The sequence below is a fragment of the Rissa tridactyla genome, chromosome 2 (genome assembly GCF_028500815.1).
Source record: "Rissa tridactyla isolate bRisTri1 chromosome 2, bRisTri1.patW.cur.20221130, whole genome shotgun sequence".
Lineage (NCBI taxonomy): Eukaryota > Metazoa > Chordata > Aves > Charadriiformes > Laridae > Rissa > Rissa tridactyla.
Genome location: NC_071467.1, coordinates 30,099,209 through 30,675,924, shown reverse-complemented (window position 1 = coordinate 30,675,924; position 576,716 = coordinate 30,099,209). Strand labels below are relative to the sequence as shown.

The following is a 576,716-nucleotide window of genomic DNA, read 5'->3' as shown; positions in this document are numbered from 1 at the left end:
GACTTATTTTTTTAGATCCTTCTTGTTTTCATTTGCTTTACTTACAAAGTCAAATCAAGTGTGTCTTCATCATCATGGTAGACTTATATAAATATTGTTAAAAACATGAAGTGAAAGTGAACCAACAACTCTCTAATTATTTTGGTACAACATTTCATTATTTTTACAGGCAGAAAGCCTCTCCTAATATCTTATACCTTTGCAAAGTAGAAGTCTTTTTGTGCTATTCCTAGTGAGTATAGAGGAGAACTGATCAGTATTTTGATATAATAATAAAATTTGACATGCTGGAAGACTGCTTTCATGTCATGACTTCATCTCCTTCACAGCGGATATTTACAGTTTCTTCAGTTTTTGTTCACAGGTCATGTTTTATCAACTTCCGATAATTTCATAGAATCATAGAACCATAGAATAGTTCGATTTGGAAGGGACCTTTAAAGGTCATCTAGTCCAACCTCCCCTGAAATGAGCAGGGACATCTTCAACCAGATCACGTTGCTCAGAGCCCCGTCCAACCTGACCTTGAATGTTTCCAGGTATGGGGCATCTACCACCTCTCTGGGCAACCTGTGCCAGTGTACACATTGTAAAAAATGTCTTCCTTGTATCTAGTCTGAATCTCCCCTCTTTTAGTTTAAAGACATTACCCCTTGTCCTGTCATAACAGACCCTGCTACAAAGTTTGTCCCCATATTTCCTGTAGTCCCCCTTTAAGTACTGAAAGGCCACAATTTGGTCTCCCTGGAGCGTCTCTTCTCCAGGTTGAACAACCCCAACTCTCTCAAGCCTGTCTTCATCAGAGAGGTGCTCCAGCCCTCTGATCATCTTCATGGCCCTGCTCTAGATTTGGTCCAATAGGTCCATGCCCTTCTTATGTTGGGAGCCCCAGAGCTGGATGCAATACTCCAGGTGGGGTCCAACAAGAGCAGAGTAGTAGGGCAGAATGGCCTCCCTCGACCCGCTGACGATGTTTCTTTTGATGCAGCCCAGGGTACAGTCGACTTTCTGGGCTGTGAGCGCACATTGCTGGGTCATGTTGAGCTTCTCATTAACAAACACCCCAAAGTCCTTCTCCTCAGGGCTGCTCTCAATCCCTTCATCCCCCAGCCTGTATTTATACCAGGGTTGCCCTGACCTGGGTGCAGGACCCTGAACTTAGCCTGGTTGAACCTCATGAGCTGGAAGCTTGCTGTCCTAAAATTCAGTCCTGAGTTTGCTCTTCACCTGACCCATGTCCCTCAGGACTTCAAACTCCACCAGAGCATGATGACAGCAGCCCAGGCTACCTCTAATCTTGACATCACCAATTAGCTCACTTGCATTGGTGACCATCAGGTCCAGTATTGTCTCTCCTCTCCTGCGGCTGCCTATTACCTGGCTTAAGAAGTTATTCTCAATGTATTCCAGGAGTCTCCTGGATTGCCTACAGCTCGTCATGCTACTTTTCCAGCATATGTCAGGGTGGTTGAAGTCCACCAGCAGGACAAGAGCCTGCAAGCACGATGCCAGGAGTTGGAGTAAGAAGGCTTCGTCAGTAGGCTCCCCTTGATCGGGCTGCCTGTATATAGTACATACCAACCACAAGGTTTCCTTTATTGCCTTGGTCTCTTGTTACCCATGGGCTTTCAACCTGCTCATGGCTATTCTTCAGAGACAGCTTTTCACACTCTGTTTTTCACATACCTGTGGTTAGTATTAACCTCCCGAATCCCTCCAATATGTCTTTGGGCATACTGGGACTCATCTCCTGGCTGAAGTTTCACCAACTGAAGCAGAATGACATAGCGCCTCTCTGTTCCTCATAAAATATTTCTCTTCAAACCTGTCAGAATGATGTTGATTTCTCTTGAAACAATAGCACGTTGCCATTGTTTGTCCAATATGCAGTTTGTGGACCAGTATAACTTCTAGGTCATTTTAATCTGCACTGCTGCATACCTACTTTTACCCAAATATTTCATCATCTGGTCCAGCTCCCTAGAGATGATGTTTTGCTCTTGTTCAGCTCAGCCACTTGCATCACATAGTAGGTCTCTGGAAGACTGAACATCAATAGTTATAGACCTAACATGCTGTCCCTGAAATGGGGCAAAACAGGTAGCTGTTACCTGTCACTTTAAAAAAACAGATCTGCAAGAGAATCTTTGTTTCAAACTACCAGAAACTTCTTGAACCATAGTTATAATCTTCTAACAAAGTAAGCAATGACTTTTTAAACCATATTTGATTATACTTATGAGAATGCATAAAATATATTTTTTTTGCATACACTGAATTCAGGCTAAAAGTCCAGGAACGACCATAGGGAAAATTTACTTTTCAACCATTGCATATTCAAAGTCACAAAGAGTGAGATTATGAGATACCTCTTTCAGTAGCTGGATGAATACAGTATACAGCACCGGTACAGGCTTTATATTTTATTATCTAGAGTTTCCAGATATTTTTATTTTCCTAAATTCTTTTATTCAAATATTAACTACACAGAGAGGAACATAAATTTCTTGTTTGTCTGTGTCTGTCCCCACCCTATCAGTGGTGTATTTGGGGCAGCTGAAAAAATGCTGTTCGAACAGTTTCTTATATGATAACTTATATTGAAATGTTTCAAGCTGACAATGAACTGAAGAGAAGAATATTGGTTAAGCTAAAATGGATAGCAACCTTCTCATATAAGTAAAGAATTCCTGTTTAAAGCATATAAAGAATAGAAACAATAAAAGCGTATAAAGTATAGAAGCTCATTATTAAGATCTTATCAGATTTAAAGTTATGAAGGGATTCTTTAAAAAGAAAATTACTTTTCATCTACTCATATAATCTACCAATGCAGTGCATTAATAAAACATCTAGCACTTTCAGAAAAGGTTGATAATTAGTTGTTGGCACTTAACTACTAATGACAGCTGTAGAGGATATATTCTTAACTTATATTTTATTCAGGTACTAATGGTTAAAGTTAGAAGTGTAATTAGCATATCAGAACATGATGATTCATGCTGTTATTGATTGTGTTGCAGCCAACTTTATGCTTCCACCTAAAATTTTAATATTGATTATTTGTGGCTACTGGTATGCAACCCTTACATCAGATTTCTGTCTAGACAGTAACAACTTTTATAAAATATTGAGTAAAAGTCTCCATGACCCAGGAATTTTCTTGAAGCCTGGTTTTACTTGCTTATTTTCATTTTAAAGATTGTCAGCGACTGAAAATGCAGTGTGACTTTCTGATTTGGAGACCCTGGATAATCTCTGTCTGGAGGCTATATTTTTCTGAATGTTATTTTAAATATGCAGAGTGTATTATGAAACTGAAGAATTTTAGTATATTGTGTTTATTAATCATAAAGAGGGTGCAGGCTGCTGGGAGCTGTTAAGTACATTCCACATCAGCAGAAATTTACCTGGAAGAAAAACACTTAAGCTAGACATCCTGAATATAAAGAATACATTTTTTTTTGTAGTAGAATATTTTTATCCATCAGTTAGCTCTGAGGAATTAAGAGCTAGACGGTCTTTTGTGTGAGAAATACCCTTGCAGAGGACACAAAAATCTGCCAAATTCTAAACAGGTTTTACTTACAGAAAAAAATATATAGTTGAGACCCATCACAGTCATCTTTCTGGAAATGGGGGCTCAGGACAGTAATCACACACTCCCCTCCAGACTTCTGGGACCACCTAATTGAAGTGTGGTGCAGAGGGGCTCAAGCTAGAAGCATACAGAGAAAAGGAGAAAGAGAGAAAGTTGCATCTTGAGATCTCAGGCAGATGACTTGGCATCTAAAACAGGGGAATGTCAAGACTGTGGACATTTTTTCCACAAATCTTCATTCTTTGATTTCATAGCTACAACTATCTATGTACTGATATTTGGAATAATTGCAACACAAAAGGGTTATTATGTGGGGGTCTAATTTGGATAGGCTGTTGGACCCATATTTGTACTGAGCTCATATCCTTGAATTTCAGAGGAAGAGAACCCAGACACAATTCAGGGAAGGAAACCCAAGGTGCTAACATCCCACACAGAAAAGACAAGCAATCAGGACTTAATGTGGATTATGAACCACATAGATGTTAGTCGAGGAACTGGTAAATGGTAATGGCAAGGTTTCATCATGGTTAGGAAATAAATTATGGTATGTCTGGAATACGGGAGATTTTCTTCAATTACTTTAGGAAAAAAGAAGACAAGAAGGGCCATTATCAGGAACACAGAAAGGAGTGTTTAAGAATTCCTTTATTCATTCAAGGTAAACTGTCCAGGTAAGGCTTGTTACAAGAATGAAAGTAGGAACAAGGTAATGCTACATTTAAAGTAAAGGAAAAACGACTTCCAATCTCATGTCATCTAGGTATACATGAGATATTGCTAACACAATGTTTGTAAGTGTTTGTTACAAAATACCAACTGAATCAATACCCACCAGTGTGCTGGGTATTTATGAGCATCCATGTGAATGTGACTTGCCTTGCATATGCTTTTTGGGAAGGTCTATTAGAATTAGTAACCTTATGTGCATGCAAACACATGTATTAGGTGTAACAAGTATATTTGCAATCCATTGTTCATCATCTGTCATCCTCCTTTTTAAAAAGTTTTAATCATCCACTGAAGGCACAAACAGTGCTATGTGCCTAAGGAGACCAATCACACAAGTTAATGGCTACCAAAAAGCTAAATTGAACAACATTTGAAGACCTTACAGATTGAAATATTTTCTGTTATTTACTGAATACCTTCTAAGACCACAAAACATGTACAGTAACTGGGCTGTGTTTTTTAATGCTTTATTGACAGAAAGAAAGGGTATCATCAATTTAGACTGCAATCTTTCTAGGTCAAAAAGTTTTCCTCATGTTGCAAACATATAGCCACTGTTAATACTAAATAAATAATAATGGTAACTGGAGTTCAAAGAGGGATAAAGTCAATTTCAAAGACGTAGAGAAATACATTTCTACAACATTGTCTCTAGCTATAGAAAGAAAAGCCCTTATGGTGAAACTTGAATGCTGAACCACAGGAGAGAGTCTGAAGTCACAGGTCATATCACTGGGGCATTTGTAGATATGCTACCAGCTTTACACTGCAATCAGACCTAAAATAAAGAGAAAATACTAAACATTTGAATTCTAGTTTATAGCTAGAAGTGGAGACTTTTTAAAAAGAAACAATTTCATTATTATTTATTTAAAGCAGAACTCTACCGAATTAGCTTGCAACAAACTGGAGACTTACTGGTATTTGGTTTAGTTGCTACAGCCTTTATTCTATTATTTAAAAAATAGTCTGAGTAAAGGACTGAGCTTCCCAATCACACCAGAACTGGTTTAAAATAACACGATGATGGGGAGTTCCCATTTATGTGTGCTTTCTTTTATGAAGTCAAAATAAACTATAACCTTTCTGCTAGGAGTCAGCAACAAAAAAGACTATGCTGAGAATAGCCAGAGGATCCCCTCTAAATTTAATCAATAAATGTGCTTCAAACTTCATTTGGAAACCTGGAAAAACTAAATATCTCTACTGGGCACTCATGAAAGCTAATGGTTTCTCCTCTTGTGAGCTGTCACTCTGGAACAAAAACCTTATTGATGTAAAAGGAAAAGAAAATGGATTTGGGAAATAATAGCTAAGGATACCTACAAATAAAGGAGATCTATTAACAGCCTTGTAGTTTCTTGGGCAGCAGGTTTTTCCTCAGTATTCCCATCTGTCAGATAGGGCAAAATATTAAGAGACCTTTCATGTGAACTGGCTGAAAAAAACTGTGGTTTTGATTTAGAGATCTTTTTAATCCAGTTTCAGTTCAAACCAAACTGACACCCCACCCCCCCACCCACCACCCTTTTCTTTTTTCTTTAATTTCCCATACATTTGGATACCTAAAACTGTTACTTCATGCTTTAGGGCCACAGTGACAGTGACGCCTCATCTATACCACTGTGGTATAGCTGAGTTCAGGTGCACAGCTGAAGTGAGTACAAAGACCTTCAGCAGATGGGTCAGATGGGCTATTGCAGAGCCACAGGACTACAGACATCTCTTCAGGCTGAAAAAATACAGGTCCCTCAGCCTCCTATATGGCCCCAAACCATCCTTGCGGCTCTCCATTGGGCTCATTCCAGTTTGATTGCTCCAGTTTGTACTGGGGATCATAGAATCACAGAATGGTAGGGTTGAAAGGGACCTCTGGAGATCATCTAGTCCAACTCCTCTGCCAGAGCAGGGTCACCTAGAGCAGGTTGCACAGGAATGATAATCCCAAACTGGGATCACAAGCTGTGATCCCAGTTTGGGATTCCCAGGTTGGACACGGTACTCCACACGCAGCTCCACAAGCACAAAATAAAGGGGAAGAATGATCACCTCCATTTCGCTACCCCAAAACATCAGTGTAAAACAGGACCTTATCTGAGCTGGTATAACTCTGTTGCTCATTTCTGCAACTTCGCCTCTGGTGTGCAATTAGAGTCATTCCCAGACACCTAGAGGTCTTCAAAATGCAAAAAAAAGCACTCCTCATCCACATATTGAATGATTTTTATTTTTTTAACTACTAGTTTTTCCTTAGTGCTTCAGGCTCTCTCTTCCTCTGTGATCTATTCAAGACTAAGAAGTCAACTTCTCTCCACAACAACACCAAAGTTCTAAATAAGCACTCCCTAAATATGCTGCCCCACATACTTAAATGAGAGTGTGTTTTATGCCTTCTGTTAAAAAGAAATCTGTCTTTTTTATTGTTCTTTTTCCAGGAAAGCTAGCAAATAATGTATACTGAGACACCATTAATTCTTTATTTTACCTGTGCTAGCAGTATCCAAAATGAACAAAACAAAACTAACAAAGTTTTGACCCTCCTTCCAGAAAAGACAAACACTTTTAAAGATAAAATAATTCATAGAGCTTTTAAAGTGAAGAAGCTTTCTGAAGATTATCTATCTACGTTGCCATTATACCTGGATACATAACATTTATGTCATTCTTTTTGCCTATACAATACCTGTCTAGAATAAAAGTGAGGGAGTCTTGATAACTTTTCAGTACATTGGGTGAAAAAGAAGTATGACAGCAGAAAACAACCGATAAATTAAATTTGACATGTTTTTTATCTATATAAAATGGATGGTGAACAGCTGGTAATTGCGAATATTTTAGCAGTCATTTTTGATGTGGAATATTGCTTCTGTGCTCAACATTAATGGGATGTGAGTTGTACTTCATCAAATTGACAGTTCTTAGGTTTTTTTGATGAGCACGTGATACCTTTCTCTGAACAGTGGATAATGGATACATTTACCTGTGAAAAGAAGGAAAAATTCTTAGTTTTATTACTTGCTAGGGACCTACTTTGCCCATGCATTATGAAGCTGTGAAACATATATATGGGATCCATAGAAATTGAATAGGTAGAAAAAGTATGGGTAAAAATAAATGGAAAAATCTATTCAAAATAAGACAAAACATTTTCAGTTCTCTAAAGGAGCAGGAAATAAAATACACATCTTAAAAAGAATGAGTAGCCCTAGAATCTATTCAAGAATTTTGTAACATTTACCTTTACTAAATGACTAGGATTTCCTCTTCTGTAAAACCTTTTGCTGCTGTGTCTATTTTATCAAGTCTGTATTGTTATTGAAAAAACAATCCAGGATGATACATGAAAGTAGCTGTTGGCTCATTAGAAGTTACAGAGAGAAGTCAGAAGGATTATTCAAATATTTAATGTTATTCACCCACACAAGCAGGATTAGTGCCTTTGATTGCACTGTGAAAGGAATATAAAGAACCTACGACTGTTCATACTCATGTCTAGGGAGATGATTAAAAAGCCATCCACGGTTGCCGCAGTCAGACACATGTGTGATTTTGACTAGATCTGCATAAGGCCAGTGGGTAAGCTGTCATGTCTCAGCATTACAGTTCTTGGGGTTTTAATTTTTTTTTTTAAATTATGAGTCATGGTTTCATGCACAAACACTAGCATGTAAAATTAATCTTGCCCTCCTTACCTGTACCAGGGGCCTAAGACTTTTAATTTCTTTTTCTGACAACAAGCCTGCAAAACAGTCTAGAAAATCCCAACAGAAGCAATGGGAGAAAAGAGAAGGTGTCTATAAATTGATTTATCAACACTGCTGATAGAAACTGAAAAGGTAAAAATTTGATGATAATGTCATGCTTCCAAATATAAAGATATAATAATATGTAGGTATTCACATTCTGCCAAAGGAATTCATGAGCATTGTGTGGTGGGTGATGGTCACAGCAGGAAACTGGTAAATAGCCAGCTGCTAGGTTTGAGGTTCTGTGGTGCCAAAGGCCAATGTAAAGAACTGAAGGTATTTTGAAGAATTTAGTTTGGTTTTCTAGACAAAGGAATTGTACTTCTCATTTCTCTGAATTTCATAAAATGTTACATAGAAAAGTATTTGTTACAATGTAATTATTAGGAGAACTGTAAATGAGAAAAAAAAAGATTGTGTTGAAGGGATTCATCTGCTGAAAACAAAAATTAGGAGGTACTATAAAAATGCAGGGGACACAGATATACAGGAAAATAGGGATGTCCTTGAACACTGGAGTAAAAGAATTTGGATAAAATTCAGTAGTAGAAAACCCAAATATTCTTTTCTATTTTCGTTATTTTCTTTTTTCCCTTTTTTTTAAATTCTTTTTTTTCCTGTGTCGTTGGTGGCACATCTGTTTTAAAAGATCTGTGTACATAACTTGATCACAGATCATAAGCTGAAACCAAATATTTTCTACCTCCTCCTCTGTTCAAGATGCAGCTGTACCTGAGGGTAGCCTGTCCCCAAGGCATGCCACAGCGCAGTCCAGAAGTTAACTTTAGAAGCATCCAATTTTACTACAAGTATCCAAATACTGAAAAAAAGAAAACACGGAGTTAACATTTATCAGGAAAATATTTCTGATGTAGATAAGGGATTGATAGTGTTGTAGTTCATGATTCCCAAGTTTAAAGTGTAGGTATTCAAAACAGCACAAGTATGCAGAAAAACTCTCTCAGGGATTTTAGCCTAAGTAAAATCTGATCCTATTGTCTGTATATGCATCAAGGAATTAAAAAGATCATAACAGTGGTGCTAGTACATATAAATATAAATTGAGATATAAAAATAAAGAGAGATATTGGGAGAAGTTTCCTAAAAGCTATTACAGTCAGGTTTTGGATCAGCTTCCCCAGAGGAGTTAAGAGGAGTCTGAACATGTTATGAAAGAGGCCGCTGGCTGCTGGTGACAACAGAGCATACTGCATCCTATCATCCAAAAAATCCCTTCGTTTTTTAGTGTTCCTCATTACAAGGATGTTTGCACAGAAAAAAAGGAAACTGTGTGTTACAGAATATGGAAAAAGAAAATATATTTGGTATTGATGGACTTGTACTATTGGCTAATATGAGTTCTTGGTATAGTCATTCCAACTGTGGCTTCTAAAATTTGTGTATTCAGTACTACAGGTCAGCAAGTACTATCTATACAGGGCTGTACCATATGCAATACCTATTCTTTTTAATCAATAATATTTGAAAAAGAAAAGAAAAAAGATCCTGGAACAACAAAAAAAATCTCTGTACGAAAAATAACAATAAAATTCTTTCGCACTTGTATAGCTTTTTAAATATTTTTTTTCTGGAAAAATCCATAAATCCTACATAGTAAAATAGGGCTAGGAGGCCTTCCTTGTTATTTCAGGCAATGACCTGATTTACAGTAACACCATCATAAGAATCTCCAAGATAATAGACAGAAAAGAATCCTGGAGACTGAAAGAGTCATGGGAAAGAACTGAAAAGTGCTGAAAGCAGAGTAGTACCTTAGTAGCCGTCATGTCTGTGAATAAAACCACAACAATATGAAAATATGGTAGCTAGGTGAATGTGAGCTCTCAGAATCTCATTTCTGATTTAGGACCTAATGGCAATAAAGGGAAAGCATATGTGCTTTAAACGTGCTAATTCATACCTTACAAGAAATTCTCCCTCATTTGAGATTTAAAAAAAAAACAACCAAAAACAACAGATTGTCTTGGTTTCAGTTTACTTTAGGTGAAATTTCTGTCCACCTTCCACATCTTCACAAAGATGTTAAGGACAAGAAAAGGCACTGGACATCTTTCCTCATTTTTGATGAGGATAATGGTCAAATTGTTTTCTTAATATCACAACACTGAATTTAATTCCTAAGACTGCAAGGAACAGAGATATCATCTAAAACTTTTCTGCATTTTTAAATATGTTCTGATTAATGAGCACAGTTCTACCCTGTGAAGACCTGACTTTAATCTACCTGTGGAGACAGGTTTTAGTAAACCTCTACAGGAGTTGACGAGTGCAGGTAATTATTTTCCAAGTCTAAAATCTCTTCAAGCATTATGCTTGAAGGTTCATTTTTTAAACAAATGGTAGAGCTATGAAGATTTAAAGGTTTCTGCTATAAATATAGAAGACAGTAAAAATTACAAATGCCATTTTAATTACTGTATCAATAGCTCTATTTTAACAAGGTTTAAGGAGCATAAATATTTGATTCTGCTCCTCAAATGAATGCAACTAAATAAGTAGAAGTAATAATTATTCTATTTATGAACACTGATTTGAAGGACCTTAGCAGGTTACAGAACACTGAAAGGTGAAATATATGAGTTTTAATGAATCCCAAAAATCTGCTGCAGCATTGCCTTGATTATAATAAAATTTCTAAACCTGTATTTTTTAAAACAAAATCACAAATCAAGCTTCCAAAGTAATGAGGGATTTTTTTGAAATGGATAAATATTGAATGTTATGATTGGTCTTTTGATGTGAGTTTGTTGTATATATTTTACTTACAGCTCAGCCACAAACTGTAATCATAGACTTCAGAGATAAAATTTATTCAAACTGAAAAAAAAAAAATTCCAGTAATTTGCAGATCTTTGTGGTGCAGGTTTTAAGAAAAATGCCATATATTGTGAGACACATCATAAAATTAAGTCATATGGCAGTGCTGCACTGTTTGGGAACATTTGCACTTTAGGAGGCTGGCAGGCTCCAGATGAGGCACAGTTTGTGGTATCCTTTTGGCTTCATCACATTAATTTTGGAACTGTGCTGCAGGAAAACACTTTGTTGTTGTACAACAAAATAAATAACTAATGATTTTAGTACTACTTGCATTTAGTGTTTTATGAAGCAAAGATTAGAACTAAGAAAGTGAAGCATGTTGTGAATTATAATGATGAGAACAACACGTAGACTATTGATTAAAAGTGACCAAATGGTCTCTTTTAAGAATTCTAACATCCTTATGAGATCAAAGAAATGTTACGTATGTAGAAAATATTTATTTTTGTTACTTAAACTCAAAAGCTTACATATTTAGTTAATTTATTTATCAGTACATGTGTTTCTCTTTCAGGATTTTTCTCTTTTTAAAGACAATTTCATTAGGAAAATAGAAAAGTCTCAATTTCAAAGAATGCGGTTTGCAATTGCATTTAGTACAAATTTCTTTGTCCAGTCACAAAGTCCATGCTATTTAAAATCCATTATGTGAATTTTGAAATTTCATCTCTGAAAATTTCAAACTTTCTGCTGTTATGCTGGATGAATCTTAGAAATTTGAAACCTTTAGCTGAAAATGTTACACTGTGTTCAGAATGACTGTATGATCCCAACCCTACATAGTGCTGTGCTCCTCATATTTTGGCTGAATTTAATAATACTCAAAGTTTTGCCCTACAGGAAAATTATATACTTAACATATATATTACAAAATGTTCCTCTGAAAAATGTTAAACAATCACTATATCCTCTCTCTTGCTATATTTCTTATGGTTTTTAACAGAAGTGTCTCAAGAGTTACAGTAATACACATAGAGAAAGACTGTCTCAGTCCCATAACGTACAATTTTGTGAATCCTGTTAGGAAGGCACATATACGGTATCAAATTTTATAAGGGTAGAAATCAAAGACGATTTCCAGAATTTTTAAAAGTAATTTGATATACTTACATTGTACACCCAACAACTTTTTCTTCTGGATACATTAGTCAGTGAAACTGATGACGACATTCTACATAACACCAAAACCTAGTAAGTCAGCCCCTCGCAAGTCAGTAATTATGTATGACTAAACAGAAGAAAAAAAAAACATACATACACGATTCTGAATACATTAACATTCACCTTCCAAAAGGGTCATAGTTAGAACCAGCCAGGTACTGGTGTTTGGGTTACTTCTTCGCGTCCAATTGCCATTTCACAGATATACCCTCTTAAAATATTATGGCGATCGTTTTCTTTGTATTATGATTTATTTGTAGGTTGAAATATACATCCTCACATAGAATTTAATCCAGTCCTTTATTTTTTTCCTCTGTGTGTTCTCTCTTTCATGTCTTTATGTCATAGCCAATTACTTAAAAATGAAGGTTCACTATGTCATTTTGCCTGAGTCTATTAACTTGACTGCTATCCTGCCTGTTTTATCTGCAAAAAACGTAGATCCTCCTCAAGATTTCCAGCCAGATGGACTACTGCAAGTACATCGAACTGCCAGCCAAGAGAGCTGATTTCTGACAGGCATAAGTAGGGGTTAGAAAAGGAATTTTCAGATACAGAAACTAAACAAAGTCTTTTTAATAGTGCTGCTTTTCCCACTTGTTGAGTTAAAAAGTAGGAGTCCATTCTTCTTTATTTTGTTTGGTAGATTCATAAATAGAACACTATAAGAATGAACTTTATATTTTAAGTAGTCTGTTTAAAATGCAGATATTTTTCTGACTGCCTCTAAACTCTTTTTTCTCTAATAAAATCTGAAAAATATGAAATGCTATTTTCTTTGCTGTTAAAGTCTTACCATGCTAACTGCATCTGCATCCTATTCTGCTCATCACCATGTTTTATGCCTCACAGTTACTCATTTGTGAGGCTAGCTGGCCTCAATTTCAACATGAGATAACAATTATTGTTCTAGAATGATCAGTTGATGTTTAAATTTCCTCCAGAAGTAAATATTATTAACTGTTTCAGACAAAATTTTCTTTTATGACGAATAAGCCTTTACTTTGACTTTCAGAGGGTGTAAATTACATCCTTATAGCTTCTAGAATTTTGCCTTTTAGCTGAAAAAGTAATGCTGATGTAGTGCAGTGCTAATATTTTTTCTCTTTCCTATAGTAGAAGTTTAGGAAGGCATTGCCCTATTCTTAAGTAGCTTAAATGATGGAAGTCAAATTATAGAGGAGGTATGGAGAACAGTAAGCTTTTTTCTTAGCACATAACAACATCTTTCCTCTTTTGAATGCAATCACAGCAAAATATACATATTTCAAAGCTTAGTAGTTTGACACTCAAATCAACCGTATTGCTGTTTCTCTAAGAAGCACCTCATTCTTTTTGTGGCTAGACAGCTGAACAGGGACAAGAATCAATATCTAGAAGAGGCATATGATAGTACATTCTCTTCAAGGCACAGTCTCAGGAGTAAAATGTGCTTGCTGATATACTGTTATTGGTTGGCCATATGTTCTGATTCTGTTTGTGTAGAAATAAACATCCTGGATGTGCATTGACATTTGAAAGTTGCATTTCCACTTACATGTAGCATATGCATTTCAGTCAAGGTATATATTCAAAGCATTTAGAATATTCTCATTCTGAAGCTGTAAAAAGAAGATTCAGACTCTAATTTGATTCCCAATATTGTTTTTGCCTACTTCTCTATGCATAATTATTTTATACTGATGAGAAGGACTGATGCTGAATCCAAAAATAACGACAGTGTAAAATTACTATCAGATTTGATATGCTTTGCATTAAGTTGCAGAAGGCCAACTGTAGCAGATTATGTGGAAACAGGCTAAATTTTACTGAGAATTAGGTGAATTACAAGATCGCTTGCCAAGAACCTCTATCATCATGAGTCATAACAGATTCATAGAGGGGGCCAGAACAATACTAACCTAACTTAATAGGTAGGCAGGACCAATGGCACAGAATGCCAAAAAATGACAATATACCAGCAATAGACATGAAATCACTGTTTTGTAGAACGGAGACAAATCCCTGTAGTAGGAGAGGCTGTCACGAAGATTGTGAGTAGTATACTAAACATTTGAGAGGGAAGTTTATGGTCAAAATAATGCCAGAGGTCTGTACAACAAATATAAATAAGGAGCCTGAGTAAAGAGAGCAAATAAAAACTATTACAGATTTAACTGTCTTTAAAAAACCAAACAGTTCTTGGACTGAAGAGGTAAAATAAAGCCTTTACTCTACTTAATCAGATCAACCACACTCAAGAATTGATGTAAGGGGTTCACTATATTTTTAAATGGATTTATCTATGTATTTTACTTTTCTGAAAATGATCACAAGTAGCTAATGTTAAAATTAGAGCTAAAAGACCAAAAAAAATCTTTAAGTCGAGTCTTGGCTCAAGGGGTCAATTTCTGATACAGGTGAAGTTGGAATTTTTTACTGATTTCCAGAGCAACCTAAAAAGATGATTGATAGGCAAATAATTTACTTACTCTTCTATAGGACACTTTCATGCAAGTTTATGGTTTGCCACAGGTTAAAATAACAAAACCAAAATAAAAACGAAGAGACTGAGAGAAAGAGCCTCAAAAAAGTGCATAGAGTCATTGTTATTGGCAAACTTTTCTAAGACAACAGTAGATGGTGCCTATAAATACTTTGTGTCTAGTGTTCCACTCATAGAGTTTGTAAAAGTCTAGGAAAACAAGTAGAGAACATAAGCCAACAAGGAATGGTGGATACTTTGGAAGAACCTATACTTCTCTTTTCTGGCTAAGAAGAAAAGGGAAGTGTTATGACTGAGCTGAAGCAGGAATTTATGTAAAAAAGGTAGGACCTGAGGAGATGAGTGGAGAGGCAAGCTAGGATATAAAAACAAATGAGCTGAAGAAGATGCTGACCATAGGAAGAGACTAAGCACATAGAAAGTGAATAGAAGAAAACTGAACAAGTCAATATATAAATTACCATTGACAAGAACAGAGTACTTTGGGATATTTACATTAAGGCCGTCAGATAGCTAGTTGCTTTATGTCACTGTTTTTAATTTTTATATATGTGCTTTTACATATTAAATAGTAAATATTTATGTAATGGAATGATTGCAGCTCATGCAGATCCAAAATGTAAAAATAACATGACTGACAGTGGCAGATGGAGTCAAAATTAACAAACGTGAAACTTTATCACTGCAAATAGGAAGAAACTCCAAACATAAAAAGGTAAAAAACCATAGAATCACAAAGACTATAGAACTTACCTACAATAGTTTAGAAAGCAGAGAAAAAATTACTGCAGAGTACTCCTAAACTGTTCTGGATGTTTCATTTCCAGGTGTCCAAGTGGATGCACATTAACAACCTCTTAATAACAGTAAGCACTATACATATCTCAGGTCCCTTTAACACCTCTCCAGATAGTTATTTGAAATTGGAGTCACTGTACTTTTTAAATACACTCTGACAGTCTTAGCTTGTATGTCTCGGCAAGCAAATTACCACTGGAATTCAATGAAATGAGATAGCTGAAATAAATATTGCAACCTGAACATTTATTCAGACAGTTTAAGACAAGAGGAAAATTTCCAACCTAAAAGTTTAAAAGACTGATATATATCTACTGGGAGCACATCTTAATCCTACATTGCTTTGCCTGGCAATGCATATTTCAGATCATACATTTTAGCTATTGAACTAGTGCAGTCATTTCAGAATGCAACTTTGGTTACAGATCAATCAAGAGATCCGTACTTCACAAAGTTCCTGAAGTGAGCTTCAGTTATATTGTCTCTTGAAGCAATGTGCTTCTTCCACTCTCTTATTATTAGCAATAGTGGAAGCAAAATAAGAACAGAAGAACGACCAAAAAAAAATCTCTGCCATGTCTGACTTAGAGTGCCAGTCCTGCAGAGGTTGAAATCTGAGCCTGGCTAAAACTACCCATTTGTGCAAAGTCTGTCTCGTGGGATGCTAAATGACTTTTATTTTGTCTCCAAAGCAGAGATTCGTTCCAAATTAATCAGATAAATGTAGTACACTCTGAATTTTCTCGGTATGCCACCAAACCAATTCCACAACCAACATTTTCTGAGTGAGAAAGCTCCCAGTGACGCCCCAAGGAACAGTAATGTGCTCAGAGCGCAGCTGAGGCACACAGGTTGTATACAACAGATGGTAACAAGCATGTGTTTTAGGCAGAGCTGCCTGACATTTACTCTAAATGTGTTACTTTTTCTTAATATCTTTTCTTGATGTTTTCACTACGCTGCCAATCCTCGTTCAAAAGCTGAGGAGTGTTTGCTTCAGACAGGTAGCCTGGCAAGGAGCCTTCTTTGGCAGTAGCCACTTGTTCCTCTCCCTGTTCGACATTGACACACTGCAGAGGCCTTTCCCTGAATTGTCAGTTGGAAGTTATCACTTTTTGTTTCTACTAATGGGACATTAGTTGTCAATAAGAAAGCTGTATAAAAGGTTACAGGAAAAATAGTCTACCAAATTCAGTGCGTGGAATTGCTTTGTTACTTGTGCATTAGAAACACTTCTAAGTGAGCTGTCTTAGCTCAGGCCCCTGTGTAAGACTTCCCACTGCAAAGAATAAGAAAACTATTACTTTCTGAAATATTCACTGCCTTTATGAGACTTTTCAGGCGATGAGGGTGAAAGACATTAAACATCCCAGCTAGCTCTTTGCTGCTTGTGAGCATCAGGTAGCTCTGCAGTGTCAGGTACAAATGAGCTATTTAGCAATCTTGTCATACCTGCACTTAGAGCACTCTGAGTTTACAGCAGATATGCTAATGTGAACATAGCCGCTCCTGCTTTATGTTGATGCACAGTCTGCTTTCTACACATATTCAGGGGATATGAGATTTGCTTTTTGGGGAAGATTTCCTTTTAAAGATGGAAATTGTGAATGTCAGGAAAACTTGAGAACGACTGTAGTGAGCAGAGCATGGTCACATCAATGCTTGACCTTCCAAGAAGTCATCTTGGAGCACATTTTCATTGTCGCATGCGTCTTTCTTGCCAACATTTCACAAAAACATTTCTGTCTGAAATAGCTCCCTAGTGTGGAGATATATCAAGCTCCATTAAAAAGGAAGCCAGCTGTACTGTTTATAGGTGTATTAGATTTTTTTTTTATTATGAATAAATTTTTATGCAGTAGATGGGAGAACTTGGTCTTTGATAACATTCCTGAGAGTTGTCATTGTCAGGGACTTTAAAGCAAGGGTTTTGCAATTCGTAGAACTTTTTTCTTCAAGCTTCAGATCTTTCATTCATGTTATTTTATACTCCTTAGGTTTCACTACTAAAAAATAAAACCTTCCTCCTCTGGAGAACTGGAAACAGCAGAGAAAAAACTTAAAATACAGTGGCGAAACAAACCAAAAACAGCAAAAAAAAGAAAACCCTTTCTGAAATTTAAACACCTTGCAAGCAAGGGCATGGTCACTGAACACTGATCAACATGCTGTCAGCACAGATATAAGCTTATTCCTCTAACTTTGTGCCATTCAAGAATTCAGAGAACAATCCAGCCTCTTCTCTCCCATGCTCTCCCCAACCTTTGATCTGTGCCACAGCCAGGAGTGGCCTGAGTGGGACAGAGATGCCTGGGGCGCAGGAGCAAACACTCATCAAACCCCACCTCTGCAGGCTTCTCAGGCTACCGTTGTCTTGCTTTGCCAAGCAAGGAAGAAAAGGCACCTCACTAAGGTCTTTTTTTCCTCAGAAGAAAGTTGCAGTTTTCAGACAAAACCTTCAATCAAAACAGTCTGTAGGAACCCAGGAGTTTTATATATCTTCAAGGACTAACTTCTTTCTCCAGTGAAAACTTTCTTTCCTTACTAAACTCATTCAGGATTAAACAAAGCACTGTCCCAGATGAATCTGATAAGCAATGAGAACTGGCTAAGTCCACAAATGCCTTATTACAGTCTGGTACTGCCTTATTTTTTTTCTTTTTCTTCCTTTGAGAAGTAGGTAATTGTCACCGGGGCTTGAGCTGAAAAAAGGTTTCTTTTATCCTTCCTGTGAGCATGGAAAGATGCTAGAAAAATTAGATTTTCAGTATTAAAAAGCTGATATTGTGGATTAACTTTTTGCAGAACTAAGGTGGGAGGAATTGGTGCTACAGTTTAAGTGCTGAGGACTGTGTCTGTTGGAGAATTTTTTCTGCACAGGCCCTCTAAGCTGAGGTCAGCCACTTATTCCTGTTAGTTGGCTTATTTGTTTTCCTGTCTCACCCAGTCATTTGTGTTTTGTTTTTTTTAAATGATTAATGGAATTGTAGCAAGAATGGTCTGTGCTTAGACAGTTCTTACGCTAACTTAATTTAGTCAGTATTTCTTATTTCTCCTTGTTTTAAACAAAAATGAGAGCCTCTGGAGTCCTGACAACTATATTAGTATGTCAGATAGGAAAATATCCTCTTTGTCATTTCCCACACACAGTTGCTTTTTTTTTTTTTTATCTCAGGTTGTTTAACCTTGCTTAAATCATGACAGCAATTGAGGTTAATTTAAATGAACTGCATACTCCTATAAATTAGTAAATAAGACAGTCAATTAACCAAATTAAATCTTATTGGAAATTGGCTGCTGCCATCTGGAAATTTTTTATTAGACTTTATAGTTGGCATGACCTTTAGAGTGGAGCTAGTGGGATTTTTTATTTCTCTAAGAAATGCTTGACTAAGAAGAATGAAGTATTTGTAAAGCATTTTTAATATTCCTGCACTTGCTGGGTAACTATAGTGGGATATAATATATTCCTGTCAGTGAAAAAGCAGTTGAATAGGTAAGGAGTTTCTTACTGCAAAATCTGAATTACATGTCTATGTGCTGGAATCTGTTACTCTGTGGCTGTTTTTTTTTCTCTACTATATTATACAGTCTTCTAATATACTGTGGAATCTATCATAGTAAGATTGGCCTTTATCTGTCAACATCTAAGCTGCTTAAATTCTTTTTAAATTGCCAGGTTTGTTTTACCTTCAAAATTTCCAGGGAAATAAGAGGCACCCTTATATTGAATCGTTATGTTTTAAGGTATTATTTCGGTGGTACCCAAGCCATCGTCTCTATGGACAGATTGGAAGTGTGCTGTCAGGACACAGTGTTGGATATATCTGCATGCTTTCCCTTGCCCTGGGAAAACAGGAGGGTGATGTAGTTCTGGGGAGCAGCTTCTTCAGTGCTAGCTTGGAGGTCACCACACCAAGCTTTATTGCATGGTATAATTTCAGGAAAGTTTAAGTGTCCATGTTACTGCATGAAGTTGCCCTTACCTTTAGTTGGTGGAGCTTTTGTAACTTGCTGACCTCATTCAGGATGCTTAACCTGCAGCCTGTACAGATTTGTAGACACCAATTTATACTGAGGTTAAGTTTCCTCCTTCTGGTATCCTTCTTTCCTTGGGGGCTTTATCAGCAAATGACAGACTGCCCAGGTAGGTTGCCCAGAAAGGTTGTGGAGTCTCCATCCTTGGAGACAGTCAAAAGCCGTCTGGACATGGTCCTGGGCAACTGACTCTAGTTGGCCTTGAGTGAGCAGAGGGGAGCATGGACAAGATGATCTTAAGAGGTCTTCCAACCTCAGACGTTTTGTGATTCTGTGATTTAATAACCCACGCTTATGGCCACTGCAGGTCCTTGTTAGTTGCCTCGAAGTGCCTTCTCTGTCATAACATAGGGTCACGTTCTTCAACATGATCACATAACAGAACCTTGCAAAGGAAGCAATGGTAGAACATAGTTGCCAAACTCCTGAGGTGTTGACCTAAGCCCTGGCCTTTTACTTGGCTCTGGGAAGTCCCTGGGATAAAATGATTTGCTTCAAGTCATAAACTGCTTCTGCCTCTGTCAAGAAATGTGCTACATGATGCATGAATAATAGGTGGTAAAGCTGTCACTGTACTACACCCATATGCATGAACAGATGGGCTGTGGTGCTCAGATGCCACAGAACTGGTCGTATGGGTGGGAAGTTCCCTTAACTAGGGGAAGAGTTCTGTTTTTGCAAGCTGAAGAGAGTACCAGAGCTACACAAACACAAGTAGGATTTTTTTTTTTTTTTTTTTTTGGCCCCAGAGACCAACTGGAACCAGTTTGGGAAGAGAAGGGTTTTGGAGAAAAGGGCAGTATTGTGACACGGGTAGCAAAAGCTTCATATGCATACATATGTTTCATATAGAGGTGCTACCAAAGCACAGAATGGTTTCACTATTGGTGAAATGGTCATTGAATGTGCTTTCTTTTTACTGTATTTCCAGTGATGTCCGATCTGTGGGTATGGCTCTCAAATGGATTTTAGACTTTGTGTTGTGCTCACTTCCCTAAGATAATTACCAGAGATAAGCATTGTTTAGTGTAAGGTCTCCAGCTTTTCTTATTTACAGAACTTGCTTGAGCAAATCATGGACAATAATGGACAATAATTATTTTGAATGCATCAAATTACTGGGGAACTGAAAGACTGGATTGAGCAAAATCTTGATAGTGACTGAGGTCCAGAGTGTAAGAGCCTCTAAGCTGTCTTCCCTAACTGGGTCTTGACAATTTGGCAGCTGCTGACAACAGCTAGAATTCATGCCACTGTTCCTGGAAATGTATCTGCTACCAGAGTTATGTCCTGTGGGATTTTTATGTGATGCTGACAGAAGTGAAGAGCTCCACTGTAGAAAAATTTTATGCGCTCCTGAGGGGCAGCAAGTGGCAGAATGAGCAGGTAGAGAATATCTGCTGCAAGGCTTTCATGTGATCTCTTCTACAAGGAAACAAGGGGATGCTAGAACAGCTCTGATCCTTAGCTGTATCTATTTTTCCTCAGTTCCACAGGGTTGTCAGTATATTGCAAGAGAAACTGGGGTCTGGAGGCACTTACAGCGCTGAGGTGTCCTAACTGTATTCCTTCTTAGAGAGGAAAGACTCAGGTTTCTGCAAAGACTTCAGAGGTCAGATTTGTCTTAGTCCTTTCTAATGGAGACAATGAGTACCCAGGGAGCCCTGAAGAATGAAATAATGTGGAAACAAAGCTGCATATGGCAGTGGAAAGGTTTGTTTGCAGTGAGGTAGGGATCCACTTCATTGCACGCATCAGGTAATAAGAAAGCATAAATATTAAGTGCCTGCCACATTCATTCAGGTAGACCCTTGGGACTCCTGTTTTGGTGGGATGACTATAAGGTAGCTTGCCTTGCCGCAACCAGAAGGTAGAGTGAGGTGCTGAGATGCTACGGTTAATATGTACCGTGCTGTTTCCACACTTGTGATATTACTTTGTAAAACAGTTTTCCAATGCACTGTTCCACAGCATAATTTTGTGGTTATTTTAAAAGGTAGGGTAGTGTTTGATTTCTAGCTGTTTTCACAACAAAACATTTATTTCATTAACTTTCTTCAGAGTGCCTTCTAGGTAATAATTTTTATCTGTGATAAGTAGCACAGACAAGGTTTTTCAATTCTGCTAAACCATTGACTATAATGACTGGAAATTTCAATAATTTCTACCACTTTCTTGCAAGTGTCTCCTGTATAAACACGAAAACTAGGCTTAATCTTATGCTCTTGCGCACTCTATACTGGACAAAAATGCTAGCTGATCTCTCTAGCAAATGCATGCTTAAATACATAAATCACACTATACTAAGGGTAGTGTGAAAGTACATGTACTGTGACTATAATAAAATACAATGTATATCTGAAATGTGCATCAAAAGCTCATAAATTCTTAATGTCATTACCTCAGTCCAGAGATTCTAATTTCTCTTGGTCTCAAACTGTAGAATTTTTTGCTTCTAATTGTAACAGTATTTCTCCTTGCTTCAGAATTTTGCCTAATTATCTGATTTGATAGATCTGTGGAAATGAATATATTTATACATCTACCTCCATGCCTGCGAGCATGAGAAAGAAGTAAGGAGATAAGCTGTCTCTTCAGCTCCACTGGTGCTTTGCAGTCCTTATGATGCTGTATCAAAGCTCCAGAATATTAAATTACCTGACACTCATTAAGTCCTAAAAACTGGATATAGGGTGTATTAAATGTTTGACTTATATTGAAGCTATATGAGCCGTCTTTGTCTTTTGCCTTTATTACTAAATTTAACTAATATTAAATTTTAGTGTGTTTCTCTAAAAATATATGCATGATAGAAGATTTCATAGCAAAGGCTGAGTTTTGGGGATGAATGAAACCTTACTGTGTACTGAACATAAGTAGATTGTTCACTCCTAAATTAACTTTCCCTTGCAATTGGAATTGGGCTTCTCAGGTATCTTTCTGTTGTTCAGCAACCTTAAAGTAACACCAGGCTATTCTTCACAGAAGAATTGTATGAAGTCACTCAGATTTTCAACCTCTTATACTATAAAATGACAAGCTTATGAATATTTCTTTGTCTGATAGCATTCAGTGGTACTTTACTGTAACAGACAAGGTTTTGTTGGCTTCTTCTGTTCTATGTATCCAACATAATGTTGCAGTTCCTCTGTTGGAAATAGTTCAATGTGAAAAAAAAAAAAAATAAAGCAATTGACTAGTGGTTGTGGTTTTTTTCTTGTCAGCACTGCAAAAACCAAAGTCAATATATTGGAATAGGGATAGGAGGAGTTTTAACGTGAGATGTGGGCTCTTTAGCTTTTCAAAAGAAACCGTGCTACTGCTTTCTATAGTAGGCAGTTCTTGACCCTTCTTTTTCCATAGAGCTGTGACTCCCTCCCTTTGACAGAGGAAGAGATTATAAACCATTTTGCATCCTAATTTAGTTATCACCAAAAGATGATACTATGTAGCTCATGAGGGTTTTGTATGTTTTTTTTGTTTTTAGTATTATGCCATGCAAAGAGGGAGAAAGCCTTCCAAAGAGGGACAGAAATTGTCATCTTCTGTGGTGTGATGGGAAAAATTCATAGGAGGCTCAAATTCTCTTCCCATTAGGCAGTTAAGTAATTACTCAATGGCTCTTTTTACTCCCTAAAATTAAACTTTGCTTTGACTTCTGAAAAATCGGGGGAGGAGAAAAACAACCTGTCAGTGTTGAATGTATCTTTCTGGGAAAAGATCTGAAAATAAGAAGTTGATATCTTCAATGAAAGTGATTGGGAAGCCAAGGTAAATTCACTTGTAATTATGCTCACAGATCTATAGAAGACCGAGTGATACTGGGAAAAAATATGGCAATTATTAGTTAATTTTCTCCTGTGTTCATGTGGACCTTTATTCTAGCAAAGGTGGTTAAATTATTTTGCTTCTCTGCATTTCATGGTGTTTCAGAACAGTTCACTCACTATACAGAATTCTGTTTTATTAAGAAATAATTATTTATTTCTTATTTAGCTATTAGCTAAATTAAATAGAAGGCAAGTTATCAAAGGTAGATAGAAAAAATCTTAAAACCATTTTAGATGCTAAAGAGGACAGATATTTTTTTTAAAGCTACATAATTATCAGTTAATAGTCTTCGAGAGACTATTCTAACCTTTCTTGCAGAAATATGAATTGCAAATGTCTAGTTTGAAATAATTGAGGGTTAAAATGCTATGAGTTGCACTTTAAATGTAGGGTGTAATAATCAGTTATTTAGAGTGTTCCTTATCTTTTAACTTTCTCAAAAACTTTGTACTTTATGTTGCATTATCTCACTATAGCTTTTTCTGTGAGGTCTTATCTGACTGAAGTTGTATGGAGTGGAACATGCATGTTTCAATAAGTAACCCTTGTGCCATATTTATATCTCAGTGTGCTACATAGCAAATGTTGCTTTCTCCACGTATTGTAATTTGTTTGTCATAAACTTCATGAAACATCAAGGGAGACTATTGCAGCTGACAGATTCGGGTGCTGCACCACTGATTTAAATGGATTTGAGCCTGCCTACATCCATCATAGATTTGGTTGTCTTCCAAAACATTTTTTCTGTTGGAAATGACTATTTCATCCTGTTCCACTGGTAATATTGCTAGAATTAATAGTGGTATTATGCAGTGAAATGTAACCGGCTGGATTCCGCCAATTGGTTTTCTTATTAGGCAACCTTATTTTTGCTTATATTGCAATGCTTCTATTTTATGATAAATGCAGGTTTTTTTTTTAAATTAATTCCAGCACAGAAAAAAACCTAAAACCTTTCTGTTTTGATGGTCTTACCCTACTGTGTTGATATGCATAGAGACTGCTGCTGCAAACAACGCTTTTCTAGCCAGTCATCCTGACAATATTGCTTTCCCTTTGCCGCATCAGATGTTAAATTGTCTCTGCTCTCAAGGCCCTTCACAATCTCATTCCTCTCTGTTTGTTTCCTACTCGGTGTCAAATGCCTCACTCCTGCTCCCAGGCGGCTCCTGATGTCAGCATCTTCCCCACTTCCCGCTATGTGTTTCAGCAAACTCTCCCTTCTCTTGCACCGTCCCTCATGCTTGAGAAGAGATTTTTGCAAATGCCTGTTGGGCTACTTCGTTATCCCCTTCAAATCCCTCCTTGACTCCCCTTTGCCTGCAGGGATGGCGCCGACAGTTAGCCTGCTGATGTGTTATGACTACTGCCAATATGGTCCCACAGTTTCCGTGCGCTCCCCTGTCTGCATCCATCTGTTCTCTCTCCTCTTGCACTCAGGATATGCTTATGCACCTGTCACTGTTGCTGGGGAATGACAGGAGAACTGAAGTAACTTCACATTAGCTACCGAGGACAGAAGTAGCTGGGTGCTCAGCGTGGGTGGACCTTGCCTGGTCCTGGGGTACAGCACGGCTCTAGCCCTGGCCCGAGGGAGCAGGCATCCTCATCAGCTCATCACTTCCTAAGTGTGTACGCAGGGATCCTGCCCTATGGTGAGGGTTCCGAACTGAACTTTGTCCCTCTCCAGGTAACTCTCATCAAGCTTTACAAATCTAACTTCTATGAGACAACCATCTGAAATTTAGTAGGTGGTAGAGAAAACAGAAGAGATTATGTATATTATTTTATCACTAAATTGCTACTGAATTTCTGATAACTGAGTTAGAGGCACACAAAGTGAAAAAGATGTGCGACTCCAACACATATCAAATAGAAATCAGAAGTTTTCAAGTCCAAGCTAACCATATTGACTAAAGACTGGAAAGAAAAAAATTCCATGTGCTGGTGCTGACAACTTCTACCTCAGTAAATAAGAAAAGATAGTTTCACAAAATCAGCAACTATTTGAAATAACCAAATGGTTGATGTTTTAAAACGTTGTGCACAAATACAAATAGAACAAGTAATAAATATATGGTACAAAGACCAAGTTCTACCCCACTGAAGATATTTTAATACCTTCTGTACTGAGTAACATGTCTTGGCTGTGATCTGGGCATGATCGAGCCTGCTTTGGGAGCCTCTACTACAATAGTGGGTATTGCCTAGTACTTTCAGACTATAAAGTGATTCTGTGCATTCTTGGAAGACAGGTGTTCAGGTGTCTTTACCCGTACTTAGGAGCCCTAAGCAGCTATTTAATGTCAGTATAATTTGCATTTTTTTTGAAGATTTGAGAAACAGATATCCTAAAGCCACTGAGCTTATGACTCTCCCTAATCGCATAAACAGTCAACTTTGGGGTTTAGAGAATTTTAGAACTGTTTAGAGAATTTCAGTTTAGGAGGGCTGGGTTCAAGATTTCCATGGATTTAGCTGGATTATATTTCATTCAAAAGATTTAGGACGTATTGTGAAACATTTATTTTACTGATTTTCTAGAAAATAAATATTCTTATTTGAAAAATATGTTTGACCTTCAGAGTCCCTTTATCTAATATCGTCCAATTTGTTTTTATAGAATCTTTTGGTATATAAGGGACCAAAATAATTTCTAGTTTTGTAGACAGATAGCTTTGGAGTTTTCAGGAGAAAGTAAATAACCATCCATGCCTAGCTTTAGCAAAACTAACAAATAAAATCAATGAACCAACCAAAACTCCCAAAACACACCCCTCCCCAACTTTAATACTTGAGTATAGCTGAATATCCTTGGCCTTCTCTGGGGAGGATAAGAATATTTTTTTACTCTTGAGGAATTCTGAAGTTCTGTCATGCTTGTATGACTATGTCATTTAGGAATGGAAAGAAATTGCAATCAAGTACTGCTTCAAACAAGACCTAGGCAAGACAATAGAGAAATTATTCTCTAGAAAGATTATGAAATATCCAGACAACCGCAGTGTTACATAAATTCAATAGGCAACTCTTATTCTTAGCAAGAATTCTAAGAGGAATCTATTTTAAGGTCATTAGTCCGAAAACTGGATGTAACTGATACTGGTGTTATTACCAATTAGTAACATGTGACACATGGTGGTAGCATCATTAGAGATAATAATAGGTAAGGCTCTAAAATGATTCTTGCAGTTCTGCAGTGCTAACTTCGGACTCAAGCGGACCAAGAAATTGCATCTAACAGAGTCGAGCATTCTGCCTACGAGAGTGAAAAACAGCGAAGTGTAGGGTATGGGCCTTTGTCTTAATCTGACAACAATATTGTCATTATTGATGTATTGGCGTACACACTGACTTGTTTAAATAAAGTTTTAGAAAAGTGACTATAGTTGGTACTGCAAAACATCAAGCTGTTCAAAGAAAAGCAAGTCTTGAATGCCTTCTGTATTTTTCAGTGCGATGTGGATGTTTGTCTTATCAGTTGCAGGACTTCTGAGGAAAAGTGATGCATTAGGCGGAAGATTAGGACACTAAGTAACAAGAGGGAGAGCTGAATATGTCTGACTACAGACATAAGTAATTTCCAGGAATGCTTATTAAAGATGAACTGTTGCTGGAGTTAAATTAAACACATAACTCACTGAAGTTGGAAGTCTAAAATGGGAAAGTCTTTCTAAACTTGAGGTGGTGAAAGGGGCAGAATCAGTATGGCAGGTGTAGTGACTCGTTGTAAAAAGGCGTTTTTCTCAGATGGTCCCTGCCCGCCCATCCCTCAGTCCTTGTCTCAGAACAAGTATAACCAAGAAGTTATTTTTCAAGGGTTAACACAACTCGGTGCTTAGCCAGCTTCACTGTCACATTGGGAATACTTACTTACATGTCAACTTATCTCCTCTGCAGTTTAATTAGTATACATAGACTTACACAGTTCATGATAGTACCCTTTACCATCTATTCTACTACTTAGTCTCCCTCTTTATTTAATTAAGTGTTTTCCCTCAGCAAGTACATAAATAACCTGAATATAATATTCCACCTAGACTTTGTTTCTGGGTAGTATCTAGAAACACTAACATCTCCAGCTATTATGTCTTATTACCTGATGATTTCAAAATGAATTTTTGGGATATTGGACACATGTAAATGTGGAAACAGAAAACTACGAGCAAGGTTTTTAAAATTCATTATTGCTTTTGGTTTGCTTTTAAATAAAAAGTTTTTTCTGAGAAAAGCAGCAATAGATAATCTTCAGAAGAAGGACCAATTCTTACGTGAAGTCAAGTAGTCCTATAAATTTTTCTACTTTTTCCTGTTACTTACGAATAATCTCCAGAAGTGGTTCATAACTAGTCATCACAAAATCCAAACATTAAATACACTTAAATTCCCATTGAGATTTTTCTTTTTTCCTTACAAGCAAATGGTATAATTACCTTTTATAAGAAGCACTTGATTTTAAGGGCCTGATCCAAGACCCATTAATGCTAATGTGAGTCTTTCCATTGACTTCTGTCAAATTTCAGATGGTCTTTCACATTCAATTAATAGGAGACGTTACTTACATTTTTTGGTAGCTTAGTCACACTGAGGACCTAAATATATGCTGCTGATACGCTTTTCGGTACAATATTTATTGGCATAATATAGGCTGTATTACTCTAATACCGAAAAATATCGTGTACACTGAATGGAAAAGCAGGCTGCACAACACATCTGAATCGCTAGATTCAGTTATGCTGTTATAATGCTGTTACGTGCCTAAAAAAAACATGATTTGAAGGGAACTTAAGAAACTTTTCAAGATGATCATGGGGGAAAGAATACGTACTTTCTCCATTAATTGTTTTGAATGGCCATTATGGTTTCCTGAAAAGCATTCTTGTGAGCAGAGCAGTTTCAGTCACTTGAAACAAGGGAAAACAGTCAGTTTTTGGAAGAGGCACATCTCAAAATCTAGGAGAAATGGCCTGCTGCTGTTGTCAGAGGTGGCTCTGGCCACCTGTAGCCAGAAAACACTATGGGCTCTTAGGATTGACAGCTATCCACTCAAGCTCCATATCTTTGAACAGGTCTTCAGCTGACAAAGGATTTGCCATAGTGACATTTGCTATCCATTTGGCCCTGGCATTGCTGACCTGCCAAAACCCCACATAACTAATGTTTGTTCTCTGTTGACACTTGTGATTCTCATGAGTATTTTTGTTAACTCCTTTTGCTTTTGTGAGACCGATGATAGTACCTTAAATGCTGCATTACTGCTATAAATAGCTTAAACTTTTTGCTTTACTGCATAAAGAACTTTTTAGAGATAACAGTAATTTAATCAAGTAACCTTACCAAAATTGGTATAATTTTTACTGTATACTTTGGACTTCATACCTAGGAACCTTTTCACACTGGGGTTCCTGACAGAATAACTTCTGTTGCTTTCGGCCCGTGTTGATGATTCCCACCGGGTAACCTTTTGCTATACTGTGGTAGCTTGAAAAAAGAACCTGTGCCTTGGGGCACCATACACATCCTTGAATTATCATCTTTGTATACCCTAAATACACAGTAAAATTTACATGTATAGAGAATGTCTCTAAAATATGGGGGAAATATATTTTGAAATTGTTCATAAAAAAAAAGAAGTTTATTTTTAAGGATTTATTTTTCCCAGAAAAAAATGAATATTTTAGGGTTTTGTGCCTAACTAGACAAAGCACCAAAACTGTTCATGTGATGTCAGTGGAAAAAACTAGTTCCTACAGCTTGTCTTGATGGACTGTTACTGCAGCAGTTTTTTGCAAAGATCTGATCATTGCCGATCAAAAATCTTAATCTACAAAGTCTTAATCTTTTTATTGCAATTTTTAAAAGACTTGATGTAGACTGACAGTTTACAAACTTGAACTGACAGTTTCTGTATCACTTTCAGCACCATCGTGAATAAGATGCAGGTTGTTCCCATTATTTATTTCCACAGAAGTGCCTATGTCATTCATTAGGGAGGAATTCAGTTCTGCACAATGTCATTGATGAAAATGAAATTTGTTTTAATGAAGCTCTGTCTTAAATATTAACAGGTAAGGCCTCTTATGTTTCTGTCATGTCAGATCGTTCAACCTCCAGTTCTTATGAATTCTTTTTTCCTTCCTAAATGATACATTATTCAATAAACTACAATAAAATTCTAATAGCAGAACTTCAAACAAAAGGATAGAGATTCACTTCTGTCCTAACAATTTATCCATAATTTACTGACAGTTTTGTACCTAGCCTCTCCTCACTGTGATTCATAGATTGTTTAAAACCACAAAATCTAGCATCAACACAGTAAGCTAAAGCTTGTGATAAATTGAGAGGTATGATAACTTGAGTGATATGTCATGTCTTATTTTATCTTAAGATAATTTTATTTCTCCAAATTCAAGGAAATGTAGATACCCCAATTTTCAGTGCCGCAGTCATTTGTCTTATCGTAATTTTAGATCTCTTCACATAGCTTTTATGTGATTACATCAGAACTTAGAAGATTTTCACATTAAGCTTTGAGACGAACATGTAAGAGTTGCACTGCTCAGTTACAAAGTGGTGTGACCTCACTGCAATGTGCGTGAAACAGGCTTTTCTGATGGGTCCCTTCCCTTGTTGCTTCTGCTTCAGGTATGACATGGTAGTGCCGAGTTTCTCTGATTTCCTGCTGTGTTTCTGGTAGCTCTGCGCGAATGGTGCTGGATGAGCAAGTGTTGTTCTGCTTTCTGAATTGGCTAAAAAGAAGGCAATGCCAAACCTGAAGCGTCTGTAAGCTCAGGCAGAGAGTTGTACCCTCCCGCCTCTGTAGGGCGTCGAGAGCGGAGCTGCCTTTGGAAGCTGTTTTGCTTCGGGCCAGCGCCAAAAGTGGGACACAGGACCTCTATGTGTCCAAGGATTAACTTTTTATGTGCCTTCATCATCCTTAGGATGAACTTAAATTCCCAATGTTAAGCACTAATTTAAACCAGAATGTAATAAATCTTACCTTAAATAACTGATTTTCAAGTTTTTATAGTCTTGGTTATTTTTCTTAAGCAGCTATAAAAAAATCTCCTATTTTAAAACAGCGGATTGTAGCATAATACAGCACTGGAACCAAGTACACTACTGCTTTCAAATGACCGGGAAAAGATAATATTTTTTAGTTGGAATAAACACTTTCACCTGAAGAAGCTATCTTTTCATCACATGCCAGATAAACTGAAACTAAAAGTACATAAACTGAAGCTTTCATGTACCACCACATGCAAACACATGTGTGCACAGACATGCATATACATACACTATATACACACACGTTTTTCAGATGTAAAATATCAGCACTCACTCCATTGGAAATGCAAAGTTATAAGTAAGTTTACAGGTCGAGATCAGGGCCAGGACTTAAATCCTTTTGGAGAACACTGGTATTTTCCCAAAACATTATCCTTACTTCTGTATCACTGGTATAGATGCATATAAAATATATTATGTTGGCATTTCCAGCGTTTCAGTTGGTTAAAAAAAATAATATTTTTGTCTGTGTAACCAAGGCAGAAGCACTTGACCTGCACTATTTTAGGTGGAATTTCTGAAGACCTTTTTAATATTATGTAGTTACTTCAACAACGTAAAACCTACTTTCAAAAGATTTATTTAAAGCAAAGTTGGATGTTAATATACGTTTTAATTAATTCCACCTAGCCATGTTCTTGCAGACTATTAACATGTATCATTGCTGAATCAAAGTCAATATTAGAGAAAACTGCCTCTTCTTTTTGGAACACTTGAATAACACAAACCATTATGCAAAGTACACACAGATTCAGCCTATTGCTGAATATACTACTATGGACAGGACCAACACTTTACCTGTCTCAAAAATGGGCCAGGTATCTCACTTTTTGGTAACGATAGGTTACCAGATTTCCCTTTCGTTTGTTGATGTGTTTTGCTGTGGTGTGCATTCCAGAGAGAAAACTGAGATTAATGAAAATAGGTCAGATATTCAGAAAATGTGAAATAGTAAGGAAAAAGGTGCCGGGATTCACTTTGGGGAATAGCGATGTGTATGATGCACTTAAAGCAAATTATTTAGCTCAGAATTAATTTGAATCAAGAATATGTTGAATAAATGCACTGGAATTATAATGTTTACTAAAGAACTTCACATGTACAGATATTTTTAAAAAGCTTACATAGAATAAATATCAGTCCATTCAGCGTGTATTTTCCTTTCTGCAGAAAAAAACAATAGAACAAAAATAACACAAACAACATTTTGAAGGCCCTTGAGACACTTGAAATAAAGTATTAGTTTCTAAATTTCCCTTGTATATGTATATGTGTGTGAAAGGACAAAATATTGTGCATCCCTTTCTCAAAACTTAAACAGCAGTAATTCCGGACAATTAAATGGATAGAAATTATAAGATTTTTTATTTTACTGTGTCTTTCAGTCTTGTCCGACCATAAAGATTTTAAAAGAAAAGTTCCTAAACTTGATTCATCCAAATGGCTTTCTGTTCTTTAACAATTCACAGAATTGTTTTTAAAAAAAAACTGGAGGGGATGCAATTTTCATTAGGTGGACTGCTTTTTTTTAAATTACTTTTATTTTTTTCCTAATCTTAACAAAATTAGGCTCAGGATTTTTGATTAATGTTTAATTTATATAATAAAACTGCATTGATCTTTCTTAAACTCAAGGGTACTAGGTTATGATTTCTTAATATTTTTCCCACTTCTAGTTATTAGTTAGATTTGATCTTGGGTATATGTCAATCCCCAAAAAGGGCATAAAACCAAGCCTATTAGTAATGAGGGTAGGGATATAGGGCCAAGGATGGGGGTGAAATTGGTAGCCCAGCTCAAGTGCATCTACACGAATGCACGTAGCATGGGCAACAAACGGGATGAGCTGGAAGCCGTTGTGCAGCAGGAGAGCTATGATGTAGTTGCCATCACGGAAACATGGTGGGATGACTGTCATGACTGGAATGCTGCGATGAATGGCTATAAGCCCTTCAGAAGGGATAGGAAAGGAAGGAGAGGCAGGGGTGTGGCTCTGTACATTAGGGAATGTTTTGACTGTATAGAGCTAGATTCCAGTGATGATAAAGTCAAGTGTTTATGGGTAAGGATGAAGGGGAAGGGAAATAAGGGAGATGATGTGCTGGGAGTATGCTATAGACCACCCAACCAGGATGAGGAGACAGATGAAGAATTCTATAAGTGGCTGGCTGAAGTCTCGCAATCGCCAGACCTTGTTCTGGTTGGGGACTTCAACCTGCCGGGTATCTGCTGGAAATATAACACATCAGAGAGCAGGCAGGCTAGGAGGTTCCTCGAGTGCATGTAAGATAACTTCCTGACACAACTGGTAGGTGAGCCTACCAGGGGAGGTGCCTCGCTAGACCTACTGTTCACAAACAGAGAAGGACTAGTGGGAGATGTGGTGGTCGGAGGTTGTCTTGGGTTTAGTGATCGTGAAATGGTCAAGTTTTCAATTCGTAGTGATGTAAGGAGGGGGACTAGAAAGACCTCCACCTTGGACTTCTGGAGGGCGGACTTTGGCTTGTTCAGGACACTGGTTGAGAGAGTCCCTTGGGAGATAGTCCTGAAGGGCAAAGGGGTCCAGGAAGGCTGGATGCTCTTCAAGAAGGAAATCTTAAAGGCCCAGGAGCAGGCTGTCCCTAAGTGTCACAAGTCTAAAGGATGGGGAAAATGGCCTGTCTGGATGAATAAGGAACTTCGCATGGGACTTAGGAATAAAAGGAGGGTTTACCACCTTTGGAAGAAGGGACAGGCAACTCAGGAGCAGTACAGAGATCTCATTAGGTTATACAGAGAGAAAATTAGGAAGGCAAAAGCCCAGCTGGAGCTCAACTTGGCCACTAACATAAAGGACAATACAAAAAAAGTTTTTATAAATACAACAAATACAACAAAAAGAGAGCCAGGGAGAATCTCCATCCCTTACTGGATGCAGGAGGGAAAGTTGCAACCAAGGACGAGGAGAAGGCTGAGATACTTAATGCCTTCTTTGCCTCCGTCTTCAATAGTCAGACCAGCTATCCCTAGGGTGTTCAGCCTCCTGAGCTGGAAGATAAGGATGGAGAGCAGAACAACCCACCCATAATCCAGGAGGAAGTAGTCAATGATCTGCTTCTGCACCTAGACGCACATAAGTCTATGGGACCGGATGGGATTCACCCAAGAGTACTCAGGCAGCTGGCGGGAGAGCTCACCAAGCCTCTCTTCATCATTTATCAACAATCCTGGTCAACGGGGCAGGTGCCAGATGACTGGAGGGTAGCTAATGTGATGCCCATCTACAAGAAGGGTCAGAAGGAGGATCTGGGGAAGTACAAGCCTGTCAGCCTGACCTCGGTACCAGGAAAGATCATGGAGAGGATCATCTTGAGCGAGCTCTCACGGCAAGTGCAGGGCAGCCAAGGGATCAGGGACAGCCAGCATGGGTTTAGGAAAGGAAGGTCCTGCTTAACCAACCTGATCTCTTTCTATGACCATGTGACCCGCCTTCTGGATGTGGAGAAGGCTGTGGACGTTGTCTATCTGGACTTTGGTAAGGTCTTTGACACCGTCCCCCACAGCATTCTCCTGGAGAAGCTGGCGAATCATGGCATAGGCAACTGTACTCTTTGCTGGGTTAAAAACTGGCTGGATGGCTGTGCCCAGAGAGTTGTGATTAATGGGGTGAAATCCTCTTGGCGGCCGGTCACCAGTGGTGTCCTTCAGGGCTCAGTTTTGGGGCCAGTTTTGTTTAATATCTTTATCAATGATCTGGATGAGGGGATTGAGTGCACCCTCAGAAAGTTTGCAGATGACACCAAACTAGGTGGGAGTGTTGATCTGCTTGAGGGTAGGAAGGCTCTACAGAGGGACCCGGACAGGCTGGATCGATGGGCCAAGGCCAGTTGTATGAGGTTTAATAAAGCCAAGTGCCAGGTCCTGCATTTTGGTCACACCAACCCCAAGCAACACTACAGGCTTGGGGAAGAGAGGCTGGAAAGCTGCCCGGCAGAAAAGGACCTGGGGGTGCTGGTGGACGGCCAGCTTCACATAAGCCAGCAGTGTTTTCCCAGGTGGCCAAGAAGGCCAACAGCATTCTGGCTTGTATTCAGGAATAGCGTGGCCAGCAGGAGTAAGGAAGTGATCGTGCCTCTGTACTCGGCACTGGTGAGGCCTCACCTCGAGTACCGTGTTCAGGTCTGGGCCCCTCTGTACAAGAGGGACACTGAAGTGCTGGAGCGTGTCCAGAGGAGAGCTACCAGGCTAGTGAGGGGTCTGGAGACCAGGTCATATGAGGAGAGGCTGAGGGAGCTGGGCATGTTTAGCGTGGAGAAGAGGAGGCTGAGGGGAGACCTCCTTGCCTTCTACAACTACCTGAAAGGAGGTTGGAGAGAGGTGGGTGTTGGCCTCTTCTCCCAGGTGAATAATGACAGGACCAGAGGAAATGGTCTGAAGTTGTGGCAGGGGAGGTTTTGATTAGATATTAGGAAGAATTACTTTACTGAAAGAGTGGTCAGGCCCTGGAACAGCCTGCCCAGGGAGGTGGTTGAGTCACCATCCCTGGAGGTATTTAAGAAATGTCTAGATTTGGCACTTCAGGGCATGCTCTAGTGGCAGAGATTGTAGGGGTTTTTTTGGTGTGTGTATGGTTGGACTCTATGATCTCAAAGGTCCTTTCCAACCATGAAGATTCTATGATTTAACTAATATGAAATATAGCAAAAGCTAAGTATCAATGTCATTGGCAGCCTGTTCCAATTCCATTCATATTTGGTGACTGCATTCCAGTACCCTGTTTATGCATAAAAATCCTTGTTGATTGCCACTTAGACATCATATTATTCAGATCTATTTTGGTGGGTCATGTCAGAAATGATGCCAGTACTGCGCAAACAGCATAAATTATCTTCACCTACTTGTAAATAGCCATCTTTGTTTATCAGCTGGTATATATTTTCTTGTATTTAAATCTATTTTATATTATCCAGCACGCAATGTTGATCTACTCTGGTAAGAATAATGACTTTAATGGCAGAAAATAAAAAAAATCCACATAAATGTATGATATTATAGTTATCACCACTTACTGAAGTCTATCTCTTTAAAGAATGAGAAGGTTTTGGTAGAATATAATTGTTAAAGTAACTCCAGGAAGACACCAGCAGTCTGAAGAATTCATGCCAAGAGAATAGTTTTTTGGGGTTTTGCTCAAAAATGATACATAGCAAAGTGAACAATTTTCTTTTATTTTACTTTTTTTTATGTTCAACCTGAATAAGATGGCTGAGAAGCAACTGGGAGCTATATGACCAGAAAGGAGTGAGGTCAGCATCCTGTGGCTTGGATACCAATATATCCTATGGTTCGTACAATAAGGAATTGTGAGAAAAAAATGTGTAGCTTATCACTTTGTGCTTTGGGTTGCAACCCACAAATGCTGGAGAGGATTTTATTCTGATGCTTTTAGCCTTTCTTGCTGTGATATCTCTCACTACATTGCAGAATTCTCCATGGTAGTCTGTCTCCCTTGCACTTTATCCTATCACTCCCTTCATTCTCATATTCCCGGCCAGAAGGTGGAAAGCTTTGTTTGGGCAAATCTGCATTAGGAAAAAAAGTGTTCTGGCAGCAGCCTGGAATTGAAAGACACACGTACATGTGTATGTGTATGTAAATATATATGCATGTATGCACATATATGTGTATATATTCTAATACTTGTCATTCCTGCAGTAGTTGACTCGTAGATAGACAGAAGGTAGAAGGATAGGTGTGGAAGGCAGAAGGCAGAACTTAGAATAGCTGTGAATTACTGGCATAAGGAATTGCCCAGGAACTAGAGTAACTGAGGATCCAACTGAGCAATAACCTCTTTAATTTTTTGGGGTTTAGGGATAAACTGACTAATTGCTGTCTGGAACTAAACCCTTTCTTGGAAGCTGCCATTAAGATCCATTTAAGAACATGATTGCAAAGCTTTCCATATTATCTGTAAACGGATAGCTTTTAAAAAATACAAGAGCACTTTCAGTGAATAGTGTCATGACTTTGTGAAATCTGTTCCAACTGAAGTTCAGAGGACTTGGAAGTTATATACACCTTCTGCTTAACTCCGGATGCAAAAAACAGTGTAAGCACATAGAATGGGCAACGTAGAGCACTTTGTAATCAAGAGACTTTGTTTCTGCATCTCAGTTTGTAAGACTTGGCAGGCACAAAGGGGTACAGAGGGCTTTTAAGTTGTGTAAGAGAGAAATTCACATAGATCCATACTTTGTACTTTAAATCAAGGATCTTCTACAGCTACTGAGTTTTCCGGTTGAAGGAATAGCTTCTTACCAATCTCCTAAGTCTTCTAAAAGGATTTTTGTATGCAATTTTTCCTGCTACACCAGATGTGCCTCACGTTTCAGTGCTGTGCATCTCTCCTTATATGAAGAAATATTCGATAAAATTTTGATACTGTTGAAGTTGATGGGAAGTATCCCACTAGTTTCAGAAGGTAAAGGTTTTCATTTCTTTAGTTTGTACTGAAGAAAAAGAAGCCAGTGAACCAAACTGTTTGACATTTTCATCTTTGGAACTCCAAGCAGTACATTAACATGCCTTGTTTGACAGGTTTCTTACTCTCTTTTAAAATAAGTCTCCAGAGCTCGAGCTGTGCCCTTTTAGGGATACAGAATCGGTCTTAAAGAACACAAACTTCACAGCTGCAGCACTGGTAAAACACAAAGTAGCTGAGATTTTGGTCCTTAGAAGAACACCTTTTAACTGCAGTGTCCACATCAGGTGAACAAGTGTTTGGTTGTTTCCCATGCTACACTGCAAATAGCCCAAATCCCAACTTTAATCAATAGGCGTTGGCTGACTTATCTTCCATTCCGTTTCCATTGGTTTTACATCTTTCAACAACTGTTCTCTCATGATCCTTGTCCTGAAAGCGATATCTTACACTGCAAATGTTATTTGCATCCCCAGCTTTCCTCTATAGAAAAGCAGATAGGATCTGACTGCAAACAATGGCTTGTCACTTACTGTCTCTCAGCTTCCTTATAAATATACTGAAGGGCACTGCAGAAAGTGGGGAGTGTGCTGTGCTCATAACCTGCCAGTGTTCTTGCTGGAGGCATAGTAAGGTCTGCAATATATTTAGGCCACCAGTCTGAGGACAGCTACTTTCAAAAAAAAAAAAAGCAATCAAAGATAAAACCTATGTAAGGAGGAATGGGCAGTAAAAATAAAAATGCACTTAAAAGCACTCTTCAAATCCTTCTGAAGCTAGGAAAACTGGTGGCATATAATAGCCATGAAAACATTCCTTCTTCCCTATAAAATGCCACGGTTTAGGTTTTAATAAATGTTGATATTTACTAGGCAAAAAATTCTGGCTAACATTATAAAATTCTTACTACGTGGATGGCCTTATTTGATAAGGTGAGGTAGCAAATTTACTGTGTTTGAAAACAGAAAGCCTGCTCTGAAGCTGTTTGGTGTGCATAGACAGCCTCACAAAATATGTACATTTTTTGTGGATAAGCAGGCTACAAAAATAGACACTGTCTATTTCAGCTGCCAGTTTTTTTATTTAAACTATTAAACATAAGGTTTTATTTAAGATGTATTAGAATAATAATTGTTATTTAATTTTTAAACTATTTAAACTTTGGGATGAAGAGAGAGGTCCCTGTTACCAACTTAAAGCCTAGGTTACTGAATTGACTGTATTGGCAGTTCTATATGAAATCTGTTTTAACCTGTAATTTGAAATACGCTCTAAAAGCCTGGAAAGAGCAAGAAGTGATCAGAGACAAGATGGTAAAAATAAAAATAGATGTATGAATCTTCTTCACACAATGATAACACTATAATCACGATTGTAATCTTTATTTTTTGGTAGGGAAACATAATGTATTCTGCAGCAAAGTGAGTGGGAAGCTTTGTATGTCTGGCCTGTCCAGCATTTCATCCTGGCTCCTCCCCTCCCACTAGACACTATTTTCTCTAAAACTGACAGGTACTGATCACCATGTAAAAAACTTCTTAATTTCCATGTCACTAAGGTTGATTGAACAGATGACCAAAGACCAAGGAGCATCCCTTAAAAAATTGGGGTATACTTGAAACTTAAAAGGGAAAAAATCATTATAAGGGATGAAAAAAATCTTTACAGGTTTTATAGTCATTGGACTGACAAACAGATGGGCTTTTTGCTGTTCTGGTCCGAAACATAACTAAGCATCAAGATCAATGAAATCAAAGACTTTACAAATACTTGGTCTCTTCATTCTTTTAGTGCTTGAGAGTTTAGATTCCAGTTTTTAATAAAGTCAAGTAATGCGTAAAATAGCAATGACATAATTTTTCCTTACCCAAATTAGCTATAAAGTTGTTATAGAAAATGTGTATTAGGTAAACATAATAACATTAGCAATGTTCACAGCATCTACAGAAAGCACTATTTCCATCATTATAAAGGTTTTCTATTTCACAATTTATCATATCAAAAGTTTTCAATTTGCCAAACCCCATATATCATGCATACAGATGAACAGAGAGAATGCATTAATGAGGCAGATCACCCTGAAAAAGATGGAATTGACAACATTTGTAGGCTCAAATTTTCAATGATACTGAATTTAAGAGTTATCATATGAATCACACAATTTATTTGGGTCCTTGGTGAATAATATAATCTAAGAAGGTAAAATATACATACAGCTTTACATTAGAAGAATTACCAGCTCACTTTAACACATCTCAAAATCACGGGTCTCTCAGTAAATTGTAGATTTCCCAATACACACAACTGGAAAAACTGTTGTTATGGACCATCTGAAACTACAGTTGATGAGAAAAAGCTTTTTTTCTTTAATGTATGGGTTTAAATCTTCTGAACCATGAACTATGCAGGGACTGTAATATTTTTAGAAAGCCTACAAATAAAGTTTAGTAAAATCATAGAATCATAGAATTGTTAGGGTTGGAAGGGACCTTCAAGATCACCTAGTTCCAACCCCCCTGCCACAGGCAGGGACACCTCCCACTAGATCAGGTTGCTCAGAGACCCATCCAGCCTGGCCTTAAAAACTTCCAGGGATGCAGCTTCCACCACCTCTCTGGGCAACCTGTTCCAGTGTCTCACCGCCCTCATGGTGAAGAACTTCTTCCTAACATCCAGTCTGAATCGACCCATCTCTAGTTTTAATCCATTCCCTCTAGTCCTACCATTACCCGATATCCTAAAAAGTCCCTCACCAGCTTGCTTGTAGGCCCCCTTAAGATACTGGTAGGCCACTATAAGGTCTCCTCGGAGCCTTCTTTTCTACAGACTGAACAACCCCAACTCTCTCAGTCTGTCCTCATAGGAGAGGTGCTCCAGCCCTCTGATCATCCTCGTGGCCCTTCTCTGGACATGTTCCAGCACGTCCATATCTCTCTTGTAGTAGGGGCTCCAGAATTGGACACAGTACTCCAGGGGGGGGTCTCTCGAGAGTGGAGTAGAAGGGGAGAATCACTTCCTTCGACCTGCTGGCCACGCTTCTCCTGATGCAGCCCAGGATACGGTTGGCTTTCTGGGCTGCTAGTGCACGCTGACGGCTCATGTTGAGCCTCTTGTCCACCAGCACCCCCAAGTCCTTTTCTTCAGGGCTGCTCTCACGCCAGTCACTGCCCAGCCTATATTGGTGCTTGGGATTGCCCCAACCCAGATGGAGGACCTTGCACTTGGTCTTGTTGAACTTCATGAGGTTGGCATGGGCCCACCTCTCCAGCCTGTCAAGGTCCCTCTGGATGGCATCCATTCCCTCCAGCCTGTCAGCCACCCCACACAGCTTGGTGTCATCAGCAAACTTGCTGAGGGTGCACTCTGTGCCACTGTCCATGTCACTGACAAAGATGTTAAAAAAGACCGGTCCCAGTACTGATCCTTGAGGGACTCCACTTCTCACTGGCCTCCACTTGGACATGGACCCATTGACAGCCACTCTTTGGGTGCGGACGTCAAGCCAGTTCTTTATCCACTGAATTGTCAGTCCATCAAACCCATATCTTATTAGCTTGGAGACCAGGATGTCATGCCGGACAGTGTCAAAGGCTTTGCTCAGGCCCAGGTAAATGACGTCAGTTGCTCTCCCCTTGTCTATTGATGTTGTGACCTTCTCGTAGAAGGCCACCAGGTTTGTCAGGCACGATTTGCCCTTGGTGAAGCTGTGTTGATTGTACCCAATCACCTCTTCATTATTCTTCTGCCTCAGCAGTGCCTCCAGGAGTATCTGATCCATAACCTCACCAGGCATGGAGGTGAGACTGACTGGCCTATAGTTCCCTGGTTCCTCCTTCTTTCCCTTTTTGAAAATGGGGATTACGTTTCCCCTTTTCCAGTCAGTGGGGACTTCACCAGACTGCCATGACTTTATTAATCATTATTAAAAAATCATTATTAAACTTGAATGCAGAGGTAGAATATCACTGTCATTACTGGAATTTGTTTCACGATGGCAGCCTGGAGATCAAGAGAGTTTCAGATCAGACCTTGCTCTTTTTTTAAGTCTGCACAGATATGCAGGAAATAAATTAACATCTCTTGCTTTGAATTACCTATACGTATGGATAGAAAATTTCTGCCCTGAAGGGTTTTACAGCGTCAGTCATTCATGTGAAGTGTTGGGGGCAGAAGGAGGAATGTTTCAGAAGGGGAAAGTGCTTTGTGTTGAAGCACTTGCATAAATGGATTATACTGTTATCCGCTTGAAAGTGCTCTTTGTTTCTAAGGTAATTTCATTTGGTATTCAATTCCTTTCAGGTGTTGATGTTTGCTTTCCCTTATTGAATCTGGAATAGCATTCTTGCATGCTTTCTTGATTTTTCTAGCCATTAAAACAGTCTGTGCTAGTGAACTGGCATAAACTACTGTTATCCTGCCATGCCGTTCCTGGCGTATTCCTGTGAAGTTCAGCTGATGCCTTCTGTAGTTTGCTCAAAGTGTGTCTACAGTTGCAATAGTGTCTCCATGTGGAAGAGCCATTTGGGAACCAGTTTCCATAAACAAGGGGTGTAAACGTGATAAAACTGGCTTCTTGGCTTATTCACACTGATTCAGGCAAAACAGGCTGGTAAACCGATTGTCCGTAAAAGGGTAATTGCTATTTATGTTGCTGATGTGAAATGTATGCAGTAACTGGGGGGGAGCATGGATTTTTTACATATTGCATAGACATATTAGAGAAGTTTGTTCTTTCATGCTGGAAACTTAATTGAAACTTTCTGAAGTTATTTCTAACCCATTTTTTTCATTTGTTTAATAACACAGACTGAAGATGCAGAAATCTTGAAATACATTTCAATGATCACTTACAGAAATTTTTAATGCTATATCTACAGCAATAGCAATATGAACAGTAAAAAAAACAGTAAACATTGAAAGCTAACAATCAGTAAAATTATTCATCTTTCATGGGGAAGGCTCCTACTTTGCTAATAGGTGGCTAAGGAAACTTTTGAAACTTTCGAAACTTTCTTTAGCATGACTTACTTCAAAAGCAAAAGTGCAAGATAAACATGAGTGGTGGTATGAAAGCCTTTTTTTTTTCTGCAGTTGTGTTGTAGTTTTCCAGAAGAAAAAGAGCTATGAATGAAGGGTGGATGTCACTGGTTTTCTGCTTTTTTTTTTACCAAGGCTTTTTCTTCTTGTTCTCTAAAGACATTTTACATTTTTTAGCAGAGTGTTGAGCACAGAGGTCTTTTTAGGTAGCTTTCTGCCCTTGACCTTTAAAGCACAGCTACTTGGTGAGTTATGCTTGCCTCTCTGCCCAGAGCGAGATGTGGCAGGAGTCTCCCTTTGCAAGAGTTCAGTCCAGCATGTGAGAGGCTTCCCATATCACAAACTGGACAGGAAGGGGTGAAAATTAGCGGTAAGCAGAGCATTTCCTGAATTGGCTTATAGAGGATGTATTAGTGAGCATGCCCTACCAGAATGCAGGAAAGATTCACAAATGCACCCCCTTTGTCACTCTCCCATAGGAGACAGAAATTGCTAGCACAGGCTGGATAATTTGAGGGTCTGCATTTTTATTTTAAAGGAGAAGAGTGGTTGTTGGGGTGTTGGGGTAGCAGAGTTGAGGGTGTCAAATTAGAAGTCATAATTACCAGAAGTTAGGCAGAATTTCTTCTGCCTCCCCTTTCTCCCAAGCAAAGTCCAAGGATGACATCGTTCATCCCCTGCCCTCTTCGTGGTGTTCTGACCATCTTCTGCATAGGGTTTGGTCGCTGCTAGGAATCCCTTTATCTCAGGAGTTAACCATAGAGGGTAGGAAAGGAAATGGTGATAATATGACTCCTTCAGGATAATAGAGTAAGCAAAACAGAAATGCAGTCGTTCCTTGCCTGTCTGACATTATTTCCACCCCATAGATTTACATTTAGTTCTCCATTTGATAGACCTCAAGGCATAGGCCAGATTCTTAATGTGAAACTTTTTGGTGTCAGCACCATGTCAGTTCATTTTTCTTGGCCTGCACCAACATGAATGAAACCTTTGCTGTAATAAACGAGGGGGTATTTGGGCCTTACTCTTTGAACACATGGTTAGTCTACATTGACATATACGGTATGGGACTTGCCGATTTTGACAGGCATGGGGACAGACGCATTTTCGGTGCATCCCTATCTTGTAGTTATTCCTCAGTCAAGATGAATTCAACTACCTGCCCTACATTGGAGTCCTGCCTTTGGCCCTAGCACTGCCAGCTAACTTCTACCATCTCGGCAGAGGGAGCAGACACATGTTTCAATTTTGTGTATGTAATGTTGATTCTACCTAAATGTCTCAAACAAGGTGTAAAAGTTCCTAAAATTCACTTAAAATAAATATTTTAATCCATAGATAGCTCCAATTAGATGCATTACAAAATGTCACCTTGATGCTGGAAAGGAGTATTTTGACAAATGATTGTTATTTGCACTTGGTATTGAACGATTCCATAAGTCTTTCTGTGTTTAAAATGCTTGTCTCTGAACAGCATTTTTTACTATGGAAGCTATGTGAATTTTTCTCAAATGTATCTGTAGCCCCTGTTAACATATGTATAGGAAGACTCCTTATCCTTCAGAATTCTGAGAAATACATGTAAAAGTGGAGAAATAAGACCTGAAAAAATTAAGTGACTCGCCTTACAAAAATCTTTGATCTGAAAGCTTAATTTAGATGTTCCAAGCCTGAAATGTCTTATGCAGAAACCTGTCCTCGTTCTTCAGAATAAAGCAGACTTCTGCATGTACTTCAGCTTCAAATTGCAACACTAATCAGTGAACAGCTTTCACACATTAACATTCTAAATGTATACCCAAGTCTTAACTACTTTGTTTTACTACAGTTGAGTCAGATTCAGACAATATGTACTTCAAAACTGAAAAAGTCTCCTCCAGTATGCCTTTGTAGTAAGTCAGGTTATATATCTACACCTTCATTAGTGTCGTCTAGGAGAATATCTGTTTCTAAGAGACTTTTATCACAGGTATACTACTCTGCAAAAGTAAAATTTATGCTCTTGTTATTCAGATAGAAACAGTTCTACTCAGCAGTCCAATTTATGAAGGAATGTTATTTTTTCAAGAATAAAAAAATAAAAATTGCTGCATATACCATCTTAAGTATGTGGTCACACACAACAAAACTAGAATTACTTATTCCCATTAGTTTAAAGTAATCAGATTGTACCTGCACTGATGTTGTTAATCAGTAATACAGAAGAATGAACTCATTGTTTACCAGCAACACAGAAGAACTTCGATTGAAGACACCAATTTCCCTAAATTTCTGAAAGTTGGTGCTATTGCTGAGTTTTTAATTCACAACCTCTTTCTTTCCTCTTCACATTTTTGTGAATAAGTGGTTAAAATTAACTAAATTCACAACAAGGCAGTGGCTGTCTTAGAAGGCAGATGCTATTTAAATGACACTGTTGTCTTGTCTCCGACATCCCAGACAAGTCAACCATGTATTTTAGTAGTACCTATTTTATAAAGAGGATTTGCTGAAACAGGAAAATACGAAACCCTGATTCCCACAGTGAAATGACCTGCTATGATTCATGATAAGTGATTTTTGCCTGGTCTTTAAGAGCTGAAAAATTCTTGTTAGGTAAGTGCCATCATAACACTAGCCCTGCATTCTGTGCGTTTTCTTGACTTTCCTACTTAATTCTAATTGAATTGCTGCTTATTATAGCTATTTTAAGGATCAATACTCCTTCATGGGGCCGGGATGAATAAGAATCAATCTGAACACTTCAGATCCTTCGCCAGGAATTGCTTCAAATAGCAGCCCTTTCTCTGCAGTAATCTGTGCGGTTCTGTTAGCAGCATCAGTCACTGACAACGAGACACCTGAACTGTGTTTCTTTTCCTGTTCATTGGGATCTTTCATTGTTACAGAGACTGATATTCTTTCTTATAAGGTTAGAAAAGATCCATAATAGCTTTTATACCATTATATTTGAAACTCTAGACTTCATTAAAACACTCTTCGGCTCCTTCACTTCCAGCCTCCTCGCTGCTTATGAATTATTCAGGGTAGATTTCACTTGAGGTAAATAGTTTGATTTGAAGGTTTTTGTATCTGGATTTAGATGCAACGAGAAGTGCTAAACGCTCAGAATTTTAAGTGAGGAGAATTGCAGAGGCTCAGCTATTAAGATGGAAGACATTTGCCGTTAGTGCTCTGGGGCTGCCATTGAGATCTCAGCGCGGTGCTATTTGTCATTCTGAAGTAGGTAGGCATTATGATGCCTGGAGTATAAATCAGCCTTTACATGGTGTCGAGTCCTGAAGCACTTTGAACACTCTAATCCACTTCTGAGTTAACAGAACATTTTTGATTTTACAAGCTTTAAAGTTTCCCTTCTTATTTAACCCTGCCATCGTGTTATTAATCATCATTATTTTCTAGAATTTTACATACCTCCCTGAATACAGTTCTTAATGTTTTGCTTCAAAGTTGTGGCGATGTCACTGAGATGAGCTTTAGCTTCAATCACCTAGAAGAAATGCAGTTTCAGCAAAATTAATTTTATTAATTCTCCTCACGTAAAGAGGAATACTGGCTTTTCCTACTAGCAGGCTGGGCAGACCAGCATTATTTGGCTGCTGTACCAGAGGGTTCTGTCTGTGCTCTGTCTCCTTCGCCCAGTTCTGAGTAGTATCATGTTAGTGTTGCCTCTTGGACAGAGTTGAAATGGAAGAGGAGCAGTTTCCACATGGCTGTTTTTACCATATGTCTGCAGCCCAGTAGTCAATATTAGCTCAGCACAGCAAACTCTTTTAAATGCTGATTACCTTCTCTCATCTGGGCAGCTAGCCCGCATACAAAGGCTCAGTTCAGAAACTATACCTACTGTAGGATGTTAGTTCATTGAATCTCAGTTTCTGTTCTTGCACGGGCTGACTAAATGCTTTAACCATCAGAGAGCATTTTGTTTATTGCATATTGATACATACAGTATTATGTAGATTTTAGTCAGACAGTACAATTGCGCAGTCAGTTGAACTTATAGTGTGTTTACAGGTGGAGTTGTTAGCATTAATGAAGTCCATTAAAATCACTTTGTTTTTCCTGCCGGGCAGCACAGTCTGCAGGCGCTGGCTGCACGCCCTCAATTGCGAACGTGCAGCGATGGAGTCAGTGTTACGAAACAGCCAGTAACTCCCCGTGAAGTGACAGCAAAGCCAGTTCAGCTGGATACGTCAGTGACAATCTACTTCTGTGCTCTGCACTAAGCCCCCACTCTGGTGCAGCAGCGTTAGGAACTCTCTGCCACGCCAGTTGGCGTGGGTGGAGGGAGAAGAGCTGGCAGTGGTATCATCCCCATGGCCATGTCTAGACTCACTCCACTCAAGGTATTGCCACTCGCTGTGGAGCAATGCAGGTTACACTTTCAGTTCTTTAGTCTGTGGAACGGAGACTCCTGAAAAGGCAGGAGATCACTGAGGATGGTGTTGTCAGATTTATTTATTTGTGTATGTATTTAATGCTGCTTCTTAACTTTCATACAGTGGAATATAAATGTTCCACATCTAACTAATATAAATGATCGTAGCCCAAAGTTAAGTCACTGCTACCACTGCTAAAAAGCTTCTTTTCGTATAGAACCACTTAAAGTTGTTGTTTTCATTAAAGTGCTCATGCTCAGTGAGGAAGTATAATAGTTCAGTAGCTGAGTGACTGCTTGTGTTAGCAGCAGCACATTGAAGTTATATGACCTCTCATTAATCTGTACTTTGATAAGGTCCTGGAGTGGTAGGATTAATGACATTCCACTGTAAATTATTCAAATCCCTGCCTGTGCACTGACTAGCTCTTTGGAGAAACATGCAAGTGATACTGAATCTTTTACTCCCTCAGAGAATAACTACAGTGGTCCAGGAATTTGCTCATCGGTATTGTGGGTCATGTGTTTCTGCCTAACAGTAGGCAGACTTTCTTTTTTCTTTTTTTTTATTTTTCTGCTCATTATTTTACTTCTAAAACTATTCTGCTCATACAAAGGCTGCCTTTCCTGATCCCCCATTCTTTTCATTTCAGCTTATGGACCCCATACAGCATGCCGAGAGCTAAATACCTAGACTAGCTTGGTGACATTAACGTCATTTGGTCCACAAGGCTTTCCTACCTGCTTGTGTTTCCCTTGTGCCACGTCAGCCTCATCAAATCCTATTTCTCCTCTTGGCTCCTTTCCGTCAGCCTGCATTCTTCTGAGTATTGTCTCTTCAGCCATATCTCATCCCATGCAGTGCTTTCCGTTCTTGTTACCAGCATTACCTGCCCTGTGAGGATTATTATAAACCCTGCTCCTGGTGCAGCAAAACTATGTGGATTTCATGGCCAGGACAACGTTTCGCTGGGGAAAAGAAAAATGAGCATATCCCTCTCACATTTTAAGATCTCTTCTAGACATTCATGGACCTGAATGTCAGAGGGACTGTCAGTATTTCTGGTACAGTCCTGTGTTAACAGCTCCCAGAATTACTTCCTCAGTCATCCCTCTATCCAGCTGAGTAAGCTGTGATTAAAAGGTATCCTAGATCAATTTACAGGAAACAATGCATCTAGCAATGGAGAGTTTTCCACATCCTTTAACCTTCATTGATTAAATGTTTATCAAGTGTTCAGCTGGGAGTCTAACTTCTATTCATGACTTTCATAGCCATTTCTTAGACATAAGAAAAATAATCTAGCCTAGTTTCAAGCAGCACTCTTCTGCGTACTGCTGTGTACCATATTCATGTCACTTGGAAATTTTTGTCAGGTCAAAAGCAAATCCTTATGCATGACAAGTTAATCTCTTTCAAATTTTCCATCTTTTAAGTAAGTTTAGAAACCAAGTACAGTACAGACTGTTGTCTCAGTGTTGCACACTGAGTCATCCTGACGGAAAATTTCTGTCCTGTATATTAAGGAATTGTGTTAGCCATTGTTGCAGTAGCTTACCTTCAAGACTTAATGTTCAGTAGAGGAAAACTCAAGTAAAGCCAATCGGAAATATTGTCGGAAGGTGAACTTCCTGCGGTGGAGTGCAGGGTTGAGCAATGTCATCTGATAGACCTTCGTGATAAAAGAGTGTTTTCTCCTCAGCACAGTAACATGCTCAAGTTCCTCTGACAATTTCTACTTATAGGAGTCGTCCTTTAATTTGGTTGTGTATGGCCCTAAGGCTGCTGTGCTGCTCTGGATGTGAACATGTCTTGCTGCACCAGAAGGGATGCAGGGACTCTACCCAGGGACTCTACCTCACCTGTAATCACTAACTACCTGGGCATCTCTGCACCATATTTTAGTAAAGAGTAATCCTGTGCTGAGTTGCACTGTGGTATACAGCATGTGTGCTGCCTAGGCTGCTTCTCAGCTTCCAGTCCATAGTAGAGTGACACTAATGAAGAGGTTCACAAACCTTACCCCTACTCCTCTCCTTCTCACAACTTTTAGACTGTTACCAACGAAAAGAGAAGCTCACTTTTGATCCTTGATGGTCCGTTGTTGCTGGAAAAAGTGATGGAAAATTTTCATTTTGCTGTCACAAAACAATCTTTAAAATTAACCATTTACATATCTATAAGTTGCTGGCAGACTTGCAACACCAGTGTCTTTGGAGTGCTCAGTGTTCTGCAGCCCACGAGAACACTATTGTTTGCTGAGCTCATACTTCTCAAATTACATTAGCCTGTTTTAACAACAGAAAAACAGATTTCAGGGACTTTGCTTAAAATCTTTTACGGCAGTTTGCCTTTGAAACTGCTACAAAATTGTAATGGCTTTTCATTTTGATTTGCTGGCAAGAATCAAGTTGACTGCCCTTTCTTTGGAGAACTTAAAGGCTGAACAGAAAATTATTTTGCTGACACACCAAATGCTTTTTGCAACTGAACTGATTTTGTTCAGTAATAAAAGTTGATTGGTATAATGAAAGAATGTTTTATGTAAGCATCACACCACTGCAAGGCCCCCAGCCTTCACTGAGACACTCAGGCCACGCTCTGAACCCATTTGAATCAACAGGCTTATCTACACGTACATATTGCAAAATAGAAAGCTCAGAGCATAAAACATCAGCCTCCAATTATTTCTCTTTTATTTTTTTTTATAAGTCCAAATTTGCTAACATGTTGTTCCCTTCCATCCTCTCTGAAATCTATGCATGTGTATATATTTATGTAAAGAGACACATACATATTCACATATAAACACAAATATATGCATGTATATATGTATTTTTTGTATGCTTTCAATTCATTTTCAGTAGTCTAGTTTCTGTTTGGATGGAGACATGTGGCTGCTATCTCACTGCTAATTTAGAATTATCCAGAATACATCGTTTCCCAAACTGAAATCTCCTTTCTGCTTTCTATTCCCCAAATGGATAATGGAGTACTCTAGGAAAGAAGGCCTGAAAACTGCTAGCATGGTAGTGGCTGGTTTTCTGAGAAGCAAAACCAAAAGGACTGTTATACTTCCCAGAGCAGGGCAGGAAAGTAGGGACCCATTACACAAACTATTGCTGTTTTCTTACTGAAACTCAGGAAATCACAGTTGTTTTATATTGCCAGCTCTGTACCATCTAATATAAGCTTAAGTTAAAAACGATAACTGCCTGTTCACTAGCGGTTCCTACTCTTGCAGTTTAAGATTGCTATTCATTCGTTCATTTAGACACTCCTCTTTTTCTACAGCCGCCTTCGTCTTCTGTGACTGAAGCATTTAAATCTAAGAATTTGTACTCCCATATGCCATAATTGAGTTTAAATGTTAATTTTCCCAATTTCCTGAAATGTAGGGTTAACAGGAGTTTCATATCTGAAGAGGTAATGATATTTTTTTGCACTGGAACAATAGAAAATGCTCATCTGGTTTCTGTTTCAAGTAATGGAAGCTTAACTACTTTGCTTAACTACTAACACACCACTCATTTTCTCCATCAACCTGATGAAATTCCTCTGAAATCCCCGCATAGCTTTATAGAAGGTTCTCATTGCCTGATGCTTTTGACTACAGAGGAACCTGACACTTGTTATTTTCTCAGTTCCGTTTTTGCTTAAAACTTATCCCAGATTATTAGACCCTTCTTTTTTCCTTTTTTTCTTAGATTATTATTGAAAGTAATTTCTACTAAGTTTGTCATCTTAGAAACACAGAAATGGAAGTATCTCTGGGCCAACCAAGTCTAGAACCTGTTGTAAGAACTGGCTCATATAACACTCTTAGCTAGCCAATGAAGCTGCTAAAATCTTTTTGCTCAAGGAGCTTTGATTTATTCAAGATTTCATTCATGCAAATGACTTCACTTCCCTTGTCTGTGTATATTCTCTTGGAGTCATTCCTGATTGTGGCTTCACAGAAGAAAGGAAAAACAACTGCTTGAGCTTAAGAAGGCTTCTTGATGCAAGACCCTAAGTCCTATGAATTTATTACAAAAACCAGAGTTTTACTCGCAGGACCCTGACTTTCATAAACTTATTTACTCCCTCCTCCTGTTGTGACGGGCCAGATGTGCCACTGTTGCTATTTCACCCTTTCTAGGGGACAGAGGAGTTCCGACAGTGTCTGTAAGTGCACGGTGGATTTGTTTGGTTTTCATGCTGGTCACACACAGTAGAAGGCTCCTTTAAACAGGGCTGGCAGAAGTCCATGCTGTCCCTCACTGTGGGAGCAATTAACTCTATTATATAGATAACCAAGCTCATAGAAATGAGGTATGGGTACCATTACATGCCCCTGCAACATTTGTTTAATTGCTAAAGCGCTTGTTTATGCACTGCTTTGCTGGAAGAAAATGTATTAAACTATAAAACAATGATCTGTCAAGTATAAAGCCTGCAACCTTGGGGGGATCATTACAGAGCTCAGATCAGAAGAATTTAAGAAACTTTGTCATACATCAAATGTCTGAGACCTAAGCTTCATCTTGCAGTTTGCTATAAGGCAGTTTTATGGACTGTCAGTATGAAGAGAGTATTTACATATTTTTATCAACCAGTAATTGGGTTTTTTATCATTTGTGTTTTCTGTCTTCTTGAATTACACTATATCATGTTGTTCATAAGAAACTGCAGCGTTGTCATGTTAACAGGCATTGCTATGTTACCTCAGAGCATCTCATTTACTTCCTTGTAGTTGTTTGGTAGAACAACAAAATTAATGAATTGTATTCAAGCCAGTGGCAGCTTTGATGCTTTTCAGCTGGCAGAGATATAAACAGAAAATTTTATGGTAGATGTGAATATGCAAATATGTTTAATGCAATGGAGGTTTAACAGATCGATATCATAGAAAAAAGGAATAGCATATGTTATTCATTATCAAGGTAAAACTATAGAAGAATAAGTGCTATACATAGGTAAAGATGAAAAAATGATCAATATCTTGTAGCTTTCTTCTATATGTTTCCTTCCAAGCTAGCCTCATTTGCCACGTGCTTGTTTCTGTACACTTGGATATAGCCAGTGAAATCACCACTGAAGGCTACTACTTGGGTTTATATGGAAATTCAAGTATGAAACTTGTTGCATGTTGTGACACTTGCATTTCAAAATTATTTCTGGAGACAAGTAGGAGAAAGTTGCAAAGTCCTTCCAAGGTAATGGCCATTCTGCGCCATTCCACAGAACAAATTTTAGCAGGTTTTATGAAGTTTTAGGGGGGATTGAAACCACTGTACCCTAGATAGGAGCCATTTCTGGTTGAAGCCTTATTAAATAAAAGATATTCATTCTTGTAAATGTGTGCCAAACTTGCATCTTAAATTTTGTGTGTGCAAAATGTAGTAGTCTATGTGTGTATTCACAGTGAGATACACTGGTCTGCCCTACATTTATTGCATTAGTCACATAATTTTAACTGGTGCAAGGCAAACTGTATAAATTTACTGCTTTATGATTTCTGATAAACCTTTGTGGAGCATAAGCTGCTGTACTCAAGAGATCTGGCCCCCATTATGTGGCAGTTGCATCTGCTTTAACATAAGCTGTTGCTTAAGGCTGAAAGTTCTTTATTAGCAGTCTGTTATGTTTACCACATGTTACCTTTGTTATTGTATATTTCGATGTCAAAATTAAAAAAAAGTGGAAAAAGTAGCATACTTTCTGTCCCTGTGGGCTTGTTAGAGTAATTATGACTCTGTAAGTTCAAGCTTCTTGAAAACAAAACATGATCTTAAGTCTAAACAAATTTTCTAAGTTATGATTTTTTTATTTCAGACTAATTTATTATGTGATTTTTTTTAATACTGATTGCTCTTGGGAAAGTCAGTGCAGTAGTTACTTCTGGGAATCTACGCCTTCCCTTATCAATGGTATTTACTTCTTCCAGTTCTCATAAGGTATTAGACCTGAAATCTGTCAGTTCTTGAGAGTAAAGTATAAAATACCATTTTCAAGCTATCTAAAGACAGCTGTTGATGCTAACGATCTTTGGAATAGCAGAAGGTGGTATGATCACTTATAGAGAAGGGCAAAAGATGAGAATATCTGTTTTAAATTATGGTATGTAATGTTTTAGAATCTGTTGTTTTAAACTTCATATGAAGACTCTAAGCTTGTTGTTAAAACTCCAGCATGCTTCTGAAACATCTAAATCATTTTCTATGTTGATCTGTCACTCAAGTATTGATCCTGGCTGCCTCTGACACTTTGAAATCTAATGAGCTCACAGCCCAAGGTCTTGTAGCTGCAGGCTATTTCTTCCAATATCTCATAATTTTTCCTGCTTGTTTTTAAAACGACCTATATCTATTTCTCATTTTATGTCAGATGACCTTGGATCATCAAACTGTAAGGTGGTGTTAGAATAAATAGTTCATTGGCTTGCACAGTGAATTTCTCAGAACTTTCAGCATTGATGATATGCCATTTTGCTCAGTGTGACTGACTTTCATTGACTGTATGTTTCAGTTGTGCAGATATGAGCTTTAAAAATTCATTACAGACTTTATTCAATCAAAAAAAAAAATCTACATACATAACCCTGGTTCTGAATTTTTTTACCATCATTTTCCTCCTCTACTCACAGTACTTTTTTTAAAGAAGGTAAAACTCTGCAGAAATAGCAATAGTCAGTATTGGTATAAACTGTTGATTTTGGGCTGATTAATGATCCCAGATATTCCTTACAGTTAGGTATCTCAGAACAACGCATTCAAACACCTTTGGGAGGTAAAATGATAACTGGGGAACATTATCACATGTACCTGATGCTTCACGGGTTCTATAAGCTTCTTGCTATACTTTTATAACAACTGCAGACGTTCTGTTAGCAGAAACCTACCTCTGCTACCTGAGAACCACTTGGACATCATGGCTTATAAGAGCTCCCTGACACAGAAATTGGAGATGCTCCATCTGCTATAAAACCATCTGACTGAAGTGCTGCAGCTACAGGGCAGTCCTGTAGACTTGCAGGCATTGTTTTGGAGCGGGAGACCAAATGCTGCTCAGTGAGGTCATACCTGAGCTGTAAAACAGGGACTTCCTTATACAGAAACAGACCTTTTTGGATTTGCATGAACAAACTCTTCCTGTGTCACAACAGGAGCTTCCAGAAACCAGCTGCCCTGTACGCAGAACTATTTCGCCTAGACTGCTCATCATTGCAGTGGAGAAAGTAAATTTTTAGGCTGACCTAGAGAGGTTGGGATGTTGTCTTTAAGTGGCATAGGCTGAGACGATGGGCAAATACACCTGAAAAATAGATTATTTTTTTTTATAATAGTGGATTTTTGAGTTATTCTAGGAAAACTCGTGCACTCGATAGCTTGTTCTGATGTAGTTGATCAAGTATGACATGAGTGCTGCTCCCTAAATTCTGCATGCTTTGGTGGCTACAAAGGATAGATGAAATTAGGTATCGTATTTAGACATTTGTACAAGACATTGCTGGTTAATGAGATTTTAACCAATGAGATATTAATAGGCATTATTTTGGATGCCCCCTCCCAGGCCGTCCTATCATGGCCAATCAAGCCATAACCTGAACACATAACCATTAGGAAAACAGAACTTAATTACTCACCTATTAGTCACAGATTTTTAGGTGGAGTGAGATGTTAGGAGGCCAAAGGCAGTAAAGAATTGTTCATATTGTTGTTTGGATGTCAATAGCACAAATGTCATAGTGTAAGTGTGTGCAAGACTGTGAAGGCCAGCGTGTGACCAGAGTATTTTTCTCAGGGAGGGGATTCTCAGCATCGCTGCCTTCCAGAAACAGTTTCCACAGTGACAAAGCAGTCCTTCAGAACAGGTGTAGGGAAAATAGCTCAGGGCACGGCCCTTCTTCTATCCTGCCGAAAATGCCATACTTGCTTAAATATCCTTGTGAAGGTCATCATCTATGCATTGACACGTTTACCTTTCAAACTGAGACAGGAAGTAAATCATGATTGCTATTTTGTTATGTATTGATTGGTAGCCTTTATCGATTTCTATATCTGTCCTTGTGGCAATTCATGTTTACACGTTTTTAGATCATGGGATTCTGTTCAACTAGACATGATTGTTTTTTCTGATGTTCGGGTGTTTTCCTCTAGATTTTAGTACTTCAACAACTACATTATCTTCTATCATGTGAATGGTTAATTCAAACACAACAGACATTTTAGGAAGCTTGTTTCTCTGTAATCAGTTTTTAAAGTATTTGCTTAGAAGTATAATGCAGTACAAAACCAATAAACTTCATTATCTTCATTATAAAACACAATATATCGAGGAAGAAAGACCATCCATAAAGGCTGATGAACTAGCAGCTACAGCTGCTGTTCTGCTTGTTATCTTGATAGTCTTGCACATGTGGTATAGTGTACAAAGAAGTTAATGCAATCATTTCTTACTCCAAATAAATAGAAACTGGTGGACATTTGACTCAGGGATTTACTTTCCTAGCGTACTAAGAAAGCAATTCTAAATACCTGTGGCCACTGCTGCATTTTTACCGCTTTACACTAATTTGGTCTTTGACCCAACCTTGCTGAATTCACCTTCATTAATGAGAGAAAATAAAAAACTTGAAAAAGTTAAGGTCTATTAAACTAGACCAGCCTAATAATGTTGTGTGTAGATTACATAAACCTGAAACCCACAACTAGTGAAAAGTTAAAATCACTGGCAGAGCAACATTTGCCTGTGGCAAATTTTCAAATACAAACACTATTCTTTTTTGTTGTTATAACCTGTACTAACACAAGGTGGAAAGATATAGATTCTCATAGCTTGAAGGAAAGCTTGTGTATTGTCATAGACCCTTCATGGAAAAGAAAATCACCAGACTATTCATATAGCATAAGAAAAACCAATTATCCCATACCAAGTAAATGATTCATTTCCTCATAATTTACTGGTTTTTATTTAAAAACAAACATCTTCCTTTTTATCAAACATAATTGAGAATACCTATAACTGCAAAACGGTTCTAGGCAATTGTTTGCTTCTTCAGGGGTCCAAGGTCTCTTGCACAAAGAAAAAGAAAAAGAAAAAGACCCCAACAGTCAAATGTCTGACTGCGCTGAGAGAGAAGGAGAGGATAAATTTCAGCACAAATCTTTCCTGCATGTCTTCTGTGTAACGTCTGGACCACAGATGTAAGGAACAATTTATTTTACCTAAAAACTTTGCACTTCTATTTACTGCTCTCAAACCAAACAAAAAAGTATGATCCTAAAATGCTTTCATAAAGTTGTGTAGTCTTATCCATGCTACAAGAGTAATTGCATAAATATATATGTTGTATATTTATTCAGACCCTAGGATTACAAAAAGCATGACTGCTCTCAGCCTTCATATGCAGTACAAAGAAACCAATGTAATAAAATAATATTAACAAATGACGTAATTTCCACAGAGTAACTAAGACCTTAGGCATTTTTTTTTTATTTCCCGTTTCTAGGATTAGCCAGTTCTAGAGCAGGAGAAGAGATATTAATATCAAAACCAGCTCTTATGGTTTTATCTTCATTTTATTGATCCTAAATAAGCTCAGCGTATTTGGAGGATGAATTCTATTAAGCAGAAAAAGTCAAGGGATTTAGAAAGGCACTCTTGGAAAAATCTCACCTTTGACTAATAATTCATATTCAGCATGGAGGTTACTGAAACAATCCTAAGAGATATGAATATTCCTTGCACAGGAGGAGGAACAAGAGAGAACCTTGAGCTTAAATTGTCATGAAGTCATGGTATTTATCAGAGGAAGTATTTCACTCTGTCTAAGACAGAGGAAGAAAAGATGTTACTATGTTTTGACAGTTTTCTTACTTCACAGGAGAGAAGGGAGATGAGGAAGAAAAGAGTTATGAAAAAAGAGATAAAGGAGAAAGCAAGCTCATATAGGGAAGAAACAAATCCTTCTTTTTCAGTGGTTATTAATCTGACACTGGGGACTTGGACAAAATGACCTCGAGGTCCCTTCCACCCCCCAACCATTCTGTGACTTTCTGTTTAAAAGTGAGGGAGATTAATAATTTTCATTTTATACAAGAATTTATTTTAAACTGAATTTTTCCTTTACAATATATTGGTCTGATCAATTCCAGGTTAAAGACATGGCACACATTTGGGGATACTGAAAATATTTCCAACTAGAGTATTTTCTGGAATGACTCAATTCAATGGAAATATGAGTAGCCTACTATAATGATGTATTTTAATCTGTTTCAGAAACATCTGCTATTAGCTAGTCTTGACTACTGGAATAGGCAAGCCAGTCATCTAAATCAATACAGCAATTTTATTAGGACCCTGCAATAGAGAAGCAAGGTGAGAGCTGATGTCCTACAGATGAGGTTACTTTTTGCATGTATTTAACTTCTTCTCTATCTCCTGACTATGATAAATTATAGCACAGTGATGCTTATTTAAAGGTTTTAAAGATGACAATGAAATAAGCCAGGTATATTTTAGTGCAACATGATGGGGTTAGAGCTCATAAAAGTATATTCTGCCTAAAATCCCACCTTGTGTCATGTATAAAAAAGTAGCAAGAAGATATGGGATGAAGAGTTGTTCTTGTGGGGATGAGAAAAGTCAGTTCTAAGTCCATATACATAGACTTTATTTTTCCTCTGAGTCAGAGAACAATGCAGGCTGGCTATTGAGGAGATTTTATGCATGTGTTTATATTGTTTAATAAACAATAAATGGAGAGGAAGCTAGCAGCTGTCCTTTTTTCCCTTCTATCCATAAATCTGCCACATCACTGAATCTGACAAAGTGAAACTCTCTAGCTTTCAGTTTGTGCATAACACTGTTGCCAAACTTCATAAAGATATTTTATGGCCTGCTGAAGTGCTAAGATGCTAGACTTCATGAAAAATGAAGTCTCTAAATGGATTGGAGCTATATCACTTGAGGAGTCTAAAAAATATCACTGAGAGTCACAGCTATTAGTGACAGCACCGTGGAGAAATCTCACCCTGCTTATGACATAGCTCTGTTATAAAATATCCAAGCACATAGTGCCACTAATGATGAACAATTTTCACCCAGGCACCAAATTATGGCATCTAGGTCCAGGCTCCTTGGGTCATTTAAATTTCCTTTTTATGGCAAAAAGACTAGTGGCAGGGGCTTTCTCACTGCCTTGGTCAGTATGAAAGGTAAGGTATGAGGTATGGCTATTCATATGCACAAATTCACCAAAGCAGGACCTGGTGTTGTCCCATGTTTTCTACTGCTCTTCCTCAGGCATATCTGTTTTTCGCTTGTGCAGATACTGGTTCTGCACCACCAAGCAATGAGCTGCTTCAGAAAGATATAATCAAAAGGTAAAATTGCCTTTTTCTTGAATTAGCTTCTGAAATTTCCTTGTATGCAATCACATGAGTATCAGGGCTTTCACAAAGGACGGGTCGAGAATGTACGTTTGGGGAGGCAGTACTGTGACAGTCCCAGCATATTGTACCTTAAGCACTGTAAAACCTCACTAGTAGTATCTCTGTTGCTATTTCACAGTCTCTTTGTTTAAGTGGTTGGTTGTGGTGGGTTGACCTTGGCTGGTGGTATGGTGCCCCGCAATGGGCTCTATCACTCTCCCTCCATCAAGTGGACTGAGAAAATATAGGAGAAAACACGATGAAAACCTCTTGGGTCAAGATAAAGACAAGTATATCACTCAGTAATCACCATCACGGGCGAAACAGACTTGACTTGGGGAGTTGAACTCCCTTCTTCTCATCCACCTTGGAGCCAGCTGGAACTGGGTTTGTCCAATACGGGAGCAGCTTCTGGTGCCTTCTCCCAGAAGCAACCTCTGCAGCCCCCTCCTGCTACCAAAACCTTGCCACTTAAACTCCATACACTGATATAAGTAATTATAACAAGAATAATAGAAAATAAATTTTGGTAAAATCAAAATGAAAAAAAAAAACGAAAATGGTATCCCAGAAGTCCTCTGATTTGGTTTAGGATCAATACGTCACTTAAATTTAACATTAACTGAAGCCATCATTCTGTTTATTTTTGCCAAGGTACTAGAGCTACGTTTAGTCTTTGGAATACAGTTCTGTTCCCTTCCCAATTAGATAAGTAGCCCAGTCCAACCTAAATAGTTACCCACTCCCCCAGCATCCTTCATCTTAGGTCTGCGCAGCAACCTAAGAAATAATAAGCAGTATGTGGATATGTTCTGGAGAGCCAAGGGGAAACTGTTTGCATTACTCCTAAAAAACAAATCTAAAGTTTCCTGTTCCTATCCTACTGTCTCAAAACATGTTGCTGATAGGTTCAGCTGAGAAAGTGTGGAAATTGTGCATAAGTCATTGGCTCTGGTAGAGGGTTACAGAAGTTCATCTAAACCTGTGAGCTGTTCATACTCTCTCTGCTAGAAGCTGCTCTCCTAATAGCCGTGACAGCCTAAATGGACGTTGTCAGGGTACGTTAGTCCTTGAAAACATCAGCTGACAGAGTGGTAAAGCTGTCAGGAGGGGCAGATGTGAGCAGCAATAGAGTTCAAAAAAAACTTAAATTTGAAGGTCTATCAGAGTTGCTACTGGCAGCTTCCACAGTGCAGTGATGCCTGATGCAATGTATTCTCTGTGTGGTTTAATGTTTCAGCAAGAAAAATCCTCACATAAATGATGAGGTTTCAGGTGTCCAAGTCTCTAAGCATAAACCTGTGTAAAGAATTCTGCAGTACTCTGAGCTCAAGGCAGTAGTTGCTACAACCATATGCCCATGCAACTGGGAGTCCTTCACAATAATGTTGCAGCTTTCGCTCAAGTGTGGTGGTGAAAATGTTTCTCCATCACTGCTACCAGTCAGAGGACCGAAATAAATAGACACATTGTGGATTTGGCTTCTCAGAGGTTTTTGTTTACCTTCTGGGGGTGTGGATTCCTTTATTTTCTCTCTTCTGTCATTACCCCGTTTTTATTTTCACCAAACTAGTTGTCACATCAACGTTTGAAAATGTAGTTTCTTTGGAGCAGCTTGTATTACCTTGGTTCATCACCAATGGCTGAGTTATGAGGGAGACTTTGTAGATGATAGGTCAAAGAGGAGCAAACAGTGAGGATATTTTGTTCATATTTGTTTTTTCTGTCTGACTTAACTTCCAAAGTCCTCTTATTTTCTTTTTTGTTTCCTGCTGCCTAGATTTTGCTCTGCAAATATCAGTGTATCATAGAATCATCAAACCTGCCCACGTTTTTTCCCATACCTAAAGAGACATAAAATTGCTCTTCAAACTTTTGAACAGGCTTGTATGAAGCTACATGCAGTGCTTTTGACTTGTATTTTTCTTCAGTGGGGCAGAAGTTCCTCGGGTTGCTTCTACTTGCACTCCTCCTGGGGTTTAAAGCCTAGTTCCTTCCTAGGCATTAGACTTCCCTTCTCATCATGCTTGATTTTTGTGTGAAGGTATTTTCCCCATTTTTTTTTTCCTTTTAATTACTATTTTAACAGGATGTTTATACTGAAATTGAAGGTAATTATTCTGCTGTTTTCTATTAACTCATTCCCTAAGCTGATTTCAGCTGTTCCAAATTGGATTAAAGAAAAATGAAAGAAATATCAGCCGTCATGCTTCCAGGCATTTGGTGACTTTGCAGGATTAGGAATACACTTATCTAATAAGTGGGTTTTTGCCATAAAACTGTCTGATACAGCAGTTCAACACTTGCCTGGAAGCAGCTAATATTAGCCAATGTTGAAAAGAGGATAACCACACTTCATATACCATTGATACAATCAACATCGCAAATCCCCTCTTCTATGACTCTGTTTCTTGTGCCTGTGCCATTGCACATCACAGCTGCACAGGTCTTCATTTATACTTATGCTGTAAGAATATTTGAGAAAACCACCTGCAGTAAACTTGTTTTTTGGTTTCTTAAATTTGCAAACAGGTAGTAAGCAGAAACCAGGCTTTTCTTAACACAGCTCTGAAATAGAGAAGAAAATCAAGAAACATTACCATTGACAGTAAATGAGAATCTAATAATTTGTTATAATGATGAGGCATACTATAGTAGTCAGTATAATGCTCGTTATCCAGTGTAGAGAGTGATTTGTATTCATTAATATATTCACAGGTTCATATTCCAACATCTCCATGAGCTGGGAAAGTTAATGTACAAATGAAGCAATAAAAAATAAATTTAGAAGAAATCCTGTTAGGGGTTATGTGAAAAAAAAAAAAATACATGAGGCAAGGTACCGTGATTTTTTAAATTAGTTTTAACTGTTTGAGTCTAAACTGCTGCGTTACACGTGCTAAACCAAAGGGACTTTTTATTGAGTAGAAATGGAGACAGTTATTGATGATGATTATCTGCAGCAATAGTAATCACTATCAATTATTAAATTCTTATGATGAAATTAAGAAATAAGTTATCATAGAGGGAGAGACAGAGTAGCCTTTAAAATAAATAAATAAAAGAGAAATTACTGGAGCCAGCAGAGTGTCTCAGTTTGCATTAGCTACCAACACAGACTCAGCACTACAGAAAGTCTGGGCCACCATGGCAAGGAGGTTTTTTCTTTCTCTACCTCACCTCCAGCCTTTCTCTTCTACTCCCCTTCCTCCCCTCCTTAAGTTGGAGAGCAAAGGAAAGGCTTCAGTGACCTTGATGCATTTCCCTGTCTCTTCTTTGAAGATGAGAACAGACCTTATAAAGTTCACATGTGCATATTAAGCCTATAACCATCTGCTGCAATTATGAACAGTGTGGTGGTTAAGTTTAGCATTTGGAGAGGAGGTCTGAAGGTCAGCTGTTCATCAGCTGTAGTGAAGTATCTTAGGTCGACTTGAATAAGTGAAAAATAACAGCAATAAATGAGCATCTAATTTTTTTAGCGGGTTAGCTTGTGGGGTATTTAAAACCAGGAACAGCACCGAAGGATGGTATACTCATATCTCAGGTATCACGGGAATTAGAATGTTCTGAATGTCCTTAGGATGCTGAAATATCTTCTTGACAGTATTTTTTTTCTTTTTAAATTGTTATACTGTAAAAAGAGTAGGCTTATACCCTAGCATGCATTTGCTCTGTTTTGAGCTGAACTCTGTTATTTAGTTGTTTTTTGGAACCCATTGTTTCCTTTCCTGCATGAGGAGAGCGAATACATTAGGCAGCAAGCACTCCTGGTGGGCTGTGGGAACAACCAACTCTCCAGAATACAAGTGCCTGTTGTGTAAACTCCGGGTGTTTATGACTCATATTTTAGCATTCTGTAAAAGCATGCTCCTAGGTACCTCTGTGGCTTCAGATGTTTGTTTTCTTTATTTAGTTGCTCATTGCCTAGATGCTAAAAAGTTTTTGTGAAGTTTCAACCGTGAGAGGTGCCACCACATGTTTTTTCTAGAAGTCATAATTATGATAATGAAATACTTTCTTTCTGAGAATGTTTCAGTTACTCACATTAAAAGGATATAGAGAATCAGAAAGTCATTTCCTTATGGAAATTCCCTGTTTGGCGCGGGTTTGCTGTGTTCAGTGTGAATGTTTAGTGTATTCACTCAGTTTTGGCAAATTAAAGTAAGTTTAGCTCCATCACGACTCGATAAACGCTTCTTTTAAAGCGTTTTGTGCCCTTGTGAACAGGTGATCAAAGTTTGGGCATGAAGCCCAGGGACTCTGAGGGATGGCGAAAAGTATTGTTAAGTCCAAACAAGTGAAAGAATGATTCAGTACAGTGTTTAGACTCATTCTGTTGCATGCCCAGTACAAGAAAGAAACAGGTATGCATGAGCAAAGGGCAGTACAGCAGGTCATTATCCTGAACAGTTTTGGGGTGTTTAAAGTACAATAGGGAAACCAATACTGCTGCAATAGCTTCTCAGACTTGCCAATAGTGTTCACTGGCATGGTGTGGAGTACAGAAAGGTGGAGGACTTGAAGGAACAGCCTCACCTATAATTTGTAGGCAACGTTTCTTTTATGAAATGGAATATTTAGAAATTAGCAATAACTTTGCTGAAGTGTTATTGAAACCTCCTAAAGTTCACTGGAAGATATTTTGACTGCAAATGCCCCTGTTTTTTACCGGGAGGTGGGGGAAGGTGTGTGGAAGAGAGGGTTGTTTGATTAGTTACCCCAGCCCTCCTGATGCCCATTGAACTTGGAAGTGGGTCCTGATCTCTTCATAAGTGAGGACAATCACAGACTGTTAATAACTTCAAGGTATTGTTTTTACATGATGTTGCCACTTGGTTGTTCAACAAGGGTGATCCTGCAGATGTTGTTTCTTGCTTTGCTTTTATTTACTTACATATGGGAACTTTGTAAATATGACTCAGTGTGTACTGTTTTGTCTGGGATTTAGAGAACTTTGGGTAAATTGAAATTAATGGGTTTCCAAGACTGCCTTTTTAGAAACTTGGTTCAATGCAACTTAACCAATTGAGTCACTAAATTGTTCCATATGTCTTCAAATCCAAAAATATAAAAATACCTTAAATTACTGATTATGCAAAAAATGCACTTGAAATAAAATTTTTATATAAAATAAGAAAATGCATCCAGAAATCCTATTCTATGCTGTTTGTTCAGTACAGAAGAATACTTGCCGTCTTGTTTTGTATCTTCATGAACGATTCTGTATGTTTTTAAGAAGATTCCTTCTAAAAAAAACCACAACAAAACCCAAACCAAACACAACCCTCCCCAAAACTCTCAAGTACTTGACACTTCTGCACATTTTCAGAAGTCCTTTTCAAATGATGACTTAAAAAGAGCACATACATTCATTTGGGTTATTTTTTGTTTACAAAATTATTTAATTCTCTGGTCTTTTATAGATTTTAGATGGTATTAGGCCAATGTGAAGAGTAAATGAGATAATCAGACTTTAAGTTCTAATGATATAACTTGGAAAAGATTGCTTAGTCTATTAATATTGGGGGTTTTAGTGATTCTATAATGGGTTCCAGTCCTATCATAATCCATAGCAAAAACTTCTTAATGATTAGTTTCAGCTGTTATGATTTCAGTGCTTGCTTTCTTTATTGAATATTCATCTCCGTCTCAGCTGAGGTCTTTGTGTTCATCCCAAGGGAGCAAAGCTTTCAGACCATTGCTTCATAGTTTTTGTTTCTTTCAGTATAAAGATTTAGGGCCTAATGCCAAAATAATGCTCCATGAATTCTCATTAGAATGCTTTACTCAGCTGGTCCCTCCCACAGTCATGCTACTTTTGTGCATTAATCTGCGGTGTACATTTAAACTGATCAAATACTGTATTAGCTCTGTAGGAATTGGGGACTGCTCCAGTCCTGGAACTGAATCGGAGCTGTGTCATCATTTTCAATGAACCTTGTATATCTAATATTCTACAATTCAGGGATTTTGGAGTAACAAACATGAGAATTTTTATAAATTATTTATAAAATATATATGCATATAAATATATTTTTATTTATAATTTTATAAATAATCCTTTTTCTTTTTTTCCATCTGTTTCAATCAAACTATAGTGATTTGGTCAGAGATGGAAAATGAAAGTAACCCCTTTTGTTTTGGAGGAGAATTATTCAGTTGATTTTCAGCCTTAGTAATATTATTTATTCCTTTGAAACTTCCCTTACATATTATCACAGAGGTAGTTATTAAAAAAAACTAAAATAATTAATTGAAACTCCAGTCTAGTTCTGTAGAATGCTGCAGTATTAAGTTTGTACACATACATATGTATATTTGTTTGTATATGTGGGCATGGAATGGGGAGGAATTTTCTTCAGGAAGAAGTCCTGCCAGTGTGCCTGTCTTTCATGTATATCAATTCCCAGTTCTGTAACTAGAGTTCATAGGTATATGAAGTTTTCAGTAATACCTCTGTTCTTATAAACCAAAATCACACTGATATAATCAGGTGTTTTTCACACATATGTTTTTTTCCCAGAACTACCAGATGCAATGATCTGAGCCTTGTAAATCCAGCATCTTTTTCAGCTTGTTGAATCTGATACTTGAACTTTCTGCAAAATTAAACTCAAGTTCTAATAATAGCTACTCACTAGTTATTCTTTTTGAAATCTACTGTAAAAGCTATTGTCATGAGTGTTGAAGTGCCCACTGGAGACAGGATTCTGAGGTTATGGTCAAGGACAAGCAGACAACGCATAATTTTTAGAACTTCTGATAGGTCAAGTTGTATACAAATGCTTTTTTCATTTGGGGAAGACATCTGAACATTTTTCCCCTTACCAGGGAAGTTGTCTGGTGCTTTCAGGATAATCTAACTCCATTAATAAAAACATAATTACCCCCTGTTCATCTTTGACTTTGATTACTTAGTTAGGAAAACATTTGGATTTTTCTTCCTTTAGGTTTTTTTGGGGGTTTTTTTTGTCAGCAGTCAGTGCTGCAGATAGCCATTGCAACACTTGTCTCCAGAAGCTTTAACACCATGATGTTTGTCCATGCTAGACATGTTATCCTAGATATGAGACTGCTATCTCTGTCAGCAAGCCTTACTGTCTTGGAGACTGATTCCTTGATTTATGCCGAACTGGCTTCTCTGAAAAGAGCTTGCTTGTGGAAACTTTGATCCTCTCTGGAATGCTCTTGACACAAAAAGCAGGCAGAGATATGGGAAGAAACTGTATAGTGGTAATGTTAATGTTGCAAATTTCAGCTAAGTATATGCTAAAAATAAACAGGGAAGACATAGATCCCATAGAGCTAAGTGGCCACTGAAACACATAGGTACAGCAGTATGCTGAACTGCTAAAGTCACGTGCATGTCAGTAGCTCAAAACTATTCAATGTTCCTTCTATGAATATTGTGCTGGTTTTGTCCTTTGAAATAAGATTTTAACAAAACTCCCTATCACAGGGAATTTGATAGTTCTGGTCTAGTAATAAGTGAAAACTTCGTAAACTAGTAAAGTTAACTGAGAACAGTTCTCCCGTTAGGGGTATGTGCTCTTTTACCTGCTTTACCTGCAGACTTTAACTGCAATTCAGTCTTCTCTTTTACAGAATATACTCAAAAAAACCCGAAAAACAACAAACAAATGAACCCACAACCCCAAACACATAATAAAACGAATGTTATTTCTATCTAGATTTCACCATATTATTTTGCTTACAATGTTTTTACTAGCACAATAGGAATCTGAGGTTGTAATGAATAAATATAGAATAATTATTTGTATTTAGAAACCTCACTAACTTTGTTTCTGTGTTGTTGCTCTGTATTGACTACAAATATATATGAAGTGAGTATTTACCTTCTAAAACCTGAAAAAAGAATGCTGTGAAATCAGACTCTAATCAGACTTCAATCTAAGAGTTTAAAGTACTTGTGTCCATATTTTTATTGTGATTGTCCATTTTGAAATGCAGCAGGTACACAAAGACATTTTCTTTGAAGTATTTTGAAGTTGGAAATGGCACCGAAAGAAAACATTTCAAAGTGTACTGAGCTTTCCTGCAGAGCCTGATGCTTCTGCATGTTATCATTAGAAAATGGATATGTTACAACTTTTGAAGGATAGTTGTTCAACCAAATGAATGTGCAGTCAAATGTTGAACTTGAAAAAGTAGATGTCAATCTTTGAAGCAATGCTGCCATCGTGATGTTTGGAATAATAACAGTAATTGAGTTCAGAGTTGGATTGTGGTGTGTTCTAACGCAAATGTAGTGTCCATCATAAAATATCTTTTGCATGAAATCTTCATGCAAGCTTTTCTGTTTCTTTCTGATAATTAAAATATGAATAGCAGATGAATAGGTGTATTTTGTTTAAGCAGTGCTTGAAATCAGATGAAATGAGGTTTTATATGGAATATGTGTTAATCTTCATTTCTAAATACAATATATTTTAATCTATTAACATTTTAAAGCCAGATGAGAAAAAGGCACAGTGACAGTGCTGGAAGGAACCCAAAGTTAGAGACTTCAGAGTTTTTGCATAACGAATATTGTGTTGTGATGCTGAGAACATGAAAGCTTTGTGGCATCGTGGTAATTTCTAGACCTTTTAGTGAGAATACTCTCCTTAAATTATTTCAAAACAAATCATTGTGGAAAAAAGAAAGATATTTTAATATGTTTATACTTTTACAAAGCAAAGATAGCATGAAGAGCAATCTAACTATAGATTCAAAAGCTAGTACGCTTCATAGCTGAAAATTTTCTGTCCTTACTAACTTAAAAAGTATAAGCAGTGCAGAATGGCAAAAAAAGTGCTATTTACCTCCAATATAGGAAAGGAAAGTTATCAGCTTTATCTAGAGAACTGGAGAAAAGCTTTTGTTGAATTTTAGGTTATATGCAATATACATTTATATTAAAAATATTTTACTTTAACAAGGTGAATTCTAATCTAGTAGGTGCAGCTGCTGCTTTGATAGCTTTGGTACTGTGCCCCCTTGGCATCACAGTTGAGTGTGACCCCTTTGAAGGTTATGAGACTGTCTTTTATTTTACTTCTTAAGGGCAAATTCTGTCTTAAAAATATGTATCAAACTCCAGCTGCTGAAGACTATCTGAGGACATAATTTCTGCCTTAAGTGTTTGCCATTGGAACTACATATTGAAAACCTGGGAGGAATTCTACTTTCAGTTGCAATCATGTAGCTAAGTTTAGTCCAGGAGGAGACTTTAGGAATACAGATGCTTTTTAAAAGTGTTCTTCTAAAAGTGCCTTTTGTTGTTCTTTTCATTATTTTGCTGTGCTGGGAGGTAAACTAGATGTGACATGTACCAGTTTTAGACAAAAACTAAAACTCGATGACATTTAGGAAAGATTTCTACAGAAACTTTGGGCCTCTGAAAATATGTCTTAAAATCTGCCATCAAAGTAGTCATGTTAAATTTTCTAAGCTAACATTTTTCTCTGACAGTTATTTTAATCTCAAAAAGTTAAATTTTTGGTCCTTTTATCTGACTTCAGTTGTATAAGAACTTTTTCTTTGTAACCACGTATGATGTATTATTTCAAGACTCAGTACAGGATAAGTCAAGGTCTATACCTCCAAAACATGTCCATCCCCTTCAGAGGGGGAAAAAGATTTTCTTCCTTTCCACTTCTTTCTCCCAGAAAGCAACGGGACAGAACAAGCTGCATCCAAAAAGACATCTATTCTGCTTTTTCTTTTTCTTTTTTTTCCACCCAAAGAATTAAAACCCAGTGCAAACTTCACATAGTAGGAATTACACTTCCAAGACTGCTCCAATAAGTTATTGTATGTTGCTCTTTGAGCAAAGTAATCACCGGTTTCCTGTACCCAAAGCTCTTGGGTGTCAAAACAACTGAAAAGATCAGATTTGTTCTCAATGAAAGGCTGAGTACCTTATTACCTGAGGTTTAAATATTTATGTAAAAAGTGGTTAAATGCACGGAAAGAGATAAGAAAATGGTTACGAACAGACCTGTGTGGTCAGTGATTGGAATAACATTTAAAGACTGATAGATAATAATCTTGGGAATCGAGACAGCTGATTTTCTCACAGCGATATTTTGCTATAATTGCGCTGGCATAAAGATGTGGGTAAGAGACCCTCTGGGTTCAACATGAAATTTAGCCCAATTCTCTGTCAGGTTAGAACCAACAACTGCTAGCAGTGTGCGGAAATGGAAAGCAAGAAACATTTATCTTGCTCAGCCTTAGTGAATCTCAAAGTTCAATTTGATATTTGAATAAAGGTTACGGCTGTGCTTTAAATGATAGTGTATAAAATGAAGTTCACACTTAGGAACAATATTTAAGAAGAAACATTTACTTCCTTTTATGCCCTCTCTGTCTGCTTTATACAAAGACGCATCTAGAGTGCAATAAACCATAGTAATTTGATGCTTTCCAAGATTAAGAGAGGCCACAGGCAACAGAACAATTAAGGAAGACAGTATCTTGCTGGCAAGACCAGACGTGATGCAGAAGCGTCGGTCAAGCCTCACGCAGTTCTATTGAAGTCACAGGAGTAGAACCAGAACTACATTTTCATACTCCAGAGTATTTCTATATTCACTTAGTTCTGCTAAAATGGTGAAAATATAAAAACTTCCTTAAGTTCTGTGTATTTTTGTTTGTGTGTACACATTTTGTAAATAAGTGTGCATATAATGCCTTTTTAAACTTTTTTCAGGATACTATTTGTCTAAATTTAAGTTGCAAGTCAGTGTTTCTTCTTAATGAGACCAAGACTGACCTTTTAAAAAAATAAAATTCAAGTGGGGAAAAATAGCTATTGATTAGAAATATGTTGTGAGATAGCTGTCAGGTATGAAATCTACTATCACTTGATTGGAATGAAAAGAATTTTAATAGAAAATGTGCAGAATAAATGAAGATACAGACTGATTAGAGGTTCATACTTGCAGAATGTGAGAACTTTTACATTTTACATAGTAGAAATAGATCAGTTGCCAGAGATATGAAAGAGCTGGCAATAAGGAAGCATCAGCAGCCAAGAAAGAGGTAATCTGAATGCAGCTAGTGAATGTCAGCATTCTACCTCCATTTGTTCAAGACCAGCCTTGAAGAATGTGCTCCTGGGAATGGTCCTATTCTCACTAATTTCAGTGAAACAGCCAATGGCTGCATGACTCAGATCTTAGGAAGGAGTTCTTTGATCAAGAGGTTTGAGAGGTTTTTAGGAGATCAAAGTGGAAAAGCTTTAACCCATCTGTGTGATGTGCATTTTGAATCAAAATGCCCTAATTCTCCTTTTGATAACAAAAAGAAAAGGCAGGATGAAGTGAGGATGTGAAGCAAAAAGAAAACACGGAGCTTCATATTTATTGAAAGAATATTAGCTTTCATAGTGACCACTTGTCATCAAAGAAGAATGCTATAAATCGTTCCATTGAAGGAATACATAAAGATGAAATTGCAGTGAGAATAAAGGCTTGACTTTCATGGCTGCACAAATTCAAAAAAATTGCCCAGCGAGGAGAACTGGTACAAGTGTAGTCACAAATATAATCTGTGATCTATTTGAAACTTGTTTCTGGACACCTGCTTTAATTTAATCACTTACTAATTACACCTTTTTAATGTGTTTTTTAAATAGAGAGCAAAATTTGAATGCTTGGAAAATGCAATAAGCAAAATTATACAAATGAGATTGAATCTGTAATATTCCCTGAAGATGTGCATGGCAATATGGAGGTCATAATTATCCCACATAAAAATGATATAGTAGTCAGGCAATCCTAAATTTGGTTTATTATTTGCAGCATCTCACTAAAAAGAAATTTCAGTAACCTGATAAAAGTCACATTATTTTTTTTTAATGAGGTGGAAGAAAAAATATATGAATTCTAAGTTCCTTCTTTCTATGACTAATAACAACCCAGTTAAATCTATGTGCTTTCTGATATGTAATGTATTTGTTTCATAAAGACAGATGATAATACAGTTTATTTTGAACTCTGTGTATGCATCTGCTTAGCTTCAATTAATGTATTCATGACTCGGGCACTAGCATCTTAGATACTATCTAGATGTAAAGACCAACGTAAATCTGCAGTCGAAAGCCATGAAACTGGTAATAACAATGCAAGGAAGTCACTGTCTTAACTCCTGAAGACTTTTATTTGAACGTGGTGCATCTGCAAGAGTACTTGACAAAAAAAGAAAACGCAATAAAATCTTTTCAGCCTACCATATAAATATGCACATTTAAATGTTTGAGGGTGTGATTTTTTTCGAGTAAAAGTAACAGCTTCTTCAAACTAATGGAACAGACTGGTCTTTGGCTTAAGTAGACGCTTTGCCAGTCAGGGAGGGACTACCACTGGCACATGAATGCTGACTGAAAAATAGATGCAACTCAAAATCTCTGTTCTGCTTTTTAAATGGAGCAGCCCTGGTATTGCAGTCAGTGTTTGCTCAGCCACGAATGCTAATTTGGCACTAAATTATATTAATTTGGTTTTGGGGCTGTGGGCCAAACTATTATGTGCCAAATCCTGGCCTTCTTAGAAGTACAAAAGTAAGCAAGCAAATGGTGCGATGAAGAGCCCATCCACGGGCAGGCTGGTTGATTACCCTGCACTGCAATTCCTCCTTTCCTTCCAATACAACAGCAAACATTAGGGTCACTGCAAATTTCAAAAGCAAAAATTTGGTGTGGGGGTAAGAGGGCTCTACTCATGCTGACATGAATATTATACTCTATTTAGTGAGAGATATTTTCTTGAAAATAGTTCCAACAATTTCTGCATTGTTGCCATATTTTGTCAACACAATGCAAGGAGTTCAGCTTTGGTAGCTTGGTATTAGCCCAGATCCCCACATGTAAAGACTTGGTCACTCCATAAAAACTTGATACACAGCCAGCGCCTTTGAGAGTTAGTAGAGAGCAGAGGAAAACTTTGCCTGAAGATTGAAATGATGAAAGAAAATTTGAACATTGATACCTAATCACTTAATATTGCATATAATGATAAATAATATTCACTAATAACATAATATAATAAATGGATACTATTTAAAACTCTACCGTTTTCATACCACAGTAGTATTTCCTTCACTACAGCATTCTGCTTCCACCAGTTTTCATAGGTGATCTGCTTCTCTACTGATATATAATACTGGACGGTCCTTGAACTGTGCTGTAAAAATGCAAGGATATTGGTGAAATCTAGCTTTCATAAAGAGATGTCCTACTGAACTCTGTGATAGGTATGTTTTTGAGTATGTGCATCTACAAAAACATTGAGCAAAATGAGAGACCATCAGTAATGCAAAGCTTAGGACAATAAGATACTGTCAAGCTGAAAATAAAATTTTGTATTCAAAGACAAAGTTAAAATGGACCCCAAACAGAATGTATTAACCAAGGAATCTGGATTCTATGTGCTTTTTCCCAAATAAAAACAACACCTGCTTGTTTTTTGTAGTTTTTGTTCCACGTTGTGAACTATGGGCGTTCAACTGATGGGGAAAAATGGGTTTTCTCCAAACATTTGATCAACAACATATGTGGGTTTGCACTTTCTTATCTGGAAAGTCAACAGTCTAACTCCCCTCTATGGTTTCTGGGTATACAGCTTTATGCAAGTTCTCCACTTTACATTGTGTATAATGTCCACCTACTATAGAAAACATGAAAAATCTATAAAATGCAGTGTACGTTCATGGACAGGAATACAATAAAAATAATAAAAGAGCCATGTAATTTGATTACGTTGCAGTTTACATTTATGCTAAGGCCAAGGAGGAAACTGTGAAGATGATACCTGCTAAAAAGGACCCAGGAGACCAGGCAAAACTTTGACAGGAGAAATCAGAATTGTGCAGTCCAGTGAAGAATTAAACTACTGGGAGTAATAATATGGGCTGATGCACTCAATATAGCAGTAATGCCCTCCGAGAAGGGTAGGAAATAATTCAGTTCCTCTAGACTGCACAGAAGCTAAATACAGTATGACAAGAAATAGTAGCAGTACTCATTATGTCTGATTGCTAATTACCCCTTTGAATGATTCAGTTATGCCTGCTACTAGATAATTAGTTTAGTAATTTATGGCTGCAGCACAAACTAGTATTTTAATTTTCACTGCACAGTTTTCACAACACCTACAGTTCAGATAATATCTCCCTTTTTATTCAATTTCAAATTGCTTTTTTGATAGCCGATGGAGGGGAAAAAACAACCAATCCTTTCCATTTCCTAGCATAGCTTTAATGTTAAATTATGTATTTTTATGTAATTTTATTCAAAGGTAAACTATATAAATGTAGAAAACAACTTTACCTGAGCTCTTAACGTGGTTTACTTTACAGATTTGGGAAATGATCCTGGAAACACTTGCACAGGAAAATTTGCTGTCGTAAAGTTATTGTCTCTGCTCAGACTAGAATAAAGCTACCCCTGTGTACGACTGTTTCCAAGATTAGCCCCTTGGGATAAGTAAGTTTATTTTTTGCATTGTTTTTGAAATTGCACAGATATTTCTGCACTCCCCTATTATTTTGCTTACAGGGATTGATTCTTCTACATAAGGAAGGTACAGACTGCAGTCAGTGACATTTAGAGTGCTCCTTCTTGCTACTGCTTGGTGGGATTTAAAAGGTTCAGCAGTTTTCAGGAATAGCTTTATATTTCTTATAAAATCAACTACTTCTTAGCTTACTCAAGCATGAAAGCTAATTCTAAAAGGTATTCAGAGATACATGCTTGGTAATTTCTGAGCTGTGTTGTTTTTCTAATGAAGCTATCACATGGCAATTTGGACTGGCAATGGAAGATGCTTATCTAGTTACCACTGAGGATCAAGGTCATATTTTAATTATTTGCAAAATGTTTTAAACCTCAGTCTCACTTTGCTGGTTTAACCAAAATACTTCCATTTTGTCTGTATGTGACTTTGTAATTCATGGGACTATTTCCTCCCTTCTTAAGAACAGACTTACCTGTGTTTGATTCACGCCATCACTTATTATCCATAGCTTTATTTTGTTCAGATTTCAAAAAGTACAATAAAATCTTTCATATAGACAATAAAATCATTCATATAGACAGGACACTGTCTGATCCTTTATTTTTTTCCCCCTCTTTTTTTTTTTTCCAAAAAAAAAAAAGCTTTCTAGACTCTTTTTCCTTGTGTCTTTGGAAAGACATCCTCTAGTAGTGCCTAGGGACTAGTTAAAATGAGTCTATCCTGTGTAGAGCAGTTCATAAAGTAACAGGTAGTTTACCCAAGACACCTTCAATCTAAATAGAGTAGGTAAGTACAAGATCAGTTTTCAGGTGTGGAAGGGGCAGTAACTGAGTAATGGGGAAGCTGCATGACTTGTCCAACTGGGTGTATGTAACGCAGCAGCAGCAAAGGTTGTGTGGGTAACACGTGGAGTAAATGGAGGAAGGGAGCAAACAGCCAACAAAAACGGCCAAGAAAATCTACTCAAAACCACATAAGGCTTTGCGTGGCTAAAATCTCAGCTTTTTCTGAGATCTCAGCAATCTTTTGTTGCTGTTGTTCCCTCTGTTATTGCGGTCACCTTAGTTGTAAGTAAACTGCTGCTGCTTCCCTTCAGCAGACACAGTATTTCCTGCTTTTCCTCCTGTATATCTCTCTTTTTTCCAGTGACCATTTTTCTTTCTCTACCAAGAGAACCGGATGGAACCAAGCAAGTTTGCTCTTAAATTTCCTATTAATCTCTGTGTTAGCTATGGAATGGGTGTACACAGAAAGGAAAGATGGCTCTGTAGGATGCACCTCTTCTCTTTTCAAAGGGTGCAACAATTTGTATGCTTCTCCCAGCCTCAGAGGAAATCAGCAAAGCTTTTCTTGTCCCCACTGATGTTATAGTTAAATGGCATTTTGTCGTCCTTCAGAGGGAGATTCGGGGCCAGCTCTCGCCTTTTGAAGAACAGCTTTCTGCACAGAGCAATTTTGGTTAACCTTCAGAGGCCATTTGGGAAAGATATCCTTGAACTTGACCTGTAAGCTCCTACTTCTCAAAGACAGCACTGCTTTTTGAGTTTTCTTCCCACGATGCCCAAGGAGCCAAACACAGGGACATGTCAAAGTCTCAAGCACAGCCACAAAACAGTCAACAGCATGTGCCTTCCTGTGCTGTGTCCTGCTGTGTCCCAGGGAAGGGAAGGGAAGGGAAGGGAAGGGAAGGGAAGGGAAGGGAAGGGAAGGGAAGGGAAGGGCTGGGTTTAGCTACATGAATGAGAGCTGTGCAGTGCCTCTCACCCCCCAGGTGAGAAGGCAGGCCTTGACAACCTGTAATTTTAATATGGGTCTTACCAGCAATTCTTCAAGTGTCAGGCAAATCTGGCAAAAACATGGGCCCTCACAGGATTTGTCAGTGAATTTTTTATAATTTTTTTTTTTGTGCACAGAGTATATTCTTTCTTATCTTGGGATATTTGCTCCTTTTAAGTCTTTGCTTCTCACTCCTGCTTTGCCATGGCTGGTGCATCCCATGAAGCTATACTATTCTGTGTCTTGGTTTTTCTTATTATGAAAAAAAAAAGTGGTTATAAACAAATTAATTTTATCTCATCTCAAGCTCTTTTTTCTTGTTTGGCCTTTTATCTGTCATGTGAATCCCTTTCTTAACCTTTATTATGTAATGGGAAAGTTCCCTTGCTGCATCACATTTTTGTTTCTCGAGGTTCAGTGCTATGCAGGAGATGAACAGCTTGGAAGGAGAAAGTAGTGAAACAAGGGGAAATTGGTGCTGAGATATGGAGTGGTTCATGTTTGTTGATTTCGTATAAGAGACCAAACAATTTGAAAGGAGACCTTGAGGTAACCTATGCAAATGAAAAACTTGACATGAAACTCGCATTGTTCAGCATTCACATTCACATTTATCAGTCTAAGAGGTGCATTGGCAGGTTATGATTTTTTCAGCACAAGACCATTTTTATTGAAAAATATGTACGTTTGTTGGTTGTTTCCTATTGAGTTTAGCATTTGAGAGTTCCCATTCTAGAGAAAGAAGAGGTCCGTACTAAACGTTGGATTATGACAAGCCTTTTTGCAGAAGTAATTATGTGATTTTCTTGTTCAGGGACAGCAACTGAGATACTTGGAATATCAAAGGAAGCATAAAAGTGTGTTCAAAGTCATTGCATTACCATTCCTAGCACATTAACACTGTTACTGACAAATCAGTTGGGACTAGCAGGCAAATATTTAGATTATCAAAATGAGTTTTTCCTTATGGGCAGCAGTGCAGATTGTTTGCAGGTACTGTATTACTGAGAAAACTATTTGGCATTATGAGTTTATCAAGCTTGCTTTATTCATATTATTTTGTTTCCACTGCAATTCGATAACATAATGTCTGTGGCTTGTACTTGCAGTAAGCTTTCTGTCCTCTTCCTGATGTTTACCAGCACTGGATCAATGTTCTAAAGGGCAACTCTGACAGCGTTATTTCTGTGAACATCGAGCTCGTGTTTATTATAGAATGAAACTACACCCTTTATAGCCAGCAGTCTAACTTTTGAAATATGTATTCTCTGACCCATTTAATAAGTGGTTCCCTACAGACGGAATGTAGTGACTCTTCTCCATTACCAGTTGCACAAAGAAGGGGCTGTTCCCTGTAAGGCAAGCTGTCTCAGCATCAGCTTGACCTTTCCAACTTTGTTTGGAGCGACAGTTTAAATTCTTTCTACCTGGCAGAGATTTCCACTTCCAGGATCGTAAGAGCCTATCTGTCTGCTCTTTCTGTTAGCTGTCTGCTGCTAGCAATGAATATTGCATGAGAAGACATGTATACACAAGTAGTCCAATTGGAATTTTCCTTGTGTTGGTGCCACATTGCCAGATGACAGCACCCAAATAGCTTGTTGCAAAACTACATCCGCTGCATATTTTCTGCAACAGGGAGGGAGAAGTTAAAACAACTAGACCAGTTCTGCATTCTGAGGATGCTGTGGGCAAAAGAAGCTTGGGAAACATGATATGGGTAGATTTTGGTTGGACATTGTGGGAAAATAATGGAAGACTGGCAAGGAGGATTGTAAACACAGTCAAGTGACTTGCAGCCAGGGTGTCAAAAAAACACATATATCATACTTAATTTTGTTTAGTCTTGTATACCTTACAAGTAGAACATCTGTGTTTAGATAACATAGGCTTGTGATAGATTCAGAGGCACCCTATTGAACATGCTTGAGATTCCTGCCCTGCTGTTGGAAAGATCAAAGCACGGTCGTAAATGATGCCTGCTTGAATCCCTGATATACAGGTGCAAGCAGCAGGTTCAATAACACATGAACCATACCAACACAGAGGAATTCAGAATAAAACACCAGAGAAATGGATAACTTTGTGCATACCAGTTTCAATTCTGTCATTATAAGGAATAAACCGTAATAATTAGATTAGAAGTCCCTCTAACTGGACTAATAACAAGTCTTTGATTTGTCTGTATTTGTATGAATGCAAGAATTAATTATTAGTCTGTGAGATATTTCTGTAGCCTACAACTTACATGATTGTAGGGTTTAGTGTACTGCCCTTGAGGCTCGATTATAATTTCGATGCATGATTGACTATGTCTGTACTGTTATACTTGCCTTGCGTACACTTCTGAGCGTGGGCTTGCTTCATGGTGCCAGTTTTGTGTGAACTCTGGATCATAGCTAGGTTGGTATAGAAATAAGCACCACCTACCCCTTCATTTAAGCTAAGCACTCTCTTTACTGTGTGCTCTCAGTGCCTTCTGACAGGGTTCTATAGGAGTCCTGCAGCACAAAGGAATTGGTTGTTTTGTAATTTGTCTGCTTATGTTATTCTAGAGTAGACACAAGTAAGAAAGCTTTCTCAAGACTGTGTTGCTGAGCTAATATAGGCATAGCCTTTCAAGCCAAAGAGAGAACCTTTTTAGAATGTGGGATGGGATTTCTCTGCTGCAGTTTTTTGCTGAAACTCATATATCATTTGTAAATCCTGTTTCCAGTGTCACGTGTCTCTGGGCCAGATCCAAAGGGTGGCCCTAAATTGCTGACTGCTTTTAAAAAAAGAAGCAAATTAAAGGCGGGGCGGGGGCAGGGTGGGGGGGGAAGTAGTGTGATACAGACAGGCTCCAAAATTCTGTTCTTTTTTTCTTTTGTCATGATTATAGTAGGAGGTTGCATACTGATATATGCCAAAGTGGGTGGTTCTGAGTAACCTATGCTGAATTCCAAATTGTTTTATTTTTTGGCAGTGGCCCAATCAGATAAACATTGCCAAGGATTGTGTAAAGTACCATAATAAATCTGCCACCACACAGAATACCTAGGTTGAAAATGTTTTCAGTTATTGCCTTGGGAGAAACCTTTGTATAGATACTCTGTTGTCTTTTAGCTATGGCAACAAAAGCCCTAATTTTATGGCCATTAAAATGTTTCCCATGAACTTTTAGTGCTGAGAAATTCCTTTCTCAATCAGAAATTTCACTGAATTTCAATTTCCTTCTGTTGAGTTCAGATGCAAACATTGCAGTCAAAGGTAAACACAGCCAGTAAGGTGTTAAAGTGATCCTGGCTGGTCATATGGCTGCAGGAGCAGGAGGGAAAAACAAGCCTGGGATCAGAGGGGGGAGTGTGACTCTGTCCTGGCTGACTGGAGCTCAGCAAGCCTCTGGGGACCATTGCCATGTGTTTTACGGTTGACTTGCTGTTGTTTTGTGGATAATAAACAAGCCCCAAGGAGAGGGCTCTAAAAGGATTACAGCTGGGAGCCTTGCGTTGCTTCCCTTGCTGTTGTGAGTGCCCACTGTCATGCCGCAGCGGCACCAGAACTGCTTTTGTGGCCCTACTCAGCACACGGAGAGCTTCTCACCCCAGTGGCTCGTCAGGGAGTAGGGAAGACCAATTAAGCTGAAGGATCAGGGCCTGAGGAGGAATCAGGTCAGGAATAAGGGTAAGAGAGAGGTGTAAGAAAAAATGACTGTTCTGTGTAAACCTACAGAACAGGGATGCTTCAACCTCAGAGACCTAAGATGCCCACTTACATCTCTTCGAAACGGAATTAATGTATGCAGCCCTCTTTGCTCAGCTAAATTGTTCTCTTCATGATCTCAAAAGACTGCATTTGCAGGACTTTGTTCCTTAATGTGCTGAAAATAGTTGGAAAGAGCTGATGACAGGGAAGGCTTCTGAGATCCAGGCTATCAGTGCATTTTTGGTTTCACCAGTGGATAATGGAGTCATCCAGCCTTTCGTGCTGTCTCAGCTCTTCTTGGGAATCAGACAGGTCTGGTTTAGTGAGTGTTTCAGGATTGTGTAAAAGGCAATGAAAAGAAACATGTGGAATTAATTGATGCTGCTGTTACATCCATAACAGAATACACTTTCTGCATATCATGTAATCACTGAGTGGTTTTAACATTGATTCGAAGATTTTATTTTCTAAGCACAGCTCTTAAGGGCATTTGTTTTTCAATGTCAATTACTCTAAGAATGTAAAATGGAATGATAATTCCTTTATATGATGAATATTTCAAACTTGCTTTTGTTCAACCTGCATTATTCTTCACTAGATTTTTACTTGTAGCACTATCTCTACAATATTCATTTAATTTAGACCACTGGATAGAAATTATTTATGATTTCAAATAAAATCTCTTAGTAAGTCAGTCTGTCAGCAGACCAGTCTTTTGGAAAAATGAAAGGTGCAGTGGAAAGAGAATCTACATTTATCTTTATTAGATCTTTATTGCACACAGTTTATAGCCAGTGATATTCATGTGTGTGTGTGTGTGAGAGAGAGAGAGAGAGAAACTACTGTGCAGTGACATTTTGTTAAAAGCATTTTAAAAATACAAAAAGGGAGAAATGGTTTGGAATTTAACTAAACTGGAATTATTTTAAATTACTAGCAATTAGAGTGAATTCAGCTGGGAGCATATTTTGTTCTGACATTTGATTTTGGGAATTAGAACTGTTTGTTCTCTCGTCGTCCACATTGTGGAAGGGAGCAAAAGGAGAGACCTGGCAAAAAATTAAAGTAATGTAATAAATAAAGAAAGAAAAATGTCAGTAAAGTCACTATTTATTATATTTCATGGTAGAGGTAAAGCAAGCGGTAGTACAAAGGAACTTCAATCAGAAGCTGATGATCGCCTAGTCTGTAGAAAGGGTGCCAGTCACATGGAGAGAACCTGGACAAAAGTTAGGGAGTTTACGCTAAATTTAAAATACTTTTCCTCTGAAGCCCAAGTGAAGGATGTGTTCCCAGCTGCAGTCCTTCTGCATAGTTCTTCTGTCAAGTGACTGAGAGCATTCATGATACAGGTTTTATATCACGTGCTGTGGATATATCTGTACTTGATGTGAACCTATGCCCTTGATGCTCACCTTAAATACAGTGATTCCAGAAAGCCAAATTCTGTACCACCCCACTTTTAAGTTTCTCTTTATGCAATAATTGTAATGCCCATTCTTTCATTTGGAGGGGGTTTAATGACCCAGAGTGGGAACACTTAAACTGTATTTTATGCAGTAAATGGTTCAGAAGAGACCATCCTGCTGAACTATGGATACCGGTGATGCCCTTCACCTGAGCTCATTGTACTAAGACAAGCAGGGCAAAGCTGGGCCTTCTCTGTTGCCAGCTTCAAGTCTAGTGGATTTCTATTCTGAAACATGTTAGAAGATGGTTGTTATGTACTTTCCATTTAATCATCAGCAAATTTAATTTAATGTCTGAAGACTCCTGTGAATGGACATTTTTTTCATCTGATCTGATTGATGGTCAATATCTCTGCCCTCCAGTTTCCATTGGCATAAGGTTCTGATACAGGACTGAGGATTGCTCTGAGACCGTGATTGGATTTTAAACGGTAATATCTCTCGACAATCTTCAGGCGAGGAGTTTGAGTGGCTCTACTTCTTTCCACAAGTTTCCAATTAGCAATGAAGAATAAGATGGTGGAATCTGATCCTGGGAAAGTTTTTACATGCTTTGTTCCTTAATTCACACGTTAAAAGACAATGCTATCCCCTTCAAAGGTGGCATACAAAAAAAAATGCATTCGCTTATCAAAAGTCTCTCCACAAGAAAGCAGAATTTTGCCTGTGTAGGTGCATTTAATCTTATGCATCTTTTATTTCTGAAGCTCCCAAAAGAGCACAGTTTAATTTCTGCAAATATATTCCCAAAGCAAAGACATGAAGACAGGTTTCTTATTAGAAAAATCCACACACTTGTATTCATCTCAAAATATTGATATAAAGGGCTCTGAAAAATGTAGGCATAACATTATTTGTAGCAAGGCTCTACTTTGGACATTGATTACTGCACATTAACTGCCAGTTTCTAAGCTAATAACGATGGGACATTTTCAATGTAAACTTAAACAAGCCAGTCTGGAATTTAACTGATGGCTTTAAGATGAACACTGTATAAAAATAGATACATGGAATGCAATGTTAATTGATTAATTCGAGTAGAGTTATAGATGGTATTTAAGAGGGGTTCACCTACATCACCTCTCCCCATAAGTTATAGATCTTCTAACTCTGTGGTTTTGTCTTAATTTAATGCAGAATTTCAGGCAGAATTTGTACTGCTTATTGCTTTTGGATATAATCCTTTGGACACTAAATCAAAAGTATTTCAGACTTTGTGAGAGTCAAAGACATTTTCAGTTAATACTTCTGACATTACAAGCGTTTCTAATTTTCTGATATACCTTCTGATTTATTGTTGTATGCATCTATCTATATCTATATATATAAAAAAATAAAAATGCATGTGCACACATGCACACATGGCTTACTGCACTAGAAATTAACCGTCAATTTCAAACAAGCCAACAGGAAAATAAAAGCCCAACCACTTTCATTCTATGTGCAGAAAAAACAAACTTGAACATGTGACCTTGTGACCCAATACAGAAAGTATATAAAATAAATATCTTCTAAAATACTCCTGGAGCTTTTAAGATGATTTATCATTTCTGTGGTTTGACTTCTGATATTTTGACTATTTTGTGTTGGCTTTGCTATTTTATCTGTATCATACCGAGACAAAATTCTGGAGAAAATGGTTAAAAGTCTGGATTAGTCTCTCTGAAAATTACGGTTACTTCCAGCTTAAAACAAAGTTTTCTTTTAAGTTAATTTTACAATATACAATGAATTAGTAGCAAATGCATGTATTCATGTTAGTAGTCAAATAGAATATTTTCCTCCACCTTCGTATTTAAGTAAACTTGTTCTGGAGAGTTTAAAGGTTGCCTCCTCGTTAGTACTACATACCAGTTGCAGCAATAGCCCTGCTACTCTCGTACTTTGTCCATCATTTTAGTTGTACAACATGTCATTCTCCTGCTCGTACAGGTCCATTGCACAAAATGTCACCCTGGGGCTTGGGTTGCATCTTCTTCCATTAAAGTTTATAAACAACTGAGTCTTCCTGTGTGGAGTAATTTTCTTTATATCCCAATTCTTCTGGTTAGGGGTATCATCTTTACCAAAATTGAAAGTAAAATATGTCAAATACTAAATGAAACTCACAGTGGCCATTTTCTCACTGTTTTCCTTTCCCTAGAGACTCAGATGTGACGGTAATGAGTAATCTTAAAAATAAAATGTGTCTTTTTTACTCTTTTTTACAGCACTTTCTTTCTTTTGTTCTAATTAACCCTTCTCTAAGGCATCTAACTTGTCAAAAGGTATCGACATAGAGAATCAATAACAGTCTTTCAAATAGCTCCTACCATTAGTTATGGGAACTCCAGAGATACAGATATATAACCATTGTTCTCCCTTTCCTACACTGTAAAAAGAATTTATTCTGCTGACTGTATGTGTAGACATTGTTCGGAATGAATTAAAGAAAAATTATGTCCGGTGCACTCAACTCTGTACCCTTAATTGGAAAACGAACATGGATTATCTTTGCTCTAAATAGGTTATGAAAAACTCTGTTTGAAAGTAAAGCTTTTAATACAAATTGCTATAATTTTTTTATTTTCAAATTAATTTCACAGTTTATTTATACAGATCATACATTTCTACTTTGAACTTACAAATATCTCTCTCTTTTCTGCTGCTGGGCCAAACCAACCCGAATATCTTAAAAACACAAGTCCAAATAGTCCACATGTATGAATTACATGTATCAAAGACATAGATCCATCCTACAATTCAGACTTCGTAGGCTTAAGAACAATTGTGTTCTTATCTGCTGGGTGGTCTTTTATTATCAAATTTGACAATAATGAAATCAGTTGAAGCCTGTAGACCTTATAGCTATACCTGAAAAGGTGATACCATTCTTTATAAAAATAGAATTTGAAGCTTGGGACAGACCAGTTTTTATATAAAAGAGAAACTAACCGTCAAATTATCTAGCAAACATAGATTGCAAAAACTTTGTTGGTTATAGTATTTTAGTATATGCATATATGTAAATTTAGCTAAATGTATATATTTAACGTATCTATTTATTGTGTATATATATATATATATAACCAAACTTTGTTGGTTATAATATTTTAGTTGTGGTAATTTAGGAAACCCTCTTTACTTTGGAGAACACCTTTGGAAAAGACTAATATTTTAGCATGGCGGCTCTAAAGACTTCATAATACCAGAACTCTCGCTTTTTTATGGAAATACGACTGCATGCTTGCATCTACCCACTTGGTCTGGTGACCCAGGTGAAGCTCCCCTATGCAGCTGCACTTGAGGGAGAGCAAGGTGTTAAAAAGGCAAAATGCTTTTCCTTCTCTGCTACATGTTCATGGTTCACTCTTCTTGGCGTTTTTTCTCTGATTTGTCTAAGCAATTTGAGTAAATAAACTGGCGGTTTTCTGGTTCACCCCATGGGACCACTGTTATGCTCAAAGAAAGGCATTTTCCTTCTGAGTTTGCCTGTCCTCTGGGACAATCTGAGTTATCTATCTCATATTGGTTTTGATCCTTATATGGGCATTTTTTGAGTGTGTGTGTCAACACGTGGACACTTTGGAAGGCATCTCTATATCCAATCTAGCGACAAGGGTAATACTGCTCTGGCAGAAGGTAGCTGACAGGGCTGTCTACAGCACTGAGCAGTGTCTCATGGCTCACTGGGGCTCCCTAGCTCTCTTGCCAAGCGTGCAGAGCTTGATGGGAGCCTGGTCCCTGGTTCAGAATCAGAACTGCTGTGGCCATGCTACTAAATATGAGCATGACTAGAGAAAACATTCATCAAAACATGAGCTTTCATCCCTCTTTTTGAAATAGTAGTTAAACTCCCTGTTTCCTCAACGTGTTTGTACTGTTACATTTCAAAGTGTGATCCTGATCCTGGAGTAGTCCATATGATTCTTGCAGAGAATAATCGTAAATAGAAAGAATAATGTACAGTAAAGTGTGCTGAAGATGAACAATGTATCTCATAAACCTCAGGACCAGTACAGGGATCAGAGCTGCTGAGATACCACCATGCCAGCTACCAGAGAGATTGTGAAAAAGGCAGTGAAAAAGCAATGATTTTTCATATAGTAAGAAAAATATCTTAGTCATAACAATAGATGAAAACAGATAAAGATAACCTTCTAGTTCCAACATATTCATTTTATAAAGGAATGAGACTTATCAATTAGACAAAGCTTTGGATTTTAAAAATGAGGTAGTTGACAGATATGTAAAGTTAGTTGATTTTTTTTTGCTTTGCCTTTCAAAGTCGACTTTGGTAATGGTTGCCACATGTAAATTCAAGTTAATGCTACGTGCCTCTAAGACAACAGTACTGCAAAATCTCTGTCTTTTCACTGGAGTTATGTATCAGCAGAATTAAACAGGTAGTTATTCCAAGATAAGGGAAATAGGTGGTGATCTGATATGCTTATTTCAGATGGCTCTGGAAAGCTTTTCCTTTTGATATGTGTGTGTATATGGTGGTGCTGGGAAACGTTACTGTTTTAGGGTCAGTATTTTTGCAACTTAAAAAAAAAAAAAAAAAAGAAAGAAAAAACTCTTCAGAGATTTAACTCACTTTCCTGAAGTTAATAGATATTCTAAATAAGAATGTGTATTTTGGGGTAAGAAGTAATGAGTTAGCAAGAAAGATTAAAGGGGAAAAAAAATAGAAATGAAAAAAATGGAAAAGTATTTCTTTTGCCACAGGCTGTTAGAGAAGCAGGGAGTGATGGAGTGGGTGTTCAAGAAAAGCATCAAACTGGCAGAATAGAAGCTAGACAGCCAGGAAGGAGAAGATTATGGATGATTAGGGACCTAGGCAAAAGCTGCTTATGTTGCTGAAGAAGAGGGCTAGAGAGCAGATGTGGCCTATAAGTGGCCACTTCTTTAGCCCTCCTATATGACACAAAGCAGCGAGGCTGCAGGGGCACTGGATAGCAGAGCAAGTCACGATGGTGCGAGCGTAAAATGGCTGCGGGAGAGAAGGGAGCCGGGTGCTGCTGGAGGGATTGAAGGTGGGGGATGCCTCAGGCCTGTGTGGAGCGGGGAGCTGCTTTGAGTAACATTCTGCAAAAAGCAGCAGCTTTGGCCGAGCTGTCTGTCTTTCCTGCGTCAGAGCCATGCCAAGGCAGCCTGGTGACAATTTCTCTCTCAGAGGCAGGAAACGCAGAGGAGGTTGCAAATCTGGGAGGGAGATTCCTCCCTGTCCCACCTACTCTGCTAGCAGTGGGTGTAGCAAACCAGACTCCATGTCTTGCACCATACTCTTCTGCCTTGCTGAATCTTCATCTGCTTTTCTTTCTCAAGGACAGCGGCACTGAGGCAGAAAAATTCAACGTTGCCTTGATCGGGGTCTTGCAGAATGAAAGAGTTGGAGGGAAAAACATATTTGCTGCAAGATATAGAATGGGAAAGGGTTGAAAAGAGAGCTGTAAGACTGAAGACTGGAGATAGAATCACGGACAAATCTACTTTGGGACCCAGAAGAAAAGTACACTTCAGGAGGAACAATTTCACTTTCCTAGGCTAAATATTCCACTCTTTTCCTTAAATCCTTCAAATGCAAGTTTGACTGCAGTGTTTGCTTTGAAAGCTCAGAAGGAAATTGATAAACATATTTTACTAGTCCTTTAATGATTCCATATCACCTCCAGGAGTAACATGTATGGTTTCTAGTTTGTGCGTGGTGTGACCCCAGTTACAGACTGCTTGTCACAATGGAATAGGAATTATTAACAATTATGAGATACTGATGTCCGTTTCTTAAACAGTCTTTAAACAGATTAATAAAGTGTTTTAATGTGATAATTAATGTAATAACAGGCCGGTCAGCCTTACCTCCATCCCTGGAAAGATGATGGAACAGCTCATTCTGGGCGTCATCTCAAGGCATGTGGAGGAAAAGAAAGCTATCAGAAGTACTCAACATGGATTCACCAAGGGGAAATCACGTCTGACTAATCTGATAGCCTTCTATGATGGCATGACTGGACGGATAGAAGAGGGGTGGGCGGTAGATGTGGTCTACCTTGACTTAAGCAAGGTGTTCGACACGGTCTCCCACAGCATCCTCATAGGGAAGCTTAGGAAGAGTGGGTTAGATGAATGGACAGTAAGGTGGATAGATAACTGGTTGAAAGACAGAGCTCAGAGGGTCATGATTAGGGGGACAGAGTCTAGTTGGAGGCCAGTGGTGAGTGGTGCTCCTCAGGGGTCAGTACTGGGTCCAGTGCTCTTCAATATATTCATCAATGACCTGGACGAGGGGATAGAGTGCACCCTCAGCAAGTTTGCTGATGACACAAAGCTGGGAGGGGGTGGCTGACACACCGGAAGGCTGTGCCACCATACAGAGAGACCTGGACAGGCTGGAGAGTTGGGCAAAGAGGAACCTTATGAAATTCAACAAGGGCAAGTGTAGGGTGCTGCACCTGGGGAGGAATAACCCCATGCACCAGTACAGGTTGGGGGCTGACCTGCTGGAGAGCAGCTTGGCTGAAAGGGACCTGGGAGTCCTGGTGGACAACGGGATGACCATGAGCCAGCAATGTGCCCTTGTGGCCAAGGTGGCCACAGGCATCCTGGGGTGCATCAAGAAGAGTGTGGCCAGCAGGTCGAGGGAGGTCATCCTCCCCCTCTACTCTGCCTTGGTGAGGCCGCATCTGGAGTACTGTGTCCAGTTCTGGGCTCCCCGGTTCAAGAGGGACAGGGAACTGCTGGAGAGGGTGCAGCAAAGGGCTACCAAGATGATTAGGGGACTGGAACACCTCTCTTATGAAGAAAGGCTGAGGGATTTGGGTCTCTTCAGTCTGGAAAAAAGACGACTGAGGAGGGGATCTTATCAACGCTTATAAATACTCAAAGGGTGGGTGTCAGGAGGATGGGGCCAGGCTCTTTTCAGTGGTGCCCAGTGACAGGACAAGAGGTAACGGGCACAAACTTGAGCATAGGAAGTTCCACCTAAACATGAGGAGGAACTTCTTTACTTCAAGGATGGCAGAGCACTGGAACAGGCTGCCCAGAGAGGTGGTGGAGTCTCCATCTCTGGAGACATTCAAAACCCGCCTGGACGCGTTCTTGTGCAACCTGCTCTAGGTGACTCTGCTCTGGCAGGGGGGTTGGACTAGATGATCTCCAGAGGTCCCTTTCAACCCCTACCATTCTGTGATTCTATGGTTAATTTTTTTGCTGATTCACACCTTTTAAAAAACATCCCCTTATGTCTTCATTGTAAGCAAGGCTAATTTTCTGCTGAGAAACCTGCTTTTTGGCCATTAGTATTCTTCTTCCTCCTTTCTCAACAAAATTGACCTGTGCTTAAAGTTGTCAGTGGAATTGTATATACTTTTTAAGCCTTGCTTATTACAGCTTTAAATCAAGTTGAAAGTGAAGGCAACAGCACATCTGTTGTGAGTGGGCACAAGTGAAACTAGTCATTCAACAGTTAGCTATCAGCAAAAGAAAGAAGGAATGAGGTAAAGTCAAAATTTTTTTCTATATGCACAATTCTGTTGTAAAATCAAATGTTTATGTTTGGTTTGTTTTTTTCTTTTCTGAAATGATAAGCTGCTTGTATGCCTATTTAATGTAAGTTATGTTCCTGGCATGTTCCTAATTTTTTCGCAGTAACTCTTCAAATTGTCACTTCCTTTTTATGGTATATCAGCAATATTACAACAAATCGCAGTTCTCACCAATCATCTCACCTTTGGCTTGTGTTCAATAGCCTGCTTTTCCAAGTTTGAAAGTTATTTCATGTTTTTTTTTCTTTGCTTCTAATTCAACACACATTGTGTATAATTGCAGGGTAGAGGGATGATTACTCTCCAAAGAATTACAATCAAACTTGGCTTGTTAGTGTATAAAGCTCTGGCTGTTAATCACAATCATTTAAGCAGTAGCTAACCCTCACTAAAACACAGATGGCATGTTGTTAGCATTTCAAGCTACCCAACTCAGACATTGTTGATGTATCCCAGAGAGGACTTTGTTATGCTTTTCAATACTGCTTCTCTTCTGTAACGCTGAGCAGTATCTGCTGAGTTTGATACCCTCTCAGACACTTGGGATGAACACATGAATACTGTACAGCTGTAGCAGCTCATGCAAATAAAAATGCATAATTTTTTTCCCACTGAAAATGAAGAATTTAACTGTACAACCCCAAATGAATACAAAAAGGAAGCCTGTCAAAGAAAAAAACCAAACAATATGATCAGGAAGTTTGATTAAAACTAGTAAGTAAGTTAAAATATGTACATAGTTGACTTCCGAAAACCTTGACAAGCTTGCTCCGTAATGGTACTTTGAAAGGTCCCATGTTTATTGAGTCTGGCGATATTCAGCATGCCATAAAATAAACAGGTAACTATTTTTTCAAGTGCTACTGACCGAAATAAAACTCAAATACTGTATATCAAAGAGTAGAACAAATCATACCATCAGTGCCGAGCCCCTAAGCAAGGATTTTTAATAAGAATGATGAAATGCTTGATACAATATGACAATCCACTTTATGAAATCCTGTATTTCTTCAAAAACATGTGTTTTGCAAAGGCTTAAAATGGTTACGTGAAGAGAAGTTGAATTCTTACACTGTAGCAAAGGATACTCTAAAAGGCCAGGATGCAGTGATGTGAGCAAAAGACAGAAGACAAAGATTCTTGCTGCTTCATAGACTCAGTATATCCTTGTCTGTCACTCTGTCTCCTTTCAAAAGCTTCCCGATCAGTAAAAGAAAGTTTAAAAATGCCTCATTCAGAAGATATCTTTGGGTATTGAGTTGCAGCTTTGAAAAAAATCAAATATTTTAGATAAACTCTGGGTGATACAAAAAAAAAAACCAACAAACAAAAAAACCCCAAACAGTTATTGAATGAAGAATTTATTATTTAACTGGAGCTAACTGTGCTTGACTTTTCATGAGTATGCATGAGTTAAGAGCTCAGAGATCAGGGTACATGTATTCCAGCGCTTCCAGAGTGTGTGATCATCTGCACCCTATACCTCCCAGGGTGCTGTGAATGGGGGATGCTTCACTGAGGAGTACAGTCATGGAGACATCTCTACTTGAAGACTCAACCATGTATTAGGCGGTGGCAGGAGAAGTTCTGTTTGTGAAAGGAATAAGGCTTTGCTCCTTACCTTGTAGCAAGGTTGTTATTGTTTTGTCTACATAGATGCCCTTTCATGGAGAAATATGGGTTTATCAAATCAGAATTTCAGAAAAAAAGTCGGAGTCCTATATTCTTTTTGACACATATTTTGCTAAGAGGCAACTAGTCTCTGCCCATGCTCAGTTTCCTTCTACCACCTGAATATATTCATCAATGACCTGGACGAGGGGATAGAGTGCACCCTCAGCAACTTTGCTGATTGATACAAAACTGAGGGAGGTGGCTGACGCACCAGAAGGCTGTACCACAATACAGCAGGACCTGGACAGGCTGGAGATTTGGGCAAAGAGGAACCTTATGAAATTCAACAAGGGCAAGTGTAGGGTGCTGCACCTGGGGAGGAATAACCCCATGCACCAGTACAGGTTGGGGGCTGACCTGCTGGAGAGCAGCTTGGCTGAAAGGGACCTGGGAGTCCTGGTGGACAACAGGATGACCATGAGCCAGCAATGTGCCCTTGTGGCCAAAGCGGCCAATGGCATCCTGGAGTGCATCAAGAAGAGTGTGGCAAACAGGTCGAGGGAGGTCATCCTCCCCCTCTACTCTGCCCTGGTGAGGCCGCATCTGGAGTACTGTGTCCAGTTCTGGGCTCCCCGGTTCAAGAGGGACAGGGAACTGCTGGAGAGGGTGCAGCAAAGGGCTACCAAGATGATTAGGGGATTGGAACACCTCTCTTATGAAGAAAGGCTGAGGGATTTGGGTCTCTTCAGTCTGGAAAAAAGACGACTGAGGGGGGATCTTATCAATGCTTATAAATACTTAAAGGGTGGGTGTCAGGAGGATGGAGCCAGGCTCTTTTCAGTGGTGCCCAGTGACAGGACAAGAGGTAACGGGCACAAACTTGAGCATAGGAAGTTCCACCTAAACATGAGGAGGAACTTCTTTACTTTGAGGGTGGCAGAGCACTGGAAGAGGCTGCCCAGAGAGGTGGTGGAGTCTCCATCTCTGGAGACATTCAAAGCCCTCCTGGATGCGTTCCTGTGCAACCTGCTGTAGGTGACCCTGCTCTGGCAGGGGGGTTGGACTAGATGATCTGCAGAGGTCCCTTCCAACCCCTATCATTCTGTGATTCTGTGATTCTGTGATTCTGCGAATCTTTTGTGTATCATTCCCTAGAGACTACTGCTTAGTTTGAGTGGGCAAAGAGATTTGAACTGACATCTAGACTTAGATGTATCTTTTCGTTATCGTCTAGACACATTTTCTAGCAGGTGGCATCTCTGCTAGAAGAATGGGAAAAATTTAAATTCTCATGATTATCTCCTTTGGCACTTAGAATTTCAGAGACATCATTCACTTAGCACAAAACGTAGTGAAGCCTAAGGTAAATTGGATTTCCAGAGCAGTCATTCTGTGTTCTTACTGGCCATTCTCCAAAATATTGTTCAAATCAATGTAATTCTTTAGGAAGTTTTAATTAATCACAGTTGTCAGTCACAGAGGCCTTACTGATGAAATCCACATTCCGGCCATATTACATACATGGTTCGGGGACTTTTGTCTCAATACAGTGGCACAGTACAATGCACATAAACATCTTTCTGTTGATTCACAGAGCTGATATGCTTTCAGATTAGTCTTTACAGTATTGAGCATCAGAAGTACACCTTCCTTTCATTTCAGATATGGTGTAATACTCACATAGGTGTCTATAAAAAAGTCCTCCATGACACAAATAGCTGCTTTTCCACTTGCAATAAGCATGTCATTTCTCTATCCATCTTGTTTTATTTGATCTGAAATGAGGGGTGATTTGAATATAATGTAATTTCAATCCAGCATCCTCATACCAATCAGGACAAAGGTATACCTTGTCTTACCTCAGCAATCAGGGAACTGAAATTTTGAGACGAATTCTGACCTTCTTGCAACATGGGTTTCTGCATCAAACACCTTGAAATCGAGTTTATTTGTACAGCAGCAAGTTTAATGTCAAGTACTAAAATGAAAATTGAATTAATTTGTTGCTTTCATTAATTGACCTCCTTTAATTTTCAAACTTTACATGTTTGTTTAATCCCTTTCATTTATTCATGAAACGTTGCTCTTCTGTGCTTTGTAATAATCTCTGTCTATTCAAGCATTTTCCATGTGATATTCTCCAACCCAAGTTTTTAATGAGGTTTCTTATATATGTATTTTTTAAATAAAAATCATGGAGGGTTTTTTTTATATGTTCATTAACTGAATATTAGAAACCATGCCTGGTTAGGAAAATCTCATCAATTTAAGGTTCCAGAATAGGTCACCAAGTATCATTCCAATAAAAATGAAATTTGCATGCAATGCTTCATTTGCAATGAGTGCTTGTTTATCTTTTCTGGGATTTATTACACTGATCAAGCAACTGAAATAATCTGCATATTATGCAAAACAGTCCTTTTCCCAGGAAAGTTTTCAGGCTTTTATATTAAGAAAAAAATAAAAGCAAAGGCTTGTTGTAAAATAGGATGTGAAAAGAATTGGATCTTGTCACAAGAAATTCTTGTTACTGTCATTGCAGGTGACTAACCTATTTTGGGAAATTAAAGGTTCTGATATTATGGGTTATATCATAGAAAAGTTTTATTGTAAGTTGTAGCAGCGTGAAGGATTGCTCTATTGGCTTCCTGGCTAATTGGATTATTACCCATTCTACCAGTGTAACCACAAAGATGACTAAAAGAATTGGAGCTTTAAAAAATGGAGATTTGACAATGAAATGAGTTCTTAGCCAAAGAGAATTTCAGTGGGAAAGGTTAGATCAGCTGGGAAAAGAAAGCTAACAGTACCTGTATCTTTACAGTCAGAGCATGAAGATATTCAAGGAGGAAAAGGTTGTTTGTAGCAAATTGTTGAAAATCACTGCCTATAAACATACAAAAGGCTCTTTCTAGTCTTGATTTGGGGACATTTTTTGAAAAAGTTTTTCCTACCAGGTAAAATTATTAGCTTTAGCTTTATAAAAACAAAACCCACAAGCCTATCAGAAGCAAGCAAGCTGTTCCCAAATTACACGTTTTGTTGTGGATGTTTAGGTGGTGGAATGTGTTTTGGGCAAGATTTCTGGAATCAGGCTTCTTTTTGTACAGTGCATGCTGCAGAATCCTTTCTACATGAGAATTGTGAGTCATGGTGGCAAGTCTTATGTAACAGAAGGAAATTTTGCAAAGGAACAAACCTTTACTTAGCAAAAAATGCACTTTTTAACAAAATACACAGTTCACAGCTTTAATTGCAACCTGGGAAAGAACAACCTTCTTGAGGTGGAACTTTAACAAACACTGAAAATTTCATTGTCGTTCTCTTAGTTTATCCCATTAGTCTCCCTGGCTTCTCTATGGAGTGGGACGGTCCCCTCCAGAGAGCAATTTGGAGCATTTAGAACAGAGCTTTTGACCCGAGCTTCCCCCAGAACTGGGTAAGGATGTCAGCAAAACCAGCTAGGTATGTAAGGTGCCAGATGATTGGGATGGAAGAGCAGCCATATTTCTGCCTATTGTGATACTACAACAGAGACTGGGTGGAAATTATTCCCTCCTGGTGCTCCACACTCCTCAAGCTAACGGGTCTATTTGTCAGAATAGGTGCTACTTGCACGGATTTTGCCAGAGTAACTCATCGCTCAGAAGTACATGGTTGGCAGATCAATGGCTGTCTATTTCATGAAACCATCTTTTTTTAAGAGCTTTTACATGATTGAAAGCACAAATTGCACTTTGAAAATAACAAACTGTAAAGTTATTGTCTGTCACTGTTGTGCCATCCGCCATTGCTTCAACTGCGATAACCTATCCTTGTGTCTTACCTGAAATGAGATCATAAATTCTTCAATTTGTCTCTTAAAATAGCACTTCTATGGCGATTAGCACTTTGGGGTGCTGAACTTTAATGGAGTTTTCTGATCATGCCATAACATAGCAAATAATCACTGAAGTATGGAAAATAGATCCAGAAGGGATTTTGAGACCATATAATCTGTTCCCTGCTCTGAAACAAGGTTAAAATATATTTGTCAGGAATAATATTGATATATATCCAACCTTGAAAACCTCCAGTGACAGACAGACAACCTCACAAGACAGGTATATTCAGGGGCTTTACTGTACATTTACATTGTCTTTACTATACACATTTTGCTACTGTTTTTACCTGCACTCATTGTTTAACTAAGCATCTTTTGTCCTTTCCATCAAGGATAAGGAAAGTACATTATTTCCTTTTATAGCAGAAACCTTTTATGTATTTGAAGTCCGACCATCTTCCCACTTGGTGGTCTTCATTTGGCTGTGAATTAAGTGCAAATAGCAAATAATAAAAACTCAATGGTTAAAAAAAAAGGGGGGGGGGCAAAAAAGCCTGTTAGGAGAGGTAAAGAAGTTCAGGCTAGGAAGTATAAAGATAGTAGAGACACAGAAATTTTCCTTCTGACCCAGCAAGCTCCAGAGCCACAAACTGTGTGGGTAATTGTTTCACTCGCACAGCTACAATAGAAGGTGCCTGACGGTGCTGTGTGGTCCACAGAGGATATCACGGGCATGGTCTCAAGGGCTTTAGAACTAATGTAGATGTTTCCACTTCATTACTTTCAAGGGACCACAGTCTTATCTGTCTGCATTAATGAATGGTTACCCCTCTGGAAGACATGCTACTGGTTATATTCTAATGATGACATAATTAGAAAGCAGAAATAGATCTCAGAGAGAGGACTGCCTGTAGCCATGACCCACGGGTTCCTTGGTTTGATTGTGCACAAATCTAGGATTACTGAAGCATGTAAAAATAAACTGTACGGTGTTAGAGAAAGTGTCAGAGCGATAAAAATGATTATCTGTATTTTTTTTGAAATACACTCTTGTGTTGCAGTTTTGGAAGGAATATAAATTTTTGGATACTGATTTTTCAACAGCATTTTCATTTTAAGATGATGCCTGTAATGTAGGTTGAGGATCAGCGCAGCAAGCTACATCAGTAGCTCTAGCATTAGAAATATTTCCTTGGGTTATTCCAGATTATATTTAAAAGAGAAAGTTTATTAAAATATTTTAAAAATAAAAATAATTAATTCCAGTATAGTATAAAGATGAGTGGGTGGAGTTTTTCGGGAATGAAGTTATGAATAGAAAGCCAGCATCTCTGGATAGTGAAAATGGAGCTGAAAGCAAAGTCTTGGTTTAAGTAGCGTTTACCAATAAGCACTAGAATAATGCTGTCATTGATAGAACAAATCAGATAACAGGAGTAATACATGAAATATCTTCCACACTGTCTGTTAAGAATTTTGCCAGTGAGAAAGCAAACGTAAGGTAATTGCACAGACTATGCCATATCTCCTGTCTTTTTGTTTGCATGGCTGTGCCAACCTGCTCACAGTCTTTACTGTTTACAAAAAATAAACCCCAAAACCAGGATATGTACCCAGTGCAATGCTAAACCTTGAAATTCAAATGCCCTGCCGTGTGGTATCATCTTACTTTCATATGTAGCAGATCATAATTCATAAATTGCCTTAGATTATATGTATCCATATAGTCTAGTTTTCTTCAATGCAGTAATCCAACAGCAATTTAACTGACACTATGGGGGGTTGAAAATATGCTAATTCATTAAATTAGCCAGGTTGAGCCAGGACTCTGAGATTATTTTTTATTATTATTTCTATTATGGTAACAGTTTTCATATATTTGCACCTAGACATGTCTGAAACAAGTTAGTCTTTCTTCTGCTCAGACACTTTGACTTTTCTGCTCTGTATGGGAGTAGGTGGGCTGTATTTCTCCAGTCTTTGTGGGTGCCAAGAACCAAGGAATTGAGCTGCTTATGCGATAAGATGTGTTAAAATGCGTTATCCAGAATAATTAGCACTGCTAGTTGTATAATTATGATTAAATGTGATTTAAATGGCTGCTTAAAAGTAAGCAACAGAAGGTTCCTACCACAAGTAGCCTCCTAATAAAAGCAGTGCAGAACAGAATGTTATACTGGATTGCAGTTCTTTTCAGATCCATGTGTAAACTAGATGTCCCATTTGCTACAAATAACATATTTGCTTTGGATTTGAAGTTTTTATTTTTCATATTTATAGATCCAATACCATTAATTGAATAGTGTCAGTAGAATAAATGTAATGATTTAATCTCTGCCTTTGTCTTTGGAAGTTATCAACATCAAAAGTACCAGTTTGCCTTTTGCTCTGATCTCGATGTTCACGTATGATACAGAACTGTCCAAATTATTTATTGCGGTTTGTGAATGACTGTGGAAACCCTCCCTCTGCAACTTGAAGTTTGCTGTTTGTAACTGACTGTTTGCTTTTTGAAAGGGTTACTGTAGTCACATCATGTTGTGTTTGCTGCTGACTATCCCCCAGATCCCTGAGCAATTTCTGAGCAGGGTGCTGTACACTGCCAGCACAGATCCTCAGACCAGCGCACATTCGTACATATATTCATGAAGTTTTTTTGGTGGACAGTGATCCCCATAGGAAAATTGTTTTTCATCCAGTTTTGAAAAATCAAAATAATATTAATACATCTTTATGAAAGAACAACTTGATTTTTGCAAATTTCGTGAAATTCTAGGCGGTTATGTTGTGGTTGTTCTCTATTTTCGGTTATCATACCTCTGAATAGTGCCTTAGGGTCTTGTATGTTTTAACCAAAAGAAATATTCTTTCACCTTCCTTTTATCCTCCACTACCCAGCCCCAATTCTTAGACTTAAGTAGTTTAGCTAGATCCTGCAGCTTGTACCCAGTTTAAGTACCATCATACTCTGTGGTCCCATTGAAATAACAGGGATTACTTGTGCAGTAAGCTCTGATTCAGCTTCACTGAAAGTAGCAGAACTGATCCCCTAGTTTTTGTGGGAAAGGCAAATTTAGTGATAGCCTATAGAAGTTATTATTATCCCTTGCTGCTTGCAGGTAGAATTTGGTACTTGCAATATCTGTTTGGGACGCTTAACCTGAAACTGAGACAGTGTTTAAGGTAGGGGAGGGTGGTATTGCCATCACCCAGGTAAGGATTAGGGCACTGGGCAACTATTCTGGCATTGTCACCCCCAGGCTGAAGAGAGACTAGAAACTGGATGTCTGGAGGAGAGCTTTAATCCACACCCTGTTGCTCAAAGGACTGGTGGCACCAGCAGTATCCTGTCAGGTGGTTTCAGTTCTTGTCCCGTTGTAGCTGCCCTGTGGTCACAGCATGAGATGGGCACCCGTCTCTCCAGAGCGGGCACTGCTGGCAGGTCTAGGACATTACTTGTTTGTGACTGCAGAGCTGTGTTTTTGTAACTTGTCTCCATTCTGTTTTTATAAAAGCATTGTAATAGCTCTTCTACAGCTACCATTCTGTTCACTACATAGATATGTGTGTGTCCCCATTACTTCACTTTCTTAACACTCTAAAAAACAAATTATTCCTTTTCCCCTTATTTTTCTGATGTAAACAGTGAAGCTGGGAGAAGGGTATTTCATTCTTTTCTTTTTGGAGTATAAAATTAGCACAGAAGAACAGCAAAGAGAGTACTTTCTGTGATGACTTCTATGATTTTGGCGAATACCTAAGCAGTCTTATTTTTATCATAAAGGTATGCATATGTAAATTTGACATAACTTCAGATACAGAGGCAAAAGCACATTAAGAGTAAATGGTCTTTCTTCCAATTATGGATGTGTAGCTTTATCTAGTTCCTACAAATGCCTTAAGGAGGGTATGCACTTTATGCTTTACCAATTCCCACTTTCCTGTATGTGAAGGGTAAGTTTCCCAATAATAGGGATTATTCTGAAATATGGAGAAATTCATTAATACTCATGCCTGAAATCTAAACTGTGTATTAATTTTTGAACCCAATTCTGTTATCGCTAAAATTGTAGTGAACACCAAAGTTACAAAATCAGTAAGAATAATTGTGCAAGTGATTTTGTGCGACTGAGAGTATGAGTATGACTGACTGGGGCCTGAAGTCAAATTGTGGACTGTTTTCAACTTCCCAGAAGGTGCCATTTGAAAGTTCAACCTAAAATAGAACTTAAGCTACCTATGTAATCATTCTAATCCGTGGTACGAAAATGCAGTTTGCGAAGAAGCAATTGCCTGTCCTGAACTGTGTGATCTAGCCTAGGAGGCCAAGCTGCCTGCCCTGCTAGCTGACCTTGGTTACTCTGACATCCTTGGACTGGCAGGGCATGCTCTGCCCAGGTCCAAGTAGCTAGGCTGGGACTCATTTTAAAGAGGTGCAGATCAACAAGGGGTATTTCATTCTGTCGTATACATTTCAATGTAATCACCCATTTTGGTCTTGATTTTCCTCCTCAGAATACGACTTTTTTCAGTATTGCGAATTTGTACACATAATAAGCTGTCTGATGCCTTATGAAGTCAACAGATGTAAAAGCCACACTGCAGATTATTTTCCGATTGTGCTTTACTTCTACTGACCATTCTCAGAAGAATAAACTCTGGAACTATATATGCTTTTTGTACAGTTTTAAACAGTTTTTTCTGTAGTTTGCTGCTCTTTCAGTGATGCAACTGATAGAAGCTGGAGTCTAGAGCACAAATCAAGGATGCTTTTTTCCGGAGAAAGGAATTTTGAATATTATCAAGATTTGAGGGACCTATAGTCAAAAATCACACACAGGTACTTGTAAAACATCTACCTCTATGGTGAAAATTTTTCCGATGTTTTCATGAACACATCCTTCTTCTCAATGCACTCATATACAATATCCTAAGAATATCTTTCCAGCTCAGTCTCATTTTCCAGTGATATGAACTAAAAATTAAAATATAATGTGGTGGGTTAACCCTGGCTGGACCTGAGCAAAGCTACTCTGTCACTCCGCTCCTCAGCTGGCCTTGGGGAGAAAATACAGTTAAAGGCTCATGGACCAAAATAAGGACAGTGTGATCACTCAACAATGACTGTTCCAGGCAAAACAGAATCAACTTGGGGAAATTAATTTAATTTATTACCAATCAAAATCAGAGTAGGTAAATAGGAAATAAAATCAGATCTTAAAACATCTTTCCCCCACCCCTCACTTCTTTCCAGAATCAACTTCACTCCTGATTTTCTCTACCTCCTCCCTCCAAGCGGCGCAGGAGGATGTGGAATAAGGGTTGCGGTCAGTTCATCACACGTTGTCTCTGCTTCTTCCTCCTCACACTCTTCCCCTGCTCCAGCATGGGATCCTTCCCATGGGACACAGTACTCCACAAATTTCTCCAACATTAATCCTTCCCACGGGCTACAGTTCTTCATTAACTACTCCAGCATGGGTCCTTTCCATGGGGTGCAGTCCTTCAGGAACGTACTGTTCCAGCCTGGGTCCCCCATGGGGTCACAAGTCCTACCAGCAAACCTTCTCCTGCGTGGGCTTCTCTCATGGGCTCCACTCTCCGTGGATTCAGAGGTCCTGCCAGGGGAATCTCTGCTCCGGTCCCTGGAACACCTCCTCCTGTTCCCAATATATATGTAAACTAAAAGTATTTCAGGGACACTGCTTTGTTAGTGCTGGCCAGATTTCTTGTACATCTTTTGTTTTATTTCTCTGTGGAAAAAGAGGTAGGAGAGGTAGGAACACGGAAGGAGTTATAGGCTGAGCTTCTGAAAGGAACGTCAGGGAGGTTTAGGTAGATAAGTGAAGATTAAAAACAATTCCTTTACTATGTAACTTAATTCCTCAAATGTCCAACTTGCAGCAGTGCAGCTCTTCTGTCCTCTGTGAAACTATTATAAATTTTGAAGATTTTCTTTTTGACATCTATCATTAATGCTAAATTTACTTAGCTTTTATTAATTACCAGAGAAAGGTCAAAGTCCACTACATAGCTTTTTCAAACTAAAAAGGTTTATTTTGATGCTCGATAACATACATAAGCCAAGACCTGGAACATTTAGTTACTGTATTTCTTTCTATGTTTGCCTTTTATTGCTGATAAATACAAACTTTGTCAAAAGATTAATTATATGTTCTTAAAGACTTCTTTTTTTTCTTTGTATAATATGACTATGTGAAAATACTGTTATTTTCTTTTCTTTTGACTGTTTTTTCCCTTAATCTAGGTTTCCAGCCCTACATATTATGCCGAACAAAAAAACAATCCCAAAACCAACCCAACCAAAAAAAACAAAAACAAAAACCAACAAACCAACCAACAAAAAAACCCCAAAACATCAAAACCAGCCAAAATTTAAATTGCAAATTGTAAAGTTTCAAACTCTGAGAGACACATGCAAGGGATTCTGAAATGTTTAAAGAACTTTCCTATTTAAATAATTTCCTTTTAGCAAACAGGTCAGAAAACTTGGATTCTTGCAGTTTTCATAACTATTAAACCCTGTTGGAATAAGCAGTTTCATTCAAAACCATTACTATAGACCCCCCAAAAATAAATTTACTTCAGAAATACAGAATGTTTCTTGTAGAGATGTTGTACTGTAAATATTGGTCAGGATCTGTATATGCAAAACGTGTTTATATTACTCATCTTTGGGTACCAGAGCTGGTGGTATCTAGAAAAAGGTTTAAACAGGGTCACTTTTAAGCAATCCTGCCCAACTTCAGTCTTAAGAAAAAATCAAAACATGTTTGTTTATGTTTACAAATCATATATGAAAATATCTAGAATAAATTGTTAAGTACAGCTGCCAGTGAGAAGCTGAGAGAACATCAATATTTTGTAGAGAATTGGTATCAGTGCTTCAGTGCTATTGCTTGAAGTAATTGTGTCTTCAGAGACCTATCAGAGAAGAGGACCATGCCACAAAATGTTCCTGGCATGTGTGACAGTTTTATACTTGTTGAGTACACATACAGGTGGCCGTGTGATTAATAGATTTTTTTTTTGGAGGGGTGCAGGGGCATGAATTGCTTTTTTTCATTAATGTTCCTTTTGCTTTGTCAAACAAAAGTTTGGGTGGGTGGGGTTTGTTGGTTTGGGTTTTTTTTGCTTAGTATGCAAAGTCACCCTCAGAAATTGGGAAATGACAGCTTTTTCACTGTACTCTTTTAATTCTGATTTGCCCTGCTTTGGGCTGTGTGTCGTCAAGCAGACTTTGGATCAAATTATTACATACAGTCTTTTTTCCACAGGATCACTGTTTCATTCAGTTCCCAGGATAGATTGCAACGTTCACCTAATAATCAGTAGTCAATAGCTTTTTCTAATTTGTTCACAAAGTGTCTCTTTTGCATTCAAAACGTGTTTTGCATACAGAATTTTTAATTTCTTCATGAGCTTTCCTATGGCACTGGCCACTATATTAGCTGAGTTCTCATGCTATATTTCTGGGGGAAGACATTATTCTATTTTCCTAAGGAAACAGAGTTGCAGAAGTATTACAGATCAGAACCATCTGCTGATTTTGAGTCAAAATTTGAGGCACTTAGGACTAGATTCTTCAAGGTATGTAATATTATCCAGTTTTGTATGTTCTAAGAGATGTTGGTTTTGTCAATGTGTTTGACCCAAACAAGGAGGAAAAACTCTTCAACACAAAACCTCATCAGCTCACCAGCAAATTAGGACAAGCCTAAACTTTACTGTATTTGAAATGAGAAGCAGAGAAATGGAGATTATGTTCCAAGAGAAATTTGGCTTAATTACCACATTTTGCATCACAAAGAAACAGGAAGCGGGGGAAGATACAGATTTTCTGGAGTGACATTACTTTTATTTTGAGTGTCCACACTCATGCTGCAGCCTCTTATTTACTTTTCTGGCTGTAGCAGAGGAGAAAAGAATCATAAAAGCAATGATTTTTATTGTAAAACCTGATTCACTCAACCACAGACGAATACAATGCACTCCATGCAAATGAAGCAGTGGTTTTAGTATCTTTACTGATTTTCTAACTTAGGATTTTGTGTGCACATAATGAATGTTTACAAATGGGTAATATTTCTCACCATAGATGTAAAGTGAAGCTTTTGAATCTATTAAAATAACTTTTTCTTGGGAAGGGAGAGAACGCCTAAGAATCTTGTGAGAGGCATATCTTGTTTTCACACTCCTGAGAGAAAAATTACTCCATCTATAAATGCTTTTTCCTGAATTCAACTTGTTTTTCCACTGTACTTTTTAACTATTTTGATACTCCCTGTATTGAGCATTCTGTTTCCTTTCAAAGTTAGACCCCTAGTGTTTCAAAGCTTGAATTCAGTATATCATGTTTTTGCAGTTACTTGCTGGAGGTCCAGAGCTTTTGCTGGTGACATTACACAATAGAAACTAGAGAAGTTTCTGGTGGGGTCTGCTGAGTCTCAGGCTGCTTTCATAGTCTTGTGGACAACACAGTGACATCTTTCTATTATTTAGTAAGAACAGTTGCTGGGCTGCAGAAAATTCCCTTGCTAGTTAACTACTTTGTTTCCTCGAGTCTCAGGGTGGCAGTCAACAGAGGGCAAAACCAGCTTTAGATAAAGAGGTTCTGCCTGCTTTCAATGGAAGAACAGAGATCCTAAAGGAAAATTAGAGAAATAAGCTATTACATCTGTTAAAAACTTGAGGAGGGAAGGTAGGAGGTGACACTGAGAGATCAAAAAGTTTAATCTTATTTCACTTCCAGAAATATTGTTAAACAAAATGATTTTTTTCAAATATATTGATGGTTCTTTGTGTTTATTTTAATTCTTTAACACTTACCAGGCAGCATCCTAAACTTTCACAGAAATCATAGGAGCTTTGGGTATAAGGAGACTGCCTCACCATGACTTTAAAGAACAACCTTTTTCCTCTGGGTGCCCAGGACTGACACCGTGCTCTTACAAAGAGCTCCTGCTCCGCTCTTCACTGTCAGGACAGGCAAGGGGAATGAAAAGAGGGATTGAGAGCCCAAAATATCAGTGGTGAGAGCCTGTAGAGCAATTATGCTAGAGCTTCCTTCTGCACTGTACCTACATGCTCCAGTGGACTCATTTTCAGTGTTTTCTGTATCTTATATCCCCTAAATGACATATTTGGCAATATCGGCCTCATGCAATCACAAAGATTTTCTGAAAACATTACTGGAAACATCGTTGGGAAAATAATGCACTTGGAACTTGGGAACGGCTGGACATTGAGGAAACTCTTGTAGATATGATTTCTACATTTTAGGTTTTCCCCACTGGTCTGTCATGAAAGGTTGTGATGGGCAACGGGAAGGCTGTTTGCTGTACCGAGTGCTGTTAGAAGGAAAAAAAAATCCAAAATGAAATAAGCAGTGGCTACAATTCATTACACTATTTCAGTCAGAAATTGCTGCCACATGGACCTAGACTTTCTAATGGCTTTTCACAATCAGCCATCTGTAAGCTTCCAATTGGTATGGTGCCTGCAGTATTTATTTTGAAATGCTATATAACCTCACAGCACCTGGAAATACCCACAGTACATACTGTGCAACCATAAACTATATAAATCTTGAGGAGGATTCAACAGACTCATCTGAAAAAAAAATAATTTGTTGAAACACGTAGAAGAAGCAAGGTCAGAACAGAATAAGGTTCATCCAAGTGCAGGTGACATTGTGTGCATCCTTTTAAAATTGCCCTATCATTGTGGACATTCTTGTTCTTGGAAAAATAATAATATAAAAAATCTTGGTGACAACTTTAGCTAACAGGTATTAAAATGGAGTAAAACAAAATATTCATAAGAGCGGGTTTGTGAGAAGATGTAATGGAATAATGTCATTCTTGCGCTCCCTATTCCCGTCTAAGTCTTTCTGTTAATGACTTTGTCTATGTATCAAATGGAATTACCTTTGTGTATAAGTACTCGATCAGGACTTAAGGCTGAGCCCATGTGTCTGTAAAGATATTTTGAGAAAATTATTTAAATTTTAGAACTTGGCTGGTTTGTTGTTATGCTGGGATAGAGAAATTCCTTCCCAGCAGGAGACATTGTGAAAGCAAATTTGTTAATGTTTGTGGGGTGATGCCACTTGGCAAATGTGGAGCTACTGAAAAACTGCAAGATTTTCAAGCAGTTCCACTTAACATTATGTCAAATTTATCATATTATTTCAGCATGAAAAATGGAGAGAGAGTAAAAATCAAAGCATTTTAGATGGACACTTCTTAAAATAGCTTTGAAATTTGCAATATACTTATATTTTAAAATGTCTCTCTGCCTGTTTTGTTTTGTTTTCCAGCTTTTACCCAAAACAAGATATTTCCCCCAGTTTTTCACTTTGCTTTAAGGCAGAAAATATTGTTGTTTTAAGTTGAGCTTAAACTTTTATTTTTTTCACTTCAATCAAGAGCAAATTGAAAACTCTACTCTCCACAGCTTTTTTCTGGAGCAGATTCTGTTAAGAACAGGTGGAACAGGTATCCTCTGGCACCTTTTATATCATTTAGTTGATTCTATAATTACAGACTAATTAAAGATGTATCTCAATTCATAAATTGTTAGTTTCTAAATATTCTTTAGGTCTTACTAGCTGGAAAAAGGTTTGTTATATATCTCTTCAACATTTGTATAGTAAACTCTCTGAAGTGTATATATTTGACTTCATAAACTATATATTGAGAGAGAGAAGTAGAATGTATATTTGAATTTAGAGGATCATTAACCAAGCTCATAGCAGTTGATTTATAATCCTTACAGTTGAGTTATCTGAGAGAGTGCTAATATTTTCAGACTCTGAGCAGAATTTTTCTGCTATTTACCCTAAAGTTTTAGTGCATTTGTAGCACAGAGGAGGAAAAAAAAAAGTCTTGAGATCTTTCTGAATAGGTAGATAGCTGTTCAGATAGGTGGCATGGAAATATGTTTTTCTTTTCTATTTTTGTACAGAGTTTGGATTACAGAAAATTATGACTGCATGTGGATCTATTTCTTCGTTCTTTACTTACTGAAGTGTAGGATGAAGCCAAAAGCCGTGAAAGTATTTATGGTAGCAAGACCAACACCAAGGCTAACACCAAGAATCAGGAGATGATTCTTATACATATATGGCATGCTTTTGTCAATCATACTTTGTGAAAAAGTTCGTTTTATAATTCATAACAAATTCCTTAATCAAAACTTAACTTATGATAACTTTTATAAAGTAGAACTTTTCTTACAAGCAGGTATACAGAGGTAAATGGTTTTTTCTGGCATCTATGATATTTCAGGCAGAGAAGTTAGTAGAAATACCCTGATTCCTGAGAAATCAAATACAATATAGACCTAGGTAAATCTATAAAAGTATGTAAATGGCCATTTGATAAGTTACCTTAACTGTAGGCCAAATGTTGCATTCTTAGCAGTAGAAGATATACAGTATTGTTTCAAAAAATCGGAGTAAATTATTAAACACGTTTGAAATTAGTGCAAAATCTATCTGAATAAAACCTACGTTCTTTTTACTAATGTTAAAATCCAAGGCTAAAGGTAAAAATAGAGTATAATATAATAGCTTAGTGACTGCAATGAAAATACACTTTAGAAAGAATCGTTTTGAATTCTATAAAATGTTTCATAAACTTTGGTTAAATGGAGCCTGAATTCCTCATAATAACTTCAGGCTTGCATTGCATATGCTGCTAGATGCATCAGCCTGGCTTACCGAGAGCTGAGGGAAGTCCTTTGTCTGAGACCGACACCTATACAAACAGACGATGCCTACAGCTTTCTTCTCAGCAGCATTAGGAATCCTGCGAGTTATAAAATCTTGTCAGATTCATTCAGCACTCTCAAACACAAATGTAATAAGGGCATCTCATTTGTTTTAATCCTATTCTTTATTTTTTGAATCTGTATAAACTACTTTAACAACCACAGAGTTGTGCTTTGCTCATGGTGGGTGGTATGCTTCTATTTCCAGGATTTATTTCAGGTTCTGTTTCAAATTTGGAATGTACCAACAACTAGGATGCAAACATCTGCTTGACTTTGTGCTACAACACATTTTTCTATATAAAATGTGCAGTTAGAAACTGCTACTACCCCAGAATTAAAGACCTGCTTTCCCTTTCAGTTAGAGTTCCTTTACCTGAAAAAGCAGTATGGCTTTCACTTGCAGAGGTGAATTGTACCACCCTGGATGAAAAAAATGTGTAAATGTCTATTTATGTGTATTAGACATAGATCATGACAGGATATTTTAGGATGCCAACATCACTTCATTAAATATTGACGGAAACTTATTTAGAAATATGTTTTAAAATAAGAAGTCTAATAATCCCATCATATTTATCCTAAACTTTACAGAATAAAAATATCTTAAAAAAAAAACGAACCCTGCAAGTTAAATAGAAAGAATTACTGCTGCATATTTTTAAAGGATAGAGCAGTACATATTGAGATAAGAAAGATGATTACACCTTACACTCCCACGCTGTGTTGTAGTTATCACCCTTTAAATTGTTAGGGGTTATTTCTCTGTTATTTATTATTATTTTCAATTTCTTTTTCCTACCATATTTCCCCAAAATAAAATCTTATTGGGAATAGGTATGTAGAAATGAGGTGTCCTTTAAGTCTTCAGTATGTGAGGAAAAAGCTTCGTTTTCCAAAATGCCACTGTTGTCAGTAACAGTACTTTCTACTTAATCCCACTATATTTTGCTCTTCCAAATCCTTCAATATTTCAGGATTTCGTATCAAGGAGATTAGAATATGAATTGTTTCTACGTACTTAAAACTGCCCTTCTTCCTAAACCAAGGACACAACTAAAGACATAGCATCTACTGTTTTGAAGCTATTTATTGTCAGTTCTCAGTCCTGTTAAGTTTAGGTGGGGAACAAAGATACAGAGACATTAAAAAAAAAAAAAAAAAGTGTGATACACTTGCACAGAGTGCTGGTGGTCAGGGAATAAATTTCATTATAGGAGGTTCAGGGCATTATATTTTTAAAGCTATAATTTAGCAGGGTAGTTTTAGAGCGAGAAGATAGTATTTTCTTCTTTTGGGGAGATCTGCCAAGTTCTGCCTCCTGTAAAGAATAGGACTTGTCTCAAGATTTTATGCTGTGGTTCTCTTTCCAAGACGAGATCTGAGGGAGGGAGATAATTTTATACATCCAACACATGAACAGATTGACAATGTTACATTAGATATTTTCCCATTTTTCTATGGAACTTCTTGGAGGGATTGTCTTGAGGGACTGAACCGTGCAGAAACACTTCTAAATGTTTATGCTTTGCAAAGCAATTGTTCTTCTGGACAAGGTTATTTCAAATCTCTGCTTTAGCTATTGTAACTAGGCTGCCTGTATTATTCATGCTTTCATGTAGATTAATGTATCCCTTCATACTCATGTCAAGCCGTCCAAACGTGTAAGTTACACACCTGAGGATTTATAGGTCAGACAGCAACAAACAAAATAAGAATAAGGTTATTGACTCTGTCAGACATTTTAGTGTCCTTAGATCTGCACTTTACCTTTGGTATTAGTCACAGCATTTCATGGGTCTCTGGTATACTGCTGCAGCACGGAAAGCAAGAATTAGCGCAGATCTACATAAATTTCTGCTGTTCTGAAGATGTGTGCACACACATCTAATACATCTTGTACTGGTAGTAAAGACCTCAATTTCCAAAAGAACTTCATCATTTCAGAATGAGTGGCTTGTTCAGAGCGTTTTCCAAATATTCAGAAGACAGGAAAAAGCATCAAATAGTCAGTTGTTATTTTTAGATTACCAACATATAAAAACCAGAGGTGGCTGCAATTTTCCACTCTTTCTTAAATGCATTTCTTTACAGTCTTTTTTATTATACCCTTTAGAGGAGTTGACAGACAAGGAAAAAAAAAAACTCAATAAAAGCTACTGGAAACATCTAAGGAGATCACTTTTGAGAAATACTTATGTGGTGAAATTTCATCCAGATCCTTCCTGTAACCATGACAAATATTTTTGTGGTGAAGGTACTTTGCTTTTATAGAAGCTGATAGCACCTAACTTTCCTTTATGTAAATATTAAAGATAGAGATTAAAGTCTGTGCTGGGGTAGACCTACCTTTTGGCTGGGATAGAGTTAATATTCTTCACAGTAGCTAATATGGAGCTAAGGATGTTTTCCTGATTGCTGAGCAATGCTTACACAGAGTCAAGACCTTTTCCGTTCCTCACACCGCCCCACCAACGAGTAGGCTCGGCGTGCAGAAGAAGTTGGGAAGGGGTACAGCTGGGACAGCTGACCCTAACTGACCAAGGGATAATTCCATACCATATGACATCAGGCTCAGTATAAAAAATGGGGGCAGTTGGCCAGGGTGGGTGATCACTGCTCAGGGACAGGCTGGACATCGGTCAGAGGGTGCTGAGCAATTGCTTTGTACATCACTTGTTTTGTATATTCTATTATTATCATCATCATTATCATCATCATCATCATCATCTTTTCCTTTGCTGTCCTATTAAACTGTCTTTACCTCAACCCATGAGTTTTGCTTTTTTTCCCATTCTCCTCCCCATCCCACTGTGGGAGTGGGGTGGGGGAAGGGGTGCATGAGTGCCTGTGTGGTGTTTAGTTGCCATCTGCTGTTAAACTACCACAATCCTTTTTGACACTCAACATGGGGCTCAAAGGGTTTGAGATAACAATAGATTTGATTGGAATGTGCTAGACTGAATTCGTAGCTGTTATTGCTGTTTAGCTATTAATTCACAGGCTCCTGTGCCTACCATAGGGCTTTCTTGCCTTCCTGCATATTAGAGTCTTATGCTCGCTAGTGGCTGCTTTTTGCTTTCACTACTTGCTGTACTGCTGTACTGCTTATCATTTTACTCTACTGTGCCTGGGAATATTTTGATAACAGCGGTGGTGATGCACCTGGCCCAGCCCAAACCAGCACAAAGTCACATACTCGTTAAAGTGAAAGAAATAAGGGACTAGTAACCATTTCCTCAAACAGCTTTTCTTCTTAGGGATCCCAGCTCTTTCTACAACAACAAAAACAGAAAAAGCAAAATAGCACAGTAAAAAGCATTAAATCAATACCCTTTTGCTTTAAAGATGCAGATAATTTTATAAGCAAATTCTTACATAAACTGAAGGTGGGCTACCTTAAAATATTTAATTTACAGAAGTAGTTGCATCACAATTCCTCTTCAAAATGACTGCATGATTGTGGTGGAAAAATAAGACCCAAATACAAGACTGACTTTAAGACTCTTAACAACATCATCATTAGATCCACATTCAAATTTTCTTTACGTTTTTCTTCATCAGATGCCTGCATATCATATATGTAGATGATGGCAACTTTCATAATCCCACGTGGAAAATTCCACTATCGCATTGTGAACACAATGAACTGTAAGGTTTATCAAAGAAAGGATTTTCAGATGTCTTGTTGCATATCCTCAGTGGTGAGAGTATCTCTTGTTTCTTGACTACCTTTGTAATCTTAAACTTTGATATATATGTGCGTGATATTCAGCATGTGAAAAGATAGACTAGACTTTCTAGATAGACTACAAAGGCATTCAGGTGTTTTGTGATGAATGTTACCTGTACCTATTGATCTGCCATTCTGGTTTCTTTTCTGTTAAATTTTCCCAATAATCAGGAGTTGAATAACTTGTCAGAACATCTGTAATCAACGTGTAATCAGTTTTAGAGAAAACATGTCAAGGCCGGATAAAAATTATAAAAGTGGCACAATTTAATGATGACGACAATGATGTTACTCAGCAACAGCTTACTCTTAGAATTCAAAATAATTCCAGTGATGTTTTTTTTCAAAGGGATTGATGTAACACGTGCAAGAATTGACAGGCATTTTTTCCCTTACATGACAGTTCTCATCACTTACATAAACGAGATATGTAGGAATTGGTGTTGTACTGTTAACAAAGCAGCTATATACTTTTGAAAAGGTGTAAGATGCTCTTTAGTAGGATGTTGTTTTTTTTTTCTAAAAGGATTTATAAGAACACATAATCACATTAGGAGAATAACTAATAACACTAATGGAAATCAAAGACTGTATGTTGCATGCAGCGTGGTTGGGGAACTGAGACTTGCATGTTAAAAGACCAGTGTGGTCCCTGCTGAGTATGTTTTAGTTTCAAAATAATTAGCTCTGTCACATAATTAATATTTGTTGACAAGACCAAGTTAAGCGCATGCAGCATCACATGTGTTGTAATTAGTTGGGATGATAAGATAATATAGACTGAAAATAATCAATTTGAGCTGCCAGAGCTGTTCACTTAAGCCAAGTAAAAAAACACAAGCAACTTACTTTCATAGATTTCATACACACTTATAATAGCTTTGCCTGCTTCTGCGTTTTTTTTTATATTTCAGCTCTAAGTAGCCAAATTTCATTGGTGTGAATGTTTTTGAACTTTTATTTGAGAGCTTCCTGAACAAATTTTGTGGAAGAAACACACTAAAAGTAATTTGGAAACAAACGATAATGTTGGACATACTAGATCAAGTTAAATCTAGGTAAACTAGATAAAACTAAAGAATATTTAGAACACTTAATATTGACATTCAAGTATTATCAAAGAGCTGTTTGTAACTGATCTATATTTACAAGAAAAAAATCCTTACTCATTGCAAGCTGTAGAATAACAAAACTTAAAGTGCATCTGTTCAGATTTACTTGGGGGGATAACATAAAAACAATAGCAAAACCCTTCTCCTTCCAATTTATACCCTTTCCTGTCCCAGTTAAGTCAATGAAAGCTGCGCTGTGGTTTAAAGCAGGGTTACTTTAATAATGAATCCTTCTAATAATATCATCCATTAGACCAGAGGTTAGATATTATGACAGCAAGAGCTATAGAAAAATCTTTACAGGGTAGAAAATTTGAGGGATAAATTATTCATTGTAAATTATTTGCTCTAACCAGTTTTTACTGCTCTCCTATCAAATGCTTTACAGCTCTACAGCATGATGTCGGAGATTGAGTATAATCAATGGAATAAATTATTTACATGTAAGATTCATAGGGAGGTTTCTTTACACTCAAAATTGTCCAATCTCCTGTGATACAGGAGAGAAAATATGAAGTATATTTATGTTAAACATTCTGGATTTTAATGATTTCTACTGAGGTTTCTAAAAATTTTCTTTGCAAGCTTGTATTTTTTGGCTTAAAAATAAATCATAATCCACTTTGCATTTTGAAAATTTAGGGGAAATGTTTTCTTTTTTTTTTTTTTTTTGTCCTGTTCCATATGTATCTAGAGTGTGGAAAGAAAGAGAAGCAATGTACTGCATTCTCAGTATTACTAGAATCTTTATTTTATAGTCTTTTAAAATGATGTGCAGCTTAAAGATCTAGTGCTTTTCCTTCTGAAGCACATTAAGAGGCAAAAATTCAGTTTAATTGCAGTTAAATTCCTACTTTTTTGCCAGTGCCTTTGGCAGGGCCGCAGTTTCACACAGAGTGATAATACAGTTGGCTCCTGATAGAGAATGACAGATTACATTCACTTTAGGAGCTGCTAGTCCCAGTGCTTACAAGACCACACTGTCTTAGGTACAATATAAAGTAACAACAAGCAAAAAAAAAAAATCTTCTGATAAAAATAAATTAGCCAGTCACTGGATAGGCCCATAGGAAAAGAAAACAAAAGCAGTGTGACAACCTTCATACCAGTGTCACTCTTCTAAGGTTGAGGAGGAGAAAAATCTGTAGGAAGGACTCAGGAGAATGGAAGAAAGAAAGTGGTCTTGGGGGAGAAATAATGTCAATGGACTTGAGCAGAGTAAGGTAGAAATGAGAAGTAGCAAAGAATATATGAGACAGAATATATAGGAGCAATGTGATGAAAATATGACATTTATGATACAAGAAGTCAGTACCAGAAAAAAGAATGAATGACACTTTAAACTTATACCTGAATAGAAACTGATTTTTTCCCCAGCTGTCTCTTTGCAAAGGATTAACCAAAACCAGAAATATGCAGCCAACAGCAATTTTTAGACTATTCAAATATACACAGATTTGGATCCCAGGGCCTGAGTTACCTGCTGGCATTAAATTATTAGGTGCTGTCCTGGAAAATCACCTGGAAGGTCCTGGAAAATCACCATTTGCTCAAATAACATACTGCTAGGAAAGATATGTTGACAACAGGTTTTGCATGGTTTGCATCAAAAAGTTTGTGTTAATGTGGTTGATTAATATTCAGATAATGTTTTTAGGAAAAAATCATTGGCATATTATTATTTTGTGTTTGCTTAAATGAGTCTCTAAAAGAGCATTAAATAAATAAAACAACTGTCTGAGTAGGGACTATTATCATTATGCTTGGTCATCAGATGTCTGCAAGAGTAAAATCACAGCTTCACTAAGACTTACTAGTATCGCAGACTAAATTAAAATCCCACTTGTATCTACTTGCAGCAGCAAAAAGTTGCTGCTGAGACTACAAAAATTGAGAAATATTGGAAAAAAGTCTTTGGCTTTTCACAAAACAGTAAAAAAGGAGCAGATAAGACTTTTTCTGTGCATATACAATGCATTTTAATGAGAAAAATTAAAGTAGAGTATCATCTCAGGGGTTCTCAGTGATACAGTATTTGAACACCTTGCTTTTCACACATTTCTGAAATCTAACAGATTTGTTATATGGTATGGGGCATAGTGTAGGAACTGCAGGTTTTGTGATCTCTCAGTGAGTATGAAAATGTTACTATGCTGTTTCATTAATTCCCATGGCTCAGCACAGAACTGAAAAACAAACTGCATGATATTAAAATTATTTTTGCATTAAAAGGTAAGTGCCTACTAAGGCTTGGGCGTGAAAATTCCCATAGTTTTAACTATGAAGTAAATGTCAAATGCTTTTGAAGATAGTCTAGGAAGGGAGATGTAGGGGTAAGACCCTGAAGCATCCACACTACAGTGATTGCTAAGAGAGCACATGCTCAGAGGCCAAGAACACACATCCTGCATTTCAACAGTAGAGAATTGAATGAAGCTTTCCGTTGTCCCAGAGAATGTCCTAAATGTTGTACTATCTATTAAAACACTGGGAAAGGCACCACAACTGAGTTTTGTGTCCTTAATAGTCACGATAGAGGAAAATTACTGAAATAGTATCTGCAGGCAAGACAGGTCAATGTATGTGAATTTGGGCAGTGTTAAACATGGTAATATATCGAGCCACTCAGTGTTGAAAAATTTTAGAGATTTCTGCAGAACTTTAGGCTACTTGTAAGCTTTTATGTCAGAAACTGAAGTGCAATTAAACTTCAGATGCCTTCAGGATGAGATGACAGAGGAAGAAGAGTTCCACAGATAGCTTTGGATTTGTGTTTATGAACTGGTAGAAGCCCAGGAGAATCTAGGGATCTAATTTATAAGGGCCTTCCTCATGGTTGCGTGATTGTGGTAGAAAAATAAGACCGAAATACAAGACTGATTTTAAGACTCTTAACAACATCATCATTAGATCCACATTCAAATTTTCTTTATGTTTTTCTTCATCAGATGCCTGTATATATATATATGTAGATGATGGCAACTTTCATAATCCCATGTGGAAAATTCCACTACCACATTGTGAACACAACGAACTGTAAGATTTATCAAAGAAAGGATTTTCAGATGTCTTGTTGCATACCCTCAGTGGTGAGAGTATCTCTTGTTTCTTGACTACTGTTTCTTGACTAGCGTAGGAAAAGATAGACTAGACTTTTTAGATAGACTAGAAAGGCATTCAGGTGTTCTGTGATGAATGATAGCCCATTACCTTGGGTTCCTTACTCGGGATGTACTGTATAGGCTAAGGAATAAACCCAAGGCTTTGCAGCGTTGTAGCAGCATGTAGTCTATCACATGTTGCCTGCAGTTGAGCTTGGGTTTTAAAGATGCTGTTCATGCATGATTGATACAGAAATCTATCCAGGCTGAATAAATGGGGTGAAAGAATGGGATGGATAAACCAAAAGCACAATATGCCAGTGATTTACTGCATCATTTTGCGAAAGTTACTGGCAGAGCTAGAGTCAGATATCAGGATTACTTGTTTGTCGGTACAAGCTTCTCTTCCTGTAAGTCAAATGCACAATATGGTCATCTGGCATAAATCCGCAAGACAGACATCTGACAGTGACATTATGGAGAGAATGTGATTCTAATTTCCTTGTGATTATGGAAGTCAAGTACTCTTAAATATGTCTCTCTATTATGAAAGATCAAATAATGATTTTGATCAACTAATATGTGAGATAAATTGTAAAAAATATTAATGAACAGCAAATATAGAAAAATACTTAGAAATACACAGGTATAAGTGGTATGGACAGGAGAAACAAAAATATCACTAATCCTCAAAGCAAAGTCCTATGTTTTCTATTAAACTGCATATTTTCTATTAAACTTCCTAGTGCTACAGCATTTTTGTAGTGTTCTGCATTCTTTCATTTCATTCATGCAACAACCCACTGCGCGGGAATATCATCAGTATTATTGCCAGTTTCTGAAGAAAGAGGACAAGGTGAAGATATTAAGTGACTTCCATAAGGCCTCTTATCAAGTCTGTACCAGAGCTAGGATTACAATTTGGAAGCTTTTGACTTCTTGTTTGGTATTCAGCAGCCTAGATCATGACATACCTCAAATCCAATTTCAAACTTATAAAATAATAGAGGAAACATAAGGGAGCAAAATTCTAACTGAAATAATGTTATTGAAGGTTTTCTCAGAGGCTTTGGTAGAAAGAAATTGGATGAAATATTCCACCCATGAGTCGCTTGTAGTGATTCCACAAGCAATAAAAATCAGATGCTGCTTTAAAAAAAGCATGACAAATTTGCCAAAGAATCTTCTTCCTCTAAGAATCATTTGAACGATTAATTTATGTCAGCCTAGCTATGTTTAATGTCATGTGTTGAAAAAAACAGCTTAGTACATAACAGGGAAGGTTTAGAATGAGAATTGTGTTGTAGGGGAAACGTCTAATTGTGCCACATATACCTTTATTAGACCTGGTTTAAAATAACGGCTTTAAATTCTAAAGCATTAAAACAATTCACTGATTAAACTTTCAGAAAACTTCGTACTTTGAGACTGTAAACTCCCTTGAGAGTAGAGGAAACTGGGGAAGTCTATTAGGAAGGTTAGAAATATAAAAATGATAGTAGGAGACTGTCTTACTTGCCAAGGTTCATTTAATCCTCGCAGTGATATGAAGCTGAAGAGAAAGCAAAAACACTGAGGAAGCAACACTGCCAAATGAGACCAAGCAATCCAAGTGAACATGAGATTAGCTTCAAATGTCATATGACAGCAAATATAGCCAAGATTGTTTTTAGGCAATCCATAGTATCACTAAGTCACCAAGTGAAGAGAAAGACAGCAGTCCTTCATCTTTTACTGTCACTATACCTAAAACTGAAGATTGAAAGCAGATTTAGGCCACAGAAACTGTAGAAAGTCAGAAACACATTAGAAATTATTAAGAAGCCAGCAAGAATGACTGATGAGAGAAGATTAAAATAGCTTGCTGTATAAATGATAAATGATGACTCGGAGGAGATGAGATGGCTGGCTACAAATAGTCAAATGGTCAAAATATTGGAAGTGAAGGGTAAAGTCACCAACTTTTGTTTGCCTTTTTCTTGAAACAAACAAACAAACAACCTCCCCCCCCAATCTTGTGCAGTTCTATCTCCAAGAGCCTGACTGATAGCACATAAAAGCAGCACACCCCAAAAAAGTTTCCATTATTAGTTTCCTGGATAGACATATCCAATGCATAGATTGCAAGATGAAAAGTTTGAAAGTTAACCCTTTATTTGCTTGTCTTGCATTAGTGTCAAAATATCCCAATTGTACACTCTCTCCTGGAGGAATTTTAATAAGCGAGGCATTACCTGAGGGATAATACCGAAGGTCCCATTCTGGAATTTAAGTGACCTCAGTTTCCAGGTCTCTTGGGTATTCCCTGGAAGGGCTTATCTCTTTATGGGATTAGACAGTCAGGTAATATAAATCTTCACCCTATTTCACACTCCACTTACTTAGAATCCAAAAAATGTCTAATTTTATTTTTTTAGATTCGGTTTTAAAATTTTTCTACTGAACTCACTGTATTAATTAAACAGCTATTATAGTATGTATTATCATAATTATTTTCTTATCCTAACCAATAGGATTATGTTTTGATTTTACAATTGATAAATAGAGAAAGCCTTGTATTTAACAGGGACTAAGCATAAAGGGAGAAAGGGATCCGTATTTGAGTGCTCATCAAAAAATCATATTAGGGATCTGTATTTCTTTACCTGATGATATAGGGTTATCTTCTATATCCTGAGAACACAAAGCATATGAATGGGAGGGAAAACCCCTGTAACTCTCTGCTGACAGATTTCTTTTTCTTCTGCCCATTTGGGTGGGTGAAGGTCCCAGCACCGTGAGCTAGTGCAGGGCAATAAGAGGCTGTAGCTTCTGTCCACCTGTCAGACCTCAGAGCTCCTCCTTTTTCCTCTCCCTCAGGAGGTGCTGCTCCTGACGCCGGGTGCGCATCTACCCCTTACTCTTTCAAATGTTTAAACAACTAACTCAAAATAATGTATTCCTAAAAGTGTTTTATGGTATTTGTCTGTATGGTATTATTAATATCTATGTTGGTTTTTCGTGGTGTTTGTTGTTTTTTTTTTTTTAAAGTAGACACATTTTCTTCACCTTCCACAAAGAGAGAGTATTTGTCTCTTTGAGAAGAGTGGCAACAGGAGATGAAGTGCGATCTGATACATCATTTTATTTTTTAGTCCTCATTTTCTACAAGATATGGCATAGCAAGTATTGATGCATTTTGTCATTTATATGGTTCCAGAAATGCCAACTTGAAAGGGGCATTGTCTGTGTTATAGACATGATGTGTCAACCCCTTCTTAAAAATAATTGAAAGGAAAACTTAAAGCTAAACCATAAAAAATAAAATAAAAATGAACGTAAAAGGCAGGATATCTTGGGGGGAGAGAGGAGAAGCAGATTCTTTGACTTTAATGAGGTCTGGAAAAGCCCAGAATGTATTGATGTGGATTTAACCAACCATCTTATGAATAACTTTTTTCTTTATTTGTGTGACCTAGATATAGTAATTCATTAAAAATAAATTTAAAATATAAAGAAGAAAGGATTTTCCAAGACAAAATATATTTTACCTGATAGCTTTCTGTTCTCTCTCTTGCCCCCTGCCCTCCCTCCCACCATGTTATATCCAACATTCTTACTTCCAATGGGTATGTAAAATTTTATAGGGGTTTGTCAACGACCGCTGTAATAAAATAGTTTTTAATGACTGCTGATTAAAGGAATTAACATGAATATTGAATTTCCTCCATAAAATATTAGTACCAATGCAAGATAAATCTATGCTGTAGGACATTTCACCCACAGAAGGACACTTCAAATGTTTAAACGTCTTAAATTTGTACAGAACACTACAAAGATATTAAAGTCACCATTGCTAAAAATTAATTCATGAGAAAAGAAAATATATTATGGCCTTAACTTTTTTTTCTTGATAAACATTTTCATATTTATCAATTCTTGAACCTTAAAGACACTAAGTTTCAGAAGAGCTCAACTATTAAAGCAAGGATTGAATCTTGATATTTACAAAAGTTCAGCTGTTAACTGGGGCTGGATAACAGAAGGGCAGAGATAAATTACTTGGAAATGTCAAAGAGAGCACCATGTGTCTTATGTCAGAGACTGACCACATGTTACAGTGCTGCGTTTTGTCCGTCTAAGGACCAATACCATGATGTTTGATATTTGCCAGAATGATCATGTTCAGCTCAACACCCAAACATCCTAGCAAATAATTTTTTACAGGCTGTATTTTTTACTGTGGTTTTCATTGTGGAGACAGACTTCACTGTCCAACCACGTGTCTGTTTAGGTCTTTCTCTATCTTTCTTGGAAGAATTTGTAATTATCAGATGTGCGCTATGCATTTTACTGTGCAAACTGTATTATTGTAAATATTAAAAATAAAGATTAAAATAAATAATAAAAATAAAAATTAGACGGTGCTTAGAATGGAGCTTAAAATGGTGCTTAGAATAACCTGCCAATGATGTGAATTTTCATATTTAAAAATCTCTCTCCACAGAATTAATCTTTTGTTATCACATAGTTCTAATACAGAGTGTTGATTATTTCCTGGCTCAGCTCTAGACATGATCTCAAACCGATTTTTGTTTTTGGAGGGAAATGAAAGCATGTTTCATTTTTCCTAAGATTTTCTTTGTAAAATTAATAAGTAAATAAAAGTGTAATATTAAATCTCTCTATATATAACCTAATACAGTCCTAATCTATTTTCAGAATGCCGTTCACTTTTCTTTAAATATTTTCGGTTTTCCACAGTAGACTTTAATTCTTTCTGAAGTCACTGCAAGTAATATTTAGTTCATTCAAATAATACAGACTTTTTCTATTTGCTTAAAAGAACTAAATGTTTTATTTACAAAATGAAAACAAATAGTTCCCAGAAAAAAGCACATAAATATGTAGGAGCTCCTGAAACTCTAAAAGGGATTGTTGTCTTCACTATTCTGGTGTAAACCAGAGAGCCCTAGGAGGAAATGGGAGATGTGGGCTCAAACGTTCATCTTATGGATTGAAGATGAGCTTCAGAGTCACAAAGTAATGCTTTTTCGTGATGGTGCTTAACTTAACTTTGTCAGAAAATGCTGGAAATGTGAAGGAATCCAGGGCTTAAAATCTGCCCCCCTCCTCAGCATTTCAAATTGACTGGTTTAGACTTATCCACTGGACAATAGGAATATCATTTTAGTCATTTACATTTTTACTCCTGTTTAACGTGTTGTAAGTTTTAATGTTAAAAACAGAGTTGCAAACTGTACTATTTGAACCAGAGATCTATACTGTAATGGAAATGGTCCAATTTATAAATGTTATGTTCAAGTATTCCAAGACTTATACTAGTTAGTTCTAGGTAGAATAATTAAATCAACTACAACATGAAACAATTCTATATATAATGAAGTGTATTGAATAAATAAATGTAATGAAGTGTATTGACAGATAAATGCTATTCAAAAGCATTTCTTAAAAGATATGTTTGGCATATAGAGGATGTTTATTACCGGAAAGCGTCACTGCATTAATAGGAAATTAGCAAGATACCTTATTAAAGGCTGCAAGGAAATGAGATGATTTCAGATATGTTTCACTGTTTCATTTATTTCTGTGATTGTATGAGTTACAATGATTGTGATCTTACTGATAGCTCAGAGAAGATAGCTATAATTCAGTATTCACAGATGCATATTGTAAGCGAGGTGTAAAACTTACCATAAGTTCTTTCCCATTGTAATGAAGATCCCATGTATCTTTGATTTTTATGAAATATTCACAATAGTATTGTACTTCAACCAGCAAGGCAATCAAATCTCAATTATTCACATGTTAATATTATTCTCACCCTTTGAATTTCTGCAGCACGTTTTCTTGACTGCTCATTTGCATATGAGAACCCAGCAGACAACTACTTTTCTTTGTGTTATAAAAATACTGGAAATCTGCATTGCAAAGAACAACTACAAGAGAGAAACATTCAATGTCCTATTCAAAGTCTATTTGAATTACTGCATCGCAAAACTGGGCAAAAGTAAAATGAGGATTTTTACAAAATAGAAAAGGAATAGTTCACTAAATCCCGTGTTAAATGGCCAAACAATAGAGGAAATACAGAGTGTAGTACTCTGGTGTTTTGAAAACAGTTGTTATGATAATAATTAAAGAGGTTTGTTGTATATAATTTTCATGCAGGTCTTGTCTGGCAGAAGATTTTATGTAGATTTTGTCCTGTTGTCATTTTTATTATTAGTGTGTCTGTTGTGCCCCAAAGTCCTAGCTGAGATCACATTATTTTGTTGGAAGCTATATAAAAATGCATTGAGAGACGGCTCTAAGTCAAAAAAAAGCAAGTCTGAAGCCTAAAAAGTGGAAACAGAGGCACAAAAAAGTGTCCTACTGAGAGTCAAACAGCGACTAATGGAAGACACAGGTCTTCCTGCCAAGTCTACTGCTTTCTAGAGCAGTGGTCTTACTTGTGAGATGCCACCTCTATGAGTTTAGTAAAATCAGCTCAGCTACACAGCTGATAGATGTACACAGACAACATTAACAAGATGCTAAGAATTATGTAAGGACGGATACAGCTCTTTTGCTGGATCTCCACAGAGATGAACACAATACTAACCAGGTTTATTTTTCCCAACAGAAGTGGTATTTGCACACTGAAGCGGTGTGCGTTTTGGGGAGCAGCAGGAGATACCAGTGGGTCCCTGTTCACCAGCTACTTGCCTGCATTAACTTTTATCTTTATGCCTAGACACTCTGCCATGTTACCTCTTCATCTTGGGTCATTAGGGCTCTTTAAGCTAACATGGCTGTGTGATTGTCACTGACTCCTGTGTAAATGCAGGTATATCTAAGATGGGTTTAAACTTGCTAGTTCTCAGATAATATAAGCAGTCTACTTTATGCCAACATGGAGCTCAATGTGCATTCTATTTATGCTTTGTAGGTGGTTTGTCTTCAAACTATTATGGCACAGAGTGTACTATTATGACTGCTCATAATATTCAGGTTAACTATATATAGAGATGACTTCAACATGCACAGCAATCTAGAAATATACAGTACTGAGTTCATCATATGATAAAGCTAAGAGGGTTTTGGTCAAGGCAGTTTTCCTGTTTTTCCATGATGAAATTTGTGCATATATATATAGCATCTTATGTTTCCAGAATGTATTGAAAAGCGATGAACTTAGAAGAAAGCATTTATTTCCTATTTTCTGCAGTGTTTTCTCTAAATGTTGTAATACAAAGGAAACTACCATATTAAGTTGTTAAGCAAGTGAAAGCTATTTGACTGCTCCACTGCATGCCTTCTTTTAATAAAGCAGACCATTTATTAGGACTTGGGGGGACTGCCCAAACTTCTCCATTGTGCATTCTTACCTGAAGGGTGGGGTTTGGATCCTGTGTGAAGGAGGCACTCAAAGTGCTGATGACTGTGGCCATGGACGTTTTGTTCACCAGGAACTGTGAGGAGTTCAATAGCAATGGTTTCTTTTTTCGTCAGTCTAGCTTAATATATGGTAGCTATTGATTTAAAATATGAAGCTTCTGCTAGTTACTGTCAAGCTTTGGGGGTCCAGAATAGAGGTTATTACTCCTTTTCATCTTGAGAAATGAACTGACCTTAACTGTGAGAAGTATTTAACTGGATTCTCTTCTTGCCTGAGCTGTTATTCTGATATGATCAAAAGTATGAACAGGTTAAAAAATAGTAACATAATTCTTAGCTGTAAGAGATGGCCTGAATTTGAATGCTGTGTAAATGACCTCATTCTTACAAAAAAAGTTTTCACAATTTTCAAGTATACATATTTCTGACATTTCTGTCTATAGCTGAAGAAAACCCAGCAGCCACATGGGCAAATTCTTTCATTTTACCTCCATCTAAGCAAATTGATGTAAATGGAGGGACCTGCTGGCAGGTGGAATTTGCATACATATTAACAAAATCAGGTGCACTTCAGAAGTGAGAGGCTAGATGAACACAAAAAGTGGTTTTCTTCTTTTGCCAAATCTTTCCCAGTTGTAATGTGGATATTTCTGTTCGAGATACACCAGGATACATTTAGACTTGTGACCTCGGAGGAAAAAGTAAAGCAGCAAGAAGATCTCTGTTCCTATAATTAAGGAAGTTTGTTTTCATACTTTTTAATTCGAGGAACATAAGCCACTTGTGCTTCCCGTCTATTCTCTTTTCTTTTTTGTACTGTATTAATAGGGAAAATTGTTCTGATAGAAACATATTGATTGCAGTAAAGAACTGTATGCTACCTGCCCTGCACTACTCACAATGGTCAATGATATTTAACTGGTGAGAAATGTGCTCTGGCTGCCACTTACTAAACAAAAGCAGAGTTGTCTTTCATTGTTACAGTTTGTTCTCTACATGGCCTTGAATGTTCATTTCTTTGACACAAGATAATGATTCATTCTCTTGCTTTGCAGTTTCTAGACAGCTAGGTTCTTAAAAAGTCAATAGTGAATTTCTAAGCAGAAATCCACATATAGTTACAGTAAAGCTCCACTATCACAACATTGTATTAAGAGATGTATTGGTATATTTTATATCTACAAAAATAGGAATTTTTAATTTGACTTATCAACACTATTTTAAAATGTGCTACTTTGGTTTTATTGATAATCATTTTTAGAAAGTATAACTCTTCTGAGTCTAGATTAACCCCAAGTGAAAAATGAAAAGTGCTGGAAAAATCATCCAAAGTCAGGGATAACTGTGTGCTTTGAAACATAATTCCCTTTGTTCTTTATTTAAGGCTTAAAGCCAAGTGATCCAACCATGACTGGCAAAACACAGACCAGCAACGTCACCAATAAGAACGACCCAAAGTCCATCAACTCCAGAGTCTTCATCGGCAATCTGAACACAGCTATTGTCAAAAAAGGCGACATCGAAGCAATCTTTGCAAAGTATGGGAAAATAGTTGGCTGCTCAGTGCACAAAGGTTATGCGTTTGTACAGTACATGAGCGAGAGGCACGCGAGGGCTGCAGTGGCAGGAGAGAATGCCAGGATCATCGCAGGGCAGCCACTAGGTAAGGGCTTGTTCATATTATTGAAATATTTTTCTCTCTTTCCTTTCTATTTGTAGTATCATCTGCTGGTGGTGCCTTGGGGACTAGTAAGTTTGTTTTGCCATTGTTCCATCTAATCATCTTTCCAGGATGTTGCATCTGGCAGAATTTTCAAAATATTATGTGTTACCTAGATGTTAGGAAATATTTAGTGCTATAAATTGATGGTTTCTTAAATACATCGCTTCTGACTGCTTTATACTTCTTTGTGTGTAACCCCATTGCAGTGAACATGGTTACTCATGTGGGGAAAACACTAGTACTTTCTCTTAGACTCTAGTTAGTAAACTTAATGTCATATAACAAGGCTCGTCTTGTTATATATATAGATGCTGTTGCATTTAATGAATCTAAAATAATATCCAGCCCAGGCGTGTGTCAGATTTTATACAGAAGCAAAAGAATGAGTTTTATTAGTCCTTGAAATTGTACCAAATGTAACTGTAAAGCTGTTATTCATTTAGAGAAGTTTATTACTAAAAAACTTAGAGGGAAGTTATTCCCACATAGTGTTGTAGACAATGTTCATCTGAACTCCAAATTAAAAAAAAAGTAAATATCTTGTTTTCTAGTGCTATGTCATGAACACTTATGTAAGATCTGGTTATTTCTTATTGCGAGTGTTACCTCTGAAAGCTATTTGCAATTTGATATGGAGGCTGTTAATGATGAAATCATCTGGAATACAGTACTAACCCCACTTGTCATATATATATGGTAATGATGGGCATTACACCAAGATGTTTGGTAGGAGCCAGAGATCTTTCACTACACCTCTGAACTATACAGCTCAAATCCAAACCCATGTCTGTGATGGCTATGTCAGGAAAGGGTGAAGCATAGCTAGTGCTTTGACTGTAACAAATCATAAAGAATGGATATAGCTTATTCATTTTCAGTTTCTCAGGCTCTGGAAATCTGTTTTTCTGATTATTTGTAGAAATTGAGGTATTTGTGTTAGATGGGTTGTTGTTTTGTCACAGTTGCTCAACAGTAATTTTAAGTTTTATAACCCCTGTATTTTAGGTTCAAAAGAAAAACAGATTAAAGAAATCCAATTACATTTTAGGGGAGATTACAACTTTTTTAGGAAAAGTTATATGTATGAGTGAAATAAAAGAACTCAAGTGATAAAGCAAGGCAGCGAAGTCAGTCTGTGGGATGGCATTATTAGAAGGTATTTCCTGGAGCGGTGGTGTCCGAGCAATAGGCCATGTAATGCCATCAGTGCATTATTTACAGCTCCTTGCACACTGGTCTGACCAGATTTTTTAAACTGTGTTTTCCTAAGGCAATAGATCTGTTATTACTATGACTACTGTTGCTAGTCTCTTTTAGTATTTCTTATAGTATCTATAATATGCCAAGTGCTTTGTACAAGGAGATGCCCTTGCTCTACTCGGAGTACTTTCATGCTTTATACAGAAAATAATTAAAGTTGTTATAAAAGAAATAAAAGGACCAATAATTACTTGAATTGTTCAAATCTTTTAATAATAACAAAAAGTTTATTCAATATTCTGTTTATTCAGTACTAAGTTCCAACTTAAAATACTTTGATCATCCTGCAAATTCTTGTGATGTTATAACTCATGCCTCAGTTCCTAATGTATCAAGAAATATAAAGAATAAGCAAGGTGAAATTTTCTTTTAGGTGTTCCAAACCTTATTTATTCTTTCTGTATATGAAATACAGTTGTCATCAGTATTGTTTGACAAAGAAAACGACTTTGTAAAAGTGGTACTTCTTGTTAGACAAATCGTTTCTATGAATTCTTTTCATTAGCACTCGACGTTAACAGTCGCCTCAAAATAGTGAGGAGCTGATAGATAAAATTTGCTTGGCATTATGACCCAGAAGAATAACTTATGTGAAAATTCTGCATTCAAATGGAAGGAAGTAACAGGTATACTCATTACTGTGAAACTACTTGATGAAAAAAGACTTTGTTCTCTGTCCTGAGAGCCTTGCATTCTGAAATAAACAAAACACATGATTTTATATCAACAGTCAAGGTATGGAAAAGGGACAAGAAAAGCCTTTTACAGTTGTACAAATAAATTTCCTTAGCATAGCGGAATTTTATTTTAAATGGAAATAGAATATATTAGTAATATAATGAGGGCTGGATGGTAATCAGTTTTGGAAAGCTGTTTGAACAAAGGAATATTTGAAAAACTTTAACCCATAATATATGCCTGATACTACTATACACTCTACAGTACTCAGTACCTACCCCTCTACTCTGCTCTGGTGAGACCCCACCTGGAGTACTGTGTCCAGCTTTGGAGTCCTCAGCACAGGAAGGACTGTTGGAGCAGGTCCAGAGGAGGGCCATGAAGATGATCAGAGGGCTGGAGCACCTTTCCTATGAAGACAGGCTGAGAGAGTTGGGGTTGTTCAGCCTGGAGAAGAGGAGGCTCCAGGGAGACCTTATAGCAGCCTTCCAGTACCTAAAGGGGGCCTGCATGAAAGATAGGGAGGGACTCTTTATCAGGGAGTGTAGTGACAGGACAAGGGATAACAGTTTTAAACTGAAAGAGGGTATTGGTAGATTCAGTTTACATAGTGGGAAGAAATTCTTTACTGTGAGGGTGGTGAGACACTGGAACCGGTTACCCAGAAAATTGTGGATGCCTCACCCCTGGAAATGTTCAAGACCAGGCTGGATGGGGCTTTGAGCAACCTGGTCCAGTGGGAGGTGTCCCTGCCCATGGCAGGGAGGTTGGAACTAGATGATCTTTAAGGTTCCTTACAACCCAAACCGTTCTATGATTCTATGAAAAGAAGAAATAATTTAATTCAGACTGCAGAGTTAATCTTCTATGGAGTCCTGCCATTCAAAATTATTATATCCTTTACAGCAGCTTTACCTGTGAGTCAGAAACTGTTTGCAGGTAGGTAACTGAAATTAAAAACCGAACATGCAAATTCCTATAGCTGTATACAGTGCTGCACAATTCACTGAAGATACTGCCACAATTCCCATCCAGTTGTAGCCAATGGAATTGCATTAATGGTGTGCATTAGAGTCCTGTCTAAATGTTGCTTCTGAGGTAGAGTCCCAAAGTGTTAGGCTCCACAGGTGCATAATAAGACATTTTGTTTAACAGATTCCTCAGAAGTACAAATCTAAGGCATTGGTAGTGCCCTCAGTCTTGCCAGCTTCCTGTGGGTCATTACAATTGGCCTGCTGGTCTCCTCAGACAACCCTCAAGCTCCTACCAATATGTTTAGTGGCCAGCGACGTGTAATGGCTACGCCATGGGTATTGTAACTTCAGGGAAGTGGATTTCATGATCTGTGTGGTTATTTCCCAGTTTTCTGTTCCATGGAGTGCAACATTCTCTGAAAAGCTGAGTGGAAGAGATCGTAAAGAACACAGAAAAACATACTTCAGAAATTTATTGGTGTTATTGTAAAGTTCAATGTAGCTTCTCAAAGTGATACTATATATAGTACGTTTTCCTGACCCACAGCAGCGCAGGGGCTGGTCAGTATTGAGCACAGGAGTCTGCTTCACAATGATTATTTTGTGAATTTCTTCAGGCTGGCGTCAAGAAAATCAAGTTGGTCTATGACAAAACTGCAAGTTATGTTCCCAGTTGTGGCAACACGCACATCATCCCCTCTGCTGTATCACCTCAAAAGTTTTTCATCCATTTAAACACATCTACAAGTTAGAGAACATTTGCCCATATTTGGCTCCTTGCCACATATGGCAAAGAGTTGGAGCTCATAGGAATTATTCTGAGGAAATACCAAGGGTGATTTCCCCGCTCTGTGGTGAGAGGAGGACTAGGGACCTGCTTGTTCCAAACAAAATTGTGCAACTCCCTCATTGCAGTTGTGGACTGAGGAGTCAGCTGCAACAAGAATGAAAATTTTGGGTACATGATGGAGAATACAGTTCTTCACCTGATGTTTTCTTCTGCCTTTTTAGTTCTTCACAAGGGTCACAGCAACACTATTTAACTTTTTATCTCTTCCAACACACATGAATTCTGTATAACCAAATACCACGTAAAAGGCATTTAACATTCTGTAACTTTATTTTATATATGCCTGTTTACCTTACACATTTGGCAAATATATGTTACAACTTACATCTAAAATTCTGGTATAACTACCATAGCAACATCTGCATCATAATGTCCCTTTGATTTGCTTGTTTAATAGTTCATAGCCTTATATTTTATAATTATGTGACCTTTTTTTTTTCCCTCTTTCATGCACATTTTCAAACCAGCATAATTCCTTTAACCACAGAATACATTTTAATTTGTACCAGAATAAGAGTAGAGCTACCTCACAGGCACCTTGAGAAAGCAAGTTAAATGCTGCAAGGCTAGTACTTTTGGTCTCTTCTGTTGCTTTCTTTAAGACACCATGGACTTTCTCTCTTGGATGCTGAGAAAAAGTAAAAAGATTACAGTACCAAGAGTATAAAAGACACTGTAGTTCTTCAGTTGCTGCCCTTTTTAACTAATACATTAGTTCCACTGTAGCTTCAATCCTGTTTTGTTGCTGTAAGTATTATTCACGTTTGTCTGCCTTCAGGTCTAAATTAGATGCAGTCTCTGAGTACCAAGTCAGTGCATATTGACATGTAGCCTAAGGTAAGATGGCAGCTGCAGATAATTATTTTGGGTGACATATTCTATTGCACATCCTTTTGAGAAGCACAGAAGCCCTGCAGGGGCTTTCTAAATGATGACTACCCTGTAGAAAACATCCAAGGAGAAGAGCAGGTAATAAAGAGAGCCTTTAGAGAGACTCAACATATACCTTTGTTGTAAATTGAATTGATGTGACAATAGGGCTGGTTTTCCTTTTGTTTCCCTTGCCTCTACTCAAAACAGATCTCCTCTATTTTATATCTGTAATCTCTAACAACACTGAGAGACTTAACTATTTGTACTAACGTATTTGTAGAACTAGGACTTTTCAAAGTGAGTCAATTCTTCACCTCAATCTGAAAACCAGACAACATTAATTATGTCAGGAATGTTTGTATTTAAAAAGAATAAATATTTATGCTGCTTTAGCGAACTCATTTGTGAAAAATGCACTTTGGCTTGAAAAATGACACCTATACAAATTTTGTTGATGACTTTAAATCAGTGGTACACTAAGAAAGGAAATTCAAAACTGAATTAGTGATTGTTCAGTTTTAACTTTGCTATCAGCCTTCGATGCAAGTACAATAATCCTAGAAGACATTCATTTGAAGGAGCGTAACTCATGACTTATTGAAGCAACCCTGTTACTCTTACCCACCTACCTCAGCTACCATAATAGCAAGATAGACCTGTGCAGGATAACAGGATAGCAATGTTGTCTTGTGTTTAAGTGTATAGTGGATAAGCAACTGGAAAGGTTTCTTATTTTGCTTCTTGCAAATCCGTAAAGACTGGAGTTTTAATGTGGGGCAAAACATTCCAGACAAGGACAATGCCTTAGAGAAACCCCAGAGATTATATTGATACAATGAAAAAGTGGGAATGTTTTGATATTTTAACATGTATTTTAATAAGATATGAAAAATATTGTATATTACATACGTATAATAATTAATTATATATTCAAGCTATATTTCAAGTCTCATACTTTTTCATGTTACTGGGCCAGAAAGGGCAATACACTTCATAGAAAATTCTGTGGCCCGTTGTAACTTTTGCAGATGTACATTCTAACGCATTGTACTTGTCAGCATTGCACCGTGAGAGCTGTAAGTCAGTAGTATGTATTTCATTATCAATCCAAGTGAGCCTTAGACAGCAAGGTATTTAAGTCTTGATGAGTTGTAATAACTATATATTGTATGGTTTTCAACACTTAAATGTTGTACCTCAAAGAATATTGTATTCTTCTGATGTAATAATCCATTTTTTTCTGAACAGTGTTTAAGCAAAAGCGAAATGGGAAATGCTGTATAAGGAATTATCTTTATCATGTAAGTTTGAACAAAAATCTTGTTTAAATAAGCAAATACTTGAATCAGCAGAAATTATTTATCCATAAACCTATCCACAAACCTATAAAACCAATGAGATGCCATAAATGTTGGATTATTGTGGGGATGACTTTTAAATTTGCTGAACTCATATAACTATTTGCTGAATACCTCCCCAATTGAGATCAATTACAATTGTAAAATAGCTGCCAACATCAGGGCCAGGTTTCGAGAAAGTTTATTTGATCCAGTATCTTTTATGTTGAACAAAACATAAAGTGATGATAAAGAATAAAATTAAATACTAAACGGTCTTCTTACAAAAGCAAGCAAGCAAGCAAACAAACAAACCAACCTACAAGAAGTGTGTATGTGTAGTCATGATGAAAGTAATGCCTTTGATGTGTCAGGACCCTAGAGTGAAAGTAAGGATATCAACTTGTGCTGTTTTTATTAAAGTCTTTCCCACTAAATCACATCTTGGTCAATGTCCTCATCATCCAGCCCTTAGGCATGAATAGAATATTACAGAACTTCTGAAAAATTATTAATTAACCTTCCACAGCTCAGTTCAGAGGTTATTAAATTTTACCCACTAGAACCGACTCTTTAATCCTATTTCAATCTATTGCTATATTTGGGAACCAATGTAATCCTGTCTCAGCCTACTCCTACATGCAGGAACAGAGACCCTACCTAAATCTATCACGTAGGTCTCTGCTGTGATGCCTAACCATGCCCTTGTGGTCTCGGTGCAGCCTGTGTAGCAGCAGACAGCAGTGTCAAGTCTCACTGTAGGGAACCTTGGACACAACCGCTGATCATTGCTCATGGGAATCTTTTTCCATATGTCCATTCCCATTGCACACTTTAGTGTCTCCCAATACTTTTATAGCTTCTGTTGTTTCATCAGTAAGGTTCATTGTGGCTATAGTCTACAGCCATAGCAGCAGACTATGCTACAGCAGTATAACCCAGTTGTCTTTCCTTACGCTCTTGAACTCGAAAACATGATTAACTCTGGTTGTCACTCCATAGTCCTGGTCGTTGCGGGTTTTTTTTAATCAGTGTTTTCTCATGCTATAGTCACATTGACATGAATCATTTCAAGTGCTATCCATACATATAAAGCAACTCTCATAAAGGAAGGAAGGGTTATTTTTAACAATCACCCCTCTGCCCACAGTTCAGGGCAGGACACCATTGCACAATTGGTGCATGCCTGTTCCAGAAGAGCAAGCTGAATGTTTCATTGTGTAACAGACACACGTATTTTTATGGAATCAGCCATTTCATTAGATTGAAAATACCTAGAAGAAGAATGAGTGAGTTTTACTCCTTATATCTTACAAAATGTTCTATTTCCTTCTTAGTGGGACTTGGTCATACTAACTCATCATGAAATCTGAAACTACAATTTAGATCCGACTTTCTGGCAGAACTAAAATTTTTTCATGTTCAGAAAAGTACAAAGTGTATATTTAGGAAATAGTTTGTCTATGAGGTGAACTCATGAGAGTAAAGCTTTAGTTTTTGATGGCTTGGGGTCTCCTCCTATGAAATTATTCTTATATTCCTAAATAATGGTAAACTAAAATTTGCAAGTTGTGCCTGGCACAAGTTTTTGTACTCAGAACAGCCTTATGTCAGCTCATGAGAATGTTAAGTATTTTCTCCATCGTAATGCCAAGAAAAATTATCTGACTGCTTGCCATCAGCAAGTGTTATTTTAAGAAAAACTTTCCTTCAAGGCTGTATACAGATGCATATTAAGATTCACGTAGTCTTCTGCATGGCCAGCTCATCTTTAAAAAAATGGACGAGGTGTTATTATGTGATCTTTCTGTGTCCTTCTCTGCCGCTTGACATGTCTGTATATAGCATAGGTTCTCATCTGCATTAAATTCTACTTCACTCACCTTTTCATCTTTCAGTTTCATAAAGTGCTACACTTAAAGTCACTCAGATCTGCTTGCAACAAATATTTACGTTCATGGGTCTGATATAGACATTGTAATTTTGTAAGTGCTTTTCAAAACCTTCAGAAAATGTTACTTCAAAGTTCTCAGTACTTCAGCTTTTATTCCATGCCTATCTTGATGAGATTATTTTTTTAGCAAACAATATCCAGTACTTCCTTCTCGATTTGAACGTAACTATGCTTTATTTCTGTTGCAGCTCTCTAACAAGTTACAAAAATTGTTTTCGTTTGTGGCAGACAAAATCCTGTACCTTTTTTTAAGTATACTTGCTTTGATTGGTGACTACTCGGATCATTAATTTTTTTTTTTATAGGTTCTCTCATAAAATTTGTCTCAGTGTCTTATGTGGGATGTACTGTATAAAAAGAAGAATTATCTCTAGGATGTTGTGCAGCTTTTTGTTTTGTTGTTCCAGGAGGTCTCATGTTGTCTACGGCTTCAATTTGCTTGATCTAAGTGGCCTTAATTTGATAGACTGTCTTCCATGCATTTGGCTTCTTTCACTTCAGTCTTATCTGGACTGAGTTTGATATTTTGTTTTTGACCATTTGACAACAATTTCTTCACTATCTCATCATGTACTGCTGGCATTGTGCTGCTAATATCATGTCATTTGGTTTTGTATGTGTGCCTGCCATATCTCCGTGTTTTCTCATTCTTTTGTTAGAACATTTTGCTTGCTGATCTTGTTCCAAAAGGCATATGGAGAAATTTGTATCTGCTCCAGGGTGTATGGAAAGTGCACAGGTCATATGATTCCTTGTCTAAATCTGACTTGTCAATATTTATTTTTCTAATCTGTAATTATAAGTATAAGGGGTTTTTTTTGCCAGGTATTCAGCACTGAATGGGTGACAGGACAGACTAATATTTTAGTGTATTGCAGAATCCAGGCAAACCCTAGCCCTGCTATTTGTCTTTTGGACTATGACTGTTAAATCCATGAAATAACTTTCCCTTCTAAGACATCACTCAGCTGTTTGGAGGAGGAGGAGAAAGTGTAGCAAATATTCCTCCTACCAGAATACTGATGTAGCAGACAAAAATCTTTCACCCCATCATAGTCTCAGTTCACGAAGGCAGCTCTTTAAAGTGATGAACATTTAGGATCACTCCTCCTCTCTTTCCCTTCTTAACAGCAAGGTCAACTAAAATGCAAATGTTCTTTTTTTGTTCTTTAACTTAACTGAGACAAGAAATGCTTGTGAAGGCAAATTTGCTATCTCAGATTTGACTTCATGTCTTAAGCCTACCTTCATTTCACACCTAAGGAAAATACAGCAGAGGAAATCTGTTTCCTTCTCATCAAGGGTCTACCTCAGGTTTCACACTTAATTCTACAGTTCCTTCAAGGATAGACAACCTCATCAGCAAAACTGTGTAAATCATGTATATGGGGAAAAAAATAATACTGACACCTTATTAATAACTCAATTATTTTTCAACACTTCATACAGACAAAGTGAAATTCACTGGTAAAAAAAGGAAGATTTGACAAATGTGTTACTCAAATTCTATACTACTACTCTTCCTTCCCCCAAAAGAAAATTTATTATACTGAGCTCCACGATGCTAATGAAGGTTTGAGTAAAAGTCATTCTCTAGGTATTTTAGTGACTCAGAACTGAGCACAGTTCATGTTCTTGATCTTTACAACTGTTTAAGTGACTGACTTTAGTCTCATCTAGAAAATTCATGGCAGCTGAATCAGACCATTTTTTTCATGTCAAGACTTATCATTTTCAAAAGGCATACTGCAAAAAGATTAGTCTGGTTTTAAGTATAAAGCTGGATATTTCCACATCTATTTTAAGTTGTGTAAAGTCCCTCTATGCCTTGCAGAATACCTCATAATACTTAAAAAATGATAATGTATTTATAAGAAGACACTGATCATGTTCAACCCAGCCTGGAATTTCTTATGTGACATATATGCAAGCTTAAATACATGAGTCCTGAGCTTTAGCCCACCAGATGGTAACAGCCAGACAGCAGAAAGCTGAGAACATACACTAACTTGTTCCAGAAAGAAGTACAATCATTTCCACAACTAATCCACACTGGAACTTGCTCAGACTTGTCTCCCAGCTACCAATGAAGCTGTCCCGCTTCATGTTTCTTAACCAGCCTGATGACAGTTAGCTTCCTTTATGCCTCCTTTGTTGCACAGCACAGACACCTTTTATTACACTTTAAAAAAAAAAAAATTAAAAAGGACACATTTTACTGTATGTATCTATGAAAGCTGGACAGAACTTGCTTGAATGTCTCTGCTACCATGAGTAAGATCTCAGTTCTTGTTATTTCTTTTTTTTGAGGTTTAAGATGGTGTGCTTAAACATTTAAACTACTTCATTTCTGTTTGTATCAATCTCAGTATTTTAATACTTTTTCTTTTTTCAGTCTACTCCTGTTGCTTGTTTATCTAGTCTTCTCTCTGACAGAAGTGTTCACTGGTTTGATGCTATCCAAACACTTTTCTTACGATCACAGTCATTCCTAAGTGTTGTTAAAATCTCATTGAAAAGAGAGCATTTCCAATTGACTGCTGTGGTAATTTGTTGTAGACATCTGTGCCACCTCTCCTACTGTTTGCAGTTAAATGGCAAATTTTAAGTCTCTTGTGCTCTCTTTCAGTGTGCTCCTGATGCTTCATACAAATATGAAAGAGAGAGGAACAGAACGTAATGAGTTTGAAGTGTGGTGGTAACTTTCAAGTCTTGAAATTAATTTGGGAAGTGTATAATATTTTCTAGTTCTACTACCTTAAGTTTTCTGTACTCAAGGTCACTGCTCACTTTGTGAAATCTGTCTGTTTAATTAGTCTTTCAGATGAGGAACACAAAATTTGACTGAGAACAACATTTGAAACAAACAGTAGATAACAAAAAAATAGATACTGAATGACAGGAAAACCAGTGCTTAGCAAAATCTGAAGCCATTTCAGGATAAGATTCACTTGTCAGCTGTACACTATGTGATAATTCAACATCTTTAATTTTAAAGAGACATATAAAAATATTTCTTCAGCTAAACTTTATCCCTTGGTTTGATACTGTCATACAATTGTTGAATTTTAGAATAATTTAGGTTGTAAGGGACCTCTAAAGTTCATCTAGTCCAACTTCCTGCTCAAGACAGGGTGGACTCGAAGCAATGACAGTCCAGATTGGTTTTCAGCCACTTTGTAATCCACCCATGCAGTCCATACCTCCCAATCTTTGGCTGCAATGATGCTATGGGAGATTGTGTCAAAAACCTTGCTAAAGTCAAGGTGAAGAACACTTACACCACCTCTTCCCCCATCCAGTAAGCCATTCATTTCATTTTAGAAAATTCATTGGTTTTGTCAGGCATAATTTGCTTCAGTAAATCTGCTGGCTGCTCCTAGTCATTTTGTCTTTCATGAGGCTGGACATGACTCCCAGGATGATTTGCTTGTGGTTACTCAGTCTGTCTTGGCTGGTTGGTGTCCCTTCAATACTAAAGTACATCCTCACCACAGAAGTAAGTTAGATGATACATATGTGTTGGAGCAGCAACACAGTTATTGTCCTGCATCAAGCTGCATAGATCAGGCACAAGGCTCCTGAATATGGATCTCCAAAAAAAGCTCAAGGACATGATTTTCTTCTCCTTATATTCCCTTTTTATCCTTCAACCTTTCCGAAGTTCTACCCCTTTACCACCTTATTTCTTCCTAAAAAAGACTGTCCTTGTCTACCCCTAACCCATATTTCCTGGCTTTGTTAATTTTCCAAATTTATTTGGTATTTATAAGAGATTTGGTATTTTATAAGAGATTATCCTGTTAAATTCATACCACCCCACCCTTGTTTTTCGAATCTGTAATGTTTTGTCACCTTCATGTTACTACCTTTCTGTGACACCAGAGCCTGGGATAAGCCGCCTACACAAAAACCTTAATGTTTAGCCATCCCGACCTCAATAAAAATGAAATTCTAATGTTGTTTTCAAAAGACCATGAAAACTGAGGTTTTGGCAACACTTACATGCCAACACTTTCGTGGAAGACAGGCTAGCTAGCTGTGTGGATAAGAGGATGATTGCTGTTCTAGTTTTTTACTTTTTGATAATTCATTTTGTTTCTTGGCCAGGTTTCATTCAAAATTATTGGAGGAAAGTTAATGCAAACAATCAAATTACAGCAAGATAAAATCAACACTCATACTAGCATTGCAGCAGCTGGAAAAGCAGTCGTGAATTTTTACAGCCTGACTTTAAAGGTCTTTATTTTCTGTTAATTGGCACTTACTGCTGCTTTATTTGTTTCCTAGTCTTAAGTTTTGGGTTTAGTGTATTTAAATCCACAGTCAGACAAGGAAGAAAAGGCAGAAAAAAATTGGGATTTTTTAGATGTAACTAATCAAAGTGGTTATGACTTTTTTGGTTTTGGTCTTGCATTGAACAAAATGAAGTAGCAGTTTCAGTCTAATTTGCTGGAATTTTAAAACTAGTTTGATTCTAGATGAAGTCCGTAAGTCCTTGTGCATAAGAATGTCTTCAAAAACACTCAAAAAGACAGAAAGAAAGGAAGATAGAATGAAAGGAGGGAAGGAAGATAGAATGAAAGGAAGGAAGGAAGGAAGGAAGGAAGGAAGGAAGGAAGGAAGGAAGGAAGGAAGGAAGGAAGGAAGGAAGGAAGGAAGGAAGGAAGAAAAAGAAAGAAAGAAAGAAAGAAAGAAAGAAAGAAAGAAAGAAAGAAAGAAAGAAAGAAAGAAAGAAAGAAAGAAAGAAAGAAAGAAAGAAAGAAAGGAAGAAAGAAAGAAAGAAAGGAAGGAAGAAAGAAAGGAAGGAAGGAAGGAAGAAAGAAAGGAAGGAAGAAAGGAAGAAAGAAAGGAAGGAAGAAAGGAAGAAAGGAAGAAAGGAAGAAAGGAAGAAAGAAAGAAAGAAAGAAAGAAAGAAAGAAAGAAAGAAAGAAAGAGAAAGAAAGTATTTCCATAAAGAACATATTGACCATAACATAGTGGACAATAACAACAACAACTTCACCACAAAATCTTGCTCTTTTTTTTCTGCTAACAGTAGAACAGAAATGCATTAATAACCACAAAGCTAATTTATCAACAGAATGTTTCCATTATCCATTATATCACTTTTTCTCCTTTTTCTTCCCTTTTCATCCTGACATCCTTGATTTTTATTAACACTTGCCATACTTATGCAGAATAACTTTATTCCTTACACTGCTATCATCACTTTTCTCATCATCATACATTCACTCAGTACAAAAACATATTTAGACCTTTTCAATAAATTTCTCCATTTTCAGTTTTTCATTTATCTTTCCCAGAAAAATCTACTTTATTACACTGTTAAGTGTCTATTTAATCAACAGTTCTTGCCCCCTTGCTAATTGCCTTGATCCTCAGAGCTATACCCTTCAGCTTCTAGTGGGCAGCTTTGGCAATTCTGTGCATTTTCAGTTCCCACAGAGGGATCAACATCCCAGTAAGGGTGGAGGTGCAGGATGCATGGTCATACCTGGTATGGCAAAAGATCTGATGCAGGATCCCATGGCACACTTTGCTGAGAAAAAGGTTGGCAGTTTCTCATTGAGTTACTTACCCAAAGCATGACAAAAGACACATTAAATCCAATTTTCTTATAGTGTCATAAGTGCTATCATTTCACAAAAGCAAAAATGCAATTCATTTGGTTGTGTTCAGACAATCTGACTAAAGCACATAAGCTACTGGACAGGAATGTTTTGTGAAAACCTGAACTACAGGAGTTTGTCTCCCCATGATTCACATTCAGTTAACCGGAATAGTGCACAGAGCAGAAAGGTGAAGCATCATAATCTGTTGTAACTTCACGTGTTTTCTCTCTGCAATTGTACACTGCCTTGGAAGCAACGCCTGAAGGCAGATAGGTTCAAGGTCTGGCCTGGTGTCGCAGGTACTAATGGATTTAACCACAGTCTCGGGAGCAAGACAGCAGCTTCAGCTCCTGCAAGGGTTAAGTATGCCCCTGGTCCTGGTCCATGTGCTCCATGAATTCTGTGAAAGGGCAGGCCAGGGATAGCAATTCACCAGGAATGTAATCTATCTTTTTTTTTTTTTTCGTGACTATGTAAAATTACCAGTTGAACTCCAAGCCATCTGCTTTAAATTTTGATGGTATGCAATATATCTGTAGTGAGATACTTTGACAGTGAACTGCATCACCACTGTACAAAATATATTTATTCTGGTAAAAGTTCATTAGTATTCACAGAAATCCTCTGGCTTGGTGATACTAGCAGAAAATGTCAAATTGTTCTTAGAATTTATAAGAAGGTATAAAATTCATGAGCTGAGACAATGAAAATCCCGAAGAAATGATGGCTACCATATATTGTACTCATTTTGGTGTATGATTTCTTTATGTCTACAGAAATGAAGGCTAGTCACCTAACCTTTCACGGAGTCAGCGTTTTCTAAAATACAAAGACATGGGAAATGCTTACTAATGATTGCTTGGCATCCATCCTAATATATCTAGAATGAGACCAGCAAGGAAAAAAATACAGCAAGTTCCATTGTATGGCATTCAGCTCCCAGTTTATTTATTCACTTCAATAAAGCTTCCTTCAGACTGTGTACCATTATGCTCTTGGCATCTTGGTAAGAAAAGAATGTCTCAGTGACTTTCAAGAATCTGGGAAAGTAACTTGGATTTTTATTTTTTTAATAAAGTAGATAAAGTAATGGGAAAAAGAGAAGGGTATCAAATCCATGTAAAAGGACAGAAAATAGATTCTTCACTGAGTCCTCTTGTGCTTAATTTGAAATCAAGCCAAATGTCTATCTATAACAAAATGCTAATTCCCGTTTCCAGAACCTGTTGCAGAAGAAATCAGTATTGATAGATAGAGAAGAACCAATTATGGAACAAAAATACAGTGGTTGCTTAGGTACAAATGGTCACAAGTTGCGCTTATGTAGTATACTTGCTGCTCATAAAGGCCAATTTTATAAATCTTGAAAGCAGACATAAGCAAACTCAATTTGGAGAAAGAGCTGAAATGGGCAAATATTAATCTGATCGGGAATGATTAAACTATTTTAATTGTTGCCAAAACACAAATAATCATGAAAAGAAGCTATTCTGCTTAAAATCACACCATAAAAACCTCACAATCTGAGAAAGCTGTAGGTAACTCAAACAACAGAATAAGTAGAAAGATTAAATTAGATTAGATTTATGAGTAGATTTTAAGTATAAAGAACAAAGAGAATCTGAAGGAAGGGTATCAATACATTGCTGGGAAGAAATGTGGGAAGGGTTGTTGTTATGGTTTCAAAATAGTTCTCTAAGACTTATTTTCTCCTGTATTTGGAAATTGATAGATACATTCCAATCACAGAATGATGATGATGATATGGTTTCCATTCCAGAATTTATTTCAGAGCTATAAAATAAGTTATTTTTAAATCCTGAAAATTAGTTTTCATCCCGGAGTTTCTAAAGAACTAGCAGGGATGTTCTCCAGGGAGGCTTTCAGTTGCTAATGTTTGGGGGGGTTAACTTCACTAAGTCTTGAACTGGAGTGAGAATTTCAGATGAGTAGAACTTTCACAGGGAGAAATTGCTCAGTTCACACAGTTTAAACCAAATCAGGATTGAAGCCGTTTATTGATTTATTAATGACACAGAATTTATTGGAAGTCGTGACCCGTAACGATAACAGAAGATCAATGCTAAGCACTTGCAAAATTTTAATGAAATGCTTCCAAAATTTTTAAATCCTGTTCTAGAATTAATCCCAACAAATCACACCCCTGCTGTGGGAGATGTGTGCCCTGTCTGACCCCCACATCCCTCAGGGATGGGTGGCAGCCCTTAGGAGGTGATCCAGCACCCCCAGGGTGCAGGTCCCTGGGTGCCCCTGTGCTGGTTGTGTGAGAGCTGGAGGCAGCAGCTGGGGGTGCCCATGGTGAGGCCATGCTGCCAGAATCAGGCAGAGCCCCTGGGCATGGGACTACGCCTAGAAGAGTCACCCCATTCCCCCTCTGCCTTGCTCCCCTCTTCCCCCACCTGCTACAAATCTTTGTGTTTCACTTGCATTTCTGTTTAGCTGTCTTTTTTTTTTTTTTTTGCAGAAGTGTCCTGGGTTTTCCCCAGTTACTGTTTAATCTGGACAGTAGTTTTCTTCCTCTTTACCTAGATCAATTTTGGGCAAACACCATCTTAGGCAGTTTGGACATCCCACTCGACTACATCCTTACGCTCACTCCTGTCTTGTCGGTCACTGTTATGGTGGCCTATTTGCCGAGGGTGGTCCTTATGAGCACACCACTAGAAAAAAAAAAAAAAACATTATGTAAATAATTTAAAATGGTAAAAGATCCAGGCTGCGTAATAGTAGTCCTGTCATAATGGTTTCAAATTGCAGGAAAAAATAGTGAAATCGCTGGCACAGGGCTTGACTGATCAAGAGTGAATATGGGGATAATGTTACTAATGTCAGCATGACTTTACTGAAAATAGGGCTTGAGAAATTATATATGTATTCTTTTTTACTTTTTAACACCATATAGTAAGATTGAACTTATGTAACATACTTCTGCAAGGCACTTGATTCATTCCAAGTGGAAATTTAATTTGTATGGCGCACGCCAAATAGATTGAAAACTAGTCTCAAAAGACTGGTAAATGGGAAGTTATTGTAGGGCAGGTGTACGTCTTTTGTGTTTTTTTAATCCTTCTTTTACCCAATCTGAAAGTCAACAAAAATCACTGATAAATTTTTTAGATAGCACAAAGATGCTTGGACTCATGAATGGTGAAGAAAACAGGACGTTAATATCAAAATAGAAAGTAAATACCAAAATAGGGAGTCAGAGTAAAAGTGTGACTGCGCTAAGTATAAAATCTAACATGTTGATGATCAACTCTTTAGCATAGGAGAGAAAGGTGTAACAAAATCTGAAGGCTGGAAGCTGAAGTGAGAAAAAGCAAAACTCAAAATAGAGCACATTTTTAACAGTGAGGCCATTAGAAACAGTTAACCAAAAGTTTCAGTCAAAATTTTTGAAGTAAGTATTGGATGTTATTATAAAGGATATGCCCTAGTTCAGCCCAGAATTAATTCAAGGAAGTTCTGTGGTCTGTCATACCAAACCAGACTGGAATATTTTTCTCTGGACCAGACGTGGAAACCTCCAAAGACAAACATTCTACTGTCTCTTTGGTTAAGTACAATAAATCAAGAAAAAAATAAAGGCTTTTGATTTTATTAAGGTCTCTAGTGATTTATGCCTGATATTAATAACAAATCCATAGAAATTACACAAATGGTCTTGTTGTATCAGCACCTTTGGAAATTAGATTAGCAATATCCACCTAACGACAAGCTTGTCTTAATTTAGCTTTTTCCTAGCGACATTTGCAATTAAATAAATGAGGAGGTGAATGGGATTTAGAGAACTGAGTTTTCGACACCAGAAAAGGTCTTTTTTTTATATATTGGTTACGAGGTCTTTTTTTATATTTAGGTAGCTATTAACAAGACTGGTAATAATCTGTAAGAAAATTAAAAAATTGTGAAAAAGATCAATCTTGTTTTAGCTTTCTGCACCACAGAACCAAAAGATTTTACCACCAGGCCCATAACTTCTATTTTATTGCAACCTACTTTTTCATTCCAGACAAGCAGAGATGTATTTGGACCCGATTTTCTGACCATTGTAGCCATAAAGTTATTTGTCCTTAGGAAAAAAAAGGACAGACAACATAATAATGCCATTAGCTTAATACCATCTTAATGTCTTAAGTGTTTTTTTCTTAGGATGAAATTAACCCCGGTGCTACAATCAAACTCATTTGGAGAAAGTGCACTGTTCTTGCTAGAATCACTGCTTCTTGAAACTTCCATTAGTGATCTCATTCTTCTTCTGTAGCTATGTTCTACTTTAAATTACCGCAGTACGTCAAATGATGACCACGCATCCACCACATTCCCGAATGTTTTCTCTTCAGAGAAGTCTTGCAAAATTTAGCAGAGAATACAATAACTCTTCTCGAATTCCTTCCTCAAATGATTAATCCCTGATGGTTCTTTATTGTGTGTCTGGACCGACACCAGGTCAGAAAAGATTAGAGTTTTACTGCCCTCATATTTCAGGTCCTTATTTTAGTAGCTGCAGCCAGGATTCTTTCTCTTTCTCTTATATCAGAGTGTAGCAATTACAGTCCTCTCACATTACCCTGAAATGCTGTTCCCCTCATGGGCATCCTGTAATTTCTCTTCCCAAGCAGCACATCTTGCTGGATGAGAGCTCAGCCACACAGAGGTCTTCGAATAATTTGAAAAGTTTCGTTACTGTATTTTTTTCAGTTAGTTATTCAGCCCAATACATGTTTATAAAAGCATATGTGGAAAATGAGATGCTTTTGTACGCATCTGAGTAAAAAATATTTTTAATATGGAATTTTACAAACAGTATAATATTTGAAAATATATAATTTTTACCTTCCTCACCCAATTCCAGTCAAGCGGTAGCTGCAGAGGGAATTTGTTTTACAATGCAGGCACATCTCTGCCAATATCTTATGGCACAAAAACCCCAGTAGGTTTGTAATTTGCATAACATTACACATATTTGCATAAAATATTGCCCAGTTGTACTAAGAGCACCAGTTTCTCCCTAAGCCCCAATTAATTAATCTGTGTCCCTCCAGACCTACAGCAATTTATTATGCATTCTTAGTATAGCAACATAAATTAATTATATGCTTCCCAGCCCCACATCAATCATTTTGTGCCCTCCAGACAGCTTTGCACCTCTCCCAGCCCCACATCTGGTTGAAAACACACCCTCTTCTTTACCCGTAGCTTAAGAGGCCTCTGAGCAATTTTGCCAGTCAGCAGAGAGCTGTAGGAGCTCCCAGCTGCACCCCATCAAGGTCTGAAGTTTTGGGGATGGCAGGGTAAAACCTCAGCAGCCATACTGCTGTCTGTCCGAGAGCTGGGAGGGGAGGGTAGCGCAATTCATTTTTTGTCCCTTTTCCTTTTCTCCCATCCCTTTTTGTGAACTGAATAGAAATGCTCCCACATTGCTGGTATTGACATGTATTCATTTGGTTTTGGTGTTATTTTGCTCCTGATCCCAGCACATTTGGTCCAAAAGTTTGGGCTCTGACAGTGCTGCATACTGAAGGTGTTGTGAGAGCAGCCCATTGACTTCATGCTCAGAAAAGGTGGGAGAATCTTAACTTTTCAGCTTGATCCACTTCCCCACATCCCACAGGCCCAGCTACAGTCACACTTGAGAGCAAGAACTCCAGTCGGTCTCAAGTGATCCACACATTCAGACCAAAATTCAGACATTGGTTTGGGTTGGATGGCACTTGCTTAAGTGTAGGGAATCAAAATGTGAGGAGAGGGTGAAAGGATATACACAAAATGCAGAACATAAGTGACTGCTGGACAAAAATAGTGCATAAGGAATTCCTGGCTGTTTTGCACCAACCTCTTAGAGAATTGTCTTGTTTATTTATTTCTTTCTTTATTATTTATAGTCTATGTGAAACTACACCCTTTGCACTTGGGGAAAAGCAGATGTTCATGTCACATGTTTATCAGAATACTCTTGGACTAGATTACAAATTTGAGCTGGCAATCTTATTCAATGAGGTTTGCAGGAAAGGGGAGGCTTTCCAAAGATTTTCCTTTTTCCTTTACTATCAGTACAAAGGTCAAGCTCATGGTTGCAGGAAAGGTGTAGCGGGGAACTGAAACTATGGCTTCTTTCCCAGGGCACCTCTTGGCTGAGTAAGGTCAATACACCAAGGAGCAGCACGCTATCCTAACTGAAATATTTAACATTTTTCTTCTGTCCTTCCTCTTTACTTAGCTTCTAGAACAAGTTTAAATCCTTCTGTATGGCATCCATTACTTGTATGGCATTTCTAGACCCCTTTAAGTGCACAGTACATCATCCTTCAGTTCTGTTCATTAAATTTAAAATGTGCTTGCCATAAAGTAGTTACGGATTTTAAGTTTGCAGGGGGAATATACCTACATTTTCCCTGAAACACTCTTTATATGTTGAATATTTATATCCATTTGTGTTTGTTCTGACATAAGAAGGGTAGGCCTGCCAAGTGTCCCCTTGTGACTATAAACTCAAGCTTTAAAAAAGGTAGCTTAGCTAAGTTTTTTATTAGCTGCGACCTATCACTGTTGCATTGTCCTTATGCCCCCAGGGCTGAATCAGCACCTTCAAAGCCTTCCTCTGTCCCTCACTGAGAGATGCATATTTCTTCCATGGATCCTCATGCAGCACAACAGGAAGAGGGCGATGTTTGGCCGTGACTTGCACAGCCAGGGCAGACCATGGAGTTATTTTTAAAGAGCAGTGAAAGTATATACTAAAAACTATAGGCAACACAGTCTGATGGGGATGGGTGAGAACAAATATTTTTCTGCCTTAGCTTGGTACTCTGCCTCTTCTTTATCTCTCTTTACTCCTTACACACTGTCATAAAAACAGACACCTGAAACGTATATATGAAAATCCAGGTGTTCAGCTCCATTAATATTGTGCAGCTCAGTTACTGATTTTGCTAAATCTGCACCTTTCACAGAAAATTGATTGCTTATTTTCATTTTCAGAAAAAATAATACTTTTTTTTTCTGATTCATCAAGTACTGTTTCATTGTTTTGCTACTAGACAGCATTCAGAGCTGTATTAAGAGCTGTATTAAGAATCTGTTTCCCCTTTTCTTCTCTGTGTGGTCCACTCCAGCATCAGTGATGGTCCTTCTTATTTTAAGAAGGAAAAACAACTTAAGTCATATCTACCCTTGAATCACAACAATATAAACTGATCTTTTATTTCCCCTAGATTCCCCTCCAGGAAACTTATTTCACTTAATTGTAGGAGATTTCTGTAGAGTACATCTTTGCCTATAAACAATATTTAAAATCTGGCTTGTTCAGTATGTGGCTTGTGGATCACATCCAGTTGATGATGCTGAAATAGATGATCTACACACTGAGACACAGTAGGACAAAAAAAAAAAAAAAATAAAAAGTGTTTCTAGCTGAAGAGGCCTGTCTATTGTTTCTCTGTTTCTCTTGTAAGGCAGAAGCAGAGGAAGCCTTGCTGGCCGCTGGAGGCTTCCCTGAGATTCTTGCTTTGTGTGGAAACCAGACATGGCTTCCAAGAAAAGCAGTAAGAGACCAAACACAATATGGGGAGCTGCTGGCAGATCATATCTGAAAATTGATCCTTTCCCTCCTGTGGCCGTGTCTTGGAGAAGCTGGAGGAAAGCTAGGAGGGAAGCAGAGTTTCAGGCAGCCTGGGAGGCAAGGAAGAGACAGGAGGTATGTGGATTGCAGGGGAGTGAGGTGTGTGGGCTGGGGAAGATGGGCAGCCGTGCTTGGAGAAGAGTGGAGCAAAGAGAAACTGAAGAAACTGGGAGCCTGGGGCACTGAGAGAGAGATGTGAATGCAGCTGGGAGACTGGTGGCAAAAGTACAGGGATCTCAAATCTTGGTTTCTTTCCAGAATGGGAAATGGAGAAAAGCAAGACTGTCCTCAAGGAAGTGGTGGATTGCATTGATCACTGGGAGGTAGCCGCAAAAGGAACTAGAGGATATTGCTGAAAACAGGCATGAAGTAGCAAATATTAGACCTATGATGAAAATGAGGGGGAAATAATTTGGATATGGTATGCTTTAGGAAAGGTAATTGAACATCTGGCAGGCTCTAACTACATCTCAATAGTGTTGTTATCTGCCCTTCTTTGTTGAGTTTCAGGCAATTGTTGGGATCCAGGACAACAGACATAAAGCTGAATAATGATAGGAAACACTTAAACCCTTTCAATCTAGGGATACTTCACTCTCAGAGAGATGTTAAGGATTCACAAGGTTGCTAAGATCCGTTTGAACACTCCTTGTCTTATTAAAACATGATAACTTCTTCCAAAAAACTCTCTGCTTTCACAGAGAGTGGACCTGACCTCCTTCTCTATTCTATATGAAGTCCGGTGATATTGCTGAAGGAGAGTACCACCAAAAAGTATATGGCCAATGTCTGGTGTTACTGTGCTCAATATTGCTCACAAATTGCACTAAATAATCTTGCTTCTCAGTTCAAGGTCTTATGAAATATCAGCAAGTGAGTGAAGATAAACTTTTTAACAGTGAAGAGAAGGTTGATGTGAGCAAAAAGGAAAGACTTTAAAAATTCATAACCTTGAGATTTCATTCTCCACTGAACACATCTGCCTTTAAATGATAGAGACACTCAACAGCCTTGCTATTTTGCTGAACTTCTGCTGCTTTGAGAGTTACTGTTGCTTTCGGACACTGAAATAGGCAGGGATTCAAAAAGCACTTATTCCCCACTACGCTTGGAAGGGTGCTCTACCTTGTCACATTAGATTTAAGCTTGTCCACGGTGATGCACACCTCTATGACCTGCAGGCATGATTACATGCTGCACCTATGAATGAAATCACCATGTAAAAATAAGTGCTCTAGCTCGTTCAGAGTTCATGAAGAGCCCATCACAGTGTGGGTCTGCTCTCTCTGCATGTTCCTCACAGAGAGGAGGCTTTGTCCTCATCAGGGCCTTCTTTATCACCATTTTCTTTTTTTAAGTAATTGGATCCTCCTGCAAATGTTAGAACTTGCTGAAACAACAGGATGATTGGTTCAAGTGATGTGCATGTGTTTAGGAGGTGGGTGTTTCAAAGATTAGCTTAGGAACCTAGTTGGAGGGGAGATCTGCATGGCAGTGATTCTCCGACAGAGCAGAATGCAAATATCGCATCTTGGTCAGAGTATCCCATGGAATAACAGGATCACAAAATTGTTCTGACATCACATAGTCCAACCCCTGTGCTCAAGCATGCCTTCCAAATAATTGCTTTTTAGGGAGGAGGAGACAGGAACTTGGAGTTACTTGGAAAAAGGAAGATTGGTTCTATCAGTTATGTCTTTACTCCATAATACAGGTAAGGTAATTCCATTGGCTATTCTTTTAATGGTGGCAAATAATATAGAAAATGAAGTATATTTTCTGGGTATTTTGAAAATCTCAGCCACTGACTCTGAGTAAAGAATAGGTCAAAGTTTCTGTCAAAATTAATCAACTCCAGGTCTTATTTGAAATACCTGCTACAGGAATCAAAGCAAAGAGGTTTGTAGCATTGCTTGACTGGTGAATCATTTCAACTGGGAAAAAAACACAAAATCTGCTACTTGTTCTAGATAATTAATGTTCTTTTTTAAAGTACAGCTAGAGCTGGTGATGAATTATGTTTATTTTCTGCATTTTAGTACGTGGGCTTTCTTAAAAAAAAATTTGTAATAGAAGGCATCTCTAGATCCCAAAACTCATTCACAAGAAGATCAAGCTTCCTTTCACGTCCACAGAATCTGTGAATGTGTTTTAGCGTTATGAAGTCAATCCCCTTAGCAAACCACATTTGATTTCAGGAAGTTCAATAATAAACCTGATTACGCCAAGCGCTCCCAAGTATTGCGTCATTTTACCCCACAAATGAAAAAATAAGTGTTTGAAATCACACAGGAACTGTAATCCCTTTTGCACACCTTTGTGGCTTTTCAGCCTTGGAATAGTTACACAATGTACTTCTTTAAGGCAGCAGTAAGGAAAGCACACACAAAAAAACCCCAAATGTACTCCTTGAAGCTTCCCTGAAAAATGTCTGAAGCCAGGAGCCCAGCTGCTGTGCACAGCCTCATCGCTCCTCATACGTGAAAGGATGCCACTGTCGGGTAGAGGCAATCTTGAAGGATGCAGTTGCAGTTAAATAGGGCAATGTAACTTTCAAAAGGTTTTCTGATGTGATTAGGCCAAAATAAGTGTAATTAGGCCATCCATAAGAGTTAAAATGAATATTTGCCAAAGTAATTCCTGGTGAAATATCTTAATGCACCTCTACTGCCAACTGTGTCATTTGACTGTACTCGATTCAGATCTTTATTTAGATAAAAGCAGTTTCAGATTTTTTCATTCTTCGTGACCTTTATATCTCATTTGGTCTGAAAATTGACTACTGCTCAGCATATTTCTTCTATACTAAAAGCTATGACTCTGCAGGGCTTGTATTTAAAGGGTGCTAAAGAGCTGTTTCCTGGGAAGCAGGAAAAGGAGTTGCCAACCAAGCTTCTTACAGGCTGTTTTTACTGTAGCAGTTGATTTGGAATTTGTCCAATATTTTAGTAGGTAACTCGTTTGCACGTTTGTGGGGTAGAAGGAGGAGAACTTTACAGGTAAAGTTGTATTTGTCTGGGGTACTATTTTTTCATCTAAATGTTTAAACGTGGATTTACAGAATACGGAGCAAGAGACCTACTTTATGTATTTTTGCATTGCTAAATGTTTACACAGAAGTGATTTTACCTGTGCAGGAACCACACTTGAACAAAAAAGTAGTATGCGTGGACTCAGTGTGCTTTATACCAAAATCTGTAGTTCTAATATCACACCATTTTTTTAGGTTATACCTCCACACAAACATTAACCCAGAAGACACTGCAGAAAGCTTCCTCTGAGAAGAGAAGCTACGATAAGAAATGGTTTTTGTGGTTTTTTAAATTGTAAAACACTGTCATTAAAGCTGAGGTTTTTCTGCAAAATTGAAACAGCTGCAATGAAACCTTCCCTTTAAAGGTCTTCTTGGATCTAGACACATTCTCTGCCATCACCCCCATTCCCCCTGAAACAGGAGATGCACCCATTTTGGGGAAGAAAAAGAGACTTATGCTGCAAAGCAAAAAAGTCTGCTATTTAGGGCACTGACCTGGATTGAAGTCCCCAATCTGGCTGATACAAGAGAGACCTGCATCTGGCTTTCTCAATTTTCAAGTGAATGCCCTAATTACAAGGCTGTTAGCTTCTCTGCAGTCAGAATCACTCTGTTTTGTTAAAGAAAGTGTCAGATTCCCATTATAAATTTTGAAATGCAAACATTTTTTGCAATATTGAAATGGAATGACATGTTGATTTTCAGTCAATAGGAAAGAAAAAAAAAAAAAGAAAAAAAACCAACAAAACCCCACAACATCAAATATGACAGAAAGGTAGCGAAAAAATTACTTGGTTACCTTTTCTACCATGACATTTCAATATAATTAATTAGAAGGTTTTAAGGGTACTTTTTGTTTTGTTTTGCTTTTGCGTGTGTGTGTGTTTGTTTTGTATTCCAGTTCAGCATTTAAATCAAGGACCATTAAAATACTATCCTGTTTTGAACTTCCATTTCTTGCAATAGATCAGTCAGGATCTTGAAGATGTAGGGTATCAGAAACAGATAGAAATCGTCAGGTGTTAAACTGGAAAGGAGGAAAAGAATGTAAAAAGGAATTATCTTTTACTGCAGTTAAAACGTGTTTCTCAAGCCTGAGTTTTGTGCAGTGTCAACTTCAACTTCAGCTGCTGGATCTTATTGTGTGTTTGGTTGCAATGCCTTCTTGTTATATATTATTATATCCATATATAAATATAGAAAGACTCCATTTAGAAATGTTAAGGGGAAGAAACCAACTGCTCTGCTATAGAAACGTTCTCTGGTCCAAGTGCATCTACTGACTCCTCTTTGGGTACTTCCAGTGCTATATTCTACACCTTATAAATGAAATAAATTAGTTTAAGTGAGGGATGCATTGAAACAAATAGCATGAGATTCAAGTCATTAGTTTTTCTGTTGAGTTCAGTAGCACCTGGTGAATAATTATTACATCAAGATGGTGTCTGTGTGTTTGAGGATTTCATGTCTCCAGGTTGATTTGCAAACAGACACTGACACCCATGAGACCTTGTTTTTGCACCAAGAGATGGTCCTGAAAAAAAGCATCTTTTACTGGTTTATAATAACAAACTGCAGTAGTGGGACAGAAGAGAATCTTGTACATTTTGCCATAGTCAGAGAATGAATCTGTATAGACAATTATAGTACACCTGAAGACCACCGGAATTCCCGCTCACACTGCTCCTGGAAAGGATAGAAAAGTCACCTGAGCCCAGACAGATTTTTAAATACTCGTGCCTTGCATTTGGAAGACATTGTGTTCTTTTAGTTCCCTAAAAATGACATTATAAAGGCTTGGGGGAGGAATATTTTGTTACTTAATCATGCATTTGACTTTGGTGTGTCCATCTTCTTACCTGCTTTTCTAGTCAGGGATTATATTTACCTATTCCCATGAGGGAAAGTCTTTATCCCTGTTTCATCTCTTCTGAATCTTGGTTTTTCCTGATTTCTACCTTGAGGGACTCTAAAGCTTCCTTTTTTTTCCTTTTTTTTTTTTTTTTAGTGAACAGAAGGAAGCAAAATTGAGGTACATATTTAGGGCTTGGGAGGGGGATTGTTATGTCTTCTTTTCTGTACCCCAGTTTTGACTCCAGTATATAGTCTTTCATATTAACGGTCTAAACATTAATAAACAGTTGAAGCCAGTAGTATTAGTAGTATTAGTATAGAAATATAAACAATCACAGTTCAAAGTGAATTACTAATTTTAAGTAGAACTTACAAACCAGATGTTCAAGTGTCTTTTGTACAAGGAGGAATTTAATTATTGTTTTGGGTGAGGATCTGAACTAAGTTCTCTACTCAGGGTAAGTGTAAGCTGAAGACTTGTTAGTGTTCCTTGTCTCTCTGAAGCAACAGGTTTGATGGGCAGGTGAGGAGGGACAGTGCTTCTTTCCATCATTTATGTATAGGCATGTATAAGTCCATCATTTTTAACTTTATAAAAAGTAACTGCAGCTCTGAGAGAAAAAAAAGTAAGTTCTTTTGGAGGACTAATAACAGCTGTCACCAGGAAATTAAGCAATACAGGTCTTATTGGCTCTCTTATGCTGGTGTCTTACTCATTTTATCAGTGAATAAGTTACTTTCCATGTTTTCTTGGTTGCTAAATACAGAGGGAGTGTAATATCACTTACAAAAAAAAACCAAACATACTTTTTCCTTCTTATGAAATTGACTTTGCTAAAATACCTTCTTGTCATGTTACTGTTCTTTGTTGCTTAAGATTTCTTATATCTAGATATGAAGATAACCAAATTACACAGATATACAATTAGTATGTACGTTGTCTGTATTACTTTGTATGTATGTCTGTACATACATTGTATGCATGTACATGTCTATACAATACATTGTATGTATTACTTACATAATTCTATTACTTCTAATTCCATTACTTCAATTGCAAACCTAGGTGGCTAGAGGAAAGACTCATGAAACATGAAACACGAATGTATGAGAGGAAATAAGAAAAATGTCCCAGCCATACCCTGGTAGTATAAAGGATATTAATTCAGATCATGTTTTAAGTGGTGTTAATTTATTTTTACTAAGATGAAATGTTAAGTTGTTAAAAATGACTACAGACAGGACTTTGGCAGCTATGGAGGTTAATCAAAAGCTTCATATTTAACTTCACCTTAACTGAAATATTTGCAATAAATGTTTTGCTACATCTTCAGTTGTATGTTGTTCTCAGCTTCCTCCTGCACCCCAGAATAGCAGAACTGTATGGTGGAAACATATGCTAATGGTGCATTGGATGAGCATTATCGGTGGAATAGTTTCTTTAAATGCTTCTATACTTGCTTGACTATTGAGTTGCCTTTGCAAAAGTGTTGCCCTGGCTACTGCCCTTAGAACTTGATTAGCATTCCCTAGCACAACTGCTTCTGCTTACGTGGCATTTTTAACTAAGAATTTTGCTGGTCTCTTTATATTTACGCAAAAAATATTCTAATAAAGTTTTAAAAAAATAGAGATTAGATAATAGGTAACATTTTAAGATAATGACATTTTAATTGCAGAATTACTAACTCTTGTAAATTAAGTTACATATCATACATAATTGTAATGTGAATTAATTTATCATGATTAATGTTACAGTGAAAACCACATGAATTCATGATGACCAGCCACCTATTTTAGAATGTTTCCAAACTAAGGTAATATCACTGTGCCTATTAACTAATTCTGAATTACACTGTAACATCTAAAGAAGAGTAGGCTCATTAACAAGTGACTGAAAGCCAAATGAATTAGATACTAAATGTCTGGCCAAATGAGCAGCAAACCAATTTATTGAGAAAGGTCACTTTAAAAACTCAGTTACCTCTTTCAGGCCTCATCAACAGCATATGTATCATAGGTGTCCTGCTAAGCTATTGCATTAAATATTTCACACGCAGGATATTCTTACATTAGAGCTGGATGAGTGCTTTCCTTTCCTGACAGGGGGAGGGTCTGCTGCTCAGGTCACTGATCCTGCTGTGTCCAGGGAACTTCTTGACTCAAATATCACCAAGTCTTCTCCTGAAGATCTTGTAACAGTGCTCTGCTGTCTGCATGATACCACAGATGTACAGCATGTGGTACAAAACATATTGTGTCTAGCACTGAAAAGTAACAGGGAAAGTATGTCCAACAGAGCAGAAGACATTTTCTGGCTCAAAGTTTTAATACCTGATAGCATGGGCTTCTACTCAAGTTGATATGTCCTATATTTTGGGCCAAGGGTGTAACAGTTAGCAAGCAAGGCTGTCTTTGCCTCATCCAGCTCCTCTGGTTAACTGAAACTCCTCCGTAAATGCATTAGAACACAGACAAGGATAAAATAGTCTTCTGCATTTCCTGATTTGGAAAAAGCAAATAAGCAAATCCTTTTAACTTTTAGAAGGATTCGTACACTTAGAAGTAAGTTTTCTGTAACACAAAAAATTCACCTGGTCAGAATTGAGAAATTATTTAATTAGTGAACTTTTAGGTGTTTTTCCAAATGACAGACTGTTTCTTCTTAAGTCACGTAGCAGGCCACGTCTCCACCATTGGATTATGCCAATAGTTATTAGCTAATAGTTATTAGCTAGTAGTTATTTGCTAATAGTTATTAGAAAAACAGAGAATCTGAAGATACAGTGTTATCTAGCCTAAGGATATTGTAAGGTGGGAAAGCATCACAAGAGCTTGTCTAGCTACCCTTTCAGTCCTAAGGCAAGATTTGTAATACTGGATTATTCATGAGAGTTACTTTTAGGTCATTCTAACATAGTCTTAAATATCTTTAACGATTTGACAGAGTTAAGGGTGGGCAGCAGACGACTCTGAATCTTCTTGTCTGTGATTTGAACTCATGACTTCTTTTCCTGTCTACCATGGACAAAGAAAACAAAAACCACTTTTCTCTGCAACAGCCCTCTGCTGTTTGATGCCTGTTATTATCCTTTTCTTAATTTTCTCTTTAGAGGGGACAGGGTTTTTTTCCTGATATAGTCATGTTTTCTCAGCAGGAGTTGATTTGAATATGAACTACTTTCCCTTCCCTATGCATGATAACTCTCCCAAAGCACCAATTCCATTCTCCACCTGTAAAGTGTCTAGAACACAAAGAAAAGCCAGTTATTGATTAAAAATCAGGCTCTGTTCACCAGATTCTCAAAAAAACTACCATATCTTAAGTCAATATCCTATGAGCTTATGGTTGGATGAGGTGTGACGCAATAGAGTTCTGCTTCCCTTGGTCAGCCAACAGCTTTGGAAGGCTTTGTCCTTTGAAAACAGGACATCAGTTTATTTTTCATGTATGAAACTGTTTTCTTCTAGCCTATCAATCAACCAATATTCTCCCTAGTAGGAAAGCAGAGATATTCTGTTAATGATGCTCCCTACAATCTCAAACTTCACTTCCTTGGGGGCTAGGTCTGTCCTTGCCCTTTAGAAGAAGAAGGTATGTACTCAACCTGTTCATTTTCACACATAGACCCTGTAAGAAAGGCAAGTATTGTTTTTGCAATGGATAAAAGCCGTTTCCATCAGAGGTGACATGATAAGGGAATGACTAAGACAAAGAGGCTCCAGCAAAGGCTTGTAGAACGTCTCTTATCGCACAGACAAAAGGACAAACTGATTCATACTGGATTAGTGACTAGAAGGGTAGTCAAACATTTAACCAGGGCTAATGACATTGAGCAATTTTACCAAAAAGGAAAGAAATAAACTAGTCAGATAATCCCTTTAGGTGTAGCATAAGGAGAAGTAAACAGAGGCAGGACATCTGGGAAGGATTTTAGGCATTCCGGACAGACTGTGAACCCCGGAGTACCTAACCAATGGGAAACAGGGGAGGGAAAATTCAGCCGGGGATTAGGAAATAAAAAGGTGTGTTTCAAGAACCGAAAGTGTGCCTACTTGCTAGGTCACCCGTTCTTGCAAGAATGTTCAAATAAAATGTGCTTCTCTTCGTATCGTTCACTGCTTGAGCTGTTGTTATTACATAAGGAGCGTTTCTCACAACCCTAACTGCAAAACGTTCAGAAATTACCACTTTGCTACTGTAGCCAGAAGACTATTACGGTAGCAACTTGTTGATGATTTCAACCAGTCACCTCCAGTCTGAGCCCAAGAATAAGTATCTTATGTCCTTCATGAAGGTTTATCAGTTCGGTGCACATAACTAAGGAGGTTGCTCAAATGTCTTAAATCTTTTCAAAAACAGATTGGAAAAATAGATTGAACTAGTGTTCACTTATCAAAGTAAATACATATTTGAAAGCCTAGAAGTAAACATTGCTTACAACAGCCTTAAAACAAGCCTCAGACCAGAATTCACCAGAAAACAATTGCAAATGTGATGCCAGGTTTTAAAATTTTACTTTTGTTCAGTACAAAAAGTTTAGAACTTTCAGTACAAAAGATACTGGCAGATCCTAGTTCAAATTTCTGCTTCTTTTGGGTGAAAGACAAGGCTCTTAAGTGCTCTGAGCAACCTGGTCTGGTTAAAGATGTCCCTGCTCATTGCAGTGAGGTTGACTAGATGACCTTTAAAGTCCCTTCCAACCCAAACTACTCTATGATTCTGTGATTCTAAGATTTGGTCTTTAATCAGTCTAAACAAGGCTCAGAGAAAAAGGTAGACCAGTCCTTGAACCTTTCAGATCTGCAGATGCGCTTTCTCTGAGACCGTGTAACTAAAAACTCCCTTCAAATAAATCACGAAAAATATTCTCAATCAAAAATGTATTTGGATTAAATAACACTTTCTACAGCAGTGTTTATCTTATTTGACTGCAGCAGTTTCTTGGGTCACTTGCACTTGTTTTTATACTAGCGGGAGTTGTTCTAACATGTATAAATACAAAATCTTGAAAACAAGCTCTTGAGATATTTTTGTTGTTAAGTAAAATATTTTCCAGACATTGCTGAACAAGAGGATTTAAGCCAATTAGAACTAGAAGAATACCTCTTCTTCAACATCTCCTGAGCTCTGTTGACCCTGAGTAGCCAGAAAAGGAAAGGGCAAAACCTGATTTCTGCCAACAGTTATTGCAAGCTAATCATTAGAGCTTCTGGAAGAATAATCCAACATATTTTTTTCCACCATATAATTTTCTTCTTTTTGCTTTCCTCTCCTTAAGCTGTAAATGGTTGGTACTGCCTCTTTTTCTCCATATCTACCATCACCAATTTACAGTAAATTTTCAGTTTCTGAATGTTTAAAGGTCTGTGGAAACTATGTACAAGTGACTTCCTGCTCAATGTAGATTGAAACACATGTAAATATCTATACAAGATATGTAGTATTTCTGAAAAGAAAGGGAAACTTGAATTTCTTTCCACAAGAACCCATCATCCTTTATCAGAGTGGCAGTTTTTCTGTGCTGTTCCTGGCGCTAGTGCCAGTCTATAATTAGTTACTTCCTTGCAGCTGCAGCAATGGATGTGCACTTTCAGTACGCAGATGTAGACGGACAGCTCGGTCAATACCAGGCTCTCCCTTTGAGTGCTGGGCTCTCCAGCGCGAGGAAGGGCCGCGCTTGTCACGCAGGTAAATAACAGAGCGAGCTGTCTGCCATGATAGATACAGACTTGGACATCTGCTCCTTCCCATTAATCAGTCAGGGGGACTGATAGGGAAATTTGTGACAGGCCAGTTGATGGTTGAGGGAAGGTGAAAGCGAGTTCTGCAGCCTGAAATATGCTGACTCTGTTTCAGACAGAGAGAGAGAGAGAGAAATACACCAAATTCTTTGATTGATGCAGGGAAAGAAAATACGGGGATATCTTCAAATGTTTCCAGTTTCAAGGTTTTCAGCAACTTCTAATAGTTCTGTTTGGAGGTGAGGCTGTTCCCCAAGGCAAATACCAGCACTGTCTAGGAAACAGAGGTTTGAAACTCTGCCCACCAGTTTATAATGTGAATTTCCTCAGTCACTTCCAGTTGACTTTCGTTGCTTGCCAAAGTTTCTCAGAGCTATTTTCTTAGAGTGCATTGTATAAGGCACATACATTGTGCATTTGGTGTACTTTAAAGGGAAGTATGGTGCAGTATAAAGTCCTAGGAGTCCTCAGATAGCAAAGCTATGACTGCTACAGGTTTCTCTGCTTTGTGTGATTGTCCATAAGTATATTTGGACATGCAGGGGGTTATACAGATTTACAGCGTGTTCAGGTGGAATCAGTTCACCTGAAGTGGTTTCCAGAGAAAGGATACTCACGTTTGTTTTTTTTCCCAGGGCTATAGAAGGTATAAAAACCGAGGAGACATGTAATTTGCTGCTTTTTATTCACTGTTAGACGTGGGGGTGGTGGTATTTGATTTGAAGTTTTCTGGTTTGTCTTCATCATAGTATTTAATGTTTATGGGGATAGCCAAAAACCAGTGGGTTTCCACTGAAACCTACTAAATTTAAAGTCCAGAGAAGCCTGTGAGGATTCTCCCATTTATGGCCACATTCCCACTGGGGTGGGAGGAATGTTGTTTTTTAACTTGGCTGATGACAGTGCACAGTCTGAAGTGCTACTTCTCTAGCACTGATGCTGATACTTCTGAGGAAGTATACAGAGGGAAATGGTCTTTGACTAAAAACTCCATGTTAGATCCAGATGTACTGCATATAATGCCTTTCAAATACAATAGACACTAATTTGTTGTTCTCTTTGGCACTCCTAAAGGCAGATTTGTCCAGCTCTAGATCTGCATCTATTTCCCTGACCAATGGTGAGCCTGCACCCTATCTCTTACCATCCCATGCCTATATTCTGCATGGCTTCCTATGCCTTCACTTCTCAAAGCCTCTGTTATCATATCAGGCCTAAATTTACTGATGCTGCATCATTACATTTGAGTCCTAGATATCTCATTCTACACAGAGTAACTACTTCTTACCCACAACTGTATAAAACTGTAGTCCTACAATATAAAAATAAACAAAAGTAAAAAAAACTCAGTACCTTCAAATTAAAATTTTTATTACAAATCATGTGGAATTTGGGAATATACAGAAATACTACCTTTTCTTCTCTTTTGCTGTCAAGGAGGTTATAATTTACAGTCCACTCTCCTGTGTTACTGTCTAGAGTTGAGTCCTACTAAAGACACACTGGAACTGAAGGCTTAAAGGAAAGGATTTCATTTGTTCTCTTATAAAATATGCATTTGGAACGGAGGGAGGGACATGTCCATGCCCAAACCAAAACTCTTTCAGGGCATGACTGTGCGCAAACCAGAACATAAATATATGCATGGACAACAAATCTCAAAGAAGTGTTATTTAAGGTAAGCAACCTTTCTGTATGCTGATGCTCTAAAGGAGTCTACTAAGAATTTAATCACGTACTCACTTTTCATCATAATAAGCTCCCTCTTGGCAGAGCGACTGCCCACAACAGCCTTAGGCATGGAAGCTGCATTCTTTTTGCCTGGTGGAGCAAGCCGGATTTTGTATGTTGCTACTGGGGAAGTGTTAAAATGAATCTAAGCCATGCACAGAAAGCTTCTTACAGGCACAAGTAACTGCATGGCCTATTAATGCATGTAAAGTTCCAATCATAAAACCTATGTATTTTTGAATCTTAAAAGTAATATTTAAGGAAGTGCCAACTGATATCATTTTGCTAATGGCATTATAAGGAAGTCTTATTTTGGTAGGCAGGAGGAAAAACATTTCCCAAATTTCAGAAGGCTTTTCCACATCATGCTGTACCCCACTGTCTCTTACCCCTGTCTCCAAATTTAGGAGACTTTAGAAAAGGGATCTTTTTTGGGATATTGAAATTTTGTCTATATCAGGATGCAGTTTGGCAAAACAGAAATTGACCAGTAATCAAAGCAGTTGGCACTGTAATTCCTATATTTTCCCTGTATGTGATTTGGGGACGTATTCCAGCCAAGATTTAGTTTGGCATTGGCAATGCATGATTGAAGACGTCTGAAGTACCTCTCTGGTTCAGGTTCTGTCCTCATTAGGTATGGGAGAACATTTGGTGCATGCTTGGAGCAGAGTTCCTATTTTAGCTTAGTCCAAAAGAGACCTGGTTATCATGAACAAAAAAACAGTCTGTGAACTGAGCCAGCACATGGTAAGTGGGGACACTCAGGGGTTTCACGCTGAAACCATATCACTCTACCAAATGTAGCTGTGGCCAGAAATGCTCTGCACTGTAGACGATAACAAGGCCTAAATTTTAAAGCAGAACCAAAAGTGTATTTTCACCATCCTAATGTTCGGTCACTTGATTTGTATTTATTTATTTTTTTTTTAATAGGGTATAGGGAAGTTGGGGTGATGTTTTCTGAGGCTCCCCAAGCAGCATCCTGTGCTGGTGCAGAGGACTTAGGCTACCTAAACATTCAGTTCAAGAAAGCTTCACCTGCTGCAAGCTTACTGCTTCCTAACAGCTCATTTGTCAGAAAAGCTCATGCTCAGCTTATTAGCAGCCCATTTTTACGGTCATTATCCATGCTTCCACAACATCTGGCTAAGTATTGTACTCCAGATTGCGGCTGTTCTGGGAAGTAGTTTCAGCGACTTGAAAAGGGTGTTTAAGTCATGCTTATAATCCTCCCTCTGCGTCTTTTCAGTGGGGTGATTCTGGGGAAGAGGACTGTCTCTCTTCTACCTTTTGTACGCCCTTAATAGACTCTGAACTACTCTGAGTAAGAACCATCATTTTATTTATTCCTGTAGTCTAGCTGAGTGGGTAGTCAACCTCAGATGAATATTAATTGTTGTAAGAACTACTCAGCCATATAGTTGTCCCTTTCTGAACTATTGTCTCTGCGTAAGTGGTTTTGTAGTGCCTTAGATGATCTTGTAATGAACTGGAAAGGTTTTATTCATCAGTGTGTGTTCTTCATGCATGCCGTGGTTGGCAAATAACTTTCTCTTGTAGAAAATCTGCAGAATTAGGACCATGCCCAAAGTTTAATTCCAGAAAAAAAGTTTCCCAGGACTTCTGGATATCAATTCCATATCATTGATTTAGATTTATCTTTTAAATGCAAATTAGATAAAAGCATTGTGTAAATTTTGAACATTTTTTTTCATTCCAGTAAAACATTATCCTAATTTTCTGGATTCTGTGAATACATATCCTTTCCTACATCTATTTACTATAATTTAACCTATCTTTTGTTCTCATTTAAAGCCTTTTCTCCTTTTTTTTTTAATAAAGTAGATAGAATGTTCAGTTATACAGGTAGTAAAATACCCATCTGCTTGTTAGGATTTCCAAACTGACCGATAATGTTTTGTCATTTCTCACCCTTCCATTCTTGGAAACGGTCTTCCTACAAATGACAGTACAGCAGCAAAAATGTGATTGAAGTCACTTGACTCACAGAACATACCCCGGTCTACCAGCGAGATGCATCTGAACCGTCCAAACACTAAACAACTGCCAATTGAGGCACTGATTGGCACAGCGAGCAACGATTTCTGCCCAACCTGCTTTCTGACAACCACAAACTAGTTTTCTTCTCTTGATTCTGTAGCCTTCCTTGTCGTCTTGCTTACTGAACTTTGGGCTGTACATAACAGCTGACAGGTGTTTTCCCAGGGGTAATAAAAATGCCCTGGCTCAGGCATTATCTGACAGTTTTCAGGTCTTCCTGTACCAAGCGACTGATAGATAGGCTATAAGACAAGTAGGCAAACAGTTACACTTGGCACAATTGCAGGCTTTCTGGAGGGAAAGAAACAGTCAATCTCACAATTGTAGTCTGCCTGACACTACCCAACTATTTGCAAAGTGCATTCGGGGAGTTCAGACAAGGAATGGGGTTGACTGACAAAAGCTAAACATAAAAGGCTAAATGTCAGCCTCTTTGCGGTGGCTCTGGAAGAGCCTGGCAGACAAGTGAAGTCTGGAATGCAGAATAACAGCGGAATGATGAGCGGCAGAAAGCAGGATGGCGATAGTGCTGCAAAGGGTTATTTTTAAAAAAAAAATGATACTAGCTTTAATCAGTACTGCTTTTAAAATCAGCCATTAAATTAACTGCTATTATTAACAGTGTTGAATTTTATTAAAAGCATTAAGAACTTTTTGAATTGTTACAGAATAGGACCTATAAAATTGGTTCTCCCCTACTGAAGTTTTTTCAGCCTTTTTTAAACTAAGGAAAGGTGATTTCAATGGCAGTTCAGTGTTAGAAGAAAACTAACTGCATGAGTGGGCCACATTTTATAGCAGTATGCAGGAAAATGCGTAAGGGATGTGATATATTCACGAATCTTACTGCTCAATCTCCCACAGTACACTTACATACCCAAATTGGCGACATCTGCATAGAAATATAAAGTGGGTGGAAAATTGCCTAAACTGCCAGGTTCAAAGTGGTACAAAGTCGTCCAGCTAGGGCTTGGTGGTGTATCTCAGGAATCAATAGTGTTCATGCTTTTATTTTTGACCCAGATGATGGAGTGGAGTGCTCTCTCAGCAAGCTTGTAGATGGCACCAAACTGGTGATCTGGGGTGGTTGATATACTGGTGGCCGGGGCTGCTATTCTGATGGACCTTGACATCATAGAGACATGACCTGGCAGGAACCTCATGACATTCAACAAAAGGGACAATGAAATCCCGTATCCTGTACCTGTATATATCTACACAATAGCACAGGCCAACTGGATAGAGAACAGCTTCCAGAGAAATGATTTAGAGGTCCTCATGACTAAATTGTGCCTCTGTGGCAAAGGCGGCTGGTGGCGTACTGGGCTGTACTACGGAAAGTGTAGGCAGCAGGCAGAAGGAAGGTCTTTTTCCTTTCTATCTGGCATTTATGAGATGGCATCTGGAGTACTGTTTGGGTCCAGTTTGGTGCTTTCTGGTACAAGAAAGATATTGACGTACTGAAGAGTGCCTAGTGAAAGGCCACCAGGAAAGTCACGGGCACATAGCATACATGACAGCACAAAGCGTACAAAAACAGATGGAGAAAGCTGTATTTGTTCAGCCTGAAAAGAAAGTTCAGGGAGATCTTATTCAGCTACCTAATGGGAGGGCAGACAGAGAAGACAAAGCCATTCTCTTCCCAGAGACTCACACAGAGGAGAGGCAATGGACACAAGTTCCCACATCAGAAATCGTGACCAGATATCAGGGAAAAACACCATGAAAGGGAAAAACACCATGAAAGTAAAAAACAACCATGGAATAGGTTGTCCAGAGAGATGTGAGTTCTCCTTCTTTGGAGATATTCAAAACTTGACTGAACAAGGCCGCAAGCAACCTAAACTAGTTTTCCTTTCTTTAACTAGAGTAAAGGACTAGATAACCTCAAGAGGTTCCTTTTAGCCTTAATTATTCCAAGAGTTTATATAACCATCAAAAGTGGTGACAAAAAATAAGGAAGAATTCATTAGGAGAATAGGAAAAATTCTTTAAAATATTAAAGACATTTCCTTTGTTTCACTAATCTCTAAAGAAAAAAAAAAAACAAAAACAAACAACAAAAAAAAACCACCACAAAACTTCCATCTTTCGGAACTTTGAGTTATTTCCAGTGCAGCAAAGGACAGCTTCAAGGACAGCTTCAATTTCCATGAGAATGTCTACAGTTAAAATATACACATATAAAAGCAGAAGATCAATGCTATAGTAGCACAAAACATCCTCAGTCTAAGGTGCAAGTACAGTTAGATGAAATCTAAAAAAGTTTAGAGTTCCAGTAATTCTTTTCCTTTGTACAGGATAATTTTAGGGAAAATGAGGGAAGATTTGCCCAGCAGATTGCTTTTCAGTGAAGAGCACATGCTTTACAAAAGCTCATCACTGAACTGTAGGTACCTAGGAATTTGCGTTGGGACAAGCCGTCTGCTTTCCTACTGCTTGTGTTTGCTGTGTCTGTGGGTTGGAGAAAGGAGTGAGGTAAATCTCTGGGTACTTTCTCCATACTACTGGGAGGAGGATAACAGCATCACAGATATTTTTAATTGACGTGATCAAAGCTGAAACAGCAATCTGATTTTCTCTTAATTTCAATAGAAAGACAAACACATCAGGGAAATGGCTTCCCTCAGGCTCGGTATGCCCATAGGCATATGCATCTTGGCATTAAAAGTGTACCTAGACACTTTAAGAGATTTCAATGCTTAACAGAGGTGTTTTATGATTGTAATGTAAGTTGTTGGGCTGGTTCTCAGAAGCTTTAAGCAGAAGCGTTGGTGCCAATATCAACAGCTCTAGTAATTGGAACACAAATACCCTTTCTTTCTTATTTCATTTTCAGGTTTTAATTTTTATCCACACTCCTGTAACAGTTGCTTTAGTATTATTTTCAAATATTTTCATATAATTTATTGAGCTGTTCTTTAGGTTGAAAAAGTGTTTATATTAAACGTAACAACAAGAAAAGGGTAAAAATTAAAATAAGAAATTAACACCTGTACGATTAATAATTTAGAGATTTGGTCCTTAAAAGAATAAACCCTACTCATTATAATAATCCCATGAATTTCAGTGATTTTAACTAGGAGCAGGAGATGGTAGTATCAAACCTTGAAAGTATGGTATAATCCTACAATTTGAGATAAGACACAATTTGAAGTGTTTTAAATTGGTAGTGTGGTTTCTGGGATGGAGAACAGCAGCACTTCACTTAATCATAGAATCATAGAATCATTTATGTTGGAAAAGACCCTTGGGATCATCGAGTCCAACCATCAACCCCACTCTACAGAGTTCTCCCGTACACCATATCCCCCAACACCACATCTAAATGACTCCTAAAACACATTCAGGGATGGTGACTCCACCACCTCCCTGGGCAGCCTATTCCAGTGTCTGACCACTCTTTCTGTGAAGAATTTTTTCCTAATGTCCAGCCTAAACCTACCCTGTTGCAGCTTGAACCCATTCCCTCTTGTCCTATCACTAATTACCTGTGAGAAGAGACCAGCACCAACCTCTCTACGATGTCCTTTCAAGTAGTTGTAGAGAGTGATGAGGTCTCCCCTCAGCCTCCTCTTCCTCAAACTAAACAGTCCCAGCTCCTTCAGTTGCTCCTCATAAGATTTATTCTCCAGGCCCTTCACCAGCTTCGTGACAGTGTGAATATCTAATACTTGGCTCACTATTGAACTTTAAGACAAGAGTGAGGAATTCCGCTGGTTATCATTCCCCAAAGAAGTTCCATTTGCAGTTGGAATTTAAAATCAATTTTCTGAGAAGTCACAGCTTTACCTGTTAATTAGATTTCATAAGATGTACTTTTAAAAAAAATTACCTTTGTTTTTATCTCTTTCATTGTTTTATTATGGATTAACTAAAGCTTGTTAAATGCCCATGGAATTTAAATTCTATAGAGAAAAAGTGAAGGTTTATTATTATGCTAAATACAAATCATGGCTGCATCTAGCTAAAGGTAGAAATGGTCTGAATTACTGGCTTGTCCTTAAATTGTATATTTTAGGTAGCCTAATCCGATCTGAACAAGTTCCCTTGCAGGCCAGTTTTTGTATTGTTATGCTGGTTTCTCATCATTAATGAGAGTGACGTACTAATACAAGTATATACAGAGTCAGACCTAATAGAATAATATATATTTAAAAGTAAAGGTAAGAATTTTAAATGAATATTCGATGAGCTCCAAACACAACCATGCTGAACGTGTTTCCTGAAGGTCTCTCCCTATTCTACGTGCAGATATTTTGACCACTAATACTTCATCAGGACTCTTGGCGCTGAAAGTGAATTTATGCACTTTGGGAAGCAGGGAAAGAGTGGGAGCTGCTTAAAAAGTAAGCATTGCATATGTTAAGTTCAGGTTTCTAGTTTAACCAAAAATTAAATATGTTCTTTTTAACATCTAGTATTTTACACTGTAAGCTGATAGGAAAAGGAAAGAAGTCCCAGCAGTCTATGCTACCCATAAGAAAAGATATACAGAAGATAGTGGGAGAATTTAAGAAAGCCCATCAGTTATTAACTTAATAGCTACAATTAGAAATAATACTGAATTATGAAGCTGAGTAGTCTGAGGCTCAAGTGGGAGATAAAAACTTGTGTTAGTAGCTATTAAATAACAGAATTCTGAAGGAAATGTAAATGTTATATATATTGAAACAATAATTGAATTTAAAATCTAATCTCAGCTGAGAGTGGCCAGTGTGTATAGATTAATGAATGATTTCAAACCATGGACAAAGGTGAAATGCACTTATTGTAATTGTCACTTACCTCAGGTCAAGTAGGAAAAACCCTTTTATCACATTAATATTAGTAAAGAAAATGTTTGTTTGAGCCATAATATTTAAATATTTTTCATTTTCATGACTTAAAGTTCACAGAATAAAATGATGTCTATAAAAATCTCAGTTTACACATATTTCTGCATATTTTACCTTTTTATTTTAGTTTGGTCAGAGTAGTAGTTACTTTTAGCTTGTGTTGAAAATCAAGAAGATGGAGTATGTGGGGAAGATATGGGAGGAGGGTGACAGGGTTCTGTAATGTTAATGACTTGTAAGGGCGAACTCATCCTTCTCTGAGATTCAGATCTTTGGCAAGCTTTGAATGATTATGGTATTACAGATATGCTGTTACTATATCATTAATTAATCATATATTTAATTTGGGCTAGAAGGAAGAAAAATTGTGCATTTACCTCTGTCATTTAATAATACTTTAAGTCATTATATGGTTTGAGTTTGATTTTTTTTTTTTTTAATCAATGTTTTTAACAAAAATTTTTATATCTCTTCCATATGAGAGTTTTTCATCTTGGTAAGACTTCCAGGTAGGTTGTGGCACTTGCAGAACATGAGCTAATGCTGTCCTCTGCCCAGCCTTGCTTGCCTTAAAATTGTTTTCCTCTTCCAACTTCTGATCTTATTTTAAGTACCTTGGTGCTGCTGCTATCTTCCCTCTCCTGCGCACAGGGACCAAAAAAACCCGTCTGTTTCCCAGCTGCAGGGCTATGAGTTTGGAGTCCAGCCTTTCCTCACTGTCTTCAGGACTCTGCTCTCTTGACGGAAGATTCTGTAGTTTTGTCTCATCTTGATAATTTATACCTCGCATTGTGCTGTCACCCTCACTATAACTTTTCTATAAGTTTAGAGCTGGCAGCTAAAAAAAAGTATGCCAATTAATGTTCAGTATTCTAAAAATTTTATTCTGGGAAAACACCATCGTAGATATAAGCATATTTCTTGGAGAAGGGATGTAATTGTGCTCTTCCAGTGAGCAGAAAACTGTTGCAATTCAAGTAAATGCTGTTTGTGATTTTGTATCATAAACTAGCGAAAAGACTTTACTGTGAAAACAACGTATCATATCAATCATACCATATCATATCATAGAATGGTTTGGCTTGGAAAGGACTTTAAAGATCATCGTGTTCCAACCCCCCTGCCATGGGCAGGGACACCTCCCACTTGATCAGGTTGCTCAAAGCCCCATCCAACCTGACCTTGAACAATTCCAGGAATGGGGCACCCACAAGCCCTCTGGGCAACCTGGTCCTGTGTTTCACCACCCCCACAGTAAAGAATTTCTTCCTAATCAAAATCTTCCCTCTTTCAGTTTAAAACCATTACCCCTCATCCTATCACTACACTCCCTGATAAAGAGTCCCTTCCCATCTTCCCTGTAGGTCCCCTTTGGGTACTGGAAGGCTGCTATAAGGTCTCCCCAGAGCCTTCTCTTCTTCAGGCTGAACAACCCCAATTCTCTCAGCCTGTCTTCATAGGAGAGGTGCTCCAGCCCCCTGGTCATCTTCATGGTCCTCCTCTGGACCTGCTCCAACAGGTCCATATCCTTCTAATGTTGGGAGCCCCAGAGCTGGATGGAGTACTCCAGGTACTCTAGGCTCTAATGAGGGCACAATAGAGGGGCAGAATCCCCTCCCTTGTCCTGCTGGCCACACTTCTTTTGATGTAGCCCAGGATGCAGTTGGGTTTGTGGGCTGCAAGTGCACATTGCTGGGTCACGTTGAGCTTCTCAACAACCAACACACCCAAGTCTTTTTCCTCAGGGCTGCTCTCAATCCATTGTCCACCCAGCCTGTATTTGCTGAGGGTGCACTCAATCCCCCAGTCCATGTCACTGACAAAGGTGTTAAACAGCACCAATCCCAGTACTGACTGCTGAGGAACACCACTTGTCATTGGCCTCCACTTGGACAACGAGCCGTTGACTGTAACCCTTTGAGTGCAACCATCCAGCCAATTCCTTATCCACCATTTGACGGTCCATCCATCAAATACATGTCTTTCCAATTTAGAGACAAAGATGTCGTGTGGGATAGCGTCAAATGCTTTGCTTCAAGTCCAGGTAGATGATGTCAGTTGCTCTTCCCTTATCCACCAACACTGTAAGGCCATCGTAGAAGGCCACCAAATTTGTCAGACACAATTTGCCCTTAGTGAAGCCATGTTAGCTGTCACCAATCACCTCCTTATTTTCCATGTGCCTTAGGATGGTTTCCAGGAGGATCTGCTCCATGATCTTGCCGGGCACAAAGGTGAGACTGATTGGCCTGTAGTTCCCCAGGTCTTCCTTTTTTCCCTTTTTAAAGATGGGAGTTATGTTTCCCCTTTTCCAGTCAGCAAGAACTTTACCAGACTGCCACAACTTCTCAAATATGATGGATAGTGGCTTAGCAACTTCATCCACCAGTTCCCTCAGGACCCACAGATGCATCTCATCAGGTCTCTGATCCTGAAATCAGATTAATTAGTAGTGATACCTCTATAAGAAAATAGTGTTTATACAATGCTTTGCCTCAGTGTATTTTACAACTAAAGCTACATCTCTGTTTTATAGTAAAAAAGAGAGAAAACACATGGCCATTTTTCTGTTACTTTCCAGTAAATCTATCTGCTTGATAGGGACGATCTCATCAGTATTATTTCAGTGTACAATCCTTTAGGCAGTGCTTGGTGAATTGTTGTGCAGGTGTTTCACCTCATAAGCCTTGATTCAAAGGATGAAGGCCTCTAAAATATAAGGGTACAGTAGCATGCTACTGTATTCAGTATTACTGCATTCATAAATGTTCCAGTTAAAAAAACCTGAGAGGGTTGGTGTTTTGTTGTTTGGGTTTTTTTCCCCATTTATCATTTAATTGTTTGGTTGATAGATTGGGTTTTTTTAAGTAAGCATATATACAGTCATTAGTTCTTATGAAGAAAAAGGAGAGTAAAAGAATGACATTCTGATGACCTGCAAGACTATAGGTGGTAGTGCTAAGTAAAATATCAATATTTCAAAATTATACAAATTGACCACCACTATCACAAGGTCAATGAGAAGAACAAGAAATGTATAAAGATGTCACATTGCTGTTCTTGTTTTCAGAATGACACGATCTAGTACAAAATCAGCATAGAAGAAGGAGCTTTTGGATGATATAATTCCCAGACTGTAAGTGTAGTACACAGAATAGATGTTATTTTTGAAAGGGATGTGTAGAGCAGCCTTTCCTTGCAACATAGACAAATCAGAATTGCTGAATATCTTCCAGAAGAAGAAGAAACGATCAGTTAAAATGTTCAATCCTAAGTTATTTTGCCTGTGCATGAGTCTTTTTTTGTTCTTCTTTCCTTTTTTTCTTTTTTTTCCCTCTTCAAGAAGACCACGTTAGACTTCTAAGAAAAAGACATGGTATTAAATATTAGGTCTGGAGAGCAAACCAAACATAAGCCTGCAGCACGTGACCCTGCAAACCATCGTAGGAAAGCTAAAGCATAAACACACTTATTGCAGAAATTGATAGGGAAAGATGGACAGTCCTGCAATGTCACTGTCCTGATAGTGATAAATTGGCATTTCATTTGGAAAAATAGTAGATCCTCTCGTTCCTCCTTTCTTTCCTATTCACTATTTTCATCTTCTCCAGAAAGTAGCAGATCAAGACATTGTTGGTGAGAAATAAGAACGGATCTGGACAATGGGGTAAGTGACCAGAGTCACAGGCCCAGGTACGCAGACCCTCATCTGAACTGCAAGACGCAGAACTGGCTGATCATTTTACAGACATGCTAACTGTCCAGCACAATCTTCACAAAGTATGCAGTGCCAATGAGTAGTCCTTTGATATCAAATCTAGCTATTCATCACGCGCATGCAGGGACTAAGAATTTCTCAGTGCCTGGAGGTGGTAAGACCCCTCTCAACCCAACCTCTGGTGACAGGCAGCTCTTTACCTAGTCTTCTTTTAAGAGAAGGCTCTAGCCAGACCTTATCTGGAGCACTCTGGACAATAACTTTTCAAATGTTTGGTTGAGTGTAGCTGTATTGCCACTGGACAGAAAAACAGGGTGGTTGAGCCACCACTGTGAGGGATAAAATGATCTTGAGTATACTGTCTTCCTGTCTCCCCAGTGTGTTCTCTGACAGGAGCAACAGGGGATGTGAGGCAGATATTTTTTTGATGGCATAACTGACAGTTTTGAAAGTCATATTCATACCAAGCCGAAAGAATTTGAAGGTGTTCTTGTACAACATATACATTTGGGGATATATTTGTGTGAAAATATCACTTCAAGCAAATCTTGCTGCAGCAAGGGTACAGGCCATTGAGACTGCTCAATCACATGGGACCCCCACCAATCCCTGCTCCCTTGTAACTCCAAGTCCATATCCATTGCAAGAAATAGTAGAAAATGTCACAGTGAAGTTTATGGTGTCAGTCAATGGCAAAATGTCCAACTGTTTAAAAAGCTGTGTTCACCATCTTGTAAGAGAGACTAATCTTTCCCTCTTAGACAGAAAGCTAGAAGTCATAAAGAAGTCCTTGGAGAAAAGGCAAGTCTAAAAACCTTAAAAATACATAGAGAATCTTGAAGCCTCAGAGGGAGGTCTGCAGTAAACCTCAATAAAATCAATCTATACAACTCCTGTTATTTCCACGAAACAAAATCACTCTGACTGTGCAGGTCAGGTGCTGCTGAGTTTGAATCAAAAAAATAGAAGGAGGGAAAAGAGGGGAAGGGAGTAATTCATCAGCAGCCATGTTTACATCTAGGGTACAGTGCTAATTTTTTCTTCTTAATTTTGCTCTTGGAAAGTCTTGAAAGTGCCACGCTGGGTAAAATGGGACGAAACCAGGACGAATATCCTGACTTCTTTCCCCAAAGCTGAACATCTGCTAGGCTATGGCACATGTTTTTGGCTGTCATAAGAGACACTTCCTTGTGACTAGACCATTTATCTGTGGGACTCCTCTATTGGACCTCAAAGATATGACAAATGTGAAAGAGAGCTTTCCAACTTTTTTCTCACCGGTGCCTGATCCAAACAAAAATCTCCAAGTTCCTTAAGTGCTGGGCTCTATAAAATCATCATCCTCATCTTACCCTTCTTCAGAGTGAAGCAAGCATTATCTATAACGCCCCCCCTCCTTGGCTACGGGCAGTGGGTGGGTACCACGAGCTGTAGACTTCACTTCACTGTCTCCATACAGCCCTTGCATCTGTTCATCACATTGCTATAGGTGATAAAAACCAGCAGCACAAGTAAGGTGAGGAGGAAATATATCCCCTAGCTGGTGGCAGGATTCTTCTAGTCTTCAGTAAATGTAAATATGTACGTTCTCAATAACATGGAACATTTTAATGAACATACTCATAGTAAAGACGATGTTTTGCATCTGTGCTTGAGACAAAATAATTACATTTATAGAACTGCTACCCAAATGTGCTATAAAAATGCCAACAGAAAAAAAAAAAACAAACCTTTATGCTGGATTGTTATTGAAACCACGTCTGTTTTGATAAGAGAGGGTCCAGTGGCCCTACTGTGATAATGTTACACGGCACGCTTATAATGCGAGTGTTAAAGGGATTAAAACAACCAAGCATGCATGCCGTGTTTCATAAAATATTAAAAAGTCAGATATTTGCATATTATACAGCTGGTTGCAAAGCCATCAATCATCGTATTATCTGTACATTGAGACTGATAAATGGTTTTCGTTCTAATGAGAGAATCTAATCACATGGAGAAATGAAGAGGGCATGCAGCATAAAAGCTTTGGCTCCAAAAGCTATAGATTATTATTAATATTATACATTTCTCTGGTTTGGAAACTTCTTCTCTTCATTTGTACACATGCCTTTCTACATTCGTGACTTTGAGAAAAGGTCAGGTCATTAATTTTTTTATTCTTAATAAAACGGCACTGGAAAAGCAGGAAAAGGTTAAAAATATTAAGCAACTTGGAATCAGCTTATGTGAATTTCTCTGAATTATCCAGGACAGATAATTTATTTTTCATCCCTAATAACGTGGCAGCAGAAAAGCAGACAAAGGTTAAAAATAGGAAGGTAAATGCCTCTTACCTAGGTATTTTTGTAAACTATCTAACACAGCTCTATAGCAAATGACTATGCACTATATTGCTTGCCCGCTACATGAGAAAGTGAGCTACTTCTAAAAATGTTGCAAAATATAAACTCTTTCGTATGTCAGTAGTTATAACAAGATAACTACTGTTGTTAAAAGTAATGCCAATTATTATGTTTAGGATTCTGACTTTTTCAGTCTGCTTGGGTGGTAAGATAACACAGTACCATGCGAAAGAATAAAGGACTTGTTTTCTAATGGGGTGCAATGGGCAGAGACACTTGAGTGAAAATAGAGGGGAAGAAAGCAGAGTAACAGAGATACAACTGTTAGCACGCTGTCCAGCTGCGTGAGTAAGCAACCAAGAAAAAAACCCAAAAGAGCGCTTTACAAAATACTTGTATTTCTATATGTATTTTTCAGAATTAATTTGTGACTTTACATCGTTCCTCAATGTATTTAATGCTGTGCTGAATTCAGAAATTTAGAAAAAAAGCAAGTAAACAACCTTAATAATAAGGTCATACTAAATTACATACTATAAAAGTTTTCTGCAAGATGTGAAAAGCTGAAAGACTACAGACCAGACTGGAGTGTGTGTTTCAACTGCAGATTAATGACGCTTTGTAGGTTTAACTATGTAACAGAAATAAACATCTACATTCCAGGATGTTGTTTGAAAAAAAATTTCTGAAACTCTTGCTTGTTGTCATTCGACAGTGATTCTGTGGTAATGATCTTTATTGATTGCTGCTCGTCAGTTTTGTGCCGAATAGTATCTCTTCATGGAATGTTTTAAATGTAAACGATTTGGAACGGTCAGCTACAAATAGGAGAATTCACATCCGGGAACTGAGTCTAATGTTGAACCAGTGATGGTCTGGTATTTGGTAACTTATGAGTTTTTGAGGGAACATTCTCCATGGGATTTGGAGAATATTTCTTTCCTAGGAACAGAGGTGAGTGTGGGAGAACAGGTGGGAAAAAATGAAAAAGCCTCGGGAAAGACTGTTCATAATGAGCAAAGGTTTTGATCAGCCCGTAGCACTTAGATGTGGCCTGTCATGAAAACTCATATGGTACCTTTCCTGAGGGACCGCCAGATGCCTTGTGTCAGGTGCGGGATGTACCTGTGCATGATGGGCTGGAGGATGGGGCCCTGTGTGTCTGAAGTGGACAAGCCAGTTTTGGAGCACGAATCTATCTGCGCCGCTTCAGCTGGAGCAAAGGATAGCACTTGAGAAGGATGCCTCTAGGACACTACTTCCAGTTATAGATGGCAGACCGGACATGTTATTATCATGCTCACTGCAGTTCTCAGGTTACCTGCAATTTTCACTCCATCACAATATCCTTGGAACGCACCAGCAGGATTCTCTTTAGGATGGATTCCAGTGATATTTCCTCTCCAAACTCATCACTTTTTCCAGAGAAGGAGGACTACAGAAATGCTTTAAAGTAAGTGCCTTGGTCTCACTTTAATCTGGAGTAAGAATGCAGCTAAGCAAGAACCTGAGCCTAAGCACCTGGGCCAGACATAATCTAGGTCTTGGAAAACCTGGTAAGGCTCATATATCTTCAGCTGTGAACTTGTTGGTTGGTCCATAGCCTGTCAGAACTGCTATAGCATTTATTATGTTACATTGTAGTGTGGTGAGTAGGACTAGGGAAAGGATCATCCCCCTGTACTCGGCACTGGTGAGGCCCCACCTCGAGTACAGTGTTCAGTTTTTGGCCCCTCACTGCAAGAAAGACATTGAGGTGCTGGAGCATGTCCAGAGAAGGCCAACGAAACTGGTGAAGGGTCTGGAGAACAAGTGTTAGGAGGAGTGGCTGAGGGAGCTGGTGTTGTTCAGCCTGGAGAAGAGGAGGCTGAGGGGAGACCTTATCGCTCCCTACAACTACCTGGAAGGAGATTGGAGAGAGGTGGGGGTCGGTCTCTTCTCCGAAGTAACAGGCGATAGGACAAGAGGAAACGGCCTCAAGTTGCACCAGGGGAGGTTTAGATTGGATATTAGGAAAAATTTTTACACTGAAAGGGTTATTAAGCATTGGAGCAGGCTGCCCAGGGAAGTGGTTGAGTTGCCATCCCTGGAGGTATTTAAAAGACTGGTAGACACAGTGCTTAGAGATACGGTTTAGTGATGTTTTTTGTCAGAGTTAGGTTGATGGTTGGACTCAATGATCTGAAAGGTCCGTTCCAACCTAGGCAATTCTATGATTCTATGATTCTACAACAGTGCCATCCCTATCTTTTTTCGTCTTTCTCCTCCCATCCCCACCTCCTCACTGCCATTCAATATGGTTTCAAGTCTTCTGACGCTTTAGACCCTGCCCTGCAAAAAGAAATAACTTTCAGAAGAGAGGAAATTAAAAGATACTCACATCAAATACGCAGCTGTTGTCATCTGACTGCTATTACAGATTTGCCTTTAAATTTCAGGGAATTTTTCTTTTTAGACATTTGTCCATGTATGCATGTTTCAAAAGACATTTAGACTATAAGTAATAAATAGAATTTTAATATCCCCTAATTTCTCTTCCTCAACTTTTTCAAAACCTGTATATATTAGGTATAGGGGAACTGGACCTTCATATAACTGAATGTCTCCTTACAGAGACATCCTTATTCAGCCATGTGTCTTTCTAATGTATTTCTTGCCTCTTCAGTTATAATACCGCAGCTGTGTAATGCTCATTAGTATACTGCTGCTTTGCTGATGTGTTACTTTCAAAATATAAGATGTTGCAATGTGTCTACATTAATTCTTTTTAAACTGCAAAGCTCAGCAATATTCAGTTCAGAGTACATGAAGAAACACTCACTTCTGGTTTTTGTAGTTTCACCTGATATATCTTAGAGGTTTTTGTGCTTCAGAGTCTTCATTAAAGAGTGTGGTTATTTTTTAAGTGTCACATCAGAGAATAGACATATAAAAGACTATAGGCAGTGAATAACTTATCTATAGAGCTTATTTTAAAATAGCATGTGTTTTCTGATACTGAAATCTGTGCAAGGACGGACTAAAGAAGAGCTGCTATCCCATGAGATAAAAAAAACCCTTGCACTCATTTGCTGTTTTATTACAGAAACAAAATTGATGTCTGTGGTGAATCCTCCTGACTAAACAAAAGACCACAAAAAGGCGGCGTAGCTCCCTGGTGCTAATAAGTGGATTTGCACTATAACTCTTCAGGTTTAAAAGCAGAACTGTTTTTTGGTTGACGTGAACCTAGTCAGGAGACCAAGTATGCAATAATGCATCCTATCTGAAAACAAAAAAACAAACAAACAAACAAACAAAGAAAATTACCCTGACCTTAAAGTATTTTTTTGGTTGCAGAGGATACGCATAGGATTTGCTATGTGGATTGTCCTGGGAAAAGTAGAGTATGAATCTTAAACTGAAATTTTAAACAAAGCAACCTCAAAAAACATAAATCACCAAAGGGTGTCATTTTGCAAATCCATTACCCTCGGTTCAAACAGAAGCTTCAGTATTGAGGTTTCTTTATCCAGGACTCATACCATGTTTTTATGATCAGTCATCAGTTACATTGACCTTCAGTTCTTAATCTTTGTATTTCCAAAGTTACCCAGTAAGTTTCTGAACAGCGGTTTCATTAGTTTACAAAAGAGATTAAATGATGCCACCACTCAGTGCAGCAAGGGACCCTTTCATGGGACAGTTTTCTCCAAGCAGATACTGAAGTGCTTCTAGGCATGAAACATGAATCTGTCAATGCCAAAAAATCTGGAGAGTTGGAAGAGTTTCAATTTAATAAGATCTGAAGCCTTTTCACTTAAGAATGACTGTGACTTTTTAAAACTGCTTACACAAAATGTGCGTGTTATTTAGGCCTGTAATGCTCTCTGCTGAATTTGTCAGTACATTGCAAAAGCAGTTTTGTTTAGGAAAAAAAGAAAGAAAAAAATAAAATAAAAAACAAACACGAAACCATTTAATTTCAGTGGCTTGACCATGGCTGGTTAACAACTGTTGGTTATGAAATAGGAAACTCTTTTTCCTATAGCAGCTCAGCTATAGCAATGTAATATTGCAATGTAATGAATATTTAAACCTGTTTGCATCATCATTAAGAAAAAATGTATAACCTTAACTAACCTTTTTCTGATGCAGTCTTTAAATCTGTAATTATATCACCTTCAGTATACATCTATCTAAGGTTATCCAAAACAGGTGCATCATGTAATACCGTATTATATACTTCATAAATATGGTCCTTGCCTAATGTGCATATGTATTTGTATGTAGTCAACCGATTGATAGACATTTTAGCCATAGCATAGCCAAATTGCTGAAGCTTTCCATTAAACTTAACGGGTATATGAAAACTAGGCTTTCCAGAGCAGTAATTTTTATTTAATATTGAATTACTTAGTGCCTCCAAGGTGTCTTTTTTTATGCCTGTTTATCGCATGGCAATGCACATTAGCAGCAGAAATCAATTGGCAAAATTGTATAGAGTTTGAAAGTGAAGACAATAAAAACACTGTGACCAAAACCACACATCTCCAGGCCTGTCACAGACACCAATTTAATCAAGTAAATGTGGCACTGATAAGGATTCCAGGTCACACTGAAGAATTAGCCTTCTGGCTAATTATGCAAGTTTCTAGTTTCTAGTCTGACTCCAGATCCAAATCTACAGACTGTAAATGATGTAGTTCATTCAAGTAAAAGTAAATAATTAAAACTAAATTTCCAAATAGGATGAAATGGTATTGTTTGGAATGTGATCTTACAGGAACAATTTTTTATTAACCTGGGTGTTTAAAGGACACTTTGAGCTAGAAGACTGAGCAATAATTGTTATGATATCTGTTTCCTGCATGTTAACATACATAGCAGTGGGAGAAAGAGAGAGAAAATTTTATCAGTCTCCCTGTGTCTGAAAAAAGTCTAAATTATTTCAGAGGGAAAAAAAAGGTGTTTGTGAAGAACAAAATAATTGAAATAATGTTCACTTACAACTCCACAATGAGTTGAAGGATACGGTAATAACAAGACCATTACATCTACTTTCAGGGTCAAAACCAGGCAAATTCAGTTCTTGTGTGTTCAAGGCAATAACATCCTGATGATGAGGCCGTGTTAACGAGCATGTGAAAGAGACCTCACAACCTTTCATTATATTTTTCCCTAAATTCTTGTACATTTGAGTGCACAGTGTACCAGGGATGTCATTATTTCCTCATTGATTTCGCTATGAGGTTGTAGTCCTCAACAGAAACGGTAATTTCTTTCAAAATGAGGATCTTATTTTAATCTATGCTTTCCTGCTTCAAAGTCAACCTTTTCTAGTAGGTGGTTAGTCCAATAATTCCAGCTGAAATCAATAACAATTAAACCATCAGTACCTGTCACTTCGAAGTTTGGGCTCACTGTGAATAATTCGATTTTAGTGCCTACATTTCACAGCACATCGCTGTACTGTTAAAGCACCTTCCAGGACAGCAGTAAGTACTGTGGCTAATTTCTGTTCCATGTGGTCCCCTCTTTCTAATCTCACCTTCTTAAAGGAAAACTGAATGTGCAAGCAGCGTACCATGTTTTGAGAGCTGGTAGTTTCTTTATAAACATACTGCCATAGTTTGCTATTACTGAAAACAGTAACTTTTTGTACTTGGAAGGGAAATCTATGAAATTTTTGTTTATCCTGAGTCGTTATGGAAGTTTTCCATGGAGAAAGAGTGATCTTTGAGAAATCTGCCTTTTACAGAAACAAATCTTACATTTATAAGGAAGAGTTTCATTGTCCAAAACCGAAAATTAGTCTAAAACTCCAAGCCCCCATGCTGGCGTTATAGATAATCATTCAGCTGCTCCAGTTCTAAAGCCATTCAATACCTTGAACATGAGAATGACCCTTCCTGTGTCCAAAAGGAAGAGTCTATCCCAATTAATTGTTGGGTAATTAGCCTATCCCTATTTGATCTTCAGTGCTTCTACGTAACGTTTATCACATCATTTTAAATTCAAAGGTTATCAGATTAGGCCTGGTATATTCATTCAATGGGAAACAGGATTCAAAGACAGGCAGGATGAAATGCCACATGAATAATTTGGTTGAGAAGTGATACACTGCCCAATTACAGAAATATCACATATTCTTATATGGTGTCTTTTTTTTTCAAAGTATACAATGCAGTTTGATTCCACCATCTTTATCACCAGCTTCTCTAGCAGGTGGGAGACTGATGGGATGGAGACAAGCTGTGCACCCTTCTTTTCTTTATTAATGCCTGAAGAAGATAGCCCCTTTCTCAAGAAAAAGGCTGAAGCAGACCAGAGCTCTAATGTGTTACAGATGCGTAGGTCCCAGAGGGAATCCAAGACCATAGGAAAAGAAGGAGGAGAAGTGTCCCAGTTTAAATGGATTCTCCTAACTGCTGTGATCACAAATCTGGTCCTGGAAAGATTTTCAGGAGGTCCATTTTCCTGCTCTGAGTCTGGGTCAGTAATTTTAGTTCATCCTTGGCAGCTGTCCAGTTCATGTCTCAAATTTCCAATAAGAGGAATTCCATAATCTCTCTAGGAAATGCATTTAACAATAAACAGACCTAAATATGTAATTAAAACAAATTTTTTTGTATGCATTAAAATGATGAATTCTTTTTATATTCTATGAAGACTTAAATTACAATCAATCATTTACATTTTTAATATTTAGAGTTTTTAATATCCCCTTCTTTCTTTTTCTAAACTAAAGACACTGGATCTTTCAGTATTTCTCAGTACATCATGTTTTATGAACTTGGGATCATCTTCATGTTCTTCCCTGTTTGGTTTTCTTATAGTACCCCAAAAGTGGATGCTATCCTAGTGGATGCCAGACTGCTGGCTACTACAAAGGAATAATATGTACAAACTTCCTCAAAAATTTTGTCTTCACATGTGAAATTTAAAGAAACAATATTCAATGTAGTTGGGACATCTTTTAAATGTGTTTCTCAACTTCTCAAACTTATTATTGCCTAGAATTTACCTTTTCAAGTGCAAATCCCACATGATCAGTGCTATCAGTGCAAGATGAGTCATTTACAATAGAAAACATTAGTTCCTTATGACAGCTAGTCTTTTGCAATGCTATCTTTCAGGAGTAATGGTCAAAAAGCTTCATTTATACTACAGGTTGCAACTCAACCAGCTGCATGGAATGGCGTATTAGAAACGAGTTCAACTCTGACAAGTGCCACAGTAGCACGGGAAAATCAGTTCTCAATGGTCTAAAATGGTTTCCAGCAAGATACCTATGGATTAGTAGTCAGAAATGTTTGGTAGGCCCAAATACCAAGATTCACCAGAAGTGTTATGGTGATACTTTAGACTTAGCAAGCCCAGATGCACTCTCACAGCTTGTACTTTTTCCTCAAGGATGATAACTCCAAGATGACCTTTTACTGACTTTACTTATAGGAGCGTTTACACTTAACCTAAACCAGAAGGGCAGAAATAAAACACAGCCTATTAAAAGTGCAATAATGTATTTCAGCTACGTCTGATGAAACCTTTTGCCAGGTTGTCTCAGTCTGACCTCCTTTCTTATGAAGGTGTTTTTTGTGACTCATAAAGAGCTTTTACATTTAGGGCATTTCAAAGCCGCAACTCAGCAGGAATCCGGTTAAGTGCTTCTGAAGCAGCTCGGTGAGGCACACTGGAGAAATTGTAGAATTTCTGTAGAAACCGGAGAATTGGAGAATTTTCCTTCAGAAAAGCCAACAAACTAGGCTACCATTTAATGAGCTTACCTTTCCCTGGAAAACCCAAAACAACTTTTCCCGGTTGTTCATATCCTTAGTATCAGATAATCTGTATTGCTCAGCATTGTGTGCATATACTCGTTTTTCCAAGGAGATTATTTTTCTTCACATTACGATTCTGAGAGCCCCCATATAACAGCTATACGCAAAGCCTCCCATCCAGTGGAAAGGTCACTCCATGACCTACAAGCTCAGATGTTTTTAATGGATGTGTAATAATTCCAGATGGAATTTGTGTTATTGTGAAAATATTGCAGTGTTACCACTACAATATATTCAGGGAGGAAAAATGAAGTGCAAGGTGGAAAAGCTCACAGGTAGCTAATGTGTAGTTCTATCATATCATATAATACATGGCCTCCAAATATATGGTTTCATAATTTTCTATCGATGTAAATTATTACACAATTTTTACAGGAAAAAAAAGTGACATTTTTCATAGTCATGGATCATAGCCATACCGTTGTCCTTCCAAACTTGGAGGAGATGTGAGAGCTTCCTGGGAATGTTTACGTTCTGGAAGGAAACAAATTTGCAAGCCTGGGACCTACATACACACTGATATGATTAGAAATCTGCAGAATAATTGGCTGAGACTTACTAATAATATGATTTCAGTGTGTTTTTGTGTGATCCCACTTGCTACTGTTGTCTTGCTAGTAAACTCCTGTGTTTCCAAACTTATTTTGTCCAGAGAGGCCCAACATATTTATGTATATATACCAGGTACCAGGTATATTTGCCATCCAGCTGTGAATAGTCATCCTTCCCCACAGTCTCTACTTCTTCCTGAAAGAACAGGCAGGCAGAGCAGCACTGATTCCTACCACTGCTGCTGGCTATTCTTTCTCCCTCTCAATGAAGAAACCTTTCCAAGCTGCTCTCTTCCCATTAAAACAGAAGTTTTTGGCTCAAGGGATGGCCCCCTTCATGATGCAAGGCAGACGTCAGGTGTGCGGAGACCTTACTTCAGAACTGCCTATTGAGTACTGACCAGTAGCTGTGATGGCTTCAGACTGGAGGAAGTTTCTGAGCTGCCTAGGTATGGATTTAATACCAGGAAAGCAGGAAAGTAATTAAGCATTTGAGCACCAAGGTGGATACCCACCTATTGCAATTATGAGAGTCTATTATTTCCTATTTTTCTAAAAGTCCTGCTGAGACAAGTACATTGTTCTCAGTGGGAGCGGACTACACTCTGAATTAATTACTCACTAATTAGGAGACTATCCCCATGGTTTCTTGCCCCACACTTTCTCCTGCTGAATTGTTTAGCATAAAGCACTACGTATCTTATAACACATTTGATGGGCACTGTTTGCGTCAGGAACTAGTTGCTTTTCCCTGCCTTTTCTTTCTTTCTAGCCAAAGCACTTATAGGACCCTGCATTACTCTGGCATTCAAATATTCTGCAATCTTTAGTGTGTTTAGTTTCTTATTTGGGGAAACAGGAATGCAGCTGCCTTCAAAAATGGATTAATTGGACATAGATGGCATAGGAGCCAGATTCACCGGGAGAGTCGGGGCAACAAGGAAAGTTTTAATACCTGCACTTCAGCTGACTCCCATGGGGACTCTATAGTGCTGACCTGGGCACCTAGCGTTCCTCTACAACTTAGAGATAAAGTTAAGTGCATTGCAAAGGGATTTATAGCAGCTGGCATCCTGTGCTGGGGAATGTCTAAGTAACCCACTGTTAATATTAAGGAGAGGCACAGATATTAAATCTGCCCTTCCCGGTAGATCTGGTACTTCATTCAGAGGCATTTCCTCCAGCAAGAACTCTGTCCTTCTGCACCCCGCTTTTTTCTGTTTGAACTGGATAAACGTCAGTGTCTGTCTCAGAGCATTGTTGGAGGAAGCAATGTCCTTTTATCTACAAGATCAAGGTTGCAGTATCCATGCTATATAGGGGAGACTCATTTTCAGTGCCACTCTGGGCTCTTTGCTATTCTGATGAGGACAGAGAGGGCTCATTATTTCCCAGAGCAGAACGGAATCAAGTTTAAAATCATGAACACCTCTACAGAAACCTTTCTGAATTTATAAAGGTATAATAGACTTAACTGTGTATCATGTAGATGACAGAAAATGACTTTCTGTAAAGCTTAGAAGGCTGCTATTAGATGCGGTGTTATTTACACTCGTTGAAAATAATGCCTCATGTATGTCCCACTCATGACCGACAAGTGAGTCCTTGGCACTCTCTTCGGGAATAAGCAGAGAAGTAAAAAGCCCTCCAGTCTCAGAGGAATAAATATCATTAATACAGCTCTGTGAATCATAAGTTGCCACTTTGGTTTGAAAATAGCAGACAGATGTGTGTTCTGTTTCTTCACAACACAGGTTTTAGGGTCTTTAGGATTTACACTGCCAAACCTTCTGTAATATCTTTTTTAAGCTTACCTTGCTGATAGCCTGTAGCCGATAACTCCTGAAGTTTTGGTTTAAAAAATAGATAATTAAATAGATAAATAATCTTCCCATTCAAACTTCAAGTTACCCGTGTTAAGATTTTGTTAATAAAATAAGGAGGACTTATTTTTGGTAAGATCTAATTGCAAAGGCTGAAAGAAGTAGTGGTCATTTCAACGTCTTGGCAGAAAGCACCATGCTCTAACAATTTTAATAATCCCTCTTTTAACAGTTTTAAAGTTTATTGATCAAAAATGTTTCATATAAATTTGCCACTGTGGTAATGCAGCTTAAAATTCTCTTACTTTGTACATATACATATACATATACATATACATATACATACACATACATGTTGTATCAAAGACAAAAGAAAAGTTTCAGTTAGAACTGAGAACTCAGTCAGAATATGACCTTGAAATTGTGCACAAGATTTGGTCTGTAATACTTCAGAGCTATGCATATTTTTCTCGTTGCAGCTGTGGGAAATTTGTCACAGTCCTATTGCAGACTCTGCTCCTTAAATATGAAAAATCTGAAATTTCCTTCAGATCTTCAAAAACAGAATGCTCATAATTATGCCCCACCACTGAGTTGTCTGCCTTTGCCCACAGAAAACTAATCTTGACTTTCTTCTGTAGGAAACGCTAATTGCAACTGCAATTGACAATTCTTGCATTGTCTCTGCAATGATGCTAAGTTTAAGAAAGATGGAACATGCAGCAGCAAGGAAAAAAAAAAAGCCCCTGTTTTCTGAGACCACAGCATCTTTCACAAAGAAAAAAGGATACTGTTCTCTTCCTCCCTGACGTTCTTTCCCATTGAGGGCAGCTTGAAATCATCCTAGGTTCTTGCAAAGATTTTTTACCCCTATTAGTCACTATCTGCCAAGGCTCTCAGTAGCGGCTATTGCTGCAGAGAGTTTAATGACTCTTAGGTCATTCTCAGGTTGGAATATAATTATTGCCTTGCAAATCTTTGCCAATTTCTGTTGATAATTCTTGGTGACATGCAGAATTGTATGTTTTGCATGGTGTTTTATGACACTATTTAACCTAATTATTTCTAGAGCCATATGGCCTAATTTAGAGACTCTAGTTTAGTTCTATTTTTAGGTATCTGTCAGACTTTAAGTGTTCTCTTCCCCCCACGCCTGGTACATAAACCAGCCAATACAGTAATGGGTTACACTGCATCTTCCAGCTGCAAGACTTCAGAGATCCCCAAAAGTGACATTTTTTTGAACCATGTAAAATTGCATCATTGGGCTCCGTTAGTTGTGGCTGTGCTCCGCGATTTCTCCAGGGTATCTGAAGTGGTTTAACTGTAGCTATCTGAAACACTTTGGTGCTTTTCTTTCTGAGTTGTTCCAGGTATTGACTGAGTGTGCTACAAACTTCCATTTCTGGTTTCTGTTTACTATACTTTAGTATTATTTTCTGTCCATGATATTTAAAAATACATGCATATCTTATTTTTAGTGCCGTTATCATTTCCTCATAGCTCCTTTACAATATTTTTTAATCTTTTTTTTTTTTTCATGGCATGAACTACATATGCGTAGCCTACTTTTAGAATTTAAGAAAATGTATGATTGCTTGCACAGAGCAATCTAGTAGCATATGCAAAATAAAAAGGAAATAAGCTGGTGAAATAAGAAACATAAAGGTGTATTGTCTGTAGCATTTATAGATTTTCATCAAGTCTGGATATAATATAATGCTAGATAACACTGTTCATCTATATTTTCTTAATAAAATCACATGAAATGTCCTGTGCCACTGTTATTTGGGAAGATTTCTTTAGGTTTGCTGAGGTCTTTGGTAAATCAGTAGGGTAGATGAGAATGTTTTTTGCTTGATTTTCAAATGTTAGTTTGGCAGTTAGGCGTGCTGATAACAAAAGAAAGATTGGCACATTTCCTTTCTGTGGTTTTAAGCTTGCCATTTGTGTTCAGAGCAGCTTTTTTTCTCACTAGTTTGTTGCCTTATACTAAGTTTAGGTGGAAGCTACCCCAGATGTCCTAGCATATCAAAGGTGGCGGTGCAGGGAGCACGGCTGCTCTCTGTGCAGATGGAGAAGCAGTGGGGAAGTGGGGGTGGGGAAATGGGGAGATGGCGGATGGGGATATTTCCTCTCAACATATTGGCTATTTGAAGTCACGGTGTAGACGTTATTAAAGCTGCACCAGCTTAAAGGGAATAACAAAAAGGTTTGAATAGACTGCTTAGAGCTCAAAGAAAACAGTGTCTGAGTCAGAACTCAAGGTAGCACTTTTCATGGAGGGGACTGCATGGTGGCAGTTTAAAGTTTCCCACCTATAAGCTACAGAGAGATAATACTTGGTTCTATTTAATTGAATGGATCTATGTAAACACCTCTAGCAGACTTTCAGACTTTGGACAGTTGCATCACTAGACAACCAAAGTCAGTTTTTGACAATTTGAATGCATGTCCCTGTTTGGGTGCCATTTATGAATATTTGCATGCCTCACAACTCCAACGTGTATGGGAGTGACCTGAGCTACAATTGGAAGGACCCTGATGATCTGGAAAAAAATCTGAAATACAGAAGAGAGGACCAGAAGGAAAAATTTTTGTTTTGAGACCCAGCAACTACTGTAATTAACTGTTTTGGTGTCATTGCCCATAGACCAAGAAATGAACTAATGGCAGTTGTGCAAGTCCAACATAAGGATAATAAGCTTTTTCCATCATCTCACTGCTCTCAGAACTGCTGTTTGTACTGATACCTTATAAGACATTTTCCACTGGAAAAAACCAAACCAAACCAAACCAAACCAAACCAAACCAAACAAACACAAAACACTAGGAATTGCAAATACCCCCTAAAATCCTGGAGGAGATAGGGACATTATTATGGCAGGAACGGACCGGCAGAAATATGCATGAGGTAGAGAAAGGAAAGTGAGGCAAATCGTGGTCCTAGAAATGGGTACTGGTAGTATTAGAGTAGCAGAGGCCTTGGGAATGAGACAGCACAGAGCCTTCATCAAGAGAGTGTGGAGACTATCAGTGCATCCTTAAAATGCAGAGGATGAGAGGCACGTAGGAGGTACCGTGTGTGTTTGGGATGAAAAATTAGCAGTCAGAGGGATGCAGGCAACCCCTGATGGATCCAGTGAGTTCAGCCTATGGAGCTGACAATATCTTTTTGACCCTTTATTGATAACTGAGTGGAATTTACTGAATGCAGGTAAAGAGATGGTGTAATTAGGAAAGGATATACACAATTTCTTCATTGACTAGGATGTACCGACTCAGTCATCCAGCTTCTTCTGCATGACTGGTGGGGATCTCACATGCTCCCCTTGAAGTCCCTAAAGCTCTGTGCCAGCACGTATGTCCAGCCACAGGAAAGCTGTTTGCAGAATCAGGGCTTTTTTCTGAAGTATAAATCCCCAATAGGCATTCAACTAAACTCGGCTAATGGTAAGCCAGTGATCTGGATAGTAACTGAAAAGGAACACTCAAAACTAGTTTGGTGCAAGTGAGTGCAGTTTGATATGAACTCTATTCAGTTTTCAGGGTAGCTAGCAGCTTTCAGTGCTATTTTCCTTCTCTTTTTTTTTCTATTAATTTTTCAACTCTAATTTAATACTATTTTTCTTTTGCTTTTCTCTTCTCCTGCATCCATTTTCAAGCCTCTTCTAGGCAATATCTGACCTTGCTGTTAATTATTTGCCCACAATTGTGCTAATGGAGCTGTAACATAATGCAGAGCAATAGTACCGAACAGGGCCATCCATCTTCAGCCTCTTAAATTATGAAATCTCATCTACAAATAATGAAATTCTTCTATGCCCTACAGGTTCTAGATTCAGATTTGATTCTTTACTTGCAGCTGAGACCTAGCAAGTGCACAAAAAGAGATCTGCCTGCTTTGTCAGTGTAATCTTTTTTATGTCAATGATACTGAGAACAAGGTTAGTTATGAAAAAAAGGCTTATTATGTCAGTCTACGTTAGAATTTCTTATAACACCTAGACAAAAATATCCAAGGAATTTCTCACTGTCTGGGGATTATGGAGTTATTTCATCATTCCTTTATTTACTTGTGTGCTTTGTCTGCTTTTATTTACCGATTTATTTTTTTTTCTTCTATTTTATTTGACTGTGCTATAAGAGTTACATCCAATTTCAACAAGTTGTGGTTTTTTGTTGTTTTTTTTTTTCTGAGAAACAAGTAGTAAACCATGTCCTTGTTGTTTTCCTCTTGCTGAAGCAAATGCGGTGTTATGTTTACTCCTAATCATAGGTGGTACTTGAAAACAAAATACAGGATGAGCAGTAAGTATGCCGGATACACACGGCTGAAGTCCAAACATTGGAAGGTCCTTTGCTGCCACCATCTGGTACAATTTTCAATTACATTTGCTCATATATTAACCTAGTCCTGAGAATTTACATGGGTTAAGAAAGCCCTGATCTATGAGGGTAATCTGCGGATGATTTCTTATTACAAATGTATCTGGAAGAAATACTTAAAGATTAAATTCGTGATAACATAATTCCCAAGTTAGATCCCTTTACAATGAATAGCCCGGTTTGTCAGAAAGGGAGGCACACACCCCCAGTACCCTAATGGAGGGTAACCAAGAAAAGACACTGGAGGAAGGATCCCAATTTCCATCTTAGATGCCGCTCAGACCTTGTGCTTCGGATCCTGAAACAGCTTCTGCATTGAGACGTGTCTTTGTGCACAAGCAATTGCCTCAGTTTCCGCTGAAATAAATCATAGAATCATAGAATTGTTAGGGTTGGAAGGGATCTTCGAGATCATCTCGTTCTGACCTCCATGCCATGGGCAGGGACACCTCCCACTAGATCAGGTTGCTCAGAGACCCATCCAGCCTGGCCTTAAAAACTTCCAGGGATGGGGCTTCCACCACCTCTCTGGGCAACCTGTTCCAGTGTCTCACCACCCTCATGGTGAAGAACTTCTTCTTAACATCCAGTCTGAATCGACCCACCTCTAGTTTTAATCCATTCCCTCTAGTCCTACCATTACCTGACATCCTAAGAAGTCCCTCACCAGCTGTCTTGTAGGCCCCCTTAAGATACTGGTAGGCCACTGTAAGATCTCCTCGGAGCCTTCTTTTCTCCAGACTGAACAACCCCAACTCTCTCAGTCTGTCCTCATAGGAGAGGTGCTCCACCTCTCTGAAATGACTGGAAGAAGTTAGACATTTTCCAGAAGGTGGGGCATGTCAGGAAAGAATGAGGTCCCATGGGCCAAATTGCACCAGGGCATTATGGCATTTGTTGAGACTATTTATGTAATCTGTGTTCAAGCTTCAAGGACAAACTCCAGCTGCTCCGTCACCTCTTCAAGTCACATCTTTTAATATAGTCTGTGATCTTTAAAAGTCAGAGTTAAAAGTAAGCGCTTGAATTATTGTCTAGGGTTTTCAGGTATATTGGACACCTAAGATGTCCCATGGTAGGAAACAGTTATCCTCTGAGTTTACTCTGCAGCACTCAAGTATAACACCTGAGGAAAGGTCATACATTCCACAACAGAGTTTGCTTTTTTAATTTCCAAGTGCGAATAATTTTCTTTCTTTGTAACTTTAAAACATCAACTCAGTCTTACTATTATGGGATAGACTGCTTTCCCCCTAAATGATGTGTCCTTCCTTACATGACACGTATGTGACATGGAAGCAGAAAGTTTATATTGACCTTCATTGGTTCAGCATCGCAGCCAGCTCCATTCTGGCAGCTCCTCTATCCCCTGAGCCATGCAGAGGCCAAATCTGAACTTCTGGTTCTATTTACACCCTGATTTCAAAATGGATATTTGTCCCGGCTCTTTTTTGAACCCTTCTTTTTGTTCATAATTGTGAAAAGCAAAAGAGGAAACAAAATTCAAGCAATACTTCTTGTGAAGGAAAGAAAAAGGAACTGAGAAAATGAGAGGATGAAGCAGAGCAATGAAACAGATGCTTGGCATCTGGCCACAGTGGAATGAACTCTCTCCACACTGAATTCTGTATTTTTCTTAAGCTGAAAAATAATTAACTTCTAGAGCAGCAGGTTCAGAGAGCCCTGAATGTGGTGATTGAGGCAATTAGCCCCTATCAGAGCCATTGTTTCAAGCTCTCTGAAAAGTCAGCTGAGTATTATTAGTTAGCCCTTTGCAGTTAGATGAGCCAGACAACTTCTTTTCAAAAACAGAGTTGACATTCTGGAGCACTTTTCTGTGACAGGGTGAATTCAGTAGCAAACTCCAGTCACGGCATATGTGAGGTCTTAATTATGATATTTATAAAGCCGGGAGAAGAGAAGAAGTACTTCTTTTTCAGACACTGCTGACAACCCTCTCCAGTCATTGGTTATTTGGGATCCTCTTTTCTTATCATCTTTTCCCCCAGTGCTCCGGGTGTGACAGGTTTGCTGAAGCACAGTGACACACAGTAGCTTCACTAAGGCTCCTTTGCATTCTTTTCTCAGGTTCTTTAAGAATGATGTGTAAAATATACGTAGGATATCTCCTACAAGGAAGAACAGATGACTTAATTTCCATCAGCTCAGCAGAATTTATAACTTTGACAATTTCTGCCCGCATGTAATCCACTGTCTCCATCCTTCAAAACATGATAAAACAAGCGAGCCTTTTGCTTTGTTCTGGAGTTTTACCTCTTTCAGAGGAGTGGAGGCTTCACAGCAAAGGACATTTCATTGGGAAGCACCTCAGCGTCATAGTCCAAATGCCGTAAACCCCGAAAGGGAAGTACTTCACTCATGATGCCTTAGAAATTAAATCCTTCAGGTAGCTTTGTTGGTTATGTGGTTACTCTTCCTGAGGCAGAGCTGTTGGTTCACAGAGAATGGCATGGATAGAAACATGAACATCCGAAAAACGTTTCAACAGTCCTGCTTCCTGACTGCCCTACGGCTGAATCTCTTTCAGTCATGTAATTTTTTCTCTCCAGCCAGCCACAAACATAGTTATTTTGTACAGAAGCTTGCAGTTCTGTGTGCTTGGTCTGGCTTTGTGCATGAACATACAAAATGTTAATTACTGTGGGAGACATTCACCCTGCAGCATTGCAGCAAGGGACTTGGAGAGCATTTTTGAGATCTAGGTACAGAAGAACTCTGAAGTGTACATAGATATGTGCAACAGCAAAATATTTAAGAGTGCTATGAGGAAACAGGCGAAGAAGGAACAAACTATGTTACTGGTTGTTCAGGCTGGCGATTGTATTTTAGATTGCTTCACTGTTCGTTACCCAATTGACTTCTTCTCAGTGATCAGGTGTTTTAACTACATTATATGTTTACTTTATAGCAGGAGAAGATATACAGGCTAAATCAAAACAAGTTTGTATTAGTCATGTTTTGCTCAAATTTCATGTACTACTCCAAGACAGTGTGCTGCAAAGACTTTAATATTCTGCTAGCATTCTGCAGTATATACTATATAAAAAGTGGTAAGGAATTTTGCTGGATATTTGAATAGTAAGCAACATGTATGGTACTTCCTAGTCAACCTGAAATCAGCTTTTACTTTCCCTGTGCTCAAGCAACTGTGTCCTGTGTAATAGTCAGGAAAACTTTCTGAGCTTTCATAAAACGCATTTATTTTAGGAGACTTTTTCTCTTAGCAGCGAAGGAAACTCGTACTAACCTAAAAGACAGATACGATTCTGGTTAAAGAACTGTTAAATTACTCATGTGGTAGCATAGTTTTTTTACTTACTGAAACTGGTCTTTGAACAAAAGTTTCTTAAAACTTTGAGACTGGTGAAAATAGAGAGTTCACTTAACTCCTTGACCAGAGTAATTGTGTACAGGTATGTAATCAAAAGGCACCCTCAAGCTAAGCTGTTGGAACACTTTACTGGCAATGTGTCTTTTCTTTTGTTAACAATGTAGAAGTTCTCTGTCCTTAACAAATATGCAGTTTTAATTTTTTTCTAATTCACCTGAGAAGAAGTCAAATACAGAGTAGCATCTGTAGGCTTTCATGTCCTAATTTTAGCTGTAGTGCTATGATAGACATTAAAACAATAACGGAAAAAGAAAAAAACTTTCCAGTACTGTTTGAGCCATACTCCATATACGTTTCTTTTCCTCATTCAACAGAATTCCCCTCAGCCTTTCTCTCTTCTTCAAGTAGAAAACCAAGAGTAAGGTGAAAAATGATTTTTTTTTTTTTTTTTTTCAGACCGGAGCATAATGCCCTTTTTATGAATAACAGAATAACTCATTGTTTACCTTCAGAATTCAGAGCTAAAAATTTTCTAAAACAGTTTTCCACTGCCATTGCCATAAAGCTGGGGGCAAAACTGTTTGCTACACCTAATAGTCATTAAACTGGACCAGGGAATGTTCTCGGGCTCAGGACCTCAACCATCTCTACGGCATAAATTGTTAGAACGGTCCCTGGGATGATTTTGTCTTGAGCCAAACTTACCTGGCAACACCAAGGCATGGTTTTGGATGTAGCTTGAGCCAAGGACCATTTTAACAGGTACTCTGGATGCAGCCACCTTGTCTTGGAATAAAAGTGTTTAATTATATACACATGGGCTATTCCATGGTAGTTAGCCTTTGGTACAAGAGAAAAGTCCTAGGTGGGTTTCGTTTTCAAGTACCCTCTAAGGGTTCTTAAGGGGTTTTCAACACCTAGAAATTCTTAAAGACATATCTGTGTTAGTAAGCATCGCTGCTCTGGGGGCTTAGATGAAAGCTTGTCATTTGAAGCGCACAAAAATAATGGCATAAATTTTTTTGAGAATTGTTCTTCCTTAACAGAACAGTGACGCTAACTGCATGGAATGGTATGCAAAAAGGCCCAGTGAATTCGTTGCAAGACTTATGGAAAAAATTCCAAGATCATAGCAGTGGAGACAAACTAAACTTCTTCAAGGGAAAGAAGAATTAGCTGTTCCTTCAAATTGCATCAGTCGGTCAAGTCTTTGTATAAGCCAAATCCATCTGAATCTATGTCTGTCATATTGTGGGAGGTCTGGTCAGGTGGCCAGGGAAGGATAGGGCTGGCTGCCTGCATAAATTAGGAATATTATTTTGACTGTGGACTGGTTTAGCAGCCACAAATCACCAGAACATAGATATGACCTTTTTGCCTATCCACGATGACAAGTGAAAAGGCTGACAGAGGGGCTGCTTTGCCACGTGTATACCACCTGGAGATTTCCTCTCCTTGGGGACCTCCCTTCAGGCAGGGAGGTGGACACAACAGTTTGTCCACATCCTTGTGAGAAGCACCTTGCAGCAAAATCTGCTGCCTTTTTCTTCTGTGTTCATTGTGAGAGTTGTAATCCTTCAATATTTCACATGTTTGGGGTCTCAGGCAATAAGAAAACCAGCTACTTTGCCGATCCATAACAGCCTTAAGAGGTTTTCCCCACACACCTAAGTCTAAATGTTTTATAGACAGCTTGCCAATTTGACCACAGAATTCCTTGGCAAATGTCAGCTATTTGCCAAAGGATAATATTTCCTGCAGCAGTTAACAGAGTTTGTTCAGCTGAATAAAAAAAAAATTTACAGCCCACCCTATTTCATTCTTTCTTGCTCTGAGCCATTTCTATCCTTGTTATTTCTGGTAAAAGTGTATAACACTTTCTTTAATACTTAAAAACTTTGTTCTGTCTGTTTGTTAATTTCATTGAAGTTGCAGTTTACAACACCGTGACCACCACAGCATTTGCCGCCTGGTTTTGCTGTGGTTTTGTTTGATAGCATTATAACAACCGTTGACCACAAGATGGCAAGGTTTCTTCACTTTTCTGTGATGAGAAACCTGTTCTAGGAAAACGGGAAGGAATGCAACAAACTGAAAACGGATGAAAGGAGGAAATACACATAACTCCAATTCCTCTTGCTACACCCGGATTTCCAGTCTCGTGAGTGAGCAGAGAAATATAATGGCTTTATTAATGATGAAATTACATGATGACATTTATTTTACTGACAAGAATTTGTGAACATCACAAAAAAAATAGTACACACATTGCTCTTAACAGATGCTAAGTTTTTATTCAAATTTAATCAGTTCTTAGAATAGAAGTGCTAAGACAATAATAACAGACTCTTTGGAGCTACACATATGTAAGATTCATATAATGTATACATTGCATTTCAGCAACAAGAGTTCCTTTGGTTTGCACAGAAACAAGTGATCAATTGATTGCAAAATCAATGAGAGAAGGAGGGAGGCTTTGCAGCTCTGGGATTCTACAAAAATATTATTTTTTTTTTATTTTTACCTTAAAATGTAGGGAGGGGATGATAACTCCTTGATCCTTCTTTTTTTTCCTATTACGTATCTATTTTTTATTAATATTTAAGAGTATAACAGTTGAATCTAGCATGTTCTTGGCTGGAAAGAAAATGGTGAAGAATGTCATTATTAATTTAAACAACTTTTTCATTGATTTTGAGATCCTTTCGTGATGGGATCATTTAGAAACAGTTGAATCGTTTCCAAAATATATTTTTCTACCCTAAGATTTGTGATTTGACTAGTAACTGACACAAACTGCGTAGGTAGCAGTCATCAAGGAGTTTATCTTAAATTCTCTCTTGCTATGTCACAGTTACAGGGACTTTTCCTTTGCACTTCACTCAGATTTAATTCTTCATTTTTAAAATTCATTCTCTCGTATGTTGTCTATACTACCCATTGATTAGCTATTTTTCTTTGCAAAAATCCATAACCATGGGAAGGTATACTGATATTTTTCCTCTGAAAGACAGATTATAGTTTTGTGTGGTTTCCTTTGGGAACAGAAATATGATATGCCATTAAGGCTCCACTGACGCAGCTCATGCAGTGAAATGTGTCCCTGTTTCCCACCACCACTGCTTTTCAGAACATTTGCTAAAGAAACACTTAAACTTTTATATATTTTATTGATTCTCATTTATGAAATAGCAATTAATAGCTCCAGCCTGTTCACCAATCAAGCCTAGGAGCAGACAGTTCTGCTGCCACTAGAGGCCAGCCAGTTTTGTTCACCGCCTCCCTCTTCACAAGATCCACGCTCACTACTGCACGCTCTGAACTCTGCATTAATAGAGGTGGTCACTGATCTCAGTAATGCACTCGGAGAGATGGAGAAGGTTCCCCTCCAGTGCACAGTGCTATCATGTAGGGTGAACATTAATCTAAAAATCTGTGTCATTGCAATCAAAAGTCTGAGAAGCAATGGAAGCACAGTGGAAAAACTAGAAAAGATAAAAAAGATAAAAATACTGTGGAGAGGGAAATTAACTTTCCCCCTTTTTTTTTCTGCACATCTCTTGAAGTATGTTACAGGTATCTGTTGTGTGTCAGTTTTGTTAACTTGTGGTTACTGTAAATTAAAAAGTGTTAAGTTATAAACTGGCTTTTAGAACTGATGCTATCAAAAAAAAAGGCCAAAGGTTCAGATAGAGTCCCTGTAAAAGTAATAAAGAATATTTATTACAGAATATTTAAGAATATTTATTAAAGAATATTTATTTAAAGCATATTAAACTTTCCAGGCAGATTAAGATAAGTGTGCTTGGTTTCTTCAGCATTTTAAAGAAAACTTAGTTTTCACATCAAGCTCTCACCAAGGAGATATTTACCTTGAACTCCCTGATAAACAGCTTGATGCAAAGCTAAGTGAAGCTCATTCAAAAACTCACGCTTGTATCAATGGGATATGCACCTGGAGCTTAGTACATAAGGCTGTGCTATTCTTGCAGGCTTTTAATTTAATAATACATTTGCCTATTGCTGGTAACCCTGTATCCTCGAGAAAGAAGTCTTGCCTCAAATGAGGCAATTTTTTCTGGTCTACTGTAATTATTCTACAAATCACCTGCTGTAAGTAAGATTGGTTGAATGGGCTCTGATTTCAAGAATTCATGTACAGTTTCTGTGGAAATCAACATGTGATGTGGGGGGATACAGGAAGATAAATATGTTTTAAAGATGGAGTCTAAAATCTGGTCTTCAGCCCTGACTGATCTGTTTTTCAGACCCCTTAGGAGGTAACTTCTGTACTGGTCTCTCTCTTTCCCACTATTTCACCTTGTAAGCATTTTTGAACTTTCCCCACATCTGCCATAGTACCTCTCATGAAAATGCCGACAATGCCCCACTGAAAAGACATCCCAGCGGTGTTTCTTGCTCATAACTAGGTAACAGCAGATCAAGAACATATCTTACTGTCTTGAGATGCAGAACTGCTTTTTAAAGGCAGCAAGGATTTCACTTTGTAGTGAAAACATGCTTTGAAAGACCTGCATTTGTCACCAACTGTCTTTGCCTTTTCCATTTTTTTCCTGAGAGACATTATCTTCCATTTCACGAAAGTGTACCCGTCAGTGCAGTTGCTGTGATATTTCAGTCTTGTTCAAGTCTCTCTGTGCAAATGTTTATGTTTTCAGTTCAAAATACAACCAAGTTGCCTATTCCTCTTATCTTCAACAGAATATTGAACTTGCTTTTTGTCCCCCGAATCAGGGAGTGTTCTGGGATACCAGTGTAGTTGTTCTTCCCAAGATTAGCAGGGGAACTTGCTGTTATCATCAGAACCAATATATTTCCTACACATCATGCTAAGTCTCTCGGACAAGCTGTAAATCTGAGCAAATTTAAGCATCTCCCAGGGCTATTACCAGGCTCACAGTTGTCTGAAATTCTCCACTCCAATAATCAATTAATTTTTCTTTACGTTTAACTGTTTCTATCACAAGTTTTTATTTCTCTGCTTCTAACACTTTTTTCAACTATGACTTCTAAAGAAAAAGAAAAAGTACTAGTAATGGGAATTTTACCTCTACTCTGTATGAGATGGGAAGAAGAGAAGGAGTTCTCTGTTTCTTGGGGTTCCTCTGAAATGATTGCATAGAAATCTGACCGTGCCAGATCTGCTCAAAAATTCTGGTGAGCTGCCTCAGAGTTTGAACAACAATAAAAAATATATCTTTGCTGGTTTTGTCCTAATGCTTGACAGGCAACTGCTCTGTACATCTCTTTTTTTTCCAGTATGTGTTGTCCAATTTTTTGATACTGGAAAATGCAATGTTTGCATTTTACACCTTCCCACATTGAGGTGCCACCTTAAGATGATAGACCTTTTCAACTGTAGTGTGATTAAAAGCCAAGATCTTCCTTAGGTGTAAAGGGTTTTCAACTCAAAACCATCAGGTCAGAGTAAACAACTGTAATGTCAAATTACAACCCCAGGGCATAATTTGAGCATATTCATTTGACCTTAAGCAACCTTGTCATACTGAATCCCCAGCTGGCTACTATAGAGAATTACTTTTTCCCTACTATATATTAAATGCCTACTTTAGTTTATAATATAACTCAAAGATTTTCATATAGCAGCTTTTTTTCTCATTTGAATGCACTAAGAAGAACCACCGTTCTCTAAGCATCTTCATTTGTAATGTATGACAGCAATACAAACAAGTAGCTCTACTGAAAAACCCTCCATGCCCACAAAGAACAACACAAAGTTTTAAAAAGCAAGTGGAATTAATCACAGTTATAATTCCAACAAGCAATTTCTGATTACATCGAGAACCACAGGCACAAAGCTCAGAAGAACTTGCTTCTGGAGGAACTTATTACTTTGGGAGTTGCGATGGAAGCCTGTGTCAGCATATGGCACAGGAGACGTGGCTGTGAGACTGAAGTGGTCCTCAGAGCAAGAGTCTGGAGATTTAAATTTAAATATTTTATTCTTTTTAAGTTTTTCCTTAAAGTGCCATAGCTAAAAGTCACTCCCTCTGTCTTGTATTAAAAACCCTTGTGATACGGGGTCTGTCCCATCACTTGTGTGTTACTGATGTAGTTTCATGCTCTCTTTTCCAAAGGTGAAATTCAAGCAGATTACAAAAGCAAACTTTGTTTTGTCACATTTTGATTTGTTGAAGTGTGCTATTTGTGAAATAAAGACATTTCCTTCAAAAACAAATAAAAAAAAAAAAAGGTGTCTCATGAGGGGGAAGGAAGGGAAATCAGGAAGAAATATTGCTGGGGAGACTGACTGTTACTTAACAAAGCCACAGAAGTGTCAGCAGGAGAAATTTAGAAAGTCTGACTGAGGAACCTGCATAACAAGCTGAAAGCTGGGTTGATTTTCCTGGAGATACTTGGCTGAGACACTGAGCGTTTGTTGTTTTTTTGAGCACCCTCAAGCTCAGGTCTTAGCCTGGAGTTCATGTAATGTCCAGGTCCTCTGGACCATTTGAGTCTACACAGAATCTGGGAGTCCCTGCACCTTCAGGGCCTCAGAGACAATAAGCAAAAGAAAGTAAACTGTAGGAATACACCCCAAGGAAGGTACCACCTGCATTTGAGGAGTTGTACAGGCAGCAGTGAATTATGATTAACTGAAATAGACTTTCTCAAAGCAGTACTCCCTGTTGATCTGAACTGCTGAAGGCAAAATGCCTTGGGCATTTGCCTTTCGGCAAAATTTAACTAAACTTTGATAACCAAAACAGATGTTCTGCCTCATGCCATCTTCTCCAGAATGTTATCAGTGCTCCTCCCTTTCTCTCTGGATCATCACTTTCAACAGTTTCCCCTTGCATTCACATAGTTTCTCTGATTCTCCATAGGATCTCATGCTTATATTTTAACATTTGGTACTTGAGACTACTGTTATGTAGAGTTTTCTCGAGCATGCTGGTTTATTTGATTCTTTATGGATATTAAATCTGCACGTGGAAATCCCATTCCATGCATATTTCCCAGCTTGGAGCAAACTTATGATTTTTTTTTTTTTTTTCATTTTTATAATGGACCATAGAAAATTGAGGAAAAATATTACAGAAGATTCAAGTTTTACATGTTTGGCTATAAAAAATATTTCCCAGTCAAAGTTGTTAGACAAGAAAGGAGCAACAGTAACAGAACTAATGAAAGACAGAGACTAGGAATTTCTTATTGCAACTGTAATGATCGAAACATGGTATGTATAAGAAAAGCAATAGATTTGCAAAATATTAGTGAGAGGGAAAAAAAAGCCAAGTTTGCTGGTGGCTGCGCAGCTGCCAGACAAATACTGAAAGCTACATAAGAAGAATTTTCTGTGAGAAACAAACTGACAAAATAGTATTTTGTATCAATTTTGATAATAGAAATAAGTATCTAATCACTGAAAGAATATGCATGAATATGAATGACATTTCACAGTCAAAACCGGGAAAAAAATGAACTCACTTCGTGACCACAAGTGGTCCTATCTTTCTTGGCCATTCTGGCACATCTGTGTAACAGATAGAAATGACAGCTTAAGGTAAAGAAGGAAGAAATTTTTTGGTGCTCGGGTTGAAGAGCAGCCTCAACTGGCAGAAGAATGAACACAACATACCATCTCTAGGAAGAGAAGGCCAAATGTGCAAAATAATCTGCTGTAGAGCACTGAGCATTGAAAATGCCTGGGTGATTTTGTGCAACAGGCCACGAGCCACAGCTTAAAAAAGACATCACACAAGTACAAACAAAATAGCCAATGGTCAATTGCATGTAGTTTAGAGGGAAATCACCTTCCACCTTACTTTCTTTTTGGTTGATTTGCCTTAGGTTCTTATTATCATGTTCAGAGTACAAATGCCTCATATTCCAGACTTTGAAGCTTACTGAAGTGCAATGCATTGCTAATCTGGGTAGGACATTATGAATACCTTGGTAATAAGTCTCTATAATGATCTGCAATCTGTCAATGTAAAGAACTTGAAATTTAAGTAAGAACGTTACCTTCTTGGTCACGACTGGGTTTTGATTTAGAATATCTTAAATTTGCAATTCATGTCTCCATTTCAAATACATTTCCATTTTTCAGATAAATATTAAATCGTCTTTTGACTTTTACATCCATTTGAACAAAGGAGTTTGTTCGCTCATCCACATTGATCACTTTAAAATAATGGTTAGGTGGGCCTATTCCACCTATGTTCTATCAGTTTCTTTGTGTAAGTTATCATACAGATATCTTACACAAAAGATAGGATGGTCCAAATTTAGCATGGGCTAACTGTCTGTGCCTTCCAGTTTTTTACAGATTAGGTACAAGTAACATATAGAATCAAGGTGCTGCTTGGAGCTTGGAAGAAGTATACTTTTTTATATAGCATCTGGTTCTGACATTGGTCTGATACAAGTAATATTGCATACAAAAAAGAAGATAATTAGTAAAGTATCCATTTATTTAAATTACTTAACATGTATTGGGAGAGACTGAGCACTTTTCTTGTTCAGGTGGTTGGGACGTTTTTCGATGTTAATGGTGCCTTTGAAGACAAATTCATATATTTGTTTTAAATTGCTATATTTTTAAGTTGGATTATTATGAAATGCTGCCAAGACTTCTAGTGAGGTGAGACATTAAAATGCAATGACATTTTTGTTGAGGTGGAATGGATGGACCTCAATGTATAATAAGCTCTGATTAAAATGTTTCAATAGGTGTCATTTCCTTTAAAATGCTAAAAACCTTTTTTTTAATGATCTATAACTTTGCAAAACAAGAAAATATGCTTGCATTATGAAAGGAGCTTTTAAAGCTGTATTTGTCATTATGTCAATTTAATTCTACTTTCCCTTGCAATATTTTATTTTGCTTAACATGTGATGCTCAACATTTGCCAGTGTCTCAAGACAGATCCTAGATCCTGTTTTAAGGGTATGTCCCTTTATAGGTACAATTACTGAGGGGACTCCTAAATGCTTCTTCATTTAAATTTAGACATCTATTTTTCAGCAGTTTTCTAAAGGGCTGCACACTATTCTATTCTAGTGCAGTCATCCTTGGAAATACTGACCCCATTGAAAATTCAAGACTGCTTCCAATAAGATGCTTCTACCAAAAGATAAAATATTGGACAGTGAAATGGCATCATTAGACATATGTTTAGCCAGAGATACCATTTACAGATCAAATTTATCCCTTGATTTATAGGATTAGGGTATTAAGTTCACTGAATTGGAAAATTAAGAATTGTGAGCCAAATGTTCAGTTAATTTAAATTAAAATAATTTTGATGACTTTCTTGGATTTATGCTGCATAGTGTAGAACCCACCATCCATGGATGCAGGTGACTAAGTTATATAATAACATCAAATTTACAACAACTGAAATTTTGACGATTTTCTTCATCTTGAACCCATTTATAAAAAATGCTGCTTTCTTGAACCTCACTGTATGTTTTCTGTATATATACAAGAAACATAATCCTATTTCCCCTTCCACAAGTTAGGTGTTCTAAAGGTTATTAATTTGTTGTTATTCAGAAGTGACTCCTCTATTAACATTTGAAAAATAATTTCACTAACATTTATTAGTCTGAATGAGGACTGCTCAATAGACCTTTGTCTTCCTAGACTCTTTAAAAATGTTAATCTCTCAAAATAATTGTCACATGTTCTGCTGCTGTCAGAACAGTGTGGAGTTTGTGGCACTGTTCTGCAGGGAGGGATTTAACTGTGGGAAAAATTTTCAAAAATCCACTTGCTAGGATTGTATTTCTACACTGGACCCTTCCATCCAGTGTATTGATTTCCAACACCTCCCCTTCTCATTTGGTCACATCCACTAGATTTTGACTGCTGTTCAAAGTATTCAGCTATAGAGCGTTGTCAAAAGCCATATGAAACTCTGAAGAGAAATATTTCACTGTATTTTGGTTTTCTGGTCCACAGCATAGCTTGGATAAAGTGTAATGTTTTCTGCAATTATTTTTATATCAGCTAACCTTACCTCAGTTTTTCACATCAATTTATTTTTGCATTTACTAAAAGTCACTGAAAATGTCAGTCATCGTTTTCATTGTATGTGTTTAAAGTTGCACCAAATTGATTTCATCGTATATTTGACATGATCTTGCATTTCTTCTGCTTTGCCTTTTCCAAGCACCCAGGAATGTTTGCCAGATAAAATCAGTCTGCTTGCTCCATGGGAAAATCTGACAGCGTAATTGCTTTTTCATTTAGTCTTTTGCAAATCTCAGACGAAGCCCTTAAATCACAGCGAAAGTGTCAAACCACCAGGAAAGGTGACTGAGGCTAAGCTCAATGCCAATCAGAAAAACAAACCAAAATCTTCTTGTGTTCGTTTCTTCTAGCATTTGATTCCAAGTTCAGCAGGACCTTTCTTCTCCAAATCCCATTTTCTTAAATATTTGGGTCATCAGTACTGTATTCCTACAAAACAAATAATTTTCAGGGCTCAAGTCTTTGTTTTGTGAGGGGAATAGTCAGTTTGGAATTTTTAAGATAGTAAAATTGCAATGTACAGGTTTTCATTTGTCAAAACATAAACTGAATCCAGACTGGCTTGAGTCTGCATTCCAAACAATAATGTGGAGGTGGCCTTACATGAAAGATTTTGACTTACTGTAAAATGTGGACCATACAGAGCATTTTCTTATTGTGTGTAAAAAAACCCTGAGGATTAAGGTTTTGTCTGATTTTAATTAGCCTCCCACAAAGTTTAATGTTCTTGTCATACTTCAGAGCAAATGTTCTCATTTTAGTGTAGTCTAATTGTAATTCTCCTTTCTGTAAATCGTTGTTCTGAGGGAGGAAAGAAACCCTTTTTGAGAGGAATTGTTCTTATCTTTCTCTTTTAGAAGTCAATGTAGTCAACACTTATGACGAATCTCGTGCAAGCTTCTGAAGCTACCTTACTGTTTCAGTAAAGACATGGGGGAGCTATGTGTCCAGTGAAACATTATTTAATCTGGATCCTATGAATATTTATTTTAAAATAACTTTTTTTATATTTTATATTCTTTTTATATTCTAAGACATGAGCAGGGATTTCAGTCTAAAGATAAATGGTGAGTAATAACGCTGCCTTTCTTGAATCCTTCTCCTATTTTGCTGCAGCATCACAGAGGATTTTTCTTATCTGTAAAGCCAAGATTCATTTAAAAATATAAGCATCTTTTGTCTGGTCTAGCTGAACCAAGAAACGAAATTTTCAAGAATGGAAGTGATCTGGGGACAGATTTTTCAAAAATTACTTTGGATGTCCCTATGGTTTTGGTATCTTCTCTGAACAGACAATCTCCAGAAGCTGCTATTCTCATCCTATCTGAAATTGGTTTACCCTTTCAAGGTGCCGTAGAACAAAGAATAGAAAACTTTGCATGTAAATTCTTCAACCGCTATGATTTTAGGCTATCTCCTCTACTGTACTGACATTTCAGTTTGTCTTCAGGTCATTGAGAACACACTTCTGTTGTCTGGCTTTCAGTGTCTCATTAAAAGAGTTGCTACTTGCTTTTTCAATAATTAAGTTAATTCACAGTATGATCTGATATTTAGTAGTAAAACATAAAGGTAAGAAGTGCTAGCCTTCCCAAGCTCCTCTCAATTCTTGTGGTTTTGAAACATCCCTGAATAGAGAAATTTGATTTGGAAGTACTTTATCATGCAAAACTGTATTCTGATGCCCTTTATTACTAACAATGATTCTTGCATTTCTATAAATTGTTAGGTTTCTAGCTATTAGCAATAATTTTTTAAATGCAAAATGTGTTTCAAAGGTTTGATATCCTTTTCTAAAATGGGTAAACAACATATTCAAAGCTTTTCAATGGAAAAACAGAGATTCTGATATAGCTATTTTGCTATAATACCAGTCTTGATTAAAAACTAATTTTAACTTAAAACAAAACCACAGAATTTGTCTTCCTGCAATCATAGTGAAAATATACCGTTTCTATACAGGATACCATTGACTCAGAAATTGGCTTTTATGCAGTTGTAATGTTTAGAGAAGTTGCCATATAGCTGATATACTCTAAAAACTGGATCTATGAATTCAGTTGGCTCAAAACATCTGTAATCCTACCATAGGCATGCAGCCTTGTTTAGACTAGGGAAAAGGTGCTTCCTCCCCATCCATCCACCAGTCTAATTAAGACACTACATCAGATGCATTAATAATCTTAATTTAGTAACTTCTTGTTAGCACTTTCCCCACCTTGCCACCCCACATAGGCACATGGACAGGAGCCCCCCCAAAAAAACCCAACAAACCCCAAAGTAGGAGCAATAGTGAAGTTGGAGTCACACTAGTATTTTGCACAGAGTTAACAGAGTTAGTTCAAAGGATGTTTTTGTATGTGTGCTGATAGCATTACACCCTTCAGCATGGTCTGGTGGTGAATTGATATAATACAGCTTTTTCCATCACTCTAAAAATCAATCTTCTGCTTCTACTTCTCATCTCTGTTATAGGCCTTATTCTCCCTCTCAAGCCAGCCATTACGCTGATTGATTATGAGTAAAATTGTCTTGAGTCCTACACACTGAGAAAGAAAGACCCCATGTAATGAGAAAAGAAAGTAGAACATTTTCAGCTTTCTCTTGATTGTTGTTATAAAAGCATTAGTCTGAAGTGAAAGGTTGAAGCAGCAGCTGTTCATTGGCTGTACCATAAAACATCATCAGTTTGCATTGCTGTGAGCCCTAAATTGACATTTTAAGTGCCTCATTTGTTCACAAGAGATTCTTTCTCAAGCTCTCCCTGTTCTGCTTTGTAGACAAAGTGAGGCAACGTTCACTAGACTGAAGAACTGAAAATGCATTTTGAGTGTGTATTAATGCTGTTTCAATAAAAACACAAAAAACTTTAAAATAGCGTCTCAGTGCAATGGTGATGATAGCAAATGGTTCCTTCAAACGGCTATCTCTGAAAAACCTGTTTGAGATGTTTGAGTACTTCTGAGCCCTTAAGTGGAATCAAGATACATGATTTTGAGGTGTATTTTTGCAATGTTCTTGGGTTATGCAAGAATGGATTCTGTTCTGAAGGTTTGTCCCATTAAATTTAGCATGCTGAAGTGTCTCATCAGTGTGATAATTAAAAGGAATGTGAAAAGGAAAACAGGGCAGCATTGAATTGCACGTCACTAATCAAATTGAAACGGATATCATCTGTTTGCAGAATATGACACAGTGAGTGTAATTTCCATTAAAAACAACTCTCTATATTGAAATGGACTGATTTTGTTACTTAAGCAGAATCAAGATAGAGTGATAGAAAAAGCTGTCTTAAATCTCTCATGAAAGCTGACCAACATTCAGAACTTTGTTTCTCTAGAAATGGTATGTATGAACATTTTTTATTAAATCCACAATTGAGCACTTGCTAGTTTATTAAAAGCTTAAATATTTTTTTTTTAATTCAATAGAGCTGCTTTTGCTTCACATCTGGTATTTGTCCACCCTTTTATATTTGCAGTATCATATAAGATCTACCAACTCTGAGATGATAGAAACGGGTGCCTGCTACAGGGATCACAAATTATTTCAGAGTTAGTATCAACAAGGAAGAAAAAATTTCTGTTTCTTCATGACTTTCTGGCAGTTTTCCACTAGGATTAAAAATTTACCGACTGGGTAAAAACTATCACATTTCGAAATGCTAAATCTAGACTCATGACCTAGGCTAATGAAATTCTTAATGTGCTACTAACCAATGCAGATAAAAATTGTTACCCTAAACGTGATAGTCATTTTTCTAGAGGTTTATATTAAAAGAATATGTTTCCAAGTACATGATTGTGTTTGTGCTGTATTTAGGAAAATCTGTGAACTGTAACTTTAGTATGCTGTGCAAAATATTAAAGATCATGATCATTGAAAGGATTACTGTAAGCTGATATATAGGGAAGCTTTTCTAGTAATATGGCTGATAAATTGAATTACTAAGAAATAGTTTAATTATTAGAAAAATGCAGACCACCTCTTTATAAATCATTTTCATTTTGAGTTATATTAATGCAAATCCTGAAGAAAACATGTTTCTGAGTGGAATTTTGCTTTATATTTGGAAAATAATTTGGGACACAAACCTTTCAATGCCTTTTAATGGAAGGGAAGTGTGTTTTAGTCTCATAATCAGAGAAGTCTGAAGAACATCTTTTAAGACACTCTCAGTTGTTAAACAAGTGTTGAGAAATAGCATGAAAGTAACTAAGAAGTACTGTTGTTGGATAGTGACAACATCATCAAGATGAAATAAAAGATGATGCAAACTCCTAGCCAAACTAGCAACCAAGCACGTAGCAGAACAAATGAAAACTTGTCAGGGCTAGATAAAACCTGGCTGAAATCAAATTAAAGATGAGATTAAAAGAAGCCAGGATTTAGTGAGAAGAAGCCAGGCGGGAAACAAACCAAACCAAACCAAAATGAAAACCCCACAACGTTAAAATTTCTCAAAACAGAGAGGAAACTAGTCAAGAACAAACTTGTGAAGAACTGAGATGGGTTAAGAAAGAAACTGATCTAAGATAGGAGGAACAAACTTGGACCTTACGGAGTGTGTAAAGCAAGTTAAAGGAGTCAGAATGGCATTCATCTGAGATTGATTCACCATTTTTCCACTTGCCAAAGCAGAAGGGAAGATCTGTTTTTCCACTGTAGAATCTATCACATAGAATATCTAACTCTGAGCCTGAAGTTAAACTGTTTTTTCAGACATTTCAGAGAGGAATATCTTATTATACCTGGTTTAAAATAATAGCTAAATATGCCTCAGATAGAGGAACAGAAAGCCTGATGTTATTGCTACCAGTCTAAAGGGACCTGTACTTACTGTGCACAGTACTTTTTAAAAAAAGGAAGAGCTATCAGGCATTCATAACTTCATTATTCATTTTGAAACTGGGAACAGAATAGAATTGTCCAAGATTCACTCAAGGGCTATATCAGACAGTGTGAATAGTTAGGAGAGAGGTAGAGCTGGGAAAGTATCAAACCTCTCTAGAGACCCTGTCAGTCTTTGGGACTGGGGAGAAAGTTGTGGAGAGTTTATTTGTGTAAAAACATCATTCTGAATTGCAAAGTGGAAGGTTCAGGCTTCCAGCATATCCACGTATTATAGCTCCTCTGAATCATATGTCACTTACCCAAATGTAATTGAGGACACAGTGCAATTCTGAAGGGTATCCATAATGTGTATTCAGAGGTCCCTGAGTTAGCAGACCAATGTCTGCTGCTTGAATGAATTAGAGCAGGGTTCCACCATAGGTGACCTCATTCATTTCCAGTTGAAGAAGCCACTCCAGTGTCAAGAGCAAAAGTTGGTCTGACAGGATTCCCTAAAAGTAGCTATTGGACATTAGGTGCTTCACAGTGGTTGGTGTAAATTCTCGCCGTGTCATGCTAGTGTTCCTCTAGCATCCTCCACCAATATCAGGTAGGCTGAAGGAAAAATATAGACTGAATCTTGGATAGTATTGGACCTTAAGATGATTTCTATTTTATCTGAACGTATGGGATCATAAGTAAGGCTTGGAAGAAACTAGAAGTTTTCATCTTATCCATCTCCTAGGCAGGATCCTCTGAGATATCTAACCTATTCTAAAATCCTCCAGTGATACAGTTTTTAACACTTCTTAGGCAATGTAGAGCTACCCCTACAATAACAAAGTTATTTTCCACACAATTAATTTAAATCTCTGTTGCTACTGTCTATGTCCATGACTGTTCTGACCTCCAGACAGAGAAAATGGCTTATTCACAAATTCTTCCCTTTTCTTTCTCTCTTTTTTTTCATTTATTTGTTTGATTGTTTGTTTGCTTGCTTGTTTTATTTGGTTGGTTTTGTGTGTGTGTTTGTGTCAGCCTTTCATGTATTTAAGAACTGTCATGAAATACCTCTACTTAGTTGTGGTTCTTGCCCTCATAATCTTTTGTGATTCTTTGCAATTCCTATCTTTACAAATAGTTAAAGATTTTACTTTCAGACAAGTGGATGTTGATTCTAACCTTACATTTGTAGGAAATAGCACTGTAAACTTTGGAAATTGTTAGTCACAGAAAAATACCCAAATGTTTTTTTAATGCTCATGTTGGACAAATGTGAATGTGCTGTGAACAGGACAAGGGATGCAACAAAGAACCGGTATGGACGCCCACCTGAGAAAGAAGGTGGCAGGCTTTGTTTCATCCCTCTGCGGTCATACCGCTAAATGATAATACAGACATCTGATAAAAAGATCTTAGTCTAATGAGGGAGGCTTGACAGTGAAATCCTTAAAGATTAAAGATAAATGCTGGTATAACAATGAGACAAATGATGTTCTAGTGAGGAAGCTTCACTGAAAAAGAGAAAATTGCCTATGGTGAAAGTAGGACCAGTACCTTGTGGGCTTTCTCGTACTATCTAAAAAAGAATCTTTGTGGCGAAGTGTCATTACTGTCTGAGAAAGCTAAAGAAAAGTAAAACAGTTCAGCAGAAATATAGGAGATAATAGGGACAAGAAAAGCCAAATAGTTTTCTAAAAGTCAAACTTCTCCAGAAAAAAATAGCTTATTCTGATGTTTTTTCTAAGTTAGTAGATGATGGGAATGTTGTGAACGTAACAAATTTCAGTCTAATTGAACATTTGATGAATACTTGACGTTTTCATGAAATCTTGCAAATTGTATATCCTTCTGGATAGGAATACTTAGGCAGAGTAAAAACTGGCTGAAGGAAAGGAAGACTTCTAAAACATTTTGACAGTCATTTTGGCTTGAGTAAAAGGATGTACTACTGATTTGAAAGTATCATGCTACATTATTTCTCTTTATACACATAATTTTTTATTACACACAATCAGCTGTGGATTGTGTACTAACAAATAGTCGCCTCTTTGAGGATATTTAAAAATTCTCAGTCATACATCTTATAATTATCTCTTTCCATATAATTTCTATTGCAATCAATCACAGGCCTGTGACAGACAGGATTTTCTCCTCTTCCCCACCTGGATTTTGGAGAATCTGTAGGGGTTCTCCTCCACATGTATCCACTGACTTGTGCAGGGTCAAGGCCTGAGAGTTCAGGTTAGGACCACTTTGAAACCATGACCCAAAGTATAAAAACATCAGACAATAATGCAAGTTATCAGAGAGGTCAAAATATAAACTCTTTGGGCTTGATTCCATTGCCTAAATATTTGCCTAAAGCCATTTAAGCTGGTTATGGCTTCAGTAGAGTACTCCAGAAGGTTGCAGATTTCATACAGATCCTGTGCCATATTTTCTGTCATTGTGTGGATGTCTCAAATCCCATGAATCATCAATAGATTACTAGACATAAAATTTTACACAGGTGAATCGAGCCCTTCAGTGTACGGGTAACATTTTAATAAAATTTTCCTTCTTTGGCACTCTCATCAGTCTTTATTTCTGGTCTACTTCAGGACGGCCAGCCAGCTTTCATGCCTTTTGAAAAGCACTTATGAAACTCTAACTTATACTTGTAAGCATGAGAAGTACAAATTTTACTCTTTCTTATTCTGCTTGCCACAGCATGTTGTAGTATCGTAGCGGTGTAGGGGTATGATTTGGCCAATATTTTAAGCTCTGTCCTCATGATATCATAAAGGGAATATGTTATCATAAACCTGCCTTAATAGCTAAATGGCATTGCTTGGTAAAGTGATATTTATCTAATATAACACCATGTTAAAAAGCATTATTGTCAGATGATTGCCCAAATTTTTACCAGTAAAATGTGCACACGTGTCAAGTGTATAATTTTAATGCATCAATAATTGTATTACGGAATGCTTGTTACTTGGAAGAGGTTAAATGTTAATCCCTACACATATCATGTATTTCAAGAAGAAAAACAATTCATATTCATAGATGTAATATTTTCTTAGTTGACATCATAAATAACCATAGTGGAAGCCTTAGAAGGATATTATCTAAGACTCTTTGGGTGTATTGAATTAAACACTGAGAGACAGAACATGCTTTAAGCCTCCCCCACCTTCCTTTTTTTTTTCTAAGATCTGCACATTAAAAATAAAATCAAGGATACAGCCCAGACTAAGTGTTTATTGATGAGTAATATGTGACATTCAAGTCAGCAGTTATATTTGTAAAATATCTCTATTTTTTATTTCCCTCTGCTTAGGAAACAGTTTGAGAAATTTATTGCAGTATTCAAAGAAAAACTCTTTATTGGGACCTGTAGGGTGGGAAGGAGAGAAAGGCTAGAGGTGATATGGGATGTGCAGACGTGGACATTATTAATTCTTTTACCACCAGCAATAATGAACTGATAAAATTAATTCCAACAGACTGTTTTAAGAATATTTTAAACTTTTATAATAATTTAAAAAGATAAATCTTTGTAGAAAAGTCATAAGCTTAATGTGACTAGGGGATTTTTGTTGCAGAGACGTTCCATTCATTTCTTCCCACCTGACTAAGCTGAAAAGAAGCTGCATTTAAGCAGCCATATGCAAGATTCTGACTTTTCAAAAGTGGTAATAGTGTGAAAGTGAATTTTAAACTCTCCTAACAGCAAACAGTAACACAGAGAAACAGGAGGCTGTGGTGCCCACTCAAAGCTAGCCAGCACATTCAAGTACTTTTTTTGCAATTTTTTTTTTTATGAACGGACATAGAATGATTCACCAAACACAGTGTATTTACATTATTTTTAGCAAATGCCTTTCACTGTACTGAAGAAGTAATCAGAGTTACAATTAACACAGAGTAAAACCAATAAAGACTGTTTTCAGGGATCACTGATTTAAAATAAATTAATTCCTGTCCCATGAAATTTCCATTTCGTTTATATTTTTATGTTATACCATTACCAAGATATTTGCATACAAATACATTGTAGTAAGAGAATAATGTGCAACAGAACAATGGAAAAATATACATGTCATTGCATGTGTTATGTGTAATATAATATGGAGAGTTAGTAATATATGTCTTGGTTAAACACATGAGAAAAAACTACGAAAAATTAGCCATTAATGATAGGGAAAGGGAATGAGTTCTATAGTTAAGACCTAATGTGGGCTGAGGAAAAAGATTGAGGACATTTTATCAAATCAATTACAGAAGTAAAATTTGAACTGAACAATACAGATGAGAGCCTTCAGGTAGAGGTAGGAAAAGAGCAAGAAAAAGGAACGAAGATTACTAGGTGAAGCAGCAAATCTAAAGGGAGACCACAGATCTCTGTAGTCTGAGTCAGATCCCAGACCTGATTCTGCTGAAGATTAATTTACAGAAAAAAATAAAGCAGGAAAACTGGGGAATTATCCTCTGTGCACGTAAATTACTGCAAAAATACTGACTTCAATGGATATAAACTGCACAATGCTGTTTGAGTACATGGCATGCAGGGTCTTTCTATACGGTACAGACATTTTGTCTGCCACTATGCTTAGCAATGACTTAGCCAAATTTTTTCCTTCCTGTCACTATTGATGTGCTTTGCAATTTCCCACCTTTCTGCTGACCTCCACAAGAGAGATGGTGTTATTTCAACTGTGGCATTTTGAGACGACTGTAGTTGAAATACTAAATAAATCTAAAAAATGTACCCATTCCTTTCACTTTCTTCAGGCTACACTTTATCCTCAGCTATGCTGATAGAAATCCAAAGCAAATGAAAAGATATGTGGTCAGGTTTTGACAGAGGGAGGAAAAGTAGACGAATAGAGCCAATATAAAGAAAAGATTTCACTCCAGTAACTAGTGGTGTGCCAATGTGAGGCTGTGTGAATACTGAACAACTCAAAGGAAAATTAAATGATGCACAGAGCTAAAAATGGTTATATTGGAGATATAAACAAATATCTGAGTGGGAAAAAGGAGGGAAAAAGTATAATTTAAGGGTAGGCACTTTGAGAGACATTCCTTTTAATTTTTTTTAGTGAAGAAAATAAATGCAGGTCAATGTTCTTAGATAATGGATGCTGCAAACTGTCCCTGTCTTTGAAAAGGATTGTTTTTTTGCTTTCTGAAACATGATTGGTCAATAAGCACCACATGTTAATTTTTTTTATGTCAGCTAAAGATATTCACTTTAGATTTCTTTGAGTAGTTTAGAGAGCTGTTGTCAATCTATGTGTTTTAAACGATAAGACTATTATTAGTTTTCAAGACATTTCAGTCACTATACTTATTATTTTTTGATTACTGCACCCTCTATCTCTAATCTGTTGACACTTCTGTATTTGGGGTATGTGGGATCAAGATCTCAAAACACGAGGAGCACCTCAAAACATGAATTCCTTAAAACATTTAGAAATACTTTCATACAATTTCATTGAAGGCAGATTTATTGCTGAATGAACTGGAATTTCCACCTCTTTCTGTCTCCATAGCCGCCATGGGCATCTTCTTTCTTGAATGTCGTCATGCCCTCATCTCCCCAACAAGGCAAAAATTTCTTCCCCTTTCCCCTGCTCCCTTTAGGAAGATGTCTGTATTCTTTGAAATGGTAACACGCACATGTATGTGGCAGATCATACCATGCTGCCACTTTTGGTCCGGTGACCTCGTGATTCAACAGACTGGTGGGCAATGAAGTAGCTACAAAAACGAGAAATCAGCAGAATGTTGCTTAAATAGCTTTCCACAAATTAAATCATTATAAGGTAATGCAGAAGTAAATGTAGGCATGAAAAAAACCAATTGCATTTTATATGTTATTTCCTGAAAAACCTATTCATGAGCTCAGACCTGCAGTGAGGATTTCATTGATCAACATATGTTGATTCTTTTTAACAGCAATTTTGCTTGAAAATCAAGCCCAAAATACTTTAATGTCCTCATACGCCTAATTCTAAGACCTCTCAATGAAAAGTTCTTTTTTATTAGTTTATGAGGTCATTTATGCAATTTTGGTTATACCAGGGCTTTTTCGAGGAATCTTGATGTCAGACTATCGAATAACACATTGCCCTGCTCTGCCTCATTACATGACTCTATATGCTTTCTGGATTTTATTAGCTTGTATCAAGCACATTTGAAAAAATATGAAAATGAATATATTTTTTCTCTGAGCTTTGTAACAGAGAAAATAGTTAGAGCCGGTAGCATCTCCCCTGGATTTTAGGAGAATGGTATTACCCTGCCTTTCTCTGAGAGATTGCTGGTTACCTTCTGTCAGTGAGCAACTGTCTCACTGCAAAGCAGAAGCACGATCTCATCTCTTTTGTCTGTGTTCAAGGCAATTACTTCTTAGAAAGTGGAATTTCTTCAGAATGACTATGTACAAGAGCAAACGCAGAAACCAAAGATGTAAGTAAATTGTAAAGTTTTTTTAATGTTCTTACAGAGGAGGGAAAATAAATCTCCAGTTTCATTGAAAACCATGCTTTACTTTAACCTGCTCTAGTTAAATACCAGGAAAGCAGGAACAGTATTCCCTGCCAATTATCCCCCTGTATCTGTATGTTAAGTGCATGAAAGAGCTTTAAAATAAAAAATTATCATCTCACTTGTTACTATGGAAACCATCCATAAGTGATTGCTTTATAATATCGACAAAGAAATAGAGATCTAATATAAGTTTAGTTCAGAACAGCATCCTTTATTCAGGGCTTAATGACTGGCTAGCTGTAGCCTTTGATTTGACAGGGCTGACATGTTTTCACTTGGTGGACTTTTTAATGTGGTTCACTTCAGGGAGCCAGCGATGCCAGAACTTTAAGGGCAGTTATTTTATTTTCCTTCTCTACAAGTTTTAGAAGAATTGACTAGTTTGCCTAAGCCACAGAAACAGAAACTGGGAAGGAGGGAAGCATACCTGTGTCTGTTGTGTATTTAAGACACTTCAGCCCTGAAAACTTACTGGCTTCTAAATGCATGAGGTTCCAGTCAAGCACCTCTTTGACTTTTTAAATTGCTATGGCATCAGCTGGGGGGATTTCAGTACCAATATTGTGTCCTCCAGAACATTACAGAAAGGTGACTGAGGTAAGTGAAAACGAAGTGTTGCGGGTCAGGTCATGAAGTATGTGTTACTGTAAGGAAATCTAGCAAGAGGCCAAGTTATAAATGGAGAGCACGTCTGAGGATGAGGAAAAAGGCATTCCTCTAAGAAAAATGCCATGTAGGGACTGTGTGCTTTCAGGAGAGCAGGAGGGGAGGAATATCAATTCAAAAGAAGATAAGTTTGGACTTTATTTGGACAGGAGCATTGTTACCGTTCAGAGTTGAAGGGATATATACAGCTATATCACTGACCTCAGTTTCTGGTCCTTACAGCTTAATCTGTACAGGTGTCCTTCAGCTTTTCTTGCCCAAAACAAATGGATGTGCTGCACGTTGAAAGTTTGCAGGACAGATCTCTGCTAAAATCTCTGCAACAGAAATCAATCATCTGCTTCACATTCAATAAAACAAATTATCATAGATTTTGTTCCCGTAGCAGCAGTGAAGGAAAATTATTTACACACAGGCAGATTATAATTAATCTAGTTCATTTTAACATCCTAATTACTCTCACTTTTATTATGTAAACCGGGAGCTCTTTCTATAGCCAGCTGCATTCTTGCATTCTCTCCTGTTCAAGCCTGGTTATGGTGTAGAACAAGAAAATTTGTGACTGGTTAGCTGAGTTGTTAGGTTTTTTTGTTGTAGGGACATAGTCATTCCTGAAAACTGCATGAGATGCTTTTAAGAATGCTTTTATGAAGAGAACCTGCCTTCCCCTCCACCCCTGTTGACCTTAAGGAAAATCTGTGATTTGCCAAGCAAAAAAAAAAAAAGAATGAAACATAATTAGAATCAAATTTGTAATTATGAGGGTGGCTGTTGAAATGCTTTTTGATTTTAAAACTATCTCTAATTGTAAGATCCCAATCAATAAAAATCTCAATAAAACTATCCCTTCTATATTAGATACCAATACTGTATACATGGATGCTTCATTAATACCTGGTAACTAATTAGCAACTGCAGAAGTCTTAACAAACAAAAAAATATGAGTAATTATGATATTGCTCCTATTGATATCACTCAAAGGCTTTTTGCAGGATAGATTTAATCTAAGCAATTGTTATTCTGAAATACAAGGGATAATGGTAGCAGCTGAGTTAAACAGTAGACAAGTAGTGCATTTTCTGTCCATTACATTTGACACATGTTCTATTTCCAACTTGAAGGCATTTTTGGTGGCCCTTAATAAACAACGATAAAAGATATTTAGCATATAATTTCCAATATATGTAGGGTAAACCCTGGCATTTATATCTCCTCACTACCTCTCAATAAAATTCTTGAACATGTGGCATAAAAGAAAAGTGAGCTTTGTGGCTTTTTCTTATTCATTGAAGTTCTGCTTCTGAATTTGGTATACTCTGAACAGTATTTTAAGCATTACTTTTCTAACCCATATTTTTCTTTGATCTTTGAAGAAGGGTGTAAAGGTGTTTTGTACTTAGTTTAAAAGCACACCAAATTAGAGAGAAGGATGGTAAAATTAGAGACATGATGACGTTTTTCTAACATAAAATATAAGGAATCCCCATCTCCAGTCTCTGTCCCAGGTACAAAACTGTTGCTAGCAGAGTAGATGTAAAAAAAATGGGTCTGCTTACCTGTCTGTATGAATGGGATAAAGGTTCCCTACGTATTTTTTCAGCTGCAGCATCATACATAAGTCTGCTCAGTTCAAAACTAGTCTTAATGTTTCCATTTCATTGTACCTTAGGTTTTGATTCTAGTCAAAGTGGCATTCATAGTAAGTAGTTAGCATATTTTATTTATTCCATACATGGTTGTAACTAATGAGAATTAAAAATAAATATTACAGTAAATCATGAAATTTGCATCACAAAATAAACAAAATTCACATTAAGGCTATTTCTGTATGAGTGCTTGCGTGTGCCTACCTACACATACACACATAGTCTCCATGCATATATTTGTCTGCACACCCGGATTTATAGCATGCTTTATCCTTAATTCAGGATGTTATCTAGCTGATAGGCTGGATTCTCATTTTATTGGACAAACCTAATGACTGAGTGAGGGGAAAATATTGTAACAAATGCAATCTTATAAGCATTTGTGGTAAAGCTTTTCTGAAATAAAAGACTTAAATCTTAGACTGACCTGTTTTGGGGCTGCAGCTGCTGAGGAGGATGCACTACCCTGGCTGTAGTGCACATATGGGTCTTCTCCACTGTGAGGCAACCATTCACATCTTCTGGAAATGCCATGCCTCCAAGCCTCCTCTCATGAAGCAAGTAGCAAGCATCCATTTTTCACTGGGGTCTTTCTTGTATAGACTTCTCTGTAGAGTAATCAAGGCAGGCTACTGCCCTTGAAGACAATAACATTGGAAAAAAATGACTTACCTATAAACCAACTTTAAGAAATTCACATTATTATTATTGTTGTTGTTGTTGTTGTTGTTGTTTCACGGTTAGTGTAGCTTCACAACTTAAATCAGGACTACCTTGTGGAGGGCCGCGTATGAAAAGAAGAAAAGATGATCCCTAATGATGCTTCAGTTTAACACTGTAAATTTGACTCATAAGAAATGCGAGAGGAGAAAGAGACAGTAATGGCCAGTGTGGCAGGCAGGTGTGTTTTGAGGAGGGTGTGCAGCAGCACCCAGGAGGAGATGGCAGAGAGATGCCTGGAGTGCAGAGGCTGGTGTGGGACTTCCCTGATACATACCTGAACTGGTGGTCAGAAAGTTAAGGCAAAGATGGATAAATTAAGGGGAAAAATAGGATTTATCAGAGAATCGCAGAATGATAGGGGCTGGAAGGGACGTCTGGAGATCATCTAGTCCAAGTCCCTTGCCAGAGCATGTTCACCTAGAGCAGGTTGCACAGGAACGTGTCCAGGCGGGTTCATGTTTTGTTGCTTCATGGGATATTTTATGTATGTCGGCAATGACAATCAGAACACAATGGCAGTTGAGGCAACGAGCAGTTACTTTTGAATATTAGGAACCATTGACAAAGGCAATTGTTATCATAAGTACAGCTACAGATTCTGTCATTTTCAAGGGGTTAATTCCAAGGCATTGATCCCAAACTTGTTCATGACAATATGAAGGATCCTGTCAACAAAAAATGGCCTTGAAATTGTGCTCCAAATGCATTAATGACTTATGCCATGGCTTGGCTACGAGCTTTATGGAAAATATCTGTTTCCATTGCATATTACGGTTTGCTTAGCTGAAATAGTCATTGCTATTTTTTATGCTGACATGCTGTGAACAGTATTTTTTTTTTAAGTATGATCCAGATCTTGTGAAGATTCTGCTTCTTTTAAAACCAACAGCTGATTAGTTATATTTCAGGGCTTTTTTTTAAAGAGTAAGGACAGAGGAGACATCATACTTCCTTTTATTCTGGCGATTTTCTCTCCTCATAGGAGATATGTCATAACTTTAGCTGTAATTGTCATACGGATTATGATTCTTTGCCTTCAGTCCCCGATTTTCCTTGTCCAATCCTAGGTTTCCCTGCATGCAGAATGCTGTAGAAAGTAACATGTGCATTTATTAAAGGATTAAATAAGTACTACTAAAATTAAAGTAAAATAAATGATTTACAAAAGTTATGCAGGTAGCCGCTGAAATGTAGAATGCATGTGGCTGTCACAGGAGGTCCTAATACTTTTGGCTAAAACCAGTGCAGTATTTAGAGATGTGCTGCCCACAGGTGTCACCGGATGTGTGTTTTTCAAGTGTCCTTGTCTCGTTGGAGAAATAATTTTGTTTGTACTGATAACATCTGATGAGAAATTCTGTGAAATTCCAGTTTGAAGGAGCATTTTGTCCTATCAGCATTCTTTGATCTATTGCATTGCCTGCTACATTTTCTTTTATTGATAAAGACCCACTTGCCATCTTTTCATCATGGGTTTGCTGTTCTCGTCATCTTTGTCCACCTTTACAGATAGCATAATCACTTTCAGCTTTCAAAAATAGAGTTGGCATCTGTTGAGTCTTGTTATATTACAGTTTGATCGGCCCATGATTACTTCCGTCTTCTTTTTGCCTCTTAGGGCAATAAAGAGCCCCCAGTACTGAGGTTGTTGCAGCTCAAAGAAAATAGCAGCCTTTCATACAGTGTATGCTAGGAGTTAAAGTGACTGGAAAACGAAATCTCACTGGGAAAAACAAGTGTAGTCACTGACCCAGATACATGTAAGAAAACTCTGCCTCTTTCCTTAAAACATCAGAGACCCAGACAACAAGGGAATATCTTTTCAGCATGATATAGAGACAGCTTTCCTCGTGTAAAGCTATCCTAGAACAGCCCCAGGATATTCCTATTGCTGCATAACTTTTGAGGGAGTCGAGTTCAGCGCAATTAAGTGTATCAGTAATAAGGCTGAGCAAGAAGACACTCATGACCTGCAGGAATACAAATGCCATTGAATATTCACATCACATGGGTAACATCTTTATACAAAAAAAAATCTAATTGCTACTCAACAAGTCAGAGGCTTCAGGGATAGAAGCGCTCTTCTCACAGCTTTGAAGGGAATTCACTGTGACCTCAGAAGGTTGGCTTCTTTGAAAGTATTCATTTCCCAATGTTACCAAACCATAAAACTTAAGACGTATGTCCCTCAGTGAAGCATGCAGGGTAAATAAGCTAGAATTTTTTCTTTGACATTTTTTCAAAAGTCTGCATAGACTTCTAAAGCAGACATGGTTTTTTTGCTTCTAGACTGTAAAGTGAATCAAAAGTATTGAAAGATAACTGTTTCTAATAGCATCTTTTGCAACATCAATAGTCTGACCAAACCCTGCATGAACAACTCATGTGATGCTCCCCACTGCTTGGTGGGGGTCGGCTTTGGGAAGAAAAATAGAATTTTTGTCCTTGTAGAGTAAAGGGAAGAAATACTAAAAGTGAGGAGGAAAGCTTGGGGAATCAAGAATTTACAATCTATTCTGAAAAGGGGAGAGAAAGGAATACACAGTGAACCTGTACTAGCTTCAGAAGTGAGTTCTAAAAAAATCGTCTGCAAGCAGAAGTCAGAACACCTGAAATGCAAGGGAGAACATCACAAAAAAATGCAGCCAGTCATTTCAGTTTTATAGAGGAAAAATTTAGGGCAGCAAAAAACCTTAATAATAGCTTTGGCTTCATTAAAAAGGTTATGGTTTTAATGTTGGGAAGGGTTTCTTTATTTTGCAAAAGTAAGTTAGTAGAATAGTGGACATTATACAATGTTTCAACAAAAAGAATAATTGGAAAGCTGGGGAGATGTCATAAAAGTAAATCAGCTATTGTTAAGGATAATAAAAAGGGAATTATTAAAAAATATGGACATATGCAAATCATGTAATTTGGATTATGTGATTTGAAGTGCGTTAGGGGAATTAGCAAATGAATGTACCACAGCATTAAAAGTTTGTATTTGAAAGGTCACTGAAAATTAAGAAGGTGTCAGAAATATAAATGTAATACTGGCTTTCATGCACACATAGAACTTCAGTCCTCAGACCTCCTCTGGCTGGCAGCAAATTTGCTATGTTCATCAATAACACAATTTATCCTTAGTGAAACAGCACTTGCTCTGTGTTGCTTAGTCACAGAAACTTCAGAGTTGGAAGGGACCTCTAGACATCATCTAGTCAACATCTAGTCTTCTACATGGAATCAAAACTTACAAGTTTTGGGACTGCACTCCAGTAATGACCTGAGATCTGGGAAAACCAATAACAGTTTGAAAAAAAAAAAAGTGTATTAAAATAACAATCAACAGGTTGAAGATAATCATAGTCTAAAAGAATCTACATAGAAAGACAATTCTGGCTTTTAAATTGAGCAAATGGAAGTTCAGTGGTTAGAACCTAAAGTTAGATGACTGCAGCCTAAGTTAAGATATACATTTTCTGAGTGTAATCAGTCATAGAGATAATTTACTAAAAGTACTAAAAGAAAAAAATTTCTCCTCTTTGTCACTTAGATTTGAATCCAGATTGCCATCTATTTTAGAAGTGTCTTTTAAACACGTACTATGGATCTGATTACAAAGTGTCTATTCAAACCTTACAGTATATGTGCAAGTTGAAAAGAGTATTATCATCATAAAACCCCTAAAACCTATATAGTTCTGGAAGTCTTGAAGGGACACCAGCCTTCCTATGTCAAAATCCCTGCACGCTGCTGTAGCAGTGCCATCTACCTGCCCACTCAGAAAAAGGAGAAAAATCCTTGAGGGTGTCAGAACATAGAGGATCTATTCTCCTAAGGGAAATATGCTTTTGCTTATTTTCATATAAAAAACTTTTAAAAAAACCAAACAAACTGCATGACTGCATATGAAAGAAGTACGAGCCCTGATTTTAAGCACACTCTTTTTTGTTTCCATAGCCGACCTGATTTTTTTCTGTTCCCTTTCATGTACTTTCTCTGTAGGAACAGAGCAAGAAAGACCTCCATCCTGCCTCCAGTACAGGTCTTAACTTCAGCCAAAGCTTGTATCTCTGCCACTTTCCATAATCAAAACTATTGACAGGCTGAAATCCCAGTCTTTCTGATATGTACAATCTTTTCTCAAGAAATCCCATTAAACATATGAAATTAAAAAAAAACAGAGGACTTCTAAGAAATGTTTCAAAGACCAGTGATAAGATCAAGCACAAGATGTGCATATTGACATCTTTGCAAGGAAAAAAATAATAAAGTTTTGAAAAATATTTTTCAAGTCTCTCAAATTATTATCCAAACTATGATAAACCATTAAAGGGTATTTACTGGTTGTGAAGCATCAGCCAAGACCTAAATGCTACATAAAATCTAGCATTTTTTCAGCAGTTTTATCTTTGAGATTCTTTGAAAGTAAAATCCAGAAAGATTTCTGCATGGTACTTTGGAAACATTCTCCCTCCTTCTCTGTACACAGCCCAGAAGGGACAGAGATCTCAGGTACATTAGAGTGACGTTACAATGAAGACTGAGAGCACATTTGACCAATATTTAGACTCCAGCTCCTGTCTATGGAGGTTCAGCATCACCTTTGTAGTTTTGAAGAGCTCATATTTTTTGATTTAAATTTCTGTTTGCTTTTGTTCCACCTCATTTCTTCTGGGGTTTTTTTCAGTTATCAGTGTGTTAAACATTCTGAAAAATAGGGTGCTTTGTAAATTTATGCTGTGGATTATGGCTAAAGATTTTTCTGACCCCACTTAAATCTAAGGCGGCATCTCTTCCTCACTGTCTTTTGCAGAAGCCTGCAGTGATCTCTACAAACTACTGTTTGTTTTTTCTTGAACTTCCCACAAGATAAAGTCTGCCTAGGGCTGCTTTTCAACAAAAATATATAAACATATAAATAAATAAATAAATAATGAACACATGTTGTATTATAAGTTTTCTTTTGACCCTTGTGAGTTAGAAATTGCCTTAGAAAATCATCCAACTGTAATTCTTTACAACACCCATTGTTCTCCAAATTGCTGGTATCTGTCTTATTAATAGCTTCCAAAGGCAATTCTATTGCCGATTTTGGTTCACCTCCAGGTCTGTCATAAAGCTGGGTCTAGGTATGACCTTCTAGCCTGGTTTTACTGCTTGCATTCTGATATTATTTCCTTAGGACTCACTGAAGGTTTTGCACAGCTATTTGCAACATTATTTTTTTTTTTGCTATATTTTTATTGTGTTAGTGTAACGGCAACGTGTGCAATCAGCACAGAACTGAAACCTAATGCTAGAGAGTCTCAACACTCAGCAGTCTTCTTATTATTCTGAAAATGATCTTTCCATTTTATGAGCTATCTTTACTGAAGGGAAGACATTTTATTTTTTTAAATTTATCATTTAAAAAAAAAATAATCAGGGAGACAATGGTAGGGTTAGGGAGGTACTTTCCTGTTTGCCCTCAGGGCTGAACTAAAGCCAAAGAAAATCTCAGTGATTTAGTGCTGTTTGCTTGCAAAATGGGATACCTGTCCTGAGAAAAAGCAACATATATTATGATTGCATTTCTGATGCACTAAGTACTGATTTGATTAGCCTTCCCACTAGGTATAATTTTATATCTTCCATTTAACATATTTGATGAGGATTAAGTCTTATAAAGATGGAGTCACACCAGTATGGATTTGGCCCCAGCACTTTTTTCCTTACTCTGATATTCCCTAGAATTAAAATATTATTCAAGCATTAACATATTTTGTCTACAAATCCCCTTCACGAGAGCAGAAAATCTGTCAAGCTTTTTACCATTGTCCTTACATCCTTGGTACTCGCTGATCAGCTTTCTAGGAAGAACTTTCTACAGTGTCACAGTCCCCCCCTAATGTATATTTTGATATGTAAGTAACTTGTGATGTACCACACATACTGCGTTGCACTTGACATGGATCAGCCGATGTAGATGCCATAAGTAGGGAAGAAAAGTTTTCTTTAGAGTAGGTTCATTAATGAGTAGCTAGAGGCATACAATGAGTAGGTAACATGCAACCACCAGTGCCTTCTGTAACACTTTGAGAGCAATCATGAACCTGCGATGATTTGTAATTTTTTATAAAATCTGGGATAAAAAGCTTTCTGAGCATGTTTGCAGAAATTATTGTGTATGTTACAGATCTTTTGAGGAAATTTTTAGTAAATCTTGATTGCCACAACCTGTTGTAAACACTCATGTTCAAAATGAACCCATTCGTATTCTTTTTGATCTCTGTCAAAAAGAAAATATTTTCCTGCTATTCACACATATTTTTCTTATACTTGAACAAAAAATGCCCAGAAAATAAATTATTTCTAGTCTACAGAGGCATGAATATTAATTCATGTGCTTTTATGAAGTATCTCCTGTATGTGAGAATAATCCCTTCAGTGATTAATTGAAAAATCTTTTTTCCAAATTAACATTGTGATAGCAATGCTAGGAAGATTTTGAAAAGTAAACACAAAATCTTTTATATTCCCTTCTTATAAAAAGATGGATTTATGTTTTGACCAGGGTCTTTTTAAAAAATGAGGAAGGAGAATATCTCATGAAATGCAGGTTCTGTTGGATGGGCCTGTCCATGAACACTACATTCCACACTGCAAATGTTTCTGCAGTTACCATGAAGTCTGATTTCTTTTCTCTGTTTCATAAAAATATATTAGCATGCATATTTACATCTTTTTTTACCTTTGCCTGAATATATATGCACATTTTTACATTGGCTCAGAATGCTTAGTAGAATTCAGTTTTCAAAATCCTTTATTAGCCAAAAATGATATTAATAATGTTGGAAAACACGTTAACATTTTAATTTAAAACCTACTTCCACAGAATGTACTGCACATATTCAAATAAAAGAGATCTGCTATAGAATTACCTATATTTTACTATATGGCCAGCTACTGTCCACAGATCGTGCTAACTCCACTAGGCAACTTGAAGCACATAAACTGTCTACAGAAAATTTTACTTAAGTTGTAGGTATATAAACAGAAATGCAGATAAATGGGGGGAAAAAAGAGAAATCATGCATATAACTGGATTACAATTTTTGCAGAGGTTTACATTTCCCTTATGTAACATTCTTCCTGCCAGGAATTTATAACCCAGGAACATGATGAACAAGTGCTGTATGTTGAGAATTTAAAATTAAAGGGAAGTGGCTGATATATATCATTCCCCATTCTAACTTATTTCTGACTCATTTAATGTGGTTCAAAAACAAAGGTATTCTGTGCATAGTCAGGTTACGTGTAAGTGATATACACTATCCATGTCTGTCTGCAGAATTTAGGACGTGCATCAGAGAGTAGAAGGGAAAAATGTCCAGTGACAATTTGCCAAGTAGTCTCCGACAAAAGTCAGTTCCAGCAAGCAGGATTTTAACAGCACTTTGTGCCTTTGAACATCTCCTCCCAGTGTTCTTTTTGTTTTATTGATTACTTTTATATGAATCTAAAGTTTTGATCATGCAATACCGAAATCAATGGCAAAATTCACATTGACTGAAACAGTGTTGAATCAAGGCTTTATTGCTCAGAAAAGAGTGATTGTCGTTATGTTGTCCTACACATTGCGTTCACAGAAAACAGCCGTGTAGCATGCCCCAGGAGCCCTTCCTTTGGGATTTAAGTCCGATTTGAAGGGAATGTCTTATAAGTAAAAGCCCTTTTATTCTGTTTCTTCAACTGCTCGGTTGGAGCATCTGCTGAAACTGCCATAAAAGTGTCCAATTTACCACCATTTGCTGTAGTGGTTTTCTAAGAAAAATTAATACAAGCAGCTGCTATTGTTACACACAAGCTACCATTCAGCCATTAAGCATTAATGTTTTGGTGTTATTAGAGACTTAGGTGTTGCACCATCAAAACAGTATTCCATGTAATCTGATTTTCCTACCTGTGACTTTTTAAAAAGTCCAAGATCTACTTTGTATGCAAATAATCTTCCAGGTTATTATTGTTAATATATGTAGATATAAATACACATTAAGCTAACATTTAAACTGACTTCTGAAGTCATTTCCCCCCAGGATTTAAGTTAGGTAAGTACATGATGGTCCCATCCAACTTCATATTCATGTTTTCCTCTCTGGAGAGCAGAGTCTAGGAATGGGCAAAAGTGAGTACATCTCTGGAGCTCTCCCCAGCAGAGAGTTGGGATGTTGGCAGGAGAACTGCATCTTATACTCAAAAGCACATGTGGATCCCTTAATTTAGGCCATGTAAGTATCTTGACATGGACAGCCGCAGAAGCCAAGTGGCATTTACTTAGTTGGCAGACAACTTGTTTCATTGCAAAAAAGAATTACTGAAATAGTATATTATGAGACACAATATTTTAGACAATCCTTTCTGGGAAATTATGCCATCAAGTCTTAAGAAAGTACTGTACGTAAGTTTGATGCTTTTTAAGAGGCATGGGTTACTGCTGGGAATTCACTGACTCTTCAAATATCTGTTCCCCAGTTTGGTCTCTCTTCACTTAACAGGTAAAAGAAACTTGGCACATCAGTTTTGTATGTCTTTTGTCAGAAGGGCATTGAAAAACAGTAGAAAAGCATGTGTATGTATTTTCATTCTCTCAGTTCTGAAAATCCATTAGCCAAATCAGTTTAAAATGCATTTAGTAAAAGAAAAAGAAATGTGGGGGTTTTTTTAATAACCAAGTATTTGACTGTGCTTCAAGCAAATGCAAATTAAACAGACAATTTATAAGCCCTGCCATAAGCGGTTTTTTAAAGGAAGCTGTAAGCCATTCAGAATACACTCATACTGCTCACTGTTTTATTATAAATTTTCTAAACACAAATTATTCAGAAACATTAGGACATTAATGTCATTTAACACTTCATGCGACAGTGCATGAACACGGTGCTCTGGGCTCTTGAAAATATGAGGTGAGAACAAAATGGTTTATGACAGAGTTCATGTCTGTATTGAAGTTCAAAGGATTTAATACCATCCTATCAAGGTGAAGATTTTAAAAAAGAATATTTAGTGGTCTTTTGATGGAGATGCTCAAGTCAGTTGGTACTAGTGATATTTCTTTCCATTTAACGCTGTCACGGCAAAGTCAGTGTGATATATTAAAGGATTTGTCCAATGATGAATGAAAGTTTTAGAAATTAGAGAAATTCTTCTGTCGTCCTTATTAACTTGTATAACACCAGTAATAATAATAAAGCTTATTGAAATGTTCCACAGAGAGGCTCACAGTTGTAGGCTATATAAATAGAACACTGTCCGAGGCTGTGATGTCTGGGCTTGAACCTAAACTCTTAATGATCAAAGGTAATGGTAGAGCAAGCTGATTAAAGATCAACCTCAGAACCAGAGGAAGCTTCGTCCCAGATCACTCCCAATGAATCGCGTCATTCACAACTTTTCTCTAACTCCAGCAAGATATAGGGCACATACCTCAGACGTGCTTTTATTTCACTCTCTTAGTAACAATCTGTTTCTATTTATACTACTTTAACAAAGCAACTATTTGTCACTTATTTCTTCAAAACTGTTCTGTATAATTAAATGCTGTTTGATCTTTTATGCATTAATTTGCATTTCTTGTTATGTGTCTCACAATAAGTCAGTCAAGCGGAGGGAAAAAGAGAGAATGGTGAAGAGAGGAAATGGAGCTCAGTTCTATTCTGTACTGAAAGCATAATGCTATTGCAGCCAGAAACTAGCATTTTGGAGAAGTAACAGTTCCCCTCTTGACTCTGTGAAAACAAAGCTGAATCCAGTCTTGGAAAAGGAAAGAGCATCCGTGTTTTTTCCTTGGAAGGAGTTCACATCCTTGCAGCTATGTCAATGTCCTCACTGAGAGGATTTGGGGGTAATCTGCACAGTGTCCTCTTTTTTTAATCTTTACATAGCAAAAAAAGTTCACAAAATTGCAACCGCGCAAGTTTACTTAATGAAAGATTATAAATCTACATTACTTCTACTATGTTCCTCTTCAGCTTGCAGCTCTACCTACAAGGACCAGGGATTCTCCGTCTGAAATATAGCTCAAACAGCTGGAAACTAGGCAAAGAGCCTAGAAATACTGAAGATAGCTATATCTGCTATATGTCTTTCATCAATTTTAATTAATTTCCCCAGTGAAACGATTTCAAAGCTACCTCAGTAATTCAGGTGATATTTATAAGGCCTACGAAAGTTGTACTCTGAAGGGATTTATTAATTATGGAGCATAACTTCAGCAGTTTTTTCCTGATGTGCAATCAACCTGCTATTTATCATGCCCTTAATTTTATGGCATGTTAGGCTGCTACATAGTCTTAAATAGTGTGTGTCTAATTAATGCCTCCTGATTTCGTCAACACACATGAGTTAGTCCTTCTGGCACCTTTCTTTCATTATCAGTGCAACGATATTGTTCGGGTGTGGTACATAAAAAGCATTATTTTTTCTCCTTGACACACAAATCATAGCCTTATCTTGTGATGTATAACTACTGGCAAGGTTCTTAAATAAGAAATGAGACTGCAGTCCCATGACAAAAGACAAACCAAGAATACATTCAGGTCACACCTGTTTCATTTCCACAGATGTATAAATTTGATATGCCTCAAAGCTGGCTAATTATTTTGATCGTTGAATCTGTCTAGTCAGGAAAGTAGAGAGTATTAAACAAGAACATTGATAAGCTTGGGATGTGCCTATGTGAAAGAGTAATTAGCTTGATGCATGTTTTAATCAAAACTGAATGCATGTGGCCTTTGACAGATATTGCTTCTGCTCATGCACAGAAGAAATATGTTTCTTCAAAAATTTTAATTTTCGGCTCCTTTAAGAAATGGAATTTTGGTGTTTACCATGATCCTCATAAGTGTTGCTATTATGTTTCTCGCTGAAATATAACTGTGAGTCCCCTGGGTTTAGGAATGCAAGTCTCTGTGACAGATCATAAAGCTGTCAGGGCCTTGTTATGTATGGTGAAGTAAGTCCATGAGTGTCACCAGAGCTTGCACGCTAAACTTGTCAGCATTAGCTGAAAAAGCAAATGGCTAATCCAGATGATAAACAACGCACATAAACACATCTTAATCCTTCTCTGCTTGTAAAAATGGTCATAAGTAATATTCTTAATCTTTTAAAATTAAGTATGAAATCGCTGCATCTTATTGGGGGCGTACCCTGAAATCTGTGTACAGGGTTTAGTGCTAAACTGGTTAGCACCAAACTAGGCAGTTCAACAAACTGGCACCTCATAGGTTAATGTAAAATAAGTTTAAGAATAATCACCGTGGATTACTAAAATATTTGATTCCAGACTTCCAAAAACTTGTATGAAAATGTAGATTATTTTTTTTAAGCAAAACACATGTTAATAGAAACAGGAAGAGGAAAGACCAGTCACATCAGGATAGGTGCTGGAGCCGAGTAAGGGAGCCCGATCTGCTCCCCATATAACCATCAGCACAACTAAGAAAAAGCGACAGGTGATAATAGTGAGCAACTCTCTTCTGAAAGGTGCAAAGGCACCCATTGCCCACCTGACGCACGCTCTAGAGACGTGTGCTGCTTACTGGGGGCTCATATCAGGGGTGCCGCCAAGAGACTACCAAGCCTCTTACAATCCACTGACACTATCATCCACTGCTGTTGTTTAACGTGGGCACCAGTGATACCTCCAGGAGCAGCCTGAGGACTATCAAGGATTGTAGAGCCCTGGGAGCAGCAGTCAGGGACTCTGGAGCCAGGTAATTTTTTCACCAATCCTCCTGGTCAAAGGGAAGGGGTTTGAAAGGGCCAGCTGAATCTGGTGAGTCAACAAACGGTTATAAGACTGGCGCCACAGCCAGGGGTTTGGCTACTTAGACAATGGGACTTGCTTTGAGAAACCAGGTCTCTATCAGAGAAGGGGAAGAGCATCTTCAGTCATAGGCTTGCCAAGCTTGTGAAGAGGGCTTTAAAATAAAGTTTGCAGCTCAGTCCATCCCACTCTACCAATCTGATGCCAGCGCCCGGAGCCTGGAGAAGGATCACAGGTCAGCAGCAGAGCACCTGGAGTGCAGCACAAAGGCATTCCAGCCACTCCAGCCAGTAAGTCAGCTTCATCAGGGGCCCAACTTAAATGCCTCTATACAACTGGAGGTAGCATTAGGAATAAACATGAGGAGTTAGAGATGCGTGCACGTGGGCTATGATCTTTCTGGCATCATGGAGACATGGAGGGATGGCTCCTATGACTAGAGTGTTGGAATGGAAGGATACAGGTTCTTTAGGAAGGACAGTCAGGGGAGATAAGGAGAGGGTGCTGCCCTTTATGTCAGTGATCAGCTGGAATGCATGGAGCTGTACCTGGGGATGGATGAAGAGCTGACCAAGAGCTTATGGGTCAGTATTAAAGGGAGGGAAGGGACAGGTGATGTTACAGTGGGGGTCTGCCACAGGAGCACTGACTGGATGAGACCCTCTATAGACAGACAGGAGCAGCCTTTCCTTCACAAGCTTTGGTCCTCATGGGGGACTTCAAGCACTCTGATATCATAGAATCATAGAATCATAGGGTTGGAAGGGACCCCTGGAGATCATCTAGTCCAACCCCACTGCCAGAGCAGGGTCACCTACAGCAGGTTGCACAGGAAGATGTCCAGGCGGGTTTTGAATGTCTCCAGAGAAGGAGACTCCACCATCTCTCTGGGAAGCCTGTTCCAGTGCTCTGCCACCCTCAAAGTAAAGAAGTTCCTCCTCATGTTTAGGTGAAACTTCCTACACTCAAGTTTGTGCCCATTACCTCTTGTCCTGTTGCCGGGCACCACTGAAAAGAGCCTGGCTCCATCCTCCTGACACCCACCCTTTAAGTATTTATAAGTGTTGGTAAGATCCCCCCTCAGTCGTCTTTTTTCCAGACTGAAAAGACCCAAATCCCTCAGCCTTTCTTCACAAGAGAGGTGTTCCAGTCCCCTAATCATTGTGGTAGCCCTTTGCTGTACCCTCTCCAGCAGTTCCCTGGCCTTCTTGAACCTGGGAGCCCAGACCTGGACACACTACTCCAGGTGGGGCCTCACCAAGGCAGAGTAGAGGAGGAGGATGACCTCCCTCGACCTGCTTGCCACACTCTTCTTGATGCACTCCAGGATGCCATTGGCCTTCTTGGCCACAAGGGCACATTGTTGGCTCATGGTCATCCTGTTGTCCACCAGGACTCCCAGGTCTCTTTCCAATGAGCTGCTCTCCAGCAGGTCCCCCAACCTGTACTGGTGCATGGGGTTATTCCTCCCCAGGTGCAGCACCCTACACTTGCCCTTGTTGAATTTCATAAGGTTCCTCTTTGCCCAACTCTCTAGTCTGTCCAGGTCTCTCTGTATGTCGGCACAGCCTTCCAGTGTGTCAGCCACCCCCCCCCAGCTTTGTGTCATCAGCAAAGTTGCTGAGGGTGCACTCTATGCCCTCATGCAGGTCATTGATGAATATATTGAAGAGGACTGGACCCAGTACTGACCCCTGGGGAAGACCACTCGTCACTGACCTCCAACTAGACTCTGTGCCCCTAATCACGACCCGCTGAGCTCTGTCTTTCAACCAATTATCTATCCCCCTTACTGTCCATTCATCTAACCCATTCTTCCTAAGCTTCCCCATGAGGATGCTGTGGGAGACCGTGTCGTACGCCTTGCTTAAGTCAACGTAGACCACATCTACCGCCCTCCCCTCATCTATCCATCCAGTCATGCCATCATAGAAGGCTATCAGATTAGTCAGACATGATTCCCCCTTGGTGAGTCCATGTTGAGTACTTCTGATAGCTTTCTTTTCCTCCACATGCCTTGAGATGACGCCCAGAATAAGCTGTTCCATTATCTTTCCAGGGATGGAGGTGAGGCTGACCAGCCTGTAGTTCCCTGGCTCCTCCTTCTTGCCCTTTTTGAAGACTGGAGTGACATTGTCTTTCCTTCAGTCCTCAGGCACCTCGCCTGTTCTCCAGGACCTTTCAAAGATGATGGAGAGCGGCTCAGCAATGACTTCCACCAGCTCCCTCAGCACTCTTGGGTGCATCCCATCGGGGCCCATGGACTTGTGAATATCTAATTGATCTAACTGATCCCTCACTTGATCCTCCTCAACGCAAGGGAAGTCATCTTCTTTCCCCGTTACTTCCCCCAATGCCTGGGACTCCTGAGGGCTGGGCCGAGCGGTAAAGACCAAAGCAAAGAAGGCATTCAGTAACTCCGCCGTCTCCTCATCCTCTGTCACCATGGCTCCTGTCTCATTCAACAGTGGGCCCACAACTTCTCTGGTCTTTCTTTTGCTTCCAATATGCTTGTAGAAGCCCTTCCTGTTGAGCTTGACATCCCTGGCCAGGTTTAATTCCAATACGGCCTTGGCTTTCCTTGTTTCATTCCTGCACGCTCTGGCAGCATTCTCGTAATCCTCCCAAGGAGTCAGTCCCTTCTTCCACTTACTGTAGACTTCCTTCTTCCACTTGAGCTTTTTCAGAAGCTCCCTGCTCAACCACGCAGGTCTCCTGCGTCCCTTGGCCGATTTCTTTCTCTTAGGGATGCACCGATCCTGAGCTTGGAGGAAGTGGTCTTTGAATATCAACCAGCTTTCTTGAGACCCTTTGCCTTCCAGGGCCCTAGCCCACGGGATCTCTCCAAGCAGTTTCTTGAAGAGGTCAAAGTTAGCCCTCCTGAAATCCAAGGTTATAATTTTACTTCTTGATGTTTTGTGCATGGTACCCATGATCCTGAACTCTATAATTTCATGATCACTACAACCTAGGGTGTCCCCAACCTTAATGTCCTCTGTTCTTGACACCTGTTGGAGGAACAACACAGCAGGACATAAGCAATCCAGGAGGTTCCTGGAATGTGTTGATGATAACTTCCTCCTTCAAGTAATAGAGGAGACAGTGAGCAGAGATACTATGCCTGAGCTCGTTCTCACCAATAAGGAGAGGCTAGTGGGGAATGTGAAGCTCAAGGGCAGCCTTGGCTGCAGTGACCATTAAATGGTGGAGTCCAAGATCCTTAGGGCAGCAAGGAGGGAGCACAGCAAGCTCACTACCCTGGACTTCAGGAGAGCAGACTTTGGCTTCGTCAAGGATTTAGTCAGCAGAGAACCATGGGATAACGCCCGGATAGAGTAACATGTAGCCAGGGACATCAAAGGCAACAAGAAAAGCTTCTAAAGCTATGTCAGGAAGAAATTCTTGATTCTGAGGGTGGTGAGACACTGGAACAGGTTGTTGAGGCCCCATCCCTGGAAGTGTTCAAGGCCAGGCTGGATGGGGCTTTGAGCAACGTTGTCTAGCGGGTGGGGTCCCTGCCCATGGCAGGGAGGTTGGATCAAGATGATCTTTAAGGTCCCTTCCAACTCTAACCATTTTATGATTCTGTGACAAAAATTATCCTATAAACTCTACTCAAAAGTCCACACTTACCTGATCTTATATGATCTAAAGTATCATCCTTCATGAACATAAAAAATAGCCTTTCTTTGCTTTCCGTTTCTGTGGTCTTATCAAACACTTTAATAAACCAATTTGTGAGTACTATGTGAAATCACAAATTAATTATACCTATACACTACAATGATTACTTCTTCCTACTGTCTCAGCAGTGGAGGAAAGTGGTGTATCAGTAAGAAAGGAAAATACAGTGAGTTATCATACATGCACTTGAAACTCCACAATAGCAAACTGGGAGGAGCAGCAAACAATGACAGAAGATGAGAAATACTGCAACAACAAAAAAAGGAATAAATTATAAATATTTTTATTATACATCTATATCCAAGTGCTTAAGTATAGGAGCTATGAATAGCCAACACAACCTCATGGTGTGATAAAGTGCCATCTCCTTCCAACCCCCTACAAAAAAATCCTCAGCAACATCAATACAAAAACCTGTATTAAGTTGTCAACAAGTTTTAAAGACTGGATTTTGCAGCTCTGAGCTTAGTGATCAATAATACAATGTGCTTGACCAGTGTCACTTTTTTCTAAATCTTGCCTTTTCACACTTTGACACTGCACCCAGTCCTGTCAGTCCCACTTACATCACATTCAGGCTGAGCTCTGGGCATGTTCCTCTTGACTGCATGGATGCCCCTTGTGCTATGACTTAGCACATTTACTAGCTGATCTCTTTTTGTATCCTGCAAGATAAAGCCACTGACACGCAAAAACCAAACATGACTTATGTTCTCATAAGAGAAAAGTCACAGATTATATATTGCCTTGTCATTTTCTGGCAGTAAATGAATAATTACTTACTGCAATTTAGAACATGTTACTACTGATGATAGTAAGATTTCAAAATAGTTGCATAAATATTTCCAATAATTGCATATTTTACTTTGTATATAACAATTATAACATTTAAATTGTTATCTGGACCTGGTTTATATTATTTTTTTTTCAATTTTGCTTGAAAAGTCTTTATATGTTAATGAATTTTCTCATGTTTAGTACCTGCCTTTGTGTTTATTTCCCTAGCTGTGAATAGAGCAGGTTTATATCCATCTCTGATCCTATTCAATAAAAGAAAAATAAAGTTAAGAAGATGTAGGAAAACCATGTCTCTTGTCTCTCTAAAAACAGGTTAATCAGAGTGAACACTTACCTTCATCTATAACCAATCAGACTGCCAACGAAGTATGAAAATTTGGAATAAATAAGTGTTCTGACTGTTTTTGCAGGGAATGATTATTTCTAAAAGATTTAAGATACAAGATCACAGAACCTAAAATAGGAGGTTTTGAGTGGAAAAGAAGGGAAGGCCTGAGCTAATCAGTTTTCACGTAATATTTAATGAAAGAGAGGACAAGTGATCTTCTATAGAGGACAGAGAATACTCAGATACACTTCAGGTACCTTAGATCAGCTGCAACATGGTGGTAATGTGACTGAGAGGATGTTAAGTGTTTCGTGTCTTTACCATACAAAGTGACGCTGTGTGAAAAGGGAATTGGAAGAAGAAAAATTAAACACGAAAGAGGGCATAGCATACACAAACCCATAGATTGTGGCCTTGACAAACCACCTGTAAAAAAGGGAAAGAGGATGTGATCCTGCTTGATAAAGAGGTTAGTTACTTTGGATTAGTTATGGGATCTACTGACTTTAGCAGTACCAATTTAAAACAGATGTTCTATTAATAGTACTCATTTTATCTTGTTTTTTGATCTCTTCATCCCCGAATTCCTGCCCATAGCTATGGAATTAGGCAGTTGTGTGCATATTGCCTGAAATCGTACCTCTCAGGAAAGAAGGACTTGGACTGTCATATTGTCCTTATAAAAGGCTTTGACTAAAAAGTTCTATTCTGTAATATTTATTGCTTGCATAATAAACAATGCTCCACATTAACAGGAGCAATTAATGGCAGAGTAAAAATATCAAGTTTAAAGGATCTGAACTGTCATTTATTGCTATAGCTTTAAAGCACAAAATGGCTAGATACTCACGTTAACCCAAAACTAGCTGTAGCGATTGCAGAAATTGTAATGTGGGCAGAACTCAGTCGTTTTACTATTTTAATACACAAAGCTCTTGCTGTTGCTACTACTAATCGCGTTGCTTTAGTTTACAAAAGGCAAACGTTGAAAGAAATTTGTTATGAATAATTTAGGCTTGTTATGTTTACATATTAAAAATATACCATGTTTTCAAAACCCTTAAGAGTCACTTAGAGTATTAGCAACCCTGTACCTTTCTTCAGTACTGCCATTTGCAAAAAATATCATAAAAGCAAATATTTGCAATTTTTTTCTTGAGCTTGTTCTAATGCATTTTTAAAACAAGAAAAAATATTAAAGAAGTAGTAAGAATTCATCATAGCTGCAAAATCATGATCATAAGGAAAAGCCAGAACCAACAAAATGTACGAAGTGCTGGCTGGAAGAAATTTGAAACCGGATGAAAATATTCCATTGATAGATTCTGCCCTCAGGAAAACTTGGTTTTGTAATTTCACTGTAACTGAAAAGGATGGCAAACAATTTGCAATATACCAGCAGTCTACCCTTAATGTTAATAACGCGAAGAAAGCCACATCACAGTTAATTTCTTAGTCAAAACCAGTTATATCTAATTTCAAATTTCTAGCATGGTAATTAATTAAAAATATTGCACTTTTATCTCTCAACACAAGTTGCTATGCTAAATGAGATATCTGCCTTCTGATCACAGAAATAACAATTGTATGGTACAGACAGGCAAAAGCTTTTGCATAGTTTGACTCCCATGCTGTTGTCAAATTGTATGACTAATGTAATGACTGTTTTATTTCTAAGCGATTTAGTAGGATTAAACAAGCCAGAAGGAGCTTCTGAGACCATCAACGCAACACTGACTAAAAGCAGAGCTCAGAGAGAAAGGAGAGCTGTGATCTATGGGACACAGGGTAGCCGCTCTCATCTCCCACCCGTGAACTGAGAACAGCACTTCCCCTTCTCCCACTTGAGTTATGAAGTGATGCATAGGTCTTAATTTCCCATCCTTCTCCTTCCTCTTCCACATCTCTAATACTTCCCAATAGTGCAATGCAGTTTTCAAAGGATGAATCAAATGATCTTCCAAACCCAAAGACAGATGTATAGCAAATTCTTTGCTTCTACACTATCTCTAATTAAATTCATATCTGACCCAGAGCACAAAATCACAGAATCACAGAATGATAGGGGTTGGAAGGGACCTCTGGAGATCATCTAGTCCAACCCCCCTGCCAGAGCAGGGTCACCTAGAACAGGTTGCAGAGGAACTCATCCAGGCGGGTCCTGAATGTCGCCAGAGATGGAGACCCCACCACCTCTCTGAGCAGCCTGTTCCAGTGCTCTGCCACCTTCAAAGTAAAGAAGTTCCTCCTTATGTTTAGATGGAACTTCCTGTGTTCAAGTTTGTGCCCCAAAGCAGCCATCTGTAAACACTGGTGAAGTGGTAGACACTTTACTCACAAAATGGAGACTTTACCTGAAATGGACTTCCCATGGAAACTGTCAGCACACCCCAGAAAAACTTCTGTCCTCAGAACTTCAGTGTAACTCCAGAGAGGGAGAATATTTCTTCAGAAAGAGCATCTGAGCATATCCTTTTGGAGATCTGATAGACGATTTTGTCTCCTGCACAGGGTGTGTTTATCATACGTGGCTATGTTCAAACAGGAAAAAATGCATTACCCTCGAAGCACATGGCCCATGATAAACACCTTGTATGGGGATTCTGATGATAAATACTGGCAGCACATATCTGTTACAAAGGGGATATCTTCCTGAGCCCCAGCTAGCAATCAGCTTAGTTCTGATACAGAGGGATTAATATATTCACAGGATTTTCTACCAGCCAGTGTAACTAGAAATGACATAAACTGGATAATAAATCAGCCCCAAAACATGGAGAGATACATATATATATAAATCTCTCTCTATATATATATATATCTTCATTCATTTAAAGGTGTATAGAAGAAAAAGAACATTTCTCATCTTATTTTATCATAGAATCATAGAATGGTTTGGGTTGGAAGGGACCTTAAAGATCATCTTGTTCCACCCTCCCTGCCATGGGCAGGGACACCTCCCACTAGATAAGGCTGCTCAAAGCCTCATCCAACCTGGCCTTGAACACTTCCAGTGATGGGGCATCTACAATTTTTTGTGGGCAACCTGTTCCTGTGTCTCACCACCCTCAGAGTCAAGAATTTCTTCCAAATATCTAATCTAAATCTCCCCTCTTTCAGTTTGAAACCATTACCCCCCGTCCTATTGCTACACTCCCTGATAAAGAGTCTCTCCCCATCTTCCCTGTAGGCCCACTTTGAATACCGGAAGGCTGCTAAAGGTCTCCCTGGAGCCTTTTCTTCTCCAGGCTGAACAACCCCAGCTCTCTTAGCCTGTCTTCATAGGAGAGATGCTCCAGCACTCTTATCATCTTTGTGTCCTTCCTCTGGGCGCACTCCAACAGATCCATATCCTTCTTATGATGGAGTGTCCAGAGCTGGATGTAGCACTCCGTGTCAGGTCTCATGAGAGCAGAGCAGAAGGGGAGAATCACCTCCCTCGACCTGCTGGCCACACTACTTTTGATCCACCCCAGGATGCAGTTGGCTTTGTGGGCTACAGGCACACATTGCTGGCTCATGTTGAGGTTCTCATCCACCAACACCCCCAAGACCTTCTCCTCAGGGCTGCTCTCTGCTCAGCCTGTATCTGTGCTTGGGATTGCCCCGACCCACATGCAGGACCTTGCATTTGACCTTATTGAACTTCATAAGGTTTGCATGGGCCCACCTCTCAAGCCTGTCAAGGTTCCTCTGGACAGCATCCCTTCCCTCCAGCATGTGGACTGCTCCACACACCTTGGTGTTGTTGGAAAGCTTGCTGAGAGCACACACAATCCTACCATCCATGTCAACAACAAAGATATTAAACAGCACCTGTCCCAGTACTGACCCCTGAGGAATGCCACTTGTCAATGATCTCCACTTGGACATCGAACTGTGGACCGCAGCTCTTTGAGTGAGACCATCCAGCCAATTCCTTATCCACTGAGTAATCCATCCATCAAATCCATGTCTCTCCAATTTAGAGACAAGGATGTCTGTCAACTGCCTTTCAGAAGTCCATGCAGATGATGTCATTTGCTCTTAACTTATCCACGAACGCTGTAAGGCCATCGTAGAAGGCCACCAAATCTGTCAGGCATGATTTGCCTTTAACGAATCCATGTTGGCTGCCACCAATCACATCCTTATTTTCCATGTGCCTCAGCGTAGCCATATTTATTATCTTGTGCATACAGTAGGGTGGATGAGTTTGCACTGAAATTGTCTCTGTTTCTTCCCACCACCATCACAGCTTATAGATCTTTTCACCAGTATGGTGTGTATTTTTCCTCTTTCTTGGTAGTTAAAATAATAATATTCTTGATTCAGTCAGCTTTACAACCCTACACACAGCCATCCTTTAGTTGATAACTCTTTCTTTAACCAGAAGTGTTAACACAAGAACAAATGCCGAAACTTGAATAAACCAAGCAACAGCAAAACTCTCTTAGCTAAAATTCAATTTCATAGGTATAAGCATTTTAGATATTAGGAATAAATGAAGAACAAGTTCTCTCCTTTTGAACTAATTCTGTTTCTAGTATAACTAAATGACTTGCTCCAGTGCCCATGCTTCCTATGCCAAATAGGTTTTCCCTTCATCTTTTACAGTTTAATATCTGTGATTTCTCAAATGCCCACCTAAAATTTGGGATTTCTGTTACTTTCAGTGTGCCATTTGGTGTCCTTTCCTTTGATCACCATGCTAACAATTATTATCTAAGGTTACAGGCAAAGTAAAGGTATGTTCGGGACAGATTTTAGAGACCAGTGGTGTTAAGATGAGGAAAATTACTGCCAATAACAGACTGCTCATTATTAGAAGGGAAAGAGTAAGCCAGTATTCCCTACTTTGCCTTTTTAATCTGCTGTTCACAAAGGCCTTCTGTTTATTATGTTGTTTCTAATTTCTTTCAAAATGTTAGGAAGACTTGTATATATGTCACAGGTTAAGAGTCTCGATATCCAAATAAAGACCAGCATTCACCTGCAGTGAGCTTTTCTTCAGTACCTTCTCAGAAGAAATATAACAAACTCTTACTTAGGGTCCTAGTTAAAATGGCAGTGTGCACAAAGTGTTGTTTCAAGAAATTATATCTACATGAGAAATTTAAAGAAACTGTGTAAAAAGATAGAGTCCTCATGGTTATTTATTGAACTGCTAATCCCAATAGCCATTTTCTTTCCAATGTGTTTACAGATTTGACTTTTTTTCTGAAATTTTTTCTCACTTACAGTTGGACTCGATCTTACAGGTCTTTTCCAACCGAAATGATTCTATGATTCTATAATGCAAAAAGAATTCAAGTAGAAGCAAAAGAATTCAAAAGCAGCCCTCTGTCTCCCTTACTGTGGGAGAATCTAAATCCCAAAGCACAAAATAAGTTAATACAGTTGAATGCTTGGATATGGTTGTAGGAATAAAGCCTTATGACACCTTTCATGCACAGAGAACTGAAGGGAAGAGCCATGAGGTTTAGAAATAGACAGTAGGAACAGCTCCACCAATGTCCTTCTCACTCCCAGTGTGGACTGGAAGTTGAGCTAAGACAGCACCTTGAATTATTAACAAACCTATGTTGACCGTTTCTGTGCTATCACATAGTGATGGGCACGGTAATCAATTTTATTTGTAATATTTAAATTTTTGCCAATTATTTTTCCAATTTCATAAAGACCCACAAAGGAGACAGTGAAGGAAAAGACAGAATGGTGGCTTGGTTTTGGGGGATTTTTTGGTTGTTTTTTTAATGGCTCAGCAATTTGTCTTTTGGAGTAATTAGTTTAAAGATGTGCATACTTAGCAAATTAAAGTATAGATCTTAGGTTTTGATTGCTCAGTAGGTGAAACCATTGGGGCAAATAGAAACCGTGTCACTGCCAGAAGTATTTTTAATTTTGACAAAGTTACAGCGTAGTTGTGGAGTGATAACTCTGATGCTATAGTTTAAAACAGCTTACCTTTTCATATGTTGGTTTTGGATTGTAACACAGGTATGGCCATTTCAGTAAAAGGAAGCTGTGGCTGTTACTGATCTGTGAGAAAAATGCTGGCTTTACTACTGAACCATGTCATGCAGTGGCAACGTCAGTAAGTCAATATTTCAGTTAGCATTGGAGAAACGTGTACGAAACGTTCCTAGCTTTATGGACACACCAACACTTCCCCAGTGTATTATCCCCTGCTGTGACGTGGCGTGATACTGCTGGATGCAGCAGTCGCCACGGTGGCGTGTGTCAGCCGGGGGGGACGGGTGGATGCTCCTGGATGGAGCTGCCGGAGATCCATGTGGCTCAAGTGCTTGCATGCCAACATGGATGTGCGATATGAAAGGTGGAGTCCAGTGCACACCAAGAAGACACCATTTATTTCAAGGTGGCACAATAAACATGAAAGCTCAGCTCATGTCGCAATACAACCTTGCTTATTATGACTGCCTCAGATACAGCTATTTCCAGGGCAGCCTGTCAAACGTGTTCAGTCTTCACAGTATGGATTGCCTGTAAAAAAGTTCAGCTTTTATGTAGCTCCCTAAGAGAAAAGACCAATTTTTCAGAAATGATTGGCATACAATGAGTCCTGTTCCTTGGAATAAAAAAGGAAATGAAGGGTGCTGACTTTTGCAGGTATGTGTTGCAGAAAGAAGGGGAGAAACAGCTGATTTTTGAAAGTAAATAAAAGATGAACTCTCTTCAAAATACAGCTGGTTCTATGGTTCTGATTTGTTTTGTTGTTTGGTTTCTATTGTTTTTTTTTTAATACCGGCACATAAATTGATACATAGATTAATGACTGAAAGAATTATTTCCAAAATTCAGTCTTTTGGCTATGCTACCCACTGGTTGGCAGTGCTATGTCTTCCCCATTGTGTGTTTGACAGAAGTGTGGATCTTTAGCTTCCTACCTCTGTGCACAGTACAGGGATTTAACACTGCAAGTTTCTTGTACAATTTTCATTGCTGGATAAAATAGTAGCCACTGAAAAAATTTATCGAGTAAGTAAACATAAATATACTGAGTAAACAGTAGTATAAAAGATTTTATTTTTCTAAAAAAACCCACTGAATATTTAACTTAGATTAAAATTTTAAAATTGGTGCCAAGGTGTATTTTCTGGAACACATGAACGTAATTTGGATTTGACTTTTGGGTATATTCCTTCCATTGCTGGGATGCCAGTGACTGAACTATAGAAGCAACTATATGAGCAAAAGAACTGTGATTCACTCTCTCCCAACATCATTCTATATCAGAATAGATGTTCATACTTAACTTTTAGTAGAACCAGGGAAAGTTCCCATGCTATTCTGCAGATATCGCACTCTGTAAAACTACAAAATTTTGCTAAATACACATTTAAAATTTAAAATATTAATATTTAAGATATATTGGCACATGAAGTGTATTTACATCTCTAACATGGTAGCTTTTTCAGTGCTTTATGGTTCTTGTACAGTGATTATTTTTTTTACTTTTTCTCTCAGTTTAAAAAGGGTTAAGTAAAATTGAATTCGGCTAAAGATGTGATAGCTAGAACTTTTCCTAGATTAAAAAAACTTGGAACCTCACAATCTGTGTATGGGGGAGGCTTTTCTTATGCAAGTGTTTCAACAGTTAGTTCTCTTGATAATACATGAAAAATACATCCGGGTATTTGGATTACAGATTACATGCATGCACCATAAAACTTCATCATACTCCTCTGTGAAAATCAAGTCCTCATTTTTGTTCTTAGAGTCCTAGGCCATGTCCATGCCATGCTAGATGATTTCTGCATCCCCACTGCTGTAATACGCTGTCACTTATGCTGGAAATTTTTTCACAGGCAACCCACAGGCTCGTATGTGAGCTGCCTGTGAAGCAATCAGAGGTACGGAGAAAGGCAGAACTAAAGCAGGACGTACCCGGTTTATGAGCATTGTGAATCCTGAGTGGAATATTTCTATTCTTAATGGGCTGGTCTTAATTCACTTGCACTCCTGTTCCCCGTCTACTACGCAACATGTTGTATTCCTCTCTGACAGCTGAAGTCTATGTCAATGACAGTACTAATCCCCCCTGTGCCTGCCCTCGCTCGCTGTTCTGCCACAGCAGCAATACCATTTCAGTTTTGGCTGGCATCCTAGCAGAAAAGAAGTGTGCTGTGCACCATCCATCACAACTGTCCTTGTCAGCACATGTCGCCGAGGGTAGCGTAACCTGAAGAACTTGTTGAACCCAAAACTGAGCCACTCTTATCTGCAAGTGGATTTTGTTTTCCTTTGGGGATGGTCCTGTGTACTCAACTGTATTACCCACCTTCCCAAAACTGTAAGATGTATCAGAGAAACAAAACACACAATTTTTAATCTAGAGAGTAGAACCAGACATTAATTATCCTATGTAATAACTTGTGGCCATACTTATTTTGCACATTTTAGATATAGGGATTTATAGACTTTCAACAGCTGAGCAGGATTTAGGGAGCTGTGATCTCATAAGTGCAATAGGTTTGAGCACTATTTTCTTTTAGGAGAGGTGTCAAATATTAAAATAATTATTTGAATGTAAGTAAAACAAAGGTTGACCATTCTGTGTTACTTGCTGCAAACAGAACAGTTAGAACAGCCTCTATTTCCAGACAAACCTAAATGAATAACTGTGCAGAAAGAAAACATAAATCCACTCCAAATAGTGATGCATTCCTCCCACATCAGAACTTGGGAATATCTTGAAGTGAGCACTGAATTTCTGGTGGGTAGCTGATGTTTGATCTTGGCTGGCATCCACTTATATGAGCTGAAGCTGAGAAACATTTCTGTGTTCTGGTTCATGATTTTTCCTATTAATCTCATCCTTTAGAACTCTTTAAAGTGGGGAAGAAAAAAAAAAAAGACTTCTGGAGGATAACACCGAAATAAAGAACACAATGTGCACACAAAACCTCGTAATTGTCATTATGGTGGTGACTCAGTATCCTAGTGAATGGCATAAAATGAAGTATTTGCTTCATTTACTACAATTTATTACAATTATTGCTTCCCAATATTATTTTCGTTTCTTTGTGGATCACTGTATAAAAGGAAAATGAGCTGGGAATGGGGGTAGCTGCTTCCAGTCACAGAATCACAGAATGGCAGGGTTGGAAGGGACCTCTGGAGATCATCTAGTCCAACCCCCCAACAGCGCAGTCCTACGTGCAGGATATTGACTGGACAGTACAGGCAACGCAATACCATGTGCTCAAGGACACAGCCCATTCTCTGTATAACACTTTTTCCATAAATACAGCTGCAAATTTCACACAATCAGCTGGAATTCCCCATTGTCATTTTTGGAACACCTCCATTACATGCTGAGGCATCCTGAACCCCTGGGAGGCTTTGTTGCTGGATGTACTTTTTCCTTTTCCCTAAAATAAGGCAGGTCATGTTGACAGTGACCATGTGAATGAGTAAGCGGCAAGTGTAAAAGGCCACAATATTCTTCCTTCTTATTGGAGTTTACTAGATTCCGCTTCAGTAAGTTAAAATAAAAAAGACAAGTCTTCTGATTATTATACAATGTATGATTGAAGAGTGAAAAGTAACATCACTGACCTAAATCTGATTTTATCACAGACTTAAAATGAAGGTTATACTAACACTGAGCACTTTTGAAACTCTCATCCAAAGCTGTCTCCTTTCTTACAGGAGCATTGCTTTTCCATTCTGGCCTAATTGCTTGGAACATAGGTACAAATACTTTTAAGTACGAAATGATAAATGCTTATAAGATTGCTAAGTATCAGGCATTATGGGAAATAATTGTAAGGTTGAGGTTACAGCAGAGGGAAGGTATGCACAGCTCACTGTAGAGTATTGCACCAAGGTATATCAAGCCAGCATAAATATTTTTAGGATTTAGTTTCAAACTGTCTTTGCTTTCAAGCAAAAACTATGTTATGATGTTAACAGTGGTGTCTGATAAGGAGCTGAACATTAGGAAACGAAAGATTAGGAGACAATGTGCTGAAGCAATATAGTGTTGAATCACATCCATTTTTTATTCAGCGGGATCATTCAGCCCAATGTTTTTCTCTGGCCATTTTTGTTTGTTACAATGCAAGATTTAGGGATCTTTTACACTTAAAACTAATTAAAATAACAATGTCTTTAATATATGTCTTAATAACATGTCTTAATAACAAAGTCTTTAAAAAGTCTGCCTGCATCTTTCCTTGTACTCCCTTCCTCATTTTAAATGACGGGCATGAGATTAGTGGTTTATGCAGTATGTCCAGGAGATTAATGTTTCCAGGTGAGCTTAGAGATCTGTTTCATTTGATCAGACACTGGAATTCCTCATTGCACTAGCGGGAAAAAAAATAAAGAATGTAACAGTTCTAAAAGCTGCAAGTACTGAGGTTTAAGATAGGTCTACAGCACCAGTCTTCCTTGAGCAATAATGATAGATAACAATTTCAGATATGACATTTCTGAGACTAAGGAATGTTCTGTTTGCTATATTAAAGCAATTGACTCCAGCGTCCACTTCAACAGCAATAATTTAACTCCAGATTCAGGAATTCAATATCCTTCAGTGTTCCTCTGCAACCTTCTATTTTCAGAAACTGTGTGATAAAAATGAATTGCATAACTTAAGAAAAATTGTTCCAGTTGAAAATACATGCTTCTCATGTGAATATTTTCACACACAAGAATACACGCACAAATATATGAGGGAAAAGGAAAGTGCAGGATCTTTGCGTAGGGGTTAGCAACCTGGGTGAATATTTTAATCTTGGGGGGGTGGGGGTGGCAGTTCTGTCTGTTTTAACTTCATGACCAAGTAGCAGAAGAAACACTACTGCTTCCAATGATACTTGACACAAAAATAAGGATTGTGGACTGCTTACAGGAAGCTGATATAAGCCCAAAAAGCCTTCAAGGAAGAGAATGTCCAATGGGCATTTATTGTCTTGTCTAGCTCTATATATTTCTTATGCCAACTGCAGTAGAGATTAGTTTCCGAAGCCTTTTTACAAATATTTGTGCTGTATGTTTATGTGTGGTTTCTCCAAAGTAATCACATTCTGAAGAAATAAATTGGAAATCTCATAGTCTCAGATTTCTGGGAAGAAGAATTAACTCAGAGTGGACGAGTTCTTGGTTCCTATGGTGTCTGAGCCAAAATGACGTATTTTCTTTGTGGGTAATAGAGATCTATTGTTTGTATGGCAAAGATTATGTAAAAAGAAAATGTTACTGGGAAGCATAGAAGAATGTGGATCGAGTTAACGTAAGAGGGTGGTGAATGACCAATTTTGGGAGCTTCATTAGCACTGTTTATTAATATGCATGGTAATGTATACTTCTACTTTTTAAAAATTAAACTGGAATATGTCATCTGGTCTTCTTGGTAGTACCTTTGATATTTAGTAACCTTTTACAATGTTTCCTGTTATCGATTCAAGATATATGCAAATTAATGCCATTAATAATATGTAGTACACCTTAAAACACTTGCAAGAGAACCTCTGAAGCAGCATATAAAGTATATCTGCATGCAAGACCAAATGTAAATCTACAGAAGTAAACAGCAAAAGTCCAATATACTGCAGAGAAAAGGATGATGTTTTTTGCTTAGAGAAAGGGTTTCAGACATGCCTTCTATGATTTTGGTTATTACTGATGGGTAAAATGAATAGTGGTTGAAAAAGGGTTTGAGGGGATGAAGGGTCAGGGGATTACAAGGCCAAAACAGAACTCACTTCTTGTTGAGAAACCCAGTCTACTGTTAAAAAAGTACACCAATGTGATATATTAGTAAGAATACCAGAGTGATTGGACATTTATGTAGCTAGCAAAACTATTTGAAGTTGTAGTGATGTCCAGTTCCAGTTAGTAGCAGTTAGGTACTAAAAAAATCAGTATTGGAGGAAAGATAAAACATCATGCTTTAGGACTTAAAGTAATCCTAAACTACTTAGTATTTTAGGAGGAGAATCATTCTGAGATGGTAAGAGAATGAAGGGAAAATAATCTTGTTTCTAACTAGTTTGAGGTTCTTGCATTTTCTTCCAAAGCATCCGGGGCAGCTGGAGGCAGAAAAGTACACTATAAGAACTATTAGTCTGACAAGATATTGCATTTTCTCTATTCCTATCAATTATTTTTATATTTTCCTTGCAGAAATGCCAAAGTGACCTGAATAAAATAACACTGCATATCATTCATTTTGAAGCTTGTCAGTATTTCCAATTATTGGATGCCCTGCTTTTGCAATAGGCTTCTACGCCGTTGTAGTTTGGTTGTCAAACTGAATCCACTGTGGAACTTCATACACTGGCAATGAAAGACAGTTAGTACATGGCTAGAACCTAAGCCTTGCTAATACAAAAATACAGGATTTGGCATGTCATTTGTTTGTAAATCACCTCCACAATAACGTTTCCCCGTGTGCCAAATTTCAGTGGAATTATCTCCACTTCTACTGTCGTTTTATTCAACCCAACCCTGATCTGTTAATAAAAATGGTAAATTTTAGGTTAGAGGGTGTCACAGGGCATTTTCCTTTATTTTACTGCTGTATTGCTCACTTTACAATACTAAACCTGTGACAGCGTTAGTGGGGATATATTTAAAGTTTTCACATGAAAACATATGAGCTAGTTCTGTGGCTGTCCATCATATGTTTTACAATGGTTGTGTTACAAAGACAAAACTTTTCAGAACTCTAATGTGATATACTGGATATAATGAAAAAAACTTTTACCATTATGATGATGAGACACTGGACCTGGCTGCCTAGAGAAGTTGTGGATGCTCCATCATTGGAAATGTTCACAGTCAGGTTGGATGGGGCTTCAAGCAACCTGATCTAGTGAAAGATGTCCCTGCCCATGGCAGGGGGTTTGGACTACATGGTGTTTAAAAGTCCCTTCCAACCCAAACTATTCTGTGATTCTACGAGTCCATAATTTGGGACACAAATTTTCATAAAGTTGGCACTGAAAAAATTACTGTATCTCAAGGGAAATGCTACAAGACTTGTGCTATGAAATTCCAAAGTGTATTTGGAGCTTGAAAAAAACATCCTCTATAGATGCCCTAATCCAGGTAAACCTGGAACATGAAGATCATGGGCAGAAAGAGGGTATATAGAAAGGAGAATTGAACAGTTGGAAGTAGTTGAGAGTAGTTGTTTTGGGCAAGGGTCTTGTCGAAGTGAGGTGGGCCAAGAAGAAAGCTTAGGTCACTGCAAAAAGAACAGTGAGGAGGAGAGGAAGGATTTCAGGACAAAGAATGAGGATAAAATATGGCATGTTTTGGAGAATAGTGGTGGAAAGTGGTGGAAGTACAGTGGGGCTGCAGGGGTCCATTGTTGTCTCCCCTGCCAGCCTCCTGTGATCTGTGGACATCATTTTTCAAGACTCGGTAAAATCCACTGCTTGATTCCTCCCTGATCCATTGTCAGCCTGGATGAAAGCCTCTAGCCTGTGGGAATAACCTCCTCAAGGTCAGACCTGCCTTTAAAGGTTTTGACAGCAAAGTTCAGGCTATCAAAAATGTACCTACCTCTCAGTAATGACTGTCATGCCAACAAACCCCAGGAGCAGAAACAGGTACAGTAGCCAACCTTTCAGGGACAAACACTTTGCCCTCCTACCTAACAGTGACTTGAAGGTGACCATCCACATCCTCTGCCCCACACCATCCCTTGCTGCCTCTGCCCTGTGCCCCTGGGGCTTCTGGACCCTTCTGCCCAAACCAGGACAGTCCCCAGGGCTGCTGTGATGTGCAGAATGAGGTGTGCATTGGAAAGCATTTCTGTGGAAGCCATTCTGCTTCTGCCACCCAGAAAGCCTTAGGAACATTTGCTTTTCAAAATTATGAGGAAATGCACTTCAAATGTAAGCAAATTTTGTTGGAATGTTCAAGAAATACGGTTAACAAATGCAGACAAAAGAATATTGGTAATTTTTGGCAAAATATTATGATGGTTATTTTAGGAGAAATACTTTTTGTTTGTGTTTGCATTATTAAAGTTGACCATCTGCAGGAATAATAGTGAGAAAGACAAAGGGACTGGGGCTATGGGGATAGTGAACTCTTTTGTACACTGCAGATTTCAATTGTCATGAAAAAACTATTGCTTGGAGCATGAAGCTAACATTGGTAAGAGAGTTGGATAAAAGGCTGTGGGGCAGAGAAAGTAGCCAAGTATTCGAAGAGAGGGGAAAAAAAAAATGTATTTTGAGGAAGAGTTGAAAATTACTGAGGTTCAGGGCATGTTCCCTAGAATAAATCATATTGAAATCTGAAAGAGGTAGATGAGATCTTTCATACTGTATCCCCACTACACTGTTTAATGTTGTTGCTTGAGGCTAATTGCAACGCTGAGAAACTCAGACATCTAGTCAACATTAAGCTTTGTCTGAGTCTCATGGTAATAGCTATCTTTTATTACCAAAGAAAAGCAGCAGAGAGTTTGTTGGCTGCTGCCCTGTAATGACTGTGCTTGATCTAAAAGAAGACGGGTGCTCTATTTTCTTTTTTTAAACAGCACCTTTATTGTGATCAAGAGAAGGCAAAGAAAGAAAGGTGCTCCTTGCACACCTCACTGTCTGAAAAAATCTGTAACTCAAGGACCAGTTCTATTTCCCATTGATAGCAGCAATGAGAAAGTACAGTGCAAGCAGGGATTGGGATCATATGAGAGTCCCTGCTTGAATTATTATTTTTTTTTTGCCTGGCTAAACTTACATTAAAACAGTTGTTTTCTTTATCTGAAGGTAGCAGAAAGTACCTGAGGTACTTCCTCAAACCAGGACAGTTTCCTGTATTCTTGTGGCAATGTCAATCTTCTCCATGTTCAGAATCAACCGGTCCATGCATTAAAATAAATGTACTTGTCAGGTAGAAATCTTTTTCTCTGGGTGGGAAACAGAGCAGTTGAAAACTTGATTAATTTAAAAGGATCTTCTTACAGGAAGACAACACTTGGCTGCATTTATAGTTTGGCTCTGGTGGGTGAAGCGCTCGCGTGACACCCGGTTCACAGCTGCCATAGCACAAACTGAACTAGGGGTTTCCACAGTTAACACCCAAACTCCCGCAGCTCTTACAGCTGGTCTGCAGATATGTGGCTGTGGCCACGTAGTCCTGTGTAGCTGAGTCTGAATCTTTTGCACCTGAAAAGCAGTAGTGTGGATTTTTCCCACAGAGGAACCCACAAGTTCAGTGCTGAGGGGGAGGAGTGGGGAGGATTGCCACCAATAGGGCTTCCTTCCCATAGGAAGCACTTCACAAGACCTGCCCTTTTCTCCATAGTGCCCCTTCCCCTGTGTCCCAATACTCCAGCCTTGCCCCAGAGTGATCTGCAGGGATTTAAGCGCCAGCAGAGATGCAGTTTGGGAGGTCTCGGCCACAGCCTCTGCAATCTCATCAGAATCCATGGGCAGTCTTCAAAAGGCCACAAAAGTGGTGTTCTCCCCTACCCTGGGCAGCATGGGCAGGCCATGGACCAGTGCACACCCAAAGGGGCCATAAATTTTCTGCCCAGTGACTGTGATAGTACTTGGGGCAGGAGGTGCAGGATGGCAGCAAGCAGACAAAACCTAAGGCAGGCCAATGCTCCATGTCAGCTGTGAAGGACATCGGCATCCATTTGGCAACTAAGGGAGAGACTGCTGTCTCCAGGACCCTGAAGGAATGGTTTGTGATGGGTGTGCAGACAGGACAGGATTTCCCCTTTTAGCTGTCGCCTGTCCTCACACCAACCCAGTTCCCTGGGGAACAAAAAGAGACTTTCCAGCAAGACAACGCCTGACACTTCTGTTACTGAATGGTGTTAAGAATGATAGCTTATATAATCCTATAGCCTCATTTCATTTTAGCAGTATTTAATGAAAGAAGAGATGGTTGAACAAAGCAGTTTCATATACTATTCAACAAGCGGCTCTTTCTGTATGAAGCATTAACAATAGCTGTCATCTTTGTACAAAAAAAGGCTTCCAATTACTTCTATGCTAAGAGAAAATCCAAATGCAGCTGAGAGGCCCACAAGCAAATTATTTTTGATACCATTACGGAAAATGAAAATGTGTGACCCACACCTTCGTTTAATTTTTTACTAACCTTGAAAGTTAATTTGAGTTTGTGTTCAATTTTCTGAGAAGTTTCTTCTTTACAGCTGTGGAATTTGAGCACAGAATTGAACAGAACTGAAAACTGTCCTTTCCTCTCCAATGTTTTTCACATTTCGGTGCTAGAGATGGGGAAAAGGGAGGAGATGATATCTAATTAATGTAATGTATAAAGAGAAGAGGAAGTCTGTGATGTAAAAAATGTCATATGACTTCATTAAAATTCCTTTAGTACGCAGCAGGGAGATTTATAGGACTGGTAGATGGAAGTGTATAAAAGAAAGATAGAGTAACATTGGCTTTGCTGGTGTTCATTTCTGTTATAAATCCCATGACTAGAGGCTTTCTCTAAATTGCATCTACCTCTTGGATTTCCTCTTCTGTCCCGTATACTTTGGGTTATCTGGAAAAGGAGAAAATGCAACCTGATTTCCCTATATCCATATCTCTGTCTGGATTCAAATTATACATTCATTATGTGAATTCTTTCTCTGTACGTTAATTTTTATTACCTTTTATTCCATTAAAGGTTAGTCTAAAGCAGAGTTGGTCTGGAAGTACAAAATAACACCCTTTTTCATCCAGAATTTGAAGTCAAGCAACTGTGAGATTTTTTCAAAGAATGTCTCAGTTTCTGCAAAGATCATCTGATCAAAAATATCTTACAGAATTTGCTGTTGAGCTACAGAAGCCCTTAGAGTTTCCTTAGCTCCAAGTCTTGGTTCCCAGCCTTTCTGATATGGACCCCACACTCAGAGGTCACATTAGTAATTATTATAGGAACTTGGAATCCTTCTCTTCCACTGGGTCTTAGCCTGCAAAGCAGAGTGACCACAATTAAAATACTAATTTGCAGTGATCCCCAGCTCACCCTATGTCTACAAATTGCATGGGAGAATACGTGTTAAATAGAGCTAAAAGTCATGCCAGGAACCACTCTAACATTTTAATACAAGAGACAACTGAGTACTAGTGCCTGGGAAGGGCACTATTTAATTTCATAGTATAGATGTAGCCTGAGACATAGGTCCTGGATTTGCAGCAGAAAGCCTCCAAGTCTCACTTTTCATGGGTTTAGCCAGTGCCTGTTGAAGCTTCTAGTTTATGGCATTTGTTTTTGTGAACCAAAATGGTTGACTGGTTTTGGTTTTGTGGTGATTTTTTTTCAATAAAACTTTTTAAAGGATCTGAAGGGCAGGTACACTGAGAAGCACTGAAATACTTCTAGGGTATGAATACACTTCAGGTACCATTGCTTGCACTTACAAAGATTGTTTAAAGGCAACTGTTGTCTTCAGGACCAGATTCTTACGTGGCTTTGGCAGAGAAAGTATGAGCAAAACCTCAAAGCTAGCTGAGGTTGGTATGTTCATGCACCAGGGTCTCCTTGGTCATTACTAAACAGCCTATACAGAATCATAGAATGGTTCGGGTTGAAAGGGACCTTAAAGATCATCTAGTTCCAACCCCCCAGCTGTGGGGAGGTTGGGACAGGAGGTAGTCGGGCGGTGGTAGGAAACCATAGTAGGAGAAAGGTAGATCATACTGTGTTGAGTTAATCTTTCAGACAAATTTGTGTTGCCACTGAATACAATCACTACTGTCTCTAAATCGTTTGTGTATTTTTTTAGGGCATTTTTTTTCTCACTAATTGCTACGCAGCTTTCAGTATAATTAGAAATAAAATACCATGTTTGAAATTAGATATATTCTACTGATGACACACAACCTTGAATGAAATCTAGATCTCATACCTTAACTAACCTCTGCTGCGCTAAAAAAATAGATTTCTTTTAATAAAGAAAGTAATCTCACCTGACTCTGAAAGCACGAAACGCAGGCTGCTGCTTTAAAATGTGCTGTTGCCTGCACAGTCCAATTCCTATTCATAGTGATTCCTTAATATTTTGAATTTCAGTGTTGAATTTATCTTAATGTTGATGTCTAACTGAACAATTATATGATCAGAAAAAAATACTGTGAGAGTTCCTGGACTGCTCCATTCCCACATAGAAGCAATGTGAATGTCTGTGTCCTTTTTCAAGTTGTCTGGTTCATATTCATGTACAAGCGCAGTAGCTAATTTTACAGAATAAGGAGTGATACCTCTTTGCATTCCTTGGGGTGGAATCATGAGCGCAGGTAAATCTCTGTGTTGCAGCCAACAAATTTATTTGACACACAGTTTATGACCCAGTAGATGTAAATGTCTGCCGTGAAACTAATGATGGATGAAGCAAGAGAACAAGTTATCTCACAAGATTTCCAGTTGGACTAGAAATAATCTATCCTGTGAAATGTTGACAAGTTCACTTCTAATCTTAGAAAATTGAGGTTGGAGTAGATAGTGCTGAAAAATAATGGGGTGAAAATCTGTTCTAACTTTTCAAACCATTTCCTACATCCATTCTTAACTTACTACAAGGTGCCTAGGGAGTCGCAGAGCTATTCAATCACTTTCATATTAACAGAAAAGCCCCACGTGCACAGCTTTTCTATGAACTATTTCCTGTGTTAAAGAGAAATTCTGGCTATTACTGTCTGTATAGCATAGTTCACTGTTTCCAGCTAGTACCTTTAGAGATTTATTGAAGTGCGAGGAACTCTTAAGTGATTCTGAACAGCTTTACAGCTGTGTTTTCTTACAGCGTTACCTTTCTCACAGTATTTGATTAAAATAAAGGGAACACAAAACAAACAGCTCTTAGTCTTCTACACTACTCATCTTTGTTAAAAGTGTCTGTTGTAGAGCTGCAAATGTAGGTCTACAAGAATAATCATCAGGATAGTATTGATCTGTCCCAGAAGGGTGTGAGAAAGTTTTTGAAGTCCTTTGATGTTCATATGCCTAAGAATAGTGACGTGGGATGTAGCTCTGACAGGGAAGCAGATGAGAGACATGAAAAATATGAGAAGATGAATCCCACAGCCTCAGGTATTTTCCAAGAACAGTTATAATTCTACTTTCTTTTCCTAAAATCTGACCTAGTTGTAGTAGGAGATGGTGAAAGTCAATACAGTCAATGACCTTAAAGCTGGCATATTAAAATAGAGTGGAAAGGTCTAATTATCATAAAGGTCACAGAATAAAAATTTGGTTCTAATTCTGTTGTTTCCAGGAGTCAATGCAAGCACAGCACAGCTACCAAAATTCCTCAGTGACTTTCAGAAGTGCTTGATGTTTACTTTGTTGGGTCAATATTAGTAGAATTTGTATTTCTTTAAGAAAGAGAATCGTAGTTGAATTTTTAATAACCAGGGAAGAGGAGGATTAATATATATTTAATAAAGCACTTGCTTAAAATTAAGGGCAGGAAAGCATTTCAAGGAGGTATGAAAGCTGTCTCCAATATTCATCCAAATTCAGAGAGATAAGTAAAACAAGAAATTTAATGTTTTATAGAAAACTATGATTTAACAGTAATACAGCTCCTACAAAAGGAACTACAAACAGATTTAATTCCAAAATGCTTTATATGGAGAAAAAATTACCAAAAATTATATTTTATATTAAGCAGTTCTACACAAAGACTTTTCATTTCAGGACTTTCATAATTTTAAATAAATGTTATTTTAACTCAAAAAAAAATTTAAATGAAAAATATGTTTAAGATTCTTTGAAATGTTTGAAGCATGAGATTTCCAATGGGAAAATCTTTTCTGTGAAAAAATCTGAGGGACACACATTTTCAATGTATCTGATTGTTAAAAAAAGTCAGATGGATTATTTTTTCCACTTTTTGTGAAAGAAAAGTATCCAGTCTTTTACTGGTATCTCAGGCTTTTAGTGCAGCTTTTGAGGTCAAGAATAGCTTGAATAAAAATGTCTGGGCTTCTAGCATCACTGCGCTGGGCAGGGATGCTTCCTCATTCTACACCTTAGTTGCCTACTTCTCTTTTCCCTCCAGCACACTCAATTTCAAGTTAAACAGACTTTACCAAGAACATGTGCTTCCTTGAAAGTCTTGTTCACCAGGTGATTCCACGGTAGATGGGATACGTTGTTCTGTCGCAGCAATTTTACACTGAAATAACTCTGATGATTTTTTTGAATTTGTATGTTGTATATTATTTTGTATATATGTATATTGTATATTATTTTGTATATTAGTGAGGCTGAGAAGAGGTTTAGCTCTCCTGAGTGACAGCTAACTCAGGGAAGCTGAGGAGAGGCAGCATCGCTCAGATGGCAGGCAATTTGTTTCCTAATCAGAAGTTTTACTTTATCCATGTGATTTGTTCTAACACATGTTGACTTCGCAACATCCAGTCGGGGGGAGTGTGTCTTTTTACTCTAGGTCTGTGTTTACATAGACAGCTTCCTAAGCTCAAGCAGGGTATTCTCCATAGAAAGGTCTGTGTTTCTTTTTCCTGTGTAACTGTTACAAGCAATCAAAATGGTGGGCGTGTATTTCCTGGTATGTCTTTGAATATCATTCAAAAGAAGAGAATAATTTGAGAACCAGCATGACTAATGTCTATATAAGCTTCACGTATTTTTAAAAGTCAAGGATAAATACACAGGCATAATGTAAGTGAACTTTTAAAAAGGTTGTTCAAGATTTCTAGTGCTGTTGAGATTTATAAGTAGCTGCCTAAGACAAAGTATGTGCAAAACCAGGTTTTCCCTTTTTCCATACAATTTTTAAAGCCAGTGTGTTTTTATACTTGGAACCAAAAAAAAATAAATATATATATATATATATTTAAGGCAGGAAATAGATACTCTCATTTGCTTTTGAAAACTCTCTTTTTGAGTGGATAGTGAAGTGGAAGTTAAATATCATTGTACGTTTTTCTAGATCCTAAATGGGAAGCCTTCAGAACAATTATAGCCCTCCACAACAGACGTTGACTTGTGATCATAGTTTGTCTCTACATCTAAGTTACCATTCAAGTTTCCTTCTGTAACAGAAATACATTATTGGTTTCAGCTTCATGAGTGGAAACTCATCTATGTTTAAAATTGTCAGTTACCAGTTATTGACATTTTGCTGAAATCCTCATGCATTATAGTAAGAATTTTTAGGAAAGTTTTATAGCATCAATTCAGAAGTGGTAAAAACTAGACAGGTGGTTTAGGTATGCTGTCCATTTTCACTGTCTATTACTCATTTTCAGTGACTTGAAAGTGCCTTTGTAAACTGCCTCCAACTTCCAGACCTTTCTCTTATTAATATCAAATATTTGCTTTCAGATATCAACATGGCAGGAGAACCAAAACCATACAGACCAAAACCTGGCAACAAGCGGCCACTTTCAGCACTTTACAGGTAAGCAAGGTTTCATCCCAACTTACTACAATTCAATTTTTATTAGAAAAATTATGGTAATCTGAAATGTATCTACCAATGCCACTGTGTAGCCCATGAATGAGGCAATGGAATTTTTTACATTCACTCTTTGATGTTTGTACAGGATATAATCAAGCTGATGTACACACTGAAAGGTTTTGAATGTGAGTAAAAGAGTCAGTATTGGCGTGTCTGACACTATGGGCATCTGTTGACTCACTCCAGAGAAAAATCTTCTAACTTCCAGAGATAAAGACTGTCCATATGATGCCTGTCTTAAAAAACTAACTTATGCCAATGAAGAATAAGGCCAGCAGACAAAATTCCTGACTAATACTTAGAAGCAATGATCACAATATGCAATAATGTCCCTCTTTTAGTTGGAAACAAACATCAGAGTCTCTGTTTGCTGTAAATAAAATAAAATACTTAGGATATTTAAAAGATAATGCAGGCATTCAGAAGAATAAATAAAACTAAATCAGTTGGACCAGATTTTTATTTCTCAGTGAAAATACCTCATGTTTGACTGAGGCAAAAAAGCTGGTCTCTGCCTTCTCAGTATTCACACCGTGGATGTTATTTGCCAATGCAAGAACAATGAGAAGGAAAGGACTGCAGTTTTAAATTGTAAGAGGTATTACACATAGAGTCCTGCTATACTAAAAAGCTATTTGACAAGATGTTTGACAGTGACACTACTTTAGGATCAAGTAGCAGAACGCAATCGCCTTGTACAGGTTTTGTTCCAGGGATACTAAAGCCACTGGTGTTGTGCTTGGTGAACGTTAGGTTCTGTAAGACTCCACCCAAGTGCTCAGTCTGGAATTCAAGCTTTGAATTTAAATATGTATTGCAATAAAAGATTTTTATTTATTTTTTTATGCACTGGTAATTTAGTTTTCCCTCCACACCTCCTTTTTCCTTTTTCTGAAGCGAAAATGGAAGTGCAGGACAAGAAAAGCAGACATTAGGCCCATATAAAAGTGTAATGTTTAACAAAATTATAACAAAGTACACAATAAAATCATAAATCTGTCATTTACTAAATCTACTGACAATAAGACTGGTGTGGTGATTTGTGAAGTGTTTATTAATGTCTCTACTTCTAGCGCTACAATCAATAGGGGTTTTTTTGTTCTTTTTTTTCAGTTGAGTGCTATTTCAATTTTTAATCCTCATGCTTTATTGCTTGGCAATGGCCTCCTCGTGACTTTTTTATTTGCAGGGTGCTGTGGAAGAACAAATAGTTTCAGAGCAACAGAACTAGTTTCTCATTGATTTGTATGTCAAGGGTGAGAACCAACTTCTAACAAGACTGGACTTCTTCCTCAGGTGTTCAGGAGGGCATTAGCAGTGCCTTTCTCCTATTCCCAGGTGCCTTCTTTTGTACAGCTTGTACAAACCCAAGGAAAGACCCATCTTTTTTTTCAAAATCAATTAAGCTTAGAGAAGCATTCCAGATTGTTAAGGGGATTGACAGACAGACATGCACACATGCATTTCTGCTGAATAAGCCTCACTTCTCATCAATATACTACAGAATTTATGCTCCAGATCTATGAAAGGAGTTAGGGCTGATTTTTACTGTGGCTGAAATGCAGATAGACTGGCTCTGAGAACAACAGCTCAATGCCGAAATCAGAGACACTTGAACATGACTTTTTCAAGCCTGGTCTGGTCTGAAAGCTTCAGATGGAAATTCAAGGGTGGGATCTCAGAATGAGACAGGCAGGAGCATTTTAGATCTGAACTTGTGTGCTACATGATAGTAATGTTAAGTTTTATTTTATAGTTGCCCTTAGCTGAAATTATAGGAATATTATTTTTGGAGAAGAGAAGCCCTGTTTCATCATTACTCTCAAGTGCAAGCTGTTATACTGTAGGTATTACTGGTAGTCATGGTCTACTGTGTCCCCATGTCAGTATTTCAAAAGATTTTTGAACATGTTCTGTGGCTTCTGGCGTTTATATGCACTCCCACCTCTTAGTTTCTGAATGTTTTCTCATAAATACTTGCTCTACAGACCAGACAGGAATAAGAGAGAAACTTGTGGAAAGTTCTGAGGGAACTTTAAAGAGAAAAAAGATCTTAGGTTGTGTTCTTTCATGGATCTAGTACAGACTAATTCTCTAGAAGGTTATGAGAAGTTTTTTTAAGCAACTAACAGAAGCCTTCATCTGATGGTAATGGAGAACTTTCATTATCTCAGTATCTGTTAGCATATTAATATGTGAGGAGATCAATGGCTTATAAAGTTCTTGACAATGTTAAGAACATCTACTAATTTCAAAACTTTGTACTGGATCTGGCTGGATGGAGTTAACTTTCTTCATAGGATCCCATATGGTGCTGTCTTTTGGATTTGTTAATAAAAAACACCAATTTTGGCAGCTGCTGTTTGCACAGCCTGAAGGCTTCCTCTTTTTCCTATTCTGCCTTCCCAGTGAATAGGTGGGGAGAGGGCAGTACCTTGGGAAGGAATACAGCTGAGGCAGCTGACCCAAACTGGCCAAAAGGATATTCTATATCATATATCATGCTCAGAAATAAAAAAATGGGGAGGTTTTCCCTTCCGTAGTTGGTTTGTAGACTGCTTGGGCATCAGTCTGCTTGTATGAGGTGGAAAGTAATTGCCTTTGCATAACTTGGTTTTTTCCCTCCTTCCTCCCCGTATTAAACCACATTTATCTCAACCCATGAGGTTTTTTTCACTTTTATTCATCCTCCTTCATCCCTTTATTCTCTCCTTCATCCCAATGTGGGACAATGGTAAAGGAGTGAGACAGGTGCTTAGCTGCTTTACCCACCAAATGGAGAAAGTTAAGACGGAAGTGTTTACTTTAGATTTGATTTTGACTAAGAGAAGCAATGGTTAAAAATTTAGTCATCTCAAAATACTACTGCGAAAAGGGAGGACTGAGAGCAGTAGAAATAAGATAATGGATTTCAGAAAGGACAGACTTCAATGAGCTCAGGGAACTGGTAAGTAGGATCTCTTGGAAAGAAATTTTAGGGACAAAAGGAGTGCAGAAATTCTTACATTGACTGTGCTTAAGGTAGAATAGAAAATTCTCCTGAAGAAGAAGTAGAATAAAGGCATAATATGGCAGCATCAAGTTTCTTTAACACCCTGAAAAGTGAAAAGGAATTGGACAAAATGTGGAATCAAAACCCCATGACTGGAAGCGAGTGAAAAAGAACAGCAGAGTCATCTAACAGGATGTCAGAAAGGCTAAGGCACATAACAGTATAAAAGGCAACAAAAAGATTGTCATTAGAGTAACTTCCTTTGCTTTTTTATACTGCTGTTACTTAGCAGGAAAGGAGAGCAGACAGTATATGATATAGAACAGGATTCTTTTGCTTTAGCAAAGAGGTCAGTTGACCAGCTATTTAAGAAAATCGATTTTAGCCAGAGGGTATGGAATAAAAGAATTGGCTAACCAGTATTTGAATAAGTGAATTCAGTGGAAATCATATGATGAGATTCACCCTAGAGTGTTTAAAGGACTAGCTGAATCTGTGTGCAGACTAATAGTGATTGTTTTCGAAAGCTTATGGAGGTCACATAAGGTAGAAAACCAGTACATATGGGCAGGCATTATACTTGTTTTTAAGGAGAGGAGGATCCAGAACATTATCAGGTCAGCCTAGACTTGATTCCCAGAAACGTACTAGAACAAATTATTAAACAATCAATTTATAACCACCTAGAGGATAATAAGATGGTAAAAAATCCATCATAGAATTATCAGGAGTAAATTATGTTGAAGCAATATAATTTCCTTCTCTGACAGGATAGCCAATTTAGTGGATAAAGGGAAACAGCAGATGTGCTACATGGTCATTTAAACAAGGTTTGGCGTTTGCCACATGTGGTGTTTCCATAAACATGTTCAAGAAATTTGGCTAGAAGAAACTGTCTTAAGGTAGGCATTCAATGTGTTGGAAAAACAGTGACAGTGTATAACATAGTATTAAGGATAACAACTATTGTCTGTTCAGTCTCCTTTGTTACAGGTTTTTAAAGAGTACTTTTGGATATTTGAGACACATTTAAGTTTTATGGTAAGCAAGCAGGAGTACTCAACATGGTTGCATGATTTTATTTATTGTGAAGTACTTGAGGCATCAAATTTGTCCAGAGTACTCTGCATCTCTGAAGAGAAGCCTGCATCACGTTTATAGCTGGATATGCACATGAGTAATAAATAAAGAGCAACCGATGTCCTATGACGTCTTATACCCATGTAATTTGTTTATGAGTCCAAGTCATTAGACCCACTTCTGCCTGGAATGGCATAAGATTACTTGGCCTTGCCTCAGTTCAGGATCAGCACCAGTTCACGATTCTTTTTTTTATCCTTTATAGTTTTATAATCTGTGTGGAAATAATCTCGTTTAATCTCACCTATGTAAAATTTAGCATGAGCCTAAATGTGAGACCCATCTTTTTTTTCAGCTATAGGAATAACTAAATGCAAGGCAGATAAACATATATCATTTCTTCTTTGGCTTATACATGCAGCCATTAACATATCCAGACTCCCCTTTGTTCTCCAGTTTATTATTCCACTTATACTTTTTCTTTTCACATCTTTTTTTTATGCTAGCATTTCTGGTACAGGTCATTGAAAAAAAAGGCCACAATTAAAAGCCATACAGAGAATTTAAAAGGCACCATGGACCTAATGAATCCAGCAAAAACTTTTGCTAGACAAAAACATTTGACTAGAATTTGCTTACACTTCTTCCTTAAATGTAATTTAATAATCTAATTCAAACTGGCTGAAGATCCCATTGATCACAGCCCTAGACTGCTGGAAAGCAGACTTGCACTGTTTGGAATAATCCCATGAGACACTGTCCCACAGAGAAGAGGAGGCCAGGAGAGCTGTGTGATTTCCAAGGATCACCTCCTTCAGGTTCAAGAGCGGTTCATGCTGATGAACGAGAAATCAGGTAAAGGTACCAGGTGGCCTGCACAGATGAAAAAGAAGTTCCTGAAAAAATTAAAACATAAAAAAGAGACATAAAAAGGTGGAAGTAGCAACAGATGACCTGGGAAGTATATAGAGACGCTGCCTAGGCATGCAGGGGTGGACTTAGACTGCTGTGGAAGTGAGTCAATGTCATTGGAGGCCACTCAATCCGTAATAAAAGAACTTCCATTTTGGATTAGGCCATAAAAATACTTGGAGAACACAAAGATTTAGGCTTTGCTTCAGAAAGCTGCTAAACACATTTTTGACTGTAAGTATACTCACTGAACAAATACAGATATGCTTAGGGTAGCGCTCAGGAATCAGCTTAAATCTACCAGAACTGTTAGCTCCAGCAGCATTCCTCCTGATTTGCATTGCTGTTCAGTATGTGAGGGGGGACCTAAATCCCAGAAGGCTCAAAATTGTTGTGAATTTCCTTTTTTAGCACAGCACTTCTGCAGAAAACCAAATGCCTGACAAATCTGCATCTTAAAATTATTTTACATCTTGTTATTTGGGTCTAGCCTCAAGCAGAAGTTAGTTTTACTGGCTAATCTTCATATCTTTGAAACACAAGGTGAAGATTAAAGGTGCTGACACAAATGTGTTAAAGCACTCTTTGGGAGCATTGTTGTGGTAAAATAAAGGATCACACTTTGTCTTTTTAATTTAGTGGTGTTTTGATCAGTATTTCAGTGAAGCAGTTCTCTGTCAGCATATGAAAGTCCATTTACTGTTCGTTTTTTTTTTTCTCCCTGGGTTTATGTCCCAACACACCAAAGTAGAATCTACTGCAAATACTCTGGTGAAACAGCATTCTGTTGCTCTACATCATAAAAGAATATTTTAAATATTTATTGTTCATTTCAGTCCACCACCATGTTATAAGAGGTGTTAAATACATCGTTTGAAAGCGCTTTCTCTGTTTCCGAGGTCTTTGCTGGGGTTATTGAAACGGGAAGAGACTCTCCTAGTTTTTAACTCTTGAGGTTGCTGATGGCTTCGTGCCCAGTTGCTCCGGGAGTGGGCCCGAGCCCCAGGCCAGGCGGAGCAGAGCGTCTGCGTACATAACGCCTGAGGCTTGCCTTGCCTCAGGACAGACTCGCCACATCCCCTCCGTATGGCTTTCAGCATGGGGTTGGCTCAAAGTCTTCCCTGGCACCCCTCTATTAGTAGCAAAATTTGAGAAGACCAGGGGCAGGGGGCGAGGTGGGGGGGGGGGGGGGGGGGGCGCAATTTTTGAGTCTCTTGAAATAATGAAAAGACTGTGCTGCAGACTGGCAGAGTGGTGGGATTTTTAGTGGCATGAAAATGAGTGTGGCTACTGCAGGTCCCACTGCGGGGGGTGCTGGGGGAGACCTGCTGGAGACCACACAGGGCACAGGGGGACAAAACTAGTCCATTGATACCAGTGCAACTGGGAGGGAGTTGGGAGCAAAACGTCCAAGATCACATCCAAGTTTGCTTTCTGAGAAAACTAGTTTGTTTGCCAAAGACCAACCCCCTGAGAGTGAACTAATATTTTTATAACATAGGAAAGCAAGGGACTAGGTTTTGGAAGAGAACTGGGAAAGCAAGTTACTTGGCACTGTCGGGCTAGCTAGTCACTCTCTGCTATATGCAATTTAATATTGTAGTTGACCTATAAATACTTCCAAGACCAATTTAGCTAAGACTAACCCTCCCCATGTGGGTTATTTTCACCCTTGTCAAACTCCAAGCTTCCTCATCAGGCCACAAAAAGCAAAAGTGACCTTGCCCCGGTGCCACATCTTGAAGGCCCAGTGAGGAGCTATTTAAGCCCCACTCCCCCCAGTATTCCTCTTGCTGTCTGGGCATGAAGTCACCTAGCCTGGGATCCACCCAGCTGAGGCATGTCCAGGATGGCAGGATGGATTTAGCGGGCAGATTAACAAGACCAGGAAATACCGAGTGAAATCGTCTCTCACCATGTTGCAGTGGCTGGCTGGATCTCCACCCAGTGGTGGCTGAAATCCCAGAGCACTGCCTGTCTATAGCACATGGTGGCCCTGGAAAAGGCATCCCTTGAGGGCAAATTCTTTCCAAGTGGGTCTCTGAAGTTTCAGGTTTACGGGTTCAGCACTCCTTGCATGGTATTAGATACCACAGTCATTTCCCATTCCCAACCACTTCTCCATGTAATGAAACTGAAATGTATATTCAGCATGCTTGATTTAACATGCTATTAATTAGCCTTGTTAAACAGCCCTTACAGTTTCACAGAATCACACAGAACCACAGAATGGTTCGAGTTGGAAGGGACCTTAAAGATCATCTAGTTCCAACCCCCCTTTTCATAAGTCATGGATGGGATAAATCCCATGGCCTCTGGAGGAAATTATTTTATTTAAAAGTCTATTATTAATATACTGGAAAGAGACGCTGTTTTATTTACAGGGTACAATTATGTTTTTATATCAAAGTTTTATTTTTCTTTGACAAAAATACTTTATCAGTTTCCTCAATACATTTCACTTTTATAATCTCCATCACAAAACTGATTGGATTATGTTACACATCTTGCATTTCCTTTGGTTTTGCAGTTTTATTTTATAGCAGAGGCTTAAAGAATTGCTTAGAGTCTTTCTCCACTTGCTCTCTGCTTCTCAGATTTATTTTAAGATACCACTTATAGAGTTTGGTGTGGTTTCATTTGCCTCTCAGTCCACAGAGCCCTCCACTATTTTGAGCTATTTTTCTGAGCGCTTCTGGGCACCCTTCATTTCATGAGAAAGTGTGAAAGGCACAGTGATGGGCAACGTGATCGCTTCTTCCAGGGTAGGAGGCTTCTTGAGATCATTCCTCCCATTTGAAAGTGCAACATAAACTCAACAAATTCTGTGCCAAACAAGCATTACTATTCTATTTGAATACTGCAGTATTTTGCATAATTGCTGCTGTAGTGTGCCATTGGCAGTGTATTAGCAACAAGCTTTAACCTAGTGGCATATAATAAAAACAACTGCAGGTATAAGGATCTTTCTTGATTGAATATTGTCCTAGATTTCCAACAACTTGCTTCTTTATTCCTTCTTATTCTTAAAGCATATGTGTGTCCATTTTTATCACTGGCCTACAAAAGCCAGTCCAAACAACAGAAAATAAACCTGAACAATTATTTTCTGATACTTTGCATTCCATTAAATTGTGATTATACCTCTTACTTTTTCCTACATACTGAAAGAAAAGAAAAATCATTTATGCTTATGGAACATAATCTTTTGATTAATACATCATATTAAAATTACATAGTGTCATATTTCTTTTGAATCAAAGTGCTGCTTTTTTACGGAAATATATCTTCTTGATGACTTTGATTACCTTCCTCCATGAAATAAGCTATTTTATTTTAGTGCAATGGAATGAAACTAAGATGGATGTTGCTCTACACCTCTTCTCCTGACAAAAGATCTAGCTTACATTTCTAGGCGTGTTTAAATGAAGTTAATTTTAAGTCCAGAGGATACTATTTACATTCATTTCATCAAAGAATATTTCTCAGTGATCACATTTGAGGCAGTCGTTACTGTACAGAAAAAAATGACCATTTAGTCTGAAATTCTCACTCGAAACTCACAACAAACGGTGCAAATTTTGCTTGAGTTGAGAACTTAAGAAGCATTCTCAATCATATTAAAAATGTTAAAAGACAAAAATACAAAGCTACAGCAGATCCAGTCATTCATTTTGGTCTGAATTTTTGTTTATCTTCTTTCAAGGAAAAAGCCCTGTGTCAAATAAGAAAAAAATATCTGCTGATGGAAGGCAACATATGCAGCTCTGAATTGCTGAATTATGTCTGTAACTGCAATCAATTCTGTTTCCAGAGATCTTTAAATCCATGTGCTTAGAGGAGTTGGGAGAGAGAGCCAAGGATATAAATTTGCCCTTCCACATGATCCAGAATGTCAACATGCAGCACTTGATACGTTTAGAGAGGGGATCTCAGGTCCTCAGTAACACCCAGGATAACCTTTGCTTTTGGAGGCAAATCACAGATAGAGAAAAAAGTTCGAATGACCAAAATATACCAAATACACTTGTTGTCTTGATTTGTTCATTCAGTGACATTATTCCTAATCTATGTGGTAACTCCAATAACAACTAGGACAACAAAACTGCCTTTTTTTTTTTAATCCTTCCCTTCAGTATTTCAAAAATACTGCTAACTCCCTTTTAAAATCTATCTCTAATGACTAGGGCACACATACCTTCTCAGATTATCAGCATATCCTAAATTTTACATTTTTCTCATGTTTGTTTGTATTCACCTTCATCAGATTTTTTTAAACTATGGGCTTGACTTAGATCCATTTTGAAGTTTGTCCTGCATGTACTGAAAGACTAGCACTTGCCTTTCTTCCCATCTCCCCTCAAGTTATTCTTTAGATTTACACAGTTTTTTCTCAGTTTATTTTTTTAATTTGTGAACAGGAAGCCAGTGACACCAATTTACACATCTGCAGAGTAGCTGTATCCCTTTTCCTACCTCGGTACTTTTCCTCTTGCAGAAGATGATACATGGTACCACATGACTGATGTTGTTTTCTTCCACAAAAGCCTGGACACCATAATCACACTCATGCTCAGAGATTACAAAATTTGGAGAAGAATAGCCTGTTCTCTTATTATTGCTTTTTTTTTTTCCCTGGTGTTTAATCTTCTTTCTTACTGTTTTTCATCTCCCATGAAACCTGAAGCAGTACACCATAGCCAAAGAAACTAACTGTAAAACCACCGTATTTTTTTCATGGATTTTAATCAATTTATACCACGGCGGAACAGAAAACATATTCACAACCTTCTTATGGCATTTAAATTATTATGAGTCCTTTCTTATCCAAGAATTTCTGCTGCTAATACAAATGAAAACCTTTGGTTTATAATTCAAAAAGTACATTCCTAAAAGATACAGAGAACTGATGGTTTTGCCTGCAGGCAAACAGAAACAGCACTTTGAGTCATTCATTCAGTTTAAATCTTGACAGTCTGAGCTTGTTCCTATCAGCTATTACATGGGAGATTTCCACCCTTTATTACTGCATGGCTGCTTACATTTGATTTAAGAAATAATCAGAATTTGGATTCAGTGTGTTCTTGCAGGAAGACGAAGCCTTCTGTAGATACTCAGCTGTGCTTCTGTTAGCTTAAAAAGGGTAGTACCTACAATATATTTAAAAAAAAGTCAGAAACAGATGCCATGTTCATTTTTCCACATTTGAGTTTTAGTGAAGCAGGCATCACAGAAGCAGTATCCCGTTTCACAGCCGCTGTTTGGTAACTTTATGGAGGTCTTAAAAGTAAGAACATAGGGTTCACGACACAGAACAGAGAAGGGTTTGTCCTAACATGGCAAATGAACAGCAGGATTCTTCATTTTCAGGAGTTTAGTAGATCCTTAATTGCAGCAGAGATGCAGGAGAAGGCTGTGCTTCAGAGCACCACTTTGTGGGCTAGTAATGAGGCACTGGGTCTCGCATAATGTAACACCTCTAATTGTACAGAAGGCTGTAATTCAGCCTGGGAGCTGCTGATGTACTGCAAGGGCACCATTTAGGTGGCTTACAAACAGGAACAGAAATATGATGCTGGGTTATAGATTTAGTATTCTGCGAATAAATAAGGAAGGCTGTGTAAACGAGAGGCTGTAACTTATTATATATTTTAAAGTCTTATGAATAATGTCAGGAGAAGAGATTTAAAGTCTATTTAGTTTAAGAGAAAATAGATTGTTCAGTAAGATTACAAATAGCACATTACAAAGGGCTGTGCTGTGTGCAGCACAGAGGGGCAATAGAAACATATTACTATGCAGTGAATTATTAACGATAAAATTATACCACAAGTTTATTTCTTGGTGAATTCTGGAGCATACTCTCTGAAAATATGTTGTCCAGCCTGCCAGGACTGATCCTTAGATAGCGCTGTTGGTGCATAATGTGAAATGTACTTTTATTTTTTAAAGAATAGGTTACAAATTGCATGCCTTTTTGGTAGATTAGGTTGCTGGTATTCCCAGAACTTCTGGCAAAAGCATTGGCTATTTTACTGACAAGTAACAAATGTATTCATAAACGTGTGTGAATTTATTATGAGTCCTAAGAAAAGAGCAATTTATGACATCTATTGGCATAAAAATGTATGTTGCATTTTTCAGCGTTGCGAGAGTGAGATTATTCTAGGAAACAGCACAACAAACATGAATCATACATTGTCAGAGCAGTGCCCCTCCTGTAACTACTTTTAAGTGTTAGCAGTGTCATTGAGGGAACAGGAGATTAAGCCTCTACCCTTGGGATCCTCAAAGGCAATGCCTGCATTAACCTTCATCTCTTTGTGACTACAAATAGCCATGCAGCAAAGTAGTATTGATTGTGTGCATTAGATCAGTCAACACTGTTTTGTTCAGCCCACCCTGATGAACTCATTCCAGACATTTTTAGACCAGTACGTATTGACCTGAATGTTCTTACTCTGATTTAGAGCAGAAGAGGGTCAGGTGACATCAGCTTCATGCAAAGGATGATTAAAGCTGTCAGAGAGAGGACTTTAAGGTAGACAGCTAAGTATACCACTATATTTTTTTCCAAATTCTTTCTTGTGTTGGGAAGATAGATTATTGCAAAATTTAGCAACTATTAGCATATCGCAGGAAAAAAACAAATTAAAATTGACAGCGGTGGCATGGAGTTATTTTCATTCTCCAGCGTTTGTTTCCTGTGCTCACTTGAACAAAGGTACCAAACTGAGCATGTTTGGAGTCAGGAGTGTTCTTACATGAAGGAAAATGAGTTCTTAATTTTGATTCTTGCAAGAATCTCACTTTGAATCTAAGCATTCATTGCTTCATGACTGGAAACAACATACAGATGTGGTGCACAAATTAAATTCAGTTTAGCTCCCTTATCATTCTGTTGGGCTTCTGGAGACTTCTCTTGGGTGGTGTGGGAAGAAACTGTAGTCCATAACTATCTAAGAAGGTGTTCATATGTGGAGTTTAAATTAATTTTTCTCCAAGTCACAACACTTACCAATACTTCGTTCAGCTGTGAGAATCCATCCCATTGTTCCAGTTGTCTTCGCAATTTATGGATTCATAAAGGAAAATACAGTAAAGTCAGGTACAAACTATAATCAGCTACTGAAACTCTATTAGTTTCAGTAACTATGTCACTGTTTTTTAGTTCCAGCTCTCTGAAAACAGATTATTATACAACCTTCAAATGACTTAGAGCTTTTGTGTTTTCTTCTCGCTGCCTAAAATTTAAGCCACCCACTAATGAGGATTATTGGAAACTATTTCTTTTACTGTTCTTCTCCATGCTTCCCTTTCCTACCACAACCCAAAACCCTTCCATCTCATGTGATATAACAATAGTGCACTCAGTATCCAACATGACAAAAAAACAACTTTTGCATATGCTGATTTATGTTTTACCTTAGCCTCTTGCCACTGTGAAAATTAGCACAGGGAAGAGGCAGTTTCTTTAGCGCATTTCTTTCCTGTATTGAAAGTTACCTTTTATTCAGTTTTTCAACTGTCAGATTTTAGAGATAATTCTGGACAGATTACTCAGTCATGCTGCTAACTGATGGCTAAAGATTATTGGTCCTATGAATAATGCAGAAATAAATTCTAGGAGCTCCTGAAACTTGTACTCATGTCAAGAATTTGATGTTTACAAATTATGTACCAAGATTCAGATTTTGCTAGGAAACTAGCTAAATTTGGTCATACGCTATGCACATTTGTAACAAAACTATTTTACAGAGTAAACCAGAAGAAATTAAAAGGGTCAAACCTTGCTTCATCTTGGCCTGACTTTGAAAACCCCCATAATATTGCATCTGGCTTTCAGTGCACAGTGCCAGCATGCCAGGTTAGGCAGCTTGACATCAGGCACTGCAGACTTTATCCTAAGCTAAGTGTTCTCTGAAAACCTTTTCCTGCACAGATTGCCCGGGCACTAACCTACCATACGCTCAGGCACTAAATAGAACTGGCTAAATAAAACATACTGCATCAACAGCCAGTGACTTCTGCACGTTTGTTTTTTTTTAAATAAAAAAAAAAAAATTAAAACAACCCCAAACTTGATATTTTTGCACATACCTTTTTGTTTTCTGGACATATAGAATGCTTAAAAATCATATTCAATGTATGCTGAGCCAAATATTCCATTTCTTTACCTTGAAAACTCTGAAAAGGATAAAGGCAGCTCTATCTAGCAGCACATTAAAAGCAGAGTAACTGCATTAGTGCAAACCAAACCCTAGGGTAAGCACAAGCACCCACAGACAGAAAATGTTCCAACCAGGCATTGGGGGACCAACCATCAATTCAGTTTTCTGAATTACAAGAAAATAGATTGTATAGGATCCACATCACCTACAGATATATTGGAAATTTAACTTTAAGGGTGTAAATTTTTCCTCATGGGGCTGGGGAAAACCTGTTGCTTCGAGAAGTGATCTAAGTTATTCTCAATTTTAAATAATTAACCTTGTCATAAATCATAAGATATTAGAAAAAATGGGTCTTTTTTGTCAGTCAGAATGCATAATCTGTTGCAATACTTTCATAAGGGACTAAATACATGTTATACATATATATTAAGGATTATGTATAGATCTGCATATAGAGACTCTGGTAGCCAAAGGGACAACCTTATTTAAGCAAACCTCTGTTTACCCCTAGAGTGCTTACTAGTCTAGTAGCTTATTTATTGAATAAATTCTTCAGTAATTAGTAAAATTTTGTTTTAGTAAATTTAAATATTCCAGTCGTGAAATTTAATCAGATTTGAATCAATTATGATCTGAGAGTAGAAGAGATGAAGCATGTGCTGATTGAAGGACACTGCTCATTGCCACTTCAATGATTCAGAGGAGCTACAGAACAAAAGTGCAGAATAACGGAGAACCTAAAGCATTTCTGTGTGAGTTGCAACATCAGTTTTTACTGTAACATACAACATACTTGTGTTATGGCATCAACTTTTGTTCCTCGCATGATAGCTGTGCCTCAAGTGAGATGCTGGGACATGTCACTCGTTAATATCGGCTGCTGAAACATCCCTGGAGCAGATAAATGAAACAACCTGTATGACTGGCAGATGGGGATTAGCTCCTGAATGCTGAAGACTTCTTTTAAAATAGGAATTAGATGGAAGCAGCAAGGAATTACATGGCAAAAAATATTTCTCAGGAGTGAAGCATCAATAACTTACAGACATGCTTATTTAGACTGGTAGCCTTTGTACTTGGTTCCTCCTGTCTCATCTGGTATTTGTCCCAGACTTCCATATTCTGTGACTCCGGTGAGCTGTTGCAGACAGATAGATCCTAATGTCTGTATATGCAGAAATTTCAGGCTTCTTGTCATGGAGCAGAAAGGGTCTAAATGACAGAAACTCTAAACTCGTGTATCACTAGCAGGAATCCCAAAGTTGGAAGCAATCAGCTCCAGCTGATATTTTCAAGGTAGAAGCTCCTATTTCACTGAGGATACATGGAGGACCTAATGACCTCTATTTTATATAACATTTCCATCACTTTAAAGCTCCTTCTCATCTTTTAAACTCTGAATTGTGCACCTTTTGATTCTCTCTGTCTACCCCTACCCTGTTATAAAACGCTGAGTCCAAAGCCGGCACAGTGCAGCAACTGAGGGATTCATCAGCTCTGATGAAAGACGCTTTAGCGTGTTCCCACCCTAAACAGTAACTCGGTTCTTGCGCTCTTGAAACTTTTTTTTTTTGCAACACGTAGCCAGTTATCCTCCAAACCATATATGTGTAAAGCAGTTCTTGTTCTCGAATTCTCACTGGACTTATCTTTTCTTTTTTGAATTTGTTTACACTGATTTCAGACTATTTCTCCAACTTATCTAACAATTTTCAGATTTTAACTCTGTTTGCTGGACTGTCTAAAAAACCGTTTTTTGTCATCTATTTTACATGCATAGTCTATTTTGTTGTTCAAATCATTTATGCAAACCAAAACTGAACAAAACATAGCACTGAGTGTTCCTAGTATTTAATGTGCCCCTTTTTCCCATTAGCATAATTCTTTGTCCATGGGCATGTTAGGTTTTTTTGGCTTAATGTATATTTACCTTAAGGTAATCAAATTTTCCCAGTTTGAACAGGATACTCTCATATAGGACAATATCAAAAGCTTTAAAAATCAGGCTAAATCATATATTATAACTCCATACACCAGTGCAGGCTAGAGGCTGACCTGCTGGAGAGCAGTTCTGTAGAGAGAGACCTTGGAGTCCTGATGGACAACAAGTGGACCATGAGGCAGCAATGTGCCCTTGTGGCCAAGAAGGCCAATGGTCTCCTGGGGTGTATTAAAAAGACCGTGGCCAGCAGGTTGAGGGAGGTCATCCTCCCCCTCTACTCTACCTTGGTGAGGCTGCATCTGGAGTACTGTGTCCAGTTCTGGGCTCCCCGGTTCAAGAAGGACAAGGAACTACTAGAGAGAGTCCAGCAGAGGGCTACAAAGATGATCAAGGGAATGGAACATCTCCCTTATGAGGAAAGGCTGAGAGACCTGAACCTGTTTAGCCTGGAGAAGAGAAAACTGAGAGTGCATCTTATCAGTGCTTATAAATATATAAAGGCCAGATGTCAAGAGGATGGGGCCAGGCTCTTCTCAGTGGTGCCCAGTGACAGGACAAGGGACAATGGGCACAAGCTGGAACACAGGAAGTTCCATCTGAACATGAGGAAAAACTTCTTTACTTGGAGGGTGACAGAGCACTGGAACAGGCTGCCCAGAGATGTTGTGGAGTCTCCTTCACTGGAGATATCCAAAACCTGCCTGGATGCATTTCTGTCCAGCCTGCTCTGGGTGAACCTGCTTTGGCAGGGGGGTTGGACTAGATGAGCTCTAAAGGTCCCTTCCAACCCCTACAGTTCTCTGTGTCTGTGATTATCCGTCTCTTCTTATATCCACTAAGTCAGTTACCATGTCAAAGGGGTAAGTTTTGAATGAGAAACGACACTTTGAGCTGGCAATACTTTAGCCTCCTTCCATGGTTTGAGGGTTGTATTTTATTATGTACAAGAATTTTTATGTTTCAATAAATAACAGAAGCATTTAACTCTGTGGAAGAGAACTTCCCAGGGAACTCATATTTTCATATTAATGCAGTATTTCAATATTAGACAACAGTCAGGAAGACAATATTTTTGTGTTGTTTTTCTAACCAGAATCATCAATTGCAATGTCAACCATCAGTTGGAAGTTCAGCTTATTAAATTTATTAAGAACAATTGTAAAAGTTGACATAAAGCTGTAAATTATTCCTCCATACCCTCTGCTTCTGAAACACTTCTGACAAATTAGATCTATACAGATGGTCTAATATTAATTTATTCCAGAATATAACAGTGGTTCTTAATAAAATTTGCAACATTTATAATGATATTTATGGAATTTTCAGAAGACAGAATGAGCTTCTTCCCTAATTCTATCTGACAACAGGTACTGATAACCAGAAAAATTATCTTTGGTTAAAACCACTTAAAGTGACATAAACTATTATAAACGGCAAGGACAGAAGGAGGGAAAGAGAGAAGGAAGGAAGGAAGGAAGGAAGGAAGGAAGGAAGGAAGGAAGGAAGGAAGGAAGGAAGGAAGGAAGGAAGAATGGATTACCTAGTGTACATAAGCAATGGCTATTTCAGTCTCAACAGATAGTAGGAGCTATGTGAAATAATATTTCTTTTGTGAATTAAGACATGCCTTTATTAGGCCTGCTTGTATTGTATACAAATATTGGTAGTTACCAAAAGTTATAATGCACATGCTTTAAAAAGGAAAGGAATTAGAGGACAAAATGTGAGCAATACTGCTTAAAAATTTCTGAAGATGTTTTCTGATCACTAATGACTGTTGACTTCAAACCACAAAGTCAACATGCAGAGAAAAACGCTGATCACTGTCAACGGCAAACTACCTCACTTTCTTTTGAAAGATCCCTTGAGCTGTTCCTTTTTATAATTTTAAAATTAAACTCATTGGCAAACAGGGTGAGCCATAAACCTGAATACTCTTTAACTTCATATATTTTTGCTAAATCTTTGGTTCCTAAAGCTGTACAGAGTAAAGAGACAGACATGCCTGACAGGTAAATAAGTCAGCTGCATCAATCATACAAAATATACACTAAAACTATACAGCCAATTCATCAAGCGACTGAAGTCCAAAATGCGTTTTAGTTGGCCTAATTTCCTACACAGCTTGAATGAAAAGCTTCAATCCTTTGGATTCCTGTTAGAGGCATTAACTTTTCCAATGCCCTCCAAACCTGCAGTCTCTACAGGTCAAACAGAAAATGTGTGACATCAGCAACACGCTCAGGTTATCCTCCTTGGGAATTCTGATTTGAAGATTGTAACCCAAAATGGTGGCTTATCTAAAAAAATTTTTGTTCCTGACCATCACCTGCCCTGATTCACGGTAGACGGTTTTATTATATTAAGAAGTCAAAATAAGCACCGTAACAAATGCTTTAAATTCCACGTGTTTTTCTTACTAAGTCCTTAAAGATGAAATTATATGGTCACCAAGAGGAAGAATATATTGATTCATAATGAGTTACCTTGGAGAATGCTTGGCTAAAATGCATTTGCTTGTGTAAAGCACGGATATTGTTAGAAATGTTATCCACTTTTTCCTGTGAATGGGTTTTGGGAAGGAGAGGGGAGTATTCTTTAACAAGAAATGGTGTTGACATGTATCTTGGGTCAGGCCTCAGATGTAAAAAGCCATCTTGCATGTAATCTTAATAGGACAATTATCCAAGGAAAGTGGAGTTTACTTTGGGATCTTCCTGTCCTTAAATGATCTGTTTACAAGTCAAAGAGGAATTCACATGCCCTTAGTCTAGTCACGTTTCCTTGTGTGTTTGTCTGCAAACCTTGAAAAATTTGTCCATCTACATGTTCAGACCATGTCAAAGGTAGGATTTAGATAACTGGCAAACTTTAGATATACATAAACTTAGCAGCAAAGAAAATCATAAAATATATTAATCAGATCTTGTAAAATGTCCCTCCAAGACAGGTTGCAAAGGCTAAAATACTAAATGGGAAATTTCTAGGGTCCCTATTTTAAATACAAAGCATGGCAGTACTGTAGCATATCAATGGGTATAAATTGATTTCCTATGCCTGTTTGGTTTACAGTGACTGATTTTAATTGAGCAATTTGCATAGTGTAAACACCCTTTTTCCTCCTGCAAAAAGTTATCCGTTATATGCAGATAAAAAAGTCAAATCTTTCAGAAAATCAAAGGAAAACACCACATCGGTCTGCGATGTCCCAGTCATGCTGCCAATTAGTCTGCTTCCTTCCTATTCTAACTGCTATATTCAATTGACATTTTGACAAACTGAAATTTTTTGATGGGAAGACCATTTCAGAAAAGAAGGAAAAATCCTGCTCACTCCAGCTTCATTACCATTCCTACATAATTAAAACATTATTCCCTTTGTTTACTGTCCAACCTAGTATTTCTTTCATGCACAATACATTTTTGCAAGAAAGAAAAATTCCATTTTAACTTTTTTCCTGAAGGTGTATGACAGCCCTTCTCACAGCCTCTCAGGATTACGGTTTTGAGGTATCATATTTAATTATACAAAACTTCCTCAAAACTCTGGAGAATTTGGTGTACTGCAGGCTGGAAAAAAAAAAAGGTAAAATATCCATAATATATGTTGATAAATGTCACAAGTAAGGACAATATAGGATGTTATTTTGTATGGTGTTGCAGTTTTAAAACCTTTATTAATTTGCCATATACTGAATTACCAATTTAAATAAAAGGCCAACAGATAATTGTATTCCTTTACTACGAGGAACACTTGAACTAATTTAAAGTAATGCAGCAAATTATCTAAAACCATTTAGTCAAATATACTAGAGAGGGGTCAAACCTAGGGCAGCACTATTTAAATCAAATTGAATTCCATCTTGAGAATGGATTTCAAATAGATTTTTAATTGCAGTTTTTGTCCACAGGGCATTCTACCATACAGTTTTCATTTGCAAGTAAAATCCATCAGAACGTCCTCCATCAGGATAGCGCCAGGTCTCTCTTCATTACAAAATTTCTGCATTATGAAGTATGTAAATATGATTTGAGGCTTTCATTCATTGCTCATTTTGCTCATAGTTAGTCTCTTGAGCCAAACAGTGGGTACTTCCCACGTCTGGTTCATTTCCATCAGCAGAAAAACAGGAAACAAAACCACAACACTAGTTGGGCTTTTCCTCATAGACCAGAGAGAAGCTGCGAAGGTGATGCAGATGTTTTGCTGTAATGGTGTGATCCACAGCAGAAAAAGCTGGTCTGTGAAGGTGGCGTGGTGGCTGCCAGGGCCTGCAGGAGAAGGATGCAATCCTGCACATGAAGGGCCCATCACTTTATTGCTCTCTGGCAGTACTGCCTAAACACGGAGGATGCCAAGCTACGCATTTTCTTGGTACTATGAGGGTTTCTGTGAGCATCATGGCAACCTATGAGGGAAAGCATTTGTGACAGCACTGGGACTGCCCTGGAGAACTGTCCCTGTGAGCACAGGGATACGTAGCTTTGAGATTCCACTGTGCTTCCAGGTACATGCAAGTCCAGCAGTGATCCCCTCTTCTATTCTTTTACTTCCATGCAAATCACAACCGCAGTCAGAACTGGAAAGGTCAGGTATAGCCATGAGGACAACAGAAAAGTTACTATGTTTTGGATACATCTTGGCCTTTCCTGAAGCCTTACACAAGTTGTCCTTAGTGCTGTCGGAAACCTAGCCCCAGTTTTAAAGTACATCGGAAGATGACACTGTAAAGGAAGACAGGCTCTTAAGTTATTTCCACTAGTGATTCTGGAAAAGACGAAGTAAATGCTTTGCAAAAAGATGATATGCAGTATATTTCAAGTAAAGACAAAATCATACAATCCTTTCAAAAGCACAATGACAAGTCCAGCTTTTGTAAACACCTTTCTGGATAGATGGTAATAACTAAACTGGTCTATTGGTTTGTGAGATTTTTGGACAAAATGTTTGCTAAATGAATAATAACTGCAAATGTAATTGTTGTTTTTTCTACAAACAAGACTTGCAGGAAAGGTTTGTTCTTAAAACATTGACAAATTATTTCCAGAACTTTTGTTCCCAATTAGTCCTATTTACAGTTTTATTTCAGATATTTTGTCATGGGACTGAGTTGGTTTCAGATGGGAGGGGTCATCACAAATTAAATGTTCAGTTCCAGATATGACATACTTTGCTTTATTGGAAACATGTTTCTTAAAGGCTACAAAGAGACATTAAGTACCTCGTGATTTTGTTTGCTAACACAGTGCTTTCAGTGAAAATTAGCACAATAGAGAACTTTTGTATCATTTGCATGTCATATAACCTCTCAAAATAATTGAGTTGTAAATTTGTTTTAAATATTTTTATAAGGATCCTAAAGTCAAATGGTAATTAAATATGTTTATAAAGGACCCTAAAGTCACATGCTAATGGTCCTAACAAGCAGCTGATATTAGTACTCATTGCAGCCAGGACATAATACAAAATTGGGGGCGGCTAGTTGCAGGTACTGGAGCAGAAATACAGTACGATAACATAGAAGAGGATACTGGTTGGGTGGTAGAAGGGGCTCCTGCCAGTGTGCAAATGATGCGTCTCCTCACAGAGACAGCAGCAGCAGCAGCAGGGAGTTGGAGAACAACACGTTTAACAACTGGCTTTAGAACTAGGCATGATTCTGGGTCTACCAAATCAGTGGCATCCAGCTCCAGCTCAAAGCTGATTGTGGCAGATTGTGTCAGAAGTTCTCATGACAAAGTGACCATGTAATATGAAGATGTTGGAAAGGAAACGAAATAGGTATGGAAGCCCTCAAATCAGGAAAGTTCTTACACCCATACTAAATTTATTTTATGCTTAAAGTTAAAAAAAAAAAAAAAAGGAAAAGAAAAAAAAAAGATTCAATATCTTCCCTAAATCATGTCCATCAAGAAAAAAAAGATTTTACATGAGAAATGCGACATTATAGATTTTACATGAAAAAGGACAAAGTGTTACTTGTTCACTCTAGCTTTTCCGTGTAAATACCTACAGAAATCATCTGAATCTGTGAAATTTAAATGGCTTAAATCTGCTGCTTTGTAAATATTTGGTATCTAAACCAAGTTCAGTTAGGTAAATGGGACTTTTTTCGAGTTAAGCTCCTAGCATAATGGATCTGGCCCTTCTATTGTTGTTAAATTGTGTACTGGTCACCAAGTAAATTTGATACTGAGAGTGGCTGTTTTAAATTCATTGTCTAAATGCTCCGTAACACAATAAATACATATATATTTAAAACTTCTGTTATTTACTTGACAGACTTGAATCAAAGGAGCCTTTCCTGTCCGTTGGGTAAGTAGGAAAATGTATATTTCCATGTATATTTATATATTCAACTACCATACAATATAATCTATGAGATCATGTTGAGCATAAACATCTTGTTTCAACATTATGGTTATCTACTATAACTAAGCTTAGAAAAAGTAGTTATTAGTCAATAAAGTCAGCAGTTGCGGATGTCTCCCTTCTTAAAAAAATACTAAGAAGCATATTTTACTTCTATTGACTAAATAAAATTTATACTAAAAGACATACAGGTGTTAAATGTTGCATTTAAAGGTAGCTGGTTTATTATTTTCATTTCGCTGACCTTTCAGTCAGAAACCATTTCAAATATTGTCTATACCACTTGTCTAAACCCTTAACAGATAATTGATAGTTTATTTTAAAATAATGTTTTGTGATATTTCAATAACAGAAATAAAATCAAATTCAGGAAATGGAAAAATATCACATTTTAGCCTAATTATGGATCACTACACTGATTTGTGTATTACAGCTGTTGTCTTCATAGTCTCATAGATGCTTAAATAGTTATATGATCTATACAACAAAATTATTAACTCATCTTTCTAAAAATTTATTTTTAAGTGTATCATATTCTGAAAAAAAAGTGCCATTCTTTTCTAAAATGTAGACCATTATGTATATTTTAAAGGTAAGTATCCGTATTCTACTTTTGAGTCTGAAGTTCACCTGTCATGCATTGTTTTCCTTTTAGCTTCTTCCCTTAAAACTTTCCTAAGTTTTCTAATACTCTCAGTCGCTGTTGTCCTTCAGAGCTGTACATTCTTTATGTCTCTTCATTCTCATTTTATTTTGTTCACAAGAGCATGCTTCATGCTACCAAGAACATAAACTGCAGACAAAAGATCCCATGCAGAATAGCCATTTAAGGGTTAATTCTACCATGTAATTATCAGTAGCTTCCAAATTTTTGTATTAGCTGCAGATCAAAGAACTACTTCAACTTCTGAAGTGTGAATTAAAGTTAGCAAACAAAGGAAGTGTGTCAGTTATGAACAGAGAAACTCAACAAATCAGCGTAAGCAGGATTGAGATATGTCTCGGTTTTTATAGCACAAAGTAACTTTGGTTTGTTTGAGTATATTTTGAATTAATTGCTTGCCAATTCTACTTTCTACCAACTCAAGATTATTGAAAAATAATTTAAATGCTGGTCAAATTGGGGTGGGTGCTGGGGTACTCTTAGTTTTCATGCTTTGAAATGTCCTAATTCATTATGATTGTCCCCCTGTACTCAGCACTGGTGAGGCCACACCTTGAGTACCGTGTCCAGTTCTGGGCACCTCAATAAGAGAGAGATATCGAGGTGCTGGAGCGAGTGCAGAGGAGGGCAACGAAGCTGGTGAAGGGCCTGGAGAATAAATCTTATGAGGAGCAATTGAAGGAGCTGGGACTGTTTAGTTTGAGGAAGAGGAGGCTGAGGGGAGACCTCATCACTCTCTACAACTACTTGAAAGGCCATTGTAGAGAGGTTGGTGCTGGTCTCTTCTCACAGGTAATTAGTGATAGAACAAGAGGGAATGGGTTCAAGCTGCAGCAGGGTAGGTTTAGGCTGGACATTAGGAAAAAATTCTTCGCAGAAAGAGTGGTCAGACACTGGAATAGGCTGCCCAGGGAGGTGGTGGAATCACCATCCCTGAATGTGCTTAAGACTCGTTTAGATGTGGTGTTAAGGGATATGGTGTAAGGGAGAACTTTGTAGAGTGGGGTTGATGGTTGGACTCAATAATCCCAAGGGTCTTTTCCAACCTAAATGATTCTATGATTACCAAATTCATTCACTTCTATTACCTTTCAGTTCTCCACTTGTGTAACTGGTCCTATTGAGTTGTTTTTTTGAGGTCTCCACTCTTGTAATAAAGTGATTACCTGAAAATCTCAACTTTAAGATTCAAAAAGAAGTTGCATGCAATTGTGGCTGAGGAGCAAACCTGAAAGTATAAAAATTGAGGAAACAAATAAAAGACAATGATAGCTATTATATTAATAGTAATTGCCACAAAATAATAAATCCCATTTTTGTAGTTCTTGCCATGATCTTAAGAACTTTGCTGGCAACTTTAGGATATTTGGGGATGTCTACTTTGGAGGAAGTGTTATGTTTATGGTTTGGGTTTGAGTTTGTTTCCAGATGACTGGATTGGTGGCCACTGTGTAAACCCACATTACCTCCACATAGCCTGGATTCCTCTCAGGAAGTCTAATTTGAGCAAATAGACTTAGCCTCTTCACGGAGCTTCCCACAAGTTTGCCTGTAGCATACTTGAATTATTTTTTGCAAATTTGTAATGATAAGGATAGAAAACAGGAAAATTAGTCCCCTCCTCCATGCTACTTTTGCCTTTAACTGTTGTATTTCATCCACCTCAAAGGAGGGCTTCAGACAGAAGTCAGAGCACCATGCTTTGAGGAGGGGCCCAAGCGAACATCCACCTCCTTGATACAGTCAGAGAGATGCTCCTCCTAGTCCCACAGTAACTGGGGGGTTCATTTGTTCAGAGGATGAGCTCTTGTGCCAAGACCTCTATCTAAGGTTTTAAGCCAGACTGACAGCTGCAACCATCAGACTTTTAAATTACAGTAAGTGTTTGCAGAAGTACTGACTCAGCCTCAATCAGCCTAACACATGGGTGCCCCTAATGCTTCTTGCAGCCAGAGTTGGTCAAAACACCAACCTAAATTACTTTAGGTTGCTACAGATGATTTGGTCCTGCACACCAGCCTTTCATTCATTTCCCTTCTGCGACAGAGATTTGTTTCCACATTTTCATTATACTGCCTGTAGGGGCTAATTATGCTTTTTCATTTTGCTGTGCCTGAGCTAACGACTTCTTGGTGCTTTTCCACTGTTAATTCTTCTGGTGGGGGAAGGGAACATGAAGTGTGGCAGCCTAAGAGCTCAGGACTGCTACGGGTTGTTGAGCTCTGCATGTATGTGCAGGACTGCAGCCTTCCTGTGAGAAATCCCGCAAAGGAAAACTGGTTCTTAAAACAGTGCATTGTGCATTGTTTCCCCTCTCTCAGAAAGCCGCCAGCTACAGAGAGAAGCAGACCCCGCCTATTGCTCTTGTTGTTTGTGTCTCAAATGCAGGGAGAAAACAGCTCCTGTACTCCCTTGGTAAAGGAAATTCCATTTATCCCTCTTTCTATGCAGAGCGCATAGCAAAGAAGAAAAAATCCATGGTCCTTTACTCCCTGTGCAAGTCAGGGCCATAATTTGTCACTGTAATAACAGTAACCTATTTAATGCAAGTAGTAGCAATCAGGAGAAAAAATTCATCAAATATGTGACCTATTCAGATAAAAGTATCTGAATTCAATGTTATGATTTTGGGCAAGAATAGAGAGTTGCATTTGAGATATATGTTGTCTTCCTTTGTCTCTTAGAAGTGAAACTAAAATCCTTAGGGAAGGCTGAAACAACGCCTAACAGTGCTGAACACTGTAAGTCTGTAGGGGCACAGGATGCTTCTCCTCACAGGTGTTATTTCCATGCTTCTGGTGTTTTGTATCCGTATTCAATTGACCAAGACAGAGAGCTGTCTGGACTTTCTTTCCTCTTCATGTTATGAGCATTCATGCTCATGTAGGGTTAAAATGAAAAAGAACTCATGCAAATAGCCAGAATGCTTGGAAGAATTTACCGTCAGAGGCAGCAGTTCTGGTAAAACTCCACCAAAGTGAAGACTGCTGATAATGCATCAAATTAATTTCATGCAGGAGTCTTTGTAAGATTCAAACATAGAAAGACCAGGCAGGTCAAGATGTACAAAAAACTGGGTACTGCAAACAAGACAATCTAAGAGTCAGCTCATATTAAGTTCATCCCACTTTGTGGCAAAGGATGTATAGTATTTAAATATATATATATATATATATTTAAAAAGCCAACAACCTTTAATTACCCACTTTTTTTCTCCATATTTGGCATTTTGTTCTTAATAATAATGATGCACAACCACCCTCTCAACAAAACTGTTCTCATTCTCTCTAGATGACTAGATGATAATCCAGTTACTACTAGTCACCCAGCTATTTCATGGCAGCTGATTCCTGGTAGCTATCTGCATGTAAAAGTTTAGCCCTTGATAAATTCCAGATAATACTGCATGCAGATTTGTAACTGATCATCTGTCTGAACTCTAAAATTCAAAACTCATTTTGTAAGACGTAGCCATCGCAGCATCTTTTAAGACCTGGAATAGTATTATATGGCCAAGAGAGACCATAATTATTTTGTAACAGTCTTACATAGTAGAAATTCTTTGAATTAATTCTTGTTTTTTATTCAACTGTAATTGTACGTAACTTTAAGAATAATATCTGCTCTTTAACTTATTCAGTGGTAGAAAATCCATCACAGCATCTAATAAGCTCGTCAAACTTTTAAAAATCTTTGTCTTCATTGTTAGGTGTCATTTAATAATATGTCCCATACTGTTGAATTCAGAAGAGACAGGGAGAGAGACAGTAAAAAACAGAGCTTATTTTTTCTGAGGCTAGTGAGAACTTAGATCCATCTCCTGCCAGTTGCAGAGAATGGGATTACTTCTGGATAAGCAGGCAATAGCTCTTCAGTGAGACGAACTTTGAAAATGCACGTGTTTTATACATCTGGTTGTCAGCTGAGATTCAATCTATTTCTCTTTCTTTTCTGTAGATGTAAAAAAAAATATAATACAAACTGCTGACATTTTCACTCTTTTTTTTCTCTTTTTCAAGATAGGTTGTTTGCTATATAAAGTATAAATTTAGGTGGAAAGCCCGGAGAAAGACATAAGTGAAATGAATGCATTGTATGCATTTATTACAAGATGAATAGTTGTCTGTTATGGGAGAAAGAAGAGAGATACAAGTAAAATTGGTACTAATTGTTGCATTTTTTTTCATTCTCAATAAAAAGCCTAGATCTCTACGAACTACTACTTTCCTCACTGAAGTCCTGTTTCTAGAAAGTATATGACAATAGAAAATAATGAAATCCATGTTTTTCCAAATCACAACTTAATGACAGTACCTTTTGAAGCACAAATAGTCACTTCTAGAAGAGATGGAGGAATTTTGGTGTGCTTAGCTTTAGGAAGTGCTTCCAAAAGTAAAAAGTGCTTGAAAAAGTAAAATTCCTTCATTTTCTTCTTGCAGAACTGTTCTGAGAAACATCTAACAGCTGGAATCTGTCACCCACATTTCTTTCTTTTACTTGGTAGTGTTTTCTTCCCCATAAGGCCATTTTGCAGAAGAATCTATAGGAAATCCTGCACTCAAACACTAGTTTGAGGGATCCAATTCTGAAGAAGTGAGACAGTTTAAAAAAAAAAAAAAAGCCTCGTCCTGGGAGGCTCTGTCAGGAGAATATTCAGTCCACTCCCAAAATATGCAGGTTCTTTCAATTCACAATCCGTTTTTGTGGGGGTTTGATTTTTCCTTTTACAGACAAAAGGTTATAAGGCACAAAACAGAGTGTAGCCACATGTCACCTTCTGTACAACAAATACCGTAATACTTGTCCCCCATCCTGATTATCAGATAGTGCCAATGGAAGGAGCAGACACTATTCCTACGGTTCCCATCCAGCTTTTGAAGAGAGATAACTAAGAAAATTATTTTCCTTCAGCAGAGGGAAAATATAAAAGAGGAGATACTGGACGCATTTTGCACTGTTAATATGAAACAAATAAAAGTACCAACCTAAACATAATCTTGTAACTCTCATTCACATTGTAGAATCACATAATCTTGTAACTCTCATTCACATTGTAGAATCACAGAATCACAGAATATAGGGGCTGGAAGGGACCTCTGGAGATCATCTAGTCCAACCCCCCTGCCAGAGCAGGGTCACCTACAGCAGGTTGCACAGGAACGCGTCCAGGCGGGTTTGGAATGTCTCCAGAGTTGGAGACCACCACCTCTCTGGGCAGCCTGTGCCAGTGCTCTGCCACCCTCAAAGTAAATAAGTTCCCTCTCATGTTGAGATGGAACTTCCTGTGTTCAAATTTGTTCCCGTTACCTCTTGTCCTGCCTGGGCACCACTGAAAAAAGACTGTCCCCATCTTCCTGACACCCACCCTTAAAGTATTTATAAGTGTTGATAAGATCCCTTAAAGTATTTATAAGTGTTGATAAGATCCCCCCCTCAGTCATCTTTCTTCCAGACTGAAAAGACCCAAGTCCCTCAGCCTTTTTTCATAAAAGAGAAGGCCAGGTATTCAGGAGCTGTGTTTTCATGAAAATTATGGGAGCAGTGAACACACTTGACAGTTATTTAAACTAATTGTTTAGAGATAGGCAGTAATTCCTTATGCTTAAAACCACTTAAGCTCTGTGACTTAGATAGGCATTTGCAGAGAATACCCCCTGAAACAACTAACCCTTCAATTATGTGTGAGGTTCAGCCTGGAGGACAGAAGCAGAAGTCAGGGGACTGCAAGGGCTCTATGCACGGTGAGTCTGCCAGGGTAGTCCCCAGAGAGATGGGAGGGATTTGGGGGATGATAGCACATATGGAAAGCTGGGGATCTTCATGTGGAAGACACTGAGAATATATACAGTTTGATTTCAAACAGAGTTACCGATACATCTCTCTTCCAACAATTTAAAAAAAACCACAACGATTAAGCTTTTCTATAATTGCATGTTTTCCATTATTATAAGAATCTGAAACAGTGGGTGAATATCACTGTTTTATAAATTTACAAAAAGTTTTTCTTGATGATATCTCTGAAGAAGAGATTACAAAGCCACAGTAATAATAATGATTGTCCATTGCTGTTACTGCATTTGTCAGTGTTTTTGTGTCATTACACAGTGTTTAAAGATCCCAGATTATGTATTTTTTCTACTCATCTGCAATCTAAATGATTATTTTCATTGTTTCTCTGTTTTCCTGATCTTTTTCATTCTACGCCACTTCACACACACAGAAAAATATATATCACATAGAAAACAGACTAATACCTTTGGCCATAAAAAAGAAAAGTACTTTCCTAATTCCATTAACTTTTTTTAGCAACAAACTCAACAAATACTCACTTAAAAATTTCTTTTTCCCCTCTCTGACCTTAATGACATCAGTAACAATGTGCTTCATAATTGAGAAAGGCAACAGAGCATGACACCACTGTTTTTCTCTTCTGGTTATTCTATTTGCCTTTCCCTTTTATTTACTCTCTGTTATTTCTCTCATCCAAGACTAGCCTTCCATTAGTAATTCCAGGAAAACAATCCCTATGCAAGTCATTTATGTTCTGGGTTAATGATGAACAATTCCTCAGTACTGAATATCTGTAGTCTCACCTGTGTACGAGACAAGATGTTCTCTAGAGGAGGGAAAATGATGGGCAAGAGAATGTTTCTGAACAAAGTCAGGAGGCTGAAACATTCTAGAGGGGGGTAAAAATGAAAAGAAATAAACAGGGATGCAGGAACATAAGAATAGAAAGGGAAGTCCAGGAAAAGGACTACACAAAGAAGCAAAAAGGGAGGTATTTTCTTACAATGGCAAATCGAGGGAGGGAGGAAGGAAGGACAATATTTGCTGGGTATGTAATGTCACTGTGGAGCAACAGTACTTCAAACTCACTGGGGTTTTCCCAAACAGTAGTCACCAATCCAGGAGCTATAGAAAAGAGCGTTTGGAGAGGTCTGTGTTAGCACAGTATTCCTATTTCCTACTTCTGAGGTATCGACATAGCACCTTGGCCCACCGGTCTCTATGGGCTTCTGTGAATATGCACAGCTTACTGTGGCAGGCTAACAGGCACTTGGAACAACCTCATAAATGAGACCTAACTCCCTACTCAAAACACCCCCAAAATTGCGACAGTTTTTGTATGGCTATTGTCATAAAACCCACTTTCTTTATTTTCACAAGTTTCCAGATCATTACAAAGAAGTTATAAATTAATATCTTCCCCTTGATAAATATATTGAAAGATATGTTTGGTATTTTGAATTTCAAATTCCCTATAATGCTGTCCAAATCCATCGGTCTGTATTTTCTGCAGAATGTCCTGCCCCAGGGTGTAAAGTTTGTAAAGAGAGGAGGCAGTGCAGAAAGAGGTATATCAGAGAGACATGTTGCTGACACAGAGCAAATTGGAGCTCCTACTTCTCTCTCATGTTTGCTAAAGGTTTTTGAAAAGATATTAAATTTCAGGCTAGGAAACATTGTCTTTAGTATTGCTTTGTTGATAGCCTTGTGTATGATACTGCGGAATGACAACCCACACCTTGCCGTACTAGATTGGTCAGCTGTGCATCAGCATGCTGTAGTATATCCTTAGAAACAAAATCAGGACGTGTCGTGAACACCAGGCAAGTTTTCAACTGGTAAAATGAATCTTACGATAGGTTGTTTTCTACAAATTTAGCTTAATCTGAGATCTGACCTCATTTACAGACTACTTTTCAACTACATTAGTATAATGCCTTTACACACCTTAATTTAAAAAGAATCAGGACTGCGTTTAGGTTATTTAGGATCATATTCAATAGCCTCTCTTTGGCCCAAACTGCTGTTGATTTCAACAAAATGTCTTGATTTTGGTAGTTTTGGTTTGAGGTTTTTTGCCTTAGTTCCAATTACGACCTGCATCTCAAAAGCAATCTGCAGTTATCCATTGAGTTTGGGGATTTTCTTTTATCTCGGTGTCAGACTGGGTTCTTATGATTCTTATCATTCTGCAGGCCAAAGTGCAGCTTTGTCAACATCAGCAGTGTACATTCCCATGGGGGTGCACACACAGGTGTAACAGGTTGCAACAATTTTGATGATGATGTACACAAAAATGAAGAATCAGGTCACATTCTGTCTTGCTACTGGTATGCTGAGAGTTTTATTTCTAATAGTTTAATTACTGTGCTTCAATTACTTTTATTTGTAAGGTCTTCAGCTTTGGTTCTGAATTCATGTAAGGATCAGTTTTGTTCAATGAAAAGAATTTCTTCACAACCACATATTAGAGCAGAACTAAAAGTTGGAGGGTGTGCCTGAAGTGTGAAGTAGGAATATCAGAGTGGATCGGTCATGCGTGACCAGCAACTGACAGTTTATATTGCTACGGTTGCGACTGTAGCTAACGTTAAAGTATTTATTTAATTTTAAAAGTATAAACCCATTTCCAACAGAGTTACAGATTTATTTATTTATTTTATTTTCGGTTGCCTCTAATGCTTTACACAAAAACAACCTTTCTGAACTCTCTCGCGCTTGGGTTCTGCAGCCCTTACTCTCAGGGGTAAGGACGGGAAGCTGAATCAGCTATCGTTCCATAGCTAATTTTGTCAAACACTTTCCTAACCACCAGAAAGTACTTGTAAGTCCCAGCAAATTAGGAATTTTATCAAAAGCAATTATTTGCTGAAAAGTACCTGCTGGGTCTCGCCTTGTTTATTCTTCGGCCACCTAAATCAAGGTGGTAAGAAAAGACAACACAAACTACAGGTAGTTTTCCAGGCATGCTATGAACAACAAATCGTCAAAATGAAAAATTACCATCTTTCAGACTGCATTTTTCCTATGAACTATCTGCTGACTACCTGAAAATAGTGAACACCTTCACCGAAATTAGGATCAATACATAAAGGAGGAAAACTGAAGCATTTCTCAAGTAACGTAATTCATCCTGCAGATCTATCCTTTTTGGTGTACAAGAGGATATGGGATAGAAATGGAAGCTACATCTTCTGAGACAGTGAAGTCAGTGAAGCAAAACTGGAGGTCGTTAGTATGGCTTATATAGCAGTATTGTGCCGAAGTGTTCACATTTCTTTAGTAGAGATGGAGGAACCTGGGAGGTATCAAATAAGGCTTTGTTTCCTCGCAAAACTAATCTTTTTATTCACATACACACACGCACACACGCATTAATCATGATTACACTTTAAATCTGGAATCAAATACAATTTGGTTTCAAGCAGACCTTGTCTAGGTGTCAGTAGTTAGGTGTATTTCACGTTCTGGCTGATACTTTATAGGCTATAAAACTGTCTTGCTGTGTAGAGCATTCATAGAAAAATAACATTCTAGTCATGTAAGTCGTATAAGGGTGAGTAATGGTAATGTGGTTTTGCTGGGAGAAGGCAAAAATTGTGTGCAGGGAGTTCAGCAAGAAGGTAAGGGAGGGGGAAGGGGGAAACAGAGAGAGAGACTTTAACAGCTTTAATTCCTTCACAGAGTCTTGTGGTTTGGGAAGAGATGCTGGAGGCAATTCTCAGTGCTAAATTGTTATGGTAGCTTAATTCAATAGACTATATAAAACCAAATTTAGTCTAAGATGTGTCTGTATTGTTAACTTCTAATGTGTATTTCCCACAGTGATAAAACACTTGAAATGAAACTTTCTATAAATGTTTACTAGCCCTGATGCATACCAGTGCAAGCGAAGCCCTAATCTGACAGGGACTGTGACCATATGATATAGGGACAGAAAATGGCAATAATTAAAGCATAATGCTCCCCGAGCCCTCTTTTGTGCAGTCATTTTCTTAATATCTAAAATGTTATGAAATTAATCTGTATGGAAGAGAAAAGATGGATATACAGATGATCGTCTAAGAACCATGGTGGTTACTATATCTTAGTTCAGAGTGATGAATGTCTTTCTGAATGTGATTCTGAATGCATTAATATTTAATTTCTATGTACATAAAATATTTTTTTCAGGGTTGATAAGACTAATGGAGCATTTGTAAATGTTCTCCTAAAGCAGGATAAAAAAGATTCTCAGTTCTAGTGTTATAGCCATTGAATGTGGTATCTTATGCAAAAATATTAGTATTATGTTCTTAACAGACCATAACAATAAACTAAAGAAACTTGCCCACTTGCTGCAAGCAATTTGTCAAAATGTGAATCTGTGCAACTGCTTCCTTAGAGCTTAATACAGTGATATGGAGTCTCCAGAAGAGGTCCTGTATCATCCAAAGAGTGCAAGGGAGAAAATCAGGAGAAGATCATATAAAATGCATACTGAACTCCCCAGATGTATTGTCATTGTTTTTTTCTTAAACGTAACAGTCAGACTGTGGACCATTAAGTTAACATCAGTTATGCTACCAAACTGTTTGACAGAGATTTCATGTGATCTACAAAATGTGACTACTGTATTTTAAGGAGCTTAGACTCGGGAAAAACAGGTTAAACCTGAAGCCAAAAATGTAACCCAATCAAACTCTACATCAGATAGCCTCATAAAGAAATCTTGAATGAGGAAGAAAGGAAATGATTAATACCTGGTATTGCTGGGTGCCCTGACAGTGAACCAGGGAGTGGAGTAACCCTTTATGGTGTGGAGGTAACCAGAAAGAAATGTACCAAGCAAAGTAAATCAGGAGAGTGGCCAGACTGCACTGTCTTCCCTGCACACCGAGAAAGGCATAACAACTGTATGAGGAAACATAAGAAAGATCCCTCCCTAAGCAAAAAAGACATTCCGCAAAAAAGGCAGGCACAGAACCCCAGTTCTTGCCCATTGCAGATAGGAAAAATGTGTCTAAGCTCCCTCCAAGGCACACCATGCCCAAGGCAAGTTGCAGAGGCCAAGGAGCCAGCCTTGCAACTTGCCTGAGACACTACAGCAGGCAAAAGAAACCCATATGGGGGTTTCCTAAGGGGAAAAATGTCTTCTGGTAAGTGTCAAATAATACTTCTTTTCAAATTAGAAACGATATGTAGAAAGTTTTTAGCTAGATGATTCATACTCACCGTATCTGTGTGACAAGAAATCGCTAGCTCTACCATATGTCCAAAACTGCATAGGGAAACTGCAATACCAATAACATGACAAGCCACCAGGCTGTTTTGCCACACACTACACTCAGGTGAGTCATCTGGGACAAAAAACTACTTTCCCTTATGAGAATGAATGTAATGTAAAAATCCAGGCATATGTCTAAGATAAATAATTATATCTGATCCCTTGATTTCAACAGCTTTATTCTGGATTTACAGTGAAGTAGTTCAGAGTGGTGACATTTAAATACCATTCTGTAATCAAAAGGTCTTTCCACTGCTATTTTCAGAATTCCTTTGTTTTGAGACTTTTTATCTCCTTACAGAAAAGTAATCTTATTTTCTTCACTGCCCATACAGAAAGTGAATGGACACAGGCTCTTCCAGAGCACTGAAGTATTAGGAGGCACAGATTTGTCAGAAACCAAAGAAGTCAGCATAGTTAGCACCGGCCCAGAGGATACGCGACCGGTTGTGTGATGCACAACTGCCTTTTCCACTCATCTCTGACCAGACTGGAATTGAATCCAGTCCTGTGCTCAGTTATGGAAGAAACCCCTTTGCATCAGATGCACTTCCCATATCCATTTACCATGGAAATTATTGCACAATGGATCAGGAATACATGAATGCTTTCTTAAATTCCTGGTATCTGGTATTTCCATTTATATTCCAGTTCCATTTATATATATATTAACTTCACTTGCAAAGCATACTCTTGGAAAAACAAGCAAGATGTCTTGTCTTTGCAAGCTGTACTCAGGACACTGAGAGTTATGTTCTCGTTCATGTCTCTGTTTTGCTGATTTAAACCTTGAGTTGCTCAATCCAAAACAATTACACCAGTAAACTTAGTGTAAATGAGAATAGAATTAAATTTAATTTAAGCATTCTGACAGTTTGAAAAGGGGAGAGGAACATATGTGTTGCAATTTTCTAGAAATATTTTTTTCTTTACAAAAATCATAGAATCACAGAATGGTTTGGGTTGGAAGAGACCTTAAAGATCATCTTGATCCAACTCCCCTGCCATGGGCAGGGACACCTCCCACTAGACCAGGCTGCTCAAAGCCCCATCCAGCCTGGCCTTGAACACTTCCAGGGATGGGGCATCCACAACCTCCCTGGGCAACCTGTTCCAGTGCCTCACCACCCTCACAGTAAAGAATTTCTTCCTAATATCTAATCTAAATCTCCCCTCTTTCAGTTTAAAACCATTACCCCTCGTCCTATTGCTACACTCCCTGGTAAAGAGTCCCTCCCCATCTCTCCTGTAGGCCCCCTTTAGGTGCTGGAAGGCTGCTATAAGGTCTCCCTGGAGCCTTCTCTTCTCCAGACTCCAACTCCAACTCTCTCAGCCTGTCTTCATAGGACAGGTGTTCCAGCCCTCTGATCATCTTCATGGCCCTCCTCTGGACCCTTTCCAACAGGTCCACATCCTTCTTATGTTGGAGACTCCAGAGCTGGATGCAGTACTCCAGGTGGGATCTCACCAGAGTAGAGGGGCAGAATCGCCTCCCTCAACCTGCTGGCCACGTTTCTTTTGATGAAGCCCAGAGTACGGTTGTCTTTCTGGTCTGCGAGCGCACGTTGCCGGCTCATGTTGAGCTTCCCATCCATCAACACCCTCAAGTCCCTCCCCTCAGGGCTGCTCTCTGACTTTGTCACATTGTAATTGATCAATATTTTGTGAACTGTGCTTTTCTGTTTCATTCAGTGCTTCTAAGACTGCTTCTCTAAAGAGTATATAAAGTTTTCAGAGATCCGGTTTTGTAATCTTAAGTGGTTGCTCTTTCAGCTCCAGTGCTACCACTGTGACTTTAATTTCTCAGTCTATTCTTCACTGAAATGCTGTAGAAACACTTTAAAACCTAAACTCATCACTTTTTTCCGACACCTGTCAATGACAGTCTTCTGTACTTGTCAAACCAAGTTAAATGACACTCCTGCAATGTATACAATATTACTAATAAATTGGATAATCAATCATGTGTGTATAGTTTGATAGTAGTACCTTGAATACACGGAATTTAAAACACATTTTTAAGAGGTGGGACTCATTATTCTTGTACTAAGAAAAAAAAATATCATATGGACATCAAGAATTTTCCAGTCATTCTATACAATTAAAGGACACCTTGGGAAATGGTTAGGCCACTGGTTAGGCCACTGGAAAGCTCTTTCATTATCTTACTATAAAATATTCCCATGGGAAACATAAGTAATTGGAGATTACTTTAGATGACAGAAAAATAGTTTAACAGCAGGAGGAGAAAGGTCAGGGAGAAATTAAGTAGATTTACTCAGGTTTCTTTACATACAAAAGCTATTTTGTTTCTAAAAAGCATCAGGCTAAGAGCGTTAAGAATAGGCAGTTCCTGCAGCCACAGTAAGTAGTTTTTTTTAGGAGTAATTCTAATACTTAGCACTTAGCTGTACAGAAAATTGTTGGGGCTAAATTTTGTCTTGACACCCCTGCATCACTTGTGCCTACCTGGCTGCCGTAAACCACCCCCAGAGCAGCTGATGCCCAGAATCTCAATATTAATCTTGATATCTTTGCTATCCTGTTCTTCACAAGCTTTGCCTAACCCTCTACAGGAAAGTGTCGAAGTGACTTAATTACCTGATTGTACACGTGCAACTTTGAGTATTTGCCCAAGTTTTGCCTAAAATTCAGATTGGACGGTAAATTCAACATTTCCCCCTAAATACACTTCATTGGGGAAAGAGTTTTCAGGAGAGAGGATGAGGGAAAAGAAAGGATGTATCTGAAGAGAGAAAAAAAATACAACCTTATCGTATTGCAAGTAAATTCTGCCTAGTGCCTGCAGAAAGATACTTTAATGGAAAATGGAGTACTGTATATCAGCTACTTTATGTCTACATGTCTTGCTTGGACAAAATGTACCTCTTCAGATTAGATTTACCAAAAATGTTTCAGTTTTGCAGAAAAAAAATCTCCATTTACAGTACTACATTCCATGCTTTTTAAGTTTTGACTCCATACTTCTCCCCCACCTCTGGGGAAAAAAAACCACCACCTTATCTTACACTTATTAATTAAATGAACATGTAGAATTAGAATAAAATTTGCATTAACTTATGGTTACAAAACTACTATGAAAATTGATCAGTAATTGAAATATAAAAATAGTAGGTTATGTTCAATCATTTGGCTTTTTGGGATAAGCGGTTGGGGACTTTGATGGTTATTTTTGGGTTTTAACTATACCTATTTGCCCTCATAAGTATATTATGGAAATGAATGTAAAATACTTTTCTGCAATTACTTTTCCTCTTCTGGCTCCCTCTTCTTTGCTGTAAACCTCCAAGAATATATTAGTTGAAGGGATCACTAACAAAATTTGTGTTTCAGCAGTAAGTATGTCAGCAAAAAGCAGGTTCTGAAGAATATTCTCTTTCTCCACAGAATAAACAGCCTGAACTGCAAAACAGAAGTGTCCTTTCACTTTTATCAGCGTCCTCAGCCTTAACTAAAATCAAATCATCTCTAAAGTAAAGGTGGGATTCAGCCCACCAATTTAATTCATGTCTTTGGGGAACATAGGTAGCCATCCACTGAAAAGTGGCCTGAAATATCCACCTTTTTTTTTCAAATAGCTCATGAAAGTCATTGTAATCTGATTGATTTTCTAACAGGGAAAGTTTCCATCCCTGGATGCTTATTCTCTAAATCACGGAGTTACCTTCACCCACTCCCTTTTTTTTAACGTTATTTCAATTTAGACTGATTCTCTTTTGCACTCAACAGGAACAATTTCTAGCACTCTTTTTACATGACAAGAGAAATGATTTTACAAGTGACTGGAATACTGGTTTCAACCATTAGGTTGATACGTACCTCATAAAAAGAGTTTGATTGAAGAAATACTGCTTTGGTATTTAATATTTTTATCCAACTCTGACAACACAGAAGCAATTTATAGTATAAATGGCGATAGCACTGTCAATTGAATTAAGATAAATTATGCTTGGTTTGTCAACATTTATGATTTACAAGTACATCTTTGTACCTGTGGAAAGAAAAAGAGATATCACCTAAGGGTGACTCACATGCAAGACCGAAATCCTTGTTGCCATGAAAATAACAAAAGCTATTTCTGCTCTGTTCTGCATTAGCTATTCTAAAGTCAGAACAACTCCACTGAAGTCAGTTACACTCACTAGTGTTTGGAGCTAAGTAAATTAAAGCAGGATGTGATCATTAGTTTATAAAAATATTTTGTGGGCATAGAACACAGAACGCAAGAAAGATTACACTGTAATAATGTATTTTCAATGTATTTTATCACCAGATAAATAAAGACATATTAACATCCATAAGTTTATTTCAAAGATGCAGAAGCATAATTTCTCATTTGCCTGATTGACACACGTGCAACTGCTGATGTGCATAGGAAATTTGAATATGTACAGCATTATAACTCCGAAAATACGGTCTTTGAGGAATCCTTTATTCTCCAGGCATACACAATTTAAAGCAGGCTTAGTGTTAAGTGAAGTGAAGCTAAAAGAGACTGCTCATACAAGATTTCCTTGCTGATAGTAGGTCAGAAAAAGGAACCATGATTTTGCTTAACAGAAAACCACTTTATTGATGAGTTTTCTTTGCCTCAGTGTGAGCATGACAGTGTCTTTTACTGTCTTTCGTTTTAGCAGCAACATCCTGCACACAGTTCTGTTGTTAATATTGGAGAGATGGCTTATGTGTGTGGGTAAGTAATCTGCCTGTTTACAATGCCATTAGGAAAGCGCTGACTCCACCAGTTCACAGGCTCGTTTGAACCTTTCTCTGCTTCCGACTTGCTGAGTATTTGGTATTCAACACCATGCAAGTGATTTCCTGCAGCCTCTGTACCACAGGTTGGTGGGTTGCTAAGGAATAACTCTCCAGAGGTTAAGAGCCCTGCAGTCACCTTGATCTCAGTGCCAGTGATTATCTGTGCTAATTTTGTGCTTCGTGTTTCATACCACAGCACTGACCAAAGCTTATGTCTGTCCCTTGGCATGCAGAAGTGCGAACAATTATGGCTATAGATGGAGAGATGTACCGGTCGCTTTCACAGTATAATCTCTTTAACAAATGAAACATCGTCATTCAACTTTAAAATAAAATAAAAAAAAAAAAAAAAAAGAATGAAAAAGAAAAAAAACAAGTTGAGATCAGTTGGAGAAACAGAAGAGATTTTTTTTCTCTTAGGTCATCATTTTGGGTTGTTTTCATTGTTGTTGGTTCATAACCTTTTCAGTATATATGCAGGACAACTGCTTCACAGCCAAAAGGACTTGGGACTGCCTTTATAAAACCCCAGACCTCTAAGGGTCTCACATGATGTCTTGAATCCATGGGCTGTTAACTCAGCAGTTACAATGAAGGACAGTTAACCCCAGCATGTTGCCTCTGTGTTGCCTGTGCTGCCACAGCTGCCAGTAAAATTTCAGATAGGGAAAAAGAGACCTAGATCCCAGAAGGATCCACATAAATATTTTCCGGAGCTTTAAACCCACCATCCTTTACTTGTCGTATTCCATAAGGGTTGACACCTATAGATAAGGTTCGACAATGCTATTGTCCTTCTGCTATTTATATAGATAACCTGGAAGGATAAAAGCCTTTCCTCCCTGACCAACACCTGAATTCAGTCAGCTTCCTTCAAGGAGACTGAGTAATGAAAAATGGAAAAAAAATTGAGCCCCTTGCTCTGTTGGACCTCATAGTTGCACATCCACCTCTAGCACCTCTGGGTGCTATTCCCACCTTGAGGGCAAAGTGGCTTTTGCCACATCTTTGCCAGTGGTCCCAGGCAAGGAGTCCCTGTACATGCAGAACTGGCTCTTTCCTGCTCTGTATGAATGGTACTTCCACACAGAAATGCCTTGCTTGTGCAGAGAGGTCCCAAATAGTCTGTGGGGAAAGCAGAGATTCCCTCCCCACGTCCCGCTGGAGTCCCCAGCTCCCATATCGTGGGACACAGGACTCAATTAGCAGCAATGCCCTTGAATTGTGAAAAAGATTTCACTTGCAATAAACTTAGACTAGAAATGTAAGCAAATCAACTACTTGTCACTTGTGCTAGCAGGTTGTACTGTGAGAAGCCACAATCTGTTTGCATCTCATGTCCCAGACAGGGGGTCAGTAACCTTTTGGCAGAGAAATGGATAAGAAGGACAAATTGGACAACGTTTGCTGCAGCTAAAGCCATGTGTATGCCTGTATCAGAGACTGAATGTCATGCAACATATGGAATACCTGCAGTAACCTCTTACCTCTGTAGCAACAGATGCTACTGAACTAAACCATGCAAAAATAGAAAGCACCTTAGCTTTAAGGTTAGAGACAACATCTGTAGCAGAGCTGTTTAGATAGCTTCAGCTCTAAAACACTATATGAAAACTGCTGGGGTTTCTCCATGTGAAAATTAAAGACATGATAATAGTATCAGATTCTTCTGAAGCAATGAAATATTTTTAAAAGGCAGTATAAGCACCCCATAATAATTTACAAGAACTCATAGATTACACTGCCATATGATAATGAGACTCCAAAATGTGCTTCTACTTTTCCCTGCTCTGGTCCCACAGATAAGCATTAGACCGTGTGGGATGAAACTGTCATTTGCAAAGCTGAAGGAGCATAAAGAACTGAGTTCAGTTTCAAAACAGAAGTTACCTGAATGGGAACAGAGATAAAGAGTGAAATTCTTAGGGGCTGACTGCTGTGCAAAACTGTTCCTCTCAAAAGGGAAGTATTATCCCAGATGGTACACTAAATTAAAAAATTTTTAAAAATTGATAAACAACATTTTTCAACAATATAAAAATATTCTGCATGAAGAATGCTTTGTGACAGGATCTCCCCAGTGGTACGCTGACAGTGTGAGAGCAGAAGGCGGGGAAGGAGGGAAACAATCAGTTGCCACACTAGTAACCCTTTCCTGCCTTTTCCCTACCCAAAACCTCCATTGCCTGCAACTACCCTCATCTAAACGACCTGTGAGCCTTTCCCAACCACTCAACCTTCTCTCAAGCCTACTGATGTTTTTCCCCAGCGCTCTCAGATGTCTGCCTGAGACCTCTCTCCCTCCTGTGCCCTATCAGTGCCCCCATTCCCTGGGATGGCTTTGAGCCATCTCTGTCGTGGCATTTGTATATGAAAGGTAAGTTCCACACTCTGAAAGCTCAGTGAAAGGCCAGCAGTCCTTATTGCATCCTATGGACCAGAGTCGAGTTGCCACAGAAAGACAGAGCTGCCCTTCAGCCTTACTCTGGCTGGTGCAAAATGTATTATTTTTCATCAGCGTCATGGTCTTCAACCTTGAAAGGCAATTTATCTGGTCTTTATGCAAATTAAATTAATGTCACTCCAGGTGAAAGGTTTGCTGTGAAAGGACTTTTACATATAATCTTTTTTCTTAAAATTGTCTGTTATCTTCTACTTAAAAATACAATTTGAATATTAACTATGGGCTAATTGCAGCTATTAATCATTCAACAACAGCAACAAAAAAAACCCACTAGCAAACTCTGAATAGCTGTAAATAAAATTATAGGTTTGGTACCTGCCACCTCTTAGTTTCATGTAGACTGGCTATACAGTGAAAGACAAAATAAGAGCTGTCGCATAGTTTAGGAAAAATTTTGTTTGTTTTGTGTTAAGGTAAGATACAGAACCATGATCACTGTACAAGGTCTAACTATTACTACTTAATGCTATTTTCCTTCCTCTGCCGCACACAGCTTACCTGCTTCTAGGTGCCAGTCTCTCAGGGCTGTTTTGTTTAATAAGTGTTTCACATAAAATGAATATAGGGCTTTCTTTTCTCAAAGAAATTACTAATAGAACTACAGTCAGCTTTCTAACCTGGTGAGTCTCATGATCTTTACTGCCCATCCAATATTACGTGGGTAGACAGTACAACTTATCCTATCACTTGCACTTGGGCACTTGCATCAAGGCCAACATGGCAGAGGTGGAAATTGTGCCCTGACCTCCTGCTCCTTTGATGGATGTTTTTTGCCAGTTGCAAACGGGGGAAATTGCAAGGCTTCAAAATCAAAACACTGGGATGAAATTATTACTGAGGCAATTTAAGCCTGACAACTCTATTTTTTCCCCCTTTTAAGTGGTCAACCTCTGAAACATAGCAAAGGGAAGAAAAAGGGAAAGAAGCACTATGTGATGAGGAAAAAGAAACCTGAAGAACTCCAGAATTCTTGACCCATTCTTCAAATTAACCACTAAAAAAATAAAAGACATTTTTCTCAATGTTCAAGAGAAGAAATTATCCACAAGTCCATTCCCTTTGAAGACAAAGTTCTTTAATATGTAGCTACTATCATTCATCTCCTATTATTTCCAGTGAATGTTTTCTTCTGTCCTTTGTCCTTTCTCTCTCTCCTTTCTACCTTTCTGCTTTCTTATTTAAATCTCCTTTTCTGTGGTACATTCTTCACGTCTCTCATCCTTTACTTTTCATAATTGTCCTTCTCAGGCAAGTGAAAAACATAGGGTTTGTGTTACTAGTCCTTCATCAGGCAGAGTACAAATCCTTTGTGACCTTTCCATGCAGACCATTTGTTAGCTCTTTGGTTCTGTTTTTTCAGATGTGTGAGATAGACTTCACTGCTATTGCTTCACCATAAAGGTAGAAAGTTGATAATGAAATGCAAAACTAGGAAGATCAATCTAAGATTGACTTTGCAATTGACAACTCAAAAATAGTTTTCCCCTGGATCTTTTCAATTTCCTACCTGTATTTGTTTCCCGTAATGGCGCCTGTCTTTTCCCAGGTTTGTATATACCTTCCCTTCTGAACCTGAGAGGAAAGGCATCTCTCTAACACTATTGCTTGCATCGCTCCTTTTCCTAACTTTTTTCCTTTTCTCTTTATGATGAAAGAAGATTTGGCAGACTCAAGGACCAGCAGCCCAGCTCTTTTTGCGTTTCTCATAAATCAAATTCATTATCTTATGTCTGCTCACCTCCTCACTCATTTACCAATCTTTCATGTATTTAACAGTCTCCCTAGTCCACTGATTATACTGTTAGCCCAGCAAAGAAGAGGGCTTCAGTATTAGAGTGTTCACTTCATTTGATCACTGAGAATTACACTATAATGATGCTCTAATTACTGAGCTGTCGCGCTGTATTAAACCATTTCTATATGTGCTGTCAACTGTTTACACTGTTCTGCATGCCCCAGACTTCACATTTCCAAATATATTACAGTGACAGCTGACAACAGCATTGACAAACATAACGTACAGTGTATGGTTGTGGAAAAGAAGTGGAAGGACTTTGAAGAAGGGCTTGGAATGTGAGAGTAATCCAATATTACCACAAAAAGTTTTAATCAATGTCTATTTTTCTATAAACATGTTCATTCCTGTTTTTCTGTGTTTTTCCACAGTGGTTATGTCTTTGATTATGATTACTACAGAGATGATTTCTACAATCGGTATGTGTGGTTATATTTTTGTACATGCTACACCATTTCTACTGTTTGTTTATAATGTAATCACATCATTTGGTTAGAGAGGTCTGCTATGATTTTTACATATTATTCATTTAATTATTTCCATTGTGTATCAGAAGAAGACTATTTGAATATATCACAAGCAGAGATGATTACCACCACCAAATGTATGCTCATTAAACAGCTCTTTTGGTCTTATCCTCCTCTAAGAGCTTTTGAGCCGTTTTCTGTGCTGAACTGTTTGATGGTAGCTTAATTCCTCAGTGTTTCTTCCAACAGATTTCTTCCAGGTTTACTTCCATTGGAACATATAGCAGCTGTAAAATTCTTCAGTGTGACAGTCATGCCTTTGTCTTTTCATCCATGTATATGAAAAGATATAGCATCTCTATTGAAAAATTTGTCTTCCAAGGACATTTAGAATTCTAGAAGGACCTTGAGGGAAGCAAAACCACACGTTCAATAGCATTCGTGTTTCTATAGCAGGAAAAGAAGCATGGATACCTGAGCAACTGGAGATTTGTGCCTTGAGTACGTACACACAGCCTCACGTAGCACTGTGGGAATTTATTCATTCAGACACAGCAGAGTCACCACAACACAGGGTTAACATGGATGACCATGGATGACCATGGATAACCAATTCCAATGGTGATCCAGCACTGTTGTGTCTCTGTAGCACAACAGCCCAGTTTAACATAGGCCAAGTGAGTCAGAGGGGAACAAAGCATTGCTCCACCAACCTCTTATAATCTCAGATTTCTGTTATGTAAAGCAACGGACAATAGCAGAGGAGAGTTTACACCCTGCAGTTAAATTGTTGTGTGCTATGTACCTTTCTGCTACACTGTAGGAAAGATGTAGAAACAATGGGTTTTCGTTTTGTTTTTTCCTGGGCTTGATTCAATTCGAGCCACTAGTTTTGGTTTTGTGTGTAAATGACCATTCTCACTTTAGACAGAGCTAAAAATACTAAGCTATAAACATATGGAGTAAAAGCCATTAATGCAGTTTAATCCTGCTCACTCTAGCCTTGACAGTAGGAGCAGCTCATGTCCTGTAAAAAGTTAACTTCCACAGGCTTGTGTTTACTTTCCCCAAGGTTACTGCTCCAAGTTTCATCAGCAGATTTGTATGTTTTTAAAGAGAGCACTGCTTCTGATCTATGCCACCTGAATACTAAAGTTATGTGTCTTTAGTTTTTTCCCTAATTCTGTATGTTATGGGTAGCTCAAATGAGCAACTCTAATAGCTGCATTTCCACAATACTTACGGTAGTTAAAGGTTGTTTCTGTAGAACTAGCTGTCTATCTTGGTGATTTTCTTATTATGGAAAACCGCTGACAGTGAAATGTGTCCATAAGTCTATTAAGAGATTAAAGGGTCTTTGTTAGATTGAAGTTAATGGAAGTGGAAGATGAAAAGCTCTATATGGTAGGCATGGAAAAGAAAATCCCATGGAGAGTTTGATGCACTACCAACATGCCTATAGGAAATATAAATTAAGAAATATGGTCATGATTCTTTGAATTTCTGAACTTCTGAACTTTCTGAATTTCTGTGTCATATCCCAAACCATAGGTCTTGTTTTCTAATATTCATTGATTTTCCAACCCCCCTGAATGGAGAATACACCTATCTTATCTTGACTAAAGCAGTGGTAGGGACAGAAAAGGGCAGCAAAAATGGTTAGTGCTGGAAAATAAAATCTGTATGAAGACAGATTGACAAGATCAGGACTGCACAATTTAGAAGGGCAAAAAAAAGGGAAAAAAAAGGCACTATTATATGCGCAGTAGTGATTATTTGGAGAAAGAATTGCTTTAGAACTGAGCATTTCCATTTATAATTTCTCATATTACAAGCACAAGGAAAATAGGCAGGGTACTTCAAAGCTGATAAAAGGAAGCATTTTTTTAAAGAAAGCATATTATTGAAATATGTAGAACTTGGTGCAACAAAATACCAAGCCCACAAGCTTTGCATAATTTCAAAAATAAAAGTAAGAATAGCAATATTAGATAACACTGCTTTTATATATTTCAAAAAAGGAAGTCTAGTTTTGCATTTCACTACATTATCTAAACATGAGCTATTGGAAGCTAGAAAAAAATCACCTTTGGAGGAATAATTGCATAATGACCTTTTGCATTATAGCTTACAGTTCTTCTGAAACATTTTTTTCTAGTAACATCAAATTGGAGATTGAGACCAACCTGCAGATCATCCAATATGATAAATGATGGGTGACAACAAACAATCATATTTCTGTTAAAAGCTTCAAAAATGTTTTAGTGTTCATCCTCATACACAAATGTTTAGCTATGCTCACAATGGCTAGAAACTGCTTATTCGGTAAGAATAGCTAAGGCCATGGAGTTCAAGTTCAGTGGGGGTGACAGCTTCTCTGTGACACATTTTGCAGGCAGCTATGGAAGAGGAGGGATCTGGTTATATTGTCTGTAGGATTATGGTACAGACAACAGTAAGCATCCTGAGATTTAAGCATTAGTTATTTACTTGCCAGAAAATGGGCTAGAAGAATTAAGTTTGATTCTGCTTCCTGTTCAGCATGCTGTTAGACATTGTGGTGGGTGAATTACTGTTGCTTGTGTGTCAGTTTTCAAATGTGTATCTATCTGCCCAGATGGGTGACTGTAGTCAGAATTGTGGAAATTAAACATGCAGTTATAAATTTCCATAATTACTAGTTGCAAGTATCATTTGAAAGAAACTTGAGAATATTTTTAAAGAATATTGCTTGCCCCCCTGCTTCAGTCTCTGAACTGGTAATCTTCATTTTCTGAACTTTCTTTTCCTGACCTGTCACTTTCAGAGCCCATAGCTTTTATATTCTAAATATATCTGTAGCTTTGATTACCTTTTCTACTGCCCTTGTTTTCTTCCACGTGGGTTAGTTAGCTGCTGATAATAACTGTGTTTTTAGGATTGGGGTATTCTATTTAGTAACACTAGTTCATTTCGGTTATAGAGTATCTTTTATTGACTGTATTCGTAATTCTCTGAATATCTACTTGCTACCATGGCTTGAACAAGACATTTTTTATTCAGCATGCTCGAGTATTTTAGTGATTCTACATCAATTCATTCTTCAATAATGAGAACATATGCTGGGACCTCTTTCCTATGCATTGAGAAGGACGTAGAGGTCCCTCACTATAAAGACTCTTGCTATTTTACAAACTGCAGGATATTACTTTATGGCAATGGTTGGCTTCAGAAAAGTTCATTTCTTTTTCTGTCTTTAAGGACAGCAGATAGAAAACTAGAATTTAAGCCATGCATGTAATAAAGGAGTTGAAATGTCACCACCACGAAATGTACTGCTATTAGTTGTGTGCAATGAAATGATGTGGACCTGTGGAAAGTGGGTTATGGATTTTCCATACTGCAAATACCAGAGTCCCATAACACATCCCTCATTAAAATTACACAAAAAATCTGAGCTATGCACTGGTCTGTGACTGAAATCTGAATATGGCACTTAATGTGCATAGGTCCTTGAAATCTAATTTGACTGTGATATAAAGTGATTATGGTTTCAAAGGGTAATTTTCTCAAAGATAACATGAAAATTTAGTTGACAGGGCTTCCATGACATGAAATCACAGAAGGTTTTATGGACTCCAGCTGACTTAATCTTTTTTAGGTTGTTTGATTACCACGGCCGTGTCCCCCCACCACCCCGTGCAGTGATTCCACTGAAGCGTCCTCGTGTGGCTGTGACAACAACTCGCAGAGGCAAAGGGGTTTTTTCCATGAAAGGAGCATCACGATCCACCTCAAGTGGGGCTTCTTCCTCAGGATCCAAATGTGAGTTGCTCATATCAGTTGGATATTATTGAAACAATGATCCTAGTAATTTCTGCAAGGAGACAGCTTCAGCTATATAGCTCTGTTGCAGTTATTTCCTACCCTCAGCCTTTAGCTTGAAAAACTGGTTTGATTACCAAAGCTGCCATGCCTTTCCTGCAAGTCAAAGATGTAACTTTTTAAGGAAATCCCTTCAACAACATTTGACCTACTCCCTTGACCTCAGAAGAAGCCTGTTTAAAATCGCCTATCATCCTGACTGCTTATGCACCATGAGGTCTTGTGAAGAGCAGATAATAAAGCAAAGCTAATAATCTTTTTATAGACAGAGGCACACTGATTTCTGTTGAGACTTGAGGGTTGTATGTGAGCTGGGGCGGGGCGCGGGTCGGGGGGTGGACTGTGGGCTGGAGGGGGATGGGGGAGGCTGGGTTGTGTGGGGTTTTCTTGACAGACCCTTTGAGGGTACCAAGAGGCAAAGTGTCTTTGCCTGTTCTAAAGGGAGTCCAAAACAGGATTGGCAACTTGGGGTTATTCAGCCCTTCTTTAGAGTTGGCCTTAGAAGAGCTGATGAACAATACACATTCTCTCGTCCACGTTCACCAAGCTCCCCACCCCATAATATGTCCTGGGAACTTCATCTTCCTCTTCGTGCATCTTTCAGCACCCACCTGTCTTCCCCTGCCCCTTTTGTGGAGTGATACTGTCCTTGGAAGCGTCACTGGAAGAGGAAGAGAAAGATCAGGTAGGGATCAGATATTAGAAAGAATGAAGGGACTTCAAAAAGACACTTGCAGTACCAGACTGGCCAACAAAGCATCATGCTGTCTTACACACAGCTGTGAAATAAGTGAATCCACCAAAAGTACACCTTACTGCAAGAGGGGGTAATTATGGCATCAACATGAGGCAATTATCTACTCTGCTTGAATAATATATCCAAATCTCACACACTAGCAACAAAGATGGACTTCTAGTGAGCCCACTAGGACCCTATTGTATGAATTGATGGTATCAGACACCTTGAAAGAAAACATGTAATAAACATGCATGTGTCTGAAAGAATGGAAATGTGATAAACAAAGCTAAAGATAATGTTGTACACTGAGGAACAAGGAGCTCGAGCCATTCCTTGGAAAAGATGACGTTCTGAGAGAGGCTCTGTTAGCTGTACAGCTCAAGATCTTCACTTTAGTAGACTTAGAATTTAAACTATTTTGTTAGTCTTTTTCAGCCCTTGAGTCTTTGGGTTTTCACACAGTGAATCAAAGCTTTAGTAAGTATACACACTTACAGATTCATTCATTAGATCTCCTTTGCTCCTCCTTTACTGTTGTCTTATCCATACGAAAAGTTAGCAGTATCAGTGCATTCAATTCACTAATTGTCCTAAAGTGTGGCGTAATAAGAACGGACTTCTTAGACTCACTTGCCCTTGAGAAGATGAATTAATTGCAGATAAGTTTATTTATATATATTTATTTTTCTCATTGTCCAGAACAAGAATAACTCAAAAATTCTTCTAGAGAGCTGAGGACCTTAGTATATCCCAATAGATGTCAAGGGGATCTCTCACCCAGAAATCTGGATTTTCGTTGTAGTGAATGGGACAGAGCATATTACGTTAACATATAGATATATATTCCTCAGAATAATCACCAAATTTGCTTTATTGTTTATTCTGCATTTCAGAAAATGTCTTATAATACTGTGTCAGGACTGAAGTAATGCATAACGTATGAGGATGAGGGGACAGAGTCTTTCCTCAGCAAGTTTGCTGACAACACAAAACTGGGGGGAGTGGCTGACACACCAGAAGGCTGTGCTGTCATTCAGCAAGTCCTGGACAGGCTGGAGAGTTGAGCAGAGAGGAACATAATGAAGTTCAACAAGGGCAAGTGTAGGGTCCTACACCTAGGGAGGAATAAGCCCATGCACTGATACAGGTTAGGAGTTGACCTGCTAGAAAGCAGCTCTGCAGAGAAGGACCTGGGAGTGGACCCGGGAGTCCAACAAGTTGACCATGAGCCAGCGATGTGCCCTCGTGGCCAAGAAGGCCAATGGTACATTAAAAAGAGTGTGGCCAGCAGGTCGAGGGAGGTTATCCCCCTGCTCTACTCTGCCCTGGTGAGGACGCATCTGGAGTACTGTGTCCAGTTCTGGGTTCCCCAGTTCAAAAAAGACAAGGAACTACTACTATTACAGCCCAACAGAGGGCTATGAAGATCATCAGGAGACTGGAGCATCTCTCTTATGAGGAAAGGCTGAAAGACCTAGGTCTGTTTAGCCTGGAGAAGAGAAGACTGAGAAGGGATCTTATCAATGCTTATAAATATCTAAAGGGCGGGTGTCAAGAGCATTGGGCCAGACTCTTTTCAGTGGTGCCCACTGTCAGGACAAGGGGCAATGGGCACAAGCTGGAACACAGGAAGTTCCACCTAAACATGAGGAGGAACTTCTTTACTTGGAGGGTCGCAGAACACTGGAACAGGCTGCCCGGAGAGGTGGTGGAGACTCCTTCTCTGGAGATATTCAAAACCCACCTGGACACGATCCTGTGCAACTTGTTCTAGGTGACCCTGCTCTGGCAGGGGGGTTGGACTAGACGATTCGTAGAGGTTCCTTCCAACACCTACCATTCTGTGATTCTGTTTAGATTATAGAATACAACCCTAGGCCAAGTACTCATAGCCACTTGCTATATGACCTCCAAAATACTGTTTGCATAACACGGCAAACATTGCAGAGTCTGTAAATTATTTAATAGAAGTGCAATCAGGAGTATAGAGATCCTAACAGACAGTGCTATGCCCCGGTGAAAGTATCATTCAATGTATTTAGGTGTGGTGTGAATTCTAAAAATGTCAGTTTTAGAGCTCCAGGTGACAAGATCATCTTTGTATCCAGCCCTTTAACACTGAAGAGAACAGCTGCAAGATGCATCACTAAAAATGCAGGCTGATGTTTTGACCCCTTTTGGGTTTCCACCCTCAGTTCTTTACAGTGGCAATTGGAGCACATATTTTATCGTGCTGGAATAAATTGCAGAAAATATTATTTCTGCATGCAGCACACCTTTAAAAGGAGTCAGACACACAGTATACAGACTTTCATGCTTGATTTCCCCATAGAATTACCTCCCTTTTTTCAAGTCCAACCAACCTATCATAAAGGTAGAAACACAATTTTGTTGACTTGGACAGGAATGTAATCAGCTTATTGCAAGACGTTTATCAGAGAAATAACCAAGCCATTCCCTTAGGGGCTTCAAGTTGGAAAGTAGAGAATGTGGGTTTTTCAGCTTCTTTTGCCATTTTCTTGGAAAAGTTGGTTATATTGAATTGTGGCATGAAGCAATTTAGTATTTTGTTTCCCCTTACTCTACATGGCTAATCTGAACTCCTTGAACTCCTAATGCACTGTTAATTCTAATTCTAATTTATTGCTAGTTAAATAAAGGATCTCTTCAATAAGGAGAAACACAGTTTGTGGGAAGGAAGGTATTTTGGGTTTTAATGAAATTCAAGGCTGTAAAACAGCTTGATCACAAGTTCAGAATTAACTATGTCAAAATGGTATTGCCTGTGCTTGAAAGATTTCACCCCCAAATAGCAAAACTCCCATGAGATCACATCCCCTAATAGACTTTTCAGATTTAAGTAGAAATCTCATAGGCATAACAGTTCTCATAGCTGTTCTCCACACTCAGACTGGATCCAGAAGATGAACCCATACAGATAGTATTAAAGGTCGAAACACAGGAGACCCTTCAGTGAAATTACCAGGATTAGAGGGACTCACTTCTGAAAACCAGCAATCCAAAGGCAGAAGTTTGTTGTGGCACACAGCAAAGACCTTATAAAAGCATAATACCAAGAATGCCTTGCTCGTTGATGAGTACATCTGCAAAAATAATGTCTGCCAGGGCAGTAAATTCTTGTTTTACCAAAAAGTGGCAATATGTGTTCTAAGTTTGCTTCCAAAACACAAAACAAGTTAGAAGGATTTGATTTTGTTCCTGAATCTATAATTTTTCAAGGATGAGTTGACAATATTTTATTTTCTTTCTAACTCCAAAGACTAGAGAAAAAAAAAATCAACATTTCTACCTTATCAGAAGTAACTCATAAAATGAAACATGTTGGTGTGGAAACTACACATAGGAGTTCTTCATGTTAATGGTGTGAAGTAGCAGATGCAGACTGCTATTTAGAACTTGGAAAAACTCACTTTTTCTGACAACACAGAAACTGAAGCTCTTGGACTATGCACTTTCATTTTACACATCTGAAATCAGGAGGAAAACACTAATCAAACTTTTTACACCCTGTGTGCTTAAGATTAAGGAGCTTAAAATGTCACAATATGTACTGGATTATGCCTTTAAATTAATTCATTTTGAGTCATATAGTTTATATTTGGCTTCCTCCATTAACCCATTTTTCAGTGAAACCTAAAGTAATACAATATGATAAAATATTTTATATTAAACATGAAAGTCTTAGATAAAAATACATGACATTTCTTTCCAAAGAAATCTGAATCATACTTTGTGGATGAATCAATTTGTAGTTACGGCAAAAAATGTTTCCCAAATACAGCTGTAATTCTACAGTAGCACTTTCATTTCTAAAAATGTGATGGACCTCAGTTTTAAATCTCTTGTTTTGAGCTGGGTGCAGTTTGTCTCTTTCGGTGCTAGATGCTTCAATGAAAGACGCATTCTGAAAGGCCCTTGTATTCCTGGCAGAGGGCAGGAAAGGGTCACCGAATCTGATTCCTTACTGTTCCAAGTAACCCCATGATCTAATCCTTTAAGCTCCATCTTAAAGCTAGTTAAGGTTTGGGTTTTGTCTGTCTCTGTTTCTTCTAATTTCTGGCTTAAATTTGTTTCTTATTTGTTTATATCCATTTGTTGTGACAACGCTGTCTTAACTTAAAAGTTAAGTTTTTACCTTCTTTTGTCTCAGGCAAACAAGAAAAACTCTTCTGTCACACTACAGGCTTTCCATTCTTATGGTCATCTTCAGGGCCTTCTCCCAACATACCTGCCAGAATTCAGTGGTTCAACCTGTACACGTTATTCCAGCTGAACTCTCACCAGGTCCTTGTACAATGGCATTGTACTTCCCCATTTTTAGCAATACGTCATTTGACACATCCTGGCACTGCATTTTCTTTCTCATGGCTGTTGTCGACCTGAGATTATACCCCATGGATAATGCCGTCACTGTCTTTTTCCTCTGATGAGCTTCCTTGTTACGAATAGGAGCTCTGCTGTGAGTCAATCAAGTGCAGGATTTTTTTTAGTGCAATTACATTATAACGTAGCATTCCTTAATATCACCTGACTGCCCCTTCCATTCTGATTCACTCTGAATAGATGATACCTTTTGATTTCATGACTTCAGCAAATTTTACCTGATTATTTACTTTTTTGCATCAAAGTTGATGAAGATATTTAGCCATTTTGGTGCCAGCGCTTGAGGAATTTCATTAGTAATTTCTTTCCCTTTCAAAACATGCATTTCTGTCACCTGCTGGCCTTTGCTTATCTGCTAATAGGAACAAATAAAAGCAGTAAGCTACTTTATTTTCCTATTCTATTACACAAAAGCAGATGAACAGATATTTTGGACGGATGCAGCTCTGGTTTCGTGTTTATCAACTGCTTTATTTCTTGCCTGAGATAAATTTAAAAAAAAAAGAAAAAATCTGTGACATTTTTAAGGAGAATTTATGTACTCAAAGAAGGACACCTGAAGTACAGCATTTACAGTCTTTACATTTTGACTTGTTGTAACACTGTGCTTAAAAAACTAAAGTTTTTCCCAAGATCTACACTACAGAATCACAGAATGGCTGAGGTTGGAAGGAACCTGTGGAGCTCGTGTGGTCCAACTGCCCTGCTCAAGCAGGGTCACCTACAGCAGGCTTTCCAGGGCTGTGCCCAGACAGCTTTTGAATATCTCCAAAGATGGAGACTCCACAGCCTCTCTGGGCTGCCTGTGCAATTGTTTGACCTTCCTCACTGGAAAAAAAAAAAAAAAAGCTTTTTCTTATGTTTAGATGGAATTTTTAGATGGATTTTCATGTGCTTTAATTCATGCCAATGGTCTTTGACATTTTAGTGGGCGCTACTGAGAAGATTCTGGCTTTGTTTTCTTCATTCCCTCTTGTGACAGGGAGCCCAGAACTGGACACAGTACTCCAGATGTGGCCTCACCAGTGCTGAGGAGAGGGGAAAGACCATCTCCCTCAAATTGCTGGCAAAACGCCTCCTAATGCAGGATGTTGATGGCCTTCTTTATCACAAGGGTGTATTGCTGGCTTATATTCTACTTGTTGTTCATCAGAACCCTTCATAATTTGGCTTTAGTGATTGCTGCTCACTACAGAAATACTCGGTACAGTATAACTGAGAGTGGAATTACTCTAGGAGAATAATTTTGAAGATTTTTACAATTCCCTGCAAATTAAGACAATAAGTAACTCAAATAAATACAACATTGCAATGCTGGAACCAGGATGGAAATTTGGAATTTGTTGTGCAGATTTGTTGAAAATTTTTCCCCTTTTTTCTTTCAGTCCTTTTTAGTGTTAACTTGAAGTGATTGACTGTATGATGGAATCACAACCTTATGAAGAACTGTATGATGGAATCACAAACCTTATGAAGAACGACTGAGGGAGCTGGGGTTGTTTAGCCGGGAGAAGAGGAGGCTGAGGGGAGACCTTATCACCCTCTACAACTACCTGAAAGGAGGTTGTAGAGAGATGGGGGCTGACCTCTTCTCCCTGGTGACAAGTGATAGGACGAGGGGAAACGGGTTCAAGTTACGTCAGGGGAGGTTTAGATTAGATATTAGGAAACATTTTTTCACTGAAAGGGTTATTAAACATTGGAATAGGCTGCCCAGGGAGGTGGTGGATTCACCATCCCTGGAGGTGTTTAAAAAAAGGGTAGATGGGGCACTTAGGGACATAGTTTAGAAGTGGCTCTTGTCAGGGTAGGCTAAAGGTTGGACTCGATGATCTTAAAGGTCCCTTCCAACCTCAGCAATTCTATGATTCTATGATTCTATGAAATGTGAATGATAAATTGTAGATTAAGTGACCAAAGTGAGGAAATAGTTTTGGCATGGGGGAATTTTGCAAGGTAGCAATAAAGCTCCTCAGTCGTTTCTAACATCTTTATATGCTGCTGAATCATTGGTGTTGTGTCTGTGTTCCCTCTGGTGCAGTCTTCTTCCCAAACTTATTTCTCACCAAGACACCACAGGGAAGCCCCTGTGAAGCAGAAGGTTTGACCTGAGTTGAACAGTAGCCTCATGTATGTGCCTGCTTCCTCACCAAATTCAGAAGTGCAAACGTTTTCTGCTTTGCTTTTTAGACCAGGAACAAATATCATTAGGTTCTTATGGTGTTGCTTCTGACTTCTGACCTTTTAGCCTTGGCAAGCCTGCTGTTTGCCAGTCAAGGGAGCACCTCTAACCCAACAGCTTGGCTGCACAGGGTCTGTTGCCTGCTGGCTTCATAGCGGGTTGCTGTAGACACTTAGCATTTCCTCTTGGACAGATTCACACCATTTCATCCTGGAATCTGCACTGTCTTGCTACTCCAGACCAGACCAACCACTGCCCCTAAGGAAGCAGTAACCTTCTAAATATGCAGTTGTCAGAATCTTAACGTTTTGTTACAGATCTGGAGGATTGGACAGTGACCCATTATTTTTCTAAGAACATTTTAATTCCTTCCTCTATAAATATGCAGAATAATTCCATCAAATCCTGTATAGCATATAAAAGTCTAGCACAAAGGTTACTTTTAAGCTTTGTTCTCTAAGTCCTACCATTCATTCAAGATGAATCACAGAATCACAGAATCATAGAATCATAGAATTGTTAGGGTTGGATGGGACCTTAAAGATCGTTTAGTTCCAACCGCCCTCCCCTGGGCAGGGACATCTCCTACTAGATCAGGTTGCTCAGAGACCCATCCAGCCTGGCCTTAAAAACTTCCAGGGATGGGGCTTCCACCACCTCTCTGGGCAACCTGTTCCAGTGTCTCACCACCCTCATGGTGAGGAACTTCTTCCTAACGTCCAATCTGAATCATCCCATCTCTAGTTTTAATCCATTCCCTCTAGTCCTACCATTACCCGACCATCAGTGTATGGTAGTGTGAGATATGCAATTTCTCAATGTGAGCACATGATCTAACAAGTTCATTACCGCATATAGCAAACTACTGCCTTTAGCTGACTTGTTATAACTATGATGCACATGACCCAAACTCTAAGATAAAAAGCCTTGGTTTCAACCTCAGTGAATGTGCTGCAAGTTTGCAATAAGGCTGGTTCTGAAGCAAAAAACATACTCATTTACTACCACCAAAGCAGGCAGCAGCTTGCCTGCACACTTCATCAGATTTTGACTGTCCGATAAAAAATACCCATGAGACATCATGATGAGATACATGCCCAAGAGTCAATGAATGGGACTGATATGGCAAGATGCATCCAGGAGACCCTTTTCTCAGGCTTACTAAGGGCCCTCCCATTGCTCTGGATACACACACCAAAGTCAATGCATGTCCTCCTTCAGCAATGATAAGGATGGAGGAGTAATACTGCTCAGTGCTCTTCCACTGCCAGTCCCTCACAGTTTAAGGTGATGGTCCATTTCTTCCTACAACAGTTGTAAAAGACAGCTGTGTTATCTGCTCTTGACCTTTATAAATGGCTTTATTCTCCCATGATAGCACAGGGTTCCCATTTTCTCCTCTAGGGCTTTTCAACATGATATCCTAGCACAAACAGGGCAAGTGGATCTGTTTGGACTATCTTCTGAGCATAAAATCATGTCCTGATAATGCCATAATAATGAGGTCATTCACGAATGATGCAGTGCTGTTTCTTCTGAAGCCAAAACACTTCCAAAGCAGCTACTCCTTATAGTAAACAATGGGAGTGTAATAATGAATATAAATGAAGAGTAATGCAAGACAACAAAGATTTGTAAACTTCAGCTCTAAATTTATAGGTGACGCTTCCATGTCGCTGGATGTGATCATAAAAAGAAATATTTTCATATGTTATAGATATCTGGAAAAAGTACAAGAAATTACCAGAACTGAAAGCTTTTTAAGCAATAATACTTAACACCTATTGTAATGAAGTTGTTGACTGGAACATAACATTGCATTCCTGGCTGCCCTAGCATTTATGTTACCGTTCACTCTCGTCGAAAAAACCTCCTGCTACTCTGAGGGATCTTTTTATTATTGTCACGATTATTATAAAACAGTCCTGCAAAACAGCGTTGCAAGATTGTGAACTGTCTGTCATATTTGAATAATTCTTTCACTATAGGCTGTTTTTCAGTAAATGTTACTTTAAAGTACTACATACTTTACTAAGAATGCCCTTGAGATGTTTTGCCTGAAATGCTTATTACAGAGCAATGCACCTCACATAAGCTCTTGCCATTAGGGCTTAGAATCCTGTGGTTTCCTAGCATGGATTCAGCATTTTTAATTAGCAATGTTCTTTTTTAGAAGTTAAACCTCAAAAAATACAGACAGAAATGAGAGAGTAGGCTTTGTACTACAGAGAAAAGAAAAAAATAACATGTTTTTTCCATGGGGAGCTACAAATACAGTTTATTTCATGTTTTGCATCTTTGCTCTCTTTCCACAGTGAAATCAGATGAGTTACAAACAATCAAGAAGGAATTAACCCAAATCAAAACAAAAATTGACTCCTTGCTAGGGAGACTGGAAAAGATTGAAAAGCAGCAAAAAGCTGAAGCAGGTAGGTAAAAGCAATTTGTAGTCAAATGAATTAAATTAGAACCTAGTTATCAGTCAAGCAGACAGACCAGAGAGAACTGAAGCCTTCCAGAAATTTTGCTACATAATGGAGGCCTGAAGCAAGGTAAATTAACTCTCAGGTAGAAATATTGGGAGGATAAATTAATATTCCTCACAGAGCATGCAACATCACCTCAAGAATTGTTCAAGAAAATAAAAGATTCTTACTAGATGTTCTGGAAAAAAAAACATCACTAAAAAATTGACTGAAGAGAATTAAGTTAGAGTTGTTTGACCTTGGGCATGCTTGTGCTACCCACATTAAGAATTATTAGATGCTCTATATAAAGAATTATTGCCTGGGCAATAGGTAATAGTCACCAGTTGCATGAAGGGAAATTCCTGTTTGATATAAGGAAAAAAGATGCAACAAAGCCATACGGCAGGTTGCCCAGAGAGACTGGAGTAGCTTCATCCTTGGAGATGTTCAAAACTCATTGGGCCAAGGCCCCATGGACCTGGACCAAGCTTTGGTTTGGGCTCTGCTTTGAAGAGGGGTTGGGCTTGGAGAGTCCAGAGACCCCTTCCAACCTGGGCTACTGTGTGAAGCTGTGGCATCTTTGTAAAACCTGCCGCACCTCTAGTTCAGCTTTTCTCTGGCTTGAAATGTTTTGTTTTGAAGCAAACTTTGGGAATCACAAAATCCAACACTACTTTTTAATTTAATAAAGATCTTTATTTCTGGCATTGCAGTGATCATTTTGTTAGCTGAATGATCTCACCTAGCAGCACTTTAAAGCCATGCTGAGCAGTTTTAAGGGATTTATAAGGTTGTATTTTCACCACAGTATATATAGAAAACAATCTCAATTCTTACCGCTGTCTATGGCATTTCCTTGGCTATTTCCTTATAAATCACATGGTATATCTCTGTGCAGGAGCTGTGTACTAGCGAGCTGATTTTGATGACAGCCAGCGGGGAAATGGAAGCCTTATCTCATGAAAAATCTCAATGTTCCTTTTTTCCCCCCCTTCATTCTCTGATGAAAACTTCTAATGTATTTTGTGTGAAATGTGTGGAAGAAATTCTGCCTCAGAATCCGCAGCTGCCTCGTTGTCTGAGCACTCGGATTTGTGTCCCTTACCTAACTCAAATCTATGAAGCCAAAAAGACCCAACAGGACACGTAAAGAGAGCTCCATCAAGATTACCTAAAACGTTGCTGGGAATTAGCAGCTGAGGTCATGAATACAGGCAAAATAGATATTTAGATCTGGATCTCTCCTGTTCCCAAGTGCCTGCTCTATTTGCTGATCTGTTGAGGGGGTATCTCTCTGAACCCAGAAGTTTCACGCTGGCATCCAGAAATAACTCTAATGAAAGTCTTTCTAGGGCAGAACAGTAAAGAAAAATATTTTGTGGTTAAATTTTTTTTTAAGAAAAAAACCAAACAAACAACACCAGCTCTTAAAAAAACCCCTACCTTTTATTTACAATCATTTTCTAAGTTGATAGACAAGGACCAATCCCTCAGCTGTTATAGTTTACCCCACAAAATAAGTCGAGTGCTTTTTCACAAGTGTAAGGTAAATCATTAGTACAAAGTGTGATTATCTTTCAGGAGAACTGTACACAATATGTATTCATTAGATTCTATTTTGTACTTTATGCAAGTTAGACAAAAGTTGGTATAATCAGTGAAGATGTAATTGCAAGGCACTACATTGAATCACTTGTGTACCGAAATGTTCTGAGATGGCGCATCCCTACTTCAGGGAGCTTTTATATAAAATTCATTACTATGCAAAACAACCTGCATGTCATTGTACTTTGATATCCAATTTTCACTTCTGCTAAAGGACTGTAGTGAACTCATTTAAATAAAAATCAGCTCCAAGAGGAAAACGTTGATTTGTATTGAATCATACTGTTATGCCTTTTGAAGACAAGCAATGAATAATATCCTCAGAGATGACAAACTGGTTTCAAATCGTTCACGTTTTAAAACACCAGGTGCAAAAGCCATCCTCCATATTCCTTGCCTCTCATCGGTGGGTGTGAGGAGAAAAAAACACCTCAGAGATACCAGTAAACCTGGATCCCCATTTAAGTCTCCTGAGCTGATGAAGAGGGCTATGCAGCCTGAGTGATTAGTCTGCAGATAATTGCTTCCTCAGCTAAAAGATCTGTGTAAGATAAAGCTATATCAGAGGCTGAACTATTTCATTTACAGTGTCAGATGTGAGATGATTTTGTTCCTTCTATATGGTTTGGCAATATTGTTTCTTACTTTCCTCTGCCAGAAGGTATGGCCTCACTAAGACTGGGATCAGAGAGAGGCTCTATATCTCGTTTACACAAAACAAAAATCAAGCCATCATCTTACCCTTTTGGTTTTTTACATTTGCGTCACTCTCGTGAAAAATATTTAATTATTAATCTTAAAAGTTGTACTTCTGGAGGAATGTGATAAGTTAAACAGACCAGGTGGCCAATCTCAGTGCATACGTTGGTTACTGCTCTACAGCTGCGTGAAAACTCCTTGCAGTAACAGTTCTGTCTTTTACTGTTATCAACCCCTGACCACTACAATAGGGCGAATATAGACACAAGGATTTCCTGTACATAGGGAATCTGCAGGAATAGCTCCCTTGTTTATAAAAATCTGAATCAGGAAGGCAGGGATAAGAAGCTGTTTTGATGTGAAAAAACTGTTCGAGGAGAATATTCTGAAAGGTGCTGAAAGGTAGGATCTTAAGTTTAGCTTCTCAGAAGAGCCCAAAAGATTTAAATGCTGAGCTGGTACTTCAGACTGCCCTGAAGAACACAGATTATGTTCTCATTCAGACAATTAAGTAAATTGCCTAATTTTTTGGCAGCTGTATCCTAAAAGTTTTCCGATTTAAACATATTAAGTCCATAATTTCAGGAACCTTTTCTGAAAGCCTTGACCAAAGTTGATTCAATTGCCACTGCCGCAGGTGAGTTAATGTCAGAAGCAGCTGGAGGCAGAAGGTGGTGGGGCAGGACATAGTAGGCATAGCTGATTCAATCCACATTTCCTCACACAGTAAAGCAAGTAACACAATGATTTATAGCTAGCATGGTATTGTATAGACCACCTTACCAATAGAAGATTGGGCTTCACGGGCTGAATTGTCTACTAATACTTCTACTTGTGTGACTACAGTACTGTCAAAGCAGTTATCTAAGACAATTTTTTTTTTTATTTTTTAAGTCCAAGAATCTTTCTGAAGAAATTAAGTGACTAAGGGAGAAAAGCTTAATTGTTCTATGTCTTAAGTAAATGAATTTGAAAATGAGGGACTAGAGACTAACAAAGACTGAAGAGATGAAAGTAAGTTGCAAAATAAATGTGCAGAGGTAGAAGGAAATACAAATCTCTTGGTTTAAGATTATGATACAGGAAAGTATGGACAGATTTTAATATTATATGCAGCTGGTAATAATGTATAGTAAAATAATCATACATTCATAGAACTGAAAAATATCAAGCTTCACAGGGAATCTGCAGATTCATTGGCTATCCGACAAGATAGGTGATGCACTGCTAGTGTTACAGAACAGTCAATCCAACAAAGAAAAAAATGGTTTGGTTATAGAAATTTTATCATTGATGGGTATTGTCACCCTCAGACTGAAAAGACATTGGTATTGAAGCTACGTGCAACCAATTCTCTGGCCCATATTCACTTTCAGTACATAAAGCTGTTTATCTAAACTCCTGATGTGCATAGGAATACGACTCTGATCCCTCCAACCACTCTTCTGGCCAGTCTGTCTCTGTCATTCCTCCCTCAGTCTGCCTCTGGATTTCTGCTGGCTGGATGAAATTCCTCAGCATATCCAGGAGTCTCACAACACATAATCACAACAATACAGCCATCTGCACTAAGCCAACCAGAACAGATCCTCTGGGCCTCCATGGAAATGGTCTTTCTTTTCAATGCTTTGAAGAAATGACAGGAAACACTATATTTGGGTAATTGGAGGGGGATATTCTCCAGTTACCTCAGCACATTATACCAACAGGGAGAAACTGTTATTTTTCTCCATAACAAATTTGTTCAGTTGTCCAGAAGGATTTGTTGATTATCTGTATGGTTGTTGAGCTATATTCATAGCAAATTTATGCAAATCCTTGTTCACTTATTGGCAATTAACAGCCTTCTGCTTCTCAGACTATGGACATTTACATACTTCTCATTGGCTGCAGATAAATAAATGTACGGTGACTATGCCAATTGGATTCCCAAGGTAAAAAAAAGTCCAGAAAATCAAAAAGCTGGACCCACTGGTAAATCAAGCCTTCATCCACTGCATGGGATAGATGAGCATGTTGATACTATGCTTGATTTATGCATTAACTTTTGAAAACAAGGGGTTTGATCATATTTGCCTCGTAGATATTAACACACTGATTTTTACAACACTAGCTCATCTGGAGATGGGAAGCTTAGGTTTCTTCCTCAGAGCACTTTTCTTTGCCACCAACAGGGAAAGCTACTGAATCTCTATAGAGTATGTTTTCCTTACAGAAGCTCAAAAGAAACAAATGGAAGATAATGCTGATTTGATCCAAGAGGAATGCATATCAGAGAATGCAGATAACTCTACAGAAGAGCCAATTGAAGGAGGGCCAGATGCAGATGGGGATGGAGAAGAGATGACTGATGGGATAGAGGAGGATTTTGATGAGGATGGCAGCAATGAGCTGGTAAGGAATAACCATGCCATGTCTGTCTATACAGTTGCTACAAGTAACCACAGAGAACCAACAATCTGGGGTAAAAAAAGCTGACAGCAGCACTGTGATGTTCTGTAACTAGTGCCTAGTCCTACATGCTTCAATACACCACAGCATCAATTAAGCATAGGGCCCTCAGAGGATAAACAAGAAAAATATATTTTACTACACTTAGTGATTTTAGAAAGGAAATGAAATGTTCTTTAAATTGGTTTACATTTATTACTTTCAATTTAATGAAATGTAGATGAAGGGTAAAAAAAAAACAAGTAACCATGTTTTCCTAACTCTAGCATTTCAAAATCAAATAAGATTCTAGAATGGAGAACTTTTTCATTAGTAAACATGTGCTCCTCCATTATTCCCAGTCCCTGTCTTCCATGTGTATCTTCTGCAGGGTGTGTTGGCGGCTACAGATTTTCTTGACGGAAGGATTTTTCCCTAAGAAATGTTCGGCCAAGAAATGTTTGGGTTTTCAGCCTGAGCCCGCACCTTTCATGAAATGCCCATCATGGTGCTAAACTTTTAGGTTCTTCTAGAGAAACATTAAAAAATATTTTGAAAGTCAGATTTATAATTTTTTCTTCATTCCTAATAGGAATGGATCACTCACATTGTTTTAGACTCTGTAATACTCTCCCTCTCTTCCCAGCTTTCATATTCTTTTGCTTTGAGCAGAAATCACTTCTGTTGCTCAGTGTCACTGTCCCTGCTTGCTTTTTAACACACATTTAATGACGTCTGCACTGTAAAAATAATTGAGCGATGCCAAGAGAAATCAGTCAGCAATGGGCACAACTGAACAACCACCAAGTCTGGAGTAACAGGGCATGCGAATAACCAGTGTTTTGTACTGCTTTTTGTACTGCTTACTGAAAACGCATTTTAAACCTACTGCTAATTTGAGGCTCTGTGTCTCTTTAGCGAGCAGAAGGCCCTCTTGAATTTATAAATCCTGAATAGCATGATGCCCAAGAGAAGCTACTACAACCTGAATCCCCTCAGCTTTTAACATATGATGTAGAATAGATGACATTACCACTTTTTCCCAAAGGAACAGGTTCTCCTGTTACAGGTATGAGGGACCTTTGTAAGCAGTTGCCACTTTGAGTTTGGAGGAAGCTGAAATTTTGTAACGCATAAATAGTTGTAAATATAATATCCCACCATGGCTAATACCTGATCAGCTGAAGTGATATTAGCAATAGGGGTGACCACAGATTAGAAGACTGGTGGGGTTTGCACTAATTAGGTGTCAGACTCCCTACTACAGACACTAAGTGGGGAAGTTAACGTACAGTATATTAGCCTCTGATTGTTCAGTGCTGTCATTTCACCCAGCAGGTATGACATATTTACCATATATCTATACTATATAATGAAGCATAATGTAGAAGAATTTTTTCATCTAGCAAAGGTCTTAGCAGGAAAGTTTCTAAAAAGCAAGCAGCACAGGAAGACTTCATTAGCAGTGAAAGCCTGGAATCGGCACCGCCTCATTTGCACACTGCTGCTTCCGAGTTATAAGGCCTTTCCAAGATTTATGTTATGGAATTAGTTGAAGTGCAATGTGTTGCAGACACAGCTCCAAAGACAGCTTAGACTCTGTGTCACGCATCTAAGGCGTGGGAGGAAATGAGCTCCAGTTTCTCTGCGTGCCATTACTGAGTCCCTTGAGTGCCGGGAGGAGGTGGCTCAGTGCACACGGAGAGTGGCATCCTCTGCCTTGTGCCCCAGAGCTCATGGATGACATCCCCCCAACCCCATCATGGTGGTAGCAAGGAAAGGACGAGTGCTTACTTGCGTTGCCTTGGTCAGGTGCAGCCTGTCCCAATGCCAGGGCAGTGGAGTCAGGCAGCCTCATGCTTTCCACCTTCCCAAACACTGGACCCTCTAGCTGAGAAGCTGGCAGTATTGTAGACTTTAAATCTCAGAATCAAGGTTGCCACTGATGTAAAATCCTTTTGCTTTTTATCCTCCCTTGCCATTTTCCCCAAGCTTTAGAATAGGCCACATCACCTTAGTTTTCCTCCCTGCTACAATGGGATAACAACACTTTCTTTTGCAAGGCCTAGGGAGATCAGTGAATCAAAAACTGCTATGGATGGGATAAAGGATTGCTCTACATAGGATTAGTTCAAAGAAATCTCAGACATTGGGTGTTTCCCATGGAGAGGCAATTATAAATTGAACTGAGCATCTTTCCTCAACAGTTTTTATCCCAACGCTCAGCAGTATTGGCCAATATTGTTATAATATAAAGCTAGTAGTTTATGATGCATATTATAATTTAGTCTGTTTTTCACTTATACTTGCATATATTTATGGAGATATAATGGCCGGTTCCTATAAGTTTTACTTTCCATTCCAATCCCTGTTAGCCGTATAACTGGATAGTCAATAAGAATACTATCAAATATATAGTAAACACAGCAGAAATACTTGGGATTTCAGTCTGCTGCTACCTGTTCTATGCCCTGCTATCTGGCATTACCCTCTGTTTTGTGATAAGTACAGTAGATAGATAAGGTTGTTATAAAAAAAAAAGAAGTCTTAACAGATGTTGTTTTCCTGTTTTATGAAAACTACGTTATTTAGGAAAAAGAGCTGACTAATAGCAAATGTGTCATTTTGGAATGTCGCCAGTTGCAACTCATTCGATAGATAAAAAGGGTGCTTAAGCATGAAAAGTGTTAAATCGGAAACAATTAGGACAAACTTTCCATGTGTAAAAATGTAACCTTGGACTCAGAATAAGAAATGTCCCTCCAAAGGGCATTTTTTAATGAAATCTATAATCTTTTCCAAACATAAAGTTAAAGGGATTTAGGATGATGATGAAAAAAACTCTTTTCTTTCATCACTAGGAGCAGCAGAGCAAATAGAAAAACATTTGAAATGGGCATAGCTAATGTTCTGAAGTCAGTTCAGCAACAAAAATTGGTTGTGAGTCCACTAGTCTGAAAAATGTTATTAGCGGGAGAGAGAAACATGACTTAAATTTAGATCTTAACCTTTTTTGCAGTGCTTCATATTTAGCTGTAAATCTCCTGACAAGCCATTTGCCAATAACCTGCTGCAGGACTCTTTTTGCTGAACGCGATACTGTTGTCTCTTCTCTGTTTCCCCTGCGACCATCCCCAAGGCTGTCAGTAAAGGGAGGTGTTCAATAAGGACAGACCCTTTGCCAGAGTCCAGGTGCTGCCAGAACGGAGCCTCTGAATCTGTGTATGTGGGTCTGCATCTTTGGACTAGAGGACTCGAAAATATATTCCTTTCTCTATTTCTAATTCTAACTTGCAAAGGAAGTGACTGCACAGGATGTATGCTGTGGGTTTAGGCGGTAGGATCAGCTCTCTAAGTTCACACACTGTCTATTTGGAGGAACAGGTTACTGCACATTAACTGAGTGATGGCAGCTGTCCTCATGCCTGCTTTCAGCCTAGACCAACTGTAGAGAAATGCGAAGTAGTTTAGCCTGCAGTCTGAGTTAAGTCAGGCATGGATTTAAGGACACTTTAGCCTCTTCATTTGCCTGCTTGGCTGCACACACAAAAACACATCACATTCAACAGCTGCACACCTCCTTCATCCACCATTTAGATCAGGATGTTTTCCATCCCTGCATTGTCATTTTCTATGGACTAAAGCCCTGCCCACAAACAGTCGTTTTTGATGAGCTGAAGCATGAAAAAGTTTTATGCCACAATAACTTGATTGCCCATCTGAACTCCAATTCAAGACATGCTGCACTTGAAGTACCTCTACTGTCATCAAACATCACCTATTGGGAAAGTTTCTTTTGTACCAACTGTTTGCCCACAAATGTGTCCCAGTAAATGTCTCCAGTGCTGCAGACACTCCAGCTTGAGGATGTTTTTAGAACAGTCCTCTCAGTCTTTTGCTACATTGACATACTGAAAAGTTGTTTAAATGGTGATATATGATCCAGCTATGTACGGGTATGCTAGAAGACATTGGTAGACCCAAACAGTTGACTTTAGCTTGCTTAGTGAAGAGTGTCATCTGCTTCTCACACACCTGCTCTTACATGTTGGCCTTCCACTGCCCCTTCTACAACGGCATGAGATACTATATTTGTAGCTATATACATATATATATAAAATAATCACTAACTTGGAATGTAACTCCTGAGCTTACTCTACAACTCATGTCACTTAACAGATCACAAGAGACAGCTGGAGTGGATGAAAACTTCAGGTCTGTTTCCTTTGCTTCTTTCAGATAAAAAAACAAGTTGGTTACCCCAGATTTTACTGGACCCCTGAGTCAGGTTTTCTTGCACTGAACAGTTTCTGGTTGCAGTGAATTAAAAATCTGTGCGCTCCCTCTTAGAGACCATCCATCCATTCTTACTGCTTTTAGTGTAAACTGTCCCAGAGCCACACTGTGAAGAAAGCAACACACCTACAAGCTTCCCCTCTCACATGAAAGAAAACAAGCTCCGAGGAAGAAAGATCTTCGTGTTTATGAAATTCACCTCACACACAAACCACAAACAGGCCACAAATCTTTGGAGCACGAGTCATCAGTGATATTAAGCAGTTTTCAGGTGCTGGACATGGCTTTAAATTGTAAGGAGTGGGAAGGAAAGCAAATAACCTCCTCTTACTCCTGTGGCTGCACAGCAGAGAGCAGAAAAGTCACCTTTGCAGCACAGTCCAACACATGTTTTGATATTTGAGAAGCAGCTTGGCCTCAGTGCCTCTGAAACAAGGTCTTTCTGCTTACTAGAAGTAGCGTCAGCAGTGTGTGGAACGGCTGAGAGCATGCAGGAAAAGCATTTCTGAATTAGCATGTGTGGTGGTTTCCTTACTCTGCTCAGTTAGCAGCTGGACAACCTAATGCAGGCCCAGAGCATTTCATATAACTTCTCTGAACTAATTTCAAATGGCACTAATCCATCATTGAGGAAGCACTGGTTCAAAATGAACTATAATTTATCATCACAATCCCCTTGTAAATAAGAAAGGTGGCATCCAATTAATTAGCTGAAAGCCTGAAGTATTGTAGATTTGGAAAAAAAAATTATTTATGGCTAATGCTTTATAAAATATCAACAAACTAATTAATAGGAAAGAGTTATACACAAGCATTCATATCTATATTACATTGCCTGAGAAGAATAGCTTCTATCAAACTGTCAGCCTTTCATAATAAATAACTATAATAATAACAGCACAGTGGTGGTTCAGTAGTTAAGCATTCAGTAGAGCAAACAGTGTTTTCTGGTAGAGCATGTGATCCCAATGATTTCAAATACAATAGATTTACGGTGTCATAACTCAGATCAGACTCTGGTTAGTGCTTGGCTGGAATTTGAAGGATGTAGTCACAGCCACAGCACTGTGATTTTGTGCTGGTGTAGCTATGCTAAAAATAATGAAGCCACACAAGCATTAGATGGGAGTTCTACAATAATGAGTCACCTTTAATGAGATGTCTTGAGAGGCATTTTTATTAAATTATATCAGAAACAAAAGGTACAGAGACTGTGCAAGGCCCAGTTCTAGTTACAATGTAGATTTACTGCAGTTATTTCAACAACAATTATAGTTCCCTTTCTATTAAGCATATTTCAGGAACATTTACCTCTCAAGGATATTTCGTTTCTTACTCTTGCCCTTTTCTTCACCTCTGCACTGCATGTTTTCAGTCTTTCAGATTCGTTTCTAACATCTGATAAAGAATCATGTTTCAAACATAAATGCCAGAAACTGCCATAGACAAAAAACTCAGGATAATCCTCTTCCAGCTATGCAAAAGTAAAAAAGTTATAACGTAATAATAGCTATTTCTTGTAAGAATTGATACAAATACCATTTAAATCAATGGAACCAACTAGTACTTTGGCTAAAGCTCATTAGAAACATTTTTGTCTCCTATAAGTAGTTAAAGGGAAATTAATTTAATAGCAAATCTGTATGAAACAGTGAAACTTTCTTTACTTTCATTACTTTGCGTGAGAATTCAACAACAAAAATACTCAGCAGAGAGTAGAATAAGATCTACAGAAAAGGAGTAAAAATGTCTGATTAATTTCGTGTGGTTTAAGCCAAATTTTTCATATCTCAAATAGCAAGATTGATCAAATATGTGACTCTGTGATAGGACTGATAGTACTTAATTTATTGTTGTAATCAAACTGGATTTTTCATTGTTCTTTTTGATACATATTTTTTTTTTCTGTCAATAGCATCCGGGCAGACCAGACCAACTCTTTATTATCAGCAGAATTACGCTGATTAGGCATGTCAAAAAGATCAATAGCTACTGTGGCAATTTGCAGCTTGCTGAGTGCACTTATACAGAGTACTACTTAGGCAGAAAAGAGGACAAAACTTCTAATTAATGGTAATGGCCAAAGCAACATTGTGCCAGAAATCTTATTTAGATTACTTTAAATAACATTGAAACCAAGCAAAATTTAGTCTTTTCAACGCACTGAGCATTTTGGACTTCATTGAAATCTTGCTTTGAGTATCAGGGGAAACATGAATCTCTTCATTCCTAAGACAAATGAATAGGTAAAAGATTGTGTTCACTTGACAAATACCAGTGCGAGATGTTTGTACTTGAGCAAGCTAAGAAAGTCATTAGGGGCAGCATACCCGACAGATACTAATGTGTTGTACCTTCCAAAGCTGCAGTAAATCTAATAACCTGTGACTGAAAAGATGGAAAAAGTAATAAAAGCATGTCATGAAATCAAAAATTGTAAGAAACTTCCTGACATGCCCTTTTGTTATATTTAATATATGCAATAGCACAGTAGATGTGTTTGTTGTTCACACGGTGTTGTATGAGTCATTGGAAAGGCCTTGCTACCAGCTCCTCCTCCTCATTTTTCCTGGCAGTCGATTTCTCAGAGGTAGGCTTCCTCAGTGGTGTTCAGGGTTTTAACCAGGTTAGTCCTGACCCACTACATAATATTTTTCTAATTACTATTTACATCCTATCCCCTACATATCACAGGGGAACCTGCAGAAAATGCGAGCACTGATATCATGCACTTTGTCTATGTCTTTCTACTAGACTTCCCTGCCTGTAATTGCGTATTTGTAAAAGGAATGAGCAAAATAATTTCCTCACCTTTCACATCTATTCCTCTGAATCTGCTCTATATTATTTAGTCCCCAATTAAAAGAAAAAAAAACCTCAAAAGCATAAAACTTGTAAAACATTTATAATGTCAGTAATATAAATAATTTGCAACCATTAGAATCTTATGGAATTGATACAAAAGATCTTGAAAAGAACGGGCTTTTCTCCTGTTTATCTCTTTTTTTTTAAGCAAAATATGGGGAACCAGGAAGTTTGAGATCCATTCTCAGCTTTGCCACTGAGCCAACGTGGTGGGCACTGCAGCTCTGCAGATGGAATGTGCATGCAGACTCAGCCGCTGTTTCCGAGGTCAGACCAGTATGTGCCTTTGGCCCTACAGCCAACATGTGGGAAAGGAGCATTCCTCACACATATGGGTTAAACTTAGGAAACCTATATGCTTTCCAGTCAAGAAAACTGCAGATTTTATTTTTGCCCTTTGAACAACATCAAATATACCCCTCAATGAATTTGGTTTACTTTCGCATTCCACCCTGCCATCAGTCTTGACCTGCCTGAAGTTTCAGTCATCATTTAAGTCGTTACATTTTCTGCTAAGAATTATTAGCATGGCCTCTCTTTTTGAGGTCTGTCTATATGCAAGGCAACTCAGGACAGGTCCCTTCAGACCCAGCAGGGTGATCCCTGAAACCCTGCCAGCAGCTTCCAGCACAATGCCCGGACACATACCGCAAGAGCAGGAAATGCCCGTCATCTACACCCTGTCAACCCCACGGAGCACAGAACAACCACCTGTCTTCGGCAGTTTAAATGGGGTACATCTTTTCCGAGGCGATAAATGGGCATAAATATTAAACGGAGGGTTTTTTTTGTTTGCTTTATTCTCTGAGAACCATTGTAAGAACTGGTCGCAAAATTCTGGTATTTAGACTGCCCTAGACAACCTGAGACAATGGCTGGTTATAGCCCAATGCTGCACAAGGATAGTTCTAAGTACAGTTATTTAGCAAGTGCCTGTCAACACAGAGCACTGGCTTGCGCGTGGGATTTACAGCCTCACAGAAGTTTGGCGATAAGTCTGTTTGGAAACAGTAGCACAGCTGACTTCTTGGTAATATATCTGACAAGAAAAAGAATTTTTGGTTACTGCTTAACATGTTTGAATGTTTTTTAGAGATTGTCTAAGTGCTTTCTGTCAAGCACTTGCACTGCCTTCCTGTGAACCTGTGTTTTGAAAGGGTACCTTCTGTGTTTTCTCTGTTTTGCATGAGGGGGACTCTGCTGTTTGTTGACCCGCGGTCAGTAGATCTATTGTTATTTAGTATTCGTTATTCATTTTTGCACTAATTTCATTTTTTGTGGTTTTTTTTTCTTTTTTTCTTTTTTTGTAGGCAGGGCTTTGTGTTTATCTTAAGCTTTTGAGTAAGAATAAGATAGATATGGTGCTTGATGTTTCTGAGACATCAAAATATTTAATTTTAGTAGCTCAGCTTCAAATGTCAAACACAACTGTGTGCTCAACTTAAAAAAAAAAAAAAAGAAAGAAAATTTAAAAAAATGAAAAACCGAGCAACCTGTGAATTGATTCAGAGGCAAATAATTCTCTGGTATAATGTAATTGATCTTAATATTCAGTACCAGTGGCCGGTTGTGTTTATTCTGTCTAAGTAGACCAGAACTAGCTCCACAGATTTTGCTAGCCTAAAATTTATGAGCATAGAGTCAATCTCTGACTGCAGTTCAGAAACGAGGACAGACAAACGCTTACCACCCAGAAGCAAACCTAGATCCCTTTTCAGAGGGGAGTGATGGTAGCTTATAAAAAAGATCACAAGCTTCTTTCTGTAACTCATGGCTTGTAAAGAAACATCCGATTTAATTGAAGTAACTCAACACTTCAAATGTGCAGACTGATTTCAATTTCCACCCCTGAATATTTTTGCCAATGTAATTTTCACAAATTCTGGTGGCGATGCTCTTCTTTCTTCTCCCTGTATTTTATCTGACTCCAGTAGACTTTGGGTGACTTGTGGAAAGTGCTGGGTTGGGTTTGATTCACTTATTATTTGCAACCAACATTCCTCTATGCTGTTTTGGGAGAACAGGCATCAGAATAGTAACCTAGCATAGATACCAAAGTGGCAGTACGAGCCACAGTGGGAAAGTGGTGAGAGAACAGGCAGGGGGGACTGGTGTTTTCCAGGCGCTCACTGGGACGCTGAAATCCTCCACAATGACTTAGGCCAGCCATTGGGCTTGGGCTTGTGTATGGATTTGAGCCTATCAGCTTAATCCTCAAATTCTTAGATTTAACTGAAATCGAGCAATTGCCATGCATCACACATCCTTCCTGGTATGTCAGTCTTTGTAAGTAAATAGCTTTAGTTCCCCTAGAAAACACTCATTTCACAGGCTTTATCAGTATGCTTGAGCCTCAAGAATGGTGAAAGAAAAACCCTCAGAGGAAACATTTTTCTGTCGAAAGTCTTCACGCAAGCAAAGAGGGGTAAACACTGAGAAGTCAAAAGGTTGTTATTTTTCCATATAAAAAGATACAAATTTTAAATCTGTTTTTATTTTTTCAATAGAAATTACATAGCCACTGCAGTTAGTGACCCAATTATTCCAAAAGGTCTCAGCTTTTTGAGAAAATATAAATGTGTTACTAAGAAGATTTTCTGCATGATTAATACCAAAACATGAAAGGCAGATTGAATTTATCTGTACGTAGGCATTTACAGACCTCAGAAAAGGGAAGTTATTTAGAAGGTGATAGAACTGTAATTGCCATTTCAACAAAAAAGCAATCAGTGAAGAATAAAACAAGCTCAGGCTGCTAAAATGAAGATTTGGAAGTTAATCAAATGCCATCTTAGGCAGCCTGTTATGCTGATAGGCATATCTGAAGTTTCCAAATTGTTGTTGCTATTGATTTCTAAAAGGACACTACAGTTTTATAAAGTCTTTCAAAAGAAGTAAGTTGTGTCCCAGCCACAACAAACAGGGAATCAAAAGGCTAAATACTTCTCTGCTTCTTCTTTCCAGAGGTATACTAACCCTTTCTCAGCTATTAGATGATTCTGCACCATTTGCAGACCACAGTGTAACCCCAACCGCACCATTTTGCTTTGCAATTTTTATTTTTAAAGGAATGTCTCTTGAAATCCTCATAAAACAAAAATGCTATGCACTACTATGCACTTTGCATTCAAATAAGTATTACGCAGGAAAATACCCAGCAAAACCTGTTTAAAATAGGACCAGCTTTTATTGTCATTTCCATCTGGATCACATTCCCAAACCAAGGCTTTCGCAGATAGCAGTCTTCTGCAAGTAGCTCTATATCCTGTATGTTTAATTGACTGTCTTAGTTCAGTACAGTATTGTCACCATTGTGCGACATTATTAGTCTTATCCCCCACCTCCTTCCCATGTTTTCTCTGAGCTTCTCGGTATCTCTGTAATCTCACACTAAATGCTTCCAACTGCTTTCTCCAGCAAGCTCTCCTCCCTGTTCCTGCTCTATTTATTTGCTTTTTACCTCACTCCATCTGGTCTTTATGTTGAGTAAAACTTCTTCCTCCAAGTAACTGAAAATCTGCTGTTGGTTAGATAGGACATTCCTGATCTTATACAGTTTCTTTGTCCTTCATGGGGTTTTTTTGATACCTATCTAAACTGTAATTTGGCAATACTGGGAAAGTTCAGCAGGTGCTTTCTGTGTAATTAGTTTAAGGTAGTTCTCCTCGTAAGCTTCCACTTTTATATATTTTAAAAATACACTACATAAAGTGTAGAGATAGTGAGTGTCCTCAGAGTACAAGTAGTTCCTTTACATGTTAAGCTGTGTGTTCAAACCTGAAACCTTGGCATCAGTAGGACAGGAACTATTGCCTTCAGCATTAATAGTAATTGGACCACCACCTCACACTGGGGAATTCCTACTCCTCAGATCGAGCAGAGGTTAATTCAGTAGGAATTTTATTCTACAACTTTTTGACAGCACTCTTAATCCTAAAACCATCTCCTTCATAGCATTCAGAATGATAAAGGACAATTCTTACCATGGATCCCACTAGACTTGCATGTCATGGAACAGGCCCAATCCCAAGAAGCAAAAAACACCTAGTGGTCTCCAATGAGAGTCATACCATTGTGAATTCACTATGAACATCTACTCATGTGCAGGGTTAAAGGAAAATGGGACGTTTCCCCCTTTGCTGTATTTGTCACTGGAAGCCAAGAAGATGTTGAGTTGCTTTCAAGGCACACTGGTATGAGCCAAAGGAACTCTGGACAGCATCAGTGAGGCCTTACTGCAATTGGTTTGGCTTTATCAGCCAACAGAGACCATTAAATGGAGTGGTGGGAGCACAGCTTCACTGAGGGGTAGCCTTCTGAGTGTATTCTGGCTGAAGGCTTCAGGGCAGCGAGTGCTGCAAAAGCACCACCTTCCTACCCTCTCACCTCTTCCACGTTCTGCTGCTCAGAGATCCTGCATCCCACCCCACACTTTGCAGAAGGACCAGTACTTCCAGCTTCAGCTCCTTCCCACTGTCACCAGAAACTACACTGCTAGTCCCCGAGTCTTCTCTTACAGCTAAAAAGGACCTTGTAGAGGAAGATTTTGCTGCAAAAAGTGGTAGAGTGGGAAGAAAACCCACCGAGTAAAGTGAGGTGGACAGATCCACGTCTTTCCTTCCTCCTCCTTGCTGCCCTCATAGCTCCTCTCTATAAAACTCTCAAATGACCATGGCAACTCTTATCCCAAAGTCGCTCCATCAGCTTCACACCTGACCATCGTCTCAATTGCAGCATTTCCTCACTGGCACTCTCCAAATATTCGATCCTGTACTCATCACTACATCCAAGAGTATTCATCACAAATCTGCCCACACAGGACTCCGAGAAAGAAAATATATGTTGGTCCAGGGAAAAAATCAGTATTTGATAGGGCTATCTCATTCTTACGACTGATTTTTAGAATCATAGAATCATAGAATCACAGAATGGTAGGGTTGGAAGTGACCTCTGGAGATCATCTAGTCCAACCCCCCTGCCTGAGCAGGGTCACCTAGAGCAGGTTGCACAAGAACGCATCCAGGCGGGTTTTGAATGTCTCCAGAGGCGGAGACTCCACCACCTCTCTGGGCAGCCTCTTCCAGTGCTCTGTCACTCTCAAAGTAAAGAAGTTCCTCCTCATGTTTAGGTGGAACTTCCTATGCTCAAGTTTGTGCCCATTACCTCTTGTCCTGTCGCTGGGCACCACTGAAAAGATCCTGGCCCCATCCTCCTGACACCCACCCTTTAAGTATTTATAAGTGTTGATAAGATCCCCCCTCAGTCGTCTTTTTTCCAGACTGAAAAGACCCAAATCCCTCAGCCTTTCTTCATAAGAGAGGTGTTCCAGTCCCCTAGTCATCTTGGTAGCCCTTTGCTGCACCCTCTCCAGCAGTTCCCTGTCCTTCTTGAATCTGGGAGCCCAGAACTGGACACACTACTCCAGGTGCGGCCTCACCAAGGCAGAGTAGAGGGGGAGGATGACCTCCCTCGACCTACTGGCCACACTCTTCTTGATGCACTCCAGGATGCCATTGGCCTTCTTGGCCACGAGGGCACATTGCTGGCTCATGGTCATCCTGTTGTCCACCAGGACTCCCAGGTCTCTTTCCACCGAGCTGCTCTCCAGCAGGTCAGGCAAATGCAGGCAAGTGAAACAGAGCATTTAAATACAAAGGAGATAGAAGTTTGTTTTCAATGATGAGTAAAACAGACGTTCTCACATGTACTCACATAAGTACTAACACTTCAAAGCAATTAAACTGTTCACTGAACAGAAAAATGATTTTCAGCAATTAAAGTATGATTGACAGAGTACAAAAGATAATGAGTAGGTTTCATCATTTGAAGAAAGGTTTAAAGAAGGTGCAACTGCTTCCTTTAATGATTCTTTATTAATATTTACCAAACTGTATAATTCCTCCTATGTGTTATGTGTAGTGAATATTCTATCAGTAGCTAATTATAAAAAGTTTGGCTTTAGTGTGATAATTTTTGTCTGGCATGTTTTACAAGTGTTATAAATGACATATAAATGACCTGTAATACACATTCACATTCCTCTGCTAACACCCACTGAACTAAGCATTTACATTTCATAGGGGAGCATTATATTAAATCACATATATAACTTTGTTACTTAGTCAGAGATTTCATGCTTCAAATCAAAGGACAATTCAAGGTGTATTTCAAATAAGCACAGCTGTGGAGTCAGTGTGATAGCTGATACGAATTCAAGGTTCTTTGATAAGCCCCGTTCATTGCTTGTGGATTTCCATTCACGATGATGAATGCTATGTAAAAGCCAATGGAAGCATATGCCCCCATGGTACCTCACAAACATAAATTACGGGGGTTTCCACTCAGTGTGAGCTGTTTGCTTAAGAGAAAGGAAGGACGTTGTCTTGAGTTAGATGCAGCAAATAAACAGAACGGCAATTTGCACTACTACTTTGTGCAATGCATTCTGATTTTTCTCATTTTAGGGAAATATCTGGATCAATAATCACTAGCCAAGATTTGGGCAGTTTTTTAAAAGAAGTCTGTTCTGGAAACAGATTCAGTTTCTCACCTCCTTGGCTGTTCAGAAAGTACCTTTCATAATGAGAAAAAATTATTAGAGATAGAACAGAGTATGCCATCGTAGAAGACATACCGTTAGCATCTGTGGAGCTGGATTCTGTATTCTCGGTTGCACAGATCACAGTACAGGAGTGAGCATCAGGTGCAACCAAAGCAATCGCGCTATGATTGCAGTAGTGCAAGTATGAGGACCAGTGTGGTGAGTGCAAGGACAGTGCAGCAACTGCATTTTAATGGGGCTTGTAGTTGTTTTGCAGAAAGTGATGTATGGCAGTCACATAACCCACTGCCAAAGCCTAGTCAGACATCAGCAACAACTGGGGAAGGTGTCAGGCATCGAGTCTCCAAATCAACAGGGCCCTCACAGAGGTAGAAACGTGATTTTGCCTGAAACCAGGCAATGGTCAGAATTAGCTTCAGATGCCTCCCGTACAGCTATTAAACTCGGAAGTCCAGTCCTGAGAATGGGTTTGTCCAGCAAGGAAAAAGAGGCAGGAGAGAAGAGGAAGGATGTTTTTAGGCTTTGTGTTTCATGCTCACATGTGTATGTGCACCATCATCTATCCATCCACAGTTTAGCTGCATTTTCTGGGAATTTCTGGGAAGATTAATGTCATCACAAAAGACATTCAGAGCCACCAATTGATTGTTTAAAAACAGATGCATTTTGTCAGATTAACATCTTGGATGCTCTTGTTGCTAATAATTATTATGGAGTAAACCATAGAGTAAATTCTGCAACATCCATATTCTGTGGGACTTTTTTCTAAATAATTTCTTAATTTACTACAAGGGAAGATGTTAATCATGTACATCTTCTGTGGCATTTAGTCATGGTGCATTCCTAATACTCCCTCCCAAGGATATATGTCGAATTTATCTTCTCAGATAGGAAGATTTATTCCTGTACATCAAGGTCTGGAAGATAAGCATGGTAAAGAACACTTTTCCCATAAACCCTGTGAGAAGGACACTAGATATTTATGGGTAACAAGGAACATATCCCTGCTGTTTACGCTTTTTCAGAACTGTAAGGAAGAAGAACCTGAGCAGGGAAGAAGCTGACCTCTGCTTGGATCCAGCTATCAGAGATCAAAACCCATGCAGACAAATAAAGTCCACCTGAATGGGTTTAAGAAAGCCAGCAGCATCCCCCCTGCCGCAGAAGCAGGGGTCACCATTACAGCTTCCAGCTGCTTGGGGAGGCTGGGGAGATCTGGGTGGTCCATCTCATTCTAAAAGACTGATGCCTGCAGGTCTTTACCCTATATTGAGCTCATCTTCTCATAAAGGGCTTTTAGGAGAAATACGTAGTGCAAACTATTCCAACTGCATCATGCTTGGTGACTATGAGGAACAAAGCTTAGAGGAGATGGTCACCTGGCAGGTGATCTGATGGCCAGGCTCTCCCACAAAGAACTGTCCTTTACATGCAGGGCAATCTTAAAGATCTACAGATGTAAAGACTGGAATTATCTAGCCTTTGAGGGGAGGTAAGTGATAAAACCATTAAACCTCTAAAAGACAAGATGGAAAACTCTCTAGATTTTAACTGAATTTTACCTGATTTACTCCATCATTTTTAGTGATTATAGTTTGGGGCCCATTAAGTAGAACTGTTCTTTCATTTAGTGAGGTGTTTAATGTCAGCTTTCCAATGTTATATACATTGTAATAGTGTAAAGTTAAAATTAATTGAATCTAGTATAATTTGAGTCTGGTAAAAATGCTACAAGGATCACACTGGAACTATAATAACAGTAGCAATAGCATTTCTGGAAGACTGAAGTACGGTGTTATGCCTAAGATGACTGTTTCCAATAGCTCATGCTCAAAAAGCCACCCAGATAGGGGAAAAAAAAGCAGCAGAAATAATTTCAGGTGGAAAATGAACTAATAAATATTTCATAACCTATCTCCAGCTTTTTTTCAGACATTATGATGGCAATTAGGACAGTATATACTGTTTCTTTGATATTGTCTACAGCTGCCAAAGCTATAAACTCAGTTGGGTTATTCAATTCTTAAGATGCTTTATGTTCAAATCATGCTTTCTAAAGTGGTTTTCTGTTAGAACTACATCAAATGAAATCCATATTGCTGGCTTAAATGTAATTCAGTTCATCCTTGTTCTGTCAGGATGCTTTTTATATATATAACGGGAAGGAAATGAAAAGATTAAAAAAAAAACATTAGTCATCATGAGGTTTTTTAATATCATCAGCACTACCATAAAGCCAGCTGATAAATTGCACGCTATTCAGAAGAAAGAAATAGAATAAAATTAGTATTGCATTACACTAGACTAATCATATCCCTGGGTTACTGTCATTCTATGGAAAACAAAAGCTTGACTATTTCAGATTTTAAAGTTTCTTCTCAGCCTTTAAGATTATTTGCCTTAAGAGGCAAATAACAAGCCCATGTACTGAAGGAAGAACACAAGATTTTGTATTGGTGGGGTTGGTAAATTTTTATCATTGTTCCTAAACGACAGCAAAGCAGCATTGATGACTTGGATCCAGATGGTTCACAGTAACGCTTCATAATAGTAACCTAATGAAGCTTTTAGTGCTGGTGACAGGTAAATGCTTGAAAGGTTTATGGCAGGGAAAAAGCTTCAATAAATAACTTGAAAATCTGTCTCTCCTTACTTGCATAATTATTGCTTTTTATAATAGCATAATGGAACAGCAAAGCATAGGTGAAGAAAAGGCTAGAAGAGAGAAACTCTCTCTGGAGTTAATAGGATGTACAATGGGTTTTTTTTTTACTTCTTGTAAGATGAATAGCTACTTAAAAACCATTAGGCCTCCTAGACTTAAGGGGAAAATTCTAAAATCTTTTTCAGGAGTTAAAAATAGGCAAGATGAAGTTTTTCTCAGTGCAAGTTTCAGGATCTTTTGACTAAAAGAAGAAAGTTCTGGGATCTCTCACATGAGTTTCTCTCCCTAATCCTGGTTACCTGTGAAGAGTACAACCAGAAATCTGGTGCTCCCTTTGCAATGAGGGAGAAATCTGATGTCTGGCTGCTTCACGGGACAGAAGGCCAGTCCTGCAGAGACTGTGATGATTCTGATAAAACCTTTTTCATTGGAAACGCAGTTTTTCAATAAATGGAAATTTTAATGGAAATCATCCCTTTTTTTTCTGGGGAAGGAAAAGGCAGACTTAAAAGTCAGTGAAGGAGGGGGAAACTGGCTGAAAAGAACACCTGGAAAATTTTCAGGTTTTGGTCAGAAGTGCACCAGGGTTCGTCAGCTGATTTCTGTTTCAGTTACAGAAAACGAGAAAACAAAAACAAAAAAAAAAAAGGAAGAAATTGGCTGAAAGATATTTTTCCTGTCAAAAGTGAAAAAAAAAACCCTTCTGTTGAAAATTTCACTTAAAAAAAGAAACGATCTATTTCTGTTAACATTTTCTACTGTCACTTTTCCAAACAGATGTGATCGGGAAAGTGTTGTCCGTTTTTCTGTGGGTAGGTGGAGCTGGTATGTCTTATGCTCCCCTGCGGCATCACTGAATGCCTAGTTGAAGCTGGTAGCATTCATGGGTTAAACAGCAGGAAGGACTCTCAGATTTTTAGATGCAACCTGCCTCCAGCCTCTGCTGGAAGAACGACCTTCAAAAGTGTCAGAAGACACTGGATTTTTGTTATTTCACACTGTGACTGGTAAAACAATGAAAGAAATCAAAGGATATGGAATTAAAGCCTACAGCAGGTACACAAGAACAGTAATAAAATAGACAATGTCAAAAGAGAGACTGAGAAAGACTCACTGAGAAAAGATCCATCAATCTGGTAACTGTAAGCATCATTGAAAGCACAGAGTCAATGCAAATGGTCTGGAATAAGGTATATAAATAGTGCAATGGGATCAAAGCAAAGAATCCTACATGCAGTTTATCAGATTGAATGCTATTACGTAAATAAAGTATTTAATTGCAAAGCAGCTAAGATACATTCCTCTATTTTCTGCTGCTAAAATAGAAATTATTCAGCAGTTGTTCACATAGCAGTATTGAGGGGAAGTATACTTCAGCCTCAGCAGCTCTTGTTTGATTCACTGTGGTTATTTTGGGCCATGCAGTCTAACCTAGGACTGCCGCAGGTACATGACTTTGGCTCTCCACGGTTTAAGGTGGGAAATCCTGATAGATGTCAGTATTTGACTGATTCATGAAAAAGTCAAGTCCTAGCCCGCTTCCCTCTTTTTCCCAGCCGTCTTGGCTTCCTTTTGAGATTCTGCTGGAGGAAATTCTGTGCCTACATACTAAAGTGAGCGTTTCATTTCTCAGTTTCTACAGATCAAGTGATGAGATGTCACGTGTGAACCCCCTGAAGGCCGAGAAGAGAAACTCCGACTTCCCCACAGAAAATTGTGAACTGCGGTTTCTTACTGGCTAGCAACACCTTTGATTCAATTTGTATGAAAACTCAATTTACTTATTAAAATGGACGTTATTGTTCAAATATTAGAAATTCCATTTCTTATCTGTTCTAAGCTGTACAATTGTCAGATTTTTATGGTTTAGATTGTAAATGTGTTTTTCTCTGGCTAATTATTGGTATTATTTTTTTAATTTTGATGTCTTAAAGGCCAATGTACTGTATCATAATAATATGAAGGACATATTTAACAGGTGTGGGAAACACTGTATACAAATGTATATTTCTAAAAGCTATTTTTATGATTAGCATGTTTTACTGTTTTACCATATTTAGAGTCAGGTGATATTGCACTTCTTTGTTTACAGCTTAATTCAAACAAGATCACCATTAAATACATTGTATGGTATTTTCCATTATTTTATTTATTATATTCGTCACTAGAAATAATTATGTTTACTAATAGGGATGGCTGCTAAAAAGTGAAAACGTCAAAATAAGAGAGGAATCCTTGATAAACTGTAAATTGGATCCTCTCGTAAATTCCATTCTTCAGATAAGCACTCTCTGTGATACCATGTACTAGACAGTTGTTACAGCTGTTCCTGCAAGTCTCTAAAGGCAGTTTGTTGTTACCATATTGAAAAGTGTACATGACAGTCAGTCTCCTGTCTAGCCAGGTAAATTACTTATAGACTGCCAACATCTGACAACCTGAGTTAGCCTACTGATTACTTTTTCGTTTATTTTCTGGCAGTAGTCTTTCCACTCCTGAACACATAAAGCCCTCCTAAATGCCTGCAGTTGGAATAATGAATTATTACAGATGTTGTAGGGGGAATCTCAGTATAGAATTTCTTAATAAATCATATTTCCTTTCAAACAGAATGGATGCATTATTTCTTTGTGTTACCAAGATATTAAGGGTATCAAAGCATATATGAAAGTACCAACTTGTTCACCATCCCAAAGCTAGATCTTCTTAGCCCTTCAGGTGACATGAAATAAGGAATATTTATTTATCTACATCCTCATGTGAGATATACTCCTATAGAAAGAGACATATCTTTAAAGTAATTGCAGGGGAAAATTATTTAATAGCTACAGCCTCCCATGAGGGAGAGGCATTAATTTAAGAAGTACCTTACACAGTCAAATGGAGCTCAGACCCAGCTGTGTGCCAGTTTGCAGCACAGAGCCCTGATGTCCACTGATATCCATGGCCAGGGACATTTGGTATCATCCAGCACCACAAAGATGAACCCTTACTTTGCCTTTTCAATCATTCTCTGTAGGCTGAAAGCAATAGAAAAATTAAGGTACCAGAGAGACTCTTTAATAGATCAAACTTTCAAGTTTTATAAAAACCAGCAGTTTCTGAGATGATAGGCTCACCTCAAACAGTGTGGGTATGAGGAGGTGGGAGCTCAAGGTCTCCAGTCAGGTTTCCAGCATGAGGACCGTCATCAAGGAAGGACTGATACTCTTCAAACATTTGGAAGAAGAACATACATTTGAATCTAATTACCTATTACTGAGTGGGAATTTACTTAACTAGGAGACTATGTAACATAGCATTCTCAGTTATGTTTGTGTATCTTATATTTAGCTATTGTCTGTGGAGTTAAATGGGTTACTTAAGTGCTGAGTAGTACCTAGCTACTTAATTAAGGGAAGAATAGTAGAAGTAGTGATGCCTGAGCATAAAGTATCACAGCTTCAGAATCCACCAAGGCTGACTGTCCCAGAGAAGCGCAGCAAAAAATATTACTTCTATGTGAGTGAAATATTAGGTCAAATCAAAGGGCGAAATATCTCTCCACTTTCTATCAATTAGTATAGGTTATGATCATTTTTAACTGTAAAAACACAAAAAGAATTGCCATTTTGGGATCTCCATCTTTGGCTGACAGTTAAAAAAAAGCACTCCAAACTTTAGCAGTTCAATGGGCATTTTGCCCATTTCAATTATGCAAACTCTTGGCTGACTTAAAGATGCAGAACGTCGTCCAAGAAGATCAGTTCTGGTGTTGGTGTTAATAAACTATGTATGTGAAACAGCTAGGTCTTTCATCTCTTCACCACTTCCATTCCAAATGAGCTAATAATCACAGAAAGCACTCTATTAGATTTTTACAAATTCTTCCCAATCATTGCCCTTAGATTATATAGTCACAGAAATGATTGCACCGTCATAATGTTGACACTCTTTCACACCACAGTTAAAGTCCTGAATATATTTTGAACACAAAAAGACACCTCTGATAACACCCTGAGGCACCACTACATTTGCAAGCCAGAAGCTTGTTGTGCTGTGCAATCAATTACTAGCAAGGTTTCTTAATGGCATGTTTGCTTCAAATCACTACAGAGGATACTGGTAGCTTCAACAGAGCTTGATAGTTCTCAACTCTTCATGTACACGGTATGCTCGGTGTTGTTTGCCATCATTACCTGTACTTGTTTTACATGGGTTTTGTCAGTTGTGGGTTTTTTAACATTGCTCATCCCTTGCAATATGTAAGAATAGGAAACATAAAGGATCTTGTCAATCAATTTGGAGAGTCAACAGTCTTATAGAATCCTTTATGGACAGTCCTGAATTAAACCAATTCATTTTCTACACAGACCTATATGCTCTGTGTATTTCAGATATTTGTTTCAAAATTGTGCGGCTGCATGAATGGAAAATATTTACTAAAAAGCTTTAAAGTTTGGATCAAGAAAAAATATTTTTACTTTTGTAAACTCTTGTATTCCATATTGTTGCGATTCTTCTTAGTTTTCTCTGTAGATCCATTTTTAGTTCTGAAAAATCATTGTACTTAAGCTATGTAGATAGCTACAATCTTGTAAGCAGTCATATTTTCAATAGGTGCCACTGCAACTTAGGATTAAAACATTCAAGGTTTGCCCATGTAGAGTAGATTGATGGTTCATTACCGTTTTCTTTAAAATGTTGTAACATAATTTTTACATGTCTGTAAATAAATATTTTCTCGATTTATGCACTAATTCAGTTTTGTAATTTCTTCTCTCAAAATGTGGCTAAGAAACTTTCCAGGAAAAATATATTTCTCTCATGGAAAAACACCATTTAAAGCTCTGTAATACAACCGTCCTTCCAAACTTTCCAAGCAGAACAAACAGAAACAGGCATCCATAGTACGAGGTACTTATCTTAAGTAAGTAGGATGGAGTAAGACGGAGAAAAGTGCGGTAAATACTGCCATCATTTTAACAGTTCGAGAAATTTAAGGACTAGTCCTGTGTTAAAGTGACTGAGAAGAAATGTAACAAACTTCCTAAAAAGAAGAAATTCTTCAGTGGGGTCGGAGAGAGAGAAAGAGAGAGGGCCAGAGGTGGTATTTCATTGAATTTGGGAATGCATTTTCTTAATCTTGGAAGCTTCTAAATTTCATGTATTACTAAAGTAGCACAAATGTAGCTTATGAAAACCATGTTAATAATAGTTATAATTTTCTATTCGGTATTCAAACACATTTTTTATTCATAGTTTATTATTCCATTCACAAGGTGCTGCTGCATGGACAAACTAAGGAAAATTGGTCACAAAGTCTATGAGAACATTTTTAAATTATATTGGAATTGTTGGGAAGCAAGACTATTTTGAAACGTGTGGGATTTATATACGGCATGTAATTTTCTACATTTTTAAATATGTTGTCATTATTGTTACAGCTATGCCAGATTTTGTTTGTGAATTTTATAAATGACTTACTCTTATTATGCAGGATACAGGGCCAATTCCTCATTCGAGAAGAACCCTGCTACAGATTAAATACTAGCCAATTGTCCTCGTTTCAGCTGGGAAAGAGTTAATTTTCATTCTAGTGATTGCTGTGAAAGGAATGTCAATAATAAGTATTGGGTTTAGTTGTTGCTAAGTGATATTTACACTATTTAAGGGCTTTTTTCAGCTTCCCATAGAAGAATAGACATAACGATGGAATGACCAATGAAATATTCCATACCACAGATGTCATGCTCAGTATATAAATGGGGGTTGGCCTGGGGCTGGGTGGGAATCAGCAATCACTGCTCAGGATGATGTCAATTCACCAGGCCATGAGAGTGACCTCTGTCATCATCATCATCATCATCATCATCATCATCATCATCATCATCATCATCATTATTAATAATTTCTATTAAACTCTTCCCCCCTACTCTTCAGGGAGGATGGGGAGAAGCGGGGGCTGAATGAGTGGCTGCCTGGTTCTCGTTGCTAGCTGGGATTGAACCATGACACCGATTAAAATAATTTCTAATTCCTTGTTACTAGAGAAGGTAGTCTGAGAACTTCAAAAGGTTCCAGTTTCCATGTTCAGAAGAATCCTTAATAGTCTAGAAAATTTAAATAAGGAATACGTCTGATTTGAGAGGAAAGAGGTTGATAAAGTAAGATAATTTCATTTTCTGTACTTATCTGCCAAGATATTATGTAATAAACATAATTTAAAAAAAATAACTTTGATAATCTTAAATTCTGTGTTGGATGATATTGAGCATGAGGGCAACTATTATAGAAATTAAGGCATCATTCAGCCAAGAATAAGCAGAGAGAGCATCCTGCAGTGTAAGACGAATAACACATCAAATATTCTAACACTTTATGGGAAAAAGAGTGAGTGATACATTACAGATATTTTTGGAACAGAGAAGTATTTAACCCTTTGCATGATTAGTAACAAAGTAGAGAAAATACAATTTATGCAATTAAATTGTAGTCAGGATTATATTCTGCTGGTTTTTATTTGCTCATGTGGAGATCCATTCTGAGCCTCATTCATTGCCATTAGGGACAAAGACAAATATTTTTGAGTTTTGAACCTGTTGGGAAAACCATTATAAAAATAATGCAAAATTATTACAGGAGTGGAATTTTCCACAGAAGTAATGGAATCCTGTCTCTTTGCCATAAGAATCCTAAAGGGTGGCTCCAAAGTAAAGCAGTGAAAAGATTTTCTTCTCTCATGAATTCTTTGCTGTGTGATAGTAACCTTGTTCCATGTCTGCATAACTTCAGGCTTTCATCCTCCCTGAAATAAACTTGTAGGATTTCTCCATAGTAAGGGCTCACCAAAATCATCTGCTCAGATCCAGCAGCAACAGATCAGAAAAAAACACCTCTCTATGGTTAGGCTCCCCCACAAGAGGAAGGATAGCATTGTGTGGTGAAGCTAAAGACAGCTGGACACCCTAAACTAGGAGAAAAGATGTTTCTTTTGGCCAGCAGCTGCCAGTCTTAACAGTCAGTTAAGGACAGACCCAACTACAGATCGGAGGGTCTAGCCAAGGATATGACTGAAGATGCAGGAAAGATTCTGTAAAACCAGCGCAAATTGGCAAGTTAGTACTGTAGCAGTGAGCATTTCTCACTAATGAAATGTTCTGGCCGTGAGGATGAGAGAGAGAGGCAGTAGAGGCAGCCATGTAGAGCATTTAAAGTCCTATTCAGGTGATCTATGCCCTTACAACAACCTTACAACTTCTGGAAAACTGATAAACTCTGGAAAACTCTGAGAAACTGCTCAGTAAAAACACTGAGTGCTATAGGAAATAAATAGCTCTTGGGTTTTGGATGGTGGGGTTATTAACTCCTTCGAGACAAAAAGAGCTCGAAGTTTTTCATTGATACATATTTTGGGATTGCAATGGTAAGAATTTACTTGATTAAACTTTCAAAGAAAGATTGCTCTTCCACACTCGGGTGAACAGAATTAATCCACAATTATCACGTTGTGTTTTAATAGAAAATCAAGTTCCCATACCATCCATCCCATATAAATCCAACTAACCAAACAAAAATGTTTGTAAAGATTACATGTAGAACTTTCTGATACTACCCTGGCTGTGTATATATAACAGCCTAAGGTAATGGAGAAGAAGCTTCGCATGACCACTCTGTGGTGTATTACTGTATGTGAATATATATATGATATGTAGCTATGCATATATGGAAAAAAAATATTCTGCCATTGCTTTGTGCTTTGGATAATTAGAGATGTTTCTCTTCAATAGAGACAACTAATGTTGTGGAAAATAAGAATCGAACTCATCCCTGGGGTAACTGCTGGTATCAGTCACTGAATGAGTACCTTTGGTGTCTACTCCAACTGGATTCTTAAGCAGAAACTGTGATCGGTGCTCACCCTATGAGGAGTTACAGCAACATTTAGCATGTTATTTAAAGAAAAAAGAAAAGATAGCTCATATTGCTGTTGCTAGTGTTACCACTGCAGCAGGAACCCGCTGGAACGTGGTGGAGGAGCAGAGGATAATCAGCAGGGTAGGGCTGCAACTTGAACAGGGCACTGAAACTTGAATGAGCATTGAAAGGGTTTTACTTGGGGATGACGAAGGAAATGACGGAGAGGGGATGTCCTGCACTTGTACTCATTTTACATTTGAAGAAACCTGCCCCACATATTTATTTATTTTCACATCCCTACCTGTAATGCCATCATTCTGACTATTCTTTCAAGGGCTAAGCCTCCAAACTTCCAGGTGATTTTGGTTGAACTTCCCAAGAATTCAACACTTGCCAATGTTTAGCCCACCACATGGAAAATTGACCCACTGTTCAAAATTTTGGCCTTTTTGTTTAATCCACAAGGTGGGGGAGGGATTTAATAGATGTCTGTTTAGTTCAGTAGCTACGTTAACTGTAAATCTATGCTTCCACTAACGGGAAAACAATCTAAATGCGAAACTCCAAGAAAATGTACACTGGTCCTGAGAGGAGAAGGGCTATGTAATCATAACAAATTGGCAACTTGGTGCTACCACTAGAAAAATTAACCTAGCCAGCAGCCCACGCTCCAACCACTCCTACCGAGTGGCTGATTGTTTGCCAGCAGCAGTTGGACACTTTACCTTACATTAGCATTCCTCCATCGGTAAGTGTTTTTCTATGTTATGCTACTTTTTATTGTGAAAATAGGTAAAAGAGCTCTCAGGTAAATGAGGCAGCACTGTCTTAAACCAGTAAGAATTTGGCTGAATATTCTATAAAGTTATTCCAGCTTTAGTTATCTAAATCATTCCCCTACGGGGTAAGTAATATTCACCATCTCTGACTAGTAGGGGAAGATCACAAACATTTATTTTCAGAAAATTCTTGAGCTTTTAAAGCAGGTTCTCTTAATTTCATCTCTTCTCTTAATCTCATTTTTCTCACTCTCTCCACTATGTTAAACTGGAAGGAATTATAAAAAAGTAAACATTTAGCAAATACAACATTCAGAAAGTATTTGCAAAAAAGAGAAAATTCAATTAATAAACACAAACGGGAAACAAGTTTAGTAGAAAAGTATCTTTTTAGGCTGACAAGTAGAACTGATAAAAGTAGGAAAGCTTTCAGGTGTACAAGCCTACCTTTTTTCTTTTTTTTTAATTTACCCTTAGACATTAATTGACCCTTATGGTCAATTGACCAATATGACCAATATGACCAATTGACTGTTATGGGTTGATCGCCTTGTCTACAAAAACACCGCAGTTAAAAACGGCAAATCAAAATGCAACAGGCATGTTCTTATCAGCAAATGGAGCTATGCCACAACTCATATATCTAGTCAGTCAAAATTCTGATTTATATAATCTTTACACAAATCATTGTGCATAAAACATATAAGTCAGTGTCTGAAGTGATGAGTTTGGGTCATGTTTTTTTCTTTTTTTTTTCTTTTTTTTTCTTTTTTTTTTTTTGTCAACAGTCAGTCTTTTATATTCTGTTCTCCATCAGTACTCTACTTAGCACAGGAGGACAAAGTTTTATGCAATATGTGATACTAAGAAAATAAATGCCTAGACATTTCTTTCCTTATTTCTGTACAGGACAACTTTCAGTGATATATGTCGGGAGATTTGCTGTGTTTGCAATGACATATTGCATTACTTGTAACCAATGTTTCAGTGTATGAAATGCTGGTTTACAAATCTATTCGCTGAGCACTATTATTTAAGGTAGCAGCTTCAGAGAGCAAGTGTATCACGTCTTGTCTCAGGAATACAAAAGTGGTTTTTGAAAGCAAGCTATATAAAATCAATTGTGCTGATTTCAAGGATGAGTGACCTTTCAGATTTGGATACTTCTCCATTTACGTGAAGATCATTTGTAAGTGAATTGCAAGTTCTGAGTGTTTTGTTGTGGTGGGCCAACAAGGTGAAAAAAACAATAATCCAGAAGTGCTACCAGCTTAAATGTGGCTCATTCTGAACAATTTGTTCCACGCTGGTTTTGGAGGATTCAAGACATGTCACAAGATAGCATGATAGCAGCAGACAATCAATAAAGGCAATAGGAAAAAAGACAAAAATCACTGTCCGTGGAATTGCATGCAGGCAGCCATGTAGACAAATGACATTGCTGACTGCTCTATCAGATGTAGACTTTAAGTACAAGAGAAGCTCTGTGAAACCCCATGCAGTGCAGAGCTACAAAGAGAGCACATCTGCTGCTTCTTCCTGCTCAAGGGAACAAAGAACTCAATCAGATGTTAGATTTCCAGCAGCTTCCTCAGCACTTTTCAAAGGTGTCTTTTTATAAGGGACAATCTCAAGCTTTTTTACCCATCACTTTCATCTCCCTTTTGTGTGTGGTTTGTCTCCTCTGTTAAACTACAAGGCTTTTCAGAGAAGAGAAATGCAACGAAGTGGTCTCCTCCTAGGAGTGAAGAGCACGAGTGAGTGCGTATGTGCACACCCACGTACGCACAACCCTCAGACTTGCAGACAGAGGAGATCCCTTCCCATTGCCGCTGCCCAGGGCAAACTCCTTGAGGAGTGTGAACCTTCACTTTTCTCAGAATAGTTGCAAGAGTCTAAGTTTCGAGGACTAAGAGTGACACAGAGCTTATGAGTTCCACTTTAAAAATGTTTTTTTATAAATTGTTTTTCACTTGCAGACTTCAAGCAGTCACAGAAGAAGAGGCCTGAATCCTTTCTTGTTTATAGACAGGGAACTTAGGGCACAGAGAGGCCATTTAGTTGGCTCAGAGGATTTTCTTGTTGCTAACAGCAAGAATCTCAGAGGACTACATAGAATCCTGGCCTGCTAAAATCTCTACAGATTAAAAGACTCTTTGGTATTACAGTAGATCATATCTTTCTGTTTCCTTATGGGCAGAGTTCTAAAACTAAATATTTCACATCATGCTAGGTATAATTTTTACTGCTGTGAATAATCAGCATAGTAATGAAGTTTAAGTAATAAATCACATTTGACTTCCAGCAAAATTCCCCAGTAGGGGTGATTTTAAGTTGACAGCGTTAACCAGGTTTTGGACCAAATAGTGTGCAAAAGCAAAATTATTTAAGCTCTTCAGGCTAAGGTGGTGGTGTGTATTTCCTTCAGCAATGATAATAAAATTTTAGTGGTCTCCATAGCAATGCAGGTGAAAATTTAGAAAGCCATGGAAGTATCCAACAGCAAATACAGAAATGCGTAATATTACACATGCATCCCACTGAGGCTTGGTTTTCGGGAATGCTGAGGAAATTAAGTCAACATTTGCCGCTTAAAAGTATAGGGTTTGGCTACCATGAATCACTATAATTGAGCAAGGATCATGCTGCTGTGGCATGTTGCCTCTCTGAAAAAGTATCTTTACTTTCATATTCTTTACAGATAGTTTTGATTCAAACAAATATAAAACTTGCTGAACTATTGAATTTTGTATATTTTCTCTTCTAATTTAGTCAACACTGTATGCTTTAATAAGTAAAAATCTCTGAATCACGTGGGGACAGAAATTTACCACATAGATTTCAGCCTAAATTCTTGACGAATTTTTTAAATTATTTTTATCAACAATTTTTTTTATTCCTATATTTCAGGGGCCAAAATGAAGTATTTACTAGCATAACCTAGAATACAGAATTCCTCCTACTAATTCCTGCAATGCAAAAAATTATTCTACTCTGTTCTTATGTAACATTAAGATCCTTTATAATACCAAAAGTATCTTTTAGATGCTGTATGATCAGACTCTAAGCTTCACCGACTTTGTTTTCAATGAATCACTTGGACAAAGTCTTTAGTTTTAACTTAATATGGATCCTTTCAAGCAGAGGGAGCAGCAGCAGTCCCTCCCATGAAGAATGTTTAACGCAACCCATGGCTGAAAGATTAAGCACATTTACAAAGTAAGAGAGAGCTCCAGAGAGACCCATAAACCAGTAAATATCTGAGCCAATGAATCTAACATTGCAGCCTGTGCTGACCCTTCAGCTGAGATGTAGAAGCAGTATAACCACGTGGGTACTGCGTGGTACCTATACACCTATGCTACTCTCCAGGAGTGGGGGCGTTTGTGGTAGCTTATGTTTCACACTGTGCCCCTCAGCTCTCCTGGTACTAGTGCTGCCGCATGTGCTGCCAGCTCAGGTTTTTCAGCCCATCCACAGTGCAAAGGGGGGGCCAAGACTTTCCCTGCACCTACTGGTGTAGATGTGCCTCAGTGGCACATAATACAGCTGGACAAGATGATCTCCAGAGGTCCTTTCCTACCTCAGCTATTCCGTGATACTGTGATTCTGCGTTATAGTAAAATGATATCCATAAAGTCTACATTAAAAAGATACTGAAGGTGCACAGTGAGCATGCCTGATGTAACGCCCATCCTATATATATTCTTTATCATAAGAATCTTTTATGAATACTCAAAATAAAAAACATTCTCACTATGATCACTTATTGGAGCAGGAACCTTTTTTTTTCCCAGTAGAGTCCTGCAGCTGCTGAAGTCATGCTCCGATTGCTTCTCTCATTGTATTCAGGATGAATATTCACTCATAGTCACTGAGCACTTAGTTCACACGGAGAGGAACAGTTTCAGCTGGAAAGAATCAAAAAATCCTATCTCAGAAAACTCTGCAGCCCTGTATCAGGGAGGTGGTAGTTGGAGACCCAAAGACTGTGAGGCGTTGAGGGGAGCTGCTCCTGCCTATTCCATATCTGGGCTGTCTATGCTAAGTAATGAGTTACTGGACAAAGTAGAGCTACAAGAAGAGTGGGATTAGCTAAGCACTCATCCCAGCTATTCCCACAGGAGAAGAGAAATATTCCTGAGATCCACTGCCAGATGCTTCCCAAGAAGACAGGCTATGCATCTGCTTCAGGGAAGAAACAGCAAATGGTAGTGGCCGGAGGGAACTGCAGAGGGAAAAGCAAAAGGAAGACAGAGGGGGAGAGATCAGAAAGGGGTTGGCAAGGAACCAGTGTTTGTCTCAGGCTGCAGAATACAAGGATTCTCAGGGAAGACTGTAGAGCTGTTAGAAAGCAGAGTTAGAGATTATCCCACTGCCAAAATGCCACTGGATAAAAATTTATGTTTCGTGCAGGATCTAAAGGCATAAATGAGATAGTCCTACCAAAAATATAAGGGTGGGGAGTTCCTGTATGCACACAGATGGGGTGTGGGCATGAGCTATGTGAACAGGGATCACAGAATTACGAAGTCTAAGGCAACTTAGCCCCAGTCCAGACTGAGCATTTTCTTGCTTCCTGAACCAAAGCAGCATGGGCAGGACTACAGTTGAGGACAGGCTCTAAGGACTGCGAGATTGAACGGAGGCATCTATACACCACACAGGTCTTTCAGTGGTTGTAGTCCTCATGGCTTGACTTGGAGAGTCCATGAGTCCTACTGGAGTCAATACCATACGTGTAACTCCTCAGGCATCCCTCTTTAGGATCCCAAAACAAAGGCACCAAGGAAGCAATTTAGATGCCTAAACACAGGCATCTGATGTCATTTTAGACCTCCTGTTAGATCCTCCACAAAGGAATAAGGCTCACATAGTCCTGTCCGTATCTCCCAGTCCCAGAAGGATGTTCCAGTTACTCAGGTTATTTGAAATGGCATAGATGTGGATGTTCGGGTTCCTGAATGGGCCCTCCAGTTTTAACTGTGGTGTTTTGATAGGACAGCTGGGGGAAGATGCCAGTAAAAAGGGCCAAGGAGCACAAGGAAAATTTTGACTGAGGGAGTACATTTTCAAACTGTAACCTGCAACTGTATAATTCACATTCATGTTAGCAACTGTTTCCAAAAATCTGCTCATCTAACTGAGAATTTCTTAAAGTCATAAAAAACTGAAAAAAAGTAGGTTGGACAAAGCTTAGAAAAAGTAAGTTGGCAGCAATAAAACTCAAAGTTATTGGTGAGTCCTATAATAGTTAACTAAAGGAGGAACTGAAACCCTGGTCTGGTGTTACCCACTGAAAAAAAGAATTAGATATAGCATGTGTTAAATTATCCTTTTATCACCTATGAAAGAACACCAGACTTTGGCACCTATTATTGCCATTAGATGGATTATGCTTTAGTCACACCTAGACTCAATTATTGCCACGCCGCTAGCTGCAGCAGGCTATTTCAAAATATAACCCAGCCTGTGCCATCTTTGTACTGCTGGGCTCCCAATTAAAAGGAAATTACTGAAGGCCCATTTTCGCAGCTTAGCACTCTAGGAGCTTGGAAAATAAGAATGACTTCTCACCGTGAACTGCGAAATGAACATAAAAGTGGTGTAGACTTCTTTTTTTCCCTTTGAATTACAGGTTCACCTCTGGTTTAGAGTTGGAGACACTTTGCTCAGTAAAGCTACACCAAAGCAGCCCTGTAACCCAGCTGCAAACCTGGCTGAAAAGCAATCAGCACTGGCCAACAGAGTCATTTTCAGACAACGAAAGGCTGAGTCCCAGGGGCAATCCCTACCACAAGGGTTGTGGGATTCATCCCCACCAGAGCTTTACAAACCTTGCATCTTAATTTGTCCCTCTGTCTAAATATAATGCAGAATAATGCAAAGGGGGTAACTACAGTCTCATACAAACTTGTTAGGCATGAAATGTAATGAGTTTCTTTTTTAATAGCAGTTAAATTCATTATAGAGATCTTGTACATTCTTGCTGCTGTGAAGTAATACACTGAGCATTTCCCTGGCTGTCACAGGAACAGCCAATCGGAAGAACATAAAAAGGGGCAGGTAAGAGAAAGGCACAAGATATTTTACAAGACGCTGGCCTTTTTTGCGTGCTTTTTCAGAGACTTACATATTCTTATATTAGTTCTACCTTAATAACCGGCACTGTTCTTGTTTTGTATATTGCTCTGTTAAACTTTTGTTGCACTATTCATGCTCGCATATTTACATATCTACTACAAAAATTTCTGTTGAGACACCCATCAGCTAAAACAGCATTAGAGACACCAGTTTTGAGAAGGAGGTAACAGCTTTTGAACCATGTCCAGCTTTATAATTTGAGTAAAAAGCAAAAAATACGAATACAAGAACGCAGATCCTTTGCATTTCTTTAAAAAATATTCCTCAGCTCTCGGTTTTCACAGTGTCCCTCTTGGCTAAAACTGAGGATCTTGATAGAACTGCAGTATCTGAGCTGGCTTCCCTGAATTATAATTATAATGTCATTTGTTTCTTTGTGAGTTAGATAATAAAAGCCAAGAGCTTGAATAGCATTTGGAAAGGGATTAGCCATTCTGTGGATAATGAAAACTTTCACAAGAGTATTTAAACAGGAATAGTTCTTTTAAGAAGGGCATAGACTTTTTTTTTCCCCCTCCAGTGCATAAACACTAACTGACAGCACAAAGGGAATGTGGAAACAGGTTATTCCCTGACTATTTACCTGGGGATTTCTAGCACCTCTCTCTGCACCCTTGAAGTGCAACATGATCAGAGACTGTATAATAGGACCTGATGGAGGCAAGTTGAGGCTTAAAAGACATAAAGCAGAGATAGACACATTACAGCTGTGTATTTCTAGTGTCACTGAGCAAAAGTGCACTGTAATGACTTCTTCACAGCATAGGGGAGAGACTACTGTTGTGTTTCAGCTTACACTGTACTTCTCATGCTTTAGAGAAGTACAAATACACTGCTGGTAACTCAGGAGGGGAAGCCACGCCACAAGCCAGGTCGTCTATCCAGCATTTCCTTCTTCTTTAGAAAACAAAAGGGCACAAGAGTAGCTCATGAGCTCAGGCTTAGCTGAAAGACCATGTTACCCATACTATAGCACTCCACAGTCTGGTTTCTTATACATACAATTAATCTAGTGATAATTTCCTGGCTGTTTTCTATATTGCTATTAAACTGTGCACACAGGAGTCCTCTGGCCTGCTGTGATTAGGCATAATGTGATACAGCTTTTATTATCAGCATGAAAATGGGAGCTTTCTGGTTGAAACTGCATAGTTTTGCACTCAGTTTTGCAGTGATTCATCCTATTTATTATGTATAAAGAATGCACCAAATCATACCTGAATTACTGCACTTACTCTTTGAGTAAAAATTTAATTTTCTGAGAATTTTCAAGGAAAGCTGTTAATTTCTTCATAAGTTAAATGTAGTTAGTGATGAGACCTTTAATTTAGCAATCAGTGTCAGACCTTTACTCTGTCCCCGATGATCTGCACATTGGCAAGTCTGCATACACAAGCCCTGGCAAAGGAAGGGATTGAGAAACTCTGGCTGAATTTCTTCTTTGTATTGCTTATTGTTGGGTTTCAGGACTGTATATATCGGCAATTCAATATAACCAAAAGGTCTTCTTCAAAGGAACTCTTTAAAATTATGTTCTCCTTAAGAGAAGCGTGCAACAATCTCTTGAACCACTAAAACTGAGGCTATGTGATATCCTTGTTTTAGGCTGTTGTCTTAATCCGGTCACCATCACCTAGTAAGGAGCGCAGGAAGGGAGGAGACAGGCTGTCCTGGTTTGTGGGTTTCTTGGATAGACCTCGCACCTACGCTGTAGTAGGCTTCTCTCCAGCCCCATCTCCTGCCTCTCCTGAGGAGATCCCTGCGCTCAACCCAGACTTGACTCCATACCTCACCTTGCCTGGGACTGTTGATGGACCCCATCCCTCTCACCACCCTGCCCTGATACAGTGGGGCTGTGCCTTCATCACCGCTCTGCCTCTTCAGTGGAGCAGCCGGGCCCTTGCTGCTCCCTGACGTGCCCGAACAAAGTCACCGCTGCGTGCAGAGAATCTGGTAAATTTACTGCTTTACTGCAAAGGAGCTGCTGAAGCGAGTGCGCTAATGAATGATAGCAAAGGGGTTATTTATTTAACTTGGCTATTAAAAAGAGCTTAATGAAAATCAGACATTATTTATTCTGTGGAGAAAAATAATTGTTCAACTTTTGCATTAATGTTTCAGAGACTTTTATTGATAACTTTAATACTTCTATATCTTAAAAGCAAGAGTGGAAATATCCCTACTTTTCATGGAACGAAACACTCCTGGAAATTTAGAAAATGTTGAGCATTTCAGTTGAGTGTTTGCTTTTTAAGAAAAAAATGGCACTCCTACATCTGCATAGTTTATTTCAGATTATTGAACTAAATGATCTTCTTCTAAATCAGTTCAATTTAAAACTATGTTTCCTTAAGGTAAATCACTAGACCACAGAAATTATCATTTATATGGTAGTTCTTTGTTATTTTCCTATAGATTAGGTTTAACCCTCTTCCTCATGCCGCATGAGAAGTATGACACAACCTGCGGTGCTTTACAGAGGTCAATCAGAGAAGAGATGCATGCATCATGACAGATTTCAATTAGAGGTGACTCATATAAAGGTTACGTGTATCTGTCGCGCACTGGAAGATCGGAGTCAAGGGCTGTAAACAACTCAGATTTTGGTGAGATGCATTTTATGACAGATAGAGACTAGGATTACATCAGAAACCACATAAAATCTAGTTTATTTGTGAGCTAAAATGATTGGAACTATATTTAATTAATTATTCACAAATTTAATCAAGAAGAGAAACTGCATGCTGTTGAGAGCAGATCCAAAGCAGTAGATTGCCAGTAATCACGTAAAGGCGAGACACAGAATCCAAACGGCTGCTTTGACATTTGTATTTCACTCTTCATAGCGGATCACAAAAAGGAGCTACCGAGGCAGGGCAGACACCTTCTGGGAGACTTTGCAGTGGGATTCCTGGAGGTTTTTGGGGCGTCCAGGTCAGGCTAGTCAGGGTGTCCAGGTCAGCCACATACACCAGCAGGAAGGCAGCAGAGTCAGAGTTGCAACTGGCTTGCAGCTAGGACTGTTAGTTGCAAGTTTTACTCTTTTTTTTTTTTTTTTAGGGTAAAATAAAACCAGTTTAAACCAGATCATTCTGATACCTGTGGGTGAGGGGAAGCTCCCCAGCTGAGGACTACCTCAGGCAGTGGCAGTGCTGCCCACCACCTTGCATTCAGCATGGTGATCTTATGAAGTGGGTTGAATAAACTGGCTGAGCTAATGGAAAGATACTCCTAATTTTAGGGGGCAGGTGAGGGGGACGGTATTGGTGGGTTTTGCAAGGTCAGGCTTCCAGCCCGCTCCCAGCTCAGCTGCACGGTCACAACGGGTGACACAAAGAAGGCAGTGGGAATGTGAGGCCAGAAAGGGAAGAAGAGCAGGAAAGCCCCTGCAGAAGTTGTCTGATCTTGCATCAGGTGAAGATGATCTATCAGAGCTTTTTATCTCCTTCCAAGGTTAATTCAAATAGATTAGCTCAATCCTGTGCAAACCTCCAACAGTTGGGGGTGCAGCACAGCATGGAGCAGAGTTCAAGCTACTGGGTTCTCCTGGGCTTACTACTAAGGTGATGCCATCAGGGAGCTAGCACTTCAACAGACAGGTAAATTTTTAAAAAGCTGTGTTCACATTCTTTATCTGCAATTTCAATTACTTTCTTTGCATGTGCACCCCTTCTGGTTAGCATAAACCCAAAAGTGTAGGTAGATCTGTATTTTCATACATGAATGGGGAAGCAGTTTTGCCACACTATTGGCTATTTACAAAATTTTAATGTTCAAAAAAATGTAGATAAACATGTATTTAAGACCTTTTGCATGACTTCTGATTATAAGACTCTGCAAGCCTTTCAGTTAAGGAGATACTCCTGGTTTTTAATCCTGAATCTTCCTGGGTTTCTTTTTTTCTTGTAATTTGTAATTTAATACACTAAAATCTAATACTTCCATAAAAAAAAATTCACTTCAAAGGAAGGAAATTAGACACATCTTCCACCACCTACTGTAACTCTCCAAGCTGGGATTTTCAGAGGAACCCAGGGAAGCTTGATCCCTCCTGACATATCGGAGTAGATGAGCATCTAATTCTTGTAAGCTCCCCTTAGAAAAATCTCAGGTCTGAGGCAGCTTTGGGCTACTCTTTTAAAAAAAAAAATGAATCAAACTTTCCTCTCAGACACCCATTTACTTGCTAAAAGGAGTTCAATCTCCTTCTCCATTTAATAAACAAAAAATTATCTGATGCAATCATCATGATTGCCTTAATATTGAGTCTGGTACCTATGAGGCATTTCTGGATTTCTGGGGACTGAATGTTGTTTATGAACAGCTTGATTTTTCAATATACAATTTCATTTTCTCTCACTCTTTTAATTCTACTTGAAGTTTATATATTTTCCATTACCGTAAAATTGACAGTCATTGAATACACCAAATATAAAGACACTATTAAATGGCATTTATAAGCATCAATTTATGTGGAAAGAAATCACTGAAAGATCTGCTGAGTTTATAACCGGGAAAGCAGAACAATTCTTTCTTTCCAAAATAAAAAGCCTTTTTTATCTAAGCAAAGAGTTATAGCAAGTGGAAGTTCAATATCATGCCTTTGAGAATTACAATCTATTTAGACCAAAGTGAAACTATTTGAAAGGAAGTATTAAATAGTGAGAAGTAGTTATGCATGGCAATTTTCTAAAATATTTGGATTTCTCATTTCAGTTCCAGTCACTTTTCTACCTGCAGTATGCTTTCCATTTCATATCCAGTTCACAATTTAAAATCTGAAGCAGTCTTTGAAGTATGTCATTTATAGCAAAAAGCACAGGCAGAATATTACTTTCTTTTTTTTTCCCCTGGTGCACTGAAGGGGAAAAGCATTGAGACCCTTGGCTGTGCACCGAGACCCATATGGAAAAAACATTGCCTGAAGCCCTGCACTAAAGGAGTGGTAAAGATATTTATTCAGTCACAGGTGGAGTTACATTTATGCCTATTCTGCTTTTATTGCTGATATCCAGTCTTCAAGCTATGATGAATTTATCTTAATCATATTGTGTTAAGATACGATATCTTAACAAAGCTTATCAGTATGTTGCCATAGCTGTTTTGTTAGGAAGAAGGTTAACTTCACTGGGAAAAAGCAGGTCTGCTTCCCAAGGGTTCTATAAGGGAAAATATATTCCCTCTCCCTCTGTCCTCCACACAGCACTGCAAATGCATGTGAATTCAGTGGTCATGTTTTACCTCTGGATAGGTTTTCTGCATTGCTAGCTCCTGCTTTCAAGGGGCTGACAGCTTCCCTAAAACAAACCAGATAAACCTAGTAGAAAGTTTCTCTATTATTAAAATTATATATATATATATGTACATATACACAGCGCCGCATCATTATTAGGTTTTTCTCGGAGATTATACATACAGATTAGATGTGGATATGAGAGAGAGCGAGAGAGAGATCCCTCCAAAAAACTCAAACAGTTTTTGCTTGAGTATGTACATTTTGGCAGCACTGGGGCACTGAGCCGTCCTGGATTCCTTCCTGTCCCTGTTCCCAGACAAGCATGTTCAATCACAGCCTTCAGAAAGCATCTGTGCAGCAGCTGCAGTCACATTAGCCATGGTTAACGCATCTGCCTTGCTCCAATCCAAATCCTTCGTGATATCTGGTGATCTCAGGCCTTGTGGCTGCTGTATGAGAACCTGTGAGTCTCATGAACCACGTCTGGTTTGGGACAAGCATTACCTGATGCACCTGTTTCAGAGGGGCCTATGTGATTTCTAATAATTTGTGATGCCCCCACTGTGTACCTCAGTAATACATCTTGAGCGCACGAAGCGGTGTGCCAGCATTACCACCGCGCTCTGCGTGTCTAGGAGACAGGCTGAAGAGACACTGGAGCTGTGAATGTATAGTTATTTTATATCTGGACCTAAACACAGATTAAAAACTTTGGAAATGTCAGTTTTGACTCCCTGACCTGCACCTTACTTGCACATGCGATTTGGTGGAACCGAAGACAACGTCGTCTCTTCAAATAACAACACAAGGAAGCAAGGACAATGTAAATAGGTTTTCCCTCTTTCCTTGCTATGCATTTCTTCTTGTTATTGGAATAAATAAATAACTGCTCTTTCCAGGGCCTTTTAAATACTAATTCCACAAAGAAGGGTGAAATTACTACCTTGAGGAGCAAGATGCATAAAGTCAAAGCGATGGTTCCAGGCAAAATAGTACTCTGCAGTGCTGCTTTCTGCACTGTTATCTTCTCTTTTGGTGTATATATCTGCATTAAACCTAGAAATATTTCAGCATTCTCTGAAGTCAGTGAAATGGCATTTCCATTTGCATGCATAGTTTTTGCAGAACTTTTTGTGAACCTACAGTAAGTACTAACAATGTGGTGTTATACTGCCTTCTGCAATGATAAGTGAAGGACATTTTATTATTATGCACTTATTAGAACCATGTTAGCATCTTTTGAAATGCTATTTTGAAACATAATTTACGAAATAATATGTGTAACTAGCCGGTTTGTTGAAAAGGTAGGATTACTGCTCACTCACACCCTGTAAGAGCAGTCTGAATTCCTTCACACAACTACATCTCTTCTACAGCAGACACTTCTTTTCTTTTGTCCATCATTTTTAACACTGAGATTAAATTCAGTTTAAAAATCCACACCTGTGGAGCAGATAAAATAAACACATCTGCCTTTGGCTTTGCCATGGAGAAGTTCCACTTATTTTCCAATTCAAAATACTTGAGAATTCAATGGTGACACCAGTATGTTGATATTAATCTTATGACCGATATATTCGCCCCTGCAGTGTGGGACAGCATATCAGATCTATCTTCTGGAGCTTATCCTTCTTCTCACTTACTCTCGCATAAATGGTTTTCACACAAAAATATTCTTCGGTAGCTGCAGCCCTGTGTGTTTGCGAAAGTCACAGCAAAGCAGAACTGTCTGCACTGGTACATGCAGGTAGGACTATGTAAGTTCTCTTTGTCTCACTCTGCAGACATGATACTACACATGCTTAAAGCCAGTTCAGCCAAAAGGTTGGCAGGTGTCCAGTTTGGTACTGCTAAGGGCTGTGATCTACTTTGGAAGAACCATCAGAAAAAGAACACATCTCTGCATCCAGTTTTTGCATCCAAAAGACCCATACCAAAGCACCCCTGAGACCTGGAGGAAATTGTGTGAGCACTGCTCTCCAATAAGACCAGAGACCGCCTCTGCACTAGAAATCCAGAGTATCACAAGCTAATTCTTTATACTCTGGCTTGTGGATCCTTCCCACAAAGCAGACTACCTGTCAATGCTTTTTTTTTTTTTTTTTTTTTTCCCCCCCAAGATTTTTCATCCTTTCATCCAGTAGACCTGACTTTTCTCTCTTTGAGGTTCCTATGTGATAGCAAATGTGTTTCATATTCTAACCCAAACAGTTCTAGAAGAAAAAACAAAGGGTGGTGGGTTTCTTTTCCAGAGAGGGTGGGTGGTTTCATTTCCTTGCTCTGGCTGACATGAGTTCCTTGTGGTTCCCACTCCCATACAGCACCTCTGCCAACCTGCTTTTTGAGTTGGGGTCGGATGACACGCTGCCTAAACAAGGTTGTCCGTAGGTAAATTTGGGCGGATATTGGGAAGTTTGGGAAAGCAAGGAGAGGGCCTGGCAGTCTGTGTCTTCTCCCACTACTGACTGCGCTGATTAGAGAGTAATACCACCAGAATCATTAGGCAAAAATATAGCGTGGAAAATCTTTCAGTCACTTTCACTGCAAAATGTATTTTGATGAAGCGGATTAATTTTTGCACTTCTGTGGTACTTTACTGCTGTTCTTTCTTCTCTTGTAGCACTTAGTGGTAAATTGAAATTATACAAATGATAACCAGGATGGTTTTTTTTCTGTCTTTTTCGCTGTCTGTGTGAATCTGTGTTTTAAGTCTTCAGACTCGAGAAAGCTTGTAAAAGCCACAAAATGACCTTTCCCAATTCCTTCAAAAGGGAAAAAAAAAAAAAAGGAAGGAAGAAAGAAAAAAGAAATCAAACATAAGTGATAGACATAATTCACACCACAGTAAAAGGAAGGAAAACTGTGCCAGTAGAGATATTTTTAAAGTTTAAAATTTCCAGCTTTTGTGAAATGGTGAAACTTCTGTTAGACCAAGAACTGTAAATGAGTTTCAGTGGGTTTGTGTGATTTCAAGAGTAAGAAAGCTAAATTAGACTGTGTCAGTTATGTCAAACAGTAGGGAGGGCTGGTTTGTTGGTTTGGATCCTGACTAAATTTCTGCAACTTTACAACTGTACTGAATACAGTTTGAAAATACAGAATGGTCTTTACATCTTAAGGGTGATGTTCATGTTTGCAAGTGATGCAAACTGGGATTATTTCTTTATCAACCTGTGCCTGAGAACATCTGGAAAGTGGAGACAGTTCTCTCAGGGGAGAGATATCTGCAGCTCCTTTCTTCTTCAGAGTTTGTGAGACTGTTGATTTGGGGGGTTTAATGGAGTTTGACAGTGATATTTTGGCCAATGAATACGGAGTAAAATGTTCCTGTTACCCAAAATCAGCACAGCAGCCATAGTACCTAAAATGTTACAGGACTGCTTTTTAGTGAGCTGTACAGTTCACTCGTGAACCAGTCTTCATACATGCAGATCAACTACTTGTACCTCCATGAACTCCTTTGCTTCTGTACCTCAGTGCAGGTCCTTAAAGTCCAGTGGCCTCACTTCAATTATCAGGAGAAAAAGAACAGGGTTTTTTAATTATTGGGCATTCCCCAGAGGCCATATGAGAAGTGTTTCTCAGACAAAACCAAACAAATAAAGGGGCTTCTCAGTCAGGTGGCCGACTGAACCAATTGACCTTGAGTTGCCAATAAGCCAGAAACTCCAGGGTTTCTTTTCTACTGCTGTGTTATTCGTTCATAGAGTACATAGGCTGTAGAAATTGAACTTCAACCATGCAAATCAAAAGATTGTGAGAACTGACTCATTCTGTTTTTATACCTGAGCATTGTCTCCACTACCAGCATTTTGACAAGCCTTGAAAAGACAGAAAAATGCTCCTAGAACTTCACTGTATGAAGTAAATGTGTGATGCTGTTCCAATTTTATCTCAGAGGAAGTGAACTTTTTCTTCCATTATTGATCAGTTCATTTTATGCGAACATTTCCAAGAGTGTTCTATCAGATGGTGGGCTGTATGCAGGTGGAGCAAAGGTTTCAAAACAAAGACAATTCCGCATCCTCATTGACAGTTGCAAAGCTGGATCTGCAAATACAAGTCACCATGCTGAGGCAGACCAGCAACCTTTTTATTTAGCATCTGTTTTTCTACAAATGGCTAGTGCTGGATATTTCAGAAAAGTTGCTTGTGGCTTCAACTTCTCCTTTTGCCAAGGTAGAGTTGTCATTGCTGTGAGTGGGCAAGTTACCTGTACAGATGTGATGAGATCTGTGAATAGTCCTTGACACAGAACACTTCTTAAGGATCTATATAAAATCTGGAGGTGGAGAAGTTGGTAAACACATTAGAAATGAGGATAAATAAAACTTTCAGTACTTGAAAGGAGCTTATAAGAAAAATGTGGACAAACATTTTAGCAGGGAGTGTTGCAACAGGACAAGGGGTAATGGTTGTAAACTAAACCAAAAGAGGATAGATTTAGACTAGATATAAGGAAGAAATTTTTTACAATGAGAGTGGTGAACTACTGGCACAGGTTGCCCAGAGAGGTAGTAGATGTGCCATGCCTGGAAATATTCAAGGTCAGGTTAGACAGGGCTCTGAGCAACCTGATCTAGTTGAAGATGTTCCTGCTTATTGCAGGGGGTTTGGACTAGATCACCTTTAACGGCGCCTTCCAACCCAAACTGTTCTATGACTCCATGATTCATAGAATCATAGAATCTTCATGGTTGGAAAGGACCTTTGAGATCATCGAGTCCAACCATACACACACAAAAAAAAAACCCCTACAATCTCTGTCACTAGAGCATGCTCTGAAGTGCCAAATCTAGACGTTTCTTAAGTACCTCCAGGGATGGTGACTCAACCACCTCCCTGGGCAGGCTGTTCCAGGGCCTGACCACTCTTTCAGTAAAGTAATTCTTCCCAATATCTAATCTAAACCTCCCCTGCCACAACTTCAGACCATTTCCTCTGGTCCTGTCATTATTCACCTGGGAGAAGAGGCCAACACCCACCTCTACAACCTCCTTTCAGGTAGTTGTAGAGGGCAATGAGGTCTCCCCTCAGCCTCCTCTTCTCCACGCTAAACGTGCCCAGCTCCCTCAGCCTCTCCTCATATGACTTGGATTCTATGATTCTATGATTCTAAATTGTTAGACTTTGCAGAAGTTTTATAGTGACTCTGAGTAATAAGTGGACAGTAAATGATGTTTGGTACCTAAATCCAGCACAGCTACCAATTCCTTACAATGCCACATGCTATTGACAAATAGGTCTAGAAGAATTTTCGTGTTGCTTTAAGAAGCTGCATATAGTGAAGCATTTTAAATTCTGAACAGAATAGAGAGAGTATCTTTCTGTAGCAAAACCCCACCATATCAAAGTATAACGTAATCAGATCCTTTCAATGTACTCAATAGTCTCCCATACTAATTAAGATTCTGAAAAATTTTATGAGGAAGACAAAAATTAAAACATGATTATAAAAAAGATAGGTATTTAGTCACATTTTAAAATTAACTGTCTTGTTGAACAATTACTACCTAATTATTAATATCACAACTCTTGACCTTCAGAAGACACTCACTTTCATCTAAATCTAGTTTTTACTTGTACTGCATTTTGCTTTTTTGAAAAACAATGAAGCCTTCGTATTAAAATCTTTGGATCAACAGGAATGCATTGTCATCTGGTATTTGTAACATATGCTGAAGTACAGATACTGATTTACTTATTTTGAATTATTTGGTCATAGTACTTGATTTTCTCTGAGGTAGGATAATTATACATCATAAAACCAACCTTTCCTTAAGACCTATCAATGCCAAATTTCTCTGTGTGAGGGATACAACATAGAATTAAAATCACTTAGCCTTACTGCAATTTATGACTTGAACAAGACAAAAAAATAAGAGGATAATGGGGTCGGGATGGTGAGGGTGGATAAGAGTAAATTACCAGTCTTTAATAAATTTTGGAAGTGAAGTCTGACTGATTTTCATCTATTTTTTTTGGGCTCAGTATACACCCAGGGAATTCTAGAGAGTTCATCTTTCCTGTGAAAGAAGTGCCAAGCACTGGGTTGGCAGAGATGCTGAGGAATTGACACAGTTGTTGAAATACAATAGTTGGTGCTACCTTGGGTGGTTTCCACTCTGCTGTGTTCTACAATGCTGTCTCCAGTCTGAAAAATGTGTATGCAGATCTCGTGCCGGTGAGGAAATCACTTCCAGTCAGTGCTGGAAGTGCACCGTGCCGTCCAGCGCAGTGCAGAAAAATACTTTCAAATCTTGCTTGGCATGCTGGTTGGACTGCCACATATTTTAAACAACTAGGGAGACATTTTCTCTAGCAATGTATTTTTATCTATGGCATTGCTTCAGATGCTACGTAGAGAGATTTTTGTTTAACTTATTTTTAGTCTTGGCTTTGAGCCGGATCCTTAGATATATTGGTTCTCCTATTGCTTCACACTATCCCTACAGATCTCAAAGGAAGAAAGAGACGATGATCGAAGAGAAACCTCTACTATAACACTGATGTTTTACTTAGTCTTTGAGGGATTTGAGTGGGGTGACACATCACACTGAGGATATACTTTGAAAAATGAAAAAATGAAAAAAGTTTAAATCCATCTGAAATGAAGGGGTTGTTCTTCTTTGACTTGTGATCATTTGGGGATAGACTGTGAGTCCCAGAGACAGTGAGGGGAAGGAATTATCCTAACCTTGGCAAGGTTGACCATACGTGTTTGCCCTCCAACAACAACAACTTACTCATTTCTTATTACCCATGTGAGAAAGCAGAGAATACAGGTAGTAGCCGTTTTACATGACAACATGCCCGTTTCCAGAAAGGTACATATGAAGGACAATGTTGACCCTATTCCAAAGTTCTTTTGCTACCATGACATCATTTGATGCTAGACAACTTTATATCTATTTTTTTCTAAAGTAAATATGGTATAAAAGAAATAAGAGAAAAATAGGAATTCAATTCAATTGTAAGGCTTGGTCTTGTAAAAGCACTCATGTGATTCATGATCACTTGCCTAGAATTTAATTTAAAGTTAGGGATACATATCAAAATCACAAAGGTTCTTTGTGTTAGAGAAATGCTCACATTTCCCCGAAATCTAATCCTTTAACTGTACATGTGAATCCAGGAACTTTACAGCACACGATTAAAAAAGCCTCTTGTTTCTTTTTTTTCTAATAAGTATAATCGACATGTTGCTGTTACTGACCTAATTATACTGCAGGGTCTCCTTTTATAGAGGCAATATCTGGGTTATTTATATGTTTCTCTGTGTGGTCAACACCATTATCTGACAGGCTGACTGAATTTACTCTTGTAGGCTACAGATAAATCCATAACTCGGCTCTGCAAAAATAAAAAGCTATTGTTACAGAACCAAATAAGGTCTTCGGGGAAGTAAAGATGTTGTGTTCCACATGAAACATTACTTAAAAGGCAAGATGTTTTTTCAGTCTGAAGGTAAATTAAATTCCAGTCTTCCAGGTGTATAAAACTGCATAAACCTAGCAGAATTATCATAGCTGGATAACTTATTCTACAATTAATATTAGCTAATGCTTTCGAGTGTAGCTGTCTATGTAAATGAACATTTCCTAGGACCTGGCATTTTCCATTATATTGCAGAACACCACATTGTTTGTTTTATCCAACAGACTCCAAAGCATTCACAGTGAGATAGTTTTAAGTGATATTGGAAGTGGGCATCCTCAGTGGGAATACTACACCTCTAATTAAAAAATACATTGGGATCCATATATTAAATCAGGCACAAAACCTACAGGCTAATAAGTTTTAGACGACATGAGTGTAGCTGTTCTGCCTGCACATACATAACTGCACTCCCAGTTTTTTTCCTTCTATTGTGGTGGACACAGAACCTTAGAAATGTTTGCTGGAAGGACCTCTGGAGGTCATCTAGTCCATCAGCCTTCTCAGAGCAAGATTATTCCCACGCCTACATCAGGTCAGCTGTGGCTGTAACTGTGTCTTGAAAACAACCAGGAATGGAGGTTTAGTAGCCTCTCTGGTGAACCTGTTTCAGTGCTGCACTATTCTGGTGAAAAGGTTTTTTCTAATGTCCAGTCTAAACCCCAAAAGTAGCAATTTCTGATCACTGCCCTTTTTATCTTACCCGTGACTACTGTTTCTGTTACCTTTCTAATTCCTATTCAAGTTGTTATAGGCTGCTGTCCTACTGCTCCTTAGCTCCTCTTTGCCAGACTAAATAAAACCAGATGCTTCATCCTCTCCTTGTGGACTACATGCTCTATGTCTCTGGCCAGGGGTAGTCCTCCCCTTGTTCCTCTCCAGTTTCTCAACATCCCTTTTCAGCAGAGAACACTGGACTGCCATCTGGGCTGAAAATTGCTCATTCATTCAGCCTGGACTTCATCAGCTTTACAGTGAGAGTGCTGTAGTAATTCACCTCCTCCTCCTTACCTGTCTCAAAGAAGGATGTAGTGTTGGCTTTTTTTCCAGTCAGCAAGAACCTCCTCTGATAAACATGAATTTTCTTACATGATACATGAGTCTCACCATCACTTCAGCCAACTCCTTCAGTACCCTCAGATGTACCCCATCCAGTCCCATGGATCTGAAGACATTCATCTACTCTAAAAGCTAAAGCTTTTGCTCTCATCTGTCATCTACTTCTCTCCTTCCCAACTGTACTGATATAGCAGAGGTCCCAGGAGAGGGCTTTGCCTGTAAGGACTGAGACAAAAGACCATGTTTGGCATTTCAGCTTCCTAGCTTGCTCAATGCCATGGTGCCCTCCTTCCAGGTGTATGAAAGCCCTCCAAGAGGGCAAGAAATGGCGATTTAAGACTTGTGCACTACCTTCTCCACCCCAGGTGATCAGTTACAGACCTCCACCACAACATACCAAAATCAGTCCCATCTCACCTTGACCTCTGTTTTTTTACTGGATTTTTTCAACATTCGACAGTCCCCTTAACATAAGGTGCAATTATCCCTCTTTTTACTGCCCTCTTGTCCATGCTGAACAGCCCGTTTCTTCCATGACCGTCCTCTGCTTGTTAATGCCATCCCTATTCGACTTGCACTTATCTCTTTGTGGCACTGATCCTAATTGTAAAAGCTGAGATATCTTTCCTGAGGTATCAGGATCTTTCCCCAACAGGACTTGTTCCTCCACTGTTGCCAGGGCACTGGAGCTATATTTTAGGTTAAACAGCTGCAGGTTGAACTGGAGCCTTCCTCCCACTACCAGAAGTCACAGGTTTCCAACCTGCTGGGTGAGTGTCCTCTTGCTGCTTCTGTGTTGCCTTCCCACCCTCAAGGGGGCTCCTGCCTCTGCAGTTTCTTGAAGATCCTATCAGTGTCTCATCTGTCACCCTCGATACAACAAAGGCTTCTCATTTCCTGGCTAGGATTGTTTTCCTTGTTTTAATGAACTGAAGGAAAGTATGAAGTAGGAGAAATCTCTGACTTTGGATTCCCTTGTTTCATTTTTCAGTCTGAAATCCAGCCCCCAGGAACACCTATATGCAACACGGATAAAATTGCCCGGCTTGCGCAGATGGGAAGTTAGACTAGCTGACTTCACAGTTATCTATGTACTTAAAATCTATGGTCTACAATAGTTTCTCCTTCTCTTTAATTATTTGTGAGGCAGAATTGTCTTCCAGCTGTGAAGAACACAGAAGAAGGAGGTGTGTAGGAAGAAATGCAGTTGAAATTCTCCAGTGGAAGTTTTGCCTTGCAGAGAAAGAGAGCATCAAATGTGTAGAGACTGCTTTTTGGAGCTGAAATGCTACCCAGCTGTGCCTGCAGAGAGAGGAAACGCTAATGAGCTGGGGTCCTACTGTGGGAGCATGTGCTGGGGATCTCTGAAATCTAGCACAGCAGAAGAGATTTTTCTCTCTGTTTTGGGGTGAATCATACCTCACAGTGCATGTTTCTCATTTTTAATGTGCTCCAGTGGAGAAACTAAACTGTACATATTTGCTGCCATGAAATAATTTCTCTGCTTTAACAGAAATAAATCTCGTAACAAACTGACACACTTCTTCCTCAAAGGCAGACATGTATTTTTAGGAACAGAGGCACCCTCAAGTGATCCTTTAGTGTTTCAAGGCAGCCACAAGATGCTTCAGGGTAGGCTGCTCTGGAATAAAATCCTGACGGAGACAGTCTGTCTGGAGTCTCACCTGCCAATGGCTGGTTTGTGCTTTGAAACATATTTCTATTCTTTGCTGTAACTCTAATCTTTTGGAGAGATCCTTCAGAGCTTCCCAATAATGTAAGTTTTTGAAGTTAATAATTATTACAATAACATAAGTAATTGAAGTTAATAAGAGAAGTTGCTGAAGTCTTCCATTCGCTTCTCCTATAGAGACTAAATACCTCAAGCATTATCAGTCTTCTCTGGAACAAAATAAAGATTAGCAGCAGATCCCCATTCACTGTGAGGAGTTCTTTCTATTTTAAATGTTAGAGGTACACGTGACACTGAAAACATTAACAATAAATCATACTGCCATTTTCCTTCTTGTCCAGTACAAGAGGTTGATAGAGACTTTTGAATTTTATAGACCTTCAGGTGTGATTCAAACAGTAAATCAGTAAAGCTTACCTTTGTTCTTCAACATACGTATATAGACATATGTCTACATAGTGTGGAATGGAACCAAACCATCCCCAGCAGACATAAGTTGACCTGGAATCACTGGAATCAAGATATATGTTGACTTACAGCCCATAATATTTAAATTGTATGTAATTGAATGGCCTACAGCTTGGATTTTTGCATATCCTGATGTAAAATAGTCTGTTTTATCAATAAACCAAGGTCCTGATTCATAAAGCACTCTTCCCAAGTGCCACTGATTTGAACACTTAACTAAAAAGAGACAGAGCGATACAGGTATAGAATAGTGTACTTTAAGGGAAAAAAACTATTATAGTTCTTTCTCTAAATCCTCCACAATCTTAAATGTGGCTGAGAGATTTAAAATAGGATTATATCGGGCTTTACCCAGCAAGGCTTCCAATTAGTTTTTAAGGCAATACTCATATTTTTACTGTACCAGGAGAAGCAGCAAAATTTATGGATCATTAGGCCAGTAAAGCTGAGAGGAAAGTAGCTGCAGTTACTTTAGACAAGAAGTGAATGCATCTATTTTTCTCAGATTTTTATGTTCTGAGTTTATACTAAATGTCACTGGCTCCATAATTCTGAAAACTGCTACTTTTTTATAATTTTATCTTTTTCCAGTGTTGAATCTCCAGCACTGCTTGAAGTGAAGGATTTTTACAAGAGAGATAACAAACAAATGATTATCACGTTACTTGTCTGGATTGTCTTATTTTGGGATTTATTTGAGGCTCTCTGAAAGCTGCCACTACCTTTTCGGGAAAATTATAATAACACACGCTCTGAAAATGTCTATATGTCTATTACCATAAAGTAATCCCATTTTCTTCAGCATAATATGAAGCTAGAAATCATAACACCAGCTTTGACAGAAAACATTACACTAGCTTAATTAATTTAAAATAATTAGGAACATTGATTAGTCAAATCAAGATTCCTAATTATACATTATTCTGCTTAATACTCTAAAATTATATGTATGCTGCATGAAATGCCCCTGGAACAACAGCCCAGAAGCCAAATATATGATTTTACTGGGCCCACCTCTGAGGTAGTCACTTTGATATCAAGGATATCAAAGTCAGGCTGAATATGTATACATATGCTTGCATATGTATGCAAGAGTTCTGCAAAACTAAGGCCCTGCTTAGTAATTCTTCAAGATTACCAGTTTTCACATGTAATCTCTCATCTTGCAATTAATAAGAAACTTAGTAAGACATTTTCTAATGAGGTTCATGTACATTCCAAGTGCAAGCCAAGTGCACCTGGGTTGGGGCAATTCCAAGCTCAAATACAGGCTGGGCACAGAAAGGATTGAGAGCAGCCCTGAGGAGAAGAACTTGGGGCGTTTGTTGATGAGAAGCTCAACATGAGCCAGCAATGTGCGCTCGTAGCCCAGAAAGACAACTGCATCCTGGGCTATATCAAAAGAATCATGGCCAGCAGGTCGAGGGAGGCGATTCTGCCCCTCTACTTCACTCTGGTGAGACGTTATCTGGAGCACTGTGTTCAGTACAGGGCCCCCAACATAAGAAGGACATGGACCTGTTGGAGTGAGTCCAGAAGAAGGCCATGAAGATGATCAGAGGGCTGGAGCACCTCTCCTGTGAGGACAGGCTGAAAGAGATGGGGGTGTTCAGCCTGGAGATGAGAAGGCTCCAGTACCTAAAGGGAACCTACAAGAAAGACGTGGAGGGATTCTTTATCAGGGAGCGTAGTGATAGTATGAAGGATAATGGTTTTAAACTGAAAGAGGGTAGATTTAGATTAGATATTAGGAAGAAATTCTTTACCGTGAGGGTGGTGAGGCACTGGAACAGGTTGCCCAGGGAAGTTGTGGATGCCCCATCTCTGGATGTGTTCAAGGCCAGGCTGGATGGGGCTTTGAGCAGCCTGGTCTAGTGGGAGGTGTCCCTGCCCATGGCAGGAGGTTTGGAACTACGTGATCTTTATGGTCCCTTCCAACTCCAAACATTCTATGATTCTGATTCATAAACCTCCATGAATATAGCAGACTGAGGCAACTACTTAAAAAATCAGCCTTCAAATGCTATGATTTAACATTCCCAAATTTTGCAAATTTTGTCTTTAGAACATCAAAATCATGTAACTCTTCCTTTTTTTCAGTCTGACCTTCAACAGAAGTCAATTTTATTTAAGTGCCTTTCTCTCTTTCTCTGTAGTACTATTTTGACAGCCAATCTGATCCCTTCAGTGCCAATACTGCTACCTCCTTCTTTTATCTCAGCAAGTGTTGTCACCAGTTTTGTAAAGGAATTTCACTTTCACCCCATGGACCCTGACATGAATCATATGAAACACCCCAGACACAATGCTGACAAATGAAACCTCTGGCAATTATTCCAATTACTGAAGAAAGAGAAGCAAAAAAACCCAGCACTTCACTATGATTACCTATAATTTTGTTGAAATTATATGCATTATAATGACACTTTCAACATAGTGTGTGCGTGACTAATAATTCAGAAGAATTTATTCCCAGAGACCTGTCCCATGATTTATCAGGACCGCATGCACTTCCACATAAAAGATTCAAGAGTTTAATTTTAAAACGTGCTTTGTATGTGAACTCTGAGCGTGTTATCATTTTCATTCAAGTGCTTTACTAGATATTCATAAAAATACAGCTCTGCAGATAGCTTCCAGGCAAGAGGAAGTGCAGTGCCACTGCAGCAAGTCTACAAGTAGTTTGACTCATCTACAAGTAGTTTGATGCATAGAATCATAATTTCTCCTGGAAATGCCCTCGGAAGGGAGCAAATTAAGCCAGGTTACAACATACACTCTTTAGTTTACCTACATTTCCCACTCTGTGGGAAACTGAGAAACATACAGCAAAGCCAAGATCTCTCTCTCCTGCCAGCACACGCAGGAAAGTGAGTTAGTGAAGTGTCAGATACTGTAGGCCAAAACACTGCTTTCAAAAATGCAATCTGGTGCAGGGGAGAATGGTTGCTTCTGCTTATTTACTCCCTTGCAAATCATGGCCATTGTTAAACCCTTCATACCTCTGACATCCTTTGGTTGCCCTCCCTCCAGTTTCTCATGAATCAGAGAAAAAAGATATTTTTCTGAGACTTCCCCCCTTAGCTTCTCAGAGAACAGGTTAAATAGCAGTTTCTTTGAAAGCATGACTGGCACAGCAGCAAAGGTGTCCAGCTGCTTCCAGAAGCATTATGTGACACAGTAAAACTCCTAGAGTCTTAATTCACCGATGCTCCAGGGAGAGCGCAAATTAAGCCAAGATACAACTTACACTCTTCAGTAAAACAACCATAAATAGGCTGCCGGTTCATTTTGGTTTTTCAATATTCTGTTTGACACAGTTCTTCAGTGAATGGTTTAAAATATCTAATATAAGCGTATGTGTTGTTCTGTAGATTAGCTGTTATGTCTTACTGGCTGCTTACTCTAAAGTCACATAACCACACAACCTTATTTCCAGGACCTGAAGGGGTCCTCTGAGGTTTTTGAGTCTCTCTTTCTGGCCACGACTTATACAGGTAAGAGCAAGAACCAGCTTTACAGCAGAGAACTGTAGTGGCTTTCTCTGCATGACACCACTCACAGTGATACTTCTGACTTTCACTGAATGGTGTCATAAATAAAGTTTAAAATACCAGAGCCCCCTATGAAAACCGTCCACAATCTTTACTCTCAAATTCTTCTGAATCTTTTATATCTGTATTTGCCCTGGAGTGATTATAGATCGTATTCAGAATGAGATATAAGAGAAATAAGTTAGCCTTCACAATAAATTGAACTATGCTAACCACTGGTGAAACAGTGACACCCAACTGTCCTTCTTTGCTGCCCACTCGTTACCTTAATTAAGACACTTTGTGGGGTCAATAAGAAGCCAATTCAAGATGCGTTTGATTTAGTTCCTTTTTCTTATACCCTTGCCTCCCTAGTTAGTTTTGGCAAATAGCAGCAATCATCATTTAGTTTCCTATAAAACTCTAGCTAATTTATTCTCTAATTTATCTTCAAGTGTTTTTAACCAGCACTGAGGTAGTATAGTCCAATGAACTAAACATACATAAATGTCTAAACCAAGAAAATAACAGCCCATATATCAATGGCCTTTAATTTCCTACGATAACGAGGTTTTTCTTCTTCCCTGAAATTGGACCGATAGCCTTCTTTGAGAACAGCCAAAAATTGAATTGGATTAAGCTACATTTTCACATTTGTTTTCCTCATTAGTGGATATCCATAAAACCACTGCGGCATTCAGCACTAAGTTTTCCTTCACAAGTTGAGACGAATAAGATGCTGGATTTCAACCTGCTTATTTTTGCTTAGAGATAAAATAAGACCATCTAAGCATTGGTAAATCTGTGAAAATAGTGAGATGATTTCTTTTTTACTTTCCAGCAGATCCAGGAAAACATTTCAAAATTATCGTAAATATGAAGCAACACTTGGAGAAAGGAAAATTCTTTTGACTAGTCAAAATAATTCTGAACTGATATGTTAGTAGTCATGACGTGATCTCTGCAGTTTCAATTTCAGGCTTTTAAAAAGATTAATTTAACAAAAACAATGAAGATGCAGAAAGAAAGAGAGATTTCAGGGGCAAGTGAGTCCTAGGCAGGACTCAAAAAAGCAAAGCAACTTTGTTCTCTAGACACAGTAGGGTTAATTTCTCATTTAATTTTTCAGAGAAGGAGACCTCCCCTTCTCCTTGAGGACACAGACCAAGGTTCTCAACACTCAGGAGAGTGCCCCAGCTCCTGAGCTCTAGGATTTTAGGAGACGGGGCTCAGTTTCAGGGTGCCCTGGATGCAGAGGACAGACAGAGAATTTGTAAGGCACCTGCTGGAGGCTCTTGGCCCATTTTTCCCACAGCCCACAGGAAGCATACTAATTATTGGGCTATAAGGTATGAAGGCTTTGCCATAGTGCTCCAAAGAGCTTCTGCTGAATCACAGTCCTGACAAGTGCAATAAGCTAGCAAAGACATTTCAGGAAAAAAAAAAAAAAAAGTATATATATATTTCCAAGCACCTATTTCAAGGTGTTACGTGTAGAAATCATCGCTCTCACATGAATTGTTAATAGAATCATAGAATCACAGAATGGTTTGGGCTGGAAGGGGCCTTAAAGATGGTGTTGTCGGCAGACTTGCTGAGGGTGCACTCAGTACCACTGTCCATGTCACTGACAAGGATTTTAAACAGCACCAGTCTCAATATTTCTTTGGTCGCGGAGAAGGAAAAGTGTATATAGATTTTTATTTTATACTTTCAAAGTTCAGATGCTGCAGGAAATGATGCTGATTATGGAAGTTAAAGGGCAAATAAGGAAGCACCAGCCATCTGGGAAATTTTACTACCTTGGCCTTTTCAAAGACAGAAAAGAAATAAGGAATTATTTTTTTTAAGCAAATTGGAAATGTAGTAACTTCTAACTAAAATAGGGCACCAGGAAGGACTAACTAAAAACTGTTCTGTGGCAAAGTCCAAGACTAAAAATCAAAATACAGTCAATTAGAGAAATCATAGAATTATAGAATCGTCTAGGTTTGAAGGGACCTTTATGATCATTGAGTCCAACCATTAACCTAGCACTGCCAAACCCACCACTAAACCATGTCCCTCAGCACCACTTCTACATGTCTTTTAAATACCTCCAGGGATGGTGAGTCCACCACTTCCCTGGGCAGCCTGGTCCAATGCTTGATAACCCTTTCAGTGAAGAAACTTTTCGTAATATTCATCCTAGACCTCCCCTGGTGCAACCTGAGGCCATTTCCTCCTGTTCTATTGCTTGTTATTTGGGAGAAGAGACCGACCCCCACCTCTCTACATCCTCCTTTCAAGCAGTTGTAAAGAGCAATAAAGTCTCCCCTCAGTCTCCTTTTCTCCAGACTAAACAACCCCAGCTCCCTCAGCCACTCCTCAGAAGACTTGTTCTCCAGACCCCTCACCAGCTTCATTGCCCTTCTCTGGACACACTCCAGCACCTCTATGTCTGTCCTGCAGTGAGGGGCCCAAAACTAAACAGGGTATTTGAGGTGCGGCCTCACCATTGCCGAATACAGGGGGACAATCACTTCCCTAGTCCTGCTGGCCACACTATTCCTGATACAGGCCAAGACACTATTGGCTGCCTTGGCTGCCTGGGCACACTGATGGCTCATATTCATCCATCAGTTGCCCAACACACTCAGGTCCTTTTCTGCCAGGCAGCTCTCCAGCCATTCTTCCCCAAGCCTGTAGCATCGCATGGAGTTATTGTGATCCAAGTGCAGGACCCATTGATCCCCTCGTCCAGATCATTGATAAAGATATTAAGGAGAATTGGCCCCGATACTGAGCCCTGGGGAACAGCACTTGTGGCCGGCCTCCAACTGGATTTAACTTCATTCACCACAACTCTTTGGGCCCAGACCAAAAGAGGTTTTTTTTACCCATTTTTTTACCCAGCGAAGCATATGCCCACCCAAGCCATGAGCAGGCAGTTAAGCCAATGTTCTAATTTAGACAAAGACTATGTTTATGACACTGGAAATAGAAGACAATTAAAAAGAAGGAACAGAGACTTGGGGGTGGGGGGTGGAGGGGATGGTGTGTTCTTTTTATTTGACATAAATTCTTTCCAACTTAGAGCAAGACTGACTTTTCCCTTGGTTGATATATGCAGTTTTTGAAATTACTTTTTTTTTTTTGTCTTTTTCCCTACAGGTATCGGGTAAAAATCTGTGCAGTCATAGTATCATAGTAAAAACTGGTTTATTTTCCTGCAGTTTGGGAAACATTATGTAATGACTTCCATTAGGTTTAAAATTGTAATAATAAATTCAGGGTGTAATCTTTCCTTTTTGATCATAAAGGAAAAGTTTTTGTAATGCTGACTACATTGGCCTTGAACTTTTGATGTCACTCTTCTTAAATACATGTATTTTGATCATACCATCCAAAGAAAACTTCGGCTAGAGTACCTGTATTTGGTAAGACCACCAGACAGCTTTTTTTGTGTTTAGTACCACTGAATGGTACTAAATGAATGAACTGAATGGTTCAAGGAACCATTGCACATTGGTAGAATGAATTAAATTGATTTAAAAACAAAACAAAACAAAACAAACGACAAACCTATGCAGTTCCTAGCTCCATTTACAGCTGTTATCACACCCTTCCTCAAATTTCTTCACAAGCTCATCAGGGGCACAGTGTGGCTTTTTGCAGTTCAGACAAGCCCTGTCACCTTTCAGGTCACTTACCTGCTCCTGAAAAGCTACCTGTATATTTTATCAGCTGAAATCTCTGTTGCCCATCACCACAGTATTCTTCCTACTGTAAGATGTTAAGAAGATATCAGTAAATAACACTAAAATATACTATACACAACTGAAGTACAATAAAAACCTCAGATCTCACAGGTATTTAATCAGAGAAGAGTCTGAAAATAAATGATTTATTCATGAAGCCAGTGTATTGACTGTTATCATGCAGACATTGTAAAATACAAATATTGAAATGATAAAGAAATGGTGATGCAGAAATGAACATATTTAACTGCAGACAAACCCCAAGACAACACTCTGATAGATTTAAAGGTATTCGAAGTATTTTATATCACCATAAAAACTGCTGCAGAGCATAAGGTATTTCTTTGGCTACAGTGAACCATGAATAATATTGCAGAAATGCTTAATTTCATTTAATAGCATTGAGATGTGCATTTTATATAGGAAATAGCCTGACTGCTTAGAAAATCTGATTCACAGCAGTCCCCAGTGAAACTGATCAAATAATCTATTGTGAATAAAACCTATTGTAAATTTGGCCATTTCTCATAGAATAATTACCCATGAATAACTTTTTTCATTATTCAGCCCGCTCTAGACCACAGTATATTTATTTCTGAGGAAGGTACTAAATGATGAGAAACTTTTGAGTGGAGAGTTATACAACTTCACTTAAACTTTGCACTCATTTGGGCATGCTACTGTGACGGAATACTGAATTGTACCATATGCGGCAGATATATAAAGTAGAAATCCCATAAATTTGATCAGACTATTAAAAATAATCTTAGGAAAAGACATGTGTTTGAGAAATTTACAATAATTAAGTGAATTACATTGTAAGTGAAAAGACATTTTGGGCCAAACTCTATAACGGCAGCTGAGGGCTTTGTGTCCAGCAGTATGTACTGTGTAAACCCCCGAGTCATTAGATGCTGTGCCATGTCATTCCCTTTATGCTGCATTTCAAGTTTCATGAATATTTAGTGGTATAAGCAAAAAAAGAAGTATTGCGGAGGTAAAAAGTGCTTTCGTTCCACATTCGAATGAAATCAAGGAACGCTTTTTGCAGAAGACCGCGAGAGTGGCAAGCACCTTCATCTCTGCTTTCCTTGAGAATAAGCAAAGCTTCACTGCATTCAGAGTAGAAATTATCTAGGTTGACGGGACATTAAGGTTTGACATGATTGCTAATCTGTTTCTCTATCCTGGCATGAAAAAGAGATCTGAGTTTCAGCACCGGTTCCTTTGTCAAAGCATACAACCCGCTGCACAGGATATGTCCAGACCTCTCCTATAGCCAACAGAGACAAACAGGTACATCCAGGAGATGATTCACCCAAGAAAGTTATCAGGAAACACTGTTCTCCTCTTAGTAAAGTATCTGTCTAAATGAGGATTTTATACTTCACTCTCAACTTATAGTTGGCTGAAAGTGGGTGAGGCAATTGCTATTCTTGATTTCGATCTTCCCTTTGTGAAAGTGAGCAGAGCAGTGCCCCACTCACCACGATACCGGAGGCATACTTTTCTCAGCCTCAGGTTCTAAAGGTATTCTCCGTTATAAGAAAGTTACCCAGTAAAGCAGTAAGATGAATCCATGTCTCCTACAACACCACTGAGGGCCATAGCCACCAGACCACTAGACTAGGTATTTGGGGGCGGTGTTATTTTTCATTTTTTCAGGTTTGTTCTTTTGAAAAACTTCAGCCCACAAAATAGATTTTTTCTGACAGTCACCAAAAGTAACAAAAAAAATCTGACTCTCCTTACTAAACATTTAAGAAACTATGCTTACTAATGCATTCCGTCTGCAAGCACAATTGTCTTTATTGCTTTTTATTAACGGTATCTTTCATTTGGATCCTCCTGACCACTTGCCATTCCACTCTCATGGAAGACCCGTCCACCTAGAAGCCTCTGATTTATACTTCACGGTCTTCTCTTTACATTATGAATAATTTTCTTAAAATTAGCACAGGGCCAGTACACATAGAAGACCTAGTACATTTCTGAACTGTGTCCAGATGACTGCCGAGCATCCCACGTCGTATTTTCCATTTAAGCATTCTTCTCCCTGTCTGTCTCTGGAAGCAGCCTTCATTATTCAGGAAATGCCTTTACATATTTTCTTCATTTTTCAGAGCTTTAGAGTTTCGTTGACCTTTAAGCACCTTTTGCCTCTTTCCAGAGCCATGAAAACCATTGGTTGCCCTATTTCTAAGAACCATGGGCTACTGCTGCAACACACTTATCTACAGATTACTGTACGCACACTTCTTTCATTTGAAAAAGGTATTCAGTTCTTCACATGTAACTCAGCAGGTAGAGTGAATAGTGATTAGACATGAAAAGAATAAGCAAAAAACCATATCTATTGATGTCTTAATCTTTTCAAACTACAGTATGAGAAAGCTGGTGATAAATTATAGTTTTCAAACCATAATAAAATTAACATGAATTCCACTTCATAGTAGGTGAACATTGTCCCTGCTGATTTCATAGCAGGAAAAATGGAAAGTCAAATTATTTAGAGAGTAAGTGTTTCAAATATAGCAAGAAACAAGCACATTCGTGTTTATAGAGATAATATTGTTCCTTCAAATGAGACTGTCAGTTCTCGCCTCTTGATGACAAATGTATTTTATCACAATGCTTATGACCGCTACAGAATATTTATTAAGACATGTTTTATTCCCTTAATTATGTCCACAAGGCACACATTTATAGGAACAGAAGAATTGGAGAAAACATTTCTTCCTGCATTTATGGACTCACAGTTGACACTTTAATTTATGTAGAACGTTGTCAATACCGCACAATGCAACAGGGATCCTTAGGACAAAGAAGATGAGATGAACTGACAGAAGGTGGCAAACTGTCTGAAATTTTAACTGAATGCTGCCTAAGCCTATTTGCCAAGTTCACTGAAGCTGTGAGGCTGTCTGCTGTTTTGCACAAGACCATCTTACACCGTGTGCACTAAAAAATTCTGTTCTTCACTAGATAAAACTACTTATATGGTCTTTGATGTAATTGATAAAAGGAAACTAATGGTGTCTTGCATAACTGTGAATTAGGGAATGTATCTGTTAAATTAACAAGTGTTCACAGACGTGCCGCAGTTTCTCTGGGAAAATGTCACAGGGGTTCCTCCTTTATTCAATTATTTGGTTGCAATCTAAACTCTATTTAATGATCTGCGACTATAATGTACTTAAAATTTTCTGTGCTCATTGGAAAAAGCTGAAGGAGATTGGGATTTACTAAAGGAATACAGTCATGCCATGATTCTCCACAAAATACGTGAGAATAATGTATTCATGCATTTAGAACTATATGTTTACATAGGCTTAATAGAAGGACACGCTCACTGCTCTGTTGTACCTTATATATTGTCAAAAGTTTTTTGGACTTTCTCCAAAACTTGCTTTCAGTTTTTGCAATAGTTTATAATAACTGTGCTCATAAGATTGTTAGAGTTTGGGTTCTTGTGTTTCTTTTTAATGCTTTTCCCTACACAATAATAGAACAAAAAGTTGTTGTTTGGGGTTTGGATTTTCATGTTTCTTCTTTTCTAATCTTTCTAGATAATGTTTTTCTCTACACAACAATAGAAGAAAAAGTTATTTTATGCTTCATTAGGCTGGCTGACATATTCTTCCAAGACCCAATGGTCAGCAGTATTTTCAGCAAATTGTGTGTTACACTTGACTGCAGTTTACAGGACATTATTGAACAAGTAACTATAGCATACAACAGGTCTAATAATGAACATATTGACAACATTTCTTTTCTGTTCACATGCCAGTCATAAACATACTTTGATTTCTGTGTGTGTATTTGATATTCTTAAGTATTTGCCAAACACCTTGGATAAATGATACACCAGTTTCTTGGTATCTATTTGTCCTGCATGTTTATGATTTATCACCTAAGCAAGAGTATATTAGTTCTGCTCTCCACTTCGAGAAATGTTTTAACCGATGAACAAAAACCAGTGTTAGCTCTTGCTCTTGAGTACATAGTATGTTTTCAAATGGAGTATATACTGTGCATTGAAAAAAAATAATCCTCCCTTTTGGATTTTATTGCTGTGCCCGTTTCTCATAGCACTTCTCATGTTGCCCTACTCAGTGAAGAATCCTGCCATCAAAATTTTAAACAACAAATTAAGTCCAACAAGGTAGTAAATACAATAGGATTTATTAATATCTCTTTTAATATCAAACAGCAAAATTCTGCATGGCAAAGTTGCTAAGTATCATGATTTGCTTTCTAAAAAACAAACTAGAACTCTGTAGAGAGCTCTTTCTTAAAACAATTACCAGTTACAAATCTCCTCAGTCTGCCTCATAACTGCAAGGAACACTTTCTGGTTTGAATGTTTCAAGGTACGCTATGCAAAATAGTTTCACTTGTAATCCTATAAAACTGGCCCAAGACTGTAACGTCCCCAGCCTTCACTGAAATAGTTTAATCTGTCATTTCAAGATGTCAGTGCTGGAGGTTTCCCTTACACTTTTGCCAAGGCTGTTTCCTCTTTAAGGATAGCGGAAGTATTATTTTGAAATACAGTTTAAAAACAGGTTGTAAATATTTTCAAGTTCTGAACATAGATGAAGAACTTGCAATTTGGCAGATTCATTTTTCTCTCAAGATGAGTGTGCTATATCATTGAGACTAAATATAGTTAAGCTGTCATGGTTTTAGCTTATTGCTTTGTTTCTCTAAGTTCTCACTTCTACAGGTAGTCTTTAAAAATGAGTTGGCACAGAGGGTCAGTAAGAAATCTGAGTCTACTGGAATCCATTTTTACAGATCAGCTCTGACTATTTTCAATTTCATCATCGCATCTTAATGATCCATAAAGTGATAAAGAAATGGACTCCTCAAATCACACAAATGCACATAAATAGTCTCCACTTAACAAGGACAAAGCAAGCTCTTCTCTGTGCCAGAAACAAAACTGATCCCCAGATAAAATTCTTGAAAGACATCAAAATGCTTACTCTATAGCAGAAAAGCCCAAATAGAAGAGACATTGTCATCCACCTTTACAGACAAAAGGATTTCTTTATTATTGACTCAAATGCCCTATATCCTTACTTTAACTTTGAAGCTTGACTTTGAAAAACAACCCTGCAGTTTGCTCATATGTTGGCATAGATGCCTGATTCTCATGGATTCTGCAGTTCTGAACAAGCAAACACTCCTGGTTAGCACAAGAAATGGCTGACTTCTAAAGCCTAGAGGCCAATAGACAGCAACTTTTTGCCCTTAAGGAGAAATTTGAGCTTCACAAAATAATTCCACTGCTAGACAATTATTTGTTTCAAAATTCCTCATTCTTTTACTGACCTGTAAAACCTGTTCTGACTCGGTTTCGTGGGTGCTTTTCCTTGGACATCCACAGTTGACCCGTTTCTGATACAAGAGTGGTCCCTGAGTTGGTGGGGGCGTGTGGGCAATCACCCAAGGCCCTCACCAGCACAGGCAATCAGCCAAGATGCTGGCTGTGAGCTTTGCCTCCAACCGGTTCTTACTGCACTTTTGCTCTCTGTTTATCTCCATTGAGATCTCCAAGCTGAAGACGTGCGCGGTGGCTAGCAGACACCAAAGTATTCATTTATGTTGATGCCACAGTGTGCATTACAGAAGCTGTTGCCAATTGTTGGCTCTGGGAAGGGATGAAAGGGCCAGAGACCTTCCCGGGCAAAGATGGCACATTTCTGGAGGAACTAGCTCAGATTCACATCCAAGCGTTGCGTCTGTGCAGCCTTTGGGTGGTCACTGAGCAACGAAGGTCCTGGTTATCTGTGCATGTGACATGGGACAGCACGAGATGCAGTAAGACACAAGAGTAGAGGGGAGAAGGAGATACTGTTTTGACCTTAAATATTCATAAGCAGGTCTCCTGCTTAACACTCATGAAAAATAAATGGACGTGGACACGTATGTGGATCCTGCATTTGTTTTCTGTTTGGGGTTGTTCAGAGATTTTTGATGTGAACTCTGGTCACAAATTTCAAGTGCTGCTCTATAACCTTGACGGCTGGAAGCATGCCTTAAAAAAGGGAAGGCAAAGTGAGCAAAGGGAAGAAGAGGAGGGGAGAGAGAGGGCAGATATTAGGAGAAGAGGGGGAGAGGGAAGATTGTTTTTCTCTGGAAACTGGGGCTTTCCATCAAACATTAAGTAATAGTTTCAATAAAACCTTAAGTCTTCATGATACTTTATGAGTGAAAGCAATAACATAAAAATAGCTGCATTAAACTGACAAAAGTCTTGTTTCAGTATTTTATATTACAGATACCGAAACTTTCAGTTGTAACCATAATGATTAAACAGTCTTGTTGGATGGAGACCCTAAAAGATTAATCTCGAAAAGGATGAAGTGGTTTTCTTCATGAAAATCACAGCAAAGTTTGCTTCCCAGTGCTTAAAAGCCTTTTTTTTGTAACAGAACTCCATTCTGGTAATTAGTGTCAAAAATGTCTATCAGCTGTTAAGTGATTATGTTTAATTGTCATTCTCTTCTCTATAATCTAGTTCTGGATAAAGCAGTGTTTGTCAGAAGTATTTTAATGAAAACTTTTGAAATTGTTGTTCAAACAAACACGTTATTAAAAACAGCTTGTAATAAAACAAACTTATGAAATACAAGCTAGTGAGATAAATAATTTACCCTAAAATGTCCTCTTTAAAAATAAACACTGATATTTCTGTATTCTTCCTTCACTCAGCAGTAGCTAAAGCTTTCTCTCTTGAACGCTTAAAACATAGTGCCTCAGGCTTAGATTATAGTCTGGTTTATTCACAAAAAAATATTTAAACCACGTTTACTTGAGCAATACAATAAAACAGACACGAGGCATATGTGGAGTAAAATCCCGGACACACTGAAGTCAATATTGCCTCATTATTTACTGGCATTTACAAACCTACAATGTTTTGTTGAAGGTGTTCAACTTTTATTAAATATTGAATATCTATACCCTGATTTATGATAAAATAGACACTAGTCTTTATCACATAGTTTATCATATGTCTAGCTAATAATATCAGATTATCAATGCTTTTAAAAATTAAACAGTAAATCCCAGTAAGAATACCTAGGAAGTTAAGAGAAAGCAAGTTGATCCTTCTGCTTTAAAGTCATATTGGCTGTTTACCACTAAGAGACTTGAGAAGCTATTCAGTGGTCTGTAGGCTTCTAAAGGAAACCAAAAGTTGATAAAATTACTTCTGCCACAGTAAATTATGTACTGTATACAATCTCCGTACATGAAAGACCACTTATCCAAATGAAGAATCCTCCTGTACCCAAGGCAATCAAGTAGTGAATGCACCTAATGTTAGAGCTGAATCCTGATAAATGCCCTTATCAAAATTTGAATGCAAAAAGAGTTCTTGTAATTAGGTAATTTTACAAGTCTTGTCTGCTACCTGTAAGGATTCTTATCATGTATCCTAAAATAGGCCAGTACATTCATCCAAATGCCTAGCGAGTTTGTGAAAGCCATGCAGCACCAGCTAATGCACATATTCTGTGCCTCCTTGGGACTGCAGCTTCTGGCGTGGGACAACACAGGGCCTGATGCTCACCCCAGGTCTGGCCTTGATACTATGTCACGATTGGGCCAGTATGTGACCTTGGGAATTCCCTTATGATCTGCCAGCCGGGACATAGCCAAAGAATGCCAGGAAGGAAATGGGTACTGAAATGCCCTGCTTGACTCAAAAGGAGAAACAGATCCTTCCCTCCACCACTATTTTAACAACAATGTAAAAATCAGTGGCTACTACTCCCAAGATTCCCAAAGGTCTCTCAGGATAGTAACTTTGATTAACACGTGATACAGTTGTTTTAACTAAGCAGCACCTTATTCCGCAAGGAATGCTACTGAAGTCAACAGATAATCATGGAGTAAGATGTTACTGTGAAAGAAAGATGTCAGCATCTGGTCCCTGGTCAAAATCAACACATTTTCGAAAAATATTTTCATGAGAGCGGGGCTGGTGGAAGACAATGATTTAAGGAGAAGATCTGCATTACTTCCACTGAGGGAGTGGTGGAGATGGGTGGACAGAGTACAATGTTTCTGCCTCCTTGCAGAGTGGGGAACTAAGGAGAAGTCTCTGCAATTCCACCCAAGTACTCAACCAGCCTCTGGAGATGGAAGAGAAGTATGTTCACCATAAAAAGTATTCTTTTATGTTTAGGAAATATGACAGCAATTTTAGGAAGGCTGGAAGGATGAATAAATCATTGACTGAAAGAAATATACCTTTTATGTAAGTGGCAGATTGAGTACTTTATTTTCACCTTTTGAGGCAAAAGAGTATTGATGATTTAATACCAGAAACTGATGATTTAATATGGATGATTTAATACCTAGTATTAAAAACATATGCATCCGCAGTAAAAGATGAAATACTTTTGTAGTCATTATCTTGAGTACTGAGTTTTTATATAAACTCACATCATGGGACTATAATGTTACTGCCAATTATAATTCTTTTTTTCATTCATTACTCAGGAGAAACTAAAATATGGTATGGATTTTTTTAGAGTTGTGGAATTATTTGGGAAGTGAGAGTCAACAGAGAATCACCCTCCTCAGTGGCTTTAACTGAAGCCAGTTAATTAAGCACGCAAGCATTAGCTTGCTAACTGAATGAGACAAAAGACTACATGTGCCATAATGGTTTTAGAATTTTGAAAAGAACATTTTAGAGTACTTTTTCTAACTTTTTTTCAGAGATAATTTGTAGTGCAACTATTTTACTTATTTTTTCCTTTATGACTGTTCTGTGTCACAAATCTTTTGGAATGGTGTATACGTTTCAGTTGTTATTAACTTCTACTGTCCACAGTTAGTTTAACTCATCTAGCCTATTGTGACCAAAGTTGCCGAAATTAGACCAAGTTATAACAGCTAGAACCTTTCAAACTGTAATCCTTTGCCCCTACGTAATGTGAAGGTCATGCTGGGCATGTCTGTCTCACAACTTCAGGTTCCATTCTTCCAGTCTTTCCCAATGGTGGCCACTCGGATGGATTTGGAGGACAGGACCCTGTGCTGTTAGCAATGAATGCTCCATGCTGCTGCAAGTCATGTTGTAGGCATGGGAAAAATGTGGGCCCTGTCACTTGATAAGCATGCCTGCACAGAAGCAAGAAAGGGTAGGGACGGCCCTTCTCCAAGAGGGTTTCCATCCACCCAGAAAGAGGATTGATGAAAGTTTTGCTCCCCTATTGAAGACTTGGAATGGGAGGAACATCCCATAGGTACAAATGATATAGCATACAGAGGCTAAAGCTCAGCATAGAGCCATAACAAACAGAGAGAAAAGTGGGGCAATGCAGTTTGTCTCCATTTGAAGGGTGCTGGAACTCTGCATTTGCCACCCTGGCCATGGCAGTACTCCTCTGACATGGCACGTGATTCCTGATCACTCCACAGGCAACAAAAGTGTGAGGGCGTCAGTGGTGGACCTCATGGCATCAAAGAGGCTGGGAAACCACTGGAAACCACTGCCAGCCAGCGGAGATACCAGCAGGTGATAAGCTGGAGTTGTTGTCAGTAGAGTGCAGGAGATTTCAGGGACTTGGTGTACTCACGACAAAGCTCTTTCTGCGTGCACTGATGAGCTGCAAAGCTACAGGCTTTGTCCCTGTCACACTGCTTCCTGGGCCATCGCTGCTGGGATCAACCTCTCCTGACAGCACTGACTGCAGGCACAGACAATCTTACTTAAATCAATAAAAGGGAGTTCACTGGAGATCAAACATGGGAGAGGAAAATTTGCAAATTCTTCCAGATAGTCTGAAAAATCACACGATCTTTCTTATACTTTCCTATAAAAGACCACATGTTCTGGCTTTTTTTTACACTCTTGAAACAACAAGTCAATACTTGGCAAAAGGAGCCTTTGAATGGCACAGACTAAATCAAGTTTCAGGAGAAAAGGAGACATACAAAAGTGCAGAAGAGTGGATATGAAGTTTTTCTTAACAAGAAATAACTTAAGTTAAAATCCTGAAGAGGGCAGCTAAGGCTGAGAGCAGTGGTGCCCAGAGGGCTGAACTTGGCCCGCAAGAATGCTTCACACAGAACTGGATTAGAAACGAAAGCTGCATGATGCTTTTGCAAACTGAGCTCATGAAAAAATATAGCAGTACTAAATACAAGCCCTGCCAGTCATTGGGAGGTTTGCCATTTATTGCGAAAGCTGATTACACTTCATTATCTCCTCTTTATCAAGTGATGTGGCATACTTTTCAGTCATGAATGCCTGGCTAGATGGGAGCCAAGCTTGGTAATGCAAAAAACCCAGATTTTCCATGCACCAAAATGACAGGATGTAGAGGATTTTTGAAAGCTGTAAAATAGCATTAGTCAGAGATAATAAATAGAAATTTTCCTCTATGTTCATTAATAACATGGGGCATGGGAATACTGCTGGCTTTTTCAGAGATGGAGATGATAAATATAAATCAGATGAAGCAAACTACCTTAAAATGCAAAATCTCTTGCCAGATTCCAGAGCCCTTGTGGTATCAGGAGAAGAAAACTGACAGACAAAATACCAAGGTGTATTTTCATTGCATATTCATTAACCCATGTTGAGACGGTGGAGTTCAAGATCCTTAGGGCAGCGAGGAGGGCGCATAATAAACTCACTGCCCTGGACTTCAGGAGAGCAGACTTTGGACTCTTCAGAGATCTGCTTGGTAGAGTATCATAGCATAAAGCCCTGGAGGGAAGAGGGGCCCAAGAAAGCTGGTTAATATCCAAGGACCACCTCCTCCAAGCTAGGAGAGATGCATTCCAACAAAGAGGAAGTCAGGCAAAAATGCCAGGAGGCCTGCATGGATCAACAAGGAGCTCCTAGACACTCTCAAACAGAAAAAGGAAGCCTACAGAGGGTGGAAGCAAGGACAGGTAGCCTGGGAGGAATACAGAGAAATTGTTTGAGCAGCCAAGGATCAGGTTAGGAAAGCTAAAGCCCAGATAGAGTTAAATCTGGCCAGGTACATCAAGGGCAACAAGAAAAGCTTCTATAGGTATGTCAGTGACAAAAGGAAGACTAGGGAAAATGTGGTCCCTCTCCAGAAGGAAACGGGAGACCTGGTTACCCGGGACTTGGAGAAGGCTGAGGTACTCAGTAACTTTTTTGCCTCTGTCTTCACTGGCAAGGGCTCTAGCCACACCGCCCAAGTCACAGAAGACAAAGGCAGGGACTGGGAGAATGAAGAACTGCCCACAGTAGGAGATCAGGTTCGAGACCATCTAAGGAACCTGAAGGGGCACGAGTCCATGGGACGCGATGAGATTAATCTGTGAGTCCTGAGGGAACTAGTGGATGAAGTTGCCAAGCCACTATCCATCATATTTGAGAAGCCGTGGCAGTCTGGTGAAGTTCCCACTGACTTCAAAAATGGAAAAAAAACTGTTCTCCACAGGCTGGGTGGAGAACAGATTGAGAGCAGCCCTGAGGAGAAGGACTTGGGGGCATTGATTGATGAGAAGCTCAACATGAGCCAGTAATGAGCGCTCATAGCCCAGAAAGACAACCGCATCCTGGGCTACATCAAAATAAGCACGGCCAGCAGGTTGTGGGAAGTGATTCTGCCCCTCTACTTTGCTCTGGTGAGACGCTATCTGGAGCACTGCATCCAGCTCTGGAGCCTTCAACATAAGAAGGAATGGATCTGTTGGAGCAAGTCTAGAGGAGGGCTGGAGCACCTCTCCTATGAAGACAGGCTGAGAGAGTTGGGGTTGTTCAGCCTGGAGAAGAGAAGGCTCCAGGGAGTCCTTATAATGGCTTTCCAGTACCTAAAGGGGTGGGGGGGCGACAGAAAAGGTGAAGAGGGACTCTTTATTAGCGAGTGTAGCAATAGGACGAGGGGTAACAGTTTTAAACCAAAAGTGGGTAGATTTAGATTAGATATTAGGAAGAAATTCTTTACTGTGAGGGTGGTGAGGCACTGGAACAGGTTGCCCAGGGAAGTTGTGGCTGCTCCATCCCTGAAAGTGTTCAAGGCCAGGCTGGATGGGGCTTTGAGCAGCCTGGTCTAGTGGGAGGTGTCCCTGCCCATGGCAGCGAGTTTGGAACTAGATGGTCTTTAAGGTCCCTTCCACCTCTAACCATTCTATGATTCTATGATTCTATGTCATGGATGCACTTCACTGAATATTTCATGAATCCAAGGAAGATATTCTACACCGCTATTTTGATAATATTTGATAACTACTTCCCTGGTAAATTTTTTTAGCAGACATATTTTGTAGTTTTAAGCAACTGCTGAGAATAATGCATTTTCAATTTAAAAGAGCAAGAGGGTGTCACGAAACACAGGATTGTAATGAAGATTTCAGCAGACCAGATAGGAGTAAAGAACTCTATTATATAGTGCTACAATCAAAAAATAATTTAAAAGAGGGACAGTTTAAGAAAACCTCACAATCCAAGCTTATTAAGGCTGTTAACAATATGATTTTCTTCCAACTGTTTCCTGTTTGTTCCTCCACTGAGAAATCTAGAAATAATAATGACAAAGAAACAATTATCTCTCAAAAGTAAATTTTAGAAAAGAAGAGGCATTTTATTCTACGAAATTAAATTCAGTTCTCAATGAAAATGCATTATTCACCTTTCAGCGGAAGGATATAATTTTTTACTTTTACAAGAAAACCACCCTCCTTCTAAAAGACAAAAGCAAAAAATATACTTGAAAGATGGCTTCTATACCCAAAAGTTTGTTTGTTTTTTTATTGCCTTGACTAAAGGTATTACTCCTCACTTCAGATCCTTCCTCATTTATATGCTCAGAATACCATGGTAGCAAAAACTTCATCACCAAGAATATACCACACTACTTGAAGACCACTTTTTCAGTGCAAAATTGTAATTGACAGCTGGGACATTTATTTGTAAAAGAAAACTATATGCCTGGATACATGCCTGGATTTGCCTTTTAGTGTAGAGCGTAGCTTAAATGGATTTTTCTATCCATAACTTACTTCTATCAGAGAAAATCCAATTATTATTTAGTGTATTTTGCCCATAGCCACTACTGTGCTACTACTGTGTTGATGCAAACCATTCTCAGGTCCTTTAACTCATGGCCCCAGAGCTAAAACTTTCTGTGACAGGGTGTGAATAGTGAGATTGAGAAGAGACTTGAAGTTTGTGTGACACTGGTATGGGTACAACTCAATGGAAACTTACTGTTTAGGGTCGTATAACTGAGATACAGCTTTGGCCAGTTCTCAACAGCCAGCCCCTAAGTGGTTATCACCACGTGTTTTCTCCACATCAAACACTTATAGTCAAACATAAACATCTATCGTCAAGGCGGGTGGGTGCTCTAAGCCCAACACCGAGTCTGTCTCTGAGACAGACCTTTATTTATCCCACAGGTCTTACTTCCCAGCATTCTGGAGGTGCTTATCCCTCACCACCATTACAGAAAGGGCCTACCAACATCTCTCATACTGGCCCAGTCATATTTGCCACATAAAAGTTACATGAAATGAATACCACCCATAGAGAGTTGCATATACTGGGTACGCGTGACCTGGGGAGTCTTGGCTGTAGTTCATCTGATTTTAGTCATCCACTGCTCACAGAACGAAAAAAGAAAAAAATCAACAAACTAACAAACAAACAAACAAAAATCCTATCAGGATCTGTTAGCCAGGGAAGCTTGACATACACACAGCAAAATAAATTCCAGTAAAGAAAAGCAATGGAAAATACTAGGCCCTCATCTCAAATAGGTGACAAAATGTATTAAATTATTTGAATACTTTAGGCAAGCTATTTCGGTCATCTCTACTACCACATAAATTACGTAAAAAGACTGCTAATAACCAGCCAGTACTGTTACATAGCTGTTACATTAGTAGAGCAGCTGGATGCAACATTAAAGTCCTCATAAATGAGAGGAATTATTGTTGTTATGCTACAGTATGAGCCTTGAATAAGAGTTTAAAAGTAGCATTCATTTTCTTGATTAAAGATTAACAAGGTTAAGTGTTTAATTGGTACTTTAACTGAATAGCAAGGAGCAAAATTCTGCAGTTGTGAGTTGAATGGATTTTGTGGAATGTGGGAACACAGTTCTTTGTCTAAGTTAAAATTAAATAGCTAACTCAAATTGCATTCGTTAGGAACACGCTGGTCTAGATTTAGTGAAATAAGGGGATCTGATAAAAGTGTATTTTGATTCTATGCTTTGTTTCTGTCTCAACTGATTTTCTGCTTCATAGACAGTAAATCTTGTGTAACTAATCTTAGAAGTTTAATGACCTTTCAAGTTTGGCTCAAAAAGTTAATAACACTGATATAACATTACTTCATCCATGCAATGGATGCATGCATGCAATTCTCTTAAGAACCCTAAAATACCTCTTTACCTGAAAACACAACACCTTCTGTCATGCAGCAACACATTCCTAGAGCTACATTTTTCGCCATATAATTTCAATTATTTCCTTCTCCTGTCTATGATATAGTTTTTATCCCTTTCCAAAGACTTCTGCTGCTTCATGTATATCTTTTTTAAAAAAGAAGTTTTTTCTTCTTTAGCTGTAGTTTCCTTTTAATTTAGGTGTTTCATTTTGCCTTGTATCACCAAAAAAACCCAAAACCTTGTACAACCTTGTCCATCTCTGAGCTGAATGCCTCACTTCTCCTAGCTTTATTGTTCAGTCTCTGCTAATTTTGCCCTGTTCCATAGTTCATCTTAGTCCAGAAAGCGTCTAACAGGCTTGTTCATTGTCCTAAGCTGTTTCTGTCACCACCTTTGCTCATCATATTGGAATGAAACAGGAAAGAATTTCTGGCTAGATGAGTGGAAAAACAATGGCAGACAGTGATTTTCGAGGAGCAGGTTTTATAACAGCAATGTAAGCATTTCCCTAATTTCAACAGTAATTCACACTTTGTATGAATTCATACTTTGTATTAGTTATTCCATATAATTGTCCAGATTGTCATTCCTGTTACGCAAATAAGATTAGATGAACACAGATGATTTTTTCTGACTTTACAGCTGGTGCCTATTTAAACCTGTGAAACATGCTACTATTTAGTATTTGTCCAGAGGTTATTTAATGCAATATCTATTGGTTGATAATGTCACTATGTTTAGAGAAGTTGCTTGATTTTCAAACTTTACTGCATAGTAAGACCAATCTGAAAGATGAAGCTATGTGATACATGTCATAGTGTATAGGGACTGAATAAAATTCAGCTGTTGGACTAACGATGAGCCTAACAAAACTCACAGGCAACAGTAGTCGCCTTCCGCTTTTAGCATCAGCATCTGCAGTAGCAGATGTTGATCAAACAATATGTCTTAATAACTTGACCATGAAACGTTGTTGGATTCAGACCAGATTCTCCCTCCCAAATCTATTTAAGGTAGATCCTGCTTGGTGAGCTCAGAGGTCACTTTCAATAAGTGGAGGAAAGGGCTACATTCCTTGGGAGAGGTAAATCCAGATTACGTTCCCATGCTATTTTTGTATATTCAGAGACACCCAGCACAACTCAGACTTTTTCCAGACAAGTCAGGAAAAGAATCAAGAAACTTTCATTGTTGAATATACGTACCTCCTTCTGAAGGTTGCGTAGAAGGCCTCAGATTTGCAATAGTAGTACCATAAGCTCCTCTTTATACAAAATAAAACTCTAAGGTGGAAAAAGGAGTAGAATTGTTTGACTTGGGTGTCAACATTGCAGTAGTGTTCAAATAAGTGAGCCTTAGAAAAGTCACCTTTAGCAATAGAGAGTGATGTACAGAGCAGTGGGAGTTGTGGTGGCACGCTGACCACAGCTACAATCACTTTGGCCCACCTGGGTTTTGAACCCATGCACCAGAGGGAGGGAGATGTCTTTCTACAAAGGGAAATGCCTTACTCCACCCAATATGTATGAGGCACCTCTGTCATATCTGTTTAACAGTCGTACCTGTGCAGACTGGTATGCAAGGCGGGGCAACAGATATAGACAGAGAATCTACTGTAACTAAATCTTGTTCAGCTTCAATAAAATTGGCTGGCAGCAACTAGGACCATAAAGAGTAAGGAACTGGTGGCTTCAAGTGAAACACTCCTTCAGCTGCAAGAAACTGGAGGCACCCTACAAACTTCTTCTTATGCAATGACTGGGATAACATTACGTGTTATGAAATAATTTTTTTTTTATACTTACTGAGAAACAGCATGCAGTTGTAACTAATAAACATAAACATAATATTTACAAATCACAATACTTAGCATAGATTCTAAAATCATCACAACCTGAGTTTAGTTTCTGTAAAATGTGTTTTACGGAGATCCAGGAAAAAACTCTCCAAGTTGCCCTGATTATAAGGGAAATCAAAAAGACCAGAACAAGAGCATTGATCTGTACCTGCCATGATACACTTACTTCTCTTTGACCTTCGGTAGCTCAGTTATTTTGCTTGGTTGAAGGTGTTTGTGGAATCTCCATGTAATACAAGAAAACTTTCCAGTGTGTTTTTTCAAATGGAAAGGGACTGCTGCTGGGGGAAAAAAAAAAAAAAAAGGTAGCCATCCTCTCTATAAACTTCACCCTGATAGTATTTAATTCTTTTATTTGCAATATACGAAGAGGTAATTTTGTCTTTTGCATTAAAACTTGGCTGATCGGTGCCCCAACTGGATAGGAAGTAAAATTTCTCCCTGGATTAGATTGTTTTTTCCCAGATGTTGGACACACACTCACATCTGGCTACATATGTTAATCCTTTGTTGAACTGCAAACTTCAACATGGTCATAATTTTGATAATGGTCACTATATTTATGGTCCTAATCTCCCCTATCACTTTGATGATCAAAAATCATCAATTTGTCTCCCAGTTAATTTTAGGGTTTTTTCCAACAGACTGAAATGGTTTATAGGAATACACTTTTCGGTGGACACTTTTTCCTGCAAGAGCCAATTCTATGAGCTGATTGACTAATTCATTCCCCACAACCATCTCATTTAAAATACACTGACAAAAGGCCAGCTGTGAAAGTGACTACACTGAACGGCTCCTTCCCCAACAACACAATAGAGAAACCAGATATTTATTATTCGTATTTGATTGTTCACAGCTGCTGCTTTCATCAGCCAAACATAAATATTGGATGTTGAACCCATGCCGCAAAATTCATCTTCAAATTGTAATGCCCCAAAACAAGTTTTGTGGGGTTCAGGTGCAAATTTATTTTTTTCTTAGTATAATAAAAAATGATGATTTGTAAATTGGGTTCTGGGGTCACATTCCAGCCTCTCTCAGTTCTGTAAGCAATTGGCTATGGTGACTTCTGTAGTCAGCACACTTACAGGCTAATGATGCAAAAAAGGTTAACCTTGTTGGCCTGAAGCACCTCTTTTTTAAACAAAAATCTGGAGCTACTGAGTAACATATTTACACAGTCACCTGCTTTGTCTCTGAAAGAAGCATCTCTCTACATCTAACCTCTAGCATGAACCTTTAGGTGTACAGCACAACACACAGAAGCAGCCATGGGGATTTTAAAAAGAAAAGAATATTTCACTTAGGAACCTATAAAAATCCGGTTCCTCATTTAAATCACACTTCATTGAGGTTAATTATCTCTATTTCCATTTTTTTGTGTATGTGAAAGGGCACTGATGTAAAAAACAATATAGGTCAGAACTCATTTAATCAACATTTTGGCAAAGGAAAAGGCCATGCTATATTGCAGTGTGGCACTGGCTGTTTGCCTTATGTTATCAATCTTTTCAAACATGGGAATTCAAGCTAAAGCAATAAAATATGAACTTCCAATCTTTTTTTTTTTTTTCCCCAAAAAGAATACTGAAAAGGCCACATTAGTCAGAAGAAACACTGAATAAACTGAATAGTAGGATGCATATGAGTTTCTACGTGTGTATCCAGACAGGGATTCTAAATATCCTCCTTCTTTTTTAATTTAAGGTAATAAAAAAAATCAAATTAAAGTATCTGGTCTCATATCAGTTTGGGTAATCTCCAAAGATGTATTCTGTTATGTACAAGCTCTAGTCAACTTAGCTGTACCTTTGAGTTGGTCAAATCAAAAAGTAGTGTTTATCCAGACCAGCAAATATATTACTTACAGCACAGCACTTTCACCACAAAAGATCCCCAACTGCTTTTACAAACTCTATGTTTATTCATGTTTAGTCACACTATTTTCCAGTGAAATACATCCACTGCTTTGATGGATCATAGCATCAATTTAAGAGCACAGTGACAACCCAGCAGTAGAGGATGGGAACTGAAGTATTCCGGTTTCACATCAAACGACAGAAAGATTTAAGTAGATTCAGTACATATTGAGAAAGTGGGTACTAGCTGAAAGAACACTGTCAGTCTTGCTAACCACCTAAACAAAATTGCTCTGATTAAAGAAGTTGACATGTGGAGAGGAGTACATTCAATTTTTACTACTTAATCATGTTTCAAATTACAGGTACTTCTGACTGTTTTGTGCAACTCAGCATTGGTCTGGATGATGTGAACCTTCATGAGATGTCTAAAACATTATACCAATGTCTTTAAACACTAAAGGCAAACTACACCTTTGCACATACCAAGGACCAGTTTTTGTCTCTTAGAACAACCACTGTTTCTTTTGGAGAGACAACTCAGACAAGAGCAAGCCAGGATCTTTCTAGGCACGGCAGACTGGCACCTATAACACACTGGCAAGTATCTTCACAAAACATATGGGATTTTTTTGTGCTGCAGTATAAGACTTGAAGTAAAGACCAAAGATTGGGGGTTTGTCTAAGATATCAGCCAGGAGCTTCTTCTGGAGGGTCTGAGTGATGTTCACTTATACTGTATGTTTCACATCAATTTCATGCTGACACCTGATAAAAGAGAGGCTACCAATATGAATTAAAAAAAAACAAGAATAAAAAATACTTTTTTTTTCCTTGTCATTTGTTCTCCTTCTTGTCTCATGCTTTGATCATTTCACTGATTTTCACAGTGCAATACATCTAATAAATATGTCAACTTTTTCTTCAGATTTATCTACCTATTAACATATATATATTTATCTATCTATTAACAGCTTTAAAATATTTAAATTAGTTTTAAACTGATATTACCATTTGATATTATGAATGAGTTACCGAGAAAAAGGAAGTTAGATATGTGATGCAAAACTGTATTTAGCTGATACGAAATGTAAACATGCATTTGGTTTTTAAATTATGACCACAGCTTTTTCATCTTTCAGCTTCAATGGGGGAGGGATTTAGCCCATATTACTTTACAAGGGTTTAGAGTTAAAGAATATGTATGTGTACATAAGGAAATTCTTGATATTTGATTGATGTGATGTTAAAATACAATAGCTTTGATTTCCTGCGGTGCAAAGCAGTTGATATAATTGCCTTTCATTAATTTCTGGACTTTGAAGCTGAATTTACCAAATCTTTTACTCTTCCTGTTATAATTCTACCAAACCCAATGTATCTATCTTTCCCAGGTGTCCTTCTACTGGGGAAAACTTGCTTCAGTTATAAGCAAGAAATATTTGAAGTCCAGGAGTCAGCACCATCACAAGCGAAATAAGAATCTGGCCAAACTCATGAAAATAAAATCAAATAGTCTCCTGCTTCTATCATATTCACATTTTCACATGAATTACACTCCAAGCCCACAATCTTTTTTAACACTTAGGTTTGCTGAATCCAGTCTTTTGCTCTGGATAATGATACTGTAGATGAATCCAAGAAAAGCACTGCAATTATAGTTATTCTTGCAAAAAAGATTAGAACCACTTAGGTATGAAATAGACAATTTCAGAGCAGAAATTCTTTATAATTGCAAACAGAAGTAGATGGAGAAGGTGGCTACTGAGCAAATTCAAAAGCCTGCGGAGGGCAGGGTCTCTGCTGCCTGCACAACCTCAGCTATTGCCTGCCCTGGGTGTAGGGGCTGGTTTGGAAGAGGATAGAATCATAGAATTGCCTAGGTTGGAAGGGGCATTTCAGATCATTGAGTCCAACCAACTGACAAGAACCATCACTAAACCATATTGCTGAGCATTATGTCTACCCGTCTTTTAAATATCTCCAGGCATGGTGAGTCCACCACTTCCCTGGGCAGCCTGTTCCAATGCTTGATAACCCTTTCAGTGTAAAAATTTTTCCTAATATCTAATCCAAAACTCCCCTGGCTCAACTTGAGGCCGTTTCCTCTTGTCCTATCGCCTGTTACTTGGGAGAAGAGACCAACCCCCACCTGGCTACAACCTCCTTTCAGGTAGTTGTAGAGAGCGACAAGGTCTCCCCTCAGCCTCCTCTTCTCCAGGCTGAACAACCCCAGTTCCCTCAGCCACTCCTCAGAAGACTTGTGCTCACCAGCTTCATTGCCCTTCTCTGGACATGCTCCAGCACCTTAATGTCTTTTTTGTGGTGAGGGGCCCAAAACTGGGCACAGTACTTGAGGTGGGGCCTCACCAGTGCCGAGTACAGGGGGACGATCACTTCCCTAGTCCTGCTGGCCACACTATTCCTGATAGAGGCCAGGATGCTCTTGGCCTTCTTGTCCCATCTTGGGATGAAGGGCAGCTCCCAGCCCTGCCCTCACTTTGCAATGGGGGTTGATGAACTGCATGCTGCCAAGGGCTGGGAGGAGACACCCTCTCAGTGGAGAAGGTAACACATATTCCTGAGGGGAGACACACACACCTTCTCCCTCCCTGGAGCTCTGTGAGTCCAGCACACCTCCATGCTCTGTCACTTTATGGTTGTCACCTACCACCCCCTGAAATCTCCTCTTGCCCTGAACGGTGCCGCCTGCAGAGGTGAAGGACAAAGTCATTTACACCACGGGGCAGAACTTCCATATTGTCTATGATACTACATGACTGTGAGCTGGCTCTGGGGAGAAAGCCCACTTTGAAGTTGAAATTGCTTTGAGCACCATGGTCTTTAATGGCCCACATTGGGCAGCTTTTCCTCTTGCTTAAACTTACTGTAAATTTAAATTAACCCTGCTTAAATTGCAGTCACATAAGTAAATGATTAATCAGACTTAATGAATCTCTATTTGAAGTTGCTTCTGAAGAGGTTTCAGAGTGCATCATCAAATTGCAAACCTTTTTTGTTCTGGGAGTTTTTGTGTTAAGTAAAGAATACCGAATGGTGTCATATGCAAGCCTCAGACCTTGGGAATTTATTACCAATAGAGAAAGCAAAGGCGGATCAGGAGTTTTCAGATACAAAAAAAAAAAAAAAAAAAAAAAAAAACCAGACAAAAAAACCCAATAAAAATCAGATACGGTATCTAGCTTGATTTACTGAGGTTTTGCACTGTAAGCACGGACTGCAGTCATATAGAATTAGACTAGAAAATAAACCCAAGACTCAAAGTTTTCATTTGCATTAAAAAAATGGCGTTACCAAGAATACAGTTATTATTTCCTCCTTTGTCATAGCTGGCACTGTGCAACATAGTAAACTCATGCACATTTCAGAGAAGTGCAGTGGGTATGGCATACTGAGAGTCTTTGTGCCTACTTCGAACTCAGGGCTCCGCACTGAGTATGAACCTACTGTTCCTCAGCTCCTTTAATGTGTGGCCAGATTCGGAAACTTTCTCATCTTCCACTTCTTCTCTGAAGGGGGCATCTTAGACAGAAGTAAGGTATGGATTTGCACTGCAAAACCTGATCGCAATTTTACCAACTGTATAGCAGAGAGAGATGTTTTGTTCTTAGGAAGCCAGTAATTGGTAGGAAATGCACAGGACTCCAAACATACTAATTCCACATCCTATTAATTTATCTCTGAAAACATTCAAAGCAGCTTCTTCATGTGTCTAGTAATAGAAATTCATTGTCTCTCTGAGAATTCTGCCTTTCTTCAGATACTCCTATCAAGAGTCACCAGGTTCTCTAAAACTTGTTATGTATTCACAGTTTCATAACGAGAGAAATTGCTTTTGGTGGTTCTGTCTTCTTATTAAGGTCAGAGATTATATAGGAGATTACATATTTGTCCCCAAAGAGAAAGTGATTTATAGCCTTTGCCAGTGAGGTGTAAAAAGCTGGAATATATTTTCTTTCTTCTTTCCAATCCAAAGTATTAGAGGAGAGTTTTAAAAAGTGATACTGGATCTGTGGACATGAACAATATTTAACCATTAACAGCAATATAATAATACTACTACACTACAGACCTTCTATATGACAGACTCAGCTTTTCACAACCGAAATGCAAAGCTAATAATGCCCTTTTTGCTCTTCTCTGGGGGTCTTCTTTTTCTTTTGAAATGTTAGTTTTCAAGATGGCATTTTTAAAGCAAAATGTCAGTTCTTGAAGTAGTTACGAATAAGTTGTAACCTATTTATTTCTTTAAATTCTAGCATTGTTCCATAGTCTATGTTGCACATTAACAGCAAGCACATGTGCAGGCATATTAGGTGGAGAAGGCATGACCTGGAAACAGACTGCTACCTGATGAGGGAGTAAAAGGTGTAGAAGGACAGCTGACCCATCCATACTAACAACCCTTGAGGACCTAAGAGATGGCTATATGTTCAAGGCCAGGCTGGATGGGGCTTTGAGCAGCCTGGTCTAGTGGGAGGTGTTCCTGCCCATGGCAGAGGGGTTGGAACTACATGATCTTTAAGGTCCCTTCCAACCCAAACCCTTCTATGATTCTGTGATTCTATAACTACAGTCTGTCAGGGAAGGGACATGAGCACCAGTGGGCCCACTAGGCTCTCTCTGGACAGACAGCCCCACACCATGACGTGATGCTCAGTGCCGGCACCAGGAAGGCACAAACTCACAGTAGTTTCTGGCTGCCTTGTAAGCCAAACACATTGAATTAAGTTGCTCACATTAGCAAAAAAGTTAAAGCACCTGCAGGAAAAGTATACACGTGGGAGGGCAAGAGCCATGAACACCCCCACACATGACAGAAGCTGCAAAATGGGATAAAGGTGCATTTCACAGTTGCTACAGGGATTAATCTCATCCCACAATTAGTGGGACATCAAATGGAAAGTTCCTTAAGAACTTTAATGGCTTTTGATCCCGGCCACATAGAGGAAAAAACTGTGGGACTCTGTAAATCCTGATTCAGCTTTTGTTTAGTATGCTCGAAGAGTATGGCTTCATATGCTCGAGTTAATTGAAAGCACATAATGTCTCCAAGTTGCCTTTTTAAATTGGCTCTGCTACTTTTATTTAGAAGTTTTCACTGAAAAGCAAAGGAAAAACTGTCTCGCCATTGTATTGATAACACAAAAGAAATCACTTTCATAGTGCTGAAGGGGACTATAGCTGATGTAAAAATTGAAGCATGTACTGACCTTAGGAAGAACACTGTCATTTTCAGTATCAGAAACACAGTGTCCCCCAAAAATCTTTTTCGGCCACAGAAAAGCTGTCACCAACTATTCTGAAGCCCTTCCTCTAACTTAATAGAGCTCATAAGCTAAAAGTCTGTTCACGGAAGGGGAAACTTTGCTGATTGTGAACAACAATACTCATAATATAGCAAAAAGGCTAAAGAGATTTCTTTTCTTTTTTTTTACTTGCCTGCAGGAGAGGTTTCAGGAGGATTAAGACAGTGAATCCCTATTCCAAATTGCCTGTTCCTCACTCATAATATCCCCAATGAACTTTATTATAAAGTCATCTCACATCTTCCCATTCACACCACTGGAATTATGAGGTGGACTGGTGTTAACAGGACAAAACTGGTCTTTCTGTGGAGGATTTAGAAAGCCATGTATCATAGTCTTTTGGACTTAATTAAATTCAGGAGAAAAGAAGTATGAATATTGTAAAAGTGATTTTCAGAAGAATCCAAAACATATATATCAGACAACTGTATTGGACCACCAAAGGATATTCTAGCTCCTGGTGTCCGACCTCCAATGCTGGCCAGTGGCAAATGCTTAATAAAAAATATAAAAAGGAGAGCAAGCATGTTATGAATATTTTCCCAGGGTACCTCCTCAGCCTCTAGCAATCTGTAGCACTAGCACTTACTAAAATTGAGATACTACTTCTAATAATCCACAATGGATTTTTCTTTGTTAATTTTCCCAATTGTTTTTCTGAATCCTGGTAATATTCCATCCTCCATAAATTCCAGCGGCGAGAAATTCCACAGATTAACTATTCATTGTGTGAAAAACACCTTCATTTTTGCTTCCGCTGCCAACCTATAATATAATTTGATATCTAGGAGCTATTGTCTTGAAAGATACAGAGGAAAAAAATGTTCCCTGTCTACTTTGTCTATGCCATTCATGGTTTTACAAACGTCCTTTTGCATTTACACTCAATCGTCTCTTTTCCAGGCTGATGAATTCTAAACTGCTTAGTATCTATGACTAGTAAGGAGTCAGTCTTTGTTTACCCTTACAAGCCTTGTATCTTTTCTCCTCTTAGTATGTCCTTCTGAAACAGGACTGAAACTGCACATACTGTTTTTTAATTTACAAAAGGACATCATGCTGTGCTCTGTTTTGTTCTCTATTTCTTTTCTGATCATTCCTCCAGAATGGTATTTGCTTCATTCTTTTACTGCTGCTGGGCTTGGAGCTGTTATTTTCATCAAAAGGACCTGCTTCAACCCCAAGGTCACTTTCTGAAGCCTGCTCATATCCTGTCGTTTCCCAACATTTTAAAATAAGGATGATTTTTTTACAGTCTGCATCATTTTATTATTCTCATTGTATAGAAGGCAAACTACATACTGGACTCCTTTATGAAGACCGTGGCCAGAAGACCAAGGAAAGCTGCTTGCCTGTCTTCTCAGCTCCGGGGTCCAGTTTGAAGCTCCCCAGTTTAAGAGGGCTGAGAATGGGGCAAAGCAGGGGAGGGCTGTCAAGGGGCTGAGAGCACCATGAGAAGGAGCTGCAGGAGCTGGGCAAAGAGGAGATGCTGCAAGAGCAACCTGCAGCTACTTGAAAGGGAGTCGCAAAGGTGACAAAGCCAACAGCTCCTCTGTAGTGGCAAACGATACCAAAAGGGGCCACACATTGCAGCACGAGAGACTGAGGTTGGACAAGAGGAAAAACTTTTACACTGGGAATGTAGTGCAGGTTACCCCGAAAGGCTGTGAAATCTCCATCCTTGGAAATTTTCAAGATTTGGCTAGACAGGCACAGTGGGTTTGGTCTAGTGTTGGTAATAATCCCTTCATGAGCAGCAGGTCGGACCTGATTGGACTGCATGAGGTTCTCCCAAAGAACGTTGTGAGTCTGTGATTGAATGACTTCACAGTTTTTACATTGTGTACGATATTTGCTGATCTGTTTCTTGAGTTAATGGTGTAGCAAAGCCATCTGAATATCTTAATGAGCATTTAGCTTAATTAGATGTCTTCAGTTCTGCATTCTGGCTTTAAAAAGACAAATCCCTGAGTTTTAGAGTATCGTAGAAGCAGCAATGAAAAATCCCGCTGGAATTCCGTATTATTTCATACAGCTCGCTCAGTTGCAGTAAAAATTTGCTTGAATTGACAGTGATTCATTCCTAAGATTTCACATCTTTAAAAAATATTCATGTTAGAGCATTTGTGTCTTTTCATCTTCAAAAAAGAAGAGAGAGCTCTTAAAAGAAAGTGTGTCTTTAGCACTCAGCCACTGGAATTGATCAGCTTGACTCAAACAATGTGATTCAGACAACCAGTCAGGCAGACCAAGGGATCCCGATCCCCTTTGTTGGCTGATTCAGTGCATTACAAGCATGGGAGACACTGAAGACTTTGAAACCCTCAGGGAGAGATGAAATGGGAGTAAAAAAGTCTCAAATGTTTTAAATATTAGAATATTTTTCCATCAGCTCTTTCCCAAGAGTTTATATTGCATTTAATAAGGTTCATGGACTCATGATTTAAAAATAGCTGTCTTCTTTCAATAATAAAGAAAAGGGACAGTAATATATCAGGTTTATTTCCAGTAATCAGACTTCACAATCAGTTTTATTCTGTCTTATTCACAATATAAAATTTATTTTTCTGTCTTCTTGCTGCTTTTATTCTAATTCCCATTGCAGCGAAGAAGTGACTAGCAAAGCGTTTCTATCATAAATTCAAGTGTGAGTGCAAAAAACCCTTGTTCTGGTTTATATCAGTGAAAAACAACTTCTCCAAACATTGATGTGAAGAAAGCAAATTTTACAGAAAATACTGCAAAGTGCATGTTTGAAGATAACTACGTTAAAGTTTGTAAGACACATTTAATGTGTGCAGCTTTATGAATATACAACCAAAAATGTTTCGTAAGTATAAAACTGGCTATATTATATTAAGGACAAAGTAAAGATTTTACTGACCAGGACAGCAAAATATTTTTCAAGGAAAATGTCCACAATATAGGCCCTGTGCCTGTTTGCTTGGAATAGCACTTCACTCCTAGGATCATAATTCATTGTCAATAATGCAGTAAATATTCTTACTGTCTGAATTTTTTCAGTTCCTTTCTTGGTTTCTTTTTTCACACTAATTTCCAAAGTTCTTACAAATTCAAGAAGAGCAAAAAATTGATCATACTAATGTTTTGACTGAGCACGGTATATTTCATTATCTGACTTGATTATTATACCCTTTAAAATTAGGTTCGTGGTGTGAATAAAAGCAGGAGAAAATTCAAAATTCATTTATTAAATACATTGCAATGTTTGCTTAAAATTAGCTGTTTACCAGACAGTTCACTTGCCAGATATATATGGGAAATGCAAAAGCGGTGCAGATAGGAACAAGACAAAATAACTTAAAAACGAAAATAAAAACATATGATGCTATTCTATTGTGACCTTGGACTCAAGGACTTCATTCAGATAAAAGCAAATACTTCATAAGTACATAATAAGTGGCACTGGCAAGAAGAAAAACTTTAGTGACATGTTATGCTTTCATACTTTTGCAAAATGCAGGAAAGCTATTGCAAAATGATGCATCTAAATGATAAATCCTGCTGTTTCTCAGGTAATAGAGGTGGAAATGGCCCTCAACATAATTTTCGCTAGTTTAAGCTTTACTCTAATTGCGTTATCTCACATAGCAGTGAGATGGTGTGGAAGCCCATGCCGGCATACCTTGGCAGCCAAGGATTCGATTAAGGAGGGGGAAACACTATCTCTGCACACATTGAAAGAGCAAAAAACAACTGCCTGCTTTGTTTCTTGTCAAGCGAATGAGCCAGTAATGTGGAGATTTAACAGGACAGTCATCTCACCCACAGTCCCTGGAAAGGGTCTTTTCTCCACCTCCTTCACCCCTTTAAAAAACACATTCTGATGGGAGGCAGCAGTTACCAGCCACACGAATCAAGCCTGGCCCCTTCTACAGGACAGCATCACACCTTCAAGGGTGACGCTGATGATAGAGACGCGGACAAAGGCTAGGAAAGCCCTGGCAAACATGCGGCAAGCGTTTCTGGACCAGAAACGACAGAGCAGGAAAGCAGGTGCAGGCTGGAGGCTGAGGGACCGTAAAGGGAGAGCTCCAGCCTCCGGCGCTGCCAGGGCAGCGGCCTTGGGACTGACCTAGGAGAGAGCACGGGGCCATCTGAGCCACACCGAAGATTTCTGCTCCATTCTCTCCTCCAAAATACCCCGTACGCAGCGACAGGGCGTGGATGATGCAAAACTAGTGAATTTGGCTTTTTCCCTGTGTGTCAGTAGCAGCGGCAGCTCCCTTGGCAGCAGGTTTCCCGCTGGTTTGCAGAAATGAAGCACCTGCAACGGGGGCTTAAGGGACTAAAGGGACACCAAATTCTGCGGGAAAGGAAAGCTCAGTTAAAGCTGCTGCTCTGATTCCAACTCAGGCTGCTGAAACAGTAGGACAGGCGACAGGAAAAAGAAAAAGGGCTCATTCCTGCTTTTTCGTCGTGTCGATCGGTGTGTTTGTGTCACAGGCTTTCAGTTTGTCTGAGAATCCCACGCTGTCCTGCAGTCCCCTTGTTTTGGGAACACATGCACAATGTTTGAAAACTCCCGTTATTTATCCAGAAGAGCCGATTACAGCAGCTATTGGTTGCATGAGGATGTCAAAGAACAGTGGTGGAGTAATAAATACGGTGGCAGTTACTGCGGGTCTTCAGTGAAAAGAAGAGATGTTACATGCAAGTACAGTAAGAGGAAAAGAAAGCTGAAAATTCTAAAAAAAATACACTAAGAAAAAAATTCAAGAGACAAATTCTGGTGTCAAAAGAGACTACTGCAATAAGTTAATTTTAAACAATGTCATTTGGATTACTAGAGTATGAAGGGACAAATGCTCTTTTTTAATACGTGAAAATGTTCTAAATGATGCATTTTAATAAACTTAAAGAAAATGTTTTAGAAACTTAAGAAAAACATCCTCAAAGGATCTTCAAGGAGTTAAAATGTAGGCAGGCTGTTCTTAAATGCATTAACATTTATGTGGAATGAAAGTTCAAACAAGACCCTTCCATTCTATCTATGATTCAAACCAATAAAGAAGTAAAACCCTGCTGGGTTCACGGGAGCCTATCCATTGGTTCCACTGGGATTTCACTCCAGCAAGCCTCAGATATAGTCCTACTTTAATTTAAAGTTGGATTTGCAAACTCAAATCAGTACTTTTTTATCTGAGGAAGATTTCTTATACTGTGCTGAAACAAGATAAATGCTGCTTTCCTGCCTGTCTCACAGTTTTTCACTTTTTATGTGCTTCAGATCAGCTCACAGGCAGCTGCTCACTGATCAGCATCACTCTGTGGTTACCAGCAGGTTTATTTCTGCCTGTTCCTCTGCCAGATCCCTGATCTCTGTTCTGTACTGTTGGCTTACACTAAATTCACCTTACCCCAGCTTGGGTCTGGGGCAGAAAAGCCTTCTGGCTCCAAGGGACTCAACCTGTCCACCTGTTTGACTACCTCAGCTAGTTTCAGGTCGCAATCAGGGAAATGATGTTTCTTATAACAAATGCACAGAGGATGGGGTCAGACACTGCGGCTGCAGTCACTTATCTAGGGCTGCTGGTTCCTGACACTGGTCCCAGGAAACCCCCTCTCAGAGGGCTTCACTGCCATCTCAGCACCCTCACACAAAGTCCCAGACAAGGAAGATGCAAGTACCGATACCCACCCTGCCTTCAGGCTGAAGTGGCTGGAAAGGTAAGGGGAGCTTGGAGAAGTAGCAAATTTGTCCTTTACACCTATATTAAGTAAATTCATTGACTTTAAGGATACATACGTGTTTTTCTGGATTACTGTTAGCGCACTTGGAAAGCACAGCTAAAGGCTGCAAGACTAACATCTAAATGAGTGAGCTTTCCAACCAGTCAAGTGTGGGATGAGACAGGGAGAGAGGCATCTCTGTCCCCAGTGCCATTTAAAAGGAAGAGTGATTCTCCTTTCCACCTTCACCTTGCTGTTGCTGGATTTCTTTGAAGAAAGACCTTCAGCATTTAATTGAAGACCGTTATGTTAACCATGGATGAAGGGAGATGCTTCCACTAGACCAGACACAAAGGGAACTGTGACCTGAGACATACCCTTGTCTTTGACAGTTGCTGCTGACACCTCCTACCTGAATGTGCTGGTTTAGGCAGATCAGTCAAAGGTGGCCAAGTTGCACCATTAAGCACGCAGACACTATTGTGGCAGGTTCCTGATACGAGGCAGGTCCTGCTACGAGGCGGAAAAGGACTTGGGGGTACTCATGGATGAAAAGCTGGACATGAGCCAACAATGCGCGTTTGCAGCCTAGAAGGCCAATCGCATCCTGGGCTGCATCAAAAGAACCGTGGCCAGCAGATCCAGAGAGGTAATTCTCCCCCTCTACTCTGCTCTCGTGAGACCCCACCTGGAGTACTGTGTCCAGCTCTGGAGCCCTCAGCACAAGAAGGACCTGTTGGAGCGGGTCCAGAGGAGGGCCACGAAGATGATAGAGGAACGGAGCACCTCTCCTATGAAGACAAGCTGAGAGAGTTGGGGTTGTTCAGCCTGGAGAAAAGAAGGCTCCGGGGACACTTTATATACTTCCAGTACCTGAAGGGGGCCTACAAGAAAGCTGGGGAGGGGCTGTTTGCAAGGACATGTAGCGATAGGACGAGGGACAATGGTTTTAAACTAGAGCAGGGTGGGTTTAGATTAGACATTAGGAAGAAGTTCTTTACAATGAGGGTGGTGAGACACTGGAACAGGTTGTCCAGAGAGGTGGCCGAGGCCCCATCCCTGGAGACATTCAAGGCCAGGCTTGATGAGGCTCTGAGCAACCTGATCTAGTTGAAGATGTCCCTGATTACTGCAGGGGGGCTGGACTAGATGACCTTTAAAGGTCCCTTCCAACCTAACCGATTCTACGATTCTGTGATTCTATGATTTAAAACTTTTTTGGGCATCTCCACATGATGGTGAGATCTCAACAGACCTTTCCAAAAACCCACATCCTAGGTCTGCATTACCTGATCAAGATTTTCAGAAGAAATACTGTGACATGATCAAGGACTGGATGCATTTCACCTAACTTCACCAGTTAAGGTTATGAACCTGATACCAGCTTTATAATGCCTTTGCCACTTAAGCATAGGAATCATTCTGTCTAACATCTGGCCAGTATTGTTATGCATGCAAGTTCTGAAAACAAAGAGCAAAACCAAAATGAGTCCTTAATTTAGGCCTCAAATTACGTGTCTGATTTAGAAGAGTTGAAGAAGAACTACAAGTTGCCAAGCATTTTAGGAAATGAGGACTTGTGAGGCTGAAAGATCAATTAAAAATCTGATCTTTACGTTCTCTTTTTTTGCCTTACGGAAAAGCCTTGTCTCTAGGGGTTAGTGTTGATATTGATTATATATAAAATCCCAAAGATTAATTACGGTCATATTGATGATGCCCTAAATACCAATTCTTCTGTTTGTGCAGGTTTTTAAAAGGCTGTAAAGCTGAAGTTAGTAAGGCAGAAGTTAGTACTAAGCAGGGAATGTGTCAGTGGGTTGCAGCTCCAGAGAGTATTTAGTACTTCCTCCAACCAAAAGATCAGCATTATCTCGATTACAGGAAGAAGGCTAAAAAGAGCCCATATCAAAATACCTGGATGCCACAAAAAGGATCAAGAAGCAGCAGAGTTTTTCCTCAAAGTATACAAAGCCAAATTTTTGCAAGCACAATCGGCTACCACAAATGCAATGCACTCTTCTATTGCACTGGGAAAGGGATTATGAACTACGTACAGGATCCCCCAAGTTAAATGTAATAGTAACAATGCAAAAGGCTTATACTTTTTTAAGGTAATTGATTCAGTTTTACTTTATGTTTCAATTGTAAAAACAGGAATTACTCAAAGCTCCCACATGCTAAATGGATTAAAACCCATTAAATCACAAAATGTAATTGTGAACAAAGATGCATCCTCAAACAGTTGCATTCCTAGTGGAGTCCCTCATGCATCAACTTTTGGCCTTAGGCTCTTTAAAATATTTTATCTAACCTGGAAAAAAATCCACGAAGCTACCCCTGACATACTTTGGGTCTGACAAAGCTGAGGAAAATCACAGGCAATGAAAAGACAAGCTGCTGCTACAAGGCATGCTGAATAATCTGGACTCAGACACGGAAATACTAATTTCTGTATCATCCATTAAAAACAAGAAATCCAAGTCATGGTTCCAGGACACGGGAGCCTCTCCTGAGAACCCCTGCTTTGAAGCAGATAACAGAAGCCTCGGCAAACAACTAGCTAAGAATAACTCCTTAAAGTGACACTGCAGCCAGACTTGGAATATAATTTATGCAGTCCAAGCACAAATTTCTCAGTTTCACCCTACAAGAACTCTACGTTACATCATTTGACTGCTTCTCGGATATTAAGCCCAGTTTTAGTGTCCTCAGAGAATGCTGATCAAGCTCACTTAAGAGAAAATGAAGAAAGAATCACATAATCAATCTCATTAAATAAACTGAAGAAAATACCTAATTTTAGTGAAGGTTCCCCCTTGTGAACAAGAAAAGTTCTGTAATGACTTGGTCAGGCTAATAGAATCTATACAATGAACAGAAATTCAATAACAGCAAACAAAGAATGAGCTAAAAACAAACCAGAAAGTCGAAGGAGACAAATTCAGAAGGGAAATACTTTTCGCAATGCATTTTTTAAACATCAGAACAATTATCCAGGCTTAAGTATTAGTGGAAACAAAAACTTAATCAACCAGCAGGCGTAAGATAACAGGCAGTAAACTTGCATGGCAACAAAAGCACAGAGGAGATGCCATTTTTGACAGCAAATTTAGAAACTTCTTATGCTTGAGAAAAAGCTGAAGACCACAACTCAGTGTCCTGCATGTTTTCACGTTTGGGTGAATTTTTGAGTATTTCGCATGCCCTTGCTGCAGCAGTTCTGCCGAACTAGTGCAACCACTGTTTGGAACGAGGATAAACCGCAGATCAGAAAGGCATCTTTAAACAAAGACTGAAATACATATGATCAACTGACACCTTTTGGCAGATGTCTTGTTTATCCTCAGCAGTTTTTGAAAGTAAATTCAAAACGATGCCGTAATCTTTTTGGCTTAGAATGAGCTCAAGACCACAAAGTGAAGTGATTAGACAATTGTGAAAAAAAAAATAGAGCTGTCAAAATGCGCTGCATAAGAGAAAATTTTAAACATTGATAGGAATGGCTTTGACAGAAATTTCTGCTGGAAAGTATGTCAAAGGCTGCAACTTAGTTGCTGCGAAAAGGAATGAAGAAGAAATGGGAGAAATAAAAGTTATTCTCATGTTTCCTAAATATATTTTTATTTTTAACAAGGTCTGAATGAACATATTTAGCCTATATATATGTATATACATATATATGTACTTCAAATTTTGTCTGAATTGCTTCAACTTTCAGTTCCAGGATCTTGCTGTATTTTTATCTGCAAAATTAAAAAGCCTATTAGTAATATTTTGCTCTGCATCAATTAAAACAATTTCCATTTGGCTAAGCTAAAATATCCAAGTTCCAGGTATTGTTCGTCGTTGGTTTTGTGTCATTAACTGCCTATTGTTGGAAAGGATTCAGGGAGAAATCACAGCCACTTCTCCCATTGTGAGAGGGAACTGGAACCCGTTCTTCAGAGGAGGTCTAAGCATCGCTGCCAATGAAACACAGATAAGCAGGATCTCAGTGAAGCTCAGTTCAGTTGACCTTTCATGACTCTGGACCACTTCTCATAGCCAGCGGCAACAAAACTGATCTAAGTGTGCTGCCATGAGAAAGGGGACAGTGGCCTTGGCTATTACACGTATGACCGTAACTTTTGCAGAGCACATCGTTTGCTTCTACCCAGCTGATCACAGAATCCTGATTTTTTTGGCTCTGTGCTCTGTCACCTTAATTTTTTTTTTTTTTTTTGCCATTTTCCATTCTAGTCATATATAAACTTTTTCAGCAATAGCTCCATTTTTACAGACCACTGACAGGCACATGAAAGAGGGTCGAATCAAGGTCTGATCTCTGTGGGGCTGCTTTAGAGATCCCTTTTCACAGGTTAAACTGGAATCTCATTTGCCAGTTTCTGAGGAATTTAATGTGTGTCATGTTGATTTTGTCATTTTCCAGATATTTCATAAGACTTTTCTCATCTCATTTCAAAGAAAGAAGTTTGAGTATTATACATCAACATTATTATCCTTTAATCAACTAAAATTACAGAAAATATAATGTGAAGCTGGTTTGATAGGATTATTTTCCATAAACACAAATGAACTCGCATTAATTATGCTACTTTCTTTTAATTCTTTATTAATTCAGTTTTGTATTAGCTGTTCCATTATTTTTCCAAGGATTTATGTCACACTGACAAGCCTGTAATTACTTAGGTCATCTCTTTTAGTCTTTTTAAATATTGGCATGTTAACTTTCTTTTGCTCTCCTGAAACTCCCCCTGTGTTGCAAGAGTTATTGAAAATCAACATTAATAGTCAAGCTCCTCAACGGTGCCTTTAAACCTGTCGGATACAGGTTATCCAAACCTCCTAATTTAAAAATTTTTAATTTCCTGTTCCAAAGCAGAATAGAAACAGCTGCAAAGTTCCTGAAGCACATACAGCTCTTACCCCTCCAAATCAAGCCAGGAAGAACTGGCAGTGCTCGGGGTCCCCCATCACTTGGAAAAAGTCATAGAGGGCAACGACAAGAGTAATTTCTGACTGCAATAGAGAAGAGAAGGTGACAAGCGAATACACTTAGACCTGAAAGTTGTTTAAATACAATTGTTTCTGTTTTAGCAGAGGTGGAAACTGAGATGTGGGGAACCTTAGCAAAGCCCACATAGAGCACGTATCAAACCTAATATAAGAAGCCAGAAGGTCTGAGCCACTCCACACCTAACAGCTACAGGCAGCTCCTCACACACCCTCCCCTGTGGAAACCAGAGGTTCCAACCAAAAATCACCACATCAAAGCACAAACAAAAACGTACAACTGTTTATCATTAGTTGATTTTCTTTTTATTGGAATTACAGTTAACAATAACTCTGAAAAGGGAAGTGAATCAATTAATTGCTGATTTTTTTCATTTCTTCTCTAGAATTAATGGGTTTTGCCTCAGAGTGGATTTTTTTTGTAAAGCAATCAGCACACATGGAGTTAGCATGATGTATAACCACAAGTAATTTTTAAAATAAGACTGATTATCATTTGGACTTCTACATTGTCTTTTTATGGAGATAATGGGGGAAAAAAATAATTAATGCAGACATACAAACAAATACTGTGTTAAGAGCCGAGAAAAACAGCTTGGGAATTGACATGCCAAACTGAGCCAGTACAGTATTAAAAACCAAATATCCACATTTTAAGTTCCTTTGTTGTAAGGTTGGACTTCTGAAACATGCAAGTATGCACGAGCTTAAAAGAATTATGAAGTCAAAGGCAAAAAAATAAATTAAAAATTTAAATAGATGTCTGATACAGTCTAGTACTAAAACAGTCACACTCCTATATAGCATTTTCTGAGATATGTTCAAGTAGGAAGGCAGCTGAGACCAACTAGTGTCACTGAAAACAAGCTATAATGTTAAAATATTGAATTGCTCTTGGCCAGAGTAGCTAATACGAGTTATAAATTTGAATTCTGTTCCTTTATGCTTAGCACTTGGAAATGTGGAATGATCCAGCAACAATGAGAAATCTATATAAATTGAATACTGTATTTGCATCTTTGTGATTTAGCATTCTAAAACACTCAAGGCAAAAGAAAGGCTGCATTAAGAGAAGTTACATATATTCTGCTATTATCTATTATATATATAATATATATTATATATTTGATTATTATGTATTCAGCAGTTAGGCAATACCATCTCTGAGATTGCTTTTATAATGCTAATTCAGCTCAGCTGTGTGAGTCCCTTTCCAAACAGTGGGTCATTTAATGAGGGCCTTATTTTTCAGAGGACCTCTGTCTCACTCAGATCTGGGAATAAATTGACAGTTTGTGTTGAAGAAGACGCTAAACTGAGGCAGCCAATCCCTTATTTGCTGTAGTAATGGAATTTGATGTAGTGAACAAGGTGGCACTTGCAGAAGGTTTGCTGGAGTAAGGAATTTGAATATTGCCCAGAAGAATTCAAACTTTTCTTTCCCTATAAAATTCCAGGGTCATACTGGAATCATTTAAACCATGATTTTTTAAAATGTCATTAAATCTGTTTTCCTCATTTTCTGTACCCCATCTTAAATCCCCGGCTTGATTTGGTGGAATTTTAAACTCTCATAGCTGTAATTTAACATTTCATAGACTGTATGTCTTAAAGGAATTGCAGCTGCCCACAGTTAGTCAGAAGCTGGGTTATAGGATACCTGCTGCTCATCTAAACCAAAGCGACTGTGATAATTTGTCCTTCTTTCCTTTTTTACTATTATTGGAATTTAATTCCAGGAGACTACAGGCACTTGGAATTTATTAATTCTTATGAAAAATCAGGTCCAAGGTACCTCAGCTTAGGCATCCAAAGTTAGTGAACAATTTCGGCATGCTTCCTTTGTTTCCATCTAAAAGATGTGGAAGAACTGAAATCTGTATATAGTGCCCGAATATCCATACAAGGCGTATGTTCACCAATTGCCCAGCTCTTTGCCCTGCTTCCTAAGAAAAAGAACATCCATAGCTGGACCTGAATCTCCATCAATGGCTCTCCGCTGGGGTGCTCGATCTGAATTGAAGGATTGCAGGGAACATCACTGTGTAGGTTGCATAATAAATGCATTTTGTGATGTTCCCTGAACTGGGAAATTAAGCAAAGATGCTACCACTGATGCAGCTCATGAGAGTAAAGACAAATTAGTCGGTGAAGTGCTCAGATGCTGGCATGAGGAACACTCTGGAAAAGTCTGTAAGAAATTAATAATGTCTATCAAAAACAGCATCTGAGCAGAGAGTGACAAACAGTGCAAGGTCACATGTTGAAATGGGAAGAAAATAATAGTGAATTATTTGGGCACCATCCATTCTGTCCAATAAATGAGATAAGGGTGTATTGAAAGAACAGTTTATGATCTGATAGTCAAAGGCCACTGTAAGGTGCTTTCACAGAGGGGGCAGGTTAAGTTTGCACAGGCAGTTTTTATTCTGACCTGTTCTAACTGTTCTCGTCTTTGCTGATCCTTTGGCAATAACCATTGAAACTGTGGGGTATACACTTGCCTGTTTATGTGCCATGTCCTAGATTTTTGTTAGAAGAAAATCTATCTACTTTGAATTATAAAAAAAGATACATAGATGCAATTTATTTCATATTACGTTTCATTGGGACTTTTGAGTTGCCTAATTTGCCGAAACTGTTAAACCTCTAAATTCAAAGTGTGTATCATTATCAGATACATGCTCCAATTACCGAAACATACCCTGACATATTTATTCACCAGGTACCCAACTCCTTATGGAATTCAAGTGTATAAACAAGCTCAAGTACATCTACTGTCAAGAAATTACACATCCAATTGAGCAACGTCCCCACTGTATCTGCTTTTTCTAACCATGTGGTCCACAACACAGTATTACTGTCCCATACACGTTTTTTTTTTCTTATGACTTCCATTTTTACTTACATATTAAAACATAGCTTTAAATAATGACTTGATCAAGGTCAGTTGAAAGTCTGTGGCACTGCCAGGCACAACACCTGCATTTACAAACCCCTTCTTCGTGCTTTTGTCACAGTAAAATTCTCCCTTTCTTTTAATACTCTGCCTAAAATTCACTTCTTAAAATATTACTCCCATAAAATTTTATTGAGTCTTGTGATTTTTTTGAATTTAAATAGCAAGAGCAATGTTTTTCCAATAGCATTATTGGGTGAAATCAAACACTGATTCCCACCTCGCTTTCAGCAGGACCGAGTCTCCAGCTCAGCTGTACTCACTTCACTCCTTACTTGCGTGGACTTTTCTTCTGACAGCATTTTAAAAGGCCTAATTTTACTTCAAATTTTAATTCTGTGTACATCAATAGCTGTGAGAAAGGACACTTTCTTCATGTACTTGTTTTCCTTTGGGGGCTTGTTCCAGCACAAAGTCAAAACTGGCTCCCAGCATTATTGACGGGTACTCTATACTTTCGGTAGCTATGTATAAAGCCTTTATCTATTATTCTGACCTCTACACTTTTGACATATCAGAGAATTGAATCGTCTAGCAAGATTTTTTTCATTCTACTGTGTTATAATACAGTGCTCTGTAAAACTGTTTCTCTCACTAATACAACATCCAGCAACCCAGAATATCACGGTGTAAGAGAGATGTTAGTCTGGAGCCATCTACTGGTGGTATTGCTCAGCTTTAATAGATAGATTTGAAAAATTACTTTACACATGCAATTTTATTGTCATTATAAAAATAACGGCATATATTAATAGATTAATCACCTAAGTATGTGATGGTTCTTGTGGTTTTTGTGTGATGTTCTTTGTTTGTAAGTTTAAATACTCAGTGAAATTAATATGGCCCAATTACCAAAATAAAAAAGAATTTCTCTTGCTTCCATGAACAAAATAAAAATAGGGCGGAGGGAGCTCTCATTTATCAATAACACCGAAAAGAAACCAAGGAATAATGTAATATTAATGATAAAATGTAAAAAAATTAGTAGAGTAATCCACATATCTTTAGTTTTATTGCTGTGGTGAAGAGGATAAATAATTATTACTGCCCTATTTGTTGCTTCATAAGGTTTCACCCTGAATTTGTATGTGTTGTACTAAAATAGCTAAGATGCACCATATACGGTTTGTGGGGGATTAAAAAAGGTCTCAGTCAATTTTATGATGTTCTTCAAAGGTTTTTATTAAAAATAAATTCAGACAAAAAAGGTAGCAGATGAAGAGAAGTATGAAGCCTTTAAAACCAGGAGTTCTAATAAACAAACTACTATAAACTAAAAATAATCCAGACAATTTAGTTTGGAGACCAAAAGTATATTTATATAATGATCATAGAATCATAGAATGGTTCGGGTTGGAAGGGACCTTAAAGATCACCTAGTTCCAACCCCCCTGCCACGGGCAGGGACACCTCCCACTAGACCAGGCTGCTCAAAGCCCTTTGTCATTTGTTGCAGCCTGGCCTCGAACACTTCCAGGGATGGGGCATCCACAACTTCTCTGGGCAATGATCCTATTAAGTATGTATTTAGTCATGTATTATATGATAATATTGATAATTCTTTGTGCTGTAATTTAGCATTATTTCTATTATTGCAATATATGCAACTTTAACTGTGTCATCAGGAGCAAGAGAGAGCATTCTACAGATTTACCAGTTTAAGAGAGATTCTTTGCGCCTATTAAGTATACGTGTATATCTCAATACGTGTATGTATACACACAGACACACAAAAATATATACATATTAATTCATTGTGCTATGTCTGTACATACATATGCATATATGTAGATATACATATACGTGCATGTACATCTACATATACGTGCATATATATACACATATATGTATATACATGTATATATGTATGTAATAGATGTATATTCATCTATATATGTGTATACATACACACACATGCATGCACAAGCATGCGCGCCTATATATCACATCTAACATCTAACTTGTACCTTCTACCATCTCAGTTAAACAAAATCCTCTGTTGGCTGCTGGTTGTACAGGGATTAAAGGTTTGCCATTATTCACATTTGCCCTCAGCAGATCCATCAGCAGGACAGACTTCCAGCAGGAGCTGTAAGTGGCAAGTAATTTTATCAAGAAAGGCAAAACGCAATTTAAAATGTATAAAAGGCAGATAAACAATAAGACTTCCCAGCATAAACAGGAAAGCATAGACATATTGCAGGTTCGGAGACCAGACTATGGGAGCTAAAACTAGGAAGACAGACATTGCCACCATCACAAATGGAATTGGCAGAAAGACCTGCAAGAGAAAGAAAAAAAACAAACATTTTAGGAAATAAACTGACCACCTGTGACTTTATGCCTCATTCATAAAAGTAATAACGCATTCTTTGCCACGCTAGAGTACTGCTTCTCATTCATCTGACCTAAAATTGCCTACAAGATGGGCAATTTTTCTCAAATACTTGTTCAGGCTCCGTCTATTGTCATGGAGGAGGGACAGGAAGGCCCTGAAAACCATTTGTCCACATCTGATATTATGGGCTCCTGAAAGAAACTCAGGGTTGGGGGCCTACAAGAAGCCATGACAACAAGCATACGTTTCTAACCCATCTTTCTGACAGCTAGATTGAGATGAAATTAAACCTATCCTTAACATCTGCGGTCGTGCCAGGAAAGTTGAGAGTAGATGAAGGTTTAAGTGACCAGGAATGGCTAGTCTGGATCCCACACTGTTCTGGTTACTGCTCCATACTGGTATGGTTTCACGTTGTTTGCACATCTCCCCCATTCTGCATATATCCACCTCTTGTTTTGAAGCGCAAGCTCTCTGGGGCAGAGACCATCTGTTTCTTTTTCTTCTACAGTGAGGCAAAGTTTTTGAATAAGGGTCCAAAGATTGTGATTATTACTTGTATTTTATGAGTGACTATCCACTTTTGACTTGCACTTGTTCCATAACTTTTGCATGCTACCCATGACTCAAAAAAAACCTGCAAAAATATTTTATAACTTATTTCCATTTACTTTGTATGGTCGATGTAGATGAGGTTCCCGGTACCGAAGTACGATCAGGCTTGCACAAGTCAATCCAATCATAAGCCAGGCAGAAAATCCAAAGTAATTTGTTAACGTAATAAGGTCAGAGGGGATTATAAAAATGGATGCAATGGTGGTTGAAAAAATCATGGCTGGTGCTGGAGTACAGGTGTGGACATTAAGCATGGATATTAAAACAGGTAAATGTCCTGACTGACTTCCAGCGTAGCTTAATCGACCCAGAGTGAACATGCTGCTGTTGAGGGCACCGAATATTGAGACAGCGACAGAGAGAGGAACGATCCAGGCAACAGAGGGGATCACTCGATCAGCCCAAGTGACTGCCACAGCAACTGCAAGAAAGCAAAGCATTAGTGGTAGCGTAGGCACCGTGTTCCAAATTACTGACAAACTCAACAGAAATGAAACTTAAAATACACGAAATGCCCATTATTTACCAGTAATGCCTGTTTTTTGTTACGGTAGTCAAACATGACTAATCTAATCCTAAGGGGTATTTAATTCAGGAGCTAAAAATGTCGTGAGGGGCTGACAGGAAGAAGGAGTGCTGCCTGCCGGAGCAAGGCGGGTAAACCTGCTGGGGCCAATGCCACGGTAATAGACTGACCAGCAGGAGCAAGCTGCATCTTGCCGCCATGAATCATAAAGGCACATGCGTGGGCAAGGCCATGCAGGGAAAGAAAATGAGCCCATTAGTCCCCGGCGTGACCGCACTGGTGACATGATCTACGGTTAGGAGGAAACTGCCCACATGAGTGCGTGTGACGGGTCAGCGAGCGTGTTATTAATGAGGAGTGGAACTGGGAAAAGTGAAGGATTGTTCCTGAAGAAGAGATATTCAGTATTTCTTGAAATTAGCTATAGCCCATTTTGTAGCAAAGACTAATATTTAGTGAGTTGTTATTTTATAACCAACTGCCGCAACAAAAGTAGGTCTTTTAGTGATCTGCACAGCATAGGAAGTTATTAAAGATTGGGAAAACAACTTCCCCCCCCAAAAAACAGTAGTGAAAGAACAAGAACCGCAGCAATGCATAGCAATGTTTGAAACAAGAGCTACAATTTCAAGGCTGTCTCCTCAGCTGACACAGATAAGCACAGCTCTGCCGGTATGTCTGGAGCTGCTCGTGCCAGCTGGGCAGCTGGAATTCAGGGATGCTCTGGTATTTGCTGCCTCGCTCATTGTAGGATGGATCTGCAGATGTATGCATCTCTCCCAACAGATAGCCTGATAATGGCCAAGAGATAATACAAGGTTGCTGAGTGACAGACACACTGCTCCCATTTATGCTATTGAGCTGTTCTCACAGGAAAAGATCCATCCAAATGAGGTCCGTTTTTTGTCACTCCTGGAGGCAAGGTCTGACAGCTCAGTCTCACTACACTGGTATTTAAAAGGTGCTGTTTGTACAACTGAGGAGAAATACAGCTCCTCTTGCACCTTTTCATGGACAACTGAATGGTGCAGGATCTGAGAATGGCTTTGCATACATTGGACTTTTGTACAGGCTCTTCTAAGGAATCGCAATATTTATCATGAATAATCCCCCCAAACACACCCAAAATGGCTACATTTTTGTGCCCACAGTCTTTTCTATGTTACTTATCATGGTAGACTTGCCCACCTCCTAAAGTAATGGCTTCATCCTGAGACACCATGAGGTAAGGAAGGAAGGAGAAGAGAGGATTAAAACCACAGAAAACAAAGGCCTTCTCTATACCCACTTGATTTCCCAGGTTTTAATATACTTCTGATTTCTTTTTAGACAGTGCAGGTATAAGCCAACATTTTCAACATCTAATAACATCTGTCTGCATTCAGTCCAACCTGTGTCATACAGCAAAATTAAACAAGAATTCTCTGTCAAAACTTAGAATGAAACCCAGACTTCCCAACTGTGAAGTTAGATGAGCAGAAGTAACCCAGTGAATTGGCATCACATGGGTATGCTAATGGACCACACCTTTTTAATTAAAAAAAAATCAAATCCATACCTGAAGAGACAATTTCCTTAGGTGTGAGGACAGTCAGATATGAGATGTTCACCAGTAAGTAAAAAACAATCACTGCCGGAACAGCAGTCATCACAGTTAAGGGGATATTTCTGCTAGGGTTTTTCATCTCCTCTGAAAAATACAATTTGAAAAGATTAATAAAGCAAGCAACACAGCTTCTGCGAGTGCGTTTCAGCAGCGAATCTGCGGAGAACTTGACAAGACCGACAGCAAAGTCCTGCCCAACCGCTAACCATGGCTACATTGCTGTGAGGTTCTACAGTTGTTCTCAAATAGTTTATTATCAAAGAAGTCTAAATAAAATATTTTTCATTTTTTCAAATCTTCTTTCTTATTTACTACTTTTTAACTATCTTGGAAGGAGGGAGAGATAGAGACCTGATAGACTGGTAAAAAAAAATAATGATAAAAGGACTGATAATTAGATTAGATACTAGAAAGGCATTCTTTACTGTGTGGGTGGTGAGGCACTGGAACAGGTTGCCCAGAGAAGTTGTAGATGCCCCATCCCTGGAAGTGTTCAAGGCCAGGCTGGATGGGGCTTTGAGCAACCCAGTCTAGTGGGAGGTGTCCCTGCCCATGGCAGGGGGGTTAGAACTGGATGATCTTTATGGTCCCTTCCAACCTGAACCATTCTATGATTCCATAACTTTTATCCTATTTTACAAATATTTGACTTAGATTAGAAAATTGATTCACTAAGAACTTTTCAAGTAGCCATACTTTTAAGTCACAAGCTTGAACATCAGACTCTACAGTGAGTTTATGTATCCTTACATCACCTCATGAGTCCTGATCTGAAACTTTCTGAGTGTTTTTTCCTATTTCTGCACAAAACCTTTCTCCTTGCAGTTCCATCAGGAAATACAGAAAATGGAAGGGGATGAGACTGAAGGTAGTGACAGAAAAGCAGTAATGCAGTGCCTTTAAAAGAGGGCCATTCCCAGATGGGTTCTGCTGTTGATCACCTTTTCCAGGGCAAAGCTGGCGGAGGAAAACTGTTTAGCGCCAAGCCTGGCATCAAACTTTGCATCTGAACAACTGAGGCACTGGCACACATTCCTGACCATGTGACAGTCCCAGCAAAAGATGGAGCCGGTTTCCAGAACACTAATAATTCATCCTCATCTCAGTCAAAAAGGGTCTTTTTCCTCCCTTTCACTCCTTCAACCCTTTCCTCTCGCTCCCTCTCCCCTTCCCACTTCCCTCAGCATTTACAAAAGGCTTCCTGAGTATCACCAACCAATAACTCACAAGGGGGGAGAAGTGAAAAGTCAAATGTGCAGCTTACCCAAGCTTTTTTTAGGAGACAGAAATCTCTTGTCTCCCTCAAATATAATTTGTCTCCTGCCCAAAACATCAGCTTTGAGCCCGCCCCAGCACCGGCTGTAGCACACAGAGCCAGAGGGACTGAATGAGCACAACAGTGAAACTCAGATACGGACTACTGGAGAATTTGGGATTTATTTCAAATGTGAGAAATACACTTGGTAATTTCGAGCCCAGAAGAGCACAATCACCAAAACTGCCAATTTAAATTTGTCTTTCCATTTGTTTTGTTGCTCATTACAGTCCTGCCGTCCAGCTGGCACCTGATGCGTTAGCTGAAGTTCACAGGAATTAAGTTATTGCTGAAGAATAGGAAATTCAGTTCAGAAGAGGACTATTGCATAGGTTGTGTCTGCCTAAACAGCTGTGCTGCCCAGTGTATGGTATTTATTATTGCTGCAAACTGAGCAGAAACTAAATTAATATTTTACCAATTTTTTTTTTTTTTCTTGGGCTCACAAAGCTAAATGTTTGCCTTTAAGGAAGTCCTAAAGTTTCAAAATTATACTTTGCTGATTTATATCCCCTTTTTTGTTGCAGCATATTGTCAACACTGGAATAGCTGGATTGTAATAAGAGTCATTTTTTTCAACATTAACCCAATTTTCACACTGTTCTTACCATTGAACTTTGTCTTATGCATTTCACACATTTGATGTATTTAATGTTTTACATGTGATAGAGGTCAATGGATAGAGTTAAAGATATAAAGGCAACATCGATTTGCTTACAGCTTAATTCTATAAATCTGATTATACTATAAAATACTATTCATTTAACTCGTGACGTGCATAATTAATGTTGTGAACATTATCGCTGCAGCTTTCATGAAAAACTGCTCTATTTATTACTACCACGTGTGTCATCAGACACAGAACAGGATACATAAATAGATATTCAAAAAGGTTTTGAATGTTCAAAATTGAGCACAAGTTATATGCAAGGATTTATGCCGTTTTCCTTAGATTCCTCTTCAACTTCTGTGAAGAATCTATTTTCCCAAGGAAGTGACTACTGACCATCCTATATATCCTGTGCAATTACGGTATCTTAACAGAATCCAAATGCATTTGTCCATGTACAAACGAGCTGGGTAATCTCAGAGAAGGTACAGATATTTAAATACAAAATAATCAATTATCTTTTTGGATTTGGTCCTTACTGTGCACATAGTTTGGCATGGATAGCAATCCTTTTCTAAAAATGCACGAACACGGACACTGAAAAAGACAAAATGCAAATTTTTAAGGTGTGAAAAAATCTGTTTATGCATGACATTTTAAATGAACTATTTTGATTTCTCTCGTACTCCTTTGGAAATGTCAGGCTGATTCTGTAGACTGCACAAGAAGAAGAAACTTCCCTAGAGAGGAACAGCATCTCTTCTACCAGCCCCAACAAACACAGGACCCACGTAAAACGTGACAGACCTTACGGTCTTGAAGGAAAGACAAGTTCTACTAAGATGAGCTGAGGAACGTAAGAATGGCGACTGCAGAACAAAATCTAAAGAAGTGGAGTGAGATACCTGCCATATAATTGAGGGACCACCAACCACCATACGCGTACAGTCCTTGGAAGAAGGCTTCGGCAACCTGTGATGCATTGGGGATCTCTGAGCTGAACGCGTCTTCAAACCTGGCCAGACTCTCCTTTCTCCTGCCAACAAGGAGAACTATGCCTCCGACAGCGATGACAGACAAGGCTATCATCTTCAGCAGGGTGAAAACTGTCTGCACCCAGGCAGACATTTTGACACTGCGGCCATTCAAAATCCCCAGGGACCAGAGAACAGCCAAGGCCAAGCATTTCTTCAGCGTTTCTGGGGCAGGGCAAATGCCATAGAAGGGCTGGGTGGCGTATTCAGCAAACAGCAAGGCTCGAGCAGCATTTGATGCTGGCTTGGTAAATGTTGATGTCCAGATAAAGACGAAGGCAGGCAGGGATCCAAGGCCTCTTTTAATGTGGCTGTATTCTCCTCCAGAGAAAGGCAGAGCGGTTCCCAGCTCCGCATAGCAGAGGGAACCCATCAGAGAAACCAGTCCAGACGCGGTCCAGATCGTTAGTGCAATGCCAACGTTGAGTAAGGAATGCTTTAACACCCCCGTGGGAGACACAAAGATCCCTGCCCCGACAATTGATCCTATAATAAAACTTACCCCATCAAAATAACCGATATTTCTTTTCAGTTGCATGTTGTCATTTTCTTTTCTTTTCCCAACTTTGGGATTGTCGCTCTTTCCTTTTCCCATTTTTTCTGTTTTTTCACAGCAGATTATATGGCTTCCAAGGCTAGATTACATGTATTTCCCTTTCACTTTGTTGTCAGCAGACTGTCACAGCCCTACTTGCTGGTGAAATGTTATGGGAAGCCTGGCTTAATCATTCAGAAAAGAGCATACTTTGTGTGAAGATGATTAACCAACTACTTCAAGAAACACTGGCAAATCATATACATGTTGGTTTAATATGTACTTCAGAAATTATTAAGGTCTGGAGGTATTTTTAAAGAAACCGGCATAAGAAATAATGTGCAGTAAACGCTCATTTCTTGGTTGATCTTCAACAACAGATTTCAAATCTTTTATGTATTTCTTCAGATGTGGTTTGAGGTAAAACAGAACCAATTTTCTGTTCAGTCATTTTACTTCTTAGCTAGGCCTCTTCTAACTGTCTGAAATTAACAGCATATTGTGCTGAAAACAGTCCGTTCTCAGATAAGAGCAATGGTTACAGTTAGTACCAAGGAATGGTATGCAGAAAGGCTCTTGCTTATACTTATTGCTATAATAACCAAGATCAGCCAATTTCGTTACTTGCCCCGTGGGAGGGTCGGAAATGGAAAAGCATAGAGGGGTCCTACCTGCAGGGAGAAGCAGACATGACAGGTGACCCAAAACTGACCAACAGGGGTATTCCATCCCATCTGCCCCATGCTCAGTATAAGAGCTGAGGGATCAAAGGGTCAGGTCTCTTTTCTTCAATGGCTGACGTCCGAGGAGGACCCTGTCTGTTCAACTGCCTTTGATCCCAATCCATGTGTTCCTGACTCCAGCTCTGGAATCCAGCTCCTACCCGTCGCTGAGTCTGGAGCTTCCCCAGTGCCTGCCAGTGACGTCATCCTGGGAGCTTGATACAGTTCTGTATCTATTTTATTATATCCTTTTTATTTTATTATTAATATTTCATTAAAGTAGTTTAGTTTCTTCTAAACTCATAAATCTCTTTATCTCTCCTCCTCCTCTCCGTGTGCGAGAAGTGGGGGCAGAGCACCTGTCACCAGCCATGGGCCAATTTGGCCAAAACCACGACAGTCCCAAAGGTCAAAGCTCAGTAACACAGCGAACAAAACCTGCAGCTTTTACGGGGCCCAACTCGAAAGACACAGTGGTTTAGATCGGTCCCGAACAGCTGGATTTTCACTCAAGTACAAAATAAATTAGTCTTAAAAATTAGCTTCATGTAATAAGCTATCCTGTAAAAGACCTTTAGTTAAAATAGGCATGTGCACAGACTGTTATTTTTTAATTTTTTCAGTGACCTGGTGAGTGTCCATCACCACACAGAAACTATGCAGTGACAGAATTCACAGCTCCAAAGCAGCTTTTAACGGTAAGACAATTCTTCTATCTTTGGCAAATCACTGCAGCACTCACAATATACTTTCACCTTCAAAAACCATCAAGTCCTACAGACGACAGAAAATTTTAGTGCTACACAAAACACATCTCTATTTATAAAAATCTACCTGCATTTTAAAGTGCACTTATTCACTTTATAAATTGCAATATGTATTTAAGTTCAAGAATGCATTTACCATGTATTATGAATAATTCACAGTAATTCAAATATTTATTCACCAGTATTCATGAATTGGAAATTAAGTGTGACAAATGTTTCAAATGGTTAAAATAAATAATTTTCTGATTTACTTCAGTGCCTTTTCTGAGTCTCCTTCTCTGTGAATGCAGACACTTTTTGAAATCCAGCAATCTTCCAACTCTTTGAGTGTTTTGACCACATACAGTTGCTTTTGGATTACTATTTTTAAACAAATCAATATTACATTAAATGGCATCTTAAAGTACAGATGCAAATGATTTTGTTTTGCTGTTCACCCTACAGTATGTTAATTTCTAGTATAACAAAGGCATTTCCAAAACCTCCCAAGAAGCAGATTAATAAGGATTTTTTACTTCTGACAAAGCTGCCTGATTTCAGAAAACCCCACTGAGATGGGATTTCAGAAAACCCCACTGAGATTACTGCTTTCTTGTGTGTGCTTTCTGCCTACCTCAGATAAATGTTGCTAGACTTTCAGTGAAATGCTTTGGAGATTTACGCAAAGCGTGCTTTCCATTTTGGTGTGTTGTTGCCAGAGGAGGAGGAGGTAAAAACAGAGATAATGACAACATTCCTACAAATCCAACAAAAAATGACATTCTGGAAATGGTACAGTCACTTGAGCAGCAGCGGGGCAGAACTCAGTAAAACACAGCTGGTTACACAACACCAGGTAGTTTTCAGCCAAACTGCTTGCTTTTTCAATATGTAAGGGCAGAGTCTTCTGAAGAACGTCGTAAATATTCACTTTCCAGGTTTTCTGTAAGACGTCCAATTTCTCCCTCTGGCTGAGAGGACAAATTGCCACAGTCTATACGATTATCTCAAGGCCTCATGTGTCAGTGTCTCCTGCCTCACACCCAACTATGTACTCAATACCTGGTCGCATTCACTTTGATGACATTATCCAGAGACTCAACTGCTGAATATAGGGCAAAGATAAATGATTAAAATAACCTAGACACGTTTGTAAGACAAGCCCAAGACTCCCCTAATAGGTCAAGTAGACTGAGCGGTTATATCATCATCAAAATAAAATGCCAAAGTAACTGCAATTTTTACAGTCAATGGGGAATGACGACATTTCTTTTGATTGTCAACTACTGAGTTCTCTTTGACAGTAAAATGAGGTCAAGAAAGTGCTATATAACAGCTATGGCTGAAAGCTGAAACTTCAGCTGATCACTTCTAGTTCTCCTAGCATTTTGGATTTTCCCTTTTAATTTTCTCTCTAAATGTTTTTAGCTTTCAATGTCAAGTTTTTCATTATCCACTATCTAATGCTTATTTCGACTTATACCTTCAGTCACTGTAGTTTCTCTACAGAGAGAAACCAATACAGAGAAGTAATGAAATAATATTTTTGTTGCCTACAATTTATATGTATTATCTCCTAATTGTAATCAACTGAATTTCAATGTCCTTGGATAAGGAGTCTCAATTTCAATCTTGTCAATAATTTTCCGTGTGTATTCACTTGGTCTTTCCTACGATCCACCCACTGATTAGATGGACTAGAAAGCCCATCTGTCTAAACAATGTCAGATTTCCTTTTCAATTAACTACACAGTATTTTAAGCATGGTTTTGACTTATCTCTGCATCATCCCAAATCCTTTAAGGGGAAAAGATGTAGATGTAGAAAATGAGAACGTAATTTGTCTTGCAAAGTTTCAATAAATAGTCTTCTGTGTTGTCTCTGAAGAAGCTTGCTGCTGCTGACATTCAGCAAGGATAAAGAACAATAGGAACAAAAGAAAAACCTGAAGAGACCTTCTAGGAAAAAGACAGTCACAATTAATCTTCCTTGGCATGTGTCAAGGGACAGACTTTATTTAATATGACTGATAAATTTTATTTATAATCCTCATTTTCTTCCACCTCTTCTTAAGATCATCTTTTGTGGGGAATACGACATTTCAAAGTAGTTTTCATTGTCTTGCCTTCTGAAAGGAGCTCAACAGCTATTCAAGGATTTCTGCAAGTCCCATTAGGTAGAAGCCAGTTTACCATCTGCCACACCAGACCCCATTGTGCACTCACAAACTTTTATTCAGAACATGAGTATGCACACAGAGGCACGTGACCATCTACTGCCTTGATAATATTCCTTTTTTCCTGGTACTCTGCTGAACTTATTATACATCTGCCTGAAGGATCTATTTGTTTTCCTGGCAGACACATCTTTCTACTATTGATCAAGAAACAGACCCACATAGTAGTCAGCTAATGACAAACAAAAAAAACGTGGAGAAAGTCACTGTTTGCTGACATGTTATGATGTTTGCACTTGCATCCCATACAGCTGTTCATACTGACCATAGAGTTTACTTCTCCTAAGTATTTCTCTTTGATAAAATATCAATTTAAGTGTGTTTGCATGTGCTGCTGTACGTATTCTTCATTGGGCTGTAACACATAAAGAAAAGTATTATGGATTTTTTACTGTAACAGGTATTAACAATCAGTGATAACTGATAATATCAGCAATAGTACTCATCTGTGTAAATGCAGATATTTAAAAACAAGGTGTCTAGACTTCATTAGGCTTTTCCTGCAGTAAATAGGAAAGAGATGAGTTGAGATTCACCCAATCCCAGCAAAGGCTGTATGAACCGCCCACTGGAAATTATTCCCCTTTTACCTTTAGATGGTTCGATGAATCTACATTCCCTCCTATGGGGATGGGCTTGCATTTGCTACACCAAATGCTCAGTGTTGGACTGAATGCTTACACAGTTATCTTATAGTGCCTTGAAGAATAAAGCCATTCATGAAGAATGTCAATATGGTATTGTAAACTGGCACTACAATAGCACTGATATTAAAGAGCAGCTACAGTGCCTAGTCCAAGTAAGAAGTCTATTAGGACATCTAGTCCGGCCTTACTGAACCGCGTTTAATTGATATTCACCTTCAACTACACCTCTCCTCACAATCCCTGTTGTACTACAACAGCCAGTGCCTTGTCACTATTTCTGGTCACCTGGAGGCTCTCCCCATTGTGCAGGCAGGCCATGCTGAGCAAGGGCCCACAGCTGTGGCCAGCAGAAACCACTAAGCAGCTCTACAGAGCCCTGGGATTTTCCTGCTCTTCAGGATCCATTGGGGGTCATGCCATGCCCAAGCATTGGGCCGGTAGCCCCAGATTTCAGCACACTGACCCTGCGCAGTGAGGCCCATGGGCAAGTAGCCCATGCTCAAAGCACTGCCTGGGTTTCAGTGCATTAGAAAATACCTCTTCTTACAACCTGAATCTGTGGCCGGAGGCAAGGCCAGGCCAGGCCAGGCCAGGCCTGCCTGAGCGAGTGGTGAGCTTTGAACCATGACTGGACTAAACTCGTCATACTATATCAGCCCTAAAAAAAAGGCAAAGTCCCCAAACACCTCCCTGAAGCGACTACAAAGCCCTTGAGTTTACAGTCCCAGCCCCTCCGCTAGTCGCGGCAGGGCGGGGGCGGGCCTGGCCCCACAGGCGTCGGAAGGGCAGGGCAGGGGCGCCGCCTTCATGGCGGCCTCGCCTGCCGCAGTGCGCATGCGCCGGCGGGGAAACGGCGGGGCCGCGCCGCTTTGCGGTGGGGCTGTCGTGAGAGTGTTGTGTCCCAGCCGTAAAGCAGGGCGCGTCGGCGTTGAGAGGAGGGAAGTTTGAAGTGCGGCGGCCGTTGGTGCGGGGAGGGGGACGGCGGTATGGCGGGGGACCGCCCCGTCCCCGGCGAGCTCTGCCTCATGGATAAGGGCGTGAAGAGGTGAGGAGAGTGCCGGAGGGGCAGGCGGGGCTGGTGCCTCGCCGCAGGCGGCGCGGGGAGCCGGGCCCTGGGGGCGAGGGGAGGCCGCGGCCGTGGCGGGGCTGGGTCGGGCGGCCCGGGAGTGAAGCTGGCCGGCTGATGGCGGGCGCCTTTCCCTCGCAGCTTGCTGGAGGTGTCCCTGAGCTCGGACCTGCACACGCTCAACCTGCACTGTAACCGCATCGCCAGAATCGAAGGGCTCGGCCATCTCCGGAATCTGCAGCATTTAGATCTGTCATCCAACCAGATCCGCCGGATCGAGGGGCTCAGTTCCCTGGCTAATCTGCGCACCCTAAGCTTGTCCTGTAACCTGATAACGAAAGTGGAGGGTCTGCAATATTTGTTTCTGTCCGTTTAGCAACTTATGGAGTTTTTCTAAGAGCTCTGATAAAGCTTGCTTCTGGAAAGTATGCATAAGGCTATACGAAGTTAATATGAGCTACCAGCCATATTGTTGTGCAAATTTTAAAAAGAGTATGTAGTCTCTGTAAGCTTTTATCATAGCTAAGTGCCTTAATTTAGAAGGAAAACCTGATTATTATATTATGATTACAGTTTATTGTCATAATTTGCAGTTATGATTTTAAAAGGCTTACTTTGCAAGTTTTGGTTTGATAAAAGCAGAGCATTCTTCTGAAAATCTTACTGTTTCTTTTTTTCCCTTATTTTGTTTAGGACTGGAAAAGCTCTTTAATTTAACTATACTAAATTTGTCCTATAATCGCATACATGATCTCTCTGGTAAGTAACTTTGTCATGTGCAGTGCAATAAAAAGCATTAGCCTCACTTTAATTTTGCAAACCTTGACCAAATGTATTTTTAGAAGTTTCTAGTAGTTCAGCCAACTGACTGAGTACCTATTAAAGGTAGCAGTTGCAGCTACTCTTAGCCTTCAAGTTTCTAACATCAAGGATTGTTCTGAACTGGAATTTATTTGGTGAGGCTGAGTTTGCTCACAAAATAGTACAGTAAACACTTCAAACTAATTTCTAAAGTGAAAAATGCAGTAGCCTTGGAAGATATTTCCAAGAGAGTCACATCTTTCCTTTTTATAGGACAATAATTCAACTTTGGATATGATGTGGAAGTTCTCTTCTAAATCTATTTGTTGAAATGGTCAATTGTTGCTTCTAACTAAGATTTTAAGCTACAAAATCAAGGGAGTTATTAATAGAAAATGAAAAAGAATAGCGGTAACAATTTTCTTAATGAACTGAGTTATAAAAAGGAACTTCAAGTAAAATGTTTATGTTTACATGCTTCTTAACAGTGAGAAACTAACCTGTTTCTGTAAAGTTAGCTCTCATATCTAGCTTAAGCATTGTACTGTGTGGTAGTGTGCCACAGATGATTAATATACGTAGACAGGGATATGGAGCAAAAGTATTCACATCATTTCCAGTTATGATGTATAATTTACTGAATATTTTTTGTTTTTTCAACAAAATGCCATTTTTTCTAAATCCTGTACTCCCAAGATTGTAGCAGAAATCATTATTTTGTGTTTTTTCACAAATTTTCAGGATTTCAGTGCCTTCATGGAACCAGTCATAAGATTAGCCATATTGACCTTCACAGCAACTGTGTAAGCAACATGGATCACTTACTTCAGTGCACAAAGGGGCTGCGCTGTTTGACAAATCTGACACTGGAAAAAAATGGAAAGGCCAATCCAGTTTGTCGTGCAGCAGGTATGGGTCTCATGTTAGGTAGGTACTCGGTGCTTTTTAGGCCAGTGATTTCCCTTAAGCTGTCAGACACATTCTGAAGCCTGCAAATTCTTTCATAAACCGGCCAGCCTGCAGAAGTCTAAATTCTGTCAAAATGAAATTTTTTTTCACAGAGAAATCTCCCCTCCACCCCCCCAGGCATATGCTCAAAATTGTAACTTCTTGTATGCTTTGATAAGGCTCAACTTCTCACTTTATCTTAGGTTAAGGCAGGAGATGGACAAAGAGCGATGGAAAGAAAGTGTTGCAGAAATGGGAGGAAGGGAGTATTAATATTATAAGGTTGGAGGTTGGAGAATTTGAAGAATGTACATAAAGATATTGTCCTATATATATAGAGGGCAGACATGGGAGTAGATGGTTGTCCTCTACTGGTAGAGGCCACAAGAGGCAGATCAGTAATAAGGACCATTAACCTTTCCTCCTTTTCCCACAGCTTCAGTAAGCAGTGACAGACTATAAGATGCTCTGCAGTAATTAGCATTTTCATCAAAATAGTAGGTGGGGGTCTCACTAGGCAGCATGGAGACAAGTTGGAGGAGCATGTGTGGGTACATCACTTTCAGTTGTTTTGCCTGGAGCTTCTGGTTTGGGGATAGGTTTTTTGCGCCATTCAAATGTTACACCCTGTGTTCAAAGAAGTTAAACTGTAGCATCCTGTTTTGGTGCAGGTTTTGTTTGTTTTCTTCATTTGTGTATAAGAGAGGGGAAAATCTCCTACAAGAAGGTAGAAGTGGAGGATTGATACTTTTGGGACAGCTCAAAGATGATTTTGGAAGCATTTAAATGTCAGTCCATGACCCTTCATGCTTCCTAAAATACTAAATTTCATTGCCAACTACAAAGACTAAAACAGTAGGAATTACAGTAATACAAAATAACAACCATATCATGAGCATGTGACTGATACAGGTGATAATATGTGTACAATTATAATACAAACCTCAGAGGTTATTGAGGGAAGCCGAATAAGTCCTTAGGTAATGTTTTCAAAAGCACCGATGAACAAGTTTTACAAATGCATTCAGGCACCACAGAAGCAGGAACAGGACTATTAAAGCTATCTTGATAACTTAGAAAATTCCACTAGTTTTCTTCTGTAAGTGTTTACTCAACATACCTCTTTAAATCTACCTCTTTGGTGGCACTTTCAAAAGTAACTGCAATGTTTAGAAGCCCAAATTCTATTAATTTAGAGAAATTTAACTTCAATTCCTTACAATTTCGTAACACCTTAGTTCATTCACTGAAAGGGGATGAAGGTATCCAAGCCCTTTCAGAACTTGCCTTTCCATTATGCTTGTTTTTCCATTATGCTTGTCTATCCTCACACTTGATAACAACTGTTCTGGTGCAGTGAGCCCGGTACTAACAGGTTGTCTGTGCAACTGCAGTGTGCTGCTGATGATGGGGAAATCCCTGTGTAGACCAGGACTAGGCAAGCAGCTTCCCAGTTCATTTGTTTAGTAACGTTGTCTGTTGAAAGCCTTATGGGTGGGGAAAGGTGAGACACTTGTAGATAACTTGCTACTTTTTTTTCTTTGAATAAAAATGCAATTAATAATTTAAGGTGACAAGGTACCTAAAATGCACTAGACGCTTCGGCAATTAATTTCAATTTAAATGTCGCCTTTTCCTCAAGGTTATAGAGAAACTGTTCTTCAGATGTTGCCCCAGCTAACAACTCTAGATGGAAAAAATATTTCTGGTGAACCAGTGGACCCGGCAGAAGAAAACTGTTCAGATTTGCAGTGTTTAGAAGACATTCTGGGCTGTTTGGTTTCATCTGGATGCCCCTCATCCAGAGATCAGGTGCCATAGTTTTTGTGTACTGATTTTAAAATTGATACATTTATTTTTATATCGCATGAAACTCATTAAAGTTACAAGGGTTGTATTTCCTCTTAATAGAACTATGTTACCTTACCGGTGGTGACACCACATATCGACCAGGCATTAGCTCATTTTCGTCAACGTACAAGAGTACCAGTACAAAGTGCCATCAGCTCCTCTACAGAGCTTGTCTCATCTTCAGAAACAGAGAAGGCCGAACTTGATAAAATATACAGTGAAATAAGAATTAAAAAAATAGAAGATCAAATTTCAGAGATACTGCAAAAGGTAATTTTTTTTTTCCTGTGATTGCACAGAAAGTTTTGTTTGTAAAATGAGGTGTACCTCTTCATAGTGCAAGAGTTTGCTGGGACAGACTGAAGCATGTCTACTGGTATGCATGTGCTGACTTCATGCTAATGTATATTTAATAATTTTGAGAAACTGGGAATAAAATAAAATCAAGTCTTTAAAACTGAAGATCACACTTTGAATCATCATACTAAATAAAAACCATAGTTCTCCTAGTCCCATACTATCCGATCATATTACATTAGATAGAAAATTGTTTTCTGGTTTTTACCCTGAAGCCATCAATATATATAACTGAACCTGAGTAAAATATGAAATACAGTAAAATATCTGGATTATAGAGTTGTTGAAAATTAACTTTGCTAAGTAACAGGTCAAGTTAGTCTGGTATGTTTGTCAGGTATGTTTTTGTAACAGTTTATGGTCTACTTTGCATGTTTGCAGGGCTTTATTTTCAAATGCTATAGTTATTTTACATTTTGCACCGCACTTCTATGCCTAAGGATTTTGAACAAACTTCAGGTATTTCAGAAAGATACAACTACATATTCTCATGCATGCTATTCTGTTGGGTTTATTTTATCTTTAAAACAACAATATGTTTTAGCAAGGAGGAAAGGGGTAGTTTGGAAGCAATTATTTACTTCTCTATCAAATTAGCCAATTAGATAATTGCCTGTTACAAATTAACCAATTAGAAATTGTAAAATGTATAGATAAAACTCCTGTCTATTCTTAGGTATCTGATACCTCAAGAAGGGAAGCTCCTCCAAACGTTCTCAAAGCTAAGAGAGACACAGATCCAACTTCTGAGAGCGAAAATGAGAGTGGGAAAGAGAACAACAGAAAGGTTGTGAAAAGAAGCAAGATCCCTACTTACCGTAGAACTACCTCATCTACTAGATGTCATGCAAATCATCTTAAGAACAAAATAACTGACAGGTATCACAGTGTTTGCCATATAAAGCCAAAATAAAATAAGCTGAGCTTGTTGCAATAGGACAAGGGGTAATGGCTTTAAACTAAAAGAGGGTAGATTTATACTGGATATAAGGAAGATTATTTTTTTTTTTTTTTATGATGAGCGTGGTGAAACACTGGCACAGGTTGCCCAGGGAGGTGGTAGATGCCCCATCCCTGGAAACATTCAAGGTCAGGTTGGACGGGGTTCTGAGCAACCTGATCTAGTTGAAGATGTCCCTGCTCAATGCAAGAGGGTTGGACTAGATGACCTTTATTGGTCCCTTCCAACCCAAACTATTCCATGGCTCTATGAATATTGTCAGAGTGAACATAGTTTGACTTGAAACATTTTGCTGACAGCGGTAAGTTGGGTAAATCAGCTCTGTTGTTAATGCTCTAAAAATTATTCACTCCTGAGGCTTCATAAGAAATCTGTTGATGAGGAAAACAATGTCAAACTTTTGAAGTGTTACCCCCACCCCAAAGAAAATTAGTTATATGTCAGCTGGCCCTGCTCATAGATGTTTAATATACAAGCCCCTTTTTTCTTAATCCGACTGTTTACATATAACGTTCTGCATCCTTGTTTTTCCATATTAGTCCTTTACGTATTATGATGTATTATTTGAAACTTCTTGAAGTTCACTCTTCGCTCACTCATTTCCCTATTCGAGCATTTTCTGTCTTTAGGTGAAAAGGAAATTGAACTGAAGATTCCAAAATAAACACTTTCAGAATTCTAACAGCTTACACTTTCATCGTTGTTTTAAATTGTGGAGACAGAAGAATTCTCCACAGACAAAAGTATTGAGTCAAATTAAAAAATAAAAGACTCACGGTGTCAGAATGATGGTCAAGAATATAACTGTCCCTATTTTGTGCTGAAACGAAGGATGCTATAGTAATTTGTTTGATTTATATAGTAAATATCAGAAGTGATGAATAGAAGATGATATAAATTGGAATATATTAGTTTAGTCTGACACTGCAGCTGTATACCTACTCTGCTTCTCTGAAATTGTTTTGTATCTCTGTAATAATAAGATGTTTTTCAGGTAGCATCTTTTAGTACTACGAATTTTTTTTGCAGCTGAAGATTTGAATTTAGCTGTTTGTTTTATGATCAGCTTGCAAATTATTTTCTACATGGTTTTGAACTCTGTACAATTTGACTTCTACACAGAACTGTAAAACTCTGTCCTGTAAAAGTGATTGAATCCCCTGTTACTGTTTAAACTCTGCATATTCTTAAATATGCATGTCCTTAATATGATGTCCTGCTATTATAGAGAAGAAAAGAAGAGTTCCTCTAAGTGTCCACGCTCCAGTCAGAGAGACTGTCATCTCGATTCATCATCGGATACTCGAAACTTGGAAGTAGTGGGAAGAAAATCTGAAATACTAACTGGAAGACAGAGCAATATTGAAAAAGTAGAAGAAATTAATTCAAATGCCACAGAAGAATCAACATACCGAGTATGTTTTGCATCACTTTAAGTTAAATATGAGTATGGCTTCACCTGGAGCTAAGCATATATCTCCTGGTGAAGCTTTAAAATTGGAAGTGACAAAAATAATTGCGTGTAGATAGGATCAAAAAATAGTGGAGTTCTTGTAGTATCAGCTGGAAGAGAATTCATTTTATTTCATTTCTGTGGGGGTTTTTGGCCTGGTCACTTGCACTTTTTACTGTCATCCATGAATTAGAGAAAGAGAAAAAAATCTTGTTCTGCAGTTATGAATGTTGTTTGTCATTTTTGGCTATGTTTGGATGTTTCCTAGTAAGTTGATGCTTACCACATTCTTGCTAAGGCGCTGATTCAGGAACTGGATCAGGAGAAAGAAAGGAGGTGGAAAGCAGAGCAAGCAGAGAAGAAATTAATAGAGCATGTCAGAGAGCTACAAAAACATGCAGAAGAAGAAAAGAATATTCAGAGTATGGCTGTATACACTACAGACAGGTAGGGAAACAGACTGCTGTAGCGTAAGAGGTTGATTTGGGTTTTTTAATTCAAGACAATTCAATTTATAGGCTTAAGAAATGAGGACAGCTTTAAACAATACACCTGGAAAATAATGCATAAAAAAGTAGTGCTAGAATTCTCTTGGTATTACCTAATGAAATTCCATTCTGCAGCTTTCTTGCTGTTCTTGTCTCAGAACAGTATCAGTATGGCACTTACCTCCATTTCTAGCCATTACTTTCCAAGTGGCCTGTGTCATAATTGTACTTTATCTTTCAGCTCAAGCTCTCATAGCTGCCTCATATCATGCTTTCAGTGTCCAATTCCCAATCTCCCTTTCCACCTGTACATGCAGCTGGCTTTTTTTTTTTTTTTTCCCCTGCACGATGCACTTGAACAAAGATGTTTCTGGCAGGCCAGAGCTGGCCAATAGGCAATATGTTGCGCAGGTCAGGTCTAGCATATCTTCATATAGACAGTTGTAATCATCCTTGCAAGTTCTGAGCAGTGTCCTTTTTTTCGAAAGTTCTCCCTTTTAACAAAGTAGAAGTATTGTCAGCTGTGATTGGAGGTGTCTGCTCTATTTGTCTTTTTAACTGCATTGCATTTATCAAAGACTCATTTTCTTTCTTGTGAGGAAAGTGCAAGCCAAGTGCTTCCTGAGTTACCATCCGTGACTGACTGTGATTATTTCCCCTTTTTTTTCCTCCTGTTTTAGGTTCACTGCCCACGTTTATTTGTTATCACTTTGCATAAGAGGCTTTTTATGTTCTTTTGACATAGATCTTATATCAAAAATTAATAGAATATTTAAGGATATTGCAAATTTTTCTGAAAAAATTATCAAATTACAGATTATATTTGATTTCTGTATAAAGTCAAATGATACTAGAATGTCATTTCTTTAAATACCTGTCTATGAGGCTGTCTCTAGCTTGACTTCTTTTAAAAGGAAGATCCATATAGAAATACTACATGTGACTTAATAATATTTCAAATATTTTGAACAGTTTTACGTTACAATACTGTAAAAATTAAAACTCAGCAAAGAGCAAGATATGGTGCTACAACACTTACTGATGTCCTCTCTCAATGTTTTTGGCATCAAACTAAATACTAAAATGTTCTTAATACAGCTTTATTGTATTTATTCTCAGGTTAAAGGAATTAATATTGAAAGAGAGAGATGTTAAAGCAAGACTGCAAGCAGATGTCCAACAGTTGAAAGGTGAAACTGAAAGACTTACTAATGAGTTAAATCAGGCAAGAAATAAAGAAGCAGAACATCAGAAGGCCATGCAAGCTTTAGAAGAAACACTATCCAAGATGGAGACACAGAGATTGCAGCAACGAACAATAGAGGTAAATACTTTTCATAAGTAAACAATATGATGGCTACTATAGTCCTGGATATTAAGAAATGGCTTAAACTGTGAGCCTGGGTTTTCCACAATAAAAGCTGATTTATTTTTTTTTTATTTTTTACATAATAGTAGTAAATAACGAGTATCCATTTCAGTTGTCAATTGATGTCTTTTAGAAATAGAAATCTGTCATGTGATACGGTCTTAAGATAAAGGAGAACTTAACACTGAGATTTGACATTTTCTGAAGATATACAGTAACAAAGACAGAGGTTTTTTAAACTGTTGCTGAAATCAATGAAGATCTTATTAGCGGGATGGAAATCTGGTGGTTCTGTTGTTTTGCTGATCTAAAGAATTAGATGCTTTTAATTGCAATCAGAACAAAACAGCAATTGCTAAGAACTTATTTGAAAGATTCCGGTTGTGTGGGGGATTATTTGTTTGTTTGGGATTTTTTTTGTTTTGTTTTTACAGCTGGAGAAGATAATGATACTTTTGTTCAGTATACAAGTCCATATGATCAAAATGCTGGGCAAGATACTGCCACCGTTTCTGACTGAATAATTCATTGGTGAATTTTTCAGTGGCCAAATGCTGCATCCTCCAGTATCTATTTCTGTTGTTTGCTTATATTCCTATATCGGCTCATTCCTGTGTCACTGAACGCATCCGCTTACAAAAGTTGAATCCTAACAGACCGATCCTGAAAAGTCTGTGAACTGCTAGTATGGTGCTGTGGGACGTGCTGTCACTCAGATGCCCTGACAGTTTGTGCTGACAGCCAAACTGCAAGTGCTGTTCAAGTTATGGATTGGCCACCTGCCGCCTTAGGCTCCTGTTTAGGCACTTGAGTGGCTCTTCCATTTTCTGGCTTACCTGTAAATACGCTGGAGCTATTATGGATCTAGAAGTGACCTTCAGTTTAGATCACGTATCTGCTTGTCACTTTGAAAAGTACTGAATTTAGTAAGAAAAAAGTGTTTATTTTTTTTCCTTTCTTTTCCCATGAGAAAGGAAATACCTTACCTCATACCTTGGTGTATGAGGCTTTTATATTTCCATTAATGAGTTTGTAGAAATAAGTGCTCTCTTTTGATAGTAGTAGTTTTTATTAACTGCAAAACTTTAAGGAAAGGTCTTTGTTCCTGTCTTTTTAAAATCCCGTAGCAAATACTCTTTAATAATTACGTTTCAAAAAAGAGTCATGATGCTCTAGAAACTAAATTCTGTTTTTGAATGTTTAGATTTAATGTACCTTTGACCTATTTTACCAACTCTACTATTAACAAATTCTGGAATATTTCATAGAGCTTTCTCATAGTACACATTGGCAGTTACCTTCAGTGGTAAGTTGTGGTTACTGTAGGTAGTCACTGTTTAAGGATTTCTGTCAACATTTCTAGATTACTTGAAAGGATTTAAGATAAATAAGTTACTATGCACCTAAATGTGTACCCTATTTTCTGGCAGTCTTTAAATTTGCATATGTTCTCACTTGAAATTTTTGGTTTTAAGTTCTTCGCTTTAGGAGAGAGTTGCTTTACTTCATCCACAAAATAACAGGAATACAGTGGAGTGTGTGTAAATGTTACTCATGAAGAGGCTTAACATGTAGGGTGTGAGGACTTGGCTTCATACTCAAGCCTCACAAAGATTTTCATACAGCTGAAGTTACTGTATAAACTTTGGGCATCTGGCATTCTCAAGCTGGAACTTATGACATGCAGCAGCACTTAAATATCTTAAAGCACATTGCAGGAGATGATAAACATTGGAAACAATGTTTTATTTGTCAGTGCAGGGCATATGATACAGCTATTCCTTAATTTTTTATTTTTCATTTTGACTGATTGTTCAATAATCAAGTGAAGGGGACAGTTGTAATGGAATTCTGAAAGAAAACAGATTTGGGATTTCTTTGTCTTTGTTTTGTGGGGGTTGGCGGGTTTTTTTGTTTGTTTTCTTGTGAGAGTTGGAAAGTAAACTAGGTTGTGTCTCTTGCATTCTAACTCTCATATTGGATAACTGACGCTTACAGCAGCCTTGAGTAGTCCATTAACTGTTCCGCAACTATCAATGATACTTTGCAAAGCAAAGAGATTAGAATTGTGTAAGTAGAGAATGTGGAAACCCTTTGCTTTGCTTAGGAGGACAGGTTAACAAGGTAGTTAAGTTACTGCTCACCTTGAGCGCTAAAGGATTGAGGTAAATGCTACAAGTAATGATTAGGAATAAGAATATCTCCATTAACGTCACCTCTGCTGTTTCTGTTGCATGTTCTACCTTGCAGCCTTCTGAAGTGTCTTGATTCTGAGTTACCATTTCATGAGTAATTAAAACCTTTTTTGTAACTTTTTTCATTTGTCGAGTCAGAAAAGACAGCTTTGTATATAAAAGACTTAAGGCTATAAAATGGAATTTTTCATAAAAGCTTGCATCAAATGGAAAAAGTGGAGTATGCCACCTGGTGTTTATACTGATTCTCCATTTTTTGTAAAATCATTAGAAAGCAGCTCCATTCAGCAACTTTAAATGGTAAAATTCGGAAAGATGCAGATTTTTGTAACTGGAATGTTTAAAAAAAAAAAAAATATATTGGACACATCTAAAAATGTTTTGCTTGAAACTAATACAAATATTACAAGAGCTTGTAATTGAGTAAGTTATTCTTGCCAATATACCTTATTATTTAAGTACATGTTCTTTGTTCTTCATGAAAGTTGTGGAGTTTTTTGTTGTACTAAGTTAAGCTAAGACTTAATTTTAAACATCTAGTCTTAAATTTCTGCAAATGTAACAAAATACATTAAGGTTTAAAAAAAAAAAATCAAACCACCACCAAAACTTCCTTTGTCTTGGGCTAGGTAACATAATAAAATTCCATAAAATTTTGTGAAAAGTAGTGACAGTTGTGGCGCATGCTGTAAACTTTATGGCCCAGGTAGACTTGTATAAAACTATAATAAAGCATCTATTCCTTTGTATTCTAATATAAGACATAAAGTATAGCTTACAGTTTTAAGAAAATCTTGTTCCTCTCTATGAATTCTACGCAGATGAAACAGGTGCAAGAGGCAGAGCTTAAAGCATCAGCAAATGAAAGAGAAGTACAGTTACTTCGAATATCCTTTCGACAGCAGAGGGAGAAGGTAAAACAACTACATGAACTTCTTATATTAAAAGACCAAGAGCAAAGGTATGGGGTCTTCTATTTTCATTCCACAAGTTAATAGAGGTGCTGTGTTCAAACATGTTTTGTTTAAATGCATTGTGTCAAGTGTGGGTGTGGTTTTGGTTTTGTTGTTTTTTAATATGAGAGATGATCTTTTTAAAAATGTAAATGTCGTCCTACCCATCTTCTTGCTCACTTAGGAATATCTTCATATCTCATAGATTCCTGACTCGCAAATCCATGTAGGCAATTGTGTTCCTCCAGTCTTTCATTTGATAGATTCTTGTCTTATTATATGGCTGATTTTTTTTTTTTAAGTACTTGATCTTTAATCCAGGAAATAATCGGATAAAAATAAAATCACATTTGAATTATTGTCTGAAGATCTGCATATACTACAATAACACAAGGCATTAAAAAAAAAAAGTCAGATTCTACACTATCTTGCTTTAGGGTGTGTGGTTTGATTGGCTGTTTTCTTCTTTCCTCTCAAAAAAATTTGAGAGTACTTGAATGTAAGTTCTATACTGTTTTGCTAATACAATCAAATATGTGTACAAACTAAAGGAACAAGTGGTGCATATACTAGTATGTGAGGGAGGTTATTAATAAAATAAGCTGGTTACACTTGCTAAATTTTACAAGGATAAATGTATTCAAATACCAAGATAACTGCGGGGTTAGATGGGGAGAATCCTACAGCTGTATTTTGAGAAGTTCCAATTATCATCTCATAAATCCCAAAAAGTTGCGATGTGAAGGACAGCAGATATATTTTGTGTTTGTGCTTTAAAGCAGATGAACAGAATAGTCTTAAAGTGCAGGGTAATTTTGCTTCAACATTGTCCTATAGGGATGCTTCCAGGCAGGAAGGAGGCTTATCCTAGAACCCTTTAGGTCCCTGTTGCTGCTGTTTTTCAGGTCTGAGTGAGAAGCAACAGTTGTTGGGTGAGGGTGAAGAGAATGACTGCAAAAGAGGGTATCTGGCTATACACTGCTTTTTTTGATTACAGTGTCTCTTCTGGATCTTTGCTAATAGCAGAACAAACAAATAGTAATTAACAGCAAAAGAGGAAATATTCAATTGCTACAAAAATTTGAATTAAAAACTAAGGCTATTCCTTTGGGTCTTTGAACAGTAATCAACACACTTTTCCTCATCCCAGGGCCATTGTTATAGCAGAAAGAAATCTGTCTGTGAAACTAAGGAATTTATCCTATTTATTATGTAACTTACTATCTTTCTTTAAGAAATGCTAAGGATATGATCTGCAACAGCATTGTGAGATACTGCGGTTCTTATCTCAAGTGTATGTTTGGTAACTTCAGGAAACAACTTGAAACCCGAGTTGCTTTAAATGGACCTGAATTTCAAGATGCTTTATCAAAAGCAGTGGCTAAAGAGGAGCAGAGGCATGAACAGCGTGTTAAAGAATTTCAGGAGAAGATTAATATGTTAAACCAGAAGTATGCAGGCTTAGAAGATGAATTTCGTTTAGCTTTAACTACTGAAGCAAAAAGGTTTAAAGAGGTAAGACTAAGAGAACACTTCATCTCCAACTAGGTGGAGTTGTAGTTCTCTTAAATGTGTTTGGGGTTGTTTGTTGGGTGTTTGGGTTTTTTTCCTTAAGATCTTTGCTCCAAGGATTCATCTAAAAATACTGATAGTAAGCTTTGAAATATCAATGATTAGAACATAAACACCAAATACCAAGTCAGCACTCCAAAACCCCAGCGTTTTTGTTCATAAGTAAAAGTTAATCAAAAGAAATTAGAAAAACTTCTATCTGGGGGTATTCATTTCTTTTAAAAGATGTTGACCTTTTATTATAATATATTCAGTTATTGTAAAAACTCTTGTGGTGTTTTGATAAGGTTATGGTTACATATATACCAGTGTATTTAATCATAAAGTTCCCTATTGTTTAACCTTTCAAAATTGAGTTTTGGATATGCATTTGAAATTCAAATTCAAAACCTGCTTACTAAGTTCCTTAGATAACAACATAAAAAATAATGTGAGCACTAGCCGTAGAAATAAGTTAAGTGAAATGAAATTTTAAACACTCCATCTTTAATTTGAATGTAGTTTCCTTCATTTTAAATCAGTTGGATACATGGGAGAAGAGGGGAAAGAGGAGACTGTTTTTTCACCTTTCAAATCTTTCTTTTGCAAGGAAAAAAATATAGATTTAATTTAAAATTCTTCTTTCCGGATTTTAATGTTAATCTTAACAATGAGATTAAAACAAAGCAGTGCATTTGTTTCCCAAGCTTTGTTTGTTCTGCTTTACAAATTTATAGCTAAGCAGAACCAGGTTTTTGAGTTGAAGTGCCACCAACCAACTGGTAGAAAAACAGTTTCAGTCACTCACTAATTTCACATATTGTTGATGAACTTCTATTTCTTCCTTCATTTTAAATTCGAATGTCATTTGTGTCTATGTACACACACTTCTTCCAAATGTTAGCATTCTTCAAGTCATCTTATCTTACAAAACTGTAGGTAAACGAGGGTTTTGAAAATGTCGCTGCTGATCTAGTTGAACATAAACGAGCCCTCTTTGAGTTTGAACAAAAGGAAAAAGAGATGGCAAGTCTGATCCAAGACCTGACAAGTATAGTGAAAGAACAGAAAGAAAAGATTGCAGAATTAACAAAATCAAATGACGAAGCTACGGCAAACCTGAAGGTAATTGTTTCAAAACATTTCAACTACATATATGAATTTTTGTTAATATTTTAATCTATAAAATAACAATTCCACACAAGGTAGATTGACTGAAAGACGCGTATTTCCTGTTGCACTGAAACCTAGTACTCCATAGCAGCCTTTATTCTTGCATCCTGCACGTCTGTTTCTCACAAACACTTTGGTCGCCATATGCAAAATCTAGACTCATTCACATCTTCAGAATTGCACTGCTTGCCTTGTAAGCACTAGTAGTTTGTATATAATCAAGTGGTCACTCTAAACTGAGATTTAAAAACCTACATTAACACCCCTGACCCTCTGTAACTTCAAAGTAATGGAATATGGTTCAGCAGTGGTCACTGTATGTGAAGTAAAATGAAATTGCACAACAATCAAGTGTAGTTATTAGCAGCTTACTATCTCTGAGAGTTGCGTAAAATTAGCAGTATTAGTCATTACCTACTAGTTGTCCAATTTTAATGTTAAATACCGTAGGCACAGTTGCTTTATCTGACACTACTGATCACGGTATGGTAACGTATTGTAGTAATACATTGTCCATAAATAGTTTTTAAAAATCTTAGGAACATAAGCTTTAAACTGTTGTGTGATCCAGTATGTACCCAGTCCATCTTTACGTTAAAACTTCTGTGCAGTACAGCCCCTGCACAGCTGTTTCTAATCTCCTCCCTACATGTTGCCGTTGGGGTGTCCAAACGTTGTGTTGCTATACAAAATAGGATTCTGCCAGTCAGTGATGTTGCTAAAAACAAAATTAAAAAGTAGCTGTATTTAACAGCTATAATCTGTAAAACAAAAAGTAGCCTGCATAACTGCAGATAAATCTTTATCATGGGAAGTGAGAGCTCATCCCAGCTTCTGTCTGTTTTCTTGTGATTGGGTTTTTAATATCTTAACTGGACTTTCTGTTTCTCTTTGACTTGTGTATTTGTAATTCTAAACAGCTTTTTACAATGGTATTGATAACTTGAGGTGGCTATTTAGAAATCAGATGTACAGTTCTATGGGATTGAAGTGTGTCTGTTTGAAACAAACATTTTGTTTCATTACCAGGAAGAGATGCAGATAGAACCCTGTATGCAAGCAGAATATTCCTCAGTTAAGTTAATTTGCTGTGTATCAGTATTACGTTCCTGGCCGTTTTTAGTAATGATTTGACATGTTGAATACTTGTTTTAAAGGACATCACTGTCTTTTTCCAATGTTCATTCGTACAGTGTCGAACTGGAGAACTTGAAACACTGATTGAGGAGGACAAACAGAAAGCTGTTCAAGTCGAGCTCCTGAAAAAGGAAAATGGAAAACTTATTTCTCAGCTGACAGCCCAGGAGTCTGTGATTGATGGGTTAAAAATGGAAAGAAAAATATGGGGGCAGGAGTTGGCACAACAGGGTAAAATAGCTTTTTGTTTTTGTTTTTTTTCATCTGCAGAAAAAATGGTGGCATTCAATGTCATACCTTTCAAATAAACACTCCAATATAGTTGTAATCGTGACAGGGTCTCTGGGTGCCTTGTTGATCTTATCCAGTTGTAAAAATGATGAGCTAAAACACATCTTCTGTAGTACGCAGGCCTTTATAGGAACTAGGACGGCAGTTTTGGGAATTTGTTATGAATGCAGTTAATCTATTTCCCCAAAATGTCAAAATACCATAATGTCATATGAAGAACTTTAGAATATGAAACTAGGAAAACCAGGATTTGTGAATAGTGTTTTGTAATGCTACTTGTCTGTCGGATAAGTCTAATGTGAAAATTTTGGAAGATACATTTAAAAAAAAAAAGTGTTAAATACTGGGTGAAAAGAAGCTTTTTTTTTTTTTTTATTTTTCCCTGATTCATGTGACTCAACACCACCTCTTGGGCTCTTTGAGATTGGCTGGGTCTGTAAGAATTACTGTTGACTTTTGTCAGAGGAGTTTTCAAAGGATAAAATGCAGACTTTCAGTTCTACATTTCAAGTGTTACCTACCTACAGATTAAAGTCCTACAGTGTTTCCAGTGGGCGAAATGGTCATGTTTGGTTTTTAAGGTGGTTCTTTCCTTCCCTCCTGCCCTCTCCACCCCAATGTTATACATCTTGAAGTCATCTGTAAAATGAGTGCTGTAATGTGAATATCCTGTTTTATCTAGGAGCTCACCTTGCTCAAGATCGGGGAAAACTGGAGGCAAAAATTGAAGTTTTAACGAATGAGATTGAAATGTTAAAAAAGCAAAAGGAACAGGATAACGATACTATAAAAATTAAAAACAAAATAGTGGATGATCAGACAGAAACAATTAGGAGATTAAAAGAAGTAAGTGCCATGTCTGACGAAAACTGTGCTTAGCTAAAATTAAGGCTTGCAGTGAAAGTTATTGTGAAAGCTGAAATGAAGCTGCCTCTGCACTCCAGCACTTATCAATGTGGAAAGCACAATCAGGCTGTTGGTGGCAATTGATTTCACTGGGAGCAGAAAAGGGCCTTGTATTAACTTGATGTACAGAGATGCTACTTTGAATCTCTCATCGAACCATACTTATGTAAAGAGTTCTTTGCCTTGCTTCAAGTTATTATTGATAATGATTTTGGGAGGGGAAAAATCAGGATAGCATAATTCTTCCTGTGGGTTTAATAGAAAAGGAAAAAAAGAGATTGCTTCAGATTTATTTTACAATGTAAAAAAACTTAGTTTATTCTGTTCTTTGAATCAATATTTTAACAGCAGAGCTGTTTAACATAGCAGAGCTATGCTTTGTTCTATTAGTGCCGTTAATCTTATTTAGAGACTTTAGACTTGAGCTTATTAATCAGAGCAAAGTTTTATAGTATGTTATGTCAGTCAAGGTTAGATGCATTACTCGTAAAACTATATAGCCATGTAACAATGTCAGCTCAGTGATTTGTGTATGTAGAATAAGTTGTTGTATTAGAGTTCTAAATAACTTTTTTCTTAACTTACTTTCCACTTTACATTTATGTTTTGATGATTTTTTTAATTTTTACTTCTTTCAGATGAAGCTTATTTAACTGGCTATCACTTTACTCGGTATTTTTCATGGAATAGTACCTTTAGAAGAGTAAACTTTCACATGTCCATCTCCGCTTTGTTCCAGCGTAGACTAAACAGATACTCTTTAAGGGTAACAATAAAATGAAGGGAGCTTCTGTGTTCTAAAATCTTTATCTTCTAAAGGGCTTACAAGAAAAAGATAAACAAATCAGAAAACAGCACGAAGAAAATCTGGAAGCTCAGAAATTTTTTCAAGTACAGTTGGATGAAAAAGCTGCTGAACTTGAAGAGCTAATGGAAAAATTAGAAAGGCAAAATGAAAGAAAAGAGGAATTAAAGCAACTGCTAGAAGAAAAAGAAGTAGAACTTGATGACATTAAGAATGCACACAGGTGATACATACAAGGGGCAACAATTCTTTGGGATCTTAATAGCATGCAACGCTGCTATGTATGGTCAGAGAGTACTTGCTGTTAAAACCCACAGAAATGTGGAAAAATGGAAGCATGGAAAACTTTATCTGCCCTCTTAAGAAGTGGTAGCGACATTCATTGTAAATATATGCATTTAATTTTCAGTGCACTGAAAAAGAAGTGGCAAGGTAAAGGAGAGCTATTAAGCCAGCTGGAGGTGCAAGTTAAACAAATGAAGGAGAGCTTTGATATCAAAGAGAAGAAGCTGATTGAAGAGAGAAATAAAAGTCTTCAGACTCAGAGGTGAAAACCTTAATATCTTATTTTGTATTGCTCAGTTACTGTAGAGTTGTACTGTTAATAAGTATACAAAAATGTTTTGATTATATGGTGAAAGAACGCATAACACCTTTTTAAGTACTTGGTAAGCTTAGTTGCTGCAAGCTCTGTGTATTTAGAAGTAATTCTTGCTATGCAGGTGACTTCGTGGAATTAGCGTTCAGTTACAGCATTATTCTTTTAAACTTCTTAGCTATGCTCCCATTTTCTTTTAAACTAATTGGAACCTACACTTATTCCTCCCTAGAACACCCATTCCACCGCAATGCTTTTGCATTACCTCTGTCAGGAAAGTCCAGTGTCACACTTAAACAATAGGGACTCCTACAAAGTCATCACACATGCTGGCTGGAGTCATGCAGTTGACGATGCCTGTGCACGTGAGGCACAGCCTCACAGTCTGTAGCAGGGTTTCTTTGAACACGAGCCTGTCAGCCTTCGGCTCGTGACCAGGATGGAACACAACGCTCGTGACAAATTGGTTGCAAATCATAAGTCAAGCCAACCAACTGTGGGGGGCATTTGAGCTTACAAGAGAGGCCACAGTGCTTCACTAACGTCTGTGCAGGATGATGAAAAGACCTTGTGTTCAGCGCAGGAAATTGCGGACAGATCCTCAACACTTACCACAACCTAGAGTAAACACTACCAATAAGTATTTCAGTCTGTGAGAAACAGACTGTTTATAAGTTACCTGTCATTCTCTTCCCATACAAGTAGCAACAGGTTTTTAATTTCTTCTATTATTCCTCTTGTACTGATGATTTTTTTGAGCAGTTAATAGTAAATATGAGATGATATATAAAAAAAATACTCATAACCCAGAAAATGGTCGGTGACTTAAATGATGCCCAGTTATTTCATATACATCTGGGTTTACGGAGAAGTATGGTAGACTGCTGCTTGTGATGCGCTTAGATTGTTAATATGATTTTTTACTTTATTCTTTGGCCTTTTTCTCTTATTTTTTCTTCCTTCCTCCCAACTATTCTGAAGTTTAGCTAGTTAATAGACTGCATATTTATCTAGCAGTGATAACCACACTTACTGAAGGAATAAGCTAGTATAACTTTGGTTTTTTGCTTTACATTTTTAAATGAAACACTTTAATTAATTACACCTTTGCTATTATTTTAAGGAAGGTCATCTGAATAATAAATAAAAGTATGTACCTTGATGGTCAAGTTTGTTTATAAACCAGCCCCTGCCCCCCAAAAAAAACAGACAACCACAAACAAAACCAACAACAAAAAAAAAGCAACCACCTCAAATAGTCAATAGCACTATGTTATGGAATGGTTGGAAGACCAGTAGTGAAACTGAAGTTTTGTCTGAAATAATGATGGTTTGTTTCAAAATTTTGGTGTAAATTAATCATATAGTGGAATAATTTGTCTTGCTTTCTGTTGCTACGTATTTTAGAATTATTCTCTAAGCAGAACTTGCTTGGATTCAAGGAAGTGCTTCACCGCTGTGAAGCAGACACTTTTATATTTCTGTGAGACACAGACGTACCGACCATTTACAGGATCGCATAGTTCAGGCGTTGACTTCTCAGGAAGCAAAAGCATGTTAAGTAGATGTTTAAAAATAGGTGGAGTTCTTATCCATGTTGACAGTAGCAAGTCTGAATCTTTGTATTCTTTGCTAGTGATTAAATGCTTCTGCTAAGAGGAATGCCAGAAGCCCTAAACATGGTGCATAAAACTAGAAGACGTTCTTGAGAAAACAGGACGTCTTCTGAAGATAGATACTAAAATAATTGTCTTCGTGCCTGTGTTAATAAAACCTCATCGAAGGCAGAACTGGGCAAAGCAAAATACTTCAGTTGTTTGCACAAGTGTGATTTTATTTTTTCAATCATTTTTTTAGGATTGCCGTGGAAAAGCTTCGTCAAATGGATGATGCTTTTAGAAAACAACTTGAGTCAATATTGGCAGCTCATCAGGAAGAGCTATTGCAGCTGGCAAATGAAAAGGAAAAACAAATTGAAGCAGCAAATGAAAAAGTAATTTTAATACTTAATTCATATGTTTACGTTATTTGCATTTTTATTTTACAGCTGCTACAACAGTGGTGCTTGAAGTCACCTGTTTATATCTATCTGGCCCATCTCTGGATGGAAACAACCCTAATTTAGTACTCAGTCTTTCCACAATAAGAAAATCTCTAGAACTGTACCGTTGTGAGGGTTCTGTATTCAAGCAAAGTAAAGTTGCATGCTATGGTAGCTGTTACCAGTTGATAGCTAAGAATTCCTTGTCTACACTAGCAAAAAGAATGATGATTATGCTACTAGATAATCCATTTAACTCACCTGTGCCTGTTAATATTTACTGTTCCTGGTGCTATTTCTGTGTAGTAGCTATTTTGGTTTTGGTACATTACTTGCTATCTTCTAGCAAATTAATCCTTTTTATTTTTAAAGCAAAATTCTGCTGCGGCATCCAATGTCAAAAGTAGTGCATCGCTTATTTAAACAAGCATATAACTCTTACATTGATTATCAGTGCTAAAAATTGCCAAGGTTATATTATTTTGAGTATATTAAGGCAAAGGAAGAATTCACTTTGATCTCTGTGTGCACTTTCAGGTTTACTATGTTGAAGAAGAAATGCGGCAGCTTCTGCAGGAAACAGCAAACAATAAAAAAGCCATGGAAAATAAAGTAAGACGACTTACACAGGCACTAAATGATATTCAAGAAGATCTTTGAAGATTATGAATGTATACACTAAAAATGTGTATTAGACAAACTTAAGCAAATTCATACACTACAATGCACTTTTCCTTGTTTTCTAGAGAATAAATTCTTTGTGATATTTTGATGGTTCAGGAATCAGATGTAAATATTTGTACAGTATTTTAATAATAAATAGCTATTTCTAACTTTTGGTTGTTTTTAACTGCTTTGTCTAAATGGGTCAAAAAAACATCTATATATGAAAAGCATCATGTGTTTTATAAGAGAAAAGAAGGTAGAATCAAAGGCCCAAAGACACGAGCTTGAAGCTTTCCTTCACAGGGGTAGAGATTCTTGCAATGAGAGATCAAGAATTTACCTGAAAATGTTTAATCTGCCGTGACTCCTGCAACTTTGAGTGGCTTTTTTGGCAGCATAGTTTGGTTCTCTGCAGCAATAGGCTTCCTACGAGGCTTTTGAAAAATAGGAGATAATAAGCTAACAGCTTCTTACTTAAGCCAATCGTAAGCTTTATGTTAATATGATTGTTTTACTTCTTTCATGATGGAGACTTTACCATCTCCACTGCGCTCAGACATTTATTTCATTTGCTTGTTCTTAGAAGATCCTAAACTGTCACTGTACTAAACTGTACTCTGAAGGGTTTAATGCTGCAGTAGCAATACCAGTTATTTGGTGTTGCACCAGGTGGAGCTATTTCTTCCCACCTCGCAGTAGCTGAAGCAGAGTCCTGTTACTCCAGTGACAAGAGAAGCTGCTAAGCTGCATTTAATGTCGGGTTATTCAGAATGCAGACTTACGTACGCCGATATGGTGTAACTAACTGTATATGCATTTCTGCACCCAGCAGCCCATAAAAGCACCAGTGCTAGTAAAAAGCCCCTGGCCTTTGGCTAACTCTGCAAGGCCTCTTGGTCTCGTTACCAACTTATGAGAACTTGCTCTGTGAACCAGAGCTTGATACCAGCTACCTCTTGTTAAGAGGCGCAGCTTACGTGGGGGCTGTAACAAAGGCCTTGAAAGCAGAGGCCACAGCACCAAAAACAACTCACTGATGGTCAGTGACTGCTCTTTGACAAAGCACAACCTTGAGAGCTGGGAACAGGCTGCTTTTGTTTTAAGAAAGGAAGCAGCAGTGAAGCAAAATAACAAAACAGGCACCTGGGGTGGCCTGGGAAAAGCAACACCCTCGCCCTGCTTCGCACAGTAACATTATCTGAGGGTGGAGGTCTGGGAATGGTCTAGAGATTGCATGGTCTTATAAAAGGGTAAGATCCCAAATCTGTGCGAGGGCGCGGAGAGCAGACACCTGCTCCAGCTCTGCCTCCCTGCGTCCAGAGTTCCTGCACCCAGCCCCGCAGACCACCGAGGACTGGAGCCATCAGCGCTAACGAGGAGGTATGTGCTCCGTGGTGCCGTGTACTCCCAGCTAAGGGGGGAGAGAGCTGGTAAGCACTGACTGCCTCAAATCACGGCTAACAGTTGATAGTATGTAAAAACTAGTACCTAGTAGCAAGGTGTAATCTAATTAGCACAATTAGATTAATGAATGTCAGTCTAATAAATTCTGCTGTAAAGTTTAAAATTAGCCTAATTTATTGGCCTACCAGCAGCCTAGTGATCTCTTGATTCCCTGATACAAATTAACAATGTTACCTAAATGCAGAAGAAAATGACTTCTCATTTTTACCTCCTGCTCTACACGCTCCTGCTTTTTCAGAAGCCATGTGAGGTGAGGAAAGGCCGGGGAAGCTGTTCTACAGCTTTTACACAGCTGTCACTTGGGCAGAAGCTGCAGCACTTCAGAGTGATTTTCTGTCATGCTTATTAAGTGTTTCCTTGGGCGCTTCTTTTTTCTTTGCTTATTATTTGACGAAGCTGGCCCTTGGGGTGAAGTAACTGAATACCTCGAATGCACCAGGAAGGTGAGAAAAACTTAACTCTTACCCTGATTCAATTTATTAATATCGGCTCAGTGTTTTTCCTCCAAAATTTTCATTCTGAAACTCTTTTCTGATTTTGTCATAGGGAATTGTTACTGGGTTTTACCGCAAATTCTTTTCGTTCCTTGCTCTTGGCTCAGAAATCTGTATTACAGTACTTGGGTACATACACGTGTTAGTAGTGTTTCGACCGTTTGTTTTTCTTGCGGCTAATTCTATCTTTGGCATCACTTCCCTCTTTATGCTTGTATGTCTTCCTTTTTTAATAGATACTTAAATGATGGGAAATGGCCTCAAAATTTTAAAATAATAAAAATATAGTGCAGGCCAAAGCTGTGCCAGATTTACCTACTCACAAGAAAAAAAAATTTCAGCCCAAGATTACTGAAAGGTGCAAGATAACTGAATCCATAAAATAAGAATCTAAACAAAATGTGAACTCTGATCTTGTCGGATGCAAGGCATATTTGTTCTCTTGCATTAATTATAACAACTTAAACCCGATTCTGTTATTAGATTCTGCTTTGTTTTCATTTCCAGACAAGACAATGGATCTATTTAAATCAATATTGAATGTATAGTCAGTTAGGAAACTCCTCTGTTACCCAAGACCAGGAGGAATGTGATTCAAGGACCAGAGGGAGTGCGCACCTGTTTGCTCCTATATATACATATATTGCCCTGAATGTGCTATGTCCAAAAAAGGTACAGCTCCTGTGAGGCACAGCACATTTGGTGCGATGTCCCTCCATAACGTGCTCCACTGCCTCACGCGATGGGGTATCTGAGGTCCTTTTCCCACCAGCATTTCTTTCTTGAAGTGCATCTCTTCAAGTCTTACGCTGTATGGACTTCAAAAGCTTCTCTACTTTTGTTTGAGGGAAGAGGCGTACCCGGATGGCGGTTAAGGCCGAGCCTGCTCGGACACCAGCGCAAGGGACGGGGTAAGCACCCCCAACTCTCAGCGCCTCTCGCTGGAACATCAGCGCGTCCCGGGCCCTGCCTCAGGCGAGGCGAGAACACAGTTTATCGTTAATCTGCCTGGTTTTGCGCCGAATGCAAACGGCGAAGCGGGCGGCGGGGAGCCGCCGTGCGGAGGCGAGGCAGGGTCGCGGGGTCCCCTCCCGAGGCGGGCTCCAGGCCTGCGCCGCCCGCCCTGGGGACGCCCGAGCGACAGCCCGGCTGTGCCGCTGCCAGCCGTGTGTAACTCCCCTCCCGCGGGGCCTGGGAGGGCCGGACCCGCCACCTGTCCCCTGGCGGCCGCCCCGCGGGGCGGGCCCGGCCCGCTCCCCACCGGCAGCCCCTCGCCCCCCGCCGCCCAAACATGCCGGTCTCCAGGCAACGGCGGCGGCGTCACTTCCTGCGGCGCCGCCCCTCCCGCCGCAGCCCTGGGCCCCGGGGCTGCGTTCCGGGCTCGGGCCGTTGCGCGGCGGTCGCCACACGTGGCGCGGCGGGGCGGCCCCGCTGGCGGCATGGCCGCGGCGGCCGAGGCGGTGGGCGGCGGCGGCGGGAGCAGCCGCCATGAGAAGAGCCTGGGGCTGCTGACCACCAAGTTCGTGTCGCTGCTGCAGGAGGCCAAGGACGGCGTGCTGGACCTCAAAGCGGTGCGAGGGCGGGGCGGGGCGGGGCGGCGGCGGCGCCATGGCGGCGGCCTGACCGCCGCCGACGGGGGGGGCGACACGGAGCCCGCGGCACCCCCGGGGCCTCGCCGGCACCCACGGCCCCGCCGCGGGGCCCGGCCACTGCCTGGGGACGGCTGTCAGCCGCCGCGGACGGCTAGAATACGCGTTCCGGCTCTTTTTTTTAAGAGTTTAAAATGGTTACCGGGCAAAAAATGTAGCTCACTGGGGTTTGGTTCGTTTCTGGTTGGGTTTTTTTGGGTTTTTTTTCTATTTATTTTTCACTCTCCTGTGCCGCCTCAGCGCACGGGCCGTGATTTAAAAATGTTTCTCGCCCGTCGCCCCTCGATGCCCTTTCAGCAAAGGGAAAACGATGTTGAAAAACACACCGTCGCCTTTTTAGTACATTATATATATAATCTAAAAGATGCTCAATTGGTAGGGTGGGCGGCGAATGGTCGTCACCCGCTTCTGTGGCCTGTGAGCGGCGAAGGCATTGGGGCTTCCCTGGTGAAGCCCTGGGACGAGCCCACCTTGGGCCAGGTCTTTGTGCCGCTGGGTCGCCCTGTAACAGGAGGGACAAGGTGTCCCACGTTCCCTGGAGCATCCTGCCCCGCCGGCCAAGGGGCCAGGGCTCTGCTCGGCTGTCGGGGTGTGCAGCAAATTGAGGCAAAAAGGATATTTTGCCTGGCAGGTTCAGGTCCTCGGTGAGGTGCTGAGGAGTTAAGGAAAGTGCAGTAAGAGACTGGCTTGGCTCTTTGGTTACTTGAAGTCCTTTCCGGTAAACTGACCTTATTTGTTGACTATTCTTATTAATGGGCTCCACGAGGTGACGGGTGTTCTCCAAGCTTTTTTTTGTGTGTGTATCCCTGTTCAGAGAGCAAGCACTTCAGTGATGTTACTGTGGCTAGTGAAACTTCAGGGGGAACTGGGAGGGACACTGATAGGTTTTATATTCCTCTTTTAGTTGTGCTGTGGTCTCGACAAGCTGATTAACTTCTCAGTATTTAACTGCCTCTTTCTTTAGTAGAACGGAACTAATCAGTCCGCATCTCAGAGATTGTTGTGCAGCTTACTTTCTTACCTGTCATGTGCCGCGAGTTGTTCCAGGTTGGTTTGAGAAGCAAAACAGAGCCAATTTGTAAGACATCAGGCCAAAAAGCTTAGCTTAAAGAGCCAAAGGGGATGGATTCGAACAATGAAGTTGGGCTCTGTAGAGGGAAGGGATGATGTTTTTCATTCCCTTTTGTGAGGAAGGTATCCGCTCAGAGGGAATGGAAGGGTTGATAGCCAGGGAAAAGTAAGTGGGCATTGCAACAAGTTGTAGACATTTCTGCTCAACGCCTTTATTGGAGACTGGTTTCTGAATTTCAGGGTACCATTTGTTGGAAGTAAATACTAATTGAAGTGAGTAAATTGTTGGTACTTTCATAAACAGTGAGTCAGAACATACATTTCTGTAACCAGTGTTTCTCACAAATAAGCCACATATCTAAGGAAAGATGAAAACCAGCATGCACGTTATGTCGGTGTGCTCAGGGAACTGAAGAACCAGGGCAGTCTTGAAACGGAACAGAGCCTTCCAAGAAATGATTCATGCGGTGAACATCTTCAGATGTCTCCCTGTGGCAGGTATTGACCGTCTGATGTTGTGCTGCTGATTATTATTTCTGTAGCAAAACCAAGCAGTGCACTATGAAGAAAATACCATTTGGAAACATTAAGTGTACTTCTGGCTTTGTAATTTAGCAATTGAGGGTGAAAAGCTTTTCTATAGGACATCTGGTGATTTTTTGATACATCTGTAATTATAGTCAAACGGTCCATAAGAGGATACTTTGGGACATGTGTGCTGACCCATCAGGAAGCAGTAGTGATGCATCATCCTACGTGTGGCCACTGTTCCTCGCTTTAGGAGCAGGGAGCCCTGCAAGGTCTGTATGCGGAACTGTATTTGGAAATGTTTTAGTGCTGGATGCTTCTCTGCTAACATCTGATGGCTCATGGGAGTGGAAATGAGGATTTTCTTTGCTTGGAATTTGACTTCTGCAGTGCTTACTTTAAAATCAAACAGCTATTCTCCAGTAATTGTGTAACTGTCCCTGAAAAACCCTATACAAACAAATCTAGTTAAGGAAATAAGCTTAAAACATTAAGGGGTGAGATGGAAGGGAAAGAAAACAAAGTTCATATATGCAGCAACCCGTGAATTGCAGGGAAGAGAGAAAAGGAGCAAGGTGAGTGAATAAGAGATAAGCCACCTGAAATGACACCCCAAAACGTTGTGTATTCTTTCTCTTCAGTAGCATACTATTGCTTTTGCCTTGATTTCTAAATGGGCTTGGTTTATAGCAAAGTGCTGCCCCTGCTATATTCAAGGTTAAGTAGTGTTTCTGATCATCAGTGCAAAACATCGGGTACTCTAAAATCTACTTGTTTGCTACTACCTGTAGAAATGTATTGATCAGGAACAAATAACTGCCTTACACTTGCCCTATTCCACAGAGGAAGAAAAAGCCTATCTATTAAATTTTACATTCCCTTAACTTTTATGCATGCAGTGGTATTCAGTACTTTGACGTACAGCTTGCCAAACACAGCGTTCAGTTTAAAACTCCCATCAAAATGTTGACAGTCCTCTTGGGGAGAAGAAGGCATCATCTGTTATGGGGACGGGCTGGAAGATGCAGGACCTCTTTCCTTTGACACATGGAGAGAAGCAGGTGTTGCTGGCCCTTCAGCTTTGTTAAGCTTCTCAGTAATGACTCTGCGGCCGTGCTCTAGCAAATTCCTCTGCTCTTCAGTGCTACTGCAGGGAATGTGCAGCTGATAATTCCCGCTGCCTTTTGTCAGCTCCCAGGGAGCAAAGAAGTTGTGTGAGAATGCACCCAAACTCTCGATTATCCTTTTTCTGGTTGTTTTTTTTGTTTGTTTTTTTTTTTTTTTTTAATTTCTGGGCAGGGTTTTGTGTGTCTGTGTGTGTCTGCATGCCTGCAACTGAAACTGTGCTGAACAGCACATTTTCTGTATTCCAGAAGCTGCACAATCTGAATGCAAGCAGAACTGAAGCACTACGCTTAGGTGTTTTTCTTACAGTTCAGAACCTGTCTATGAGACACTTACATAGTGCTTGTCTTGCATACACATATATTCAAAGTATGAGGAGATACTAGAAGGAGTGAATAGAGTGCAGCAGCTTTACATTAAAAAAATGTATGAAGGAACTAAAAATACAAATGATTCAGAGGAAGAAATGTGGAAGTTAGTCCAAACATCTTACCAGGGCCATTGTGGTAGATGTCCCTTTCTTGTGCTGCCGAGATCTGCTTCAACAGTTTGACATAGGCTGAGAAACGATGAGTTTTAAAAGTGTTTTTGACAACAGGAGATTTGTTTGAAAGTCTCATGAGGCTTTTTTAATTATTGGAATCATTAGTGCATGGTGTGTGTGGAGGAACTGAATGCCTGAACTTAATTTCTGAGCCCTGTGTCTACCAGAAGGTGTTACATTGGTGGCTGCTGGAGAGTTGGGGAGGAGTTTTTCAATTGGTTTTCAAAATATCTGTGAAACACGCCATACAATTTTCAGACAATAATTAGGTAATAAGACCAGTACCAGAAAGTTAGTTAGTGTCTGGGTTAAACTTTCCAGACTGGCCCCAGTTTGATTTCATTGTTGTAATTTTTAAGTAGTTGGACTACTTTGCAGCTATGATTGAATTATATACAGTGCTAGTCAAGCCAAATGGATATGTAACTGTGTCCTTCATTTTTTTCAGTCCCTAACCTGGGGTTCTGGCACCCTTTTTGCAGCAGCAGTGAATCTCCACTGCTGGTGTTAGTGGGAGCTCTGCTTTGGGCATACGAAATGCAATAGAATTTAGAGTACTGACACCACTCCAACTTTGAAACATCTGAAATCAGGCACTCGGTGATGTTTTTTTTTTTAGTCTTAAACCTTGGTTGAAAATGCATTAAGATTAGTAAATCATTTATATATTTCACAGACAGGCATTTTGGAAAAATCTCATAAGGTAATGAAATCTGTCTCCAGAGCAGTTTCTTCATCATTCAAACCATGAGCAGTAGACTAAGCCCTAGGTCCGTGTGTTGAGCAATGGGAAAAAAGCAGAAACTAATTGATCAGAATGGCAGCTGATTAAGTGTGTGCTGTCCCTTCCTTGCACTGAATAATGTAGAGAGCTTGTAGAAATTGTGCCTCTGAAGACTCTGAGATATGCAGGGTGTTGGTTAAACATTGCGCAGGCGGCATCAATTTTGTCAGTTCCTAGATTTTGAAGGCTTCTCTTGCAGAAATAGCAGGTTGAGACAGCAGGTGCATACCTGCTGATACAAGTGATTAAAGAGCCTGTTCCCTTGGAGAGAACTAAAGCGTGTGCTTTATATGTATTTGTGTGTATTTTGTTTTGTTAGATAGGAAAAGATTTTAACAGGCTGCTACAGAAGACCATACAAAAGATAAATGTTGATAACAGTATCAGTAGAAACACTGGTTAGTAGGTACATCACTGTCAAGGAGAAAGAGCAGTGTTTATACTTCATGGCTGTGAGAGTATTTTTTTTAATCTGCATTCTTTCATTTTTTCCTTTAATTTTACTTCACGAGCAAAACATTCACCAGTGTGAATTGGACTACTAAGCTTTAGTAATTAACTTTTTAATAGGAAAGTGTGATTTCTTTGGAAGACTAGTGAGTTTGTTTATGCTTCAGAAAATACTGTAAAAGGACTTCTATGGACTTTGCTAAAAAATGGATTTGGTTTTCCTTCCTATTTGTGGTTGTCTCCGGTTGTACCCTTCATATAGGCTACTTTACTAAAAGCATTAATTTAATAGATTGTTGGACAAACTGAAATAAACCATTATGTGCCCATACTGGAAATTAGTTGGCTTTATGCATTAGTTCAAATTTGGGACACAGAAGTCTTTGCTAGCTATCCCTCTCTTTATTTTTCTTCCTTTTTTTTAATTTATTTTATTTTAATCAGTTGAATACATATAATCCCTTGTAATCATTGTATATGAGTGTCCTGAGTAGTTACAGCATCAGACTCCTCTTTGCTTTCTCCCCTTTTTGCTAGTATTCTTTGGACTTGAGCCGCCTTACAGCATCAAAGAGATGAGCCTGTGGAAGGCATGACTAGCTCAAGTTTGCTTATTTTATCTTAAGTCTTTGCATCAGGTGCATAAAAGTCACCATGGTGGGAGTTACGGCATGAAGCAGGCTGTTTCCTCTGCCTGACGCTCTGCTTTGCTTTGAGTGAAGAGCTGTGACAGCTCTCAGACACAGGGCCTAGCTGGCTGTAAGGTAAAAGTGATAGCGTGGCAGCGGCGAGCATCCCTACGAGCCGTGCCAGGGTCCCGGTGGCTGTGAAACGGCTCTTGGTACTCGGCGTGACAGACTGAGCCAGCCCAGGTGCACCGCGAGGTGGGTTCGTGCAGTGAAACCGTAGAGGACCATGCTGGCTTGAAGTATCACAGCTCTCCTTCCGCCGCTCTGTGAAATTACAGCCCTGTCGCTTCGTGTCCCGGCACAGTTTAATCCACACACAGACTGCAATACCTCGAGCATCAGTGGAAGGGATGATAAACTTAATGTTGTTGGCTTCAGAGGCTTGTTCCACCACTGCAGGGTGTTGCTGTCTGCCTTCCCTACTTTTTCCCTACCTTCCAAAAAGAGCATTGCAAGCTCCTGCGTGCAGTTGAATAGCGGATGCTCCAAATGCCGAACACGGTCTTTGCAACACGTGTGGATTCTCCTCTCCAACAAGGGTAGGCCTGCTGGCCTTCAGAGAGGCGGCTCCTCTCAGCACGCTTTGTAGCACTACGTGCAGGTGCTGAGCTTTTTGAATTCATGATTCTGGCTCTTGAAGAGCCGAACCTTCTCCCTTCAGCATGACGTTATTTGTCATTTTTCCAAGGAATGGCTTAACTGCATTTTGCCCTCAAGATGGAGGTTGCTGATACTCCTTGTTCTTCTCTTGACAGGCTGCCGATACCCTTGCTGTGAGGCAGAAGAGGAGGATCTATGATATCACCAATGTTTTGGAGGGGATTGATCTCATCGAGAAGAAGTCAAAAAACAGCATTCAGTGGAAGTAAGCCTTGTTAGTTGTGCAAATTTTCACGTGCTTGAGAGCAAAAAAATTGCCTTTTTCCAGTTCTCCTGACTAGATGTGACACTGTAATGTGACGCGTATCAGTGAGCAATGTGACGTTTTACACAGTAAATCACAGGTTTACGCAGAATCACAGTAAAGTTGCAAATGAACTTTATCTGCCTTCCCTTTAACTTGCGTCTTTGATACATAAAATCAAGTTTAAAGCATACAGGAGAGAAACTCAGAAAACTTGTACTGCTACTTTATAACTAGTGCTTGTAGTTGAAAAATTTACTCTAGCTGAATCTGGGAAGGGCATTGGGACACAGGCTCTCCACCTACCTACCCTCGCGTAGTCCATGTCTATTTTCTCTTGGGTCGCTGAAGGTGGAAGCCCAAGCTGAAAGTTAGAGGGGGAGGAGAAAGGGCCTGCAAAGGAGCTCCAATGAAGAAAAAGCTACATTCCAAAAGAAAATAGGTAAAGGATAATTCGAAATTTGATTTGAAGTTAAGAATTTTCATTTTTCTGTTAAAACACTGCTGGGAGGGTAAACGCTTATTTCCTTCGTGTTGAACATTGGTAGATTTTCAAAATGTTGAAAGTGGTCTTAAGAAATTAACTTCATGTGTTTGCGTCAGATTTTCACTACTTGTGTTTTCATGAACCCTTATGCCTTTTTAAGAGGAGTAGGTGCTGGCTGCAATACAAAAGAAGTCATAGACAGGCTGAGGTATCTGGAAGCTGAAATTGAAGATCTAGAGCTAAAAGAAAAGGAATTGGATCAGCAAAAACTGTGGCTTCAGCAAAGTATCAAGAACGTCATGGATGATTCTACAAACCACCAATATCCTTTTAAATGAATTGTGTGCATCTTGGAACTAGAATTAAAGCAACAGTTAAAAGTGTAGGTAATGGGTAAAGCACAATGTAGTCCATTTTATACAGAAGCAAGGAAAGGCAAGTGTTTTTTTCTGGTTTTGTTTCAAAAAGAAAGAAAATGTAGATCTTATTGACGTTACTTTTAAACCTCTGTGACTGTATGATTGTTAACCTGAAAATAATTTAGCACATGTACATATAGATATATGGCAGTCATTTTTAAGCCCATGGTGTAATCCTGATGTTTTACTTTAAATTAATTGTATTACTTCCCAGCACTTAAATTTATACTTTCTCAGCAGTGCTTCACATGAATCTTTTTTTGTGTTGCTTCCTTCTCGTGAAAAAATTTAGCTGTCACTCACAGGATAAATTGAGTTGACAGTGTCCTGAAGCTCGTTGGGTTTGGAACTGGAAAAATATCCTGTGTGTAAATACTCCATGAGCAGAGAGTTCCTGCTACGTTACTTGTAACCGTGTGTTTAGCTGGCTTGCAAGATATTGAGCAAAATAGATATCTGAGATTCAGAGCAGAAAAGTGCTCTTATTATGTATAGTACCAATGATAAGTGCTTAAAAATTGCCTGCAGTTGCTCTACAGAAGCTTCCTGTAAAATCATTTTGTAGAATGGAGATTGAAGTTAGACATTAGGAGAAGCTGTCCCTTGGGAGAGCTAGCACTGGAATTGACCCCCCAGGGAGGTGGTGGAATATCCATCACTGGAGGTTTTCCAGAAGAGGGGAAGCAAATGTCTCTCTGGAATGTCTTAACAGTTGATCCTACCTTGAGGCAGGGGAATGGGATGGCAGATGAACTCTCAAGTCCCCTCTGGCAATATTTTTGTGTGATTCTGGGAAGTTCTGATAACGTACTTGAATTCTATAGTGTCAAGTTAGCGAGGTAAATGGTATTCTTCAAAACAAGATTTTACATGTTCTCCTTTTTTAGAATAATCTCTTCTCATTCAAGCTGTGCAACTTTTTTCTTTTTTTGTTTTCTTCACAGAAATAGGTATTTTTTATTCTTTAAAAGACAGAACTCTGCTATTGTTAACTAGCCATTCTGAAAGCCAAAAATCATGCCTTGATTACACCTCTGAGTAACAGCAATAAGTTTATAGTTTAGGATCAGTTTGGACAAGCTTCTTTTAAAGGGCAACAAATACCAGTTTCATGTTGCTTTAAGAAAAATGTTCCTTGACATAAGTTACATTTTCATATGTCACCCATGAAGATATCTGCAACTGCTTCAATGGTAAGTTGCTGCTAGGCTGTATTTCTTAAAGTGTGGGATTTTCTGATCTTCCTCTTGAGAACTAACTTGCTAACTAACCTGCTTTTTCCCCGTAAGTATTTTGAATTTAGAAGTGTTCAGTAGTGATCAGTAGTAAGTAGACGTCTCTCGTGATGTTCATTACTAGCAAGTTCTGGCATTTTCTAGTGGTAGTCACAGATTGTACGGAACAGAAGCTCAGCTGTTTTCTGAGTACTGTTTTTGGATGTCTCTCTGTATTCACCCTTAGCAGCAGCTCGCCTCAGGCTGTTAATGGAACCAGGGACAGGGCATGTTGGTCCAACCCACCAGAAAGACCTGGCAGGTCCAAATTTCCTAAAATTTTCTGGTGACAGCCACAGCCAGAAGGAGCTCCTGGTGGTGTATTATAAATGGGGCCAGCTAAAGTTCAAAGACGGGGCATTGGTACTAAATCAAAAGGATTTCTTCCGTACAGGAGGCTTGAAGAAATTGCCAAGAATTGCTGGCAGAAGTTACTTCCCTTGATATCCTTTCCTGATCCTGGGGCACCCAAGGGAAGTGGCTGGCTCAAAACCATCTCTTCTTTTCGACAAGGGAAGGTTGTGTTTGGTTTTGAATAAAAGTGCAAAATTAGACAACTACTGCAGAGTTTAGAAAACAGGAGCTGTTACTAAAGAGAGACATTACAAAATGTGGAAACACCTAGTATGCCAGTCACATAATACTTCATGTAAGTGTCTCTTAGGAGGCAGAGAAAGAAAAGCATTATTCCAAGGTATGGACAAAGGGGAAATGGTGTGCAGGTAGCTGAGTGACCTGCAGTGTACGGCAGGTTGTGCCAGTGCTGTTGACGTAATTGTGATCTCCTGACTTTAACCGATACGTTTTAGTGCACATAATCCACAGGTGAGTTTGATAGTCGGCTGTGACATCCCAGTTGTACGTGCTGCAGAAGCTGTGAGCTTAGACACTGGGAAGTGCTGGTACTGAAGACAATCGTGAAGACCTTTTCTTCCTTCTCCTGTTAAATCTCTCTGTCCTACCACCATTTTTCAAAGCCATAAAGTGAGCTGGACCTGAGAGCTGGTTTAGCTGAAACTAGTTAAACACTTTCACCTCATGTTATGTATACAACTAGGAGATCTGGGGGCACTAACAAACAGGTAGAGGAGGTGGAAAATACTGCATTGCTACAAGAAAAGGTTCTTGCAACTATGGTCTAAGTATTGGAATTCTGTGATTTATATTATGGGATATACTTGGATCTTACAGGGAATATGCGTGTCCCACCGCAAGTTTATTTATGCTAGAATTACGCAGTGTTTTAAGTGGCCTTAGGGAATTACTATATCTCATTTGAGTGGATATCATGCAAGACTTAAGAAAAATATGCACACTTAACACTTTCTCAAAAATTGCTATTTAACCAGGAGACACGCTTCTAGCAATTCAAGCACCTTGTGGTACACAGTTAGAAGTACCTATACCCGAAATGGTATGTACTGGTTTCTTGTTTACCTAAGTGTTCTAGAGGGACAGTGGAAAAGAAAAGCTGCATTAGAGGAGAGGATTTCTCTCTAGCTATGTGTGAGAGGGGAAAAAACATTAAAAATTGAGATGCTGTCAGTTGAGAATGGAGAGGACGGGTGGGAAAAAATGTATTTGGATACCTGGATAGACTAATGGTAACTTTGTCTTCTATATATAGTGGGTTTCTTTGCCCTCTCTTCCCTCTTGCTATTAAATGTTGCAGCTTTCCAAATAAAGCATAATTGTCATGAATTCCCTTGACAACTTGTTAGCAGCGACTTTTATGTGTCAAATTTCTCTCTATTGTATTGCTAAATCAGATCTCTTACAAAAAAGCCTTTTAGATTTAGTTGTAGGAATAGTTTAGATTTAGTTTATGTTTAATAACGTGGTACTAGACTGGGTAGAGAAACACAGACTGCTGTCTCGCTATAGCCAGAAGGCTTAAACAGGCAGGATTAAAGTAGGAGGCCAAGTTACTTACCTCTGTCCATCTTTAATTTGTTTTTTGTTGCAGTGCTCTGTTTTAAATAGGGCTTACATAGTTGTGGGAGAGCTTTGTATGAAGCATGATAGCCGCTATGCTTGTAGAAGGGTGAAATTCACCTGAGAAGTTTCACAAGCTATTTTTAGTGAGGCTAAACACAGTCTAATATCATGAGAGCATCCAAAGCTAGAACCATGAAGCCGATCCCAGTGATACTATTTGTCCGTCTCTGCTGAAAACAGTGCAGGCAATGGTAAGGTTCTCTGCGGGACCAAAGTTAGCAGCTGTGGTGTTGGGGTGTTTTTGACTTTTTGTCAAGGACTAAAACAGCTGATCTTAGTCTTCATCACCAACTTCAACTTGGATGTTTTTGTTTCGGTTCCCTTCCCCCGAGGCTCCTTTCCCACTTTTTTCGTCCTCATTTTTTCTAGAGCATACTTGTTGAAAGCCTGTTCACTAAATTAGCCATTGCAGAGTCAGCGGTCTCACCGAGACTGTGCTAGAGGAAGCTGGTCCTAGCTGTATTGCTTAAATAACTAAAAGGCCTGGCAAATCAGCTAAGGAACTTTTTCTACTAATTCATGATCCTGTGTTCACTCAGTCTGGGTGAGATATTCAGCTGTTTTAGGATGCTTGGGTCCTAACCAGGATCATTCTGAAGCTCCGTTTAAAAGGAAGAGATTTAAATGTACGGAAATCATTATTTATCATTGCTGTTATTGATAAGATGCAGTCCTGCTGTAAGTCTTGTGTAACTTGAATTCAAGATTTAGTTAAGTAGTTAAGCACTTTGAAGAACTGTATATTTGTGTATTCTGTAACTGTGTTCTGGTCGGGTAAATACATTAGAGGTTTGTAATCTGTTGTGTTCTTTTGTTTGGGTTTTTTTTTATTAGATCACATGTATTAGTTTTAATTCATTTATTTTCCTGAGTATGATTTGATAAGTTTGTGCCAATTCTCACCTATTACTACTGATCTAACTAGATGAACGCTGTATTTATCCTCTGCATCAGTCTGAGAATTCTATTCAAACATCTGGATTACTTTCTGTGGGAAATGACTCTATGCAGTTACTGTTACATTTTGTAAAGTTCCGAGTTCTCAAGGAATGGTGACTTTCATAATACACCCCCTTTACAGGGACAGAATGGACAGAAGAAATACCAGATCAATCTTAAAAGTAGTTCAGGACCTATCCACGTGCTGCTTATAAATAAAGAGTCAAACTCCTCCAAGCCCATGGTGTTTCCAGTTCCTCCGCCCGATGACCTTGCACAGCCCCCGACTCAACCTGCAGCTCCAGCGACTCCCCTTAAACCTGCCACAGCTCCTCAAAACCCACCAGAGCAGCATGACCTGAACCAAGGACAAGAGTTACCGCAAACATCAGTTGCGGACACGCCATCAGGTGGGGCCAGGGTTTTTCCTCCCTCAGAGGGGTGAGGGAGGAAGGGAAACCGGAGGGAAAGAAGAAACTGATAGAGAAGGTGGTCGATAAAGGAAAAATTAAGCATTTCCATAGCGTAGCAGCTGTCTGTTAAGAAACTACCCCAAGGGCTTACTGACAGCTCTCAGGAGGCTACAGAGAAGCCTCTTCCTCTTCTGAATGGTGAAACGGATTCTTCCCTTGTAGCTTATCATCTTATACCAAACAGGTTTTGGATGTGATCCTCTTAATTATTCTGAGGTACTTCTCCAGAATGCAGTACAGAACGAAACTGCCAGCCTCTGAAGGATTTTATGATTTGAACATGTACCTTTTAATGAGACAGGTAATTGTCCTGGTTTGAGGCAGGACAGAGGCACCAGTTCCAGATTTTGTGCCACAAGGCCTTCTTCCACATAGCCACAGAGAGAGACTGCCTGAATAGCAGGTATTTTTTTTTTTTCATAATAATAGTAGGGTAATATGAAAATACTTAAGAAAATGCTGTCACTGTTGCAGACTGCATTTCTGAGAGGTCTTGAATAAATTGTGCCTGTGACGTTGGAAGGGGGAGACTCCTGTCGCCTCATCCCAAGTTTTCCTCGAAAGACAGAGCCAGGTGCAGCCTTTTGTGTTCCCTTTTACCGTAACAAACTTTACAACTTTCTGTCTTTGTAGACGGCAGCGTGCAGCAGGACAGCGCAACCCCAGCAGCTCCTTACTCCAGCCTCCCGGAGTCGGTGTTGTACCCCAGCCTTTCAGGAGATGTCGCCCAAGCTACAGCTAGCTCCAATGACTACCAGGGCTTGCTGCCCCTGGATGTTAACTGTATCCTCAAGCCAAACTCGTTCGACATAGCAAAGATGGAGGAGCCCGCAGGTAGGAGGCAGCAGTTACTGTTTAAATGTTTTTATTAGTTTCCTGAGCCCTTGTTTGTGACCAAGCTACTGAGGAGTTACGCAGAGGGAAAGAGGCACGCTTTCCCCACAGAGGAAATGGCAGGCCTTTGCTCATCTCCTAATGAAGCCGCTCAGCCACCTGAGCAGCAAACTCGCATTGAGCAAAATACATTTTTCTGCCACCAAATAAGGTTCATATTTTACATGGCTCTAGGGTATAAGGGATCAGTGGGAGAAATATATCGGGAAAAACTGAGGGATACAAAGACGAATATCCTTTACGTGTACATGGCGTGCTATCTCCACAGCTCCGACACTGCACGAGCCATGCTGTACTTTGCAATTCGGTGTTTTAATGCAGAGAATGTGTGTTGACTTCCATAAACACATGCTCCTGTCTTTCACAGGAAATATCAGTGGAGATATTATTGATGAGCTCATGTCTTCTGACGGTAAGTATTTAGCATCTTTACTTTTCTAATAATCACAAGTAGCAGCGTGGGTTTGCGTGAACAGCACTCTTGGTAGGTGTCTGTTAAATCCGATGCCAAGAGTCAGTATGAAACTATTTCTTTCCCCTGTACTGCCCTCCTCTACCTTTGTCATTCTTGTCTTTGCTCCCCTTTCCATTCCCTGCAACAGTTTTATTTAACAATCAAAATATTAAAGCCTTAATCCAGCAAGCACTTACATGCATGAGTAACCCACCAGTCCTTAATTCAGGAACAAAGAAAGAACAGCCTGATGACTAGAGTGCTGCCTTAAAAAAAAAATAAGAAGAAAATGTGGTTTAATTCTGTTCTGCCTCAGGTTTCCTGCAGAAGCTTTGAGTAAACATTTCAGATCGTATTTACATGCCTGCACGCAGACTGATCCATGGCCAGCTGTGGCACACTATCAGAACAGTCAAATGTCACCCGTTTCTGTTCTTGCACCTCGGTGGCCCCGTGTGCAGAACTGAACCGCAGCTTGTAAATTCACATGCTCCCTGCTCCATCTTGCTACGGTGCCAGGCGAAGAGGTGAACTCAGCTGGCGTTGTTCCCCTTGCCTGTAAATATGCTGCCTCTGCTCATATCTGCCCTTCAAGCAGACAACCTCGGGGCTCCTCCAGAAATAACCATGTAATTATAAACTCTGAGGGGCAAGATGGGATTATGTGAACGTGCCAATACACGGCTAAAATGGAAATGGTCTCCACATTTAGAGCAGGTACAGCACGCCCAGCTCATCTGCACCAGGTTAGTGTTCCTGAGGGTGCAGCATGAGCACTGAGCCTGCTCTTGTGTTCCTTTCCCAAAGATGGCTTCAAGTCCATGTTTGAAACGCAGCGCACAGAGAAACTGCTAGCCTCCATTTTTCATCTGTAAAACAGGGATAACTGGTAAATTCCTTACTTAAAACTATGACTATTTGAAGGCTGATACATGCAATACTGTAACAAGACAAAGGAATACAAATATAAATGATGGCTTTCTGATAAAAGTTTCAAAGCTGCTCAGGAGCTCCTTTGCTGCAGAAGGAGAAATTAAGTCGCTATTCCACAGCTATCACTCCATTTCAGCACGTTCACTTAAAATACTAAGCAAAAAAACGTAGATGTGTCACTTACTGCCTTAGTTTGAAGGCAATAGGGGTATTCACAGTATGTATTCTTGCATGCTTGTCAGATTATCAAGACTGTTTTAATTATTAAAACTAACCCTGATACTTGTGATGACAAACATACAGGATTATGAGAGAGGGCTGATGTTCCAGAAGTGTTTTAATTTAAACTAAACTATTCCTGCTTTACAGTTTTTCCTCTCTTACGACTCTCTCCTACTCCCGGAGATGACTACAACTTTAACCTGGATGATAATGAAGGAGTCTGTGATCTCTTTGATGTGCAGATACTAAATTATTAGATATTGTGTCAACCGGACTACTTATCTACCTCTAACTATAACATTCTAGACTTCTTCATAACCTAAGTATTTGAATAATGAATGTATAACTTCTTAGTTCACTGACTCTGGGAGTATATTTCCTTTTGCTTCCTTTAACTACTTCACAAAACAAATTCAACAACCAGAAAAAAGGGCTTTTATCAAAAGTTCTGGCACGTTTTTTCACCTGATTGTCCTCTGTGTAATCTATTTGGAGGTTTTTTTTAGTAAGAAAAGTGAAAATGCTTTATAGCCTTTTCATCATTTAAAAAAAAATGATTAGGCTTCTTGCTCACGGTTAACAGCGTTTTCTTTGAAGCTTTACTGCCAAGAAGCTTTCTTTTTTTTTTTAACCTTTGAATCAATTTTGAAGCTTTCACTGCCAACTGAAAAGTGAAGGATATCAACTTGAGTTATGCTAAACTGTTTCAGTGAACCAATTTTGTGAAGTGCCTTCTGTTTTAGCACTTTAAGTTTCTCACACTGACTTCTGACATTCCACTTTCCTAGATGATAGGAAAGGTCTGTTTGTAGTTTGTATTAAAGTGTGCCAATACTTGTATATTAACAAGATTTTTTTAATAAAATTGTACAAACAAAGCCATCAGTATTTTTGATCTTCATTTCTTGCAATCCCTTCATTGTCCATTATACATTACAATTGAGCTAATAGGCTTGTGGCAGCGTCCACGTTTGCTGGTTTCTCTTCCAGATGTGTGGAAACCTGAAAGAAATGAGTTACAGTTTAAAGTAGAAAGCAGTATCTCTTTCCTCTGCTTGAAAAAAACACCCTAATAAATATCTGTCATCTATAGAAGATTAGTTTGTCTTTGTATATTTAATTTAGACTAATTTTGCAGTCATAACTCAATGATTTGGGGGATTACAAAAATCACTAAACGTGACAGATAAGCAGCCAATACTTTATGCTGCAGAAGAAAGACAAAGCATCACGCGAGTAACGTTTCATTTTTCCCTCAGCCTCTCCTTAAGGTATTTGACACTTGTTCTGGTGCTCCCAGACATACAGAAACTTGATCACCCCAGGCGCAGTAAATAAAACTCAACTCATGTCCATCTCTCCCAACTCCCTCTACTTCCCCCAACGGTCAGGATGGATTTATCTGTACTTTGTCCCAGCCTGCTGCTTTCTCTCTCCCCCAAACTGTGACCAGTATATCAGGAGGAGCATAAAGAGCTTATATGGAGGAGCTTGTCTGCAATTAAATTCTGTGAATTATTTCTTGCTCAAGACTGCATGTAGCCCCGTTTAATAAACTAGACAAAGGAAGACGAGTGAAACAGTGTCTTGAACTCTTAAGCGCTACAGGCAAGAGCTCCAGTACAGAAATTGCTGTTTCAGATGTTGGTACTTCTGAAGAGGCAATATGAAGTCTTAGGAATTGGGAACAGAAAGAGGCAGAGCTGTTTGGTTCAAAGCACTATCAGGTGCTTCAGGTGGGGAACAGCAAGGTTCACCCTTACTTTCTGTGTCTATTCATGTTGAGCATAAGTCTCAAATCAAGGGACTGGAGCTGGAATTAACTTTAAAAAAATTAAATAGAACATAATTTAAAAATATGTTTTGGAAGCACGCTTCAGCTTGGCTGTCCACCCTCTTCTCTCTTGACTTTAGTAGTTATATAGCGCTTGAATATGCTAACCAGATTTCAACATTACCACACAACTGAAATTAATAAAGCTGGATTTAAAGCTTTAAAGCAACTGCATGAATTGCCTGCAGTCTTAGAGCCAGAATATAATGCTTTGAACACGCATTTTCCTTTCATTTACCTCCTCAAATTTTTTACAAAGGGAAATTACCTCATGACTCTTCTGAGGTTCTGCTGCAGCGCTTTTTGATAGCTGCTGTACTTCTTTCTGAACTTCAGCAAATGCTTTATTTATTGCACTAACTTTCTCAGCATTTCTAATGTTTATCTGGGCAGGGGAAAAAAACACACACATTAGTATTTTTAACTGAAATTCCATTGGCATGTGAAATTGCACCATTTTTGTACAACTATTATACAGCCAGTGTTATATGCATATCTTCCAAAATTGCTTTTTAGTAGGTATGTTTTTAAACTTGAGTTTATATGTTACTTAATTATATCATCTAGTCATGTACTACTAATGTTCTAATAAACTGGAAATTATGAAAGCAATTAAACTTGTACTATTGGAACGGGAGCCCAGAAACTGAACACAGAGAAAACAAAAGCCAGGCTGTGGACAGGCCCCGCTGTGTCACCCTCAGCTTCTCTTAGCTGGAGTGGAGTTCCAGGAAAGGCTCCTTCCTTCATTTGTAAATGATCTTACCATTTTGAATTTCTTCCAGTAGCTTGCCTTTCAGCATCACACCTTGCATCCCTGCTTGTTCACACTGTGGGTCTGGCCAACAACGTCTATCAAATTTTGCTATGGTATTTAAAGAAACATCTGTGGCTGTATCAGACCAGGAAGTGTATCTGGTCCCTGGACACCGCAGCCTCACTTACTAGCCCAAGTCTGCCTTCATAAGCTATTTCAGCAATGATGCTTCCTTTCAAAGGAGAAGAGCTAAGACATAGATGTGTGCTGTGCTCCGGGGACAATAATCTGTCATAGAGGAGCAGGGTGGATGCATGGGGCCATCAACTCTTTCACCACTGCAGCAAATTAAAATTCAGCTGATCTCAGCCCTAGCACCTGTTGCTTGTGTAGCACCACATTTGGAAGAGGATTGTAGCCAGATAATGGCCTATTACATTGCAAATATTCCAGAAGCACACTCGTACTTCTTCAGGCAACCCCAAATTTCAGGATACCTACTGCTGTTCCAAAGGCTACCCCTGTAATTCACCTCTCAGCAATTTACATAAGCAGAAGCAAAACGTGAACTGTTACACGTATTCATTTTGCTCTCAAAGCCTCCATAACTTTGCAGTGCGTGTACATTAACAATAATTCCATTTATTCTGAGTGAGTGACCGAGAGAACCAGTAGTAAGAAAGCAGTGGCAAGAGGCTGATAAAAAAAAGCCTATTCAGATTAGCAGTTCAATTCATAATAACCTGGATGGTGACTCCAGAAACACGGACTCAGCTCCTAGCTCAAATCAGAGTGGATGAGACAGTGTGCAATGCAATTTACAAAGAGCTCAGGTTTCCCATCAGAGCTTGTTACCATTTTCCAGCTTCACAGGGGTGCTGAAAGGATCCAGTCAGTTTTAATACCTGATATCCTCAGCTACTCTGGCAGGAGTCCTCCATAAAAAGAGGCTCTGTACCTAGCATGTGTATCTATATCAGAAGTTGTTTGAATAGTTATAATGAGCTTTTATCTATTAGAGAATAAACCTATTTTAATGATTTTTTTTATCATTTTCCTATACTGCTTAATGATAAGTAAATCCCCAAAGGCTTAATGAATTAAAGAATACGGCTTCAAACACACAGAATAAAATTTTACTCCTAATAAGCTACTGAATATGTTTTTAAACCTGTTTCTCCCTTTATTATACAGAACCCTCTAGACTAAGTGGAGATGTGACGCCAGCAATATGAAATTGTTTTGGGGCTCCCTGTTTATTTCCAAATTTATTTTTGTTACATTCCTGTCTGTCTACCAGATGAACTTGTCAAGTGGCTTTAGCTTCCAGGAGAAATCTGAAAGGGCCTTTTTTCAGAGCTGCTATTTAACTCTGTTTGCCCAGCGGACTGCAACTAAATCTAATGGGAACAATACGCCACTAACTTTCTGCTTTTATTATCAGATGCTCTTCTAGACTCTCAGCAGATCACACAGCTCAGGCTGGAGGCAGGGTTTAAGAAGACACCGTAAAATGACTTGCCGCTACCAAAAGGAAAACTCTTGCTTAGATACCCCCATCCCTCTTCCCCTGCATTGCTCCCTGCCACATGACCCACTCTCTTCCTCCTCTGGGCTGTGGTGCTCTCCAGACACAAAACCGGCAGAATATTATTTTTGCTCATTTACTTTTCCATTGCTTTAGAAGGGTCTACGGTGCATCACAGCCCATCTAAGGTGTTAGAAGAGGGAAAAGAGGAATTAAGAGTAAAACAGAAGGCAGGGTGTGCTCTTAGATCTGTTCAGTGCATCTGACTGACACAGTTTTACTTGACAGCTGAGACAAATAAACAGCTTCTGGATCAGAAAAGGCTCCATCCTTTCTTCCTCCAAAAAAAGTTTCTCTTTACATTCATTCATCATTAAGTTTGTTGAACGCATCAACCCAACAGAAAAAAAAATGCAAAACACATTTTTAATTGCTTTTGCTGCTGATTTAGCAAGTTGAATGACCTAGTATGTGATGAGTTCCTGGGCCAGCATCAAGGCGAGCTGTGGGAACACAGCCCGGAGCCTGGTAAGGGGCGCTGAGGCTGGGAAGATGATGGAAAGAAGCAGGACTTCCCCTCACAGCGGGCACACATCTGTGCCCAGTGCTTTGGATCAAGCCATTTTGTTAAACCGTACCCTGAATTACACCATCGGTGATGCTGCAAGCGTTGCCTAGAAAAATGTAAGCTCATTAAACAACTAATGTCTTTTGCACCCCACTCCCCAGGACATACAGAGTTGCTACCCTGTACTCGGCACTGGTGAGGCCCCATCTTGAGTACTGTGGGGCCCCTCACTACAAGAAAGACATTGAGGTGCTGGAGCGTGTCCAGAGAAGGGCAACGAAGCTGGTGAGAGGTCTGGAGAACAAGTCTTATGAGGAGCAGCTGAGGGAACTGGGGTTGTTCAGCCTGGAGAAAAGGAGACTGAGGGGCAACTTTATCGCTCTTTACAGCTACCAGAAGGGAGGTTGTAGCAAGGTGGGTGTCAGTCTCTTCCCCCGAGTAACAGACGATAGGACAAGAGGAAATGGCCTCAAGTTGCTCGAGGGAATGTTTAGATTGGATATTAAGAAAAATTTCTTCATTGAAAAAATTAGAACAGGCTGCCCAGGGAAGTGGTGGAATCGTCATCCCTGTAGCTATTTAAATGATGGGTAGATGTGGTGCTGAGGGACATGGTTTAGTGATGTTTTTTGTCAGTGTTAGGTTAATGGTGGGACTCAATGATCTCAAAGGTCCCTTCCAACCAATTCTATGATTCTGTTCTATTGGGTATTTTCTAAATGCGTCCCCCTCAAGCAGAGCAGCTTTAAGTCTCATGTGGTGGATGCTTGCAGATCAGCCAAATAAACGGTTTGTGCCTCTCTTTTTGAAGACGACGACATCAACATATAAACCAAATTTTCAGGTGGAAATCATCTACTTCGCGATCTCGTACCCAGAAGAATGCTGTCCGTAAAACCGCTGTACCCAGTCCCTCGCTCACTAGCGCTTCCCCCGCCCCGCAGAAGCGGCCCAAGAGAAAGAAAGGCCGCACCACCCCACCGGCGTGGGGCCTACGGGCGACGCGGCCGGGCTGCGGCCTTCCCCCCGCCGGGGAAGCCACAGCGCCACTCTCCGGGCCAGCCACACCCCGCCCGGCGACCCCCCGCCCCGGCGCCGCTCACCTGCTTCAGCCCGGAGGTGACGGGCCGCGCCTTCCCCTTGGCCTTGGCCTTGACGGCGCCGCTGCGGGCGATGCTGAAGACACTCGCTGCCTTCGCCGACCGCGACCGGCTCTTCCCCATGGCGGCGGCGGCGGCGACTGACGTCACACCCGCGCGCCGGAGAGGTCTCCAATCCCCCCCCGGCTCTGTCGTCGGGCGGCGGGGCCGCGCGCGGCCGGCAGGGGGCGCTGCGCCCCCCGGCAGCGGGAGGGGACACGGCGGGGGGGCGGGGGACGGGGAGCGGGGGGCGGGATATGGATGATAAAATCAGCCCAGACCCAAACTTTGCAGTCTTCAAGTGCAAGTTCCTCCGTCGGTGCGCCATTATTGTGTAATAGCGCGCACACACAGGTCTCAGACTTCGCTCAACCAGAGCGGCTTCAGTGCCTGCATTTAAACGGTGGCGTGCGGTTTTATGCAGCTCGTAGGTATAGCTAATTAAAATACGTACCTAAAGTGCTTTTTGTAGTAACAAAATAATGGAAGAAAAACTGTATTTATACATTAGGGATTGGTTGGTGTGTTCCCCTTCCCAGTGACCTGCTGAAGGTGGTTTTTATAAAATATTTTAATGAGTATAAAAATACTGAAAATATAAAATAGCCGAAACGCTTTGGGATCTAAAAATGCCATTAACGCTCCCGCCGCTGGCTGAGACGCTTAGGGGAGAAGTGCGTCAGTTCCAGCTGTTGCTCTGCTCACCGCTGGCCGCCACCGAGTGAACGGCCACGGGGAGGAAACGCGGGCCGGCCAGTCCCTGAAACACGGGGGTTTAAAAAAATAAAAAATTAAAAAATTACGAGTGGGTTGCAGGAAACCCGGAATCACGGAATCTTCAGAGTTGGAAGGGACCTCTAGAGATCATCTAGTCCAACTCCCCTGCTAAAGCAGGATTACCTAAAGCGCATAACTAAAGCACATAAACCCTTCTGCCTTGTGGGCCCCGCCCGTAAACGGTGAATCTTTTTACGGCCGGTTCCAAAATTCCAAAGGGAATTGTGCAGCGGGAGCCAGGCAGCCGTGCCCCCTGTGCTTGCCTTTCGGGGGCCGGGGGGGGTGGTAACCCCGGGAACGGACACTTATTTCCCCGTCTCTCCTTGCCGCCCCACTGACGGCACTCGCGGCAAGGTGGGTGGCTGTCGTGGGGGGGGGGATTAACTTTGTCGCAGCGGTCCCCTGTGCCGCTGTCCCCCGGCCGCCCCGACGTCGCGGTGCCGCGGGGAGGCTGGGCGGCGGAGGGCTGGGGAGGGGGCGGGGGGCGGGGAGGAGAACCGACAGGGATGGGCCGGGGGGCCGGGGGGCCGGAGCCGGGCTGGGCGGGCGGGGAGCGCTGGAGGCTCCTTATCGGCGCCCGAGCATCGGGGCGTCACCGCCCGCCGCCTTCAAAGCGGGCGGCGGTGACGGTGCGGCCGCCTCTCCCGTCCCGTCCCGTCCCGTCCCGGCAGGAGACCAGAGCCATGCTGCACTGGGGATACGACGAACACAACGGTAGGGGGGCGGCGGGTCGGGGGCGGCCGCGGTGCTCCCCGCGGGGCCGTCGGGGCGGCGGCGGCGGCGGCAGCGGGGTCCCCCCCATCTCCCCCCCGCCGAGGGCGCCTCCGGCGTCTCCCCAGCCCCGGAGAAAGCTGAGCGAGCGGAAACGCTGCCGAGGCTTCGCGACGTGAGAGCGAGCAGATTTTTGTCTGGGCAGATTTTTGTCTGGGCATGATGCAAGGCTGGCTGCTGAAAGAGGGGTTTGGTGCGGGCATCATCGCCTGCCGGAGTTGGGTCGGGGGTTGGCTCCGGGTGGGAAAATTGTGCCATCGCCTTCCCCGTAAGGATTTCGTTTGCCCTCTGGTTGAACAGTGGCGTGTACATATCCGTGGCTTATTAGACGGTCACACTGGTCAGAGATGCTGTATGGCAGGGCCGCCCTGACTCCGGCTGTGTTCTGCTTCTGTTGGATGGTGGGAAATACTGGGTACTGGAATCGGTCATTTGAATGTGTAACTATGCACCTAAGAGGAGATGCTTCTGGATTTTAGTTGTTTCATGGTTTCCTTAATCTTGTCGGTCTTTGAAGTCCCAAGGTGTGCTCATCAGCAGGCTTAAAGACTTTCCTCTGTTTTGCATTGTAAGTCATGCAAACGCTGCTCCTGTGTGCAGACGGGCTCAGAAGTCATGCAGGTAGAAATGAAAGCACTTGTAAATTGGAGGCTCAGCCCTGATAAAGTAAATGGAATAACTTACATTGTCTGTTATAGTACACAGAGAAATAATACACCATAGTAGTAAAAGGAGAAAGCTATATGTTTGCATACACTCATGCCTATAGGAGTACGCTTCATTTATATGACTACTTGGAGTTTGGAATACTGTTTGCACAAGTACTGCCTTTCCTTCCTGGTCCTTTTGTTGAATCTTTTCTGGATGGATATACTTTTCCTGAAAAACTGGGTGGTGGATCGCAGTGATGTTGCAATGATTAGGTGTGTTATCTGCTGTTGTGCAGTCTGCTCTACGCCTCCCCTAAAGACGTAAATGGGTCTTGTTTTTCAAATTTGTTTCTCCATATGTTTTCCAAGAGTGCTGTGGACTTCACCTGCACCGTACAGATAAGAAGCTCACTTTCCCTCCCTTATCCTATACCTTCTCCTTTGCTATTCTCAACTTCTAGGAAGGGGTGGGCACCAGAATTTCTATCGGGGTAGCCCTGGACCTTGTTTGAGGCCCCATTTCTCCTATAAAACTCTGTTTACTGGCTGATAACATATTTTGGGTGGAGCTTGACTTTATCCTTCCCCTCCTCTCTTGGAGCCCCCAGCAGCTGAGGTGGGTAATTCTTCATCAGTCCATCTCCTTTCCTCTGCCTCCTACAGGAGACTGAAGGAGAGAGGCATGGATACCCAACACTTCACTGCTCTTCCCTAGCATCAGTTTAATTTCTCAGATTTTTCTCTTTTTATGCATTTGTGTTACTGGATTTGCTTGTTTCTTGTTTTGCTGAACGGCAAATGCAGGAGATTGCTCTGATTCTTGAAAAAATTTATTGCCTTGCATGGCCCTGAATAGCTTCCCTGAGACTAAGATTAGCTTTTGCAATTAAGGAGGTAGCAACAAAGTGAAATTAATTAAATTTGGTACAGTCATATGTTAAAGCTGACTTCCTGAAGAGTTGGAAAGACATCTGCATTCGTTCTGAGTTCTGTGTTTGTTACTTGCAGTGATAAAAGCACCATTTTTCTAAACTGGGGGAAAACTCATTTGCCCCTTAGCAATAATAACCGCAACATAAACCATTTTGTGCATAAAGTAAACTGTCAAATATTACACATACATGTCTGCATAAATGGTATATCTATGTATAAGGACATGGTCTGACCGGCATACACAGAACTAAATGTTCTCCCCTGCTTTGATGTACATATTTCTGAAATGCAAAGAGGCGTTATTTTATTTCTATGCAAACTTTGGCCTTTGCTTTCTTGCCACTGTTCTTGCCCCACGGTTTTGATGGCGCTCGTGTGTGGAGGCGTAATACTGAGATCTTGAAAACTGGCTTCAGTGTGGCATCCTGCAATGCTTTTCTTTGCTGCTCAGGGTTCCTGTGAAGAGGGGAATGTTCTCGCCCCTTCATGGGAGCAGTCCCCTTAGTTAACAGGGAAATTGCTTCAGTTAAAAGACAAATCAAGAATCAATTGCCTTCAGTTTACTATTTGTTTAATAAAATATATGGAAAGTACCTACATGTATTGTGCTTTGCTGCAAAAATGTGTCTTGGTGTAGTTACTGCTATAACACTGAGGTGGTGTATAAATAAAAAGGGATAAGAATTCCTTATACTATTTTTTTTTCTCCCTGAGAGTAATTACATAATTTTGGTGTCTATTTTAAAAAACAGCACATAATTTTACCCATTATGAGTTTCCAATTCTTTTTATTAGAGCTAATCTTACTGTAACCTAACGTGCAACTAAATTGCTTGCAAACTTAACTTTATAAATTTAAGCACTTTGTATATGATAAACTGGGTAGTGGATTCTTTTTAAGGATAAATGAGGATATGATCCTGCAAAGGTCAGACCATACCAAACTAATACACTTTCTGCATATAGTAGCAAACTGTCCAAAACAGAATTCACTTTCATGTACGTGCTGCTCTATTTATGCAAGTATAGAGGCTCCCTGCAACTCAACCTTATTCTGCCATGTCTCCGCTAGGCTTGTTTGTTGCGACTCTCACCTTTTGATGAAACTCATCACTTCTAACTCCGTCTGGGTAAAAAAGCACCGTTGTTGGGTGCTGTGGTGAGTTTTATTTCCTGATAAACTCATAATTGCCTTCCTTACGTGATCTAATTCATGACCTCAATATGTGCAACGCTGGTGGGTACCATAAATAGCGATAGTCTAATCTAAAAGTGACAGCGGTGTGTATCACATTTGGTAACTCTGTGTCTAAAGTAAAGGCATGCAACCTTCAGAGCTGATGGTTCCGTTTTTTGTCCTAAATCTTGGTCACAATGGCTTTGATTGTTAATAGCTACTAGGTAATCTCCTCCGACAAAGAACACTTGCCCATCAACAGAAGGGAATTTCCTAAATTCAGCACCTGTTATATTTAATCAAGTTCCTTCAGTAAATTAAAACATGAAAGGAGGTGAATCGTTGAGTTACACATTCCTGAGCATGTCTTAAAGTACCTATCTAGGAAACTGAACTGTGCATTATGCTGAGACAGAGGCATATAATTCGGGTCCAAATGCAGAAGAAATTTGCACCCTGGAGATCCCACTGGCTTAAATCTGGTTGTATGACATGCATTTGAGCATCGTGTCCGTGTTCTTCCAACTGTAACGTGTTAATTTCCAACAGTCATGCACAATGTTTGCTTTGGGATGGGGTCCACAGTGACGCATTGAGCCACAGTTTTCCTAGACTCTTTCCTGGCAAGAGTATGATAATTGTATTAGATTGCTGGTAGATAATCCAATAAGGAATACCTCTTGATATAATCACATGATAAAAAATTAGCTGAAATTTCTTGAAATTTTCCTGTATATTTTGAAAGGTCAGATTTCTGTCAGTCTCGTGTTACTGACAGATGTTTAATCACCAAAGCAAAAGATGATTTTGGTCATCCGAGCTAAGGACAAGTACAAAAGCAGGTACAATGCCTCTTTAGAACTGAAGTTTATTGTTGAATAATTAGCTAATGCCAGAATCACAGCCTTGGGTCCTCTTCGTGGCACGTTCATATTATTTACGAATGCAAATCATTCATATTATTTACTGTACAATAACTATAGTTATTGCGGAGATGGAACGATAGGACCAAGTAGTTAAGAACATAAATATATTTTGCCTTTCCTCAGTTTAGGAATGTCCTAAGGATTAAAATTAAGTGTCAATAAGCTTTTCCTAAGCATCCTAAATCGCAGCAGTTAGTTAGGTATAAACGATGGAGCGGTGCTTCTTCAATTATTCAATTAATAAAATTGTACATTGCATCTCTAACTACAAGGTACTAGGAGCTAAACACAATTAAAATTATATCATATGCTAAACTGTATGTAATTAAAATATTGAATAGCTTTGATGAGCATTTGTGAAGTGAGAAGAATTAGGTTTAAACAGCTTTATATTTCAAACCAGTAGGATTTTTATCTTTTTGTCTTAGAAGTGGTTTGCTTAATGAGCTTAGTTAATGAAGTCATTAACAAAAGGACTTTTTAAAAAACTCAAGACTGAAGGCCCTTGCCTTTGTTCTGCCTGAGGTTTAAGTCTGAGGCTGGTCTTTACAAGCTACTCCTTCCCTCTTCCATTTTCAGGTGCTGCTCAGAGGAGAGTCAGGCTCTGCCCAGGTGGCTGAGCAGGCGGCTTCCCCACGGTGCCGTGGGACATTTCCCTCCCTGATTTATGGCCGGGGCGCTTGGGTTATTTTAGCACCTGGGAGTTTCGGAGCTATGTTCACTTCTATTGAAGTCGAGGAGAGAAAACCGTGTGACAACTTTTGATGCTAGGTCATTAATCACAGTGTAATACACTTTAATCCTTTTTTGTCATGATGTTTATTGAAGTGCTAAGCCATCCAGGAAGACCCAAATCAACACACTGATCAGTTACCTTCAACATAGGGAGTTAGGAGGATTTCCAGTTATGCAGATTTTACAAGATCAGGTTCTGATGCTCATATTTAAGTTTTTCTTATATCCAGTCTCTCTTGGTTGATTTATTATGCTTCTTACCCATGACAAGCCTGGAGGAAAAACAAGTGCTATGCTCTTTACGGTACTGAAAGTTCATTAGCCCTACAGACTTTTCCCTTTTCCCTTTTCCCTTACCTTACCCTCTTTTCCATCCTAAACCTTGTTTGCTGTCTTTACCTTGTAGAACATGTTCCCCAAGCAATTTATTGTTCCTATTTTTCTTCTATGGCCTCTGTCCTCATTGTTTATTATTCAAATATGGTTCAACAATGGCACATATATTCTTGATGAGGACTCTCTGACGTTTAGTAGATAAGAACAGACACCTCACACATCTCAACAATGAAGCTTTTCTTACTATTTTAAAATGATGTTTGTCAATTTTCTCATATCCATATTGCTGTTTTACAGACACAATGGTTTTCAGCTGACTTTTGGCTTAGCTTGCATGGGTAGAGGAAGGTTAACTCGAGATCACCAGTATAGATTAACAGCTTCTTTAGTGTTTTAATTTCTAGCTAACTCTGGTGAATGGTAGTGCAAATCTGTGTCTGGAAGATCTACTTCCATTTAGCAGTAGGAGGTAATAGAAATCCAAACCTTGTGCAGGCATCATTGTCCTGAGTGTTCCTCCTCTTTGCTGATTTTGTCAGCACTACACTAGCGCGCGCGCGCGTGTGTATGTGTGTGCAGACTTTATGGTTAGAGGGTGACTGTCTTGTGTTGTGACAGCTGGTTTCCAGGGTTGGTGGTTCGGTGGAGGTGATGGATTGTGCAGTGATGCTTAGGTTACAGGCACTGCCATCAGGCCCCAGGCGAGTCCACGCACCACTCAGCCTTTTTATCTTTTTCAACATTTCTCCATCTTATTCAGCATAGTCAGAAGATGTGTTCTCTAGTGTTTTGCAGCCAATGGATAAGGTATAAAAAAAACCCTTAAAGCAGGGATTTTGGATAGATAAGAGGTAATCCTTAAAGATGTAATGAGACATGATATTAGGCAAAAATGGCATGTCAAAAATTTATTGGGGCACAGTACCTGTGGGATACAGGATGCTTGATTTGAATGAGCATTTGTTGGGTATGTCTTGTGCATAGTTGAGTCTTAACTGTGAATAAATAAATATCTGCCTACTGCATATGGCATTGTTCAAAGGCCAAATATAGTTATATACATCATGCAAGGTAGATAAAGGGGTCCTGAGAGCTGCTGTTGCAATGTGGTGCAGCAAAATTAGCTGAGTATTTTGATCTGTGTTTTTCTGGTGCACTCTTTTTGAATTTAAAAGATGCAAACAAGAACAGTTCAAGCAGAGTCTTCTTTCATATGAAGCGGGGAGCTGCCATCAATTTAGACTTCTCTTCCAATGCATTGCAGGGCCTGCCCACTGGAAGGAGGTTTTTCCTGTCGCTAATGGAGACCGTCAGTCACCCATCGACATCAAAACTGAGGAAACCAAGTATGATCCCTCTCTCCGTCCTCTAAATCCAAATTATGATCCCGCTTCTGCTAAAATCATCCTTAACAACGGGCATTCCACCAGTGTTGAGTTTGATGACACCGTCAACAAATCAGGTTTGTTCCTTTTCTGTTGCACTGTGTCTTCTTCCACCATTTCCTGAACAAAGTGCATACAGCCTGGGCATGTCTCACTGCCGGGTACGAACTCCTCGTAAACAGTAAGGTTTTGCTCCTCCAGATGCGAGATTCCTTTTTTTCCCTGTCTTTCAACATGATACAATGTGGGAACATATTTGGACATGAGTTCCAGGTTGCATTTCTCAGAAATCCCTTTTTACAGGGATGGTTTGATCCACCCCAACCAACTAGATAGCGCCAGCCCCCCTGTTTGAACAGTGTTGTGTACAATTTTTCGAATGCTGCTCTCTCTCACTGCAGATGAATCCTTTGTGTCTCATTACAGGTTCATTCCAACCGAATCGCTCAAGTCTCTTATCTTGACTTTAGCTGCAGGTTTGGTTATATATTTTTTCCCTTTTTTAGAATCCGTACCTGGACTTTTTCTGTCAGGAAAGAGCCAATACAGAACAAATGAAATATACCCCATGTGATCCTTTTCTTCTCTGAAAAGTGTTATTGTCCCAGTCTTTTCTAGGGGTATGTAGCTTCCATTTTTGCAAGCGATAATTCTTATTTGGAAGTTCTCTGGTTTAGCATAGTCTTTGTAATGTTAGTGCCTTCATCTTTAATACCTTCTCTTAGATGGTAGGCAAGCTAGCACACCTCCCCTTGGAACTGTAGGAGTTTAGATTCTTCAAGCAATAAAATCCTCTTGTGGTTTCACGAGGCTTAGCTGAGGATCCAAGCCCATGTGATGCTTCCACAAGGGTCAAAGCCAGAGGAGGACTGATTTGTGATCACCCTGTCCGTTAGTCCTGAGGACGTATTATCTTATGGTGGCAACAGGGAGAGACATAGATGGAGACAGCATCATACTTTGCTTTCCTGGACTGTCTTAGTTTAATTCTTAAATTTCCTGTCGATACAAGCAACATTGGATGTTGCCTGAAAGCCATCAGCTGACCGTCATTGATCTGGTCTGACCTCACATGTGTCAGATGCCACGGGACTTCCCAGAATTAATCTCTGCCTCAAGCCTAGGAGGCGTGGGTGAACTAAAGCACATCTCTTAGAAAAACATAGAATCTTGTTTTCAAAATTTCCAGCGATGATGAACCTACTACAGCCTTTGGTAAGTTGTTCTAATTATTCTCCTCACAATTAAAAAAATCAAAATCACACTTTATTTCTGGTGTGAGATAGATCAACTCAGCCTTTAAACTCCTTTCTTTAAAAAAAAAAAAGTAATAAATACGAATATGAATATGAATACACTAAGAACCTCTTCCATGGTCTAACTCCATCCAGTGACAGGGCCCAAACATAGTGTTCCTATAGGCTTACACTGGTACCAAAGCCGGTACCACCAAAGTGGTAATGTGATCCTCTTCTTACTGCTTTCCTCAGGCCATATTTCCAAGGGTATATAGTTCATGTCATGGCAAAGCACTGACAGATGTTGTTCAGATAATTAACAAATGTAATCCCCAGTCTCCTTCAGGAGACTCCGTATCTTCTATGTATGGACTAGATTCTTCAGTCCAGATCATGGCTTTACATTTTGGCCATTATCATGCCTTACTTATCAAAGAATTCAAATCCTTCTGTATCCATAAAGTGAGTTATTCCCTATTTCCTCTAACACTTGTCACTGGCAAACTTTATCAGTAATGTTTTTGTTTTCTTTCAGGTCATTGATCAAAAAATACTGAATTTTCTAGGGCCAAAATTTGGCCTCTGGGGCACCCATGTGAAGTAAGCACTCCTGCCATATGGTGGTTTTATGAAAAAAATAATCAAATTATATTGGTACTAAATACATTAGCATCTTTTAATACGTTATTAACTGACTTCCATATCAACTGTTTCTTGACTTTGGCCAGCATTGAAACTGGGCTGTCAAGTCTGTAACTGTGTAATTCTGTTTAACCTCTTGGGTACCGCACCACCTCCATTCTCTGAAATCTGTATATTGATGCTTCAAAGAGCTCTTCTTCCAGCTCTTTTCAAACTTTGAGATACTGATATTTGCCTTAAATAGCTTCTGACTAACCTCTTCCTTAATTACTGTTGGAATGGAAGAGTTTTACCATCACTATATGGTGTGGTACACATACATCATCAGGCCATTTTCCACATTTTTCAGCGGAAGTATTTGATTGAATGCTGATGCATTTCTACATGATTGTTTTCCCTCAGCCAGTTAGAACACCAACCTTTACACATTTCTAGGATCATTTGCCTCCAAGTTTTCAGTCCTTGAAAGAAGGAATTTGTTTTAGGAGTGGCACTTCCCAATCCCTGTTGTTCACTAGGTTTATAGGCTATGTAAAAGCAGATTTTTGAGTTGAAGTTTTAAGGAGCTCACATATTTTTTTCCCACAGATAAACAGCTCCAATTTCTTTTCATTAGCCAGGCTACTTGTGTTAGCAGATAGGCAACTTCTGCTAAGTTGCCTACTTCTTCTTTTATCCTTGCTTGGTTGTATTTTGTTTCTAACAAAGTTTAGGTTTTGGACTAAACCTAGAAGAGTGAAAAAATTACTATTGTCCTCCCCAGTGCTCTTAATTTAAAAAATGTCTGGTTAAAGCTCCCATCCTTTCCCCTTAAAATCTCTATAATGAGCCAGTAAACCAGTCCAGACTAATTCCCAAACCCTCACAGGAGATATGGAGCTGGGAGAGTGGGGTGATTTGTTTTGTGGTAAATAAGGAATCTTTCTGAATGTGGTTCGCATTCAAGTCTCTGTGCAGAGATGGCTTGGTTCCAGCTCTGATTAGCAAAAGACGAGCACTTGCAAAAGCAAAACAATGAAAAGCCCACCCATATGCATTAAGTAGAAAATAACAGAATAGAATAGAATAGAACAGAACAGAACTATTTCAGTTGAAAGGGACCTTCAGCAATCATCTAGTCCAACTGCTTGACCAATTCAAGGCTGACCAGAACTTAAAGCATGTTATTAAGGGCATTGTCCAAATGCCTCTTAAACACTGACAGGCTTGGGGCATCAACCACCTCTCTAGGAGGCCTGTTCCAGTGTTTGACCAGCCTCTCGGTAAAGAAATGCTTCCTAATTTCCAATCTAAACCTCCCCTGGTGCAGCTTTGAACCATTCCCACGCATCCTATCACTGGATACCTGGGAGAAGAGCTCAGCACCTCCCTCCTCCACTTCCCTCCTGAGGAAGCTGGAGAGAGCAATGAGGTCACCCCTCGGCCTCCTTTTCTCCAAACTAGACAAACCCAAAGTCCTTAGCTGCTTCTCATAGGACATGCCTTCCGGCCCTGGCTAAATAAGTGTCAGTAATATTGCAGTTGTACAATGCAAATGTGGTGTTGACTTCATTTAATTTATATTAATATAAGCTCCTTTTTCTCAGACTTCAATCTGATGTAACTGGATCTAGTTGAAAATGAAGGAAAGAGCCTTGAAACTTTTTTTAAGCTCTACCTACTTTCCTCCAAATTTCAAAGAGGAGAAGAAATTATGTTCACATTATACTTTTTTGAGCCTCCCCTTTATTCATAAAACCTATATTTTAGGCTTAATTTCCCAGAGATTCTTTTAAATACATTCAGGAGAGGAAACTACTTGCAAAATAGAAATACTTTCCCATCTTCTGAGAAATATCCAACCCATAGCAAGACAAACCTGGTGATAACAACACACTCTTTAGTGAGCCATAACCCACTAATCTATACGTAACTGCCATTTTGAAAGTCCTATCCTGGACAAGCGAGGGTTTCTGGACAGCTTTTGAGAAGGAGCAGGGGACTGTCCGAAGACTGAAGTCTGGTGTGAGGTTAGAGGATGTGGGTAGCGGCTCCCGTTCCTGCAGTGAAGCCTTTCCCTCTGCTTGGGTTTGCAGTGCTGACCGGGGGGCCGCTCAGCGGGACCTACAGGCTGCGCCAGATTCACTTCCATTGGGGGTCCAACGACGAAGCCGGCTCCGAGCACGCGGTGGATGGGATGAAGTACGCCGCAGAGGTAAGGCTTTACATGGAGTCATCTGTACCTCTAAGCTTGTGACAAGTTTTCCGTTGTAAGAATAATGTTGCCCCTCCGCTTCACGCTTTTCATTCTGCCCCCCCGTTTTATCAAAAGACAAGCGGTCTTCCTGAAGTGTTGCATGTTTGGTCCTTTCTCAAAGGAGAACCTATTTGAAAGCTTTGGAGAGGATTAAAAGAGGAGTACAGAAGACAAGAGCTTGATAAGAGCAAGATTTAATGTTCAAGAGTTATTTTAAACTTTGCCTTTCACTGTCTCTTCCTTGGAGAATGTTTTCAAAGTCAGCTTCAGTTACAAACCACAGAATTACTTGATTTGGGGCCTGTGCAATGTAAAGCTTATGCCAGCCTTAGGAGTGTTGCATTTTGTGGTGCATTTAGCAATGTGATGTTTATGAGTGCCTTTGAGAACCGCACCGTAGTATCTGTGGGGTGCCTGCTGGCTGTGGAGGTGCTGCGTTTCCGTGGAGGCAGGGTGCCACAGGGAGAAGTGCACCGTCTGCTCTGGCACGGAGAGGTTGCTCCTGCTCTGCCTCCTTCGGTGCGCTTCAGTAGTCTTCTGGGGTTAAAAAGAAGTAAAAAGTATAAAAATAAATGTTGATGGAAAAATAAAAGACATGATACTAAAGAAGAAAAAAAATGAAATGTATGCACAGTGGTGTGATCAGATTTTACTGGAAATGCTATAAGAGATAGTGGTCAGAAAAAAAATCAGTTTTCTAACACTAATGGGGAAAAGTGACATTTGCAGTGTTTAAAGGCTTATGTTTTCCACAGGAACCAGGTGAGATGGAATATAAAGAATTAATAGAGGTGCTTTAAAACCATTAAGTACCAAACCCAAATTTCTAGCTGAGAAAATATATATATGTTTCCCATCTAAGAAACCAAATGGAAGGAGAAAATATCTCTGAATTTCTAGCCAGTCTAAAAACCTTTCCGTTACCTGTTGGTTGGGTAACCCTCCACAAGAAGCTCTCTAGATGTCACTTTGGCTTTGGGATAAGAAACCCAGAATTAAGATCAAGGCTTCTGAGCACTGTTCACACAAAAGAAAATACCTCAGAAAGAGACAAGAAGATGGTTTCAATGCTCTTCTTCATAAGGAAGATGTATAAGATTTCAAGAAAAAACATCGACTGAGTCGAAGAAGGAATTAGTGTACAGGTAAAGAAGACGGCAAGGTTCAGCCCCCTAAGCCCAGCGGGAAGCAGAAGGGATCCATGGCTCCATTCTTTGTGACAACGTATGGTCTGATCAAGGTCTCTTCACAAGCTGCAGTGACAGAGCGGTGGTAAGACGGGATATATTCCTTAAAGAGAAGTCACAAGCCCTTGAGAATGGGGCTGTACCCAAAAGCGTTTCACAGCTCTGTTTGTGTGGGAGTTTTTGTCGGGGAGGGGGGTGGTTTGGGGAGGGGGGTGGCAAAGCTATGAGGGAGTGGGTTTTATTTAGTTGTGGGAATTTTGCTTTTTGTTCTTTATTGTTTTTTTTTTTCTTTTTTAAAATCCATAATAAAAGTCATTTTTGACTGAGAGTATCTGTTTCCTTTTTGTGTATGTGAAAATGTTTAAAAGTTGTTCAATGTAGCTCTTGTGAACTTATAATAGTGAGTGGTGCAGGTGCTATAGCCTCCGGGATACTAATGCATCAGAGAATGGTTTAGTGGACTGTGTCTTCTCCCAGTTTAATTTATAATATTATTAGCAACTTTCCTTCAAGGATCTCTGAAGCCGTGAGCCAGCATGTGTTTCATCATGAGCATACATATATTATTATTGATTTCAATGGGATTCCTTACTTGCTGGAAGTCATGTTTCAGCACTTTAGAGTCCAAGTGCTTAACAAACATTAATTATACCCTGTAACAGTGAGTAATGGCTCTGTTTTATAGATATGGAAAATTAAAACTCACAGAGGTCAGGCAAGGATTGAGATTTTGAGTCAAAACTTTCGTACTCCCAGATTTCTATTCCAACTACGCAGCTATGTTTCTTCCCATAGAAACTCTTTAAAGCAAGTTCCAGCTTTCCTGAATTGCTCTTACTTTAAGGTCTTCAAGTGCTGTATTCCAACAGCAAGCTTTTTTTTTCAGGGGTTCATCCCAGTTTAAGTCATTCTGTGGAGCTGCTTTTCAGCACTCCAAAAGATGCTCACCGATTTTAGAAAAGCCAATCCCATGCCCTGTTTCTGACCCTCTCCTTCCTTATCTAAAAACTATGGGTAGGAAGATTTACTAATCCACTGAGGACTTCCAAGAGTAATTAATGTTTGTGAAGTACTTAGTCTTAAGCACTGTGTGAGTGTTTGTTCTCTCTCCAGTTTGGCAGTCGGATCGTTGCTCAAGGCTGGGACGACCTGGCGCTTCCCGGGAACCAGGAGCTCCCGCTGTGGAGCGTGGCCAGGATTTAGGAAACCTGGTTTAGCAGGAGGGACTGAGGTGGTATGGGGATAGTCATCACAGGCTTTTCCTTTCCCCACCTGGCTCGATGGTGTCTTTAAGCCACTTAAGCAGCTACCACAGGACAGTTCTAGAATAATGCATGTTGGAAACGCAAATACTCAAACCTGAGATTCAAGCTGCTTGTAAGTGCCTGACTGCTGGTAATCATAGAAAATCAAGTATCAAAAACGAAATTTTGATGTTCAGCTTAAACTAAACAAGGGAAAAGGGGTCAGTGCAAGTTTGATGTGTGTTCCTCTGCCTGGTTTCTAGCTATTTGTGTGGCTGATTAGTGTTACTGAAAGCTTGATTAAGGACAAAGAGGAGCAACGAATAACATCCTCATGATTTTCAATCACTTTTTAAAGTCAGCTGTACTAAAAGTGGATTTAAAAGCTTTAGTTATATAACCATGGGATATCTTGCCTTAGCTTCTCTGTTCAAAATCTGGGGACCCAACAGCAGTTTGCCAGGCACCGTAGCGTGTTGGTCGCTGCTAAATTTTGAATAAACCCAGCCACTGGAAATGCTTCATGCCATTTGTGTGAATTCAGTATTTACCAGTTTCAAAAAAATAATTGCATTTAGAAAACTGGATGTCTCGGAATACAAAAGAGCAAAGTAGAGTATCAAAACCAGTGAAGTTGTAGCGTTAATTTGTGACTATTCGAGTTCAGCGGGAGTTGATGCTGTCTGCGTCTCTTGCTTTTCAGCTTCACGTGGTCCACTGGAACTCAGAAAAGTATTCCAGTTTTGTTGAGGCAGCTCGTCAGTCAGATGGATTAGCAGTCATGGCCGTATTTCTGAAGGTAAGATAAAAATGCCTCAGCCTTCCTAATAAATCTGCATTATGAGCCCAAAGGGATAACAGTGATGGTTGGTATAATTATTGCTAGAGAGATACTTGTTTTATATGGGCATTAAATGATATTGTTTCCTTCATACTGTTTACTTTCCATCAAAGATTAAAAATAACAGATTAATAGATTTTCAAGACAGCGAGTCTCTTCAGTTCGCCTAGCCTGCATTCCTGTGCAACATAAGATGTGGAACTTAATTCAGCTGCCCCTATATGGATCCCAAAAACTCGTACTTGACTAACAGGTTTCTTTAGGAGGGCAATCTGACTTGGTTCGAATGCTTCTTTAGCTGTTTCTGAGATGGTCGTTTCTTCTTAAAAATAATAATAAAAGAACCCCAAAACTGGAGAATTTCCTTATATACCTCTTTGCTTTCTCTACCTGTTCTAAGATGACATTAAACTCTTGCAGCAGCTTCATTGACTTCTGAATGAAGATGCAGATGGGGAGTTCACAAAACCCATGACGAAGGGTAGGGCTTTGGTCAAATCTGTGATTTCTGTCTGGCTGCCGCAGCTTCCTGAGCACAGCTGGTGCTGCTGCCGGCGCTGGCGCCATCAGGGAGCTCTTACATGCAGCAGTTGCAAAGAACTGCTTCAATAATTCTGTCTTTCCAGTTTACGTTATAATGATTCGAGGAAAGTTTCCCTGGATTTCTTCCTGCTTGGGATACATAAGAACGATGTTTTGACTGTTTTAAGCAACTGAAGTTTCAGATGTAAGCCCGCAACTTTTAATATCCTGCATATAAAACATGAAAAAGAAATTGCTTTTATTCCCCTGCAGTGTAAAGTTTGTGGGTCTTTCATAGCTGGAATAATTACTATGAGTAGCCAGAATAAATACTGTCAGCGAGGAATTGGATCTTCTTAACAAACCAGTACTATTTCTAAGGACCAGCTAGTCACAGGCACGTACTCACAAAATCCGTCAGATCTCACAGTCGCTTAAGTAAGGTTATGTAAAACAGTTTCATTATGCATTTGCTTTTTGATTATTTAGGTTTACTGTTTTTCTCTGGAGCTCAAGTATTTCTTTTTTTCTGTGGTGTTAATAGATTGGTGAATGCAACCCTCAGCTGAAGAAGATTACGGACCGCTTGGACACCATCAGAATCAAGGTGAATGAATGCTTCCAGAAGACTACTAATATTGGTGGTTGTTTTTGTTGTTTCGTTTTATTGGTAACCTGGCTGCTACTCCCTTCACCTTCATGTTCCCTAGTCCCTAGTTTCATAGCTATCCATATCTAACCCTGATTTGGGACAGTTTAGGAGCATTCTTGTTAGGTAAAGTTGAAAGCTAAGCAGACAAAGAATAATTTTTATACAATAAGAGATCAGAGGAAAAGGCTAATTCCTCACAGAACCTAGTCTCTGACAAATTTGTTGCTATGAGAATAGTAACAGCAGTAGAACATACTTTATGGAAAGTTGTGAAAAAGATGAGGGAAAGGTTTCCTTCCCTGTTTTGCTTGGGTAGTGGGTTAGAAATAAGCTATTGTTTGCATGAGAGAGATCAGCCAGACTCACAACATCATGTTTCATACAGGCAGCTCTTGCCTGATAGCCGGAAAAAAGAGAAACCCATGGGCCTGGGAGGAGTGAATGGGGAGGGGAGCGGGTGGCAGTAACCTGTGGGGTCACTCTACCAGCCCCATAGAGACCCCATTGAAAGCCTAACGTCTTCTCACCTCTCTTTCCAACTTCCATGTCATGGTCATTTATAACTATGGGGAGCCTATGCCAACATGGCACCTTTGATGGGGTCCTGCTGGCATCAAGGACAGCAGCAGCAAAGCTGTCACCGTGGTAGGACCTCATCAGAAGGGCACAGGCTCACCTGCTGTGATCATCCAGGATGATCCACCCCATAGTGGAACAAGCTCTACTGCCTTTGGCATGATTTATCTTGGCCTCTAGCTTTTCAATAATATCGCCTTTTTCTTTCTTTCTTTTTTAAAAAAAAAACTTTGTGTAAGAAATACATTTCTAAACATATTTACTTTAGAATGACCCTGAGCTTTTTTTTTTCTGTTTTTAATTTCCAGGGCAAAAGAGCACTATTCACAAACTTTGATCCTAGCTGTCTGCTTCCCAAGTCCCTGGACTACTGGACGTACTTCGGCTCTCTCACTGTTCCACCTCTTCTTGAGAGTGTCATCTGGATTGTTCTGAGAGAGCCCATAAGTGTCTGTTCTGAACAGGTATTTTTTGATTTTTCACTGCTGTAGAGATGTTGCTTTTATAAGGCTTGAAATTGTAAATGCCACACCAAAAAAAAATTTTTTGCCGACCTTGGCATTGCATACCTTATCAAATTTTCAGGACAAAATAGTTTATCCTGTCTCCTTGTTGCCTGCCTTTGCGTAACAGCTATTTACTATCCATTTTTTAAAAAGAATGTGCATACTCTAAAAATTAACAATCAAAAATAACCCACAAGGAACTTATGGAAAAAAAAGGTTCTGGTGACCCTTAGAAATTCCACTGGAATTTCCTGGAATTCCACTCAATTTGATTATTTGAATATCCTGCTCAAACCTTTTCTCTGGCATTTTTATTTGGCAGATCAATAGTAAATTTCTTTTTGCATTCTAGATGTGTAAAACTTCGTGAATTTACTAGAATAATAAAAAGCAAATACAATTGTAATAAGTTGGGGTTTATCTTAGGCTGTTTTAGGAAAAGTGTAATACTAGGTAGCAGTCTACTTACAGTTCTTGTTAAATTAAGCTTCATGCTGTATATTAATGTTGCAACAGTGACACCCAGTGGGCTGATCATTTTAGGTATAAAGAGTTTTTCCTACTGGAGACACTGAAGTATGTCAGATTAGAGTTTCTAATATTGGATGTTGCTAATTACGTCGCCTGCAATATGTTGTCAATATTCTGGGCACACTGTAAACCTTAAGATCTTTGTACCACAACGTTTGTCTCATTCATGGTCAGTATTACAGATACCTCCGAAAATTCAGTACCCTAGGCCCCATACTCAGCAGAAACGGTGACTTCAGTCTTTGTGCAAAATGTTAAAACAGTTCATTGAATAGGATGCTTGTTAGTCAGGAGACCTCAAATTCTGTTTGTAACGGATTCGAAGTCATGTATTTGCTCAGCGCCTCCATTTTTCTCATCTGTCTCTCTTCCCTGCTCCCCTCGATGTGGCTTTGTCGGACTCGCTGCAATGCGTATGGATCTGGGATTGGAAATTTGTGTTGAGATATCAACTTCCCCAAGACAAGCCATTGTTCAGGTTAAAAGGTTCTTATTTGAGCTAATCTATAAGTAATACATTTTAAAATGTGAAATACTGTATTCAGACACCTGTGTGTAACAGGTTCGGAGGACATGGTGTCAGAAACAATGTCAAATACAGTCGTTCTTTACCAGTAATTTTTCACAGACTGTAGCTATATCTTATGCATTAAAGTATAATTGTGCTATATGCTTATAAATATAAGCATGCATGTAGCTAAAAGTGTTTGTTTCCAGTAATGTCCACCATTGTGATTGATCAGTCATCGCCACAACTGTTTTGGCATTTAATTTTATCCTTTAAGTTTGTATTTCTTCAGGGCTTTACAGTTTACTACCTACTTTTTGGTGCATTTTTCAGGCTGAAAGAAATGAAAAATAAATTTTAAGTTTTTAGAAACTCACAGGGATCCTGAGTTACAAATATTAGCTTTAGAATGGGGTGAAGAAAGATAGCATTGACTTTTTTTGCTCTTAATGCGATTAAGATGCAATGTGCCGTACAACTAAATGCTCAGTTACAATGGAATGATTTTTGTGCTGTTCTCCCCTTGGTAGCCTAGAAGGGGAGTAAGGTGGTATATAGAAATAGTAAATTCTGGAATTATTAGAAATTAGACAAAATACTAAATTTCAGACGTGGAGCTTTGACCTGGGTTTCTGCTGAGATCAGCTTAAGCAGAGAAGCTTATGCTGAGGTATGAAAAACTGCTGGTTCTGCTTCTTTTCAAGGGGAAAATTTGGAATCTCTCCTGGTTTGAGTACATGTTTAATATGTCGAAAGTGCTAATTACAGAAACTTTCTATAGCACCACACCTACTTTTCCAGGCTAATGGTGAATACACTCTTTAAAAAAGAAAATATACACAGGTACACATAAGAAATCTAATTTTTGGCATGAAACATTCCAGAATCTCCAAACTATAACATCAAACTAAAAAAATATAGAAAAACCTGGTTTAGATCAGGTTATGGAAGACAAGTGTGAATATAGGAAACAAATAATCCTTATGTGCAGTTTCATTCTTACACATATTTTGGGAGATTTTCTTGGTACTCATCGCTTTTCATTTGCAAGGACAGAAATGGTGGAATTGCCATACAGTTCCATTCTCCCTGGTGGACAAAAAAAGGTGACAAGTACCTTTAATATTTACTACAGGCTTTTCCATTAGTATGAGCGTGAGGGTTTTCTGCTGAACCTTATGTCTCTCTTGATTGCAGCTAGCCAAATTCCGCAGCCTCCTGAGCACTGCTGAGGATGAGGTCGCCTGCTGCTTGCTGAGAAACTACCGGCCTCCCCAGCCTTTAAAGGGACGAGAAGTCAGAAGGAATTAAAGGAGTAAAGCCAGAGTAGTCTCCCTCTGAAACCAAAGGCTGAATTAATTTTAATAGTTAATGTACTTTGTGATTTTTTTTTTAATTTTTTTTGTGAGTTGTGATACCAAGTAGGTGGTGTTTTATTATTGGTTACTATGCAGTCGTTTCTTACAGACAAGTGTGTCCCGAGTTGTTGCAGGTTCATTGATGTTAACAGGTCTGACTGTGTTTGAATGCGTTGGTTTGGGAGCGTTGAGGCGTTGGTGTTGCACGCACAGAGGGCACTGCTAATCATAAGGGTCAGATGTGGTGAAGTTGTCGTCCAGAATTTGCCACTAAATTACTGAACAGGATCCCCGATATTAATGGCAGTAAAGGACATTCTGGGGTTGTTCTCCTGGTCTCTAACATAATACTTAGCTTCTATTACTTCACACTGTAATTCTCAAGAAAAAAATATTTCACGGCTGATATAATTTCATTGCTACTGCTGCAATACCATGCTTACCTAGGACAACAGGGGAGGTTTAGATTGGACATTAGGAAAAAATTCTTCACTGAAAGGGTTATCAAACATTGGAACAGGCTGCCCAGGGAAGTGGTGGAGTCTCCATCCCTGGAGTCAGTTAAAAGATGGGTAGACATGGTGCTGAGGGACATGGTTTAGTGGTAGTTTCTTCAGTGATAGAATGATGGTGGGGCTTGATGATCTTACAGGTCCCTTCCAACCTATTCTAGTCTAGCCTAGTCTAGTCTATTCCTACCAAAAGCAATAAAGCAGTAATGACTAACAGCATTAAAGTAAAACAGGTATATGATCCTGTTGTTCCACCTGCTTCGTAGTAGTAATGACATACTGATCGATATTTTTTTAAAAAGCAAATAGTAAGGATTTTGTATATTATGGGATCATGTCAGGTGGATTAGGTATTCCTGAATTCCACCAGGTATACTGATGAAACTGTCCTGAAACCTGAAACCTGCCAGGTGGAAGGGCATAGAGGGAGCTGTTCATTCACGCCTAAACTCAGTCTGTTGCATTTGGTGAACGATAAGGGACTGTAGCGCTATATCCGTGCAGCATCAGACTCCCACTGCTCAAAATCATGAGGCAGGAGTAGCAGTTGCTCCAGACTGTTTCGTACTAGAGACGTGTCATGCTGCAGTGGGAGACACACGTTGCACACCTCACCTCTCGCAGTGGAGCACAGCACTACGCAGGTATGTAATGTCTCCCAGGTACTGGCTGAAGTTCCGCCGTCATCGCTGGACTTGGGTGGTTGCACTTACATTCCAAGACCAAAGATAGCATTTATAGCTAAAGCCAAAGAAATAAGAATCAAGTCAATATCTAATTAAAGATCGGCCCTCAATAGCGGTGTGTTTAAATGTCTGTCTTTAGGAATTGACTTGAGCTTGTGTTCCTCTCAAGAGCTTTTGTTATCTGAATGTAATTGTTTGTTTTATGCCAAATTTATTTTTGATATTTTTAATGAACTTGCTGTAGGGTGTAGCTTAGTATAGGATTAGATTTACCCTCAGACTCTGAGAACCACAAGTGAAAACCAGTGATACCTGAAAGAGGCAGCTAGAGGTTTCCTGGGCAGTGAGTACTACCAGTCTCTGTAGTACTTCTGACCAAACTCATCTTCCACAATTACAATGAATTTGCTTTTTCATGGGTGTTATAGGCTGTGCTTCTTGCCTCAATGGATCTTTTGTTCTTATATGGACAAATATGAGGGAAATAGCAAACAGGATTGACTTTATATACCTTCTTATAATTGAATAAATTAGACATAGAGACATAGATACTTTAGCTTCGTTTAAGATAGGTGGATTTTTTTGTTTTCTCCTCCCCAGAATACAGCTACTATCGCTGCAAGGCCTCTCAGTGCCTTCTGAATGTTTTCTGAAGGATAGAACACAAACAGACCATGGAAGAAATAAAAGACACTTGGCAGCGGCAGCAGGTACAAGTATTAACCAAAGGGAAAAAACCTGCAAGCACTTTTTGTTTTCTGGCATAGGGAGAAGAATGCAGCTGGAAAGACCTCAGGCTGGTTCGTTCTGAATGAGGACGCCTGGAAAGTGTGCATGGAGAGAGCGAGAGTGTGCTGCGTGTTTTCACACCTTTTTTTAGACTTAGTGTTGGATCTGATATGTTTCCCTGTCATGGGAGTAGCTGCAGAACATGAACAAAATGTTTACAAATTGCACAAAGGCTATAAATGTCTGTTTGCCTGAGAAGAGAAAGTAATAAGGCTTCATGTCAGAGACAAAAGTTTTATGTATTTTTTACATACTTAAAACAGTGAAGTTGATCAAGTGCTTTGATATTTATAAGGATTTTATCAAAATAAAAAAATGGACTTTATTAATGTGTCTTGTATTTTCTATCAAAGAGATACACATTTTACAGAGAAGGCTGCAGTTTTATAACCAGTGCCTGAAGCTCTAGTTTTGGAAAAAATAGTCACCCCTCATTTGAAGTCTGTCTTTGGACAGTGTAGTGTTATGTATCTTTTTTATGTTCCGAGTAAAATTACTTTGGCAGAGGTAAGACATGCAATCAATTGTACATAAAGTTTCTGATAGCGCTATTTTGAACTATTGACTATTTATATAGAGTTATGCAAATAAGTTTTAGAAGAAGACATCATTCACAGTAATTCTCCTAATGTGGAGGCGCTGTGTTCACGTTAGATGGACCTAACATGGTACTACATCTGGGCGGAAAACTAGTGGTGGCATCTGAAAACGATTAGAAGTCCTCAGATGCCTGAAATCCTTTGGGAACAGCTTCCCAAATTGCTTCTCTGCTGCAACTGCAAGGCGAGAGCATGGACCCAGTCTTGACACTGAGCACTTGGTTGCATCCTCAGTCACTAACTTACTCTATGCCCAAGCCACATTGAATCTCAACCAGGCTACGTGACGTGCTCCCAGGGAATTAAATCTCAATCGTGGGTTCTGTGCTGTATTAACATGACTCTAGAGCAGACAAAGCCAAAATATATCCTCACCCTGCAAGCTGCAGGTCTCTTTGATCAACTCTTTACCCTCTGACATAACTTGGAACCTTTGTGTTAAGAAGAATGAAATGCTCACTGACCAAGAAATATATAGGGTATTTGCTGAAACTAGTAGCTGTCAAGTATTGGATATGGCTGGATAGTTGGTCACCCATAAACCCTTTCTCAGAATTAAATAAACTGCAGCAGAGCCTTGGGGTAAGCTCTGCTGGTTTTGGCACAGGAGGGAAGCAGCGCGTTCTGCTGTGTTTCTAGCCTTCACCAGTCATGCTCATGATGTCTTTCATGTTGCAAAGACAGAGTTTAACGCCAGCCTGGGAGATTTCTTTATGTCAAAGAAAAAACCTGGGAAGTAGCTGTCTTTCATTCTCGAGTAAGGTGGGCTGAAGATCAGGCAGACGTCTGTTTGCTGCCATACACCCACTGACTACGTACCTGTGCTTTCTCTGCCCCTGCAGAAATTGGTTTCTCTGTTTCTTCAGCAAACGGAACTTTGCTGGCCATCCAGACCTGAACTGGGACCTAAAAGAATTCAAGGAACCAATTCCAGGAAAAAACCCTGAGTCTTCCAAATACTCAATTTTAAAATAACTTTTCTGAAAAAGTGAAATATGGCATATAAATGAAGTGACATAATAGAAAGAAATAAGTAATACAATTTTTATAAACTTAATGGAAAGGAAATTTGGGATTTAGGTTCTTGGAGCTTTAAGTAGGCAAGGAACAGATTGCTAGAGATGAATCTTGCCTAGCCTTCAGATGTTAAAAGTTGCAAATCATTGAAAGAACACCTGCAGCCTTAGCATGAAGGTACAAATGACAGAGGAATGCCGCTCTAGAGAGGTTTTTATCTTTTATTACCTATGAACTAGTATAAAAAGCATTGTGACAATCTCCTTTATCACTCTGCTGCTACATAGACTCCATCTAACTTCTGGCCAAACTTTTATATTTTGTTGTTCCCCCTGCAGTTCTGAAGTAAAGAGTTTGTTCTGGTTTTGGTTTTAACTCCCATTGCTTGCCTATGCTCATTTTCCTTTAATTCTTCTTCCCTGGCATCTTTTTAGGACTTAGGATAAAAACCTTAACGTATAAAGCATCCTATGAAAATCCAGCAGCGTTATATTCCACTAATGTTCCGCACAAGCCTGCTTGGTTTTCATATTAAGTCTTGTTATTGTTTGTTTGTACAGGTCTAGCCTAATAGAGATTTGGCCCATCAGCTAAATCTCTTAGATACTGTTATTTCCGTACCTTTTATTCATGAAGTGCTTACCCCATGGACAGATGGCCTTTTCTGGGTGTCTGCTGTCTTTCTTAGACAGGAGATAATGCTGAAATGCTTAAACAAAGATGGTTCTAAAATAGCGGTTTGTTTCCCATTTCTGTCAACCTCTCCAGCATTCATCCCAAGTACAAGATTTCACTGTGGTGAAACACTTGCGTGTGTGACCTGTGTTGGCTTCCAGTGCAGCACAGTTTGGGGACAGGGGATGTCTCTGGCAGGAGAGTACTGGATTGTCCTGTGAAAACAAAGATTCTCTGCCTTGGCTTAACAGAACTGATGTGCTTCACAGTCAGTTCCTGTGTCACTTCTATTTTGTCAAATTTCACCCACATACTTGGGTACATGACTTTGAATAATTTGTAGATGCTCCTGACAGGTTTGGTTTTCAGATGTAAAGCATACATGCAACAGGTAGATGAAATGTATTTTTTTTATGAAGATCTAACATTTTTTTTCTGTCTCTCTCATTTGAAAATATTCTGAATAAAGCCTCAGCTGTTTAAATGTCAACATTCTGCTTCCAATTCTTCTCTTTCCTACAGTTGTATGAACAGCAGACAGAAATGTGCTAAATAAAATAGTTAAAAACAAAACAAAACTAAACCAGCACTTTGGTTGTTTTGAGGAAAAAAAGGAACCCATTCATCCTTGGTGTTTTTGAAAAAGTCTGTTCTTGATTTCTGTTTTCACTTTGTCCTGTTTAAACTCCAGCTTCTAATGTAGTTTGTGATTTCAGAAATAAACAGTTTACCTGGAAATCACCAAAGATCTCAGCATCCAAACTTATATTCCAAAATTGCATTAAAATTCTCATGGTTATGTAGAAAGCACAGGTGTCTATGTACGAATAGCTGAAAGAATGCTGTGTTCCCAGGTCTGCAGATGGCAGCAGCAATCCAAAAATTGCTGAAGATTATTTGAACAGTATCTGTTACCTATTTCATTGCAAATACAGTCATAAATAAGAGCAATATCTTACTGTTGTGTTGAACTAAAGAATACAAGAGTCATAGTACTGTGCTATTCAACAACATATTCATTTTGAAGGCTGTTAAAAATGTCTGCAGAGACTAGCCAAAGAACTTCCAGCCTGTTGGTCCAAAGCCCTAAAGAAACCTTGAATCTCTGAAAACAGTTTAGCTCATCTTCATGACCAGTTCAGGGAACCTTCATCAGATGAACAAAGCCAGAAGCAAAGCCCAGAAACAAAGTCCCTCACGAATATCTGCTGCAGCAAGCGTGTTTGACTGAATTAGTTTTGAACTGTCCGATGCATAGCAATAACTATATATGGCAAAATCAAAGCAAAACTATTTATTAGTTAACATTATTTGAGTAGCTGTAACACAGCGTGTAGTATTTTCAGCAGATATCCTGAGCAAATCCTTGAAATATTCTCTTCTGTACTCACTGTCTGATGGTGTTAATGTAATTACTGTTCCTAAAATGTTTAGCAACTCTACTAAACTATCTATATACATTCTCTCTGTATATATGTTTATCAATATATACCCAATATACTATATACATGTTATGTATGAGTATATACACACACACACACCATAGAATATACAGGAAGAGCTGGAGGATGACTCTAGAGCACAGTAGATTCTGCTGAATGCTATGGAATCGAGCTGCTACTGGACTCCACCAGCCTCCTGATGTCTACAAACAAGGTCCTGTGCCCAGAGAGTCTTCAGTTTTGGTGAGTGGGCGCTGTCAGTGAGAGCTACCTCCAATAGGTAGGTGTGTGGGAACGCTAAATATACGATGTTGAGACAATGCTACCTCAGCAGAAGCTGTATCTCCTGGATGTTGGAGATGACCAGCACTGGCAAACAGTGCTGATGATACAAAATCTTGTTCTGTTTTGAGATATGCTCTGGAGATAGATGGATGACTGATTGAGGATGGAGATATTGGGTTTGAAAAAAATAATCTAAGACGTTGAACTGACTGTGAACAACTGAGTGGTGGGATGTGAAGAAAATGAGGAAAAATGCCAAAGGTAGAAGCACAAACACACACACAAAAAAAACTAATAGAAAAAGAGGCCTTTTGCAGATGGCTTTTGCCAGTAGATGTCACTGTAAATAAGGCAATGGTCTGGGTGTCACCTTCACACTGACATGACAGCCTGAGTAACAAGCAGGGTGTCCTGAAGTGTCAGCCTGTGGAAGGGCATGTAATATAACTCATGTACTAAGAATGTGCTGTTGATTATGACTTGCTCCCTTTCTTAAATGCAAAACAAGGATTATGGAAAAGAAAAAGGATTATTTTCAGATACATGACAAAAGATGTTCAGATTTAAAAGAATCAAGGTGAATCTGTGCATTTAAATGCACGCTGTTTTCTGTTTCTGTTATCGTCACATAGTTCCACACATGCTTAAAATCCACGTGCCAGAAACAACCACTATAGAAGCAAAGTAAGCTTTCCTGTGTTTTCTTCTAACTGGAAGTTTCCCCCGGCATTAAAAAAGGAGTATTTAAGTCATTTGTGTAGAGAGAGCCTGGACTACGCATGGCCACATCAGTGCTACCAAGCAGGCTGTGTAGGTCTGGCATTTTCTGGCTCAGCTGGACTTCCCTGAGCATGTGGAAAGCTGTTGGGCAGAGCTCGTGCCAGCGCCCGAAGCCCTGGGAACAAGCTCCGTGCAAGGACACATTCACACCTGCATTAAATACAACTGAGCATAGGTGATCATCATCGAGCGGGTTTTTTGCAAAGGGAACAGTAAAGATTCATACAGAAAATCTGACCAGTTATTTGAAACCAATTTCTGCTTCGGTTCCCTGCCAGATTCAGGTGAACAGTGGTGCTCACTTCAGCCACGGCACCGCTTTCACCTGACTCTCAGGGTGAGGTTCCAGAAAGCATTTGCCTACCTGTGTCTCTCAGTTACAGCATATCTTAATATCACTGCTAGGACCCAAGGCAGGTTTCTTGGTTTACACAAGCACACTGCAAATGTGCGTTAACTGGAAATAAATCTCTGTGATTACAGAAAGAGTTGTAATTGTGGGCAAGACAATGGATTACTAAAAAGTTCTTTTCCGGCCTGCCTTTTTTTTTTTTTTTAAATTTATTGGATAACTGTCATTTTTACTGGTCTGGATTTCACCCACTGTGTCAGTGTACAGCGGGTGTATACAACCCACACTACCCCCATCTCTGGCTTATGGCAATCAGGAAGTAATCTAGTAATCCAGCCCTGCAACGTGGCCATCTCAGAGTGGAGTGGGAACACCCAGGCTATCAGAGCTAAACAGCACTCGAGTACACACACTGCCTAGGGGTGATATTGCTTAAATAATACTGAAGTCTCATGATTGTGCTTCACTTTTCTCTAGTGACTGGCGCAGGTGCGTTGCATCATGACAGTGTGTTCAGAGGTGTTTGTAGGGTTACTTGCACTAAACTGCTAAAAACGGGTTTGAGATTTTAAAAAAAAAAAATCAAACTAAAGAATTTCCTCTTGCATCTTGCATCCAGTAATTCATGCAAGAAAATGTGATTGACTGAACTGCTTTGTATTGAAAAAGAGAGCTCCATTTCTCTTTCTGAAAAGTGTGTATTGCTGTTTAGTTGTGCTTTACACGCTGTTACTTATGTGTCTGTTATTCTTAAGGCTATGTTCTGTCTCTTCAGAGTCAGCAGTCGTCCCAGTCTGGGCACTGGGTCAACTGTTCAGCATGCAGGTCTTTGAGTGCTAAGATGTGCTTCACTTCTAATACTTAGCACTCTTGCATTGGTAGGCACTGTACAAACATTAGCTGCTGCTTCTTACTGGCACTAAGAACTACCTTCCTCATTTAGCAGGGAAAAATCTACCCAGCTGAGGTATAAAACCACTACCCAAATGAATGGCTAGATAGTTAAAAAGAAATTATTTAGTTGCATATTCTTGCTGCTATCACTTTATTTTCTGAGTTTAAAGAAACACATAATATCACACCCACAATGTAAGTACTATCCAGTTGCAACAGTGAAGAGTTCATGTTAAAACCCAGTGTAGCAGATGCCACCTAACAGGCTGGTTCAGAGCCTGCCCATCAGGGCACTTGCAGAGGAAACAGGGATCCCTCAGGCTGCACAGGAAAAAGCCCCCTACTTCTTGATTCAGTGTGTTAACTACCAAAAGTCCCTGCTTTTCCAGAGGGAAATTGAGTGTATCTGCTGTGCTTTGTGGTGTACTTAATAGCTGTGTTTATCATGGGAAATAAAACAAGCCAGGGCCCACTTTCTGGTCCTGGAACAAGGGCCATGAGACTCAAAAACATATCTTGAGTCTGCACAGCTGAACTTTCCTGGGTACTTTCCTCCATATGGTCCATTGGGAACCATCACTTCACCCTGTCTGGTCTCTCTTGCAGAGAGCTCTAGCTGACATTTGCCAAAACCACTCTGCAGAGCTTCCACTTGACCGTGGCCAAGTCCTGTCCCTCTCCAATTGCCAGTATAGGCACAGCTAACACTTTTGGTGTGTGCTAGGAGTGCCATGTGCAGCAGTATGACCCGGGGCTTCACCAACGCCTCTCTCCTTTCTGAATCCCACTGGAGCGCCTGTGTGACACCTTGTCCTCACTCGGTCTGGACACTTAAGTCTCCATAAGCTGGCTGCGGCGTGGGCACCACTGCACGCGGCATTCCTGCGCCACAGTGGTATTTGCATGTCTCATAAATGAGAAAGGCAGGCTGGCATATGCTTTCTGGAGTTCTTTACTGAATTTAGCTACTGACATTCATCCTGTTTCATTTTAGTTTCCAAAATGCATTTTCTGAATCCTATTGTAAGCCTTTCTTGTGCTTCTCCTTATTTACAACAAGGGTGTATTACTGCTTGTTCTATTCATAAAAGTCTGTTGTCTTTCAGCAGAAATTTAACATTTTTGTACCACAGAAGCCAGCACATAAGCAAACGCTGATTTAACTATGGAAATAACCACTGTCTTTGTTAGGTATGTGGTCAAACTAGAAACAACTTGGCCTGTGGACAAAGCCAGGAGCATGTGGGTGACATTAAGGAGGATGGGAGCAATTAGAAATTGGGGCCCCCTTCTTCCAAGGAAAGAGGAGCTTTCTGGTTTGCAGCCTGGAAAAAAGGGTGTGTGGGAAGAGCTGACTTTAGCCCAGGGGCAGGTCACATATCTGTCTCAGGGAGAGCAGTAGAAGGTGTTTTTGAAAACCTGTTTTAATGGTAGGTCTGCTCTAGTGGGTTAAGACACCTCTAGCATGGGCAGAAACCTTGTTCTGTTCCTAACTTTGCACCATTTTTCTTTGTGGCTTTGCAGTAGTCACACCACATCAGTATTTTCAAACTGCTACTTAACGCCTTGATTAACCATTTAAAAAGAAGCTTTTAATTTCCTTGAAGTATGACTACCTGAGAGATCTAATTAATGGTAGTTCCAGCTCTGTGGCAAGTTGGGTCACTTCTGTTGTGATGCTTTGAGATTTCAAAGCATTTGGGAACAAGGGTTCAGGAGTAGCCGCTGGATCTTAATATTACCCTAACTGTCCAGTTGGAATAACTATATCCCTTTATGCTTGGAGATCTACAAAAGAACATGATTATGAACACTGCGTCTACGACAGCCTTGAACACAATTTGGTTTTAATATATACTCCTTTATACCTACAATATTTTTCTGTTGAACCATTTATTTGAATTCACTCGACACTCCTTTAACAAGTGGCCCAACTTGTGGTATTACAGAACTGAGATTTCAGAAATAGATGTCCTGTACATAACTGTCTGGTCTTGCAACTGCTTGAGCCAAATATCTGTTCTCCACCTTCTTCTCATCAATCAGATATCCTCAAATGAGTTAAAATGTCACTTGAAGAAAGAAACAAGCATACAACAAATACTTGGAAGGAGGGCTAAAGGATCACAGGATAGGTCAGCAGCATTCATACCAGGGAAACCTAGGAGGCCAGAAGCAGGGTACAGTGAGTGAAACAGGAAAAAATTTTGTAGGTCTTGGCTGAGATTTCATTTGTAATAATTACCTAAATCTGTTTGGAGGCTTTCCCTGGAGTCTTTCTCTCCCTTGACCCAATGAAAAAAGAATCCCTGTTACAAACTTTGCCGTGGGATATGTAATGGAAATGCAAAATGCAACATCATTAGCTGGCAGCCTTGTAAAATCCTGCCTCATGTGAATCCTACAGGGCTCGTTCAAGGGCTCAAAGCGCTCTGAATGAGTGAAGGAGTGTGACCATTTCATTCATCCCTCTTACATACGTGCATTTTCACAGACAGAAGACACAATGGTTCCATCAGATCACGCCTCCAAAGTATGTTACCATCGCAGAAGCAGCCTGTATGGTTCCACATTGATAATTAAGAAATAAGGTTCTGTGAAAGGATATTAGACCACACTTCACAACGGCGTGAATCAATGGGAGAGCACACAGTTTAGCAAAGGAAGGAGGGGTCGTGCAGACCTGGCCTCCCCCAGAAGACTGCAGGGAAGCCCAATCCCTTGCACAGAAGGGGCTGTGGATGTCCCCCTGCTTGCTCTTCCTCAGGGGGAACTTCCCGATAAGAGCAGGGTGGTCCTATTGCATCAGTTGCTGACAGCTTTTTGTGCCTCTACTACCAAATCCATCCTAACACATTTCTCAAGGGTAAATCTAAACATTTCCTGACGGCACGCTGTTGGTGTGCCAAGGGTTAGTGTCTCCTTATCATGAGGAAGCAGTTTGGTTTCAAGGGGCGGCCCAGATGACCAGATTGCCCCGGCCCTCAGCTCTCTCCTGATTAACGCCCCTCCAGCCAAGGGAGTGAGTTTACAGCAGGGCAGGAGAGGGTATGTTCAGAGGTACCATTTATAAAAGTGTTGGCAGTGCATAACTTGGTCTTTTATATTGATTCATGTTATTACATTGCTCTGGTAACCGAATGTCCCAGATAGAGAGGCTTTATTGCATTAGATTTTGTCATGCCAGACACTACTTACACGACTTTTTACCAGTCTTTCTGCCTCATTCGCCGCTTTATTCTGTGTAACTTCAGCCAATGGGCAGTTTGCTGAAGACTTCAGTGAGAATGAGAACAGGCTAAACCATCACCACAAATCAAATTTGCGGGTTCTCAAAAAACCGCATTCTCGTGCTGCTGGGATTCCCATGCGGATCCAATGTTTTTGTGACCAAAATGTGAAAAATGCTGCTTAGGAAACTGTCTGACCCAAAGTCAGAGCTCACCCACGCAGGGGCGAGCCCGGTGGCCAGCGGGCTGAGCTGGGGCTGGATTCAGGACATGGCTGCAGCCGGGGCCTGGCGCAGGTCGCACAACAGCCGAGCTGCAGGCCCGTCCCCCAGCCATGCTCTGCGGCAGCTTTTGTTGAACACACTCTGCCCCTTGCCCCGCCATATCCCATTGCTGAGGGGTCGCTCCAGCAGCCGTTGTCCTGCCCGGAGCCGCCGCCAGGGGTGCGACACAACAACCCGTGCTCAATCACCCCTCAGCCATGCTCAGTTCCCTCTTGCTTGGGCAGGATGGATTTAACTCACGGGTGTCCTGAGGAGGAGTAAATGCTGTTCAAAGGGTATGTGAGGAATGAAGCTGAGTCCCCCCTGGGGTGGGGAGAGAAAGGGAAGCTTGGGGCTGTCCCCAGCTCGTTCTTAAATTTCCACCCTGGAGAGCGTGTGTGTATATTTATGAGTAGATTAAGCAGACACTACACATTGCCCAACACAGTGAATATCAGAGCTAAGATATTCCAGCCTCTTGATTTCACAGATTTATCCAATGTGAGGCAGTAGCTCTCCCCAGACAAAATAGGAAGTGAACGTAATGGGTATCTAAAAGGGGATCATCAGGTGGGGATAGTTTGGTGGTGAGGGAAGTGCTCGTTTCAGGCTGCAGGAACAGAAAGTGCTGCCGCCGTCACTGCTCCTAAAATGGCACAGCTTGGTCCTGCATCCCCTGGGGCTACCGGACCCCTCAGGGCAGCGCCCGGGCGGCTCCTACGCTGGAAGCCACCGCAAGGCCTTGGAGACGGAGGGCACTCAGTCCCCCGGGAGACCAGCTGCCTCATTGACACCCGGGCTCCTTTAGCACCCTTCCGAGAGGAACCTTACACCTTTGGCTGACTTAGTGCTGCAACTGATAGCCCTTAAAGAAATTAGTCACAGTATACTGTACTGGCATGAACACAGTCCCGTAGGTGTATTGTTCCTACACATATACTATTTGAACTGACTTGCCTCTTGCTACACTATGGTGAACTTTGTGGGACAATTTAGTTTGTTGATTTTCAAGTTTTTATGGTGTGATCTCTTGGTTACCTCCGAGCATTGCAAAATGCTTAATGGCTTAAGCAGTCAAAAACTGAATGCATTTTATTTGAGCTTGGTGCTAGTGCAGAAAAAGGTGAATAAGGGATGCAAGGAAGCTGTAATGTATTACCATAATATAGGCAGCCAGTACATCATTAATGCTGGTGGGTTTTTTTCAGGAATTTTTTTCTTTTCTCTGGTAAATAATGCAATGAAGAAATTCAGAATAGCGAGGCAACATATTCATTTTGATAAGCAGTTTTGCTTGAAAAAACAATTTTAAAAGTTTCAAGATGTAGTATAAAATCTGGACGTTTTCAAAATGGTCTGCTGCAACTGACTTCAATTTTAAGTGGTTTCTTCCACTGCCCAGCATTGTTGCTAGCTGCTTCCAAGCCCCACTTTTCCCATCCTGTGCTTCTGGGCCTGCTCAGCACCGTAGCACTGCATTGCTGCGCCTGTGATAGATGGGTGTAGAGATGCAGAGGATTCCCAGAAAGAAGTGAGACTTCTTGTACAAAGTCTTTCCTTTATCAAAAGGAAAGACTCTACAGTAAAATCCCTAAACTTTATCAGGAGCTATTAACTAGGCCTCCTCAGGCTATCTCATCTACAGGGTTTTATCTGGGCATCCTCAAAGCACACTTATCAGGTTGGAAGGGACCTCAAGGATCATCTGGTCCAACCTTTCTTGGCAAAAGCACAGTCTAGATAAAATGGCCCAGCACCCTGTCCAACTGAATCTTAAAAGTGTTCAATGTTGGAGGATCCACCACCTCCCTGGGGAGATTATTCCTATGGCTGATTTTTTTTCATTATGAAAAAGTTGACACCTTTGTGGTTATAACAGTACCCTTCTTCCCTCAACATGAGGGAAAAGTTGAATTAGGAAGGATTTTCTAAAGAAAAAATGAATATGGAACATTAACCAATCTGATTTTGTCTTTTAACCCCAACAAAGTAGTCCTAGTTCATGCACCCAGCAGAGAACAACATGGAAGGTGTAGCTGGAGCCTGACCTGAAGCCCATTCTGCTGATCGGATGTTAAATGTTAAGTGTTAACTACTTTTTCACAGCTGTGGGGCTACAAAAGGGAACTTTATTTTAGCAGACTTCTTGTATTTTGAAAGTCTTTTCAAGATGAAGAGAAGCTTAGCAGAAGTTCTCTAGGTGAGTTGTGTCTGCGGTAGCTTACATTTGCCTGTTTCTCTGTCATTTCGGACAAAAGGTGATTTAGTGTGGGATTTGGCTATGGATGCACAGCACACAGATACCAATATTATTATGTACAGATGAAATACTGAGCAGGAAACAAGAAAACGATTCATTCTGGTAAAAGGCAGAAACGGTATTCTTAAAATAAGACATAAAATATTCATGTTTTTCTGTGTAATTTCCTCAAGTCTTTGGCATTGAGAAGTCACCCATTCAAACTACTACACTGGGTAATTTTTCTGTCCATCTCTTTTATATTGCCAGCAAGTACCATTAGATGTCAATATAGTGATAGCTTTATGTCCTAAAATAAAATTGTGTTTGTATTTTGTTCTCATTCTTTGCTAGAAAGATAAGAGATTTCTCCTTCACTGGTAGTCAAAGTCTAGAAATACTATGAAATGAGCTTGCCTTTCCTTGATCAAGTCAAGGACATTTCCTTTGCCTTACTGTTTCCTAGACTACGAATTGCTTATTCATTTTCTTAGTCATCATAATCAGGTCAATTTGATTTTCACAGTTGTTGCTACTTGACTTTTTCACGTGTATTTTGTTAAAGTAATTTTCCAAAGGAGTTACACAAAAAGAGGCAGGATGAAGTAATTTATGTTAGAGATGAACTTGAGACAAAATAGTAAATCCAGCTGCCCAATTCCTGTCACCCTTGTGCACACATGCAAAGGTCTCCAACTGATTGAACCCACAGCTCTGCAGCTCAGGCCCACTCTAAATCTGAGATATTACAAGATATAGCTCAGGACACCACTTAGAGAGCTTTTTAAAGAGACCCTGAATGAAACTGCTCTGTAGAGGAAGCTGTGGTTCTGCCTAATAAGATTTGTTCCCATTTCACAAATGTGTGCCTGTTGCGATCTCTTTGTGAAGTTTAATTTTTTTGCCTTCACAAGGAAGATGCCTCCTCTGAAACCAGTCGAACTGATATAGTTGTGTCTCTGTTCTCACTTTTCCCACAAGCACCATCAGATTCTTTTCTGGAGCACTGAGAGGAGTGAAAGTGATTATCTTCCTGTTCACGGCTGTTAAAGGGATGATGCAGTTGTTGCACTAAGGCAGAGAAAAGTGATGTTGTTTCAGGATCGCTCATTAAGAAGGTATCAGTTACCTGAGGGAATTATTGGTCTCTTTGTAATTGTTTTTGTAAGCTTATAAACAGGAAGACGTATTTTACTATCTTTGCTTAATAAGGTAATAGGAATAGGTATTGCTGATGAGGATAGCAGGAATATCTCGCTGAATGTTGATTTGTCTGCTTTTTAATTAGCACAGAAGTGGAGACTGCTTTTGAATACTGAGCTCCTCATTCTCATGCTCGTGGGTGAGCTCTCATTCTGTTAATGATTCTGCATCAGGGATAGATATTATTAGGACAAGAGGCTATTCTGGCAAAAGGGAGATTCTTGTTCATAAAGGTAGAGGTTTAAAACTAAGATGAATTCCATTTTATTAATTTCATTTTAGCTGCCATGTGCTTATTTGCAGTTTATGCTCACTCTTCTGCACTTTCAATTAACATTTTTTCTTTCAGTTCCAAGCTAGTAGAATAAGACTAAATGACCTCTCCTTTTTTCATGTGTAAATGTCTTGTGATATCGCAAAACCTATTTCATACAGAAAGCAGCACCTGTTTTGGAACAGAATAAAGAAAGGTCTTAGTATAAATTTATTGTGTTTCTTACAAATCCATTGCATTGGATTAAGTTAGAGTCTTGACTTCTGTTATTGTGCTTAACAGGCTAATGGCACAGGGCAGCAAGGGTACACAAGCCAACCAGGCATAAAATACTTTGATTGAGGCCAGTAATTAGTTATTCATTTCACATGTTCTGGTATGATAATTGTTGCCACTACATTACGGTGACGAGTCACAGACCAAGGCCATATTGAGTCAGTTGTCGGATACAAACTCTGGTTAGCTGAAAAGTTGGACCTAGGAGCATGTCCCTCTGAACGCAGCTGACTGCCGCAGAGGTGGTATTTTGCATTTAAAGCAATTCAGCTTTTGAATATGTTGGGAACATGGGTTTGAAAATTTTCTGTACTTTATAGAAGAAGTGTGAGGAACTGTAAATGTTTACAGCACTGCTTTTACTGTACAAAGGCATGCAAATGTTAAAGAAGAAACTGTATCTGTAGCAACATGTGCTGCAAAGCCCCAACAGATAATAGTCACTTACATAATTTAATGAAGGTACTTCATCATTTTGTTCAAATACCATTTAAGTTACATGATAGGGTCAACTGGAAACCTAATTTCTGTTCTAATGCTTTATGTTGTTCCTTGTAGCGTGTGGCTTTATCTTCTTCAGACCTTTGCCACTGCTGGCTATTAAATAATTCAGTTGTCACTGCTGAAGCCATTTGCAAAGCTGGGTACTGCTCCGCTTGAGAAACAGTGAATTTGGTGCCATAAGTGTGTGACTTAAATGTATAGTCAGACCAAGGTGCTTTATTTTTCCATGGACATATGTCTAAAAATTCTTTATTAGATCTGCAGGTGCAATGAAACAACAATTATCACACACTTTCTTTTAAAACACTGATAGCATAGCACTGTTACAATACTGTTTCATTTCAAAGCACTTTCTTTATTAATTTAATTTTAATCAGGCATGTATCAGCTGAACCAGAAAAGTAAACCATTTTTATTAGCCAAACTAACAATAACCCATTAGTAATTGCCATTAACAGTAGCAATTTCATTGCAAAAAACAACAGACATCTCATACAGTTGCATAAACTTCCTTGTGGGAAGGCGAGTACTGATTAATTTCACTCTGAACAATTACTCTCCTTCTTATCACCATGGTTTACTTAGTACCTGAGAAGGAATGTGAATTTTAAAGTACATTTCACTGTTAAAAGTCATGCTTAAACCGGATTACTTGCCTACCACGAAAAGAATATAGATTAATTCCAGCAAAAGCACTAGCCAAATGCCACAGTGAATTACAACCACTTCTGGCAGGCCAGGAATATTGCAGCGAAGAACACACGCACGTTCTTACTTCTTTGGTAGATTCTTCCGTAGTCTTTGTGTGGATGTGTTGCTCTTGATGAGCAGACTATGCTCCAGATTTCCTTTGGTTGTCTGGAATTAGCCTCTCACCACTCTGCCTTTCAGCGGCTGGGGTTGCCGGTGATTGCTCAGGATGGGACAAGGTGCTTCCCCTTCATCAGAAGACAGGATAGTGCGGAATTGAGCCAGCTAAAGGGGGCGAGGAAGGAAGGGATACATTTAGCTTTCACTTTCATCTTGCACGTCAGTGTGAAAATGTTATACTTCCCAAGTAACTTTCTATTTTTTAAAAAAATTAAGCTTTATAATATTGAGTTAATCCAGTGGTGAGTCAGGATTTATGCTGCCACAGAAGTGCTGGAACGAACAACCATCTTTGAATATCCTATTCACCGCTATATCCAACTAGCACAGAAACTTTCAGACACTGGCACCACTGTGTTATCACCTATGTTAAAAAAAATGGGGGTTGATAAATTAAAAATATCAATTGTGAAAGCAAAAAACAATGCCTTAGAATTAATTCAACTTGGCTTTAAATGTTGCTTTTTATGTCAAACTATTTGTACTTAATTTCTGTCCCTTATCCATTGAATAGCCCAGTTAATAACATCTTGAACAAATGTTAAGGATCTTCATAACACCCAATTTATTCCTACAAGTGTGCCTTTATTTTCGAAGATTCAAAGTACTTAACTAGCCTTGTCTGTAAAGTTATTAATTCAAACACCTTTGGAAGAACAAGTGGCAATAATTTAACTGCATAAGACAGTTTCATAATAGTTTAGAACAGAAAGAATACTTACCTCAATAAGGCCAGTGAGGGATATTTAGCTTGTTCTACAGACATTATTAGGAAAGAATGCAACAATAAAGCAATTGGTACAGCTCCTAACCACTCTAGGATAGCACTGAATGGAGAACGATACTCTGCCTATTTGGTCTTGTGGCATGTGACAAAACTCCCTGCTCGGGCAGGTTTTTGTCTGAGATTTGATGAGAATATGAATTTATTTTGGGGAGTCTTGTAGGAATGAAGACAGGAAGAAGTTTGCTTTCTGCCTGGCTTCTGCTTTGGGAAACACAGCACCGCAAGGAAGTTTAAATAAGTGAATCACCTTTCCTGGAGCAATGGAAGCAACTCCACCGATCTGAAGTCATCTTATCTCAATTCCCACCAGACTTTGTAAGATACAAGTAGCCTTACCTGGCTGAGGCAGAATCATAAGTGTTTATCAAGAGCAATAATGTGGTGTAAAGGTACGACTCATTTTACAGTAAAAATGAGACAAATAAACCTAATAAAATGCAGTGATAAAATGTAAAGTGATAATGTCCCTGAAGCTAAAAGACAATAAGGGTCTTATTACTTGTAATACTGTACCTGCTCTGAGCTGATAGTAATTGGCTCTTTAAGGATAATCCAGATGACACTCTCGTGGAGGGGAGGATGCATCAGAGAGCCATTGTAGGTCCAGTAATCCAAGGCTTCAGGCAACAGGCTTGAAGGATCAAAATCAGAAAAGGGAGCTTGCTTACCCTGTGGAAGATACGCTGCGTTAATGAAACCCATCAGTAAGACAGGATTAGTGTTTCGGGCTGCAAGGAAGTGTGTTCCTAAATCAGAGGAGGTGCTTTCAAAGCGCTAGTGTTTCCTCATAGCATCAGAGGCGAGTTGCTCACCCTGATGATAAATTTGACACTGAGATACATCTAGGCTGGCACCACAAAGAGCAGCCTTACTCAAAAAAAAAAAAAAAAAAAAACCCAAAGAAAAACCAACTTCCCTCCCAAATGGTGTCAGATACCAAAGAGTTAAGTCATCACTGACTAGAAGGTTGTGTTGTGTTTTGTTTTTTTTATTTTAAAATACTGAACTCAGTGCTCCAGGGCAAGCAAAACACTTCAGTGTATAATTAATTTTCAGCTGTCTGTTGAGACTGAAGGGAGGATTCACAGATGTTGATACTGTTTGCGTGTTCGGGGTCAAATTCTTCATTCCTTTTTAAAATCCTGTGGAGGAAGCTGTATTGTATTTTTAACATGCTTCACTAAAATTCAGATATTCAGATTCTATCTCTGCTTATCTTGTGCCTTTATGAGAGGTTTAGTGGGAATAGTCACTGCTTTACAAGACAGCTTAAGAAAAGTGCAGTTCTGGTGTTATTTCTTTGCCCTTTTTTTCCTCCTTCAGCTGAGTGAAACTTCAGTTCAGTTATTGTAAGGCTGTTCTGGTGAAGGACACCAGGAAATGTTAAATAGACCGATGGATGGAAGCGTAGGATTAGGTAGGAATCGGGAACCGTGTACTCTGACTCTTACACAAAGAGCCCATAGCTGTCTACAGGGTGGAGGTCTAACAATACAAAATATTTTATGGGAGCTCATAAACTCGTGTCCAGGATCATGCTTTCAGCTCCCACGTCTCAACAGCCTCCTTCAGCTGAACCCCCACATTACTCTGAAGTCTTCAAAATGGCAGATAAGAGATTGCGTGGATTTTAATTTAACTACTCTGTATATTATCCTGATCAGGCTGTGATGTTGTTTACCTTAGTCTTTACTGAATCCAAGGCCTTCAAGACACCCTTCAGGTTTTCATTGCATAAGCCAAGCTGTAAATAAAAAAATACTTCAAAATCCTAAATACGTAACGATAGTTTTTTTCTAACAGAATCAAGAATAAGAATACTCTTTATAAACATTGATTAGTTTAGCTTTGCAAACCCACTATGAATGAAACAAGATTTAGAAATTTTGAGGAAATAACAGGTAGTTTTGCTTCTGCTTTGTAGAGTAATGCAAACAGTAGTGCGAAAATAATCTGTGGTTCAGAAGAATATGACTGCGTTGATACTATGTGCTTATCCTTGAAATTCACTTGGAAAGCATTCAGAGAGATGGTTTTGCTGATATCTTTTTTGCAATGTGAACTACGAATAATTATATTTTAGGAGGATATAATAATATATAATATTATTTTACGGTATTTCCTTAATATAACAAAGTCCTTAATAATATTAATAAGGAATAAGGAATAATAAGGAATTCTTTTTCCTGCCTCAGTTGGTTTTGAAAAGCTAAATATGTCATGTGCATGGATTCAAGATTTCTTGGAGTTCTGATTTAGAATTTTCTTTTCTCATTGGTAGACAGTAACAGCACATGTGACTCAAACTGTCTTTCTGTGAAAGTTCACATCACTGTAAATGGAGCAGAAAGCAAACACAAAAGCATTGCCTATTACAAAGATGGGTGAAACACCACAAGCTCACTAGCACCCGTGCCTCTAAAGCACAGCTCTTCTTGAAGGCTCTGTGGATGAAATGGGGATTTGGGTAAAATATCCATGTAGTAGCATGTTGCCTACTTAGGCAACATGGGCTAAATCAGGATAAGAGACAGTCGTCTCCATAGATTTAACACAAAGACGTATTTTTTCCTAGTCCTCATCACTGACTGCAGTTTTGATAAGTAAAGGCAAGAGAGACTCACGAGTTTTCAGTGTGTCAGTAACTGACCTTCAGGAAAACAGTGACAATTGCCAAGCCATCCAGCTTGTCGGAAGCCTCAGCTGCATTCGAATACTTGTCCGCGTTCCAGTGAATGAAATGAAGCTAAAAAGCAATTGACAGGATCATTTTTTGCTGGTTCTGCTACAAATAAATGCTGCAATTCGTGTAAAATAGTTAGAAACGCCACTCTGCACGCTTAGGGTCTGACTGTGAAACTGAGAAGGTGCTTGTGAATGCCTGCAGATTTATGGTGTTCTGCTGAATTGCCCCGGCATTGTCAGGACTCATACCCAGGCTTTACCTTGGGGTAGGCAGAACTGCACATATCCCTGAAAGCAATTTAGGGGTAAGTACGCAGAGCTGCGGAAAAATCACAACTTACAAGGGACATAAATTTTTCTAACTCTATTGCTAACAGTCTCCTGTGCATGTCTGTGTTTCCATGTCTTTAAAAATGTTATACATTAAATAGCATTTTGAGGAGTGTAACCACTTTGTTATACACGGTGCAATATTTATTCACAGTCATCCCATTTACTGCAAAAGATTGATGGTATGGCCATGAAGACCACGTCTGTGGATGGTTTATATTCAACATAGATCTTTCAACAAGTATTTGACAGTATTTCCTTTAACAGAGTTTTAAGGAACTTTTGTTCAGCTTAATATGTTGCATGTTATATCTTGAGATTTTTTTTTTGTGAAATTAAATTTCCAGAACTTACAGAACTTGGAAATCTTAAGAATTAAATACCTTCCCACCGATGAACATGCTTAGCAACTATGTAACTCTATGGCGATAGTCTGGATTATTTGTATGTTTCAGCAACGTGGTCACAAAAAATATCAAAACTTCTTGAAATATAAGGAGGAAATTCTTAAAGTATAGAAACAGAACATAGACATTATTATATAACGCACATTATCTTAAAATTCCAATTTAAATATTTTTTTTTTTAAACTTCCGGTATTTTTTAAAGCTGAATTGCTGTCTTTTCAACTTAACACCTTTACTGTTTCAACGTATTTAAAGCTGTTGATTGAAAGCAAACTAATAAACACTTAATCATGTGCTGCTTAAACACAGCTTAAGTGCGCTATCTCTTTATGGCAGAAAGCAATTGTAAAGGAACACCCCTTTCTTATCTTGGCTGTATCAAATGAGATAGCTTTAGCACTCTCAACAGCGGAAAATTTCCTATTAGGAACACACTTCTGGCTGCATGCTCCGAATGCCTAAATTAAAAACGAATAATCCATCTCATTAGTTTGTCATGTAATGTTCCTAAAATCTAAAAAGCTGCCAAAGATAACATTACATGAATTGAATACGAACTGTTTGTTGGCACGTCGATGACGTTGACTATTAGCAGGACACTGAGGCACTGGAAAACAAATAAAATCCATTACTTCAGAGGTGGTTTTTAATTTTTGTAAAACAGACCTTGCTTCATTATCTGAATGTACTTGACAGCTTCTGGGGCCCTTACTAGATAACTTTTTTACCTCTTTCTCTTCATTAATTTCCTCTGGGTTTCCTTCTTATTTGCTGTTCTTGAAAAGCCAGAAAAAACCACCTCACAGTGATCAGCATGCGTGTACCTGTGAGAGGCTTCAGCTACAATTACAGTGGGGCATTGGGTGATCAGACTCTTTAAAAGCAGCTGATTCGGTCTCAAGCTGAATATACCTGTACAGCTGACCATTTTAACATTTAGCATTACTTTAGCATTTTAACATTTCACATTACTTTTGTACCTGCACCTTTCAGCCCTGTTTCATTATCTAGATATGGATTTAGATTATCTAAATTTAGATTAATAAGCACTGACCACAAAACCCACTTTGCTCTTGCAACATCACCTTTGCAGAGATGGTATTGTTTTTGCAAAATAAAGTAACTATCGAAGCTATCTACATATGCTTTCTTTTTCCCTAGGGATGATGTATGTGATTGAACTTTGAAAACTTGACTTTAACTTTTCTTTCATTGACACTACCTCTGAGGCATATTTCTTGCCATCCATTGCATGCTCTGAGCCCTGATCATCGGTCTGGCCCCAATGGAAGTGAAACTGCTGCAATCTGTATGTTCCAGTGAGAGGTCCACCAGTCAGCACTGCAAATGCATGAAGAATGGTAAAAATGTCAATCAATAAAGTCTTCCTGACAGGCAAGTTATAGATTTCAAAGATTTTATAGTGTGCAAGCAGTTTTCTCCATGTTAACATGTTTTGATATTAGATTATTCGTAAACATCTGGAGAAAAAAGTCCAACAGTTTGCGCAGTGAAGCCAAAGTTATTGAAGGTTTTCATTCTAGTTATGTATGTGAGTGCATTGGTTATAGTAAATATGCATGTCTCCTTGATACAGTCCCAAAATTCAGGTGAAATACATGTGAATACACCTTCTAATGCAGAGAGAAAACAAAAGGACAAATAATGCAGAGAAACAGCAGTTTGCCAGAAACAGTGACTCGATTTTAATAACTGCAGAACAAACCGTCCTACCTCATGGAATTCACTTCTCACTAAACTTTGTATTATTTATGACAGCATTTTAAACGTCTCTTTCTTCACAGAAGTAACAGTTAAAGGTCCTTCATATTTTCCAAATTTAGATTATAAGATGCCACAGGTGTATTCAGATGATATTGACACTGTTTGTCAGTCATTATCATTAATTCCTTGCTTACAAGCACATAAATGTGCATTGATTGCCACTGTAAAGATAGGCACCTGTAATTGTGCACAATGCTCAGAAATATGTGCCTGGAGTTCTTGCAGCACTTGCAATATTACACATCAGCACAAATAAATCTCCTCCTTCGCTATCAAGGTAATAAGACTCTCTGAGGGAAAAAAACCTTGTCCAGAGTGATTCCATATGGAGTTATACTGTGAGTAACTTCTACATATGTATAAACCTCCCCCACAACGTTGATTAAAACAAAAAAAAGCACATTTGAATAACTATGTTTAGAAACTCTCCTCCTAGCTTATCCTTTCCAAATCAGTGATTATCCTAGAGGTTTCCTACTGGGAACTTACCAGTCCTTTTGCCATTAAGACAAGAACACTTGCTAATGAGTCTTAATTTTAAAGAACATAATGCGGAACTTCTGTGACACTTAAAGGGTGTTGCCAACTAGTATAACAAAATTAGCAAGCATACCCTAATCTCCTGAAAGGCAACTAGCGTTGTTTTCTATATAAATTAGAGAAAAAGAGAATGAAAAAAGAAAATGTCTCACATCCCCCCTCTCCAGATCCCCCTTTTACTAACCTGATTGATTGTCCTTATCCTCAAAATTCACGTGGAATGAATGTCCAACATTGACGATCTCTTTGCATGTGGAAGGTTTCCAGGTGATCCGGAGAAGCCCCAGAGATGCATCTTTTTTGACTTCCTTGGTTTTAATATCAATTGGAGATTGATGGTCTCCGTTGGCAATAGGGTATAATTTATGCCAGTTGTCAGGTCCTAGGCGAAATAAATAAATGATTGAAGTTTCCTACTTCTAATTCTGTACCAGTACTGAATTCCTGTCACTTTCCCTTGGAACCAATTGTACACGTAATACTTGACATGTTAATAATCTGTGTAATTCTGAATTTTTTATAAGAAAAAAAAGAAAGAATCAATATATTATAAATAAATCTGATTTTTTATTAGAGATAGCTTTTACCATTTCTGCCTTGATAACTCCAGTTCAAACTTGCCATTTTTTTCTCCTTGCAAGGTACTGTCTCCTTTAAAAAGAATCTACTGGTGCTGACGAAAGCTGTTAAAACAAGATCTCTGCTTTGATTTTCTTCTGAATTTCTGACTTACGGCTGGGCTTTCATGTGCCTGCTTAAACAGTAAAGACAGTAATATTTTTCTAACCAACCTTTATTGATTTCATATGATTTCAGAATGGCATGAGAAACTGTGATAAAAGAAAGGATTGTAATAAGGAAACAGTGTGGTTTGCAATCTGCTTACTTTTTGATATTAGTTAGATGCAAAATTAAAATATACATCATGTTAACTACCCAAATGTTGTCCAAAGTCCTTTACACTAAATCTTCACAATCCAAAGGATAATTATGGTATAAAAGTGCAGACCACACAGAAAGCAATGGATGCTCAGCCTTTTTGAAAAACCATGTCAATGATTTAAGACATCTATGTGTGGATTTGAGAACATTAATTTTGACAATCACTAAAAAATAGTCAATCTCAGTAGCTTTTAGTGGCAGAAAACAAGCAACATCATCAGTGTGAAACAAAATGGTCAATAAATTATTAAATATTATAGGAATATGACTAGCAATGCTCTCATTAATAAAAGAAGATGTCCAAAGCCTGCTAAGTCCTACCAGATTCAGACATTTTGGGAATGATCTCAAGCCATTTTTGTACTGCTGGGAATCTTCAAGGCCATCTCCTTGGGGACTGATACCTGATTAAGTGCATGATTGAAGTCCAACTTCCAAAATTTTGTCCTAAGTAAGTCCTATCTTGTAGGGCAAGAATTTTTACACACAATCACCTATTTCTTCAGTAATACGATACCATGCCCTGACTCTCTGTTTTAAAGCTAATTTCTACTAATACATATGGGATTTTGCCTGGCTTAAACTCTGTCTCACATGTGCTTAAGAGCAGGATTGTATTTTTAGGACCATATGCTTTACAAGTAGTGCAGCATAGTTAAATAGTTGTGGTATTATCTATATTTGTAACCATTTGAAATAAATGTGTGGAATAATTATTTCTATATAAAATAAGGTTTATCATAGACTAAGTAAGCATTGCTTTGTCATCCTGCGTTGCAAAAATGGACCCTGTTGACTTTTTCCTGTTTTTCTTACAGACTATTCTCAGTAATAGGAAACTACTGATATCTGCCTTTGCAGATGTCCGCAGATGACGTCAGGAATTTCAGATACCATTGTGCAAGTAATGTTATAACCTGTAAAACTTCTGGCATTGATGCCTAGGAATATGACAGCTTTTAGGTGTGTCCCAGTCATAAGTGGATTGCAATTTTCTGTTAATTTTTTGTTGTTGTTCAGAAATTATGTTTTACCAGAATGGAAAATGTTCAAAGGAAAATTACCACCACAAACTTCTGAAGAAAGAGAGACAGCTTCACCTGCTTAGTCCCTGACCGATTTCCTAATCAGATTACTAAAATGATATCAGAGCTTCACTACATCATGACATTTCTGCTTGAAGTGAAGGGTGCACAATTTATGGTTCTTGGGCAGCCTTGTTATGTAACCTATGTGAGAAATTAAGACAGCCAAACTAATAGATCAGTTGGAAATGTTAGGTACACTGGAACTGGCCAGTTATTAACTTTTAGATCTCCAGCAGGGAGTCTGAAGACCTCAGGAACCTGGCTTGTGTCAAGCCATCAGCACCCTGTTGGGGCAAGGGCAACTGGGAGGCCTGTCGCTGTCTTGGCTGCTACAGTCTGGAATGGCTGCGATAAATTACTGCCATATTTAGCGCCAAAACAGACTCAGGCTGGTGTTGGTGACTAAGTTTTGAAGCTTTAGAAACCAAACCTGGCTCCAGACACCAAAAAGATTCAACCCACTGCTCTGGAGACCCAAGCCATAAGGCAAGCAGCACAGGAGCCCTGAAAAACCCACTTTCATCCCAGGCACTCAGGACTTCCAGCCTCTCTCCTGCTGCAGAAGAAGATTTAGGGTTTGAGTCCAAGTTACAAGGTAACTAGTGACATGGAAGCAGCTCAGCTTCCTGCCTGTCCCCTTGGAGGGTTAGGTGTCCTGGAGGGACAGATAAGCCTGGTACATTGGGGCAAAGGTGTTCATGGCTCAAGAGTTTTCACTTTGAGAATCAGAACTCTTTTGAATGTATTTGTGGGAGGATTTAGCAACTGTCAGTAAAATTTAGAAATTATTTAAAGAACTGCTCTGAAACAGAATGTGTTTCTTGCAGAACAGAAATCATGACTTTTGACCCAATCTGATGTCGATTATCATCCTTCCTTTGGAATAATGTAGGGTAAGTTCCTTCAATCCTATGAGAGCCACAGCACCAAATCAACTGCAGTTGTGCACACTCAACGGCAGGGTGAAAGAGCCAGAGACCCCTTGATTGCTTGTCTTCTATCAGTCACCCCTAGACAGTGTTGGTCACTGTGAGTTAGTTATATAGATAATATCAAGGACCTTCTGTCAGTGGTCAAGATCTAGCAGCTGGACCACTGAAAAAAAACGAGTGACCAGCTAGATAGGACTAATTCGGAGAGATCCGAAATTCGGTGTGTGGTTTGAGTGAAAGAGATGGTGTGTTCCAGCGTGATAGGGGGACAAGATAATATAAAGAAATTCAGTGACAAAGAATACAGAAGTGTGGGACAAGATGATTTTGAATTTTTTAACAAAGAAAGGAATGAAGTTTTAGGAATAATAGCCAAAGGAAATATAAATCTTGCCTTGTTAGACAGATGTAATGGGAACGTAATGTGGAAAAATTGCCGTAGTATCTTTTGCTTGATCAGATAATCAATGTCAATTTTCTGACTATGAAAAATATTCTTTCTGCGCGAGGTGAGCATGGCAGAGGTTCAGTAAAATGATCTCTTGGAAGAAGAGCCAAGATTTCAGAACTGTGACCTTTTTACTGTGTCATCAGCCAGGCTCCACAGTAATTCTAGACCTCCGATTTAAATGCAGCAGACTCTGTGTGACTGACACAACAACTGGTTTGCTTCTTGAAACCCAACACAACTGGTTTATGATTCCTCCCATTACCCCCTTTTATACCTCCCTAAGTGCACTTCAGCTTTTAACTATGAGCCTATCACTGTTGCTAAAATATTTAATTATTAGTATTTCTTAATTAAAGTCTAAGCTGCTGGTTCTTACAACTTTAAATTAAGATCTGTCTAAAACAACTTTTTCTTTTTTTTCCTGCATGAATATAGAGAATAAGGTTAATGTTATGAAGGAGCTCTTGAGCTCATGAACCATGATTCACAGGAAAAGAATTCAGTATTTCTTTGAATAGAATTACCACTTTTTTTAATTCCTGGAGTTACAATGTGGCTGTATGGGTCAGCCTTTCTCCAGGTAACAAAGAAATTAGATTTGACTTTAAACAAAGTCCCGGGAACTAAGTTGATGCAACTTAGGAAGGGTGGCTGATATCTTACTGCTTGTTGCACAGCACTTGCCATTTGGGCAACTTCTTTCGGTTCCCTCTTCTACTTGACAAAAAACATTTCAAGGCTTTTTATAACAACTTCATGCTAGGAGGAAAGACTACTGAACTCAAAGAGCATTGAACTTTTTTCCAAAATACGACCTTTTTACAAATTGCAGTAGGGATTGAAATAAATTATCTATAAATGTAGGTTAAAATAATATGATTTATAGCATCTTACAATTATTTTTGTGGCTCTCATGTATTCCTCCAGAGTACTTGTAGTCCAGACATGGTCACATTATACTAATTCAGTAGAAGTATGGGAATAATTGCTGAGACAGCAACCACAAAAAACATCCCAGCAGCACAGGGCGTAAGAAGGCTGAGGATCATGGATGGTAACAAGCTTCTTAAAACACAAGCCTGTATTCCATCAACCACTGATTAGTGCCTCCACATTTTAGGCTATCCACACCCTGCAGGGAAAGCGTTAGCACCTTTCCAGGAAACTGGGATTAAAGAAATGTGATATCCTTGGCAAAACCTTAACAGTATAAATAGAAGTGGATCCCTGGCTTTCCAGATGGGTGTGGACAAAGCTCTAATGTCTAAAGCTCTGAACCTGCAAACCCCTATAGATGTGTCTAACTTTATGCATGGCAGGACACCTATTGACCTTATTTGTGAGTATGAAATTAAAAATGAACATAGTATAGGAAAGAATATAAAATAGCCTTATTTTAAGGACACTGGCCAGAAAAAAACAGAAAACTCTTCTGAAAAATATTAAATTACAAGGATTTTTTTTTTAAGTGTCAAATATTTCATATCTTGATAGTGAATTGGTTTGTGAAAAAATCCTACAAAAACTTTCAAAAATATTTCACTCGCTCTCATAGTGATCCTTTTTAGTTAATGTTCCCAGAGAATCAAGGTATTGTTAATTGTAATGCTCTGGTCCAAATTAAATAAGCTGTATTAGATGATCTTCCCTTATAGCTGTTGTAAGCAAACTAGTGGGAGGAAAGTTGCAAAGTTATGAAAGTGTTGGAGCGAACTAGAAGGCGGGTGCTTCCAAGCCATCAGGTGTCGCTTGATTTGAGGAAGCTCAGGCCGTGCTTGTGCAAAGTATTGCATAGGGTGCAAAAGATAAAGATTGCCTTAAAAATAAAATATTGACCTGTGGCATAAAGGTGGGAGATAATAGGACCCCCATGGATGTAAAAGAGGTATTGTCTCAAGCTACGTCGCGCCTGCTTCCTGCACCGGGCTTTGCTAATGGGAGAAAGCGAGCTCCGTTTGTCTATGCAGGGCTGGCTATTGTGGATAGGATCAAAACTGGTCCCTCTTTGTGAGGTGAAAAGCGCCAGCTGAACTGGGGAGTTTTATCTGCTCTGGGCTACAGCTTCAGGCTTTTAATACTAACTGGGCATTTAAGTTCAAGTGATGAAAGGTAATACATCTCTATTTTTATTTGCAGACAGACCTATAAAATATAAAACTCTTGTCCTATAACTCCATGTCCCAGTTATGGGAACAGACAACGTCTGAAGCAAGATAAAAAGGTCGTGTCCAAATAATGAAGGATCCATAATCTTTTCTTGTTACCAGGTGTTCTTGGAGCCTGTGTAGTCCATATTTTCTAGCAAATACTGACAAAACATTATAAATGTCATTAGGCACCTCATATTCGGGGAATGTATTGAATTTGAACTAATACATTTAAATATATGTAGAGGGGGAACAACGATCAAAAATCAACTTCATACAGTGGACGTGGCATGGTAATAAATAAAAATTTTATTATTTGCAGTTACACTGATACAACATTAAACAATCTATATCAGAAATGATGGGGTACTTTTATGGGGTTTTTTTCCCTTTTAATTCTGTACCTTCATATGAAAGAAGGATATATAGCTGCAACAGATTTAATCTGGTTTATAGATACAACATATGAAAGAGAAAGATAGGCTGCTACGATGGTACGTTTTACTTGCACTACATGAGGGGTTTTCAGCCCTTTGATTATCAGATGCTTAAACATTTACCATCAAAGGTACAGAAAAGCAAAGCCTACTGTACTGAAAGCAGGTTTGCTCTTCTTGGTTGTCTTTCACCTTAAAAGAACCCATAGACCCCAGGACTTGGGGGGAGAAGTTGAAAATCACATTGCTGTGCCATGAGACTGCTGAGAATTGTTACCTGCATGATACATTTCAGGATTTGGACCCTTCAGTTGGAGCTGCTGATAGGTTTGGACATAGTTTCGCCAAGTATTAACTGCTATTGCTTGTGAACAAATCTGAGCTGTTTGTATGGAGCAGACATTTGTCCAAGGTAACCAAACATATTCAATTTTTTTAGTTTCCTATAAAACAGTATGTAAATAATTATAATTCAGTGGTCTGTGGTAACACCTGTATTCTAGAAGTTGCATTAGGCATAACTAAATCTCATGATTTTGTACAGAACTGACAGTTGGATAAATGTCGAAAGAGAAATGCCTCCTTTCAGAGGTGTTAGACTGTGGAAACTGCAGTGTTTTAATCAAAACATCGCTCCTGATGGACAGAAACCATTTTAAGCAGAATGAGGCAGTCACACAACCTCCTGGCTGGAAGGCTTTCCGCGGGGAGCTGTGCCCTCTGCTGCTTGCTTGAGCACAGTGAAGAAATAGCAATAAAACTTGGCCAGTGTACCTTTCACCTGAAACATGGGTGAAATGGGGCAATTCAAAGACATCTTCTAGCATAACTATTTTTATAGGGTAAAGTTGTTGTCCGAAAGCAATTTCTGATGTCAACATTTTTGTCAAAATGCTACAGAAGATTTAATTTCAGCTTTATTGCAAGCTGCATTGGCTGGTTGAAAATATTTTTCTGATTCTGCTCTCCTAAGAGACTAAGCAGTGAATAACGGGAGCAGCAGAAATTCTGAGACGTTTCTTTTTCTTTTTTCAGGGACAAAGCATTAAGATTCATGGTTTCTTCAGAAAGAGTGAGTAAAAAAGCGCTAACTCTTCTATCAAAACAGCAGTAGCAAAACAAATGGTATATGGCTACTGAGAAGTTTATTGTTCTTTTTATCATTATTGAACATTTTTTCATCAAATGCTGCTTAAAACTCGATTCGGGGCTTATTTGGTTATATTTCTGGCTGGGTATTCTGACTTTAATTTGCCATACCTTTTAGTTTTACTGTCTGCATCAGTGGCAGTCATGAAGAATAATTTCTGTGAGCCAGTTAGGGATGCAGTACTTGTGTCACAGTTTCTCAAAAAGAGTTTTTCATCACAAAGGAACAGGGAAAAAAGCATAATTTCTGTGTCAGCTGTTTGTTTGTTTGCAAAAGTATTTCTCTTTTTGAGCTACTGAACTGCTAAAAAAATACCCGCACAGGTAACACATGCAAGTTTTGTTACAAATGTAAAACGCAGATATATACCTATGCAAATAAGCATATTTATGTACCATAGATGCAGTTTCAGTGATTTCCATTCTAAAGATACTATTATGCTAGCAGTATTCTCTCTTTTTATGCTCCGTGTTGAACTCCACAAGCATAGTGCGAGTTGTAGAAGCATCCGAGTGTACCCAGCTGCCTGATGGCACGTAGGCAGCCTGGCTGCTGCGCAGTGCGAATTCTGGACCTTTTTCACTGGGCCATGTTCGAAACCTACTGCAACATAACAACTGCAATCTAAGAATCGTATTTGTTAAGAAATAGAAGTGGTTTCAGGAATGCCACAGAATTCACAAGAAACACAGAACCATTGGGCCCCTCACCACAAAAAAGACATTGAGGTGTTGAAGTCTGTCCAGAGAAGGGCAACCAAGCTGCTGAGGGGTCTGGAGAACAAGTCTTATGAAGAGCGGCTGAGGGAACTGGGGTTGTTCAGCCTGGAGAAAAGAGAGGCTGAGGGGAGACCTTATCACTCTCTACAACTACCTGAAAGGAGGTTGTAGAGAGGTGGGGGTTGGTCTCTTCTCCCAAGTAAGAGGTGACAGGACTAAAGGAAATGGCCTCACGTTGTGCCAGGGAAGGTTTAGGATGGATATTAGGAAAAATTCCTTCACCAAAAGGGTTATCAAACATTGGAACAGGCTGCGCAGGGAAGTCGTGGAATCAGCATCCCTAAAGACACATTAAAAGACGCATAGAAGTGGTGCTGAGGGACATGGTTTAGTGATGGTTTTTGTCAGAGTTAGGTTGATGGTTGGACTTGATGATCTGAAAGGTCTCTTCCAACCTACGCAATTCTATGATTCCATGATTAGACCAACTCTGCCACCTACAGACACACCATTTCTGTATTTGCACTAAAAAACCGCACCTTAGCCCTGTGTAGAGTTCTTACAGAAGTGAAACTAGCAGGCATCCCACTTGGGACATCCCAGCGTGTAAACCAGAAGTACAGGAATGTGATGAGTGATCAAGATTCAATGCAAGTTGCACAGAAATTGAGCAAAGTTGTTGCAAGAAACTGCACATATTTACTCTATAGTCATCTTCACTGCTGGACATTTCACTGGAATGCCGCTGAGCCCAGTGATGCTAAACAGGACTGAGAGGTATTAGTATATTTTTAATCAATAAATCATGACATCTTTTCTATTCTTAAATGAACAGCAGCTTTCCCAAATTCTTGATAAAAGCCTGATGTGCCTGAAAATGTCAAAAATAGGACCTGCTTGCCTTGTTTCCCCTAGTTGCTCTTGCAGTTTAGATTAACCGCACACTCCATGCTCCCTGCCACCATGAAATCGCACTCTGTACTACCTAGTTATCCTACTCCTCTGACAGAGGCAACAAAAAAAATAAACTCTAGTGTACTGGCAAAGGATCAGAGAGAATCGTGTGAGTCCCAGGTCAATGGAGCAGACTGCAGGTCTCCTTTCAGATTAAAAAAAGAAAAGTTTTCCAGCCCTTTTCTGTGCAGACGGCCTTGAGAACCTGAAACAACGTAAACAGACTGAGATGGAGGAAAGGAGCCAGTGAGTTGATCTCAGCTTGACAACAGACAGAAAGCAAGAGTGTTACTGAAGGGAGACAAGTGCACGATGGCGCACTCGCACATTCATGCTCTTACCTCTCCAGAGAAGTTAAGAAGAAATCCTGAAAAAATCTCCCTATCCCTTACCATCTCCCTGGCCGTTGCCTATCCCGCTGCATGCTGACAGAGCAGGGGTGTGGGAGACCATGAAGAGTCTCCCAGCTATTTCACTTCAGCTCTGAAGAACATCCTCGCCTGGCAGGATAGATAGTAAAAAAAATGGAATTATTACTTTTGTGAAGAATTCACATTTTGTGTGTTTCTTCGCAGTTTTGCCCAATTTCGCACTTCCCAGTAGCAGTGTCTTTAAAAATGCCTGCTCTAATTCAAAATGACTCTACCCTTGTGTTTCTTTAGTGGAAGATTAAAACCACTCAGATGATCTCAATAACAGCACTCTTTGACAGCTTTCTGAAGTGACAAGAAAACAGCTCTAAATAAAGATATTTTGGGTTCTGTGTTTTAGAAACTGAACAAGAAATTGTGAAGAGTCTGGGGGGAGGCTGTAAGATGCCAACAGGAAATGGAGGACCTGCACAAGTGTCAGGGATGCAGAAAAAAATCTGAGAAGCGCAGAGTAACATGGGGTCAGACTGTAAATGAAGATGTGGGAAGATGGAAAGGAAATCTTTCCATCTCCACTAGGAAAACCTGGTGGGACAAGAGTTCTTGCCTGTGGCTCCATCACACACCTTGAGTACCTCTAATGCATATACATAGAACAAGGCTATCTTAGCACTGCTTGATGTTAGCAATAAAATATCTCTGTCCTTTATAATAATCATTCTGTACTTTGATGGAGATAATAAAGTTAAGTGAAGATTAGTCCTTCTTTTTCTCATCTTCGTATTGCTCTCTGTCAAATACAGCAACCACAGAATTTCTGTTCACTATTTTTCTTACAGAAGTAGGGCTCTGAATGTTTTCTTAATTTTCCCTGTGATGATGCTGTTGTCTTTGCACTAAAACCTGCTGTCCTTGTAAGAAGGTTAACCTTATCTAATGTAAGACTTTGGACTTCAGATGTATTATTTCCCCTTATTCCTCTTACTGAACATCACCAGATGGTGTACCTGGATGGTTCTTTTACATTAAACCTACACGTTTCTTTATACACGCCAACCATTCTGGAGTATATTTATTTCATCCAGAGACTACTGAGACCGCTAGTTCTACTTCTTTCCAAAATTTGTACCAGTAAGTGAAATGAAATTTTAGCAACCGTTTTAAGAATAGATTTTGCAAGCAGGTCATGTGCTAAGTGAAACTAATATATGTCAATTTAATATATGTTCTGAAACATATGTGAGATACTTTGGGGTTGCTATTTGTGCAGGAGGTTGGACTAGATGACCACCTCAGGTCCCTTCCAACCTGAGTGTTTTTGTGGTTCTGTGACTGAAGTTTTGTCTGGAATGTTATAAAACATTTCCCTGTCACTATGAAAAATATTAGAACACTAGATAAGAATTATATTGAGTTTCAGCAAAGCTGGTTTATTTTCTGTTTATTTTCTATGACCAGATATAGGAATCAAAGAATGTGTTGTGTAGAGAATATGTCAGGAGTTAAAGATAAGAGGAATGAGTCAGAGATGTGGGCATCGCCTAGGGAATTTTGAACATTGTTGTGCAGTGATTTTTATAATTCATTACATTTGGATTAAGACATACATAGATAACGGCTGTTCTCTGAATTTTTATCTGTGGTGAAATCAATCATATGAATAAAGTAAAAGAGCAAACAGTCCAGAATCTATCACTTTGTTAAGATAAACTAATAGAATGAGAGTTCAGAGATGCGTATTTGTAGGAAAAACAGAGCATCCAGCAAGTGGCTGTGTGGGATGTTGCAAGATGGGGATGATCTCAGCTATTACAAACAGGAGACTAGTTCTAAATGAAGGGGATTAGAAAAGCTATAATTAGCTAATGCTTCCTAAAAGCCTGACTAAACTGTTGGGTTTTTTCCATTCCAAAGTGCAATACCATAGTGAGATCAAGTATCCTGTAGTAAGTGCAGGGAGAGAAACAAATCTTACAAACGCAACATCGTCTGCCATTATTTCAGGACAATCTTGTAAACTCTCTGAAACAGATGTTTTTCCTTTAATGATGCTATGATTGCTGAAGGACTGTCTACTTATTATACTGGTACATAATAAGCACAACACAATTAATTGTCACCAATTTAGGCTAATTTTATTTACATGTTCACAGGTGACACTTCTTTAATCTCTAATCTGTGCAGTAAATTGTGAAGAAAGCAGATGGATTGCTGAAGGCAACAGAATCCCTTGTCTCTTAAAAGCAAGCTTACTTTTCTCAGAAGTGGTTTCATGGTTTCATTGCTGTTTTATTTACTGTTTACAAGTATTCACGATATTAACATAATAATCTGATGAAGGATGACTGTGTCTGTTCTGCATGAATCTTATTCTCTGTCCCCAGAGAGTTTTCAAAGTACACCACAGTTCAAACCTTGATGGAAAACAAGAGAAGGGGCAGGGAAGATCCTTCCTCTCATAGAGGACCAGCAAATGTAGCTTGGCCTTTGCTGTCGACACATGGGCAACAAAAGGAAGCACCAGAGAAGAAGCAGGACTACTAGCAACGTGAAGGCTTTTCAGGTGTGGTTAATGCTGTCTAACAAAGGACAGGCAGTTTGTACCGTCTGCTCGCGACGCAGGAGAACACAAATAAAGTGCTTTGCTGAGACATGCATTGACTAAATGGGGAAGCACAGGCTTGATTCTCCTAAATCCACCCCAGCACATCCAAAGAACATCTGGTAAGCTAATTCCGTAACAAGATCAAGTGACATTAATTCTTGAAACAAATTCATAGTTTCTTCAAAACTGAAATTTATGTAACTTTAAAAACAGGCCGCTTTAATTTAAAATAAACCCCCAATATCTGTAACAAAAAATGTTGCTCATCTGAACTGTGTCTATAAAGCGTACAAGCATCTTTAAAGTGTGAGCACTCCAACTGAAATCAAAAGAACTGGTTATAAATGTAAAATTCTGCATGTTTTTAAATTCTGCTAGGTTGGGGTTGCATGCTAGATGGCTTAGCTGGGCAGCAGCAGCCCTTTTCTTTAATTTCGGGGGCAGAGGAAGGTCTGAGGCTATCTTGCAATCATCTTGTACTCCACAGCACAAATCTGTCACTGTGACAATGTATCAGTGGTGTGTTGAACTCCTGTTTTCTTCCTCATTGCATTTAGTTATTAGGCCATAGAAGCAAACGACTCACTGAATATCTAAATGACTGTCCAGTAACAGCAAATCTTAGTCTTTCTGAGTCAATGCTAAGAGTTATGACCTGTTTGGATGATAGATCATAAGTATATCTGATGTGATCCATAAGGAGGTTTTCCCCACAGGGAACGTAACTTGCCTTCACCGAGACACTGGAGCTACAATGGTGACTGCCGAAGGAGAGGAATCACTTTCTAATGCACGTTCTCTCTGAAAACCAGCAAAACTCTTGCAATACCAAATGACTCACGTTTAGCATCACTCCTGCAATTGGGTTCTGTATATGAGCATGACTGACTATTAAAACATAAACCTTTGGTGGAGAAACTCTTTTCCGTGTGACCTTGAGCTTCCTGAGCCACAGCTGGAGGTGAGTATGTTTGTATGAGGAGGACCATCAACACCAATAACATGCTGAGTTGACTGTGCAATTAGAAAACCCCTCAGCAGCAGGATAAGGAGAAAATTAATGCTTCCTTAGGCATTTCCATGTATGAAGGATTTTAAGAAGTCGTTCCTAAAAACAACCAACCCCCCCCAAGACAAAAAAAAATCTTCAGTGGGTCAGGAGTTAATCCAGCACAGCCACGCAGTGTCCTCTTGTTGCCTCTGTGCAGGGCGTAGGCAGTAAATGCAGAAGTCCTGCACTACTGATCCGCACGTGCACAGCCAACTTGCTGTACATCGAATACAGTAGACAGACCAAACGTGTGCAGAATGACAGTGCATTGTGTGGGTATCAAATTGTGATGCGCATCCAGAACATCCATTTTCCAGTATTTCAGGATTCTTAGTAGCCAGTGTTACCAGATGTTAGTCAGTAGACCACCACCTCAAAAAAGGAAAGCCATATATTATTACCAAAAGCAAAAGACCACTGCCAAAGCTGATAAATTGAGCAGGGCTTAATGAAGGTGTTGTCCTGCGCATAGTGAATCAAGGAGACTTAAGGTAAGTTTTTTTTTTTTTAAAAAACTTTTGGGATTAGAGCACTGCTAGGCCATATGAGATGGCTTAAACCCTCAGTTTAAGATTGTGTTGGGTAAGGGGTACTTGGCTTCACAGACTATGCATCCAGTTATTTAAATGAATTTCTTTGTATTTTCTTTTGCGGTTTGGGTAGATTATCTGTTATTTTACCGTGCTAAAAAAAAACCAAGTTTTTTTACAAGATTACAATTTACCATTTTGTTGTACTCAAAGATGTAAATGAACACAGACCTCTATTAAACTAAGAGAAGTAGAAATAAAAACTTAAGAACAAGGCATTGGATACTGAGATTAAACTTTTTTGTTGTTGTTGAGCACAGCACAATCTGGAGTACTGCAGCAAAATAGCTGAGTAAACCAGAAATTATTTACAAAGCTAAAATACTGCCCCCCCCACTCCTCCCAACAGCGATCGTGTTTATAGTATCCTCCAACACTCCAGTTACCAGCCCAAGGTCCAGGGTAACCACCTATTGAACAAAAGATGCAAGACTGGGGCTTTTTAAATGTAAGACAAAGGTGATCTTATGGTTTTTTTGTGACAAGGTAACTTTTATCAGGTTTGGTTTATTGTCCTTTTGCATTGGGGAGATCAGTTTGCTGGAATTCAGGATAAAATATTATCATTCGAACAAATCATAACTCTTTTATTGAAAAACTGTTGTTAACATTCTTCAGGCTTATCTGGGCATCAAATTTTCTATTGATAGTATAAAACTCTCTGCTGCTACTCTTTTCTGCCTTGGATTCTCTAATTCTTTGCAGACTGAGAAACTTGTTCAGAACATAAAGCTTTTGAAAAGAAGGGTGGCAGTACAGGGCGAGGATTTTCTTCAGCCCTTGTGAGACGTGTTTTTAAGTCTCACAGTAGTAGCGCTCCATGAAAGCATGATTAACTGTTTACCATTGCAGCAGCTTGCAGTTATACCAGCTGATCTAAACAGCTGATCTGAAATTCTTTTTGACTGATTTTCAAGCAGGAAAAATCCCTCTGAAAAATCATTAACAAGTTGCTGAAGTGAGCACTGTTTGGCTGATAGAGGAAAACCCTTGTCTGCCTTTCCTTCCCAAATCATCATAATTGAAGGCATATGAAAACAAGTCACTGGACTTTGCAGTTGAGAAAGGGAGTTATCTGTGGGTGATAGGATGATCTGGGTAAAGATTAAGAGCCTAATCACTAAGTCTTGCCTTTAGCAGGTATTTGAGTTTACAGACCTTCATTCGTTTGCAGCACCTAGAATGATAAGCCTATTTGGAATCTCATACAGTTCCCTGGGTTTTGTAGTAATACAACTGAGAGCAGTGCTGAACAAAATTTTTTAGGCAGGTAGGTTATGCAGTTTCTCATGAGGGGTTAAGAGGAACCTTGCAATAGAGATTGTTAAAAGAAATGAGAGAAATACTAAACATTTTGTTTCGACACATTCATTTCATTATGCAACACTATTTTCAAATTAGATTTATTTTTAAAAATTCAAAATAAATCAAAGGACGAAAATTATATCAGTGACAGAAGTGGATTTAAAAATTGGATTAGTTCAAAATCCCTTTTTTTCTTACCTTGTTTTTGTTTTCAATTTTCTGTTTAGCAACTGACATCTGACATTAATTCAGAGAATTTGACTTACGATACTACTTCTGGTGCCACTAAATTTATTCAAAATTTTATATTTTTCATTACTCGGGATCTAATATTAAGAAGTTACTTGTACACGCTTGCAAACATATTTGGGTTACAAAAGTATGTGTGTTTTCTGGGTATGAAAATTTGTTACCAGGAAATGAAGACATATCCACATTTAAAGATAGGTTGGCTCTACCTTTACAGGCGCGTACATTCAAATGATAGAAAGATAAAAGCTAGAGGCAGTGATGTTATCCAGTTCTAGCATCCGGAGGAATTCAAGATGTGTCTTGTACTTTACTCTTGCTTTGTCCAAACTAATACTAAGCAATCCGGGTGAGAGCTGGAAAAGACATACGTTGCATGACTGCAATGTTCCTCTCGTGTCATCTCTTCCTTTCCTTCTACATAGTAGTAAGATGTAAGAAGGCTGCTGAACTGGAAGACAAATAATGAGTGCAGTAGCACATGCTCCCTTCTTGATCTCCCATCAGAAATACCTGATTTTATTACATTTTATTAGGTTTTAGTCTCTGGAGTTTAATTGAGAAGTGATTAATTAAACTATTTTGAGAAAGGGCTTAATCGTGGCACGTATTCTCCCAGTCCTGACAGAACATCATAACTTACAGCATCTCTGAATTTATAGCTAAACAAATGCTACTGGTCCTGGAATACACAGATATGAAAACTGTTGGCTTGCTGCCCAATTGTGTGTGTAAGACCTATAATTGAAACACTGGGTTCATTGCCTCAGTCAAGAAAGGTATAGTGATGCAAGGTTAGAAAAATATTTTCCATGTCTAATGCCTTAAAATACTTTGCTATAATTTCTGTAGAGAACTTTTGTAAAAAGCACGTAGTTAAAGCTGGGAAAATGCCCAGCCAGAAGCACCCAGAAGACTGAATAGTGAAACTAGCTTTACAAACACTAATGTTTAGGGGTGCAGACTGAGAAATACTAACATAAATTTCAGGTTGCTGTGGGTTTACAATCTGCTGTTCTTTCCACCCAGCATGCTACTTGCAGAGTGTAACTCTACAAGAAAACAATGAAATAGACTGGTGATGCTGTGCAGCGCGGACACCCAGAACACACCAGATTTCCCCCCTTCAGTAAAGGTATTCCTGTAGCAAGTAGGTAGCTAACGTTCAGCATTTGTGCGGCTGTTTTGATGAATAAAAGAGTTGGCAGTAATTATGTTATTCATCTTTAACACAGTCTTGTGAGACAGTGAGTAGGGTGCTGCACTCTGCACAATTACAGTAATGTGAACACTGGCCGGGCATTGCCACCCACAGGTCCTCAGAGGACATCAGTGTTAGAGACAGGACTACATTTAACAGCTTCTCATTTCTTGTCATATCCCTTTCACTACAGTTGTGCTGTCCTGGAGGAATTTTCTTTCTGAATAGCTAGGAAATCTTTGCTGTATCCGTGTGGGGTGTTTGAGAAATTGGCAGATACTGCTTGGTTATATAAACCACTAGCATTAACTGGCTTGAGACTTCTTATAGGTATTTCCTAATCTGTGATTCTTCATTATCATGTATTTAGTCCTCATTTCTCTGTATCAGCCTAGCATATTGCTTTAAACTAACCAATAAGATCTACTAAGGAATTAGGTTGGTTACATTTTGTATCCGGGTTGTGTAGTAGTGAACTGGTGCATCATTCGTGTTCTCAGAGAACGCGCCTCGGTGTGCATCCTGAACACAAAGGTTTCATTGATCTTAACTCTAAGCAAACCAAAAGCATTTCTAAAGTCTAGAATGATTGCTTGACTATGTAGAAAGGAGAGTTTCTTGAAATCACTAGAACTGAGGGAAAGACAGCAATGCAGCATCAAGCAAATATGAAGAGTCAAAGAGAATTATCTGCGTTCTCAAGTGCTTTCCACAACCAAAATTGTGTTTTTCTATGATGACACTGATTAGGATCTCTGCCTGTGACCTGTGACAGTGTTGGGAGGATGTACAATCACCGCTGTTGGGAGAACCAAAGTCTGTAGTTCCAGTTCACACGTGTGGGTACCGGCAGACAGTGATTGCATGCTCTGGGTTAGGGGTCCCAGCTAGGGTAACAAAAAGAGTTTCAGTGTTGACTATTACTGAGCTTTTTATTTGCTGATTATAACCTGTGACCCTCACTGTCGTGGCAGAAGCAGCAAACAGCAGGGGCACCTCTCAGTGTCATTCCTTGGCATGATGCTGTTACTGATTCCAAAAGCGCGCGAAGTGCAGCACAATCTAACAGTGGTCGTTGTCTTCATTGTGAGCATGAAGCATCGTGTCCTTATTTACCTCTAGCTTATCAATCACATCAAGGCCCTCACTGGTCTTTGCAGACAAGTTAGGAAGATGTGGAGTGTTTGTGCCAGAAAATATTTTGTCCTTGTCTAGGAAGAACAGTTCCACGGGGACATAAAGGGTTCACTAATAAAAAAACTCAATTAAAATATCCAAAAGGTAAGTATTATATTGATATTTTTTACTGCTTTTATAGGTAGCACAGAAGCATTCTTAAGGTCAAGGGTCAAGAGTCAAGAGTTTAGTTCTGAAAAGGCCTGAGTACTTTGGCTCCATACTTCAAACATATTTCTGTACCTCAGCACTACTGCGGGTATGTGAATAAGGTCAATGAAATGACTACGAGATTTGAATGGCAAAGTTTGATTGGATCACATGAAACACGTCTAGCATCGATCATCAAAATCAGTCATGAAGTCTTGGCTCCACTCAGGATGACAAGAGGAGGTTTTTTTTTCAAAATACATAGTGCAAAGGTTGCATTGGGTAACCAACACATTTGTAGAGAATGGAGAGTAACACCGCAGAAATTTGAAGAAAGAGACTGAGGAGCGGAAAGACACAGAAAGGTAGGAATGGAGGGAGAGAAAGGAGCAAAATCTTTTGTGCTGGACAGGCCACTGCGCTGAGTCACGCGGAACTGCCAGACTAACGGCATTTCAGTTACTTGTGCTGGCAACTTTAAAGAGCAGAAGTGTTGTAGAATCCATAGCCCAAGCTTGTAAGTGGTCATGCTAGAGAAAGATGAACATTGTAGAAGAGCCCATGGAGACACATCAGTATAAATTCATAGAAACGAGACATAGAATGCAGAGGATGGAATCTGAGGATTTTGTCCGTAACGTCCATAACATACCACCAACTACAAAATGAGGTACTGCTCTATTACTGTGTTCTCAGACGGATTTTTAAAGATTACATTTTAGGATCACTGCATATCATTTTTTTAGTCTGCTTCTGCAGGGTTTGTTAAAAAAACAAACAAACAAACAAAACAAAAAAACCCAAACCAAAACAAAAACCAAAAAACCCCCTTTTGATATATTATTAATTTCTTAAACTGTTCTTTTGAGAATACTAACATTTCCAGCCAACATTGTTTCTCAGTTACTGAAGGCTTTTTATTATGTACTTCTTCCATCTCTTCTGGTAATACCTGCTCTTCAATATGTGTTGCTGAAATCTGTGTATTTGACAAGCATGGGATTCTTTATACTGACTCCTTTTTATTTACATACTTCTTACACTTGCTATACAGATACAAATGTTTATACTTCCAAACACCAAGTTATCTTTTTATGACCTACAGATGATGCTTTTAAAGTTGTTTTGTGGTCTCAGAGTGAAATCTTGACTCCCTTAAAGTGAAGAGAAGCACAGGTGTTGATAGAAATGGGATGCTGTGCTCTGACCTTTCAAAGTGCCCAAATGGTATGGGTTCATAAGGACTTTCTCAGGGCTTTGGGAGACGGGCATCCTAAGGGATTTCTGGAAGATGATTTAGAGTTGAAAACTCAGCTGCCTGCAGAGGGCATATTTCAAGGGCTGGAAACACATCCAATGATTTTCTTATAAAATTCTCTTTCAGGAGGATGTGTCTCACTGGAAAATATGTCTGAAGTATTTCTGATTTGCCGCATCATTAACTATGTGACATACATCATTGAGATGTCTTTTGTAAAGCTCTTATGAACTCCTCTAGCCTTGTCTTAACATTTCTGTGGTGTGGTTAGGACTGTTCCCAGGTAGATGTTAATGCCAGAGTATCATGCAAAATGAAGGTCATACATAAAACTCTACCTTGATATGAAAGACTTGCCAAAAGGCTGGAATTTCCAAACAGACACGTCCAAAGCTTATAAAAGCAAACAGTATAGGTCAGATTCTCATACTTGGATTATTTCAAGTCAGACTGTGCCAGTGTGTATAAAAGGAGACAGCCCAGCTCAGATTTGGATGTCAGTGTGAATGCCATACAAGCAAATAAGAAAATCCCTATGGGAAAAAGAGAAGAGTCATCTTCCTGCAGAGTTATCAGTTTAGGTTTTCAGATCTGGAAGATATATCTTAAACAGTCTGTATATTTTTGTAGTCTCAGATCTGCATGTGATATTTAATATTTTTTTCTTTTTTCTTTTTTTTTTTTTTTTGCTATTGATACTCTCTTAAGTCTATGCTCATTTTAACAGATTGCCACAAGGAAAACTTGTTTACCTTTTAGTTTGTTTTGCTAAATCTGAAGTCTGGCTTATTGTTTCCATGTTTATTGTACCTCATGGACTGAATATTAAGTTCTGCAAATGGTAATGTGGGTTCCGAGCCACAACAGGAGATTGTGGGGGATGATGGGATTTTGCAAGCAAGGTCCTAGAGTCCCAACTGCAGACTGCTGAGTTATACGGCTTCTGAAATGGAAAGGTGCATTAAAAGTCTGCCTAAGGCTTATCTAGATATGCTACATTCTACTTTTCATCAAATAACATAAATGTAGCTAAAGAACTCATCGTGTATAAAACCAACAAAACTGACCAAATATGCTGCTCTTTCGCCTTTGGCTGATCTTCCAACATCGATCTGGCCGTCAATGGGGGTTTCCATTCATGCCTGCAATGTTTTCCGTAGCATGGCATCTCAGTAAAGTGGAAGGCATATGACAATTTGGCTTTTTGGCTACGGCATGCCACCCTGGCATCCCTCAATCAAAAGCCCTGAGTGACATGCCTTTCTTGCACTGCCTGGCACGCAATGTGCAATATGTCAAAACACATTGCTGCCCCTTCCATATTGTGTATTATCAGATTCCTTTCTGTTGCATTGTTTTCTTCCACAAGCTATTAAATATAGTGGAAAAAAAATTATATTTAGATTGGCCACAGGCATTGAGTAAATTCTTTTGCTCATTTAACAATGTCCTCACTGTGGGCATGTTCTGTGCTCCGGTAGAGCCCTTTGCATGAAATCACCCATGGGAAATAGCCCTGAGCATGGTGGAACCTGGAAAGCTTAGCTTCAAGCAGGAGAATTCTTGAATTGCATCCTGCTGGCATATTTACTTCTGTGTGTCTCCTTACAGTCAGCCATTCCTAGCCGTCACACTGGCCTCTGGAGACTGCTGGAAGTTGGCGTGCTGAGGTGGAGCAGCGCTTTGGTTGTTCTAGTTATGTCAAGGCATTGACCAAGCCACTCAGGGCTGGCAGAGCCCAAGGCTGCTGTAAGTCACTTTTCCATGCATCATTTTCTCCTGTATGTGCTGTGTGTGCTCTGTGTAAAGCCATGGCTCTGAGCCATTTTCCAGACTCCTCTTATTCCTGCTTTCCATTCTCAAAGATAGTGTCGAGCTTTTAAAGTAAACTGTTCTCACCAGATGCCCAGCTGTGATCCTGTGATCGGGTACCGGTTTCAGACAAAAGCGTGCCTGCCGTGGCCATGTAGGCTAAAACCTCGCACTTTCGGTCTCATTTCATCCCACCACATTTCTTTTCAGTTACAGGCATGTGTGATGCATGTCCTTGTCCGCTTTACATGGGTGGTTTTATTACTATAACAGAGAAGCAGCTTACCATGAAGACTCCTGGTTTATTTCCACTGGGTTTGGGTTATGCTACTTTTTGGTATGACATTTTTACAGATACAGCAGGGCTAGGAAGCTCTCTGGCAGGTACCTTTCAAAGCTGAAACTTCAGCTGCTTTCTTTAATGACATCACTTTCCCTACTATGTCATTTGCTTTTCACTTAAGTCCTTACATTATATGTGCTGTATTGTTGGATCATTCTAATAGGACAGTCTGAGAGATGCCAGATTTAGTATTTATTCAGCCTGCACTTCACCCAGCAACTCCATTTGGCACTCAGATCACTTCTACCATTAAGGACAAAATCAGAACACTATGAACAAATGCACAGCTTTTCTTCTGCAACCAAAATCACGGATAATGACTTTACTAACACTTTTTAGCCTCAGCCATTAATGAAGCTGCTGAAATCACTTTGGTCAGTTTGATTCAATTTCCCGGTTTTCCTCTTACCTTTCCTTCCCTGATTTCTCAAACATTTTTCTGATGAAACAGATGTCAGCTTGCTACGTCTTACAGTGCTACTGAGTATTACTGCATGCAGATATGTTCCTGAGTGAGTATGACCTGATTAAAGCATAGAGTAAGGAGGGCTGTATTGGATTCCCTGCTGTTTTTCAGTCTTCTTGCCTACTCAAACAATTACAACCAGGATTTTTCAATATGTATAAGAGATGTAGGATGACTTTTATGAATGCAATCCTTAAAAATATTGTACATCAATCGTACATCTGAACAATGGTATAATATCATTTCTTTTCAAAAGATATTGCGAAGATGATTAGTGGCATACTGCGATACTGTGGGTGAAGGTACTGCAGCTGGGCTTGCAGAAATCCTGAAGTTTTTCAGGAATGATGTAGGCTGATCTTGTTATGCTCTCGCTTTTGCTATTCCTGGTGGCTGTTGCCTTTCTAAACATGTCAGAGTTTTAAAAAATAGAAACAAAGCACTGCAATGCAGCTATGAACACAATAGGTAACACCACTCGTCTTAATATTTAAACCTGTGGCCTTTTCTTAGTTATAATGGCTTTTCCATAACAGAAGAATTTACTTTCTAGAGAAAGCAATGTCATGCAAATTAGATGATAATGAATTTCTGAGCCAATATCAGAAGAAAAGGATAAATGCAAAGGTAGGTCCTAAGGGATGCAAAAATAATTTTATTGTGATTATCTCTTAGTGCAGATAAAGCTACTACATTCTCTTTTTGCTCTACCTTTGATGATGAAAGCAACAGGAAAAGAATACCACCCCCACCAAGTCAGTGGGACACTGCGATATGACTCAGCGCCTGGGGCTGACTCCAAGTACCTTCAACAGTACACTGTCGATCCATCCTAGCATTCGTCGCTTACGCATAAGTCAGTGCCTTGAAGCCACAACATGCAGAAGGTGACAAAGAGTCACTCCTCTGGGTGCAACAGGACCAGCTCACTGGAAAGCTAAAATATGAAGACTTTTGCTCTAGGCATGGAGATCCTTAACAGAGAAGATTGTGTAAATTCTCACGTAGGGCCATGAATTGAAACACTAGGGAAAGAACTGACTTGCACCTTTTTCTGTGTTATGCAAATTGCGTCCCTTACCTCCATCAATGGCTCCAATAAGCATTCCTTGTGTATATAAAGTACATTAAAAGTGTCTCCGAGCCTTCAATAAACACTAACGCTGTCTGTTTATACAGAGAGAAAATGAGCTGCTCCAATTAGAATTTCATGAGCTCACAAATGTTTCTCTCTAGGAAGATGAGGTAGAAACCATTTCAAAGGATTAATGTCTAAGCTTTCTGAATTAAAATTGCAACAGGTGTCAATTTTACATGCCTGTCCTTGCAACAAACGTGACATTAACCTTTTGATTGATGACAGAGTAAAAGATTGCATTTTCTTTTGTTTCAGATTTCTCTTTTGAAAGTGAAAAGATGTCATTTTCCATACCATTGCACCTGAATCACCTCCTAGTCTTTTTTTTAATTGAATTCTGCCTAAGGAAGATATGAGGAACTACATTTTCTGAAGGACACTTTGATATTGAGCACATCTTTGTATCTTTAAATATAGTAAGAGGAATGCTTCTTATGATATCATGCAAGTTTCTAAGGTTTTGTGAGTTTTAATCTGACATATCTTCTCTATATAAAGATACTTCATACTTCTCTATAAATCTTCTTGCACGCAGATTTCTCAGTGAGAGATCTTGTCCTACCTTTCTCTCAAAGGAGGAATGTCTATTTATGATTAACCTCAGAGCAAGAAGAATTTACTGAACAAGTTTAAAGAAATCATTGTAGTTACCCTAAACAAAGTCCATATTTTATTACTTATTAGCCTAGCTATATAGGTAAGCTAGAAGGGGAACCTTTATCTTTCAGCTGGTTTTGGGACATGAAATACGACCAAATTAACCTTAGGCTCTGTATATTGCAGCTTCTCAACCTTTTCCCTGTACCTCACCAATACAAAAAGTTTACAACCTCTTGAAGCTGCAGATTTATTTCGATGCTACTTTCCAGTGCTGATGGGTACAAGGAGCATTTGAGCAGGTTCACTGCAACTATGTTGGAAATCTCTGTGGTTCACCATGCTTCCTGGCTAACTCCCAAATATTTAGCTTGGGGTATTATTTAGCTCGAGGTATGTAGTTTGAGGTAGTATTTAGCTCGAGGTAGATACAGTTGCAGCAGTGATAACACAGACTGACAAGGCCAAGGGAGACTGCAGTGAAGCTGGCATTTGAAAGAAAAGCTTTGAGTATTCAACATAGATGTGGAGTCAAAGCCAACTAACACAACCATACCAATCACTAACTCTCCATCAACTCAAAAACAGCTGTTTTCCTGGCCGAAATATCAACTGCTAAGTTTCCTAACACGAGAAACGCATTTGGTGTAAAGCTCCCTGCACAAAGCAGAATCGACTGGACAACGTCAAACCCGAATTTGACCAAATAGCCAGGAACTGGGGGCAGGTGGAGGCTAGTTTTGCCTAACGGCATGGTTTTGCAGGTTATGAGATTTCCTTTCAGGTAGACAAAATGTCTTTTGGAGCAGTTAAACGGGAGCATTTGCGAGAGCAGCAAAGCTGGAGCTCTGGAGCCTTCCTGCCCTTGGAGCTCGCCCAAAAACCATCCCAGGCGGACTTCACGCCTGCGGCACAGCCCTCAGAGGGGAACACACGGCTGGAGTGTTGAGTTCCCTTCTGGCTGGCTCCCCCACACAGCGGCTCCTCCACCCGAGCCCCAGCTCCGTGTCCCTCCCTGGGGGGGATTGCGGGTCGCTCCCACCATTTCTGCCGCTGGTTCGGCCCCAGCTGCTGTGCAGCCCCCTCCTTCCCACTCCTGGGGCAGGGGGATGAAGGGAGGGGAGCCGATGGGTCCCGCTGTCATCCCTCTGCCTCGTCCGGCGGAGAGGGGGGAGCCGCCCCCTCGGCTGCCCACCCCCCTGCCCACCCCTCCGCGGAGCCGTCTATAAAAGGCACCCTGTGGCGGGAGGGAAAGAGAGAAAGAGGGAGGGAAGAGGAGGAGGAGGAGGAGCACAGCACTCAGGGCAGCGGCGACATGGCTCACTCCGTGTGGGGCTACGACAGCGACAACGGTGAGTGGGGATGTTGGGTGGCCGCCAGGCCCCTTGGGGGCGAGCCAGGGCTTCTTCTCCTTGTCTTTCCCCTGCAGGACCCGAGCGCTGGCATGAAAACTACCCCATGGCCAAGGGAGACAATCAGTCACCCATTGAGATCAACAGCAAGGACGTGCGGTACGACACTTGTCTCAGCCCTTGGCACGCCAGCTATGATCCCGGGGCAGCGAAAACCATCCTGAACAATGGGCGCACCTGCCGAGTCGTCTTCGACGACACTTTTGATCGATCAGGTTAGTTTTTGGTTTGGCTTTTAGGGGTTGTTAGGAAGGGAGGTTTGCAAAGCGCTGGGAATTGAAACGCATCCTTTGGTACCCGGCCTACACAGGCTAGCAGAGAAAAGCCATTTGGGTATGTAAAAAAGGTGGTTCTGGAGTTTATTCTGGTGGACCCATCCATTTTTAGGTCCACCACAGGTGGGACAAGACTGATGGGGCATTCCTGAAATACAGGCTCAGCTGGAAGGTGGACTTCTCCACAAGTCACCTCCTTCAGTGCAGACGCAGCATCCTCACATTTTGTCTAAGGGGAGAGAGCATCACCTAGAGGGGTATAGTGCCCTCTCTGAGGTGTTTTGTGAACACAAAACTCATATGTTTCCACCCATTGATCTTAATTTCTTCTGTTTGTATGGGAATTCTCCAGATCCTCCACAGCCTGAAAAAGCTATGAAAATAACATTTATGAAAACAGCATTTCATAGCTTCTGGAAAGCTATGAAATGGTTTTGTTATTTAATTGAGAGAGAGCAGTCTTACTTCTCAAAGTTAAATTTTTCAAAACATGACTCCAGAGCTGTATCAGTGTCTTGCTCCAAATGCAGACAGGCAACAGTCAAAATGAATACTAAATCCGCAATACCATATAATGTGAAGACATCTCAAGAGCATGCAATACTGATCAGTCCTTTATGAAGACACAAAGCAATCTAATTAATGGAAAACAGTTATTTCCCACTGTGTTTTTCTGCATCTGGTTTGATGGCATTTGTATTGGGATTTTGTTCTTAGTAAGCTATATAATTAATGAAATACATCTGCAGTACATTGAAAGATCACTATCTGTCTTGTTTATCCTGATGGGCTCATTGGTTCCTTGAACTCCTTTATTTACCATTACAGCTACCTGTTGTTGTTCCACATCTCGCAGCTGGAATCTAAACTATTTGGGACAGGACCACCTCTTTGTTCTGTATTTGTGTGGTGCTTTAGCATTTATGACTCCAGTTTCTACACAGTGGCAACAGACAAATCAGAAATTGCCCTTTTGTTACAACACAGAATGCTCTTCCACAAGCGCTGCATAAAATCAATGCCTTGAGTGAAAGCATGGGAAGTAAATTGATTATGAAACTTTTCACAAGGCACTTCTGCTCTGTCTTCTTTGCAGCTTCCTAAAGGCTGAAATGTTTAGACAGAGGCTGCTTAAGAACATGCTGGGGGTTGGAACAAGATGATCTTTAAGGTCCCTCCCAACCCAAACCATTCTATGATTCTATGTCTGCCCAGGGAGCTGTGTTGGAGAAAGACCCTGATTTGGCCAAGCAGAGCGCAGCCCTTGGTGCAGCCCTTCCCCTAAATCATCTTCCCTCCCTTCCCTCCCTGCCTCTCCCCTCTCCATCATCTCTGCTGTTCCCCTGGACACGCAGTGTGCACATTCACTCCCTGCTGCTGTTACTAACTTTCTGCAGGTTACCGGGCACTAGTTTAGGGCTCAAGCCTTTCATAGGGATGTGTCTGATTGGAATCAAATACAATTGACAGCTCTGGAAAACCACACGAGAAAGCCTTTCATAAACATTTTATTACCTTTGTTTGTTGGCTTCCACAGTGGCAGCAGCTGAGGATAAGTAGTAGTCAGATCCAATTTTAATTGGAAAAAAAAAAAATCTAGCTTGAAGTCAGCCTTTTTTTGATCTAATCACATGGAAGATTTTGAATGTTAAAAAGATTTTTTTTTTTTTTTTTACTGTTATGAAGCGCTGTTTCTACATGCTGCACAGTATTTGAGCTCTGGAAAGGGCCACCTGTAAGAAATGACTGCTAAATGAATTTCCAACTCTCATATTGATCTAGCTTGTAAATGTAGGTAGATCACATAAATTCAGCTCCTGAAAGTTCCTGCCTCCCACTGATTCCAGTGTGAAATGGCAAGCAAATACTTGTGAGGATTTGGGCTTTGGAGTCTTATTTTTCTGACATTCAAAAATGAAATAATGACAATAATAATGATAATAAATAGTGACGTATTTTCCATTGAAGTCTTCTACAGAAGACTTACTCAATACTGTATTAAGTTAGTTATGATAATTTATTTATGTATGAACAAACTCAAAAAATAAGAGGAACTTCATGCCTAAAACTCAACACAGTGCTTTGTTTCTGCCCCCCACACCCCCCCCAATGGCTATGACACCTACCAACCAAAAAGAAACCTCTTGCTCTGCGTAGGTATTCCAAAACACATGATATCAAGAATTAATTTGAGACCATTGGGCACAAGAGGATTTGAATATTATTTCAATGTTAACTTTGAACTTCAAAGCTATTGGTAGAAGTTCAAACTCGAATGCTATTTAAACAAGGTCTTCTGGCACTGCAGTTGTGAACTGCATTATCAGCTTTCTGTGTAAGGAAACACGTCTCATTCCTGCCTTAGGTAATGAATGAAAAATGTATTTGAGAGCTTATCTTCTAAGCAGTCCCTGCTCAAAAGAATCCCCAAACTGAAAGAGCAGGTGTGATGTTTGGAAAGTCCGAGTTGATGTAAACTGTCAGACTGATGCATGGTCAGCATTATTTGGCTGAGAACATCAGAAATAGTAGCTTCTTAATTTGTTTCATTGGTGGCAATGTTAGTGTGGAATATAGCTTTTGCTTACTCAAGAACACTTTTCTAACCCATTTGACCTAAAGTCTTTTCCTTCACTTTCAAGAAATAGATCCTTTTTTTTAGAAGCAGCAAATTATGCTGTAACCATTGTTTAGTTATCTGAACTGTAAAAGGTATGCCAGTCACGGACTAGAGGTGCACTTCAAAACACCTTTGGGTTAATTTCACAGTCCTATCCCCAACCATTTCACAACAGACCGTTTTCGTGACAAGAGTCAGCTGTGAATACCTTCCTTCTCTCTCCACGTCAGGAACGATAGCGTGTCCACTTGCCAAGTTGGACTTCTGGGGTTTGATTCTGTGCTTGACTCACAGCAGCTTCCACAGTTCTCACATCAAACAGGACTCTTGCTGAGTGATAACAGAATTCAGCCCCAATCTTGCAAACCGGTGAGCGTTGTGACCCCCACCGCAATCAGCTGGATTTAGAAGAGGGGTTCCACACCTTCAAAGGACAGGTCCCCGTTCGATAAACGGGTATGTCAGCGTTTTTCAGGCTAGTGTTGATGCAGATTATCAATTGCAGTGCTGAGAGGAGGGCCGCTCTTGGGAGCCTACAGGCTGCGTCAGCTTCACTTGCACTGGGGCTCCTCTGATGACCACGGCTCTGAGCATGTTATAGATGGGGTGAAATATGCAGCAGAGGTAGGACTTATTTTTCATAGCAGTATTCGGTACTAACTGGAATTGGACTGATTGTGCATCTGAACAGATTAACCATTCTCCTTTTTGGCACTTCAGGGCATGCTCTAGTGGCAGAGATTGTAGGTTGTTTGTTTGTGGTGGCTTGTGTTTTTGGTTTTTGGGGTTTTTTTTTGGTGTGTGTATGATTGGACTCGATGATCTCAAAGGTCCTTTCCAACCATGAAGATTCTATGATTCTAAGATTCTATGATTCTAAGTATTTAGCTACGGATTTTTCTCTAAAATCTGTCTAAAACTTGTGAATACTCGTCAGCATGCAGTGGGATAAGTTACATCTGCCAACAAATGTATTTTTGCAAGTATATACTAACATGGAATTTGCTTCTTCAAGCAAGAGTTTCTGCTGGTATTTTAGAATGTTTTAAAAATATTTGAGACCAAGCAATCTGTTACTGACAAATAGGAAGATCTGTTTTCTGATGATGTTTTTTGGCTTTGAGCCATTTTTGGTTTAACTTGAATTACTAAGTTATTTTCAGAAAGCATTACTAATGAATAGAAAAACTCACTAAAAGCACATTTGGTAAACTGATATTCCAAATTAGATCCACCTTAAAACTGATTCAGAGTAGTAAAGAGTATCTTCTGTTTCTGAACATCTGTGCTTTAAAATCTCTGTGTTTATTTTTCAGAACTGTGGAAAACAGATGTTTGGGGTTGTTTTATAAATGTAAATTACCGGACTCTTGTCCAAATTTGCTAAAATTAATGGCTGCTCTAGGCCCTGAAGACTTTTTCAAGTAATACATATAAGTGAATTCAATATTGATGCTAGTGAATTGCTAGCAAATGTTACCTCCTTCCTCCATCTTATTTGAGAATAGACTCAAAATATATGCCTATGCCCACAAAAAGTCTGCAGCAGTGTTTTCTTGCCTTACACCTATAGCCTCAAGGTGCAGAGCTTACAGGGGCTTGGCCCACCTGTCATAGGAGAAAATTCAGGCAGATATTTTGCAGGGTCAGTATTCACAAACATTGCAGAGATGACTGTGCATGATGGTTTGGGGTTTTTTTCCCCATTCCTTAGACAACCTGTGTTGGTGTTCTACTCTCTTTGTCTGATTAAACAGACAAATTCTGCTTCCTCAAGCTATTTCTTGGTTAGGTCAAGCACCGACTTTTTACTTTGCTTTTGTTTGCAGTATCAGATATTTACTGGCAGGAGGAGAAAGCCTGGAATGTATGAAATTGTGCTAGAATGCAACCGAAGATATATGGCTGCTCCACCTTTATGCTTAGCAATGATATCCTTATCCTCATGAGAAAAGAAAGAGAGAGCAATACATTAACTTATATTCAGGACAAATTATTTTGTTCTTATTTTAAATAATTGTTACTGTGCTTAAAAACAAAACAAAACTGTTAAAAATTTGCATTCAAAATATGCACCAGACTTCTATTTTTTTGTATGGCACTATGTTCCAGAGACTACTTATTTTGAGATTCCACGCTGTTGGTTGCAGAACTTCTAGCTATATGCAGGAGCCAGAGATTTTCTGGAAGAAGATGTAAAAACTTGGAATATATCCTGAAAATACGGCATTGTTGAAAGTAGAAATGGGAAAGAAATGTCAGGTTACTATCTCCACTCCTTTCCAGTACAATAGGATGAGAGTAGTAAAAGATACAAAGCAATAACATATGTACTACATACAACTCAGCATAAATCCTTGAGCTGTTATCTGCATAACCTGAAGATCTAAAAGTCTGCTTGAGACGAAGTGCATGTCAGTAGGTGTTTTGTGCCCTGCATGTGTGCATGTCACGTGCTTGGGTTAAACTGTTTATAGTTGAATTACTCGATTAATTTTTAAATGTATTGTGTGGTGAGCTCCATTTTCTTTCTTTTATGCTTCAATTAAATGCTAAGTGATGCTTTATAGAAAGCGTGAGCGTATGGAAGCAGGGGAACAGCAATAGGAAATATTTACTAATAGTTTTCTTTTTCATGTCGTTCCTTTACCTACTGTGTACTGAAAACTTTTATTAATTTAAGGTAAAAGCTTGTAAGATTGTGCTGTTGGAAATTTCTTGCATTTATAACTGAGGTGTCATTGTTTTTTAGTTACATATGGTGCACTGGAATCCAAAACATGGAAATTTTGCTGGAGCTTTGAAACAATCTGATGGTGTGGCCGTTGTGGGCATTTTTCTGAAAGTAAGTAAGTGGCAAATATTCGTTCTTTATAATTTTCTGTATTTTTCATCATTCTCTAGTGCCAGGGAAAAATTCCCATTGTTTTTCCCTGCACTGTATCATTTTACAGGAAAACATTCAAAGTGATGTGCAGACTGAAGTCACGTATGTTCTTGGCCCCTCCAGATTCCATGCACTAACCCATTCAGAGCCAACTGACACCATTCGTGACACCAGTGGCACATAGCACGTGTGGTATTGAACAAGTCTCCCCTGTGACTGTGTCCTTCAATTATTCTTACTTTGTCATTTCTTTTGGTCTATTTGAGGCTAAAGCTTTATCCTGTAAAACACAACTTATAGAGTATAACATTATATTCCTATTAACCATGCTAAGGTCAGCTAAAAGATCTAGAAAAGTCAGATGTATCACTGTATCTTCTCTGGCCTTCTTTCCCTCTTTCCTTCTTGCTCTTTGGCATAGGAGCCATTGTTTTGCTCTGGGTTTGTCATATTCCATGGTGGGCGGTTTGGGTATCACTGAAATAGAGATTGAATATCTATTTTGGAGCAAGACAATGGCAATAACAGCATCTCTTATGCATACCATCTTCACTCTTCTGGGATGCAGAGCCACGTCAAAGGTTTTGGAGGTGCTGAACATCATGAACGCAAGCAATCAAGTGACCCCGTAGCTTGAGGAGGTCATGACATAAAGCTCGTCATATGTCTTATATCAAGTCCGATCGGACAGCATATGTGCTGAAGAATATTTGAATTGTCTGCAGGAACTCCAGCTCTTCAGACTATCAGCACTTTGCTGACTGCTCATACGTCCCACAGTGGTTGTGGGTTGCTTTCAAGCCAGGAGCCAAGGACTAGGCCCTGGAGGGTGTAGATGACACTGTCTGAGCGCGCAGTTTGTTCCTCAGACAGTGGGAGATGCCTTGTAGAAGCCTTCAACACATTTTTGAATTGCAAAGCCAGTTACTTGAGTCTGCTATTCTGGATGTTCTTTTAACACACATAATTTTGTGTCAGTCTGTACCGGATGCTCTGAGAGTACTGCTGCCTAACTTGACAGATGGGATGTACTGAATTTCTTTCTAATGCTGTGGAACATGATGTAAAAATACAGTACTTGTGCTTTGCATTACAGGTTGGAAAAACTCCCAAACCAGAGATGAAGAGAATTCTTGAGGAAATTGATAACATTAAGACCAAGGTATTAAAACAATTTTTGTGATATAATGTAGTTGAAGAGGAGCAGAAGCAGGGATCAGAAATTCAGATTTGCTTTTTGGTATCATTCTAATATCTGTCAGTAGCACCAGAGGTGATACGTTGGACTGTGGAGCAGGACTCTTTCTTTTACTTAAGTAAACATATAAGTCCTCACTTTTGTAAGTATTCTTGTAGAGAATTTAGTATCAATCCTTGCACGCACAATTGATAGCCTTATTGATACTGCTCTGTCAGAATCTGCTAGCGTGCAAACATCAAGAAGAAATGAAAAGCTTTTTGAATTTGAGGACAGCAGTGGCCAAAACAAAGGCATATAATTGAGTCAGAAATTTAGTTAGCCTGAAATGAGAAGAAACTAATAGGAACGATGGAGCAAGCTCCCAGTCAGTGTAAGGGAGATTAAAGACTTAATTAGTTTTAAGATAGAACTGAATTCACTTGTGACAGGGATTACACAGTACAGTTTCTGCATGAGTCCTGGGTTCTGCGTTCCTATGACACCAGCACAAATAGCATTGCAAATCTATTCTAAACTGTTTTCCAGTTTAATGAATGGTCTAAGGACCAAAGTCCATACTTACTGCATAGGTACAACTGCAGAAGGGAGTTCTTCACAGAGAATTGTGATACTGCATATATTGTTATTTAACATTATTATTTGACATAAACCTAAGCTCTAGGTATACTTTAGCAATTCTTCTTCACGATAAGCTTCATGATTCTAATGATGCTAAAAGTCCCTTTTTTATTTGACATTGAACATACCACCAGATCACCAGGACTGAAGTTTACAAATTTTGTAAGCATTTTATTTTAAATTTGGCAGAATGTCTTTAATTTAATTTATGTATGTATGTGCTGCCATTGATGTGTGGGTCTGAGCCTGAAGCCTGCCCTCTCCTCACTCAGTCTCGTACTAATTTTATTTTTTCAACCTCTTCTTAGTCTTCCAGTACAACTCAGTTCCTGCTGCCGAGGGAACTGAAGGTCATTTTTTTGCCCTACATGTTACTTCCCCTGCTGTGTCAATGATATCTGTCTTGATACAGATTCAGCTTTCTCTCATAATGCCTGTACCATTTTTTGGCCATTTACATGCAGAAGAGTTCTGCCACAGTTCATAAAAGGTTGATCAATCACCCTATAAAACACTGTGTCATACAACGATGACACGATGGCAGTGATATTTGCTCCATTACATTCTATCTGAGACTGCCTAACTGGAGACTTTATGACTTCTAACAGCAAAAAAAAAAAAAAAAAGTAGTCTGATTTCCTACATACAGATATTCTCTGCAGTGGTTCTGGAAAAAGCAACAGTTGAAGAAAAGCAGAGAAAGATAGGCACGTATGCAAACAACCACATATTGTATTTTATCTCGTATACTTATTTTCTTTCCTGTCATCACAGGCATTTTACCAAGATTACTTATTTTTCAGGAAAGATTAATGGATGGTATCACCGTTGTATTTATAGCCCATGCAGTTTCAATTACTATGATGCATTACAGGCAGAGGAGTTTCTTGGACGCTGTACTGTATTTACTGAAAAAGAACAATTTTGTGAAGTTATTTGAAAACTCATATTGAACTTACGGAATGATTTTGTTAGGAAGACATATTTGGAGTCTTGATGTTATTCTTTCTACCCACATTTTGTGCAAGGATGCGTGGAAAAGATTTCAGCTCCTCCCGTCGCACTTGGTAGGGTAATACTCTGTTCCCATCCAGAGAAGATTCTCCATGATAGGAGAAGGAATTAGGAATAACAGGTTTTGCTTTCCAGAACTACATCCTAAATACCAGTAGGGAACTGAACCTTCTTGTTTAATTCTTGTCACCCTGAGGGGACAAGGACATCCCACCACAGTCCTGTGGAGATATTCTCTTGAGAATCCTATTTGGTGGAAAAGAAAAACTTCTCAGGAAATGTTGTCTGGTGTCTGCTGTTCTCCCTTGTCTGGTGATAATCACCTTTAGTTTTAAGACTTTCAAGATCCAGTACTTTTCCAGGAAATATTTTAATTTTTTACATTAAGTGTAATAGTGCCAACAAAAAGATTGAGACAGTGTGACAATGTAATTAGAGCACAGTTTGGGGAGGAGAGAGATGCAGATTTAAATTCCTCCAGATAGAGAAGACTGTAACGAATCTGGGATAAATTCCTGGCCACTGTTTGATTGCGTAAAAAGGGTACCAGCACCTGCAGTGCCACAGTCTTTAACTTTTATCCCAAGTGACACAAAATAAACCAAAATTTTGATAATTCCCAAATAGAAAAATGTAACTGTGAATTTGCTTTGGTCCCACACAATTCAGTTTGTAATTTCTTTTAATTTATTAATGGAATCAAAGTGTCAGTTATTATTAATTGCAGGGCAAATGCTTGACAGGAAGAAGATTGATCTCTTGCATATATCTTGATATTTAATTACTACCTTTATAATAACATAGATGCTGATGTCTTTTAAGATGCATATCCCTAGGGTTACTGCAGATAATTATTTTTTGTTTCTCTAAGGGAAAAGAGGCTCCTTTTCAGCACTTTGATCCTTCAATTCTTTTCCCCAAATCTCGGGACTACTGGACTTACCACGGTTCGTTCACCACACCCCCCTGTGAGGAGTGCATCACTTGGATTCTCTTGAGGGAGCCGATTGAAGTCAGCTCAGACCAGGTAAACTCCAGCTAGTTCTGCTACTCCTTTACCAGTTCCCAACAGTGTCTCGATATGTCGGTGTGATGATTTGCAAGCCCTATGTTACCTTGCATTTTTTGATGAGGAAAGATTTAGCTGAAATTGCCTGCAGAATGGGCTGTTGAAATGGACTGTAAAACTGACCTTGAGAATCAGGGTCTCTTCCTAGACACCTCCTGGAATGGCTTTAGCAGGAGTGTTCTTGGGATCCTGAAAACCTGCATAGGCAGAAGCGCCCCCGAGCCACAAAATCCAGCCATTGCAGCACCTTCAGTTCATTCTCTGTGCTTCAACATTGAGACCAGCATTTAGCTGGTTTCCCAGTTTAAGAAATTGCTAGTCTGGATCTTGACTTCCTAAAAGCTGTTGGTGAGAAGGATCAAACTAGCTAGAACCTGCAAACCTAAATGTTAATAAAAATTAATGTACTAATTGTATTCATACAGCTCAAATGTGCATCTACACAGGGAAAAGAATAGAGAGCCGGTCTGGATAAGGTGACTTTCTTTTTAGTTCTTGCATTAAAACTTTTAGTTATTTATAATATTTTCTGCTTCAGCAGTACTAGTTAGGGTATAGCCTTTTTACTGATTGGGCTGTTTTCAGAACAGATTTATTTTGCATTCTGATGAAAGGGTAACAATTAACAAAGCAACACTGAATTCACTTTGGAGAATTTAATTTGGAGAACAACGGCTAAGTGCTGAATTCATGACTGAACCTAATAGTCCAGTTGGCATAACATTTCTCTGCCGTAGAGAACAGAATATGAACTTCTGCAGGCCAGATTTTTCTATCAGAATACTTTGCAATAACTTAGATGTTCATCCTCCTTCATGGATAGCCATATTTTCACAAGTGATTTGACTGCAATCCAGCTCCAGACAGGTCACAGGAGGCCCCTACTCTTTTTCCACATTGCGAGCGTGGCTCAGGGAAAACTCCAAAAGAAGCCCAAGCAAGGGTCAGATGATGCACTGTTCTGTGGATGAAGAGTGTGAAGATCCACAGAAAGAGTGCTAGCTGTTGGGCTACAGTGATCTCTACCAATAATCTCTACCAGTATGCTTGTCATTATATAAGAAAATTCCTTTTCCATCTCAGAGTTTGTTCTAGGCATCAAGGTCCACACTGCTTCCAGGTGAATTCACATGGACACTGTAATTTTTCTTCCTTGCAGATGGCGAGGCTCCGTAGCCTTTCCAAAAATGGTGAGAACGAACCTGTGAACCCACTGGTTGATAACTGGCGCCCACCTCAGCCTGTGAAGGGCAGGATAGTGAGAGCCTCATTCAAGTGAAGTCTCAAGTCTCACTCTGCTGAACCTGAGTGAGGAAATCCCTGCATCCCAAAGCGTAGTTAGTTTTTGCTGTCTACTGCTTTTCCTCCGGATCCAGATCTGTGTTTCTCAGCTTGAAATTCTGAGTGGTAAAACTGAATCTGATTTTGAAAGCAGAAAAAATACTGTATGCAAATACTAACCTTAATGAGGAAATGTGAGATATACATGATTCTTGACCACCAAATGCCACAGCATTTGTGTTAGTGTCACTTCTCTGCCGTGTGGTCTTGGAAGAAAAATGGGCTCAGTTTCAATATTTAAAATTAATTTGAAAGGAAATGTAGTAAAGGCAGAAAAATGAACCAGTAGTTCAGGATAGCAGAAATAACAGTGGGTCAACATTACATGAACAGGATGTATAATGCCGGCTCCTACAGCATCTCTAGTGGTGATCTTCCTCAGATATCCCACCTCCAGTGTGAAGATCCAAAGAAAAAGTTCCTCTTTAACACACTGGATTTTTCCCTCCCTCTCTTGTTCATAGTTTGTTATCCAAGATTAGATTAGTATTCTGGCAATACAATCAGGCACGCTCAGGTTCTGTGTGCGAAGAAGAAAAGATACCTTGCTGTCATTTCAGTGCTTGCTCTCTTTGCCATATCCTGCCGCTGCCCATTGATCTTTTCCTTTCACGACTGCTCTTATTTCACCCATCCATCGGTGGAGTGCTGCTGGTATCATGTTGCCTTGCATTTAGTATAGCAACTTTAGTATTGCAGTGGGGGAAGTGCCTTTCTTCTGCTGCTCTGACTATGTTGCCTCCCAGGATGACGGATTTTTAGTTTTGATGCTCTGCCTGGCTTTTTTATTTTTGACATCTTAGTCTGAATATTAATAATTTCACCTATGAGGGATTTTGTTGCATACGGAGAGGGTCTTTGTGGATGATTCATATGTGTCATTTGTCTTCCCCACTACTGAAAAATCCAGATTAAGTCACCTAAGTGTTTGTTTATTGTGACTTTGTGTAGTCAAGACTCTAAGTGGAGTCTGTTTAGCTCTGTTACTTTCTGGGGAGACACGTCAGCTCGCATATATGATCTGAGCAAGGAACCACTGGCAGACAGAAACTTCTGAATCATCTTCCCCTGTCCTTCATCATGTAAACTTTATCATTTCAGCATGCTTCCTAAACAGCATAACACAAGTACCATTTAGGTTGAACCCACATGCAGACTATGTGAGTAAAGATCTGCTGTGTTATATCCTCCATCAGGGTGATTATTGAGCATTGTACATACAGGAGATTGGGTGGTCAAAGGTGGTGCATAAAGCCTGCTGCAAATGAAGCTTCTGGATTCTCTGTATTCCTCTAACTCATCAGTAGGTGGCAGAGGGCGTTCTTCTGGAGATGTTGCCACAAACATGTTGACAGCAACATTTATAAGGGATATGTCAACGTCTGAAAAAAGCAGGGTTACACATGGCTAGAACTGGCATTTCCCAGTTCTCCTTCAATATTTCACTTTTCACGTTTACTAGAAAAGCGGTGCTTCAACAGGGAAGTAATGAATGGGCAACATTGGACAAATTCTGCTGTTATTACCAGCACAATTCAGTCAGAATTCAGGAATGAAACTGAGTGCAGAATTTGGTATGCTTTGTATTCATTGGAGAATTGCTGAATTCCCATTCAGAATTAATATTTCAGTTTATTAGACGTGTATTTTGCTTAGTATAAAGCAGTTTCATTTTAAAAAATGAGTTCATGTCAGCAGAAACTAAAGTATTGATTGAATCCTGTTTACAAATGCTTTGGCATTGGCTTAATCTTATCAGAAGATCAGCTTTTGATATTACGAGTGCAGCACTTGCAACGGTATTGATTTTAAGAGTCTCTGTACATCTTCTCAACACATAAAAATGTTTCTACAGAAAGCTCATAAGCAACCTTTTTTTCTACTGTACTATGTCTTACATGTGAAATTTCTTCTCATATCCATATGCAGTTGATCTTGGTGTTGAGAAAATTTCAACACAAATAACTGAGACAAGTGTTTGAGTCTTTCTACTTTATAAGCCATTGACTGTGATGTTTTAATCTCTTGTTATTGGGGCAATAAAACAAGATTAGTTGCCTGCACTTGAAATAACAGCTTTTGTGTCTTCAGAGAACCAATAAATTGACTTACATAAAAAATTGATTTCTGGTTTTATTACTCATGCTAAGTGATGACTGAAAGTAGTAAGAACTTACTAGAAAACCTTGCTACTCTTTCCTTTAAAACATATGGTTGTAATACAAGGGTGGACAGACACTCTAGTAATCACCTTTCTAACTGTTTTACTTTAGTTTAATATCTCAGCCTGGTGTATCCAATCAAACAGATCCTCAAAAATATGAGACATTGGAACAGTAGCACTTGTCCTCTGTTTTCAGGTACAAAAAAGGTGTCTGTTTCTTGCCTGGACACAAACATTCTCTTACACCTTCCCAAAATTCATACATTCATGTATGATCTTGAATATCACTAACTTGGATGTGAATTTTGGTTTCTTGCAAAAAACACATGGATCATTTAGCTGAAGTGTTACATCATTCTGAAATTTCCTGATTAATTTATACTTTTTAAGCACACAAATTAACCTTCCTAAAGTGAAATGAAATCTTAATTTCCCATGAAATCAGATACTGGGTGCACTTTGCTTTATTTGCATGGTTCCTCTACTGCTTTTGAAAGGCAGAATAGGCTGAATATTATCAACTACTGGCATAGTAGTTTTGGTTCCAACAGCAAACACATGCTTTGTATGTTGGCACAAAGGAAAATACAGTCTGAAATTTATATTATTCTCTCATGCTTTTGCTCTGATTCCGTTCTGTCTTCAAACTATTACTACACAAAAGCGTCAACCTCATTGCAAATACGCTTTACACTTTTGTTTTTCTCTTGAAGAATAACGCGTACATGGTTTTGTTCCATTGCCTTTCTCCTTTTGATGAATAGTGTAGCTTTGTATTGATTACCTTGGTAACAAACTAAGAATATGTTATGTGGACTCTAATCCTGATGCCTCATCTATCTTAAATAGAGAAAAAAGCCACTGGGAGCTGATGAATTTTAAAAAAAGTAAAAATTACCCTAATCAGTGTGGTGCACTAAATCCCTGACAACTTTAATGTATATAATGTATATATTAATTTCAACAGGGCAAGCAAATCACTGAAATTAATTACCACCTATTAGGTTTTGACAGACACTGAAATCCTCCCAGCTTCCCACACCTCACAAGAGCAGTAACTAGAAAATTAAAGCTTATTCCTACAGTTCCAAAGCTTTTTTATTAACTGAAACAAGTTCCCCACCAGCTGTGGCCATCTTTCAGTCAGGAGTAAATTCATAACTGAACTGTGAATTCCTGATATGAGCCTTGGCATACAACCAGCTATGGTTATGCATTTCTACTACAAAAGGAAAAGAATACATATTATTTTTACTGTATCTCAAAGAAAGACTCTCCTGGCTCTGCTTGCTGGTGTTTTTCTGCTGAGTTAAAAAATGTTCATATTGTCAGTGAGTTTAGCAAAACAAAACAACATCTATTTCTTCCTGAGGCATTTTGTCCCATGCCTCAGCAAAGCAAGCAGCTCTACAGTGCGTGTTCCATCTCACCTATCTGCCTTTCGTCTCGATGAAGTGAAGTGAGCTGAAACAGTTCGTGCACTTAAATGAGGAAAACACTTGCTATTCTTTAAAGCACAAAACTCTGAAATCTCTGGAATTTACATTGCAAACCATGGAAAAGGAACACTGCACTTGCTGATGAATAAAGGCCAAAAATGCTGTTGGGAGTAAGTAACAGTAAGAAATGAAAAGACACATCATTAGCTGAGGAAAGTATATCTTTGATGCCAGAGATCATATAAGTAAAGTGAACTTAGTCAGAAGTCATGTCGATTTTTCCTTTTGAAAAAAATACATAGGTGGAAAATCAGCCATGAAAGGGAAGATGAGAAGAAAGAAATGCAGCTCTATGCAATAAGGATGAGGCAAATATACTCTAAGTCCACGGTCTGTTTGAATACCTCAGTTTTAATAAGGATGACTGTGAAGAATATGGGCACAAACAAAGAAGGAATATATGTATGAGAATGAAAATTATCATTAAGTGAGATGGTAAATTAAGCACGACAATAGAGCGAACTCCATCCAGGTGAAGGACTTGCTTCAGAAAACTGAAAAGATTGGCATAGCAAATTGCAACCCTTCTCTTAAGAGCTCTATTTAACAAGATCTCCCTGGAGATTGCATCCTGCCTTTCCAGGAGAAAATCCAACAGGAAGGTTGGAAGTGATGATGCCATCAGGTATGCAGAAGTGGTCGTACTACTGAACCACACCGGATTTAGCACAAGCAGGAGTGTTTATGCAGAATGGTATCTGTACAGGAGTTCTTAAAGGAAGTCTCACTGATTGTGCCACTAATTCTCCAAGCTAGAGGTTTACATTAACTCATCCTTTTGCGATTCCGTCATGCTATCGGTAAGCAGAACACATAGCAGGTGTAAGAAGAAAATATGCCTTTGGTGCATTTCAGTAGCACACTGACACTCTTTTACCTTTATTAATATCTTGCAGAAGATCTTTCAGAAAACTGTTGAAGAACTCGAAACTCCTTCCTGGAGTTAGACCAGCCTCCTCCCTGGGCTAGACCAGTGAGACCATGGGCCAGTTCTCTCAGACCCACTGTATGGTGGCAATAATAAAGCTTTACTGGATTAAGTTTTTTAATTATTCAAATTCCTTCCAGCATTTTTTTTTCTTTTTTTACTGACATTCCCACTATTCATCCTACCTTTATCCCACAGACAACGCAAACATCCTTGCTGAAAACTGAAGTGAAGGATACTTCTTCTTGCTGGACTTTTAATGTTCATCTTCCATAGCCCACACGGTGGAGCCAGTTCCTCAACAGTCACGTTTCTGACACCACTTGCAGCTAACAGGAGACCTGGGCTGCCACGCAGCGCAGGTTCCTCTAGTCCAGCAGGGGAAACTAAATAAACAACGAAACGAATGCAGTTTATCCAACTTACTCTTGAGCTATAAGATCCTGCGTTTAAATAAATTTTGATAACAACGGACTGGTATCCATTTCTACGTAAAAAGCTTTCATGTTTTGCCTGCATGTTTACACTTGCAAAGCCTCTGTATATAAATGCTTTTGCTTCTGTAGGCTGAGAAAAGTTCAGCTAGGATCTCTAATCACATTCCTAAAGTCCCAAAGAACGCTATCACAAGATAAGAGGAGGTACAGATGAAAATCTCTCACTGATATGCACCAAATTGGTTGCCGATTTGAGTAATTATGAGACCAGGACTGCAGGACAAATTGCTCTGTCTACTAGTGATAGCCTGTCTGCCTGGCTGTTTCAGCCTACATATCCCTTTTCTCGCTGCACGTGATGTCTCAATCATCCTTCATGGTTATGATGATTTCTCCGCTGAATTAACCAACAAAGACATTTCCATTAAAATTCGCTTCTTTCAGAGAACAGTGATTTATTTTTTTTTTCTTTCTTAACACTGCAGGCGGCTCCCCATTAGGCCCTAATTTAAGAGCTCCCACAGTGTCGTGCATCGTCTGTGTAATAAATCTCTGTTGGAGAAAGAGTATAATCAAGGAACAATTTTTCTTGTCAGACATCATTGAGCAATGGATGGCATCAGTGTCTGCAGCATACCTAAATTTATAGCTAAACAAATGCTACTGACCCTTGAATAAAGTTGATTTGTTGCCCAACAACAAAGACCTATAATTGAAACACTGATTTCATTGTCTGTGTTGGGAAAGGTAAGGGATGCAAGTTTAGAAACAATACTTTCCATGCCTAATGTCTTAGAGCACTTTGCTATAACTTCCACCACTGAAAAATTCTGAAAAAGGCCTGGAGTCAGTGTAATCCAAATAAAGTTGAGGATACGGAACATGTCTTCTGCCTTTAAAGTAGTAACTATGCTAGGGCTTAGGTTAAAAAGAATACAATACAGTATTAATTAACAGTGAAAATAATTACGTTCTTATACTGGTGTCCATCATCAGACTATTTCAATGCCACTGCAAGAAGTCCCATAAAATATTTTGAACATTGCAACCATAGCTCCTATATGTGCTTCCCACAGCCTTAAAAACCAAAAATCATGATATTCGCTGTGGATACAGGCATCTCATCCTCCTCTTAGAGGTGATGGGGAGCAAAGGTATAATGCAGAGAATCTTGCCTGGCAGTTCTTTATAAAAGCATCTTCTTGTTGGACCCTGATTGTGACCTTATGATCCGAGTTACACTGAGTTTTGTTTTCTGTTGTTTTATATTCCAATCAATTTGAACTTTTAATGGTTAATATTTACCAGTATAAAACCATTTAAATCATGTTAAGTTAAATTTAATAAAAATGAGCATTGCCAGTCAATAGTCATTTTTGGAAACCTTAAAATCTGCTGAGCTCGACTGTCCTGGTTATTCTCTGCCATCCATGCTGGAAGCAAGGTGCTCGCTTGTCACAGGATCTGGCTGAAGGGTTAGCCATTTTTGAATAGCTTTCTGGTATTCTCTTGCTCTGTAATTCTCTAAATGCTGAACAAAAAGCGGCACTACATTAGAGTTCTCTTCAGTTTTCTTTTTTTTTTTTTTTCCTGTTGTATTGAGATGTCTTTAATTAGGAAATGAAGTCCCATGATTCATATTTGCCCGGAACAGCCTCACAGTAACGTCTAGGTAACACTACACGTAGAACCACAAAACGTCAAGTTAAGCAGTGGATCCATTTCTTAATACTTGCATTTATACCTTCATATTATATGATTGTAAGGTCCAGTTCATAATGCACCTGTTCAAGTGAGTAGCATCTTCACTTGGCAATATTTACTGTGACTGAGCTGTTGAGTAAAAGACATCCTGTAAAACTTCTTGCCTGGATAGACATCCTGAATGTTAAGTGCACATATTTCCATGTCAGCACGGGAACTCAAGAATACCTTATGTGGCAGGAAAGGGAGTAGATGACTTCCATTTATGCATGCATAGAGAAGAATTCGCAACTGATAAATAAGCATCATAGCAATGCATGGTTATAACCAGTCAGAAGAAGACAAGCTGTTGAACATCTCCTTGCCTCAGCTTCTGACTCACTGTCTGGTCTGTCTAATGAACAAAAAATGTCAAGTTTCCCTAGTTGGAACTGGTGGAGGGAGTATGTGAGAACATTCACATAATCTTAAACTAGGATGTGGAGTTTTGCCAAACAGCCCAGATGGATTTGGCACAAGGCACTACTACCTGCAGAAAGCTTTCCCATTTACTCCTTGTAACTAGGAATCTCGGTATAATTCATGTACCCTGTTAGTGTTTGCTGGAATTCATGATCTGATTCTGTTTTTCCATCACTATATTTGTAAAGCATACAAGTAACTTTGTTATTTACAGTTACTCCACTTGGAATATGCCCCGGGTTGCACCTGGGAAAGGAAATGGCACAGCCTTCACCATAACAGAAGATATAAATCCAACTCCATATACATAATTACACTGGCCACAGCCCAGAAACCCTTCTCGCTTATGTTTCCAAAAATAATCTATGGCTCAGTGTTACGTATCCAGCATCAGGTCTTGCTGTGGACATGGTTCCTCCTCATGCTTCTCTATCTATATGTACTTGATAAGATCTACAGAGTATCTTGCCAGTCTGCCTCAATGGCTATCTATCTTACTGCTTAACTTGTGGCTCTCTCTAGCAGCAGGCTCCGTTCTAGAGTTTGCTCTCATGATTATTTTTTTTCTTTAAATTTTGGCAGGATTTGGGGGGAACATTCCAACATCAGTCTTTCTCCTGGTGACGCTTTCTTGCTTACCTATGTCTGGTCCAGGAAAGCATGCTTCTTTTTCTATGGGACGTGGTCACCACAGACTGCAAACTGTACTGGCGTAGCAAACGTGGTCTTGTTAGATTTTTTGTACAAGCAAGCTGACAAAGAGTTGGAGCACTTTATGAGCTCCCTGCACTAGGCAGCAGTCTGGTTGACCCATCTCATGAGCACCAGGTAGACTTTTGCAGATGAGATCTTTCTATAGAAATGCATGTTTCTGGATTATCTTGCATTACCATCACCGCTACTGTAGTGATACAAGCTGTTATCCTGAACCTAATGTGGTCCTCTGCCCACCTAGTAATATACTTCTTAAGCATGTTTTGGTTGTTCCACCTAGCCTGTTGTATTTTCAATGAAGCAAACCTGTTGGCTCTGAAAATTAAACATGGGTGGTGGGTGGGTGGGGGGGTGTGTGCGCAAGCGTATGCAGAAGCAAATATTTTCCAGGGCTTTGAAAGGAGTTGAAAGGTAGCAGGCAAAACAATGTGGTCGACAGAAATGGCTGGACGGCATTCAGAAAGTATTCCAAATGAGCTCACAATTATGTGTTGTAGCTGCACTGCGTTGCAAAGTGGGTAGACAGGAACATATGCTGAAATACGGCGAGTGTTGCACCCAGCATTCCAGCCGAGAGTGCCAACACATTTTTAACATTCACCTAGTTGTGTTTACTTGGGTTTTTTTCTAGTTCATCCACATATAAAAATCTTCACCTAAGAATGTGACAAATTACTGATACTAATAAAATTTACATTTTTTTCTTGTTTCAGTATAGACTTTTCTTCATGTGGACTTTTAAATAAGGTAAGTGGTGCAGTGAAGTGTGCCGTGGCAGCTATGGGATTTTGTAGATCAGTAGCAATAAAAATAGAATAAATCCTGACAGAAAGATGTCTTATAGAGCTATCTACTTGTAGTCTGTAAGTATCAGATTCTGCTCTTTGACAACAGAAACTGTGGAAAAAGAAATGGGGATTGTGACATAATAGCAACATAATTTAACTTGGTATGTTGCTCTTTTTATTTTGGCAGACAAAGATCTGGCTGTTGACAGGTTTCCATTCATGCCTACCATGTTTTCCATAGCCTGGCACGAATTCAGTGAAGTGGAAGGCATATGACAAACTGGCTTCTTGGCTGTGACATGTCACACCAACTATGGCATGCTCAATGAAAAGCACCGTGTGAATGTCTTTTGCATGCTGCCAGTCAGCTACAAAACAATATGGTGCTTTCTGCAGCTTCTTTTTTACTGCATTATTTTTCACAAATTCCTAATTGAAATAGTAGATATATTATATTAATGTTTTTACTAGGCACAAAACAACCATTCCAAACCTGTTCTGTGATATGGTGCAATTGTTCTGCAGTCAGGCACTGAGGTGAAACAGAACGAAAGCAGGCATATCTCATCCTGTTGTACTGACCGACCAAATCCAGCACGCTCAGCTTCTCCTTGCCTGTCGTGGGCTTCAGCCCACTAACTGTCTTGCTGGCCCCCCAGTGCACTCGCCACACTTATTCAATGTCTTTCTTGTACCAGCGGGCTCAAAATTGGACTCCCAAACCAGTTGCAGGCGTGTTGAAGACAGGAAAATTATCACTCCCATTGACCTGCTGGTTACGCTCTTGCTAATGCAGCTCAGCCTGTACCGGAGCAAGAGGACACCACTGACGCACGTTCCATTTGTTGTCCGTTAGGATCTCCATGTCCTTTTGTGCAAAGCTGCCCGCTGGCCAGTCAGCCCCCAGCACGTCCTGCTGACGGGGGGTTGTTCCTCCCGAGGTGCGGGACTTTGCACTGCCGTTGATGATGTGCGAGAGGCTCCGCTTGGCCCATTTCTCCAGCCTGTCTGGGTTCCTCTGGATACCAGACCGTGACTTCATCCTTGAACTTGCTGAGGGTGTATTTTGTGCTACCATTCAGGTCATTAAAGTTCTGCCAGTAGATAAAACAAATGAAATTTCACTCCAGGACAATAACGGATACTCTACTGGACCAAATCTTGTTCATAGTATCTGAATAAGTAGCCACCTTAATTTCATTTAAATTAGCATAATCTCTTTGACTTGCCTCTTTCTTTTTGATCGTAGATGTACAAAATTTCAATAGTGGAGACTCTGTGTATACTAGAGGAGTGTACCAATGCATTACTGCTTTTACTGGACGTATTTATGGACCTTGCCATCAGCTCTTTTCACTTCTCCACACACACGCATTGTAAGCTGCCTTCCTTTTCTTCTTTCTGTTTTATGGAGTCCTGGCAACCAGCCTATCTACTATCATGCAAATAATTCTCATGCCACAAATCTTTTTACATCTTTTTCTTTACTGCTGCCCCTTCCTATTCAGTCCCCTTTCACTTTTCTGCTTGTCCCAGGAATTTATATCAGTCTCTGTTATCCATTTCCCATACTCAGCTCCATTCTCCTTACAGCAACGGCTCCATTCTCCTTACAGCAACGGCTCCATATGTCCCTTGCCCCGGCTATTTTCTCTGTCACACAATAGAAGCTTCGTATCCCTCTTTTTCCCTTTTTTCCCCTCTTCTTTTTTTCTGCTCAGCCCATAAATCACTCAGTGATTTATCAATAAATATGCCTAATTGGGAAGATGAATAGGGAAAACACTCAGTTTATAGCTGGGCAGTACGGTATTAACTGGTGCGACCAGCTGGCTGTTTGTTTGATCTGCAGAAAACTGCAGAGGTATTTGAGCTGCCAGAGCGCTACGGTGCTACCCGTTCCATAGTTATCGCATTACTTCCAAGCAGACAGACAGAGAAATGTCACCAAGATGATGTCATAATGCTTAGCCAACTGGCTTATGTGGTGGCGATCCCAACACATTTTTGAAATGTGCTGCAGTTCTGAGGCTGGATCTTTCTAGGATAGTTTTATACAAGCTTATATATAAAGTGGTATGTCCTAAAATGCCTCCCTTTTTTCAGCAAGACGTCTCCCTCATATTTTTATTATATTGCATATGTGCATTTTTCAGATTTACTGAATAACATGCCTACTGTATAAACACCTGTAGCACTGTAGCTCACCAGTAGTTCAGTAAGAGGGCTTTCCTTGTAGCTACAAATACTGGGATTTTATCCCTTCGGACTCTTTTCATTAATAGTTATGAGAGTAATAGGACGCTTTCTGACTACATCCTTTTGAAAAGCAGTGCCTCATTCACTCCCTTAAAAGATCATGTAATTGCCAGCAGCAATATTTCAGATTATTTTTGAAGATAAAATATGAAATCCTTATGGCATCATTTCTACCTACATTTTAACATCAATACACCATTATGCTGAGCCACAATGATGAAATTACAAAAGGGAATATATTTTCTACTTAATATTTCTTAAGCCAAGTACTTTTTTCAGGCGTGACCAGCTGATTTTCAAGATTTGGGGTGGGGTTATATTCAATAAAGGTCAAACAAGTGAAGTATTTGTGCATTTTCTTTTCTCTAAGTAAAATTATAGATAACTTTGCCAGCTTTCTTTAGAAGCAGAGGACCTTCAGCTCTCAAATTCTTTCTGCTTAAGCTGTTACGTATCCTTACTACCAAACTTCACATTTAAAGGCTCTGGATGCAATCTCTGAAGATGGTGTGAAACACCTGCTGTAGTCAATTTGGGAACCACAGATAGGTTTGATAACTTTCCCACAGGTCTCTTATCTGTTCCTTCTGTTTGTTGTGATTTTCCATTGCGTAAATACTATATCAGAAGTTTATTTGGGCGGTGAAACAGTTGTAAATGGGTGAGTTAGCACCTCAGTCTCTTGCAGAAGCAATTCAGTATTACAAATATAATAAGCCTGGAGAAGTAAGCATGGTCTTAGTAAGCATATTCTTTTGGCAAAGGTTCAGCTCTTAAAAGCAATGCTCTTCCATTGCCTTGTTCTCCCTCGTACAAACAATGTAGGGATAGAATCATAGAATCACAGAACGGTTTTGGTTGGAAAGGACCTTAAAGATCATCTAGTTTCCACCCCCTGCCATGGGCAGGGACACCTCCCACTAGACCAGGCTGCTCAAAGCCCCATCCAGCCTGGCCTTGAACACTTCCACGAAAGGGATGAGGAGGAAGAGGCAAAGATAAAAGGAAATAATTACTGCCTGGAAAAAAATGCTTGAATTGAAGATGCAGTATGTATCCGCATTTATATGAATAATCCAAAACTGGGGCTGGGATATGCTACATAAGTGGCAGCATGTGATGAAAGTTAAGTCTGATCTTAATTGTAATTGCCATTGATCTGCCTCGTAATGGAAGAAGGAATTTTTCTGTTTTAATAGTGGACTTTCTCAAGCACTCTTTATACTTCTTTCTTCACTTAGTTCTGAAAAGAAAACATGCAACATGCAAGGAACAAGATTCTTTGGATAAGAATCCTGTAATAACCTAATGCAGCAGGAGCTGATTTTTCCTATACCTCATAACAGGAATTACAAAAGCACCACAGAAATTTCACAAGCTTTAATCTTTTGTTATGAGAGAAGGAGGCTGGCAATTACATTAATTTCTGTGGTTATACATTAAAAGTCTTTTAACTGGCTCTATAATTTGACCCTCTGTGTGGCTGCATAGTGCCATAGCTTCATAGCTTATTTCTTATGTTCTCAGCAAAATGGCAATATGGGAAATTTTGGTAGTTAGCGATGAAAGCATCTTAGTTGCTGAGATTTCTGTGAAATATGCAAATAACTTGGAAGAATAAATATACCTTTATATTTATAATGAAAGCAAAATTTATACATTCTGATTTGATGAGTTCTGGAAATGCATATGTCTAGATACAAGAATGAAGACACAATTATGCTACGGAAAAATACAGTAAATCTTAGATTGATACTTTGAATGTACATAGCCTTTTATTAAAACATTTTTTGCATACCCCGGACCTAAATTCAGAATAAGCTTCAAATCCTTTCTTCATCCCTCCTGACAAAGCCCTATGGTGATTAGTATTATGTGGAAAAATATCTAGCTGAAGTGAAAAGTCCAAGCACATGTATGAGAAGTAAATATAACTGCCCAGCCTAAATCTCTTGGCCAACTATGTGCCTTTGGCTCTTTGAACTGGAATTATTCTTGTACTTGTTCAAAATGAGACTACACACTCTTGGGTTAACGATCTTTTGTCTTATAGATCTGTAAGGAGAAGTGAATACCCATGAGGAACGAAAACAGTATCTAGAGGTGATAGTTTGCTAATCAGTCAAGGATCTTGCACTGATTCCTGGTCCCTTGAGCAAAGACTAAATAAAGTCATTTGGGAGGAATCGCTATGTCAGGATTGATAGAAATGGCAACCTCCTCCACTCTCTGGAAGTGGGTTATGAAACATGAGCAAACACAACCTCTTATCTATTTCTGGAAGTCATTTTTGTATCTTTGTCCCAACCACCACCAGTAGCATCAAGGCTTTGGCTGATGGATCCTCACAATTGCAGATCTACCCTCCCACCATGTTCCTCAGAGTTTTTAGTTTACTGACACAGAAGATGCTTTTGTTGAGCGCTTCTCCATGACATGTAGGGAACGTGGATTCATGCTGCGCTTTCTGTCCTAGGACTTTGCCTCTCACTAGCTATTGCAGAACTGTAGAACAATTTCAGTTTTGATATATTTCAGTCCTTCTAAAAAGGTAGGTAAGGGGCAGCATCTGGACCATAATTCTAAAACTGCTTAGGTTAGTCTTACATCTAAACCATTTAATAGAATATTTAAAGGCATTTGAACCATAAATGTCTACTGATAAAGACAGGCTACAGTGAACATGGTCAGAGAAAGAGTGAGAGCTGGGGCATTTTAGACTGGGAAGTGGGACGGCTGTTTAAGTTTATAAAGAGTGTGTATTCCAGATTTTCCTTATATGTATTTGAATCCTAAGAGTAAGAATTTTATCAGATCAGTTAATACCAAGGACTGAGAATAAAGGGTTTGTATAAGATTTAGAAAAACATCCCAATAAACTTAATCACCTGTTTAACATTTGACTAATCCTTTTCACTTTAGACTTAGTTGAAGGTCAATGTAAACTAAATATAAATACAAACTATACATTAGTGGAGAGGAACCACCAACTTGTGGGAATTTCACAGCAGACATGCTCAGATTTTGCTTTTAGGAAGAGATGAGGTCAAATTCTTACTGTTCTAAGCCTCAGTGCCAGAGCACACATGAGCAGATTGCTCCACTCTTGAATGGAGACTTACATGTCAGCATATACGCCACCTGGGTAATACTTACAGTAACACGGTAATGGCTATCTAACTAGAAAGTTCATAGGATTCTGTGTGTTGAATTTACCTGTTTATTTTTTTAATGGATAGGCGTTGTCTGGTGAATTTTAACCTTACTTCTTGACTGCTTTTCATCTCTGAACTCAACTATTATTCTTAAAATTGATTTTAAATTAGACACCAAGTCCGTCTTATGTTTTTTTGTAAATCTGATTTTGCCATTGTCCAAAGCAGCAGTAGATTTATTAGTTGCAACACACAGATGGGACCCACCAAACTGACACCTGTAGTCTGCCCTGAAATAAATTTCTGTATCTCATCAAGAAATTAGGACAACAAAAATTTTTGGAAGTCAAAGTTCTAGTGATTTTGTGCATGGGATGAATCATCAGGTATACAGGAATCCTATTTCTAACTGTCTTATTATTCTGCTTCATAATTATGAGCTACTCTCAGTGCTTCTGACTGCCTACCTGCTTCCCATCTGTCTCTCAGGCCTTTGAAGAAGGCCTTATTAAAAATTTGTACAATATCTAGCAGGATAGGTGCTCTGACTGCTACTATTATAAAGAGCAATTACCAACAGTAATAACTCTACGATGTAATACATCCCATAAATATATGTGTGGATAATACATATTTTCAAAAGAAATTAGGAGCCTCATTGGGATCCAAAGGAATTTTATTGTCAAATTAAAAAGCATCGTCCTTTTTAAAAATTATGAAGAAATGCTTGTCTTAGTAATGCATATAGAGAAAATCTGTGGTATAGGAATAAGAAACCTGAATGACTACTCAGAATTTCACAGGGAAGACACATATCTGAGCATTTTGCTCATTGAAAAATCAGTATTTGAGGGGAAAACATTTGTTCAAGTGCCTTAAAGATCAAACAGAAAACATGTTAATATATACAATGTATTTGCTTATTTTTCTCCCAGATCTTATCCATACTTTCAAAGCATTTATTGACATATTGCCTGAAAATGTATTTCATTGAATGCAGTAGTCTCCAAATTGGAAACATAGCTGAGTATACCGTGATGTGGTTTGTGGCAGATATGTTGTCATCCAATAGCGAATATCACTTTGGTCTGTGAAAGCTTTTTTATTTCAACCTCCACTTTAGACCAAATTTAATTTTGACTGTTGTCTTCTACACCACCTGTATATTTGCTTAAAGCACTTCTCTTATCTATAACATGCGGGGAACTTAGGCCATGGAGATCTCCCACTGGTAAGGCCAGTGCTTTTATTAAAGGTCTTTCTGAGAAGGAAGTGAGTGAGCATTTTACCTGGAGAGAGGTGTTGAAGGACACAGTGTACTCAGGTGGGGAAAGGAGGGAAATCCAGATGAAAGGGGTAGAGGATCATAGAGGAAGAAGACAGGAGGAGGCTGCATGTCTCATTTGGTACTCTTGGTGACTCTCAAGTCCCACAGAAAAAGAGCTCAGTGAAAGCAGGTACACAAAGGATATCTTTTTTTTTACTCTGAAGTAATTTACTTATTTGATTTAAAGGTCTCAGTTAAAGTGTATAAGGTTAAAACTTCTTAGATTGCTTCTTCCTTCCACAGTCCCTTTTAGGACATTTAAATGCCAGGGAGTTCAAAACAAACAGTAACTCCGGACAAATGCTCTGTGTGTCTTAGAGCTCTGGACCAGAATTTCAGTATCTACTGAGTCTCTTTGTACCCAGGCAGTAAAGTACAACCTCAAATTTGTCCTTTTAAGTAGGTGTAAAAGATACAGTGCTTTACATTAGACTATTCATTAAGAAAACTGGGTGAGGCTATAGCTTGTTCCTTAGAAATGACTAATGGCTCTAAAACAATGAAAGTAAACATCTATCGTGGGTTTGTTTCTTTTTCCCCCCCTCTTTCTTTCTTTAATATTATTCTTATCATCAAAATATTCATTTTCAAATGTGGATAAGTAACTATCAGTGTTGCTTCTTTGAGTGCAATTACAGACAGTGGAAAGAGTGTTAAAGGAGACTAGCTTTAAATGAATTAGCACCAATACCGAAAACAATCTTGGTAGCTAAGGTAACATATTAAAATAGTCCATGCTGAGCCCCAGCTTAGTTCAGATCATTACTACTTTTATTTCAAAATGCTCTAATCCCTGTCTTTGCTTATCCATGATGTTTGCTAGTTTCCATATTCCCTCCATTGCAGATCTTGTTGGTACTGATGCCTCTCCTCCATATGGGAGTCTTCTAGGATTTGGCACACATAAGTGACACCTTTATGCACAAAACTGGCTTATGTCCTGCCAGGCTTATAAACTACCTGCCTTGTGGTTGATGTGTCACCGGCATGATTGCTATCCTGCTGTGGGTGTGAAATTGTGCCTTCACATTTGATTTGGGGGAGTTTTAATGATTCTGTGATATATTCATAAAATCTTTGATTTTATGGAAGATGATATGAGATGAGATGAGGTGAGGTGAGGTGAGGTGAGATGAGATGAGATGAGATGAGATGAGATGAGATGAGATGAGATGAGATGAGATTGCCCAGGGGTTTGTCTTCTTGCCGTCCTCCTTCAGGCTAGACAAGGAGGTTCTTTTCGTGGGAGCAGGACACATATTGGAAAAATGGAGAGAGTGGTGAAGCTTTATATGTGGCAGGCGAGATCAACTGATCAACTTCAGTGCATGAGTGGAGAAGGGACTAGAACTGTTTCTTATTTCTTTTCCTCTTCTCTTCTTCTTTTCTCATTATGGTTTTCCTGACTTAACACTAATTTGGTTTTCAAGAGCAAGACAAAGCTGTTTTTATAAAAATAAACTGAGAAACTGGGAAAAATGAAGAGAGCTGGGTTCCATCTGAGCAAATGCTGGGACAGGAAATAGAGGTGCATAGTCCTGGGTTACTACAGATAGGCTACGGTCATGTCTCCAGTATAGCTCCATCTGGAACAGTGGCAAGTGTACTGAGTCACAGGGAGATGCTCTGGATCTGGAGATTTGTCAGTGAGAAGATGGTGGGAAATGGCAGTGAAATTTGAGGAACAGGTGGGAAATAGTATGTGCTCTGTAGGGCATGAATACATAGCTCCTGTGTACCTTATTGACGTCTCCACTTTTAATATTGCAAAGTTACTGGAATACCTTGGGTAGTTTTTCCTTGGCTGACATTGCTCTTTAGCTTCAATAACTCTTCTTGTTTCTTGGTGTTTACCTCTCTGATGATGTGTTTGTACAGACAGCTGTCACTTCGCTTCTTACCATTTGTTCGCTATGCAAAGCACACTAAGCTTTTATAGTCTCCTCTTGTAAAAGAGGCTCTTTAGTTCCCTTCTCTCCCCTGCACCTGTTCCAATTCATCCTAATTCAGCTTTACAAGGACAACAGACCTGTTTCCGAGGAGGTCGTACCAGTCTCTCAAGCTCCAGTGACATGCCCATGGTTTGTGTGTGTTTTTTTGTGAGCAGTTCCTGCCTGGTAATGGTTATTGACATTTTATGACCAACGAATCCCATTCTTCCTCCTTCCCTTTCACTTCCACTTCAGATCAGAAAAAATATATCAGACAACACCATGGTGCAGGATCACCGTGTTGCACTTTCTGCTACTAAATTTCACCCACTGTAGTTCACACAGCATTCAGGGGTACTGGACTTTTCTGACAACCCCACACTTCCAGCCTGTGCCATTTGCATTTTTCTTTAACCATCTTGTACTTTTGTCCCCACTTCATTACTATCAAATAAAATAATCTCACTTCTTGTTATTCAGAAAGTCTACTAAAATTCAAATCACAATAATTCACCTTTCAGTCCAATGTCTTGCCTTCTGCTTAGTCAGTCCTTCATCTGTTTTACACCACTGGTGCCAACGTCTGTCTTCTGTAACTCACGTGATAATGCCCTATGTGTCAGAACAACAAATATATTTTAGAAGTCAGTTGATTTCTGTGTATCACATGTGAGCCACATAAGGAATGTGTGCACGATCACAAGTATGCTTACAATTTTAAGTGCAATTCGATGCATAACACCCTGCTAAATGAAAGGAGAATTAGAGCTGAAGCAAAACAAACAGATCCTATGCTTAATTTGATAAAAAAGATTTTATCTGGAGCTGGCAGGAACTGGATCTTCAGCTAGTTTAATGGTTTCCAATTTCCAAGAATCCTTGCACTAGGAAACAGCACCTTTTTAAAGGCCTGGGGCAATTAACGCTACCGAATTTTTGCAGGGAAGCTGTTTATGAAGGCAATGGGAGACGGCGCAGCAGGGAGCAGTGCTGGAGCCCAAGGGCACATGTGGGAATTTCATAGGGAAGGGTGTTAACCTGTGATAGCCGTTCGCAGGCAGAAGCTGTTGGATGCATCCCCTCATCCCCAGCTGACCTCTGGAGCAGGGCTGTGCCGGGCATCGTGGAGGAAACACATTGCCATGGTGGACTCCCCAGCCTCTCCTAACCCGATGCAGTCGTAGGGCGATCAGGCTTTTTCTAAACAACCATAAAAAGCCCAGCCACCCTGTCTGTGACCTGTAAATTTAAACTCCTAACCAGCCAGGTTAAGCTTCCTGGTTTATGTGTACATCCATCTCTGTGTATATGTACACATACCTTATTTGAATTTGAAAAATAGTCCCGCATCGCCTGTATGATGATCTCAAAGGTCCTTTCCAACCATGAAGATTCCATGAATCTATGATTCTGTGTATCTAGTTCATTCATGCTTTTCCATACCCCCTTTTCAGCAGCCCCTTTCCCCTGTTGGGTTAAAGGTTAACAGAATTTGGCAGAAAATAAACCCCCTTGCGTTCCAGCTTATCCTCAGGTACCAGAGGGGCTGGGAGCGGCTGGGCTTCGATTCTGAGTGATGCTCAATTCGGCACTTACAGGTCCGGTTGCGTTCACTGTATTAAACTGCCACGATTACGGATGCACAACAGCACGATGCACTTTCGGTCCGGTGGCGTTCAATGAAATCGCAGGGCCATTTATCGAGCACGTACCCGAGTACGCCTTAGGGAGTTTGGTCCACACGCCTCACCAGGCCTCCCCAGCACCGTCTCGGCTGGGCTCCATTCCCTGCGCAGCCCCAGGACAGCCGGGGAGCCATGCTGGGTCTCCCACGCCGGGATCACCCCCTGCATCCCCACACACACACAGCGGGGTCCCCGCACCCCTCGTCCCCCGGCGGGCACCTCTGAGGAGAAGCTCCCCGCAGCCGGCGGCCGAAAGCGCCGGGGCGGCGGGCCGACGGCGGGGTCGCCTCACAGCGGCGGGCGGCGTGAGGGAGCGCGGCTCTCCCCGCCCCCGGCGGCCGGGGCCCTGCCGTCCCTCTCGGCATGGAGTTGGCGGGAGTCTATAAAAAGCCGCCGTGAGACGAGGCCACCGTCCTGCCAGAGCCGCCGGGAGAGGCTGAGGCGCGGCGGCGGCGGGGAACGGCGGCTCCACCACCATGATCAACCCCAACTATTACCCGTGGGGCTACGACGGCGACAACGGTGAGTGGAGCCCGGCCCGGCTCCCCCCTCCGCAGCGGCTCCGGGAGCAAAACCCCAGGCAGAACGGGAGGCCCCTCTTCCGGAGGGGAAGACGGGGTCCCGGCGGGCCGGGGTCGGTGCGGCGCGGCCGGGTGGCACGGCCGGGTGGTGGCCACTCGCCGGTGGGAAAGAGGGGAAGCTGGTGGAAGGGGAGGCGGTGGCGGAGGTCTCCAAATGAAATGAAGTCAGTTTCCCCGCCGCTAATATAACTTAAAATGTGACAGAGCTTTAAAATCCAGCTTTAGGCCAGCCTCTGACGCAGCAGAGGTGGGAAGCCCGGGTGGCCTGTTCCTCAGAACAGCACAGCCTCTTATTCCAGGCTTTTTCCACGTGGAGTTCCTGATAAAACCACGACGATAATTAAATCCACATTCCGTCTTCTTTGTCAGTGGCCTTTTCTATCTCCGGATGGGTAGATGGTGCCACAGTTGATTCATTGGAAGGGACCTTAAAGATCACCTAGTTCCAGCCCTGTGCCCTGGGCAGGGACACCTCCCACTAGACCAGGCTACTCAAAGTATATTTGGGTATATCCCATCCTATTTCTAGCTGTTGCTGGACTTGGAGTATATACCTCTGGTTTCCTTCCTTGGTGTAGTGTCAGTCTCCTCCTAGGTAAAGTCCTGGGGTTGCTGTGAGAGTTATGTTCAGCCCAATGACTTTCAGTGTCTAATATTCCAACTACAATGATCTAATTGCTTTTTATACAATGAAACTCTTGACAGGTCGTGACTGACAACCAGGTGATTAGTAACCTACTTATTAATTCATTTTATTGATGTTCTATAGCTAAGCAAAGCTAAGCTTGCATTTATTGTAATCAAGTATAATTCAATCCTATCTGGAAAAGGTTTTCAATATATTTCTCTGCATGTTTTCTAGGACCGGATCAGTGGCATAAAAATTACCCGATTGCCAAAGGACGCCACCAGTCACCTATTGAAATCAATAACAAAGAAGTGCATTACGATCCCTCCCTGCTACCATGGTTTGCTAGTTATGATCCCGGTGCAGCTAAAACCATCCTCAATAATGGGAAAACCTGCAGAGTTGTATTTGATGATTCTTTCGATAGATCAGGTTAGTTTCGTTTTCATCTCAAGCTGTCATTATGTATCAGTGACTGTTGAAAGACAGAGTGGGCTCTGAGAGCTCATGGCTGTCAGAAGGTCTTTGTGTACAGCCTGCATGTGACGTACAGGTTTCTGTGACTCCAGTGCCCTGCACAACTGAAGGTAAAGGCCTGTGACTACTTTTAAAGTCCATAGGTAAAATCCTAGGGGATGGAGAGAGCTGCAAAGAAGCTTGGTGCAGGATGAATTAAGGTGTAAGGTAAATTTCTGCACTTGCAAAAGCCATTGCAGTTGTGGTGTTTTCCAGGAGCATGGAGTCCAGGCTTTGTCTGTGAGGGCTGCATTCGTCCATTCAAGGCTATCTGAGATGCCCAGCAGAACATCTTTAACTGTGTATGTGGCTGAAGGTACAATATTTGAAAACTGTATGCATATAATTTCTGATAAATGAAATAATGAACCAGATGTTGCCACAAAGTCATGGTATTTAATCAGTTAAAACTCCCTTCAGCATTTGGGAGATTTTGTCTTGATGAGGATTATAAGGCTGAAAAATTCCATTGTTTCAGCTTTAATGTCCAAAATCTTTTATCCACTCATATTTACGACTGCATACAATGTGCTGCATGTAAAATGCATAGCTTTTAAGAGTTAGTGTGGTTATATATTTTGAAGAGATATGTCTGTTTTGTGTAACAGGTGCTAGAAATTATGTTGGCAGAACCACTGACATTTCATGTTAATACTGTTGGCTAGATTTCAAAGGAAAAAACATTACTGAAAGAAGTTTGAAATTGCATTAGTACTGAGATAAAAAGGAAAAATCAAATGCATACCTCACTCTTTATTCTTGTATCAAGGTCAACAGAATTATGTTATTATTTATAGTACATGGGATGGTAAGAAAAGGAAAAAGAAATGTCAATTCCAGTAAAATACTGAAAAGTCTGTCTTCCACAGTGTACAGACTTATTTCTTAACTGCATTAAAAGTTCCAGTTTCTATTACAATATAACTGGGATTGACAGCTATAATTAGTAGGAGGAATTTTACTAATAGGTTGAGATCTTAAATATCTACAAGCATGTATTTAACGTAATGGATTTTTAATGAATGACTTGGGTTTCATGAAAACTGAGGATCAAAATGTATGTAAGCTGGACTAGTTAATACACTACCAGAACTCACAAATGACTATGTAGTCAAGAGTTTGGTTACTTTTCTAGCAAAGTGGGAATCTTTAGTGTTATTTGAATAAAAATATTATTAATGTCAGATAACAATACATCAGTAAGGAGATGTAGCTTTGGCATATGAGAAGACCTCCATAACCATTACTTACCATTTTTTACCATCTCTCTTATTTGTTGGAACAGCATCAGACATATCAATGGTTGTGTCTTCTGCATAAGTGTCAAAGTAATTATTGTTATAATTACTCAGATTTTGCATGCGAGGGAGTATATGGTCACAGCAACCTACAGCATGGATGCAGCACTGTGGCTGCAAAGAGCAGGAAGTTTTGGAATGTTCTGAATTTTTTTCCAGATGAACTGCTCAGTAACTGTTGTGTTCTGATCTCAGAAATAAAAAGTGACTCACTGGAAAAAAAGTAAGTGTATTTCTCAACTCCTTGAAGGCAAGAAACATTCAGTATTTATTGTTATGTCTCCTTTGTTATACCATTGCCTGCAGAGTCTGTGGGTGGTATTCCTTTTCTAACATAATGCGAATTGCAGGACAGATTCCACTGTGCATAATCCTACTAACTTGAGCAAGTTTTAAGTTTTTTAGGATATGTACAGTGACTTATTTTTTGTGTAAAGGAACACCTGCTGCATAATACGTACATATGTAATAGCAATCATATAGGAATGAAGCTTTTGTTCCTTTAGAGCAAAGACATTCTGTCTGTCTGTCTATCTATTAGTCTGTCTATCTGAATTATTTATGAGTTAACCAGAAAACTACAGGCTTCCTGTATTTTCCTAACTTTTTCAGTTAGGGTAGTCATACCCATATCTGTAGTTATATCTAGATTTTCATTAGTGGTAGATGAAATAGATTGCTGAATAAATTGCAAAGGTGAGTGATAAAATTAATTACTTTTTATGTCTCAGAGTTTTACTTCCATTGCGTCTTCTCTGCCAGGAATACTTTGAATATTCATGATTTGGATAGTTTCTTAAACTCAAATGATTAGAGAGAAGCTTCCAGGAAAAGTGCCATCCAATGTAATTCACATATTGCGTTGAAAAAGGCCTTATTGCTGTTATCTTTGGAGTTAGTCTAGTGGAAGGAATTGGAGAATTTATCTCTAGCTATTTATAAAGTCTGCTCGACTTTAAGAATCTGCTGTATGATTGAAGGCTTTGATGACAGATACTTGCTTTGGGAGCTGTGTCATGCCTCAGCTACCTTTCTGTGCAAGTTAACATATTGTTGCGAACTCAGTTGCCTGTCTTAGCATATCTATGTGGAAGAAGGACCTTAAGCACTGTAAAATCCTTGCAGCCAGAGTCTCAAAATCCAGGAAAGATCTGAGAGCTGAAATCAAAACCTCCTAGGTAGTTGTGCCACCTTGTGATGGCCGCAATAAAACCCATACCAGAACTTGGGTACTTTGGCAGCCTACCACTGCTATGGTTTTTGGCCTGAACGGCAACTCAGATACTTGTTTAGATCAAGCAGTGATGGGATGGGGATTTTCAGCCCTAGCATAGATCACAGGCACAGATGATGTGGGAGCTCACTGATGAACAGGCTCTGATCAATAGGCATGAAACTGGAAAAGGTGTGTTGAAGTGCAGGTGAGGGTGGGTGGCACGCTGATTTGTCAGACACTTGTCTTTTTCCCTATCTGGCCCTGTAAGAGTACAAAGTTCAAAATGCAAACAAAAGTAATTCTTCTTCATATGTGGTCAGTGTTTGCCTAAAGAAAATTTCATTGAGAACTGTGTAAAATGTTCCAAACGCTTTTAGGAAATACATTTTATCCCTGCAGTTGGCCAGAGTGTTTCAGTACAGACATCCTCTGGTGAGCAGAGGCTTTTTTATAACATCTAAAATGCGGCATTGATATTAAAAGCTGTGGGTTTTATACTGCACTGTTAGATTCTTTTATAAAGCAGCTTAAGAAAGGTAATGTATCTTTTTCAATTGTCATACAGTAATACCATACTAATTTAATTTCATTGTGGTTTACCGGTTCATTTTATGGATTTGGCAGTATGTGAGGATCATAAATCTTGAGAGAACAGTTAGTTCTTCTCGTGTTTATAAGCACAGCTCACCTCATGAGTCTGTTTAGTGCTCCTTGTGTTTGTCCACCTGACTTTCACAGAATACCTTCACAGCAAATGGGGTAGGCGTTTGTGTAGGCATAACTTTGTTAGTTTTACTTTACTGAGGATTGATGACAATTGACATTAGCACAGATTAACAACCAGACCCCTATCTAAGATGCTCAGCGAGTGGATGGACTTGTTTCAAAACCTTCTTGTCACGTTTCTGTTGTTAATGACACCCTGCTAACTAAGGTAAAGTGGAGTGGGAAAAAACATTCTTTTATTAGCCAGTTCTGTCTCATGCTGCTCGGTTTATGATAGATCAGAAAAAAGGTGAGCGTTTTTACTGGAACTGAGTGAGTGTCCATGCAGGACTGCTTTGTGATAGACCGTTCTTCAACGGGGATGGAGGGACACGGAATTTGAGCAAGCGCTTCAGACTGACGTAACATTTTTATGTCTTGCATCAGGCTGGTGGAGGGTGATGTGCAAACACATATAAAGAGTCAGTCACTGAGAAATGGGATGAGAGTTTGCGATGATAAGGCACCAAAAAGGAGTAAATACTTTTCTCCCTTGTGTTCCTGGCCTGGTTTGTATATTCCTGCAGCTGGGCCGTGTTACTTTAATGACAGCAAGTTCAAGGGAGTTACATTTTGGTAAGTCTCCTGTGACCGTCCTGTTACTTCCTGTAGAGCAGAAACAAGAACAGAAATGCCGCTTTTCCAATAATCAGAAGTAAGTCCAGCCATTCAGCTAGCCATGTGAAAGGGATTATGCAGTATTTCAGAGGGCTAAGAGAAAGGCTGGCTACTCATATATCGGGGAGTGAGCCCGCAGGCTCCTTTTTTAAAGCTCTCACTTTTCATTTCATGCAGTGTCATAGGTAGAAGCTCATAGTGAGTCATGGGGCCTTCTAAAAAAGCATCCTTTCATAAGTGTTTTGTGGTAGGAAAATAGCTATCGCAGCCTCAAAACCGGGAGTTTCATATATTTAAGGTGAACATTTCCTATGTAATAGTTAGAATAATTCCCTGTTACATATAAATATGTAAATATATAAAAATTAAACCTGTATTTTAACACCACTGAAAAACAACTTAAAGATACGATAGTTTCTTTTATAAACTTTTACCTCATATTCTTTTTCTAAGTGGTATATAGGTGTGTTAGTGTTTTCTGAAAACAAAAACCCAAAAGGATAAAGATACCTTTAGAATATAGGTTCCAAGCCACATGTTTAAAAAAATAAAGATTTTTTTTTTTTTTACCAACTTTGAGCTTGTGGACATAGTTTGGGATTTTTTATGTTTCAGATATTGGAGAACTTAATTCTTGTTACTGTTTCATTTACTTTACTTTTTTAAAGCATAGGGAAATTTCCTTTTCTTACACTGTCATTTTATGTATTTCTATGTTTTATACTGCACACTTGCAATTAAAAGAAAGAAAACACCTTTTTGTCCTCCAGGAGGTGTTGGTTTATAGTCATCTTAGTCTTTGCATCATTCTGTCTGCTTGAAGTGTGTTAAGTAAAAGCTACTGTCTATTTATAGATGAGTGAAGTAGGAATGTGTTGGCACAAGGTGATGCAGAGCTTCACCTAACGCCCAGTCGAAAATGTCTGCTGATGGCCCATCAGTGGAAATAATGACACATTTTTACCTTAAACTGGATTATTTGGTCTTACAGATCTATTTTAATGAAGAATTGGTGGTCTTGGCAGCTACTACTGTTACGGTGCCTGCATCGGCCACAGGACTGAATGTCTGTGGAAACAAGCATAAGGAATTTGTTGAAAGTAATAGCTTGCTTTTAATGTTCAGTAAAGAATACTATTAGTACTTTATTTCTTGAGATGATCATGGATTTCATTCCTTTTCAGATTTAAGGATATTTTTCTCTAGCGTATAAAGACCTGTTCTTGAGAACTGCTGAATGGTTTATAGTAATGCTATAACTTCTACCTCCAAATAAAGTGAATGAGAATTTAATGTTAGTTAGCATTTGGTGAACGTGAAAAAGTTCTTCCCTTTTTATTGTGAGATCCTTTCAAATACACCACCTTCATTCGGTACATAATGTAAAAATGTTAAGATTATTTAGAATAAAGGGTATTGTTCATCACAGGCTAAACTTTTCTTTTAGGAAAATAAGTTTGTATTCTCAGTGATTGCTTTTCTGGCTCATTTGCTGTTTTCTTTCTCCTCTTCCGTAGCCAGAGGGAGCAGCTGTTATAGCAGAAGCAACATCAGTAATTTCATAGGTTTTTAACCAAATAAGTCATAGCCTGCAGTAAGAGACAAAATTTGTAGCATTTTGTGGGAATTTGTTTATTGTCCAGCACTTCCGCACTTCATCTTAATAATGGCTATTTTTGTGGGCTTTGATATAGGTAGATATTAGAAGTAATTCAGGGAGAGATTAAGACACCTAAATTTATGTGGTTTATGTGGACTTTTAAATGTAGGTGGATTATGTCTCTAAACTCCCATTCTAGTCAACAGAGATGGAGTCATAATTAATCAATGGAGTTGAAGGGGCAATTCAGGTCACCATCTGTTGAGTGTCTGCCTTAAGGCAAGCAGAAGTACCCGAGGCTTGACTGTTCTAATTAGGGTCTTACTTCAGTTACCCAAACATGGGCATCTCATGCCATTTTTGATAACCTAATGTATTTCACCCTGCCTCCAGATACTGCTTTAGAAAAATCCAGTTGTTCTACAGATCTCGTATCAGATATTCCAGTCCTGCGTATGTGTCTTTGACATATCCCAGAAGGTACTAGATACACATTTATGCAGCTGTATTAAACCAATGATCTCTATTGACTATAATGGAAACCTGGACACAAAATATTTTCATCTGCCTGTAGGTGGATATAGCTGAAGATGATTGCCTGAAGTGCTGCTAAAATCAATGCAGATTTCTAAGAGGTACTCAGTACTCTCAGAACATAGAACATCTGGACAGTAAATATGTAAATATGTATGTACATATTTTTGAGATAGAGAGAGAGATATATATTTCTTTGTAAAAAATCGGAAGATACCCGAGTCTAATGCTGATGCAGATTATCAATTGCAGTGCTGAGAGGTGGGCCACTTCCAGGAGTCTACAGGCTGCGTCAGCTTCACTTTCATTGGGGTTCATCTGACGACCATGGCTCTGAGCATGTTGTGAATGGAGTGAGATATGCAGGAGAGGTAAGACTCACCACTTTTTACTTTAAAATAGGGTGTAAAGAAACATTAGTCATTTTCAGGTGGGACAAAATTTGTCATTTGTCTACTTGTCAAGTTCTTTCTATTTATTTGTCTGTGACATTTTCTTCTTACTCCCATCAATCCTTACAAATGTGTATCAGGTTGAAGTAATTCTCACAGCAGAAGAATAGAAGAATACTATGTGAAACAAAAGTTTCCATGTTCTCAAACCAATGTGGCTTGCAACCTAGGACAACACGCCTGAATTACTGAGAAGCAGTGCAAACTTACTAAAACAGTATTGTGAAAGTATAGCATTATAGCAGAAGTATAAAATTGTAGCAACAGAAAGGAGGAAGCATGTGGTACCTTGATCTTCTACCACTACAGGATTGTAAGGAAAGATGAGAACTGTAGACTAATAACATACAGAGCTTACATTCATATGGATTCTTTGCTAGAATTGCTGTAATTTGAAAGCCAAACAGAAATGAATCGCGTATCAGTAGGTGACTTCTGAACTGCATGTCCTGCCTGCTTACTTAAGCATCTTATCTGTGTTCTTCAGCTTTCAGATAAGATTTCTGTTCTTTTTTGCCATTTCCATATTAAGATGTTTATAGTTTATTTTAATGCAAATACAAGTCTAAATGGTAGTATATGGCTGATGTAACTCATACATGAATTGTTGTCCCTTTTTTCTTTTTTTTTTGAAGGCCTAGCCCTTATTCTTTTTTGCCCCAAACTCTCCCATGTATATGCAGAATTCTAAATTCAGCATCTGATGGCTTGTTATTTGATAATGGAATTTTTTTTTAGCATGTTTTTCTTTGTTTCCAGCTACATTTGTTACACTGGAATCCCAACTACAGTAATTACCTTGATGCTGTGAGAAGAACTGATGGAATAGCTGTTTTGGCCATATTTTTGCAAGTAAGTAGAAACGTGCAATCCTTCTTTGTACTGCTACCATGGAGTTTTCTATTCTTAGAGGGTTAAAAAAGCAAAACCCTCTGAATTTGTTTTCTAGGGATCATACCACATTGAAGGGCTTGACTTTCAGTAATGCATGCTTTTCAAGTTATGGAGCATGAGTCATGTTATTTCAAATTACAGACGCTTGTCCCAGCAGCCATTGTGTCACTATGTGGTGGGTAGAAGTTGTAAATCCAGATGTATTTGCCCCTGTTCTGGGGACACGATGTCAGTAGTGGCCCTCTGACCAATGGCAGTCAGCTGTCTTCTGTGATAATCTTGGACTGATTTCAAGGACAGATACCACTCCTAGGCTTTTCATGAATTTTCTCCCAGGCAAAACTAACTCACCAACAATATATATAACTCATTCTTTTTTAAAATTCTTTTGGGGACATGCAGTCTTAGCCTGAAATATTGGCCTTTGCTCTCTCTTGTTTAATAATATTCACTAGAGACAGAAAGATGGACATCCGTGTTGAGATCAGCAATTGCAAACAGTAGATCTGACCATGAAATCTGTATTTTAAACTAGAATGAAGTTTTTCCAAATTCTGTACTTGTGTCTGAAGAGTTTTTTATCTTTATTAGGCTAAAATTCAATGTCAACAGGAATAGTTGTATTGTGAAATTACTTGTGATGCTGAGTTTCTAAACTGATATAACTTCCTCATTTGGATCGTAATATCTGTTGGGGTACAGACAGAAGGTACAGACAGAAGACATAGCTTACTAAGCTGGTAGGGGTGACAGGTTGGGTTAATGCATTGTAGTTTTATAGTTGATATATATTTAGATGCTCATATAAAAAAATAGGATAAAGAAGAAAATTGGTGGGGTGGCTGACACCCCAGAGGGCCGTGCTGCCATCCAGCGTGACCTAGACAGGCTGGAGAGCTGGGCAGAGAAGAACCTAATGAGGTTCAACAAGGACAAGTGTAGGGTCCTGCACCTGGGGAGGAAGAATGTCAGGCACCAATATAGGTTAGGGGTGGACCTGCTGGAAAGCAGCTCTGAAGAAAAGGATCTGGGGGTCTTGGTAGACAGTAAACTATCCATGAGCCAGCAATATGCCCTTGTTGCCAAGAAGGCCAACAGAATTCTGGGCTGCCTAGGGAAGAGTGTGGCCAGCAGGTCAAGGGAGGTCATTCTCCCCCTCTACTCTGCACTGGTGAGGCCACAACTGGAATACTGTGTCCAGTTCTGGGCTCCCCAGTTCAAGAGGGACAGGGAACTACTGGAGAGAGTCCAGCGTAGGGCAACAAAGATGACTGAGGGACTGGAGCATCTCCCTTATGAGGAAAGGCTGAGAGAGCTGGGACTCTTTAGCCTGGAGAAGGCTGAGGTGGGACCTTATTAATGTTTGTAAGTATCTAAAGGGTGGGTTTAAGGAGGATGGAGCCAGACCCTTTTCAGTGGTTCCCAGTAACAGGACGAGGGGTAACGGGCACAAGCTGGAACATAGGAAGTTCCGATCAAATATGAGAAAAAAGTTCTTTACGGTGAGGGTGACAGAGCACTGGAACAGGCTGCCCAGGGAGGTTGTGGAGTCCCCTTCCCTGGAGATTTTCAAGACCCAGCTGGATGCAGTCCTGAGTAACGTGCTCTAGGCAACCCTGCTCTAGCAGGGGAGTTGGACTAGATGATCTCTAGAGGTCCCTTCCAACTCTGAAAAATTCCATGATTCCATGATTCCGTGATTAAGCAGAACTCTTTGGTAAGCTCATGCTTTCTTCTTTGCAGGTAGGGAAAACTCCCAAACCAGAGATGAAGAGAATTCTTGAAGAAATAAATGCTATCAAAACAAAGGTAACGATGTTGGGCTTTTCATTGTAGGGAGATAGCTGCAAATTCTCAAGACAAGAAAAAATCAAGAGGCACGACTTTCCAGTTTCCAAATTCTGCTCTGCAACATTGCCAGAATATAGTTGTGAATAAAACCATGGGTAGCTTCTTAACAAGAAAAGTCCTTTCTTCCATTTACACATGAGCCTTCTTTGGCTGTAGAGGGCCTTACAATTTTGTGAAAATGAGAGTCATCTCACCAAACTTCACTCATCTAAAAATTAGGCATGGAGTCTTATTCCCTCAGTGGTCAGTGATAAAAGAAAGGCACCTTTGGACGTTTCGGTCTTGAAATTTGCTGCTTTATGGAACTCGGAAATGCCACTGACTAGACACCTGTGTCTCAGATAACATTACGTGATAAGAGTCTCACCATCAATGTATAGTTCATAGGTTGTCTTGTTTGCTATTAGCACAAATATTATAAATCTAGAGTACCTGTCTCACTTTATTATATGGTGACGTAATCCAATATTCAATAGATAGGCAGAATTTCCGTAAGAAAGGAGGCCAGAAGGAGGAGTATTTCTGCACAGAAGTGAGTGAAGCACATTGGTACTGGATGCCACTTCACATGAGTTAGCTCAGGTACAAGAAGTAGCATTATGGCGTTGTATGCCCTGTCATGCTTCTCGGGGCCCATCTGTGAGGGTCATTCAGTCCACTTATGTTTACACTGCATCATTATGTATTGTGTAGATATGTGCTCAGTTTCCTTAGTTTGTACCTTTGAAGTATTGGAGTCACTCGCTGTTTCTTAAAATACCAGAGCTGCATCTCTACTTAATCTTGACTACAGCTGTTGAAGAGTTTTCTGTTTAGTTTTGTTGTGGGTTTTTTTCAGGGGAAAGCAGCTCCTTTTCCCAACTTTGATCCTTCAGTTCTTTTCCCGAAATCTCGTGACTACTGGACATACCATGGGTCTTTCACTACTCCACCTTGTGAAGAGTGCATCACCTGGATTATTCTTAGAGAACCTATCATAGTCAGCTCAGACCAGGTAAACTTCAAATAGATGCTATTTTACCCACTTCTTCTTAGTTACATGCCATAACCTGATCTTATTCTTTTGACAAGGAAAATGCTCATTGGATTCTGTGAGAAATTGCGTAATTAAAAGGACAGTGAAGAACTGAATGCCTTAGACTATAACTGAATACCTTGGGACTCCACAGGGAACCTGTAAAAATTTTCAAAGAACTGCAGTCTACAACCAATCAACTTATTAGACACACATCTTTATCTGTCTCTGCATGACTCCTACATTAACTAACTGGGCAGGGCTGATGACCTACTCTGCTTGGAACTGCTCATTGTTTCCTAGCCCATGTTAGGCATCATGGTGTTTCAAATCCACAGACGACAGAGAGCTTTATAAATCAGTAAAATCATATAAATCACAGTGTAGATGGCAAGAGTTCGTAGCAGTTTGGAGTGTGACACAGCAAGCAGGAGTTACTATATTTAAGAGTTCTTGCTCCCTTGGGCAAGAGACCTCTTGCAACATCAACTGAAGGAAAGAGTAGTTCTCTTTTTGTTTCCCAGTCCTTGTGTTCCCACGATATTAACTCTTGCTAGTAGGAAAGGATGGAGCTGGATGTGGGTCATACCTTTTATTTTACACAGAGCTCAAAGCGCTGCATTACACCAAGAGCTCATGTAGGAAATCGCAAGCCATTAACTAGTATTCTTCTGCAAGCGTTTAAATCAGAACATTGACACATTTAGCTAAAGCTTGTGTTAGGTTTGCACCAACAACTTTGATCATGTAGGATTTTTACAACAATTTATATTGTGTCAAGCTTCCTCATATAAAGTGTTCATTGCTTATCATGATGAATGTTTGAGAGTAATTACTGGGAAAATTATGAAATAAAGCTGATGTGAAAAAGTGACCACCTGCAACGAAATGCAGTGGGACCTTCAGGTACCTTAACTACATTGCACACCGAATGAAGCAGGAGTCATTTCCAACTCTTCAACATTCTGCTTTGAAAACGTGTCTCTTATAGTATGCTTTTTTCAAAAACATCTTTTAGCAGAACACAAATTCAGTGGGATTGGTGATTCTGTCTGCCCCACCTTCTAGGTGGCATCACATAACCAAGAAAATTATGGAAGTGTTGTGTCAGGTGCTTGATACCCATGTTTGTAGAAGGTATACCAGCAACATTTTCACAAACAGGAGTAGCATAAGATAACTATAATTTCTTGTTAATTTGAAAGCCTTCTCTGGTCACTTACCACGAAGAAGTATTTCTTGTTAATCCGTATTCCCTGCCAGTCCCATTTATAAAAATGTAAAGGCCCTCTTTCATCACATTTCAGCCTATGATTCTACTTGTGCTACACAAGTCAGTTTTCTTATCTGAGGTTATTCCTCTGCTCAGCAGACTATAATGATACGATAATCACAAATTTCATAACTCCAGGATAGTGAGAACATGAACATTAATCAAGTGACTGATATCCTACGTAGATATTATATATAGAAACATAACTTTTCATTTTAGGTTCTCAAGGTGATAAGGTGTTTCGTTGTATTGATCTTCTAGTACATTGTATTTATGTGGCTCTTTATCTTTTAAAGAATAGAACTCAGGTATGATGGGAACCTTAGCTGGCAAGAGATGAAATATGGTAATGTATTCGTATAATTTACAGCTTAATTTTCACAGCTTATTGAATTGATCTGCTTCCTGTTTCCTTGCCCATCTGAAAATTAAAATATGTGGGCTATTTTGAAGCTGGTGCAAATATGGTTTGACTGGTTTCCACAACATAAATCTGCTTAGAAGTTTATATTACAGAAGATCGACTACAGATTTTGTTGGGAAAAGTGTAGTCATTACTGAGCATGTCTGATTTAAAATGTGTTTTTAAAGGAATAACTAATCACATCGTTGAACCAGCTTCATGAAAAGATTTTTTTGATCATTTCTGTATTTGGGTCATGGCCTTTTTTTCACCTTATCTAAAGTTAGTGAGTTTTGGGAAGCGTGGACAATGTCCTCTAACTGGCCCTACTGTAGAAAAAATGGAGCATTTAAAGTAAAACAGAAATTACTACATATAGATGGGACATTGGCTCTTATCCTGAGATAACTGCTTTTCAGGCAGAATTGGCAGCGTATGTGAGGTACTCTATACAAATGCAATAGAAAGACTTTCCTCACTCCAGAGTGTCTGCAGTCTTAATAGTGTATTCATAAAAGAGGATTGTGTTACCAATTATTTCTAATCCTAGAAAGTGTACTACCATGGCAGCCTCATTAATAGTAATTATTTTGAGTGCATGTGCATTTACAGTGGATCGCTTGGATGCTTTTGCAACCAGATGGTAATAGTATGTTAGCCACAAGGATAAGTGCAGTCACTGCGAATCAGTACTCTGCAGGAAAAATCAATTCACCAGAAATCCCAGTGAGATGTAGAGTGGGTGGCCTAGCTGCTCAGATTACTTTTAATGAAATGGTAGGAATTTAGCTGTGGAGTGACTCTATCCCATTGCAGACTAATTTTTTCACCTTTATGTAGCTATAGCCTGAATATGTGCACCCTTTTTTTTTTCACCGAGCAGGGCAGATCTTCCACAAATAATAACAAAAACCAGCCATCTCTTCTCTAACAGTACTTTATCAGTATTAAAAAAATTGACAAACTATTCTCATTTCCTACTGTTCCCATACAAATTATTTCTCATCTGAAAACTGAAATTTAATTTCAGATGCATACTATACAGGTTATAAATGCGACCTCATCATTGTTCAGGCAGACCGAGATAGCTGGCTCTTCTGTGCTGTGTAGTGAAGAGCAATGTTGAGAAGCCTGAGATAGCTCAGTCCGTAAACTGGAATTAGTACGGTCACAGTGAACCCAGCTTTTACAGCCCTGACAGAAGTTCTGCTTCTGTTGGACTTGAACTCTGTACCATAAAAGGTAGTTATATTAGTGTATTGAAGCTAGTTGCGAACAAAGTTGATGAGTGCCATGCGTGGGGCTACATTTTCAAGGGAAAACACGTGCATCCTTTTCATGGGAAGCCATTCAAACAGGGAAATGTCAAGTGTCTGAATCACAGGGGATACGCTTTCTGACTAATGTTGTGCATGGCAGTGACCACAAATGAACATAATGTATCTGTAAGTGGGTATATGTGTTGCATCCTTTGAAAATCAGAAAGCAATACAGGAAGAACATTATACAGTTTTTAAGAGTATGGGCAGAACTCTTCTTATGGCATCCATCAAAAAAACATACCTTGGTTAAAAAAACATTGCCAAAGTGAGTCAAGCTGCAGACCCTGTTTACAAACAGATTAAAACCGGGACCAAGTCATTACCCAGAGTTACATTTCTGTTATTAATAATGGACTTTTTTGTGTGACTGCAGCAGAATATATCCTTACACCTTGCCATTCCAGAGGCTTCTTAACAATCAGATACTACGGCAGGGTTAGAGTAGAAGGGGTTTGTTAGGGCATAGACTGTTCTATTTGCATTTTCTGAGGACTTCCCACAGCTTCTGTGGCTATACGCAGTTCTGTAGACATAAATGACAGTACTTTTCACAATTCTGTTCAGCTAGGACCCATTTTTTCCATCTTGACTATTTCTAATAATATTACTGATAGGAAAAGAACATGAGTACAGTTCTGGTGGTGATGGGGTGAAGGACATCTTGACAACTTTGAAGGAGGCTTTCTCCCCAGCTGGACCAGCCTTCTTGGTTTAATTGTTGGGCTGTGGATTTGATCCCAAGGGATTTGCATCAGGACACCTTGATTTTTGCTCTCCTGCAGATGGCGAAGCTCCGCAGCCTATCCAAGAATGCTGAGAATGAACCTGATCTCCCTCTGGTTGATAACTGGCGCCCAACTCAGCCTCGGTATTTCAGGATGGTGAGCGCATCATTCCTCTAGGACCTGGCTTGGGTTGGGTGTCCCTGAGTGCGACGACCTCTAGAACTAAGAGATGGTTTTGCTTTGTGTCCTCTGTTGCATTTAGACAGAACTCAAGCTGTAGGTCTAGAGGCTGAAACTTTGAATCGTGAAATGGGAATTTCACTTTCAGAAGATAACATTTACTTAGGCAAATCCTATCATTAAAATAGAAGTAGAGAATCTGTTTTTCTCTTCATAACTTCTTTAACATTAGCTTTTGTTCGTAGTACAAAGGAAGAAAGAAGATGCTACTAACAACTACAAAACCATTTCCTATTGCCCACATGTCCCTTGATGCTTGCCTTTTCCCATGCTAAAGAGGTTGCGGTTAAGAGAAGTAATTGTTTTCAGCGTAAAACCTTATTTTTCAGTAGTTGTTTTCAGCATTATCCATATCCTGCTCTGAGCTGCACCAGTTAATGCACAAGGCGTTCTTGGAAATAAATGAGATCACTCTTTTGGTATTTGATGCTCACATAACATATGAAAAGACAGAAACTTGCTTCATTACCATTGATAAAGAACTAAGCTTTTAGCTTCTCAAAACAATGGACAGGTGAAACAGAGGTCTATTCTGAAAATTGTATTCACTGAGTTATATGACGTTAAAACTATGGAATGGGGGAAGAGCTGTTTCTTCGGTTTGTGTCACAAATGGTTGTCCATATTAAAAGACTGATTTGCATTTTAATATCGTAGCAATGAAAATGACATGGATTTTGAGAACTTGCTTCCTGTCCTGAATATATGTTTTCTCCACGTATGTAAGTGGCTTTTCTGTGTAAAAAGGTGTTAAGACAGCAAGAGTTCTTAATCTTTTTAGTGGGTTTTTTTGAGGCAGATTCTCACTTCATGTGCAAATAATTGATCCTACCGTCAATGAGATTTGTGCGTAAATATCTGAAACCACAACTTGACCCTCCTGATCAAAATGCAGTTGACCAGGGTGGTCTTGTCCCTTGTTTTGGCATAAAGAACAATGAAACGGAATTCTAAGTCTATACTTGAAATAACAGTATTTCTGCATCAAAACTCTGACAATAATAAATACATTTACTTAAGAATTTTTGTTCTGTATGTTTTTTTCCAATTGTAGAAACATGTAAAAATAACAGAATTTTAAAGAAAGACTTGTCAATGTCCTCTATAATACACCTCCATGGAAACTGATGATGGATGGTATCTTTTTCAGATGTTTGAACTACAAGAATACTGATAATATTTCATGTGACCGCAAGCAAGGAAATAGCATCTTAAATATGCGACATCATTGAGACATCCACATCTATTCTTTTAGTGAGATCACCCTATTCCGACAGAGGCTTTCTTGTAGTGTCACATGAATCAACTCCTTCCCAAGTTGATTGCACAGTGGAGAAATTCAATCTAAAACAATTAATCTGAATGGTAATTTACATTGGGCTCTGGAAATACAGAGCAGCTGCTGCTCTAGCAGTGACTGGACTCTTCTCTACCATGTTGTAGGGCAGGAAGATGTTGCTGAGCTTGGTGATGAGACAGAGGGTATATTCCCTGTCTGCAGGTTCCCCACTGTGACAGGTTCTGTACCGTGTCCTCACTTTGCTTTCTTCCTTCAAATAGGTAGTGTTTTGCCTGGGAAATTTCACATAGTCATTGTTAGTATTTCCCAACTAAATTTCCCAAACAGATGGCATTGTGCTGTTTGCGTTTGCACTTTTCATTTGTAGCCACATTGTGAAATGATTCAGATGAGTTCACACCTGTTTGCATTGCTGACTTCGGCACAGATCATCTTACATGTACATACTTTCACTTACTCAGATGGATGACTTACACCAGTAAAGCCTATGCAGAGCCCTATGTTTGAAAACATACATTTTTTTAAAATACTTCATTAAATGTAATTTCTTCCCCGATGGGTTGTTCCAGGACCGTTCAAAGCATAGCTTTGCGTTTGACCATCAGTACCCAGCAGTGTTAGCTGTAGGGATAAGAATAAGCTGCTGGATTGTGCTTTATACTTTAGAGGAAGGTTTAATCAATCAACATTTCTTTATCTCATAAACTTCTAAGTAAGTATGCAAAACAACATCAGGAAGTATTCTGTATCTGGTAACTGATGTTATTCTGAACAGGAATGCAAGTCACAGAACATCATTGACCATGCAGGACCGGGTTCCGATAGACTACCCAGTGCTTCTTGCCTTCAGGTGAAAATGACAATTTCCTGATGTGTGAAAATACGAGAAAACAATGTTATAAACACCTTCCTGCTTTCTACTTGTTTTTCTCCAGTCAGTTCTGTGGTATATATCTATTTGCTTATACGTTGCTTCATTAGAAAAAGGAATTTTGAAGCAAAAATGATTTTTCTAAAATATGTAATTTGCTGAGAATTACAGTGTAAGTTATTTTATAATGGGCTTTATTAAAATAAATTGTATATCGTAGAGCTTAGAGCAGGCTTTATCTTTCTTACAATTTATGATATTGCAAAACTGGGAGCTGTAATCTCAGGGGGTTTTTAGCGATATCGTGGTTTCCCGGTCACACGTTGCAAAGGAGCTGTCTGGGGTTTGGAAATGAAGCTGAGCTCAGCCTCATCCTCTAGAGCCATGTTTATTAACTTTTAAACTTGAAGTAATCTTTCTAAAGAAAGTGACATTTGACTTTTTCATGCAGTTGGTTGCATAATATCTGTATTTAGAATTAGGAAAAGGTAGAATAAATTAGAGTCTGGTCTGTGTTGACTCAGTTGCAGATAGGAGAAAGTGTGTGAAGATGGGTTTTGGCTGTTGTTTTACAGACCCCCTTCCAATGTTTAAGGGACTGCCTGAAGCAACAATGACGGCTCGAGAAAAAAATGGTACAGCAGGCATTGGAAAAAAATGGAAAGTGTAGGAGTAGAAAGAAAACAAAAAGGCAAAGAATGGGGGGGCGCTTCAGGGGCACTGTAAATTGAGCTGTAAGCTGAAAGTGTGAGGAGATCAGGGAGCGTTTTGAAAGCAGCAGGGGAGAAAGTGTAGGGTGGTGTGGGTCAGCATTAGAAGGTGTTTGTGTCTGATGCAATTTTCTTTTCTCTCTGGCTGCGTTTATTGTTATTTGACAGAGGTTCCCCCTTGCTTTTAGCTTGCAGCTTTCTCTAAGTACAAGAAAAATTAATCACTGGTGTGACTGAATGCAGGTCACTGTAGTAATAACATCCCACACACCTCCCTTCTACCTGCACATTTCCACTGTGTGTTCAACGCACAGCGAGAGCAGGGAGCCCTGGCTTCAGAAGTACCTGGTAAAAAGGGAAGACATCAAATTTTCATCTGGGTGGGGTAGCAAACAAAAGTTACTACTATATTTGGCTTTACACACCATGTATGCCTGGCTATACCTGGTGATATGAGTGCTAATTAGGAGCAGTCCCTCTGAAACAGAAACGCAGACCTGAGACATGCAGCCACTTTGCACGGCTCGTTGACAGCCTCTTCTCCAAGTTACTTTTCATCTGCTGCAGATGTCAAAAATAATTCAACTTGGCCTAGCTCTGTGGTGCTGTGAGTCCTCCCGAAACATGAAACATTTTAAAGGGATGGCTGTACCTGTTTCTACATCACTGGCAGTCTTGGATGTGAGAAAGAAAGTGTGTGTGGAATGAAATAGGAGCTGCCATAGCACTAGAGACACGATTGTGCTCATCAACAGTGAAAATGAATTACCGTCAATTTTAGGTAAGATCTAAACCGTCTAAACTTGGTCAGACTAAAAGATATCCATGGTAAATGCGTGGGAAGTCCATTTTCTCATGTTGCTTGTTGGGATCCTGGGGTTAATTACCTGTGTGCAGCTGAGCATGATCAACTAGGAGTCTTGCTTTACGAAGGTCTCTAAGGCAGGCGAGAGGAGTTAGATGTAGATATCAATCTGAAATTTTATATAAGAATAGACGTGGATTTTAGTAGGGAAGAAGAGTCAAAATCATTCAGGTGATAGATATTTTTGAAGAATTTAGACTCCTCAAGTCTGCTTTAGACCAGGACTGCATTTGATTAAATGTGATTTATTCTATATTCAAATTTATGCTTTGGAAATTTCATTACAGTCATCTATACAAAAATGGGCAGATCTTTAGAGCCCTTCTTTTATATTAAATAAGACAGTATTTTGCAAGCTATGCGCATGGCTGTTAAGACCATGAGAAGAATTCTGAATTATTTTGCCCAAATTTCAGATTTAATTGAAAAAAGAAAAAAAGTTCCAATTTCTCCTCACGGTGAAGGAATCTTGGCAATTTAAACAAATGTGACTATACAGTAATGTCCGAAGCAATGCTGCAAAATAGGACTTGCTAACTTCACTCCCCAAATTCTGGGGGGGGTTGTGTTGTTTTGCTGAAAGAAAAAGGAGAGGTTTCATCAAAACCATAGTCCTTACGGCTAGAATCAGATGGCCATGCATTTTTCTGCTCCTTGTAATAAAGCATCCTGTGGGGAATATTTGGGATCACAAGAAAATATTGCATCCTGTGGGGAATATTTGGGATC

At 39.0% G+C, this 576,716-nt stretch overlaps 9 protein-coding genes across 32 annotated transcripts; 6 read left to right on the top strand and 3 right to left on the bottom strand.

Moving 5' to 3' along the window:
• The first annotated feature begins 120,552 nt into the window (after positions 1-120,552).
• Positions 120,553-341,996, top strand: RALYL (RALY RNA binding protein like). The gene is made up of 9 exons (XM_054193665.1): positions 120,553-120,808; positions 247,649-247,724; positions 269,167-269,199; positions 290,386-290,433; positions 294,122-294,285; positions 294,950-295,030; positions 303,986-304,099; positions 308,658-308,836; positions 341,688-341,996. The coding sequence occupies exons 1-9, from the start codon at positions 120,553-120,555 to the stop codon at positions 341,994-341,996; spliced, it is 1,260 nt and encodes a 419-aa protein (XP_054049640.1).
• On the bottom strand, positions 281,984-409,130 carry SLC7A13 (solute carrier family 7 member 13). 2 transcript variants are annotated; one of them, XR_008464798.1, is made up of 5 exons: positions 408,288-409,130; positions 405,410-405,541; positions 403,382-403,746; positions 401,868-402,653; positions 281,984-282,071 (listed from the first exon to the last, which is right to left on the bottom strand). XR_008464798.1 is itself a non-coding variant. In XM_054190955.1 (4 exons), exons 1-4 carry the CDS (start codon positions 409,009-409,011, stop codon positions 402,408-402,410), a joined length of 1,467 nt encoding a protein of 488 aa, XP_054046930.1. In that variant the 5' UTR covers positions 409,012-409,130; the 3' UTR covers positions 401,836-402,407. The 2 variants fall into 2 exon arrangements, 1 of the variants encoding a protein (XP_054046930.1); XM_054190955.1 differs by lacking the exon at positions 281,984-282,071 and having other exon boundaries at positions 401,836-402,653.
• A 5,076-nt stretch (positions 409,131-414,206) lies between these two features.
• On the top strand, positions 414,207-435,079 carry LRRCC1 (leucine rich repeat and coiled-coil centrosomal protein 1). Of its 3 annotated transcripts, XM_054190952.1 has the most exons (19): positions 414,207-414,347; positions 414,510-414,715; positions 415,062-415,127; positions 415,911-416,078; positions 417,760-417,929; positions 418,029-418,238; positions 419,002-419,204; positions 420,515-420,701; positions 421,038-421,186; positions 422,347-422,551; positions 425,613-425,752; positions 427,058-427,259; positions 428,235-428,420; positions 429,662-429,836; positions 430,579-430,742; positions 431,622-431,830; positions 432,017-432,154; positions 434,063-434,198; positions 434,784-435,079. In XM_054190952.1, exons 1-19 carry the CDS (start codon positions 414,289-414,291, stop codon positions 434,904-434,906), a joined length of 3,096 nt encoding a protein of 1,031 aa, XP_054046927.1. In that variant the 5' UTR covers positions 414,207-414,288; the 3' UTR covers positions 434,907-435,079. The 3 variants fall into 3 exon arrangements, with proteins under 3 accessions (XP_054046927.1, XP_054046929.1, XP_054046928.1); XM_054190953.1 differs by lacking the exon at positions 414,510-414,715 and having other exon boundaries at positions 414,214-414,347; XM_054190954.1 differs by lacking the exons at positions 432,017-432,154; positions 434,063-434,198; positions 434,784-435,079 and having other exon boundaries at positions 431,441-431,763.
• A 3,204-nt stretch (positions 435,080-438,283) lies between these two features.
• On the top strand, positions 438,284-453,108 carry E2F5 (E2F transcription factor 5). 2 transcript variants are annotated; one of them, XM_054190957.1, is made up of 9 exons: positions 438,284-438,441; positions 444,466-444,575; positions 445,262-445,425; positions 446,672-446,713; positions 448,144-448,208; positions 449,874-450,141; positions 450,838-451,038; positions 451,466-451,510; positions 451,869-453,108. In XM_054190957.1, the coding sequence occupies exons 1-9, from the start codon at positions 438,310-438,312 to the stop codon at positions 451,886-451,888; spliced, it is 1,047 nt and encodes a 348-aa protein (XP_054046932.1). In that variant the 5' UTR covers positions 438,284-438,309; the 3' UTR covers positions 451,889-453,108. The 2 variants fall into 2 exon arrangements, with proteins under 2 accessions (XP_054046932.1, XP_054046931.1); XM_054190956.1 differs by having other exon boundaries at positions 438,285-438,441; positions 452,855-453,108.
• A 434-nt stretch (positions 453,109-453,542) lies between these two features.
• RBIS (ribosomal biogenesis factor) lies at positions 453,543-458,663 on the bottom strand. The gene is made up of 3 exons (XM_054190980.1): positions 458,498-458,663; positions 454,810-454,926; positions 453,543-453,709 (listed from the first exon to the last, which is right to left on the bottom strand). The coding sequence occupies exons 1-3, from the start codon at positions 458,615-458,617 to the stop codon at positions 453,641-453,643; spliced, it is 306 nt and encodes a 101-aa protein (XP_054046955.1). The 5' UTR covers positions 458,618-458,663; the 3' UTR covers positions 453,543-453,640.
• A 273-nt stretch (positions 458,664-458,936) lies between these two features.
• On the top strand, positions 458,937-480,576 carry LOC128905225 (carbonic anhydrase 13-like). Of its 10 annotated transcripts, XM_054190978.1 has the most exons (9): positions 459,644-459,664; positions 466,103-466,300; positions 466,650-467,438; positions 467,997-468,061; positions 470,179-470,297; positions 473,474-473,569; positions 474,678-474,740; positions 475,670-475,825; positions 478,104-480,576. In XM_054190978.1, coding segments are annotated over exons 4-9 (549 nt in total). In that variant the 5' UTR covers positions 459,644-459,664; positions 466,103-466,300; positions 466,650-467,438; positions 467,997-468,060; the 3' UTR covers positions 478,218-480,576. The 10 variants fall into 10 exon arrangements, 8 of the variants coding, with proteins under 8 accessions (XP_054046947.1, XP_054046953.1, XP_054046952.1 ...); XR_008464801.1 differs by lacking the exons at positions 459,644-459,664; positions 466,650-467,438; positions 467,997-468,061 and adding an exon at positions 459,887-460,024 and having other exon boundaries at positions 478,104-479,420; positions 480,230-480,576; XR_008464800.1 differs by lacking the exons at positions 459,644-459,664; positions 466,650-467,438; positions 467,997-468,061 and adding an exon at positions 459,887-460,024 and having other exon boundaries at positions 478,104-479,420; positions 480,063-480,576.
• A 13,952-nt stretch (positions 480,577-494,528) lies between these two features.
• Positions 494,529-503,305, bottom strand: CA1 (carbonic anhydrase 1). 4 transcript variants are annotated; one of them, XM_054190958.1, is made up of 8 exons: positions 503,035-503,305; positions 502,276-502,388; positions 501,873-502,070; positions 500,586-500,704; positions 498,592-498,687; positions 497,623-497,685; positions 496,455-496,610; positions 494,529-495,259 (listed from the first exon to the last, which is right to left on the bottom strand). In XM_054190958.1, exons 1-8 carry the CDS (start codon positions 503,046-503,048, stop codon positions 495,149-495,151), a joined length of 870 nt encoding a protein of 289 aa, XP_054046933.1. In that variant the 5' UTR covers positions 503,049-503,305; the 3' UTR covers positions 494,529-495,148. The 4 variants fall into 4 exon arrangements, with proteins under 4 accessions (XP_054046933.1, XP_054046935.1, XP_054046936.1 ...); XM_054190960.1 differs by lacking the exon at positions 502,276-502,388 and having other exon boundaries at positions 502,952-503,305; XM_054190959.1 differs by lacking the exon at positions 503,035-503,305 and having other exon boundaries at positions 494,591-495,259; positions 502,276-502,408.
• A 194-nt stretch (positions 503,306-503,499) lies between these two features.
• On the top strand, positions 503,500-539,359 carry LOC128905224 (carbonic anhydrase 3-like). Of its 8 annotated transcripts, none has more exons than XM_054190964.1 (13): positions 503,500-503,593; positions 504,546-504,611; positions 508,721-508,810; positions 513,264-513,603; positions 514,201-514,445; positions 517,709-517,814; positions 522,076-522,213; positions 523,761-526,447; positions 529,633-529,751; positions 531,880-531,972; positions 533,111-533,176; positions 535,719-535,874; positions 537,076-539,359. In XM_054190964.1, the coding sequence occupies exons 8-13, from the start codon at positions 526,183-526,185 to the stop codon at positions 537,193-537,195; spliced, it is 819 nt and encodes a 272-aa protein (XP_054046939.1). In that variant the 5' UTR covers positions 503,500-503,593; positions 504,546-504,611; positions 508,721-508,810; positions 513,264-513,603; positions 514,201-514,445; positions 517,709-517,814; positions 522,076-522,213; positions 523,761-526,182; the 3' UTR covers positions 537,196-539,359. The 8 variants fall into 8 exon arrangements, with proteins under 8 accessions (XP_054046939.1, XP_054046941.1, XP_054046938.1 ...); XM_054190966.1 differs by lacking the exons at positions 503,500-503,593; positions 504,546-504,611 and adding exons at positions 506,355-506,440; positions 507,981-508,097; XM_054190963.1 differs by lacking the exons at positions 503,500-503,593; positions 504,546-504,611 and adding an exon at positions 506,355-506,440 and having other exon boundaries at positions 508,721-508,757.
• A 17,373-nt stretch (positions 539,360-556,732) lies between these two features.
• LOC128905444 (carbonic anhydrase 3-like) lies at positions 556,733-573,501 on the top strand. The gene is made up of 7 exons (XM_054191556.1): positions 556,733-556,832; positions 557,754-557,951; positions 564,319-564,437; positions 565,278-565,370; positions 567,156-567,221; positions 568,102-568,257; positions 572,059-573,501. Exons 1-7 carry the CDS (start codon positions 556,787-556,789, stop codon positions 572,176-572,178), a joined length of 798 nt encoding a protein of 265 aa, XP_054047531.1. The 5' UTR covers positions 556,733-556,786; the 3' UTR covers positions 572,179-573,501.
• The last annotated feature ends 3,215 nt before the right edge of the window (positions 573,502-576,716 follow it).

Bases quoted from the DNA above. Each gene is read 5' to 3' on its own strand.
- RALYL (XM_054193665.1), top strand. From the start codon at position 120,553: ATGACTGGCAAAACACAGACCAGCAACGTCACCAATAAGAACGACCCA. The intron at 294,286-294,949 runs GTGAGTTGCTCA...TGCATCTTTCAG, and splicing joins TTCTTCCTCAGGATCCAAAT to CACCCACCTGTCTTCCCCTG. The intron at 295,031-303,985 runs GTAGGGATCAGA...CTCTTTCCACAG, and splicing joins AAGAGGAAGAGAAAGATCAG to TGAAATCAGATGAGTTACAA.
- SLC7A13 (XM_054190955.1), bottom strand. From the start codon at position 409,011: ATGGGAAAAGGAAAGAGCGACAATCCCAAAGTTGGGAAAAGAAAAGAA. The intron at 403,747-405,409 runs GTATGGATTTGA...GCTTTCTTGCAG, and splicing joins TAAGGAAATTGTCTCTTCAG to TTGCTGTGGCAGTCACTTGG. The intron at 402,654-403,381 runs GTAAATGGAAAT...TTTCTCTTGCAG, and splicing joins ATCTACATCGACCATACAAA to GTCTTTCTGCCAATTCCATT.
- LRRCC1 (XM_054190952.1), top strand. From the start codon at position 414,289: ATGGCGGGGGACCGCCCCGTCCCCGGCGAGCTCTGCCTCATGGATAAG. The intron at 414,716-415,061 runs GTCTGCAATATT...TATTTTGTTTAG, and splicing joins CCTGATAACGAAAGTGGAGG to GACTGGAAAAGCTCTTTAAT. The intron at 429,837-430,578 runs GTAAAATAGCTT...TGTTTTATCTAG, and splicing joins GCAGGAGTTGGCACAACAGG to GAGCTCACCTTGCTCAAGAT.
- E2F5 (XM_054190956.1), top strand. From the start codon at position 438,310: ATGGCCGCGGCGGCCGAGGCGGTGGGCGGCGGCGGCGGGAGCAGCCGC. The intron at 444,576-445,261 runs GTAAGCCTTGTT...TGCCTTTTTAAG, and splicing joins AAAAACAGCATTCAGTGGAA to AGGAGTAGGTGCTGGCTGCA. The intron at 445,426-446,671 runs ATCCTTTTAAAT...CATAAGTTACAT, and splicing joins TGATTCTACAAACCACCAAT to TTTCATATGTCACCCATGAA.
- RBIS (XM_054190980.1), bottom strand. From the start codon at position 458,617: ATGGGGAAGAGCCGGTCGCGGTCGGCGAAGGCAGCGAGTGTCTTCAGC. The intron at 454,927-458,497 runs GTGAGCGGCGCC...TCCCCTGCCCAG, and splicing joins TCACCTCCGGGCTGAAGCAG to ATAAACATTAGAAATGCTGA. The intron at 453,710-454,809 runs GTAATTTCCCTT...CATTTCTTTCAG, and splicing joins AACCTCAGAAGAGTCATGAG to GTTTCCACACATCTGGAAGA.
- LOC128905225 (XM_054190971.1), top strand. From the start codon at position 459,994: ATGCTGCACTGGGGATACGACGAACACAACG. The intron at 466,301-470,178 runs GTTTGTTCCTTT...TTGGGTTTGCAG, and splicing joins TGACACCGTCAACAAATCAG to TGCTGACCGGGGGGCCGCTC. The intron at 475,826-478,103 runs GTATTTTTTGAT...TCTTGATTGCAG, and splicing joins TAAGTGTCTGTTCTGAACAG to CTAGCCAAATTCCGCAGCCT.
- CA1 (XM_054190958.1), bottom strand. The intron at 500,705-501,872 runs GTTAGTAAAAGG...ATGCATTTGCAG, and splicing joins GGATAAGGACAATCAATCAG to TGCTGACTGGTGGACCTCTC. The intron at 497,686-498,591 runs GTCAGTTACTGA...TTTTATTTACAG, and splicing joins TTGTCACTGTTTTCCTGAAG to CTTGGCTTATGCAATGAAAA.
- LOC128905224 (XM_054190964.1), top strand. From the start codon at position 526,183: ATGTTGGGTGGCCGCCAGGCCCCTTGGGGGCGAGCCAGGGCTTCTTCT. The intron at 529,752-531,879 runs GTAGGACTTATT...ATTGTTTTTTAG, and splicing joins GGGTGAAATATGCAGCAGAG to TTACATATGGTGCACTGGAA. The intron at 533,177-535,718 runs GTATTAAAACAA...TGTTTCTCTAAG, and splicing joins TTGATAACATTAAGACCAAG to GGAAAAGAGGCTCCTTTTCA.
- LOC128905444 (XM_054191556.1), top strand. From the start codon at position 556,787: ATGATCAACCCCAACTATTACCCGTGGGGCTACGACGGCGACAACG. The intron at 557,952-564,318 runs GTTAGTTTCGTT...TATCAATTGCAG, and splicing joins TGATTCTTTCGATAGATCAG to TGCTGAGAGGTGGGCCACTT. The intron at 565,371-567,155 runs GTAAGTAGAAAC...TCTTCTTTGCAG, and splicing joins TTTTGGCCATATTTTTGCAA to GTAGGGAAAACTCCCAAACC.